The sequence below is a fragment of the Saimiri boliviensis genome, chromosome 17, assembly GCF_048565385.1.
Source record: "Saimiri boliviensis isolate mSaiBol1 chromosome 17, mSaiBol1.pri, whole genome shotgun sequence".
Taxonomy (NCBI): Eukaryota; Metazoa; Chordata; class Mammalia; order Primates; family Cebidae; genus Saimiri; species Saimiri boliviensis.
The window spans coordinates 28309646-28823023 of record NC_133465.1 but is presented as its reverse complement, the minus strand read 5'-3'; the positions used below and the strand labels follow the sequence as shown (position 1 = coordinate 28823023).

General features: G+C 39.1%; 6 protein-coding genes, 1 non-coding gene and 2 pseudogenes across 26 annotated transcripts; 4 read left to right on the top strand and 5 right to left on the bottom strand.

Annotated features, from left to right (window-relative positions):
* The first annotated feature begins 12124 nt into the window (after positions 1-12124).
* Positions 12125-12198, top strand: LOC120366927 (small nucleolar RNA U3; annotated as a pseudogene).
* Positions 12199-24720: 12522 nt separating this feature from the next.
* On the bottom strand, positions 24721-24821 carry LOC120366932 (small nucleolar RNA U3; annotated as a pseudogene).
* A 3732-nt stretch (positions 24822-28553) lies between these two features.
* Positions 28554-100614, top strand: CPD (carboxypeptidase D). 2 transcript variants are annotated; one of them, XM_039476223.2, is made up of 21 exons: positions 28554-29357; positions 34505-34752; positions 56397-56539; positions 57216-57385; positions 58208-58557; positions 59037-59228; positions 62326-62493; positions 67079-67188; positions 74708-74810; positions 75433-75575; positions 76925-77094; positions 78810-79133; positions 81989-82184; positions 84171-84306; positions 87856-87987; positions 88797-88889; positions 88999-89063; positions 93187-93318; positions 93903-94088; positions 94721-94820; positions 96526-100614. In XM_039476223.2, exons 1-21 carry the CDS (start codon positions 28615-28617, stop codon positions 96750-96752), a joined length of 4131 nt encoding a protein of 1376 aa, XP_039332157.1. In that variant the 5' UTR covers positions 28554-28614; the 3' UTR covers positions 96753-100614. The 2 variants fall into 2 exon arrangements, with proteins under 2 accessions (XP_039332157.1, XP_039332156.1); XM_039476222.2 differs by having other exon boundaries at positions 88794-88889.
* An 8985-nt stretch (positions 100615-109599) lies between these two features.
* GOSR1 (golgi SNAP receptor complex member 1) lies at positions 109600-148216 on the top strand. 6 transcript variants are annotated; one of them, XM_010342098.3, is made up of 9 exons: positions 109600-109684; positions 112788-112902; positions 116109-116196; positions 116543-116650; positions 120190-120281; positions 122494-122568; positions 132386-132415; positions 136080-136162; positions 140457-144734. In XM_010342098.3, the coding sequence occupies exons 1-9, from the start codon at positions 109654-109656 to the stop codon at positions 140579-140581; spliced, it is 747 nt and encodes a 248-aa protein (XP_010340400.1). In that variant the 5' UTR covers positions 109600-109653; the 3' UTR covers positions 140582-144734. The 6 variants fall into 6 exon arrangements, with proteins under 6 accessions (XP_010340400.1, XP_003931513.1, XP_074244517.1 ...); XM_003931464.3 differs by having other exon boundaries at positions 112788-112908; XM_074388416.1 differs by having other exon boundaries at positions 112788-112908; positions 140446-140560.
* A 58060-nt stretch (positions 148217-206276) lies between these two features.
* On the top strand, positions 206277-511269 carry NF1 (neurofibromin 1). Of its 8 annotated transcripts, none has more exons than XM_074388405.1 (60): positions 206277-206726; positions 291487-291630; positions 294519-294602; positions 299103-299293; positions 306440-306546; positions 311746-311813; positions 312038-312113; positions 312828-312985; positions 325156-325329; positions 325762-325884; positions 326142-326216; positions 328092-328121; positions 331145-331276; positions 332045-332089; positions 342098-342232; positions 346640-346753; positions 350882-350961; positions 352476-352599; positions 354121-354273; positions 355730-355979; positions 356517-356590; positions 356832-356915; positions 358649-359089; positions 359452-359591; positions 359895-360017; positions 360481-360564; positions 361713-361829; positions 362330-362511; positions 362631-362842; positions 364896-365057; positions 365201-365304; positions 378915-379050; positions 382865-382927; positions 388668-388826; positions 389352-389449; positions 390676-390822; positions 392016-392162; positions 395916-396026; positions 459078-459510; positions 461009-461349; positions 464288-464490; positions 468444-468637; positions 469891-470031; positions 470178-470457; positions 470889-471103; positions 471959-472020; positions 472165-472279; positions 472858-472959; positions 475671-475811; positions 478803-478929; positions 480680-480811; positions 481740-481875; positions 483504-483661; positions 487988-488110; positions 488484-488614; positions 488789-488889; positions 490730-490872; positions 491237-491283; positions 492794-493010; positions 507585-511269. In XM_074388405.1, exons 1-60 carry the CDS (start codon positions 206667-206669, stop codon positions 507725-507727), a joined length of 8592 nt encoding a protein of 2863 aa, XP_074244506.1. In that variant the 5' UTR covers positions 206277-206666; the 3' UTR covers positions 507728-511269. The 8 variants fall into 8 exon arrangements, with proteins under 8 accessions (XP_074244506.1, XP_074244505.1, XP_074244507.1 ...); XM_074388404.1 differs by having other exon boundaries at positions 354118-354273; XM_074388408.1 differs by lacking the exon at positions 206277-206726 and adding an exon at positions 267804-267985 and having other exon boundaries at positions 354118-354273.
* LOC120366958 (U6 spliceosomal RNA) lies at positions 229890-229996 on the bottom strand. The gene has a single exon (XR_005581469.1). It is a non-coding gene; the product is annotated as a U6 spliceosomal RNA (small nuclear RNA).
* OMG (oligodendrocyte myelin glycoprotein) lies at positions 424220-426925 on the bottom strand. Its single transcript, XM_003931466.3, has 2 exons — positions 426736-426925; positions 424220-425913 (listed from the first exon to the last, which is right to left on the bottom strand). Exon 2 carries the CDS (start codon positions 425905-425907, stop codon positions 424585-424587), a length of 1323 nt encoding a protein of 440 aa, XP_003931515.1. The 5' UTR covers positions 425908-425913; positions 426736-426925; the 3' UTR covers positions 424220-424584.
* EVI2B (ecotropic viral integration site 2B) lies at positions 435166-445602 on the bottom strand. 5 transcript variants are annotated; one of them, XM_074388413.1, is made up of 3 exons: positions 445468-445602; positions 439147-439217; positions 435166-436636 (listed from the first exon to the last, which is right to left on the bottom strand). In XM_074388413.1, the coding sequence occupies exon 3, from the start codon at positions 436613-436615 to the stop codon at positions 435260-435262; it is 1356 nt and encodes a 451-aa protein (XP_074244514.1). In that variant the 5' UTR covers positions 436616-436636; positions 439147-439217; positions 445468-445602; the 3' UTR covers positions 435166-435259. The 5 variants fall into 5 exon arrangements, with proteins under 5 accessions (XP_074244514.1, XP_074244511.1, XP_074244513.1 ...); XM_074388410.1 differs by lacking the exon at positions 439147-439217 and adding an exon at positions 438147-438262; XM_074388412.1 differs by lacking the exon at positions 439147-439217 and adding an exon at positions 438147-438244.
* EVI2A (ecotropic viral integration site 2A) lies at positions 449908-454121 on the bottom strand. 3 transcript variants are annotated; one of them, XM_010342099.2, is made up of 3 exons: positions 453941-454121; positions 453418-453487; positions 449908-451253 (listed from the first exon to the last, which is right to left on the bottom strand). In XM_010342099.2, the coding sequence occupies exon 3, from the start codon at positions 451242-451244 to the stop codon at positions 450546-450548; it is 699 nt and encodes a 232-aa protein (XP_010340401.1). In that variant the 5' UTR covers positions 451245-451253; positions 453418-453487; positions 453941-454121; the 3' UTR covers positions 449908-450545. The 3 variants fall into 3 exon arrangements, with proteins under 3 accessions (XP_010340401.1, XP_003931516.1, XP_074244515.1); XM_003931467.3 differs by lacking the exon at positions 453418-453487; XM_074388414.1 differs by lacking the exons at positions 453418-453487; positions 453941-454121 and adding an exon at positions 452811-453395 and having other exon boundaries at positions 449908-451248.
* Positions 511270-513378: the final 2109 nt, after the last annotated feature.

Here is a 513378-nt window from a genome sequence, read left to right as displayed (position 1 = left end):
ACTTGATAGCTTGAAATCAGCCACAGTGGGAGTATTTACACCATCGAAATTGGCAATTGCTAAAAATCAGGGCTCTCCTCACTACTGGTTGTTAGCCCTTTACCAGCACAACACTGCCTGAACCTCACCCCCCGCCTCCCCCCCCACACAGCACAGAACCTGAAAGCACTCCTCCTGCATATTTATGTGTGTGCATAAACAAAAAAAGAATCACATATGTACACTTTCCCTTTATAGCCAGCTTGGATCTCAGCAGAACTTCCTGCTCTGTCATGCTGACAGCTTCAGTGTTTTCCTGCTATTTACATCCTGATCTCAGACAGTGATCTCTCTCTTTTTTTTGAATTCATAATTGTTCTTTCCCTTATATCATGAGAACATCAGTGTTTCAGAAATTAAGTACCTAATTGTGAAACCGTTTGAGGCAATAATAGACTCAGGCCAACAGATTGCCTATATATCCCCAAGTGAGCAGAAAAGACAATAATATAAAAATTACACAGTCTCATCCAAATGGAAACCGTGTTAAGATGCGGTCAGTGTTCTCTCAAGAAGCTCAAAGGCTTCCCTGAGTTGTCACCACCCTACGCCTGTTCCTCTGCATATGGAGAAACTTGAGATGAGCATCTTTGTATCAGATGGACAGAAACAGATTCAAAAAAGTCACATGACTTGCTGAGACCAGACCCAACAATAGATGTCAGTTCTCAGCCTGAAATCCTCGAGCTGCAAAATATGACATAAGAAACATCAGGGAGGGACTGACGTTTGGGTGCCTACTTCAGACTTCAGTCTTTTTTTTTTTTTTTTTTTTTAGATGGGGTCTCACTCTGTCACCTAGGCTGGAGTGCAATGGCACGATCTCGGCTCACCGCAATCTCCACCTCCAGGTTCAAGCAATTCTGATACCTCAGCCTCCTGAGTAGCTGGGGTTACAGGTGCATACCACCACACCCTGCCAATTTTTTTTTTTTTTAGACAGATTCTTGCTCTGTCACCAGGCTGGAGTGCGGTGGTGCAATCTTGGCTCACTGCAACCTGCATCTCCTGGTTTTAAGCAATTCTCTTGCCTCAGCCTCCCCGACTACAGGCGTGCACCACCACACCCAGCTTATTTTTGTATTTTTAGTAGAGATGGGGTTTCACCAAGTTGGCCAGGCTGGTCTCAAACTCCGGACCTCAAGTGATCCTCCTTCCTCGGCCTCCCAAAGTGATAGGATTACAGGTGTGGGCCACTGTGCCCAGCCTATAAATGGTCTTTGAGGGAGACATTATTATCCCCAATTTCCAGATGAAATAACTAAGGCCCAGGGAAGTTCCATAATCTATTTAAGGATATTCAGCTAGTAGGTAGTAGAACATCTTGTTAATAATTTAAATCAAATTTTAAAAAATCAAATAGCATCTCAAGGCTTGTTGGGAAAAACAACCCTTTGTCCTGTTTCTGTCTCCCCCTTTCTTCCCGGAAGTTTGCTCTCCAAAGCAATTATTGTAAGACTTTTAACTAGTTCTCCTGTTAGTCACCTTAACAGTGTTATCTTTCACCAATCAGCTTATTACTAGAATAAGGAGTGCAGCAACTTTGTTTTGTTTATTTTATGGCTATATCCTCAATGCCTAGAACAGTGTTTGGCACATCATAAATATTTGTTTTTGTTTTTGTTTTTGAGACAGGGTTTCACCATGCTGGCCAGGATGGTCTCGATCTCTTGACCTTGTGATCTGCCCACCTCTGCCTACCAAAGTGCTGGGATTACAGGCGTGAGCCACTGCGCCCAGCCCCATAAATATTTGTTTTTACGGAAAACCCATCATTTCTTTTTCTCTTTCTTTCTTTCTTTCTTTTTTTTTTTTTTTTTTTTTTTTTTTTTGAGACAGAGTCTTGCTCTGTTACCCAGCCTGGAGTATAGTGGTGCAATTTTGGCTTACTGCAACGTCCACCTTCTGGGTTAAGCGATTCTTATGCCTCAGCCTCCCAAGTAGCTTTTTGTATTTTTAGTAGAGATGTGGTTTTGCCGTGTTGGCCATGTTGGCCAGGCTGGCGTCAAACTCCTGGCTCCAAGTGATCTGCTCACCTCAGCCTCCCAAAGTGCTGGGTGGGGCTGGCTCACACATTATAGGTGTGAGTCACCGTGTCTGGCCTGTATACCATCTCTTCTTGATTTATTAATTGACCTCCTGCTATGAAAGACGAGGATTTAGTACTCTAACATTTTCCTTTTACTTCCCCAACTGCTTTCCATTAAGGTTTTATCAGTATTTTAAATTCCTCAGCTACACCTTTGTAACTGTAAGTAATGCACGTACACCTTTATTTTCTGTTCCACAACTACAGATAATATCTTTGGACTTCAGTGTGGGAGTCTTGACTTCATTGCAGGGCTGTCTAACACAAGAGTCCATGCCCTTCCACTCCGTACTGAGCCTCCCACACTGACCATTTCTGGGCCAGTGAGTGTCCTTTTGCCTAATTTTAGGAAATATGGATTTTGAACTAGAAGCATTCTTGGGCCTGCATCTCCTAAAGGAGATTAGACTGAGGTTAGTGGGGTGAGTCCTAGCTAGTGTGTCAAATGAAAGTTAAAGTCAATTCAGAAGCATTTGAAAAAATGTCCACAGTCCAGATTTTTTGCTGCCAATTTCTTGTTCTCTAAGGTGAATTCCTGCCCTTTCCACAAGGCAGGGAATGTATTTTATAATAGGAGTACTTTGGGTCTAAGAAATTGGTGGATACTCTCGGTTCTCCACTGCTATAATTGGCTCAAAATACCTTAGAAATGCCCCTGTGGGTACCCTGAGGCAAGCGATTTTCTTGGCATGCTATGAAAAGGAGAGTGGGAGCTGAACACAGCCCTGGCATAAGCCTGGGTATGGGTTTCACTAGATAAAGTCACTGACACCGCAGAGCAGAGGCAGTGAAAGGAAACAGTCACAGTCTTTGTTTTCCCAGGGCCTCTGGCTGGCATTGCACACACAACGCAAACACTGTCCACGTTGGTGCTTTACACAGATTTTTTTTAAGGCTAGTCAAGTGAATCAATGGGGAGTAGAGAAGGAACAAAGAAATCTGTAACTGGTCGTGATCGATTTGTTGTAAACACTGCTGCACTTGCACCAGCCTATATAGATTTTTTTTTTTTGTTTGCGTCCATTTCCTGCCTACTTTCAGAATTCATGTGTCTTTTATCTGCACTTCCTTATCCCTGGCCACTCCTACTCCTTGTTTTTAAAGTTACCTGTGAGACAGGGGCTTGATGTACAGGTCTTGTACCTGTCAGACCTGTGGACTTAGGCAGCACCCAGGACAGATGACAGAACTTAGATCCAGGCCCCACAGGCTCTTGCTCATCCTGTTATCTGAAGAGGAACCAGAGGACCAGCCCCTGCCCCACTCCAGGGCCATCCCTGTGGTTCAGTGGGAGCATACAGCTGTCTACAAATTGCAACATTCTCTGGACACAGTCCGTCAGCACATCCTGGTTCTTACCCATTAATAGTGGAAACCTGGCAATGTTTGCCATAACTTTTTTCCTACACTTAGAGACAGTATGCCTCTACTAGAAGCATCATCTAGGAGGAAGAAGTGGGGCAGCTCAGGCCACAACCAGACTAGATACTTGAACAAAGCCACATCATTAGTTAGCATTACATTCAGTTAGGCATAACAGAAAAATGGAGAAATGGCTTAAAGAAAAATGAAAATATATTTTCTCTCTTATGCTTAAGAAGTCCAGAGATAACCCAGGACTGGTACGGCAGCATTTGTCCCTACCATGGAAGGAAGAACGCGCTGTCCCTGCCAGCTGAAGGAGGCCGGGGGGAACCCACCAGCTCTGTTGTAGATGTGTACCTGAGGACACCAGACTTTTAACTCACAATCCAGCTTACTTAGGCTTTGTGCCTATCTCTCTTATTTATTTATTTATTTTTTGAGACAGAGTCTCGCTTGGTCGCCCAGGCTGGAGTGCAGTGGCGTGATCTCGGCTCAATGCAACCTCTGCCTCATGGGTTCAAGCCAGTTTTCTGCCTCAGCCTCCCAAGTAGCTGAGACTACAGGTGCATACCACCAGGTTCGGCTAATTTTTGTTTATTTGTTTTTTAGTATCGATGGGCTTTCACCATATTAGCAAGGCTGGTCTAGAACTCCTGATCTCATGATTTGCCCACCTCAGCCTCCTACAGTGCTGGGATTACAGGCATGAGCCACTGAGCTCAGCCTATTTTTTAAAAAAAAAATTTTTAGTTTTTAGAGACAGGGTCTCACTCTGTCACCCAGGATGGAGTGCAGTGTGTGATCATAGCTAACTGCAGCCTTCAATTCCTGAGCTTAAGTGATCCTCCTGCCTCAGACTCTCAAAGTGCTGGGATTACAGGCATGAGCCACCATGCCCAGTCCTTGTACTCATCACTTTACACCTAACATGGCTGGTCAAGTTCTGCCTACCAGAACTTGATTACCAACTTAACACTGAGGATGCAGGCCATGCCAGATGGAGGGGCCTTTGAGAGCTTCAGTGACTAAGAGCTGTTAAATCATGTGGCACCTGGTTCACAGAAGTATATGGATACTATGTGAGGCAGGCTCTGAGAGAGCCCCAATGACCCTCACTGCCTGATATTCATGCCCTAGAGGTAAACTCCTCCCCTTATGTGCTGGCTGGACCTAGTGACCCATTTCTGACAAATAGAATGGGGCAGAAGTGATGGGCTATCAGTTCTGAGATTAGGTTACAAAAAGACCATGGTTTCTCTTGCTCTCTGGCTCTCTTGCTCTGGGAGAAGTCAACTGCCATGCTGTGAGGCCCACTTGGCAAGGAACTGACTTCTCCAGATAACAGTGAGGAACGACAGCAGATGAGCAGATGGGAAATGAGTGAGCTGGGAAATGAATCCTCCTCCCATCAAGACTTGAAGTGATGCAGCTTCAGCTGATGCCCTGATCACAACCTCATGAGAGACCCTGAGCCAGAGTCACCCAGCTAATAACCTGTACCCAGATTCCAAACCCACAAAAACCATGAGATGATAAATGTTTGCTTTAAGCTGCTAAGTTTTGGGATAATCTGTTATGCAGCAAAACATAACTAATACAGGTCTGTATCTTCTTAGAAAATTCTGCTGGTTTATTCTCATTCTCAACTTTTAAAATTTATTGCTCGATCAGTCCTGAAGTAATAGGTTTGGGTCATGCAGGAATGTGAATACAGAGCTGAGATAACTCACTTGAAAATAGAGAAACATTGTAAAGGCCAGGCATGGTGGCTCACACATGTAATCCCAGCACTTTGAGAGGCCGAGGTGGGTGGATCACGAGGTCACGAGTTCAAGACCAGCCTGGCCAAGATGGTGAAACCCCATCTCTACTAAAAATACAAAACTTAGCCAGGTGAGGTGGTAGGCACCTGTAATCCCAGCTACTTGGGAGGCTGAGGCAGGAGAACCTCTTGAACCGAGAGTCGGAGATAGCAGTAAGCTGAGATCGTGCCACTGCACTCCAGCCTGGGGACAGAGTGAGATTTTATCTCAAAAAAGAAAATAGAGAAACAACTTTACAAACATTATGAGTGTCAACAAAGAAATACCACAAATCGCTTCCTTTATGGAAAAATCTGTGAGAGTGTCCTGATAACATGACTCCAAGGTGAAAAGCAAAGTTTTGCACCCACTCCTGTTTCCTCTCACAACATGCTGAAAAGTCATTTAGTGGTTGTGTACTGATCAGATTTGCAAACTTCAACCCTGGTTCAAGGTCAGGGCGCTTGTTGTCTGCTAATTGCTCTCAGTGAGTGAAGCAGTGTGTGATTAGCATTCAGGGGAAAACTTTTATTCTGAACTAGGAATGTTAGGGTTACCAACACCCTTCTTTACTAAACATATGCCCAGGGTTCCATCAGTACTGACTCCAACATACATTTTACTCACACAGTAATTGTTATAGATGAAAAATCTCTTCTCTCATAACATGAATCTATAATGATAAATAGAATGAAGTGTTATTGCGTACTTTCTCTCATATATGTGACGCACGTGTGCCAAAGGCTGATTTATGCTTAGCACATCAGCTGTTTCCTTCCTATGTGAAGGGAAATATCTATGAGGATGAACACACGATAGTAATTGCTTGTGATATTATGAACTATACGGTCGTCCCCTTTCCTGGCATACATCTCCCACAATCCTTGACTCTCCAAAGTGATGTTTCTTCTTGTATGTTAATGCGACAACCTGTGGCTGGCAGCCCCTTGGTAGTTTCAGATTTGGGGCTGATCACCAGAAAGACCAAGGCAGGATTAGAGGTTTGGGACTTTTCAGTCCCACCTCGAAACCCGCAGGGAGGAGATGGGGTTGAAAGTTAAGTTGATTACCAATGGCCAATGATCTAATCAAGCCTACCTAAGGAAGCTTCTATAAAAATCCCAAAGGACAGGGTTTGGAGGGCTTCTGGATAGCCAAACACATGCAGGTTCCTAGAGGATGGTGCCCAGAAAGCGCATGGAAGCTTTGTACCCACTCCCCCAAACATTCCCTATGCATCTCTTCATCTGGTGTTCATTTGTACCTTTGGTGATATCCTTTATATAAACCAGTAAACTCGAGTGTTTCCCTGAATTCTGTGAACCACTCTAACACATTATTCTAACCCCAGGAGAAGACTGTGGAAATCCTGATTTATAAGCAGTTTGTCAGAAGCACAGATAAAACAATGTGGGGCTTGCAGTTGGCATCTGAAATGGACGGCTGAGCCCTCAATCTATGGGATCTGATGCTATCTCTCCAGGTTTTCATTGAATTAGAGGACACCCAGCAGGTGTCTGCTGCAGAATTGATTGCCTGCTAATTAGCAGGGAAACCCTTCCCATATTTGGTCACAGAAGTCTTCTGTGTTAACTACTGAGTAAGAGTACGGTGAAACGGAGTTTGGTTTTATCCTGTATGTTCTCAGACTCTTTCACATTGTAGGTTGTTGAATTTTTGCAACAGCCTAGACTGTCACCAGCTAAAGGACTTCTGTTTGCTTTCTCTTCAAGCATAAAACGTGTCATTAGCTCTGTAAATAGATTCATACTTTTTTAGCATTAAAGTGATTGACAGCCTTGTTTTGCTAAAGAAATATAGATATCAATGATGTGGCTATAATTTTGGTCTTGTCTTTGCCTTCAGATAGAAAATTTTCAATTTGAAAAATATTGTTTTGTTCTTATTCTAGGGAAAAAAAAACACTGTTTTTCAGAGAGGTCCCTGTGTTTTGTTTGAAAATGACACTAAAAAAGCATGGGTGGCTTATGAACAAGTTCATAATAAACAGTACACTGAGCAGCCAAGAGTGGTGGCTCGCACCTGTAATCCCAGCACTTTTGGAGGCCTGGAGTTCGAGACCAGCCTGCCTAACATGGTGAAACCCCACCTCTATTACAAAAAAAATTAGCCATGTGTGATCCCAGCACACACCTGTGATCCCAGCCACTCAGGAGGCTGAGAAAGGAGAATCATTTCCACCTGAGAGGTGAGGTTGCAGTGAGCTGAAGTCGTGCCACTCCACCTCAGCCTAGGTGATAGAGTGAATGAGACTCCATCTCAAACAAACAAACAATATACTGAGGAGAAGAGATGAATACATTGCCCAGTGTATCAGTCAGGGTTCCAGAGAAACAGGACCAATAGGATCTCTCTCTCTCTCTCTCTCTCTCTCAATCTCTCTCTCTCTCTCTCTGTCTGTCTCTATACCTGTGAATTAAGAGACTTACAGGAATTGGTTCACATGATGAGGGAGGCCAAAAAGTTCCATGATCTCTCATTTGGAGATCCAAGTCGGAGAACCAAGAAAGCTGGTAGTGTAATTCAGCCAGAATCCGAAGTCCTAAAAACCAGGGAGTTGATGGTGTAAGTCCTGGTCCAAGTCCAAAGATCTGAGAACCGGGAGTGCTGGTGTCCAAGAAGAGGTGAGATGTATGTCCCATCTCAAACAGAGAATTTGTCCTCCCTCCACCTTCTTTGTTCTATTCCGACTCTCCCTAGGTTAGATGATACCCACTGAATGGGTGAGGACAGATCTTTACTCGGTCTACTGATTCAAATGCTAATCTCTTTCAGAAACACCTCACGGACACACCCAGAAATCCTGTTTTACCAGCTATCTGGGCATCTGTTAGCCCAGTCAAGTTGACATGTAAAATTAACCGTCAGTAAAATTCAATTCTTGGACACTCATCATCCCTTTTGCTACTATACTGTTATTTTTGGACTACTTATGTAAAATAACCGTATTTTCAGAGGCTTATCCTAACACATACGGGGTCACACTATATTTTAACTAGAGTCCTGTTCACTATTTGCCTTTTTTTTTTTTTTTTTTTTTTGAGACACACTCATTCTGTAGCCCAGGCTGGAGTGCAATGGCACGATCTTGGCTCACTGCAACCTCCACCTTCCAGGTTCAAGCGATTCTCATGGCTCAGCTCCTGAGTTGCTGGGATTATAGCACCATCACACCTGGCTAATTTATGTATTTTTAGTAGAGGTAGAGTTTCACCATGTTGGCGAGGCTGATCTTGAACTTCTGGCCTCAAGCGATCTGGCCACTTAGGCCTCCCAAAGTGCTGAGATTGTAGGTGTGAGCCACTGTGCCTGGCCAACTTTTGCCTTTTTGAGACAGAGTCTCACTCCATTGCCCAGACTAGAGTGCAGTGGCTTGATCATAGCTCAGTGCAGCCTGGAACTCTTGGGCTCAAGGGATTCTCCTGCCTCAGCCTCCTGAGGAGGTAGAACAACAGGCATGCACCACCATGTCCAGCTATTTTTTTTTTTTTAAGAGATGGAGTCTTGCTGTGTTGCCCAAGCTAGTCTCAGACTCCTGGCTTCAAGGGATCCTCCGGCCTTGGCCTCCCAAAGTTTGGGATTACAGGTGTTAGCTACTGCACCTGGCCACTATTTTACTTGATAATGCTATTATCATTTGTGGTATTTATATTTCTATGCTCATGATTTAAAAAAAAAAAAACTTTAACAGATTTAACATAAAATTTACCCTTTTAGAGAGTACAATCCTGTGGTTTCTAGTATATTCACAGAACCGTGCAGACATCCTGACTAGTGTTAGAACATTTTCATCCCCAAGGAAAGAAACTCCACATCCCTAAGCACTCTCTCCCTATTCCCCAGTATGCCTTACAGTCCCTGGCAATTACTAATCTACTTTCTGTTTCTATGGATTTGCTTATTCTGAACATTTTGTTTAAATGTAATCACACAATATGTGGTCTTTTCTATCTGACCTCTTTAACTTCGCATGGTGATTTCAAAATTCATCCATACTGCAGTATGTTTCTTCCTCCCTTTTCATGGCCTAATATTGTTCCGTGCATAGATATAACACAGTTTTGTTAATTTGTTCATCATGAATATTTGTCTTGCTTCCAGTTTTGGTCATTTTGAGTAATGCTGCTATGAACATTCCTGTACAAGTTTTTTTGTGGACATGTGTTTTCATTTCTCTGGGGTATATGTCTATGAGTGCAATTGCTGGGTCATATAGTAACTCTATTTAACCTTTTGAAGAACGCCTAACTTGTTTTCCATAGTGACTGCACCATTAACAATTCCATCAGCAACGTGCAAGGGTTACAGTTTTTTCTGCATTTTCATCAACACTTGTTATTGTCTTTTTTCTATTTTAGCCATCCTTGTAAATGTAGTCTCATTGAGAGATTGTTTTGTTTTTGGTACAGTTTTACTGAGATATAATTTACCTGCATACTGAGATATAATTCACCCATTTAAAGTATACAATGCAATGGTTTTTAGTGCAACATCACCACAATCAATTTTAGAACATGTTCATCATCCACAAGAGAACTCTCATACCCTTTAGCAATCTCGTTGGGGTTTTCATTTGCATTTTCCTAATATGTCATAACATTGAATATCTTTTCATGTGCTTATTGGCCATTTGTATGTCTTCTTTGGGAAAACGTCCATTCAAATCTTTTGTCCATTTTTAGTTTAGTTTTTTTTTTTTTATTGTTGAGTTGTAAGACTCTTTATGTATTTTAAATACAAATCCCTTATCAGATATATGACTTGCAAATGTTTTCCCTCATTTTATGGGGGGTCTTTTCTTTTCACTTTCTTGATAATGTCCTTTGAAACAGGTCTTGCTCTATCACCCAGGCTGGAGTGTAGTGGTGTGATTACGACTCACTGCAGCCTTGACCTCCTGGATTCAAATGACCCTCCCACCTCTAATAGCACCACCCACCCCCCAATCCCTGCAGCTGAGATCACAGACATGTGCCACCATGACCAACTAATTTTTATTTTTTTTTTGGTTGAGATGGGGGTCCCCCATTCAGTGGTCTTGGCACCATTGCTGAAAACCAATTCACAAAAAAATAGTAGGGTTTATTTCTGAATGCTCAATTCCATTTCATTGATCTACATGTCTATTTTTATGCTGTTAGCACACTCTCTTGATTACTGTAACTTTATATTAGGTTTTGAAATCAGGAAACATGAATCCTCCAACTTTGTTCTTCTTTTTCAAGATTGTTTTTGGCTTTTCTGAGTCTCTTGCATTTCCATATGAGTATTAAGATTAGCATATCAATTTCCGCAAAAAAGATGCTGGTTTTTGTTTTGTTTTGTTTTGTTTTTGAGATGGAGTCTTGCTCTGTGGTGAGATCAGCCTAGGCAACATGTCAAGATCCCATCTCTAAAAAAAATACAAAAATTACCTGAATGTGGTGGCACATGCCTGTAGTTCCAGCTACACAGGAGGCTAAGGTCTGAATTATGCTTGGTGTGGAAAGGTGCTACAGTCACCAGCCTCTACAGAATTTCCATTAGTTTGTCCAAAGCCACTGATATGGTTTTGCTGTGCCCCCACCCAAATCTCAACTTGAATTGTATCTCCCAAAATTCCCGTTTGTTGTGGGAGGGACCCAGAGGGAGGTAACTGAATCATTGGGGCCAGTCTTTCCCATGCTATTCTCATGATAGTGAATAAGTCTCACAGATCTGATGGGTTTATCAGGGCTTCCACTTCTGCATCCTCCTCATTTTCTCTTGCCGCCACCATGTAAGAAGTACCTTTCAACTCCCACCGTAATTCTAAGGCTTCTCCAGCTATGTGGAACTGTAAGTCCAATTAAACCTCTTTTTCTTCCCAGTCTTGGGCATGTCTTTACCAGCAACTTGAAAAACAAATTAATACTGCCACCCCAAATAAATACACAGTTTAAGGAAAAGCAATGTGTGTTAACTCTTAAACACAGCTTCAACACAAGACCTCCTTCCAACTACACTGCTGCATACTTGAACTGCCCTAGGCTTATTCCAAAGGTGGGCTCTTCATGATGGATCTCTATACCTTCTCATCACTGAGAAGATCAACAGGTAAGAAAGACAAGTGTGAAAGTATATCTGCACTCTTATTCCTCCAACTCCAAATTGAGAGTAAGTGACACAAAGAATCAGGAATTGGTTGTGGTGCCTGGTGGTGGCAGTGGTGACAGAAACATTGTTTCTGAGGGCAGCTTGAGTTTCTGCAATGGGGCAGTATTCAGTGATGTGGGGCCCCCATTCCAAGCTGTGGCATTTAGTGGTGCATCAATAATGGTCTTCCTGGATGAGTTTATAAGGACTAGTAGCTCAAAAGCAGCTCATTAAAATATTAATGTAACCCATAGTTAATATAATACTTAATGGCAAAAGATTGAAATCTCCCTTAAAATCAGGAACAAGCCAAGAATGTTCACTTTCTATTCAACATTGTGCTGAGTATTCCAGGCAGGTCAACTAGATAAGAAAAAAAGAAATGAAGTTATCCAAATAGGAAAGAAAGAAATAGGACTATCTCTTTTGCAGATGCCATGATTTACTCCTATATATAGAAAATCTTAAGGAATCCATTATAAACCTATTAGAACTAATAAACAAGTTCAGCAAGGTTGCCAGATACAAAAGCAACATGCAAAAATGTATTGTATTTGTATACACTCGCAAAGAACAATCCAAAAATGAAATTAAGAAAACAACTTCATTTATAATGGCTTCAAAAAGAATAAAATACTTAGGAATCAATTTAACCAAAGAAGTGCAAGATTTGTACACTTAAAACTACAAAACAAAGACTGTACTTTCAGGGATCATTTCTATAGTTTGCTACTAGAGAAGTTTCTCTGAATGTGTAGAGCACTGACGGATTAAAGACTTAAACATAAGACCTAACACCATAAAAACCCTAGAAGAAAACCTATGCAAAACCATTCAGGACATAGGCATAGGCAAAGGCTTCATGACTAAAACACCAAAAGCATTGGCAACAAAAGCCAAAATAGACAAATGGGACCTAATTAAACTCCAGAGCTTCTGTACAGCAAAAGAAACAATCATTAGAGTGAACTGGCAACCAAGAGAATGGGAAAAATTTTTTTGCAATCTACCCATTAGACAAAGGGCTAAGAACTAAAACAGATTTACAAGAAAAACAAACAAACCCATTCGAAAGTGGGCAAAGGACATGAACAGATATTTTTCAAAAGAAGACATATATGAAGCCAACAAACATATGAAAAAATGCTCATCATCACTGGTCATTAGAGAAATGCAAATCAAAACCACATTGAGTTACTATATCACGCCTGTTAGAATGGTGATCATTAAAAAATCTGGAGACAACAGATGCTGGAAAGGATGTGGAGAAATAGGAACCCTTTTACACTGTTGGTGGGGGTGTAAATTAGTTCAACCATTGTGGAAGACAGTGTGGCGATTCCTCAAGGACCTAGAAATAGAAATTCCATTTGACCCAGCAATCCCATTACTGGGTATATATCCAAAGGATTAGAAATCGTTCTGTTATAAAGACACATGCACGTGTATGTTCATTGCGGCACTGTTTACAATAGCAAAGACCTGGAACCAACCCAAATGCCCATCGATCATAGACTGGATAAGGAAAATGTGTCACATATACACCATGGAATGCTATGCAGCTATAAAAAATTATGAGTTCATGTCCTTTGTAGGGACATGGATGAATCTGGAAACCATCATTCTCAGCAAACTGACACCAGATCAGAATCAAACACCACATGTCCTCACTCATAGTCGAACACATGGACACAGGGAGGGGAGCATCACACACTGGGGTCTGTTGTGGGGGAATAGGGGAAGGACAGTGGGGTTAGGGAGGTTGGGGAGGGATAACATGGGGAGAAATCCCAGATATAGGTAGCGGGGGAATGGAGGCAGGAAACCACATTGCCATGTATGTACCTATGCAACAATCCTGCATGTTCTGCACATGTACCATAGAAAAGGAAAAAAAAACTGTAAAACACCAGTGAAAGAAATTAAAGAAAACCTAGACATCCTATGTTCATGGATCAGAAGATTTGATATTGTAAGATGGCAATGCTTCAAACTGATCTATATATTTTATGCAATTCCTATCAAAATACTAGCATTGGCCAAGCATGGTGGCTCATGTCTGCAATCCCAGCACTTTGGAAGGCTGAGGTAGGCAGAAAACGAGGTCAAGAGATTGAGACCATCCTGGCCAACATGGTGAAACCCTGTCTCTACTAAAAATACAAAAATTAGCTGGGCGTGGTGGCATGAACCTGTAGTCCCAGCTACTCAGGAGGCTGAGAGAAGAGAATTGCTTGACCCTGGGAGATGGAGGTTGCAGTGAGCCAAGATCATACCACTGCACTCCAGCCTGGACAACAGAGCAAGACGTCATCTCAAAAAAATTTAAAAAAGGAAAATGAAAAAGAAAAAGCTTCCTGATGATAAAGTCTAGCTAATTAAGACATTTCCAGGCTGGGCACAGTGGCTCACGCCCAAAATCCTAGCACTTTGGGAGGCTGAGGTGGGCAGATCACCTGAGGTCAAGAGTTTGTGACCAGCCTGGCCAACGTAGGTGAAACCTCATCTCTACTAAAAATTACAAAATTTAGCCAAGTGCAGTGGCACGTGCCTGTAATCCCAGCTACTCAGAAGGCTGAGGCAGGAGAATCGCTTGAGCCCAGGAGGTAGAGACTGCAGTGAGCTGAGATCGCTCCACTGCACTACAGCCTGGGCAACAAAAAAAAGACATTTCCGAATGAAAAAAAAGAAAATGAGAACTATTTAATAAGGCTAAATCATGAAGTCTGAATCTACGTAAATCTAGAAATAAGGCAAAACCAGAAGCAGAGCCGCCAAGCAAAGTGAGGTGGACATCCAGGTGGTCACGTGACCCAGTACAGGTGTCAGAGCCTAAGAGGGCATCATCCACTCAGGGTGTGGCCCAGCAAGGGGTGTCAGAGTCTAAGCAGGGTACCTATGTTGGAGGGCTGCTTGAGTGCAAGGAGTGGGAGCCCGTGTAGGGTGAGACAGGTGTCCACGTAAGGTAGTACTGGTGGCTCAGTGCAGACAGTCAGGGCCTGAGCCACATGAGGAAGGTATCCATGCATGATGTGACCTGGTGATGGTATCAGAGCTCAAGCAAGACGAGAGGGGCATCCACATGGGAGCATAGGCTGGCACAGGGTAAAACTGTGAGCAGCATGTAGACGGACTACCCATGCAGTACAAAGGTTTTTTATACTTATTTGCTTTTTTTTCTGATAGTGATTTTTTTTTAATGTGGTTTTTTTCTGAATATGATTTTTTTAAAAATATGCCCTAACATAGATTTCCTCACTGATATTACCTGTGGGGAAATGACATAGAAAATATATTTAAAGTATTATTTGATGTGCATGTCTACAGATACTAGAAGTATCACATTAATCACATGACATTGATTCCTTTCAACAATCTTGCTTCGCTAATGCATAAATAATTTTGGACGGATCATTAAGAAACTTTCTAATCCTGATTTATTAAAGTATTTTAATGATAACTTAAAGAACGAGAAGTGTGAGGCTAGGTGTGGTGATTCACGCCTGTAATCCCAGCACTTTGAGAGGTGAAGGTAAGAGGATCACTTGAGCCAAGGGGTTTGAGGCTGCAGTGAGCTATAATCACAGCACTACACTCCAGCCTGGATGACAGGACAATACCTTGTCTCTCTTGTCTCTCTCTCAATTAAAAAAAAAGAAAACAAAGAAAAAGAAAATGGATAGACTGCATGTAAACCCTGAAAACGCCTAGATCACCTCAGTTTGCAACACCCGTTCAACTCTTTCCTCACCACTGCTAAGAAGGCACATGAAGCTTAGTCACCATGCAGACTCTGAAAACTTTCTAGAACTTCATGCAAAGGTTAAGCCTTGGAACCAACTCTGAATTTCCTTGTGGTTTCACACTTGTCACATTTTCTTCTCACCTTGCCACCACCCACACAGACTCAGCCTCCTGTATGCATCGCGCTTGGGTTTCTTCACTTCCTGGCTCCTGAGAAGCCGCAATTGCAAGAGCTATTGCTGGTGAAGCTGGTGACCCATTAAAAGCACACATATAGGAACATAGGTGTAGGGAGCCACAAGTGCACTCTCTGAATGTGTCAGGGTGAGAACATTATGTTCCTCGGCTCTCAATCATCCTCTGGTGAAGAGGCCTCTCTGGTCTTCAGTCTTCCAACAACTGTCTATAGAATATTTTTGCATGCTATTCATCTGTGCCTGAATGCAAGCATGCTTTCAGGACAGAAGAAATGTCAAATAGGTCAGAATAATGTTTCGATGGGCTCAGGGTTTTTATCCTAGGTCATCCTATCAACCTACTTTGTACTATCTACTGGTAGTGGTTCCAAATTCTGGTCTCCAAACTGATGATAAGAAAAGAATTTTTTTTATTATTTTTAATCTGTCATGACATTTAAAAAATAAGAATAGTGTGGGAGAACAGATCTAAATTTCATTTGGTAAAAAAAGAAATCTTTTGGCCGGGTGCGGTGGCTCAAGCCTGTAATCCCAGCACTTTGGGAGGCCGAGGCGGGTGGATCACGAGGTCGAGAGATCGAGACCATCCTGGTCAACATGGTGAAACCCCGTCTCTACTAAAAAAAAAAAAATACAAAAAATTAGCTGGGCATGGTGGTGCGTGCCTGTAATCCCAGCTACTCAGGAGGCTGGGGCAGGAGAATTGCTTGAACCCAGGAGGCGGAGGTTGCGGTGAGCCGAGATCGCGCCATTGCACTCCAGCCTGGGTAACAAGAGCGAAACTCCGTCTCAAAAAAAAAAAAAAAAAAAAGAAATCTTTTTTTGGGGGAGGAGGACAGGGTCTCACTCTGTTGCCCAGACAGGAGTGCAGTGGCACAGTCATGGCTCACTGCACCCCCTACTTCCTGGGCTCAGGTGATCCTTCCACCTCAACCTGCCAGGAGGCTGGGACTGAAGTCATAGGCCACCATGCCAATGGGTTTTTGCCATGTTGCCCAGGCTGGTCTCGAGCTCCTGGGTTCAAGCTATGTGCCTGCTTCCCTTGACCTTCTAAAGCATTGCGATTACAGGTGTGAGCCACCATGCCCAGCTTTACCCTGAGACTATGTCCTTATATTATTAGTTTAAAAAATATCTCTTCTTTATCCTGAGACTATGTCCTTATATTATTAGTTTCAAAAGTATTTCCCCTTTTGGGGTCAGGTGCAGTGGCTTACACCTATAATTCTAGCACTTTGGGAGGCTGAGGCAGGCAGATCACTTGAGTCAGGTGTTCGAGACCAGCCTGGCTGACATGGTGAAACCCCATCTCTACTGAAAATACAAAAATTAGCTGGGCATGGTGGCATACACTACCCAGGAGGCTGAGGCACCAGAACTGCTTGAGCCTGGGGTGCGGAGGTTGCAGTGAGCCAAGACTGCACCACTGCACTCCAGCCTGGGCGACAGGCTGGGATTACAGGTGCCACTGCGCCCAGCTGTCCTTGCCTTTTCAAAAGTAGAGTAAACATTTATAGCTGGGTCATCCCTGAAGGCATCAGCAAAGCAGGAACACCAGGGTGAGAGTGAGAGTGAAACACTCATCTTTAATTATGAAATCTGAATTTTGTAATTCCCAAATCTAGAAAGAAGCTATTTTAATGTTAGCATACATGCAAGGTTTATGTCATTTTGAAAAATCAGATTTAATTTTGAGTTTTCTTTTGGGACAAGGAGACCCTCACCTTTTTAGTACTTAAGACCTCTAAGTCTCTCTCTTTTTTTTTTTTTTTTTTTTTTTTTTTTTTTTACAGAGTCTTGCTCCGTCACCCAGGCTGGAGTACAGTGGTGAGATTTTGGCTCATTGCACCTCTGCCTCCCAGGCTTAAGTGATTGTCCTGCCTCAGCGTCCTAAGTAGCTGGGATTACAAGTGCCTGCCACCATGCCTGACCAAGTTTTGTATTTTTAGTAGAGACGGAGTTTCTCCATGTTGGCTAGGCTGATCTTGCACTCTTGGCCTCAAGTGACCTGCCTGCCTCAGTCTCCCAAAGTGCTGGGATTACAGGCATGAGCCACAGTGCCCGGCAAGGCTCTTCTTAATTTGGCCTTAATTGTGTTTTCTTCACTTCTGTGTGCCAGCAGCCCTGTGCAGGCATAAAGACCATGCTTAATCAAGGTCTGCAGAATGAACCAGTAAATGGACAGAAGACCTTGCAGAGCAGAACCAAGTGCTGGTTGGGGACACAGACAGGGAATGGGGAGCAAGGTGTGTTGGAAAGCACCATTAGAGAACTTGCCTGGATCACCTGCTTCAGATTTGCTGTAATTTCTGCGAGTTCTGTCTTATCTTTGGTTACATCAGTTCATCCTCTTTTATGTGGCTTCATTGTTCTTTCCTTTTCTTGAGTGTTTCCCTTAAGCTAGTAATTTTTTCTTATGAAGGCCCTTTTGCAGACCCACTCTTCTGTCTGTGTCCCTCGCACTTAGGGTTTCCTAGGGAGCTTTGGCTCTTCTTTTTTTGAGATGGAGTTTTGCTCTTTTGCCCAGGCTGGAGACTCCATCTCAAAACAAAAAAACAAAACAATAAAAGCAAAAGGGCAGCCAGAGCTAAGAACCATTAGCATCATGCAGTAGCGATCTCAGCTCACTGCAACCTCTGCCTTCCGATTTCAAGTGATTCTCCTGCCTCAGCCTCGCAAGTAGCTGGGATTACAGAAACGCGCCACCACACCAAGCTGATTTTTGTATTTATTTATTTAGTAGAGACAGGGTTTCACAGTGTTGACCAGAATGGTCATGAGCTCCTGACCTTGTGATCCACCCGCCTTGGCCTCCGAAAGTGCTGGGATTATAGGCGTGAGCCACCGTACCTGGCCCCCGGAGCTTTGGCTCTTATGTGGGCTTGCAGTATTTGGTAGCTGCTTTCTCCATCACTATTATTTTCCTTGTACAACTTTTTCACCCAGACCTGTAACAGAGAGATGGTTGCAGATTATTCCCGTGAATAGCATCCATCTCGTCACCTTCCGGAGCTTCAGCTTGTACTCCTAAGATGGAATCCAGCTGACTGGTTGTAAATGTGCTTTGTTTATGCAAGTTCAGTCTCAGCAAGTGTTTTCATCAAAATTAGAGGCTGAAATTGCTGGCTGCCAGGACATTCTTGGTAACTGAACATTTTTCTGGTTAGGGATGGGAGTCATGCCCTAAGTCCTTTATGCAAGAGTGCACCACCCCAGTATCGTGCTGTTTTTACTGGAGTATGTCTTCAGATCTGGCACACCATAATACATCTGGGCAAGAGAGTATTTGGTCCTATTCAAATCTGTTGCTGGGATCTAGGGCCAGCCTTTGTCTAACCTGTAAAATATGTATAAGGTAGAACCCTGGTGAAACTAAGTTATATTGCCTTGTCTCAGCCCAGATTCACATCCAAAAGAAATCAAAGTCCAACTCCTACAAAAGCCTTGAAAAGTAAAGTAGGTCAATCTTCACCATTCATTATTCACCTGAAGTGATCTTGAGGGCATCTAGGAGAAAGTTGCTAGCTCATTATAGACTATGTCATCACTCTACTAAGGTTGCATGCTTCTCAAGATCTGCTTCCACCCTCATATAAACTCATTATTACCCTCTTTCATTTCAGGGGATGCTAAATTTTTTTTTAATTGAGGTGAAATTCACATAACATAAAATTAATCATTTTAAAGGGCACAATTGGCCAGGCACAGTGGCTCATGCCTATATAATCCCAGCACTTTGGGAGGCTGAGGTGGGCAGATCTCTTGAGCCCAGAAGTTCAAGAACAGCCATGGGCAACACAGAGAAAACCCATCTCTACAAAAAATATAAAAATTAGCCAAGCATGGTGGTATATGCCTGTAGTCCCAGCTATTTGGAAGGCTGAAGTGGGAGGACTGCTTGAGTCGGGGAGGTCAAGGATGCAGTGACAGTTAGTACATGCACAAGGTTGTAAAACTATTGGCCCTATCTACTTCCCTAATATTGTCATTACCCAAAAGGAAACCCTGTACCCATTAAGCAGCCATTCCCCCATTTCCTCCTGCACCAGTATATTTTATGTTATTACATATATTAAAAAACAAAAACAAAAACAAAAAACAGAGACCGTCTCAGTATGTTGCCTGGGCCGGTCTGGAGCTCCTGAGCTCAAACAATCCTTTCACCTCAGCCTTCCAAAGTGCTGGTATCACAGGCGTGGGCCACCTCCCTTGGCCCTCTTCCAGTATATTTTAAAGGCCCCCTGAGCTGCTCAAAAGAGTAGCCAGGGCCAGGTGCAACAGCTCATGCCTGTAATCACAGCACTTTGGGAGGCCGAGGTGGGCAGATCACCTAAGGTCAGGGGTTCAAGACTAGCCTGGCCAACATGGTGAAACCCTATCTCTACTAAAAATACAAAAATTAGCTGCGTGTGTGGGTACACTCCTGTAGTCCCAGCTACTTGGGAGGCTGAGGCAGGAGAATCGCTTGAATCTGGGAGGCGGAGGTTTCAGTGAGCTGAGATCGCGCCATTGCACTCTAGCCTGCATGATGGAGCAAGACTCCATCTCAAAACAAAAAACGAAACAAGAAAAACAAAAGGGTAGCAAGGGCTGAGAACCATTAGCATCATGTAATCTCATTTCCCCTGTGCCTCTCCTGGCTTAGAATGTCACTGTTTATCCAGGTGACCAGGCAGCTGAATCAAAGATTCTCTTTAGAAATGTGGGGGCAAGTTCTGTTTTTTTTTTTGTTTTTTTGTTTTTTTGTTTTTTTTTGCCCCAGTCACACAGGTACCTTTGGCTTTGGCAACCCGATTCCTCCTCTTTCAGTATTTTTCTCTCTCATCTGCATTTCTCATGGGCCTTTGCTCTCCAAGAAGCCTGTTAAAGAAATCCTCTCTAAGGTAAGCATTCCCACTTTTTCGACCCATTACTTAAGGATCAGCTGATCTCAAGATTCCTTGATGTTTGCCTTTTAATTGAGGGAAAAGCCTTTCAGATTCAGAGAACCCCTCTCTAATGGTGCACTTAGACACTAAACAGATGGGGAGAGGAAGGAAATGTTTTAGGAATGAAGGAAACTTTTCCAGTTGCTCATCACCTAAGAATGAGACAAATACAGAATAAAGGATGGGGTTTGAAGTTGGAAAATAGTGTGGTCCTGGGCACCAGTAATGTTATGTCTCAGAGCCTGTATTCTTACTTATAAAATTACAATAATACTGACCTGAAAGGGTTGTATTTCCATAAGTTGCAGCCATAGAAACTGAGTGTGGTTGAATTTATTAAAAGGCTATTTATTGGTTCACAGAATTGCTAGGAGAGTTGGGAAATCAGGGGTTTTAAACAGATAGGAAGAATGCCACAAAGCAAGCAGCAGAACCTCAGAGACCGCCCTGCTCTCACCAAGTACAGCTGCTGCAGCTTGTCCTGCCAACACCACTGGCACTGGGGGTTGGGTGTTCTGCTTGCTCTGTTGTCCCAGAAGCTCTATATTGCTGCCATCTCCCCCACGACAGCTAGAAAGAATTATCCACAGCCTCTGCTTCTTTGTGTCACTAGCTCCCAATTCAAAGCCTGCCACAGATTTGTCTGCTTGGTTAAAACTAGACTACTTGTCTCATGTCCTATGAGAGCAAGTACCCGGCATTTTCAGCCTGCAGAGTAGAAGAAGGCCCTGCCTTCAACCACGACTCCTAAGCTGGAGGATTCCCCAAATGAAGGGAGGGAGTTCAGACACTGGACATCCAAAAATAAGGACAAATTTTCCTTTTCCAATCGAGATTAGTGAGGCAAACTGTATGAAAAGCATAAACTCTAAAGTACCATGTTGGCATTGGTTATCAACACTTCGTTCACACTGTCACGTATCGCACTGCACTTCCTCTCTTTCCTCCCTCTCTTCTTCCTTCTGTCTCATACGCAGTTACGTGCCCCGCAGCCCAGGACAGGGCATGCTCATAAATGCTGAGTGAATACAATATTCTGCTGCCTTTGCTTGTTTGATGAAGCAGGTTGGTGTTTATCGGTTTGTCCCCCTTGCCGAAGGCCCTGATTTCCATGCGGGGACCCATGTAGTTCATGGGAATCAGATTCCATTCCCAGTACCATCAATAGGGTTCATATCCTAAACTAAGTTGATCAGCATATTCCATCTCCCTGGCCATAGCAACTGGTTCAGGAGAAGGCAGGTGACCTACACAGTTCCAATCTGAGTTACGCTTGGCAATTTTGCGAGGACAAGAGCTTCCTCTCTCTTCTTGTTGAGCTATAAATGAGAACGCATGTAGCACTGAGAGCTTCTGGCAGCCCTCTTGGAATCACCAGGGGAGTCAGACTTAGAATAAAGTGAACATTGTAGAAGGCAGGGCCACGGGACAAAAAGAAACCAGGTGTTTTGTGCCCGTTTACCCACAGGATAAAGCTATGCCCAAATCCAGACTTCTCCTTTGGACTTCTCAGTTGTTTGAGTCAATAAATTCCATTTATTATTTAAGCTAGAATGAGTCAGGTTTTCTGATTCATACAACAGAAAGTATCTGATACCTGCTTTGCTCCTTCCCTGCCTCATGATAATAGAATTACTGTTTATTCAGTGCTGGCCACAGTGAGTCTTTTGGAAATACAGATCAAAATTACTATCGTGCTCTGATAATTGAGTATAATCTATGCCTAGAAACAGGCTTAACTAAAATTTAAGATAGAATAGGCCTACCTAACCTCAGCCAAATTTTAAAGGAAATTTCAGTAAACATCTTTTATTATTCTTTGGCTTAGAAAGATGAAGACAACAAGAAAGTAAGAGAAAACTCTGTTAAACAAACAAAATTAAACAAAACCAAAAACTCTACACCAGGCCAAGCACAGTGGCACATGCCTGTAATCCCATTACTTTGGGAGGCTGAGACAGGATTATGTGAGCCCTGGAGTTTGAGACCAGTTTGGGCAACAAAGTGAGACTCCATCTCTACAAAAGATAAAAATAAATCGCCAGGCATGGTGATGCATGCCTGTGGTCCCATCTACAAGAAAGGCAGAGGCAGGAGGATTGCTTGAGCTCAGGAGGTCGAAGTTACATTGAGTTGTGTTCATGCCACTGTACTCCAGCCTGGGTGATAAGAGTGAGACTCTAGTAAAAATAAATACATAAATAAAAAATTCTCGGCTGGGTGCAGTGGCTCACATCTGTAATCCCAGCACTTTGGGAGGCCAAGGTGGGCAGATCACAAGGTCAGGAGATTGAGACCATCCTGGCTAACATGGTGAAACCCCATCCCTACTGAAAATACCAAAAATTAGCCAGGCGTGGTGGTACATGCCTGTAGTCCCAGCTACTCGGGAGGCTGAGGCAGGAGAATCGCTTGAACCCGGGAGGCAGAGGTTGCAGTGACCTGATATAGCACCACTGTACTCCAGCCTGGGGGACAGAGCGAGACATTGTCTCAAAAAAAAGAAAAAAAATTCTCCCTCACCCTAAATAACAGCCCTCAACATTTAAACCAAAACAAACAACAAAAGATAATGCAAGGAAAGCAAAATGCATTCTATCTATCCCCATAGAGGGAAATACTATAGAGTGACATCCTCCCTGGCTGTCTTAAGGCAGGTTCCTAAAAGCATAGCCTGAGACAAGGATGCTTACATAAGTGATTTATTGAAGGAGTGCCCTTGGGAGAAACCTGTAAGTAAGGGAAGCAGATCAGAAGATGCTAAGCGAGAATGAAAAAAGAACTCTTACCTCAGCCTGATTCTGCAGAAAGCTCTATCTGGAGCATACATTGCTCCAAAGTTTATCTCATACAGAGGCAAGGGGGCCTATATAGGAGTAGGATGACCCTGGAAAGAGGTGGGTTGCAGGTAGTGTGTGTAACTTCTTAGGCATTTCTGGACAAAGTAGCTCCTGCCAGCCAAGGGAACTCTTCCCAAGAAGATGCAGATGTAAGTTAAGCATCAGCTAGGAGATGGTGCACAAGCCTAGAGAGAATCCAGGCAGAAAACCAACAGCACTTGTAAGAACTGATGTGGCCAAAGATTCTCTTGAAAATTCCCTTAATTTGCCCATTTTCAGACTTTATTTAAAAAATTCCCGCTCAGAAAATAATTCTTTTATTCTTATTATTTTGCTGCTTGTAACACATTAGCAAATTTATTACAATTCTAATTGGATGCCATTTCATGTTTCCATCATTTTTGCCTTCCATGGACAGCTTCTTACCAGTTTCTCTAATTCTCCTTTAAGTCTCTGGCTGGGTGGTGGCTCTGGCAGGCAGATCACCCAAGGCCAGGAGTTCAAGATCAGCCCAGCCAGCATGGCAAAACCAGGTCTCTACCAAAAAAATACAAAAATTAGCTGGGTGTGGTGGCATGTGCTTGTATTCCCAGCTACTTGGGAAGCTAAGGTTGGAGAATTGCTTGAACCTGGGAGGCAGAGGTTGCAGTGAGCCGGGATCACACCACTGTACTCCAGCCTGGGTGACAGAGCAAGACTCTGTCTCAAAAAAAAAAAAAGTTAGTGTGTCTCCATGGCCCTAATTGAAGAAACTAATTCTTCAATTTCTTCCTCTGCAGGTACTAACCATATTACTGGTCACCAGCATATTGCATTTTTTGTTAATGGTCAGTAAACTTTTAAAATTACACATTCTTTCTGCAGTTTTTAACCAACATGTACATCTTTGTTTTTTTTGTTTTTTTTTTGAGACGGAGTTTTGCTCTTGTCGCCCAGGCTGGAATGAAATGGCGTGATCTGGACTTGCTGCAACCTCTGCCTCCTGAGTTCAAGTGATTCTCCTGCCTCAGTCTCCCAAGTAGCTGGGATTACAGGTGCCTGCCACCACACTGGCTAATTTTTTTTGTATTTTTAGTAGAGATGGGGTTTCACCATGTTGGCCAGGCTGGTGTTGAATACCTGACCTCAGGTGATCCACCTGCCTTGGCCTCCCAAAGTGCTGGATTTACAGGCATGAGCCACAGTGCCTGGCCCTACATCTGTTTTAAGTTTGGCGGCTACTTTCATTCTCTCACCTTTTCTTATTGTTAGTTAGATGTGCACACAATGTACATATAATCAGAGTGAGTTAAGTGCACTGAATCCCAGCATGTGGTGGCAGGAACTTCAGACAGGTTTTGCATCTTTTCCCCAAGGAAAAGGTGTGGCCTTACAAGTGGAAGGAACTTGGAAAAGGCCTGAAGGTAAAAGGTCTCCCTGTTCACAGAAGCAGAGTGGCAATGATGTGATTTAAAAAAAAAATTTTTTTTGATACATGATCATTGTACATATTTATGGGATACATGCATATAATATATGATCAAACCAGGGCATTCCAGATAGCCATCACCTCAAACGTTTAGCTAGAAAAGATTTGAAATGTCCAGCACCAAGAAATGACAAATAGTTGACCTGGATTTTTTAAAACAGGGCAGAAGTTTTTAGTAACGAACTATAGAAATGATCCCTGAAAGTATAGTCTTAGGGCAGAAGTTTTTAGATGACCAGCCTGATTCAAGAACCATTTTCTTTACAAGATTCACAGGTAATTAAAACACAGCATAGATTAGGAACTTGTAAATATCTCGTTGTCCAGCACAAACTCCTGCAGATTTACAAATTCAATTTGACAAATGTTTGTGGAGCACCCAATCTGGTGAACGGCCTGTTGTGCCAGGAGGATTAGAAGATGAATGAAGGAGGTCTCTACCCTCCTAGAGGACCGAATCTAGGAAGGGATGCAGAACACAGACACAACAAAGGACTGGATGTGTCTGTGGAACAAGAGCTACGTAACAGGCACTATACTAAAACCTTTACATTGGCTGACTCATTTTGTCTTCACAACAGTCCTATGAGGCAGGTGCTATTATCATTCCCATTTCAAAGATAAAGAGAGGAGTCATGAGGTCACGGCTGGCAAGCCACAGATCCAAGACTCAAACCTGGGGAGTGTGACTTCAGAGTGTGTGTGCTTAACTTCTGTAATAAAACTGTTTCTATGCCGGGCACGGTGGCTCAAGCCTGTAATCCCAGCACTTTGGGAGGCCGAGGCGGGCGGATCACAAGGTCAAGAGATCGAGACCATCCTGGTCAACATGGTGAAACCCCGTCTCTACTAAAAATACAAAACATTAGCTGGGCATGGTGGTGCGTGCCTGTAATCCCAGCTACTCAGGAGGCTGAGGCAGGAGAATTGCCTGAACCCAGGAGGCGGAGGTTGCGGTGAGCCGAGATCGCGCCGTTGCACTCCAGCCTGGGTAACTAGAGTGAAACTCCGTCTCAGAAAAAAGAAAAAAAAACAAAAAAAAACAAAAAAAAAACAACTGTTTCTATGTAGTGAGCTTAAAAAATAAAAAACAAAAACCTGCTTTTGGAACACACACATAAAAGCCATTATAATGAAGAGTCACCTCCCTCAGTGGCTCAAGTCTGTAATCGCAGCAAAAAAGGAAAGGAACGAGCCGGGCGCGGTGGCTCAAGCCTGTAATCCCAGCACTTTGGGAGGCTGAGGCGGGTGGATCACGAGGTCGAGAGATCGAGACCATCCTGGTCAACATGGTGAAACCCCGTCTCCACTAAAAATACAAAAAATTAGCTGGGCATGGTGGCACGTGCCTGTAATCCCAGCTACTCAGGAGGCTGAGGCAGGAGAATTGCCTGAACCCAGGAGGCGGAGGTTGCGGTGAGCCGAGATCGCGCCATTGCACTCCAGCCTGGGTAACAAGAGTGAAACTCCATCTCAAAAAAAAAAAAAAAAAAAAGGAAAGGAACGCCTGTCACAAGGTTAAAGACTTCTCAGACACAATTGGAGGTATTCAGCTGCAGGTAAACACAAAGCCTGCCTTCCGCCCTCTTTTGCCCTTCTGGTGAGCAGTGACTGAGGTCTAGAGCTTTGGGTTTCACTTCTAACCACAGGCAACAGTGTACCTGCTAAGGAAGGAGGCTGCAGACCTGAAAGAGGCCTCAAAGGCACCATGGAAGGCCTGAGGATTTCTGGGAGGGCACTGGCTCAAGTTACAGTTCCATATTATTTCACTTCCCTCATGCTTGTTTATTACATTTCAGCCCGCCTCACTAGAGGAGGCTGCAGGAGCAAAGGGGCTGGAAGAGGTTTCAAAGGAGAGTGAACCTGGTAGAAAAGGAAATATTTGATTAGAGGTTAACCTGTCCTCTGGGGCTTCTTTGACTTGGATTACTGGAAAAGTGCGGAGTGTAATAGTTGAGCCCTCCCGGGAGGCGGGAGGTGTCTCTGTACAGAGTTGTGGCTTTGTTTCTGATGAGTTGCAGCTGCTGCGCATAATGCAGACTAGATCAAACGGGGCATGGAGGAGAGAAGCCCTTCAAGGGACCAGAGTGATGGCACTTGCTCCCATGGCAGAATACTAAATTCAACATTTTCACCAAAACCTGTGCTTTCTCCTGGCCTGTACCTCAGTGAATATCTGCAAGTTGCTTAGGCTGTAATTGAAATCAGCCTACAATCCTCTCTCTCTCCAGATCCTGTTCACTTTCCTTGCCAAAGATTCTTTCAGATCCATTTCCTTCTTTCCACCTCCACTGGCACTGCCCTCATTCAGAGTCTCATCCTGTCTTTCTGGATTGCAGCTTCCTTCCAGGTCTCTCAGCCTCAAGTCTTAGGCCTCCCATTCAATTTCCCGTGTTACTGTCAGAGGGATTTTTCTAAAGTAGCTGAAAACCCATCTGTGGTTCTCCATGGCCTTCCAGATCAAATGTAGCTCCCTGGAGCCTGGCCTGTGAGGTTCTTCTGTCACTTCCGCACCTGTGAGCCCCTTCGCACCAGTAATCCTGACCCTGCATGTAATTCGCAGAACATAAGGCATTTGCTCTCAAACCCTGCAGACTTCTTTGTTTGCTTCCTCTCCTGCCTGGGATCCTTCCCTTCCTCCATGGTTTCTCTCCTCCTTTCCTCCTCCTCAAGTTCGGAGATTTCCCTTACCTGCACCCCTCTGTTGTGGCATTCATCACAAACTGCACTGAATCTCTTGACTGGGCAGAAGAATGAACTGTTTCCCAGCATCTAGCTTTTACATAAAAGTTGCTCAATAAATACTTGATGAATGAATGAACTCTGTTGGTCAAATTAGGGTTCAGTCCTAGTTCAGGGAAGGGCCCCTGAAACAGCTGGCTCCCAAAGAAGGAAATCCCACAGTTACTCCGATTATGTTGTTAGATGGGTAGAATTTCACACCCGATAAAGGGATAAAGTTCTGTGTTTCTTCAAGCTAGAGAAACTAAAGCCTACCAAGGCTGATTTAAAAGACTTCTTCTGTAGACTTGATGAAACGTTCTAATTGCCATCTTCGGCTGAACACTGAGGAGTTCAGGAATACCAAGCAAGTGTTTCCAGAAATGTCAAACCTGCTGTTTTAAAATATGTCATTCCAAGGCCATAGTTAAATAGACAACTTGCTCGGAGAGGTGTGAGAAGTGGGCCGGTGAGCTGTGAAATTAAATCTGCCTAATGAAGGCCGAGGCCGGCACACACACGGACCTATCTGCAGTAAAACAACGCGGGGTGACGCCTAAGAAACAGACCACATTAACACAAAGGGAGCCTACTGCGCAGCACATTTCCGCTAGACATAAAAGAGACACCTTCTTTCCAAGCAGCAACTCTAAAAAGGAACGCGCCGCCCGGCGAGGTGCGAGTCTTCCTCCCCGCGAGGCGTCCCGTGCAAGCGCGCGGACGGCGGGGCGGATGCGGAGAGAAGGCGCCCAGGAGACTGGGCTAAGGCTTTCACTGTCCGAACGTAGATTCTTTCGAACCTATGGATTTTTTTGAGCTCTTTGATTCTTTCGAACCTTTTGATTCTTTCCATTCTCGGTTCTAAGCGTTAAAGCGCAGCTGAGAAAGGCAGCAACAAAGGTGGGAAGGGAACTAGCAGGAGTTCGGAGGGAAAAATGGGTGATAATTTAGGGGAGAAGCCATAAAGAAGAGACTGAGCGAGAAGAGAAGCGGAGCACACGCAGAAGAGGAAACAAGGAGGCGGAGAAGAGAAGAAAAAGCTTGGCGAAGGAAGACGCTGACCAAACTCGCCCGGGACGGGAGGACGGCAGGCCGGCCCAGAGGGAATCGGCGGCTTTAAGGGAAGCCCCGCCCCCTGGTGGTGACACTCCAGCAGACCCGTCTGCGATTGGCTGCGGCCGGAGGGCGGGATAGGGTTGCTAGGCGCGGAGGGGATCCGGCGGGCCCCGGCCGCCCGGAGCGCGGAGCCGTGGGAGCGGAGCCGGGGTTAGCGGAGCTGCTGGAAGATGGCGAGCGGCCGGGACGCGCGGCCGCCCTTGCGCCTGGGGCGGCTCCCGTTGCTCCTGTGCCTGCTGCTGCTGAAGAACTCGGCGCGGGCGGCTCACATCAAGAAGGCGGAGGCGACGACAACGACGAACGCGGGCGCCGAGGCGGCCGAGGGCCAGTTCGACCGCTACTACCACGAAGAGGAGTTGGGCTCGGCGCTGAGGGAGGCGGCGGCCGCGGGCCCTCCCGGCCTGGCCCGCCTCTTCAGCATCGGCCGCTCGGTGGAGGGCCGGCCGCTGTGGGTGCTGCGCCTCACGGCCGGCCTGGGGTCGCTAATCCCTGAGGGCGACGCGGGGCCCGAGGCTGCCGGGCCCGACGCTGCGGGGCCGCTGGTGCCCGGCCGGCCGCAGGTGAAGCTGGTGGGCAACATGCACGGCGACGAGACCGTGTCGCGCCAGGTGCTGATCTACCTGGCCCGCGAGCTGGCGGCCGGCTACCGCCGCGGGGACCCACGCCTGGTCCGCCTGCTCAACACCACCGACGTGTACCTGCTGCCCAGCCTCAACCCGGATGGCTTCGAGCGCGCCCGCGAGGGCGACTGTGGCCTCGACGACGGCGGCCCGCCGGGGGCCAGCGGCCGCGACAACAGCCGGGGCCGCGACCTCAACCGCAGCTTTCCCGACCAGTTCAGCACCGGCGAGCCCCCCGCCCTGGACGAGGTGCCCGAGGTGCGCGCCCTGATCGAGTGGATCCGCAGGAACAAGTGAGTGCTGCCCGCCCCTCTCCCCGTCCGTGGGAGCGCCCGAGGGCCGGGGCTGGCGCCGGCACCCAGTAGGCGCCCAAACAATGCTGGCAGAAGGGGTGGCGGTGGCGAAGGTGAAGGGAGACACCCTGTAACGGGGACACAGCCAAGGCCGCCTAGCCTCCCGTCCCGCTCATCGTCAAAGAATTGCCTCCTAGAGGCTATTTGTTCAAGGGATGCTGGAGGGGACACTTCTTTCTGACATTATGGTCCCTATTCTTATAGCGCCATAGGACAGGAGCGAGAAGAGATCTTAAGGATAACCTAGGTCAGCTCACGGATTTTATAGATAAGCTGTCAATGCTGTTATCTCCTATTAAAAATGCCTAATGTTGTAGGCACTGTGCTAAGTCTTTCTGTGACTGCAGTATCTTGGCCACAACCTGATGTCATAGACACCCTCAGTTTTGCATATCGGGAAATTAAGGGTCAGGTTGGTTAACTGATTGACATAGGAGTGTGGCTGGGACTTAGAATCAGGCAATCTGATTCCCGGTAGTCCTCTTAGCCACGGAGGGAGACTGGAGCCCAAAAATGGCAGATGGTATTCCAGGATCTTCCTCTTGCCTGTTTGACAGAAACTGGTTTTTCTCCAATTTTTACCTCTGACTCAGCTTAAGGAGATATGGACTTAGCTGGAGAACTTGCACAGATCTGTGAGCCGCTTCATTTTAGATTCTGAAGGGTTTCCGATGCCATTTGTGCACCTTATTAGCCTGGGCAGAATGGCTAATTGTCACGCTTTTGATACACACTTTGTCACTAAGCATTGCGTGAGATTTGAAATCTTAAAAAGTAGAAGATGAGGACCTCAAGAAATTCGTGTAAGAGAATGTTGTAAATATTTCTATGTTTGTGTACCCAGTTAAACTTTACAGGAATTGTTCCCACTTGCAAGATGTGTGTGGGCTGCAGTAACATGGACCAGAATCTCTGTGGAAGAGGTAGAGCTTGAGCTGTCTCCAGAGATGGGTGGGATTTTCAGCAAAAAGGAGAGGAATAAAAGGGGAGGGAAGTCACTTCAGAAGGCATAGTGTCTGAAGTGAGCAGGCATTGCTTCCCCTTTTCAGGCATCGGCTTTGCCACTATTTCCTCATTTTTGTGTCTTCATAAGGCTTTTGAAGCAATAGCTAATCATTCCATCTTGATTAAAAGAAGATTTCTGAGGGACAGTTAAGATAAAGAAGTTTCTCTGCAGGACTTGGAATCATTTCTTCTACAAGATTTCAGTCATATATAGAAGATCTAGAAAATTCGTGGGTGTTAGGACAGTTCTTGAGTCTTTTCACCTTCTTTTACTTTACTCCTCTTGATAAAGTCCATTTGATAGACTTTCTGGAAGGATTTTGTTTTTTCTTTTAGATACAGTCATGTCATGACCTCTGAACATCTGCATAAGAAATAAGACTTTGACACACTTATTGACAGAAGCTGTGATGGCCAGGGCTTTTTGAGATGATGTATCAAATGCACTGTTTGCATTGCTTTAAATGTTTAAAATGCTCTGTCCTTGCACCTTCAAAATGCTTTGATCCTTTCAGGGATATAAATTATGTGCCTGGATTTTTCTTTTCAGTGTTAGTTCTGCTGTTACCAAATATGAAAATAAGCTTTCTCTTGGTGTAAGTCACCTTGAGGCTATACAGTCATTTTGGTCTGTGGCTGTGGACTACCCTAGTCATGGCTGTTCTTCAAACATGTAACTCTAATTAATAAAAAGGGAAAGTAGGTGACTATATATGGTGAAGAGTATATCTATTCTAACTCGGTCTTCAAGAATTCACTCAAAATGCATATTCTTTGCTGTTAACCAATAGCACTGACGTGAATAAAATTAAAAACATAAGCACACACAATTGGATATTGATGCCTAAATATAGCATCAGCTTTATGGATAGGATGTTTTTAAACAAACATTAGTCTTATGGGAAAACTACCTTTTTCGGTGTATTTTGTGAGACAAACCATTTGAGTAATTTCTTGATATCCTCTTATTCACCCAGCTATGTTCGAATTAGATTTTTGGTGTTATTTGAATATGTAAAATTTTAAGGCTTTATTTCCTGCTGCTTAGGAAAATTAAGTTTATTTTCCTTGTTTCACTTTATACTTCATCCAATGGATGTTGAGACAAATAAGAAAATATCAAAAAAATTAACTCCGTCATTCAAATAAAGATTTTGTAGTTGACCCCTATATTTTTGGCACACTATACTTCTTTAACTGAATATACCTGCTTAGATTTTCATAGGAGATTAGCATATAAATGATGTTTGGATGTGAGAAGCATTATCATAGTGTTGGGAGTACCTGCAGATTTTTTTTCAGGGGGCTTAAGTATACATATCTGAATCTTTGAATCTTTGAAATTTAATTTGTCAAATATCAAGTTCTCTTAATTTTTTTAAAGTTATCTATCTACAGGATTATCTGGATAGCGTAATAGAGTCAATTTAGAGATCAACTGTTTAACATTTATAAACTCGTTTGTAATATCTATGATATATTACCAGCTACTTTAAATCTTATATAAGGAATGATATATAATACTGAAGTCAAGTATGAGAAACAGTTGAGCAAATTGATTTGAATAGACACCATAAAATACCTTCAAATAAGATTGGAGTTGATTTGCAAAGTTGATTTGACAAAGACTTAAAGCACAATCTTACAGCCATTGTAGTAGGTGTTACTCTCTCTTGAAATCTTCATTGTAAGAATGACATTGGTACTTTCAAAACTGTGTAATTAGAATAAGGAAAATTTAAGTGAATTTTGTTACTCATGTAGATTACAAATATTTCATTGTTCAAAAGTATTTGGTTAGGCCATTTTGACAATATTTCTGAGAAGTGTTGCAAGAAATGTTGAACAAAATGAAAAACAGCATTTTGTAGAGAATCTTAGATTTTCAAGTTTTAATTAAAATATGTAATTAAAGTAGCATGCTTCGCTTATTTAGAATATTCAGTTATCCATTTTATTTTACTAGAATATGAATGCCCAGAGAGCATTTGTTTGTTTGTTTTGTTCACAGATGTTTCTATCCCTGGTACCTAGAACGTCATGTAGCGCATAGTTGATACTCAAGAAATATTTGTTGCCAAATGGATTACCTGAGCTGCCCCAGCCTTCTTATAACTTTCCCAAAGTCAGTGGGGGAAGAAATACTTAAATTATGTTAGAATTACAAACCAGAAAGTAAATTGTTAACACCTTAGCTATAGGGGAGAGGTGGGTAGGGTGGGTTAGAAAGTTAGAATATTTACTTAGTTCTTGTTTCTGTATCATTCTATTACCCAAGGACTGGCAGTGGAAGTGGGAAGTAGAATGACAGTTTGTAAGGCAGTGATTCCCTAAACAGGATGCTAGGTATCTCCAAAGAAATGAACATTTGTTGAACAGGGGTATAAAGCATGCCAGATTATGTTTCATGTGTGTTATCTTAATTAATTTTTCATAACAACCCTGGGAAACAGGTAGCATTAATCTCCATTTTACAAATGAGAGGAAAACAGAGGTTCAGTGAATTTAGAGGCAGTAATTTCTCCTGATTATATTAATGGCGAGCAACAGATCTGGGAGACGGAATGTTCTTACCCATATTTGTCTGTCTCCAAAGCCTGTGCCATTGCCACTACATCAAATGGCATTCTTCTCTGGTGTCTGGAAGGGTGCTAATTATATTAGTTTTTAGCTAGTTTCTTTTCATAGTCTATGCTGGTGTTTAAACACTGTCCTTACTGGCCAAGATCTACCTTCTGATGAACAGATTTTGTGTTACATGTAATTTTCATTATTTGATCTTCTCTGGAGTAGTACTACTGATCATGCTTAAAATAATCTTTAAAATTAGACATGATAGGTTTACTTTTCTTTCAAACATATAGAGAAATGTTATATATCATCAACCCCCTTTGGAATTTGTGTAGGTCAGTTAATTTCAACAACAGAAAGGCAGAAGCAAGAAAATCCAATTTAGAATGGAAAGAGAAAAGTATTTCATCTCTATGGATAGTAATGGTTTAAGCTGTTATATAAGGGAAAGATGCTTAAATAGGACTTAAGCATTTTTTTTGCCTTCAGCTTTTGCCATAAAAGGAATTCTTCAGTATTTCTAGATAGATAAATTTGACCAAATTGCAAATTGGTTCACTTAAAAGTAGAAGCATTGAAAAAAAATGTTTCTTTTATAGGAGAAGCCTTGTCTCCATGTTAATTTATTTTTTAATGGCCCAATCGGAAACACTGGGCCTTGAAAGAGAGCTGTTTCTACAGTTATGCAATGGAGGGCTAGTCTTTGATATGGTATATTGTTTTTCTCTGTAAGCAGCTCACTGTATCAGGTTGTTTACTTTGTTTATTTTTTCCTGAATCTCCTCAACTGTGGCTTCTCTCTTGAAAATGTGAATTTAGCATATTGCGAAACTGGAGTGAAAAACAAAATATCCTTTTTAAAATTAGACTCCCTGTCTTAAAAATTCTCTTTGGACAATACATGTAAAAAATATAAAAGTTATTAACCTAACATATATACAATGGATATTTATATATACCAGCCATGTTTTCTATGAAATTTACATATTATGAAATACAAGTTGTAGGCTGAACTATGTGAAATTGTCATTTTTCAGGTCAAAAAATGGGTGAGGGCCAGGCACAGTGGCTCATGCCTGTAATCCCAGCACTTTGGGAGGTCTGGAAACATGGTGAGACCCCATCACTACCAAAAAAATGGGGAATATTGGCACGCTCAGAGCTCATGTAGTTCAACCTAATACATGAATTTGGAATTCCCTAAATAAGACATTTCCTGAAATATTAATTTATACTCTTGTTATTCAGCTATTTTTTCAATGAGGGAAAACTCTTTAAAGTTACTTTGGGTTAACCTGAATCGTTAAAGCTGTTTGAAATCTTAAAATTGGTAATACTTTCTTTCCACTTTCTTTTGTTGTTGTTGTTAGTCTCCTTTTAACAGATAACAGCTGATAGAGTTGTCTTCTAGGTCAAGAGAGTTATAGGAGTTTATTTCTAAAAGATTTTGTGTAATGCATGGTGTTTTGTGTCCTTTTTTAGTGATATGTGATTTGGTTGTATTTTCAAAGGTTTGTACTTTCTGGAAATCTGCATGGTGGCTCAGTGGTAGCAAGCTATCCTTTTGATGATTCTCCAGAACATAAGGCCACTGGATTCTATAGCAAAACCTCAGATGATGAAGTCTTTAAATACTTGGCAAAAGCTTATGCTTCAAACCACCCCGTAATGAAAACTGGTGAGCCTCATTGTCCAGGAGATGAAGACGAGAGTTTCAAAGATGGAATCACAAACGGTGCACATTGGTATGATGTGGAAGGTATGCAAAGCATTGAATTTGCTACATTTTCCCCCTTGTTCGTTTAGTTTTCTTATGTGTTTTCTGAGCAGAAAAAAAGAAACTTTGTAGAAATCTAATTTTTAAAAAATATTATTTCTTTTTACTTTGAAAATTTCAAACTTACAGCAAAATTGAAGGACTGCATGAACATCTATCTGTCCTTCCTTTAAATTCACCACTGTTTATCTTACCGCAGATACCTTGCCTCTCCTTCTTTCACTTTTTTTCTCTCTCTACATGCACGTGCATGCAGACACACACATACGCGCAATCTTTTGCCAAACCATCCAAAAGTAGGTTTCAGATTTTACAACACTTTACCTATAAGTTCCTTAACATGTATTTCCCAAGTACAGGGACATTTTCCTGTTCAACTATACTATTACCATAACTGAGAAATCAACAATAATTCGGTACTGTCATACCACATGCTGTCCATAACTCAGTTTCCCCCATTATGTCCATAGTATCCTCGGTAGCCCCTTTTTCTCCAGATCTTGGATCTAATCAAGGTTCAAGCATTGCATTTGGCTCTTGTAAAGAGACCATGCTAATAGTACTATGGAAAATCCCATAATCTAGATTGTCACTTTCTTTTTTTTTTTTTTTTTAATTTTTTTTTTTTTTTTTTTGTCACTTTCTTCATGATAAGATTAAATCAGATTTCCCAGCAAGGCTATTATATAGATCATGTTGCACGTAATATCAGGAGACACATAATGTCCAGCTGCAAGTGGCCAAGTTGGATAGCTTGGTTAATATGATGACCACCGCCAACCAGGTCTCTCCATTTAAATTTTTTAAATTTTTTTTTTTTTTTAAGAGAAAGGATCTCACCCTTTTACCCAGGCAGCAGTGCAGTGGTACAATCATAGCTCACTGTAATCTCAAACTCCTAGGCTCAAGTGATAACTCCTGCCTTAACCTCCTGAGTAGCTAGATCCTCCTGAGGTGCGTGCCACCATGCTAGCTAATTTTTAAATTTTTTTCTAGAGATGGGGTTTTGCTGTGTTGCTGAGGCTGATCTCAACCTTTTGACCTCAAGTGATTTCCTGCCTCAGCCTCCCAAAGTGCTGGGATTATAGGCATGAGCCACTTCATCCAGCCCAGATCTCTCCATTTTACATAAAGGCACATTTTTCTTTTGTATTTTAATCTGTGACGTGATCATGGAATGCTGTTTTTGTTTTTTATTGTGGTAAAACATATATATATGTATGTGTGTGTGTGTGTGTGTGTGTGTATATACGTATATATATATATATATATATATATATATATAAAACATAGATTTGCCAGTTTAACTGTTTAAATATTTTTAAGTTTAGAGCTCTCTGGCACTAATTTTTACAATGTTGTGCAACTATCACCACTATTTCTAAAACTTGTTCATCATCCCAAACAGAAACTCTATAAGCATTAGGTAATAATTCCCACTCCCTTCTCTATCCCTTACCCCCAGCCATTGATAACCTCTAATCTATTTTCTCTCTGTAAATTTGCCCATTTTAGATATTTTATATAACTGGAGTCATGCAATATTCTTCCTTTTGCATCTGGCTTATTTTTCTTAATGTTCTTAAGGGTGATTCATTTTGTAGCAGGTATCAGAACTTCATTCCTCTTTATGGCTGAATAATATTCCTTGAATGTCTATGTTAATAATACATTTTGTTTATCCATCTATTGACGATCACTGGGTTGTTTCCACCTCAGCTACTGGGAATAATGCTATAATGAACGTTGGCGTTTAAGTTATCTGTATGACTCCTTAATTTCAATTCTTCTGGATATATAACCAAGAGTAGAATAGCTGGGTCAAATGATAATTCTATGTTTAGCTTTGATAGACTATTTTCCAGCATGGATATACCATTTACATTCCCATCAGCAATATGTAAGTATTCCAATTTCTGATGAAATGTTATTTTTTAAAGAATTTTTTTTTGAGATGGAGTTTCTCTCTTGTTGTCCAGGCTGGAGTACAGTGGCACGATCTCGGCTCACTGTTACCTCTGCCTCCTGGGTTCAAACAATTCTCCTGCCTCAGCCTCCCGAGTAGCTGGGATTACAGGTGCCTGCTACCACACCCAGCTAATTTTTTTGTATTTTTAGTAGAGATGGGTTTCATCATATTGGCCAGGCTAGTCTCAAACTCCTGACCTCAGGTGATCCACCCACCTCAGCCTCTCAGAGTGCTGGAATTACAAGTGTGAGCCACTGTACCTGGCAAAAATTGTTAATGCAAGCTTGAATTGTTTACCTTTTCTCTTTAAATATTATGAAAACAGCTATTACTCTTTTGAAACTTTAGGTATACTTTGAATAATAATGTTTTTGTTTTTATGCACAGATGTAGATGTGGAGGGAACTTAGAAGGAACAAGTCAACCAACGTAAATGTCATTAGTGTAAATTTTTTGTTTTCTCAGAGTTTGTCCATGGTGAAATGCCTTAGGTCTTCCTTACCTTTTTATTGGCAGTCTCATTATAAAGTGCCCTATGACATGTCTCTTAATGTGTATTTAAACCTTTGAATTACTCTTTTACTTTTTATATCAAGCCGTGTTTACCCAAAATGGTTCACTAAGTTTGAGAACCTAATACTTTTGTTATGGTATCTTTGGGGTGTTGTTTTTCTGGCTGGAAACCTCTGTGTCTGGTGGCGCCTTTGCCCAAGTTCTTGTCCTGCATCCAGGAAGAATGAGGTATGTAGACAAGTGGAGGGTAAACAAGACAACGAGGAGCTTTGTTGAGTGTTAGAACAGCTCAGAGGAGACCCTCAGTGGGTATCTCCCTCTCTATAGGCAGCTTGCCCCATCAAGTGCTCAGCTCTCAGCACAAAGGATGCCCTGGAATGGGTGGCTCCTCTCTACAGTTAGGTCATCCTGATGAGTGTTCAGCTTTTAGCAGAGAAGGTAGCTCCTCCTCTCTGCAGCTGGATGTCCTATCGTCTCTCCATCCTCTGCCTTGCTCTGGCTGAGCCCAGGGCTTTTATGGACCCCAGAGGGGAAGAAGTGTATGCCAGTTGGTTCATGGGTGGCCACATGCAGCCTAGAAAAAGGTACCAGAAATCCCCATTCCAGTCTGTGGGACTTGCAGCCTAGACTTCAGCCTTTATGCCCTCTCTGGCCTGAAGGTGGGGCCTTGCCAGGGACCTGCTCCCTTTTACCCAGAAGACGGTCTGCCTCTTCTGTCTTTCATGGTGCCCAGGCTACTTGTGCCAAATAGGCCATTGCTGAGTTGCCCTCAGTCCCTAACCTTGGTTACATCCCCCATGCTTGTCAGTGCCCAGTTTGCCCAAGCATGTGCTTCCCCAACCTGCTTTGACAGTGTGCTGGGTCAGCTCCAACCCCACTCTGAGACAGTAACAGAGGCAGGAATGGGGAAAGGCCAGGCAGCAGGAGCAGGCACCTCCAAGCTTGCAAGGGTAAGGGAGACCTGGAAGGTTGGGGGGTGCAGCTGCTGCCTTCTCCCGGCTCCTGCCAATTCTGTGAGCATACACCCCCAGCCGCATCCCCTGGCAGCCTGGGGTGGGCGCTCCTGATCCTCGCTGTGCCTGGGCCAGTATCTGGGGCAGGGCTGACATTGCCCCAAGCTCCTCCATTGCCCTGGGGCAAAGGGGTGGCCTGGAGCGGATTGCAGGCCCCGGGCCTGGCCATCAGAAGTGTCAGGCTGGGAGGTCACCCCATACAGGGTGGACACCGGGGACATGGCCCCAAGTGGCCCACGCAGAGCCTCTGCTCAAGGCCCAGGAACCCAGCACCCTCCTTGGGGTGGGCGCAGTGGCTGCGCTGCTGGCCAGGTCCCCAAAGCTGGAGCTGCTGCTGTCTCCCATCCCGCCCCTGAAGCACGGTCCCAGCTCCACATAGGGTCCCTGCCTGCCTGACTACATTACTCCCCTGCTGTGCTGCTCAGGGCCTGACCCCATTGCAGCAGCCTCCAGGGCAGCAGGCTGTGAGGGGTGATAGCAGAAGGGGGTGGCTGTCCACCTCCTTCCTGTGCCCTCCGGCCTGCTGCTTCTATCACTTTCTAGAGTTTTCTGATCCTCCTATAGTTTCTACCAGTGTTTCTTGTGTATAAGAAGCATTCAAAAAGAGGTTTGACATACTATTTAGAAGTCAAACCTTCTCCCTGTAACAATTAGAGGTGATTTGAAAATCATTTAAAACAATTTTATAGATAAGGGGCTTACTTTAATGTGTATTTTTTACATTATTTAGTATATTTAATAAAACCTAACTTTGTGAACTGGTGGTTTTATAATCTAGTCAAGTTGCTTCATTAATTTGAGATGATGTTACTTAAAATAATGGGTAAATAATTAAATTTGCCTTTTTGGAAAAAGTTGTAAAAGGTTAGAAAGTAATTTCTATTTCACAATTAATTGATGAAAGTAAATCTATCTCATACTACCTAAAAAATAAATATTCCGCCTCTACCAAAAGTAGGTATACTTTGGTATTAATGCCATAGATTATTTGGTAAGCTGATTATCATTAGATTTTCTTGATTATTCAAACATCTGAAGAAGCTAAATTATGCTACTATTATTTTTTTTATGAGCATCAACTTTTGTTTTAGCTGAATGGTCAGATATGTCCTATATTATTTATACAATAAATAGCTTATTTCTCTTCCTACCTCAGCAAATATTGAGCAGTTTCCCCTTCAAGAGAAGCTGTGATGGTTTTAGTTTCAACAGGGTGAATTCATTGTTTAATGAGTAAGATGTTGTGAAACCTTGTGACTTGGCATGTATTCAAAAAACCCGGATGTCCTGGAGTTGTTTTTTTTTTTTTGTTTGTTTGAGACATAGTCTTGCTCTGTTGCCCAGGCTGGAGTACAGTGGTGTGGTCTCAGTTCACTGCAACCTCCACCTCCTGAGTTCAAATGATTCTCATGCCTCAGCTTCCAAGTAGCTGGGATTGCAGCCACCGCACTGGCTGATTTTTTGTGTTTTTAGTAGAGACAGTGTTTTGCCATGGTGGCCAGACTGGTCTTGAATTCCTGGCCTCAAGTGATCCGTCTGCCTCAGCTTCCCAAAGTGCTGGGATTATAGGCATGAGCCACCTGCCCAGCTGAGTAATTTCACTGATGCTGTATGTGATATATTTAGGAATTCTAGCTTAAAGAAGCATAGACCTTTAGAGCTGAAAGTGAATGTATTGACTTAGTCCAACCCTTTTGTTTTAGAGAAAATCAAGGCCTGAGAGAGGAACTAACTTGTGCAGTATGATTTATTCATATGCAAATATTTACTGAGTTCCTGCCATGCCACATACACTGTATTAGGTAATGGGTATACAGTGAGAGCAAAACAGAAACAACTCCTGCTCTGAAGAATCAGACAGTATATTAGTAGTGTGCAATGTGGGGTGATTTGGCCACTAGTCCCTTTGCCTTCATCGCCAGGGCTGACCCAGCATATCTAGCTATGTGAGTAAGCCTTGCTTCTCTCAACATGTCTCTCAAACCTCCAAGATCCATTTAGGAAATGGCTATCCTAATAAGGCTGATGAATAGTCACATCCACTTCTAAAGCCTTGTTATTGTGAGTCCTGCTCTGGACTTGTTCATGGAGCAGGATGCTTTTTTTTTTTTTTTGAGATGGAGTTTCGCTCTTGTTGCCCAGGCTGGGGTGCAATGGCGCGATCTCAGCTCACTGCAACCTCCACCTCCTGGGTTCAAGTGATTCTAGTGCCTCAGCTTGCCAAGTAGCTGGAATTATAGGCATCCTCCACCATGCCCAGCTATTTTTGTATTTTTAGTAGAGACAGGGTTTTACCATGTTGGTCAGGCTGGTCTTGAACTCCTGACCTCAGGTGATCCACCTGCCTCAGCCTCCCAAAGTGCTGGGATTACAGGCATGAGCCACCTCACCCGGCTGCCCTTTTTATTTATTTATTTATTTATTTTTTAATCACAGTGTGCTGATTTGTATGTCATTTGCCTACCATTCTTTCTTCACAGTTTTGAAGACATTGTAAAAATCATATGATGTTTTAGTATGTTTATTCCAAAGCAGATTTAATAAAAACTGAACTGTAGTTTTAGGTAAACTTAAGCCATGTTGTGTGCCTGTATCCCAGATACTTGGGAGGCCAAGGAAGGAGGATCTTGAGTTCAAACCCAGCCTGGGCAAAATAATGAGACCCTGTCTCCAAGAAAACAAACAAAAAAGAATTGCCTTCTTTCAACATATACAATTTAAGGAAGGGCAGGCAATTTATAATTGAAATTATTTGATCAAAGATCATGGTTTTTTTGTAACTTTTACAAGTTTTCTTGGGCAGAACATTGTTATATTTCATTTTCTTGCAGATAGAAGAACAGTGGAGGGCAGTGCAGTAGAAGGCAGTGCAGTGTAGTGGCAGAAAGAGAGCTCTGGAATCCCATTGCCTTAGGTTGGAATCACAACGTAATCTGTGTGTGTGTGTGTGTGTGTGTGTGTGTGTGTGTGTGTGTGTGTTATGGGTGAAAGAGAGAGAAATAATCTGGGACAAGTTAATGAATTTCTCTAAACCTCAATTCTCACATATATAAAATTAAGATAAATACTATCCACTCAGAAGATTAGGAGCCTCAAGTGAGAATGTGTATAAAGCACCTTAGCCTAGCATTTGGTGCCATGACTGCTTACCTCTACTAGAGTTTAAACCTCTTGAAGGTAGGGACTTTGTTTTATTCCATTTTCTATTTCTAACACACAGTCTATGCCTGGTATATAAAAGATAAACAATAGTCTTTTTTGAATAAATGAAGTTTTGCCATCCAAAATTTAAATACATAGTGATTTAAAATCTTAGCTCTCTAGGTAACCTTATAAAAATTTCTAAAAATACTCATCCTAGTTTTGTTCCTACTCTGAGAAACTAAGCTTGTCTTACTGGTAGATTCTAGATCAGTATTATTTGAACCTTTTTTCTTACTTATAACCTATAATATAAAATACCTTTTAGTTGTTTATGTACATTTCATATATATATATGTGTGTACGTAAAAAATTCATGAAACAATACTTTTACTATACAGTAAAAGTATTACTGTGTTTAGGAATACTTATTATTCTGGTATTATTTCTTTTAGTTTGTTCTATATCATTCTTTTAAAAGTATGTCTGAACCCACTAATATATCTCACAACCCACTAATAGATGATGACCTGCAGTTTGTAAAAACATTATTATTGGTCACCCTGTGGTAGAATTCATTTATTTTCAAATTCTAAGTAGTTACAAAACACCTTACAAGTTGTGATAACTTATTATTTGGATTTTTCTTCCTGAATTGCTTTTTTTGTTTTTTTTGTTTTTTTTTTTTTTTTGAGACAGAGTCTTGTTCTGTCACCAGGCACCAGGCTGGAGTGCAGTGGCACGATCTCAGCTCACTGCAACCTCCGCCTCCTGGGTTCAAGCAATTCTCCAGCCTCAGCCTCCCAAGTAGCTGGGACTACAGGTGCACGCCAGCATGCCCAGCTAATTTTTGTGTTTTAGTAGAGACAGGGTTTCACCATGTGGGCCAGGATGGTCTCGATCTCTTGACCTCTTGATCCACCCACCTCAGCCTCCCAAAGTGCTGGGATTACAGGCGTGAGCCACCTTGCCCAGCTTCCTCCTGACTTGTTTATATGTTTCAGTTATTTCCAATGAGGACTGAGCCACAAATATTTATGTCAGATATTCTACTTTTAGATTGCCTTCGCTGAAATACAAATGAGTGTTGAGTTAGGAAATCGATCAGAAATATAGTTGTCAGGCCTGTGTATTGCTCATGTGAGTCTATTGAGTCTGTGATTAGTTAGGACAGCTGCCATAAAGCTTTATATTTGTCTTCTTAAGCCACTATAAACTTGAGGCTGAGCCCTTTCAAACTAGTAATTATGATTGTTTTCTTCTCTGGAAGAAGAAACTGTTCTGTGGATTTATCAAACTTTCTTCCCTCTCCTTTTATACAATGGACACGGTTATGAAATGTGGCCAGAAAGCATGTAATGTAATCAATTCAGTTTTTTTCTGTGAATATCACCTCCTTTTATCATGCAGACAACTATTCTTTCCCCAAAGTAGAGATCAGACTGAGCAGTAGCAATGTGTTTTAAATATTGAAGTATGTTTGGCTGGAGGTAGATTGCTGATGGAAAAGGAAGAGCATGAGGAAAATAATTACCCACGTGTTTTCAACAACACTGTTGAAAGGTTAGATTTGGTCCAGACATGGACCAGGAAGCTTATTTTCAAGGACTGTCTTCTGTGTCATTAAATAGGGTATCATGAATTAACCCATTTAACACCAGAAAATTGTAATCTAAAACAAAAAAAGAACCAAATGAACAGTGTAGAACTGTAAAAATACAATATCTAATATTAAGAAATAGACAAATCCATACATATAGTAGGAAGTTTAAAATAGGCCTCTTTCAGTAATTGTTAATAAAGACAAAAATGTGAATAAGAATACAGTGATTTAAATAATATAAATAAATCAATCTGACCTAATGAACAATGTACAGAATACTGTCCTTATATCTAATTTTCCTGCAGAGTCTGTTTACTAATTTGAGGTGTAGATGACTAAGAAACCAGCTGTCACACTTAGTGAAGATGCATCTATCTGGTTCTATTAGTGCTGTGCTACTTTGTTTTTAAGATTATATATTAAAAATCAAAGAACTAACATACACAGCTTAAAATAGGCCCAGGAGCAGTAGAGCACACCTGTAATTCCAACACTTAGGAAGGCTGAAGTAGGAGGATCGCTTGAGGCCAGCCTGGGCAATGTGGCAAGACCTCATCTCTTAAAAAAAATACAAAAATTAGCGGGGTATGGTGGAACATGCCTGTAGTCCCAGCTACTTGGGAGGCTGAGGCAGGTGGATAGTTTGAACCCAGGAATGTGAGGCTGCAGTAAGCTGTGATTATGCCACTGCACTCCAGCTTTTTTCTTTTTGACAGGGTGAGACCTCATGTCTGGAAAAAAAAAAAACAAAGCTTATAACAAAGGTTCATAGATCAAGTCTAATACTTCTTAGCATGGCAACAAAGATCCCACAGTCTGACGCAAGTCTGTAATTTTAGCCTTAGCTCCTACCTCTCCTCTGCCACCGGATTACTTGTCCTTCCCAAATGTGAACCTGCTTCACATGTTAGGTTATTCTCTGCCTGAAATGATTTTCACCAGTTTAGCTGTAATCTCTTCTGAAACCTCTCCTGTAATAACTCACTATCCTACCTTCGAGAACTTATTGTTTATACAGTATCATCAGTATAATACTTACCCACTTACGTTGTTAATAGTTTTTTGTGTGTATTTCCTCTTAGTGTGTGAATTCTTTGATGATAAGGACAGTGCAGTGCTATTCATTTTGGAGTTATCTTTGTGCAAAATGTATTGGCAGGAAAGAGTCCTAGAGGAGGGAAAACTAGAGGGGTTTTTACAGTCATCTTTAATGAGGTCTCTTTGGAGATAAGGGCTTTACCTAGAGGGCATGTAGGGGAATGAAAAGGGAATATGTAAAATATATAAGAAAGTATGCAAGAAGAATTGCAGAATTGATCATTTAAAAAGTAGAACAGAATGTCAAGGAGAGGATGTTAAAGATATGTCTTTAAGGATTTTGAATCTGGATAAGAAAAAATGGGAGTGGAAAAAACTAATTGGATGGTGGGATTGAGAGAGAGAGAAAGGAAAGAGAGAGAGACTGTGTGTGTGTGTGTGTGTCTTCAGGTGAAAGAGTAGTGAAAACTGGAAATATTAATAGTACTTGATTTACCAGTCACAAGTACCCAATGGGAAGTTAGGAAATAGGTTCTAGAGCTTGGGAGAGAGGTCAAGAAGAGAAAGAGATTTAGGAGTTCTGAGACATTTGGAAAGCATATGGCAGTGTACATGATTTTTAAAATTGAATTGATAGTGTTTCCTGGCATAATTGCGTGGAGCTAGAAGTTCAACCAGAACATATATATAAATGAACAGATGGGTGGTTTTTTTAACCTCCAAACTATATACAGTTTGTACTGGGATGTTTTCCTTAAGGAATGCCAACAATTAAGATATTAATTCTCAGCTTGATCATATTTTAAAGGTACAGTTGATAATCAAATGTGCATTAGTGAAGTGTTTTTGGTCTTATATGATCTTGCATATTAAAGAGCTGGTTGATGCTTTTTCTTCCCTTTATTTTCTCTTTTAAAATCTGAGTGCTACCAAATTTAAAAGGAAAGCAAAAAGGTAAAATAATACTTGAAACAATATTTGCTTGGAGTCAGAGTTGGCTTTAGTAAATTGAAACATAACCTAATATAAAGGCTGACTCGGAGCAGTGCAGTTGTGTACTTTGTAACGTGTTAATAGGCCTACATGAATGTTGAGAACCTACCACTGCTTTAGGATTTGGCCCCCCAGTCTTTAGATCTAATGTGTATAAATTGGATGTACTTTTTTCTTTTCCTTTTATCTTGTTTAACTCAGGTGGTGGAGAATGGGAGAGTACAATTTTTTTAAAAAAAGTTAAAAAAAAAATACTGTTCAAAGAGCTGTGTGGGAGACAGTGTTAACCAAGTTTGACAAAAATAAAAACAGATTCAGGACTGTGTAATTTAGTTTAGTTCTGTAGAATCATATCATTAGCAAATATATATTCAGTGGGAGTGGTGAAGGAAATAGATTTTCAAAAGATAAGTTGCTCAGAATACAAAGACCACGTTCAGTTACTAAGAACTTGATCAACATGAACTTGAATTTTAAAATTAGGAATTTGGGTAATTTTTTTAAGGGCAACCTCTGATTGTCCCATTCACTTGGCCCAGATTTTCCACCTAAAATTTTTTATGAACATTATGCTTATTAGTTTTTAAAAATGTCTCAGAGAGTACAAAGTTATCATTTGATAACTCACTTATTGTCTGTAAAAAATTGTGTAGAATATTCAAAGTTGTGAGAGAATTTCTCACTGTCCTTTGAAGTAGTTTTAATAAAGTAATATCATTAAGCTCCAAATTGAAATACAGGGTAGAAGTTGTCTATTTTCCAAGACTTTAAAATGCTTTTCCTATTTAAAAAAACACATTATAGTTTTCCTGTAAAAGATTAATAGGGTTCTTGTGTAGTGCAGCTTGGTACTTTATAGTTGGCCTGCAGAGGCAAGGGAAAAAACAAAGCAAAAAAACCTGCTGTGTTTAAGTCTTAACACTGAAGCATTGACTGTGTTTTTTTCTTTTGGCTTTCTGTTTGAGACAGAAAGAAGAATCTTTAGTATCTTTGAAAGAAGGATTGAATTTATTAGTCTCCCCTCCCCTTTAACACTAGATCTTTCTATAGTGAAAACAGTGGTAAGAGACTTGTTTCCTAATAAAGATAGATTATCTTAAAACATATGAAGATTAGTTGCATGACAAATCGATTCAAAGAGTTTAATGGAAATGAGTAGATCACTTGATCAGAAGATTTAGCTACCCATAACAGTTAGCATTGGTATTGATGAGAATTTGCAGTAGTACTAGACAGATTCCTAGCGGTTACACTTGGAGTCTTGTTCTTTGATGCTGGTAAATGAATGATAGGTTTCTTTTTTCCTTTCCTTTCCTTTCTTCTTCTTCTTCTTTTTTTTTTTTTTTTTTTTTTTTTTTTGAGACAGAGTTTTGTTGTGTTGCCCAGGATGGTCTCAAACTCCTGGGCTCAAGTGATCCACCGGCCTCAGCCTCCTGAGTGCCTGGGACTACAGGCATGCGCCACAAGGTCTGGCTAATTTTTATTTGTATTTTTTGGCAGAGACAGGGTTTCACTATGTTGGCCAGGTTGGTCTCGAACTCCTGACCTCAAGTGATCCGCTCACTTCGGCCTCCCAAAGTGCTGGGATTATAGGCATGGGCCACTGTGCCCAGCCGGGAATCATAGATTTCATTGTACATTGTATTCAGTTTTTTCAGAACATAGAAAAGTGCATTAAAAGGTAGGTTTATAAGCAAATTGTATACCTTTTGGCTTGTCAATTCTCCCCTTTGAGTGGAAGAAAAACTCCTAAGTCAGTGATTTTCAAGCTGAGGCACATTTCGGGAGAGTAGGGATCCTGGGAGGCAGAGATTGCAGTGAGCCACAGTCGGTCCGGCCTGGGCAACAGAGCCAGAACTTGCCTCAAAATAATAATAATAATAATAACATAAGCCACGACTGCACCACTGCACTCCAGCCTGGGCAACAGAGCCAGACCCTGTCTCAAAATAAGAACAAGAATAATAAAGAAGAAGGAGCAGCTACAGCAATAAAATAAAAAGTCTTGGAAGTGGCCATAGGAAAATAATGTGTGTATAAAGGGGAAGAAAAATTCAAATGATGAATTTCTCAGCAAAAGCCATTAGAGGCAGAAGGTAATGACACAAAGTTATTAAAGCACTCTGAAAAACAAACAGCTAAAAAACAAACAGCAAAAACAACAAACTACCAACCCACAACCCAGAGTTTTATATCCAATAAAAATGTCCTTCAAGAATGATGGCAAAATACACATTCTCAGAGATGGAAAACTAAGAGAATCCGTTATAAGCATACTTGCTTTAAAATAAATACTAAAGAAAGTTCTTCAGGCAGAAGAGAAATAATACCACAGAGAGAATTAGAACTTCAGGAATGAAGGAAAAGCAACATAAATGGTAAATATAATTAGCTATTTTTCTCCCCTTAAGTCCCTTAGAATGTGTATGACAGTTGAAAGTAAAAACTGTAACATTGTTTAGTGGGGCTTTCAATACAGCATGCGTACAGTAAGTCAAGTACAACATAAAAGGGTAGGATAAAGGGTATGGTATGTAGGTTTGTACATTCCTCTTGGAAGTAAAATATTAGGAAGAACTGTGAAAAGTTAAGTATGTAAATTGCATTTACTAGAGCAACTAACCAGTACAGTTAAAAACACAATTCCATAGAAGGCAGGAAAAGGGAAGCAGTGGGATTACGAGAGGGGCAAACAGAAAAATAATTAGAAAGTAGACCTAAATCCTAATATATCAATAATTATATTCAGTGTAAATGGTGCAAACACACCAACTAAGACAGGAATTGTAAACTGGAATTAAAAACAAGACCCAACTCTATGTCATCTGTGCAACTACAAGTAACTCTATTTAGTTAATTTTTATTTATTTATTTTTTTGAGATGGAGTCTTACTCTGTCACTCAGTTTTTGAAGTGCAGTGGTGCGATCTCGGCTCACTGTAACCTCTGCTTCCGGGTTTCTTAAGTGTTCTCCTGCCTCAGTGTCCCAAGTAGCTAGGACTGTAGGTGCCCACCACCACACCCAGCTAATTTTTGTATTTTTAGTAGAGACAGGGTTTCACCGTATTGGCCAGGCTGGTCTTGAACTCCTGACCTCAAATGATCCACCTGCGTTGGCCTCCCAAAGTGTTGGAATTACAGGCGTGAGCCACCGCACCAGGCCAGAAACTCACTTTAAATATAATGATATAGTAAGTTAAAAGAATGGAAAAAAAGTACACCATACACACACACAAACCAAAAGAACAATGGAGTGGCTATGTGACTATCAGGTAAAACAGACATCAGAGCAAGAAAAAATGCCAGCGATAAAGAGCAAGAAAAAATGCCAGAGATAAAGAAGAACATTACATAATGATAAAAGGGTAGACTCTCCAAGATGACATAATTCTAGATAATTAAGATAACTATTAAATTTTACATATGCAAAAAACTTAGATTAGTTTACATTTACATGGCCCTGAAATTGTTATTTTTATGTGTTCTCTGTTTTGTTTCCTCACCAGGACTCTAAACTCTTGATGGAAGTACATCTCTTGTTTATAATTCCCAATCTTAGTATAATGCCTTACACACATTGACCATTGCATTATGACCAATGTAGCGGTAAAAATTGGAACAGATTTTTTATAAATATTATGTACAATTAATAGCATGTGTGTGTTTACGTGTATATGTACAAGTGAAAGTTACCACAGATGATTTTAGGTCAGCAATGACTAAAGCTGACTAATATCACCTAATGACTAAATATGGCTTGGTAGGGATAGGAAAATCAGCATCTTACCTATTTCCTGCCAGACCCAAGGGAGTAAGAGGAAGCTAAAAGATTGCCTTATCCTAGGAGACAAGGTTAAGACCAAGTTACTAGGCTTATGGTGATCATAAACCTGCATATATTCTGAGAAGACAAAGTCTATTTGACATCCCCACGTGGATATTCGATGGGCATTTCAAACTTAATGCATTAAAAACAAACATCTTAATTTCTCACTGCTCCAACCTCCTTTCATTCAACATATATTTATTGAAGAGATACTATGTGCCAGCTACTGTTATAGTGCTTGGAATGTCCATCAATGGGAATAACAAAGATCTCTGCCCTTGTGTTATAATCTGGCAGGGAGAAACAGGCAGTAGACAATAAACATAACAGGTAAATTGTTAAGTGTTGTAGAAAAAAGAACAAGGTAGAAAAAGCACCAGTGCCAGTACCAGTACCAATAACACTGCCAGTGCCAGCACCAGTGATGGCTTCAGTGCTGGTACCAGCCTGCAGCCACTGTCATATTTGGGCTCTTCGCTGGCCTTGGTGGAGCTGGTGCCAGCACCAGCGGCAACTCTGGTTCCTGTGGTTTCTCCTACAAGTGAGATTTCAGATATTGTTAATCCTGCCAGTCTTTCTCTTCAAGCCAGGGTGCATCCTCAGAATCCTACTCAACACAGCACTCTAGGCAGCCACTATCAATCAATTGAAGTTGACAGTCTGCATTCAATCTATTTGCCATTTCAAAAAAAAAAAAGAAAGAAAAAGGGTAAGAGTAACTGGGAGTGCTGGTAGATGGGCTTGGGGATAGTGATGGAGGAATGTAAGTAGCAACTTAAAATGGGAAGGTCAGGATGACCTGATGTCAGAATGACCTGACTTCATTGTCATATTGAAATTAGAGCAAAGAGCCAGAGTTGAGGAAGTTAGTCAAGTAGTCCTTACTACTATCTAGGGGAAGAGCATTCCAGGCAAACGGAACAAGTAGAGCAAAGTCAGGAGGTACTTAGAGTATCCAGTGAACAGCAAGGAGGCCATGTGTCTGGTGCAGAGCCAGTGATGGGGAGAGTATAAAAGAAGGTTTAGGAAGGAAGGCTGGGTGATGTGGTCAAATCCTATAGGGCCTGGGGCCACTGAAAAGACTTTGAATTTTAGTCTGAGTGAAATACAGGGAGTCACTGACTGTTTTGAACAGAGAAATAGACATCTGACTTGCATTTTAACAGAATTACTCTGGCATCTCTGTTGAGCAAAAAATATAGAAGGGCAGGGGCAGAAACGGGAACCTGTTAAGGGTGATTGCAGAAATACATGCAGAGAAATGACAGTGGCTTGTACAAGGCCACAGCAATGGAGATGAGGAGAAATCTTTGGATTCTGAATATATTTTGAAATTAGAGTTGGCATGGTTTTCTGGCATTTTGGATGTAAAATGTGAATCCAAGGCTTTTTGCCTGTGCAACTATTTAATAGAAGGGTGGAAGTGGCATTAACTTCAGTGGGAAAAACTGTGGGTGCAGCAGGTTTGGAGAAGATGAGTAGTTGAGTTTTGGATATGTTAAGTCTGTGGTAACCAAGTAAAGATTTTGAATAGGCAGTTGGATGTACAAGTTTGGAGTCTGGGAAGAAGTCCAGGTTAGAGGTAGAAATTTGAGATCATGTTTAAAACCATGGGTCTGTATGAGTTTCATTATACCAAGGAAATAAGTAGTAAGAGGAGAGGACCAAGGGGAGAGCCTTAGGGATGCCACATCTGTTGCCTTTGTTCTCTTTCATCTTTTCAGTAAGTGGCACCACTAACTCCCTGATTTCTCAAGCCTAAATCTAGAAGTCATCCTTGATTTCTTCCTTCTACGACCAGATCTGTCCTCTTTGTCTCCACTACTACCAACCTAGTCCAAGCCACCATTATCTTCTAATTCATTTCCATGCTTCCCCTTTTGCCCACCTCCAGTCATTTTGCATCCAGCATTCAGAGTGATCTTGACAGAAGGAAGGTAATTCCAACTATATCACACCTCTGTGCAAAGCCTGCCAGTGTTCTGCACAGCAAATGTTGTGAATGAATATTCTGACTCACAAATCAGTGTGAAGTATTGTCAAACATGAAACAAGAGTGAAAAGGCAGCCTACAGAATGGAAAAATATTTTTGCCCTAATAAAATATTAACCCCCTAAAAAGGGTTAATATCTAGAATATACAAAGAACTCCTACAACTCAACAACAAAAAACAAATAATCTAATTTAAAAATGGGCAAAGGACTGAAATGGACATTTCTCTAGAGAAGAATGGCCAACAAACATTGAAAAGATGCTCAACATCACAAATTATCACATACCCATGTTCATTGCAGCATTATCCACAATTACCAAGGCTGGAAGCAGCTAAATGTCAATTGACAATTGAATGGATAAAGAAAAGTTTATATATACACAAAATGGAATCTTATTCAGCCTTAAAAAAGAAGAAAATCCTGTCATATGCTAAAACATAGAGGAACCTTAAGGATATTACACTAGGTGAAATAAGCCACAAGGAAAAAATACTGCATAATTCCACTTATATGTGGTATCTGAAGTAGTCAAACTCTTGGAAACAAAGTAGAAAGGTGATTGCCAGGAGCTGGGAAGAGAGGGAAGAGGGAAGTTGTTTAATGGGTATGGAGCTTCATTTTTGCAAGATGAAAATGTTCTAGAGCTCTATTGCACAACAATGTGAATGTAGTTAACACAATTGTACTGTACATGCAAAAATGGTTACTATGGTGAATTTTGCATTGTGTTCTTTAGTGCCATAAAACAAAAACAAAATACCTCCAGTGGTTCCTACCACACTTGGAGTAAAATCCCAAACTCCTTACCCTAGCTGCTAAAGCCCTTTATGATCTTGTTTTTCCAGAATTTGTCAAACTCGTCTTGTGCCATTCTTCCCTCGTCTGTTATTGTCCAGCCACAGCAGCTTTCTTTCTATTCCTTACACTCACCAAACTTTTTCCTCTGCCCTTGGAATGTTCTTCCCGCTGACTTTTAGCAGACTGGCTGCGTCTTGTTTTTCAGATCTTGACTTAACATACCTCCTCACAAAGCCTTTTTTTTTTGAGATGGAGTTTTGCTCTTGTTGCCCAGGCTGGAGTGCAATGGTGTGATCTTGGCTTACTGCAGCCTCCACCTCCTGGATTCAAACCATTCTCCTGCCTCAGCCTCCCAAGTAGCTGGGATTACAGGTGTGGTGTCTGGCTAATTTTTGTATTTTTAGCAGAGACAGGGTTCCAGGGTTTCACCATGTTGGTCAGGCTGGTCTTGAATTCCTGACCTCGTGATCTGCCCGTCTCAGCTTCCCAAAGTGCTGGGATTACAGGTATGAGCCACCATGCCTGGCCCTCACAAAGACTTTTTATGACTACCTGGCTGCCACCAGTCACTAGCTGTATCACATCACTCTACTTAAATTTTCTGCCTAGCATTTCCTACTGTCTGATATTTTTCTTATTTATCTTTATTTACTGTCTGCCTCCCCTATAGAAGAATTTTGTAAGTTTTTAAAAATTCTCATAAAAGAATGTTATAAGAAAGCAGGGACCTTGTCTGTTTTGTTCATCACCGTATCTCCAAGCACCTAGAATAGTGCCTGGCATATCGCTCAGTAAATATTTGCTGAATGAAAACTGAAATTCCTAGTTTTAAATGATTATGTCTTGAAAAGGACTGCTCTTTTCCCCAAGCTCCAGACCTGTCTTTTTGGATTCCTTCTTGGGTATTTCTATCTAAATATTCTGCAGATACCTCAAATTCCACATGCCCCTCTCCACTCACTTACTCTTCCAGATCTTATTTTTTCTCTGTTAATGGCATCATTATTAGCCCAATTGATAAGGGCCAGAGGTCTTCTTTGATTCCTTTCTTTCTCTCAGGATCTGTCAGATCCTGTCAGTATCCTATCTCACATCTTTCCCTTCTCTTCCACACAGTTGCCACCACATCATTTTAGGCCTAATTACTTTTTACCTGGATCATTGTAAGAAACCATCTAGCTGGGCTTTTTGCTTCTAATCCCCCATGCCTTTCCAGACTGTACTATCTATCTTCTATTCATATCGCTACTTTTCTGTTCAAAACTAACAAATAAAATGCTATTTTTTTAATGCCTTGGAAAGCCAAGGAAACCTTTATCCTCAGCCTCCTTTAGACCCCACTTAACTTTCCAGCCTCACCCTTCATGACACCCCTGCAGCTCTGTGTTACTGCTCTAATACTGTGGCCTTATCGGTCTCACAGCTGGTGGTCAGCATACACCAGCAGCCTCCACCTTTACAAAGCCATTTCCCCTGACTGCAGTGCTCCTGGACCCCCACATCCCTTTACATCTGACTCGTAGTTTTAAGATCTAACTAAAAAACTGCCTCCCCCAAGAAGCCTTCATGGATCTTCCCTCAACTCCAAAATTGAAATTAGTGGCATAGACCCATAATATTTCTATTATTGATAATTTTTCTTTTTTTTTCCAAGACAGGATCTTACTTTGTTACCCAGGCTGGAATGCAGTGGTGCAATCTTGGCTCACTGCACCCTTGACCTCCTGGGCTCAAGCGATCCTCCCACTTCAGCCTCCTGAGAAACTATAACTACAGGCGTGTGCCATCACGCCTGGCTAATTTTTTGTGTGTTTTTTGTAGAGACGGTTTTACCGCATTGTCTAGGCTGGTCTCGAACACCTGAGCTCAAGCAATCCGCCCACCTCAGCCTCTCAAAGTGCTAGGATTACAGGCACGAGCCACCTCACCCAGCCTATTATTTTTTAAATTGTGGTAAAGTATATATAATATAAAATTTACCATTGTAACTGTTATGAACTGTACAATTCCCTGGCATTAAGTACATTTACATTGTTGTACAACATTCACCACTGTCCTCTACTACGATATTTAATTATTTATGGATGTAGTTGTTCCCTCCTCTGATTGGAAACAAACGCTTGGCATTATTTATAAGTGCTCGAATTAACGTGGATGAACGAGAATATAATCAGATCATCTCCTTTACGTATCCTGAGATTAGACGGCACATCACCAGCATCCTTGTAATCCTGCTTGATTAACTTTAGGATTGTGTTCCGTTTTCTTCTTTGTACTTCTTATTCAAAATGGCATTGGTTAGAGTTCACAGAGTACTGGATTTTTAAAGGTTCTTTGCCCAATTTCTTCTTTACTCGTTTTTGATGCTTTACACTTAACCTAGCTTTTTTTGTCTTACTGATATCTGTTCTATAAATATGCCAGTGAAATGGAGCATATTGTATTAGGTAAGGTGTGCTTATTTCAAGAACTACAGGTGTTTCAAAGCACATAATGAAACTTCAGCAAAAATGAGGTTAAGAGTTTAGTCTCCAGTAATATTGCTGCAGTTTTATATCTGTCAGGTTTTGTTATTTTTGCTATATTGTTTGTTTTTCTTCAATGTTTATTTTTTATTTATTTTTTGTTATTATTATACTTTAAGTTCTGGGGTACATGTGCGGATCTTGCAGGATTGTTACATAGGTATACACATGCCATGGTGGTTTGCTGCCTCCATTCCCCCACCAACTACATTAGGTATTTCTCCTAATGTTCTCCCTCCCCAATCTCCCCACCTCCTGCTATCCCTCCCCTAGCCCCCTTCTTCAATGTTTTATAAGCCCCTGTTCTTTGATGAACTCCTAATATGCTGTGCTTTAAACTATGTCATTGACCTTTCTCCACAAACAGGTTTCAGAATTGTCTTTTTCATGTTCTCTCCCTGCCTTTTCTCTTATAATCAAATCAGCATGTTTTTGTTTTTGTTTTTGTTTTTGTTTTGGAGACAGTCTCAATCTATTGCCCAGGCTGGAGTGCAGTGGCACTATCTATGTTCATTGCAACCTCTGCTTCCCAGGTTCAAGCGATTCTCCTGCCTCAGTCTCCCGAGTAGCTGGGACTACAGGCACGTGCCACCACACCCAGCTAATTATTTGTATTTTTAGTAGAGACAGGGTTTCACCATGTTGCCCAGGCTAGTCTCGAACTCCTGAGGTCAGGTAATCTGCCTGCCTTCGCCTCACAAAGTGCTGGGATTACAGGCATGAGCCATTGCACCCCACCCAAATTAGTATGTATTTTTAAACATCATAGAAAGCGAGAGTTGGAAGGTTCTTTTGTGATCATCCAACATTCACTTTGCATATAAATAAATAAATACCCATGTTAATACCAAGGGGTTCTCATCCAGTAAGTGGCAGGAGAATCTATGATGCAGGGATATCTGTTGGTGCTGTCAGTGAAAGGGAAGTTATTCTCCCTCCTGATCTGAAGGATCCTGTGTCACATCATCTGAAATGCACTGGGGGTTGAGGAAAGATGACCCTCAAAATCCACATTTGTACTTTCCAAGAGCAAGACAAGATCATAGAAAAGTTACACCCCCTCCTGTCTCCACTTTTTAGTCTTTATCCACTAAAAACAAGATAAGAGAAAATCAAGTGACAAGAATGATAGGGTAATAGGTTTTCAACAAAATTAGTGTGTGGGCTTATATAGGTATAAAAATGGTGAAGGTGATAGACCATGGATGCTTATTCCCTTTTAAGTTCCATCTTTAATTTACACATTTTGAAAGAATTTTTTGTGTCTTATTTTCCCCTGATTTGTGTAGCTGTGCCACCCTAAATACAGACTTTCTTTTTGCTCTTGCCACCTTCTTGATAAGGGGAAGTACAGTTAGAATTGTAGATACTTAGTAATGCTTCGACATGAATATCCTTCACAACTTTGACATTTGTACCCTTTATTATCATTCTGTTAGAAATCTTAACTTCTTTGTGCTGCACTTTTCATGTCTGTAAAATGGATGAAATAGTAATACCTGCCTCATATAATTGCCATAAAGATTAAATGCTAATACACATAAAGCTCTTAGAACAGGTCTGGTATATAGTAAACACTCAAAGGTAGAACTATTATCATTATTGTTACTGGTATTAACTGATATAGTCATGCTTTTCATAACTGTTCATCCTATCAATTCAATGTATTTTTTCACTATATATATATATATATATATATATATATATATGTATATATTTTTTTTTTTTTTTTTTTGAGACAGAGTTCCGCTCTTGTTACCCAGGCTGGAGTGCAATGGCGCGATCTCGGCTCACCACAACCTCCGCCTCCTGGGTTCAGGCAATTCTCCTGCCTCAGCCTCCTGAGTAGCTGGGATTACAGGCACGCGCCACCATGCCCAGCTAATTTTTTAGATTTTTAGTAGAGACGGGGTTTCACCGTGTTGACCAGGATGGTCTCGATCTCTCGACCTCGTGATCCACCCGCCTCGGCCTCCCAAAGTGCTGGGATTACAGGTTTGAGCCACCGCGCCCGGCTATTCTTTTTCAATGTATATTTCTTTTAACCTTCCTTGTTAGCCTCCATTATAATTCAAATGCTTTCTCCAATTTTAAACAATTTAATGAAAATAAAATTTATACATGCAGAGATGGCTGATTTAATTTCTTCAATCTTTTGGAGGGTAGAATTCTTTTCCTTCTGAGAGTAAACTTATTTTTTTCCATGTTATAGGTGGTATGCAAGATTACAATTATGTATGGGCCAACTGTTTTGAGATCACATTAGAACTGTCTTGTTGCAAGTACCCACCTGCTTCACAGCTTCGACAGGAATGGGAGAACAATCGTGAGTCTTTGATCACATTGATTGAAAAGGTAAAAGTAGATGACTGGAAGTTTGGGGTATAGAAGCAGGATTAAATAAGGGAGAAATTTGAATGCATGTGAATGACGATCTATACAGTATTAGATGTCCTTTATCTGTTTTTATTATTTAAGATTATAAATTATCTTTAAAGAGTATTAGATCATAATCTGTTAAAACATGTTCTAGCTCTGTTTCCCCTGCCCCTTACCCCTAGCTCTCTGCTCCACAGGGCTTCCTTTGCTTGTCTTGGGACATTTACACAAACTGGAATAATTAGCCAAATTTGTGTTCTTAAGTTCTTACAATGTCATGTGATCATATTTGCTAGTGAGCCTTTACTACTATATGAACCATAGACATCAGTTTAATTTAAACATCACACAGACTAATAGAGCAATTGGATACACCAGCAATTATACCTTGTTGAGAAAATTAGAAGTCTGGCTTTGAGGAGAGGGAATTTCAAAAGCACCTTACTAGTGTAGAGTTCAGACACATATGACTTAAGTTTAAGGATTTAATACTTCTATCTGTATTTTATTTAAACTCAAGGAATTGAAAATGTTTTGGGGAGAGAGAAGAGTAACCTTATTTTTTAGAAATTCTAGTCTCAGTTCAGAGAGAGGTTATGCCCTCTTGGCTTCCAAATTCATGGTCTCTGAGCTTGGATTCTTGTCTTCTTAGGTTCACATTGGAGTTAAAGGATTTGTTAAAGATTCAGTAACAGGATCTGGTTTGGAGAATGCAACCATCTCAGTGGCTGGTATTAATCATAATATCACAACAGGCAGATTTGGTGATTTCCACCGATTACTTATTCCTGGAACTTACAACCTTACAGTAGTTTTAACTGGGTAAGAATTTAAACTATGTAGATTCTTAGTTAAAATGTCAAGTCTCTGTTTTATATGTAAGACAGAAATATAGTCTAGTATATGTTATTTATTTTTTGTGGCTTTTATTTTTCTTTATTTTCTGATTTTTCTCCCTTTATAATAAGAAAATACTGTTGTGGAGTTTTTTGTCACATAGTCTAAAATAGTACAATGGGATGTGAAACATAGATGTTGCATTAGAGGAAGGACAATTTTTAAAATTTGAAAAGATATTCAGCTATGTAAAGTATTACCTTAAAGCTAACTGAATACCAGAGTAGAAGAAACCCAGGGCTCTGTGAAAGACATTTTGAAGAACTGTCTTATCAGCTTTCTAATATATTAAATGAGTGGTTTCCCACCTCTCCTGGAAAGCTTTCTAGAAGCTCACTTTGATAAGGATTTAATTGATAACCTTTAATCTTGAACTTTCCTACTTGAAAAAGAAGTTGGAATGTCAATTTGATAAGACACTGCAAATAATTGTATGATTTATCACTTCTTTGAGTACTGTAGCATTGGGGTAATAATCTTTCAACATGCTCTTTCCTTTGAACGTAATTTTTTTTTTTATACATTCTAGTGTGTGGTATTTGAGAAGATTTGGTAAGAGAAATAGTTCTTCAGTCTGGGGTTCTTTGTGAGATAATGTCTTAAAACTCTTAAATTGGCACATCTCTAGTTTGAACTTTGATAGATCACTAAGTGTAAGAGGGTGAAAAGGCTTCTGTGCTTTTATAATGTTAAAGCATTGTATGTCTTAACTATAAACTACTTACTTTTTCAAATTTTTTTTTTCAGGTATATGCCATTGACTGTTACTAATATAGTGGTGAAAGAAGGACCAGCCACAGAGGTGAATTTTTCCCTTAAGCCATCTGTAACTTCGGTAATCCCTGACACGACTGAGGCTGTAGCAACTGCTAGCACAGTTGCTATACCTAATATTCCTTCTGGAACATCATCCTCCTACCAGCCAATTCAGCCAAAGGACTTTCACCACCACCATTTCCCTGATATGGAAATCTTCTTGAGAAGGTTTGCCAATGAATATCCTAACATTACTCGGCTTTATTCATTGGGAAAATCAGTAGAGTCAAGAGAACTTTATGTGATGGAGATATCTGATAATCCAGGTGTCCATGAACCAGGTAATTGGTATGGTCTTACACATAATTTCAGTAGTGCCTCTCAAAGCCGTGTTTAATATTGCCATGTTTCATCCAGAAAAGTCACCTATAGTATGTATAACCGATATTAAGAAAACCTAACTAAAATTAGAAGAAAGAAAAAAAGAAAATGTAACCAATCTTTTCCCAGAAAAGAAGGAAATCCTTTTGCTAACCCATATTAGGCATGATATTTAATACATGCATAGATTAGATTTAATCTGCTAATAGTTTTATTTATTTATATTATATGGCATATATATGCTTTGAGCCTGCTCAGACGTATGTATTAGTAAGGAAGCTGCTTTATAAGATGTTTCTGAAGGTTTTTTCTACCTCCTTTGCCAAAAATATGTGTTTAAAAAAATTTTTAGTCCAGGATTTATATATGTTGGGGAAAAAAAAAAAAGAGTCCATGATGATTAAAAAGAAAAAAAGTCTTCCATGTAATTTGTTTTCAGGTGAACCAGAATTTAAGTACATTGGAAATATGCATGGAAATGAAGTGGTTGGAAGAGAACTGCTGTTGAACCTCATCGAATACCTTTGTAAGAACTTTGGAACAGACCCTGAAGTCACAGATTTGGTTCGTAGCACTAGAATTCACCTTATGCCATCCATGAATCCTGATGGGTATGAAAAGTCCCAGGAAGGTAAAGAATAGCTATTAATGCTTAATCTTTTGATCACTATATAGCATGATTATTTTGATGTAGAAGAGAATTTGAACTGGTTCTTTTGGAATTTCTTCCTGTTTTTTTTTCCTTATAATTAATGATTGATTTTAGCTCTTATATTCTTATGAGAAGATCTGGTCCACTCAACAATTATGTGATCACATTTATACTTTTAATGGAGTTTTCCACTTGGTAATGGCTCTTATTTACTAGAAATAGAGTATAAGATTTTTATAAATTGTTTCATTTTAGCAATAGTTCTGTCAACAAAGAGTCAAACTCTGTAAAATGTTTGGAGAGATTTATTCTAAGCCATATATGAGTGACCATGGCCCATGACATAAGCCCTCAGACCTTCAGGACATCTGCCCAGGATGGCTGGGATGCAGCTCGGTTTTATGCGTTTTAGGGAGGCATCAGATACATTTAAGATATACATTGTTTTGGTCCAAAAAGGGCTAAGGTTGAAAGAGTTATTATCAATTGAAAGGAATGTCTGGGTTAGGATAACAGGTTTTAGTTACCAAAGTTTTATCATGCAGATGAAGCCACCAGGTAGCAGGCTTCAGAGAGAATAGATTGTAAATGTTTCTTATCAGACTTAAGGCCTGTGTTGGTATTTAATGCTGATTGGTTTTTCCTGATTTCCAGAAGGGAGGAGGTGTAATAAGACATGTCTGACCCCTACTTCCTGTCATGGCCTGAACCAGTCTTTCAGGTTAACTTTGGAGTTCCCTGGTCAAGAGGAGGGAATCTATTCAGATGGTTGGGCAGGGCTTTAGAATTTTGTTTTAGGTTTACAGTTCTTATTAAATCATTATTTTGGGAATCTTATTTCATAAGTGAAAAATCAAACCAGATCTCTCTCAAAGCCAGTGACTCTGTTTTAACTCTCAGTTCTACTCTCTGTGCATATTCCAGACCTGCTAATTTATTGACTTCCCATTTCTTTGCCTTCTCTGGGAAGCCCATCTTTCCTGGGTGTTATAGTATGCTCTGAGACAGTAGACCAATACATGCCAACTTATGCACAACACTAGGGGAGTGAGAATTCATCTTTTCCCAGTCTGTGATTTTTTTTCTAGGCAATGATATCCATCAGTAGAATAGGCACCACAGTATGATATGGAGCCTCATGACTTATTGCTAGCACTGCCCTGACCATTGGGAGGATCATTAGTACCCAGAAGTGCTCTTGAACAATAGACACAAGATCTTCCATATATATATATATATATTTTTTTTTTCAGGTTTTTGCCCCTAATGTCCTTATTCTTTATCAGTGTCACAAATCCCTCCTACACACTCCCCAGACATTTCTGAAAGGTAGAACTAATTATGCTAGTGAGTCCTCCAGTTTTCTTCAGTCTCTTGCAATTTTTCTCATAATGACGTAAGGCCCCCACTCCCTAGTAAAATGGAATATGCACAGTTAAGCTTAAATTGAACTTTTTCCTCCATCAAGTGAAACTTGCAACTCTGTTCTTGGCTAACTTTACCTTTTTGTGATCACTTTAATGTGAGCATATCACAATTTTCTTCTTTTCATTTGGTGTATTTCTTAGAATGTCTTAGTGAGCTTTATACAAGTACAGAGAGAAGTGTAGGGTTCCTGGCCAGGTGCAGTGGCTCATGCCTGTAATCCCAGCATTTTGGTGGGCCAAGGTGGGTAGATCATTTGAGGTCAGGAGTTTAAGACCAGCCTGGCCAACATGGTGAAACCCTGTTTCTACTAAAAGTACAAAAAATTTGCTGGATATGGTAGCACACACCTGTAATTCTGGCTACTCAGGAGGCTGAGGCACAAGAATTGCTTGAACCTGGGAGGTGGAGGTTGCAGTGAGCCAAGATCATGCCATTGCACTCTAACCTGGGCAACACTCTAACCTGAGACTTCATCTCAAAAAAAAAAAAATTGTAATGCCTTACAGATTCTTCCTGCCTGTTGCACAGGCAAAACAGTTCACTGAGACCATGGTATCACAGTAAAGAGACAGTTTAATTAACACAAGGCCAACCACACAGAACTGGAGTTGTCACTCAAGTCAGTCTCCCCAAAGGCTCAGAGGTTACGGTTTTTCCAAGGCAGTTTGATGGGCAAGGGGCTAGAGAATGGGATGATTGGTTGGGGATAAAATCATAGGGATGTGGAAAACAGTCCTCATGTGCTGAGTCACCATCTGGTTAGGAGCCACAGGACCAGCTGAGTCACAAGTCGCTGGTCTGGGTGGTATCAGCTGGTTGTCAGAAATGCAAAAGTCTGAAAAACATCTCAAAAGGCCAATCTTAGGTTCTGCCATAGGGATGTTATCTACAGGAGCAATTGGGAGAGTTACAAATCTTTCAACTTCCGAAATGATGGCTGGTTATACTTTAATTACACATACATGTTAGCCAGTTTTGGTCCTCTTATAGTCCCAACCGTGTGGCCTTTCATTATTTTTACAAAGGTAGTTTCATTTTGGGAAAGGCTATTATCATTCTTGCTTTAAGATTAAACTGTAAGCTAAATTCCTCCCAAAGTTAGCTTGGCCTATGCCCAGGAATGACCAAGGACAGCTTGGAGGTTGGAAGCAAGGTGAAGTCCAGGCAGGGTGGCTCAATCCTATAATCCTAGCACTTTGGGAGGCCAAGGTGGGCGGATCACCGATGTCAGTTCAGGACCAGCCTGGCCAACATGGTGAAACACTATCTCTACTAAAAAATACAAAAATTAGCTGGGCATGATGGCGGGTGCCTGTAATCCCAGCTACTTGGGAGGCTGAGACGGGAGAATCACTTGAACCTGGGAGACAGTGGTTGCAGTGAGCTGAGATTATGTCACTTCACTCCAGCCTGGGTGGCTGAGTGAGACCCTGTTTCAAAAAAAAAAGAATCAAGGTAGGGTAAACTATGTCAGATTTCTCTTACTGTAATAATTTTGCAAAGACAGTTTCATAATCATAGGTGATCGATAATAGTGAAGCCTGATATGTTCACATTTGCCTTGAGTTAAAATATCTGAAGTAGTACATATTGGAATAAAATATAAGCGAACATGGCTTAAATTTGAATCCTTTATCATATCATACAGGAGATTCAATAAGTGTAATTGGCAGAAACAACAGCAACAACTTTGACCTGAACCGAAATTTCCCAGACCAATTTGTTCAAATCACAGATCCTACCCAACCAGAAACTATTGCTGTAATGAGCTGGATGAAGTCCTATCCATTTGTACTTTCAGCAAACCTGCATGGAGGTATGGCAACTTTATATTCTACTAATTAGTTCTTGTTGAGAGCATTTGGAAATCCTCGTGGAATTTTATCAGTTTGTAGTGTTATGCTTTCTTAAAATGAGTATCCTGTTACTGCTTTTATGGCAGACAACAATAAAAGTGTTTTCTCATTACTTTTTCAGCCAGTGTCCTGGTTGTTTCTTTCCTCCTTGTTTCTCCTTTTTTTTTTCCTCCTCTTATCTTCTCCTTCTACCTCCATGTCTTCTCTCCACCCCTTTCTCCTCTCTTTTCTCACATACTACTTCTCTCTCTCCCTCCTATCTCCTCTCCTCTTTCTTCTCTGTCTTTTCTTTTTTCTCCTCTCCTCTCCCTCTTCCCTGTCTCTCCCCTTACTCTGCTTCTTCCTTCTCCTCTCCTCTTTTTCTCGTAGTTCTTCAGGTATTTTGTATTTATCCCTCACACTGGGAACTTGGTAACATGCTCTCATGTCATTCATAAAAGTTGATCCGAATTTTTAGTTCTGTTTTCTCCCTGAAGGTTCATAAATGCTTTTATGTAAATTTAAATTTTGATATGCTCTTACTGATATGTCTACTGATATCAAAATTTAGATTTTGATACTCTCTTTTGCTTGGCATATGCTTCGCTGCAGCAGAATGACCACATTCTCATGTAGTACCTGAGCTTATATACCTCCAAATAATTTAGCAGGGATGGATTGGTTGAATAGGATGAGAGGTCAAGATTAAAAATCATCACAACGTCCAGTTAAGATTGTGAATAAGAGTGAAGGTATCAGTACCCAAGAGAACCAAAATGTGTCCACACATAAACTCACTTGAACAAAATGTTCATTCATTTAATGTACAATGCTAATGTATATGAATGTTCAATGTACACGAATGTTCATTCAGGATTACTCACAATAATGAAAAAGCAGAAACAACCCAAACAACCATCATCTGATAAATGGATAAATAAAATGTGATCTACCCTTACAATGAATATTATTTGGCACGAAAAGGAATCAAGTGCTGATACGTGCTACGACATAGATTCTTGAAACCTTATGCTAAGTGACAACAGCCAGTCAAAACCACATATTGTATGATTATTATTTTTTTCTTTATCAAGTTAATAATTATATTTTTATGAAATGTTCAGAATAGGCATAACCATAGAGACAGAAAGTAGATTAGTGATTGGATTGGGCTGGAGTGAATAGTGGTAAGAGGTGATGAGGGAGTGATGGGTTTTAGGGTTTCTTTTTGGAGTTATGAAAATGTTCTATAACTAGATAGTGGTAGTGTTTGTACACCCCTGTGAATATAAACAACTTTAAATGGATGAATTGTATGCTATTTGAATTATATCAGTAAAACTACTAAAAAAAAAATGACAAATATTAGCACCAGGGACAGTGGGGAAGAAATTTAGTGTCAACATTTATTGGAACATCCAGAAGTATCATAGTTGAGACTTCATGGCATTAGAGTAGCCTGCCATTTTAGAATGATAATACATACTGATGGATATTTAGATTTAGGAAGTTAATTGAGATTCTCCAAAAAATGCTTTGAAAGATTGCCAATAGTAGAAAAAAGTACTTCTACAGGTGGTAATCATATATTGTTCTCAAAGAGCCAAATAAGAATTATGAAGTTATACCCTGGTTGGCAAAATAAATTTTTTGCTTTCTTTTTTTATATTTTATGTGTTTAATGCTATGTTTGGTAGAAGACGCTTTTTATTTAGAGCTTTAATATTCTCAGAATAAATCACACATCATGTTGGCTAAATCTGAAAAGTTAATAATAGTTACATTCCTTTGAAAATAAGTCACAGATGTACAGATGTGGTATCAAGACCTTGGCATGCTGAGAGGTGGGAATCTTCAGTCATGCAAACATCTTTGTTTCCATGACATATTTTGTTTTCTCATCTTAAAATCTTTATTTAAATGGAGTTTAAAATCTTGGCAAAGCAATTTAAAGGAGAATTTCTTTCGTGTTGTACAGGAGTAAAAAACCTCATAGATTCTGCAACTAGAGCTTGAGAATTAAGCTAACAAAAGGCAGATTAAAAGGAGAAAGCATACAAATTTTATTTGATATTAATATTTGTATGTGGCACAGGCAACAGGCAGTGGGGGAGTTCATAGGAAAGACATGAAACTCTCAAAAAGGCAGTAAGTGTTGAGGACTTAGTGCTCTTATAACAAAGGGTGATACCTTGTGGAAAAGTAACTACACAAAGGAAGGGGTTTAAACTTTTAGAGGTGGTAAATTGTGGGAAATTGACTAGGAAATATGTGGGGGAAACGACTGAAAGGTGAGGGCTGTTTTACTATTGTTTGTTTGTATCAGCTCATCTTGGCATTGACTATGCCATCTCTGATGGTACCAAGAAGGTAACTTTCTCACAGGAAATTTATGCCCTAATTTTAGGCAGAAATGGGGAGGGTAGATAGCCTTTCCTGCATGTGCTGCTTCTCAGTTGCCATCAGCTCTAAATAATTAATATGCTAAAGAGTCATATTCTAGGGCAGCATATTCTGATTCCCTTCACTGCCAACTTTATAATTTAGAAGGATCTTAAAAGATTTTAGGGGAAAACAATGTTCTTTTTCATAAATTTTCAAAAATTTTGATACTAATTTTTTTATTGAGGTGAAGTTTATATAATTCCAGTGGCATTTAGTGCATTCAGTGTTTTGCAACTGCCCCCTCTATCTTGTTCCAAAACATTTTTATCTCCCTAAAGGATACCCTACACCCATTTAACAGTGACTCCCCATCTCCTTCCCTCAACTCCTGGTAACCACCCATCTTTGTTCTGTCTTTAGGGATTTACCTGTCCTGGATATTTCGTAGATATGGAATCATATAACATGTGACCTTTCATGTCTGGCTTCTTTCATTTAGCATAGTGTTTTCTAGGTTCATTCATGTTGTAGCATATCTCAGTACTTGATTACTTTTTTTTTTTTTTTTTTTTGAGACAGAGTCTCACTCTGTCACCCAGGCTGGAGTGCAATGGCACAATATCGGCTCACTGCAACCTCCACCTCCCAGGTTCAAGTGATTCTCCTGCCTCAGCCTCCTGAGTAGCTGGGATTACAGGCGCGTGCCACTGCGCCCAGCTAATTTTTGTATTTTTAGTAGAGACGGGGTTTCAACATTTTGGCCAGGCTGATCTCGAACTCCTGACCTTGTGATCCACCCGTCTCGGCCTCCCAAAGTGCTGGGATTACAGGCGTGAGCCACCGCGCCCGGCCATACTTCATTACTTTCTATGGCTGAATAATAGTATATTGTATATACATGTGCATATATCAGTATCACATTTTCTTTATCCATTTACTTACTAATATACATTTGGGTTGTTTCTACTTTTTGACTACAATGAAAAATGCTTCTGTGTCCATTGGCATTCAAATATCTATTTGAATCTCTGTTTTCCTTTCCCCCATTCCCCCAGTCCTTGTTTTGAAACCTAGTCTTACTCTGTCACCCAGGCTGGAGTGTAAGTGGTGTGATCATGGCTCACTGCAGCCTCAAACTCCTGAGCTCAGGCAGTCCTCCCACGTCAGCCTCCCAAGTAGCTGGAACTGCAGGCATACACCATCACACCTGGCTTATTTTTAATTTTTTATAGAGACAGGGTCTCCCAGTGTTGCCAAGGCTGATCTTGAACTCCTGGGCTCAAGCAATCCACCCACCTTGGCCTCCCACAAAGTGCTGAGATTATAGGCATAAGCCACCGTACCCAGCCCCTGTATTCAGTTCTTTTGTTTATACACCTAGAAGTGGAATTGTCATATGATAATTCCATGTTAAGCTTTTTGAGGAATTGCCAAACTGTTTTCCACAGCAGCTGGATCATTTTACATTCCTGCCAGCAATGTTTGAGATTCCAGTTTCTTCATATACTCGCCAACAGTTAATATTTTCTATTTTTATTATTATAGCCATCCTAGTGGTTGAGAAGTGGTACCTCATTTTGGTTTTGGTGTGTATGTCCCTGATAACTAATGATGCTGAGCATCTTTTCATGAGCTTCTTGGCCATTTATATATCTTTGGAGGAATACCTGTTCAAGTCCTTTGCCCAATTTTTAATTAGGTTTTTGTCTCTGTTATTTAAGAGTTTTAAAATATATTCTAGATACTGGACCCTTATCAGATAACTGGCTTGCAAAATATTTTCCCCTATTCTGTAGGTTATCTTTTCTCTTTCTTAATTATGTCCTACATGCATAGAAGTTTTTGACTTTGATGCAGTCCAATTTATCTGTTTTCTTCTTTTGTTGCTAGTTCTTTTTATATTGATGCTAATTATTTTTTTGAGGTAGACTGTTTGATAGAAGTACTATAAATCTTTTATGCCTTTTTTGGCTTTAGAAAATTAGCCATTTGAAAGATTTTCTCTATTCACTTTTATTTTCTATTGGAGAAATTAGTATATTTTTCATTTCTATTGAGAAAATTCTGCTCGGCAAATTTTATTGTTTTCCCTTCTCTGGCAGTATTCTGAAAAGCTTACTTTATGTTAATGATGCATCTTGAAACAGACAACTTGATGCATTTTCTTCTTTTCCCTTATAGGTTCTTTGGTGGTTAACTACCCTTTTGATGATGATGAACAAGGAGTTGCCACATATAGTAAATCACCAGATGATGCTGTGTTTCAACAAATAGCACTTTCTTATTCCAAGGTAGGCTTGTGTTTGAATATAAGATGCCATAAAATTAATTCTTTCATCAAAAAATATGCTTTAAAGTTCTGCAACACTCAGGTCAAGTGCTTCCTTAGTTAAGAAAGCATGACTTTTTCAGCTGTTTCTGAAAAACAGCTTTTTCTCCTGTTTCCTACCTCAGTTTTGAATATACTACACACCTTTCTCCATTGGCCTTTTACGTATGGTTTTAGCACAGTACCTGAAACATAGCATGTCAGTTTATTTCATTTGACAAATAAGTTATGAGCCGAGTAAAGTAGACCAAGACAGGGGCTTAATGAATTATAGCTCTGGAGTCTTGTCCACCACCTGTTTTTGTAAATAAAATTCTCTTGACACACAGCTACAGCTATATTTTTACATATTGTGTATGTCTGCTTTCTCCTTCAACATTTGAAAGTCAGTATAATTTACTATATTAACAAACTAAAGAAGAAAAATCCTGTAATCATCTTAATAGATGCAAAGGGCAGAGTTGAGTAGTTGCAACAAAGACTTTTGGATCTAAAAAGTCTAAAATATTTGCTGTCTGGTTCTTTACAGGAAAAAAATGCCAGACTTTAGTCTAAGATCCTATAGTGACACATAACAAGGAAAAGCAGGGAGAAAATTTCTGTATTTTCCAAACTTCCTAGAATGGATTACCCTTACAATCAGGAATGTTAAAATGTGTGTGTGTGAAAATTTAATTTAAAAATCGTTCTTAGGGCTGGGCATGGTGGCTCATGCCTGGAATCCCAGCACTTTGATAGGGCAAGGCAGGAGGATTGCTTGAGCCCAGGAGTTTGAGACCAGCTTGGGCAACATAGCAAGAGCTTGCCTCTACTAAAAGTAAAAAAAATTAGCCAGTCATGGTGACATACATTTGTTATCCCAGCTGCTTAGGAGGCTGAGGTGGGAGGATCGCTTGATCCCAGGAGATTGAGGTTGAAGTGAGCTTGATCACAACACTGTTCTTTAGCCTGGGTGACAAAGCTGAGACCCTGTCTCAAAAAAATAAAAATCGTTCTTAGAAAACATGTTAAATGTTGAGGTGTGTAACCTAGGCTTGTTAGTTTCAGTTTTTGGTGTTACAACTGAATTAGTATTATTATTGGTTATATTGGTACTATTATTGGTTATAGTTAATGAGTATTATTACTGTAACTCTGTGCTCTCTAGTCGCAGCCCTAAATCATTCTACTTTTCCCACTCCCTCATTCTCTACAAATGAATCTTGTGAGATTGTTCAGTTTCTGCTAGAGGAGTACAGCTGTTCATTTCACTTTAAAGAGTTATTACCTTGGACTGTTTGGATATAAGTATTTTTTTGAAGTACATATGTGGAGTAATAAGAGGAGAATGGATAGTGTCCCAACCATCAAAATAAAAATTAAATGGTCAGATTTTGTATATATTCCCATCACATTCTATGCTCATTCTCATGATTTCTGCTTTTTGCCTTCATTATGGCTTCCAGTTCCTTATCTTCTCTTTGTTTTCTTAGACCATTAACCCTTTTGATTTGATTTACCTTTCTATGTAGCCTAGACCATGGACATACATTTTCAGTGATTCTCCTAAGGATCTTATATACCCTTTTGACCTATCTGCTTTGCCCTCCAATCCTGAGTAATTACCATTGTCTCTTTTCTCCATTCCAATATTGCAAGTACAGCCCAGAGTAGTCACACAGTCATGGCAATTTGCTATAGTCCATATGTATGCTCTCCAACTTCAGCTGAACCCTCACTCCTACATGACAGTATTTCCTGTTTAGCTACTTGACTCCCTGGCTCATTTCCCACTGTGGTGATTCAGAGCCTTTGTCCTCTATCTGAGCCTCCTATTCCAGCTCTATCCCTCTTATTCATAGTAGATCACTTTGCATTGAACTAAAGTAGAACTTTGAGTAATCTGATGTGAGTTCACTAAGATTCTGTCTTCTCAATTGTTATTCATCTGTGTCTTAACAATATTCTCCATCTCTTGATCCCACTGCCTTCTGCCTCCTGGATTATTGTGTCTTCATATCTTATTTTGTAAATGGAAAGGTGATCATTAAACTCCTCAGTCTTCACGCACAGCCTCCTTTTTCTTGGTCAGTAAGTAGCTCCTCTAAAAATAATGTCTTCTGCTATCTTTAATAAGCCCCCATGAAACTACCATTCCAAGTTTCTTTATATTTACTCTTCAAAACTTCTGAAAAGTAAATAGTCTTGGGAGACTTCTGAGCAGCCAAAGACAATGATGGCTATGTGATAACCAACCTCCCAGAATTTTTCTTTAAACAATATAAAACAACTGTATAACTACCAAATTTTACACAAAACCACACTGTTGGCATCACAGAAGATCCTGAAACTGCAAAACAACTGTAAATTTAAAAAAAAAAATCAGGAAATTTCAGGATGCTCTATCATGCACCTACCCTACCTTCACCCCACCACAAGGCTTCATGGTGAAGTAAAACAGACCGAGAAAACTTACAAAGAAGACAGAAGTGGGTACCAGTGAAGGGCAGCTGTGAAGGTGATATGGAATGACCACCATACATAACATATGCACTAAATTCGAAAATACTAAAGGAGTAACTGGACAGATGAGAGCTCTGGAATACAGGGAAGAGATTTCAAAATGCACACAACTTAAAGGATCCGGTGAGATTTAATGGGATAAGCACAATTTAAAAGGAGAGGATGGTTACAGGGAGATCTTCCAAACTCATAACTTCTGGAGGAAAAAAAAGGCAAAAAAAGAAATGAAGACATGCTCCTTGCTAACTAGATGGTGAATGAGAAAAAGAAAAAGTGGAGGAAAATGTAAGGTTTTTACAAGACAGAAAATAACTTTAAAATCAGAAGACTCCCAGCTCCACCCTTAGCACCAAGACAAATAAATAAAACAACCACACTGAGGTACCTGGATTTTGCTAGACTGACAGAAAAGCGTACCATTAAGCTAGGAATAATATTAAATGCCCAATATCATAAAAATGAACAAGAGGAAAATAAAGTCCATGGAAAACTATTGCAGAAAATTAGGAAATGAAATTTCAATACAGAAACTAAGAAAACCCTACCATTAGCAAAAAATAAGAAGCAGAAGAAAACTGTTCAGTTGGCCCTCTAAACAGATTAAGTATACCCAAGCATACATTGAGAATATGAGAAACTACCTCATCTCAGATAGTCAAAAAATAAAAACAGAAGCCAGGAAATGAAAACCAGGGAGAAATAAAGTTTATAGGACTCAGGAAAAAAAAATGGAAGAAAAAGACAAAATTATCTCTGAAATGAAGAATAAATGACAAAAGTTAGGGAACTCATACATCCAATTCCAAACTTACTATAAAGCTACAGTAATTAAGACAGTGTGGTACTGGCATAAGGACAGACACATAGATGAATGAAACAGAACTGAGAGCCCAGAAATAGATTCTTAGTTGATGGTCAGTTGATTTTTTTTTTTTTTAGACAAGGATGCCAAGGCAATTCAATAGGCAAAGATTCGATTTTTAAAATAAATGGTGCTGTGACAATTGGATATTTATATGCAAAAGAATAAACTAGATACTTTCCTCATACCACACCCCAAAATTAGCTCAAAATAGGTCATAAACCTAAATAGAAAAACTAAAACTATAAAACTCAAAAAAAAAAGTGACCTTGGTTCTCCTCTAAATATGACATCAAAAGCATAAGTGACAAAAAAAGATTGTTATATTTGATATCATCAAGATTAAAAACTTATTTACTGCAAAGGAAACTATTCATTTTTTAGTTCTGCTGTAACAAAATTCCACAGACTGAGTGGTCTAAGACAACAGAAATTTATTGTCTCACAGTTCTGGAGGCCAGAAGTCCAAAATCATGGTGTTGCCAGGGCCATGCTCCCTCTGAAACTGTGGAAGAATCCTTCCTTGTTTCTCCCTAGTTTCTGGTGCTTTGCTGGCACCTCTTGGTTTCCTTCCTTTCTAGCTGCATCACTCCAACCCTTCATCATCACATGGCATTCTCCTTTTGTCTTTGTATCCCAGTTTCCCCTTTGTATAAGGACACCGTCATATTGGAATAGGGCTTGTGCTAATCACCTCATTTTAACTTGATTACCTCTTTAAGGAACTTATTTTCAAATAAGATCACATTCTGAGGTACTGAGGGTTAGGACTTCAGTATATTTTTGGAGGACGCAACTCAATCCATAACAGATAACATTAAGGAAGTAAAAAGACAACTCACAGAAGCTGGGTGTGGTGGTACCTACCTATAGTCCCAGCTACTTGGGAGGCTGAGGCTGAAGAATTGCTTAAGCCCGGGAGGTAGAGGCTAACATGAACTATGATCATGCCACTGCACTCCAGCTTGGGCAATAGAAAGAGACCTCAGCCCCCAAAAAAATAAATAAATAAAAACATGACCCACAGAATAAGAGAAATTTTTGTAAATCATATATCTGATAAACATCTTAGATCTAGAATATATAAATAAATCTCACAGCTAAATAGTAAAAGACAAACATCCAAGTGAAAAATGGGCAAAGGATCTGACATTTCTCTAAAAAAGATGAAATAGTCAACAAGCACATGAAAAGATGCTCAATATTAGCAGCAGAGAAATGCAAATCAATACCACAGTAAGATACCTCTTCTTACCCAATAGGATGGCTGTAATTTAAAAAATGGAAAATATGCATAGGCAAAGATGTGGAGAAGTTGGAACCTTTGTACGTACATTGCTGGTGGGATGTAAAATGGTATAACTGCCTTGGAAAACAGTCCTCAAAACATTAAATATAGAATTATAGTATGAACCAGCATTCCACTGCTAGGTGTATACCGTAGTACAAGAGAAATGGAAACCTGTTCACAAAAAAACTTGTACATGAATATTTGTGATAGCATTATTCACAAATGGAAACAACCCAAATGTCTATCAACTGATGAATGGGTAAACAATCTGATAAGTAGACATAAAAAATCATAGAGTGGAATATTATTCAGCCATAAAAAGTAACAAAGTACTGATACATTGTACAACTTGAATGAACCTTGAAAACATGCTAAGTGAAATAAGTCACAAGAGACTACATATTGTATGATTCCATTTATATGTAATGTTCAGAATAGGCGAACCCATAGAGACACAGAGAAAGTAGATTGGTGATTGCCTAGGGTTTGCAGTGGGGGTGGGGAGTGGAGATTGGGGATAAATGCAGAATGCCAATAGGTGTAGAGTTTCTCTTTGGGGTGATGAAATGTCCTAAAATTTATTGTGGTGGGTGGTTATACAACTCTGTGAATACTAAAAACCATTGATTTGTACACTTTAAGTGGAATTTGAGTGTCATCCTAGTCAGTTGTGTGGAATGTAAATTATATCTCAATAAAGTGGATTTTGAAAACCTAAAGAAGACTGAGGGGTGGAGCATCTGTTCTCTATTCACATATAAGTTAAAAAAAAGTCAGTATATAAAAGTTATGTGGCCAGGCATGGTGGCTCACACCTGTAATCCCAGCACTTTGGGAGGCTGAGGCGGGTGGATCACTTGAGGTCAGGAGTTCGAAACCAGCCTGTCCAACATGGCGAAACCCCATCTCTACTAAAAATACAAAATTAGCTGAGCATGGTGGTGCATACCTGTAATCCCAGCTACTCGGGAGGCTAAGGCAGGAGAATCGCTTGAACCTGGGAGGCAGAGGTTGTAGTGAGCCAAGATCGTGCCACTGCACTCCAGCCTGGGCAATGAGAGCAAAACTCCATCTCAAAAAAAAAAAAAAAAAAAAAAAGTTATATAACTAGACCCAGTGTGATGGCTCACACCTGTAATCCCAACACTTTGGGAGGCTGAGGTGGGCAGATTGCTTGAGCCACAGAGGTTCAAGACCAGCCTGGACAACATGGTGAACCCCATCTCTACAAAAAATACAAAAATTAGCCAGGTGTGGAGGTGCATGCCTGTAGTCCCAGCTACTCAGGAGGCTGAGGTGGAAGGATCATCTGAGCATGGGGAGATTCAGGCTGCAATGAGCTGTGCTTCTACCACTGCACTCTTGGCTGGTTGACAAAATAAGACTCAGATTCAAAACCAAAACAAAACAAAAGCAAAAGAGCATGCATATAATTATTACCATAATCTAAAATTATAGTTTTTTATTTGATAAGAGTGATGGGATGATAAGCCTATAATTGGCATATTAAGTTTCTAAAGGGGGATTGTTTATTTAATTTTATTTTTATTAAGGCAGAGTCTTGCTTTGTCACCCAGGCTGCAGTTCAGTGGTGCAGTCATGGCTTACTGCAGCCTTGACCTCCTTGACAGGGTCAAGCTATTTTCCCATCTCAGCCTTCCCAGGAGCTGGGACTACAGGCATGTGCCACCATGCTTGACTTTTTTTTTTTTTTTTTGTAGAGACAAGGTCTCATTGTGTTGTCCAGACTGGTCTTGAACTTCTGAGCTCAAGCAGTTCTCCCACCTTGGCCTCCCAAAGTGTTGGAATTATAGGCATGAGCTTATCTGTCCTTGTTCGTGTATTTTAACGTTAAATGGTTAATTCTTTGTGGTAGAAAAATGGGAAATTATTATTTTTCTCTTCATACTTTCAGTACTTTTTTTCTGTTTCAAAAAGAGATAAATGAAGTTTTGACCATCTTTCAAAGCTCAGTTTCTTCTAGGAAACTCCCGCTGCTACTCTAATCAGATGTAATCTTTGTTTCCTCTTTCAATGGCATTTATTTGTGCCTCCATAGCAGTTTTCTTGCCCTTCCTTGAGTGATCAGTCACTTCCTTGAGTGACCTGTATGCTAGATGCTGAGGACACAGAGACAAAAAACTGTTTCAAGGAATAATGTATTGTCTTTAGGGAAGAAAAAGATGTAACTAGTTGTAATAGGATAAGATAATTGTACAGAGGGCAGTCAGCCCAGAAGAGCCATCTTATTCCCACTAGAAGTCAGGAAAAGCTGCTTACTCTCATTGTATGTGTACTATCTTCTTTGGACTTTAAGCTCCTTGAAAATGTGAAACAAAAGTATGAATATGAGCAGAAGCTTTTTTTTAGAGAGGGGTTTGGCTGGGTTTCATATTAATTGTAATTGCAAGCAATAAATGAAGTCGTCAATATTTTCTTTCTTTTTTTTTTTTTTTAAGACGGGGTCTCACTATGTTGGTCAGGCTGGTCTTGAACTCCGGACCTCAGCTGATCCGCCCGCCTCGGCCTCCAAAGTGCTTAGATTACAGGCATGAGCCACCACGCCTGGACAAAGTTGTCAATATTTTCTTACAGAGCACATTTAAGTTAGATTTTTAAAAACAGATAAGTTCACATAGTGAAAAATCAAAATGGCATAAAAAGCTATACACTGAAAAGTCTCACTGCTCATATCCCCACCTCACTCCCACCTCCACCCCTCACACACCCTGTTGGAAGCCACTTTTATTATTTTCCTGTATCTTCCCAGAATTTTTTGATGGAGATGCAAACAAATATAAGTAAAGATTCTTTTTGTTTTTCCAGGAAAATTCCCAGATGTTTCAAGGTAGACCTTGCAAGAATATGTACCCTAATGAATATTTTCCTCATGGAATAACAAATGGAGCTAATTGGTATAATGTCCCAGGTGAGGATTCTTTTGTATCAAGGCCTTAGAAACTTGGTGACCTTTCTGCTTTCCTAGATGGTGCGGCTTGGTACTGATCTTTTAATTTTGAGAAATAATCATCATTTTAAAAACATTGTTTATATAGTTTAAAATATTTAAGTAATCTTTTCAACTACTTTTATGTTTGATGTACATTGAGGTTTGAGTAAGAATAATGCGCTAAATCTTATTAAAGTTACGTTTTGCTTTTGGCTATTACTGTGCTAATAGGAAGAGTATAAGCTGTATTTGAACAATTAAGCATGAAGGTATAGCTATTTGTAATAGCTAGAAGTAAAATGTAACACTTTAATCACTAAAACTTCATTAAGGTGTTACGTTTTACTTCTGGCTATTACAAAGAATCTTACATGTGCTAATAGGTAGATTATAAGCTATATTTGAACAATTAAACATGAAAGTATAGGTGTTTTTCTTGTATCACAACCATCAAAGTGCCCTCACATGAACGCATTACTGTTTTTCAGTCAATGCTAATAGGAGATTAATTTGGCTTTTTACTAGGAATATTGCTTACCTTTTGGAATGTGAGCTGTTTAGAACTTCTTCAGAGTGATTAATTTTAATTTTTATCCCTTAGGAGGTATGCAGGACTGGAACTATTTACAAACAAATTGCTTTGAAGTGACTATTGAACTAGGTTGTGTGAAATACCCATTTGAGAAAGAGCTGCCAAATTTTTGGGAACAGAATCGAAGATCTCTAATCCAGTTTATGAAACAGGTGACTATTCAGGAGTGAAGTATGAAATTTCTCCTTAGGGTGAAAAGATTTTTGTGTGTACACATACATGGTTTTTGTGCAGTGATTTTTAGAATATACTCTTTACAATTTCAGTTTGTTTTCGTATATTTAACCAATTTGTATATTCCAAGGGATTTAGTATATTTATCTAGAAAACTCATGGATGGAAATGAGTATATTTGTATGCATGAGGAAAAGTTGAAGAAAATGATTAAACAAGGTAGTGATGTTTCGCTCTTAGAGGTTAGTGGTCACTTTTTACTCTGTGTTTATAAAAGACCAACATAAATTGGATACACACCTAATAATTTACCAGGTGATAGAACGATAGGCTGTGGAGTAAGTGCTTTTATTCTTTTTCTTATTGCCAGTGATTTACCGTGAAATGATTAATTTCCTTTTGTTTGGATATGTATGGTGGCTAATAGGGAAAGAGTACAAGAAATGTGCTTATGTTAAATAGGATAATCAGACTAATAGTTTGTGCCAGTACATTTCTGCTTTTTTCTTTTTCCTGTGTGGTGTGACATAAAGGCTGTGAGTTTGTTTACTATATTTATAGACATTTTATTCTGAAAAAATTTAAATACAAAAAAGTTATGACTAGCCAATAATTATTCCTATATTTAGATTTATTATTTTTAACATTTTGTTGTATTTGCTTTATTTTAATGTAAATTTTATTTATATACACACATATTTTTGACTGAACTATTTTAATATAAATTGCAAGTATGGTATTTTACCCCTCAATATTTCAGCATCTATCTCCTAAAAATAAGGATATTCTCCTACATGCTGTCTCTAAATGCTACTATCCTACCCAAGAAAATTAACAGTAATTCTCTAATATTACCTAATGCTTAGTTTATATTTAAATTTCCATACTTGTCCCCCAAATGCAATTTTTTTCTATATAGCTATATTTTATGACCTGGATCTAGTCATGTTTTATGCATTGCATTTCATTATTATATCTCTTTACTATTCTTTGATCTAGAAGAGTCCTTCCATTTAAAAAAAATTGCCATTTCCTTTTGAAGAGGCTAGGCCTGTTTTCTTGTAGAATGTCATATTCTGAAAAATCAGAACATGCTAACCTTTAAAAAGTATTACTTATATTCTTCATGATAAAGAGAAACAAAGCCTATGAAAAATTAGCCTTCAGAAATACATCAATGAATATTTACATTTAGCTTTACTCTGAACTCCTAAATTCCTGTTTGTTCCATTTATTTGTGTTAACAATCTGTTATTTTGAATATGACCTCACAAGATAATTAGATGATGTTTACTATTGAAATATGGTGTCCTTGTACTTAATCCAGGTTCATCAGGGTGTCAAAGGATTTGTTCTAGATGCCACAGATGGCAGGGGTATATTAAATGCCACCATTAGTGTTGCTGAAATTAATCACCCAGTGACTACTTACAAAACTGGAGATTACTGGCGTCTCTTGGTTCCAGGAACGTATAAAATCACAGCATCTGCTCGAGGGTAAGTGACTGAATGCTTTGAAATTGAGTGCTTGGGGGACAGACAAACATGGCTCCACTCCAATCTAGAAGATTATTACCAGAATGTCCTAGAGAGCCTGTTAAGCAACTTTGAATGTATTTCTGGTAAGTTTAGGGCTTGTTACATCTTTGACTCTCCTTTAGTGACAGATAGAGTACATGAAAAAAAATAAAAAGATTCCTGGGAGAAATATTCTAGTTATTGCTTATTTACTCATTGCGACATGCTTCCAACCTGGACATTAAACAGGACACTTTAGAGTACACATCAAATGCTGGTCCTTGTGGCCTTAGGTTTTTTTTTTATTTAAAAGGAGAGTTAGGCCAAAGTAATTCTATAAAGTCAGTTCCAATTTGTAGTAGAATTTCTTGGAAATGTTTTCAAGATAGTTTTTCCTTTAAAAGAGTAACAAAAATATTAGTTGATGAAGCACAAAGAACATAGAAAATGCATAGAAAGAACGTTTCTCATTCCTTTTATTTGCTAAATAAAGGCAAGCCCAAAGCAATACAATCTATTTGACATACTAGAAACCTTGTTGTTGTTGTTGAAGCAGAGCCTCTCCCTGTTGCCCAGGTTGGAGTGCAGTAACACTCTCAGCTCACTGTAACCTCCACCTCCTGGGTTCAAGGAATGCTTGCATCTCAGCCTCCCAAGTAGTTGAGATTGCAGGCATGTGCCACCATGCCTGGCTAATTTTTGTGTTTTTAGTAGATACAAGGTTTCTCTTGTAGTTTTCTTTATCTTTTGATAAGTATAGATGTTACCACAGGATATTTTCCCTTCTTCCTACTAGCTAACTTATTTTTGAAGAGTTAGTTTGAATACGCATTGAAATAAGGGTAAATACATGAACACATTTAGTTGTTGCCTTTGTTTTTTAATGGTTTCCATATATCTAGTGGTCCATAAATGGATGGGTTAAAACCTCACACTAATGAGTAATGAGGTATTTTCTGTGACTCTTCCATTTTGAAAGAGTATTAACTAAAGCAGCAGGGGATCTGAGAAACAGGGTGAGAAGGATGTGTTTGGCAGAGAATGTCCTAACTTAGCACCTCTCCAACTTTTCCACCCATGTACCCAGATAGAGGACAAGTGAATTCAAGTTTCAAGAGACATGGGAGTATCCACTACAAATATTAACTTTCTTTTGAAGTCATATATTTAATCTTAAAAACCCAGGCTGGGCACGGTGGCTCATGCCTGTAATCCCGGCACTTTGGGAGGTGGAGGTGGGCGCATCACTTGAGGTCAGAAGTTTGAGACCAGCCTGGCCAACATGGTAAAACCCCGTCTCTACTAAAAATACAAAAATTAGCCAGGTGTGGTGGTGGGCACCTGTAATCCCAGCTACTCAAGAGGCTGAGGCAAGAGAATCACTTGAACCCAGGAGGCAGAGGTTTCAGTGAACTGAGATGGTGCCACTGCACTCCAGCCTGGGTGACAGAGCGAGACTCTGTCTTAAAATATATATATATGAAAAAAATCCATTTACATGTTGTAGTATACCCATGTCTGTTCTTTATTAATGTATTAAAAATAATAAATTACTCAGCGTTAAAGTTTTGTCTCTTTAGGAAGATGCATCACATTTATCTCAAGGATTCACACGTTCTTTGCACACCTGTTTTCCCAGGGTTTGGGTACTCTAGCTGCAGGAGTGTGGTTCTGATCTGTCTCCTTTATCATAGGTATAATCCAGTTACCAAGAATGTGACTGTCAAGAGTGAAGGTGCTATTCAGGTCAACTTCACACTTGTTCGATCCTCAACAGATTCAAACAATGAATCAAAGAAGGGAAAGGGGGCTAGCACCAGCACCGATGATGCCAGCGATCCAACTACTAAAGAGTTTGAAACTTTAATTAAAGACCTTTCAGCTGAAAATGGTTTGGAAAGCCTCATGTTACGCTCTTCCTCAAATCTGGCTCTTTATCGGTACCATTCCTACAAAGATTTATCAGAGTTTCTGAGAGGACTTGTAATGAACTATCCACATATTACAAATCTTACCAAGTAAGTGTCACTTTCTACTGTCTTTTTTCTTTTAGAGAGAGTAAAATCAGCATTAGCCATGTTGAATAATTGTCGTAATTTATGTAGGAATATTTGGGAACTGAATGGATAGAGAGTTGGAGTTTACTTATTTTGCAACAGGTGTTTGCTTAGAGATCTTTTTAATCGTGAACCTTGGAAACTTTCAGGAGTATTACTTGTTAGATTAGAAGTCGATACCTATGCCTCCAGGAAATGTAAAATTACCCTTCCTAATAATTATTTTGACTGATTGCAAAACCTTTTTCACCACTTAGCTACAGAGATATTAAAATGTTCTGACTGAATATTATTTAGTTTATTTTGCTTGGGAGAAGGGAGGAATTTAGAACTATAAGCTCACCTGTTAGAAATTATGTGTAACTTTTTTTTTTTAATTAGAAAGTGAAACCTAGTTGCTGTCCTAATTCTAGTCTCTATTCACAGTCTCTTACTTGAAGTTTTAGGAACATGTATGATCAAGGGTCGCAGGGAAAATATGTAGTCCTGGCATATGTAAAACTGATAGCTGAAATAGCCTTTACCTTCACTTTCTGACGGTTGTTCTGCCTTACTTGCACTGTTTCATTTTAGATCTTGTTACAGTTACTCCAAAATTATTGCTATGATGTGTTGATTCCTATGGTTTGCCTATTGTAGGTAAAGTCTTTACATTTTGCCTTGAGCTTATAGTTTTCTGCTGCAAACCTCATGAATATTATTTTTACTTTGTCTTTCTTCAGTGGTCCTTTTAATGTCATCAGAAAACTCAGTTTCTCAAATTCTGATTTATAATGTTCATAGCTACTTACTTTCTTTGGCAATACCAGTTACCTTTTTCCTTAACTGATTCTTGAATATTTTTGGCTATTCAGCTTTTAATATCATACAGTCTTAGTTCGGTAGAGTTCATATACTTTTTTATTTTCAAATAAAACGAGGCTGGACACAGTGGCCCACACCTGTAATTCCAGTACTTTCGGAGGCCCAGGTGGGAGGATCGCTTGAGGCCAGGAGTTCCAGTTTACAGTGAGCTGTGATCACGCCATTGTACTCCAGCCTAGGTGACAGAGTAAAATCCTGTCTCTAAAACAAACAAAAATTGGACATTATTTTGCTGTTTACTTAGTTGGTTTAATTTTTTTAACCTTCAAATTTAAGACACACTTTTTAGTTAAATATTTTCTCAATATGCTACGCACGCCAGTGGTGGGGCATAAGAGTTTTAGGTGGTACACCAACAGGTACTAAGTACCATTTAATAGCATCATGAGAAAGCAATAACTTTTCTATTAATTTGTCTCAATTTAATATGATCATATTCTTTCTGTCCAGTTATTGTAAATCTCCCTTTATGCTAAAGAAAGCAGACCTTAAGCTTAAAACTCTTGGGTAAGCAGAGTATTTGACCATTGTTTAATTTTCATTGAATCATTATTTTTTTCCCCACTCGTAAATTATTTTTACTGTAAAACTGGTGTTGCATTTACAGTAAAGTACAAAGTGACTTATTTACATAAATTAATTTAGATTTAAAAAGGGAGGGCGAGGGTAGTGTCTCATGCCTATAATCCCCGCACTTTGGGAGGCTGAGGTGGGAGGATCACTTGAGGGCAGAAGCACTTGAAGCCAGCCTCAGCAATATAGCAAGACCCTGTCTCTACAAAATTTTTTTAAAAAATTAGCCAGGCAGCTAAGCACGGTGGCTCACCTCTGTAATCCCAGCGCTTTGGGAGGCCGAGGCAGGTGGATCACGAGGTCAAGAGATCAAGACCATTCTGGCCAACACAGTGAAACCTCATCTCTACTAAAATTACAAAAAAATTAGCCAGGTGTGGTGGCATGCACCTGTGGTCCCAGCTACTCGGAAGGCTGAGGCAGAAGAATTGCTTGAACCCAGGAGGTGGAGGTTGCATGCAGTGAGCCGAGATTGTGTCACTGCACTGCAGCCTGGTGACAGGGCAAGACTCCGTCTCAAAAAAAAAAAACTAGCCAGGCATGGTAGTGCAAACTTGTAGTGCCACCTGCTTGGGAGACTCAGCCTTGGAATTTGAGGCTGCAGTGAGCTATGAGCAAGCCATTGCATTCCAGCTTGGGTGACATAGTGAGACCCTGTCTCTTAAAAATATAATAATAATATAAATAAATAAGGGAGGTTCTCTATGTTCATACATAATTAAATATTTCTGTAATAAAAATTTAATTTGTGAGTTGGTACAAAAGATATATATTAACTAAATAGTAGTATAGGCTATAGAAGATAAGGCAAATATAGGCCAGACTCGGTGGCTCAAGCCTGTAATCCCAGCACTTTGGGAGGCCGAGGCGGGTGGATCATGAGGTCGAGAGATCGAGACCATCTTGGTCAACATAGTGAAACCCTGTCTCTACTAAAAATACAAAAAACTAGCTGGGCGTGGTGGCGCGTGCCTGTAATCCCAGCTACTTAGGAGTCTGAGGCAGGAGAATTGCCTGAGCCCAGGAGGCAGAGGTTGCGGTGAGCCGAGATCGCGCCATTGCACTCCAGCCTGGGTAACGAGAGCGAAACTCCGTCTCAAAAAAAAAAAAAGAAGATAAGGCAAATATTATGGTGATTGTGTGAGAACGACTGCATTTGGGAGGATGCTAAACTAAATTATCTTTTCTAAATCTGATAATATCTTCTATTTGACGTTCTTTGGTCAAGGGAAACTAATTTTCTTAAGGTTTTCTGATACAGTGATTCACTCTTTAAAAACTTCTTGTGTTTTATTTTCGTTTCTATTTTTAAAGTCCGTAAGTCAACATTAACATAGTACTTGATTACTTGCTGATTTTTTGTTTCTTGTTTTTGAAAGTTTGGGACAGAGCGCTGAATATCGTCACATTTGGTCTCTTGAAATCTCCAATAAGCCAAATGTATCTGAGCCTGAAGAACCAAAGATTCGTTTTGTTGCTGGTATCCATGGAAATGCTCCAGTTGGAACTGAACTGCTTTTGGCTCTGGCAGAATTTCTCTGCCTGAACTACAAAAAGAACCCAGCTGTTACCCAAGTAAGAGAATAGACAGGGTTGACACGCTTTAAAAGGAAAAAAACTCAACATTAGTATTAGGCCACCATTTTTAAAGTTTTTAATTTCTTGCTAGATTTTGTCAAGTTACTTGTAGTATGTTATGAACTTTACTCTTCAAAAAGGAACCATCTTTGTAGTGTATACTCTTTGTTAATAGTGTCTTTCTATTATATTTCCTTGTATATCTTAAGAGGCACACAGGAAAGAATACTAAAAATTTACATTCAATTTCCTACTCCTTCATTTAATAGCCATGCTACCCTTCCAGTCTTTATTCACCATTCTTTACTTTTTGTTTTGTTTTGTTTTAGAGACGGAGTCTTGCTCTGTCATCCAGACTTGAGTGCAGTGGCACGATCACTGCAACCTCTGCCTCCTGGGATCAGCTCACTGCAGCCTCCGCCTCCTGGATTCAAGTGGTTCTCCCACCTCAGCCTCCTGAATAGCTGGGACTACAAGTGCCCACCACCACAGCCAGCTAATTTTTTAATATTTTTAGTAGAGACGGGGTTTTGCCATGTTGGCCATGCTGGTCTCAAACTCCTGACCTGTTGTAATCCACCTGCTTTGGCCTCTGAAAGTGCTGGGATTACATGTATGGGCCATGGTGCCCGGCCAGTTCTTGGGCCATGGTACCAGGCTAGTCCTTTACATTCTAACTTGAGGGACTTCCATTCTAAGTTACTTATAATTAGGACACTATATTGAAAAATCTAGTGAAAGACTAGTTTTTCAATATAGTTTTCCTTTTCATGAAATACATAAAAAATTATTGGACGTCTTGGTTGCTAAGAGATTTTAGAAAAAACAATATGGTATTGTCTACTTTAGCCATCCGTAACTACAGAAAGAACTTTGACTAGGGTGTGATGGCTCATGCTTGTAATCACAGCAATTCATGGGACTGAAGAGGTGTTTGAGACCAGCCTGAGCAACAGAGTGATATCCTGTCTCTACAAAAATTTTAAAAATTAGCTGGGCATTGTGGTGCAGACCTGTAATCCTAGCTACTTGGGAGGCTAAAGTGGAAGGATCACTTGAACCTAGTAGGTCAAGGCTGCAGTGAGCTGTGATTGCACCACCGCATTCCGGGCTGGGTAACAGACCTTATCTCAAAAACAAAACAAAACTTTGACCCAGACGCTTGGTCATGTATGATTAAGCAATGTAGGTTGCCTCAGAGAAGGGAAGGAAAGAGTGCAGCCTTCTAAAACACTCACTAATTGGCTCTGTCCATAGTGGACTTAGGAAAGAGAAAAAGAACTGGTATTTATTGAACACATACTATGTGCCAGTAGTATACCACGTACTTTATATACCTCATTATATCCTCCACCCTGTGATACTGATTATCTCCACTTTATAAATGTAGAAACTGAGGCAGTCACACAGCTAGAAACTGGTAAAACTAGAATTTAAACCCAGTTGTGTCTACTCCGAAGCCCAGAGCAGCTCTGCCTTGCCAAAACAATTTTGGAAAGAATTGATGTCATGATTCAGATCAGAAGGGACCTGTGTAATTAGGTGACATGAACTTAAATCACACTGATCAAAAATTATTTTTATCACCTTCCTTTGTGGGACAGATACTCTGTGTTGGAAACTTAGTCAACTCTGTCATTAGAGCACAAAAGCAATCATATATGAATGAATAGGCATGCTTATGTGTCAATAAAACTTTATATGTAATAGCAGGCAGCAACTGGATTTGGCCTGCAGTTAGTGGTTTCTGATCCATTTTCTAAGTCACTGGGAGGTCTCTGGGAGCATTAGCTGTACAGTAGTTTTTTGCTTATTTTTAATTTGAAGCAAAAGGAAATTTTATTTTTAATTCATTTATTTTCATTCTTCCTTTTAAATTAACTGTGTGTAGAATAAACAGTAGACTTTCCATTTGCAGCATGGGAGGGTACCTGTTGATTCTACATACAGCTAGTAACTCATTAATTTCTGGTTCTGCTTTAGTTGGTTGAAAGGACTAGGATTGTGATTGTCCCTTCACTAAATCCAGATGGGCGAGAGAGAGCACAAGAAAAAGACTGTACTTCAAAAATAGGACAAACAAATGCTCGTGGCAAAGATTTGGATACAGACTTCACAAGTAAGACTAATTTTTAGGCCATTAAAGTACTTTGGAGATAATTTTCTGTTTTCTAGAAGATTGGTTGATCCTATTTTGTCAGTGAGCAATGGAGTAATTGGTTGATCCTATGTCAGTGAGTAATGGAGTGCTTTCTTGTCTGGGTTGTGAATGTAAGGTATAAATGAATACAGACATGCAGAAAGCTTTTTAAATTTTTCTCCTTTATTATTTGCAAATATAATTAAAGTTTTTCATAGAAATTCAATCAGTAATATTGGGATGTTTCTTCATTAGTTGTGAAGAGATGTGTATTCTCTCTCCTCTCCCATTTATGTGTATACACACACACACATATTGATTTAGAGGGCCCTGTTTCTTATTTACTTAAATGAGATCACCAACTGTGTGGATTATTCTGTAACCTTTTTCATTGAATATGTATCATTAACACCTTTCAATTTCAGTACTTATAGATCTCTAACCTAACACTCCTTTTTTTTTTTTTTTTTTTTTTTTTTTTGAGACAGAGTCTTACTCTGTTGCCCAGGCTGGAGTGCAGTGGCACAATCTTGGCTCACCTCCACCTCTTGGGTTCAAGCAATTCTCCTGCCTCAGCCTCCTGAGTTGCTGGGATTACAGGCACCCACCACCATGCCTGGCTAATTTTTGTGTTTTTAATAGAGATGGAATTTCACCATGTTGGCCATCTCAGCTGATCCACCCACCTCAGCCTCCCAAAGTGCTGGGATTACAGGCATGAGCCACTGTGCCAGGCCCAACATTCTTTTTTAATGGCATCTATTAAAAAAGATAATGCCATTAATCTCTGACAGTACTCTAATTTATTCATCCATTTTCTACTGATAGATATTTACTTTATTTCTGATTTTTTGTTTTTGTAAACAATGCTGCAGAGAATACCCTGCTTTCTGAAACTATCATTTTCTTCCAATGATAGTGTATTTGTCTGTTTCCACACTGCTGATAAAGACATACCTGAGACTGGGAAGAAAACAAGTTTTAATTTGACTTACAGCTCTACATGGCTGGGGAGGTTTCACAATCATGGCAGAAGGCAAAAGGCATTTCTTACATCGCAGCAGCAAGGGAGAATGAGAAGGAAGTAAAAGCAGAAACCCCTGATAAACCAATCAGATCTCATAAGACTTATTCACTATCACGAGAGTAATATGGGAAAGACTGGCCCTCATGATTCAATTACCTCCTACTGGGTCCCTCCCACAAGTAGAAATTCTGGGAGATAAGTTTCAAGTTTAGATTTGGGTGGGGACACAGCCAAACCATATCATTCTGCCACTGGCCCCTCCCAAATCTCATGTCTTCACATTTCAAAACCAATTATGCCTTCCTAACAGTCCCCTAAAGTCTTGATTCATTTCAGCATTAACTCAAAAGTCCACAGTCCAGCATCTCATCTAATACAAGTCCCTTCTGTCTATGAGCCTGTAAAATCAAAAGCAAGTTAGTTACTTCCTAGGTAAAATGGAGGTACAGGCATTGGGTAAATACAGCCATTCCAAATGGGAGAAATTGGCCAAAACAAAGGGGCTACAGGCCCCATGCAAGTTTGAAATCCAGCAGGGTTGTCAAATCTTAAAGTTTCAAAATTTCTTCCTTTGACTCCGTGTCTTACATCTGGGTCATGCTGATACAAGAAGTAGGTTTCCATGGTCTTGGGCAGCTCTGCCCTGTGGCTTTACAGGGCACAGGCTTTCTCCCAGCTGCTTTCATGGGCTGGCGTTGAGTGTCTGTGGCTTTTCCAGGGGCACGGTGCAAGCTGTCGGTGGATCTACCACTCTGGGGTCTGGAGGACAGTGGCCCTCTTCTCACAGCTCCACTAGGTGATACCCCAGTAGGGACTCTGTTTGGGGGCTCTGATCCCACATTTCCCTTCGGTACTACCCTAGCAGAGGTTCTCTATGAGGGTCCCAGCCCTGCAGCAAACTTTTGCCTGGGGGTGTCCAGGCATTTCAGTACATCTTCTGAAATCTAGGTGGAGGTTCCCCAGTGTCAATTCTTGACTTCTGTGCACCCACAGTCTCAACACCACATGGAAGCTGCCAGGTCTTGGGGGTTCCACCTGCTGAAGCAACAGCCCCAAGCTGTACCTTGGCCCCCTTTTAGTCCCAGCTGGAGTGGCTGGGATGCAGGGCATCAAGTCCCTAGACTGCCCACAGCACAGGGACTCTGGGCTCGACTCATGAAACCACTTTTTCCTCCTGGGCCTCCACACCTTTGATAGTAGGGGCTGCCCAAAAGGTCTCTGACATAGCCTGGAAACCTTTTCCCCATGGTCTTGGAGATTACGTTAGCCTCCTTGCTACTGAGGCAAATTTCTGCAGCTGGCTTGAGTATCTCCCCAGAAAATGGATTTTTGTTTTCTATTGCATAGTCAGGCTGCAGATTTTCCAAACTTTTATGCTCTGCTTCCCTTGTAAAACTGAATGCCTTTAACAGCAACCAAGTCACATCTTGAATGCTTTGCTGCTTAGAAATTTCTTCCACCAAGTACCCTCATCATCTCTCTCAAGTTCAAAGTTCCAAGAATCTCTAGGGCAGAGGCAAAACTTCCAGTTTCTTTGCAAAAACATAACAAGAGTCCCCTTGGCTCCAGTTCCCAACAAGTTCATTGTCTCCATCTGAAACCACCTCAGTCTGGACCTTACTGGTCATATCACTATCAGCATTTTTGTCAAAGCCATTCAACAAGTCGCTAGGAATTTCCAAACTTTCCAACATTTTCCTGCCTTCTTCTGATTCTAACAAACTGTTCCAGCCTCTGCCTGTTGCCCAACTCCAAAGTTGCTTCTGCATTTTTGGGTATCTTTTCAGCAATGCCGCACTCTATTGGTACCAAATTACAGTATTAGTCTGTTTTTACACTGCTGATAAAGACATATCTAAGACTGGGAAGAAAGGAGGTTTAATTGGACTTAAAGTTCCACATAGCTGGGGAGGTTTCACAATCATAGCGGAGGATGAAAGGCACTTCTTACATGGCAGTGGCAAGAGAGAATGAGAAGGAAGCAAAAGTGGAAACCCCTCATAAACCCATCAGGTCTTGTGAGACTTACTATCACAAGAATAGCATGGAAAAGACTCGTCCCCATGATTCTTTTACCCCCTACTGGGTCCATCTCACAACACCTGGGAATTCTGGGAGATACAACTCAAGTTGAGATTGAATTGTTGATACAATTCAAGTTGAGATTCATATATAAATAACCTATCAGGTAGGTTATTTATATATTCCCTAAATTATTTTGTAAAGTAGGATATGTGCATCCTTTTTGGTTTTTCCAATAAGATTTTTCTTTAAGTTGCTTAGCGTCATTGGTATATACGCATCCAGAAGTATATAATAAAACTCAGACTAACCTACCTTCTGTAATGTATCTTTCTTGCTCAAGATAGTAGATTATGGAAAAATATTTATCTATACATTTTTAAAGTTACCATTTTGATTGTAATCAAGTAGAGAATACTTTCTTACTCATATTAAGATTTAAAATTTGATATTTTATATTTGACTTTTCTATTTTTCAGATAATGCCTCCCAACCTGAGACTAAAGCCATCATTGAAAATTTGATTCAAAAACAGGACTTTAGTCTTTCTGTTGCCTTAGACGGTGGCTCTGTGCTGGTCACATACCCTTATGACAAGCCAGTACAGACAGGTATGTAGAAGGTCATGTCGTATATATACTATTTAAGCTTAGGTAGCAAATTAGAATTAAGTAATGTCCCTTCACGTTTTTGTAAATGGTGAGCATTTGAGCACACTCTGTGAGCAAATTACCAACCAAAGAAGATGGTACATACATTAGCAATTCAGTTACTTGGAGAAGAGAGCTCAGATCTAATGGCAGCCCAGCTTTATTGAGTCTAACCATCTTGTTCCATCTATTCCATTTAGTCCACAAGCATGGAGACCCTGGGCTCAATAATTATTGAGCAATTAGTATGTCTGTAAATACTGAGAATATAAAAATGAGAATGACATGGTTTCTGCCTCATGAAACTCCTATGTAACCAAATACTAACAGTACAGATTTGGCTTCCACTGCTTTACACTTTGACTAAGTGGTTGCACCTTATGGTGAGTTAAACAGTTGCCTGTTTAATCTCTGTGGAGTCACAGTATAGTTTGGTTGGTTTTCAGTGCACCTTACAAAAAATATTGTTATTAGGCTACGGTGTCCCAAAATACAATAAGACATACCAAAACAAGTTAGTATTTCAGCGTGATAGTCTGTTATGTAAACTCACCATTAGTACCTTTTAAAGTAAGGAGGATATGTGTCTTCTTAGTGTGATAATCTTGGGCTAAACAAAACCCTTTAGGGTTAATTATAATAACAGTATATTTAAGTGTAATGCAAAATTTATTAGGATTAAAAGATGACTTGTATCCATGAAGATTAACTTGGGGCAAAAAATTGTTTGGATTTCTCCATTGACTTCTAAATTTTTCTTCCTGTAGTAGAAAATAAAGAGACTCTGAAGCATTTGGCATCTCTTTATGCAAATAATCATCCATCCATGCACATGGGTCAACCCAGTTGCCCAAATAAATCAGGTAGGTGTTTTCCATACTTTTTCTTATTGCTGTTGTTATTGTTGCTTTTGTGGGGAAGAGAGTTCACCTCATGGTCTTCTTGATTCCACATCTCTCAATGCTTTTATAGATGAGAATATTCCAGGAGGAGTAATGCGTGGAGCAGAATGGCATAGTCACCTGGGCAGCATGAAGGTATGCTTTCTAGAACATGTTGGGCGTGATGTCTTGTGGCTATAAGCCCAGCGCTTTGGGAAGCCAAGGGAGGCAGATTATCTGAAGTTGGGAGTTCGAGACCAGCCTGGCCAGCATGGTGAAACCTCGTTTCTACTAAAAAATACAAAAATTAGCTGGGCATGGTGGCAGACACCTGTAATCTCAGCTACTTGGGAAGCTGAGGCAGGAGAATTGCTTGAACCCAGGAGTCGGAGGTTGCAGTGAGCCAAGCCAAGGTCACACTACTGCACTCCTGCCTGGGCAACAGAGTGATACTCCGTCTCAAAAAAAAAAAAAAAAAAAAAAAAAAATGGAGTTTATGAATACCAGCCATTGAGTGCAAGAATAGATGACTTTTCTGATATTGTCAAGTGAATGGCATCTGCCTCGTGGCTTTCTTGACATGTTTAGCCCTTACCTGACAGTACTTTTTTTGGTCATGTTAACCATTGTTAATTGTACAGTTTAGTGACATTAATTAAATGTTGTACCCCCAAAACCATATCTATTTCCTAAACTTTATTTGCCCCAGACAGAAACTCTATACCCACTAAGAGTAACTCCCTATTCCCTTCTTCCATGGCTCCTGGAACCTCTGTCTACTTTCTGTCTCTATGAATTTGTCTATTGTAGATGTTTCACATAAGTAGAATCATGTAATATTTATCCTTTCACTTAGCATAATGTTTTTAGGATTCATCCATTTTAGAGCATGTATCATTACTTCATTCCTTTTTATGGCTGAATAATACCCTATATTTTACCACATGTTGTTAATTCATGTGTTGGTGGACACTTGGATTTCTACCTTTGGGCTATTGCAAATGATGCTGCCATGAACATTAATATTGCAAGTATCATTGATGTTACAAGTATTTATTACTTCTTTGGGGTGGATACCTAGGCCTGGTTATATTGTAATTCTTCTTCACTTTTTGAGAAACTACCAAACTGTTTTTCACAGCAGCTGCATCACTTTATATTCCTTTCCAGCAATGTTTGAGGGTTCTAATTTTTCCATATCCTCTCCTCACCAACGCTTATTTTCTGTTGGTTTTTTTTTTTTTAAACAGTCTCAATTTTTCGCTCAGGCTGGCATGCGATGGCTATGGCTCCTTTACAGTTTATTGCAGCCTCAACTTCCGAGGCCCAAGCAATCCCCTCACCTCAGCCTCCTGAGTAGCCCAAGACCGCCGGCACGTACTACCATGCTGGACTAATTATGTTTAAGTCTTTGTAGAGACTGAGTCTCCCTCTGTTGCCTAGGCTGAAGTTCTTTACATATTAATATAAAAGACCGGGCGTGGTGGCTCACACCTGTAATTTCAGCCCTTTGGGAGGCCGAGGTGGGCGGATCACCTGAGGCCAGGAGTTAGAGATCAGCCTGGCCAACATGGTGAAGCCCCATCTCTACTAAAAATACAAAAAAATTAGTTGGGTGTGGTAGCGGGCACTTGTAATCCCAGTTACTTGGGAGGCTGAGGCAGGAGACTCACTTGAACCTGGGAGGCAGAGGTGTCAGTGAGCTGAGATCACACCATTGCACTCCAGCCTGGGCAACAAGAGCAAAATTCTGTCTCCAAAGAAAAACAAAAAACAATTCTGGATATGAATTTCTTATCAGATACATGATTTGCAAGCATTTTCTCCTAGTTTGTAGGTTACTTTTTAAATTTCTTGATTGTGTCCTTTGATATCCAATGTTTTTAATTTTGATGAAATCCAATGTATCTGTTTTTGTTGTTGTTGCTTTTGCAGTTGTTACCCTATCTAAGGATCTGTTGCCAAATCCAAGGTCCTGAAGATTTTTCCTGAGGTTTTCTTTTTTTTTGAGGGCAGATAGGGAGTGAGTGGGAGGGGCAGGGTGTGTGGCCCCACCGTCTCCCCTTCCCTGCTCCCTGCTGCCTATCTCTGTGTTTTCTTTGAAGAGTTTTATAGGTTGGGTGCAGTTGCTCAGGCCTGTAATCCCAGCACTTTGGGAGGCCCATGTGGGTGGATCATTTGAGATCAGGAGTTGAAGACCAGCCTGGCCAACATGGTGAAACCCTGTCTCTACTAAAAAAACAATGTTAACCAGGCTGTAGTGGTGTGTACCTGTAATCCCAGCTACTCTGGAGGCTGAGACAGGAGAATCGCTTGAGCCTGGGAAGGGGAGGTTGTGTTGAGCCAAGATCTCGCCACTGCATTCCATTCTGGGTGACAGAGTGAGACCTGTCTAAAAAAAAAAAGAGTTTAATGGATCTAGCTGTCATATTTCAGTCATTGATACAGTTTATTTTGGTGTGGTATAAAGTAGGAGTTCAACTTCATTTGTTTGTGTGTAGAAATTCAGTTGTCCCAGCACTATTGTTGACAGACTATTCTTTCCCCATTGAATGGTTTTGGTACCCTTGTCAAAAATGAGTTTACCTTAGATGTGTGGATTTATTTCTGGACTCTCAATTCTATCCATTTGTCTATATGTTTGCCTTTATGCCAGTATCACTGTTTTGATTAATGTAGTTTGGTTGTAGTAAGTTGTAAAATTGAAACATGTGAATCCTCCAGCTTTATTGTTTTTAAAGATGGTTTTGGCTATTCAGGGCCCTTTGTCATTCCGTTTGCATTTGAGCACTGGCTTTTCTTTTTCTGAGAAAAGTCATGTTGGAATTTTGTTAGGGATTGTGTTGAAACTAGGTCACTTAGCATAGTATTGACATCTCTACAATATTGTCCTCCTTTCCATTTATTTAGGTCTTCTTTAATTTCTGACAGCATTGTCCATCCACTTCAAATGAGGTAGGAGTTGTTAGCAGATGGGTGGTTGGCTGATCATTTTACTCACATGTGCAACTAGAAAATTGACTTCATTCCCATTTCTGCCTGTTTTCCCTCCTTTATTTGCTAAGAACTTACTACTGGGAGGCACTTTGCTGTATTAGTGATAAATAAAATATATTGTCTGGCCTATTGTATGAATTAACTGTGTTACATGATTTGATCTAGAAGAGAGCAACTCTCAACAAGCCATGAGAAATTAAAGACACAAAACATTATATCTAGTCAGAGACACAGCCTTTTCTCTGTAGAGGAGATAGCATTTAGGGTGCAGAGATGCTGACGCAGAACATTCCAGAAAGAAGCAGCAGTACCTAGCTACAGTCTAATTTAGTTAGAATATGGGGTGTAATGCAGAGCTGCAGGTTAAGAATGGAAAGAGTGCTTGTTGTTTTGAATGTTTTGTTTTAAAAATGGGAAGCTATGAAGTTTTGAGCAGGAATAACAATATTGGCATGATCTGAGCTATGCTATGGGAAAACTAATCTCTAAATAATTAGTTAAGATAGTTTGGAGGAAGGAGAGACTGGTACAGGGAGACTGGTTTGGAATTGTCTAGACAAAAAGTAATGAGGGCCTAGATTATGCTAGTGGCAAGGAGAGTAGAGTCAAAGATGACATTTTAGAGGTTCTATAGAGGTAGAATTAACAAGAGTCAGCAAATTATGGATGATAGTGAGATCGAGAAGTCAAAGATAAGAGGTTTCATGGCTACGTGAGTAAATGAGTTAACACCATTAACGGAGGAAAAAGAAGAGATTTGGGGAAAAGGTAGTAAGTTGGGTTTTTAAACCTGTCTGCACAGGCAGTTCCTGTGCCTTGAAAAATACTGTATTTGCAGGGAGTGGATATTGTTACCAGCAGGGGTCCAGGTTGAGGGTATCAGAAGGCTAATGATCATTCTCTCCAGAGTTCCAAGAACAACTGTGACATTTCTGGGTTTAAAGAGAAGCTGACCCTCTTATGCATGTACTCATTCATTCATTTCTTCAGCAAACCTGAATAAACCCCATCTACCTGGCACTACCAGGCACTGTGGGAAGCACTGAAGATAGGAAAGTGAATTCAACATAGCCCCTGTCCTCAAGGGTGCTCATAGAGTTTGTGACTGATTATAATACAGAGAGGTTTATTTATATTTGTCATAAAATGCTTTACAGATTCTTTGTTTACATCACCTAGGTTTTCTTTTTATTTCATTTATTCTATTTGTTGTATTACAGAGCCTCATTCTTTCCTTTACTTATTAATTTTCCCACATTTGATTTTGAACTTTTTATTCTAGGATTATAGCGTCACTTATGGCCATTGTCCAGAAATCACAGTATACACAAGCTGCTGCTACTTTCCTAGTGCTGCACAACTTCCTTCCTTGTGGGCAGACAATAAGAGATCTCTTCTTAGTATGTTAGTGGAGGTGAGTCTTTTCCTTTTAACTAGGGGCAAACTCCCAGGAATATGTTCAGTGAAAACCTTTATCAAACCATTGTCTTTTACCAAAAATTTATATTATTTATTTTAAATTTATATAGAAAGAAGAGTTTTGATCATTTTATGTTTCCTAAATAGATGCTATTTATTCACATATCTGGAATCTGCTATAATTTAGGTAATTTGACCTTGCAAGATGCTGCAGGTTCTTTAATTTGAATATTAGAGAGTTACTGGAGTCAGTATACCATGGTGGGAAGGAAATCATTCAAGGCATTAGAAGATTGAGTTCTAATGCTTTAGGCTGTGACATGTCAGAGTTCTTTTTTATATCCAGCTCTGTGACCCTGGACATTGAATCAATGGCAAACAAGGTCAGAGTCCATGGGAAGGGAAGAGAATAAGCAGGCCATACAGAGTTTTGTGTTTGTTTGTGTGTGGTTTTTGTTTGATTTTGTTTGTTTGATTGGTTGGTTGGTTGCTTGGTTGATTTGGTCATGCCTCGGGCTATGCCTTTAGAATATCTGGCATTATAACAATGTAGATTTATATTTTAAACATTTTTTTCAGGTTCACAAGGGAGTTCATGGATTTGTTAAAGATAAGACTGGAAAGCCAATCTCTAAAGCAGTCATTGTACTTAATGAAGGAATAAAGGTACACACAAAAGAAGGAGGTTATTTCCATGTACTCTTAGCGCCAGGTGTCCATAACATCAATGCCATCGCCGATGGGTACCAGCAACAACATTCACAGGTAAGAAACTCAAATTGAGTACCATCATGTAAATTTGTTATTCTTAATAATACTTCTATTTTATTTTGAAACTCTTGTTAGAAATCTTGAGGGGAGCCGGGTGCAGTGGCTCACGCCTGTAATCCCAGCACTTTGGGAGGCCGAGGTGGGTGGATCACGAGGTCAAGAGATCGAGGCCATCCTGGTCAACATGGTGAAACCCCGTCTCTACTAAAAAAAATACAAAAAATTAGCTGGGCATGGTGGCACGTGCCTGTAATCCCAGCTGCTCAGGAGGCTGAGGCAGAATTGCCTGAACCCAGGAGGCAGAGGTTGCGGTGAGCCAAGATCACGCCATTGCACTCCAGCCTGGGTAACAAGAGCGAAACTCCGTCTAAAAAAAAAAAAAAAAAGAAAAAAGAAAGAAATCTTGAGGGGAATAAAAAAATTAACAGTATGACTGCTTATTGATTATTATATCTTGTTATCCTTATACCCCTTGTCAACAAAAAGGGAAAATTTTCTAGCATTTTGTATACTTCAGATGGCAATGCATCATCTCCTTAGTTTGCTATATGGGCCCTAAGAATGTAGCAGGGATACAGTACACCTTAAGCAGATTTTGTCATGATTCTTACACTTTCCCCTTCTAGGTCTTTGTGCATCATGATGCAGCTAGTTCTGTGGTGATAGTCTTTGACACAGATAACCGGATATTTGGTTTGCCAAGGGAGCTTGTGGTAACTGTATCAGGTAAAGACATCTTGATTTTTAGTAGTAAAAGTTAAAAACAATCTTGACATTTCAATCCGAGAGTGGATCACTTCCATAATCCTGAAACTAATCACTTGTCTTCTAATATCTTCTTATCTAAATGTGATTTTCCTGGACCTCTGTTCTCCCACATGTTTTCATGGCTTGCCCCTCTCTTTCTTCAGGTCTATACTCAAATGTCACCTCCACAGAGAGGCCTTGCCTAATCACCCTGGCTACCCCTGTCACTCTCTCTACCCTGTTTTTTTCCATTATAGCACTTGTCACTAGCTAACATTATATCATATATTTGTTTATTTATTTGTCTAAATTCAATCTCTCCCACTAAAACATAAGTTCTGAGAGAGTAAGAAATCTGCCTGCATCCTCAGAGCCCAGAACGATGGTTAGCACACAGTGGAACTTAACGAAGAGTTGTTGAATGAATGGATGATTTGCTTTATATTAAAGTCATAAGTTCCTAGGACTTTGACTTATATTAGTTCTGATTTTTCAAGATCAGAAAAGAGGAAAGAGGAAATGTTTGTTTTCACTGGAGCTCATTCATGTCATTGCTTGGATTACTGAAAGGTTAGCTAGAAAAAATATGGGGTAAAATGAATACTCTGCCATACTGTATCTATTTGATACAAAGAGCCTTAGTTTATTTCTTTTTTTTTTAATGAATGAGAGGTTCTTAATTTTGCCCAGGTTGGCCTTGAATGCATAGCCTCTCCTCCTCAAACGGCAGGATAACTGGCCAGAGCCACCGCGGCTCCCGCCTTAGTTTATTTCTAAGTGCAACTTGGGTGAGGCAGAAGTTTTATTATAGGGTGCCTGTGAGAGAGCCCCTTAGTAGAGAGAAAGTAGTGTATTGGAAGCATGGCCCAGTCATAGATCCCGTGTGATGTGTTTAAAGAGTTCTTAGCTTGTCTCAGATAAATGTGTGAATAACTTACTGGTTAAAAACACAGGAGCTAGAATTCAGCCATGGTTTAAATCTGGCTCTGCCACCCATTAGCTATTGTGAACTTAATTTTTATTATTTTATTATTTTTAGTTTCTAACACTTTTATTTTGGTAATCTTATATACAAATTTAAAATAAATGAGGAGATTTGGATGAAATGAAAATTTACTTGGAAATTATAATAGAAGTCATAAAAACCAGGTTGCAGAACAGTAGACACAGTATAATTTACATGTACATGCATAAAGAAAGATCTGGGGCCAGGCATGATGGCTCCTGCTTGTAATCCCAGCACTTTGGGAGGCTGAGGTAGGCGGATCACTTGAGGTCAAGAGTTCTAGACTAGCCTGGGCAACATGATGAAACCCCATCTCTACGAAAAATAGAAAAAATTAGTCAGGTGTGGTGGTGTGCACCTGTGGTACTACTCAGGAGGCTAAGGTGGGAGGATCACACACACACAAAACATCTGGTAATTAAAAATGATCTCTGGGTAATGGAAATGTAAAGATAGGAGGTTTTTTGGTTTTGGCTTTTGTTCGTTTTGCTTATCTGCATTTTAAAATTTTGTATATTGTACATGTACTACTTCTATAATAATAAAAGGTTGTTCTTAAGTGCATGAAATAGAAATAAAATAAATGAGGGGTATATTGTTAAAAGTTCCATTGTAAGCAGCTGCTTGTTTGTATCCTTATAGTATAATATCACCCACATGATGGTTTTTGTTTGTCAGGTGCTACTATGTCGGCATTGATCCTAACAGCTTGCATTATTTGGTGCATCTGCTCAATCAAGTCTAATAGACACAAGGATGGCTTTCATCGGCTCAGGCAGCATCATGATGAGTATGAAGATGAAATTCGTATGATGTCAACTGGCTCCAAGAAGTCCCTCCTAAGCCATGAGTTCCAGGATGAAACAGACACTGAAGAGGAAACGTTATATTCTAGCAAACACTGAAAAACACATTTTGCATATTTCCTAGCATAAGTACCAAGGAAAATTAGAGTTCCTCTTGGGCGAACACTCCATTAAGAAGAGAGACTCTCTTGCTTCTTCAAAGAGCTTTGGGAAGTTAAATTGCTAAATTTGTATTCTCTGCGAATTTCACTGGCAGTTTTGAACTTCCCTTCCTTAAAGTACTCTTAACCTTAAAAAACAAAATCTGATTTCTATTTATGCAGCAGAGATGGAACAGCCACTTTGTTTTTCTTTTTAATTTAAGATGTAATAATGGCATAAAGCCAACTAAGGGATGTTGTATTTTGCACATCAGGTGTTAACTAGTGGCTTTAGTATTTTTCTTTGTTTTAAATGCCCAAAAGAATCCAGAAACTTTAAGGCAAGGACAGCAGTCAGAATCGACATAAAGCTTTAAAAACTCAAGGTTTTTTCAACCTACTGAGGAGTACTTTTCTCTAGTTGTTAAATAGCTGGAGTTTCTCTTATTCAGGTTTAATGGAGGTTGAATTGATTTTTAAACACATATAACAGTAGGAAATGAATAAATGGGCTTCTCCATTTAGCTTTCTACCTGTTCCAAGGCTAGATCGGAACTGCTAGACTATGCTGTAAGCAGGATTTCACTACCTCTCTTTTAAGGTTTAGCAAACTTCTGGATAGCCCATTTTAAGGGAGAGCTTACTGACTTTGTTGTGAAAAATCTAAAAGTCCACTTCAGTGAAGCTGAGAGATAGATCTAGCAAAAGCTAAAATTCATGTTGCCTATCTTTTAACTTGGTAAAAACCCACAGGTGCTGCTGCTTTTTATCTGTGAAGCACTAGCTTATTCTAGGAATGCCTGATTCTTTAATATTGCCTAAATTGGAACCTTTTTCTAGGTTGCACACATGGTTTTAAGATGACCCAGCCATCTACAAGATCTGAATTCTACTAAAAATATCTAGAAATGTAGAAGAGACCTACTTGCACATTCTTAACCTGTATTTGAACACAAAATATCTATACTTCATGCTCCAGCCCAAGCCTATACCCTGCAATAGCATACTATTATTGAAATCGCTTGGCCGGTCTTGTTCACATAGGCCTCTGGGAGTAATTTGGTTCTTTGTCCTATTGTTTCATTTGACAGTCTCTTTTTGATCAACCAATATTGCTAAAAGTTCAGTCAAAAGCTTTTAAGCATAGCTCCCTCCATTGAAAAAAAATGTAAACTATGACTGCTGAGTGATAAAACACTGTGGTGTGAAAGTGTCATCTTCACTGCCAATCAGGCAAAGACCTGAAAGATTTGCATTCTATTATGTCTGTCTTACCATGCAATGGAAATGATGCTTTTTGTAAGTATGCATCTTACCAATGATCTAACGGTTTAATACCTTTGAATGTTTTAATGACCAAGTTGCTGCTGAACTTATACTAAATCAGGGGATCAAAAAACTTGCTCTCATCTTCTCAAATTGTATTCTATATCCATTAATGTATCAGTTATCCCAAAGCCTTCATGTGGAGTGGTTTACTACCTACCTAGGTCATTCAATCAGGTTTTGTGAGGAATGCATTCAAAGTGGCTTTATAAAAAAAGATACTGTTTAGCAAGAATAATGAGGTCATGATATTTGTTAATAAGTATCTGTGATAAATCAGTGGTTCAAGGTTAAGCCATTCTGGTATTAGCAGCTGTCAATTCTGCCACCTCATACATGGAACAGAGCTTATGGGATGCTAATAGTTAATGAATATACATGATTAATTTCTTCTAATAATCTCTATGTTTTCTTTAAGGATGGTGGTATATTGCTCTTTTTCAGCTTTATTTTTTAAAGTACAGTCAGGAAACCAACAAGGGGCCTAAAAGTGGCTGGCCCTGCTTGGGACATTACAGCAAATGAAGCAAAGTTAATGTGACAGGCTTTGCTTTGTTATCATTGGTCTTCACTAGAGGATACCTTTTACATTTACTTCTTTCTTGGATCAAATATGTCTTTAACTGTACATCTCAGTGGCTCGAGGCCATGCCTTTTAAGCATGTGTAAAATTTTTAAAGAAATGAACATACGAATAGTTATTTTAGTAAAATTTCCTGAAAGAAAAACCAAATTCTGTGATAAATCTTGATCTTCAGTGAACTTTTAAATAACGCAGTTAGCTGGAAAACAAGACTTTCCCAGCTTGTGTTACCTAGAAGCGTGAATGTATAGGATCCCTGACTACTAAGACTATATTCTCAGCCCTGCCCTGTCTTTTATTTGTGGATCTAATCTAATATTAGAACATATTAACTGCTTACGGCATTCACTGAAGCCATATGGGACGGGGAATGCATTTCTTCAGTGTTTCTCTGAGAGACTTCTCATTTACTTGGAGTTATGGAGGCAAGTAAGTATCATAGTATTAAGAACTTTGCGCAAATCTAAGTTGTGCCTTTCTTTACTCACAAGGCATGGGTTTTGTCCTGGTGATCAGTTTGTAAGCCTTCTTCCTTCCCTGCTCCTTAATAAAAGCAAAGTGATTTGAGTAGGTAATGTTCAAAGTGTCTACCTGTGTACATGTACTTGTATTGATTATGTAGTTCAGTAAGATGTGCCCAAGGCATTTCAGAAAGAAAAACCCTTTGGTTCTGATGCATTTTGCTGAACATTTGGGTAGTGAGTGGGACCCTATACAGTTGAGGAATGCTTGCAATGCTCATTGAAGGGATTTGCTATGGGACTTTGTCATCTTCCATAAAGGAAACATATTGTATATTTGGCCCAGTGTGATTGATTGCTTAATCTTTGGTAACTTTTACTTGAATGGGATTTGCTGAATTAATGACTATTGAATTTAAAATTAATTATGAGTTGACAAATAAATAAAAGGTAGTGTTTATGTCTGAGCTTATTGTGTTTCTGAGCTAACACCAGGTTACTCAGTAACCATGACCTGCTCCTCCATTTCCATTTATTCTCAACATTAAAAATAGTTTTATCTTGTTGTTGCCAGAAATGCACTTGTGCCGGGCTTTGTCCCTGCTTTACAAAAAGCTTCTTGTAGTGAATGCTGTAATGGTGCCCTACGTTATGGTTTTCTTGTGGAATTGTTTTAACAGTGATAATCCAGCATTTCCCCTATATTTTTGCTTTATTGTTATTGCTAAAAATTCCACTATAATTGATGTTCAGTGATTTTCCATAGCAACTTTTTAAATAACTCTTTAGGTTTCTGATTTGTTTTAACTAAAACTTTGGAGTGATGATTGGAGTCTTTGGTTAATGTCAACTGAACTTGGATTTCTAGTTCATGAAGAAATCTCTCCCAATACCCATTTATCCTATTTTTAGCAATAATTCATTAATTATACCACTTGATTATCAGAATATTGTCCTGATTGATTTTGATTTGAGAGAACACATTATGAAATTTGAAAGTAGGTTACCATTTTGAGGCAGTTGGATATAAATTATGTAAATATATGTATGGTTATGATTTTTATAAATGGCATAACATGAGTGTACTACCTTCCTTCTATGCGGCTATGCTACAGATTTTCTGGAGGTATGACGTAATGGTATTTTTTTATGCTCAGATTAAATATCAGCTTTCGCCTCTCCAATTTTTCTAGTGATACTCCCAGTTCTAGAGCAATCTACAGCTGTTTATATGAAGTGCCCAACACCCATTCATCTCAAGTGCTTCAGTCTTTGGTTTATGTCATGCACTGTGCCTTCAAAATGAAATTTTTAAAAGGGACTTTAAATGAAGTTGCATAGTAGTTTTTAAAAGTCAAATGTGTAATTTATGTGAAATCTAACTGTAATGAGGTCCTGTTTTTTATATGTAAACAGATCTACTAATCCTGTATAAAAGTTATTTTATGATGTTTGTCTTTCTTTGTGTTTTGTCTCATAATCTTTTTTTCAGATGCAATAAGCCAGAAAAAGTTATAGGTCGAGTTTGAAAGTTGTTTAGTTTTTCTACCTACACTAGGGGAAAATAGAAAAAAATAGTTTCCTACCTATACTAGGGGAAAAATGTGTACCAGAATACCGGGTATCACCTATGGAATATTTCTGTATTTATGAACTGACTCAAAACAAGCCTTCGTCGGCCGGGCGCGGTGGCTCAAGCCTGTAATCCCAGCACTTTGGGAGGCCGAGGCGGGTGGATCACGAGGTCGAGAGATCGAGACCATCCCGGTCAACATAGTGAAACCCCGTCTCTACTAAAAATACAAAAAATTAGCTGGGCATGGTGGCACATGCCTGTAATCCCAGCTACTCGGGAGGCTGAGGCAGGAGAATTGCCTGAACCCAGGAGGCGGAGGTTGCGGTGAGCGGAGATCGCGCCATTGCACTCCAGCCTGGGTAACAAGAGCGAAACTCTGTCTCAAAAAAAAAAAAAAAAAAAAAAAACAAGCCTTCATTTCTGAAATCACATTATATAGTAGCCACAGTTTTCTGTTTGTAGCTTAGCTAGATTGTTATATATGTTCAATCATTTCACAATAACAACACAAAACTGGTCATTGAAAGATTTTATGTACCAATTTTAAACTTGTTCATTAAAAATTTGGTCCTTTTTCCAGGTGAGGCCCAGTTAGAATAATGTGTCCTGGCACTTTTAGGCACAGTGAAGATGAATTCAGTATCCCATTTTCATTCAGCAACAATGTGTTACTGCTACCCTAATAGGAACTGGGAAAGCAAAGTTATATAAAAAACAGACTCTGCTGACAAAGAACTCATAATCCAAACCAGAGAAACAGAAATGGAAATAAGTTATACTTCAATAGTGATTGGTTCATCTAAAAGTCTCTGCTGTAAAGGAAATAAAGCATAGAGGTTTGAGCATAGACTTTGGAGTTGGACCAATCTGTGATTGATTCTTGGCTTTGCTACTTGCTTCCGATGTAACCTTGTACAAGTTTTTTGACATTCTCTGAGCCTCAGTTTCCCTACTTAAAGAATAATCCTTCATAGGATTGCAGTGGAAAGTTAAAATAATGTTATCAAAGGGCCCAACATAATATCTGGCTTGGAATTGAATGCCCATGATAACCAGCATCATTTTCCTTCGTATGCTGTCTTCTTACTCCTTTGAAAGAAAGTTACTTTATCAAATGTATAACCAAAGGTCTGTTTATAGATGATCTTTTTAATTTAGAAGAAATTCTGAGACACAAATTCAAAAAAAAAAAAAATTTGTTAAGTGGTTCAATCGATTGTCTAAAGCATGACAGTAAAGTTTTATGCCAAAATGCTTCATATTTGTTTTTAAATGAAATTAAGTTGTATTTATGCTTTGTTAGTGAAAACAGCCTTACTTAACTGCTACAGGAAGTGTGAATAGTGATAACAGTTCTTTTTCTCTCAATGTTTGAAATATTTTCCTGAATTTTCTTAGTTTTCTTATACCTGAATCAATAACTCTTTTGGTTTGTTTCATAAACAGTAATCTAGTTATTATGTTCAGTTTTTCAGATTTCTAATAGCTGATTGTTCTCAACAAAGTAAACACAACTGTCAATGCTAATAGTACTCAATTATGAATAAGTGCCATTGTGTCAGTCTTCATGTCTTACTCTCACTTAGAATGCCAACTGATTCTATGCTATTTATTGCAGACCTCAGATAAATACACCATTAATTATTACCCACAACTTAAAAGTAATAAAATCAGTAGATAAAGCCCAATTTCAACTTTATTTATAAATTTATTTTATTTATTTATTTATTTATTTATTTATTTATTTTTTTGAGACGGAGTTTCGCTCTTGTTACCCAGGCTGGAGTGCAATGGCGCGATCTCGGCTCACCGCAACCTCCACCTCCTGGGTTCAGGCAATTCTCCTGTCTCAGCCTCCTGAGTAGCTGGGATTACAGGCACGCGCCACCATGCCCAGCTAATTTTTTTGTATTTTTAGTAGAGACGGAGTTTCACCATGTTGACCGGGATGGTCTCGATCTCTTGACCTCGTGATCCACCCGCCTCGGCCTCCCAAAGTGCTGGGATTACAGGCTTGAGCCACCGCGCCCGGCCTATTTTATTTATTTATTTTTGAGACAGAGTCTCACTCTGTCTCCCAGGCTGGAAGTACAATGGTGTGATCTCAATTCACCACAACCTCTATCTCCCAGGTTCAAGCGATTCTCCTGTCTTAGCCTCCCAAGTAGCTGGGATTACAAGTGCTCGCCATCACACCTGGCTAATTTTTGTATTTTTAGTAGAGACAGTGTTTTGCCATGTTGGCCAGGCTGGTCTGGAACTTCTGACCTCAAGTGATCCTTCCACCTTGGCCTCTCAAATTGCTGGGAGCACAGGCGTGAGCCACGACACCCGGCCCCTAATTTTAACTTTAATATCACAATTTTCACCTACATTAGTAGAATATTAAAAGCAAACATGCTATTTCTTTGGCCTTTTGGTTGAGGTCAAATAATCTCCTAATTACTGTGTGTAAACAAATGTAGACAAGGTGAGCAAGAATGAGACAGTTTGGCCTATATGGGGTAGTAAGGTGTTGAAGTTTAGAGGACAACCTGGAAGACTGAAGAAAAAAAGGATGAGAATTACTTGATAAGATTGAAGGTATGGTAATTGGAAGTGGAAGTACATTGAGATGAATATCTCAAATTCTGCAAAGATGATTTATTGATTCAATTAGAAGCAATATGAAGAGGCAGTGATAAAACGGTAGGTGGAAAATCAGCAAGTGGAGAAACAAGATGGAACATGGAGGAAATAGAGTACAGATTAAATAGAAATTGCTATGATAACATGGATTATATTCTGTGGTTGCCATTGAGATTGAGCCCAAGTGAGGGAGTAATAGGGAAAGTCTGGATTGCTAATTTCAAATATTTGAGGTTATTCTAGTATTTATGATTATTTATTATGTACATATGGTTCCTAGCAGTTTTTCAAGACTTAAACAGGCTTTTTGATCTAGCGTCAAAAGCACTGATCCTAAAGAGAGGGAATAGAAGAGAAAGAGACTGGGAAAGCTATAGTAATGACTAAAATGCAGGACTGCTAGATTTTTTAAAATAATAATTTTAGATTTATGGAAAAGTTGCAAAGATAATACAGAGTTGACTCTTGGGTTTTGATTTGGAAGATGTGAGTTTTGGGAGGGCAAAAGAGGAAGGATTATACAGTTTTCTATTTAGCAGAATGTGAATGGAACACACTGGAAAGAGGGCCTGGGCACAGGAAATAGGATGTCTAGAACCTAGGCAGCTATGCATACAGCTTGGGTGGTCCAGGTGTCAAGCTATGTGGCACTGCTTCGAGGTGACCAAGTTCAACTGGAATCTCTAGTGGAAGGTGGTCCCTCCTAGAGGTGGAAAAGACCTCGCAATTTTTCACAAGTGAAAAAAAGCACAGAAAAAGTTTTACATAGGTTTCAGATGTTTATATTATTAAACACTAGAAAATATAATTATTGTTTTCAAATAAAAGATACATCTGAGACTATCACAAGGATCTTTAAAATAATAGCAGAACTTCTGGAAATGAAAGTACAGAAATTAAAATGGATAGTTGGAATGGCAGATTGTGCACAGAGAAGTAATTAACTAGCTGATGGATCTGTAGAAATTCTTAAGCAGCACAGAGACAAAAAGGTAGAAATAGAAAGGAGAGTGTTAAAATGTGGATTTAACAAATGATTAATACTATGTGTTTGATAACCACAGTTTTAAAGGAGAGAAAAAGAATGGAGCATAGGAAACTAAGAGACGATGACAGAATTTTCCCCAAACTGATAAAAAAAAAAAAAAAAGCAACCCATAGATTAAAGAAAGTCAATCCAAACAAGAAAAAGTAACATCCACACTTAGATCAGTGAAACTGCAGATCAACAAAGACAAAGAGAAAAGAGATTAGCAATTAGACTCACTCTCAGCAATGGAAACCAAAGTACATTGAAATCATACTTTTAAAATGCTGGGGGAAACATTAAATAACTTCCAACATAGAATTCTATATTGAACATACCTTTCAAGAATGAAAGCAAATTTCCAAGTTGTTGAAAACATTAGTGGTAGCCTAGCTACCTGTCTCCTGATATTTCATTGCAAAATAATGCAACCACAAGCAGGAAAAACCATAGAGAAACCACTCTCTCAGCATAATTTGAAAGCAGAGGATTTTGAAACTTCAAACTGAGTAAGATGAGGAAAACCAGCAAATCTCAACATGGATTCTCACAGGCCCACCCCAGCAGCATCCCACAGGCTCTGTGGAGATAAACTGCAGGGAAGACAGGAGAGAGACGCCAGAAAAAGGAAGTAATGTTCTAATATTGGTCTAAAACTATTGCCAGAAAGACTAGGTCCACCTAACTCTCAATCTAAAAAACATGTCAAAGCAGATCTGAGCACAAGCCAGAGGAAAGGGGCTTCAGAGTGAGCACAATCTAAAGGGAGCAGGTGTGACTTAAATGAGGCAGTCTTTGAAACACATAGTTTCAAAAGAAAAGAGCTTCTAGTGAAGGGAAAAAATAAAAAATGGGGAAGAACCCTTTGACAATCAGGTGACGAAAATAAAAGAAGCAAAAGACAATTAGGTGATAAAAAGGAGGAAAATTTAGAGTCCTGCTAGTCAAATGAGAACTGCAAAATCAGAGCACTTACAACTCCTCCCTGAACATGCCAACAAAAATACCTTCTAAAGTATTTAATACCTGAGCTTTGCTCTAATATCAGAATAGATCTCAGCCATGAAACATGAAAATATAAATAGCATATATGAATGAATATTGATAAGAAATGCATTTGTCATTATTAGCAGATGATGTGATCATATAGGTGGAAAATACAAAATAATCTACAGATAAATTAGAAATCATAAAATTTAGTTCCACTTCCAGCTATGGATGGATTGGCTTGAAACGGAAAGACCTTCTCATCAAGAGCAATCAGAAAAGCTGCATTTTATTTAAAAAAAAAAAAACTGAAGGATTGGATGAACTACTAGGGGAAGAAGGACTTATAGGATCAAGATCCTGGAACAAAAAGAGCTGAGAGGTGAGCATGATGGTTAAAACTTTCACCTCCAGGCATTTGTCAATTTGTAGGTGACAGAAGAGAGGCCAGGAAAGAGGGAGAGAACCCAAGCAGAAGTTTCAGACAATATCACTGGGTGGGAGAAAAATATGAGGTTAGCACTTGTCAAGGAAGGGGCACTAGTAAACAGGCTTTCAGTTAGAAAACTTGAATGCCCACATGTTAGAATTAAGGGCTAACCAGAAATAGACCAATTTTAATAAACACAGAATCCCTCCTGGTATTAGTTCCTCCCCATACTGGATTAAGCTGATCTGCCCCTACCTGAACTGCCTGCAGGAGGACACAGTAAATTCTTTTTTTTTTTTTTTTTTTTTTTTTTTTGAGACGGAGTTTCGCTCTTGTTACCCAGGCTGGAGTGCAATGGCGCGATCTCGGCTCACCGCAACCTCCGCCTCCTGGGTTCAGGCAATTCTCCTGCCTCAGCCTCCTGAGTAGCTGGGATTACAGGCACGTGCCACCAGAGACAGCAAATTCTTTCTGGAGAAAGACATCATCATCCAGATCCTCAAATGATTAACATAAAGTTTTAACTATAATAATCAGCATCCAATCAAAAGTTCTTACTGTCAAAAGACAAGATTAAATTGTGAAAGGTCAAGAAAAATAGAAACAATCCTATGGGAAGTACGGATTTCTCAGTTACCAGAAATTTTAAAAGAATGACAGGCCGGGTGTGGTGGTTCATGCCTGTAATCCCAGCACTTTGGGAGGAGGCTGAGGCAGGCAGATCATCTGAAGTCAGGAGTTCGAGACCAGCCTGACCAACATGGAGAAACCCCGTCTCTTCTGAAAATACAAAATGCCTGTCATTCTAGCTACTCGGGAGGCTGAGGCAGGAGAACTGCTTGAACCCAGGAGGTGGAGACTGTGGTGAGCCAAGATTGCACCATTGCACTCCAGCCTGGGCAACAAGAACAAAACTCCATCTCAAAAAAAAAAAAAAATGATGATAAATAAATTCAAGAAAGTAAAAGAAGAGACAAATAATTTTAGCTGATTTTTTTCTTTTCTTTTTTTTTTCAGACAGAGTCTTACTTTGTCACCCGGGCTGGAATGCAGTGCTATGGTCATGGTTTGTTGCAGCCTTGACCTCCGGGGCTCAAATAATCCTCTCACTTCATCCTCCTGAGTAGCTGGGACTGCAGGGCACACCACCATGCCTGGCTAATGTTTTATTTTTTTGTAGAGATGAGGTCCTACTATGTTGCCCAGGCTGGCCTCGAACTCCTGGACTCAAGCAATCCTATCACCTCAGCCTCCCAAAGTGCCTCTAACGAGGCATGAACCACCACATCCAGCCCGATAATTAAAAACATTAAAAAAATTAAACAGACAATTTCACTTCTGGGCAATATGGATTAGCCGTATTTCTTTCTATTCTTCCCACTAAGAACAGCAAAAAAAAAAAAAAAAAAAATCATACATTATATATATATATTTAAAAGACTCAAAAAGGTGGAAAGAAGAAGGCAGACCAGCTAGGGACCTCAGGATGCAAAGAACATGAAGGCGAGTTCGCTGGGTTTCCCTTTTGTTTCCTATGTCCTATAATGGGTGCTGGAGAGGCTGGCAACCCAGAAATGCCAAAGGGTACAGACAAGAAAAGCCCAAAGGAAAATGGAGAGCCTTCTCTCTCTAGATGAGGGACCAGGAAACAGGTGTCCTAACAAGACAGAATACTTTTAGATAATAATTTCACCACTCCAGGCAAATGCCACAGAAAAAACTGAGGCCTATCTTCACCCCTCCTTGCCAGCAAAGGCTGAGCGAGGAGGCTAGGCTTCCACACTCACCGGCTGTAATGAAGCACCCCCCACTCCTCCACTTGGACTTCTTGTCCATTGCACAGCAGTAATGAGGCTGCCTGCCGTGGTGGCAGTGGGGACCACATGGGGAGCAGCAACAAGGCACCTCCTGCCTGAGGAATCAGTGAAGGCCAACGGAGGAGCTGAACTTCCATCTGGAAGTAGCAAGCATTCCCGTATGTCCCCCACCAGCCTAGTAGCAGAGGAAGTCTGTTTAAACAGAAGACTTATATGAGATCCAGAATCTCATAACGAATACCTAAAACATCAGGATACAATTTTTAAAAATCATCACTCCAATAAGCCCAGAAAATTTCGACTTGCGTGAAAAAAAGACCACAGACCCCAACATCAAGATGACACAGATGTTGGAATTATTCGACAAGGACTTTAAGGCAGCTATAATAAAAAGACTTCAGTGAGCAATCACAAACAAACTTAGAACAAATGATGAAAAGAGTCTCAGCAAAGAAACAGAAGATATAATTGACATGAACTCAACAAATGGGCTCAACGGCAGAACGGAGGGAACAGAGGAAAGACATACTTTCCTGTCAGCAAATACAGAATAGCATGTATTACCAAATCTGAAGGATGGAAAATAGACTGAAAACAAATTACCATAGCCTCAGAGCTATGTGGGACATTAACACGAGATCTAACATTCACATCATCAGACTCCCAGAACAAGAAGAGAAACAGTGTGAGATAGAAAAAGTATTGAAAGAAACAATGGCTGAGAATCCCCCAAATTTGGCACAAGACATAAATCTAGGAATCAAGAAGCTGAGGATATCCCAAACAGGATAAATCCAACGAAATCTATGCCAAGGCGTTTCTTTCCTTCTTTCTGAAAGGAAAGAAACGTTCTTGAAAGCAGCGAGAGAGAAAAGATACTTTAGCTACCGTGGAAAAACAATTCAAATGGTAGCCAATTTCTTACCTGAAACTATTGAGGCCAGAATTGGCACATTTTTCAAGTGTTGTCAACTCCAGATTCGATAGCTGGCAACAATATCCTATCCCCCAAGAATGAAGGGAAATCAAAACATTCATAGATGAAGAAAAAAACTAATGGAATTTGTCACCGGCTGACCAAGTCTTTAAAAAAAAAAAAAAAAAAACGGCGGAGGGAAATTCTTGAAACAGCAAGGAAACGATAAAAAACGAAAAAGGAATCTTGGGACACTAGGAAGGGACGAGTAAAATATGCATAAATCAACCAAGCTTTCCTCTTCCCTTGAATTCTCTAACTTATGCCTTACAGTTGAAGCAAATATTACAACATTGACTTGATGTGGTTCTCTCAACGAATACACAGGAAATACTCAAAAACAACTATATTATAAATGAGTAGGAAAAAGGACTTTACAGGAATTAGGGTTTCTACACTTCACTAGAAAAGGAAAAATGTCAGTACCAATAGACTGCGATAATTTCTGTATCTATAAAGTACGGGTTTGGACAGCCCTCAACCTCCGCTCAGGCGGAGAGCATGTGGAAGCAGTTAGCTCACTCTCTCTAGATGTGGTGGCTGGCAAGGAAAAAGGGCTGGAACCAGAACTGCTGCAGACACAAGCAAAGCCCAGGCGAGAAGAGTGCATATGCCGGAGAGCCTGGATGATGGAGCACAGGTGGGGAGGCAGGAAGAAGAAAATGGCTCTGTCAAGAGAGTCTCTGCCTCTGAGAAAGGAAGAAACTGCCTGAGGACACACATTAGAGATGTGAGGGAAACAGAAAGTTGCCTGAGGATGATTCTCCTCCCAGTCAAGTAGACACCTGCTGAGAGAAAGGATAAGCCGCGAACTGGGGCGCAGAAAGTGGAAATGAAAGACATTCAGGGAGCGTCAGGAGCCCAAGCTGAAGTTTTTGCTCTCTGGCTACTTAAAAGCTGTAAGATAACGAATTGGTCAGCAGGTGGCAGTGTCCGCGGAGGCTCGCATCCCATCGGCCCTGGCGCTCGGGGCGGAAACAGGCGCGGTAGTGACTTTCTGGCCTGCGGCGCCTCTGCTCCCCTATCCCGGCTGACGTTGGACAACAAAGATGGCGGCAGGAACCAGCAATTACTGGGAAGGTGAGGGCGAGAAAGCCTCCGGGCGCGTCCCACGAGGGTGAGAGGGGCTGAGTGAGGACGGATCTTGGGAAAAGCAGCAGAGGAAAGAACCAGACCCCAGGAGTGGCCGAGCTGAGCAGCCGGGCTTGCCTAAATGGGAGCCCCGGGGCCTGGGGACTGAGGAGCCTGAACGTTCTGGGGCAGGAGGGCTGGCCTGGCCGGGCCGTGTGAGCGGGACGTGGGGCAGGGGTTGCGCAGAGTGGACAGGGCGGGGATGTGGAGGAAGAGGGACCTGAATCAGCTGGTAGAACTGTACTGAGGGAGGAATGGAACTCTGTCGAAGGCGCTTGGGGTACGAACTCTGAGAGGAAGCGAATGTTGAGGGAGAAGATCCAGAGCCCGGGAGACTGGAGGAGTCGGCGCCTTGGAGTTGAGGTCACTATTGGAAAACTGAGTGGGAAAAGAGAAAGGAGGAACTTGCATTCCGGTCCGTCGGCGGAAGTATGAACAGAATGTCTCTTGTTGGGTCCCTATGACAACTACAGGCTTGGGGGCTTCCAGGATTGGGTGTTTGAAGGGAGAGAAAATAACTTATTCTTCTCCTCTGGAGCCTAGAATCGGTTTTATTGAAAAAGTTGAGAGAGCTTGTGTGGATTGCAGTTACATTTGCTATACTTCTCCCACCAAGAAAGCCTTGTGATTTGACAGATGCATTCATTTAATTCCTGAAAATATAGTCCGATACAGTGAGCTTACATAAAACTCATTCCTGGACCATGATGATCAACGAGAACAGAGGAAGCTCACCTTTTTCTCTCAATGATCTCTTTGCTTTACTGCAGCATAGAAACGACTTTCCAAATTCCTTTGCCCTGTTCCTGTTGGTATCCAGGGAAGCCTCTAGAAATCACAATATTGTCAGTCACTGTCAGCCACTTGGTCTAAGAAACTTCATTCTAAATTTATCCAGATTGGCCTGTCATACTTTAAATATACTTTTACTTATGTTTTTTACTAGAGAAGACAATTATTCCAATCACAGAAAAGTGTGCTTATAGTTTAAAACATGTATTTCATTGCCCATTTGAAATGTGTGTACTAGCTAGAAAACTTTTTTTTTTTTGAGACAGAGTCTGGCTCTGTTGCCCCAGGCTGCAGTGTAGTGGCATGATCCTGGCTCACTGCAGCCTCCGCCTCCTGGGTTCAAGTGATTCTCCTGCCTCAGCCTCCTGAGTAGCTGGGACTACAGGGATGCGCCACCACCCCTGGCTAATTTTTGTATTTTTAGTAGAGATGGGGTTTCACCATATTGGCCAGTATGTTCCGGATCTCCTGACCTCGTCATCTACCTCCCTCGGACTCCCGAAGTGTTGGGATTACAGGCATAAGCCACCGGGCCCGACCGCTAGAAAACATTTAAAAGTTATATAGAAGTGGCTACTGATACCTTTATTATTAGTCATTTGACTGTGGTTTTTTTGAAGCACCATGCTATAATGTTACAGCTGCTCATTACTGACAACCTATTCTGTGCCAGCTGCTTTAAGCATACGATTACTAATATTGAATACCGAAGGTAGGGGTTTAAAAAACAAGAAGCTGAAGTTCATAGGTTAAGTAGATTTGTCAACAAATCTTAGAGTCAGTAGGTGACTGTGCTGAGATTCAAACTGGCATTTGGTCTCTGGGCAAATATGCTCCACTATATTAATTGTACTTTTTATTTCTGGTTGAAAAGCATATTGAAATAATGTTTTGTATTCTTTATCCCTGAAAGATTCTTATACCATTACCTCTGGTACTTCTGCCCTTTTATTTTAACCTTCACTTCGCCATGAATGAGAACACTTATATCTGTGTAGATGTCCAGACTGTGGCTTCTCTCACACAACCCCTTAAATGCCAGACTGCTAAACCAATTTTTCTGCTTGCTTCCTTGTTTGTTTCTGCTATAAAAACTTGTCTTATTTCTGTCATACTAATACTAGACCTTGTTAGTAGCACATTGTTTATTGTTACTTTTAGCCCTCCAAATTACTTGCAGTAAGTTTTTTAAAGGCGGTTTTTGGCCAGGCACGTGGCTCATGCCTGTAATCACTTTGGGAGGCCCAGATGGGAGGATCCCTCAAGGTTGGGAGTTTGAGACCAGTCTGGGCAACATTGTGAGACCTCTTTTCTAATAACAAAGAAAGAAAAAGACAATTGTTGTGTCACTTTTTTTTTATGTTCAATTGAGAAGTCATTTTGGGCCAGACATGGTGGCTTATACCTGTAATCCCAGCACTTTGGGAGGTCAAGGTGGGCAGATCAATTGAGGTCAGGAGATTGATACCATCCTGGCCAACATGATAAAACCCCGTCTCTACTAAAAATACAAAAATTAGCCAGGTGTTATGGTGTCTGCCTGTAGTCCCAGCAACTTGGGAGGCTGAGGCAGGAGAATTGCTTGAACCCGGGAGGTGGAGTCTGCTGTGAGCCAAGATCATGCCTCTTCACTCCAGCCTGGGTGACAAAAGGAGACTCCATCTCAAAAAAAAAAAAAAAGTTAAGTCATTTTGCTATTATGAAAAGAAGTTAATAAGTCTAATAAAGCTTTGAAACATAAAAAGCAAAATCCCTTTCAAAAGAATAATGCTTTTTTCTTGTAATATTAATTGGTAAGTTGATACACTGGTCAGAAACCATATTTTTAGTTCCTTTGGGATTTGTATTCTCTTCTTGTTTTCTCTGAATTATGGAATTTTAGTTACTGCTATACAGTAAGTTTTTGGAATTATGGAATAAATTATAGAGTTTTAGTTATTGCTATACAATAAGTTATTGCTATACAAGTCGTTTCAGGAAGGGTAGAACATTTGTTTTTTAGCCGTTTTTGGAATAAAGCTGCAAAGCTGCATCTCCCATTGCTCCTTCCCTTCTTGCCCCCTCTGAAGTTTATAAGTGACTAATTTGCTTTGCTGGGCAAGTCATTGGTTTCCTTCTTTTAACATTTTTCTTTATGGGGGTAACGAGATCAGTATATGATCATTTTCATAGTTTGTTTTCTTCAAAATAGTCTTGTGATCTTTGTGTCTGTTGATGGACTTTTTGTGTCTAATTATTTTCTGTTACAATTTTGTTAAAGATCTCAGGAAACAGGCTCGACAGCTGGAAAATGAACTTGACCTGAAACTGGTTTCCTTCAGCAAACTATGTACAAGTTACAGTCATAGCAGTGGCCGAGATGGAAGACGCGACAGGTATAGGTACTACCAGATTCTGTCTCTTATACCTTAGCTATGTTTTTAAAGCAATAAAAAATAAACTAAAATATATGACTTCTGTAAGTTGGTCTGTTGGTGAATTTTTGGTGTTTTGTCATTGATTGTTTTATTTTTTAGTGACTTATTAAAATTCTTCTGAATTCTTGAGACTAGCATTTATTTGAAATCCTTAGACAAAGATTGTTACAGTGTCAGGAGAATCCTGCTGGAACTTAAGAATAAGTTTATATCAAAAATATGAGTGTTCGGCCAGTGTAGGAAAAGGTGGCTGATTTGTACGTGTGATATGTATTTCTTGTGTTTTCCAATTGCTAAATGAACCTGCAGATCTACCCAGGTGCCAAGTATACATATTACTATTCTGGTGTTTATTCTGTTAGAATGTGTCTAATGCAGTGTGTATCCTTGCTGTTAATTATCAAAACTATTTTTAATTTTGGTACTTTTTTGAGAAACTGGTATATTACTATATTGAATGTATGGAAAATACATTCTTATCTTTGAAGCTTATGCTCACTTTAAGTCATCCACTTGTTTCAAAAAAATATTAGGAGTGGCCAGGCACAGTGGATCACACCTGTAATCCCAGCACTTTGGGAGGCTGAAGAAAGGTAAATCAGTTGAGCCCAGGAGTTCAAGACTAGCCTGGGCGATATGATGAAACCCTGTCTCTAAAAAAAATAGAAATAACAAAAAATGCCGGGCGTGGTAGCTCACACCTGTAATCCCACCACTTTTGGGATGCTGAGGCGGGCAGATCACCTGAGGCTGGGAGTTTGAGACTGGCCTAGTGAAACTAAAAATACAAAAAATTAACTGGACATGGCGGTGCGTGCCCTGTAATCCCAGCCACTTAGGAGGCTGAGGCAGGAGAATCACTTGAACCTGGGAGGCAGAGGTTGCGGTGAGCCAAGATTGTGCCATTGCACTCCAGCCTGGGCAACAAGAGCAAAACTCCATTAAAAAATAATAATAACAAATTTAAAAAAAAATTAGGAGATATTTAAGACAGTTACAAATCTCCCATTTTAAAAAAATGATGATTATTGCTCATTCCATTGAAGTACCTTATGGCACTCCACTTTCTCCCACACCATAATCAACATATATTCTTACTGCATGTTTGTATTTCTGAGCGATTCGTAGTATCCTATTATGTTATGTAGTACGTGTATATAGTATATTTATTTTGCAATGGGTTTTTTTCTTTAACATTTTGAGATTCAGCTATGGATTCATTTAATTCTGGTATATTCATTTGTAATTCATATGTAGTATTGTATGACTGTATCACACTTTAACCATTTGGTGATGGACATTGTTTCTAATTTTTGCTAATTAATAATAATTTTGATAGCTGACATAGAGTGTTCATTATATGTTAGGTAAGAGCTTTCTATAGATGCTGCTGGGAACATTTTTACACAGCATGTTTCTATATACCTAGTAGTGAAATTGCTGGTATCAGAATTGTTGTTAATCCACACTGACTTTACATACTTTTTCGAAGTTTCAAAGTGAGCGGGATATTTGTCAGCTAATAAAAACAACAAAATCTGAGCTTGAATTTGAATCCAGGTCTATCTCCAGAGCCCACACTCTAAACCCTACTATATTGTGTACATTCGCACAAAAAGTGAGTTCAACACTATAGCCAAAGTACTGTTTCTTTTTCATAAGGGCTCATTGGTTGTGAAGGCAGCAGGGCCAACATTGACTCCAGGATCTAAAAATAAATTACTAACACATCAAATAGATTGCATTGCTCTGGGCTTGGCTTTATTTAGCAAGTCAAGAGAATGAAGAATGTTCTTTCTATGCATTTTCTATGTTATGTGTGCTTCCTGAACGAATACTTTTTTTTTGTTACTCCTCTAAAGGAAAAACTATCTTGAAAACATTTCCTAAGAAATTTTGCTACAAACTGTAACTGGCTTTGTAAAATTACTTCAGTCTAACTCCCCTTTTATTAAAAAACCTAAGGCCATAAGGGTGAAGATTTGATATGTAAAGTTTCTTGTTTGATGCCCAGGTTGGAAATGTGTCACAATGAGTCAACTAAGCAATAACTAGAATACTATTTTATTACAGGAATCTTTTTTTTTTTTAACTTTCTGTATTTTCAGAACTTCAAGGTCTATGAATCATTACCCACCTATAAGATGAATTCAATTTAACTGAATCCTACCTAGTATTGTGAAGAATTAGTTTTTTACTCTTCTACTTATACCCTTTACTCTTATACTGTCCTGATGAATATATGAATATAATGAGTATGGAATAACCAGTAGTAGGGATTGCTCTCACATTCATTCATTCAACAAACATTTAATGAGCACCTACTATGTGCCAGGCTCTTTACTAGGTGCTAGGCATATATCTATGAATAAGACAGAGACAATTTTTTTCCTCCCTTTATGAAGCTTTAATTCTGTTGGTCTATTTTCTTTCTCATGTATCTGGTAAAGGAAGATTTATACTAGTAGTCTATAGAAATTTATTTAATCTTTTTCATTTGCCACACCCAGGCATCTGCACAGGGCAGGACAAAGTCTTTGGTAAGATTGGAGAGCATAGTCAATTGCCTGGGCATTTATCTGTCTCCAGTATAACTTAGGTCTATATTGAGCTGCTCTTCATATGCTAATATATACCCAATCTGATGAAGGTTAGTGGTGTTTTGGAAAAGGCAAAAGAAACACTGAGAACAGGTGGGTTTAGAATTTGAATCTGTCAAACATAAGTTTCACTTGTAAAAAGATCGATTTTTGACTATTCAGATTTGAAAAGACAATTTAATACAATTTTACAAAACAAAAAGATGATTGCATATTATAAGTGGAAATGTGGAAGATTAGTACCAAAGCATGCAGGACATGGCTGTATATATTGGATTTAAAGCCAGTTTCTGAGTATTCAATAGCTTGTTATCTAATCTGTGGAACATTTAAATCTCGATTTTACTTCCTCTTGGTAACAGTAAAGGAAAGAAGAGAGAACTTAATGTTAAGGTTGAAGGAACTATAATTCCTTTGGGGTAAAAATGTAAGAGATTGTTTCTCACAGACCCTGTAACATAATGCGTGATTCCCTTTATGGCTCCTATTAACTACCTTATTTTAAGTATGTTTTAAAGGACTGTATTTGAGTAATGGATCCTCTTTAACTGAACTTCTTTTTAGTTCTGATACAACACCCCTTTTAAATGGATCAAGCCAAGACAGAATGTTTGAGACAATGGCAATTGAGATTGAACAACTTTTGGCAAGGGTAAGTGCTTTCTGTTAAATGGCTATTTTGCAAATAAGCATGTACTTATTAGATAGGATACTAGATTATATTGAGACAGACATGTTTATTGAAATTATCCATTCCATTCAAGATGTGTGCCTTCCCAGGCAAATTTTGATGACAGCCATTCTCAGGTCATATGGTGTTATTTTGGTCTTAATGGAAAGACCATGTGGGGGAAATGCTGAATTGTTACTTGCTATATTGTTTTTTGTTTTATTTTGTTTTGCCATCAGCCGAAAGGGCATATAGGCAAATAATTGGCTTGTAGCTGTTTATAGTGCTTTGTAAATATTTTGGTTGTTTTTTTCTCCTTTCTTTCTAGCTTACAGGGGTAAATGATAAAATGGCAGAATATACCAACAGTGCTGGTGTCCCCTCCTTGAATGCAGCCCTGATGCATACATTACAGCGACATAGAGACATACTGCAGGTAATATATTGGGCTCAGGACTTTTCTGTTATCACAGAGTTTGGTGTTTTGTGTTGTGTTTTGTTTTGTTTTGTTTTAATCCCTGCATAAGATACATCCTTGGTGGCTCACGCCTGTAATCCCAGCACTTTGGGAGGCTGAGGTGGGTGGATCACGAGGTCAGGAGATAAGTCCACATGGCTTTAAAAGGACGAAGAGAAAAATCTGAGAAAATAAATGCCATGCTATGGGGACTTGTTTTACTTTTTAAAAATTTTTTGGTCAGTATTAGAAAATTTGGAAAATATTTAATAGTTCTTGGTTTTTCCTGGTGAAGTTGAGTAATATTCATCACTGGGTACATATACTTCCACTCTGGGAGACCTAGCTGTCTAGCTGTAACAGTGAAATGGCCAATGGTCATGTATAGACAATAACTTAGTAGGTTAGAGTATACTTTCATCTGACTTTGAAGATAATATGGAGGGGGAATGATTTACTATATTTAGTATATTGTTTGAGAAAACATTAAATGTGTATGTACCAAAAAAATGAAATAAACTCTTCAAGATTGAAATGGAGTACAAACAGGAGGGCAAGTTTTTTGTTTGTTTGTTTGTTTTCAGATAGGGTCTTACTCTGTCACTCAGGCTGGAGCACAGTAGTGCAATCACAGCTCACTGCAGCCTCAACCTCCCAAGCTCAAGCAATCTTCCTACCTCAGCCTCCTGAACAGCTGGGACCACAAGCACATGCCACCATGCCTGGCTAATTTTTTAAAAGTTTTTTGCAGAGATAGGGCCTTGCCATGTTGCCCAGGCTGGTCGGTAACTCCTGTGTTCACGAGGTTTTGCTGTGTTGCCCAGGCTGTTCTCTAACTCCTGTGTATGGACGATCCACCTACCTCGGCCTTCCAAAGTGCTAGAATTGCAAGCATGAGCCACTGTGCCCAGCCGCAAATATTTTTAATATTGAGAAAGTTCAGCAACTATTTCTAATTTTAAAAATTCTTTTTAAAAGTAAGAATAGATGGCCGGGCACGGTGACTCACACCTGTAATCCCATCACTTTGGAAGGCCGAGGCAGGTGGGTCACCTGTGGTCAGGAGTTTTAGACTAGCTGGCCAACATGGCGAAACCCCGTCTCTACTAAAAGTACAAAAATTAGCTGGGCGTGGAAGTATGCGCCTGTAATCCCAGCTACTCAAGAGGCAGGGAACCCCGGGAGGTGGAGGTTTCAGTGAGCCAAGATTGTGCCACTGCACTGCAGCCTGGGCAACAAGAGAGAGACTCCATCTCAAAAAAAAAAAAAGTAGGAATGGAAAGATACTTTATCTAATACATACAAAAATGTGTATATTAGATTAAAAGCTAGCATTGTGTTTAAAGGTAAAGCAGTAAAAACATTCCCATTGAAGAAAAAATCTAGACAGGGATACCCATGATCACTGCAAATGTGTAACGTTGTTTTTTAAGTTCTTGATAGTACGATTAAACAGTAGAAAGAAGTGAGATGTAGGTAGGGTATGGTGGCTCCTGCTTATAATCCCAGCACTTTGGGAGTCTGAGGTGAGCAGACCATTTGAGGTCAGGAGTTTGAAACCAGCCTGGCCAACATGGTGAAACCCTGTCTCTACTAAAAATACAAAAATTAGCCAAGTGTGGTGGTAGGTGCCTATTATCCCAGCTACTTGGGAGTCTGAGGCAGGAGAATCACTTGAACCCAGGAGGTGGAGGTTGCAATGAGCTGAGATTGTGCCTCTGCACTCCAGCCTAGGTGACAGAGTGAGACTCTGTCTCAAAAAAAGGGGGGGAAAAAAGATGTAAGTATTGGAAAGGAAGGGGCAAAATTTCTATGAGGTAGCAGGATAAAATTATAAGTCTAGTACACCCAAGAAAATTAACTGATAAAAAGTTAGAAACAATTAAGTTCAGTAAGATGGTAGATTACAAAATGAATACATAAAAGCAGATCGTTTTCCAACATGCAAATGATAACCTGTTAGAAAATATAATGGAAGAAACTATAAAGTATGTCTAAATTAAATAAGAAATATATAGGATTTGTATGTGCAAAATTCTACTGAGGGACATAGAGAATAAGATTTAAGTAAAGGAAAGAATCACTCCATTTTCAGATGGGAAGACTTTTCTCTAAATTGAATGACATCACAAAGGAAATAGCAGGGTTATATTGTTGTTTGTTAATTAAATATAGAAAATGACAGAATGACACTGAAGTTCATTTGGAATCATAGACATACAAGAACAATCAAGAAAAAACAACCTGAAAATGAAGATAAGCGGTAGAGGGTTCCTAGTTCTACCAGATCTTAAAACCTGTTAAAAAACTGGAATAGTTAAGCCAATTTTATTCTAGAGAAAATAAAAATAAAAATGATTAAACCAGAGTAGAGGTCATATGTAGACCCAATTACTTATGGAAATTTTTAGCTTCTGATAAAGACGTTGTTTAAAATCAGTGAGACAAAGAGAAATTATAAAATAAATGTAACTATAACCATTGGCTAATTATTGAAGGACTGAAAAAAAAATTCTGTCTCAATCCTCATATCCATAATAAATTCCAAATTGATCCAAGAAGTAAGCAGAAAAAGAAATCATAAAGCATGGGTGAAACTTAAAAATTTTTGAGTGCAAAGGACTTTATAAATAAGACTTGATACTGGAAACCATAACAAATGACTAATTTGTTTACTACACAGAGAAATAATAGAAAGCAGAAAAAAAAAAATAGGAAAATGGACAAAGGATGTAAACTTGCTTACACAAAAAAAATGAGTGACCAAAATTATAAAAACATTTTCAGTAATATTTCCAAATAAAAATACAGAACTCTGAAAGAGGCGATTTTTCACCTTTTAGATTAGCAAGTGTTAAAACATTTATAACCCATTATGAGCAAGAGAAAAATAAAAAAAGGGCACTCATATATTGCTTGTGGGAACATAGATGGATATAGTGTTTCTAGAAGACAGTTTAGCAATACCCATATTTAAATGTAAGATTCTTTGATCCAGTTATTCTGTTCCTAAGCATTTACTCCTTTTTTTTTTTTTTTTAAGCTCTGTTGAACTTGATAGACATTTACTCTTTTATCCTTGTTTTTTTGAGGCAGGAGTCTCGCTCTGTTGCCCAGGCTGTAGTACAGTGGTGTAAACTCACTGCAACCTCTGCCGCCTGGGTTCAAGCGATTCTCCTGCCTCAGCCTCCTGAATGAGGTGGCTGGGACTACAGGTGGGTGCCACCACCCCGGCTAATTTTTGTAATTTCAGTAGAGACGGGGTTTTGCCATGTTGGTTATGCTGGTCTCGAACTCCTGATCTCTAGTGATCCGCCCACCTCAGCCTCCCAGAGTACTGGGAGTACTCTTCAGGAAAGTAATTATAAAGTTATTTTTACTTTTGGCTAGTTTGATTTCTTAAATAGCAGTTTTCTGGACAGAAATTTACAGTGTGATGACAGTACATAACTGTTTAAGTGAGATGAAAATCCATAATTAGCTTTTGTTGAGACTGGATGTTGATTTATTTATTATAGGATTATACACATGAATTCCATAAAACCAAAGCAAACTTTATGGCAATACGGGAAAGGGAGAATCTCATGGGATCGGTACGGAAAGATATTGAGTAAGTTGCCTTTTATATTATTTGGTAGAATATTTATTCAGATTTGACTTTGGGATATGTTCATGGTTAATTGCAAATTGAGTGGCAGAACCACGCTTGAGATTTCAGGGTTTCCGGTTCCTATTTCGCTGTCTTTTGAAGACTGCTGCTGCAATGTCATCCTAATCTACTTTTCCGTGTTTATCTCATGCTTTCCCTTATTTTATCATCGGCTCCTGCCAGCCTTGACTTTCCTGTCTTAATTCAAAGTCCTGCTTAGGTGATGTCTTCATGGTTCTCTGATCTCTTACCACCCACCCTAAGAATTATAGCATTACTTTTAGGATCCTCTGCAGATGACTCAAAGAAAATAAAATTTTTAATAATTAACATTATCAGTAACTGAAGCTCTTCATGTTTCTCTTCCTGATTATCACCTACTCCTGTACCCTGTCCCAACAGTTATATATTACAAACAGTAATATATACAAACTCATAGCCTTATGTTAAATTATTTAAGGACTCCTAACCTTCTTATACTGATCTCAATCTATAATTTTAAATATTTTTTTTCTTCTGTCCCTTCACATCTCCTTTAATGATCTGTTCTAGTGTTTCATATACATTTTTTAAAATTTTGTCAGAACTGAACACTATTGACAAAGTTAAGTCCCAGGGCATCTCATTGAAGCTGAAGACTTTCCAATTTGGAGCATCTAATGATACCTGCCATCATTTCACTTGTGATAAATTATGTGATAAGTTTTATAAACTATGATATACATTTATTGTAAACTGTAGATTATGTGTACTCTCAGAAGCACTTTCCTAGAGATTTATTTTGTTGTAACAGTAACAGAGTTACAAGATTTTTATTCCTTCAGGACATGTACGTCTTTTGTTCAATTTCCGTACAGTCCATTTATATATACATTTTGTGGGATACATTGAGAACCTGTGTACGGGGTGGCCTTTAATGTGTAGATGTTGAGCACCCCCCACACACAATGTGTGGGGATCACTAGAATGCAACCCATTGTAATAACTTGGTTTTTGAAAAATGGCCGTAAAAGATATATTCCAGCTATTCATTAAACTGTCTCCTGAGTACCAACTCTGAGTTAATCACAGTAGAAGGTAGAAGTGAAAAGAGTGGCCAGTGCCTGTAATCCCAGCACTTTGGGAGGCTGAGGCAGGTGGATCACCTGAGTCCAGGAGTTTGAGACCAGCCTGGCCAACATGGTGAAACCCCATCTCTACTAAAAATACAAAAATTTTAGCTTGGTATAGTGTCAGGCACCTGTAATCCCAGCTACTTGGGAGGCTGAAGCATGAGTATCACTTGAACCCGAGAGGCAGAGGCTGCAGTGAGCCGAGATGGCACCACTGCATTCCAGCCTGGGTGACAGAGTGAAAATTTGTCTCAAAAATAAATAAATGCAAAAATTAGCCCGGCATGTTGTCATGCTCCTGTAATCCCAGCTACTTGGAGGGCTGAGGCAGGAGGATCGCTTGAACCTGAGAGGTTGAGTAGGCAGCAGTGAGCCGAGAGTGTGCCACTGCACTCCAGTCTAGGTAACAAAATGAGACTCTAATGTCTCAAAAAAAAAAGCTGATTTTTCCTGATACTTTATTAGTGGAAAACAGAAAAATTAAATTTTTGATGGTAGTAATAAGAATAGGGTTTTTTTTGTTGTTTTTTTTTTTGTTTTTTTTTTTAATCAACTTCAATACACTAAGGACCAAAACAGTTACCCTTAAGTGTGCTAAAATGAGAAAATGTTTCGCTTGATTTCAGTGTTCCTTAGGTGTTGGTGGATTGCATATATTATTGTGAAGGAAAACATTTCATTTCAACAGCTTTCCCACCCTATGTGCTATGTACTAAATCAGTCCTAAGTTCTACTTCCACTTGGAGAAAAATGAAGATATCAGAGATAGCAAGTAAAGGAAAAGTAAGATTTTTTGGTTGGTTGTTTCAGAATGTTGGTTATTTTGGTGAAAAACAGTCAACTGTTAGGCCTAAATTAGAGAGGCAGAGGCATTAATATTTATCTAGTTATAATAAATAACATTATTCAGAGGGAAATGAAAAGGATTATGTACTTTGATTGTTCGTTCAAAACTTGAGGGAGGCTCAGTTTTTCTACTTGAAAGATCACTAGGGTCAGTCACTTAATCTGATTTTGCATTCTCTGCCAAAAACGTTTTTAAATTTCCTCTTTTGTCCTAGGTCATACAAAAGTGGATCTGGAGTAAACAACAGAAGAACTGAGCTATTTTTGAAAGAACATGACCACCTTCGAAAGTAGGTATTGTTGAATATATGTGCACTATGTGGTTTCCTATGTTTATTAATTCATTTACTTATGTAACAAACATTTTATGATGTTTATTATGGTAAGTGCTTTACCCATGGTAATTTATTTTATTCTCCTAATGGCTTTTCAATAGAAAGGAATTTCAACTGTTCTGACCATAATCAGAGAAGATCCTGTGCTGTTGAGTATTTCATATCACTTGTTACCTTAATGTTTTTTATTGCCTTAATGTATTCTTTTCCTCAGCAAGTCTTGCTCTAAAGCTTTTGAATGTTCATAAAGAGAACTTTGTGTGGTCGTATGTTCCCATTCCTCTTGAGTAAATACTAGGAGTTGTATTGTTGAGTTGTATGGTAAGTTTATGTTCCAGTTTATGAGAAAGTGTCAAGATTCTCCTAAGTGGTTGTACCATTTTTACATTCCTGTCAGTCGTGTGTGACAGTTCAGATTGCTTTAAGTCCTTGCCAACATGCCCTTCTATTGTAGCCATTTTAGTAGAAATGTAGTGGTTTTTCATTGTGGTTTTGATTCGCATTTCTCTAGGGACTGATGATGTTTAGCATTCCTTCAACTGCTTGTTAGCAATTCCTGTATTTTTTTAATTATTCACAACTCACAGATTGTTGTGATATTTGTATATCTTCTTCAGTAAGGGGTGTTTGTTCAAGTCTTTTGCCTTTTTTTGTGGGTCTCTCTTTTTCTGTTGCATTGTAAGGCTTCTTTCTGTACTCTGGACGTAATTGCTTTGTCAGATAAAGGTTTTGCAAGTATTTTCTTTGAGCCTGTGACTTCCTTCTCATTTTCATCTGGCGACTTTCAAAAGAGCAGAGGTTTTTAATTTTGATGAAGTCTAGTTGATCAGTTTTTGCTTTCTGATTCATGTATTTTTGGCCTATTTAAGAAATCTTGGACCGGAGGCGGGTGGATCACAAGGTCAAGAGATCGAGACCATCCTGGTCAACATGGTGAAACCCCGTCTCTACTAAAAATACAAAAATTAGCTGGGCATGGTGGCGCGTGCCTGTAATTGCAGCTACTCAGGAGGCTGAGGCAGGAGAATTGCCTGAACCCAGGAGGCAGAGGTTGCGGTGAGCCAAGATTGCACCATTGCACTCCAGCCTGGGTAACAAGAGCGAAACTCCGTCTCAAAAAAAAAAAAAAGAGATCTTGGCTATCCTAGGGTTACAAATTTTTGTCTTTTGTTTTTCTCTTAGGAGTTTTAGTTTCAGCTTTTTTGTTTGTCTGTTTTTACACCTACAGCCAATGTCATATGATTTTAGCTTTAACGTTAGGTTTATAATCCACTTTGACTTCACATTTGTGTGGGGTGTAAGATAAGGGTTGGAGTTTATTTATGAATATCTGATTGTTTCAGTACCATTTGTTGAAAAGACTCCTTTCCTCTGTTGCATCTGTTTAAAGATGTTAACATCTTTGTAGAGAATTAATTGGACGCTTGTTTATTTCTGAACTTTTTGTCCCATTGACCTATAGGCCCATCCTTATGCCAGTTGCACCCTGTTTTGATTACTGTAGCTTTATAATAAATTTTGAAACTAGGTAGTGTGTAAGTCTTCCAACTTTATTCTGTATCTTCAAAGTTATTTTGACTCCTCTGGGTCCTTTGCATTTCCATATAAATGTTAATATCAGATTGTTTAAAAGCTTGCTGAAATTTTAAATAAGATTATGTTGAATCTAGAGATCCATTTGGGGAGAATTGCCATCTTAACAACCGTAAATCTTTCAATCCAGGAACAAGGTCTTGTATGAAAATATACAAAGAACTCTTAAAATTCAACAATTTAAAGTGGACAAAAGATCTGAACAGACATCTTAAAGAAGATATACAGATAGTAAATTAAGCATGTGAAAAGATACTTAACATCATTAAGTATCATTGGGGTACTGCAAATTAAAACAACAGTTAAGACACCACTGCACAACTATTAGAATAGCTAAAATCTAAAACATTGACAACATTAAAAGGAACACTGAAGGAAATGGAATAACAGGAACTCTCACTCATTGCTGTTGGGAATGCAAAATGGTACAGCCACATTGGAAGACAGTTTGGCAGTTTTCTTAAAAAGCTAAATATGGTCTTACCATACATTGTAGCAGTCATGCTCCTAATGATTTACCTAAATGAGTTGAAAATTTACATCTACACAAAAAGCTCTACATGAATGTTTTATAGCAGCTTTATTCATAATTGTCAAAAGTTGGAAGCAATCAAGATGTCTTCAAATAAGTGAATGGATAAACAAATGATGGTACATCCATGCAGTGGACTATTATTCAGGGATACAAAGAAATGAGCTGTCAAACCTGGAAAAGACATGGGGGAGCTTTAAATGCATAAAAGAAACCAGTCTCTGAAGGCTACATACTGTGTAATTTTAACTATATGACATTCTGGGCCGGGTGCGGTGGCTCAAGCCTGTAATCCCAGCACTTTGGGAGGCCGAGGTGGGTGGATCACGAGGTCAAGAGATCGAGACCATCCTGGTAACATGGTGAAACCCCGTCTCTACTAAAAATACAAAACATTAGCTGGGCATGGTGGTGTGTGCCCGTAATCCCAGCTACTCAGGAGGCTGAGGCAGGAGAATTGCCTGAACCCAGGAGGTGGAGGTTGCGATAAGCCGAGATCGCACCATTGCACTCCAGCCTGGGCAACAAGAGCGAAACTCCGTCTCAAAAAAAAAAAAAAAAAAAAAAAAAACTATATGACATTCTGGACGAAGGCAAAACTACAGAGACAATAAAAAGATAAGCAATTTTCAGGGGTTCAGGATGCAAAGGGAGGAAAAATGACTAGATGAAGCAAAGGCTACTTAGGGCAGTAAAACTATTCTGTATGATAAGGATGGATCCATGACAAAAGCCCCACAACTGTGCAGTGCAAAGAGTCAACTCTAAAGCATGGCATTTAGTTAGTAATGTATCAGTATTGGGTCATCAGTTGTAACACATGTGCCACACTAAGGCAGAGGTAATCACAGGTGGTGGAGAACGAGTATATAATCTGTACTTTCTACTGAATGTTTCCATATGTCGAAAATTTCTCTAAAATAGTTGAATTCATTTTTTAAAAAGGAAAAAGTGATTTTCCAGGATCTCACTGCTAATGGCTTAGCTTTTATTTTTTTATTTTCTCCTTGAACTGAGGAGGATCTGAGTCTGTCAAGCGCTTCACTTTCTGTCTCCTGGTAACTTGCTGTGATTTCAAAACTGTTTGTGTTAAACAACTCATGAAAAAAGCAAAGATATTCCTTCATCTACCCATACTGGAAGGAAATATGCCACCATATCAATGTTAATGGAAGCAAGGTTACAGCTGGTTTCTACCTTCATCTTTGTTTTCTTGTATTTTCCAAATGTTCTCTGTAAAATAAAAAGCTCTTAGCACTAAAACAGTATATATGTATTCTACTCCAGCTTAATTATATTCACTTAACATAATTGAAGAGATTAAGAAATGTAGCAATAAGACACAGACATTAAGGATCTCTCTGGTTAACTGTAAGTGAAAGACTGCATCACCACAATGCTTGATGTAAACGTGAAAACCTCATCAATTATTGTGGCTTACAAAGGGATCGATTTTTAAATTTTTACTTATCATTCATTATTTATTATGTACCTGCTAACTTGTTTTCTCTTTTAGTTGCTTATTTGCTTATTAGTTACTTTCCTACCATTTTAAAAGAGGAAGATATTATCTAAGTGATTTTGCCAAGTTCTTACATTGTGTTAGTTTAAATTGTTTTAAGATATATGCTTGAAATCACATGTTTGCTCTTGAAATGTGTGCCACTGCAGTGTGCACTCTGGGGAAATTAATTAGTTTTTTAAAAAGAGAATTATTTAGATATGGCTTTAGTATCTAAAGGACGGTAACTGGTCATGAAATGTAGCTCATTGTTTTCAGCTAGTTTAAATTGGTTTTGAGACAAACAGAAATGTGTTTCTTAATTACAGGCTCTAGATGACTTTATAGAACACCTCTGGGCTGTTATCAAGTACTTGCCAAAGAAGGATTATTCTACTTGATTATATATTTTAGACCCTAAAGGAAAATATGTTTAAATTTAATTTTAACCAGATGAGGCCATCTTTATGGACAAACTCTGTTGTGTCTACACTGTCCAGGATGCGTTTTAATGAATGGTGTTTGTTTGCTTTATCTGGTCTTAGCCAAATGAGTAAGGACCTGGAGACTGGGCAATCCTGAGAAGACGTTTAGGAATCACTGGCTTTTCTCTGTTGATGCCACTATGGAAACTAAGGATGACAGTGGGTAGGGAATGTGTGTGGAATTCCTGTGTGACTCACTGTAACTGTGGTGTGCTGAATGCGTGGTTAAGCTAGTGTCAGCATTGTCTTCCTGTAAGTTACAGATCCCTTCTGTGAGGAAGACTCCTGCGGACTCATGTATATTTTGAAATAAGCTTTAGAGGATATTTTAAAACTTGATTAAAAAAAAAGATAACTAATGCGTAAGGGGACTTAAAGGGAAGAAAAACCCCTTCCTCTACAGGGTAGAGTATTTGGGATTATAATTTTCAGTTTTTTTAGGTTGTTTCTTTCTTTTTTTTTTTTTGAGACAGAGTCTTGCCCTGTCGCCCAGGCTGGGATGCAGTGGTGTGATCCAGGCTCACTGCAACCTCTGCCTTCCGGGCTGAAAGATTCTCCTGCCTCAGCCTCCCGAGTAGCTGGGATTACAGGCGCTTACCACCATGCCAAACTAATTTTTGTATTTTTAGTAGAGACAACGTTTCACCATGTTGGCCAGGCTGGTCTCAAACTTCTGACCTCAGGTGATCCACCCACCTTAGCCTCCCAAAGTGCCGGGATTATAGGTGCGACCCTTCGCACCTGGCCAGTTGGTTTCATTTTCAAGTGAATCCAGCAAACGTTGTTTTCTTTGACTTGCAGTTCCAGTATTGCTATAAAATTACTGTAATTTGAGGATAGTTGTAAGTCTCCAACATATAAAGTGACCAATTTCAGTGACCATTTATCCTTATAAGAAAACCTATGAAAATCCAGTTTTGTGCAGAAAGTGGGAAATAAATGGGGGCACGTTTGCTTTACAAGACCTTTATTTGATTCATGTAAATAGGAAATGGTTTATTACATGTAAAATCTGATTTAAGTTGCTCAAAATGTCATTTTCAGAAAGCATACCTAAAATGTATGTACTCATTACATAATGACTACTAAAAGTGAGTACTCATTACATAGAACAAGGATTCTATCTGTGTGCCACAAACAACTTCAAAGAATTTTATTTATATGTAATGACACAGAAAGTTGTTCCTCATCATCCATTTCAACTCCAGTTCCTCAGGAACACTGAGTACAAATCATAATGAGTTTATTTTCTAACTATGGTAGTTAGGCTAGTTTATTCACTAGTTTAGTTCTGACCTGTTGAGAACAGATCAAGAGAAATGCTATTATATCATCAGATTTTATAGAAAGCAGATAATGGAAATGATGAAGTGTACCTGGCTGACTCTGAAGATTTATGTGAAATGCTTGGCTTTGTAATTATACGTTTCTTTCTAGGCTGATGCATTGAGTTTATTTAGTTAGAAATGTATTTCTATAGACCGGTTATCTGTTTTTCTAAATGCTGCTTCACAGTTGTGTACTACTTAAGGTATGTAGCTTTATAGTCAGTCTAGATTGGAATTGGGTTTTTGTTATTGTCATTTGGTATGCTGATCACTTTATAAATGTTTAACTTGTTTTAATTATAGGTTTGCATGCAGTTGTAAGAAATAGAGAGAGGTCGGGTGTGGTGGCTCATGCTTGTGATTCCAGTTACTTGGGGGGCTGAGGCCGGAGGATCCCTGGAAGCCCAGGAGTTCAAAGATGCAGTGAGCTGTGATGGTGCCACTGCCCACCAGCCTGGGTGACAGTGAAACATCATCTCTACAAAGAAAAAAGAAATAATACAGAGAAATCTCACATACTGGCCTATGAAGTTGTATTGTGTTTTGCTTTATTGCACATTGCAGATATTATTGCTTGTTGCAGATATTATTGCTTACAAACTGAAGGTTTATGGGAACCCTGCGTCAAACAAGTCTTGCGGTGCCATTTTTCTAACATCATATGCTGACTTTGTGTCTCTGTGTTACATTTTGGTAACAGTGTTTTAGATGTTTTCATTATTATATTTGTTATGGTGATCAGTGATATTTGATGTTACTATTGTAATTGTTTACAGCCTCACTGATGTAAGAGGGTGAACTTAATAAATGTTGTGTATGTGTAGGGATTTTTTTCTTTTGTTTTGAGACAGGGTCTTTCTCTATTGCCCCCAGGCTGGAGTGCAGTGGCATGATCTCAGCTCACTGCAACCTCCACCTTCTGGGCTCAAGCGATTCTCTCACCTCAGCCTCCCAAAGTGATGGGATTACAGACATGAGCCACTGCGCCCTGCCAGTTGTGTGTGTTCTGACTGTGCCATTCACCATCCATTCCCACCTCACTCCTTCACAGGCCTCTCTATTACCTGACACACAACAGTATTGAAGTTAGGCTAATTAATAAGCTTTCAGTGGCCTATAAGTGTTCAAGTGAAAGAAAGAGTTACACAACTCTCGCTTTAAATCAAAAGACAGAAATGACTACCTTTACCGAAAGTCGACCTAAGCTGAAAGCTAGGTCTCTTGTGCCAGTTAGCCAAGTTGTGAAAACAAAGGAAAAGTTCTTGAAGGAAATTAAAAGTGCTACTCCAGTGAATACACAAATGATAAGAAAGCAAAACAGCCTATTGCTGATACGGAGAAAGTTTTAATAGTCTGGTTAGAAGATCAAATCACCCACAACATTCCCTTAAAGCAAAACCTAATCAAGAGCAAGGCCCTAGCTCACTTCAGTTTTATGAAGGCTGAGAGAGATGACGAAGCTGCTGAAGAAAAGTTTGAAGCTAACAAGTTGGTTGATGGAGTTTAAGGAAGAAGTCATCTCCATAATATAAAAGGGCAAGGCTGAAGCAGCAAGTGCTAATTTAGAAGCTGCAGCAAGTTATCCAGAAGATCAAACTAAGATCGTTGATGAAGCTGGCTCCACCAAGCAACAGATGTTAAATGTAGAAGAAACAGTTTTTTGGTGGAAGAAGATGTGATTTAGGACTTTCCTCCTAGAGATGAGAAGTTACTGCCTGGCTTCAAAGCTTCAAAGGACAGCGGATTCACTTCTTAGGGGTAGTAGAACTGGTGACTTTAAATTGAAGCCATTATTTATTTACCCTTCCAGAAATGCTAGAGCCCTTAATAATGATGCTCAGTCTACTCTGCCTGTGCTCTGTACGTCGAACAACAAAGCCTGGAAGACAGCACATCTGTTTGCAGCATGGTTTACTGAATAGTTTAAGCCGATTTTAAGTGGAGATCTGCTCAGAAAAAAAAGAATTATTTCAAAATATTACTACTCTGTGACAGTTCACCTGTGGTGGAGATGTACAAGGAAAGGAATGTTGTTTTCACGCCCGCTGACACAGCAGTCATTCTGAAGCCTGTGGTTCAAGGAGTCATTTTTGACTTTCAAGTCTTGTTATTTAAGAAATACATTTTGTAACACGAAAGTTGCCATAGATAGTGATTCTTCTGATGGATCCGTGCAAAGCAAATTGAAAACGATGTGGAAAGGAGTCACCATTCTAGATGCCATTAAGAACATTCATGAGGAGGTCAGAATATGAACATTAACAGGAATTTGGAAGAAACTGATTTCAACCGTCTTGGATGACTTTGAGGGGTTCAGGCCTTCAGTGGAGAAAGTAACTGCAGATGTGGCAGAACTAGCAAGAGAACTAGAATTAGAAGTGGAGCCTGAGCTGCACGCAGTGGCTCATGTGTGTAATCCCTGTAATCCCAGTGCTTAGGAAGTCTAAGGGGAGTGGATCACCTGAAGTCAGGAGTTCAAGACCAGCCTGGCCAACACAGTGAAACTTCATCTCTACTAAAAATAAAAAAAATTAGATGGATGTGGTGGTGTGTACCTGTAATCCCCGCTACTTGGGAAGTTAAGGCAGGAAAATCACTTGAACCCAGGAGGAAAAGGCGCAGTGAGCCGAGATTACTCCATTTCACTCCAGCCAGGGCAACAGAGCAAGGCTCTGTCTTAAAAAGAAAAGAAAAGAGTTAGAAAACAGAGCCTGAAAGATGTGACTGGATTGCAGTCTTATCTCGTGACTGAATTAACAATAGTTATCACATGATAAAAGGTGAACAGGAGAGGAGTTGATTTTAATAGATAGCAAAGAAAGTGGTTTCTTTAGATGGATTCTGCTGGCGAAGACTGTGTAAACATTGTTGAAATGACAAAGGATTCAGAACAGTGTATAAACTTAGTTGATAAACCAGCAAAGGGGTTTGAGATGGTTGACTCCTCCAATTTTGAAAGAATTTGCTGGGGGCAAAATGCTACCAAACGACATCATTTGCTACAGAGAAATCTGCTCTCCAGGCCCAAGGTTTTTCTAAATGAAGAGAATTATAGAATCAATCTCATAGAATTTTATTCTTTTTTTTTTGAGACAGAATTTCGCTCTTGTTACCCAGGCTGGAGTGCAATGGCGCGATCTCAGCTCACCGCAACCTCCGCCTCCTGGGTTCAAGCAATTCTCCTGCCTCAGCCTCCTGAGTAGCTGGGACTACAAGGACGCGCCACCATGCCCAGCTAATTTTTGTATTTTTAGTAGAGACGGGGTTTTACCATGTTGACCAGGATGGTCTCGATCTCTTGACCTTGTGATCTACCCGCCTCAGCCTCCCAAAGTGCTGGGATTACAGGCATGAGCCACCGCACCTGGCATAGAATTTTATTCTTAACAAAATTAGCAAATTAATAGATTGCTCTTTTGCACTTAATTTAATAGTGTATTTCATTTATTTTATCTTCATTAAGGCTTTTGGCACAAAACTAGTTTGTTCCAACTTTAATTATCAGGTATCTCCGTGGAAAAAATAGATTTAAGCTAACAAAAGTAAGGTAGAAATTATTTGTTTGGGGTTTTGCTCTATGGCCCGGGCTAGAGTGCAGTGGCACAATGACCTTGACTCACTGCAACCCCCCCAGGTTCAAACAATTCCCGTGTCTCAGCCTACCGAGTAGCTGGGACTACAGGCACATATTAACATACCCAGCTAATTTTTGTATTTTTGGTAGAGGCGGGGTTTTGCCATGTTGGGCATGCTGGTCTAGAACTCCTGGCCTCTGTTGGCCTCCCAAAGTGCTGGGATTACCAGCGTGAGATACCATGCCTGGTTATAAGATGGAAATTATATATATATTGCATATGAATGAATTAAATTTATTTCAAAGTCCAGACCCGCCGTGGTAGCTCACATCTGTAATCTCAGCACTTTGAGAGGCCAAGGTGAGTGGATCACCTGAGGTCAGGAGTTTGAGACTAGGCTGGCCAACATTGTGAAACCCCATCTCTACTAAAAATATAAAAATTAGCCAGGCATAGTGTTGGGTACCTGTTATCCCAGCTATTTGGAAGGCTAAGGCAGGAAAATTGCTTGAACCCAGGAAGCGGAGGTTGCAATGAGCTGAGATTGCACCACTGCACTCCGGCCTGGGTCACAGAGTGAGACTCTGTCCAAAAATAAAAATAAAATTTTAGAGTCCAGAATTTTCTCCATATGCTTTCAAAAAGCTAGAGATTCTGTATACATAAATGGCTAAAAATTATAGATGTAGAAAAATTAAATACAGGTTTTAAATGTGCATTTAGTAAATCTGGAATTTAAATTTTCTTTTTCTTTGCAGCTCAGATCGTCTGATAGAAGAGACAATAAGGTAGGAATAAGATTTTGTTTCGCTTTGTTGGTTTTTGTTTGTTTGTTTTCATGTAAATTTAATGAAGTGTTACAGCTCTTTTAGAATTAAAGAAAAATCATTTTAATGAACAGATCAGGTTTAACCCTATATAACTGAGTTAAGGTTTGCTTATCCTCATTAAAGATAAAGTTTTTACTGTGTCCTTCCCTTATAAGAGATATTTGATACCCAAATTATATTTCTATAGTTACTTTAATTAAGATGTTTTACTTAGGTTAATTTTTCCAATTAATTTTTACTTAATATTTTCATCCTCAGTCTTTTTAGTCTCACTTTTTAAGGGAAAATTATTTTAAGCGTAATTTGATAAATAATTTTATGTCATTCATATAGACTTTCTGTTACAGCCCTGCAGAATATCTACTGCAGTAATAGTTCATAGTATCTGTAATCACACTGAACTAGTTTCTTACTTAAGTTAAGGGATATTTATTTGTTGTTTTGAACTGCTTAGCTTTCAAGGTTTGATGAATTTTAAAATATCTATATTATGATAGTAAAAAAGCAAATTACCTAAGTATAGTCTCTGTACTCTAGAATTCACCAATGTATAAAGCATTGTTTTTCAGGAAAGGTAAATCAAAGTACATGACAATAACAAACATTTGTATTCGTTTTTTTTGTTTTTTTTGTAGAGGGGACGGAGTCTCACTCTTGTTGCCCAGGCTGGAATGCGGTTGCACGATCTTGGCTCACTGCAACCTCCACCTCCTGGGTTCAAGCGATTCACCTGCTTCAGCCTCCTGAGTAGCTGGGATTACAGGCGCGTGCTACCACGCCTGGCTAATTTTTTGTATTTTTAGTAGTGATGGGGTTTCACCACGTTGGCCAGGCTGGTCTTGAACTCCTGACCTCAGGTGATCCACCCACCTTGGCCTCCCAAAGTGCTGGGATTACAGGTGTGAGCCACCTCGCCCAGCCACATTTTTATTCTTATCATGGACGTTGGTCCTCTGCTAAAAGTACTTTGCATGCATTATTTTATTTAATTTTCTCAATAACCTATTAGATGGACACGAATCATTCAGAACTATCTCCAAAACAAAAAAGAAATTAAGTAATTGGCCCATGGTCACATGAGTAGTAAATAGCATTAAGGATTCAGATCCTCCAGTCTGAGTCTAACTCTGAAAACAGAGCTCCATCTAAACCACTGCTATATTTACCACATTGTAGAAAGAATACAAAATTTCAAGTCTGACTTGGTTTGGAACCTGGCTGTGCTATTTATTAGATCTCTGTTCTTTAGATAATTTACTTTAACTTCTTGGAGTCTTCATTTTCTTATCTGTTTAAAACATAGTATTGATGATAATATCTACCTGTAAGACTGCTAAAGATAATGTGAGGAAAATGCCTGGTCTAATACTAGGTAATCTGTAATGTAGCCATATTATTAATACCAATCCTTTTTTAACTTTTTATTTTGATATCATTTGAGGTTTCAGAAAAATTTCAGTAGTGAAAAGAAGTCCTATATACCCTTTACCACCCTTTATCCAGCTTCTATAAAGTGTGACATAGGTTGATGCCTCTTTACTCCTAAATATTTCAGTGTTCATTTCCTAAATATCTGTTTATTTTGTATGGCTTCATGGAGTCTTTATTCAATGAATTGGAATTTTTTCCATCATTAATAATCTTAATACATTATAGTCTTTTATAACAATAAGCCATTATTGTGTCTTGAATTTTTGTTTAAATTGTATGTGCCGAATCTTCCATCTGAAGAAAGTTTGCACAGAATTGCCTGAGGTTGACTGAAGTATCTTTCTTGTGACTTTTTCCTTTTCATCAGCACATGAGATCTGATGACATTTTGCCAGGAATTCTTTACTTAAAGTTTCCTAATAATCCTTTTTCTTTTTTTCTTTATTTTCCTTTTTTTCTGCCTGGTTTTCTAGGGCCAGGCTGCCTTAATTAAGCTTTCACTTCAGAACTGGCCAGTTAAGGGCTGGTAATATGAGCATAAAAACTTGGGGTACCTCATAGGATAGGAACAATCGAGAACCATTGAATTATTACTGTTACTTTGCTAGTTAAAAAACATGTTATTAGAAGATCTTTCATTTCAGTATTTTCCCTTGTTTCAAAATATGATAGGTATTACAAGAAAAGTTTCACTGAGTATAAAGCTAGGTATGATTTCTTATGAAGAATATAAAATTTGTGTCAAATAATATTTCAGAATTGCTCAACAGCATTTCATTTCCTGTTCCTCTTTATAATGTCAATATGCAAAGCACTCCTGTGTGTTACATATCAAAGTGGATACTGACCGTGCCCTCTAGGACTCTAATGTCCAGAAAGATAAGACTACGGGAAATGAGTAAGCCTAGAAGCGATAGCAAAAAGATATGAACTTAGAGCCAGACTTGGTGGCTCACACCTATAACTCCAGCACTATGGGAGGTGGAGGCAGGAGGATAGCTTGAGCCCAGGAGTTTGAGACCAGCCTGGGCAACATAGGGAGACCCCATCTCTACAGATAATTTAAAAATTAAAAAAAAAAAAAAAAATTAGCCAGGCATGATGGCACATCCCTATAGTCCCAGCTACTCAGGAGGCTGAGGTGGGAGGATTGCTTAAGCCCAGGAGGTCAAGGCTGCAGTAGCCATGATCACACCACTGCTCTCCAGCCTTGGCAACAGAGTGGAACCCTATCTCAAAAAAAAAAAGGATATTAACTCAGAGGTCTTTTAAATGGGACATCAAGGTAGTCACATGGAAGACATTGTAGCCTACAAAAAGTGACTTTTTCGCCTCTCCCTTAGTCTTTACTCTCTCTTTTTTTCATTTTCTTTGAGACAGGGTCTCACCCTGTTATTCAGGCTAGAGTGCAGTGGTGTGATCACAGCTCTCTGTAGCCTCCCCCTTCTGGGCTCAATTGATCCTCTTACCTCAACCTCCTGAGTAGCTGGGATCACAGGCACACACCACTATCTAATTTTTGTATTTTGGTAGAGATGGGATTTCACCACGTCGCCCAGGATGGTCTCAAACTTTTGGGCTCTAGTGATCCTCTCACCTTGGCCTCCCAAAGTGCTGGGATTACAGACGTGAGCCACCACACCCAGCCCTCTTAGCCATGTTTAATGACCTTTGTCAGCCATCATGGAAATCTAGCATAATGTTGCATAATGTTTGTTCTCAAGTACAATTTTGGAACATAATCTTTTCATAAATTAAGGGGTGGTCGTATATGCATATTTTATGACATTTTACATTTCTTTCCTATTTTTATAATTATAATTCCCTTTCAACAGTTTTTCTCGATTAAGGATATTTTAGTAGCTAGCCTCTTTTTAAACTATTTTAAGAAGTTTTTGTAATATGTGATGTTTCTGTTTATACCTTATTTTTGTTTGTTATTTTGAAGCAAACATAGGAAGTGGCTTACTGCCTTGTATAAAAAGATATCAGAGAACAGTGCAGTCATTTGGAAAAAGCACAGTGGGAAAATAGTGGCTTGGGAAGTGATTTTTTTTTCCCCCTTATTTTCTGGCACAGTGCTTTCTAAGATGATATTGCTCACTACAGTTTTCTTTGACTGTTAAGGGGACGATGGATCTGGGCAGGCTCGTCCTAAATGCTGATTTGTCATCTCTTTTTCCCCTTGAAGCATTGCTATGGCAACAAAAGAAAATATGACTTCACAGAGAGGAATGTTAAAGTCAATTCACAGCAAAATGAACACTTTGGCCAGTATCCTTTTTGAACGTTTGCTGTCTGTTATGAGGGTAGAGGGGAGAATTGTCTGTGTGTGCTTTTATAGGGGGCAGGTTGCCAACATCAGTAGCAGTAGAGGCCATCAGTAGTTGCATAATATGAATATATTGTGCATTCCTGCTTTGTGAAAGTTTATGCTATTTAGTACCGTTCCTAAAGACACACCTCAAAAGTTTCATAGTACTAGATTTAGGAAAAAAAATTATAAATGTGAATTTAAAAATTATTCATCAAATTCTTTTATATTTTAGAAAGCTTTTAAATTCATGTTAAAACTCCGTAGTATACATTATTCTTACCTAAACCTGATAAATCGTATGCCTTTTCTTTTTTATGTTTCCCATTTAGAGAGTAAGTCAGTAGCAGGTGTTCGGAAGGGGAAGGAAGGAGAAGCCATCCGTGCGGATGACCTCTAGCTGCTGATAGAGTTTGTGACTCTATGCACAGGTTGAATTCTGGGATACATTCTCCACTTTGTTGTAACCTCTACTTTAAAACGTTTCAATTTTCTGATTTAAATTAGGATTATTAATACTTCCTAGAAACTCACTAGGGAACCAGAAAAGCCTGGCACTCTGAGTCATTTGATTCACTGAACCTCTGAAAAGACAAGCCTTCTAGGCAAAAAAGCTTTCCTCCCCAGCTGCCAAATAGGGAGGGACTTAGAATTTTCAAAATTGAGTATCTTGTCATCCTAGATAAGTTAAGGTCACTTTTAGTTTGATGTGTCTTTGCCTGAGGAAAAGACTATCCTGATGTGTGCTGTTATTCTCCAGGCTGTTGTGAATTCTGTTCTTGCCTTGTCACCCTGAGTATAAAACTGCACGTCCAAAATCACATGTTATATAGGGCTATAAAATAACAGAGTGCTGTTATATACATTATCTCATTTTACTAAATTATCAACTCAATTGCCAGCCAGAACAAAAGCTAGTTAGCGAATACAAGAGTTTATATTTAGTGAAACTTTTGAAACTTTAAAATAGAAGAGGGAGTCAAATAATGGGTGATGTGAAACACTGAAGCCTTTTTCAGTTGTTCATTAGAACTTACCACCACTCTTCTTCGTGACCTCTTCTCTACTACTCTGTACACTTCTCTAAGTTCTCTCTGTCTCTCTCTCTCTTTTTTTTTTTTTTGCATGTATACTTTTTTTGTTTTGTTTTGTTTTTTGAGACCGAGTATCACTCTATCACCCAGGCTGGAGTGCAGTGGTGCAATCTCAGCTCACTACAACCTCTGTCTTCTGGGTTCAAGCAATTCTTCTGCCTCAGCCTCCCCAGTAGCTGGGACTATTTGTCAGGCTGGTCTCGAACTCCTGACTTTGTGTTCTGCCCACCTCGGCCACCCAAAGTGCTGAGATTACGGGCGTGCACCACTGTGCCCCAGCCGCTCTCTTTTTTTTTTTTTTAAGACAGTCTCACCCTGTTACCCACCCAGGCTGGAGTACAATGGCACAATCTCAGCTCACTGCAACCTCCAAACTCCGGGGTTCATGCAATCCTCCCGCCTCAGCCTTCCGAGTAGCTGGGACTACAGACATGTGCCACCACGCCTGGCTAATTTTTGTATATTTTGTAGAGACAGGGTTTCACCATGTTGACCAGGCAGGTCTTGAACTCCAAATCTCAAGCAATCCTTCAGCCTTGGCCTCCCAAAGTACTAGGATTACAGGTGTGAGCCACCCTGCCCAGCCCAACCCTAAATTCTCTTAAGGCGAAGCAGTATACTGCAACCTAGCAAAGTGCCTCATACAAATTAGTCACTCAAGAAATTTACAATTATTCCAAAAGAATGTGTGTTCAAATAAAAAAAGAGCCGGGTGCGGTGGCTCAAGCCTGTAATCCCAGCACTTTGGGAGACTGAGGCAGGTGGATCATGAGGTCAAGAGATCGAGACCATCCTGGTCAACATGGTGAAACCCTCTGTCTACTAAAAATACAAAAAATTAGCTGGGCATGGTGGCACGTGCCTATAATCCCAGCCACTCAGGAGGCTGAGGCAGGAGAATTGCCTGAACCCAGGAGGCGGATGTTGCGGTGAGCTGAGGTTGCGCCATTGCACTCCAGCCTGGGTAACAAGAGTGAAACTCCGTCTCAAAAAAAAAAAAAAAAAAGAAAAGAAAATCAAACAAAATGGGTGTGGGTTAGTCAGGGCCCCAAAGAGAATTAGTCACAGTAACCTAAGACTGACTTAAGGGAGGAAAGGAAGGACTCAATTTGTTTATGTAACTGTAGAATTCAGGGGTGGAATTTGGCTTAAGGCATGGCTGGATTCAGAAGCTGAGATTTTATCCGCAAGAATCTCCCTTTCCTCTCTCCGTTCCCTTTCTTTCCCGGTCACTTATCTCAGCTTTCCTCTGTTAGCCTCTTTCTCCAGGCAGCCCTTCTCCGAGGGTGATGAAGATGGCTGTAATAGGGGCTAAAGAATTCCCTCGGAGAAAGGGTGTCTTCTAACAGTTGTCACAACTGTTCCCAAGAGAGCTGTGGTTGCCCAGCATGAGTCACTACCCATTCCTGACTCAGTCAGTGGCCAAGGGGAGAGAATATTTTTACTGGCAAATCCTGGGTTTGTATGTATGGCCGAGGAAGAGGTCAGCCCTGCCCTGTTTCATGGACTGAACTCAATTATTATAGACTGAGAAAGAGGGTTTCCTGATGCCAAATAATTGCATTTCAGTGGATTTGTTATCCTTTTATCAAGCAAGAAAATATTAAGCATTTTCTCTATATGAGATTTTACTTTGTAGAAGTTTTTTTTTTTTTTTTTTTTTTGAGACGGAGTTTCGCTCTTGTTACCCAGGCTGGAGTGCAATGGCGCGATCTCGGCTCACCGCAACCTCCGCCTCCTGGGTTCAGGCAATTCTCCTGCCTCAGCCTCCTGAGTAGCTCGGATTACAGGCATGTGCCACCATGCCCAGCTACTTTTTTTTGTATTTTTAGTAGAGACGGGGTTTCACCATATTGACCAGGACGGTCTTGATCTCTTGACCTGGTGATCCACCCGCCTCGGCCTCCCAAAGTGCTGGGATTACAGGCTTGAGCCACCGCGCCCGGCAGTAGAAGTTTTTTACCATTACTTCAGTACATGCTTCCTGTTCTACATTTTAAAAACTGTTTCTGCAAATTGTACTTTTTTTTTTTTATTGAGAAATTTAAAAACACACTAATGGCTACATATATAAAGCTCCATTCTAGACATAAAGGGAAATTCAGAATTAGAAGAACACACGGTTCTACTTACACACTGTGTAGAATATACAAGTATACAAATCTGTCTAGGCTCTGGTGAGAGTATTCACTACAGGAAAATGCAGGGTGGACCCACAAGGAGCAGGGGTGGTTCCAGCTCTCCGGAACCCCCAGGTGGTTTTTGTGGTTGTTTTTCCTGAACTTGCTATAATGCTTCTGTTAACAAAGAGGATGTTCCTGCAGGTATATTGTCAGAAACCATTGCCAGAAACACGAAACCACACAGGCACTTTGGTCTATAGCATAAAACAAGTAAGACGTAAAGATATCTGGAAATGCTAGGTAAAATACAGACGTGACTACTATAAAACCCCAAAAATCAAAAATTTTAAAATATTTTTATGTCCCCAAATAGGACAGCTAAAGCAGTTTAGTTCACTTTCCTCCTGTGTATCCTGCCTTCTGCTGCAAAGTAACTTTCAAAATTTTAATAATTCACCAGTGCCCAATTATACAGACCCTAGAGTTGGTTCCCATGAATTGCCTGACTCCAAGGCAGGAAAGGATCAGGTATTTTTTCGAGCTCTCAGGCAGAACTCTGCAGTCTCTTGAGAGAAGAGGAAAAGAGAGAGAGAGAAAGAGAAGGAAAATAAGGAAAGGGAGGGAAACGGGTGGCGATGGTGATGGTAGCTGGCTGTGCCTGTGCCTCTCTGCCAGAGTTCATTCCTGGCCATGCGGGCTCCGACCCTGGCCTGAAGCCTGGCAGTAAGCCCTCAGTGCATGGGAGCAGTCGTCATCATTTTCTTTTCCCTCTCCCTTTCTGTTCTTTCTTTTCATTATTCTTATTTGTGTTACACACAAGACTGGGAGATTGGTATTTGTTAGGAGCCTCGAGCCACAGGGCAGTCCTGGTTTGTGCAAGTGCATCTGCTAAAGACTCCCCTGGTGTGAGTTTCTTCCCCCCTGTCTTCCTATCACTCACCGTTTCTGAACACCACTAATCTCTATTTTTGTGATTCCTGCGACTTTTCACCAGAGAGGCTTCTTCCAAATATGACCTTAATAAAGATTTCCCAAAGATCGTTTTCCTGCTGTGAACAACCTGATCCAGAGGATCAACCTGAGGAAGCGGCGGGACTCTCTCATCCTGGGGGGTGTTATTGGGGTCTGTACCATCCTGTTGCTCCTGTATGCGTTCCACTGATGGGACATCTGTAGGGACTCTGACCACCACCACTTTCACGCCCTGGTCTGGAATAAGGAAACTTCAGAGCGAGAAGTTGACTGTCTTGATAATTAGCCTGACCGACAGGATGAATGCGAGACTGACAGTGCTGAACTCTGTGACATGGTCAGGTTGAGCTGAAGCCACGGTTTTTCTGTGCTGTCTTTTCTAACGTATTTTTCTGTTTTTAATTAAAAAAACAAAAAGGTTTTCAGTTGCTTTTGTCTCCCCAGGAGGCAAGTAAACCAATCAAAAACAGAGTTTTCTTTGTTTCCTTGATAGTGTTGAAACCTGATGACAAGCCAGGTCTCACAGCTGGGCTCTTCAGAAAACCAGGTTTTCTACATCCAAAGACTGTTTTTCTTTTACCCACCAGATTGGATTGTGAATAAAAATAATTCTTGTCCTCTTATTTTACACTCATGATGAGAAATCACAAGTTCTTTCTTGATAATCTGTGCTATAGATTTCTACTCTGTCTCCTGAACTCTGTTGATATTTGAGGAAAATTCTGTTTTTCATAGATTGTTTGAGATGCTGGTGGACCAACTTCAGCATGTTTGAGGTTGTCTGAAATGGAGAACACTATAAAACTGTCTCTTTTTTTCTTTTAAATTACGAGTACAGTGGGGTTAACTGTATTGCTGGAAAAACATCAAGAATGACAGTCTTTTATTTAAGGCACCAGTCACTGTTTCCTTTTTTTTTTTTTTTTTTTTTTAACACTTTTCCTTTGGATTGATGTTTTCCACTGAAAGAAGGCGAAATCTCAGTTCCACTGTGATAGAAGAAAACAATCACCAGGGTCTGTCATTGTCCCCACTGTTCTCATCAGACCAGGATTGACACTGGGAACTGAGGAAAGGGACTGCTCCATTTCTAATGTGATCTGTTCAAAGCCACATAGAAAAAGGTGTTGAGGGCTCACTGTTCAGAGAATTCCATTTGTAAATGCTCCGCAATGTATGGGCAAAAGTTTAAGGACTACTGCGTGATGTACCAGGAATTCTGTGTTCTGTGAAAATCTGTTCATTCCAAATCTGTTTACCATTTCCAAACATCCAGAGAATGGTTTCACTGTTCAGGGTGCATGTGGCAGAATCTGCCTCTCTCTGCACCTGTCTTCTGTTACCATCGTGGACAGTGACAGATTTTAAACCAGCCACCAGAATTCTTTTGAGTTAACCATTTCTTAGTTTCTATAAATTCATGACTTGTCTTACTGAACCTGGTTTGTAGATTTCCAACATCTGCACTGCTGCTTTTCACCATTGGAATTCACTGTGGTATTTATAGTATTGGCTTCAGTCCGAGCCACAGGGAATAAAAGGATAGCAGCATATAGTTCTCAGCTGCATCATGGTGTATAGATGCTGTTATTCAGGTGAACTTGCTAATGGTGGGCTAACACCTGGTTTGGTACAGAGACTGAGAGGTTTTTCATTCTGGTGTCAAAGTTTTGTTACATTATGGGTGTGAAGGGCATTTGATATATTTTTCTTAACTATGGGGTTTATTTTTCTAAATATGGGTTGATTGTTCATTGATTCAGGGTACCCTTAAAAGAAAGTCACGTTTTCCCATTGTGAACCTTAAAGGATCAGGGAGGAAAGTTTATTGATTAAATTCTCTGTTGGGAGAACAAAAGCTTTTCTCCCCTGACACTTTATTATCTTTGATTTTTCAAAGGGCCTTGATTGGTGGTTGTGTCTCGGTTAGAATTTATGGGACTTTGCTTGCTATGTAGTTGGCATTTATAAAATCTGAAGTATCATAAATAAAGTTATTTATTTAATTATACTACCAGTCCTTTTTACTGGTCTGATTCTTTGGTGCATTCACTAAAGCCGATTGTGTGAGAATAAACCAGGACGCAAGCTAGTCTAGCTCACTGCAGCCAAGCCAACATACCATGTTGATGGCTGATGGGCCTTTCCATTAGGGTTTTGCTTATGTGAAGTAGTGGAATTATGTTGGTTATTTTCTTTATGAAAATAAAGAAACCAGTTCTTCCAAGGAAGTTAGAAGGCTTGTTGTAGATGTTGGCGTCAGATAGGTCTGACTAACCTGCCCGTGCTGCAGCCCGTAGTGAGGTGACCCAGGGCCACATGGAGACAGCTAGGCCAGTGCTTTTTCCACTTAGGATTCCTTTGCAGAAAGAAACCTCCAGCAAGGGAGTAGAGGTGTGTGCTCACAGGAAGGGGCTCCGTGTGGATCCCATGTAGGGATTTGAGCTCTTTAGCTCCATGTCATTTAACTTTTTTGTTTAACCACCTTGGCTCTCTCCTTTTTTGCTGTCCTCCTTGTGGACCAGTTGACAGATTTGGAGACTAACAGTTAGTTACTTGTTAATGCTAGTCATAGCCAGGAGGTCAGAAGGAATTTCTGCCTCTGGCTCCAAATGTTGCCTCTTAGGGGAAGTTATGCCCCCTCAACTATTACCTGATTACAAATCTTTCCTTTTTGGTTCTTTTAAGTAACAACTCAAAACTTTTCATTTCACTGAAAAAATATGAAAAACCATAACAATAGGGCTGGTGCAGTGGCTCATACCTATAATCTCAACACTTTGGGAGGCCAAGACTGGCAGATCGTTTGAGGCCAGGAGTTTGAGACCAGCCTGGGCAATGTAGCAAGACTCTGTCTCTACAAAAAAAATAAAAAGATTAGCCTGGTGTGGTGGTGAGTGCCTGTGGTCCTAGCTCACAGCTACTGAGGCTGAGGCTGGAGGATCGCCTGAGCCCAGGAGTTCAAGCCTGTGGTGAGCCGTGATCATGCCATTGCACTGCAGCCTGGGTGACAGAGTGAGACCCCATTTCAAAAAAAAAAAAAAAAACATGGCAACAAAAAGGGCAGGAAATTCCAGAAGATGTATTTCTGATGTTTTGTTTTACTGTGTACTGATGACTTTAGTAAAAATGTTTAATAAATTCATTATTCAAATTCAAACTTAGATCCAAGTGCTTTAGCATCTCTGTTCTGGCAATCTCTACATTCTTATCAATTCCTATTAATGATGCTGGGGGACTCCCTGTAACCTGCACTGCTCACCTTTTCTTTCTCTTGTGTTAGAAAGGGGTTTTCCTTCTCCATGATTCTCCTGCCTTTTTCCATACTGCCTGGTACTCAGATCAGGAATGGAAGAAAACACCTGAGAATGGAGACAGGTGATGAGAGGAGATGCCATGAGGGCAGTCCTTACACCTGGAGCCAAATAATACTTACTTGAGCTCTTTCATCCTGGATGTGAATACATCTGAATAGAAAGATACTTACTGAGCCTTTTGATGCAGTGGCTCTTGAGTTCTATGGAATTCAGGCACCGTGGGTTTGCATTCCACTATTAATTTTCTGTTTCACTGTAAATGATCTCAACCTGATGGAAATGACTCTAAAAGAATTGGACTAGCCTTTTGGTTTCTAATACCTCATGTTTGATTGTTTGTCAGATATGATTTTTGGAAATGAATTGAGTTTTCTAACTTGCAAGATTAAGTTGTTGGGGATAACTGGCCGTGTCTAGTGTTACCCTGGCAAATGTAACTAAAGAACAAATGGATTCTGCTCAGAGAGTTACAATCGTCATGTTCCACTCTCCTGTTAGGTTAAGGGTTATTTTTGGTCTCCAAAAAGATGCAGAACTTTCCATTATGGTCTTAATAAACTAATCTTGTTTATTCCTTTATAAATTTACATACTCTTTAAGTTTTGTGGGCAAAAAGAAAATGAGGGAGGAACAAGTGAATTTGGAGGAGTTTAGTGGGTAAGAAGCTTAAAGCTGAGCCATGTAGTCCTAAAGGATCTTTCTCATTTTCTCTGTACCTAAGAGCTCACTTCAGGATCAAAGTATTTGCATCCATTCCCACCCTGTTAGCTCTTAAGGGAGGAGGGAAATCAATTCCATTCAGACTTTCCTATGATAGAAGATGTTTCCTTGTGAAAAAATGCCAATACAGATTTTTAAAACCTATAATTTTCCAAATGCACTTTGTAAGTTTTTGCTTTTAAAATAGCTTCTTGGAACCAATTTTATTGTATTTGTACTTAATTTTTGTTCTCATCTAAATGTGCATTTTCTGACTGTATAGAAGAAGCTTTGGTATGTAATTTAATAATAAATTAGAAATCGAAATGGTTGCATCTGTGGTTGTTCATGTTGAAACAGTAACCATCAAAGTAGATTGGGGATAGAGATTATGGTATCTTTGGTGTTGATAAGCGTTTCTCATGATGCTCTGAAACCCAGGATGAAATAATATAGGTGCTGAAAAGCTGTCACATGTCATTCAGAAACCATCATATGAACAGTTCACTAGTATTTTGGCCCTAGAAGTGAAGTGGAATCTCTTATTAACATGAAACTTCAGGAGGCATGATGGGAATCTAAAATTGTAGAATTGGCTGGGTGCTGTGGCTTACAACTGTAATCCCAGCAGTTCGAGAGGCCAGGGCAGGAGAATTGCTTGAGACGAGGAGTTCGAGACCAGCCTGGGTAACATAGCAAAGATCTTGTCTGTATAAAAACTAAAAATAAAATTAGCCACTAATGATGATGTTCACCTATACTGCCAGCTACTTGGGAGGCTGAGGTGGGAGGATCACGAGCCCAGGAGGTCAATGCTGGAGTGAACAATGATTGTGCCACTGTATTCCAACCTGGGTGACAGAGACCCTGACTCAAAAATAAATTAATTTTTGAAAAATAGTGTACTCCTGGGCTTTAGTACATTGCTTGTGCAACCAGCACCACTGTCTAATTTTAGAGCATTGCAGTTAATCCAGCCAATGGTCAGTTCCTCCTCTATAAAATGGTGATAAGGATGGCTGCCATAATTATGCCCTGATTGTATTGTCAGGGTTTTGTGAGGAAATGCTCGTAAGTGTCTCAGCAAAGTCGGGGTGCAGGGCTGACCTGATATAAGAGATATCCTTGGGTTTGTCCTAATAGCCAGAAACCGGGCCTCTTTAGCCTCTTTCATTCCCTCTTGCTGATATGAGAGAGGAGAGAACATTCAAGAGGTGATCACAGACATCCTTAACTTGGTAAAGGCAGCTAAGCAGGGAAGTGTTAGCTATGTTCTGTGTAGACAGACAGGTGGAACCCAGCAATCAGTTTAATCAGCCTCTAAGCGGTTCTGACACACACCGGAGGTGGAGAACCACTCCTCTGTAGTGTCACATGCTACAAATACCCACGTTCTCCTTAGTCATTCCACTGTAGACCGATAGCTTTCATTTGACAGTAAGTCCCGATACCTGGTACTACAGGTCCTGCAGGTTTGTTCTGTTTTCCTCGAGGTTGTTTCGGTTATTCTCGGTCCTTTGCATTTTTATATAAATTACAGAATCACTTTGTCAGCTGCCAAGAAAAACTTGGCTGGATTTTGATTGGTATTATACTAAATACCTACCCCCTGCCCTTCTCCCTCGTCCCGACAATTATATATTACAAACAATAATAGATACAAACTCATAGCCTTATGTTAAATTATTGAGGAACTCCCAACATTCTTACACTGATCTCAATCTAGAATTTGACATTTTTTTAAGGTGAGGTCATTTCACCTCTCCTTTAATGATCTGTTCCAGTATTTCATATACATTTTTGGAAATTGTTTCACAACTGAACACTACTGACAAAGTTAAGTCCCAGGGCATCTCATTGAAGCTGAAGACTTTCCAATTTGGAACATCTAATGATACCTGCCATCATCTCACTTGTGATAGATTACGTGATAAGTTTCATAAACTATGGTATACATTGATCATAGACTATAGATTATGTGTACTCTCAGAAACACTTTCCTAAAGACCCTTTATTTTGTTCTAACAGTTTCAACAGTAAGATAGTTGTAAGATTTTTATTCCCTTCAGGACATGTATGTCTTTTGTTCAGTTTCCGTACAGTCCATTTATATATACATTTTGAGGAATGCATTAAGAGCCTGTGTAGGGGGTGGCCTTTAATGTGTAGACGTTAAGCACCCCCCACACACAATGTGTGGGGATCACTGGAATGCAACCCATTGTAATAATGTGCTTTTTGGAAAATGGCCGTAAAAGATATGTTCTTCCATTCCTTAAACTAGTACCAACTCTGAGTCACAGTAGAAGGTAGCAATGAAAAGACCAGCATACCCCTGTAGGAGTTTATAGTCCGGGTGCTAGAGGAACATAAGGCAGATACTCAAGTTAGTGAAATCCAAGGCAGAATATGAATAGTGAGATGAGGTATAGTAATAGTAGCTAACATTATGTGTGTGTTCATGTATATCTATATATTCATTATATATCACATACTCATATGTATATTCACTGTATATACATATATAGTAATCATATCTAATGTGTCTGTGCATGTGTATATATTCGTATATATCAATATATGACTATATATTATATATTCATAATAACACCTAACGTGTGTGTGCATATATATACATGCCTATCTATAGCCTCACTGGTGTTTTGACCTGTGCTTTGCACGGGAGCACTGTGTCTCAGCCAGTATTTCCATTTTAACAGCATGACTCTCTTTTGTCTTACTGTAGTATGTGTACAGTTCACTTGAATTTTTAAAAGTTTGGGGCTGGGCACAGTGGCTCACACCTGTACTCTTAGCATTTTGGGAAGCCGAGGTGAGTAGATCACTTGATGTCAGGAGTTCAAGACCAGCCTTGGGGACCTGGCAAAACCCCATCTCTACCAAAAATATAAAAATTAGCCGGGCATGATGGCATGCTCCTGTAGTCCCAGCTACTTACGGGGCTGAGGTAGGAGGATCACTTGAACCTGGGAGGTTGAGGAGGCTGCAGTGAGCTGACTGTGCTGCTGCACTCCAGCCTAGGTGACAAAGTGAGACCCTGTCTCCAAAAAAGAATTTTTTTGTTCACTTGATTTCAGTGTTTCTGAGGCTTCATTTGGTGGACTACATGTACTACTGTGAAGGAAAACATTCCATTTCATCAGCTTTCCCATTCCATGTGCTAGATACTAAATCAGACCTATGTTTTACTTCCACTTGGAGGAAAAGAAGATATCAGAGATAACAGATAAGAGAAAAGTAAGATTTTTTTGTTTGACATGTTGAGTTATTTTGGTGAAAAACGTAGTAAACTGTTAGGCCCAGAATAGAGAGGCATTAATATTTATCGGTTTGTAATAGATATCATTTTCTAGGGTGAAAGGAAAAGGATTATGTGGTTTTACTGTTCCTTCAGGACTGTGAAGAGACTCAACTTATCTACTTTCAAGATTACTAGGGTCAGTCAGTTAACTAATTTTGCATTTTCTGCCAAAAATGTTTTTAAATTTTCTCTTTTGTCCCAGGGCATATAAGAGTGGGTCTGGAGTAAACAACAGAAGAACTGAGCTATTTTTAAAAGAACATGACCACCTTCGAAAGTATTATCCAATGTATATGCGCTATATGGTTTCCAATGTTTATTAATTCATTTACTCATGTAACAAATATTTTATGATGATTATTATAGTGAGTACTTTATCCATGGTAATTCATTTTGTTCTCCTAATGACTCTTTTCAATAGAAAAGGAATTGCAACTGTTTTGACCATAATTAGGAGAGATCCTATGCTGTTGAGTATTTTACATCACTTAATCGTTACCTTAATTTTTTTTTTTTTTTTTTTTTTTTTTTTTTGAGGCAGATTCTCGCTCTGTCACCCAGGCTAGAGTGCAGTGGCATGATCTGGGCACACTACAACCTCCACCTTCTGGGTTCAAGCTATTCTTCTGCCTCAGCCTCCCAAGTAGCTGGGACTACGGGTGGCCACCACCACACCCAGCTAATTTTTGTATTTTTAGTAGAGACGGGGTTTCACCATGTTGACCAAGCTGGTCTGGAACTCCTGAACATGTGATCCACCCACCTCAGCCTCCCAGAGTGCTGGGATTACAGGCATGAGCCACCACATCCGGCCCCTTAATATGTTTTTTATTGCCTTAATGTGTTCTTTTCCTCAGCAAGCTTTGCTCTAAAGCTTTTGTCCAATACTATAGGTTATTAGTGAAAATAATAATGCTGATAATGACCTATGTTTGAATGGCCTGTTACCATTTATATGGGAAGAAGCCTTATAAAGACACATTAGGCCATATACCAAAATTTTTGCAAGTTTTTATTTTTCAAGATTTCAGAAGAAAATAAATACCTGGATGAACTATATGTATATTTTAAAACAAGCTACCTTAGTCTGCTTCATTATTTTTCTATTTTTCTCTGAAATGTACAGGTTTCTTTGCTGTTGGCTTTGTATTTTGTTGTAGAATTTGGGATCAGAAAATTACTTATCTCTGTGGACTTAGCCTATAAGCACTTGAGCAGCTTGTATCATGATAGTTAAGTGTTAGGAATCATGTTGATATTTGCTACTGAATGTCATAAATTAGTCATGTCTTATGAGATTAACATACAGTTCAATTTATTTTTCTTCAAAGGTCACCACTTTAAATATAAGCTGTTGAAATCAAAACACAGAAAGATCCAGACCTTTTTAGAAGCCTGGGTGCTCCCAGTGGTGGAACTAGTTTTCTGAATCTGTTGGATGCTATTGATAGACACAAGGGGGCAGTCTCTTCTAGAGCATGTTTAGTTTTCGGTATTTATAGCTTTGGTAGTTCTTTTTGTGTTGGATAAAGACCACCATAAAAAAAAAATGCATCCCAAATTATATTAATCTATTCTTGGGGAACAGAGTAATTTAGGGGATAGCATATTCTTACAGCACAAAATTCAGATTAAGCCCAGGAGTTTGAGACCAGCCTGGGCAACATGGCAAAACCATGTCTCTACTAAAAACACAAAAATTAGCCAGTCTTATAATCCAGTCTCGAAATTAATTAATTAAAAAAATAACGGCCGGGTGCAGTGGCTCACACTTGTAATCCTAGCACTTTGGGAGGCTGAGGTGGGCGGATCACCTGTGGTCAGGAGTTCAAGACCAGCCTGGCCATCACAGTGAAACCCCATCTTAAAAAAAAATAAAATAAAATTATTATTATTTTTTTTTTTTTTGAGACGGAGTTTCGCTCTTGTTACCCAGGCTGGAGTGCAATGGCATGATCTTGGCTCACTGCAACCTCCGCCTCCTGGGTTCAGGCAATTCTCCTGCCTCAGCCTCCTGAGTAGCTGGGATTACAGGCACACGCCACCATTCCCAGCTAATGTTTTGTATTTTTAGTAGAGACGGGGTTTCACCATTTTGACCAGGACGGTCTCGATCTCTTGACCTCTTGATCCACCCGCGTCGGCCTCCCAAAGTGCTGGGATTACAGGCTTGAGCCACCGTGCCTGGCAAAAATAAAATTTTTTTAAAGAGACACTATAAACGCTTTTAAACATCCCCACTCCAGTATTTTGTTGTTGTTGTTGTTGTTGTCTGCTTTTTGTGGTTTTGCTGTGCCTTCTCCATGAGAAAAGGGGCTCTTAAAACTTGGCAGCTTGGCCTGGTGCAATGGCACATGCCTGTAATCCCAGCACTTTGGGAGGTCGAGGGGGTGGATCATGAGGTCAGGAGATCAAGACCATCCTGGCCAACATGATGAAACCCCATCTCTAAGAAAATACAAAAAATTAGCCAGGCATGGTGGCGCATGCCTGTAGTCCCAGCTACTTGGGAGGCTGAGGCAGGGGAACCGCTTGAACCTGGGAGGCAGAAGTTGTGATGAGCCGAGATCATACTGCTGCACTCCAGCCTGGATGACAGAGCAAGATACTGTCTCAAAAAAAAAAAAACTTGCCAGCTAAATTGTGTGTCTCGTGTGTGTGTGTGTGTGTGTGTGTATGTGTGTGTGTGAGAGAGAGAGAGAGAGAGAGAGAGAGAGAGAGACTATAGCGGAATAGTGCCTGGTTCTAGTCTCTCTCTGAGGTTCCTGGAGATGTCCTGGTTTCATCACCTTCCCCGGTGTCTTCCCAGTAACGTTCCCTTTCTCCTAAAGCCACTTCCGGCTGGGTTTTTATTTTTTGCATTTGAAGTGTCCTGGCAAACAGAACTGCTGCTTCATGTTTTCGTCCAGTCAAACTGAAGGGACCGTTGGCTGATACAGAGCAAGGAGATAAACAAAGGAGGAATCACTCTAGATCGAAAAAGATTTTCGCAGAGAAGGAAACTACACAGAGGCAGAAATGCCAAAAACTAATTTAGTGAAGACACACAAGAAATTCACCTAGAATGCAGGGAAGAAATATGAAAAGTACAAAACCAAGAGTGATGCGGAAGACTTACTCACGAGATCCAGAGACCACAGACCAACAATCCTTTATGCAAAACCCTTGGAGTCCGATGTGTTTCAAAATTCAGCACTGGAGGATTTTAGAAAGATAGTGTGGGGCATGCGCTGATGTTATATACACCTCCCAGTGATGTCTAGGTCAGTACCCTGTAATCAAAACCATCAACACTTTTGTAGGAAAACACAGAGGGAAATAAAGATGACAAATAGTCTCATGTCATGTCAGGTCAAGGTTTACTACCAAATAAACATTGCTGACTCGTGAGAACATTTTGGGTTTTCAGACTTTAGGATTTTGGAGTTGTGGCTAAAGGGACCTGTAATAGAAATCTCAGAAGGAAGACACAGAGCTGATAAAATAGGAATAATAGCCTGTGGCAGAAGGATTGCTTGAGAATCGGAGTTCAAGATCAGCCTGGGCTGCATAGGGAGACCTTATCTCTACAAAAAAAAATTTTTTTAATAGCTGGGGGTGGTAGCAGATGCCTGTAGTCCCAGTTAATTGGGAGGCTGAGACAGGAGGATCCCTTGAGCCCATGAATTTGAGGCTGCAGTGAGCTATGATCATGCTACTGCACTCCAGCCTGGGCATCAGAGCAAAACTGTGTCTCTCTAAAATAAATTAAGGCATTCATTAATTAAAGTAAATTAAAATTTAAAAGCTACAATTAAAGAGTGAAGCCAGGGAAAGCATTCAAGTGAAAATAGTAAACTTTGAAGCTCAAAAGATCACAGAATGTTGGACTGAATTAATTTAAATAAGGTCTAACTGCAGTCTGGTCACACTTTAAATTTGAAAAATAAGAAAAAACATACAGATATGGAGAATTCTAATAAGCAATTTACTGCATCGATTTGAAGTCTCCATACCAAGCTTTGTACCCCAAACGCAGTAAATATCATTCTCTTAAAACATACGTATTTATAGAAACTGATTATATACTAGGCCACAAGGAAGATTTCAATTAATTCTGAAAAATAACTTGACCGAGGCACCCACCTGGGAGGTAAAGGAGGTGGGATCCTAATCCAGGCCTCTACCTCTTTGCTTTTCCCAATAATCCAATATTCTCCAAGGACAAGTGAGTTGTAATTCACTTCCAAGTACTGACCACGGAGACAAGTATTATTTGTCTATGTGAGGATCAATTTGGTGATGAAGACCCACTGGTCAAATGCCTAGAACAATGTAAATATTCAATAAATGTTAGCTGAATGAATGAATGAGCAAATCAACATGTGAAACAAAAAAGACTCACCATGGAATTTTGTATTAGATATAGGATATGTTCAAAAACACCACTTTTTTCTTTATATATGTGTGTCTGTGTGTCTGTGTGTGTGTGTGTATATATATAAATATAAATATATATATAAATATATATATATAAATATATATATATATATATATATTTTTTTTTTTAAAGACGAGGTTTCACTATGTTGGTCAGGCTGGTCTTGAACTCCCAACCTCAGGTGATCTGCCCGCCTTGGCCTCCAAAGTGCTTGGGTTACAGGCGTGAGCCACTATGCCCGGCCAACACCACTTTTTTCTAGAATGTGCCCAAGACCAGGTTGGAGAAGGCCGCCTTGTCTTTATAAAGTAAGTGATGTGGCCAAGCGGCCATTAGATACCATTAGAGGAAGCATTACAACAAGGATGTCCACGTGACCAAATAGCAGTAAAACTTCCCTGGGGTGGTAGGGATCAAGGGGAGATGGGGCCTAGCAAACCTTAATGTTCTTCACTTATTTTCCCTCAAAACTTTTAAGCTTCCCCCATGGTGACCAGCCCCAGAGTAATGCACATTTAATTCAGCGTCTAATGCAGGGAAATCAATAGCATTGCACCACAGACAGTTTATTACACATAATCTGAAGTTTAACACATAAATAAATAAGCAATATACACAAACCGTAGCACTTAAGAGTTCAATTTAGGGGCTTATTTTCTCCCACAAATCAAAATACTTACATTGTCTTGAAATATTTCACTTTATAAAATAAAGGTTTTTTGTTGTTGTTGTTTTGTTTTTTTAATCCAGGATGGAATTGCTTGAAACTTTTTTTTTTCTTCAACTTTTATTTTAAATTCAGAGGTACAGGATGTGCAGGTTTGTTACATAGGTAAATGTGTGCCATGGAAACTTTTCATTTCATGTGTGTGTGTGTGTCTGTGTGTGTGTGTGTGTGTGTGTGTGTGTGTGTGTGTGTTTTCGGGAGTTTTTTGTTGTTGTTTTTGAGACAGTGTCTCGCTCTATTACCCAGGCTGGAGTACAGTGACATGATCTCAGCTCACTGCGACTTCTCCCTCCCGAGTTCAAGCAATTCTCTTGCCTCGGCCTCCCGAATAGCTGGGACTGCAGGTGCACACCGCCACGCCCAGCTGATTTTTTTTTTTTTTTTTTTTTTTTTTTTGAGACGGAGTTTCACTCTAGCTAGTTACCCAGGCTGGAGTGCAATGGCGCGATCTCGGCTCACCACAACCTCCGCCTCCTGGGTTCAGGCAATTCTCCTGCCTCAGCCTCCCGAGTAGCTGGGACTACAGGCACGCACCACCATGCCCAGCTAATTTTTTTGTATTTTTAGTAGAGACGGGGTTTCACCATGTTAACCAGGATGGTCTCGATCTCTTGACCTTGTGATCCACCCGCCTCGGCCTCCCAAAGTGCTGGGATTACAGGCGTGAGCCACCACGCCTGGCTGGTTTTTTGTATTTAGTAGATACGGGTTTCACCACGTTGCCCAGGCTGGTCCCAAACTCCTGAGCTCAGGCAGTCTGCCCACCTCGGCCTTCCAAAGTGCTGGGATTACAGGTATGAGCCACTGCACCAGGCCACTTTTCTTTAAAAATAATAATTATGATGTCTTTTATTTTAATAATACTTTATAGTTCACAAGTTGTTTTCAGATATCTTACCCTGTTTTGATCTTCCTCCTCAAATGTTTGTGAATTAGATAGGACAAGTAGACCCATTTAGCAGATAAGGAAACTGAGCAATGAGAAGAGCCCAGCGATGAGAAGAAGAAAGAGGAGCGCCTAACACCCGCCCGGTCTAGGGTGTTATTAGTCCCAAAAGGGACTTCTTTTTTTTTTTTTTTTTTTTTTTTTTTTTTTTTTTTTGAGACAGTGTTTCTCTCTTGTTTCCTAAGCTGGAGTGCAATGGCGCGATCTTTGCCCACTGCAATCTCCACTTCCCAAGTTCAAGCCATTCTCCTGCCTCAGCCTCCCAAGTAGCTGGAATTACAGACATTTGCCACCATGCCTGGCTAATTTTTTATTTTTAGTAGTGATGGGGTTTCTCAATATTGGTCAGGCTGGTCTCGAACTCCCAACCTCAGGTGATCTGCCCACCTCAGTCTTCCAAAGTGCTGGGATTACAGGCGTGAGCCACCATGCCTGGCCAAAGGGACTTCATTCTTTCCTTCTATCTGGAGCTGGTGGGGTGGGGAGATGGAAGCAGGAAGAACCCGAATTGTGTCTACCACCGGAATTCAGACATGTCTCAGCTTGGCAAGGCAGGCTCACCAGAAAGCTTTATGTTTTCTGCTAGTTTGTTTTGTAGGTTTTTGGAGATCTCTCAGGTGAAGAAGGTTGAATTCATCATACCTCTCAATTCATATACATTATCATCATCACCAAGGAACTACTCTTGTTTTATTCAATTATGCACTTTCCTTTTTTACACCATCTGCAGTTTTATTTTGTTTGTTTGTTTGTTTGTGGTTTTTTGAGACAAGGTCTCACTGCGTTGCCCAGGCTGGAATGCAGTGGTGCAATCATAGCTCACTGTAGCCTCAACCTCCTGGATTCAATCGATCTGCCTGCCTCAGCCTCCTGAGTAGCTGGGACTACAGGTGCCTGACACCAGGCCCAGCTAATTTTTTTTGTATTTTTTATGGAGATGAGGTTTCACCGTGTTGCCCAGGCTAGCCTCGAATTCCTGGGCTCGAGCAATCTGAGCCCAGGAATTCCATCTAGGCCTCCCAAAGTGTTGGGATTACAGGGATGAGCCACAGTGGCTGGCCCATACTCTGTTTATATAAAGTTCAAAACAGGAAAAGCTATTCTCCAGTTACCAGGGTTGGGGATGGCGGAGGTGTTCCTGAGGTGCAGATAATACTTTAGTGTTTTTGTTTGTTTGTATCTGGGTCATATTTATATAGAGTTATTCATTTTGGAAAAATCTATTGTGCTACGTACTTATGATTGGTGTCGCTCTCAATATGTATATAATTCCTTTAAAATTTTACTTGAAAAAGTCCTGTTGGAGTTTTATGGACTTCCATAAATTTGTCAATGAATTTCGGAGATAATTGATATATTAGAATTATTAAGGTCATCTTATCCTTGAACACGTTGCTAAATTCTTTTCCTTTGAGACAGAGTCTTGCTCTGTCTCCCAGGCTGGAGTGCAGTGGCGTGATCTCAGCTCACTGCATCCTCTGCCTCCCAAGTTCAAGTGATTCTCCTACCTCAGCCTCCCAAGTAGCTGGGATTACAGGCACCCACCACCATGCCTGGCTAATTTTTGTAGTTTTAGTAGAGATGGGGTTTCACCATATTGGCCAGGCTGGTCTCAAACTCCTGACCTGAGGTGATCCGCCCTCCGCGGCCTCCCAAAGTGCTGGGATTACAGACATGAGCCACGACATCCAGCCGCTAAAACTTTGAGATATTTGTCGTGAAGGATATTGGTCTGTAGCTTTTTGGTTTAGGGTTGTTTCTTTTCTTTTTTCTTGCAAAGTCTTTTTCTGGATTTAGTATCAGTGTAATATTGGGCTCATTCTATGAGGTCAATTTTCTGAAAAAGTTTGCACAGAATTGGCATTATTTATTCCTTAAATGTGAAAGTGTTTATGTAGAATTGGGATTATTTATTCCTTAAATGTGATGGAATTCACCAGAGAAGCTACCTGGGCCTGAAATTTTCTCTGGAAGGATTTTTAACTTCAGATTATATTTCTCTAATAGATATAGGGCTATTCAGGTTATCTATTTCTTCTTGAATGAGTTTTGGTAGTTTCTGTTCTTTCAAGAACTTTGCCCATTTTATCTAAGTTGTCACATACATTGTCCTAAGGCCAGGCATGGTGGCTCACACCTGTAATCCCAGCAAGGTGGGAGGCCATCTGAGGTTTGGAGTTCAAGACCAGCTTGAGCAACATTGCGAGACCCAGTCTCTTCAACTTTTTTTTTTTTTTTTTTTTTTTGAGACGGAGTTTCGCTCTTGTTACCCAGGCTTGAGTGCAATGGCGCAATCTCGGCTCACTGCAACCTCCGCCTCCTGGATTCAGGCAATTCTCCTGCCTCAGCCTCCTGAGTAGCTGGGACTACAGGCACGCGCCACCATGTGCAGCTAATTTTTTGTGTTTTTAGTAGAGACGGGGTTTCACCATGTTGACCAGGATGGTCTCGATCTCTTGACCTCATGATCCACCCACCTCGGCCTCCCAAAGTGCTGGGATTACAGGCTTGAGCCACCGTGCCCGGCCAACATATTTTTTTTTTAATTAACTGGATATGGTAGTACATACCTGTAGTCGCAGCTACTGAGGGGTCAGAGGTGGGAGGATTGCTTGGGAGAATTGTCTAGGAATTTGAGGCTGCATTGAACTATGGATCGTGCCACTGCAGTTAGCCTGGGTGACAGAGTGAGATCCTATCTTTAAAATATGTATATATATATATATATATAATCCCCTAATATCTGAGAGTCTGTGGGGATGTTGGCTGTCTCATCCCTGATATCGCTGATATGTATCCATCCTTTCTTTCCTAATTAGTGTGGCTAGAGGTTTTTAATCTTTTTGATCTTTTCAAAGAAAGAGCTTTTTCAAAGAGAAAAGCTTTTTTTCTATTGTTTTTCTGTTTTCCAGTGTATTGATTTCCACTCTAATCTTTGTTATCTCCTTTCTTCAGATTACTTTGGATTTAATTTGCTCTTCTTTTTTCAGAATCTTAAGTTGGAGACATTGACATGAGAAAAATAGATCAATTGACTCGAACAGAGTCCAGAAATAGACCTGCACATATATGGACAACTGGCTTTTTATTAAAGTGCAAAGACAACTCAGTAGACAAAGGGCAGTCTTTTAAATAAATGGTACTAGAATAATTGGACATTCACATGCAAAAAAATACGGATTTTAATTCCTATCTCATAACATATTTGAAAATTAACTCAAATATATCATAGACCCAAAGGTAAAACCTGAAACACTAAAATTTCTAGAAGAGCATTGCATTAGGCAATGATTTCATAGCTACACCAAAAGCATAATCCATAAAAGAAGAAATTGATAAACTGGACTTCAACAAAATTAAGAATCTCTGCTCTTTGAAAGATCTTGCGAAGAGAATAAAAAGGCCAGAGACTGGAGTAAATATTTGAAAATCATATATTTAATAATGGACTTGTATCCAGAATATACCCAGAGCTCTTAAAACTCAGTAGTAAGAACTCAGTTCTTTTAAATGGGCAAAATATTTGAACAGATATTTTTTACCAAAGAAGACATGTAGATGGCAAATAAATACAGTCATGTGTCACTTAGCAACAGAGATACGTTCTGAGGAATGTGTTGTTAGGTGATTCTATCATTGCCCAAACATCATAGAGTGTACTATACAAACCTAAATGGTATAACCTACTGTATACCTAGGCTACATTGGATAGCCAACTGGATAGGCTACAAACTTGTACAGGATGTTACTGTCTTGAATACTGTAGGCAATTGTAACACAACGGGAACTATTTGTGTTTCTAAACATAGAAGTGGTTAGGTAAAAATATGGTATACAAGATAGAAAACGGTACACTTGAATAGGGCATTTACCACCAATGGAGGTTGCAGGACAGAAAGTTGCTCTGAGTGAGTGAGTGAGTGAGTGGCGAGTCGCCAGGAAGGCGCAGGACATTACTGTAACCACTGTGGACTTCATAAACACTGTACATTTAGGCTACACTAAGTTGATTTATTTTATTTTATTTATTTATTTATTTTGATAAGGAGTCTCACTCTGTCCCTCAGGCTGGAGTGCGGTGGCGCGATCTCTTGGCTATCTGCAACCTCTGCCTCCTGGCTGCAAACGATTCTTCCTGTCTCAGCCTCCCGAATAGCTGGGATTACAGATGCCCACCACAACATCTGGCTGATTTTTATAATTTTAGTAGAAATGGGGTTTCACCATATTAGCCAGGCTGGTCTTGAACTCCTGACCTCAGGTGATCCGCCCACCTCGGCCTCCCAAAGTGCTGGGATTACAGGCATGAGCCACTGCTCCCAGCCTATTTTTATTTATTTTTTATTTTTTATTTTTTTGAGACGGAGTTTCGCTCTTGTTGCCCAGTCTGGAGTGCAATGGCGCCATCTCGGCTCACCGCAACCTCTGCCTCCTGGGTTTAGGCAATTCTCCTGCCTCAGCCTCCTGAGTAGCTGGGATTATAGGCACATGCTACCATGCCTAGCTAATTTTTTGTATTTTTAGTAGAGATGGGGTTTCACCATGTTGACCAGGTTGGTCTTGATCTCTTGACCTCGTGATCCACCCGCCTCAGCCTCCCAAAGTGCTGGGATTACAGGCTTGAGCCACCGTGCCTGGCCTCCCAGCCTATTTTTAAAATATTTTTCTTTCTTTAATAACAAATTAATCTTAGCTTGCTGTAACTTTTTAACTTTATAAATTTTTTACTATTTTTACATTTTTGACTTTTTTGGAATAACATTTAGTGGAAGACACACATTGTATAGCTGCACAAAATTATTTTCTTTCTTCACATTATTATTCTATAAGCATTTTTCTATTTAAAAGTTTTTTGGTTTTTTTTTTTAACTTTTTAAACTTTTTTGCCCAAAACTAAGACACAAGCACACACATTATAGTCTGGGCCTACAAATGGCCAGGATCATCAATATCACTAATATCACTGTCTTCCACCTCCACATCTTGTCCCATTGGAAGGTCTTCAGTGGAAAATAGTATGCATGGAGCTGTCCTTTCCTGTGATAACAATGTCTTCTTCTGGAATACCCCTGAAGACCCAGCCATTCCACTCCTAAATATTTGTCCAAGAGAAATGAAAGTGTAAGATCATATAAAGACTTGAATGTGAATATTCATGGTGGCTTTATTTGTATTAGTTCAAAACTGGATACAGCCCAAATGTGCATCAATAGGTGAATGAATAAATAAATCATGGTATATTCATGGAATAACACTACTCGGCAATAAAAAGGTATAAATTATTGATACGCGCAACCCCAGGGATGAGTCTCAAAATAATTATGCTGAGTTAAAGAAGCCAGACGATAAAATTGCTGGATAATTCTATTTGTATAAAATTCTAGAAATGGAAGTTAATCTATAGTGACACAAAAAGGTTAGTGGCTGCTTGGAGACGGGGACAAGGGTTCAGGGAGAGGTGAGAGGGAAGGGTTACAAAAGGACATAAGAAAACTTTTGGGAATGATGGATATGTGTTCAGTAGTTTTAGGAGTAATGATTGCACAGGTATATACATATGTCAAAACTTAAATTGTTCATTTTAAAATGTACTATCAATTGTAGGTCAGTTACACTTCAATAAAACTGTATAAAGATGGCATGTCACCAAGTGCAGTGGCTCACACCTTTAATTCCAGCACTTTGGAAGGCCAAGGTGGGCAGACCGCTCGAGCCCAGGAGTTCAAGACCAGCCTACCTAGACAATGTGGCAAAATCCCATCACTGCCAAAAATACAAAAAAATTAACTGGGTTTGGTCGTGTGCACCTATGGTCCCAGCTACTCGGGAGGCTGAGGTGCGAGGATCTCTTGATCTGGAGAGGCAGAGGTTGCAGTGAGCAGAGATCGAGCCACTTACACTCCTGCTTGGGGTGATGGAGTGAGATCCTGTCTCAAAAAAAAAAAAAAAAGGCCAGGCACAGTGGCTCATGTCTGTTATCCCAGAACTTTGGGAGGCCAATGCAGGCAGATCACAAGGGAGGCCACGGTGGGTGGACTGCTTGAGCTTAGGAGTTCGAGATCAGCCTGGGCAACTTAGTGAGTCCCCCACCCCATCTCTACAAAAACTACAAAAATTAGCTGCGTGTTGTGGCACACACCTGTAATCCCAGCTACTTGGGGAGCCGAGGTGGGAGGACTGCTTAAGCGCAGGAGGCAGAAGTTGCTGTGAGCTGAAATCACTCCACCACATTCCAGCCTGGGCAACAGAGCAAGACGTTGTCTCGAAAAAAAAACACAAGCATTCCTCCCACCTCAGCCTCCTGAGTAGCTGGAACTACAGGTGCTTACCACTACACCCAGCTAATTTTTGTATTTTTAGTAGATATGGGATTCTGATACATTGCCCAAGCTGGCCTCAAACTTGTAAGCTCAAGTGATCCGCCCACCTCGGCCTCCCAAAGTGTTGGGATTACGGGCGTGAGCCATGGCACCCGGCCAACTCTGGTTTTTTATGTCTGCTATTTGTGTCATCTAGTTTGGGTTATGGTTTATCATCCTCTTTTTCTGTTTTTTGTCATCACATCTTCAGATAGCAATTAATGTGAGTAATTTATTTCAATGTGTTTACTTCAAAACATTCTCTGGCTTAATTTTTCTCCTTGTTGGAGAACCTCCAACAGTGTATCCAAAGCAAGTCTCTGTGTGACAAATCTGAGCATCTCTGGAGTACCGAACTACCTTTAATTCACTCCATCATTTAAAAGATAGCTTAGCTGTATGTAAAATTCTAGAGTCAAAATTCCTTTCTGCACTCTGAAAACATCCCCTACTGTCTCTTGTATCCTGTGGAAGATTCTAACAACAGCCTATTTCTTGCCCAACTAAAGATTAGCTGCTTATCTTTCTAGAGAACTCCATGAAGACAAAATCTTTGCTGTGTTCAGGACTTCATTGCTAAGGCCTAGATCAGTGCCTGGCCCAGTCTCTCGATCAGCATTTCCTGAGGTGAGTGGATGCTATACCACTCCGCTACCAGGATTAGTGTTATTGGCAGTGGTGTGCTTACACTGATGAAGCTTATGATGACCATCTGAGAACATGATCCCATGATCAACTGCACATTACACTCAAGAAGGACAGGATGATAACCAAGAATTACTTGAAAGGAATTCTCTTCCCATCCCTCCCTTTTCTGCAGGGACTTTCCACTTATTATCTGTATGCATTAAGAAAGGTGCCTTGGCCAGGAGCAGTGGCTCACGCCTGTAATCCCAGCACTTTGGGAGGCAAAGGCAGGTGGACCACCTGAGGTCAGGGGTTCAAGACTAGCCTGATCAACATGGAGAAACCCCGTCTCTATTAAAAATACAAAAAAATTGGCCAGGCATGGTGGCACATGACTGTAATCCCAGCTACTCAGGAGGCTGAGACAGGAGACTCGCTTGAACGCAGGGCATGAGGGGCAGAGGTTGCAGTGAGCCGAGATTGTACCATTGCACTCCAGCCTGGGCAACAAGAGCGAAACTCCATTTCAAAAAAAGAAAAAAGAAAGATGTCTTGGCAGGGCACAGTGACTCACGCCTGAAATGCTAGTGCTTTCGGAGGCCAAGGTGAGAGGATCCCTTGAAGCCAGGAGTTCAAAACCAGCCTGGGCAACATGGCACGATCCATCTCTACCAAAAAAAAAAAAAAGGTGTGTCTTTAGCTGGGGGTGGTGGCATGTGCCTGTAGTCCCAGCTCCCTGGGAGGGTGAGGTGGAAGGATCCCTTGAACCCAGGAGTCTGAGGCTGCAGTTAGCTGTGATTGCACCACTGTACACCAGCCTGGGCATCCGAGTGAGACTCTGTCGAAAAAAGAAAAGGAGAGAGAGAGAAAGAAATAGAGAAAGGAAAGAAGGAAGGAAGGAGACAGGTGTCTCTGGACAGTGAGTAGGAGCTAGGGGTATAGATGAAGAGAGTGAGAAATTAGGCTAGCAATTGTCAGAGAATCTGAGAGAAGACTTCTGTAAAAACTCTCTTGTTAATTATTTTCATGCACGAAATTCTACGCCAGCAGTAGGTCATGAGTGTGTCCTTGTAGCTGGAATACACCTTCTCAGCATGCTCAACATCCGCTTACCTTTCAAGATGCAGCTCAGACGTCATCCCCATAAATCCTAAGATAACAATTAAGAATCCATCTACACATTATATTCAACTCCCTACCTGCTAGAGAAATAAAAATATCTTCCATTTTATCCAGAGGATACCATGCAATGTTTGGAAGGGATCTCAGGGAGGGTGCAGCCGGACCCCCAGTCAGTGCTGGCCGTTTTTCTACAGCAGTGGTTCTCAATCCTGACTGCCTAGTAGAATCAAGTCCCAGATCAATTATTAACTAACATCACCCTAATTCTTTTGCAACTAAAGAACCCTGGAGTTCAGCTTCAGGACGTAATTTATAAAAGCTTCCCAGCTGATGTCTCTCTGCAGCCAGGATTGAGAATCACTGCTCCAGCATCCCTGACAAGTGAATACGCAAGAGGCAGCCGAGTGGATATTGTACAGCAGAAGGCGTAATGACGTCAGGTCATTAGGTTCAAGCCAAAGCTCAGAGACTCTCCAGTTGTGTGACTGTGGACAAGTTCACTCACATCTCTGAGATTTGGTCTCCTAATCTAGAAAACGGGGATAATGGAAACACCAGCCTCCTGAGGTGGCTATGAAGATGACACGCGAGAACCGTGTTGTGCTTGCAGCAGGACGTCTGGTCCACGGTCGAGACTCAACGTGGTAGCCAGTCTCCAGGGTGACCCCAGTGATTCCCGCCACCTGCTAGTCATGCCTCTGCGTGGTCTCTTCCCACTGTGACTGTTGTGGAAGTGACAGTGTGACTTCCGAGGCTAGGTCACAGAAGACGTTGCTGCCCCCAGTTTGTTGTCCTTCTCGGACCACTCACTCTGAGAGAAGCCAGCCGTCATGTTGTGAGGTCATTCAAATGCTCCGTGGAGAGGATCTCGGGGAAGCAATGGAGGCTCCTGCCGACAGCCATGTGATTGAGCCTTTTTTTCTTTTTAATTTTTATTTTATGTATTTTTTTGAACCACATACTCTTGAACCTTCTTTTTTTTTTTTTTTTTTTTTTGGAGGCAAGGGCTCACTCTGTCACCCAGGCTGGCATGCAGTGGCACAGTCATGGCTCACATGGCTCACTGCAGCCTCCATCTCCCAGGCTCAAGTGATCCTCCCACCTCAGCCTCCTGAGTACCTGGGACTACAGGATGTGCCACCACACCCAGCTGATTTTTGTATTTTTTGTAGAGACAGGATTGCCTTATGTTGTCCAGGCTGGTCTCAAACTTCTGGGCTCAAGTGAACCTCCCACCTCAGTATCTCCAATTGCCAGGATTACAGACATGAGCCACCACGCCCAGACAATTGAGCCATCTTGCAGCCAGTCCTCCAGTCCCAATCACCCCTCAGCCTACCCCACTACAGACCGAGTATCTTGATTACAACCTCGTGGCAGATCCTAAGCCAGAAGCGCTCTTCTAAGCTGCTCCTGAATTCCTGACCCATATCCAGTGTGTGAGGTCACTAACACCTATTGATGCTTCGGGCCTCCACATTTTGGAGCAATTTATGCAGCAATAGGTGACTAAAACACAAATACAGCTGTTGTCATTATTATTATAAAGTGCTTCCTGATTTTGAGCTGAAATCCACTTTCTTGTAATTGCCACCCTCTCTTCCAGTTCCATCTTTTTGAGCCACCTAGAAAAAAATAGTCTCTTTTCACCATGGTCAAAATGTTTGGTGCCAGTTTTCATGCCAACAATTGAATTCATCAGACATTTGCTGAAGAGCAATCACCGTGCCAGGCGGCGGGCACACAAAGGTGAGTAGGATGAGGTCACTTTCTAGCCACACGCTCAAAACATTCTTCCACGTGAGGATGCTGTAACGAAGGGACCTGGCTCCCAGTGTGAGAGAAGGAGGTCCAAACGCAGGTGTGGCTGGTTCTGCTTACACAGGTGAGATAAGGCTTCTCAGAAGAGGGCAGGCGCCAGGGCCCAAGGGATGCATAGGAGGTCGCCAGGACGACAAGAGGGGAAGGACTAACACGCAGAAGCAGCAGGCAGAAGACCACCCCACACCCAGCCCTTCCTTCCGCAGAGCACACGTCTCCTCTCCTCCTGTCCAACTTTTGAGTCCTCTCCCGCCCCTCCCAATCTTGGTAATCCCACTCAGAACACACCCTTTCCTGTCACATGGTGGCATCGAAAGGGAGCCAACCCTCCTCCAGGGTGGTCCGGCCAGTGTGGAGTGGAGTTGGCCATCATCTTTCTTTTTCTGGAAGCTCCGCTTGGTCCAGGCTCGTCTGAGCTTTTTTGGCCTCCACCTCCTTCATCTGACTCACGCTGGGCCTGCAGGCGTCTGGACTGCAAAGTCATTTTTCACACGTGCTCCTGGGAAACCACATCTCTCTGTACTTTGTACTTCTGCTGTTGTTTTGTTTTTACAATTTTTCATGAGTGTTTTGAAGTTCGATAATTTGATCTATGCAAACTGCTCATCACAGCTCCTGGCTGGCAGGGGCCATGTGGAAGCAAGTTGAGCCACAAAGAAACCACTTTTGAACACACCCTGGAAACAGAAACCATCTGTCATTCTAAGACCATTGTGGTTAGGAGTGATTCAGACTCATTGCAGCCCCTTCCAGCCTTCAAAGATCTCACCGGGTTAAGAGCCTGTCTTGGATTTGAAGACGCCTTCTATGAAGGAAAGGCTTTGGCAGGGGGTGAGCAGGGTGGGCTGTGATACTTTGTAGGAGCTGAGCACGGGCGGAAGGAAATTGGAAAGGGATGTTTGTCTGGCTCCCCACGGCTCCCACCTTCCCTGGTCAGGGAGAATCAGGCCACTGTCTAGGTGAAACCCTTGGCTTGTTTACCTTCTCAGACCCAGCTTAATACAAGGTTTCACTCAGTTTTCTTTCTACCCAAAAAATGACCACAGGAAAGAATGACTTGTCTTTGCCAAATGTCCAGTCCATACTCTGTTTCCATTTCTCTGCCTCTTTCTCCCATTACTGGCTTCTAACAGAAAATACGAAGAGCAAGCCTCCCACTGGTCCCATCAAAGACAGCATGTAGACATTCACTCATGCATTCATGTCACTAGCATTTATCGGGTCCCCGCTATGTTCCCGGCATTGTTATTGGTACCGGTGACCCTAGTATAAAGGACACAATTCCTGCTGTCAAAAGGTCACAGTTCTGGAAGGAACCCGGCCGTACTGGAGGCAGTGTGAGGGGGGATGGGAGCACATAGAAGAGGCATTTGACCCAGCTTTGGGAGGAACTGGAAAAGGCTTTAAAATAGAGTAAAAGCCATAAAGAATAATTGTTATTGCAGCTTTCATTAAGCATCTTCTATGTGCCAAGCACCATGCGAAAATCTCCCTATATATAGTTTTATTTTAATCCTCACGACTCTAAGAGGTCAAACTGTAATTATTCCAACTCTACAAATGAGGAAAGTGAGATTTGGCAAGGTCAACTTGGTGGGGCATGGCCGCTCACACCTATAATCCCAGGAATTGGGAAGCCTCGGCAGGAGGACCACTCGAGTTTAGGAGTTTGAGACCAGCATGGGCAACACAGTGAGTCCCCTGTTCCTACAAAAAAAAAAACCCGGATATGGTAGGATGCACTTGTGGTCCCAGCTACTTGGGAGGTTGAGTGGGAGGATGGCTTGAGCCCAGGAAGTTGAGGCTGCCATAAGCTGTGATCATTTATTTATTTATTTGAGACAAATAAATAACTGATCTGGGTGACAGAGCGAGACCGTGTCTCAAATAAATAAATAAATAGGCTGAGCGTGGTGGCTGAGGCCTGCAATCCCAGCACTCTGGGAGGCTGAGGTAGGTGGATTGCTTGAGGTTGGAGTTCCAGGCCAGCCTGACCAATGTGGTGAAACCCCGTCTCTACTAAAAATAGAAAAATTAGCCAGGCATGGTGGCGGGTGCCTGTAGTCCCAGTCACTCAGGAGGCTGAAGCAGAAGAGTCCCTTGAACCCAGGGGGCAGAGGTTCCAGTGAGCTTAGATCGTGTCACTGCACTCCAGCCTGGGTGACAAGGTGAGATTCTGGCTCAAAATAACAAAATCACAATAAATAATAAGTAAAGTCAACTTGCTCACGTCTTGACAAAGACTGAATAGCAGAAGTGAGATCTCGACTCGGCGTTTCCTGACTGTGGAGCGCATTCTCTCACCCAAGGCTGCCGTTCACAGTTGGCAGGTTGTACATTGCACAGCTCCAGTGACGGCCCTGTACTCAATGAGGCTTTACGGATGGGAAGGGTATCCAGGCAGAAGGGGCCTACTTTACAGAAATATGAAAAACAACCTATACTCAGGGAACTGGCCCCATACAGCCACGTCAGAGGCTAAAGAACCCCTTGAAGCTAGGCAGCTCCTCTGCACCTCCATGATTGCCTACCGAACTGGCTGATAGTGTCTTGGGAGAACTCCTGGGGCTTTGCGTTTGTTTTGCTTTTGAGACAGAGTCTTGCTCTGTCACCAGGCTACAGGGCAACCTTGACCTCCCAGGTTCAAGCCATTCTGCCACCTCAGCCTGGCTGAGTAACTGGGACGACAGGCATGTACCACCACACTCAGCTAATGTTTAAATTTTTTGTAGGAATGGTGGTCTCCCTATGTTGCCCAGGCTGGCTTCTAACTCCTGGCTTTAAGGGACCCTCCTGCCTTTGCCTCCCAAAGTGCTGGGATTACAGGCATCAGCCACCATGCCAGGCCAGGCTTTGCATTTGGTGTGAGACACAATCCTGCCTCTGACAGAGCTATGGAGCTCTCGGCAGGATGTGGATATTTCCCTTCTGAACTGTTGACCGTGCAAACATTCAGGCCCATAGGATGCAGGACCCAAATATCCAAACTGCTCAGTGTCCTATGAATGGCCCATCAGCTTCTCATGCATAGGCACCAGACAAGCTGACAAACGAGTCAGTTCAATATCTAAGCCACCCCAACTTCTTTGTAGAAGTAGTTTCAGTAGCAAAGAATGGTCCAAGAAAAATGAGCACACCCAGGGTGAATGTCTACAACACTCCAGGCACTCAGCAAATGTGATCTCTTCCATTCTCACAGCTTCACGAGACATCATCACCTTTCATTTTCCTGATGAGGAAACTGAGGTGCAGAGATGCCAGGTAACTTACCTAGGCTACGTGAGTAATAAGCAGCCACAAATCTCACTGGAATTTTTCTGGTGCCATAGCCTCTATCCCTATATCCTAATGTCAGCTCTCAAAAGGTATCCCGGCCTGGCAAGGTGGCTCATGCTTGTAATCCCAGCACTTTGGGAGGCTGAAGTGGGTGGATCACAAGGTCAGGAGATTGAGACCATCCTGGCAAATATGGTGAAACCCCATCTCTACTACAAATACAAAAATTAGCTGGGTCTGGTGGTGCACACCTGTAGTCCCAGCTACTCGGGAGGCTGAGGCAAGAGACTTGCTTGAACTCGGTAGGCAGAAGTTGCAGTGAGCCGAGTTTGCACCACTGCACTCCAGCCTGGGTGACAGAGTGAGATGCTGTCTCAAAAAAAAAAAAAAAAAAAAAAAAAAGGTACCCGGAAAAGGGCAGGAAACAGCGACTATGGTTCCCAAAGTGCCTGAGAGCATGTATGTGGCAGAGTCTCTCCCTGTTTTTAATTTTATGTATTTTTCTAGAACCTATGTCATCAGTCTCAGAGCTCAGAAACCCCTCTTCAGAGGCAGAAGCTGTTTCTAGACCTGATTCCACCAGAGCCTCTTCTCTCTGTGCAATAGTTTGGTGCTGACAGAGTAGAATAAATTATTAAATGCTTTTCCAGAATTGATTTCACTCCAAGGCCCTTTGTGTTAAAATAATGTCCTATATCAAATGGGGTTCTTGGTTGTGCCTGACTCTGACTAACTCACTCGAGGTAGAGAATGGAACTTATTGGAAAGATACAGGGCCAGTGAAAGAGTCCTTTTAAAAAATGCTGTAATAGGGTCGGGCGCGGTGGCTCAAGCCTGTAATCCCAGCACTTTGGGAGGCCGAGGCAGGCAGATCACAAGGTCAAGAGATCGAGACCATCCTGGTCAACATGGTGAAACCCCGTCTCTACTAAAAGTGCAAAAAATTAGCTGGGCATGGTGGCATGTGCCTGTAATCCCAGCTACTCAGGAGGCTGAGACAGGAGAATTGCCTGAACCCAGGAGGCGGAGGTTGCGGTGAGCCGAGATCGCGCCATTGCACTCCAGCCTGGGGCGAAACTCCGTCTCAAAAAAAAAAAAAAAAAAAGGTGCTGTAATAAGGATGAGAAGCAGGGCAGCTCTGGGGAAGGAAGCCACAGGAGTTAAAGACTGGGTCTCCGGGACATCGTTATCAGGGTGTATCAGCTCTGACTCTTTTCTGCCCTTATTCACACGCCCAACTTGAGTTACCCGTCCACACCATGGCACAGAGAAAACAAGGCATCATGCCTGACAATTTCCTCAGAGCTTTGGCCAAAGAGTAAGGGGCAGTCTCTAAAGCAAAATCGAGGTGACACTACATGAGAAAGGGAAGTCGATCTGGCACTCGGACGGCATTTGCTTTTGCTTGACCAGGTTCTACTGAGGTGGGTAACACCAGCTGGGCATGTAAGCAGGAGCTGATATACCCTGAGAGCAGTCTTTCTCCAGGAATATTCAACTACATTATTTCTTTTCTGCTATTTTCTTTTCTTTTTGGTGAAGTCTTGCTTTGTCACCCAGGCTGGAGGGCAGTGGTGCGATCTCTGCTCACTGCAACCTCTGTCTCCCAGGTTCAAGTAATTCTCCTGCCTCAGCCTCTCAAGTAGCTGGAATTATAGGCTTGTGCCACCACACCCACCTAATCTTTGTATTTTTAGTAGAGACGGGATTTCACCATGTTGACCAGGCTGGTTTCAAACTCCTGGCTTCAAGTGATCCGCCCACCTTGGCCTCCCAAAGTGCTGGAATCACAGACATGAGCCACCAAGCCAGGCCCAGACTAAATTATTTCAATTTAATGTACTAGAAGTTTGAAAATTAATACTTAAGAAAAAATTTGCCGGGCGCGGTGGCTCAAGCCTGTAATCCCAGCACTTTGGGAGGCCAAGGCGGGTGGATCACGAAGTCGAGAGATCGAGACCATCCTGGTCAACATGGTGAAACCCCGTCTCTACTAAAAATACAAAAAGTTAGCTGGGCATGGTGGTGCGTGCCTGTAATCCCAGCTACTCAAGAGGCTGAGACAGGAGAATTGCCTGAACCCAGGAGGCGGAGGTTGTGGTGAGCCGAGATCGTGCCATTGCACTCCAGCCTGGGTAACAAGAGCAAAACTCCGTCTCAAAAAAAAAAAAGAAAGAAAAAATTTGTATAATGGTACAGAGTTTCATCTTGGAATGATAAAAACGTTCTGGAGATGATGGTGGGGGTGGGTGTACAACAATGTGAGTGTACTTAACGCCCCTGAACCGTACAGTTAAAAATGGTTAATATGCTAAATTTTATGTCATGTATATTTTACCACAATTTGAAAAATCACATCAACCTTAAGAAAGAGAGAAAGTTACAAAATGATGTGTGGCATCCTGAAACAGAATAGAATCTGTAGTTTAGTTAATATTATTGTACCAATGCTAATTTCTTAATTTTGATAAATGTGTCATAGCTATAAAAGATTTTTAATGTTAGGGCAAACTGGCTTCAAAGTATATGGGCGCTGGGCATGGTGTCTCACACCTGCAATCCCAGTACTTTGGGAGGCTGAGGCAGGCAGATCATTTGAGGTCAGGAGTTTGAGACCAGCCTGGTCAACATGGTGAAACCCCATTTCTACTAAAAATAGAAAAATTAGCTGGGTATGGTGCTGTACGCTTGTAATCCCAGCTACTTGGAGGCTGAGGCAGGAGGATTGATTGAACCAAGGAGGCAGAGGTTGCAGTGAGCCAAGATTGTGCCACTGGACTCCAGCCTGGGCAACACGGCAAGACTCTGTCTCAGATTTAAAAAAAAAAAAAAATGGCCGGGCACAGTGGCTCAAGCCTGTAATCCCGGCACTTTGAGAGGCCAAGGTGGGCAAATTGATTGAGGTCAGAAGTTCAAGACCAGCCTGGCCATCGTGGTAAAACCCCATCTCTACTAAAATACAAAAATTAGCTGGGTGTGGTGATGCACGCCTATAATCCCAGCTACTCAGGAGGCTGAAGCAGGAGAATCACTTGAACCTGGGAGGCAGAATTTGCAGTGAGCAGAGATCACATCATTGCACTTCAGCCTGGGTGACAGAGTGAGACGCCGCCTCAAAAAAAAAAAAAATGAGTATATAGGGCTGAGTGTGACAGCTCACGCCTGTAATCCGAGCATATTGGGAGGCCAAGACAGGAGGATCGCTTGAGGCCAGGAGTTTGAGAGCAGCCAGGGCAACATAGTGAGAGCTCGTCTCTACAAAAAAGTTTAAAAATTGGCTGGCACGTGGTGTATGCCTATAGTCCCAGCTACTCTGGAAGCATGGCTTGAGCCCAGGAGTTCAAGGTTGCAATGAGCCATCATCGGGCCATCGCACTCCAGCTTCACAACTGAGTGAGTATATGGGATTCTTTACTATCATTGCAATTTTTCTGTAAATCTAAAATTATTTCAAAATAAAAAGTTTATTTTAATATGGAAACTACATTATAACCATTTTAGTAAATAACTTTTATAAATAACATTCAATTCATGAGGGTTTTCAACATGTGAACTAATTTTGTGCAAGACATCCACATTGTTCCATAAAATGAATCAGAAATGTTCTTACCTAGTAGAAATTCCACAGTGTGATGATGTTCTCGTCTGAGTCTTCAGTTCCCTCTGCCTTGATAGTGCAGTCAGTAGAATGTTCCTTCTCAGAACCCAATCCACATATTGACGCAGAACTGACAGAATTAAAACTCTACAAATCCGGGACAACCACACCACGTACCTCTCCAGGTGACACAAAACAAGGTACACTATGTCACCTCTAAGGTCATCATCCCCAAAATGTTCTGCTTGAATCTTGTTAAGACTTTAGGTTCCATTTTTGGGGAACACAGATCGTGAACAAGTTCTGTGACACCTTGAGGAGAGAAGTCTGCAAGCCCAGAGCCCGGGGCAGACCAGAAGACAACTGGCGTGGTTTCTGGAAATGAGTCTAAGTTGTATTCTTTGGAGAAGTTTGGCCGTGAAGGGAGCAGAAAAATGAGGAAGTAGGAGCTAAGAGGAGCCTGTTCCTAATTTCCAGTCTTTCCTCAACTGGGGATCAATAAGATCCTGAGCCATGCGAGGACGAGGGAAATGTCCCTGTCTTCTTTCCCTGTTCTTGTTCTGTGTCATGTGTTGCTTCTTCTGTATATTATGTGGTCATGTTCAATATGAGAGTATTCCTTCTTCTATCAGAGGTTCTAATTGAATCTGCAGAGCATCTTCTCTCGCTGGCTGTGTGCTCCATAAATACTAAAAGAATCTACAAAGTCAAAGTTGTGAATGAAGTGGAGATTAACAGAGCATTAAGAGACAGGCTGGGCCAGGCATGGTGGCTCACCCCTGTAATCCTAGCACTTTGAGATGCCAAGGTGGGTGGATCACAAGGTCAAGAGATCCAGACCATCCTGGCCAACATGGTGAAACCCCGTCGCTACTAAAATAATAAAAAATAAAAAATAAAAAAATTAGCCAAACGTGGCGGTGTGTGCCTGTAGTCCCAGCTACTTGGGAGGCTGAGGCAGGGGAATTGCTTGAACCCAGGCGGTGGAGGTTGCAGTGAGCTGAGATCGCACCACTGTGCTATAGCTGGGTGACAGAGCAAGATTCTGTTTCAAAAAAAAAAAAAAAAAAAAAAAAAGAGGCTGGCACTATTAAGGTGCGGTGAGAGAGTCACTTGTTTTAAGTGGAAAATTTAAAGTCCAAAAGCTCATCGATCAAAAGCAATAAGATCTTAATGTAATGTTTTTTAAAAATCAAAATTAATGTAAAAACCCTTGTGAACAAAATATCAGAAGTTTAGGCCGGGCGCGGTGGCTCAAGCCTGTAATCCCAGCACTTTGGGAGGCTGAGGCTGGCGGATCACGAGGTCAGGAGGCCGAGGCGGGCGGATCACGAGGTCAAGAGATCGAGACCATCCTGGCCAACATGGTGAAACCCCATCTCTACTAAAAATACAAAAATTAGCTGGGCGTGGTGGTGCGCACCTGTAGTCCCAGCTACTTGGGAGGCTGAGGCGGAAGAATTGCTTGAACCCAGGAGGCGGAGGTTGCGGTGAGCCGAGATCGCGCCATTGCACTCCAACTGGCGCCTGGCGAAAGAGTGAGCCTGTCTAAAAAAAAAAAAAATATATATATATATATATATCAGAAGTTTAAATAAAGAGCCTACATTTGTACATCTCTGCTTCACTCATCTCATGCTAATCCCAGCCCAGTAAAACCTGTTCTACAAAAGCAGGCTGGGGGCCCAAGGGGTATAGGTAGCTATTTGAGTTTTTGAAATATTGCATTACAATATTATTCCTCTTGATTACTGAGTTTCCTGGGGTCCTTTTAACCATCTCGTCCTAGCCCTGACCTTGCTTAAGTTCTATGTGTGACTCAAAGAAACAATATCCATAAAAGACATTTTGGGGATAAAAGGAAGAAATGGTATAAGATAATATTGGGGAATACCGTTACTGCTTAGGTGATAATGACACTGATTGTGTAGAAGATGTCCTTACTTTTTTGGAGATGACTTCAGCAAAACTTATATATTATATGTAAATGAAACAAATCGGCTGGGTGTGGTGGCTGTTGTCTGTAATCCCAGCATTTTGGGAGGCTAAGATAGGTGGATCACTTGAGGCCAGGAGTTCAAGACCAGCCTGGCCAACATGGAGAAACTGTCTCTACTAAAAAAGGAAAAAAACAAAAACAAAAACAAAAAACTAGCCCAGCATGATGGTGCACACCTGTAATCCAGCTCCTTGAGAGGCTTGAGACATGAGAATTACTTGAACCCAGAGGCAGAGGTTGCGGTGAGCCAAGATTGTGCCACTGCAGTTCATCCTGGGTGACACAGTGAGACTCTGTCTCAAGAAGAAACGAATAGGTAAAATTTTAAAAATAATTGAATTTTGTTCCTGTATATAAAGTTGTTCACTGCACTATTCTAAGTTTCCAGGTGTTTAACATTTTTATGATTAAACATTTTAGAAACACTTATATAAGCCAAACTTTTATAACAATGTAATACTTTACAACAAAATTACATTGTTACATTTTATAACAATGTAATACTTTATAACAAAAGTAGCAAACTTTTATAACAATGTAATTACAACTAGATGGTCTGTAAATACAAACCATCTAGAAGAGGCTAATTTGTTACTACATAGCTGGATGGTGAGGATGGCGGTAACTCACTTGCCCTAAAACGAACACTAATCTGATCCTACTCCTTCCAATGCCTGCCAGCTTCAGATGTAGTCTATCTTTGCTCCAGGCTCACCAGGAGCTGGGGGTAAGGGCGCAATCAAGTTTCAATTTAGCTATTCAGAATCCAAATTAATGAATATCATATCAGTCACTTCTGCTTTCTCTGTCGTTTTCCTGGTATTTCCCCAGAGGTGTCCAATGTAAAACAGGCCAGCCTCACATCAGACCTAGAGAAAAGGAAAATGCAATTGTTATTACACAGAACAGAGACTATCACACATGGGCCTCAGGTGACACAGTAGCACCACCTGAGTACCTGCTGCAGTTCCTGGGGCCTCATCTCAGACCTACTGAATCTGAAACTCTGGGGGTTCAGCCCAGCAATCTGTGTTTTAACAAGCCCTCTGGGCGATTCTAATGCACACTGAAGTCTGAAAACCACAGATACAAAGAGACACACAAGTGCTATGAATAGACTTATTTAATTTTGTCCTTCCACTCTATCAGTACCCAGCCTGTGTTTCATTATACCTGCAGTGGATGAGCTAAAAAGAGTTCTACAATGACATTCTGGTGCGGTAATTCTGAGCGAGGGGTTCCATTAGCGCGTGCTCAAGAACCAGCAGGAAGGCATTTCAGAAAAGTGCCAGTGTCACTTTAAGGAGCCACTCTGAGGGGAGATGAAGCCAAGGACCATGGGCTGTTGCCAAATGTGTGGTGTCTTCTGACCTTGTGTGTCTTTTTGACTTTGGTCATGTTGTGCAGAGAGCCGTGGAGACCTGCGCAGTCTAGGTGTCAAGTTTTTGTGAGGCCTCAAACTATACAAAATATAAAAGATACATAAAATATTTTGAGGCCTCATAAAAATTTGAAAATGCCTGTAAGACACCTCCACTACAGGTCTCCATAGCTCTCTGAAACTATTTTATATTGCTTTAATTTATAAAAGCTTCCCAACTGATGTTTATTTGCAGCCTGGATTGAAAATCACTGCTCTAGTGTCCCTGATGTGAATATCTTTGATAAAAGTGCAAAGGAATCTTTGTTTCTTGGCTCCCCACCCCCCGCAGATCACAGCAGCCTCCATCTGGAGTCAAAATATGGAGCTGTGCTGCTCCCAGCCACAGCTGACCCAGCTGCACTCACAACACCCATTTGGCCTTCGTAAGATTTAGGTGGAAGATGAGGCAGGTGAGCAGCAGGAAGGCCAGGTGTGCTGAAATTCCACGGAGGCAGAAAGTGTCCATGCGGCACTATTTGAAGACAGTTTAACTAACAGCAATCAAAAAGCTATTCTTCTCCACTGGACCGGGACCCCCCTCAGGTGGAGATTGTTCTCCCCAGCTGGAAGCCTGGGGTTTTTGCGAGTGGGCCGCTTTGATCAGGTGCAGGAGGCTGCAGGCTCCTCAGAGGATGCATCTCCAAGGTAGGCCAGAAAATGCCACCTTCTAAGATGAAAATGAAAATGAATCATGTGCATAAACTATGCTAAATGATGACTTGTAATCGTGCTTCTGGGGTTTCCCTAGTATCAGCCAGGGGACTAGAATGTGACATGAATTGCCATTCAGGGATTGTCATAGTCCTGAGTTAATGCACCCCTGTTGTGGTGGACATTTGTCAATGTTTGTGGCAGCCTAGCCTCCATGCCCTCCTTCTATTTGGGGGAACTTCCCACTGTGTGAGTCACCGCAAGCTTCGCCTCCCTCTAGGGAAGTAGGAAGGTCTAGAGAATAATCTCTTCCCCAACATACTTTTAGTTAGCACAGAAGCAAATGATGGGCTGGCCAATCAGATACTCTCACCCTAGACTTTACATTGTGAACAAATGTGTGGTATGAGGCAAAGATGAATGGAAAGTTAGAATCCATGTGCACTGGCCAGGTGTGGTGGCTCATGCCTGTAATCCCAGCATTTTGAGAGGCTAAGGTGGGTGGATCACCTGAGGTCAGGAGTTCGAGAGCAGCCTGGCCAACATGGCGAAAACCCCATCTCTACTAAAAATACAAGAATTAGCCAGGCATGGTGCTGTGAGCCTATAATCCCAGCTACCCAGGAGGCTCAGGCAGGAGAATTACTTGAACTGGAGGCAGAGGCTGCAGTGAACTGAGATTGTGCCATTGCACTCCAGCCTGTGTGACAGAGCAAGACTCCATCTCAAAAAAAAAAAAAAAAAATCCATGTGCGTTTAAAGAATCTGGCCAAAGCATCCTGGTAGGATTGTTCCTGTTCAAAGATGATTGTGTTGTATTCTGCTCCTTGGGCCCCATCTCTACTGGTTTTTTTTTTGTTGTTGTTGTTGTTGTTGTTTTGGTTTTTGCCCATATAGTTACTTCTGTGTGTGTGTGTGTGTGTGCACGCACATGTGCGTGATGGCAAATTTTAAATATATAATACATTTTTATCAATCATAGTCCCCATACTGTATACCCTATCCCTATCTTCATTCTTCACCTTCTTAAAATCTGCTTCTTACATATTTTGAGGCCTCATGAAAACTTGAAACTATTTAATTCAAAGTGACCTTGTAGTCTCTTTTCCGTTGACAATAATCAGAGTGGTTTTCTGCTGCTTGCAACCAGTAATGGACTATGTAGACATGTTTGGAAGGCATGGTATAATGCTGATTTTCAGGTGCTGTAGGGATACCAAGATGCATACAGTCTGGAATCCACTACACACAGCACCTGAGAATACAGACTCTGTGGTGAGACAGGCTTGAGTTCAAATCTTGACTCTGCCACTTACTAGCTGGGTGACCTTTCACCTGTTCCTTTATCATCGCTGGGTTTCGTTTCCTCATCTGTAAAATGGGGTTACTAAATTTTAAAATTAGCAGACCAGGAAAGGGTAGGGAATTATTTACCAGGGGCTGAATTTGTGTGTGTAGAGGAAAATAAAGGAATCATAAAAGTACGATTTCTTCCCTTTCTCCTTCAGCCTGAACACATTTCACATCTTGTAAACTTGATGGAAATTTCCTTTTCAATATCTGGCATTAGAGAGAGAAAATTAGGGAAAGAGAAGACAAGGAATGAAAAATTGGAGGGAAAGAGAGGAAACTCTTGAATAAAAGCAAGTTGCTTAGACCATGAGAGAGGAGAAGCTATCATCAAAAGCCAAACTCCAGACTTATGTTAAGGTGTTAGAAAGTGTTACTGGAAGGTTGGAGAGCCCAAAGAAGTACCAGAAAGATTCCAAAACCAAGCTTCAAAGAAGGGAGAAGTAGCCTGGTGGTTTGAGGTGGGTTCTGAGTGTGACATGCCTCTGGATAGGGCTTGGAGATTTGGAGTGGCGAGAGTGAACAGTGAATAACAAAAAGTAGGTAGGGCTTAGTGAGGGCTCCCACTCATGCGATTGGCCCTGTGAATTTCATCTGCTTTCAATCGTCACAACATTTCCATGGAACATGCACCCCTGTTGGTCCCATCTGCCAAAAATCACACTGTCAGTAAGTGGCCACGCTGGGATTTGAACAGTCCTTCTGGGCCCAGAGTCCAAGCTAGAGTTAAATGTGCCTGAGCTGTATAATGACTTAATTAAATGTTGGTGTTTATACAGTAGAAATACTCATAGTACAATCAGTGCATTAAGTTTCTTCACAGCCTGGACATTAAATACTTTCTCCTTTACCTTTGCTCTGGGCTCCCACTTGGAGAGAGAACCTTTGCATTCTTAAGGACAATCTGCTTGTTTCCACTTGGACAGCTTGGCAAGAAAGAGTGCTAACTCCTAGAAAGCTTCTAATTACTGCCAAGGTGAGCCAAGTGAAAAGTTGGTTCCATTTTCTGCAGAGTGACAGTTCATTTAATTTCAGCAATAAACTGGCTTCTAGGAGAAAGGACTGTTTAAAGGTCTGTGTAAATTAGATGGCGATTATGAAATTCATGATATGACTAATCCAGTTGCTGAACCTATGATTATCTGGCACCATCCAAGAATCTACAGTGTAACAGGCTCTATGCCTCCATTAAAGAGAAGTCAGTTTAATTCTGTGCTGCACTCCAGATTACTTCTCTCCTTTCCCAGATCTCCTCTATCAAAGAGAGTAGACATTTATAAAATGGTTTCTGAATTAAATTCAGTGTCCTGAAAGCCAAAGCCATATGAGCTATTTTTTTCATGGATGACTCAGAGCTTGGGAATTCCAGTGTATTGCTTTATATAATTTGAAGTACCATAAAGACCTTTGACCTAGACTTCCTTTGGTGATATGTGTATCTTTTCCTGTAATTAGAGTCTATGATTAGACTACAGGCCATCACAAGCCTTTAGCTTTCCAAAGCACTCTTTATTTTTGGACCTTTCTAATTTGTTTTCTCGGGAATATTATATCTTGCAAGTATTAACCAAAATCCATTTGTAACAAGCACCTACACACATCCCAGTTTCAAAAATCGGGAAGCAAAAAATTTGGCCCAAACTCTGCGGTCACTGACAGGGTTTTGAAGAGTCTAACAATCACTGAACACTTGCAGCTTCCCAGCGCCTTTCAGAGACAAAGGCCCGTGGTTCCTGTACACATTTTGCGTCTTGTGGCCCAGCTTTCCTGGCCAAAGCTGAGCGGACCAGGGATTAGTGACTGATTCAAAAGCTGCCATCTGTAGGTTAGACAGCAGCCAATGAGATGTCCTCATGCAAGAGACTGGCAGGAAAAGGGCGCCCTCTACAGGACGGGCTCTCGCTGACCCAGTCTGACTGCTACGGATACTAGAATCATCAGTCAGACAGAAGAGAAGTCAAGACAGTCACAATAAAGAGAGAAGCCTAGAGTCTGCGGCAAAAGGCACTTTCTGCTGAGAGGACAGTAAATAACCAGGTATTTGCCTTGTATCTCAAATGCCTGTTGGTTTTCTTGATTTCCTACTGTTTTCTCTGTGTAACCTTCTAGTAAGTCCTCATTGACTGAGGAAGCTAGAACTCGCTTTCCTGACACCTGCTGAGAGTCCCCAGAACCTGTGAATATCAGCTTATGTGACAAAAGGGACTTTGAAGATGTGATTTAAATTAAGGATCTTGAGGCCGGGCACGGTGGCTCACGCCTATAATCCCAGCACTTTGGGAGGCCGACGTGGGTGGATCACGAGGTCAAGAGATTGAGACCATCCTGGTCAACATGGTGAAACCCCGTCTCCACTAAAAATACAAAAATTAGCTGGGCATGGTGGTGCGGCCTGTAGTCCCAGCTACTCAGGAGGCTGAGGCAGGAGAACTGCTTGAACCCAGGAGGCAGAGATTATGGTGGGCCGAGATCGCGCCACTGCACTCCAGCCTGGGTAACAAGAGTGAAACTCCGTCTCAATAAACAAACAAACAAACAAATAAATGATCTTGAGAGACAATCCTGAATTATCCAGTTGGGCCCAATGTAATCACAAGGGTCCTTATAAGAGGGGGCAGGAGGGTCAGAGTGAGTAGTAGGAGATGTGGCCACGGAAACAGGAGGTTGGAGTGATGTGAGGCAGGGGCTGTGAGGCAGGGACTGCAGGCAGCCTGCAAAGCCAGAAAAGGCAAGAAAATGTATTATCTTCTGAAGCTTCCAGAATGAGCCATTTCTGCAAACACTTGGCTAAATCTCAGTGAAACTGATGTTGGACTTCTGGCCTCTGGAACTATAAGATAATACATTTGTGTTGTTTTAAGCCACTAAATTTGTGGCATTTTCTTACAGTAGCCATAGGAAACTAATATACCAACTGACAGACTTAAGTCGGAGGTCCAGCATCTTCTGTGTTCTTTTATTGAGGAAGACACACAATAAGTACCGTAAGTACTTGGACATTCTGCCTATTAGCATTGTGAGAAGTTCTCTGATCTACTTTGAGTGGGTTATTACATTTTGCCAGAAAGATATATGGGAGAAAATGGGAAACTAGGCATGGAATAAAAATGACAAGAGAGTTGCCAATGGGGCCACAGGCACTCAAAAAACACCATAAGAGCAGTCTGTGGTTGGCTGTGGTAGCTCACACCTGTAATCCCAGCACTTTGAGAGGCCAGTGGATTGCTTGAAGCCAGGAGTTCAAGACCAGCCTGGGCAACATGATGAAACCCTGTCTCTACTAAAAATACAAAACATTAATCGAGTGTGGTGGTACATACCTGTTGTTCCAACTACTTAGGAGGTTAAGGGGGGTGGATGATAATATTAGGAGAAATACCTAATGTAGGTGATGGTGGGGATGGATGCAGTAAACCACCTCCCCGCTTGAACCCGGGAGGTAGAGGTTACAGTGAGCTGAGATTGCACCATTGCACTCCAACCTGGGAGATAGAGCGAGACCCTGTCTCGAAAAAAAAGCAGTCTTTGTAAATAGAAAGAATTTGATGCTATATTTTTAAACCTACTAATGATAATGAAAACAGATAAGAAACTGGTAAAACTGAAGCCACACTTCACCCAGGGCTGTACCCATCACACAGTCATTTTTCATTAATTCAGAATCTGTCTGGAGAGATATCTCAGTGCTCTTGTTAATTACTTCTTTCAAGGCATTCTCCTCATTGTAAGTGAGCACACCCCTGGGTACCATCCTATAAGTAAGTACGTTAATGACTATATGCAACATCCTGAGCCAAGTACTTATACACGTAAACTGGCTTTCTGGCACACCTTTCAACTCTCCCATGATAACTTCTAGAGAACACTGTGCCAGGTAGGCATGCCTGTCACCCTCAATAAGGACCTAAGTAAGGATTCTTTTCTGTAAGGATTCTAGTTCAATCAGCTCATTCCACTAGTGCCTCAGAAAAGGCTTTCTGCCGCCAAAGAAAAGTAAGCTTTTTTTTTTTTTTTTTTTAATGGTTTCCACTCACGTGGTATATTTTAGGATAAATGCATTTTGAAGGCAAGGGCAAGGTTTTTGTACATACTTTTATTTATCCCTTAGTAAGCTGAATATGACTAGTAAAGAAATGTTTATGCTATAGTAATAAGGATTATTCTGATAATTACTGTATTGATTGTTTTGATAATTACTGTGTTCTTAGTTGCAGACCACAGAATTCACTCTAGCTAGTTTCAATGGAAAGGGACTACAGTGGGGTATTAGGTAGCTTATGGGATTTCCAGCAGTGTCAGAGAAACAGGCTAGGATACCACACAGCCAGAAACAATCCCAGCAGGAATGCCCAGCCATGAACAGGACTGTTCTCACAGAAGCCCCACTGCTGCTGCTCACCAGTCAGTACCTGTGATGCCAGCGGCCGGACGCTGGAGCTTCTCTCAGAGCTCTTTCACAGCCATGTCTGTGAAAAGACGGACCCACCTACATGTGCCGCCACTTCACTTAAATGACTGTCATCTTCCTGGAGCACATAGGCATCTGCTGGGCAGAACTGGGTCACAGGCAGAACCCTAGCTACAAAAGGGTCCAGGCACTGCAGGTTTTTTGGTTAAAGCATACCCAAAGGATTATAAATTATTCTATTATAAAGACACATGCACACATATATTCATTGAGGCACTATTTACAATAGCAAAGACTTGGAACCAATCCAAATGCCCATCAATGATAGACTGGATAAAGAAAATGTGGCACATATACACCATGGAATACTATGTAGCCATAAAAAAAGGATGAGTTCATGTCTTTTGCAGGGACATGGATGAATCTCGAAACCATCATTCTCAGCAAACTGACACAAGAATAGAAAACCAAACACTGCCATGTTCTCACTCATAATGGGTGTTGAACAATGAGAACACATGGACACAGGGAGGGGAATATCGCACACTGGGGCCTGTTGGGGAGTGGGAGAACTATGGGAGGGTTAGCAGCGGGTGGAAGTATTGGGGAGGGATAATATTAGGAGAAATACCTAATGTAGGTGATGGTGGGGATGGATGCAGTAAACCACCATGGCGTGTATCCCTGTGTAACAGTCCTGCAAGATCTGCACGTGCACTCCAGAACTTAAAGTATCATTTTTTTTTTTGATGGAAAAAAAAAGCAGATGTTGTGTGGACCCATCCGTGGAATCTGCCACAATGACCATATGGATTTCAGGCAATTTGTGGGTCAAAATGATGGTAATTATGAGAGTTATATGAGAATAATAGCTCGCAATTTCCAGTGCTTTCTAGTGCTTAATATCTTCTAAGCATGATCTCATCTAATCCTCAAAGCAGCTCTATGAGGTAGGTACTATTCCTATCTTTGGACTGTCAGTGAAGACATCAAAGGACCAAAGAGGTTAATTCACTCACCCGACATCTCATGGTAGAAAAGCCAGGATTCAAACTCCAATCTGTCTGAATGAAAGCCTGCGCTTTCAGCTAGTATACTGCTAATGCTCTACTAATTATTATTTTTAGTTCATTTGCGAGGGGCAGCTTGACTAGCGAATCTGGGTTTCCCATTTCTGGAAGACTTTGTATCCACACTGGGACTCTGATATTTGTGTAACTGGAAACGGAAATGAGATCTTCTGAATGTGGACTGCAAAGGAGAGGGGACGTCTGACCAGTCCTGGGTTATATTACCTTTGTGTCAAAGCTAAGGTGACAAGCCAAGCATAGGATATGCCCCAAGTCCACTGAAAAATTTTGTCTTTGAAGAGAACAGGAAAAGTATCTCTATTATCTGGTACAGTCTATATGGGTTGTTTTATCTGAAAGGTGAAGGAGGAATGCGGAGGCGGGGGGAAGTAACCTTAACTCTAGACAAAACTTAAATGATTTTCTTCTCTTTCTTCATTTCTAAAGCTACAGCCAGTCAGACAAGCCGGGGCGTGTAGTGTTGCACCAGGATCCTGCTGCATTATCAGCCTCCAGGCTGTGAAGCAAGTGCAATTAACATTCCGAGGTGTGAGTCACTTCCCCACCATTTGAGCCCTGCAGCATCTTATTGTGATTGCAAAGGTTGGACTAACTCTGGCTTTCTCAATGAGATGTGTACACATTAAACACATACAGACAGTTCTTAAAAAGTTATAAATTCAAACGTTCCGTAGTATGTGGAACCCAGTAAATTATAGAATGGGAGACACTTTCAAAGGAGCACCTGATTCAGTGTCCTCTCACCTCTCCTAATTAAAAAAAAAAGAAAAGAAAAAAAGAAAAAGAAACATAAAAACAACAGCAGTGTAGTGATGTTTTAATTTTATTCTAAACTTGTGTCATCCTGTTGAATTGAGGCCCAGCAAACCCGTGGACCTTCTGGTATTTGGTATAAACAGAGCACCTAACCTGGACTGCCTTCCATAGAGCTAAGACATTTTCTGTTTTGCATGTAGATCAGTATGCTCCAAAATGCAATGTGGAAATCGCTGGGGGTACATAAATAAGCTTTAAAAGGTATTTGAACATATATATAATTTTTTTTTTTTTTTTGAGTCAGGGTCTTGCTATATTGCCCGGGTTGGAGTTCAGCGGTGGGATCACAACTTACTTCAGCCTTGAACTCCTGGGCTCAAGCAATTCTGCCTCAGCTACCTGAGTAGTTTGGACTACAGGTGAATGCCCCCATGTCCAGCTAATTTTTTTTAATGTTCTGTAGAGATGGGGTCTCGACTTGTTGTAAAGTATCCAACTCCTGAGCTCAAGTGATCCTCATGCCTCAGCTTCCCACAGTGCTGGGATTACAGGCATGAGTCATACACCTGGCCACGAACACATATTTTTAAATGTGTATTAAGAAAGACGTATAATAGCAGAGCACGGTGGCTCATGCCTGTAATCCCAGCACTTTGGGAGGCCGAGACGGGTGGATCACGAGGTCAAGAGATCAAGACCATCCTGGTCAACATGGTGAAACCCCATCTCTACTAAAAATACAAAAATTAGCTGGGCATGGTGGCGCGTGCCTGTAATCCCAGCTACTCAGGAGGCTGAGGCAGGAGAATTGCCTGAACCCAGGAGGCGGAGGTTGCAGTGAGCTGAGATCATGCCATTGCACTCCAGCCTGGGTAACAAGAGTGAAACTCTGTCTCAAAAAAAAAAAGAAAGAAAGAAAGACATATAATAGGTCAAACATGAGATTTGTGGATGTTATTGCTCACGCAAGCATAAGATTTTTAAAAAGAAAGGGAAATCACTGCAAGGAATCAGATTAAGCAAGTAATTAAATAAATAACATGGTGCTCTAGCAAAACCGAAAACGGTGCAGGTGGTCCTGGAGTGATGAAAGTGAGCGGAGCCTCGAAGAGGAACCCGGAGTGCCTGGGTTCAAGGGCCTGCTCTGCCACTGATGGGCTGGACAGAGCTTACAAGTCATGTCCCCCTGATGAACTTCAGACTCTAAAGAAGAGGCTGTACTGGGGGAATGCTGAACTTGGGGCGTGTTCTTACTTGTTCCAGGAGACTAGGGCTTCCCACGGTGTCCCAGGCACCAGGCAGGAAGAAAGGGGAAGCTTCTTTCTGCTCCCAACAGCTTCAGCTAGAGGCAGCTGTCACTGGCTTTACAAATGTAGCATCTCACAGAAGTTGGTTTGAAAATAAGGCTTCATTGATTAAAAAGTCTGAAAATGTTCTTCTCAGCCCTCAAATAGAATATTTATATACTAGGCTTTTATAAACCATAACTAAGCAAAAAGCTAATGACATCAAAATAAGTTCAGCTGGGGTGAGGCTTGTTTCAGGAAGTCTGTCCAAGAGGAAAGTATGGCCAAATAATAACAGATAATGTGTTTGATCATAGTCTAGGCTATCCCAGGCACTGAGCTATATATATATTAATGAATCTGTGTGTGTGTGTGTGTGTGTGTGTGTGTGTGTGTGTGTGACAGTATCTTGCTCTCCTGCCCAGCCTGGAGTGCAATGGTGTAATCTCTGCCCACTGCAACCTCCGCCTCCCAGGTTCAAGTGATTCTCCTGCCCCAGCCTCCCAAGTAGCTGGGACTATAGGTGTGTGCCACCACACCTAGTGCATTTTTAGTAGAGACAGGGTTTCACCATGTTGGCCAGGAAGGTTTTGATCTCCTGACCTCATGATCCACCCGCCTCAGGCTCCCAAAGTGCTGGGATTACAGGCATGAGCCAGTGCACTCAGACTTATTAATGAATCTTGAAAAAACAAAACCAAAAAGCAAAATAAAACTACCACTAGGAGGTATGTTTTATAAATAACTCCACTTTACAGATGAGAATACTGAGGCTTAGTCAGAGAAGTGAAGTGGCTTGGCTTAGCTCATGCACTTTGTACATGGCCAGGGTATTTTTTTTGTTGTTTTTCTTTGAGACAGAGTCTCGCTCCATTGCCAGGCGCCAGGCTGGAGTGCAGTGGCAGGATCGCGGCTCACTGCAACCTCCGCCTCTCAGGTTCAAGCAGTTCTCCTGCCTCAGCCTCCCGGAGTAGCTGGGACTACAGGTGCACGCCACCACGCCCAACTAATTTTTCTATTTTTAGTAGAGATGGGGTTCCACCACATTGAAGGCCAGGGTATTAATACAAGCAGTCTGACTCCAAACCCTTGACTGTATCACTGTGTTGCCTTGCCAGAGGGCAGAGAGAAGTGCCTGGTACCTGAAAATTGGCAATCTCCAGCAATACAAATAAATACCTAAACACCCCATTTCTTTCAATGGTACGTATAGCTACTTTGCGCATTTCAGGCTATCCAGCGTCCATGACCCAATTTTCAAAGACTTTCCGTTCAGAAAGTTGTTCGGCAGTGGTGGGCCAAGCATGCTTCTTTGGCCAAGCCAGGGATGATCTCTGTCTTATGGTGAAGTCTTTGCTGTGAAGGTTCGTCTGGGTGGGGACTCACAGGCTTCTTGCAATGGAATTTCTCATACTCTAAACCAATTCTGAGTTCTCAGGCCACATCCCCGAGTCATATTCGTTTTTCTCCCGGACCACAGGGCTGGGTCTACCTACTTTCTTTCTTTTTTTTTTTTTTTTTTTTTTTTTTTTTTGAGACTGAGTCTCACTCTGTCACCTAGGCTGGAGTGCAGTGGTACAATCTCTGCTCACTGCAACCTCTGTCTCCCAGATTCAAATGATTCTCTTGCCTCAGCCTCTGGAGTAGCTGGGACAACAGGCATGAGCCACCATGCCTGGCTGATTTTTGTACTTTTTTTTTTTTTTTTGAGACGGAGTTTCGCTCTTGTTACCCAGGCTGGAGTGCAATGGCGCGATCTCGGCTCACCGCAACCTCCGCCTCCTGGGCTCAGGCAATTCTCCTGCCTCAGCCTCCTAAGTAGCTGGGATTACAGGCACGCGCCACCACACCCAGCTAGTTTTTTTGTATTTTTAGTAGAGACGGGGTTTCACCATGTTGACCAGGATGGTCTCTATCTCTCGACCTTGTGATCCACCCGCCTCAGCCTCCCAAAGTGCTGGGATTACAGGCTTGAGCCACCGCGCCCGGCCTGATTTTTGTACTTTTAATAGAGACAAAGTTTCACCATGTTGGCCAGGCTGGCCTCAAATCCCTGACCTCAAGTGATCCGCCTGCCTCAGCCTCCCAAAGTGCTGGAATTACAGGTGTGAGCCACCGCGTCTGCCTGGGTCTACCTACTTTCTGATCCACAGTTACATCTGCTATCACTTAGTTTCCTTTCTCCCAGACCTGTGAATGACTAGAACATAATCTCTTCTCTCCCTCCACCCTACCTCCATTTTTTTTTTTTAATTGGGCAGCCCTCAGAATCACAGCAGAATCAGGGAGAGTCCCCCTCCAGATCATTTCATGATTTCGGTCATTTCTCTCCACCTTCGAGTGTGCGTTTGTTTACTATGGCCTGCACCTGTGACTCTTCTTAGGGGAACTTGCCCTGGGCTGCTGGAGCTGCTTTTCCCTCAAGGACAGAGTTCTGGAAGTGCCCGGTAGTAGTGTTCATGCTCCTGCCATGGCCCTTAGTGGATGACCAAGGGTGAGACCCTCTCTTGCCTTAGGCTGAGACAGACTCAGGTGTGACTTACATCCCAGAGTCTCCCCCACCCCCGCGTGCATTGGATACAAGAGACCAGAAATCTCCACAAGATCAGTCCAAGATGCAGTCCACTCTGGCATTCAAGGCAGGAGATGTCCTCAGATGTCTTAGGTGCTGACTTCCAGCACCTGCAGCTGCTGTGTGCGCTGGAGGTCAGAGGTAGATGCGGAGGAAAGACCCTGGGTTCCCGCAGGATCCTGCTGAATCACAGACTGGCTGGGCTCCTTCCCTCGCCTGCCTCCCCCCACACCTTCACTGATTTCTCCTGGGAGCCCTTTCTTAATTTATTACTTACATACAAGTCCTCATCTCAGGGTTTTGTTCTGGGAAACCCAACCTAGAAAAAGACTTAAAAGAAAAGAAAAAAAGAATTACAACTTAAAACTTAAAATAGTTACCACTAGTTTCAATGTCATATAATAGAGCCAGGCCTGTTCCTTCTCAGCCTCTTGAAGAACTTAATGCTCAATTTAACATTGTATTTACATTTTCATTCAGCTTTTTATGACTCAATCACACCCAATCTTTTGTTGCTTTCTCCTTCCTTTGAAAGGTTTCTGAGTTTCTTCTTCTTTCTGGACATTAACTGGTAAGGACCACCCGAAACACAGTTTAAGGAGTTGTGTTGCCTCCAAGCTCCGCATCCCCTTTCAGGAAGCAGCATCTGGTTGTGTTTGTCCTTCTAACACACAGATGCACCCACAAATCCAAACTTGTGCACACACCCATGCACACAAATCGTGTTCACACATGCACGCATGAACAGAAACATGCACTCACACTCACGTGCACACACAAATCAAGAACATGCACACATGCACACACATATGCACACCATAGTTAGGATTCAGACACCCGGCCACCTGCCTGCCTAAACCGTTTGCTGTGGAATTTCCTGATGCTTCTTTTTTTTTTTTTTTTGAGACAGAGTGTCGCTCTTGTTGCCCAGGCTGGAGTGCAATGGCACAATCTCGGCTCACTGCAACCTCCGCCTCCTGGGTTCAAGCAATTCTCCTGCCTCAGCCTCCTGAGTAGCTGGGATTACAGGCACGCGCCACCACACCCAGCTAATTTTTTGTATTTTTAGTAGAGACGGGGTTTCACCACGTTGACCAGGATGGTCTCGATCTCTCGACCTCGTGATCCACCCGCCTCGGCCTCCCAAAGTGCTGGGATTACAGGCTTGAGCCACCGCGCCCGGCCTCCTGATGCTTCTTTTTACTTGTGTGGTTTCCTGAAAGAGTATGAAGGACTCTGTTGGCTGTCAACAGAGTGTCAAGTGTGGGATTGAACCAAATGACATACTTTGGAATATAATGAGAAAAATAGAAGGTGCTGAGAGAAAAAGAAGGCAAGTTGTTAAATTTCTGTAGGCAGCTTCTAAGCACACATCTTTAAAGTTTTTCTAAAGTCTAAGGCGGCACATAAAATTACCTTTGATTAAATGTTTATTATAGCTTCCTTATTAACGTTAGATCAGATTTATAATATGGTAGATTCTGAATAGAGCTATGTTTATACTATGTTGTATATACACTTTTTTTTTTTTTTTTTGAGACACAGTCTCATTCTGTTACCCAGGCTGGAGTGCAGGGCGTGATCTCGGCTCACTGTAACCTCTACCTCCTGTGTTCAAATGATTCTCTTACCTCAGCCTCCCAAGTAGCTGGGACTGCAGGCATGTGCCACCACACCTGGCTAATTTTTGTATTTTTAGTAGAGATGGGGGTTTCGGGGCCGGGCGCGGTGGCTCAAGCCTGTAATCCCAGCACTTTGGGAGGCCGAGGTGGGTGGATCACGAGGTCGAGAGATCGAGACCATCCTGGTCAACAAGGTGAAACCCCGTCTCTACTAAAAATACAAAAAATTAGCTGGGCATGGTGGCGTGTGCCTGTAATCCCAGCTACTCAGGAGGCTGAGGCAGGAGAATTGCCTGAACCCAGGAAGCGGAGGTTGCGGTGAGCTGAGATTGCGCCATTGCACTCCAGCCTGGGTAACAAGAGCGAAACTCCGTCTCCAAAAAAAAAAAAAAAAAAGAGAGATTCGCCTGCCTCAGCCTCCCAAAGTGCTGGGATTACAGGAGTGAGCCACCATGCCTGGCCTGCACTATAGTTTTCTAAAAGGAAGACGGAGTCATACTTGCCAAACTTTTTGGACTACAGCACCCTTTCTGAGGAGCATCTGTGAAACGAGAGTCCAGTGGACAATACTCTCAGCAGTGCTGACCCACTTTACCCTTGGGTCTGCACACTTGCAGTGATCTGGTTTAGCTTTTTGTAACATGAACACTAGCATTTTCCACAGATGTGACCTCCCACTGTCAAGATGATTTAAAACATTTGTGTGTGTGTGTGTGTGTGTGTGTGTGTGTGTGTAGAAACCACAAGAATCCTTGCCAGATAATTGAAGCATCAAAGAGATAAATTTCCATATGATGTTATAGAAAGAAAAGGATCTTCTTGGGAGGTGCTGCTTTTCCCCTAGCCCATGAGGACCAATATATATTAATGAAGATCCTTCTCATCTCTGAGCCACGGTGCTAAGCACCCTGCGCAAACGATCTGATTTACTTCTTACAGCACTGCCACGTGGTAGATAGCATTCCTCTCACTTTGCAATGAAAAGGCCTGAAGGTTAGAGAGGTTAAATAACCCACTTGAGGTGCCCAATGCCATCTGGTAGGTCTGGATTCAAATCCAAACCTGTAACACCAAAGCCTATGGCCTTAAACAATGAAAGGTGAAAAAGCAAGGAATGAGAGGGAAACGTGTCCATGTGGACATCTGGACATCCCCTTTCCCTTGTGTGGGTCTAGCTGCCTGGACTTAAAGGCAGGCCACAGCCCACATATCCCAAGGTATGGGGCCCAAAGTGACCATGTTAATTTGTCAGGCCTTAGGACAGGTCACTCAATGACAACAGCTGATATTTATGGAGTGTTTCCCCGGTGCCAAGCACTGGCAGGATCTTCACATGTAGTCCACTTGATAGGAGAAGAGTCTGGTTGCCTCTTCATAGGCCTCACTGGGAAGTGGGAGGGAGAGCGGGTCTCCTTCCCCTTCGCCACAGCACCCCAGGTTGTACACATGGAACAACTCACTTTACCAGGCACGTTGGAACCATTGGAAAGGGAACCGAAATTCAGCAGAGGAAAGGTGAAAGTTCTTGATGAATCTGATTCTCCCCGAGTTGCAAGGGAAAGTAGCACAAGATTAGGATGTCAGTGGGTTAGGGTGGATGATTTTCCTAAGGTCTGGCCCTGAATGTCCCACTTTCTCAAGCATCTTCTACTATTAAGACTTTTGGGAAAACCTCTTTGAGTCACTGGAAACCACTGGGAAGGCTCTGTTCCATCCCCCTCCTCTCTCCAGACATTTCCTCATTCAAATGGGCAGTTCAGCAGGACTATCAGCTCTGCTAGGACAAGCAAGTCCTGAAGACCCATCAGAGGTAGCGGGAGCTGGGAAGAGGCTCAGACTTACCAGGGTCTGTGGCTGATGGGTATGGGTCATCCAGGGCAGATTATCTTTGTGCTATTCTCTTCAGCAAACATGGCTGTGGCAGTAGCTTTTGAACCTGTTAGATTTAACAAGTAGTGGTTAATTAAGAAGTTTTTCTTCAATAACAAGGTGCTTCCCCTTTCCCTTGAAGGACCTAAACCCCATTAAAACCCACAGGAGGGTTTAGTCGGTTTCTCATTTTGCTTATCAGAGCAATGGAGGAGGCGTGTGGCTCATGTCTGTAATCTCAGCATTTTGGGAGGCTGAGGTGGGAGGCTCATTGAGCCCAGGAGTTTGAGACCAGCCTGGGCAGGGCAACACAAAAAAATTTAAACCTTAGTTAGGTGTGGTGGTGTGCAACTGTAGTCCTAGTTGTTTGGGAGGCTGAGGTGGAAGGATCATTTAAGCCTGGGAGATTGAGGCTACAATGGGCAGTGATCATGCCACTGCACCCTAGCCTGGATGACAGAGTGAGACTCTATCTAAAAACAAAGAAAAAGAATAATGCAGAAGTTGCTTAAAACAAACAAACAAAAAAGCTTTATTCAGATATAATTCAAGTATGGTGCAATCCACCCACTTAAAGCACACAATTTGACGTTTTTTACTACAGTATATTCACAGTTGCACGCCATCACCACAGTCAATTTTAGAATACTTTGATCACCCTAAAATTAAGTCTCATATCCATTAGCAGTCTAGGCAACCACTAATCAACTTTATGCCTCTATAGATGTGCCCTTTATGAACAATTTGTATAAACTGAATTATACAATACTGTATGTGCTATTCTGTGACTTGCCTCCTTCACTTAGGGTAATGCTTTCAAGGTTCGTCCCTGGTGTAGCGTGTATCAGTACCTTATTCTTTTGTATGGATAAGTAATATTTCATTGTATGAATATGCCACTTTTTGTTTATCCATTTATCAGTTTATAGATCTTTGGGTTGGTTTGACTTTTTAGCCATCATAAATAATGCTGCTGTGAACATTTGTGTACAAGTCTGTGTGTGCACATATGTTTTTTCATTTCCCTTGGGTATATACGTAGGAGTAGACTTGCTTGATCAGAGCTCTGTTAAACCTTTAGAGGAACTATCAAAATGTTTTCCAAAATAGCTGCACTATGTTACATTCCCACCAGTGGCATATCAGGGTTTCAGTTTCTCCACATTCTTGCTACAACATTATTATCTATCTTTTTTTATTACAGTCACCCTAATAGGCATGAAGTGGTACCTCACTGTGGTTTTGATTTGCGTTTCCTGATGGCTCATAATGTTAAGCATCTTTTCTTGTGCTTATTGGTCATTTTTGCATCTTCTTTGGAGAAATGTGCATTTACATCCTTTTCCTGTTTTTATTTTATTTATTTATTTTTATTTAAGAGGGAGTCTTGCTCAGTTGCCCATGCAAGAGTGCAGTGGTACCATCTCAGCTCACTGCAACCTCCACATCCTGGGTTCAGGCAATTCTCCTGCCTCAGCCTCTCTAGTAGCTGGGATTGCAGGCAGATGCCACCATGTCCGGCTAATTTTTGTATTTTTAGTAGAGACGGGGTTTCACCATGTTGGCTAGGCTGGTCTTGAACTCCTGACCTCAGATGATCTGCCTGCCTCACCTTCCCAAAATGCTGGGATTACAGGCATGAGCCACCTTGCCCAGCCATGTTTTTCCTTTTTTGAGATGGAATTTCTCTGTCACCCAGGCTGGAATGCAGTGATGTGGTCTTGGCTCACTGCAACCTCTGCCTCCCGGGTTTCAAGCAATTCTCCTGATCAACCTCCCAAATAACTGGGCCCACAGACACGTGCCACCACGCCCAGCTAATTTTTGTATTTTTCGTTTAGAAAGGGTTCTGCCATATTGGCCAGGCTGATCTCAAACTCCTGACCTCAGGTGACCTGCCTGCCTCTACCTCCCAAAGTGCTGGGATTACAGGCGTGAGCCACCACACTGGGCCCGTTTGCCTGTTTTTAAATTGGGTTATTTGTTGTTATTGTTGTTTCTGAGTTGTAATAGTTCTTTATATAGTCTAAATACAAGTCCCTTATTAGATATATGATTTGCAAATATTTTATCCCATTCTTTGAGTTGTCTTTTCACTTTCTTTATGGTATTCTTTGAAGCACAAAGTTTAAAAAAATTGAAGTTCAATTTATCTTTGTTTTCCCTTAATTGCTTTGCTTTAATATCATGTCTAAGAAACCATTGCCTAATACAAATGTTTACTTCTTTGTTTTATTTGCTCAGTTCTAGAATTTTAGCTCTTATATTTATGTCTTTGATCCCTTTTGAGTTTTGTTTTTTGTTTTTTGTTTTGAGATGGAGTTTTGCTCTTGTTGCCCAAGCCGGAGTGCAATGAACAATCAATGAAAGATCATGCAATGGCATGATCTCAGCTTACCACAACCTCCGCCTCCCAGGTTCAAGTGAGTCTCCTGCCTCAGCCTTCCTAAGTAGCTGGGATTACAGGTATGAGCCACCATGCCCAGCTAATTTTGTATTTTTAGTAGAGATGGGATTTCTCCATGTTGGTCAGGCTGGTCTCAAACTCCTGACCTCAGGTGATCCACCCACCTCAGCCTCCCAGAGTGCTGGGATTACAGGCAAGAGCCACTGAGCCTGACCTTAAGTTAATTTTTGTATATGGTGTGAGATAGGGGTCAAACTTTATTAGTTTGTGTGTGGTTATCCAGTTGTTCCAGCGGCATTTGTTGGAAGGACTATTCTTTCCCTGTTGAATTGTCTTGGCATCCTTGTTGGCAATCAATTGACAAGTAAGTGTGAAGGTTTCTTTATGAACTCTTGATTTTATTCTTTTTTTTTTTTTTTTTTGGAGATGGAGTCTCACGTCACCCAGGCTGGAGTGCAGTGTGCAGTGGCGTGCTCTCAGCTCATAGTAACTTCCACCTCCCAGGTTTAAGCAAATTTCCTTCCTCAGCCTCCTGAGTAGCTGGGATTACAGGTGCCCACCACCACACCCAGGCTAATATTTTGTATTTTCACTTCAGATGGAGTTTCACTATATTGGCTAGGCTAGTCTCCAACTCCTTGCCTCAAGTGATCTACCTGCCTCAGCCTCCCAAAGTGCTGGGATTACAGGCGTGAGCCACCATGCCTAGCCTATTCTATTGTTTTATATGCTGTCCTTATGCCAGTACCAGAAATTACGTTTTAATCAGGGCTACTTTCCTCCTTGCCCCAGGAGGAGCTCCTGGTTGGCAGTTCCCTTGTTCACAATTTAGTCTTGGAAGGAGGATAAGGTCAGAGAGAAAGGAGGGGAGGTAGCCAATTATTTATGTCTATATTTTCTAGAGCTGTTCTCAATTCTCCAAGAGTGGGACTGTATACCATGGAGGTATTGTTAGTGACACCCTCACTCATTTATTCATTTTCAGTGCATGGTGATACGCTGCAGCTTGTCCCTGCCTAATTAAGTGGTTCTATAGATTATACTACCTGGATTCCAATGAACGAAATTTGCTGACCTTTTATGTGAAGGCCAGAGGCTGTCGGTAGTACTCTAAATATCAAAACATGCCTGTGTGTGTGTGCATACACATACAAAGTGACCTTTAAAATAAAGGTGTTATTTAACAATGATTGACAGAATGACAAACTCCTTTACTAAAGAAACATATTAAGGAGGAGAGGGCATTTGGAAAACAGGTCTTTAAAAACATTTCAGAGTTATGTGGTTTGGTTGTAAATACAAGTATGTATTTATAAAAACTCATAGCTGCATACTTTTAAAACTTGGAAATCAGGCCGGGCGCGGTGGCTCAAGCCTGTAATCCCAGCACTTTGGGTGGCTGAGGCGGGTGGATCACGAGGTCAAGAGACCCAGACCATTCTGGTCAACATGGTGAAACCCCGTCTCTACTAAAAATACAAAAAATTAGCTGGGCATGGTGGCGCGTACCTATAATCCGAGCTACTCAGGAGGCTGAGGCAGGAGAATTGCCTGAACCCAGGAGGCGGAGGTTGCGGTGAGCCGAGATCGCGCCATTGCACTCCAGCCTGGGTAACAAGAGTGAAACTCCATCTCAAAAAAAAAAAAAAAAAAAAAAAACTTGGAAATCAAAATTTCTAACCCACTTAGGGTTAAAAGGAAATGTTTCAGTGGATTTTGTACCCATTTGTTAGTTTAGAAAAACAACTGGTTCACATCAGGGAAAATGGAAAGATGCTAACAGCATTACAAGAACAGCAGCTCCCGTACATAATTAGTGAACAGGGTGGAAAATTAGTATCATAGGCTGGGCAAAGTGGCTTACACCAGTAACTCCTGCACTTTGGGAGGCCAAGGTGGGTGGATCACCTGAGGTCAGGAGTTCAAAACCAGCCAACATGATGAAACCTCGTCTCTACTAAAAATACAAAAAATTAGTCGGGCGTGGTGGCTGTAATCCTAGCTACTCGGGAGGCTGAGGCAGAATTGCTTGAACCTTGGGGGCAGAGGTTGCGGTGAGCCAAGATCGCGCCACTGCACTCCAGCCTGGGCAACAAGAGCGAAACTCTGTCTCAAAAAAGCAAAACAAACAAACAACAACAACAAAAAAAAAAGAGAAAGAAAATATTACATAGTAAGCAGAACCACCTGAATGACAGCTTCATCCATTTGTGTGTATGTACCTCTTTTAGAGCAAATGTGTAAGTTACAATATCCTTTTAAAAAGGAACAAAATAGGCTGGGCACAGTGGCTCACACTTGTAATCACAGCACTTTAGGAGGCCAAGGCAGGTGGATCACAAGGTCAGGAGATCGAGACCATCCTGGCTAATATAGTGAAACCCTGTCTCTACTAAAAATACAAAAAATTAGCCGAGCATAGTGGCATGCACCTGCAGTTCCAGCTACTTGGGAGGCTGAGGCAGGAAAATCGCTTGAACCCAGGAGGTACCAGGAGGAACCAAAATGGCACCACTGCACTCCAGCCTGGGCAACAGAGTGAAACTTCATCTCAAAAAACAAACAAAACAAACAAACAAACAAACAAAAACCCCAACAACAACAAAACAAAAAACCGAACTTTAGAAGCAGAACTTTGAAAAGATCAATAAATCAAAATGCTGAAAAATAAGGGCCAGGTGCAGTGGCTCATGCTGTAATCCCAGCAGTTTGGGAGGATGAGTCGGGCAGATCACTTGAAGTCAGGAGTTTTAGACCGGCCTAGCCAACATAGTGAAACCCTGTCTCTACTAAAAATACAAAAATTTAGCCTGGCATGGTGGTGGGTGCCTGTAATCCCAGCTACTCAGGAGCCCAAGGCAGGAGAATCACTTGCACCTGGAAGGCAGAGGTTGCAATGAGCCAAGATCACACCACTGAACTTCAGCCTGGGCAAGAGAGCGAGACTTCTTCTCAAAAGAAAAAAACAAAATTAGCTGGGTGTGGTGGTGGGATTATATGCCTGTAATTCCACATACTCAGGAGGCTGAGGCACAAGAGTTGCTTGAACCCAGGAGGCGGAGGTTGCAGTGATCTGAGATTGTGCCACTGCACTCCAGCTTGTGTGACAGCAAGATTCTGTCTCAAAACAACAACAACAAAAAGATGCTGAGAAATGTAAAACAAGTCCAATCACAATGCTCTTAGTATTATATAAACAATATTAATATTCTGCGTTTTATAATATATTAAATACCATTAATCATGTTGCAAATATTACTAATGCTGGAAATTTCAGTGAGAACAAAAAGTAATATATTAAGCAGAATAAAATTAAAAATAGTTAAAAATATATAGAATCTGGCCGGGCACGGTGGCTCAAGCCTGTAATCCCAGCACTTTGGGAGCCCGAGGCGGGTGGATCACAAGGTCGAGAGATCGAGACCAACCTGGTCAACATGGTGAAACCCCGTCTCTACTAAAAATACAAAAAAAAATTAGCTGGGCATGGTGGCGCGTGCCTATAATCCCAGCTACTCAGGAGGCTGAGGCAGGAGAATTGCCTGAACCCAGGAGGCGGAGGTTGTGGTGAGCCGAGATCGCGCCATTGCACTCCAGCCTGGGTAACGAGCGAAACTCCGTCTCAAATATATATATATATATATATATATATATATATATATATATTTATATATTTATATATTTATATATATAATCTATAAGTCTATACTAGGTGGGCATAGGTGCTTACATTTTTTTATTGATACAAATATGCCTTCGAAAAAAATTTTTTTAGGCTGGGTGCGGTGGCTCATGCCTGTAATCCCAGCACTTTGGGAGGTCAAGGCAGGTGGATCACCTGGGGTTGGGGGCTCAAGACCAGCCTGACCAACATGGAGAAACCCCGTCTCTACTAAAAACACAAAATTAGCTGATTGTGGTGGCACACACCTGTAATTCCAGCTACTTGGGAGGCTGAGGCAGGAGAATCACTTGAACCTGGGAGGCGGAGGTTGCAGTGAACTGAGATCACGCCATTGCACTCTAGCCTAGGCAACAAGAGCAAAACTCTATCTCAAACAAAAAAAAAATTTTTTTTTTAATTTTGAAAAAAGAATATGCCTTCAAAAAAGTTTGGAGACTACTGGTTTAACTATTACATTGTAATACAGAACAACAGTGTGAACTGCCAGTAGGGAACTACAGTGCATAGCATTTCTCAGACTCTGGCCATGAGTCATCTGGAGGCATGAAGGTTCCAAGAAACCCTCTTTGGACCATGCTGTATAGTGGATAAGAGCATGAACCTGAGGTCAGACCAAGCTGACTTCAGCTAACTACCAGACTCATCTTACACTAGTTAGGCAACCTGAGCATTTTACCAAATCTTTTTGAACTTCTTTTCTTATCTGTAAAATGGGGCTCTACCTCATATGGTTGTATGAACTTTATAAACAATATTTTATATAAGTGCATAGTATAGTGCCTGATGTCTTGGAAGTACCCCTTAAAAGGAAATTTCTATTATTATATTGTCTCTGATACTTATTTAGAGACCTGACTTATCTTTCACAACTACACTTCTTCAGGGCAGAAATGGAATCTTCTCTTATGAGAAGATTGTTCTCCCATGGAACAACTAGCTGCGATAGGTATGCAAAAATGAAGAAATGAATGATATTAATAAAAGCAGAGTTCTCTGAAAGATTGAGAGACTAACTGTATCCCCGAAGACTGAAGAGAAAATGTTTTCTTTTTTTCTTTTTCTTTTTTTTTTTTTTTTTTTTTTTTTTTTTTGAGATGGAGTCTTGCTCTGTCGCCCAGGCTGGAGTACAGTGGTGTGATCTCTGCTCACTGCAACCTCCACCTCCCAGGTTCAAGCAATTCTCCTGCCTCAGCCTCCCAAGTTAGCTGGGGTTAGAGGCACGTGCCACCACGCCCAGCTAACTTTTTTGTATTTTTAGTAGAGACGGGCTTTCACCATGTTGGTCAGCCTGGTCTTGAACTCTTGATCTCAGGCAATCCACCCACCTCAGCCCCCTAAACCGCTGGGATTACAGATGTGAGCCACCACATCAGGCTGAGAAAATGTTTCATTCTCAGCTGTTTACAACCTACCTTTTTAATGGCTAGACCAGAACATTGACATAGGATGAATCCTCATAGTAATTTTCCTCACTGAGGCAGTTGATAACAATTAGTCTATAACTAATTGTTTCCAGCTGCTCCCCTTTGATTAATCAATCAAAACAAATATATAATGGTTCTCCTGTGGTTTGATACTGCTAGGAGCCTAGCATGCCTAAGATGAAGACAAGATGACTGCATGTGTTTAAAAGTCAGGGGAATAGGCTGGGCATGGTCCCAGCAACTTGGGAGCTGAAAGGGGAGAATCAATTGAGCTCGAAAGGTCAAGGCTGCAATGAGCTATGATCTTGCCACTGCACTCCAGCCTAGACAACAGAGCAAGACCCTGTCTCTAAAAAATATATAAAAGTGTCCAAATGCCTGTTATATACTAGGAACTTTCTTAGATCATACATAGTATGGCAGGAATTCTAAACAAAAATACCAAAGAAGGCTGTGTGCTGTGGCTCACGGCTATAATGCCAGCACTTTGGGAGGCTGAGACAGGTGGATCACCTGAGGTCAGGAATTCTAGATCATCTGGCCAGTAAGGTGAAACCCTGTCTCTGCTAAAAATACAAAAATTAGCCAGGCATGGTGGTGGGTGCCTGTAATCTCAGCTACTCGGGAGGCTGAGGCAGGGGAACTGCTTGAACCTAGAAGGTGGAGGTTGCGGTGAGGCGAGGTCATGCCACTGCACTCCAGCCTGGGCAACAGAGCAAGACTCTGTCACACACACACAAAAAAAGTCAGGGGAATAAGGACTGGCGTGGCCAAAGCAAGTTCAGCATGGGAGGATTAGGTGGGCTTTAAAGGAGAGACAGTGACTCATGCCTGTAATCCCACTTGAGGCCAGGAGTTTGAGACCAGCCTGCCCAACATGATGAAACTGCATCTCTACTAAAAATACACAAATTAGTTGGGCATGGTGGTACATGCCTGCAATCCCAGTTACTCAGCTACTCGGGAAGCCGAGGCAGGAAAATCACTTGAACACAGGAGGCAGAGGCTGCAGTGAGCCGAGATTGTGCCATTCTACTCCAGCCTGAGCAACAGAGCAAGACTCTGCCTCAGAAAAAAACAAAGAAACAAAAAACAAAAAACAGGAGAGACAAAGAAGAGTTATTTCAGACCCAAGTAAAAAGAGCAAAGGCAAGACAGTGTCCATTTTTGGCTCTCATTTGTCTTTGTGCCCTTCCTCTGCAATGTTCCTCTTACAAAGTTTTGTTGTAATACTACTAATGGTACTACTAACACTTGTGATAATTACATAAGTAGTTACTTAATAAATAATCCAAATAAGTCCTAGGCATCACTTGGCCCAGCTTTGGAGTAGTACAACATTCAGAGGAAGAACCTAGCAACCAGAAATGAAGCTACTTCCTATGTATATTGTTCTAATTACGACCCACAGTAACACTTCTGAAAGTCACCTTTCTCTGTCACCAGGCTGGAGTGCAGTGGTGCAATCTTGACTTACTGCAACCCCCACCTCCCATCCCAGGTTCAAATGATTCTCCTGCCTCAGCCTCCTGAGTAGCTGGAACTACCGGCATGTGCCACCACGCCCAGCTAATTTTTGTATCTTCAGTAGAGATGGTGGGGGGGGGCGGGTTTCACCATGTTGGCCAGTATGGTCTCGATCTCTTGACCTTGTGATTCGTCTGCCTCAGACTTCCAAAGTGCTGGGATTACAGGCGTGAGCCACCGCACCTGGCCAGAGCCTCTTTCTTTATATTTCTCGGTACCCGAGGGGGTCAGTTAGGGTTGCATTCAGCTTCATGGAACTGAAACCTGGAAGCACATGCCTCACAAAACAGAAGTTTTATTTTTTCTATAACCAGAACTCTGGAGGCAGGCAGTTCAGGGCAGGTACAGCTGCTTGAAGAAGCATCAGGGACCCAAGCTTCCTTTAGCTTCCATCTTTTGCAAAATGCCTGCTTCACCTCCAGGCTTTGATCTATGTTCTCAGCAAGAAGAAGAAAGAAGAGCAAATGACGAAAGATCTGTGCTATTGCTGGAAGGTTCAGCATTTGGTGGCATCAGCAGCTGGATCATCCTTGTTGAGTGGGAGCCCTGCTATTCTGTGGGATGCCAGTTTTTAAAAATTTTGACTGCTGGCTGGGTGAGAGGGGGTGCAGCTTCAGAAGCTTCCCCAGGTATGGCTTTGGCCTTCCCCACTATGACAACTCTTGCTCCACAGGCCAAGGAACTAATATAGAGGTTCTGCCAACCACCAAGTATGTCCATGTGATTAGCTCCCCATTCAGCAGCTGCTTAAAGCTCCCCCAACTTTTTTTTGAGACAGAGTCTCAGTCTGTCATCAGGCTGGAGTGCGTTGGTGCGATCTTGACTCACTGCAATCTCCGCCTCCCAGGTTCAAGCGATTCTCCTGCCTCAGCCTCCCAAGTGGCTGGGACTACAGGTGCGCACCACCATGCCCAGCTAATTTTTGTATCTTTAGTAGAGATGGGGTTTCAACCACATTGGCCAGGATGGTCTTGATCTCTTGACCTTGTGATCTGCCCACCTCAGCCTTCCAAAGTGCAGTCCTCTCCCATTCAGAGAGGACAAGGACTCATCACTATATACCCTCGCTGGAAATCTAGTCTTCCCCAGTCATTAGATTCTGGAAATTGGCTCAGTTTGAAAAACAGGGCAAGGGATTGTGACTATTGGGGTAGCTCCTCTCAGCCACCTCCTTATCCATCCCTGTTTTAAAAACTACACATTGAAGCACACAGTATCCTACTAACTACCTCCATAGCTCCCTGGGCGTCAGGCCCCCTCGGATGCCATTCTGTCTTGCCACTTCTAACAATGCTACTTAATCTTCTGCTGGTTAAGCACTGCCATCTGGTCTCTAGCAGGTCCACTGCTATCAGGGACCCTAGCTCCTGAAACATCTTCCATATCAGCCCCGGTCCACAGAGAAGAGCGACTACTGGACTTCTCAGTGATGCTTGGGACCCTCTCAACAGCACATTCCTTATTGCTTGTGATAAACAGGAGAACACAGTTGACAGGATAGGTGGAAAATCATTCCCACTTCTGGGCCATTTGCTCTCTTCTTCCATTGTTTGCCAGGACAGCTTGGACCTGTTTTGCTTAGTGTGGACCACTGGTTTCTCCAAGCTTTCTAGAGCCATCCTAGCAACCTGTTAGCTTTATCTCCTGGAGTAATTACATCTCCAGGATGTAATTACTGTGGTACAGGAATGTGCTTATATCAATACACTCTGCTTTATCTAGCATTATTTTCTCCTCCCTCTAATTTGGCATGCTGGGAACCCCTTCACTGTTTCTCCCACCTTCTGCAGGTATATATATGTTGGGTAGGTTGTTCAGCTCCTTCAGGATATAGTACCTCTCTTCCCTTAGCAGGTCTAGCATTTTCTTAACGGGGTTATGTGTGACTTGACCTTATTATCGGTTTGTTAGGCGGAAAAGTGCAGGTAGATCCTGAGGAGAGTGTGTGTTGCTTTGTAAGGTAGATACTGCTTCTTGATCTTCAAGCAAGGGGGCTGGGGTGTTAGTTTCTTGCTAGGAGGCGTGGGACACTCCTACAAACCCAGAGCACTCACGGTGATGTGAGGTTTTAAGGTTCTCAAGTGTGTTGACCCAAATGCTCCATCTAAAGTGTCAGGGTCCCACTTCTCAACTATGCCCTTGACTTTGGCATAGCAGACTCACTAGGGCTGAAAACCTTTTTGGAGTTCTGCTGCTCTTACTCCATTAAACCCTGAACTTGTTCTTCAGCATTTTCTGCCTTGTGCTGCTCCTACTTTCTTTATATGCTGCAAGGGAGGCACTCTGGCTTTCTTCCTTAGCCTTTAATTGGTGATTAATCATCCTCAACCGTTCATTGTCTTGCTCCAAAGCACAGGTGTACTCCATCAGTAGTCATCCAATTTCATTTTCTGCCTTGGCCTCCCAAAGTGCTGGGATTACAGGCTCTTAAACTACTATTTGCCCCATATTGTTAAAACGCCTGATAGATTGCACCTATGAATGCATGCTTCCACTGAGGTTACATGCCATCCATTCTAGCTCTCCACCATTGCTGAAGTTTTAACGTTGTACTGCTACAGCCTGCCAGGGCCTATCAGGGCTTCACCTGAGGACCTCACTGCTAACTGGCCAGGGGGATGATTCAGCTCCACTAGATCAGACCACATTTATGGGACATTTTTGTCTGTTTTGATACAGGGTCTTGCTCTGTTACCCAGCCTGGAGTGCAGTGGTGCAAACATGGCTCACTGCAGCCTCTACCTCCTGGGATCAAGGGATCCTCCTCCAGCCTTAGCCTCCTGAGTAGCTGAGACCACAGCTGCTCACCACCATGTCCTGCTATTTTTTTTGTAAAGATGTGGTTTTACCATGTTGGCCAGGCTGGTCTCCTCCCTCTAATTCGGCATGCTGGGGACCCCTGGGCTCAAGAGATCCACCTGCCTCAGCCTCCCAAAGTGCTGGGATTACAGGCCTGAGCCAACGCATTCGGCCATACTCATGGGACTTAATTGCCCTTGGGATCAACATCGTGCAGGAAAGGAACAGGATTAGGCCGTGTGCAGTGGCTCACACCTGTAATCCCAGCACTTTGGGCGGCTGAGGCAGGCGGATCACAAGGTCAGGAGTTTGAGACCAGCCTGGCCAACATGGTGAAAACTGTCTCTACCAAAAATACAAAAATTAGCTGGTCATGGTGGTGCGCACCTGTATTCCCAGCTACCTGGGAGGCTAAGGTAGGATAATCACTTGAACCCAGGAGGTGGAGGTTGCAGTGAGCCAAGATCGTGCCACTGCACTCCAGCTTGGGTGACAGAGTGAGACGTCATCTCAAAAAACAAAACAAAACAAACAAACAAAAAAAGAAACAAAAAACCAAGAAAGAAAGGAGCAGGATTGAGCAAGAAGAGAAGTTGAACTGAAGGTAGCCACAGCAAAAGCCTCAGCTTCCGGATCCACAGGGAGCTCTAGAGCCTGGAGAGCCCTTCAGAGCAGCCCCAGCCTGAGCCCTGCATCTGCCAGTCAGTCAAACGGACCAGGGGAGAGGCAGTTCTCTTCAGCTGAGGGCAACTCCTGGAAAGGGATTTAGCTGATAGCTGTTGGCGAGTAACATGCCCAGCAGCTGAGGAAATGAGCACCTTATTCCTGAAGAGTGGTGTGCTCTTTGGTATGCTGGGGTGGCTGGTTGTGCCAGTGGAGATGGGGGTGGTGGGTAGAATAAAGGGAATGCTACTGTAAAAACAATTTTTTTTTTTTTGAGACAAGGTCTAACTCTGATGCCCAGGCTGGAGTGCTGGAATGCAATGGCACTATCACTGCTCACAGTAACCTTGACCTCCCAGGCTCAAATGATCCTCCTACCTCAGCCTCCTAAGTAACTGGAACCACAGGCACATGCCACCATGATCAGCTAATTAAAAAAAAAAAAAAAGTCTGTAGAGATGAGGTTTTGCCATGTTTCTCAGGCTGGTCTCAAACTCCTGGGCTCAAGTGGTCCATCTGCCTTGGCCTCCCAAAGTGCTGGGATTACAAGCATGAGCCACCACTCCTGGTTTGGAACAAACTCTTGAAGAAAAAATTGGCAGAGCTTGCGACTGACCAGAAAACAGAGGCTGAATGAGAGAGATGCATTTAAAACAATACCAAATGCTGAGCGTTCCCTGAATACTGTTAAACAGTGCAGAATGGGGGAACTTAGGATACAAATTGAATTCTGTTCTACTCTTAAGCTCAGGCTCTTTCACTGGACTAGAGCTGGTCGAACTAGTGTTCCATGGGCTAAATTCAGACAGCAGACATATTTTGTTTGGCTGCACAGCATTTAAAAATGTGAATTGGCTGCCACTATGTAAAAATTGGAAGAGTTTATACATAAGTTCAGATCTCTAGCTTCTCTTGAGTAACTAGAAGATCTAGCAACACTGGGTCAACATTCCTGGATGGCAGTAACTGGAGTTGAGTGACAGATACTCTTTTAAATGGGGAGAGTGAGTATCTCTTCTCTGGATAAATGGAGGTGGGTATATGCTCCTTAGTTCATGACAGTCTCTATGTATTGCCTTCTTTGGGAATTTTTTTTTTGTTTTTTTTTGAGATGGAGTCTCACTCTGCCACTCAGGCTGGAATGCACTGGCACAATATCGGCTTACTGCAACCTCCACCTCCCGAGTTCAAGCAATTCTCCTGTCTCAGCCACCTGAGCAAGTAGTTGGGATTATAGGTGTGCACCACCATGCCCGGCTATTGTGTATTTTTTTTTTTTTTTTTTTAAGTAGAGGTGGAGTTTCACCATGTTGGCCAGGCTGGTCTCAAATTCCTGACTTCAGGTTATCTACCTGCTTTGGCCTCTCAAAGTGCTGGGATTACAAGTGTGAGCCACAGCACACGGCCTTCTTTGGTATTTTTGTTTAGAATTCCTGCCATACTATGTATGATCTAACAAAGTACCTAGTATATAACAGGCATTTGGACACTTTTATTTGTATTTATTTTTTAGAGACAGGGTCTTGCTCTGTTGTCTAGGCTGGAGTAGAGTGGTGAGATCACAGCTTATTGTAGCCCTGACCTTTTGAGTTCAAGTGGTCCTCCCACCTCAGCCTCCCAAGTTGCTGGGACCACAGGCACACATCACTATGCCTAGGTAATTGAAAAAAATTTTTTGATGGAGGCTGGGGTCTCACTATGTTACCCAGGCTGGTCTTGAACTTCTGAACTCAAGCAATCCTCCCACCTTAGCCTCTAAAAGTCCTGGGATTATAAGCATGAGCCACCACGACCATAAGTGTCCCATTGGGACACTTAATACTGGTTCAGTAGAATTGAATGAATTTAATTGGAGAGGAAGTTGGGGTGAAGCCTAGGCCTCTGACTATAATGAGAAGCTTGGCACTTAGGGGAGGCAACAGAACAGGGAATACAAATTGGGATGAATTAATGACATGCTGGCAGGAGCTTGAGTAAAGGAAGAGCAGAGGGCCAGGGCCTGAAGTTTGGGTGTCTTACCACACAGAGCTAGAGAAGAGTAGGCAATTGTGGAAGAAACTAGAGAAGGAGAGGAAAGAAAGGCACAGAGGAACTTCAGCAGCAGAATGCCAGGGAAGACAGGGAACTGAGGGTTTTGGTCAGTTGCGTCCAAGAGTAGGGAAGAAGATCAGGGAGAGAGGCAAAACCCCATGGCAACAAGGAAGTAGTTAGGGACTTTCAGAGGAGGGATGACAAAAGGAGAGGAAGGTTGTGGGTCTGGAAGTTTAGCAGCGCAGTGGAGGCACTGGAATACTATCTGAGGGTATGAGTGAGTGCTTTTTCAGGGGTCCTACTTGGGAGAAGCATAGATAAGACATTCATTTAATATTTGTCCATTTCTTTCCAGCATTGTCATCATTCTGACATCATCTAAAAGAAATTAGTGTCTGCGTTGCATTCTTAAAGAAGGGACCAAAGACGTCCAAATTCTGTCTTTTTGTTCTAGGAGAATAAAATGTTAATATGTATTTTGGACAACCACCAACCTAGAGATTGGAAACTTTTCTCAAGGATATATCTCTCTGTACGTGGCTACTGGCTTTGTGGATTTTCTGTAGTAAAATTAAAATTCTAGTTTTGCTATCCCTTATCACTCAGTGTCTTTCTGTGTGGCCTAACTGGCTGATTGGCGTGTGGTTGAAATGTGTAAATTCATCTTAACATTAGCCTAAGGGCCTGTGTGATGTGGTAGCTCACCCCCATCATCCCAGCACTTTGGGAGCCTGAGGCAGGGGGATCAATTGAGGCCAGGAGTTTCAGACCAGCCTGGGCAACATAGCAAGACTCTGTCTCTCCAAAACAAACAAACAAACAAACAAACAAACAAAAAGAAAGAAAGAAAGAAAGAAAAAATTAGCCAAGTGGGGTGGCACTCATCTGTAGTCCCAGCTATTCAGGAGTTTCAAGCTGGGGGATCACTTCAGCCCAGGAGTCTAAGGCTGGAGTGAGGCTATGACTGAGCCACTGCACTCCAGCTTGGGCGACAGAGTGAGACCCTGTCTCTGAAAAACAAAAACATTCTCCTATGTAAAATGCATCGAGGAAGACAAATTTTAAAATTACTCATTTCAAAGTCCAATGCCAGATATAGATATATTATCCATTGCTTTGGATGTAATCGTCTTCCTGGAAAACTGGCACAACCAATTCCACATGAAATCAACTCTGGTACTGGGGGTATAGGGAACGATTTTGTTTCAGGAGACACATAGTCTGCCTCTACTGTCCTTGGAGTTTTACTTCCTTACTCTGCCACCTGTCAACTCTGTGACCTTGGGCAAATCAAGGAACCTCTTGTGACTTATTCGTCAGTTAAATGAGGATAATTATATGTATTGAAAAGGTTTGTTGAAAGGTTTAAATATGACGATGAATATATTGAATTAATAATGTATGCGAGGCCCTAAAGGTGTTTTGAGGGTGGTGAAACTTCATTCTATTATCAACTGTGCGAAAGTTATATTAACTTGGGTGGCTATGAGTTTAGCAGAGTGAGGATGGGCTTAAATCCCAATGCTAGACCCAACGGCTAGACCTCGATTGCCACTGGGTTTAGCATTGGGATTTAAGCGACCTCTAAAAAAGAAAAATCACGGAGTCTCTCTTTGGCCTTCCTTTTTTGTTTCTCAGCAGTCTACAAAACTACGAAGAACCCGAAAATCAAAAGTCGTGTGCTTTGTTTTTTTCTGAGAGCTTAAGGCAGAGAGAGGCTAAGAGCACAGCTTCCCTGGGAGATTAGCGACTGAGGTCCAGGGGCCGGGAGAAAGGCTAGCCCCAGGGCGCCCTAACTTCCAACTCCAGGAGCAATCCAAAGCCGGAGGCCGGCGGGGGAGGGGGCAGCCTTAGGTGGAGGCGGGGATGGGAGCAGATGCTCCGGGTCAGCTGTGGCTCTCGCCAGCTGAGCCCAGGGCCAGTTTAGGTGAGCCCCGCGGCAGTGAGGGACGCTAGCCCGTCGGCCCAGAAGAGTTAGGTGACGTCACCTCCAGGAGGACTCGCTTTTTCATTAATGAAACCAGCCGGCGCGGGCGCATGCGCGGCAGCCTCCTTTCCCTCTGGCTTCCCCCTCCCCTTTCCCAGCCGCGCTCTCAATCTCTAGCTTGCTCGCGCTCCCTCTCCCCGGGCCGTGGAAACGATCCCACTTCCGGTGGGGTGTCATGGCGGCGTCTCGGACTGTGATGGCTGTGGGGAGACGGCGCTAGTGGGGAGAGCGACCAAGAGGCCCCCTCCCCTCCCCGGGTCCCCTTCCCCACCCCCCTCCCCCCAGCCTCCTTGCCAACGCCCCCTTTCCCTCTCCCCCTCCCGCTCGGCGCTGACCCCCCCATCCCCACCCCCGTGGGAACGTTGGGAGCCTGCACTCCCCAGACCCTCTCCTCGCCTCTTCCCTCACCTCAGCCCCCGCTCCCCGCCCTCTTCCCGGCCCTGGGCGCCGGCCCACCCTTCCCTCCGCCGCCCCCCGGCCGCGGGGAGGACATGGCCGCACACAGGCCGGTGGAATGGGTCCAGGCCGTGGTCAGCCGCTTCGACGAGCAGGTAACGGGCCCGTGGCGGGCGGGAGGTGGGAGCGGAGTGGGGGTGGGGACAGAGTGGGTGAGGGGAGGTAGGAGCGGCCGCCTCCCCCGCGGCTGCCTCAGGCTCTGGAGGAAAGGAAGGGAAGGGGGGATAAGTGGGGGTGGCCAAGGCGGGAGGTGCGGGGTAGGAGGGGACGGCTGGAAGCTTGGGCTCCCTTTCCCTCTTAAGTCGGGGGGTGGGGCCTTGTCCCTGACCAGCCTCGGACCCTCCATCCCGTTTATCCCAGCCCTTCCGCTTGGGAATAGGGATGAGTGACCTGGGGGCGCCTTCAGGGGCGCGCCAACGGGATTTAATAATCACCCCCTTAGTTTTGTTTTGAACAGAGGTGGGTAACGTTTAGGGGTTCTCTCTTCCTCTTCCCTCCGTGATCCTCCTTACTGGGGACGAGCGAACCCTAAGGCCTGTCTTGTGTACCCCCAATAGGAGAACGATAACATTCCGCCCCTCCCCCAGTTTCTTCAGCTTCCTCTCCTGGAGGGGGAAGAGCAGAAAGCAAGGAAGACACAGGTTTTCTTACTTTCCGCTCCTCGTCTCATCCTGCCCTGAGAGCTTCAAGTGCACACTCACTGCACATCTTTGTGATGCCCCACAACGTCGTCCCCCCGTATCCTGATGACACAGACTGTCATTTTTTTAAATTGCCATTTGCAGGGGAAAACGTGGTTCTGAAATATCTTCCTCTTCCTTGATAATTGCAGCCTCTTCTCCCCCCTTTTTTTTTCCTTGCCAGCGGTCTGAGGAGGTGATGTATTCTCCAGTGAGAATGTTGGGGAGTAAGGGGAGAAGAGGGAAGGGAAAGTGAGAAAAACTGCCTGTGAGCCACTGACAACAGGAGCAAAGACAGCTGGGATGTGGTCCTGGAGCTGATCGTTCAGCTAGTGTTTATTGTTGTTTTTGACTCTCTCCTCCCGGTTGACAAGAGAAGTTTCATTGAGAATATTTGGGATTAAAAAAAAAGTTTTGTAGCTTGAGGAGGTGACTTTTTGTCGCCAGGGTTTCACACGATAAATGCTGGGGCTGAATGCACACGTAGCCTTTTGTCAGTGGAAGTTAGTTTAACTTTGCGTTGCTTTAGGTAGTTGGGGAAGGTTTAAGGGTACTTTTTGCAGCTGTGGTTGCGATGGGCTTCCTGTGATGAGGGAATTGTTTAAGATTGAGTCAATCAATTTTGTTTACTGGATATAATGGTAAAACTGACTGTGGGAGCTGAAGGGGTGGGGGAAGAGCTCCTCTCTTATTTGATCCATAAATATTTCTTTACCGGACTCAAAAGTGTTTTAGACCTACCTGAAAAATATCTAGAAGCAGGCAGAGGAAGTTGAGAAGAAGCTATGTAGATAAAATAGAATTATGAGGCTGTCAGAGACTTGAAGGAATTATTTCACCCATTTTTCTGCTTCCAGACCCAAAGGCATACTATAAACCAGGCTATGATACTAATCCATCAGAAGTTTAATGTTACTGTATAGAAAAGATTGCATTATTGATAGAGCATTAGATTTAAAACTTGATAGAAAAGACTAATTTTAATAAAGGATTTAAATGGCACATGGAAGAAACTCAAAGCTGAACCTTGTGGACAGCGGAATCTGGATGTAGGAATTTGAAGGATTCATGCCGCCATTCTCAATTTTTAAACGTTAAAAAAATTTATTTTCAGTTTTTTCTTAATTTTATTTTTTCACTTCTTACCTGTTCATCTCTAGGCTTATTTACGATGGTGGAAAAGGTATTTAAAAGAGGAATGATTTTGATTATATGCCCAGTAATGCAAGAAACTGTTTCTCCTCCTGTCCCTAGTGTTAAAAGACCTTAAGGCTTCGTAGTTAGTTATGCATATTGTGGAATCAAACTCACCACCATCTGTTAAAAATTAAGGACGTAAGTTTTTAAAACAGCATTTTTCTTCACTCCTTATGTTGTAATTAAGAGAAAGATATAGGCCAGGGGCGGTGGCTCACGCCTGTAATCCCAGCACTTTAGGAGGCCTATGCAGGTGGATTGCCTGAGGTCAGGAGTTCGAGACCAGTCTGGCCAACATGATGAAACTTTGTCTCAACTAAAAATGCAACAAAATTAGCCGGGGGCGAGGTGGTGCATGCCGGTAATCCCAGCTACTTAGGAGGCTGAGGTAGGGGAATTGCTTGAACCAGGGAGGTGGAGGTTGCAGTGAATTGAGATTCTGCCACTCCACTCCAGCCTGGGTGACAGAGGGAGACTCTGAAAAAAAGAAAAAGATACATAGGAGAGGTTCTTTTTTTTTTTTTTTTTTTGGAGACAAGGTCTTGCTCTATGGCCCAGACTGGAGTGCAGTAGCTGGATCTCAGCCTCCCTCATTCAAGTGATTCTCCTGTTTCAGTCTCCCAAGTAGCTGGGATTACAGTCGTGCACCACCTCTCCCGGCTGATTTTTGCATTTCTAGTAGAGATGGAGTTTCACCGTGTTGGCCAGGCTGGTCTCAAACTCCTGACCTCAGGTGATGCACCTGCGTTGGCCTACTACAAAGTGCTGGGATTACAGGTGTGAGCCACTGCTTACATTTCTATTGAGGGGAGAAATAGCACTGCATATACTGTGAGATACTTGTATAAGAATCTTAATAGTTTCAACTATTTATAAAACTTTTAAATTTTGGATTATATTATCTGTACTTTGCTTTACTGGGCCCAGGGGGAGTTAAGCTTTTCCTTTTTATTACAGCTAAGTGGTCCATCATGCATGTTGGACCACTTCAGCCCCCAGGGAGCATGTGCATGTCTAAAGAGGGCAACTCTTGTTTATGATGTTTTGGTTGGATTTCTAATATTTGGTGTGATGAAAGCAGAAACGCATTTCTAGCCACTGCTGGTTACAGACGTACTGCACTCTGATGGGTATTGCTTAGCAACTTAGTGCAGTAGACCCACTTAAAAGAAATGGATGTGTTCCATATTGACATTTTGAGCTCACATTCTTGTGGGTAATACAAAATTGCTTAACCTGCTAATATTGCAGCTAAATCTAGTATTTATGGCCCAAGTTAAATGAGTATTGCCAATTTTAGAAGTAATCACCTCCTTGATTAGGGAACTGACAGTTGCAAAGGTGGATAGCCAGAAAGCTTACATCTTAGGTCTCTTCTTAACCTGCCTCTGTGGTGCCAAATAGTAAGTTTCTAATTGAAATGGACACATTGCAGGCGTGTAGCTTCTTATTATTTTGAGACACGCTTCTTATTATTTTGAGACAGAGTTTTCGCTCTTGTCACCCGGACTGGGTGCAATGGTGAGATCTCAGCTCACTGCAACCTTTGCTTCCCAGGTTCAAGTGATTCTCTTGCCTCAGCCTCCCAAGTAGCTGGGATTACAGGTGCCTGCCACCCTGCCCAGCTAATTTTTGTATTTTTAGTAGAAACAGGGTTTCTCCACGTTGGCCAGGCTGGTCTCGAATTCCTGACCTTAGGTGATCTACCAGACTCAGCCTCTCAAAGTGCTGGGATTACAGGTGTGAGCCACTGTGGCTGGCCAGGTGCGTAGCTTTAAATTGTGGCTGATTAACCTGGTTTCTAAACAAATTAGAACCTTCTGTGTATCTCACCTAGTTCTGTATGCCTCACTGGTCCCTGCAGAGCTTTATTTCTGAAAGGAAATATGGGAAAACTATGGATATTTGAACTTAAAAAAAAAAAAAAAAGAAGTCCATCCCAAAATGATTTGTTGTAAATATGTTCATTTAAAGCAATTATATTTTTCATGTCTGATCAAGCAAAAGCAGTATATAAAAGCAAAAAAAAAGTTACCCCTACTCAAAGAACATGTTATAAACTGATTTTAAAGGTAATAATAGCATAATTGTTGTTCTCATATATTGAGTGTTAATCTGAATGTTCTTTGAATATGCAGTGAGAGATTCACAGTATACAATGATTGGCAAGTGTCTGAACGAACCACATGTTAATTAGGCAAATAGATTTGCAAAACTTTGGACCTTTTTGGATTTAAAAAATATGATGGTTTACACCTGTAAACCCAGCACTTTGGAAGGCCGATGTGGGCAGATCAGGAGGTCAGGAGATTGAGATCGTCCTGGCCAACATGGTGCAATCTCATCTCTACTAAATATACAAAAATTAGCTGTGTATGGTCGGGTGCACCTGTAGTCTCAGCTACTTGGGAGGCTGAGGTAGGAGAATCGCTTGAACCTGGAAGGTGAAGGTTGCAGTGAGCTGAAATGGCGACACTGCACTGCAGCCTGGGGACAGAGTGAGACACTGTGTCAAAGAAAAAAATATATTCTAGCCTCATTCTTAAAGCCTGGTCTATAATTTTTATAAGGCCTTAAAATAGTTGAAAATGAGTACTCTTTTATGGTGAAGAATGCTTTATGGTGACTGAGAAATAATGCTTATTCTTCCAATTTTAGTATTGTGCTGCTGAAGCAAGCACGATAATGCTTATTTTTTACTTTGGAATTTTTTTTTTTTTTTTTTTTTTGAGACGGAGTCTCGAGCTGTTGTGCAGGCTATAGTGTAGTAATGAGATCTCGGTCACTGCAATCACTGCCTTCTGGGTTCAAGCAATTCTCCTGCCTCAGCCTCCTGAGTAGCTGGGACTACAGGCATGCACCGCCACACCCAGCTAATTTTTTTTGTAGTTTTGGTAGAGATGGGGTTTCACCACCAAGTTTGGCCTGGATGGTCTTAATCTCCTGACCTCGTAATCCTTTCGCCTTGGCCTCCCGAAGTGCTGGGATTACAGGCATGAGCCACCGTGCCTGGCCAAAAATCATCTTTTTTTTTTTTGAGGAGGAGTTTCGCTCTTGTTACCCAGGCTGGAGTGCAATGGCACGATCTCGGCTCACCGCAACCTCCGCCTCCTGGGTTCAGGCAATTCTCCTGCCTCAGCCTCCTGAGTAGCTGGGATTACAGGCACACACCACCATGCCCAGCTAATTTTTTGTATTTTTAGTAGAGACGGGGTTTCACCATGTTGACCAGGATGGTCTCGATCTCTTGACCTTGTGATCCACCCACCTCGGCCTCCCAAAGTGCTGGGATTACAGGCTTGAGCCACTGCGCCCGGCCCAAAAATCATCTTTTAAAAAAATTTCTTCCAGCTGTTCCTCAGTTTTGAGTACCCCTTATACTTTATGCCTTATCTGGGAACTAATTTAGTCTTTATGTGAGCTTCTTTCTTTTAACTTTTCAGACTAAGATTTCCTTTCTCTTGGAAATCAGACATTTACTTGGTCCTGCAGCTGTCTCTGTGGACCAATCCTTTTCTTTTTGTTGCCAGATACTCGATACCTCTACTGTTTACCCATTTCCTTTATAATTTTGAAAAGTAGCTCCTGCTTCTGCTTTCCTTCTTGATTACTATTTTCCTGAAAGTGATTCCTTCTGGCAAAACATAGTGGTCTTTGCTCAATTGTAACGCCACTGTGATGTTCCATTACTCTCCCCCCACAAACCAATCTCTTCCAGTTCCCAAGGCACAGTACTTTTCCACTGAATTGGAGTTCCCTAGTGGGGGGTCTTAGTTTGGTTCTCTTATTCACTGCCTTTGTCCCTATCCTAGCCATTAGCTTTCCTATGGATCCTAGATTTCCTCATTTGTTGAAAAAGAAATGGCTAGAAAATCTTTTAGATTATTTCAAGTTTAAATATTTGATGATACTAATATTTTAACAGCATGTCTCTCTGACACAACACTATTGGGAGTTGACCCCACTTAATTTACCAGACTATTTCCCATTATGCCTCTGCATGCACCTATGTTCCAGGCAGGTCACCTCAGTCTCTTCTGTATATATCATACCTATTCCCACTTCTTATCTTTGTTTCTACCAGTCCCTGTCTGAATGCTTTAATTCCTCCTTTGTGCTTTTCTAATTCCTGTCCATCCTTCAATGTTCAGCTCAAACTTCATTTTTTTTTTTTTTTATAAGGTTGTTTCAGACTAAACTCTGCTATCTTCTTGGTGTATTTGTCACCTGGGGTTTTACAGAACTGCACAGCAAGGTTTCTTCCTTTAGGAGGGTTGATTGAACACAACTTGGGTTTGTTTTTTTTTCCTTGTCTTTTTATCAAATGGAGTGTATACTTTCTGAAAAGCAAAGAACTTCATTAGAATTCTCTTCTAGTCACCTCAGTACCCAGCACAGTCTTAAGCACACAGAACATTGATGGAATGTTTTTCATATGATTCCTAGTTGAAGGGTAGACTGGCTAAATAAGAAAGTACTATTGGCTTTGTTTTACTGAATTTTAGTTCTGTGTTTGTAATAGTCTAGGTTTGATAAGTGATATTTTAACTAGTAATGTGTAAAAAAAAATAGCTTAAAGAAGGAATTTATACATATTTATATTACCTCCCATAGAGCAAGCATGTTTTTTGAGTCGGGTCAGATCTGATCAACTACTTTTGTAATCTTGGATTTGTCACTTACTGTTAGGACATTTTGCAATGATCTGATAGGATATGAATGTGAAACACTTTGAAAAGTCTAATATTTTTCTAATGCAAGATTTATATGTTTTCTTTATAGCTTATTACTTTTTTTTTTTTTTTTTTTTTTTTTTGACAGGGTCTTACTCTGTCGCCCAGGCAGTGCAGCTTATTACTGACTGTTGTGTTTTCACCAAATAAGAGAGTAGGCTGGGTGCGGTAGCTTAAGCTTACAATCCCTGCACTTTGGGAGGCCCAGGTGGGAGGATTGCTTGAGGCCTTGAGTTCAAGACCAGCCTGGGCACCGTAGTGACATGCTGTCTCTAAAAGTATTCACTGGGTGTAGTGGCATGTGCCTGTAGTCTCAGCTACTCAGAAGGCTGAGCCAGGAAGATCACTTGAACCCAGGAGTTCAAGGATACAGTGAGCCAAGATTGTACCACTGTACTCCAGCTTGGGTGACATGGTGAGACCCTGTCTTGCAAAAAAAAAAAAAAAAAAAAAAATGCCGGGGGCAGTGTGACTAGTCTCTGGATATTCCTTTGTATATACCTTGGCCGATATATACCTTTAGTATCGATTGACAAGTTCTCTTTCTTCTTCTTCTTCTTTTTTGTTTGTTTGTTTGTTTGAGATGCAGTCTCACTATATTGCCCAGGTTGGAGTACAGTGGCACAATCTCAGCTCACTGCAAACTCCACCTTATGGGTTCAAGTAATTCTTGTGCCTTAGCCTCCTGAGTAGCTGGCATTATAGGTGTGCACAACCATACCTGGCTGATTTTTGTATTTTTAGTAGAGACAAGGTCTCACCATGTTGGCTGGTCTTAAACTCTTGGCTTTAGGCAATCCACCTGCCTCAGCCTCCTAAAGTGCTGGGATTATAGGCATAAACTATGGTGCTGGGCTAATATTGTTACATTGTATTTTAAATGTTTCTGTTTTTTGCCCTACTCTTTTTATTTGACTTTTTAACCATTAAGAAATTAGATTCTTTTCTTAAATCTGCCTATTTATTTATTTATTTATTTTGTTTTGAGACAGGGTCTTGCTTTGTTGTCCAGGCTGGAGTGTAGTGGCACAATCTTGGCTCACTGCAACCTCCACCTACCAGGTTCAAGCGATTTTCCTGCCTCAAGTCTCCCAAGTAGCTGGGATAACAGGTGTGTGCCACCACCACGGTTAATTTTTTTGTATTTTTAGTGGAGGCAGGGTTTCACCATGTTTTGGCCAGGCTGGTCTTGAACTCCTGACCTGAGGTGATCTGCTCGTTTTGGCCTCCCAAAGTGCTGGGATTACAGGCGTGAGCCACTCCATCTCTAGTAAAAACACAAAAATACTTTACACCACAAAGTATTTTTGTGTTTTTTTTTTTTTTTTTTTTTTTTTTGAGACAGAGTTTTGCCCTTGTTACCCAGGCTGGAGTGCAATGGCGCGATCTCGGCTCACCACAACCTCCGCCTCCTGGGTTCAGGCAATTCTCCTGCCTCAGCCTCCTGAGTAGCTGGGATTACAGGCACGCGCCACCACGCCCAGCTAATTTTTTTGTATTTTTAGTAGAGACGGGGTTTCACCTTGTTGACCAGGATGGTCTCGATCTCTCAACCTCGTGATCCACCCGCCTCAGCCTCCCAAAGTGCTGGGATTACAGGCTTGAGCCACTGTGCCCGGCTATATTTTTGTGTTTTTACTAGAGACGGGGTTTTGCCTTGTTGGTCAGGCTAGTCTCAAACACCTGCCTCTGCCTTGCAAAGTGCTGGGATTACAGGTGTGAGCCACCCTGCCCGGCCTTAAAAGTACTTTAAAAAATTGTTTTGACTGGGTGCAGTGACTGATGCCTATATTTCAAGCTTTTTGAGAAGCTGAGGTAGGAGGATCACTTGAGCCTCAGAGTTTGAGAGCAGCCTGGGCAACAGAGTGAGACCCCATCTATACAAAAAGTTAAAAAAAAAAAAAAAATCAGCCAGTGTGCATTGGTTAAAAGTAAAGTAACGAAAAAAACAAATAGAAATTAGCCAGGTGTGGTAGTATATGCCTGTAGTTCTAGCTACTTGGGAGGCTGAGGCAGGATTGCTTTTGAGCCCAGGAAATTAAGGTTGCAGTGAGCCGTGCTCGCGCCACTGCACTCTGGCCTGGGTGAGGCCCTGTTTTAAAAAAATTTTTTTAACATGGAAAAAGTATTTTTGTTTTTGGTTTTTTATTTGAGTACAGGCCACTCCACCCAACCAAAAATTTTGTCCTTAAACGAAATTTTAAGTCATACAATACAGTAGTAAGGAAACCTTATTTTTGTATCTTTGTTCTTTAAATTACTCAGACTGTTATACGGCATTTCTGTTGTAGCCTTTAAATTTGTTGTTCTGGGGTTCTATGCAGACTCTGTATTGTTGCATTCTAACAACATATTTTTAAGGATAAGCAGTGTATTAATTAAAAAATGTGTTTTCCACATGTGTTCCCTAGGTCTCTGTCTATTTTGGAGGTGTGTGTGTATGTAAGTCAAGAGACAGGAGGTATAGGAAGGCTCTAAAGAAACTTTAAGGAGGAGAACGTTCTATGGAAGTTGAAGGGGAAATTTGTGGTCAGTTTAAACTGTTCAAAGGCTTGGGATCAATATTGAAGCAGAGTATGGGCATCTTAAGCTGTTTGTCTGCAAAGGATTGACTTGTGTTTATAAAAGCATTGGCTTGTTTCATCTGACATTTTTAAGAATACCCCATTTTCTTGGGTGTGGGAAGGGAAAGATGAGACCGTTTGTTTTGATCTTGAAGAATAGAAAAGTGGTTTTATATCGTAGTGACTGTGAATTAAGTTTAAGGTTTCATCAACTTGTAAATTTCTGTGTCATACTACATGGTAGAACCTTCAGTAAACAGAGAACTCTCAGGTGTTCAGTGCTATATGATATGAATTATAACTGATATTTATAGTACCCTCACTAAAGTCTCCTAAAGACTATCCATTTGACTACTTCAGCTATTACATACCTGTGATATGTAGTTATCTTCTCCACATATAACTGCTTTTTAAAAATTGTTTATTCATTTATTTTAGAAAGGTCTCTTTTTGTTGCCCAGGCTAGAGTGCAGTGGTGTGATCATAGCTCACCATAGCCTTGAACTACTGAGCTCAAGTGATCTCTCACCTCCCGAATATCTAGGACTATGGGCATGCGACACCATACTTGGCTATTATTTTAAAATTTTTTGGTTGAGATGGTGTCTTGTTATGTTGCCTAGGCTGTCTCAAACTCTTGGCCTCAAGCAGTCTTCTCCCCTTGGCTTCCCAAAGCACTGGAATTACAGGCATGAACTACTGTGCTAGGTCCTGAGTGGCTTTTGAGCCATTGATTATATCGTCAAAAAAAGCTTCTGTTAAGGCAAAGCCCCAAGCTAATGTGGAGTTCATCCTACTAAAATGAAGAATTGGCATTACTTTCTAAAATTTTACATACTCCTACCATAAATGGTACTAATTACTTTGCAGTAGCAGTTACTTGAGGTGCAAACTTCCAGATTGCATATTTTCTTTAAACCATAGTCTGGCACTCTTGGTTTGGCTTAGGGTTGCCACTGCAGTCCGCAAGCTGTTGCCTGCCCTTATTCATATTTTATAGCTTTGAATGTCTTATTCCATTGAATTTCAGATAACTTAACTTTTTCTGATGAAATCCTTTCCTGCTTCACCTCACTCCCGCCAGTACTCACACCTCACTCCCCACCCCAACTGGCGGATTGGTATATCTACCACAAGAACCATGAAGTTAATTTTGTAAATAGCAGGACTTCTAGAAACTTTTAAGGATTTTATTTAACTTATTTTTAATCAAAATATTATACTCAGATATTGATCTTTTGGGAATTTATGACTCTTAACGATCTCAAGTGGTGGCTCTTTTTTGTTGACACAGTTCTCATAGTAATTTGGGCATGAGAAAACAACTTTACCACTTCAGACTTGTGAGGACAGCCTACTATGTAGTAAAAGAAAAATGTCTTGACTGCAACTTGCTGTGTGGTCTTGGACAAGTCGCTTAATCTCTCTGAACATCAGTTTTCTATGTTTTCATATGTGAAATGGGCATGATACTTAGCCTGTTCACATCATGGGCTTGTTTAATGACTTAGGTATGAAGCTTACATGAAAGGAAGCTGTAAGTAGTCATAAAAATGTATTAGTATCTGTGCAGTATTAAGTTTTCTTTTCTTTTTTTTTTTTTTTTGAGACGGAGTTTCGCTCTTGTTACCCAGGCTGGAGTGCAATGGCGCGATCTCGGCTCACCGCAACCTCCGCCTCCTGGGTTCAGGCAATTCTCCTGCCTCAGCCTCTGGAGTAGCTGGGATTACAGGCACGTGCCACCATGCCCAGCTAATTTTTTGTATTTTTAGTAGAGACGGGGTTTCACCATGTTGACCAGGTTGGTCTCGATCTCTTGACCTCGTGATCCACCCGCCTCGGCCTCCCAAAGTGCTGGGATTACAGGCTTGAGCCACCGCGCCCGGCCAGTATTAAGTTTTCTATCCATTTTTTATAATTTGGTGATTATTATTTCTACTCTACATCAGAAAAAAGTTAGGCAAAACAATATGTTCACAATCATATGATATATAATTGAGTTAAACTAGAGTATGGATGTCTTAATCCTTAGATCACTAACTTTTTAGTAGTTTTAACAAGTCTAAATTTTATGGATAGGACAAATATACATAGTAAGGAATGTATGATTGCCTCTTCACTCAAAGATGATACGTTTTACCTTTTATGTTCATGTTAGAGTAGCTGAGTCTTTTAAAATTGGTTATATGTTAGAAATAGACATAAGTTCTAAACATTATATCCTTGATTTCATTATGTGTTATTCTCCTGGTCACTTTATCAGAGCTTCTCCAGCTGTTAGAAGTTGTAACATTGTTTCCCTTTTATTTAGGTATATAATATTATACTCTATAATAATTCTTAGGTGAGAGAATAGAATTTGTGAGAATAGCAAATTTTTGTAAAATTGGTTTTTATATTCTAAGAACATTTTACTTAGAGTTTGATTATATTTGGGGGCAACCTTTTAAACTTTGGTAGTATTTGAATGAAGATTCCTGAATGTGTGTGTGTGTGTTTTTTAATTGTTACATCTACTTTTTCAGTTTTTCTTTTTCACCATAACAGCTCTCAAATCCTTATTCTTGTCTTTTGGAGTATTTTTTTCTGCTCTCCTGTCTTTATCAATCCCTTCTATTTCTGTCCCACCTTGGGTCTGGGAAAATGTGCCTTGATATGCTCCATGGGAGTCTTCTTCCTTTTGGGTAATTGAATGAGGAGGAAGAAAAGGAAACATTTGTATTCCTGTTATGTTTCAGTTTTTGGCCTCTGTTAAGTGAATCTGCAGTAAGGAATGAGAGTGATAGTAGGTTTTGTTTTGGTCAAATATTGGCAGCAAAGATCAACAAAGACCTGAAGTTGTTTCTCTCATGACCCAAACTGACTTTGTGGCTCAGAATTCAGAAAATTAAAACATTTCCATATAAGGTCAAATTTTGTAATTCTTAAAATGGATTTTTTTTTTCTTTTTTATTGAGACAGCCCTTTGGCTGAAAAAATAATTGCAGTCATTGATTGACTAGTCACAGATTGTAAGGAATCCGAGATTAAGTCCTACTTGTACAGTATCCCTGACAGTTGATTGTCTAATCTCTGTGTGGACATTAAAAATAAAAAAAGTAGTAATTAATATCCTAGTGGTATGGGAAATACAGCAAAATCACAACAAGTAAATATCGTTACTAATAAATAGCACGGCTCAGAACCACTGTTAAGGTTTTGGTGCATGTTATTAAACGTGCTGATTTTGAAATCAGACTGCTTGGATTTGACTCTTTGCCTTCCGCCACTGCTTTAAGCTCATGGACAAGTTACTTCTTCAAACCTCACTTTATTCACTTGTAAAATAGAGTTAATAGCACCTATTTCACAGAGGTGGATGTGAGATTTGATAAGGAAATATATGTAAAGCATGTAACAGTTTCTGGCACATAGGAGCTCAATAAATGTCAGTATTGTTTGTTGTTGGAATTGAATGACTTACATTGTTTTATAATCTGTTCTTTTAATATAAACACTTTTCATATGGTGACATTTTCTTTTATATTGCTTTAAATTTTAAGGGATTGCATATAATGTTTTTTCTTTTTATTTTTTTCCTCAAGTGATCTGACCACCTTGGCCTCCCAAAAGTGCTGTGATTATAGGTGTGAGTCACCACATCTGGCCTTTTTTTTTTTTTTTGAGACAGGGTCTTGCTTTGTCACCTAGGCTGGAGTGCAGTGCTATGAACACGGCTCACTTCAGCCTCGACCTCCTGGGCTCAAGTGATCCTTCCACCTCAGCCTCTGGAGTAGCTAGGACTACAAGTGTGTACCACAACACCCAGCTAGTTTTTGTACTTTTTTGGTAGAGACAGGGTTTTACCATGTTGCCTGGCTGGTCTTGAACTCCTGGGCTCAAATGATCTGCTCACCTTGGCTTCCCAAAGTGCTGGGATTCCAGACATGAGCCACCTCACCCAGCTGAGAACTTGTTACTTTACCTTTAACCCTGTTTAGGTGAGAGGAAACTGTAAGGTGCTCCATGAGAGCAGTCTGCTTGATGGGTCTTTGGGTTTTAGAGTTTTCAAGGATGGTTAAATGGTTGTGCCACACAAAATTTAACCAGTTCCATTAAAAGACGTCAGGGCAGATCCTTCTTTTTTTTTCTTGTGCTGTTCTAAATACTATGATAGGCAGTCTTATTTTGCCCTGTGGGTGACCAGGTATACTATAACTCAAGGTAACTCATTCCATTTGTAGACTTGTAATTGTTATAAGCTCATCCATTAAATTGAGTCTCATCCATCTCATCTGATCAGCCAACATTTAAGTGCCTTCTATTTGTGATAGATGCTGGAACATTGTGGTAAATGCTAGTGAAATAATAATAAGATGTGGCTCTTGGTTTCCAGAGATCCTAAAGCCTAGTATGGGAGAAATAAAGTAAAATCATAGTGAATCTTATGATAGAGGCATAGAGTACAATGGGAATATGTAAGAGGAGCATTTGATTGAGACTGGGCAGTTTGAGAGCTTGTTAGAGAAAGTGATACCTGAATTGAGTTGTGAATCTCAGAGGTTCTTCTGTGCCATACTAAGATGTTCACATTCTTTTGTGAAGGCTTTGGGCATTCATTGAATGGCTTATCCTTTAGTGAGAGAAGTTGACAAGTATAAACAAGGGAAATGATGGAATAAAGAACCATAGAACATTGAAGAATACAGGGATCCAAATTAAGGTGAAATTAGAGACTGAAGTGGTAGAGAAGGAAGGAATGAGTTTGATTCATAATAGCTTTGGGGGAAATGAGAGAGTGGTCTAAAAACACTTAACGATATTGGACAGTATTAAGAACTCAGCTGAATTTGCAGACCGTTTCTTTGTTAAAGTCATAGTCATTGGAATTGAGGAGATTAAGGAAAACTGAGGACCAGAGGTTGGATAAGTGACATCGAAGTCACCTAGATTAGGGTTGTCATATTTGGCAAGCAGAAATATAGGATGCTCCATTAAATTTGAATTTCAGATAAACAATGAATAAGTATTTCCCAAATATGGCATGGGGCATGCTTAAAAAAAATTATTCATGTTCATCTGAATTTCAAATTTAACTGGAAGTCTTGTATTTTATCAGGCAACACTAACCTGGGTGCTATCTAGATGGTGGTGTATGTGAGGTAGAGGAGAAACTGAGCCAAGAACCAATTTCTTTTGATGAAGGGAAAATAGCTAGAAAATTGGTAGGTAACTATTTGGTAGGTTTGGTAGTGAGTAGTATATGAGTCATAAGCCTTAAAGAAGAATGGGTTTTTATAAAAGTAGAAAAGTTTGGAATTTGGAGTCTTTTATCCATTGTTTCTAATTCCACCCTCTATAACTTGATAGAATAAATTTGTCCCTTTACTCTTCAACAAATTTGAGTTGGGCATGGTGGCTCACACCTGTAGTCCCAGTGCTTTGTGAGTCAAGGTGGGATGATCACTGGAGGCCAGGAGTTTGAGACTGGGCTGGGCAATATATTGAGATCCTCTCTCTACAAAAAAAAAAAAAAAAATTTTTTTGAGATGGAGTTTCACTTTCTTTGCCCAGGCTGGAGTGCAATGGTGTGATCTCAGCTCACCACAGCCTCTGTCTTCTGGGTTCAAGGGATTCTCCTGTCTCAGCCTCCCGAGTAGCTGGGATTACAGGCATGTGCCACCACGACTGTCTAATTTTGTATTTTATTTTAGTAGAGACGGTTTCTCCATGTTGGTCAGGCTGATCTTGAACTCCTGACCTCAGGTGATCCGCCTGCCTCAGCCTCCCGGAGTGCTGGGGTTATAGGTGTGAGCCATGACACCTGGCTGAAAAAGTTTTTTAAAAATTAGCTGGGCCTTGTGGCACACGCCTGTTGTGTCAACCACTTGGTAGGAGTTCCAGGCTGTAGTGAGCCATGATCATGCCACTTCAGCCTGGGTGACAGAATGAAACTTTCTGAATTTTTTTTTTTTTTTTTTTGAGACAAGGTCTTGCTTTCACCCAGGGTGGAGTTCAGTAGCACAAATACGGCTCCCTGTGGCTTCGACCTCCCCAGCTCAAGCCACCCTCCCACCTCAACCTCTTAGGTAGCCGGGACCACAGATGCATTGCCACCATGCCTGGCTAGTTTTTAAATTTTTTGTAGAGACGAGGTTTCACCATCTTGCTCAGGCTGGTCTCAAATTCCTGGACTCAAGCGAGCCTCCCACCTGGACCCCCACAAAGTGCTGGGATTACAGGCCCCTGCCCAACCAAGACTCTGTCTCTAAAAACTAAATAAATAAAATAAAGACATCTTAAGTACACCCTAGATTCCTACTCCCACCAAAAATAATCTCATTAATTCTTCAGCCATCTCTCAAAGGACCTGTTTTGAAGACACTGCACTATCCTGTTTTCCTTTTGGTGCAGTGTGGTTAATACTCAGACATACCATTTTTCATCTTTCCTCTCAATGTTCTATGAGAGTACTTTATATGAAACTTAAATGGCTTTAAAAATGCTGAGCTTGCTGGACATGGTAGTTTACACCTGTATTCCCAGCACTTTTGAGATGTGGAGGAGGGAGTATTGCATGAGATCAGCCTCATAGTTAGACCTTGTATTTACAAAAAAAAATCAAAAAGAAGCTGGGCATGGTGGTGCATGCCTATAGTCCCAGGTACTTGGGAGGCTGAGGTGGGAGGATGGCTTGAGCCCAGGAGTCTGAGCCAGCAGTGAGCGGCGTTTGTGCCACTGCCCTCCAGCATGGGTGACAGAGTGAGACTCTGTTTCAAAAAAACTGAGTTTCAGGTACACTATATTTTTGGTATGCATTTGATTACTAATGCAGTACATCTATCAAAAATGTTAATTTGTATGTTTTAAAGTTCTATTATAAAAAGTTTCAGACATAAAAGTAGAAAGATGATTTTATTTCTTATTTTTTTTGAGACAGTGTCTCACTCTGTTACCCAGGTGGGAGTGCAGTGGCATGATCTCAGCTCACTGCAACCTCTGCTTTCCAGACTCAAGCGATCCTCCTGTCTCAGCCTCCCGAGTAGCTGGGACCACAGGTACACACCACCACTCCTGGCTTTTGTATTTTTTGTAGAGACAAGGTTTCATGTTGTGCAGGCTGATCTCGAACTCCTGAACTCAAGTGCTCCACCCACCTCAGCTTCCCAAAATGCTGGGATTACAGGTGTGAGCCACTGCACATGGCCTGGAAAGATGATTATAAATTAATCGTTTTGTATCCATTACTCAGTTTCTCCCCAGTCTTATTTCATCCATATTCCTACCCATTTCCTGCTCACCACCTCTTCATTATTTTAAAGGAATCCTTTATATCATTTCATTGTGACTTATTCCTGTGCTGACTTTAAGAGCTGTGTAATATAAAAACAATTAGGAATCAGAGGACTTGGCTTTAAGTCTTAACTTTCTACTGGAGTGAGTTAACAGCGGGGCAAGCTAAGCTGTGTTAGGCCTAAATTCCTAATATGTTGAAGTGAGTAACAGGTGGTGGAGGGGACATAATGTTGCCTGCCCCTTTTCACAGGGCTCCATGAGCATCAAAGATAGGAGGTGAGGTAATACGAATCAAAGTATTCTGTCAACTCTAAACTCGAAAGCAAAAGTGCTTTACAAAGGTAAGATTTTATTGTTAGTAAATGCTGCTTACCTGTATAAGTGCTGACAACTTGTGTACAATCAGTCTTAGAATTAAATGAATGTTGATATTAATTTAAGCCCATAGTATGAAAATCACCCTTTCACCTTTACCCACTCTTGCATTTTGACAATTGCAGCAACATTTTCTCATTCCCAGTCCGGCTCCTGTCTACTTTTCTTGACTTCTGCAAGTTCACTGACACCATTTCTCTTATAATATTTCTAGATTTTCATCTGTACCTTGGATTAATTCATGTAGACTTAAGTTGAGGTAAAGCAGGAAGGTGGGCTCTTCATGCTTTATGTATCTAAGAGTTCTGACGACTCTCAACGATGCTCTTTTTCAAATTTGAAGATCATTTTCTGTTTTTTTTTTTTTTTTTTTTTTTGAGACAGTCTCTGTCATTCAGGCTGGAGTGCAGTGATATGATCTTGGCTCACTGCAACTTCTGCCTCCTGAATTCAAGTGATTCTCGTGCCTCAGCCTTCTGAGTAGCTGGGATTATAGGCGCTTGCCACCACGCCAAGCTAACTTTGGTATTTTTAATAGAAATGGGGTTTTACAGTGTTGTCCAGGCTGGTCTCGAACTCCTAACCTCGGGTGATCCTCCTGTCTCATGCCTTCCAATGGCATGGGATTACAGGCATGAGTCACCATGCCTGGCCTCATTTTATTTTCATCTAGAACAATTAGAAATAAAAATTGAGTTGAATAGTTCTGCATTTAGTGACCTATTGGTACTGTATTGTAGACTCTGGTGATTCTTGTTCTTCTTTCCTCATCTTTTTGATCCTAATCTGTTTTTAAAAGCCTTTACATATTTTTATCTTTAAAGTATCTAGATATTCTGAAAGTTTGTTTTAACTCTTTCATCCATTGTGTGTAGTGTGTATTTTTTCCTTAATGCCCTTATAAATACTGAGCTGTAGGGGAGGGGAGAGGAGGAGCAACTGGTGCAGGCACACATTTCTTTAGGAAAGTCCACTTTGCCAGGACACTTAAGACTTATTAAAAGTATGGATTTCCTGGCTCTACTAAGTGTCTTATGATTTCTAGAGGTCCCAGGTCATTTTAATATAAAGCTGAGTTTGTAAACCACTGCTGTATAATATACAGGGAGAATTTAATTTCTGGGTGGTATTTAATAGGTCACAGTACAGTCATATATATAACTGCAACAAGTTAAAAAGAAAGACCACAAGTGGACGAACTTTAAAAATCATTATTTAGGCCAGGCCTGGTGGCTCATGCCTGTAATCCCAGTACTTTGGGAGACCGAGGTGGGTGGATTACAAAGTCAGGAGATGGAGACCATCCTGACCAACATGGTGAAACCCTGCCTGTACTTTAAAAAAAAAAAAAAAAAAAAAAAAGCTAGGCGTGGTGCACTACTATAGTCACAGCTACTCAGGAGGCTGAGGCAGGAGAATTGCTTGAACCCAGGAGGCATAGATTGCAATGAGCCGAGATCACGCCACTGTAATACAGCCTGAGTGACAGTGCAAGACTCTGTCTCAAAAAAAAACAAAAAACCATTATTTAAAAAAAATATTGGAGAACTATGGAAGTAATGAGGACTAGATGAATTAGAATTCCAGAGATAGAAGAGACCTTTCCCTTATAGGTGAGCAGAGGATTGCTGACATTTGCTGATTCTGGACATACACTGAAGGAAAAAGAAACCAGAGAGGAAGTGCATTTTACTAAAACTACAACATGGGCCCAGTTCAATTCCTGATTGGATTGAGGTGACCAGCCTCTCTCATCCCTTTTGCCTAATAGAGGAAATAGACAGCTCTTACTGGGAGGATATGTTCTGGGGTACCTATAGTTCTTTCATTTGTAATAGTAGCATGCTATTAACAATTTCTAGAGATGTGAAAGGGTGGAAAAATTCAAGAAAAAAAACTGTAGAAGACTTAGAAAATTAAAGTTATCAGTCAAGGACTTTAAAATAACTATAGTATACTTAAAAAAATAAAGGAAACTATGAACAAAATGGATGAAAATTTTCATAGAGAATTGGAATCCATAGAAGGAAACCAAATGGACATTCTAGGAATCAAAAACCCAACATTGGTTGCTTAAGGTTTTTATTTGTAGTTTAATTAGAAACTTTGTTGCAGGACTCTAGGACCTCACTCCACCTCTTTCCCTATTCTTTATTATTCTTTAGAAAGAAAGAAAAAAAAAACAGGTAAATCGAATATATACTATTTAAGTTCCACAAGAGAAGAGTCTCTGTCTGTTTTGTTTGTTGCTCTACTCCCAGGGCTTAGTTAAGTGCATGCCACGTTAAAAAACAAAACAAGACAGAGCAAAATCTTGCCTTTTACACAGCAAAAGGCAAGACTAGAGAACTTGTGGACAGATCAATATAAAATATCTAGATAAAAGCAGAGGAATGAATAAGACTAGAAAGAGTACAACAGAGCCTAAGACACATGTGGGACACCTGTAAAATGTCTAATGTGTAATTGGAGACCCAAAAGTAGAGAGATTAGCATGGAAGCAAATACTTGAAGAGGTAATGGTAAAATATTTTCCCAAACTGATGAAATGTATCAGCCTATAAATTCAAATATCAGCTAGTGCTCGACTTACGACCACGATTGGTTCTGACAGACGGTCGTAACATGATTTGATCTTAAGTTGAGTTTGCTGTACCGAGTCTTGGATAACAGTTGAAATGGTGCACGTGGAGATGGTAGTGCTGCCGGAAGCTGGTCCTCACTGTCGTATGCCCAGCTGGGCAACATTTGTGCTGCCAGACACGGAGCAGTCGTGGCTAGCGATTGTGGTCGTAAAGTCGAATGGTCGTAAGTTGCATAGGTCGTAAGTAGATCAATACGTGTAGTTTAGCAAACCCCAGGCAGGATGAACACAAAACTATACTTATCATATCTTAATGGAACTGTTGAAAACTAGAAACAGAGAAACTCTTAAAAGCAGCCAGAAAAGGGGGAAAAAAGGCACTGTGTTCAAAGGAACAATATAACTGATGGCTGACTTTTTAACACACCTGTGAAAACTAGGAAATAAAAGACACTTTTTTAAGTGTTGGCAAAAAAACCTGCCAAGCTAGAAGTTTACTTCCAGCAGATATATCCTTCAGACAAGAAGGTGAAATAAATACATTTTTAGACAATCAATAGCTGACAATTTATGACCAGCAGACCTGCACTGTAAGATTACTGAAGAAAGTTTTTTAGGCAGAAGGCAAATATCTCAAGTGGAAGTACAAAACTGGGAAATAATGAAGAGTACATACCCGGGTAAGTGTATGAGTAAACAGACAAGACCTATTGCCTCTTGTTTTTGTTGCTGTTTTTAGGAACTTTATTGCTTTTTGCTATTCTAGAATAATAGAATTTCTACAATTGTTAAGCCAAGTCTGACCAGCAGACTCTGTCTGAGCAATGAATGACAGAAGTACATAGACACAGATGTTTTGCCTGTGCAGGTGTGGCTAGGGGACTGCATGGCTCACAGATCCTAAAGAGGGAGTCCAGCTGTGAAGCCCATTATGCTGGAGATGCTCCACATTTATTTAATACAGATTAAATGACAAAGGTCTCGAGTAAACACTATTAGTGGGTGATTAACATTGCCTACCCCCGAGTAAAGAGCAGTTCTGCTCATGGATGATCAAAGGTTGGTTTTAGGACAACATGAGTAAACAAGCTATTTAGATAAACTGCCTTGCATACCTTTGTACCGACTCCTTGCCTAATTTTCTCTGGGTAAGGACAGCCACCTTTGGCTGGTTCTTTCCAAAAGTTTTGCAAAACTTCTCAGCCTTCCAAGATGATTTGCATCTTTCTTATAATTTTTCCTGTCACCCTGAGCGATCTCCTGTGTCTCCCCTTTTTCTGTTTTTTGCATCAGGTTTTTTTGTTTGTAGAGTACAGATGTGTGCTGCAATGGGTTTGTTAGGTGCAGCAGTTAAGTCATATTCTGGCTTTGCATCCTAGAATTAGTAAATAACATAAGACAAACAAGAATATAATCACTATCATTATTTTCCAGTCAAGCAGTGACCCCCAGGAATGGGGGTCAATCCAGGAGAGATGTTTTCACATATCCTTCCATATGACTGTTTGTTGGGTGTGTAGATATATGGCATTTAGGGATTCCAGAATTTTAGTTTTTTTTTTTTTTTTTTTTTTTTGAGATGGAGTTTCGCTCTTGTTACTCAGGCTGGAGTGCAATGGCGCGATCTCGGCTCACCGCAACCTCCGCCTCCTGGGTTCAGGCAATTCTCCTGCCTCAGCCTCCTGAGTAGCTGGGATTACAGGCACACGCCACCACGCCCAGCTAGTTTTTTGTATTTTTAGTAGAGACGGGGTTTCACCATGTTGACCAGGACGGTCTCAATCTCTTGACCTCGTGATCCACCCGCCTTGGCCTCCCAAAGTGCTGGGATTACAGGCTTGAACCACCGCGCCCGGCCAGAATTTTAGTTTTAAGTTGCTTTATGCCTGCCATTAAATTATCATGTAAGTTTCCCCAGAAGTGTTGTTTCACTTCATCCCAACTATGTATTGATTGATTCCAAGGTACAGAGGTGACACATGTGCTTATGTTCCCAGTCACAGTTTAATTGCTGATGGAATGCCAGTGCATCTTGCTGCCACTAACCTACATATTCCAAGGCCGCCTTGAGGGCTTGCAAGGGTGCAAGAATTTTTTGATCTATGCCCTGCTGTAAGAGCAGTTCATTAGACACGTTTCTGGCCAAGTTATCTACAAAAGTAGCTGTTTGCACTGATTCAGTAGTAGATGCTACAGCCACACTAGCAGTTGCTAGGATGACTATGGCTGAGACTATAAAGGCTATAAGTATGTTAATCTTTTGTGTTTGACTTGGGACAGGGCACATTCTAAGGTGGCAAGAACAGAGGAACCTTACCAGTTGCATGTCAAATTGAGTAGTAGGAAAGCTTCAGATTGTCTTTTTAAAACCATGATGCTAGTAATAGTTAAATCAGCTATATTATAATTAGCAATGCATGAGGTAAACCAAGCCTGTCCCTACACTTGGGTCACAAATGTGGAGTATTGGGGTGTAATAGAAATATTGGTTCCTGTAAGGAAAACATATGGATAGGTAGTGCAAATTAGGCAGTGATCTGTGTGATTATGAATAAAATCATAGTGTAATTGTTACTGGAATTAAGTTATGTCCCATGCCAGGTGTTAAGAGAGGTGCTAAGATGTCCCGGGTGCCATAATTTGTCTTGGTGTGGCATGGACTTGACTTGGGGTCAATACCCCTTCCCCACTGGCCCAAATCATAGGGGAATGGGATATGACTATGAAACTATTATTGATGCCATGATTGATGCAGACATCATTACAATTGCCCTGAAAATGACTGTGGGGGCTCCAGTCTAAGATGTTATAATTGTCTAACTGGAGGCTACAGGCTTGTCCCCTGTGACAGGCTTCCCAGCCAAGGTGGAATCCATTACTTTCCCAGCTTGGTTCTTTAGCACAGGGAGGAATGTTGGGGAAAGTAGCATTGGTTACGTAGCCCGGTTTGAGGCTATCAGCAAGCAAGAATAATAAGGCATTTCCTTTGCCATGGTGTAGCCACACTTGTGTTTGGGCAGGTACACAGTAAGGGTTAGAACTTTTTATAACTTACACACAGTGGAAGGATAGTGGAGTGATATGAAGTGTTATCTGGCACCTTAGTCCAATGTATGCCATTAATGAGGGACCCCACTGGGGGTATGTAAATTCCGCCCAGCCAAGCAGTCACGTTGTTAAAGGCTAGGAAGGGAGTGTCTGCCTAAGTAACAGGTGGAAAAAAGGCAGATTTAGAAGATGGGCTTAACAGAGTGTAGCAGGTACAGGTAACAGAGACTAACAAAGTTAAAAATCATCTGGAGTGAATGGTGTTTATGTTTGGAGCAAGATTTGTTCAGCCTCCTGAGTTGTTTTCTTCAGCATTCCCTAGGTAATGTCTGGGGCTTGTGTCGTTGGAGGAAGCTGCATCATCTAGGGCTGTGGGTCCTGCAGGGTCATTTTCTTCATCTCTGGTACCAGGTTGGATGCTAGCCATGCCATGATACGGTTTGATGCATTGTGCTGGAATCCAAAGAGGACCTGACGGGGTGTAAACACAAGCATATCCTCTTCCCTGTGTTAGCAAATCATTTGGACCACATCATACATTACTATTTACATCCTTCCATAAAACTGTGGGTTTTATGTCTAGAGAGCTTTTAGCAAAGTGCTTTTCTATAGCTTATTGAACCTTGTCATCTAAATTTTAAAAAATTAAGGGTAAATAAGTCTTGTGCTAGTAGTGTTGCAGGGTCCTTACTCATACTCCTCCTCTTTGTTTTCTGAGCCTATTTTTTTCAAGTAATAAACATATTTAACTAGTGTAAAATGTGATCTGCTTTCCAACCAGTGAAAGAAAAACTTCAAAAAAAAAAATATGGAACGTTTCACGAATTTACGTGTCATCCTTGTGCAGGGGCCATGCTAATCTTTTCTGTATCGTTCCAGTTTTAGTAAATGTGCTGCTGAAGTGAGCACTTCTGAGCCTATTTTTAAGGGTGGAGTGGGCACGTTCTGCTGTGGCCTGTCCTTGGGGGTTATACGGAATGTCTGTGGAATGTTGGATATTTCATGTGTGGCAAAATTGTTGAAATTGTGAGCTGGCATAAGCTGGACCATTATCAGTGTTAATTTTTGTGGGCCATCCTATAAATGCAAAAAGTTAAAAGAAGATGTTTAATGACATATGTAGTGGACTCTTCAGGCAGTGCATGTGAGCTAATTAGATGAGAATTGATATCGACAGATACATGTACATATCTTAGTTTTCCAAATTCAGGGACGTCTGTAACATCTGTTTACCATAAATGATTAGGTTCTAGTCCTTAGGGTTAACACTGGTAGGAGCAGGGGATGTACCTGTGAGCTGACAGTCTGGGCATTGCAGGATAATTTGTTTAGCTAGTCTTTGGGTAAGTTGAAATTGTTTAAGATTCTCCAATTTTGGTGGAAAAATTGATGTGATTGGGCGATTCGGTCAAGCAGTGATGTCATAACTTGTAGGTCTGCTTAATCATTGCCATAAGCCAGTATGTCACAGTGTGCTGTGGGCTCAAATAACTGTGATTAAAAATAGGGTTTGTACGTTGATCCAGCAATTGCTGAAGTCGAGCAAAAAGGGCACACAGGGTGGGCTCGAGAGTAGACTTGATGAGGGGCTGTCTCAAGGTTCTACAATAAATAGAGTGAGCAGAGTCACTAACAATATTGATGGGCTGAGCAGAAAATGTCTCCAGGGCCAATATTAGGGCTCTAACCTCAGCTCTCTGAGTGCTAGTAAATCTAGATCAAGTGAGGGAATTACGCAGTTTCACCAGACAGCAGCTTTTCCATTCTAACCAGAGTCATCAGTAAACAGCATTAAAGTGTTAGGTATGGAGGAGTGAACTACTTTTGTAGGTATAATTGCAGGAGTATGAGATAAAAACTGAAGCAGTTTGTCAGCAGAAAGGGTATGTTCAAATTGGCCTGCATAATCAGAGAGTGCAATCTGAAGATCTAGAGATGGGGGCAATACTGCTTTGAATTGCATTTTACTCAAAGGAATTCTTATGACATCAGGGTCATAACCTAGCAACTGATGGCATCGTCTATGGCCTGTATAGATGACTTTATTAACTAGCCTGGTATAGGAAGATAGTGTTTTAGTCCTGGTATGTGTGCAAAAAACCCATTCTAGGAAGTGCAGTCCTGGGGCCATTTGTTTTATTAATCTTGTTGGGGAATTAAGTTAGTGGGAAAAATAAACAGTTGAACTGAATATCCTGGATCTATGTGATCTAGTTGCCTCTGAGAAATAGTTTGTTCTAGTTCTTCAATTTCCCTTTTTGCTGCAGGGGTTAACTACTTGGGAGAATCCAGGGCAGCACTGCCTTTTAAGATAGAAAAGAGATTTTGCAGCCGGGCGTGGTGGCTCAAGCCTGTAATCCCAGCACTTTGGGAGGCCGAGGCGGGTGGATCACGAGGTCAAGAGATCGAGACCATCCTGGTCAACATGGTGAAACCCCGTCTCTACTAGGAATACAAAAAAGTAGCTGGGCATGGTGGTGCGTGCCTGTGGTCCCAGCTACTCAGGAGGCTGAGGCAGGAGAATTGCCTGAACCCAGGAGGCGGAGGTTGTGGTGAGCCGAGATCGCGCCATTGCACTCCAGCCTGGGCAACAAAAGCGAAACTCCGTCTCAAAAAAAAAAAAAAAAGAAAAGAAAAGAGATTTTGCAACTTATCAGTAGATATGCCCAACATGGGGCGAAGCCACTTAATATTGCCCAGTAATTTTTGATAATCATTTAAGGTATGTAAGTTGCTAGTATTTAATTTGGCCTTTTGAGGTCTTACTGATCGGGAAGTTAGTATGTATCCAAGATATTTCCAAGAAGAGGACATTTGTACTTTTTCAGATGCTATGATTAAACCTCTTAACTGTGTATTCCTTATGACAAAGGCAATATAAACTTAAAAGTATGGGCTCCACTTGAGCTTCCAGTAATATATCATCCATAAAATGAATAATCTTTCAATTAGGAAATTGTTTTCTAGTTTTCTACTGGGGAGCAAAGCCTGATTTACATGATACTGACACATGGTAGGACTGTTCAGCATTCCTTGTGGAAGCACTTTCCAATGAAATCAGCAAACTGGCTTTTCATTATTGGTAGCTGGTATTGTAAATGCAAATTTTCTCTGTCCTGTTCTGCAAAGGGAATAGTATAAAAGCAGTCTTTTAAGTCAATAACGATTATAGGCCAATCTTGAGGGATTGCTGCAGGGGAGGGAGCCTCTGCTGAAGAGGCCCCATAGGCTGCAAATTAGCATTAATAGCTCATAAGTCATGCAAAAGTCTCCATTTGCCAGACTTTTTGGGAATGATGAAAATGGACGAATTCCAAAGGCTATTTGATGGTTCTATACGGCCAGCTTTTAATTGCTTCTCAACTAATTCATGGGCCTGCTGCAGTTTCTCTCCCTTTAAAGGTCACTGTTCTACCCAAATAGGATCTTGAGAGAGCCATGTCAGGGGTAGGGGAGGAATAACAGTGGCCATTATTAGAAAAGGGTTTGCTGTTCACATAATTCATCTAATTCTGCCCTCCAGAGGTGGTATTGACTGGTGTCTAAAGTTGTTTTAGCTAGTACTGACCAGTCCCATGGGCTCATATGGAAGTTGTCTGCTATGCCCTCAATTAATCCTTTCGTAAATGGGCTAGTGGCTCCATTTTCTCTAATGCTTTTTCTTATCTTTTTATAAGCATAAACCTGATTGCCTTGTTGATTTTGCATCACTGGGCAGGTCAAGTGCTCCCCTTCTAATACCACTTGCCTAAGACTGGGCCCTATAGCTGTAGCGTATCCCTTGTCTTTTTTCCAATTTATTGAAAGACGGGACTCGGAGAATTTCTGTCTCCTCTGTGGCAGTTTTACTCAGTAACAGTGGGGCTGAGGGGAATGGAGAAGGCGGTAAGGTAGGTGATGTTTCCTTCTCCCTTCCCTTTTTAGGGTCTTCTGTGTATAGCAGGGCCAGAGCAGCCCTAACTAAGGCCCATAACATTACAGTTGTTACTGGGACCCTTTGCCCTTGTATATGATGCTGTTTAAGATTTCTCCCTACTTGTTCACAGAGCTCTGAGTCTAGCATGCCTTCTCTTGGAGGCATGAACCATGGATTATGGGAAACAACAGTTTGCATTAGGCGCCTTAATAGAGCCTGCAAAACCAAGACTCCACTAGCTTTAATACTTGTGTTTCAATACTTGTATATACTGTTGCTGTTGAGCTGGTAGCTGTTGTCCCATGATGAAACCCTAGTCTGGACAATTCCCCTGAAGAAATCTCGAGTGGGCACCAATGACTTACTGACTGTATAGTCAGTCTCTTCACCTTCGTTTTCAAGGGCCCCATTGCTATTGGTGATATGTTGCAGCATTCCTCATGCAGGGGCACCAGCTGCCAAGTCTAACTGACTAGTGACAGAACTATGCAGACACAAATGTTTTGCCTGTGTGAGCACAGCCAGGGGACTGCACAGCTCACAGATCCCAAAGAGGGAGTCCAGCTGTGAAGCCCCAATATGCTGGAGGTGCTCTGCATTTATTTAGTACAGATTAAATGACAAAGGTCTTGAGTAAACACCATTAGTGGGTAATTAACATTTCTGTGTGTTTCCCCACCCCCCACCCCCAACACAGTAGAGAGCAGTTCTGCTCTTGGATGATCAAAGTTTCCTCTTAGGACAACATGAGTAAACAAGCCATTTAGATAAAACTCCCTTACATTCCTTTGTATCTACTCCTACCCTAATTGCCTCCAGGTAAGGACAGCCACCTTTGGCTCCTTCTTTCCCGAAGCTTTACAAAACCTCTTGGCCTTCCAAGAAGGTTTGTATCTTTTTAATAATTTTTCCCACCACCATGAGTGATCTACACTTTTAGGTTAAGGTAAAATTGCCATCCAGTCATTAAACTGCACATATTTAAAATGTTTAATTTGATGAGTTTTGATATACACATAAATCATTGATGCTAAAAACGACAATCAAGATGATGAGTATACATTACCAGCAAAAGTTTTCTCCAGTTTCCTTGTAATCCATTCCTACCTTCATCCCATCCCTAGGGATCCCTTGAGCTGTTTTTGTCTTAGTGGATATATTGTAAGTTATTTATTCATTTGCTTGTTGATGGATAACTGAAGACAACGCAAATTTTCACCATTATGAATAAAGTTGTTTTGAAGATTCATATACATGACTTTCATTTCTCTTTAGTAAATACAAAGGACTAGAAATGGGTGTATCATATAGTGGGTGTATATAATAATGTTATATTATGGGATATTATATCTTGTAATTTTTTAAGAGGCTGCCAAGCTGTTCTTAAAGTGATTGTACCATCTTAGAGCAGTATATGGGAGTTCCAGTTGTTCCACATCTTTGCCAGCACTTATTTAGCATTTTCTTTTAAATTATGGACATTCTAGTAGGTATGAAGTGATATCTTATTGTGGTTTTGATTTGCCTTTCCCAAATAACTAATGATACGGAACATCTTTTTATGTGCTTATTTACCATCTGAGTATTTTCTTTGGTGAGCTGTTAATCTCTCTTGCCCGTTTCTAAAAAAATCTGGTTTTATTAGACTTTTGAGAATTCATGATATATGCTGAATACAAGTTATTTATCAGATAAATGATTTGCAGATCTTTTCTCCTACTTTTGCTTGTTTTTTGTTCTCCAGTTCTTTCAAAGCAGATATTCTTAATTTTCATGAAGTCCAGTTTATCTTTTTATTTTATTTTATTTTTATTTTTTTTATTTTTTATTTTTTATTTTTTTTTTAGAAAGAAAAAAAGAATAAAAAGAATAAAGAAGAGGAAGAAAGAGAAAGAGGAAGAGGGAGAGAGAATGGGGGTATTGCTTTATTGCCCGGGCTAGAATGCAGTCTAACTATGGGTATGCCTATAATTGTCCTTAATAATGGAGACATAAAAGAAAATGAGGGAAGAGAATAACAAACAAGGAGCCAACCAACATTTCGTTTAAACTTCTAAGTTGATATGATGTGGTACTGATAAGAGTGTATATTTTGTATATTTAAAGTGGAGAGTTCTATAAATGTTAATTACGTTTACTTGTTCCAGATCTGAGTTCAAGTCCTGGATATCGTTGTTAATTTTCTGTCTCATTGATCTGTCTAATATTAATGTTGAAGTCTCCGACTATTATTGTGTGGGAGTCTAAGTCTCTTTATTAGTCTTATATGTCTGGGTATTCCTGTATTGGGTGCATACATATTTAGGATCTTTAGCTCTTCTTGTTGTTGCATTGATCCTTTTATCATTATATGATGTCCTTTGCTTCTTTTGATCTTTGTTGCTTTAACAACTATTTTATCAGAGGCAAAAATTGTAACTTCTGCTTTTTATTTATTTATTTTAGCTCTCTGTTTGGTTGGTAAATCTTTCTCCATCCGTTGTTTTGAGTCTTTGTGTATCCTTGAATGTGAGATGGGTCTGGATGCAGCATACTGATGGGTTTTAGTTTTTTATCTAAATTGTCTGTCTGTCTTTGGATTGGGGGATTTAGTCAATTTAAATTTAGAATTAACAATGATATATGTGAGTTTAATATTGCCATTTAATATTAGCTGGCTATTTTGTCCATTAGTTGATGTAAATTCTTCATTATATTGATGCTCTTTTTGGTATTTTTTAGAAAGGCTGATACTGTTTATTCCTTTCTATGTGTAGTGGTTCTTTCAGAAGCTCTTGTAAAGCAGGCCTGGTGGTGATGAAATCTCTGAGTGCTTGCTTGTTCACAAAAAACTTTACTTTTCCTTCACTTATGAAGCTTAGCTTGGCTGGATGTGAAATTCTGGGTTGAAAGTTCTTTTCTTTAAGGATGTTGAATATTGGTCCCCACTCTCTTCTGACTTGTAGGGTTTCTGCTGAGAGATCTGCTGCAAGTCTGATAGGCTTCCCTTTGTGGGTAACCTGACCTTTCTCTTTGGCTGCCCTTAATATTTTCTCCTTCATTTCAACCCGGGTAAATCTGATGATTATGTGCCTTGGAGTTGCTCTTCTTGAGGAATATCTTTGTGGTGTTCTCTGTACCTGGAGTTGAATATTATCTTGCCTTACTAGGTTGGGAAAATTTTCCTGAATAATATCCTGAAGCGTATTTTCCAGCTTGGATTCATTCTCTTCATCACATTCAGGTACACCTATCAAGCGTAGATTAGGTCTTTTCACATAGTCCCGTATTTCTTGGAGACTTTGCTTGTTCCTTTTTATCCTTTTTTCTCTAATCTTGTCTTCTTGTTTTATTTCATTGAGTTGGTCTTCGACCTCTGATATCCTTTCTTCTGCTTGATCAATTCGGCTGTTAAAACTTGTGCATACTTCACATAGTTCTTGTATTGTGTTTTTCAACTCCATCAATTCACTTACATTCCTCTCTAAATTGTGTATTCTTGTTAACATTTCGTCAAACCTTTTTTCAAAGTTCTTAGTTTCTTTGGATTGGGTTAGAATAAGTTCTTTTAATTCACAGAAGTTTCTTATTATCCACATTTTGAAGCCTGCTTCTGTAATTGGAACACACTCGTTCTCCATCAAGCCTTGTTTCGTTGCTGATGAGGAACTGGGATCCCCTGCTGAGGAAGAGGCGCTCTGATCTTGGGTATTCTCAGCCTTTTTTGGCTGTTTTCTTCCCTTCGTTGTAGATCCATCCATGTGGTCTTTATAATTACCGTCTTTGTAATTGGGTTTCTGAGTGGACATCCAACTTATTGATTCTCAGCACCGAAATCTGAGCAACCCACTGCGCCGACTAAATCAGCGGCGTTAAGATTGATGGTGCTTTTTTGACTCTGCACCAAGAACCAACGTTCCCAGGTGCCGGCAAAACCGCCTCACCGGTCACAAGAGTCGCGCTGGCGACCCGTGGGGCTCCTCCGCTGGGAATCTCCTGGTGCGTGCGCAACAAGAATTCATGTGAAGGTGTGGCGTCCTCTCCTTCTTTGCGCTTTCACTGGGAGCTACAATCCTGAGCTGCTAGTGATCAGCCATCTTGGATCTCTCTCTCCCAGTTTATCAATTAAAAAGTAGATCATGTTATTGGTATATCTAAGATACCTTTGTCTAATATAAGGTCACAAATTTTTCTCCTGTGTTTCCTATAGAAATTTTATTTAGGATTTACACTAAGGTTTGCGGCTTATCTTTAGTTAATTTTTGTTCTTGTGCTGTAATTAATTAGGAGACAACTTCCATACATAAGATAGGATCATTTAAGGATTGAGACCTGAACAATAAAAACTGGCTTATTTATACAAACATAACTTAATCCTAACCCTTTTTAAGCTTCTTATTGTGCTCTTTTACTTGATGGGACTTGGTCTGGCAGCATCCTTGGTGTTAAGAGGTTCTATTTTGAGAAAAAAATTTTTTTTCCTTTGTGATTGTGCCTGTTGTTATGCCAATACCACCCTATATAATAAAATATAAAGTCAGGTAGTATAAGTCCTCCAGCTTTCTTTCTTAGAATTGTTTTTGACTAATCTAGATATTCTGTATATCCTTGTATGGTTTAGGATTGATGTGTCAATTTCTATTAAAAAGTCTGTTTTGGCCGGGTGTGGTGGCTCACGCCTGTAATCCAAGCACTTTGGAGGCCAAGGTGGGCAGATCACCTGAGGTTGGGAGTTAAAAGTCTGTTTTGATAGGGATTGTGCGATTGTGCTGAGTCCATAGATCAATTTTGGGAAGATTGCCATTTTAACAGGTATTGTTTTTTAGTTTCAATTTTTGATTTTTGCTAATATATAGAAATATATGGATGTTTATTGATCTTGTTTGTTTTTATTTAGGATATATATATATATATATATATATATATATTTTTTTTTTTTTGAGATGCAGTCTTGCTCTGTTGTGTTGCCAGGCTGGAGTTCAGTGGCATGATCTCAGCTCACTGCAACCTGTACCTCCCAGGTTCAAGCAGTTCTCATGTCTCAGCCTCCTGAGTAGCTGGGCTTACAGGCATGCACCACAATGCTGGGCTAATTTTTTTTTATTTTTAGTAGAGACAGGGATTCACCATATTGGCCAGGCTGGTCTCACAACTCCTTACCATAGGTGATCCTCCTGCCTTGGCCTTCCAACGTGATTGACCACTCAGCCTTTATACAAATATTTTATCTAATTTACAAGAGAAAACCTCTAAGCTCTTGCCTAAAAAGATGAAAATGTTCTTTGTAAAAATGAGAATACTGGCTGGATGCGGTAGCTCACGCCTGTAATCTAGCACTTTGGGAGGCTCAGGTGGGCAGATCATGAGGTCAGGAGTTCGAGAACAACCTGACCAACATGGTGACACCCCATCTCTACTAAAAGTACAGAAATTAGCTGGGCGTGGTGGCGTGTGCCTTTAATCTCAGATACTTGGGAGGCTGAGGCAGGAGAATCCCTTGAACCCAGGAGGTGGAGGTTGTGGTTGGCCAAAATCATGCTACTGCACTGCAGCCTGGGCAATGAGCGAGACTCTATCTTAAAAGAAAAAAAAAATGAGAGTGTCCTTACTCTCTTCCCAGAATGAGGAGCAAAGTCTCATTATTATTGTATCAATTTCTGGGTGACATTTATACTATCCATTTCTTGGTTGTGTTAATTATGCCTCTAATTAATAGTCCCTTCTGAATATCCTGTTACATAGGGATTAAATTATAAAGTTAAGCTTTAATAAAATTTGTATAACATAGAGAAGAAAAGAGAAGGAATTGATTCATAAACTCACCTGACTCCCTGTAATAAGTAAGGAAGAAAATATAGTTGCTGTAGACCTTGCTTCTGTAACTGGTGGAGAGATTGTAGTTCATATTTATAACTACTACTGCTGTACGTTCCATGTTTCCTTTGTTCTCATTCAGGACCTCAGCTGGTGGGGTAACCCAAATCTTCATTAATGAGGAATATGGCTTTGGGAGGCCAAGGTGGGCAGATCACGATGTCGGGAGATTGAGGCCATCCTGGCTAACATGGTAAAACCCTGTCTCTACTAAAAATACAAAAAATTAGTGGGGCATGGTGGCACGTGCCTCTAGTCCCAGCTACTTGGGAGACTGAGGCCGGAGAAATGCTTGAATCCAGAAGGTGGAGGTTGTAGTGAGCCGAGGTTGTGCCACTGCACTCCAGCCTGGGCAACAGATCAAGACTTTGTCTTTTATTTAAAAAAAAAAAAACAAAAAAAAACACAACAGAATATGGGCCGGACATAGTGGCTCATGCCTATAATCCCAACACTGTGGAGGCTGAAGTGGGTGGGTCACGAGGTCAGGAGCTCAAGACTAGCCTTGCCAACATAGTGAAACCCGATCTCTGTAAAATTACAAATATTAGCTAGGTGTGGTGGTGGGTGCCTGTAATCCCAGCTACTTGGGAAGCTGAGGCACAAGAATCACTTGACCCTGGGAGGTGGAGGTTGCACTGAGTGGGATCACACCACTGTACTCCAGCCTCAGCGACAGAGTGAGACTCCAGCTCAAAAAAATAAAAAAATAAAAAAAGAATACAAATCCTCAGTGGTCCTGCGTCATGTGTTTGCATGCCTGTGGCTGTAGTTTTCCATTAACTTTTGCTCTTATATATGTAGGCTTAGAAAAATATTTCAGGGAATCCTCGAGGTTCCAGACATAGTCCTCTTTGACCCTGTTATGTAACAACAGTCTACTATCTCCTTAGTAATAGGGCTGAATTACCTGAATTACATCAGCTAATAGAATAACCTCCTCCTTTGACTGTTGATATAGTGTGGTGGTTCTTAACTTAGGACAATTTTGCCCCCCAGATCTGGAGACATTTTTAATTCTTACAACTTTGGCGGGGTAGGGGAATGCTACTGGCATCTAGTGGGTTAGAGTTCAGGATTGCTGCAAAGCATCTTGAAATGCTCAGGACAGTCCCCCAAGTAGAGACTGATCCAGTCCAAACTGTCAGTAGTGCCAAGATTGAGAAATTCTGATTTAGTGGTATGGAGGGCAGTGGTTATGAGGTAGTTGTTACTTCTAATTCAGTGGAACCTGGTGGAATCATTCCTTCTGGGAACCAGGGCCTCCAAACCAGCAGATAAAAAAGTCATAGGTACTTGAAGCCAAACTTCTGCTAATGGAGTTTTTAGGAATACTAGAGGAACTGCTACTTCTACTTCTACCCCTTGATTCTGAGGCCTATGTATTCTAGCTATGGGGAAAACAACATTTTATATTTCTCATTGATTCAAAGCAGTTAGTGCATGTTTTAAGACAGAACCCTCATTCTTGAGGATTTGATCTCCCAGCTAGCACTGTTTAACTGAGTGAATCTTCAGCAGGCCATTGTGTTAGATCAGCTGCTTCTAGGTGATGGAGTATGTGGTAAGACCAGTGATTTCCACGTTTTATAACCCATTCCTGCAGTTCTTTTTCTGTGAAATGAGTTCCTTGAACAGTATACCTTGATAATGAACAAGGGGTTGCCCATGACCTTGATGGTGATGCTGGCAGAAGCACTGCAGGCAGGGAAGGCACATTCATATCCAGAATATGTTGGTTCCAGTGAGGACAAATTCCTATCCCCTCCATGTATATAGAGTTTTTGTTTTGTTTTCTTTTTTTAAGGTATGCTGCTATCTACTATCATTAATACTTAGTGAACATTTTATTTTCACATTAAAAAAGATCAAAATAGGTAATAATTATCTGACCAAGAAATGTTTTAAGTAAATTGTAGACTTTTGACAGTTATATCATCTATTTAAAAACCTTGGAGTAATTGTAAAGTAGTGAATTTTGAATTGTAGACTTTACTCATGCAGATACTTAACTAATTTTGTTGAAATCTACCAGATAGAAACCCATTGTTACGGGTTACATGATTGAAAACTTAGGCTATCATTTGTTTCAAGATACATTGACTTGGTATACTTTTAACGCTTCTCATAGTTTACCAAATTTAGGTAAAACTAATTTCATTGAAAGTTTTAGGGAAAATACCTAAGTATTAATGGAGATAGGATGAATTAAATTACTTACCCTTTAAAAAATTGCCAGGGATGAATAGGATGAATTAAATTACTTACCCTTTAAAAAATTTTTATGTGTGGAGTGGTGTATATGTTTCAGAGGAATAATATAAATGTTCAGATAAAAGCATACCTAATCTAACTAGGACCTATCTAACCTGCCTGCTTAAAGATGGAGGAAGTCTTGAGAAACTTGAAATTGAAGAACTTAAAATTGTAAGTCTTCCCTTTCAGGGCCCTATCAAAATATCATGACCTCAGGACTCATTACTTAATATAGTTAGAAAATTTTATTTTTAGAACTCCAAATTCATTTTATTATTATTTTTTGAGATGGAGTCTTACGCCCAGACTGGAGTGCAGTGGTGCTGTTTTGGCTCACTATAACCGCCACTTCAGGATTCAAGCAGTTCTCTTGCCTCAGCCTTCCAAGTAGCTGGGACTACAGGCGTACCACCACGCCTGGCAATTTTTTTGTATTTTTAGTAGAGACAGGGTTTCACAATGTTGGCCAGGCAGATCTTGAACTCCTGACCTTAGGTGATCATCAGCCTTGGCCTCCCAAAGTGCTGGGATTGTAGGTATGAGCTACCATGCCTGGCCTCCAAAACCATTTTTATCATTATATTCTCTATTAAGTATATGTTTGATTAAGATAAGCATTTTTCCTTTTTTTCACTGTTACAGTCTTTGTATTTAGAATAGTAATTTGCACATAGAAGGGACTCAATAAATATTTGTTGAATAAATGAATATATGAAATAAAATCTTCCATGCTCTTGCAGAGAAGTATTTGTTATATGGCTGGTCTTATCATATGGCTGAATGTCCCTTGTTTACCATTCTTATTCCATTCTAACCAAATCATGATATGTATTTTTAGGTATTCTTTGGCATTTCTTTTTGAATTCATGGAAAAATGCTAAAATATAGTTTAAACCTCAATGTTTGTGAATTAGGGGTTAGGTGCAACCTGACTTAAGTGATAAGGGTTGAATTATAGAGAAATTGAATTACACTTTCAAATATGGTATGCATATGAAACTAATACATGTTTGCTTTTTTTTAAACTAGGTTAAATGAGGTAAATGCACTCTTTTCAGTGTTTTATTAAATTCTGCTTTATGTTGTGTTATAAGCATAAAGGTTTCTGAAAGAATTTTGGGGCCTAGAAATTGTGAGAATTGTTACTTTAACTTTTGATTTGAAACAATCACAAATTACACCGCATTCTTAACAATGTCATAGGATCTTTATGGATCTCAACTGCAGTCCAGATGCTGAATTTTTTTGGGGGGGAAGAATTTACTTTGACTTTTTCATTCTACAAAAATTATTCTGGGTCTGAAGGATACAAATGTTTTAATGGTGTCCCATTAATATCCCCAGGCCTAGCACAGTTCTTGCTTGGTCATAATAGGCAATTAACTGTTGAATGAATGAAAGAATTTTTACTTTATTCTATGGGTTACAGGGAGCCATTGAAGGGTTTTAAGCAAGTGAGTGGGATGCTCACATGTTTTAAAGAGTAATTCCTGGTAGTGATATAGAGAATGGATTTGAGGGGACAGTAAAAGCAAGAAGAATAATTAAGAAATTGTTTTAATAGGGATGATGCCCTAAACCAGGGTACTGATGGTAGGAAATCATTGGTGACCTGGACTTGAGATCTGTTTAGGAGGTGAAATTGGAAGGCTTCAGATGAACAATAGGGATAAGGAGGAAAGGAAGAGATTGAAGTAAGAGTTAAGGAGAGGGAGGAGTTTTGAATTGTTTTAAATAAAGGGAAAAATTGTTTTCAGTTATTCATAAAAGACTTAAAAATGGGCTTTCAACCCAAAAGTTGTTTTGAAGTTATTTCCTGCTTTATCTTTGGAGACGCTTCCTCCCACCCCTACATCAAAGCAAATCCCCCAACTGCTTTAGAGGCAGTCTTGCATTGAAATAGATATCACATTGTTTTATTTTGCTTGAATGGATATTATTTGTGTAAACATCTAATTACATCTGCTTTGTCTTCCCTTAATTGTTGTCTACTTAAGGGCCAAAAGAGCATTTCTGCTTTTATAATTTCATTTGCATATTGGTTTCCAGATTAATTGAAGATTAATTATATAAAGTATGTGGTTTGTAGTATCAATTGAAGGTGAGTTTTTTGTTTTCCTGGTTGAATATAATGGAATCATTTTGGTATGGAGAAGAAATGGTTAAAAATAGACTAGTGGGTCTGGGTGCAGTGGCTCCTGCCTGTAATTCCAGCACTTTGGGAGGCTGAGGTGGGCGAATTATGAGGTCAGGAGATCAAGACCATCCTGGCCAACATTGTGAAACACCTTCTCTACTAAAAATACAAGAAAAATTAGTTGGGCATGGTGGCATACACTTGAAGTACCAGCTACTTGGTAGGCTGAGGCAGAATTGCTTGAACTCAGGAGGCGGAGATCGAAGCGAGCCAAGATTGTACCACTGCACTACAGCCTGGGCAACAGTGTGAGACTCTGTTTCAAAAAAAAAGAAAAGAAAATTAGGCTAGTGGGTCATCTCAATGTGAAGTCAAGAGGACTTCCAGGCTTAAGCCTGGTAGCTAAATTTCTATTGGCTCTGTTCTGTTCATGATGAGTGCAAATTTATTTTGATCTTCATCTTTCTTTTTTTCTTAATGAATAAACTCTCCTTCATTTAGTCTGATAAGTAACCTGCTATTAGTACATGACTAAATAGCTCAAGCTTCTGGTTTGAATTAAGTTATAAACCTAACACAGTGGCCGGTGCTTGAACATTATAAATGCCATGTCAAAACTAGCACATAGAATCTTTGCCAATCAAAAACTGTTTTCTCAATCCCATGTAGGAGATAAAGCCTACATGGGAATCTTCACTGACTGTGCTGACTTCTATAATTTTTAGTTAATTACATGTATAGCTTGTGAATTGTGGTAGGATATTTTGTTAATATGTTCTTAAAAATTCAAATCCCAACCGGGCGCGGTGGCTAAAGCCTGTAATCCCAGCACTTTGGGAGGCCGAGGCGGGTGGATCACGAGGTCAAGAGATCGAGACCATTCTGGTCAACATGGTGAAACCCCGTCTCTACTAAAAATACAAAAAATTAGCTGGGCATGGTGGCGCATGCCTGTAATCCCAGCTACACAGGAGACTGAGGCAGGAGAATTGCCTGAACCCAGGAGGCGGAGGTTGCAGTGAGCCGAGATGGCGCCATTGCACTCCAGACTGGGTAACAAGAGCGAAACTCTGTCTCAAAAAAAAAAAAAATTCAAATCCCAGCCCAGCGTGGTGGCTCATGCCTCTAATCCCAGCACTTTGGGAGGCCAAGGTGGGTGGATCATGAGATCAGGAGATTGAGACCATCTTCGCCAACATTATGAAACCCCATCTCTACTAAAAATACAAAAATTAGCTGGGTGTGGCGGCGCATGCCTAGCAGTCCCAGGTACTCAGGAGGCTGAGGCAGGAGAATCTCTTGAACCTGGGAGCAGAGGTTGTAGTGAGCCGAGATTGCACCACTACATTCCAGCCTGGGCAGCAGAGTATGACTCCATCTTACAAAAAAAAAAAAAAAAACCTCAGATCCCAGGGGTAAACATCAAATATTTAATTGTGTCTATTTGACTTTATGGGAGAGTTAACAATCACGTATGTCTGTGTGTGTGTGTGTGTGTGTGTGTATGTGAGAGAGAGAGATTGTTATATGTGTGTGTGTGTGTGTGTGTATATGGTTAAATTTGTATAATTGTTATATGTGTGTATATATATATATATATATGTATGTTTAAATTTGTATGATCTTCATTCTCAGTCTTTCAGAATCCTTATCTTTCATTTTTAACATCAGCTGCATTATTTCTTCATATAACTAGGAAAAGGGATTCAAAAATTTGGTTGATGGCTTTTTATTCTGTAGAGACAGTGTCTCTCTGTTACTCAGGCTAGGCTCAAACTCGTGGTCTCAAGTGATCCTTCCACCTAGGCCTTCCTAGTGTTGGGATTACAGGCATGAGCCACCTCATTGACCAGATGGCATTTTAAAGAATAGTATTAGGAAAATAATAAATTTTTGCAAGTAAAGAGAGTTGAAATGTTAGCTAAAATGAGGACCTAGAGGCAGCTTGTTTTGGTAAATGTCTTAGTCAGTTTAGGCTGCTGTAGCAAAATACCATATACTTGGTAGCTTATAAGCAATAGAAACTTAGTTCTCATAATTCTGAAGGCTGGGAAATCCAAGAATAAAATTCCGTTAAGCAAGGTTGAATGTAGCGGCTTGGAAGATAGTGGCAAGTAGCTTCCTATTCCATTGTTCACTACATTTGTTCTAGACAATATTTTTTCTCTTTTCTATTATTTTTCTCTCTTTGTGTGTTTATGTGTTAGGGAGAGATGGAGAGAGAATATTTTTATATTTTTCTTTTGGGGGAATATTTTTGTTTTTTAATTATAAATACTTCTAATTTGCAAGTGATCGCAGATAAAGTTGAAGCTCTCTTTAAATCCCTCTCTGATCCTGTTCTCTCCTCTGTTAACTACTGTTCTGAAGTTGATTTGAACTCTGTCCATTTTTATCCTTTTATTACATATGCTTGTGTTCATAAAACAATAATTATAGTTAACATTTTACATAAAAAATATACTTGAAAATATTCTGCAATTTGCTTTTTTAAAATTTTATTTTTTATTTTTATTTTTGTAGAGCCAGGGCCTTGCCTTGTTACATAGGCTGGTCTCAGAATCCTGGCCTCAAGTAATCTTCCTACCATGGCCTCCCGGAGTGCTGGGATTACAGGTGTGAGCTACCACTCCTGGCTTTGCAGCTTGCTTTTTAAACCTGTTCTAAGACTTGATCCCTATTTATACATGTGTATTGAGTTAATTCGTTTTAACTGCACATATAATATTCTATTATCGGTATGTCCGTTTATCCATTTCTGGCATAGAAGAACACTTAATTTGTTTTCAGGGTTTATTGTTTTGCTTGTGTTTTTGTTTTATAATGCTTCAGGAAGCATGCATTTGTATTCCTGAGTTTTTTATTTGACTTAAAACGTATTGTGAAACTTTTAAGAATATATGAATCATGTTTGTACAGTTTATACTTAAAAAAAAAAAACATACTGTGAACTCTTAAACCACAGAGGAAGAAATAGAACACTCCCAATGCTGTGGAAACACCTCTATGTCCCAAATCACACTTCTTTTCTTACTGTTCCGCCTACCACTATCTTGAATTGTATTTAAAAATTTCCTTGCTTTTGTTTATGTGTCAATTAACAAGATATTGCTTTGTTTACTTATTTTGATCTTCATGTAATGAAATAATAATGTAAATATCTGATTTCTTTTGTAAGCATCATTTTTATTTTGAGTGTCATCTATGGCATTGTATGCTGTTCATTCAATTTTACTGCTATATAGTATTTCATTATTTGTATATATCACTATCTGGGCTATTGATGCACATTTGGATTGTTTTTAGTTTTTTTGCTATTACTAACAATGCTGTTTATGAACTTTCTTATTCATGTCTTTCATGCACATGCAGGTATTTAGAGTATATATCTGGGAGCAGAATTTTTCATTTTATGGGCTATGGGCTTGTTTAGCTTTACTAAGTAATGTCAAATTATTTTTAATTTTTAAAAACTTTTAATTAATTTTTTTTTTTTGAGATGGAGTTTTGTTCTTGTCCCCCAGGTTGGAGTGCAGTGGCACTATCTGGGCTCACTGCCACCTTTGCCTTCTGGGTTCAAGCAATTCTCCTGCCTCAGCCTCCTGAGAGGATTACAGGCATGCTCACCATGCCCAGCTAATTTTTACACAGCAGGGATTACAGGCATGCTCACCATGCCCAGCAAATTTTTGTATTTTTAGTAGATGGGGTTTCACCATCTTGGCCAGGCTGGTCTTGAACTGCTGACCTCAAGTAATCTGCCCACCTTGGCCTCCTCAAGTTCTAGGATTACAGGTGTGAGCCACTGCACCTGCCCACCAAATTATTTTTTAAAGTGATTAAATCAGTTGACACTCCCAGCAGCAATGTATAAGTATTCCTGTTGCTCTGTGTTCTTGCCAATGCCTGGAATTTTCTGTTTAAAAATTTTTATGGGGCCGGGCGTGGTGGCTCACACCTGTTTGAGACTAACCTGGCCACTGTGGTGAAACACGGTCTCTACTAAAAAATACAAAAAAATTAGTTGGATGTGGTGGCATGCACCTGTAGTTCTAGCTACTCGGGAGGCTGAGGCAGGAGAGTTGCTTGAACCTGGGAGGTGGAGGTTGCTTTGAGCTGACATTGCACAACTGCACTTCAGCCTGGGCAACAAGAGCGAGACTCCCATCTCAAAAAAAAAAAAAAAAAAAAAAATGTATTTGGTGGGTAAGAAATATTGTTTCATTGTAATTTGAATCTGTATTTCCTTGACTACCAATGAGGTTTAGTTTCTTTTAAGATATTCATAGACCATTTGTGTTTCTTATTCTGTAAAATGTATTTGTGTTTCTTATTCTGTGAATTGTCTATATTTACTTTTTGCCCATTTTTCTTTTTGGATTGTTTAATTTTCCTGATTGAGTCATAGCAATTTTTATGTGGTTTTAGATTTAATTCTCTTTTTTGTTGAGATAGGGTCTGGCTCTGTCACCTAGGCTAGAGTGCAGTGGTGTGATCTTGGCTCACTGCAACCTTGGCTGGACTCAAGCTGTCCTCCCACCTCAGCCTCCTGATTAGCTGGGTCTGCAGGTATGCACTGTGCTTGGCTAATTTTTGTAATTTTTGTGGAGATGGGGTTTTGCCATGTTCCCCAGGTTGGTCTTGAATTCGTGAGCTCAAGTGATCCAGGCACCTCTTCCTCCCAAGGTGTTAGGATTATAAGTTTGAGTCACAGTGCCTGGCCTAGATCTAATTCTTTTTTTTTCTTTTTTTTTGAGGCAGAGTTTCACTCGTTACCCAGGCTGGAGTGCAATGGCGCGATCTTGGCTCACCACAACCTCCGCCTCCTGGGTTCAGGCAATTCTCCTCCCTCAACCTCCTGAGTAGCTCGGATTACAGGCATGCACCACCATGCCCAGCTAAATTTTTGTATTTTTAGTAGAAAGGGGGTTTCACCATGTTGACCGGGATGGTCTCGATCTCTTGACCTCGTGATCCACTCCCCTCGGCCTCCCAAAGTGCTGGGATTACAGGCTTGAGCCACCGCGCCTGGCCTAGGTCTAATTCTTGATATTTATATGTGTTGCAAATATCTCTTCCAATGTATGATTGGATTAAAAAACCTTTATCTTTTAATGATTGAAGTTCTTGATTTTACTGCAGCTGAATTTATGAGTCTTTTGTGATTTGTATTTTAAAATTTTCTGTGTCATATCTTAATTATGATTAAGATAGTCTCTATTTTCTAAAAGTTGTTTGCTTTTTACTCTTACATTTAAGTCACTAATCCACATGGAAAGACTTTTGTGTTAGGATCCACTTTTTTTTTCCCCCATATGATAACAGATAACTGATTGTTCCAGCCTATTTGAGTAGTCCATTTTTGAGTCTCCTGTGATCTCAGTGGTTGCTTGGGTGAATATTAAGTATCCATATATGCACAGACTAAGTTTCTGGGCTCTCAATTCTGCTGTCTCCTCTGGTGCCAGTAATCCACTTGATTATTTGTCCTGATTATGATCGTCGTATAAGAATTCTTAGTATAAAGTATTTCAAGTACCCTGACCTTTTTTTTTTTTTTTTTTTTTTTCAGGAAAACTCATAATCATGGCTTTCTATATTGGTTTTAGAGTCAGTTCATTGATTTCCACAATAAATGATACTAGGATTTTGAGTGGTATTGCATTGAGTCTTTGGATGAAGTTGGGAAGAATCGATTGACATTGTTAGGATATTGAGGCTTCCTATTTAAGAACATAATAGGCTTTGTATTTATTTTATGTTTTAAAAAATCATTCCAGTTAAGTTTTATTATTTTCTCCTTATATAAAGAACTTGTAAATCAAATGTCAGCGTTTTTTCTAGAATATTTTTATTATTTATACATGATATTTTTTAAAAACTGTATTTTCTGATTATATATAGAAATGAAACTAACTTATATTTTGGTTCTGAACTTTTTTTTTAAGAGAAGGGGTTTTGTTGTGTTGCCCAGGCAAACTCCTGGCCTCAAGTGATTCTCTGGTCTCTGCCTCTTAAAGTGCTAGGATTACAGGTGTAAGCCGCCACATCTGGGCTAGTTTTTGTGCTTTTATTGACTTACATCTAGAGTCTTTGGGGTTATCTATGTAGACAGTGGATAATCTACAAATAGTTGTAGCTTTATCTTTAATCTTTTTTTTTTCCTCTTTGCATCTGTTGAGGGTTTTTAATGTTGAATAAGGGAGAAGGCATTGGGAGGTTATGTCTTGTTTTTTATATTTGGTACATTGATCTCTTCTGTACCTTGCACTTCTTTTTTGTTTGTTTATTTGTTTGTTTGTTTTTGTTTTTGGAATGCAGTAGCACAATCACAGCTCACTGCAGTCTCGATCTCCTAGGCTCAAGCCATCATCCCACCTCAGTATCCCGAGTAGCTGGGACTACAGGTGTGTGCCACCATGCCTGGCTAATTTTTGTATTTTTATTATTATTATTATTATTATTATTATTTAGAGATAGGGTTTCATTCTCTTGCCCAGGCTGGTCTCGAATTTCTGAGCTCAAGTAATCCACCTTCCTTAACCTCCCGAAGTGTTAGGAATATAGGCATGAGCCCCTGCACTCAGCCCCAGGGTTATTGTTTCTTTATTCAGCTTGTCATTCAGTGCCTTTTAACTGGGACATTTAGCTCGTTTACATTCAAGGTTAGTATTGCTATGTGTGGATCTGATTCTGTCATTGTGTTAGCTGGTTATTATGCTGACTAGTTTGTGTGGTTGCTTTGTAGTGTCACTGGTCTGTGTACTTAAGCGTGAATTTTTTTTTTTTAGTGACTGTTAATGATCTTTCCTTTTTGTATTTAGGAAATATGGTGCTGCTTTCAGGAGCTCTTGTAAGACAGGTCTGGTAGTAACAAATTCCCTCAGCATTTGCTTATCTGAAAAGGATCTTATTTATCCTTTGCTTATGAAGCTTAGTTTGGCCACATATGAAATTCTGGGTTGGAATTTCTTCTCTTTAATAATGTTGAATATAGGTCCCCAATCTCTTATGGCTTGTATAGTTTCTGCTGAGAGGTCTACTGTTAGTCTGATGGGCTTCCCTTTGTAGATGACATGTCCTTTCTCTCTAGCCACCTTTAACATTTTTTTTCTTTCATTTTGACCTTGAAGAATCTGATGATTATGTTTCTTGGAGATGATATTCTTGTGGAGTATTTTGTGGGGATTCTCTTTATTTTCTGAATTGGAATGTTGACTTCTCTAGCTAGGTTGGGGAAGTTCTCATGAATGATATCCTGAAATATGTTTTCCAAGTTGCTGCCTTTCTCCCCCTAGTTTTCAGGGATACCAGTGAGTAGTAGATTTGGTCTCTTTATAATCCCATCTTTCTTGGGATTTTGTTTGTTCTTTTTCATTCTTTTGTCTTTATTCTTATCTGTCTTCTTTCAGAAAGGCAGTCTTTAAGCTCTGAGATTCTTTTCTAAGTTTGGTCTGTTCTGCTGTTAACACTTAGGATTGCATTATGAAATTGTTATGGAGTGGGATGGGCATGGTGGCTCCCGCCTGTAATACCAGCACTTTGGGAGGCCGAGGTGGGCGGATCACAAGGTCAGGAGTTCAAGACTAGCCTGGCCAATATGGTGAAACCCTGTCTCTAATAAAAATACAAAAATTAGCCGGCGTCGTGGCATGTGCCTGTAGTCTGAGCTACTTGGGAGGCTGAGGCAGGAGAATTGCTTGAACCCAGGAGGCAGTGGTTGCAGTGAGCTGGCATTGCACAGTTGTGCTCCAGCCTGGGTAACAGAGGGAGACGCTTTCTCAAAAAAAAAAAAAAAAAAGAAAAAAAAGAAATAGAGTGTTTTTCAGCTCTATCAGGTCATTTATATTCTTTTCTGTACTGGCTATTTTGTCTGTCAGATCTGTAGATAGGGTTTCAACATTCTCCTGAATCTCAATGATTTTCATTCCTATCCATATTTTGAATTTCATGTCTGTCATTTTAACTATATCATTCCGGTTAAGAATCCTTGCTGGAGAACTAGTGCAGTCGTTTGTTTTAGAGGAAAGAAGATGCTCTGGCTTTTTGAGTCATCAGAGTTCTTTTGCTGGTGCTTTGTCATCTTTGTGGGCTGATGTTCCTTCAGTTTTTGAAGTTACTATTTTGTTTTCTTTTTCTTTTATCCTATTTGATGACCTTGGATGTTTGTGGTACAAGATAGCTTCAGTCAACTGACTTCATTACTGGAAAGGCCAGGGCTCAACTGAGGACTCTGGAAGTATGTACGTCTGGTATTGGTGCAATTGGTATTGGCCACCAGCTTTGCTGTTTGGTTCTACAAGGTTAGGGACTTGCTGCACTGGAGGGGCCAAAGTGCTCCTGGACCTTTGGTCACAATACACCATGGGTTGTGCAAGCCAAAGTGTAGGGGGGTGGCAGTAGAATCCATTCTTGTTCGTATGTGCCAGCAGCAGCTGTAGCAAGGGGGGTGCTAATGGGTGCTAGAGTACTGGCCTCCATGAGGGCATTGGCAGCAGCAGTGGCAGTAAGGCTGGGGTAGGGGGCTGCGGGTACACATGTGCACTGGTGGTGGTGGTAGCATAGGAGTAGGGTGCTGGTGGGTATAGGACTGGGCATGCCCTCTGTGCATGTTCATGCTGGTGGCAATGGCCGCTAAGGGGTGGTGGTGGGTCCTCTGTTTTCTCTGCCTAGTTTCATGTTGGTGCAGGGGCTGGGTGTTGGTGGGGATGGTACTGGTGGGCTCTGTACCTGCCAGTGCTCTCTTGACAATGGCGGTGAGGGGATAGGCAGGGTGTACTTAGGCTGGCAGCGGCACCCATGGGAGGGTGCCTGTGCACATGTGTGCTGACGGGGAAGGGAAAACAAGGTCCACCTGTGTATACGTGTGGGCAAAGCATTTGTGGGGTGGCTGTGGGCAAGTGCCTGCAGGTAAAGCAGAGTGGGGCAGCCTTCAGAGGGAGGAGGGTATTGGCAGGCTGGTGCTTTTCCACAGGAATCACTCTGGTGGAGCACTCTGCCTGTCAGCACCTCACCAATGCAGGAGCTGGTATATGGCCCCCCGGAGGTACCTGGGGGCAGCACTGCAAGCATCCAGGCCAGGCTGGGGCCCTATGAGAGACCAGTAGACTGAGGGGTGCTCATTTTGCACTGCCCCCATCTTATGGGCAAGACTGCCTTGCACAGTTCAGGTCTGAGAGTTCCTCTGTGGGTAAAGTCTCTTATGGGATGGAGCAAGTCGAGCCTTGTGGTATGGGCATCCCTGGCCCTGTTCCATTACAGATACTCCAGCAGCAAACCCTCTGAGCTCTGCCCTGGCTGGAGTTCTGCCCCTATCACTTCTCTCAGCAGCTTTCCCTGCCAACTCAAATGTCTTTGGTGGTTGAGAGGTCTCTTTGTGGTGGAGGAGTCTCCTCCTTCAGGGATCCCAGACTCCCATGGTAAGAGTGAGCTGCTCCTTCTCTGTTAACTCAACTGCCTCTTCAGGAGTCACTGGGGTCCAGGAAAAAGTCCTGGTACACAGTAGCCCTGTGCAGGGTTCATCACTTCTTCCCTCTTCAGTCCAGCATCTGTGTCTTCCCTCCGTCAGCACTCAGTGCCTTCCCTCTGAAGATCTGCTAGGAGTGTGCCAGTCGTTCTGGTTCTTTCAGAGATGTTCCTACAGGCTGCAGTTAGTTGGCCATTCTTGGAGCCCCCTGCCTTGGCTTTTCATGATTTCTAATAATTACGTTGATGTTACATTCTGTGGGCTGTTCTTATTGAAATGTATAGTTTTAACAAATCGATTGTTGGAGTAAACTTAGTGATATTTTGTTTAGGATGTTTACATATATGTTTGAGTAAGATTGGTTTGTAATTTTCTTATATAGCCATTGTCTGAATTTCATATCAGGGTGGTTCTAGCCTTATAAAATCAATTGAGGAGTTTATATAATCTGTTTAATCTCTGTGGGAACTAAAGTTGTATCTTTATTTTTCACTTCTAATGTTTATTTTTTCTATTTTTTTTTCCAATTGTGTATTTCATTTTATTTTTATATTTTTGAGACAGGGTCTTACTCTGTCATCCAGGCTGGAGTGCAGTGGCATGATCACTGTTTACTGCAGCCTTAACCTCTTGGGCTCAAGCAATCCTCCCACCTTAGCCTTTCAAGTAGCTGGGACTCCAGGCATGTGCCACCACCACTAGCTAATTTTTAATTTTTTTCAAGTGATTTTCCTGCCTCAGCCACCCAAGTAGCTGGGATTACAAGTTCTTGCCACCATGCCCGGCTAATTTTTGTATTTTTAGTAGAGATGGGATTTCACCATGTTGGTCAGGCTGGTCTCAAACTCCTGATCTCAGGTGATCCACCTGCCTTGGCCTCCTAAAGTGCTGGGATTACAGGCATGAGCCACTGTGCCTGGCCTTAATCTTATTTTTATGTGTGATAAAATGTACATAACGTAAAATTTACAGTCTTAACTGTTTCTAAGTGTAAGTTCAATAGTGTTAAGTACATTCACATTGTTGTGTAACCAATCTGCAGAACTCCCTTCATCTTAGAAAACTGAAACCCTTTTATCTCAGAATTTCATTCCTTTTAAAGGCTGAATAATATTCTATTATTTGTATAAACCACATTTTCTTTATCCATTCATTTATTAATAGACCTTTGGGTTACTTCTACCTTTTCATTATTGTAAATATGGGCATGCAGATATCACTTCAAGACCCTGCTTTCAGTTCTTTTGCACATGTATCTAGAAGTAGGAAATGCTGAATCATACAGTAATTCTATTTGTAATATGTTGAGGAACTGTTTTCCATTGTAGATCCACTATTTTACTTTCCCATCAATACAGTAGTGCACAAAGCTTCCAGTTTCTCCTTATTCTCATTCACATTTGTTATTTGATGTCCTTTCTTTCTTTCCTTCTTCCTTTCTTTCCTTTCTTTTTTGAGATGGAGTTTTGCTCTTGTTACCCAGGCTGGAGTGCAATGGCGCGGCCTCGGCTCACTGCAACCTCTGCCTCCTGGTTTCAGGCAGTTCTCCTGCCTCAGCCTCCTGAGTAGCTGGGATTACAGGCATGCGCCACCATGCCCAGCTAATTTTTTGTATTTTTAGTAGAGACAGGGTTTCACCATGTTGACCAGGGTGGTCTCACTCTTTTGACCTCATGATCCACCAGCCTCAGCCTCCCAAAGTGCTGGGATTACAGGTGTGAGCCACTGAGCCTGACCTAGTTATTTATTTATTTATTTTTTTGAGACAGAGTCTTGTTCTGTTGCCCAAACTGGAATGCAGTGGTGTGATCTGGGCTCACTGCAACCTCTGCCTCCCAGGTTCAAGCAACTCTGTTGTGTTGGCCTTTTGAGAGGCTGGGACTACTGGCACCCACCACCACACCTGGCTAATTTTTGTGTTTAGTAGAGATGGTGTTCTGCCATGTTGGCCAGACTGGTCTTGAACTTCTGACCTTAAGTGATCTGCCTGCCTCAGCTTCCCAAAATGTTGGGATTACAGGCGTGAGCTACCACATCTAACCTTATTTCATGTCTTTTTTGATAGTAGCCATCCTAATGAGTGTTAGGTGGTTTTATGACTTCTTTAAAAAAAAAAAAGGGTCTTGCTGTGTCACCCAGGCTGGAGTACAGTATCATGAACATAGCTCACTGCAGCTTCAAACTCTTGGACTCAAGCAGTCTTCCTGCCTTAGCCTCCCCAACGTGCTGGGATTATAAATGGAAGCCACTGTACCTACCCCATTTTCTGGCTTTTAAAGTTAAATTTAAAGCTCATCAATTTTGAATATTTCATTTGATTGTAAATACTAAAAGTTATATATTTATTAAATGCTGCTCTAATTGTATCCTACAGGTTTCAATAATGGGCTTTTTATTATTTTTCAGTTCTGTAATTATTTACATAAAATGTTTTCAATTATGTATGCTTCCTCCTTTGACCTTGATTGTTTCATATGAATATGAAACATACTATGACTTACACATTACCAGTAATTTCAAATTTGAAATTAGCTTTATGAAGTTGAGCATATGTACTATTTATTGTTAGTCTATAAATTATTCCAAAATGTAGCAGTTTTGTACAACAAACATTTATTATCACATAAAGTTTCTGTGCATCTGAAATCCATTAGTGGCTTAACTGAGTTTTTCTGGCTCAGAGTCTTTCATGAAGTTGCAATGACAGTCTTGGTTGGGTCTGTAGTAATCTGAAGGCTTGACTGGGGCTAGAGCATTTGCTTCCATGTGAATTCACTTACACAACTTTTGGCAGAAGGCCTCAGTTCTTTGCTGGCTATTTGTAGGAGGTCTCAGTTCCTTTCTGCTTGTGCTTCTCCATAGGGCTGCTTATAATGTGGCAGCTGATGTCTCCCAGAGTGAGTGATCTGTGAGAATCAAAAGCCACATTGTTTCCTGATCTTTAGAAGTTACATACCTTCCCATTTGCCATATAATATTGGTCATGCAGAACAACCCTGACACCAAATGAGAGAGGATGAAGCAAGGGTGTGGATATCAGAATGTAGGAATAATTGCAGACCATCTTGGGGTCTGGCTACCATAAGCATACAGTCCATTTTTATAAAGGTTTCATTTATTCTTGATGTATAGTCCCTAATTCTTGAATGTGATTTTTATATAGGAGTTTGGTGTAGTTTATTAAGCAGTTAAACTCTTCTACCTTCTGATTCTTTTCTGTCTGCTAGATCTTACTACTGAGAGAGGTAAGTTAGGAAATCTTTCACTGAATTAGTATGTTTATACTTTGTTTTTTTTTTGCAGATGTGTCAGTTTCGTGTGTGTGTGTGTGTGTTAGGTGCATAGAAGTTTACAATGTCTTACAGTGGATATGAGTCCTGTATCATCATGTAATATCCCTCTTAATCTCTAGTGCTTTTTGTCTTAGTCCACTCCAGTTTTCTCGTTTCTGCTTGCCTGATAGACCTTTTTCCATGTCTTAACTATCAATACTTCTGTGCCTGTATGTTTTATGTTTGTCTCTTATAAACAGTACATGTGAAACCAGTTTGATGTTTTTTTCTTCTAACTAGAGAGTTTAGTTCATTTACATTAATTTTGATTACTGATATATTTGGATTGATTTCTGCTGTTTTCTTTTTAAAATTTAATCTAATTATTATTATTTTCTTGAAACAGGGTCTTTCTCTGTTGCCCAAACCTGAGTGCAGTGGTGTGATCATGGCTCACTGCAGCCTCTGTCTCTGGGCTCAAGTGATACTCCCAGCTCAGCCTCCTAAGCAGCTGGGACTACAGGCATGTGCCATCTTGTCCAGATAATTTAAAAAACATTTTCTTTTTTTTGTAGGGGCGGGGTCTTGCTGTGTTGCCCAGTGGCTAGTCTTGAACTCCTGAGCTCAAGCGATCTGCCTGCCGCAGCATCCCAAAATGTTGTGATTACAGGTGTGAACCGCTACACTCACCTCTGCCATTTTCTTATGTGCCTTTTATTCAGCTGTTTCATTTTTTCCCCTGTGAGTCTCAGAATTTACTTCTGGGTTCATTTTTCTTCTGCTTGAAGCATATTCTTTAGAATTTCTTTTGATGAGGGTCTATTGCAGTAATTGCTCTTACTTTCCTTTCTTTGAAAATACGGTAGTTTTCCCTTCCCCCCACTTATCAGCAGTTTTGCTTTCCATGGTTTGTTGCCCACAGACAGCTTCAGTCTGAAAATGTTAAATGGAAGATTCCAGAAATAAACAATTCATAAGTTTATAATTGCGTGCTGTTTTGAGTAATGTGATGAAATCTCACACAGTCCTGCTTCATCTTACTTGGGATGCGAATGATCCCTTTGTCTAGCATATCCATGCTATATATGGTACCTGCCTTTTTTTTAGTCACTTAGTAGCCATCTCATTTATCAGATTGACTGCCATGATATTGCAGTGCTTGTGTTCAGGTAACCCTTATTTTGCTTGGTAATGGCTCCAGGGAGCAAGTGTAGTGACGCTGGCTTATTGTTATAATTGTTCTTTTTAAAAATTAGTTATTGTTGATCTCTTACTGTGCCTTATAAATGAAACTTTTTCATAGGCATGTATGTGTAGGAAAAAACGTAGTATGTATAGGTTTTGGTATTGTCCTTGGATTCAGACATCCACTGGGGATCTTGGAACTTGTGCCCCATGGATAAGGGAAGACTTCTGTATCCTTATTTCCCCCTTATTCTTGAAAATTTTGCTGGATATACAGAATTCTGGACAGTTACGTTTCCCTCAGTATGTTAAAGATATGGTTTCACTATCTTTCTGCTATCATAGCTGTTGAGAATTCAGTTGACATTACAATTATCTTTATTTTGTAGGTGATATTTTCTCTCTGGTTGTTTTCTTAGGTTTCCTCTTCTTTGTTCTGTAGTTTCACCAAAATACTTGTAGGTATATGGATCTCTGTTTATTCTGCTTTGTGTTTTTGGACTTCTTGGGACTGACAATTGTTGTTAACAGTTCTAAAAATATAGTCATTACCTTTTCAAATATTGTCTCTTTTGTGTATTTCTATTTGTCTCTTTCTGGGACTACAATTAGATGTATGTAATATTGTTTGAGGCTGAGTCAAGTAGTGTGCTGTGATTAAGTTTACTTTCTTGTACTGTTTTTTGTGTCTCCTGAATTTAATAAGTCTTATTTTTTTCATTTGCTTCAGTTTGTATGTACCTATTGTTACTCTTTACGTCGTTAACATGTTTTCAGTACAGTTTTTCACACAGGGTCAAACCTGTTAATCTGTCCAGTGCGATCGTTTTCTTTGAGGATTTCCTCCCATTCTCCTTTTAACAATTGGCTGCTTGCTGTGCCATGTGTGCAGCTGTCATCCTGGGTTCTCCCTTCAGCATCATTTTGGAAATTTCCATTGCTTGTCTCCTGTGTTGATTTCCTTGTTTTGTGGATCCCATTCATTTACAGCACACCTTTCACTAGCTTGCTGGGAAAAAAAAGTACAAAGGAGATAAATTTTGAGACCTTGAATGTTTGAGAATGTATTTATTCTACGTTTTTTTTTTTGGAAAAAAAAATTATTTGATAATTACGGTATTAAGTTCTAGTATGAAAATATTTTTTTCTCAGAATTTGGAAAGGATTTCTCGATTGCCTTTTAGTTATAACTGAGATAGCTAACTCCAGTGCCATTCTCAATTCTGTTACATTGTCAGCAATCTGTTTATTTTTTCTTTTCTACAATCCTTGGGATTTTTTTCCTTTTTCCTTGCTATTCTGCAGTTCAATAATAACATACTGGAATACCAAATGGGTCTGATTTAGTTTAGAGACTCTTCAAGTCTGGAAAACTTCTTGTATTATTCTTTGGTAATGTGTTCCTATCTTATTATTTTTTCTTTCCTTTTTTTTTTTACATGCTAGAATTGATCACTCGTAATTTTTTGCATTTTTTTCTTTCATAGTCTTTTTTCTTCTTTTTTCTAGAAAACATCTTGACTTTATCTCCCAGCTCTTTAATGTTTTCTTTTATATGTCTGTGCACAGTTAACATAGCAGGCTTTAAGACTATTATCTTTAGAAAGGTGTGCTCCACGTTGCTTGAACCCGGGAGGCGGAGGTTGCAGTGAGCCCAGCTCACACCACTGCACTCCAGCCTGGCGACAGAGCAAGACTCTGTCTCAAAAAAAAAAAAAAAAAAAAAAAGAAAGGTGTGTTCCAAAGCTTGGTGGTGGCTGATATCTGGGAGCTTGGACTTTGAAAGGGTTCCTACCATTCCCCGGTAAGAATGGCTGATTGTACTTAAAACTGTATATATAATGTGATTTATGCTGAATGACCGTTTTTCTTCTGGGTGCCTGGAATTTTGGTAGGCAGAGGATGCCTGTGATGAAAATCCTGAGCACTAAGTATATAATGAACTTACCTTGCAGGCAATATTTCTCATGTATTGTGACAATTCATTTTTAGAAGCATTTAGCATGTTCGGTGTGGTCCCACTGGGAGATGACTCTTGGAAGCTTGCACTTGGTTTCTTCTGGACCTTCTCCCATTTTCAGCTTTTCATTTTGCTGATTTTGCTTAGTATTATTTTGCTGTGATAAATCATAGCTAGGAAAATGACTGTATGCTGAGTCCTGAGTCCTTCTAGAGAACATGGAACCTGTGGATAATCTTGGGGATTCCCAACATACTGTCCTGTTATATTTAACATTCTGAATGGTCTCGTTTGTTCTTATGCTTTCTTAATTTTAATTTATTTAATTTGTTTATTTTAAGATGGAATCTCACTCTGTCACCCAAGCTGGAGTGCAGTGGTGCCATTTCAGCTCTCTGCAACCTCCGCCTCCCAGGTTCAAGCTATTCTCCTGCCTCACCTTCCTGAGTAGCTGGGATTACAGGTGGCCGCCACCATGCCTGGCTAATTTTTGTATTTTTAGTAGAGATGAAGTTTTATTACATTGGCCAGGCTGGTCTCGAATTCCTAACCTCAGGTGATCCACCTGCCTGGGCTTCTTAAAGGGCTGAGATTACAGGTATAAGGCACCGTGCCCGACCTGCTCTCTTTATTTTAAAAATAACATTCTTTAAATTTTAAAATATTTTTTAGATGTTAATAATTTACTGTTTTTTTGAAGTTTTTTTCTCATTCCCCATTGTCTTTTTTTCTCAAAATTGTGTTTACTGCGTTCTTTTTCTTTCATGTTAACAGAGTTTCCTTATACCTGGTGATTCTGAGCTATTTTCACTTTTAAATATCTACTCTTAGTTTTGTTTGTTTGTTTGTTTGTTGAGACAGAGTCTCATTCTGTCACCCAGGGTAGAGATCTCGGCTCACTGCAACCTCCTGGTTCAAGAGATTCTTGTGCCTCAGCCTCCCTAGTAGCTGGGATTATGGGCATGTCCCACCATGCCTGGCTAAATTTTGTATTTTCAGTAGAGATTGAGTTTCATCATGTTGGCCAGGCTGGTCTCAAACTCCTGCGCTCAAGTGATCCGCCTGCCTTGGCCTCTCAAAGTGCTGGGGTTACAGCATGAGTCATTGTGCCTGGCCTACTCTTAGATCTTAAGTGTTTTACACACACACACACACACACACGCGCGTACGTTTAACTGTGATGATGAATGTGTCGATTGTGGTAATTATTTCAGAATGTATACATTAAATCATCATGTACACCTTAAATTATATAATTTTTGTCAATTATACCTCAAACTAGAAAAAAAATGTAAATCTACTAAATGTGAGATAATTGGAAGCTCATGTATGTGGGCTAAGGTAAGTTGGTGGAGAGTTAACTTTATTGTTGGAGGCTTTCTAAATGTAAGTCTTTTCTTTGAATATCCAGTTTGTTCAGGAAGATATTGCATGGTTGGTTGCCTGGGAAGATATATGTCTGATTATCGGACTTGGAAGCAAGTAGAGGCTGCTGGTTTATGGTATAAAGATTTCACTCATTAAGGAAGTAATGAAGCAAGGTAGGATTATTATAGAAATATTATTTTACAGTTCAAGTTTGTGAAACACAGGTGAAGGTAATCATTGATTGGTCTCTTCCTCTGAGATTGCCAAGTTATCAGTAAACTGGTTGGTAGACTGGTGGAGACCACTTGTTCTTGGACAACAGTTAGAAGCATACTGCCCAAGGCAATAAAAAGGTGGTTGTTGAGGGCAGCAAGAGGCGGTGTAACACACCAGTTCATTTTTCTTTCCTTAGCAAGCATTTACTGATTGCTTTTTAAAACTCTTGACCATATGGAATAAAATGGTTGCAAGAAAGGTACCTTCCCTGCTCCCATGGAATTTAGGTTCTAGCACAACTGTGGATATTAAACAACTTATCATCCGTTTCTGTAATTACAGTTGTTGTAAGAACTATGTAGGAGAAGTCAAGGAAGCTTACTACAGCATGTGTGGGAGACCTGCTGTGGGGTTCAGGATGGCCTCTCTGAAAGTATGAATAAGGAAAGTGGTGGGAAAATAAAAGGAGAGTGTCGGAGACTCATTCTGAGAGATTAAACGGGATTATGACAACTGTGGGATTCAGTCAGGTGTATAATGTGTTTAGTGCCTGGTACTTGTGCTCAGTAAGTGCTAATTAGTAATTGTTTCTGGCAATACTGTTATCTTGGATGATCAAATAGAAGATCCCTAGCAAGTAATTTTAAAGACAAAAATTTTGTGTCAACCGTATAATAAAACAATATGTGGAGAAGATTTCACGATTCCAAACAAGGTGCTGAGTTTGTTTCTGTGGGACTGATAGGGCACTGAAATTAGGCCCAGGGAAAGAGTCGCAGGGTGAGACCCGCAAGATGGGGGGCGGGGCGTGTCCCCACCTGAAAGTGCAGCGGGCTGGGAGGGTCAGGCTACTTAACCCCCTTGGTGCTCTCTTTCGGATCCTGTGCTTACCTCATCCTTCCTGCAACCCACACGGTCCATAAGAGCCCAGCCAGATGGTGGGGTGCCGTGGGTAGTTGATGCAAATCTGAGCAGCGGCTACCACTGGGCGTGGCAAGTTGTCTCAGGGACCTGGGTGGGAGTTTGGACTAATGCCAGCAGGGACAGACTGTCCCACAGAGGGAAGCAGAGTAGAAAGCAGGGAAACAGACCATGAGGCCTGGCAGGTCCCACCTCCACAGAACTCAAACTGAAGCCCTCACTAGGGAGTTTGGCAGCAGATACACTAGCTTGACCCCAGCCAGGAAGATCCACCTAGGGAAGGAGAGACCATGCACCAGAGGTACCCAGCTAAGCTACTCCTATCCTCCTGACCCATAGAAACCGTGGGATAATAAATATTTGTTTTAAAATGCTAAGTTTTGAAGTACTGTGTTTTGCAGCAATAGATAACTAATACCCTGTGAGTCTAACTGCTGGAAAGTTAGAAAGCACCAATTACCCAAAAGGAAAGAAAAATAAGACTTTATACCAGCAGATTCCTGCTGGCTACCGAAAGGATAGTATTTAAATTCTAACTAAAAAGCCATCAATAATGTCCCTGAAACAGCACCAATACCAACACTGTAGTAAAAAGAAAAGGAAGATTAGAGAAAAAAGTGAAAAAAAATGAACAAAGCCTTTCCAAGAACTATGGGATTATGTGAAAAAACCTAATCTAATCTCTTGAGGTTGCAGTTAAGCTGTTGGATGGGGCTATATCTGAAAGTTTTACTGGGGCGGGGGATGATGTGCTTCCAAGTTCATTCCCCTGGGTGTTGGGAGGAGGTCTTAGTTTTGTGCCTTGTGGGCATCTTTCTGGTTTATGTTTGTTACCTCGTGTCTAGAGTGGTGTTCTGGGCACTTTCCCCCTAGCGTGATTGTTTTCTTTGTTTTTTCTGTCATTTAGATGAAAACTTACGTGAATTTTAATGTAAACCCCACCCGCATCGTGGTCTCAGGGGCCTTTTAGAAAATGAGTAGAATGTACACAGAGGCAAAAATTTTAGCCTGTGACCTTTTGAAGAATTTTCTGAGTGAAACTAGAAACAAATTAACCATTGTTTAGAGTGCTTTGCTTCATGTTATGCCTTCTTTTGCTAAATCTCTTGTTTGTTGAAATCTTTTATCTTAAGTTGCTGATAGTTTGTTACTAGAGATCATAATTAAAAGGTGATTATATTTCTTCATGCAGTTTTGCTTTACATTTCATCCATTATACCCAAAGACATCTATAATGTAGCATGAAATTTTTAAAAAAGGGTTTTTTTCTTCTCAATTGTGTGAAAGTAGTGTATCTAATTGAAAAGAAGAGAAACTTGTAAACATTTTTAAAAATTTTACTCTTACCTCTCAAATACAGTGACTTCATATTTTTAATTTTGCTCAAGGTTTTTTCCTCCTCATTCTAGGCATAATTATTATATGTGTTCCAATATTACTTTCTTGTGAAAAAATGTAGTTACAAATGTGGTCTAATTTCATTTTGCACTTTAAACACTATTAATGAGATGATCATATTTTTATATATTTACTGATCACTTTGAATTGCCCCTTATTTCTTGAACAGTTTTTCTAATAAATATTCTTATTAAAAGATAAAACAACCTTATCTAGTTATGAAACCTTTTTGGTACCAAATTGTGTGTACATTCTTTTACCCTGTTTGTTTCTTTACTAGCACTGTCTGTTACAGAATTTATACATTTTCTTGAGGGCAAATATTAGTGTTTTTATTATAGGTGCTGTGTGTTTGTCTTGCTTAGGAAAGCCTTTCTCACTTCAGTGTGATGAAATGATTCTTTAGTATTTGTCCTGATAGTTTTATGGCTTTTTTTCTTAATCACACACACACACTCACTCACTCACTCTTTCTCAACACACATATGCAGATTCTCTCTTTCTCTCTCTCTCTCTCTCTCTCTCTCTCTCTCTCTCTCGCTGTCTTTGAGACTGGTCTCATTCTATCACCCAGGCTAGAGTGCTGTGGTGTGATCATGGCTCACTGCAGCCTCGACCTTTCAGGCTCAAGAGATTCTCTCACCTCAGCCTTCCAGGTAGTTGGGACTACAGGTGTATGCCACCACTCCAGCTAATTTAAACTTTTTTTTTTTTTTTTTTTTGTAGAAACAGGATCTCACTTTGTTGCCTTGGCTGATGTCAAACTTCTGGGCTCAAGTGATCCTCTTGCCTCAGACTCCCAAAGTGCTGGTTTTACAGGCATGAGCCATCACATCTGGCAACACCTATATATTTTAAAATATGGTACGAATTAGTCTTCTTTTTGATGTGGCATAATTGTATTGACTAATCCATTTTTTACCATTGATTTGAAATACCACCTTTATTTTAGTAAATTTCTGTGTAAATATGAGTATCTTTTCTGTGACCACAATTAATTTATACTTATACAGCTTTTGTTATGAGAGCTTAACATTATGTTTCAGTACTTGGTCATGTCTCTTGTTCTTGTTTATCAAAAATTTCTTTGGTATTCTCACAAGTTTATTCTTCCATATTAACTTCAGGGTCAACTTACCATTTTAAATAAGCACTCCCCTTCTAAATCTATTATAACATCTCACTACTTTCTCCTCTGTTCTTATTAGCTTAATTTAAGCTACCATCCTCTCTTGACTAGGACTCTTTTCTAACATGCAGGAACAAGAGGGTTCTTTTTAAAACATAATTCAAATCATCTCATTCCTTTGCTTAAATTCCTTCGATGCCTTCTTCTGCTGTCTTTTGGCTGTCTGTTGCTGTATAACCAACTCCAAAGCACTGTAGCCAGAAAAACAACCATTTTATTGTGCTCACAATTTTGGGGGGTCAGGAATTCATGACAGGTTCAGCTGGGCAGCTCTTCTGTTCCATGTGTAGTTGAGGCTGGAGAATCCCTTCCATTATGGCTTCTTCAGTTACGTGTCTGGCACCTCAGTGCTTCTTGGCCTCTGTTTCCACAATGGCATCTCATTCTTCAGAATCTCTGAATGTGGTCTTGGCTTCTCACAGCATGCTGGTCTCAGAGTAATCCCATTTTTCACATGGCAGCTTGCTTCCAGGAAGAGGGCAATAAAAACTGTCAGACCAATTAAGGGCTATGGCCTGGAGCTACACAGTTTGCCTTTAGCCATATTTTATTGGTCACAATAATCATTGGACTTGCTAGATGAAAGGAGATGGAAGAATTAATTTCTCTTCCGAATGGGGGAGTGGCAAAATCTTACTGCAGGAAAGTATGTGGGATGAGAGATATTTGACAGTTGAAAAATATAATCTGTGCCATCATCAAATTCAAAATAAATTCAAAGCTCTTAAAATGGCCTATAAGGCTTTTCATGATCTGACTTCTGCTTCTCAGATCTCTGCCCTCATCCCCTAGATTTTCTTCCTTTGTTTCCTTTGGGTTAACCACATTGGCCTTCTTGCTAGGCTTTGAACATGTGACCCCCAATATCAGATCCATTTTACTTAAAACTACTGCCTTGAATGCTCTTTAGATCTTTGCATGGATGTCTGTCTGTCTGTCTCTCTCTCTCTCTCCCTCTCTCTCTCTCCCCACCTTCCTTTCTTTTCTTTGCTTTCTGTTTTTCTATTTTGAGACAGGTTATATTTGCCCAGGCTGGAGTGCAGTGGCATGATCTCGGCTCACTGCAATGTCTGCTATCCAGGTTCAGGCAGTTCTCCTGCCTCAGCCTCCTGAGTAGCTGGGACTACAGGCATGTACCACCATGACTGGCTAATTTACGTATTTTTTGGTTTACCGAGGTTTTACCACGTTGGCCATGCTGGTCTTAAACTCCTGATGTCAAGTGATCCGCCCTCCTTGGCCTCCCAGAGAGCTGGGATTAGAGTTGTGAACCATAGCCAGTCTTCTATTCTTTTACTTCATTTAGGTCTCTGCTCAAATGTCACATCTTCAGAGAGCTTCCCCTGACCACCTTATCTGATAAATTCTTGGTTACTGAGAACTCCTTAATCTTGATTTACTTTTCTTTTTCATAGAATTTGGTGCTGTTTGTAGTAGTCTGTGGGGCCTGAGTACCACTATTTTTTCTTCCCTGCCTGGCTTCTGAGCAAGTTGAGAAATAAGGGTAAAGGGAGGCCAAAATATATTAAATTCCCCTGACTAAAGGGAGATGAAGCAAAGGGAATAAAGGAAGTATCAAGAAGATTTTCAGATGTTGGACATGGGAAACTGGGTAGATTGTGGTACTATTTACTAAGATAAGAAACATGGTAGGAAGATTGGATTAAGCTTTGGAAATGTTGAGTTTGAAGTGCCTACAAGTTATCCACATAGAGAAACCAAATGGATGTTTGGATAACACATCTGAAGCTCAGGAGAGAAGTTTACATTACAGATGCAGGTTTGGTAGTCGTTTTAGTTTTCTATTGCTTTGTAACAAACCACCACAAACAGTAGCCTAAAACACACAAAATTACTATCTTACAGTTTCTGTCAATTAGGAGTCAGGGCATTGCTTAGCTGGGTTCTCTGCTCAGGTTCTCATCAGGCTGAAATCAAGTTTTTGGTTTTGGGGTCTCAATCTTATCTGATGATTGGGGTTCTCTTCCAGGCTCACTGGTTGTTAGCAGAAGCTTCAGGACTCTGGGGAGACATGATTTTTCAGAGTACCAACCCAGGTGTTGCCATTCCATGTGTCAGAGTCTTTTTCTTTCCCAGCCAGGACTCTGATCTGGGCATAGCAGACCTGCTGCCTCTGGGAGTTCAGTCTTTGAAGCCCAACACATATAGACATATTAGATATCTAATCTGTCTGTTCATCTAATCTATATATATCTTGAGATATATATGTATAAATGAATGAGTGATAATTAAGTGATGGTTCTCTGGTCCATAGGTTTCTCTGCCTTCCTGCTGCAGGAGAGGAGAGTCTTTTTGTGTTTTTAGGAGGTTCTCTAGCTTTCAAACTTAGTTTTCAGTTGGAAGTTAATCAGCTTTTTGTTGTTGTTGTTACATTTTTTCCCAGAGCTCAGAGTTTAGCAATCAATACTCTTTTTCTTTTTTTTTTGAGACCGAGTCTCACTCTATCACCTAGGCTGGAGTGCAGGGGCATGATCTTGGCCCACTGCAACCTCCTCCTCCCAGGTTCAAGTGATTCTTGTGCCTCAGCCTCCTGAGTAGCTTGGATTATAGGCACGCACCTCACCTGGCTAATTTTTTTTTTTATATATAGTTTTAGTAGAGATGGTGTTTTGCCATGTTGTCCAGGCTGGTCTTGAACTCCTGGCCTCAGGTGATCAGTCTGCCTCAGCCTCCCAAAGTGCTGATAATACAGGCGTGAGCCACTGCGCCCGGCCTATATTCTTGATTCATTGTTTTGTAGTTACTACTACTTCTTCATTGCCAACTGTAAAATCCTAGTACCTGCTGCTGCCCTGGAAGCCTAGTGCAGGATGTTTATTAAGGTGTTTTTTTTTTTTTTTTTTTTTTTTTTTTTTTTTTTTTTTTTTGAAATCAACACCTAGGAGTGAGGATCACTGGACAAATGCAGTGCAGGCCCAGCCCCAGCTTTGGCCAACCCCCATGGGGAGCCTGGAGTGAGAATGGGAGCCTGGGGCAAGAATGGCTCTTCTGAGTTGCCCAGAATTGCAGCTGAAGTGTCCAGGCCTTTATATTGCTGTATCAGTTAGTCATTGGATGTGGGTTACCTTGGAAAGGGTATGACCTTGAACAGGGTTGTTCCCTGTAGGTGAGACAATCCCTGAAGGGGCTGACTGACAGCACTCCCAGCATTTAAGGCAATTCTTATTTTGAAGGAGGAGCTGGGTAGCACCTCAGTATCTACAGCGATTTCTCTGTATCCACCAAATGGCCAATTTGTTTTTGTTTTTTATTATCATTATGCATTCATGGATTAAAGCATATATTTGGCAAACTTTCTGTTAAATTATGTGTATAGAAAAGTGCACAAGTTGTAAATACACAGCTCAGTAAATGTTTACAAAGTAAACACACCAGTGTAACCAGTATCCAGATCAAGAAATAAAACAATACTGTGACTCTAGAAGTTCTCCTTGTGTTTCCTTTCAGTGACTGTCTTCGAAGGTTCTATGCTGACTTCTAAAATCATGGGATGAATTTAGCATGGTTTTGAAATTTATGTAACATCATATAGTATATCTTATTCTGACTTCTGTAAGTATCATATTTGTGAAATTAAGCTCACAGTTGTAAGTTATTCCTTGCTGTATATTTTTTCATGGTATGACTATAAATGAATGAGCGATAATTAAGTGCTTTGAAAAACCATTTCTGGTGAGGATCCAAGATGGCCGAAAAGGAACAGCTCTGGAGTGCAGTTCCCAACAAGAACAATGCAGAGGGTGAGTGCTCACCGCATTTTCAAACAAGTTTTCACTGCCCACGGACCAGGAGATTCCTGGGTCAAAAAGCACCTCAAGTTTTCAGCATGGCTGGTGCCACGGGTTGACGCACAGAAACTCACACAAATCTGGGTGGCCTTTTCAACTGGTGCCTGGAACACCTGGGAGACAGAGCCACCCATTCAACTGAAAGGGAGTGGGCTGAGACAGGGAGCCAGGCATTCTAGCTCAGTGGGAAGATTGCTTCAAAACAAGCAATCTGAAATGCTCTGGATTGAGAGTTTCGCAGCAAGCGCAGCTGGACCCAGGACAGTCCAGCTCAGTGGGGAGAAGGGCATCTACCACTAACGAGGCAGTCTGCCAATACCGAGGCCTTTGACACAGCAGCTGGGCAGAGCCTGTGGCAGCTCAGCAACACCTCTGCTGGCAGACTGTGACTAGACTACTCCGTGTGGGGCAGGACATCTCTGAAAAAAGGCAGCAGCATGTTAGGAACTTATAAATAAAGCCGATCTTCCTAGGTCAGAGCACCTGGGAAAAGAGGTGGTTATGAGTTCCACTGCAGCAGACTTAAAAGTACCTGCCTAGCAGCTCTGCATAGAACAACAGAGCTCCCAGCACAGCACTTGAGCTCCTATAAGGGACAGATTGTCTCCTCAAGCAGCTCCCTGACCCCTGTATACCCAAAGAGACACCTCATAAAGGAGAGCTCAGGCCGACACCTGCAGGTACCCTCCTGGGACGAAGATTAAAAAGAAGAAACTGGCAGCAACCCTTACTGTTCTGCAGTCCCCGTGGGTGAGCCCCAGGCAAGCAGAGTCTGGAGTGGACCTCCGGCAGTCCTGCAGCAGAGGGGCCTATTAGAAGGAAAACTAAGAAACAGAAAGAAATAGCTTAAGCATCAACAAAAAGGATATCTACTCAGAGATCCCATCCGAAAGTCACTAACTACAAAGACCACAGGTAGATAAAGCCACTAAGTTGGGAAGAAACCAGCGCAAAAAGGATGAAAACACCAAAAACCAGAACACCTCTCCTCCTCCAAGGGATTATAACTCCTCACCAGCTAGGGATCACAGATGGATGGAGAATGAATCTGTTAAACTGACAGAAACAGACTTGAGAAGGTGGGTAGTAACAAACTTCTCAGAGCTATAGGGAACATGTGGATGTTAACCCAATGCAGAAAAACTAAGAACCTAGAAAAAAGGTTAGATGAGATGCTAACTAGAATAAACAGCTTAGAGGAAAATATAAACGACTTGATGGAGCTGCAAAATACAGCACAAGAACTTCGAGAAGCATACACAAGTTTCAGTAGCTGAATTGTCCAAGCAAAAGAAGGGATATCAGAGATTGAAGATCAACTCAATGAAATAAAATGAGAAGGCAAGAGTAGAGGAAAAAAGAGTAAGAAGAAATGAACAAAGCCTCCAAGAAATATGGGATTATGTGAAAAGACCTAATCTGCTTTTGATACATGTAACTGAATGTGACAGAGAATGAATCCAAGCTGGAAAACACTCTTCAGGATATTATCCAGGAGAACTTCCCCAACCTAAAAGGCAGACCACTGTTCAAGTCCAGGAAATACAGAGAACACCACAAAGATATTCCTCAAGAAGAGCAACCCCAAGGCACATAATTGTCAGATTCACTGGGGTTGAAATGAAGGAAAAAATCCTAAGGGCAGCCAGAGAGAAAGAAAATGCGTCAACTAATGGGCAGAACATACAGCTAGCAGCAAAATGGCAGGCTTGTAGTCATATATAAAATTATTAACCTTAAATGTAAATGGGCTAAATGCCCCAATCAAAAGCCACAGACTGGCAAATTGAGTAAAAAGTCAAGACCCATCAGTGTGCTGTATTCAGGAAACCCATCTCACATGCAAGACATCCATAGGCTAAAAATAAAGGGATGGAGGAAGATTTACCAAGCAAATGAAGAGCAAAAAAAAAAGCAGGAGTTGCAATCCTAGTCACTGATAAAATGGACTTTAAACCAGCAAAGATCAAAAGAGACAAAGAAGGGCATTAAATAATGGTAAAAGGATCAGTGCATCAAGAAGAGCTAAGGAACCTAAATATATACGCAGCCAATACAGGAGCAACCAGGTACGTAAAGCAAGTTCTTAATGACCTACAAAGAGACTTAGATTCCCGCTCAATAATAGTAGGAGACTTTAACACTCCACTGTCAATATTAGACAGATCAGCAAGACAGAAAATTAACAAGGATATCCAGGACTTGAACTCAGATCTGGACGAAGTGGACTTAATAGACATCTACAGAAATTTGTACCCCAAATCCACAGAATATACATTCTTCTCAGCACTGCATTGCATCTACTCTAAAATTGACCACATAATTGGAAGTGAATCACTCCTCAGCAAATGCAAAAGAATGGAAGTCATAACAAACAGTCTCTCAGACTACAGGGCAATCAAATTAGAACTCAGAATTAAGAAACTAACTCAGAACCACACAACTTCATGGAAACTGAAAAACCTGCTCCTGAATGTCGACTGGATACACAATGAAATGAAGGCAGAAATAAAGATGTTTTTTGAAACCACTGAGAACAAAGACAAAATGTACCAGAATCTCTGGGACACATTTAAAGCAGTGTCTAGAGGGAAATTTATAGCAATAAATGCCCATCAGAGAAGCGAGGAAAGATGTAAAATCGACGCCCTATAGTCAAAATTGAAAAAGGTAGAGGAGCAAGATTAAAAAAACCCTCAAAGCTAGCAGAAGACAGGTAACCAAGATCAGAGCAGACCTGAAGGAGATACAGACACAAAAAACCCTTTAAAAAAATCAGTAAATTCAGGAGCTGATTTTTTGAAAAGATCAGCAAAACAGACTGCTAGCCAGATTAATAAAAAAAAAGGGAGAAGAATCAAATAGATACAAGACAAAATGAAAAAGGGGATATCACCACCGATTCCACAATAATACAGACTACCATAAGAGATTAGTACAAACAACTCTATGCACATAAACCAGTAAATCTGGAAGAAATGGATAAATTCCTGGACACTTAAACCCTCCCAAGACTAAGCCAAGAAGAGGTTGAAATGCTGAATAGACCAATAACAAGGGCTGAAGTTGAGGCAGCAATTAATAGCCTACTGACCAAAAAAAGTCCAGGTCCAGACGGGTTCACAGCTGAATTCTACCAGACATACAAAGGAGCTGGTACGATTCCTGTTGAAACTGTTCGAAACAATACAAAAAGAAGGAATCCTCCCTAACTCTTTCTGTGAGACCAACATCATCCTGATACCAAAACCCAGCAGAGACTCAACAAGAAAAGAAAACTTCAGGCCAATATCCATGATGAACATAGATGAAAAAATCTTGAATAAAATACTGGTGAACTCATTGTAGCAGCACATCAAAAACCGTATCCATCACAATCAAGTAGGCTTCATCCTGGGAATGCAAGGCTGGTTCAACATACGCAAGTCTATAAATGTATTCCACCATACAAACAGAATGAAAGACAAAAACCACATGATTGTCTCAATAGATGCAGAGAAGGCCTTCAACAAAATTCAACAGCTCTTAATGCTAAAAACTCAATAAATTAGATATTGCAGGAACATATCTCAAAACAATAAAAGCTATTTACGACAAACCTACAACCAGTATCATACTGAATGGGCAAAAACTGGAAGCATTCCCATTGAAATCGGGCAGTAGACAAAGATGCCCTCTCTCATCACTCCTATTCGATGTAATATTGGAAGTTCTAGCCAGAGCAATTAGGCAAGAAAAAAACAAAAATAAAAATAAAAAAGTATTAAATTAGGGAAGGAGGAAGTCAAAATGTCTCTGTTTGCAGATGACATGATTGTATATTTAGAAGACCCTATCATCTCAGCCCAAAATCTCCTTAAACTGATAAGCAACTTCAGCAGAGTCTCAGGATACAAAATCTATGTGCAGAAATCACAAGCATTTCCATACACCAATAACAGACTAACAGAGAGCCAAATCATGAGCAAACTCCCATTCATAATTGCTACAAAGAGAATAAAATACCTAGGAATACAACTAACAAAGGATGTAAAGGACCTCTTCAAGGAGAACTACAAACCACCGCTCAAGGAAATAAGAGAGGACACAAACAGATGGAGAAACATTCCATGCTCATGGTTAGGAAGAATCAGTATCGTGAAAATGGCCATACTGCCCAAAGTAATTTATAGATTCAACGTTATCCCCATCAAGCTACCAATGAACCTTCTTCAAAGAGCGGGAAAAAAACACCTTAAACTTCATATGGAACCAAAAGAGAGCCGTCATAGCCAAGACAATTCTAAGCAAAAAGAACAAAGCCAGAGGCATGACACTACCTGACTTCAAAGTATACTACAAGGCTACAGTAATCAAAACAGCACGGTACTGGTACCAAAACAGAGAGACCAATGGAACAGAATGGAGGCCCTGTAGGCAATGCCGCAATGGGGAAAGGATTCCCTGTTTAATAAATGGTGTTGGGAAAACTGGCTAGCCATATGCAGGAAACAGAAACTGGACCCCTTCCTGACACCTTACACTAAAAGTAACTCCAGACAGATTAAAGACTTAAGCATAAGACCTAACACCATAAAAACCCTAGAAAAAAACCTAGGTAAAACCATTCAGGACATAGGCATAGGCAAGGACTTCATGACTAAAACACCAAAAGCATTGGCAACAAAAGCCAAAATAGACAAATGGGACATAAACTCCAGAGCTTTGGTACAGCAAAAGAAACAATCATTAGAGTGAACCAACAACCAACATAATGGGAAAAAAGTTTTGCAATCTACCCATCTGACAAAGGACTAATATCCAGAATCTGCAAAGAACTAAAACATTTACAAGAAAAAGCAAATCCATCGAAAAGTGGGCAAAGGATATGAACAGACACTTTTCAAAAGAAGACATATATAAGGCCAATAAACATATGAAAAAATGCTCATCATCACTGATTAGAGAAATGCAAATCAAAATCACATTGAGATACCACCTCATGCCACTTAGGATGCCTATCATTAAAAAATCTGGAGTCAACAGATGCTAGAGAGGATGTGGAGAAACAGGAACACTTTTACACTGTTGGTGGGAGTGTAAACTAGTTCAACCATTGTGGAAGACAATGCGGTGCTTCCCCAAGGACCTAGGAATAGAAATGCCATTTGATCCAGCAGTCCCATTCCTGGGTATATACCCAAAGGATTATAAATCATTCTATTATAAAGATACATGCACATGTATGTTCATAGTGGCTCTGTTTACGATAGCAAAGACCTGGAACCAACCCAAATGCCCATTGACGATAGACTGGACAAGGAAAATGTGGCACATACACACCATAAACTACTATGCAGCCATAAAAAAATGAGTTTGTGTCCTTTGTAGGGACATGGATGAACGTGGAAACCATCATTCTCAGCAAACTGACACAAGAACAGAAAATCAAACACCGCATGTTTTCACTCATAGTCGAGTGTTGAGCAATGAGAACACAGAGACACAGGAAGGGAAGCATCACACACTGGGGTCTGTTGGGGAAGCCAAGGGAGGGACAATTGGGGGGGTGGGGAGGTTAGGGAGGGATAACATGGGGAGAAATGCCAGATGTAGGTGACAGGAGGGATGGAGGCAGCAAACCACATTGCCATGTGTGTACTTATGCAACGATCCTGCATGATCTGCACATGTACCCCAGAGCCTAAAGTACAATTTAAAAAAAAGAAACAGGACAAACAAAAAAAACCAATTCTGTTATTGACATTTGGATTGTTCCAGTTGTTGGAAGTTATAAAACATGCTGCTATAAAACATTATTGTACATATCTTTTGGTGAATATATATACATTTCTATTGGGTATATATGTAGTGAAATTGCTGAGTATGTGTGTGTTCAGTTTTAACAGATAGTGCCAGTTTCCAAGGTAAGTACTGAGTTACACTTTTCCTAGTAGCTTACAAGGATTCCAGTTGCTGTAATTTGATCCTGTTTGTAGAAGACATAGCCTTCCAGGGCTTATCACTGAGAACTATATTTGCTAAGTTCTCCACTAGCAGGTTCTGAACTCTTTTGTCTTCTTGAACCTGAAGGTTTTCAAATTCTGCTTTTCAGAAGTTTTTGGTTTTGCTTTTTTACCCTTTCCACTCACTGAGGCATTTGAGATTCCCTAGGTCTTCAGTTTTGCCAATCTAGCCTGCAGTGAACACCAGAATCTCTGATGGTTTCTTCTTCCAGTAGAGGTACATTGCCTGGGAAAAGAAAGCTTTATTTTTTAATCTCTTTTTCTGACCGGAATCTGCAAATGCCCCAGGGGAAAAGCAGCTGCAGAAGATCCCCTTACCTCACTATAGCTCACTCTTTTTTGGGTATTAGACTTACCAATCCTTACTGTTTTAGTAGCTCTGTGAATCCTTAAAACAGATGATTTTTATATTTCATCTTTTGTTAGAAATTAAGTTTATGATGGGAGCTATTGTTTTGCTGTAAATTATTCTGTCCTATGTGGAAACAGCAGTAGGGATTTAAGTATATTTAATACATTTAAATAAATTGCCATCCTTAACAATGTTCAAATTGTTACACTTTTGGCCAGTGGGGGCCTTTTGAAAATTCATTTCTAACTATTTTTGACTTGACCCTTATTAGTCAGTGTTGCTATCTGATATGACAAGATGTTCCAGGGTCATTATGTTTTTTTTTTTTTTTTTTTTAAATCTCCATACATTGATGCAGCCGTTTCCTAAATGTGTCCTGATTCCTTTTACTGAGAATTGGTAAGTCAAGATTACATTTGGGTGAGGATTACTAGGGGATTGGTCATTAGTCATTACTGTTGTATTGGTCATTGTTTCTAGGCAGTTTCAGTGGACAGAAGTAGAAATAAATTTTTTAATAAAAAATAAAATATCTTGACTTAATATAGATACTTGTATTTCAAATTCAAGGCTACGGGTTCTTTGCCATTACTTTTATCTCCCATGCTGAAAGTCTTGGCTTTTTAGAGCCACTAGGAGTGATAGAATTAAAATACCACAGAATTATTTGTTTCCTTGATTCTGCAATACATAACAGGATCAAGATTTATCTTTTTGTCACTAGAGTATATTAGGAGTATACAGTCAATATAATTCGAAATCACATAGATTAGTTCCTCTCTTTATGATTATACCATTAAAGAATTAGATACAGATTTGAGTTCATTTATTTTTGATTTCTAGACTTCTTCAAATTTTAATTTCATGTTTATGTAGGTTACGTAGTTCTAAAATGAAATCTGCAGAAACAAGGAATATGGATTCTATCCTTGTCACTTCTGCTTATATTTTTTCATTTCCTAAAGGTAACCACTAATTTTTTTTAGCATTTCATTCTCCTGTTTTGTTTCCTTTTTTTTTTTTTTTTTTTTTGAGACGGAGTTTTGCTCTTGTTACCCAGGCTGGAGTGCAATGGCGCGATCTCACTGCAACCTCTGCCTCCTGGGTTCAGGCAATTCTCCTGCCTCAGCCTCCTGAGTAGCTGGGATTACAGGCACGCGCCACCACTCCCAGCTAATTTTTTGTATTTTTTTTTAGTAGAGACGGGGTTTCACCATGTTGACCAGGATGGTCTTGATCTCTTGACGTCATGATCCATCCGCCTCGGCCTCCCAAAGTGCTGGGATTACAGGCTTAAGCCACCTTGCCCAGCCTTCTTAATGTGAGAAACATATATTTCTATCTTTTCCCTCTTCTTATATGAATGGAGCATACTGTGTATATTTTCTCCATCTCATTTTTTTGTTTTTTTTGACTTAAAATATATCCTGGAGATTATTCCATTGTTTAATGAATTTGGATTCATTTATTTGTTTGATGTTACATTTAATTTTATACATGTCTTATATTTAAGTTTCATTGTGTTGTCCATGTTATTTGCTCACACACACTTGTTTTTCTTTGAGGCAGAGTCTTCCTCTGTTGCCCAGGCTAGAGGGCAGTGGAGCTTAGCTCACTGCAACTTCTGCCTCCTGGGTTGAAGCCACTCTCATTCCTTGGCCTCCCAAGTAGCTGGGATATAGGAATGTGCAACCATACACAGCTAATTATTTGTATTTTAGTAGAGACAGAGTTCCACCATGTTGGCCAAGCTGGTCTCGATTGCTTGTCTTGGCCTTCCAAAGTGCTGGGATTACAGGTGTGAACCATTGCACCCAGCCTCAGCATGTATTTTTGTATTTAGAACGATTTATCAGTTAGGATTCGCACCAGCATTCAGACTGTTTAACGATAAGGAATTTATTGTAGAAATTAGATTGTATATAATTTTGAGGGGACTTAAGTGAGGTGAGTTTTCAGGAAAGGGGAATTGAAGGATCAGAGGAGTCCACTAACCAGATCGTCTAAATCAATGACCATGGGTAGACAAGTTGGAGCTGTTTGGGAAATCTGAGAAGCGAAGTATATCCAGCCATGAAGAGATTATGGAGGAAGAACTTGAGGAGGACACTGTGAGAAGCTCTTGCCATGTAAGCTTTGTCTTACAATGCTCTGTAGGTTTGTACCGAAGCATCTGGTGGTGGATTTGGGCTACTGTTGGTCAGCAAAGTGACCACTGTCCCAAAGAAAGAGCTGGACATAGAGTGAAAGAGAGAGTAAAAGCTGGAACTTTCTGGGTACTTCTGTATATGTCTGTCATTGTATCTTTTCTGTGAAAACCTTCAGAATAATAGCTGCTGCTTCACTTCCACATTTCAAAAAATTTTATATAGGTTGAGTATCCCTAATCTGAAATGACTTGGGACTAGGAGTGTTTTGGATTTCAGATATTTTTGGGTTCTGGAATATTTGCATTTTACTTACCATTATCATCCCTGATATGAAATTTTGAAATGCTCCAATGAGCATTTCCTTTGAGAGTCATGTTGTTGATCAACAAGTTTGGATTGTGGAATGTTGTGGATTTCAGATTTTTGGATGAGGGATATACAGCCTATACAAATTACCCTTTAGACCAACTCTAACCCAGAGCCGCACAGTGAATGGGATTCTGGGAAAGTAGTTCCCAGCTTAACAGTTAACACCACACACACCACTAATACAATTTGTGTTTTGTTCTGTTGGTTACCATTATATTAATACCTTTATATGGTATTCTAATTTCCTTCTCTTTTGGGGTGGAAGAATATTAACAAGTTGGTTTTTTTACTCTGAGCAGTATTGAAATGAGCTAGTAACCTCCTCTCCTCATCTCCTGTTTCCCTAGTGTTTTACTCTCAGTTAATAACAAGACATTCAGGAAACATATTATTCTACTATTTATATGCTCTCACCACCCTCTTCTCAATTTTGATAATTGTATCTATATTATCAAGTATATAAAGCAGTCACATAATATACTTTCTCCCTTATTACCACCATTCTCAGTTCTTTTAAAAAATAGTGATGCTCCATCCACGTAATGACATTTTGGTTAATGATAGACTGCATATGTAAATGGGAGTTCTGTAATACAATATCCTTACCTTTTCTATGTTTAGATACACAAAAACTGTGTTAAAGTTGCCAAGAGTATTCAGTACAGTAACATGCTGTACAGGTTTGTACCCTTTATACCCTATAGACTAGGGGTATGGCAGGCTATACTATCTAGGTTTTTATAAGTACACTCTGTGATATTCACATGACAGGGAAATCATGTAAGGACACATTTCTGAGAGCATACCCTGTCATTGAGTGACACATGACTATATTTAATGATTCCTGTTAACGTGGATGTCTCTCCAGTTATTTTGGTCATCTGAAGCATACTCTCTAGTATATCCTCCAGGAAATGGTAGAGAACAAAATTTCCTGGGTTCTTGCAATTTAGAACAGTTTGTCATTGCTATAAAATTGTCTGTCAGTATCTGTGGGACATTGGTTCCAGGACCTCCCATGGACAGTGAAATCTGCAGATGCTCAAGTCCCTGATATGAAATGATATGGTATTTGCATATAGTCTATGCATATCCTCCTGTACACCTTAAATCACCCCTTGATTACTTATAATAATACAATGTAAATACTATGTAAATAGTTGTTGTACACTATTATTTAAGGACAAGTCTGTATATGTTCAGTACAGACACATTAAAAAAAATTTTTTTTTGATTTGCAGTTTGTTGAATGCATAAATGCAGAGCCCATGGATACAGAGGACTGACTGTATTTGAATTCAGTTTGGCTAGATATGAAATCCTTGCTTTATGTTTTCTTTAAATATCTTAAATTTATGTTACTTCATTGTTTTCTGACATAAAATTTTGTCAAAGTCTGGTGAAAGTCTAATTTTTGTTTTTTTGTGTAAGTAATTTCCTCTTTCTGCCTGTAAGTTCAAAGAATTTTTTTTCTTGTGTGGGTAACACCCCGCCATGAGCACCGAGGAAGGAGGACTGTGCAGACCCCAGGCACAGTTAGTGCCTGAAGCATAATTCACTGATTATTATCTAGCTTATATATATATGTAATCATACCTAGTCCCATATAATCTTTCTGTATAATTATATAGGTATTGTAGTCTGAGCTTTGCTGACAAATTTAGTGCTGATTTATAGAATCCTTCTATATAACCATTTAGTAGTTTGTAGTAGGAGGAATGCCTAGAGCGGTCACAGAACAGAAGTAGTACATGGGAAAACAGCCAGACCAGGACAAGAACCAAAGTCTCAGGTGTTGGTTCTGCCTGAAAGGGCATACGCTATATGGCAGGCTTGGAGGAAGAGCCTCTCCTGAAAAAGAAGTTGTAGTACCTTGCATCCAGTTCCTGTGGAAAGTAGGCCTCAGGCCTGAAATGCTGGAAATAACTGAGGGAGAAGAACCCCTCTGGTGTGACCAGTCACTGCGGTTGTGCACCTTGTCAGTCTTTTCTCACTTCTGTGCTAGCTCGAATCACCCTCCCATAAATATCGTAAGAGAAGAGCACAAGTCTGTCAGCTCCTACTGCATTGGCTTACAGTATCTTTCTATTAGAAATCCTTTGAAGTCTCCAAACCCCAGATAAGAATCTTTGCACACGACACCTGTTGCACACAGCCCACCTTCTTGCCTTGATGACGTAATGGAGGTGTACCCCTTTTCTGTACACTACACTCTACTGGGCACATCACAGCCCCCTACTGTGCACACCCTACCTGTTTGCCCAGGTGACATAAAGGGGTGGCTCCCTTGCTTGTTACTGGTGATTATGTATGCCCTATTACTAAGCCTGTAGATGATCACCTCGATTATGACCTTTCCCCCTGCCTGTACCTAATAAATACAGATGCTTCTGCGCGTTCGGGCCTCTCCTGTCTCTGCTCATAGATGACATGGTGCTCCAAGTCCAGATGCTCTTCACCAGTTCTTCAGTCTCCTATCTCTTTACTTCTGGAATCCTGCACCTCAGCACAGCATAAGGGACACCCCATAACCCTGTGGGACCCAACAACCCTACATCTTGTTCAGAGAAGTTCAAAATACCTTCAGGTGTTGGTCATTCTGGGTCACTTTTTTCAAGTGTGTGGTATGCACATTAAAGATACAGTTTCAGCGAAGAGATCCAAGATGGCCATTTAGGAACAGCTCAGGAGTGCAGCTCCCAGTGAAAGTGCAGAGGGTGAGTGGACAGTGCATTTCCAGACAGATTTTTATTGCCCACAGACCAGGAGATTCTCAGGCAGAGGAGCCCCATGGGTCACCAGCGCAGGTGTTTTGGCTGGCATGACTGTTTTGGTCGGTGTGGCTGTTTTGGCTGGTGCAGCTGCTTTGCCGGTGCCCCGGCACGGCAGTTCTCCGTACAAAATACGCTGGTCTGGGTGCCATTTTAGCTGACAACTGGAGCCCCGGGAAGGCACAGTCGCCCATTCATCTGGATAAAAAGGGGACTGAAACAGGGAGCCAGGCCAGAAGATTCCTGGGCAAAGAAAAGCCCATGAATGTTCAGCGCCACTGTTTTAGTCAGCGCAGTGAGTCGCCACACGGGAAGTCACACAGATCCCAGTGCCTCTTCAGCAGGCGACTGGAACACCTGGGAGAGAGACTACCGTTCGACTAAAAAAAAAAAAAAAAAAAAAAATGGCGCAGAGGCAGGGAGCCAGGTGATCAGGCTCGGCTGGTCCCACCCCCACAAAAAAGAAAAAACAAAACAAAAAACAGCAATTGGAAACACTCTGGGTAGAGAGTTTCACAGCAAGCACAGCTGAACCTGGGATGGTCCAGCTCTGTGGGAGAGGGGCGTCCACCATTATCAAGGCACTCCACCACTACGGAGGTAGTCCGCCATTGCTGAGGCAGCCTGTGGTTGCCAATTCAAGTTGCCATTACAGAGAGAGTCCACCATTACAGAGGTGAGCCACCATTGCCGAGGCAGTTCTAACTACACCAATATAAACAGAACTGCAGGCAAGTTGACACGGCAGCTGGGCGGAGCCAACAGCAGCTCAGCAAAGCTTCTCACAGGCAAACAGCGACTAGGCTTCCTCCTTGCTGGGCAGGGCAGCCCTGAAAAAAAGCAGCACAATGGAAACTCATAAAGCCCTGATTCCCTGGGACAGAGCACCTGGGGGGAAAAAAGGTGTATATGGGTTCTGCTGCAGGAGACCTAAATGTACCTGCCCAGCAGCTCTGAATGAACAACAGAGCTCACAGCTCAGCACTGGAGCTCCTGCAAAGGACAGACTGTCTCCTCAAGCGGCTCCCTGACCCCCGTATATCCAAAGAGTCACCTTACAAAGGAGAGATCAGACTTACATTTGGCAAGTATCCTTCTGGGACAAAGATAGCAGAAGAAACTGGTAGCAACCCTTACTGTTCTGCAGCTGCTGCAGGTGATCCTCAGGCAAGCAGGGACTGGAGTGGACCTCAGCAGTTCTACAGCAGAGGGACCAGACTGTTAGAAGAAAAACTAAGAAACAGAAATAACTTCATTGTCAACAAACTGGGTATCCACTCAGAGACCCAATCTGAAAGTCAGCAACTGCAAAGACAACAGGTGAATAAATCCACAAAGATGGGAAGAAACCAGTGCAAAAAGAATGAAAACACCAAAAACCAGAACACCTCTCCTCCTACAAGGGATCACAACTCCTCACCAGCAAGGAAACAAGGCTGGATGGAGAATGAGTGTGATGAAATGACAGAATCAGGCTTCAGAAGGTGGGTAGTAAGAAACTTCTGTGAGCTAAAAGAACATGTTCTAACCCAATACAAAGAAACTGAAAACCTTGAAAAAAGATTTGATGAAATGCTAACAAGAGTGGACAACTTAGAGAGGAATATAAGTGAATTGATGGAGCTGAAAAGCACAACACGAGAACTTCGCAAAGCATGCACAAGTTTCAACAGCCAAATTAACCAAGCAGAACAAAGGATATCAGAGATCAAAGATCAACTCAATGAAATAAAACGAGAAGGCAAGATTAGAGAAAAAATAGTAAAAAGGAATGAACAAAGTCTTCAGGAAATGTGGGACTATGTGAAAAGATGTAATCTACGTTTGATAGGCGTACCTGAATGTGACGAAGAGAATGAATCCAAGCTGGAAAATACTGTTCAGGATATTATCCAGGAAAACTTCCCCAACCTAGCAAGGCAGGCCAATATTCAATTGCAGGAAATACAGAGAACACCACAAAGATATTCCTCAAGAAGAGCAACCCCAAGGCACATAATCATCCAATTCATCAGGGTTGAAATGAAGGAGAAAATACTAAGGGCAGCCAGAGAGAAAGGTTGGGTTACCCACAAAGGGAAGCCCATCAGACTCACAGCAGATCTCTCAGCAGAAACCCTACAAGCCAGAAGAGAGTGGGGGCCAATATTCAACATCCTTAAAGAAAAGAACTTTCAACCCAGAATTTCTTATCCAGCCAAACTAAGCTTCATAAGTGAAGGAAAAGTAAAATCCTTTGCAAACAAGCAAGTACTCAGAGATTTCATCACCACGAGGCCTGCTTTACAAGAGCTCCTGAAAGAGGCTCTACACATAGAAAGGAACAACCAGTACCAGCCACTCCAAAAACACACCAAATGGTAAAGAGCATCAACACAATGAAGAATCTGTGTCAACTAACGGGCAAAACATACAGCTAGTATCAAAATGGCAGTATCAAATTCACACATAACAATATTAATCCTAAATGTAAATGGACTAAATGCTGGCAATCAAAAGACACAGACTGTCAAACTGGATAAAAAGGCAAAACCCATCAGTGTGCTGTATCCAGGAAACCCATCTCACATGCAGGGATACACAAAGGCTCAAAATAAAGGGATGGAGGAAGATTTACCAAGCAAATGGAAAGCAAAAACAAAAAACAAACAAACAAAAAAAAAAAACAGGAGTTGCAATTCTTGTCTCTGATGGAATAGACATTAAAGCAACAAAGATCAAAAGAGACAAAGAAGGACATTACATAATGGTAAAAGGATCAATGCAACATGAAGAGCTAATGATCCTAAATATATACGCACCCAATACAGGAGCACCCAGATACATAAGGCAAGTTCTTAATAACTTACAAAGAGACTTAGACTCCCACACAATAATAGTGGGAGACTTTAACACCCCATTGTCAATATTAGACAAATTAACCAGATAGAAAATTAATAAGGATATCCAGGACTTGAACTCACACCTGGACCAAGCAAACCCAATAGACATTTTCAGAACTCTCCACCCAAAATCCACACAGAATATACATTCTTCTCAGCACCACATCACACCTACTCTTAAATTGACCACATAATTGGAAGCAGATCACTGCTCAGCAAATGCAAAAGAATGGAAGTCATAACAGTCTCTCAGACCACAGTTCAATCAAGTTAGAACTCAGAATTTAGAAACTCACTCAGAACTGCACAGCTTCATGGAAACTGAACAACTTGCTCTTGAATGTTAACTGGATAAACAATGAAATGAAGGCAGAAATAAAGATGTTCTTAGAAACCAATGAGAAGAAAGACACAACATACCAGAATCTCTGGGACATATTTAAAGCAGTCTCTAGAGGAAAATATATAGCAATAAGTGCCCACATGAGAAGAAAGAAGAGATCTAGAATTGACACTCTGTCGTCAAAATTCAAAGAGCTAGAGGAGCAAGATCAAAAAAACTCAAAACCTAGCAGAAGACAAGAAATAACTAAGAGCAGAACTGAAGGAGATAGAAACACAAAAAACCTTTCAAAAAAATCAATAAAACCAGGAGTTGGTTTTTCGAAAAGATCATCAAAATAGACCACTAGCCAGATTAATAAAAAAGAAAAGAGAGAATAAATTGATGCAATAAAAAACAATAAAGGGGGTATCACCACAGATTCCACAGAAATTCAAACCATCATCAGAGATTATTACGAATAACTCTATGCACATAAACTAATAAACCTGGAAGAAATGGGTAAATTCCTGGAAACTTGCCTCCTCCTGAGCCTAAACCAGGTAGAAGTCGAAACCCTGAATAGACCAATAACAAGGTCTGAAGTTGAGGCAGCAATTAAGAGCCTACCACCAAGAAAAAGCCCAAGTCCAGACAGGTTCACAGCCGAATTCTACCAGACATACAAAAAGGAGCTGGTACCATACCTTCTGAAACTATTCCAGATAATCCAAAAAGAGAGAACTCTTCCCAAATCATTTTGTGAGACCAACATCATCCTGATACCAAAACCTGGCAGAGACTCAACAAGAAAAGAAAACTTCAGGCCAATATCCGTGATGAACATAGATGCAAAAATCTTGAATAAAATACTGGCAAGCCGATTGCAACAGCACATCAAAAAGCTTATCCACCATGATTAAGTAGGATTCATCCTGGGGATGCAAGACTGGTTCAACATACTCAAGTCTATAAACGTAATTCACCACATAAACAGAACCAAAGACAAAAACCACCTGATTATCTCAATTGATGCAGAGAAGGTCTTTGACAAAATTCAATAGCCCTTTATGCTGAAAACCCTCAATAAACTAGGTACTGATGGAACATATCTCAAAATAATAAAAGCTATTTATCAGACCAACAGCCAATATCATACTGAATGGGCAAAACCTGGAAACATTCCCTTTGAAATCTGGCACTAGACAAGGATGCTCTCTCTCACCACTCCTATTCAATATAGTACTGAAAGTTCTAGCCAGAGCAATAAGGCAAGAAAAAGAAATAAAGGGTATTCAAATAGGAAAGGAGGAAGTCAAATTGTCTCTATTTGCAGACGACATGATTGTATATCTAGAAGACCCCATCCTCTCAGCCACAAATCTCCTGAAACTGATAAGCAACTTCAGCAAAGTTTCAGGATACAAAATCAATGTGCAAAAATCACAAGCATTTTTATACACCAATAACAGACTTAAAGAGAGCCAAATCAAGAACGAACTGCCATTCACAATTGCTACAAAGAGAATAAAATACCTAGGAATACAACTAACAAGGAATGTAAAAGACCTCTTCAAGGAGAACTACAAACCACTGCTCAAGGAAATAAGAGAGGACACAAACAGATGGAGAAGCATTCTATGTTCATGATTAGGAAGAATCAATATCGTGAAAATGGCCATACTGCTCAAAGTGATTTATGGATTCAACACTATCCACATCAAGCTATCAATGACCTTCTTCACAGAACTACAAAAAAAAACCTTAAACTTCATATGGAACCAAAAGAGAGCCCGTGTAGTCAAGTGAATTCTAAGCAAAAGGAACAAAGCGGGAGGCATCACACTACCAGACTTCAAACTATACTACAAGGCTACAGTAATCAAAACAGCATGGTACTGGTACCAAAACAGAGATACAGACCAATGGAACAGAACAGAGGCCTTGGAGGCAACACAACATGTCTACAACCATCTGATCTTTGAGAAACCCAACAAAAACAAGCAATGGAGAAAGGATTCCTTGTTTAATAAATGGTGTTGGGAAAACTGGCTAGCAACGTGCAGAAAGCAGAAACTGGACCCTTTCCTGATACCTTACACTAAAATTAACTCCAGATGGATTAAAGACTTAAACGTAAGACCTTATACCATAAAAACCCTAGAAGAAAATCTAGGCAAAACCATTCAGGACATAGGCATAGGCAAGGATTTCATGACCAAAGCACCAAAAGCATTGGCAAAAAAAGCCAAAATAGACAAATGGGACGTAATTAAACTCCACAGCTTCTGCAGGGCAAAAGAAACAGTCATTAAAGTGAACTGGCAACCAACAGAATGGGAAAAAATTTTTGCAGTTTACCTATCTGACAAAGGACTGATATCCAGAATTTACAAAGAACTAAAACAGAGATATAAGAAAAAAACAAGCCCATTCAAAAGTGGGCAAAGGATATGAACAGACACTTTACAAAAGAAGACATATGAGGCCAACAACATAGGAAAAAATGCTCATCATCACTGATCATTAGAGAAATGCAAATTAAAACTACATTGAGATACCATCTCACGCCAGTTTGAATGGTGATCATTAAAAAATCTGGAGACAGCAGATGTTGGAGAGGATGTGGAGAAGTAGGAACAGTTTTACACTGCTGGTCAGAGTGTAAATTAGTTCAACTATTGTGGAAGACAGTGTGGCGATTCCTCAAGGACCTAGAAATAGAAATTCCATTTGACCCAGCAATCCCATTACTGGGTATATATCCAGAGGATTATAAATCATTCTATAAGGACACATGCACACGAATGTTCATTGCAGCACCATTTACAATAGCAAAGTCCTGGAACCAACCGAAATGCCCATCGATGATAGACTGGACAGGGAAAATGTGGCACATATCCACCATGGACTGTTATGCAGCCATCAAAAATGATGAGTTCGTGTCCTTTGTAGGGACATGGATGAACCTGGAAACCATCAGTCTGAGCAAACTGACACAAGAGCAGAAAATCAAACACTGCATGTTCTCACTCATAGGTGGGTGTTGAACAATGAAATCACGTGGACACAGGGAGGGGAGCACTACACATTGGGGTCTGTTTCGGGAAAGTAGGGGAGGGACAGCGGGGAGTGGGGAGGTGGGGAGAGATAGCCTGGGGAGAAATGCCAGTTATAGGTGAAGGGGAGGAAGGCAGCAAATCACACTGCCACATGTGTACCTGTGCAACAATCTTGCATGTTCTTCACATGTACCCCAAAACCTAAAATGCAATAAAAAAAATAAAAATTAAAAAAAGATACAGTTTCAATTTTTTTTAATTTCAAAAATAATTTCAGTAAAGTTTTCTTGAATTGTAGTTTCTAATATCCGTTTTATTCTATTGGTTTGGTTTCTTTCTTTGGGGACTCCTGCTGTATGTATGTTGGATCTTCTTTTCCTATCTTTTTTTGGTCACTTTACTACAAATTCTTATTATCTCATTTGTAATTTCTTTTTATATTACAACTTTCTTCCTCATTCCTTTTTTTTTTTTTTTAAACATTCTTTTACTGTTAAAGCATTATCTTCTGTGTTAACTCAGGCTTGTGTATCTTCTGGTTAGTCTTCATTTCTGGAATGATTTTTCTTTTTTCTAATTCTTTCATGAAAGAGTTCTATTAACTTATTTCTATCTGTAATTCTTGTGTTATTCCACATCTTTTGTCATTTTCTTAATTTCTCTTGGCTCATTTTGAAATAATAGTTTACAGTTTTCATCTGTTGGTGGATATGCCTTTTTGATACTTTCATTTTCTGTTGTTTAGACCCTTATTCTTATGTTTTTCTGTTTTTTATTTCTTTTTCTTATAATAACTTTACATATGATTTGACCATAGTGCTTTTCTGTCCACTCATTTTTATGTGAAATTAATTTTTCTGAATTGGTAGAAGGGATTTGTAGGCCAGGATAGCTCTGTAGCTTTATGGCTCTAGAGATAATTATTTTTTTATTTTCATGAAATTTTTTTAAAAAAATGGTCTTATTCTTTCAGAGCTCTCTTGTTCTTCTTTTTCTTTTTCATGTTTGTTTGGACCTTTTTTCTTTTCTCTCTTTACCCCTATTTTCAATTTGAAGTTTATTCTGAGCAGTTTCTTCTCAGCGTGGGCTATCTTGAAAGGAATTGTGCTGTCTAGTCGGATCTGATAATTACATGTGTGGCTACTTCAAGCTAAATTTGAACTTTAATAATAAATTTAAATAAACTTCAAACTTTTGATTTCTCATCTATACCAGCTATGTTATAAGTGCTTAATAGCTACATGTGATGACTAGTGGGTATTGTATTGAGTATTGCCAATATGGAGCAATATCATTACCACAGCAAATTGTATTAGACAGTGATGGTTTTGAGTATACGCCATTCTTTTCAGACCTTGATAGGCCTTTGTCACTCATCTGCAAATGGCAATTAGCATAACTACCCTCTGTTTTGGCTAATATTCGTAACTTGGGCTGCTGTGCTTTTCATTAAGGATTCAGTACATTGAGGATCCTTGTCAGATCCACTAGACATTCTGCCTCCCCCTGCTTTTTCTTGCATAAATGCATATACCACACCAGTATTTTTGTTTTTTGTTTTCCAAAGACACGCTCTCACTCTGTTACCCAAACTGGAGTGCAGTGGCTGGATCACTGCAACTTTCTAGGCTCAAGCAATCCACCTGCTCAGCCTCTTAAGTAGCTGGATTACAGGCATATGCTGCCAGGCCGAGCTTTTTTTTTTTTCTTTTTTCTTTTTTTTAAAAAAGTAAAAATGAAGTCTCACTCTGTTGTCCAGGCTGGTCTTCAACTCATGGGCTCATGCATTCCTTCTGCCTCAGTCTTCCAAAGTGCTGGGATTACAGGCATGTGCCATTGCACCTGTCCCCAACCAGTTTTGTAACTGTAACTGTAAATGGTTTGTTTTTATTTCTTCACTTCTCTGGGTTTGAGAATGAGGAGCTTCGTCCCTTCATTTTTATGTTGATGTTTATCTGTTCATCAGTTTCTGTTTATTATTATTTTTATTGTACTTTAGGTTCTGGGGTACATGTGCAGATCATGCAGAATCGTTGCATAAGTACACACATGGCAATGTGGTTTGCTCCCTCCATCACCCCGTCACCTACATCTGGCATTTCTTCCCATGTTATTCCTCCCTAACCTCCCCAGCCTCCACTGTTACTTTCTTGGCTCCCCTAACAGACCCCAGTGTGTGGTGCTTCCCTTCCTGTGTCCCTGTGTTCTCATTGTTCAACACTCGACTATGAGTGAAAACATGCGGTGTTTGATTTTCTGTTCTTGTGTCAGTTTGCTGAGAATGATGGTTTCCACGTTCATCCATGTCCCTACAAAGGACACAAACTCATTTTTTATGGCTGCATAGTAGTTTATGGTGTATATGTGCCACATTTTCCTTGTCCAGTCTATCGTCAACGGGCATTTGGGTTGGTTCCAGGTCTTTGCTATTGTAAACAGTGCCACTATGAACATACATGTGCATGTATCTTTATAATAGAATGATTTATAATCCTTTGGGTATATACCCAGGAATGGGACTGCTGGATCAAATGGCATTTCTATTCCTAGGTCCTTGGGGAAGCACCGCACTGTCTTCCACAATGGTTGAACTAGTTTACACTCCCACCAACAGTGTAAAAGTGTTCCTGTTTCTCCACATCCTCTCTAGCATCTGTTGACTCCAGATTTTTTAATGATAGGCATCCTAAGTGGCATGAGGTGGTATCTCAATGTGATTTTGATTTGCATTTCTCTAATCAGTGATGATGAGCATTTTTTCATATGTTTATTGGCCTTATATATGTCTTCTTTTGAAAAGTGTCTGTTCATATCCTTTGCCCACTTTTCGATGGATTTGCTTTTTCTTGTAAATGTTTTAGTTCTTTGCAGATTCTGGATATTAGTCCTTTGTCAGATGGGTAGATTGCAAAACTTTTTTCCCATTATGTTGGTTGTTGGTTCACTCTAATGATTGTTTCTTTTGCTGTACCAAAGCTCTGGAGTTTATGTCCCATTTGTCTATTTTGGCTTTTGTTGCCAATGCTTTTGGTGTTTTAGTCATGAAGTCCTTGCCTATGCCTATGTCCTGAATGGTTTTACCTAGGTTTTTTTCTAGGGTTTTTATGGTGTTAGGTCTTATGCTTAAGTCTTTAATCTGTCTGGAGTTACTTTTAGTGTAAGGTGTCAGGAAGGGGTCCAGTTTCTGTTTCCTGCATATGGCTAGCCAGTTTTCCCAACACCATTTATTAAACAGGGAATCCTTTCCCCATTGCGGCATTGCCTACAGGGCCTCCATTCTGTTCCATTGGTCTCTCTGTTTTGGTACCAGTACCGTGCTGTTTTGATTACTGTAGCCTTGTAGTATACTTTGAAGTCAGGTAGTGTCATGCCTCTGGCTTTGTTCTTTTTGCTTAGAATTGTCTTGGCTATGACGGCTCTCTTTTGGTTCCATATGAAGTTTAAGGTGTTTTTTTCCCGCTCTTTGAAGAAGGTTCATTGGTAGCTTGATGGGGATAACGTTGAATCTATAAATTACTTTGGGCAGTATGGCCATTTTCACGATACTGATTCTTCCTAACCATGAGCATGGAATGTTTCTCCATCTGTTTGTGTCCTCTCTTATTTCCTTGAGCGGTGGTTTGTAGTTCTCCTTGAAGAGGTCCTTTACATCCTTTGTTAGTTGTATTCCTAGGTATTTTATTCTCTTTGTAGCAATTATGAATGGGAGTTTGCTCATGATTTGGCTCTCTGTTAGTCTGTTATTGGTGTATGGAAATGCTTGTGATTTCTGCACATAGATTTTGTATCCTGAGACTCTGCTGAAGTTGCTTATCAGTTTAAGGAGATTTTGGGCTGAGATGATAGGGTCTTCTAAATATACAATCATGTCATCTGCAAACAGAGACATTTTGACTTCCTCCTTTCCTAATTGAATACCCTTTATTATTATTTTTTCTTGCCTAATTGCTCTGGCTAGAACTTCCAATACTATTTTGAATAGGAGTGATGAGAGAGGGCATCTTTGTCTACTGCCAGATTTAAAGGGAATGCTTCCAGTTTTTGCCCATTCAGTATGATACTGGTTGTAGGTTTGTCGTAAATAGCTTTTATTGTTTTGAGATATGTTCTTTTGATACCTAATTTATTGAGACAGTTTGTGGTTTTACTAGAGAAATTTTAGTTTCTCTGATTTTTTTTTTTCTTTTGAGATGCAATGTTGTTCTGTTGCCAGGGCTGTAGTGCAGTGGTGCTATCTTGGCTCAGTGCAACACCACCTCCTAGGGTCAAGGCATTCTTGTGCTGCAGCCTCCCTCGTATCTGGGATGACAGGCATGTGCCACCACACCTGGCTAATTTTTGTATTTTTAGAGACAGGGTTTCACCATGTTGGCCAGACTTGAGGTCTCAAACTGTTCGAATGATCCACCCAGCTTGGCCTCCTAAAGTGCTGTAATGGGAATGTGAGCCACTGCAGCCATTTCTCTGATTTTTATGGGATACTTAGGGAGATTCGCAGCTGCATTTTAGCCCCTTCTGTCTTCTAAAATTCTCATTTTTGGCCCTTCGGGTTTTGTTTTGTTTCATAATCTTTATAATTAACATTATTGAGTTTTGTAGTTTCTGTTGTCCCCTACTTTATACTCTAAAAATGGCCCCTCATTTTGCTTAGTATTTCTTTACTATCAAATTAATCGTCTATTGTTAACTGACTTAGCAAACTTGGGCATGCCACTTGTTCTCTTTCCACCTTTAGTTATACCGTGTTAAGAATCAGAAAGTTGTATTCGGGTTTGTTTTTTTCACACAGGAACCTTGCTAGGTTTCTCTGTTAGCATTTAGCAGGGTTTAATATTAACAATAAGTATGTGCATCATGATTGAAATACAGAATGCTGCGTTTGAACAGAGTAGAGATGAACTTCTAGACAGTGGAACGTAACTCATTCACAGAGAAATGCAAATGTGATCTTCTCAAAGAGTATTTTTTCTCATGGGATTTTTCTATTTGTGTCCTGTTAGCCCTTCAGTTGTGTAGCTGAGGGTGCTTATCTTACTGTGTCGGTCTTACTAATTTTTTTCCAGGTTTTATAGTTCGTTCTTGTGTCTGAACAATCAGCAGTTGTTTGCCGTTATTCACTAGAGGTCTAGGGCATAGATTTTCTTGGTCTGTTTTTCTTTTAATGTTTGAGTTCAGTATATAAGGGAAACGGTTATATGCATTTTATTGCAGACATTCTCTGAAACAATTTTTAGCCACAAGGAAATAGCTCTATTTCTGTGAGTCATCATTTCTTCTTATATAGTGCTTGGTAAAGAATTTAATTTTGTAGATAGACATTTATGACATCCAGAAAGAAAGCTGCAAAAATGGAAGTTTCCAAAGAATTTAAGATTTGCTGTAATAAATGGTACCATATATTGAAAATCAGAGTTTGAGATGCAAATGTAGGTATCTGTGGTTGATACAATTTTCCTAAAACATCATGATTTTCATTGGGAAGTAAGTTATTTATAGTCATTTTCAGGGATAAGCTCTTTACGTGTTTTTTCTTTTTTCAGCTTCCAATAAAAACAGGACAACAGAACACACATACCAAAGTCAGTACTGAGCACAACAAGGAATGTCTAATCAATATTTCCAAATACAAGTTTTCTTTGGTTATAAGCGGCCTCACTAATATCTTAAAGAATGTTAACAATATGGTGAGTATTTGGGTTACTGTGTTTTGGGGAATTTGCTTTCTTTAGTTTTTGATTTAAAAGTTTAGAATAGCATATTTTGAAGTATGGAATGTTATTTTCTGTGGACTTTGGATTTAACCAATCATCTTATTTTATTCATGAGCACAGGTAACTTTTTTTATTTTGATTTTTTCAGAATTTTTATCAGCTGGGTTTTAGATTCAATAAGCACAAGTAACCATGACTTTCATTTGATTTTTTGTTATTTCCCTTAGAAACATCTCTTATTTGTGACCCTATCTCCTTTTCCAGTATTTTTATTGAATTAGGATTTCACACAGCTTTTGTGTCATACACGAATTGACCACGGTAATCTATTATACATATTTTTCTTTAGCATCTTATTTGAATTTATATGATTGCCCCAGTCTTAAGTAGATGATAAATAAAATATGATCTCATAGTCCTAAAGTGTGGATTGATTTTTTTATGAATATATTAATGTTTTTTTCTCCTTCTGTAACCTGTGACATTCTGTAGTAAAGAGCCTGTTGTTGAAACAGTTTTTATCAAATACGAATTTCATCAAATAATTTCACATTAAAAGCTCATAATTTCTTTCTTCTTTCCATTTTCTAAAACGTATTGATATTTCCTAGACTTTAGAGTACTCCAACTGTTCTCCCTCTGTACCTTTGTACATATAACATCTTTCGTTTCTCTCAAGCTATCCCTTCCTCTCTGTCAGTTCCTATTTAACATCTTCATTCTGAGCTATTCCAAACTAACATACTCAGTTCATGGCAACTGATCTGGATTTTTCTTGGTTAACTCTGAACTCTCTGCTGGTCTTAACATGCATGCATGCATTTCATTCATTCATTTATTTCTTGAATTCATATATTTATGAATGAATGAATGAATGATTGACAGGGTCTCATTCTGTCGCCCAGGCTGGAATGCAGTGGCGCAATCTCAGTTCACTGCAACTTCCACCTCCCAAATTCAAGTGATTCTTTTGCCTCAGGCTTCGGGAGTTCAAGTGATTCTCCTACCTCAGACTCCCCAGTAGTTGGGATTACAGGTGTGTGCAACCTTGCCTGGCGAACTTTTTGTATTTTTAGTAGAGATGAGGTTTCACCATGTTAGCTAGGCTGCTCTTGAACTTCTGACCTCAGGTGATCTGCCCACCTCAGCCTCCCAGAGTGCTGGGATTACAGGTGTCAGCCACCCCACCCAGCGTACACTTATAATTCAAATCTGTATTTGTTTGTATTGAGTTGTCAAGTAGCTTCTGCTTGTAGATTGTGAAGATCATTTCCCCTCCCTTTTTTTTTTTGAGATGGTCCTTAGGTTTATTAGATAATGTTCTAGTATGACATTGAAAAGATACAAAGTTACCTTTTTGCCTTATTCCCATATTTTAGATACTTTTTCTCTTGTTCTGTTTTCACATATAATTGTACATGTTTATGGGTACATATTAATGTTTCAATACATATAATACATAGTGATCCCACTAGGGTAATTAGCATATCCATCATCTCATCATTTATAATTTCTTTGTGTTGGGAATATTCAGTATTCTCCTGTTACTTGAAACTATATCGTGTTAACTATAGTCATTCTACAGTAGTACAAAACCCTAAAACTTATTCTTCCTATCAAGCTGTATTTCTGTGTCCTTTAACAAATCTCTCTCCACCCCCATTTCCCCTATCCTACCCATCCTCTAGTGTCCTCTCTTCAACTTTTTACTCTTTTTGGCTTCCACATATGAGTGACAACATGTGGTGAATAACTCTTTGTTCACATCATCCTTGGTATGTTTCCTTTTAAAATAGTTGCTTAGACAGTACCCTAAACTGACAAAACTAATAAACTGGAGGTGTAGAAAATCATTTATCTTCTTTAAGGAAAAAATTTATGTTTTACCCTCAAAAGCAGGACCTTTTATAAATATGTAAAGAGATTTGTGTAGCTCCTCAGTGCAGTGTGTGGGCACATTTTAGGATTTTGCACATATGAATATGTGGCTGTGTTCCCAGTTAGATTGAAATATTTTAATGTTTGGGACCCTCTTTTCAAAACAAAACAGTACTGTTATATTGGCTTTCATTGAGTGCTAACTAAATAAATTTTCAAAACCACAGTCTCTTATTAATACATATGTAGTATCAATTTTGAGGATAGTGAGTACTTAAAATTCACTGTGGTGCTATAGCATTTTGTTGGTATAAGAATTAAGACTTTGAGGGCCCAGCGCGGTGGCTCACGCTGTAATCCTAGCACTTTGGGAGGCCGAGGCGGGCAGATCATGAGGTCAAGAGATAGAGACCACCCTGACCAACATGGTGAAACCCTGTCTGTACTAAAAAATACAAAAAAATTAGCCAGGCATGGCGGTGCTGCCTGTAGTCCCAGCTACTCAGGAGGCTGAGGCAAGAGAATTGCTTGAAACCGGAAAACAGAAGTTGCAGTGAGCCAGGGTGACACCATTGCACTCAGCCTGGTAGTAGAGCGAGACTCTGTTTCAAAAAAATAAAAAAGAGTTAAGACTTTCATTATTTTGTGGCATAAAAGGATAGTTAAATGCCCAATTCAGGATTCTGGTACAGATCTATATGTGTGTCTAAATCGTACATATTTTAAAAGCATGAACCAAAACAACATCTTTTACTGTTACAAGGTTAATGACAGACTGTAATAAATGCCATTTCTGTTTGCCCGAGAATTTAATTTTTATGAGGATTAGGATAAAATCAGAAATAATAGATTTAAGTATAGTATAATCTGGGAGATAAAACAGAAGAATATTGTTGATCTTTAGTCTTTCAGTTTTCAGATGTGTGTTGATTGGTAGCAGAGAGTGAAACTAACTTTTACGTTCTGAATGTCTTTTCTGTTAGAGAATATTTGGAGAAGCTGCTGAAAAAAATTTATATCTCTCTCAGTTGATTATATTGGATACACTGGAAAAATGTCTTGCTGGGGTAAGTAAATGAATTCTCAAGTAGGCAGGCTTTGTGAATTCAATCTTGAGAATGATCTTATGTACCAAAGTACAGATGTGCATCAAGAGGATAGTCATATGGACTGTCTAAGACATACAAATTTGAGTTTTGTTTCATACAGCTGACCTGGTGATAATTTTTCATCAGAAAATTATTCTCTCATCTTTTGTAAATTAAATAGATAATAATTTTACTTATAAAATGTTTCAGCCACATATCTGTCTCTCAGGTTTTTAAGAAAATGTTTTATGAAGAGATCACTATTTGATTTAACTGGTCTCTCAGAGAGGTGTGAGAGAATGTGATTCAGAAGACCAAGAATAATCTTGTATTCTCTCCTATATAAATATGATTTTAATATTCTACTTTTCAAATTTATATAAATGAGAACTTAAAAATTAAGTCTATTGGGGATAGATATTACCTTGAGAACACTTGTTTTATGTAGACACAAACATATGTGATAGGTATGTGGAGGAGGAGAGTACCAAACAATTGTTTCTCAGGTTTCTTAATCTCGGTGTATTTCAACCATGACTTAATTTAAACTTTTTCAAGAATATTTCTATTGTATAAAGCAAAGTATTTCTTTTTTTTTAATTTATTGCATTTTAGGTTTTGGGGTACATTTAAAGAACATGCAAGATAGTTGCCTAGGTACACACATGGCAGTGTGATTTGCTGCCTTCCTCCCCTTCACCTATATCTGGCATTTCTCCCCATGCTATCTCTCCCCAACCCCACACTGTCCCTCCCCTGTCCCCCCAACAGATCCCAGTGTGTAGTGCTCCCCTCCCTGTGTCCATGTGTTCTCATTGTTCAACACCCACCTATGAGTGAGAACATGCGGTTTGATTTTCTGCTCTGTGTCAGTTTGCTGAGAATGATGGTTTCCAGGTTCATCATGTCCCTACAAAGGACACGAACTCGTCGTTTTTGATGGCTGCATAATATTCCATGGTGTATATGTGCCACATTTTCCCTGTCCAGTCTATCATCGATGGGTATTTGGATTGTTTCCAGGTCTTTAAAGCAAAGTATCTCTATACGTCAGTAGCCTTAATTCTTCCTAGAACATGGCATAAAAGTTTATATAACTATATAAATTAAATATCTCCATTTTAATGATCTGCATAGTCTGTATGTATTGTAATCAACCCATTTCTTATGCTCTGTCTTCCTTTGGCTCAGAATTCAGAATTTTGCTTTTATTCAGAATTGCTTTCCTTCTTTACATATGTTGCAGTTCACGATAGTAAAGCTAGTTGGAAGAGACCTTAATATGTGGTGACTGATAGTCTGGTTGAGAATGTTTGTGGAAGCACTGGGATAGGGAATTGAAAAAAAATATATATATATATGGACCCAACTGTGTATCCCTAGGGAGGGCTGTAAGCCCAAAAAATCTAAGCGTCACATATATATATTTTTTCTTTTGAGACAGAGTCTCACTCTGTGGTTCAAGCTGAAGTGCAGAGGTGCCATCTTGGCTCAGTGCAACCTCTACCTCCTTGATTCAAACTACTGTCATGCCTCAGCCTCCCAAGTAGCTAGGATTACAGGCTTGCGCCAGCATGCCCAGCGAATTTTTTTGTATTTTCAGTAGTCATGGGGTTTCACTATGTTGGCCACGCTAGTTTTGAAGTCCTCCCAAAATGTTGGGATTACAGATGTGAACCATTACAGATGCTTAGACCGTGCCTGGCCTAAGCATAGTATTTTAAATTCGCTTATTGGCCCTTGACCATATTCCAGAATTGTAGAGACAGTGTTTATAAGTTTTCTACTTAAAATTGAAGGTGAGGTAGTTGTTTTAGCATGATATTTTCTATTAACTTGTGATATGCTATTGTTTATGTGTAAAATGGAGCAAAAGAGCAAAATAGCTGTTACATAGGATGATGGAATTGGGAAGGTGGGCAAATTTTAAACTCTTGAATCAGTCTTTTCCGGTGGTCTTATTACTTTGACTCAAAATTACCAGTAAATCAGCCACACCCATGATTAAATGGTGGGGCATAGGGTAGTTTATTGCCTCGTTCAGTTTTACAGCTTTTCTCTATTAACATTTGCAATTGTGAGGTAATGATAAATGTATTTGGAGAATGATTAGTGGTATTATTGGCTTCTGTTAGTTTTAATACTCTTTGAGGATAGCCTAATTGAAATGCTAATAAGTGAGCCTGGTATACCTTATTTAATGCATTAAATGTATATTACCTTGCCCTGCTCTATTACTGAAAAATATGTATGCTTTTTCACTAAATTTACTGTTTAAAAAATAATTGCTATTTATATTATTGAACAATGGTGTTTTCTTCATTTCCTTCAATGATTTTATAGATGTTTCTTGATTCTTAGTTTTAAATCAGAGTAAATTGAGGCAGTTTAAGAATAACCGAGTCCACAAGTACATGTTTGTCATATACATAATTGGAACAGTTAAAGAAAACTCTTATCAATATCTTATGAGTGAAATTTTGTAGAATTTGAGGAATCTTAAGCATTTTTGTTACTGTGAATATGACTATTATTTAAAAGATTTAATACTTTTCTGATTTTTATTTGTTAGAGTTTCAATATCTGTATCATCTCATTAGCCTATAAACAAGATAGGCATTGTAATGTGAAATTTACAGGTTTTAGTCAAATATTTTTATGTACTGTCCCTGTGTTTCAGTGTATTTGCATCTGAAAGTGCTTGGATTGCAGTTACAGAATTGAGCGTAGCACACAATTATACAAATTTTTGCTGTTTGCCATCTTGCTCAGTGTTATTAAACTTCTTATTCACATAGATCATTAGGTGAAATAGTAATGTGGAACAGCATACCTGCAGGATGGCTTATCTATTGATTGTTAATTGTATATTTTTACAAAGTAGAGATTTCGATGTTAATACCAAAGTTAATCAAACTTAGTGTCATTAATGGGACCACCTGGTGTTATATGCTCATGGTGTGATGCAATATAAACTGTATTGAATCCCCTAAACTGTTTAACTTGAATCTAATCAGGACATTAGATTTAAATTTTAGCTTACAGCAAATATATAGGCTGGGTGCCGTGACTCACGCCTGGAATCTCATCACTTTGGGAGGCTGAGGCAGGTGGATCACTTGAGGTCAGGAGTCCAGGACCAGCCTGGCCAACATGGCGAAACTCCATCTCTGCTAAAAATACAAAAATTAGCCAGGTGTGGTGGCATGTGCCTGTAGTGTCAGCTACTCGGGAGGCTGAGGCAGGAGAATCGCTTGGAACCGGGAGGCAGACGTTGCAGTGAGCCAAGGTCACACCACTGCACTCCAGCCTGGACCATAGAGCAAGACTCCATCTCAAAAAAAAAAAATAAGAAGAAAATATACAATACAGTAACTAGAAGAGCAAATCAACTTACGTCACTGGAAAATTAAATCAGGGATATGGAACATTCTGTAAGGAAGCTGGTTCACTTAAAGTCATGGCAAATAAGTGGTGAATATGGGCTGGGTGTGGTGGCTGATGTCTGTAATCCCAGCACTTTGAGAGGCCGAGGAGGGTGAATCACTTGAGGTCAGGAGTTCGAGACCAACCTGGCCAACATGGCAAAACCCTGTCTCTAGTAAAAGTACAAAAATTAGCTGGACATTGTGGCGGGTACCTGTAATCCCAGCTTCTTGGGTGGCTGAGGCAGGAAGATCACTTGAACCTGGGAAATGGAGGTTGCAGTGAGCTGAGATCACACCATTGCACAGAATAAAGAAATTAAGGAAACATAATCATGTTGCAATTAGTGAACTTTTTTGGATCCTCTTGAATAAAAAAGGCTATGTAAGACTTTTTGAGGGCAGTGGTAAAATTTGAATTCAGACTTGGTATTAGATGATACAAGGTAATTGTTTATTTTTGCTTGGTGTGTTAATTATACCAAAGTTACGTTAGAGAAAATTCTTATTTTTAAGAGATGCCGAGGCATATGGATTGAAGTATTAAGATATTTATAACTTTGAAAAGATTCAACCAAAATAAAATTACTTAGAATAAGTAGTGTCTGTTTTGGTCAGTCTGCACAAAAGCAAGTGTGATGGCTCACCCGGGAATTTACTTAAATATTAAGACAGATGGCACAGTGTACTCATCAATCTACATGATTGTTGATTCTGTATTTGTAGAACTTACAGCAAACTGGGGATTCCTAGGGAAGGGCTCATCTGATGAACAAGAGAGCAAGTAGGATTGGGAGGACTAATAAGGATGGCAGGGGGATTTAACTTTAATTGTGATTATGGGATTAGAGATGGAACCATCCTCTTTATTAGACTCTCTATAGACAGATGTAGCAAATATGATGAAATGTTAAAAGTTGTTAAATCTAGCTTGTGTGTATATAGGTGGTCATTATTTTATTTTCATTCTTCTGTGTGTTTGAAAATTTTTGTAATAGAAAATGTTTACAGGTAAAATTAAGCATTTAGAATAATGTTATTATTTCTGTTTTAGCAACCAAAGGACACAATGAGATTAGATGAAACGATGCTGGTCAAACAGTTGCTGCCAGAAATCTGCCATTTTCTTCACACCTGTCGTGAAGGAAACCAGCATGCAGCTGAACTTCGGAATTCTGCCTCTGGAGTTTTATTTTCTCTCAGCTGCAACAACTTCAATGCAGTCTTTAGTCGCATTTCTACCAGGTTAGTGTGTAAATCTACACGGTATTACTGAAGTAATATGGATTTTAGAAGTCTTGTTTTTTGTCTACATAAAAATAAAAAGTTAACAGAAATGAGTTTTTTTTGTTTGTTTGCATTTTTTTTATTTTCGAGACAAGTTCTGTTGCCCAGGCTGGAGCACAGTGGTACGATCACAGCTGACAGCAGCTTCAACCTCCCAGGCTTAGGTAATCCTTCTACCTCAACCTCTGGAGAAATGAATTTGTCTGGGCTTTTGTAGAAATTTTATGCATTAAAATATTTGACAGTTTAATTGTGTTATGTGATGTTGATGTGTGCAATGAAATAAAAATCTCTCATGAGCAGGCTTTAAAAAACAATACTAGTTATGAACTTTGGTTTGGCTTTTTAAATGTATTATCCCTTTAAATGAAACTACCCAATCAGATGGAATAATTGATGAGAATAGTCAGAATTCAAATGCTCTCACAACTCTACCCTTTATTACAAGATTTTAGGTGACACACACAAAAAAACCCCACCAAAATCCAATAAAACCTAAGTGATATGGAAGCACAGGGAAGTGAATAATTGCAAAGTAGAATTCTCCAGAAAGTGGACTGTGTTTTAAGTGTATGTAAAATACCGCCATTTATTGAGTATTTGCAGCATTTCCTGTGCTGTCTTATCCTCACAGTAACCCTGGTGATACTCCCCTGACACCCCCATTTTACAGGAGAGCAAACTAATACCCAAAAATGTTAAGGTGATGTGCCAAATAATGGAGGACCCAAAATTTCTAGGTCAGTCTGGCTTCAGAATTTGTTAGTTTCCTTATACCAGATTGCTTCCCTGTCTATTTTAGCCACATTTTGATGAAATTCTTTTTGTTTTTAAAGATGTATCATAAATAAAAGCTTTTATTGATTATTCAAAATCATCATGAGCATTAGTTGTGATATGCTACATACAAGTGAAGAAATTAGTATAGGTAGTGCCCTGTGGCATAGAAGTATAAGTGACAGTAGGGAGTAACTCTGCAAATCGTTTTCATGCAAATGATTTGCCTTTCTCAGGCAAGTAAAGTCAAATGGGTTATTAAGTTAATTAGAAACTATAGCACAAATTATCTAGTGATTTAGTGAATTGAAGACTAATATCAAGAGCAAAACAATCCTCTTTGTTGGTGTCCGCATCTTTGGCTCATCAGTGTGATAGAAGCAGTGGACTTTCATTAGTCAGATTCGCTCATTCCTTTGTTGTTTTCCAGCAGGTGTAAATGACAACATACATCACAATTTGAGAATTTGTGTTACCTTTTTTGGGGAATTGACTAACTTTGAAGGCCTGCAATCTTTTTAATCAACAATGACATTTCTATGATTAAGATACTAGGCAGCAATATTTTTCAACCTCAAGACAATTCTTGATCCAAAGAAAATTAAAGTTTTACTTAATGGTATATTATTGATAATCTTGGGTAATGTTTATATGATAGAACAGTGTTTTCATGAAATCTTTTGAATAATAACATTTTACATTCTGAGTAATAATGCACTGGTTGAGTCAGCAAGGTAACAAATACCTAGAGAATAGGAGGGTAGAAAATTGTATTTAATAAAAAATACAAACCCTTTTCATTTAGGTGATGGATAGGCCAGCCTTACTATTTGAAACACCTGTTATATTGAAGGTAGCGAGTGATACCAAAAAAACCAAATGCCTTTTACTCTATAAATGCATGAATTGCTTAATAGAACACAACAACAAATGTGCCACCTTGGAAAACTCTAGATAATTTCTAGTCGCCAAAGGTTTTACTTTATGGGATTTTACAGCATTAGCACATGTAAAAACAGGCAACTTTTGTTTATTTTCTGAATCTAGTTCACTGTTGCCAGAATAGAAGCTAAGTGTCTAAACTTTTACTAGCTTTCAGAGGACAGACTGCTTAGAAATGGCATCTATGAAATTACATTGTTTCAGACAACTGCATTTGCAGTGTCATTTAACTTGTGTCGGAAATAGGAGCTGATCGTGTTGGAGCACCACTCATCTAAAAGATCATTATGATAGTTTAATTTAGGTGGGAACATCTTATGACATTGCTGTCATAGTATTAGGTGACTTAAAATATGCAAGTGGCTTGAGTGGCAGTTCTTTCTAAAAATTGATTTTATATTTTATGTTTAATAGATGAATCAGTATCATGAAGATATTTCATGTTCGTCCATTCTCCCCATCAGTGTTTCTCCATTAAGATTAAGATTTGGTTTTTATATGTCTGACTTTTACTTTTCTTTAGGGGAAGATAGACTATAGATTTATTATTATTATTTTTTTTTGAGACACCGTATTCTCTGTGTCACCCAGGCTGGAGTGCAGTGGTGCAAACATGGCTCACTGCAACCTTAACCTCCTGGGCTCAAGTGATCCTCCCACCCTAGCCTCCTGAGTAGCCAGGACTACAGGAATGTGCCACCATTCCCGGCTAATTTAATTTTTTTTTTTTTTTGTAGAGACAGAGTCTTGCAATGTTGCCCATGGTGGTCTTGAATCCTGGACTCAAGGGGTCCTTCTGCCTTCATCTCTCAAAGTGTTGGGATTACAATGTTGACCTCTCAAAGTGTTGGGGTATGAGCCACCATACCTGGCTGGCTATAAATCTTAAGATAGCTTTATTTTTATACCATTTTCTGTGGCTCATAATAGGATTAGCTGATTTATCCACAGAATTACTCCACAACTGCACTTGATCTAGTTGTTTTGTAGTGAGAAGGTGCTTCAGAATATCTAATTTGATATACCATCAGAAGCAGAAAACTCAGTGACTTTAAAAGTCACTTGGTTCTTTACAATTTACTATTTTGTTCTGCACAAATCTGTTTGTTATGGTTTGTTTCTTTTTTTAAAATAGTTTTCAGGTTTTTTTGTACGTCTCTGATCATTTAAAACATATTTTACATTCTCTTTAATATTGTTTAATATTGATTTGTTTGTGCCAACTCTCACTCATAGTGAATTTTTGCATCTCAGTTTTGGAATCCTTGATTGCAAAGTTATCGTTAGTGTGACCTGTATTTTCTTTTAGAATCTCTTGTAGCCTTGGGTTGTAGGAATGTTCTAGTGATGGTTTTGCATTTGCATTTGTCGGGTGTCCAGTTCTGGACCTATTTTTTTCTTAATTTCTGAGTCCCAGTCTGTATTGGTAGAATAAATTTGGACCCTAAACTCTTCCAAGGTAAACAGCTCTAGATGACTTTTTTCACTTTATCCAAAGCTTAGGCAGAGCAAGTAAGCTTCTTTGTACTGGTAGATTTTTTTCTTTTTCTTTTTTTGGGGGGTGGGGCAGGGGGAATGCATTGTTCTTTCTAGTTCGTTTCATGCAGGGCCCCAGTTAGAATCCTGCATTATTAGGGTATAAGGCTTTATATCCAGTCTCCATGTGAATGTTAAGCCCCAAGCTCCCAGGTTAAGGAGATCAAAAACCTCACTCATCTTTCCTTTGTTGCAAGGCCAGATCATATACTCATGCACTTAACTCTCTAGTTTTTGGTTTCTTCTTTTCTGGGCCTATACATTTAAAATATCTTTCAGTATGCCTAGTCTTTCTTTTTTGTTTATTTATTTATTTTTTTGATACAGTCTTGCTCTGTCACCAGGAGGCAGGCTGGAGTGCAGTGGCGTGATCTCTGCTCACTGCAACCTCCACCTCCCGGGTTCAAGCAGTTCTCCTGCCTCAGCCTCCCAGGTAGCTGGGACTACAGGTGCCCACCATCACGCCCAGCTAATTTTTGTATTTTAGTAGAGACGAGGTTTCACTATGTTGGCCAGGATGGTCTCGATCTCTTGACCTCGTGATCCACCCGCTTTGGCCTCCCAAAGTGCTGGGGTTACAGGCATGAACCACCGCGGCTGGCTCATGCATGCCTCGTCTTTCTAGATGTTTTAATGATGGGCTTTCTGCTTTTCGTTTATTTTGCTCAGACTACCCTTTATTTGATTCCTCTGCTTTGGAAATGATGTTTAACCGTCGCAAAATACCTGCTCTCTAAAATAAAGGTAACAGACTATAAAAGAGACAGAATTTTTCTTCCATTTTTCACAACCAACCACAAGAGTCAATTTTTTGGAAGTTGGTGTAGCTGATCTATGACACTGTGTTTTCTAAGGAGCCATACTCCATATTTTGCTCTTTGCAGCAGCTGTTGAATTTTTAGCTTTGAGGACCACCTCATTCCCAGCTTGAACTGCTGAGCTTTTCTTACCCTGATGATAGGAAGAGTGTTCGTGTAAGTGTTCAGAATAGTTTTACTGTTAGCTGTAGGCTAATTAAAGCTAAAGTGAGTGAAAGGAGAATTAGAGAAGGAAGAATAGGATTGATTACCTTCTTATCAACTGAAGGTTTGGTGTGATGATTAATACCTCAGTTGCAAATTGCACTAAATGATTGAAATTCAAGTTAATACTTATAAATTATAAGACCATATAATATTTGTGCCTTTTTCCTGTATCTCTGTTGCTACATTTATAAAAAGTTAGTGATTTAATTGTGCTGCTTATATTTTTGGTGTCTATTAATATGAATAATGAGTATGCCTTATCAGGTGACATAATTTAATAGGATAGCAGTACCAACTTTTGGAAATCTGACTGCTGTGGTTTTTAGTGTAAAATGGAAGGAAAGTTTAATTCCTTTTGTTAACATTAGGCTAAGTGAAATTTTGTTATCAGTTTAAAAATATCTACATTTTTGCTAAGTGTTTTCTCTACATTTTGATAACTTCATATTCAACATAAGAGAAGTTTGGGTTTAAACAGATATTCCTGTCCATATAAGCTTACATTCTGTGAAGGAGGGACATTAATCAAGTAATCATGTAAACACGTGTACAAACTGTGAAAAGTGCAATGAAAAAAGGCTTACTTGGCTTCGAATACAAAGTAAATGTACCCTGTGAATATAAAGTTTCATTAATATTTTGGAAATCAGGCCAGGCGCGGTGGCTCAAGCCTGTAATCCCAGCACTTTGGGAGGCCGAGGTGGGTGGATCACGAGGTCGAGAGATCGAGACCATCCTGGTCAACATGGTGAAACCCCGTCTCTACTAAAAATACAAAAAAAATTAGCTGGGCATGGTGGCACGTGCCTGTAATCCCAGCTACTCGGGAGGCTGAGGCAGGAGAATTGCCTGAGCCAAGGAGGCGGAGGTTGCAGTGAGCCGAGATCGCGCCATTGCACTCCAGCCTGGGTAACAAGAGCGAAACTCCGTCTCAAAAAAAAAAAAAAAAAAAAAAATTTTGGAAATCTAAGTGATATAAGTAGAAGTTAGTAAAATTAAGCTTACTTACAATTTTACTTTTGATTAACAGTATAATTTTATATATAATTTGAAACACGAATTTTTAAAACTGTTCATTGTGGAAAAATTAAAAAATGCACATAGCAGAGAGAATAGTACTTCGAATCCCCATGCATCTCTTACTCTGCTTTAACTGTTTCCGATATGCTGTGATTTCTCTTCCTCTCTTTTCAGTAATTTAAAGCAAACCCCAGATGTCATTTCACCTCTGTGTATTTCAGTATGTATCTCTAATAAATAGATTTTTAAACATTTAACTATAATATTGTCATACCTATCAAAAAATCATAATTTTTAATATCTATTGCCAAATTTGTGTTTAATTTTTTTTTGTTTTATTTTCTCAGAAATGGCTTTTTTGTTTGTTTTGTTCAAATTAGAATACAAACAGGATGCATACTTTGGAATTGGTTGATATTTCTCCTGAGTGTCTGTTAATCTGTATCATTTCTTCATTTCTCTACCTTGTTCTCCATTTTTTCCCTTGCTGTTTATTTGTTGGACTGTATTATTTGCCTTATGAAACTTTCTACGTTCTGTATTTGGGTTTCACTCGATTCAGGTTCATTTGGCTGGGGGGACGAGAATACTCTACTGATGATGCTGTGTGGTTCTGAATGCATCACATCAGGACACATGTCCTATTCCTGACTTTTAATGTTACGATCAGTGGTTCAATTTCGATGTCATCAGCATTATGCATTAATTATAGTTCCCTATAAATTTTACCTAATGTTTTTAGTAACCACCAATGATCAGTGCCTGGAATCTACTTCATTAGGGGCTGCAAAATGAAAAGTTTTCCATTCTGTCGTTCATTCTTCTTTTTAATTGTGATTGCTATGAAAGATTTTTGCTTCATTGTGTGTTTGATCATCTTGCAATACAGTCCACGTAGGGAATGCAGGATAGAGACTTGACTTTCATTTTTCATTATCCGAATGAGTTGGTACCCTAACAGTGCAGAAGATTACCCATTAAGTTTTTTCTTTCAGTGTTACTACAGACTCATGTATTTTAATTTATTGTACGTGTTCAATTATAGATATAATTCTTTTGGTCTTTAGATTATCCCATTTTTGACAGTTGGGAGGCCTAAAGTGCATAGTTATATGATATTTGACATGACTCCGATAGTTGTTTGATAGTTTCCTTGTTTTCAAGCCCAAGGTGTCCTGCCCTCACCTTGTATATCTCTTGCCCCCATCCTGGAATTAACTAATTTTCCCAAAGAACCCTGGCCAAAAGTTGGAAATATTAATTAGACACCTCAATTTTAAGGGTAAGGATACTAAGTTTACTGGATTATCATGGTTTCTTTTATCATATCCCTTAAGCTAGTTACGTTTCTTTAGGTTTTTATAAGAAATATTTATTGCCTTGTTTTTAATATGTGTCTTTACTCTTATGAACTCATCTTTGGGGGAATAATCTGTTGAATTCAGAATTTAGAGAGACTCTAAGACTTTTTTTTTTTTAAGAGACAGGGTTTCACTCTGCCTCAGGCTGGAGTGCAGTGGTGTGATCACAGCTCATTGCAGCTTGAAACTTCTAGGCTCAAGAGATCCTCCTCCCTTAGCCTCCTGAGTAGCTGGGCCTGTAGTTGTGTGCCACCATGCCCAGCTAACTTGTATTTTTTTGTAGAGATGACGTCTTTCTATGTTGCCCAGGCTCATCTTGAACTCCTAGCCTCAAGTGATCCTATTGCCTTGGCCTCCCAAAATGCTGGGATTACAGGTGTGAGCTACCACACGTGGCCCCTAATACTTAATTTGATAAGTTATTTTTGGTTTTTACTTTTTAGGTTACAGGAATTAACTGTTTGTTCAGAAGACAATGTTGATGTCCATGATATAGAATTGTTACAGTATATCAATGTGGATTGTGCAAAGTTAAAACGACTCCTGAAGGGTAAGTTTAAATGTATAATACATCTGAAAAAAATCACTAGGTCAAAAACCAGTATCATGAATGTACTAATTATATTAATTGTGCTGAACTAGACCATTAAACTGGATTTTATAATGACATGTCCTTGTGAAATAGCCAGTAATACATATAGTTAACTAATTTTTGAATCTTTGAAATATAGTAGAGAAAATGAGCATTTTAAATCTTGGCAATGGAAAGTTTCACTTAACTACAATTTTTGTTTTCAGTAAAGAGAATGCAAGGGTGCTGTTTCATTTTTCTGGAATTTCTCTCAAGGGTGGCTATAGATTATAGAAGCTATCTGTTTAGCTATTATAGTGCTTTAAAAGCTCATCTGTAGTAGGATATCAGTTTCATTGCAGAATGGAACAAGGAGATTGTGATATTATGGTGAGAGGATTAATTGAGCCAGGGATTTCATTTCTGACATTGCTGTTTTCAACTCTCTGACTGACTTTACAGCATTACAAAGTCCCTTGACCTTTCATTGCCTAGTTTTGTCTCCTTGTAGAACGTGTCAGTAGTAGTACTTGGGGATATTATAACAGCTAATATGTGACTTTAAAGCTTTGGAAAGTACTTTACATGATTATGTGGATTGAAATAAACTATCAGAAGGAATTGTGAGATATTCTGTGGTAAGCAATAATGTGTTAATGTCAATCAAACATCAATGAGTATTCATAACTTGAGTAGGAATACCTAAATTTCATTTTACAAAAAATGTTTTTTAGTTTTTGGCATTATTAGCCCTGGATAATTTAGATATGAAGGCTTATAGTATACATAGTGTACAGTTTACATATATTTTTATTTGTGTCTTAAGGAATTTATTTGTAACTTAAGGAATTTTTATTTGTAACTTAAGGAATTGTCAAAGATATTTGTAATATCTGATGTAGAAAAGATTGAATTATATTGACTTCAAAAATGTCAGTTTTGCAATGTAATTTTCAAAATACCTGGTTTTGTTTTCTTAATATTTGCTTTAAACTCAGTAACTATCTCACCAGAGTTGTAAAAAACTGATACCTAAATAGAGGAGTAATATAGAGCTGTGTTCCATTCATATTACCCTTATTCATAATTTCTGATTTTAGGTCATTACCACTGCGAAACCAAGCAACAGTTAAATCAGTATTCAGTAACTTTAATAAAGGAAAAAAAAAGGGATGATTTTAGCTGTTATGCCAAGATAGGAACATGCAGACAACAATTATTTTAGATTAGAATAAACCACCATTCAATTCATAGTTGAGATTTAATATCTATCATTAAGTGTTGAGCAGTTGAGGAACTGAATGGTAAAATTTGGAGATCTCTATGAATTAAAGTTAAGAAGTATTAGTGAGATTTTATGATTTTTCATAACTATTTAGTGATGTTTTAGAAATAAGTTCAGGTTGCCTGTGAATAGTTGTTTAAAACAACAGTTTTCTTAGAAATGTTCAATCCATAATAATTAATTGAAATAGTTCTTCTGCTCAAATAAGATAAACTAATCGAATGTGTGGATAAATGACTTTCTTTTTTACTGAATTAACTTTTTCCCATTGAATGCTGCAGCTTCTTCATGAATATAAATTTAGAGTATATGCTGATAAATATATAAAGTATAAAACCAATATTAAATAGACCAGCAAAAGATGGCTCTTGGTGACGGTGGTAAAAGGAATGGAAACTTTCGATAATAAGTAAAGGTAGTAATGTGTTTTAAACTCAATTCAACAAATGTTTGTTGAGAAACTATGTATAAGAAGCCATGCTAAATGCTGGGATTACACAAATCAATAAAATAGTCTGTCCCTAAGGAGCTCATATGATGGTTTATGAGACAAATAGTATCATTATCAAATTATTTGTGAAAAAAACTATGATAAACTCAAACAGGGTGAGTGTAAAGTGAGAGGGGAAGTATGTATTTGAGGGGATGGTAGATGAGCAAGATGTGAAGGTACAAGAATAGGTCAGATTGTTTTAGTAAAAATATGGGCAGGTGTGATGGCTCACACATGTAATCCCAACACTTGGGAAAGCCGAGTCAGGAAGATTGCTTGAGCCCAGGTATTTGAGGCCAGCCTGGGCAACATAGACCCCCATCTCTACAAAAATAAAAAATAAAAATATTACCCAGGTGTGGTGTCACATACCTGTAATCCCAGCTACTTGGGAAGCTGAGGTGGGAGGATCACTTCAGCTCAGGGAGGAGGTTGAGGCTGTAGTAAGCCATGATCTTGCCACTGCATTCCAGCCTGGGTAAGAGAGCGAGATGCTGTGTTTCTCTCTCCCCCTTGATAGAGCTACTTGTATATAGATATGTCTATCTATATGTATATATCAGATATATCTAATATATATATCTCTCCAGATAGATAGGTATATTGATCTGTATGTATATATCAGATACATCTATCTATCTATATCCAGATATGTAGATATATCATATACAGATAGATATATCGAGAGAGAGAAATATCTGTTACATTTTCAGTCTGTGCTGGCCCTTGCACTGTGCAGTTTGCGTGCCTTTTCTCATCCATCCTTACAGTAACACTGTGAAGCAGCACTAGTATTAATATTATCATCTCCTGTGGATGAGAAAACTGAGGCTTAAGTACATTTCCAAAGTCACAGAGCTAGTAATTGTTGGGTAAAGACTGAGTTCACATCTGCTAATCTCTAGAACCAAAATAGTTGACTGCTGCACTGATGTGCTTATGCATTATGAAGCTTTATTTTAGTGGCCATGGGAAGTGATAGGCTTTAAGGTGGGAAATACCTTAATGAGTATTTTATTTTAAACATAACACTTCGCTTGAAATTTGCAGGATGGCTGGGTAGAGGGTTACCTGAACTTCTTGGACTTGGTTATGCAGTAATGTAAGTGAGAAATCATGAGAATTGTGAAGATCCAAATGGAGTAGGGTAGGGTGGGGATAGAGACCAGTAGAATACATAGTATTTGGTAGTCAATTTAGATATATGAGGTTAGAGAGATACCACCAAATATTCCAGGATAAGCTAGTTAGAGCAGAAAAGGGAAGGAAAGGTTGATGGCATAAGAGAGGGTTTGACCAGGAAAATGGTAAATTCAGTTTTAGATCTACTGAGTTTGAGATATTGGTAGGATGTCCAACAAGAAACTTGTAGAACTGAAAGATACTTACTTTGGTATTCAGAATAGATTACAGTATATAACACATTTAAGATGTCATAAAGGTGAAGTTGATGAATGTAGGATAGCAAAAAGACTAAATAGCATTGTGAAGTGTAATGTCATTATTTTAGAAATCAATGGAGTGTGAGAGCAAAGAAAATTCAAAGGGGCATTTTGAAAAACTAATTTGGGGAGTAAGTTACTTATTTGCAAGTCCAGGAAAAGGAGTTGTTTCTATCTTAGACAATTACATAGATGTAATAAAAAACCTTTATCCCTTCCTTAAAAGTCAACAGGAGAAATTTGTTGCCAAGGGACTGTTGCCAGTAAAATAGTTTATAGACAGGTCATCTTTTCCATACATAAATCTTCTTCTAGATGTAGACAATAAACATATAGAAGAAATTAAAATACTCAATACATTTATATGGAGAAATGTTTACTGTTAGTTGCATTAAATGAATTCTACTGTTTTGAACAATCCAATTAACAAAATAAAATGAACATGCTTTTATGATGACAAAGATATGATGAAGGCACTTTTGTATGCTGCTTGGTGATAGCAGCATTTGGCCTGACCCTTCTGAAAAGCAACTTGGTAGTCTTTATTAAGGACCTTAAAAATATTCATCTCTTTGACTGGACACTTCTAGAGATTCCTCACCTTAAATAAACAATGTTGTGGAAAAAGATTTTGATATAAAAGCATTCATTAATGTTCTTTATAACAGTGAAATATTGGAAATAACTTCAATGATAAAACTGGAAAACATTCAGATAACCAGTGACTTAATACAGTGACTTAAATATTCTGAGGGACCTCAGAGCATACTGAGAAGACCATGGCTTTAAAGCCCAATTCAATCATTTATTAGATCTGTAACTTTAGACACACAGTTTGCTCATCTCTAATATTCTGAAAACATTAAGATTCCAAAAGAATTAAGTATATCATACTAAAAATACATGGTATGTTGTAATTGTTTATGTAATAGTTACTGTTACATATAGAGCCATCAAAAATAGACTGGGCACAATGGCTCACGCCTGTAATCCCAGTACTTTGGGAGGCTGGGGTGGGTGGATCACAAGGTCAGGGGTTAGAGACTAGCCTGACCAATATGGTGAAACCCCGTCTCTGCGAAAAATACAAAAATTAGCCAGGTGTGGTAGTGTGCACCTGTAATCCCAGCTACTGAAGAAGCTGAGGCAGAGGAATTGCTTGAACCTGAGAGGTGGAGGTTGCAGTGAGCTGAGATCATGTCATTGTACTCTGGGCAACAGAGCAAGACTCTGTATCAAAAAAAAAAAAAAAAAAAAAAAAAGTATGAAGAATTTTTAGTGATTTAGAAAAAGTTGATACTATGTAAAGTAAAAAGAACAGGTTTGGTATAGCCTATATGATCTCAGTTATGTTAAATATATTTGTCTTCATGCATAGGAAAAGTGATGGAAGGAAAACCACACCAGATGTTAACTGTGATTGTCCCTGAATGATAGAATCATTGATGGTTTTTAAAATTTCCCTTAAACACTTGTGCTTTTTTTTTTCCTTTTGAGACAGAGTCTTGCTCTGTCACCCAAGCTGGCGTGCAGTGACATAATCACTGCAGCCTTGAAATCCTGGACTCAGGCTATCTTCCCACCCCTGCCTTGCAAAGTGCTGAGATTATAGGTGTGAGCCACTAGGCCTGGCCCTGTGTGTGTGTTATACTTTTTTTTTTTTTTTTTGAAAAAGCAAGTTGTCATTAAAAACAAAACACAAAGGAAAAAGCTCACAGTCATTAACATTCAAAGCATATTTGCTGTTTATGGAATTTTTCTTTCCTAGCAGACATAACTATCAAGTTTTAGGTTTAGGTATCTTTTCCTTTGTTTTATGTGTCTTTACCTTTCATTGCTTACAGATAATATTGGAGCAAAAGTAATATGTAAGCAGAAAGTTATTTTGCTCTGAGTAGTATTTGTGTTAACTTATTCTAATTTTTAAAAATTGTGTTTTTTTTTGTTGTTTGTTTCAGAAACAGCATTTAAATTTAAAGCCCTAAAGAAGGTTGCACAGTTAGCAGTTATAAATAGCCTGGAAAAGGTAAGTTACAACCTCTCTGGTATTAAAATTTTGCTTTTGGTGATAAAATTTGCTGTGTTCGCATTCTGAATCAAAAAGTCATGACTTGAGTTATAGTAGTATCAGGTTAATTTTTAGGAAGAATACATTGTAATATTACTATGAAGGAAGTTAGAAGCTTGTGACATTTATTGTATTACAAAAGATCACTGCTTTCATATAAACATATGTTTCATTATTTATAGGCATTTTGGAACTGGGTAGAAAATTATCCAGATGAATTTACAAAACTGTACCAGATTCCACAGACTGATATGGCTGGTAAGGATAAGATTGATTTTTCGTTGTTGTTGTTGGTCTTTTCGATGCCTACTTGTGACATAAAAACCTATCATTTTCCAAGTTATTTTTGTTACAAAGGTGGTTTTACATCTTGTCACCTGGCATCAAATAGAAAATACTGTTTTTCTCTTACATTTCCAAATTACACCCAACCCATTTCCTTTCCTTGGAGCAAATAGATGAAGAAGTTTGAAATGAAGGTCAGATCTTTAGAGTTGTGATGGGAGAGGATATTTGACTCTTTCTTGTAGAGAAGCACATGCTCTGAGGCTTTCTTTTGTATTTAGGGAGATGTGTATAAAGTAGTAATACTGTATTCTTACTTATAATATAAGAATTCTTAGGGACACAACTGCAAAGCAGAGAATACAGACTCCTGGAGAACTTTGGTAATTCTCTTCGGGAAGCTGTTCAGTCTTTGTTGCTTCCCTGCACAGTGAGACTGGATTACATGAGCATCCATTCTGAAATGTGGGCTTTTCCAGGATAGATCAAGATAGCTCTTCTAACACATAGACAGTGTAACATTGGTTGCCTACTTATCAGAATGCCTTTGTGAGGTTGCTTAAATGAAGTTCCATGTTTATCTTTAAAAAATCTTGCCTGTGGGTTTTTAGATAATGTCAGCTTTTAGTTTAATGCTGGGGATTTTGTTCTTATCTGATAATGTCATTTAATATATTTTTCATGTAGAATGTGCAGAAAAGCTATTTGACTTGGTGGATGGCTTTGCTGAAAGCACCAAACGCAAAGCAGCAGTTTGGCCACTACAAATCATTCTCCTTATCTTGTGTCCAGAAATAATCCAGGATATATCCAAGGATGTGGTTGATGAAAACAATATGAATAAGGTAAGAAGAGCAAAATTATTTCCATTATATCTAGATGGGAAGCAGTTTATTTTACTTAAGATGTGTATTACTAAACTATTTTAGGGGACCATTTAAATTATCATTTTAGGTCTCTTTGTTTGATAAACTTAGAAGAGACATACTCATACATACTTTTATTTGGCAGAGGGATAAATAGTATCGCTCAATGATCAAAGATTTAAAATAATCCCTTTGTTTCATTCTTTTGTCTGAAAAAACTAAATGATAACTCTGTTACCATTAAATGTAGTTTCTCTAATATTTACTGCAAGGATTGCCCCGCTTCACTTTATCACTTTTATAAAGTGTGATTTGCATGTACTTAGGTATGTGTCCACATGTTGCTACTGAAAATTTAACTTATTTATTTAGAGATGGAGTCTCCCTCTTATTGCCCAGGCTGGAGTGCAGTTGCACATCTTGGCTCACTGCAACCTCCACCTCCTGGGTAGCTGGGATTACAGGTGCCCGCCACCATGCCCAGCTAATTTTTTGTGTTTTTAATAGAGATGGGGTTTCACTATGTTAGTCAGGCTGGTCTCGACCTCCTGACCTCAGGCAATCCACCCGCCTCGGCCTCCCAAAGTGCTGGGATTATAAGCGTGAGCCACCACGCCTGTCAGAAATGATCATTTTAGGTATTTTAGAACAGTTTTCACAGAATTTTGCCAGGAAGGTAAGGCTTTTGCATATTCCATCTATAGTGAAATTGGCACCATGACAACTGGTAATTCTAGGAGGCTCTTACAGTTTTTTAAAAATAATCACCTAAGGGATTGAAACAACAACAAAAAAGAACCATGTATTAATCTTATGGTTTTAGTGAAATTTCAGTATGCAGTTTATTTTGCAAATAAGTTTTTTTTCATTTTTGGCTGCTTTCGGAGAAATACTTTTAGCTGACTAAACATGGGATGGGTTCCTGCATGGTTTGCCCGTGGTTGAAGATGTTCAGAATCAGCGCAATGATTTATTATTTTGTAGAAGTATTGGATAAGGAATTTATACATTAAAGGGTAAATAAATGAACCAGGTAATCCTTAAAAGAGTCTGTGATTGTATGTTACTCCACTTAGGTGTATATCCCAACTTTTCCATTAAAAGGACAACATTTTTCATGTTAGATTGTTTTGGAGCCCTTCAAAATAGGTGTGATGGTAAATACTGGCAACTGCCTCAGGGGAGGCCATCACTGTTACCTCAGGCAGCGCAATCAACTTGATTGTATTGAAGGATACAAAGTATTGATCCTGGGTGTGTCTGTGAGGGTGTTGCCAAAGGAGATTAACATTTGAGTCTGTGGGCTTGGAAAGGCAGACCCACCCTTAATCTGGGTGGACACCATCTAATCAGCTGCCAGTATATAAGCAGGCAGAAAAATGTGAAAAGATAGTCTTGCCTAGCTTCCCAGCCACATCTTCCTCCTGTGCTGGATGCTTCTTGCCCTCAAACATCAGACTCCAAGTTCTTCAGTTTTGGAATTCAGACTGACCCTCCTTGCTCCTCAGCCTGCAGATGGCCTATTGTGGGACCTTGTGATGGTGTGAGTCAATACTTAATAAACTCCCTTTTATAATATCTATTCTATTAGTTCCGTCCTTCTAGAGAACCTTAATACAGATTTTGGTATAAGGAGTGGTTCCAGAGGAAAAGAATATTAAGGATGGAGTTCTTTAGTTGGTTTGGGGCTTTCTGGAGTTGGCTGCTTAATATGGTTAGACCCCAGAATGCTAAGGTCTCTACTTCTAATACTGTGGAGAACACTTATAGTCAGCATGAACTGTTTAGAGAGTTAAGCAAAATAAATGCATTTGACACTCCTGATTCACCACTCCTGAGAGGCAAGGAGTTTAGTGCTTCTATACATAATGCCTTTGACTATATGTGGAGAACCAAGGAACATGATGAAGCTGGTTGGTTGCTCCTAAATTCAGTGGACAAAGAGATGAAAGAAAATGATGAATTCAGGGATTCTATGTCCTGGCTTCAGAAGCAGATACTGAGCCTCAAATCTGCTAAGATTGCCCTGAGTGAGAGTCTTATCTCTTGTAGCGAAATAACTGAAATTGTGGAAAAACAGATACCAGCTCTTATCATGCAAGTGGCAGACCTGCAACAAAAAGTACATGCACAGCCTCGTCAGGTGTCTACTGTTACAGTGAGAGCATTGAGTGGAAAAGAAGGGTACCCTGCAACTTAGAATAGGGACATGTGGGAGGATCCTGATGAAGCTGGGGACACTGAGCTTGTAAACGCTGATGAAACTTTTTTGCCAGAAGAAGCAGCTTCCCCATCCCCAATAGTGGCAACATCCTCTCCTGGAGCCATGTTGCCATCAGCCTTTTCACCTTTGTCTGAGGAGCAGTGATGGCCTCCCCTGAGGCAGTTTTGAGGCAAAATAATGTTGATTTTCCTCAGGAGCCACCCCCAAGCTCCCTGTTTACTTCTAGACCTGTAGCTAAAGTCCTGGCAGGCCCCTAGAGGTGAGGTTGAGAGTGTAACCCATGAAGAGGTGCACTACACATGAAAAGAACTGCTTGAGTTTTCTAATTTATATAAACAGAAATCTGGAGAACAGGCATGGGAATGGATATTAAAGGTGTGGGATAATTGTGGAAGGAACAGAGTTGGATTGGGCTGAATTTATTGATTTGGGCCCACTGACTAGGGACTCTGCATATAATGTTGCAGCTTGGGGAGTTAAAAAATGTTCTAATACAGGCGTCCCCAAACTTTTTACACAGGGGGCCAGTTCACTGTCCCTCAGACCGTTGGAGGGCCGCTACATACTGTGCTCCTCTCACTGACCACCAATGAAAGAGGTGCGGCGGGGGGCCGGATAAATGGCCTCGGGCTGCATGCGGCCCGCGGGCTGTAGTTTGGGGACACCTGTTCTAGTAGTTTATTTGCTTGGTTAGCTGAAATATGGATTCAAAGATGACCCACTGTGAGCAAGGTGGAAATGCCTGATCTCACTTGGTTTAATGCAGAGGAAGGGATCCAAAGGCTTAGAGAGATTGGGATGGTGGAGTAGATTAGTCATTTTAGACCTCCTCCCAGCTGGGAGGGTCCAGAGGATATATCCATGACCAATGCCTTGTGAAATAGATTTGTGAGGGCAGCATCTGCATCTCTGAAGAGCTCTGTGATTGTTCTTCTCTGCATGTCAGATCTAATTGGGTACCGCAGTCACTCAACTACAAAATTTAAATACAGTGGAAATAATTGGATCCCGAGGTGGCAGGAGCCAAGTGGTAACATTTGACCATCAAAGGCAAGGTGGATGTAGCTACCATAATGGATAGCGCAGGCAAAGTGGCAATCAGAATAGTCTTACTCGTGTAGTGCTCTGGCACTGGCTAATTAATTATGGTATTCCTAAAGATGAAATTGATAGAAAGCCTAGTGCATTCCTAGTTAATTTATACAAGCAGAAAACTTCTAGGTCAAATGGACAGAAGACCAAATTGAATTATAAAAACAGAGAATCATGACCCCTCAATCAATTTTCAGACTTGAGCCAGCTTACAGACCCAGGACCCCTTGAATGAAGTGGGGGTTGGGTCCCTTTGAGGAAATACCCCACTACATTACTGACAGTTTATGCAGTGAATCTTTTTCCCATCCTTTCCCAATGAGACTTCCAGCCTTTTACCAGGGTAACTGTGCACTGGGGAAAGGAAAATGATCAGACCTATCAGGGACTACTGGACACTGGCTCTGAGCTGACAGTGATTTCAGGGGACCCAAAATATCATTGTGGTTTTCCAGTTAAAGTAAAGGCTTATGGAGGTCAGGTAATTAATGGGGTTTTAGATCAGGTCTGACTTAACAGTGGGTTCATGGGGTCCCTGGACTCATTCTGTGGTCATTTTCCCAGCGTCAGAATGCATAACTAGTGTAGACATACTTAGCAGCTGGCAGAACCCCCACATTGGCTCCCTGACTGGTAGGGTGAGGCCTCTGCAACATGGACTTCCACTCACTGAGTCTTACTTGGCGATGACCACTGCTGAGTGCCCAATTTGCCAGCAGCAGAGACCAACACTGAGCCCTCAGTGTGGCACCATTCCTCGGGATGATCAGCCAGCTACCTTGTGGCAGGTTGATTATGTTGGAGGGCAGAGGTTTGTACTCAGTGGAATAGAAACTTACTCCAGATATAGGTTTGCCTATCCTGCATGCAATGCTTCTGCCAAGGTTACCATCCGTGTGCTCACAGAATGCCTTAGCCACCATCATGGTGTAACACACAGCATTACCTCTGACCAACGCACTCACTTTACAGCTAAAGAAATGCAGCAGTGGGCTCATGCTTATGTAATTCACTGGTCTTACCTTGTTCCCCATCATCCTGAAGCAGCTGGATTCATAGAACAGTGTAATAGCCTTTTGAAGTCACAGTTACAACGCCAACTAGGTGACCATACTTTGCAGGACTGGGGCAAAGTTTCCAGAAGGCTATGTATGCTCTGAATCAGCATCCAATATATGGTGCTATTTCTCCCATAGCCAGGATTCACTGTCCAGTAATCACCCCTAGTGATGCACTAGAAATTTTTGCTTCCCATTTCCATGACATTACCTTCTGCACCAGGAGACACAGTAATGATTCCATTCAACTGGAAGTTAAAATTGCCACTTGGACACACTTTGGGCTCCTCCTACCTTTAAGTCAACAGACCAAGAAGGGAGTTACAGTGTTGCCTAGGATGATTTACCCAGACCAACAAGATGAAATCAGTCTCTACTGCTCCACAATGGAGGTAAAGAAGAGTATGAATGGAATATAGGAGATCCTTAGGGTGTCTCTTAGTATTACCACACCCTGTGATTAAGGTAAATGAGAAACTGCAACAGCCCAATCCAGACAGGACTACAAATGACCCAGACCCTTCAGGAATGAAAGTTTGGGTCACTGTACCAGGAAAAAAAAAACAAAACCACCTACTGAGGTGCTTGCTGAAGGTAAAGGGAATACAAAATGGGTAGTAGAAGAAGGTAGTCATCTACACCAGCTAGGACCACATGACCAGCTGTAGAAATGAGGATTGTCATTGTCATGAGTGTTTCCTCTTCCTTTTGTTAAAAACATGTTTGTGCATGTATACACCTGTACTAAGAAAATATCCTCATTTTATTTCCTTTTTCTTTTATCGTATGACATAAGATTTATTGACTTCATGTTAGCATTAAGTATTGTTAACTTTTAGTGTTTGGGTTGGGGATTGGTGCGTTTTCAGTTGTATGAAGGATAGTTGTATTATGTTAGGCATAATTATGACCTTATTATCTTTATTTGAAGATTATGTATGATCTCAGGAGATGTGTATGTGTTCAGGTTGACAAGGGGTGGACTTGTGATGGTTAATACTGAGTGTCAACTTCATTGGATTGAAAAATACAAAGTACTGATCCTGGGTGTGTTTGTGAGGGTGTTGCCAAAGGAGATTAACATTTGAGTCAGTGGGCTGGGAAAGGCAGACCTATCCTTAATCTGGTTAGGCACAACCTAATCAGCTGCCATTGCAGCTAGAATATAAGCAGGCAGAAAAATGTGAAAAGAGAGAGACTGGCCTAGCCTTCCAGCCTACATCATCTTCCTGTGCCGGATGCTTCCTGCCCTCCAGCATCAGACTCCCAAGTTCTTCAGTTTTGGAACTTGGACTGGCTCTCCTTGCCCCTCAGCCTGCAGATGGCCTATTGTGGGACCTTGTGATTGTATGAGTTAATATTTAATAAACTCCCCTTTTTATATATATTCCATTAGTTCTGTCCCTCTAGAGAACCATGACTAATACAGTAGGGTTTTTTTTGTTTGTTTGTTTCTGTTTATTGGAAGAATATAGATAAAAAGCTATAAATTCAAAAGTACTCTTTGAGTGAATTTACATTTTTGTAATCACAACTGCAACTTTCCAAGTGTTTATTGGTTATTTGTATATTTTCAGGGAATTGCTAATTTTTCCATTAAATTATTTGTCTTTTATTGATTCGTAAGGGTATATGTGTACATTTTTACTTGGTTTTATTTTTAAACTTTGAGTTCTTTTTGCTATGTAGATGTTTAAAATTTGCATGTAGTCAACTCAGCGTTCTTTTCTGTTTCTAGCTTTTTTGGTCAGACCTATCTTCCCACAAGATATTCACTTTATTGAGATATAATTCACATATCATAAAATTTACTTTTTAAAGTGTAAAATTCACCTTTTTAAATAAGTGTGAAATCCAGCGAGTTTAGTACATTAACAAAATTGTGCAATCATCACCACTCTTTCTGTGCAGAACATTTTCATCTTCCCAAAAAGAAAGCCGTTAGTAGTCACTCCCCGTTCCTCTCTCCTTGCAGCCCTTGGCAACCACTAAACTAGTTTTTTGTCTCTATGGATTTACTTATTCTAGACTAGACATTTCATATAAATGGAATCATTCAGCATGTCACCTTTTTGTCTGGCATATACCAAGATTTTGAAAGTATGCTTTTTAATTTTTCTCTTATATTTTCTAGATTTAAAAGTTTAGATTTTTAAAATCTTTCTGGCTTAAAAAATATATATTTACAAAAAAATTAGTTGGACATGGTGGCAGGTACCTGTAATCCCAGCTAGTCGGGAGGCTGATGCAGGGAGAATTGATTGAACCTGGGCGGTAGAGGTTAGAGTGAGCCAAGATCGCACCACTGCATTCTAGCCTGGACGATAGAGCGACTCTTGTCTCAAAAAAAAAAAAAAAAAAAAAAAAAAAAATTTTTTTTAATGTATTCTCACCCTTTTCTACTCACATTCCCTCTGAGCTAATTAGTGTTATTGGCTCAAGTGTATCCTTCCACTCACATCTACTTACCCATACAAACATTCAAATGCAAAATACGCATGCATACGTAGGGTAGTCGTGGTTATATTTTAAAATGAAATTTTTATGCACATTACTGTGCATCTTGCTTTGTTTATCTAAGAAAATATTTTAGCTCTTTGTCAAAACAGTTGATAGAGATCTAACACATTCCTTTCAATATTAGGTAACATTCTGTATACTAATGAGCCTCATTTACTCAACTATTTCACTGTGAATGGGTGGATATTCAGATGTTTTCAGTTTTTTGACATTATAGCTAAGGCTTAAGTAAATAGTTTGTTCATATATTCTTGTTAACTGATGCTCTTAATTCTATAGACAAAAATCCCAAACCTAGGGTTTCTGTGTCAAGAACATTTGGATTTAAAATTTGTAGTAGTAGCCGGGTGCAGTGGCTCATGCCTGTAAACTTTGGGAGGCCAAGGCGGGTGGATCACAAGGTTAAGAGATCAAGACCATCCCGCCAACATGGTGAAACCCCATCTCAGTGAAAAAGTAAAAAAATTAGCTGGGCGTGGTGGCGCACTCCCAGCTACTCGGGAGGCTAAGGCAGGAGAATTGCTGAGCCTGGGAGGCTGAGGCAGGAGAACTGCTGAACCTGGGAGGCAGAGGTTGCAGTGAGCCAAGATTGTGCCACTGCACTCCAGCCTGGCACCTGGCGACAGAGAGAGACTCTGTCTCAAAAAAAAAAAAAAAAAAAAAAAAATTATAGTAGTTATTACTAGATTTACGCTCCCCAACAGTTGTAGCAGGTCACAGTTTCATTCCCACTGAATTAGACTGCCTATTTTCCTGCATTAAAAAAAATCAGGATTAGCTGTTTTCTTTAAAAATTTTGCCTCACTAATAAGGTAAGATAGTATCTCATCTCAAGTATTCTTAACCTTCTCCTTCAGAGGTAAACTGTGTGACATGATGATATGTTAATAACCTTGATTGTGGTACTCATTTTAGAATGTATGTTTATCAGAACATCATGTTGTACACCTTAAATACATACAATTTTTATTTTTCAATTATACCTCAATAAAGCTGAAGAAAAGGTCATTCAGAAAGGAAGCAAACAATAGATACTAGCATTAAAATTGCATTATAAATTTTCAATCATAGACTGATAACATAAGATTAGGAACAAGAAAATGTATGTATAGATTTTAACATTTATATGTCAATATTAATACGTAGATACAAATGTTGAAGGCAAGTTACAATCTTTAAGAAAATGAAAATTAGGTTATGTACCTATAATATTAAAATAAAAATTGCACAAAGTTATATACCTTCACTCAGGGATATATACTCGAGTATACATATTATTTGCCCAGGCTGGAGTGCAGTGGCACGATCTCAGCTCACTGCAACCTCAGCCTCCTGTGTTTAAGCAATTCTCTGTCCCAGCTTCCCAAGTAGTTAGGTTTACAGGTGTGTGTCACCACACTTGGCTAGTTTTTAAGTTTTTAGTAGGGACAGGGTTTCACCATCATGGACAGGATGCTCTTGAACTTTTGACCTCATGATTCATTCACCTCGGCCTCCCAAAGTGCTGGGATTACAGGCGTGAGCCACTGTGCCCAGCCAAACTTTTTGTATATTAAGAACAGTAATCCTACATTTTTAGTCTGTAAATATTTTTCTAGTCACCTGTTTCTTTTGACTATAGTATCTTTTTTTAAAAAGACATATTTGAAATGTACAAAGAATGTAACAGTTTCCCATAATTCTGTTAACATTTTGCTACATTGATCATCTTTTAAGAAATTTATATATATGTCAATGAAAAGACTATAAAATATTTTAACAGATTTATTCTGAACCAGATATGAGTGCTCATAGCCTGTGACACAGCCCTCAGGAAGTCCTGAGAACATGTGCCCAAAGTGGTTGGGGGACAGCTTGGTTTTATATATTTTAGGAAGGCATGAAACATCAATCAAACACATTTAAGAAATACAGTGGTTTGGTTTAGAAGGACGAGACAACTCAAACTGGGTGCTTCCAGGCTATAGGTAAATTTAAACATTTTCTGGTTGACCTAAAAAGGTGCCTGGCTCTTAGTTGATTATCTCCTGGATCTGGAAAGGAAGGAAGGAAAACAAAGGGAAAAGGGATTCTCTGTAGAATGTGGATTTTTCCCACAAGAGACTTTGCAGCGTAATTTCAAGGTATGGCAAGGAAATATATTTTGGAACTAAATATTTTTTCCTTTTCTCGTAATATTATACCAGAGTCAGAGTGAAAAGTAAGTCACGATATATAGGGTCAAAAAAAACCCATCTGATGAGAATTTACAGATTGTAGGGCATGACTCCTCAGATTCCTTAGGCAGGAATTTGGGCAAGATAAAAAAATCAGAGCTTAGTCCTTATACGGCTTTTAAAACTTGTGAACAAGGAATACTTGCATAAATTCTCACTTAATTGTTGGCATACAGTCTTAGGTAGTATTGTCTCATAATCCTTTTTTATTTTTGTAAAATCAGTAGTATCACCTCTTTCTTCTTTTCCTTTCATTTCCTTTCTTTTGCTTCTTTCCTTTTTCCTTTTCTCTTTTTCCTGTTCCTGATCTTAGAGGAAAAACTTTCAGTCTTTCACTGTTGTGTATGTCATTAGCTATTGGTTTTTAATATATGGCTTTTATGATGTTGAGGAAATTTCCTTCTACCTCTAGCTTGAGTGTTTTTTATCATGAAAGGTGTTGAACTTTGTCAAGTGGTTTTTCTCCATGGATTCAGATGATCATGTGGAGTTCCTTCTCTATGTTATTAATGTGGTATATTACATTGATTTTTTGTTGTTATTGTTAAACCATCTTGTGCTTCTGGAGTAAGTTTCACATGGTGTATTATCCTTTTAATATCCGGCTGATTTTGTTGAGTTTTTCAGCAATATTCCCAAGGTATATTGGTCTCTGGTTTTCTTGTAGTATCTTTGGTGTTGGTATCAGGGTAATGTTGGACTCATATAACTAATGGAGAAGGATTCCCTTCTCTTTAATTTTTTGGAAGTGTTTGAGAAGGATTCTTCTTTAAATGTTGGGTAGAATCAACCAGTGAAAGCTATCTGGTCCTGGCCTTTTCTTCAGGAGCTTTTTGATTACTGATTTGATCTCCTTACTAGTTATAGTTCTATTTAGATTTTCTATTTCCTCATGAGTCAATCAATGTTTGTAGAGCATGTGTTTGTAGGAATTTGTACATTTTGTCCAGGTTATCCAAATTGTTGGCATACAGTCTTACATAGTATTGTCTCATAATCCTTTTTTATTTTTGTAAAATCAGTAGTATCACCTCTTTCTTCTTTTCCTTTCCTTTCATTTCCTTTCTTTTGCTTCTTTCCTTTTTCCTTTTCTCTCTTTCCTTCCTCTTCCCCTTTCTTTTCTTTTCTTTTTTTTGAAATGGAGTCTTGCTCTTTCGCCCAGGCTGGAGTGCAGTGACATGATCTTGACTCACTGCACCTCCACCTCCTGAGTAGCTGGGACCACAGGCATGCTCCACCATGCCTATGCAATTTTTGTCTTCTTAGTAGAGACGAGCATTTCACCATGTTGGCTAAGTTAGTCTTGAACTCCTAACCTCAGTGATTCACCTGCCCCAGCTTCCAAAGTGCTGGGATTACAGGCGTGAGCCACACGACTGGCAATGTCACCACTTTACTATCTGATTTTAGTAATTTGGTGTTTTCTCTGTGTCTCTCTCTCTCTTTTTTTTTTTTTTTTTTTTTTTTTTTTGGTTAATTGTTCTACCTAGAGTTTTGTTGATTTTGTCAACTTTTTCAGAGAATCAGCTTCTGGTTTTGTGATTTTTCTCTATTGTTTTTCTGTTCTCTGTCTTCACTCTAATCTTTATTATTTTCTCCTTCTACTAGCTTTGGTGTAGTTTACTCTTTTTCTAGATCATTGAGGTGTGCGGTTAGGTCACTGAGTTGAGAACTTTCTTATTTTTTTTTTGGAGATGGGAGTTTCACTCTTGTTACCCAGGCTGGAGTGCAATGGCGCGATCTTGGCTCACCGCAGCGTGAGAACTTTCTTATTTTTTAATGTGTTTACAGCTATACATTTTTCTTTTAGCCCTGTATTCACTGTATTCTATAAGTTTTAGTATTTTTTGTTTTCATTTTCATTTGTCTTAAGATGGTTTCTAATTTGTAACTCTTTTTCTTTGATCTATTGGTTAAGATTCACAAATTTTCGCATATTTGTGAATTTAAAAAAAAATTTTGTTTATTTTCTTTGCTGAACTGCAAGAAATTTTTAGTTTTTCATCTGCTGGTTTTTCCATCATGATCAGAAAACATACTTTGATTTCAGTTTCTTTAAATGTATTAAAACTTATTTTGTAGCCTAACATATGGCCTGTTTTGGAGAATGTTCTATGTTCACTTGAGAAGAATATATTATGCTGGTATTAGGTGAATTTAGTTTTTGACATGTTACATTTGAGCATACATGTAGGTGGAGATGTGAGATATTCACTTAGGAGAAAAGCCAAAGGAAGAAATTTGTTAATGAACTGTAAAGAGGAGTTGACATCACAATAGTAGGTAATTTTTTTTTGAGAAACAAATTTAGAGCAAGAGAACAGCCTTGAATATATTCTTATTTAAAAGGCTGAAGGTTGAATATAGCCTGTAATGTTAGAAAAGGATGGAATACTTTATCATAGACCATAGCCAGGATAGTATAATATTTAGACTTTAAATATCAAAAGGAAGAGATGATCAGCTGAATTCAAAGTTGAAGGCTAGGCATGGTGGCTCATGCCTGTCATCCCAACACTTTGGGAGGCTGAGGCGGAAGATCACTTGAGCCCAGGGGTTTAAGACCAGCCTGGCCAACATGGCGAAAACCCATCTGTACTAAAAATAGAAAAATTAGTCAGGCATGGTGATGAGCACCTGTAATCCCAGCTACTTGGGAGGCTGAGGCAGGAGGATTGACCCCAGGAGGCAGAGGTTGCAATGAGCCAAGATCATGCCTCTGCACTCCAGCCTGGGCAACAGAGGAAGACTTCATCTCAAAAAGAAAAAAACAGTTCAGAAAACAGCTCCCTTGTTTGGCAAGGACTTTTTTTATATTCCTTTAATAATTCAATAAAGAAAGTAGAAAAAAGATGTGGTGTTTTTATTTGAGAAACATTTAAATGATGACCACTACTTAAATTATGGAATTGAAGACCACGAATATAAATTATGCATTCTTTATAGTATGAGTTTTAGAGGCTGTTAATTTGCTATCATATTAGGTAAATCTGGAATAGAAGAAACTTCATATATTAACACTATATTTGAATTCTGTAGAAGTTGTTTCTGGACAGTCTACGAAAAGCTCTTGCTGGCCATGGAGGAAGTAGGCAGCTGACAGAAAGTGCTGCAATTGCCTGTGTCAAACTGTGTAAAGCAAGTACTTACATCAATTGGGAAGATAACTCTGTCATTTTCCTACTAGTTCAGTCCATGGTGGTTGATCTTAAGGTAACATGCTTATTCATTCTCTACTACAAACTTTAAGAAAATTAAATGAATTTTCTAGCATAAGTATTATGTCAAAGATATGCTAACATTAAAGTTCTGATTCTTCTTGGATAAGTTCATAGGACTTACTTTTGTTGTTAATGTGTTCATCAGCCTAAATGGACTGCAAATATGAAGAAAACACCATTTTCTCAAATAAGCATAAATATATGGACTTGGGTTTAAAATAATGTGGCTTTAGGGCCTGAAAGGAACCTATATATAAGAATTGTATTAGACTGAGGAACCACAGTATTGATGCTTTGTGCTTTTTCTGGCAACTGAATTTTAGTGCCATCTGTGTGGATAATGTATCGATGTTATTACATATTAGTAAAAGAAATACTACATGAGTATCTAAAGGCTTTTTTTTTCTGTTGGGGTTTTTTATAGAACCTGCTTTTTAATCCAAGTAAGCCATTCTCAAGAGGCAGTCAGCCTGCAGATGTGGATCTAATGATTGACTGCCTTGTTTCTTGCTTTCGTATAAGCCCTCACAACAACCAACACTTTAAGGTGAGAGCATTGGTTTTTATTTAACTAGCTTTACTGATGCTATTATCTTTTATAAATGAAAAGTCTAGAGAGATAAATAGGTTCACCTTTATGAGTATTTCTCACTATTATGGATTAATGTTCGTTTCAAGACCTTGAAAACTTAGTGTTTTTTAAAAACTTTCTACTTCCTGTTTTTTTGTCTTCATTTGTATTACTGAATATTTTTCTCATAGAAATACTCTGCTTGTTTTCTCTCTCTCTCTCTTTTTCTATAGATCTGCCTGGCTCAGAATTCACCTTCTACATTTCACTATGTGCTGGTAAATTCACTACATCGAATCATCACCAATGTAAGTCCAAAAGGTATTGCTCAATTACTAAAAAAAATTTTTTCTTTCTTTTCTTTGCTTATTTCTTTTTAAGAAATGCACTCCTGGTTTTCAAAAAAGGTTCTGAATTTAGATGTATGGAGTAGGAAAGTTGTTCCACGGTGATTATATTTGATAATTGACAAATATTTGTGTTTTTCATATTAAGTCTTGGCCGAAGGGACCATATTAAGGAAGATGGAGTTAATAAGATGCTTTGGAAAGATCAAATCTAAAACATTTTATTCAGATCAGAAGCCCTTGAGAAAAATGCCACTGAAAATATAATTTAAAATTTTAATCCTAAAGCTTTTCAGACATAATATTTGAATACTCTTAGCCCTTTCACAGCATTCAGTACATTGACTTGCCACCTTACCATTTAAGTTAAAGGTAATAGTATTTGTGTTGTAGTCCATTATAGCACATTGACAAAATGTTGGGGCTGTATTTGATAGTACTTTAAAATCTTTTGATCTTTAATTCATTCAGAGTGTACAATTTCATTTTTCTTAAAATAAAATATTTATATACTTTAAAAGAGGTATCTACAAGATATAAAAGCATAACAGACAAAATAAGTGAAATCATTAAAAGGTACTTGAGATACCTTCAGTTCTGATGTAGAGATATTAAATAGACAGCAAAACTTTATCAAATTTGGACTGTGAATTTTTTTTTTTTTTTTTTAAGACAGAATCTTGCTCTGTTGCCCAGGCTGGAGTGCAGTGGTGTGATCTCGACTCATTGCAACTTTCACCTCCTAGGTTCAAGCGATTCTTTTGCCTCCCGAGTAGCTGGGATTACAGGCTTATGCCACCACGTCTGGCTAATTTTTGTGTTTTTAGTAGAAACAGGGTTTTACCACGTTGGCCAGGCTGGTCTTGAACTCCTGATCTCAAATGATCTGCCCCCGCTCCCCTCAGCTGTGGATTTTTAAAATTCTGTTCTTGTAATCATGAACAACCCTATTTTGAAAGTTCTCAGGTGTTATTTTCCATTGTTCCATTTTTATCAAATGATAGATATTCACACTTATGTCTAAATTGGTCAACATTTTTTTCCTTAAAAGGGGCTTTAATCATTGATAACGTGGTATATTTATCCTGTTTATAATCAAATTCCATTTTAAGACTGTGCTTCTGGTGAGTTGAAAATAACCCCTCACCCTCATTTGCCCTTCTTGTTGTGTTTATTTAAAATAAATGTTGCATTCCTGCAGGGGAAAATTAACTATTGATAAAGCTTTTTGGTGACATGTTTAATTTTTCTCAGCAGGTGTTTAGTGAGCATTTTGGGAGGACAGTCCTTTGTTGTGCAGGATGCCTTGGGCATTGCAGGACCTTTAACATCTCATTAAGTGCCAGTTGTGCTGCATTTCCCCCATCCCTAGTCATTATGAATGACTAAACATGCCTAAGGGAACAATACCTCCTCCCTTAGTTGAGTATCACTGAGTTAAATTGCAGGTAGAAGTAACATTGAATATGCTTTGTTCCAAAAGGGAAAGTTTAATAAAGATTGTAAATAACGTATGTTTGTATTAAAAACTTTAAGAAAAAATTACTGTACTTTTGTCAGCATAATGAGCCAGGGCATTGTACCTTCAAGGTTTACTTTCGAGACCATTTAAAAAAAAAAAAAGATGATTTTCCCTTTCGAGTTTATGTGTAATTCAGAAATAAGACATTGGTTTTTTCCCCCTGTGGCTTATAGCACTTAAAGTATTCAAAGAGTGGATAGCTTTACATAAATGCTAAAAAATTGTATATAATAAACCCAAACATATACTTTTTTGATACTTTGTGGCTAGTTACTTTAATTTTGAAATATTTTTGTCTACAATTGACTATATAGAGCACTTTCAAGCATGGACTTGGCACTGCTGTAAGTGGCTGAGCTGCTCCTTTCTGGGTTCCAAGCATGCCTGGAGTGGTGCTTCATGCATGCCTCAGTGTACCTGGTGAAAATGGCTGTGCATCCTCTTCTATTCTAATGAGCGCTGCATGTGTGGAGGGTGGAGTGTGTCTGTATCAGAGGTCAAGTCATATGAAAATCTGTTTTTATAAAGAAGAACATGACATTGACTAATTTTTAAATATTAATGATTTTAAATATTAATATTAACTTTTCAATGAAATAACTTGAAAAGGAATGTAAATATTAGTTAAAAGTATCTTTTTAAATTATGCCTTGGGTAGTGATACTTTATTATTATAGATCGTGTGGTAAATTGTTTCATGTTAGGATATTTTCCCTATTGTTTGAGGCTAATTGCTGTTGAATCTCAAGTACTTTTTGATTGAAAAGGACTATTTATAAAGTGAAAATGCAAATTTATGAGATTGACTATTTTAGGGTTTCATTGAAGACATATATTATGGAAATATTTTATGTCATGAAAAATCACATGAAATTGTTCTTAGGTATTTGGACTTACAAGTTCTCTTCTCCCATGGTTCTTTAGCCAGTCCACACATTTTTAAAGTATCACATTCTCAAATAAAAGTTTTGCTGATGTGTTTTGAGGGTTTATGTAAAAGTAGTAAGGTGTTTGGAGTTTTACTTTTGTGAAACATACTCATACTCAGTTCATAAGTACTGAATTTAGATCTAAAATATTCTAGTATTTCTTCTTAGAAAAGCTTAAAATATATCCACTATTTGAATCTTACTATAATGCAAGTTTCTAGCAGTTGCTAAAATAGTCGTTGTACTGTCATCTTTATTATATACCATAAGAGATGAATTATAGTTGTAAGATTTATGTTATAGCCTTCCTTTAGGTTAAATTAGATATGTAATTGGAAAATTTAATAAGTAATATACAAACATATGAACCAGTTATCTTAGCCATCACTGGTACATGCTATAGCTAGTATGGTACTTTATTTCTGTTTTTTCCTTATGGAAATTTATTGTAGTTTGAATAAATAGTTCACATACTAAAAATGAGGTGATCTGTTTCTCCTGAGGGATTGTAGTTGAAAGGAATTATTTCTAAGGCATTTGAAAATTATTTAAATCTCTCAAGTTGCCACATAATTTGCTCATATTATGTAACTGTTGCCATTTGGCTATAAAGTTGGTATTTTCAAGGAAGAAAAGAGTAAGTCTGACTGGTTTTCAAGGAGGACACATTTAGTAACTGCTCAAAATACTAAATTCTTTTGCCAACCACATGATGTTTAGTTTTTTATGCTTATTTTATTTTGAAAATGTATCTTTTATTTTAAAATGAATATATTATGAAAAATGAAAACTATGAAAATTACTAAATCTTAAGCCTAAAGTTATTTTATATGGTACACCTGATACCACAGTACAGTTTCAAAAGCTATAAAAAAATGACAGTAATTTGAATAGGATGTTATATGGGATACCTATCTTAGTTTATCAGGTTTCTAACAAGATCTTATGAGATGTATTGGGTGAGGAAGACCCTTCACTCAGTGTACTTTGTCATTATTCAGCTTTTTGTTACTTTAGGCTGATTAACACAAGCTGTATAACTTAGTTAAGTATAAGGAAATCAAGTTGCATTGGTTGCTTTGGGCAAGTCAGATGGTCAAAATTGCTGAGAGTTGGAGGAATCCGTTATACTGTCAGACTCATAATTGATCATTTGTAGGAACTAGATTATATAAAGTAGGAGTTGAGGGAAAAGTATAAACAACCATACTGTCCCAGAAAAACATTTCTTCCCTCCGAGCTTGGGGCTCCTTCCTGAATGGAACTCCAGTTCAGTATTCAAAATGTGTAGCATAAGTTGGTTTTATATTTTACTATCCAGTGAAAAGGATTTGTAATCCACAGTTTAGGTTAAGGTAATATACCTTGATGCTACTCAAAATATTCTGAGATTTTCAAGTGAAGAAATTAAAATGTTGAGACTTAGCTTAGTTTTGAATAAGAAAAAAAATCTGGGAATGAGATGTGAGGTTATTAAATCTCTCTTATCTGCAATTTGAATGTATTACTCTTCCAGATATTTCTTATAAACATCTGGAGTATTATAAATTAGAAGCCTATATTTTAGGTCATTTCATGCATATTCTTCATAAGTAGTGAAAATTCATCTAGTCATTTTTGTATTAAATGATTGACTTTATAGAATAGTGATTTTCATAATTGCCATTTTTTAATAATATATCAGGTCATTCATTTTAAAGTTAAAAGATACACTGTCAAATAAACTAGGCACTAAAAACTAGACATCAAAGCTAAACAGGTTAAATTGAAATAGAAAATACATAAAGTAATTAAAAAATATATTTTGCTAGGATCAGTTTGTCTTTGTTTATGGTGATTGTTAGTCTCCCGTGTATCATGTCATCATTGCTTATCAATTTAAGGTTATAGGTTTACTTGATAATAGCTTTATTTCATTTACTAATTTCATGTTGTAATTATCATTGTTGTCTGTAAACATATAAGTAATGGTTTTCCACTTATCTTTTCAATACTGTGTTGAACCACTAATCACTTTTAAAGCTTTGATAATACCATTCTTACCTGGGAAAACATATGACATGTATGCATGTGTTTCAGAAACTGTAAAAGATTAAGTTTAAAAAAACAAAAGAAAAATATTGGCTACACATTAGCTCTCTGAAGACTGTTTTTCAAATTCACTGGCTTATCATTGAGAAAAGATAGTCTCATATGCACATGCTCATGAAGTGGGCAATTTGTCTCATGGTCATTATTATGTTTTATAATATAATATGTATGATTTAGTGTTTGAATTAAAGACATTGTTTGAAGATTTTGGAAATCATGGTGTGTGTTTGCATGGTCTTAGAAAGTTCCCGACAAAAGGACAAAACTTAAAACTACAGTGATAACCAGAACATACAACTCATGTAATTTTGTACTTTTTCTTTCTTATGGTCTTTGTTTTTCTGTAGTCAGCATTGGATTGGTGGCCTAAGATTGATGCTGTGTATTGCCACTCAGTTGAACTTCGAAATATGTTTGGTGAAACACTTCATAAAGCAGTGCAAGGTTGCGGAGCACACCCAGCAATACGAATGGCACCGGTAAGATAAATCACGAATTTTGAATCTCACCTCCTTTCTATTGCATTTTTAGTGTCTTTATCCCATTCTTGCTGCTTTGATTAGTTTAGAAAATTGAATGGGTCCTTCATTTCCTATAAATGTTGTGGTATGTTGTGTATAGCAATATTGTTGAATACTAGTTAATAATGTTTGTTTTCTACTGTTTCCATGAGTTGAACTTACTTTTCTTAAATTTTCTTACAAAACACTGAAAGTCTTAATGACTACCCACTTTTTTTGTCTTTTTAAAGTCTTGTTTCTCGTTAACTTTTGAATGAAAAAATTTTGATTAGCTTCTCACCTTTTGGGGATGAGTAAGGGAAGCTGACTCCTGGGTTAGAGTGAATGTTCCTGCTAATACACATTTTAGCTCATTGGATCCTATTACACTTAGGAAATGAATAAAATTTGGAGCTTTCATATTTAAAATAAAAATATTTTATATTTCAGTAAACATGCTTTGATCCTTTAAAAATGATAGGCACTTTGATATTGACATTTTACTATAAACCAAATAAAAAAGACTTAAAATTGGGTATTCCCACAGATTATTGCTCTTAATGTGAAATATAAAAACTCTTATGGAATCAATTTAAAAAGATAATTATAAAAGATTATGGAAGTCATTCTTGATGTTTATGTATAGCAAGAGTATTATATATGGCAACTCTTGACATTGATTGGTGGTGCTTTGTCTTCTGCTTCTTATTTTCTATTCTTATTGGCTGCTGTCGCTCACATGATCAGATGCCAACCAGTCACTGTTTTGCATGGCAGTGGGCTTCTGTGGCTGTAAGTATCACCCATTGTAACTACCTCAGAAAAGTCCTTGGTTTCTTTGACTTTTCTGTGTATAGTTACTATTATAGTCACATCTTGTCATTTCAAATGAAACTGTAGCATGTCTTCACCTGTTGGTTTTATCTAGTAAATTAGTCATTTCACTTCAGGAGATAATTTAAACAGCTTCCTCCCTGGCATGCTTCTCTTTTTCCAAGTCCCCTTAGTCAAGGAAATATTTTGTTTTTATGCAGTTGTGGTTCACTCTTATCCAGTTGTCAGTAATTATTTCTGAGGATTGTTTATCTTAAATGTTCAAATGGAGAAGTTTTTTATGCCATATATTTTGGGATTATTGAGCCTAAAAAATACAGACAAAAGATCATGGCAATGATGTTTTCTTAAGTAAACTTTAAAATGCAAGGTTACCTTTTAGTTGACTTTTTGTAATGCCAAGTACTTAATTTTTTTTTTTTAAGTTTAAAAAATTTTCAGTACAGGTATAATTGGAGGTAAGCATAGATAATAGCTACTTAAATGTTACTTAACAAGACATTTTAAAAAATCTTTAAAAACTACTTGAAATAAGTTGTTTAAAAGTTATTTATTGACCTGTTTATTCTAGAGATCTTCTGGGAAATTAGAAGTTTATTTGACTTTTTAAGTTTACTATCTTCACTGGTAGAAAATGAAAGGCCTCCAAAAATAGGGCTTGGTGGGAGGTTAATATTTACTTCCTATTTAACGTCAATATCTACTTCACCAGCTGCCCATAATTTTCTGTGCATGAGGACTAAAAGAAAATGAAATGAAATGATTCTTTTGAACAAAGATAAAATTTGATTGGTAATCTGAATACATTCTTTACACTTACAAGTTATTTTACTTCTTAGCCCTAGTTACAGGCTGATTCTTAGAACTACATATTATTTTACTGATCATTTTTTTTTTGAGACGGAGTTTCGCTATTGTTACCCAGGCTGGAGTGCAATGGCGCGATCTCCGCTCACCACAACCTCCGCCTCCTGGGTTCAGGCAATTCTCCTGCCTCAACCTCCTGAGTAGCTGGGATTACAGGCACGCACCACCATGCCCAGCTAATTTTTGTATTTTTAGTAGAGACGGGGTTTCACCATGTTGACCAGGTTGGTCTCGATCTCTTGACCTGGTGATCCACCCACCTCGGCCTCCCAAAGTGCTGGGATTACAGGCTTGAGCCGCCACGCCCGGCACTGATCATTATTTAAAAAACCATAACTAGAGAGCATTTCCTCTTTTGGCCCAAGGGACCCTATAGTAATAATTTAGTTTTTATTTATAATTATTTTCTGAAAATATCAATATGCATTTAATTTTCAAAATCATTAAGTTGTTTATGTTTTTGAAATTTTATTTGTATGTATATTTGTACATAATGACTAAAAGACAGCTTCTGGGCTGATACTTCCATGAGATACAATAAATAGCAAATTTAATATGAATCAATTTTGTAGAATAAGAAAATTTTAGATTTTGGATGGCTGTTACGGTAAATTTCATCCCTCATAAACTTAGTTAACAGACAACCAGTATGGAAGTATTGACCTTCTTCTGTTTGCCAGGCAAAAATGCTAATGCCAGAGAAGCATGATGAACTAAACAAATACAACAATTTCTCTCACAGAGATTCTAAGCAAACGGCTTGTAGCTTTTGCTTGAAAATGCCTAATGAAGAACTCAAACTGGGCATGGTGGCTAACGCCTATAATCCCAACAATTTGGGTGGCATTTATTTCCAAGGTGTTTGAAAATTATTTAAATCTCTTGAGAAATTGCCATGTAATTTGTTCATTTTATGTAACTGTTGCCATTTGGCTATAAACTTGACATTTTCAAGGAAAAAAAAGTAAGTCTACTTTAATTGACTGGTTTTCAGGAAAGACATTTATTAACTGTGGAAGGACACGTTTAGATCACCTGAGGTCAGGAGTTCGAGACCAGCCTGGCCAAAATGGCAAAACCCCATCTCTACTAAAAATACAAAAATCAGCCAGGCATGGTGATGTGTGCCTGTAATCCCAGCTACTTGGGAAGCTGAGGCAGGAGAACCACTTGAACCCTGAGCCGAGATTGCACCATTGTTCCATTCTGGGCAACAAGCGAGAGTCTGTCTCAAAAAAAGAAAAGAAAAGAAAAGAAAGAACTCACTACATGGGGCATGGAATCTGGCAACACAAGCAAATATCTAATAAATGATTTACAGATAATACCTAACACCAGTGTTTCTCACTGTTCGCATTATTAACATTTTGGACTGGATAACTTTGTCATCGGGGGCTGTACTGTGCATTCTGGAGTATTTAGTAACATCTCTGGCCTCTACCCACTAGATGCCAATATTCCCCTTACTCCCTAACCCCTTCGAGTTATGAAAACCAAACATGCCTCTGAATATTTCCAGATGTCCCCTGGGGGACAAAAATCACCCCCCAGTTGAGAACCACTGTATTACAGCATATGTTCAGTGGGTTGTGCCTCATTTTTATTGCCTCAAATGATTTGGGACTCTGATAAACCTGAGCCATTAGCTTGCTTCAGAAGTAGCAATCAAGGAGTTCAATTTGCAAAACAGTGGAAGTAAAATAATATCTGCTTCAAGGCTTTACAAACACTTTGTATTTTGGAGAGACAAGTTACTTGTTGGAAGGAGCTATTTGAAAATTTTCTCGAGAGAGAGATCCAAGATGGCTGATCACTAGCAGCTCGGGATTGTAGCTCCCAGTGAAAGCGCAAAGAAGGAGAGGACGCCACACCTTCACATGAATTCTTGTTGCGCACGCACCAGGAGATTCCCAGCGGAGGAGCCCCACGGGTCGCCAGCGCGACTCTTGTGACCGGCGAGGCAGTTTTGCCGGCGCCTCGGAGCGTTGGTTCTTGGTGCAGAGTCAGAAAAGCACCATCAATCTTAACGCCGCTGATTTAGTCGGCACAGTGGGTTGCTCAGATTTCGGTGCTGAGAATCAATAAGTTGGACGTCCACTCAGAAACCCAATTACAAAGACGGTAATTATAAAGACCACATGGATAAATCTACAACGAAGGGAAGAAAACAGCCAAAAAAGGCTGAGAATACCCAAGATCAGAACGCCTCTCCCTCAGCAGGGGATCCCAGTTCCTCATCAGCAACGAAACAAGGCTTGATGGAGAACGAGTGTGTTCCAATTACAGAAGCAGGCTTCAAAATGTGGATAATAAGAAACTTCTGTGAATTAAAAGAACTTGTTCTAACACAATCCAGAGAAACTAAGAACTTTGAAAAAATGTTTGACGAAATGTTAACAAGAATACACAATTTAGAGAGGAATATAAGTGAATTGATGGAGTTGAAAAACACAATACGAGAACTACGTGAAGTATGCACAAGTTTTAACAGCCGAATTGATCAAGCAGAAGAAAGGATATCAGAGGTCGAAGACCAACTCGATGAAATAAAACAAGAAGACAAGATTAGAGAAAAAAGAATAAAAAGGAACGAGCAAAGTCTCCAAGAAATACGGGACTATGTGAAAAGACCTAATCTACGCTTGATAGGTGTACCTGAATGTGACGAAGAGAATGAATCCAAGCTGGAAAATACGCTTCAGGATATTATTCAGGAAAATTTTCCCAACCTAGTAAGGCAAGATAATATTCAACTCCAGGTAATACAGAGAACACCACAAAGATATTCCTCAAGAAGAGCAACTCCAAGGCACATAATCGTCAGATTTACCCGGGTTCAAATGAAGGAGAAAATACTAAGGGCAGCCAAAGAGAAAGGTCAGGTTACCCACAAAGGGAAGCCTATCAGACTTGCAGCAGATCTCTCAGCAGAAACCCTACAAGCCAGAAGAGAGTGGGGACCAATATTCAACATCCTTAAAGAAAAGAACTTTCAACCCAGAATTTCACATCCAGCCAAGCTAAGCTTCATAAGTGAAGGAAAAGTAAAGTTTTTTGTGAACAAGCAAGCACTCAGAGATTTCATCACCACCAGGCCTGCTTTACAAGAGCTTCTGAAAGAACCACTACACATAGAAAGGAATAAACAGTATCAGCCTTTCTAAAAAATACCAAAAAGAGCATCAATATAATGAAGAATTTACATCAACTAATGGACAAAATAGCCAGCTAATATTAAATGGCAGTATTAAACTCACATATATCATTGTTAATTCTAAATTTAAATTGACTAAATCCCCCAATCCAAAGACAGACAGACAATTTAGATAAAAAACTAAAACCCATCAGTATGCTGCATCCAGACCCATCTCACATTCAAGGATACACAAAGACTCAAAACAACGGATGGAGAAAGATTTACCAACCAAACAGAGAGCTAAAATAAATAAATAAAAAGCAGAAGTTACAATTTTTGCCTCTGATAAAATAGTTGTTAAAGCAACAAAGATCAAAAGAAGCAAAGAAGGACATCATATAATGATAAAAGAATCCATGCAACAACAAGAAGAGCTAAAGATCCTAAATATGTACGCACCCAATACAGGAATACCCAGACATATAAGACTAATAAAGAGACTTAGACTCCCACACAATAATAGTCGGAGACTTCAACATTAATATTAGACAGATCAATGAGACAGAAAATTAACAACGATATCCAGGACTTGAACTCAGATCTGGAACAAGTAAACGTAATTAACATTTATAGAACTCTCCACTTTAAATATACAAAATATACACTCTTATCAGTACCACATCATATCAACTTAGAAGTTTAAATGAAATGTTGGTTGGCTCCTTGTTTGTTATTCTCTTCCCTCATTTTCTTTTATGTCTCCATTATTAAGGACAATTATAGGCATACCCATATTTAGACTGCATTCTAGCCCGGGCAATAAAGCAATACCCCCATTCTCTCTCCCTCTTCCTCTTTCTCTCTCTTCCTCTTTTTTTTTTTTTTTTTTTTTTTAAAGAAAAGACTATCCTGACCAACATGGTGAAATCCCATAAAAAAAAAAAAAAAAGAAAGAAAATTTTCTCTTCAGCCAAGGTAGAATCATGTCTCTGTCACTTCCAGCCATCATTGATTTTCTTTTGGAGTTCTATAGAATACTTCTGATTCTCCCACAAGGCAGCCCTGCAGATATTTCATTAAGAATCCTTAATCTACTCTGTACTCCTAGAATTCTTTTTATTTTTCTATAGTTTTGGCATTGGAAGAGATTTTATTCTTTTGTCTCCTTTTTTACCCCCTTGAGACAGAGTCCTACTCTGTTACCCAGGCTGGAGTGCAGTGATGCGATTTCGGCTCACTCCAACCTCCACCTCCTAGGATCAAGTGATTCTCCCGCCTTAGCCTCCCGAGCAGCGGGGATTACAGGTGCCTGCAATCATGCCCAGCTAATTTTGCATTTTTAGTAGAGGCAGTGTTTCACCATTGTAGGCAGACTGCTCTTGAACTCTGACCTCAAGTGATTCACCTGCCTTGATCTCCCAAAGTGCTGGGGTTATAGGTATTAGCCACCACACCCAGCCTCTTTTAGTTCTCTTTAACAGTGTATGTGTTTGTTGGGTCTGTTTTTATAGCTAAGGAAACTGAAGCTTAAATAAAGTTATATTAATAACAGATAGTTACATGGTTAATGAATAGTCAGCCAGAGTTAGTTCTGAGCTTTCTTGACATTCAGTTCAGCGTCTTGTCAGGTTCTTTAGTTGTCCTTCACTAGCAAGTTAGCTTGATGAAAGCAGGAACTTTGGCTTATTCAATACTGAATCCCTAGCGTTTGAACAATGCCTGGTACATACTGGGCATTTAGTACATATTTGCAGAATGAATGAAGGAATGAATTTCTCACTTGATCTGGTTTCAAAACCCTCTTCCAGGCCAGGCACAATGGCTCACGCCTACAATACCAGCACTTTGGGAGGCCGGGGCGGGCAGATCACTTGAAACTAGGAGTTTGAGACCTCCCTGGCCAACATGGTGAAACCCCTTCTCTACTAAAAATACAAAAAAATTAGCCAGGCATGGTGGCAGGTGCCTGTAGTTCTAGCTACTCAGGAGGCTGAGGCAGGATCCCTTGAACACGGGAGGTGGAGGTTGCAGTGAGCCAAGATCATGTCACTGTACTCCAGCCTGGGCAACAGAGCAAGACTCTGTCTCAAAAAAACAAAAACAAAAAACCAAAAACCCTCCTTGATCTGATTTGCTTCCCTCCTTGATCTGATTTGCTTCTCTTCTGGAAAGGCCAACCTAACAAAAAATTTTAAAAATAAAATGCCATGTTAAGATCTGATGTTAGTATTAAACCATTGTGTTTGTATACCCTGTTTCTATTAATGTAATCTAACATAGTATTATTTTATATTGACTTTTTAGTTATTTAAACTCTTTGGCTATTTTTATATGAATGCCGAGCCATAGCTTCTCCTCCACTGTACTTTTGTAGTGTTTTTAAAATATTTGAAATGTTTGTCTTAGCACTAATTTTACTATTTGACAACTAACATCTCCTGCTTTCGTAAATTTCAAAACTGCCAATAACAGATACATATTATTTCTCAACATTTTTTATCTTAAATGGCATGTTGGCTCAGCAGATCTTTCTTACATGCCTGTAATTCAGTCACATGGTCTAAATTAACAAATGGTTTGGGCCTTTAATAGATACCTGAAGACTCTGGTTCATGAATTTTTTCCCAGACATGACTGCCTTTCATCTTTGGCCAGATCACATGTACCTGCTTGTATTCCTACTATACCTGCAATATTGAAGATCAACTAATGAATGAATGATTTTTTTCTTACATTTCTAATTAAGAAATTTGTTTACATTTCTTCTTTAGCATGTTGTTCCTGACTGTATGTAACCCACTAAAATTAAAAGGTATTTGAGATGAATTAAATTTATTGGAATTTCTGAAGTCATCCATTTCATATTAGACTGCATGTTGGAACAGAATTTACATGCTGATACCTGGGATTAAGAGGTGACATAATTAATATAGTCATACATCACTTAATGACAGGGACATGAAATGAGTGCATCCTTAGTGATTCAGTCATTGTGCAAACATCATAGAGTCTACTTACATGAACCCAAGTGGTTATATAGGCTTCAGCATGCCTAGAATATTTGGTATAGCCTATTGCTTCCCAGCTACAAATATGTATAGCATGTTACTGTACTGAATACTGTGGGCAGTTGTAGCACAATGGTAAGTATTTGTTTATTCAAACAGAAAAGTTGCAGTAACAATAGAGCATACAAGAAAAAAAATGTATAGGGCAATTAAAGTGAATGGAGTTAGCAGGACTGGGAGTTGCTCTAGGTGAGTCATTGAGTGAGCGTTGAGGGAATGTAAGGCCTGGGACATTACTGTACATTACTGTAGACTTAAAAATTTTTTTATTTCATTTACTTTTAATACTTCTTTGCTTTTTTCTTATACTCAGGATCTGTACTATAGACTTCATAATCACTGTACACTTAAGCTACACCAAATTTATAAAAATTATTTGTTTCTTTGATAGCTAACTTTGTTATAGCTTTTAAAATTTGTGAACTTTTAAATTTTTTAACTTTTTGACCCTTGTAATAACACTTAAAACACATTGTACAGCTAGCTGTATAAAAATACTTTTCTTTATATCCTGTAAGTTTTTTTCTATTTGAAAAATGTTCTATTTTAATTTTAATTTTGAAAATCTTGTTAAGAACTGAGATACAAACATACACATTAGCCTAGGCCTACATGGGGTCACGATCATCAGTGTTACTGTCTTCCACCTCCACATCTGGTCCCATTGGAAGGTTTTTAGAGGAAATAACGTGTGGAGCTGTCATCTCTTGTGGTAACAGTGCCTTCTTCTGGAATACCTTCTGAAGGACCTTCTGAGGCTGTTTCATATCTATCTTTTTATCTTTAAGAAGGAGTATACTCTAAAATAACAATAAAAAGTATACGATAGTAGGCAGCCTGGTGGATCACACCTGTAATCCCGGCCCTCTAGGAGGCCAAGGAGAATGGATCACCTGAGGTCAGGAGTTCAAGACCAGCCTGGCTAACATGGCGAAACCCCTTCTAAAAATACAAAACAGTTAGTTGGTCATAGTGGTGCGCACTTGTAATCGCAGCTACTCAGGAGGCTGAGGCAGAAGAATTGCTTGGACCCAGGAGGCAGAGGTTGTGGTAAGCTGAGATCACGCCACTGCACTCCAGCCTGGGCAGCAAAGTGAGACTCCATCTCAAAAAAAAAAGTATACTATAGTAAATGCATATACATCAGTAACATTTATTTTCATTATCAAGTATTATATACTGTACATAAAATGTATGTGCTATACTTTTTTTATATCACTAGAAGTGAAGGTTTGTTTACACCACCATCACTACGAGCAAAAAGTAATGCATTGTACTTGGACATCATGATGACTGTCACTAAGTGATAGGAATTTTTTTTTTTTTTGTAACTGGTATCAAAGTGATAGGAATTTTTCAGCTCTGATCTCTGATAGACAATGATATTGTCTATCATTGACTGAAATGTTATTTGTGCCATATGACTCTATTTACTTTTTTTTGGAAATGATTCTTAAATAAGGAAGAATTCTTGTATCTGCTCATTGTTCTCTCATCTTGTGTTCCTATACAATGCCTACATCAGGGAAGAGCTGTTTGATAGTTACACTTAAGTAAATAAATTTGTTTAATCAAAGTTTTAGCTTGATCTAAGGTGAAACACCTCAACTTAAAGGAAAAAATACAGTTTAAAGAGAGCAAACAGTAAAACCAGAATTTATTAAATCATTTAGTTAAACATTTGCCTTGGGGTTGGAGGGCAGTTATAAAAGCAAACTATTTGTAAGTTTTGCTGTTTCTCTTCTGTAGTGACATTCTTGAGTATAAATGTGTAGATTAAATCTCTGTCCTTCCCCTTTGAGGACTAAAGCCCTTCAGTGTTCTTGGGTATAATAACAAATGCATTTCTCTCACTTAAACATTGAGGATACTTCATTTGTATTGTAGATGTGCATGTCTGGTTTTTAACTTAGAAAGACTGCCTGTTTACTTGGGCATTTGTATTATGGGTCCACAATGGGTATACAGTCTACTATTTCTATATTATATATATGTTTACATAAAGGCATTCATGTCAAAATCAGATAGTGTTGTGTTGTTTTAAAGGAAAAAAAGGAAGGAAATGTTTTATAATAATAAGTGATACTAGATCCAGAATATAATTGTTGGATTTTTGGTTGAAAAACGTCTATACTTATTTTAGTTCATCATATATCTCTGTAATTGAAACATATTTGTCATAAGTTTACCTTTCTCAGAGTTGTTTCTGTTTTATGAACGTTCTTCAGGCAAAATGCATGCATTCTGTAACTTGAAAGAGATGGAATGCCATAGAAGGAAAAAGCAAATTTTATAATTAAACTAGTTAATACAGAGATTGCCTGTATAACATATTTCATTGCTTCTAAGAAGCACTTATTTTTATTCTTCTCTGAAATTTGGAGTGTATCTTATGTTAAATGGTGTCTTACAATTGACAGCGGTTTTTCATTCCTTTTGGGACATCAAAGGATGCATCTTACAATTGATAATGTTATAGAGTCTGTGAAATGTGTATGTGTGGGGAATAAGTGTTTGTTAAATGAATTACCCAGTGTGTATATTTGTGAGAACTATAGGCCAAATATTTTTTCCCTTGTGTTTTTACATTTTGGAAAATAGTTTTTTTGCATAGGAGATTTTGTGCAACCTGATATTAAGCTTTTAGTATTGCAATAGATTTTCATTGTTTTATTAGATTGATTAAAAAATAATATGATGTAAAACAGTTTTCAGTTTTTTTAAGCTTAATCATATTGACCTTATGCTTACTATTATTTCTACTTATACCACACATTTGGCAGTATAAAAAATACCTTTTTTGAAAGTTTTGAAATAATACATTTTTTTTTAAAAGGTTGGATGGCTATTGTCCTGAATTTTATGTCTGATACCGTGTTTTTGTTTCGTTTTTAGAGTCTTACATTTAAAGAAAAAGTAACAAGCCTTAAATTTAAAGAAAAACCTACAGACTTGGAGACAAGAAGCTATAAGTATCTTCTCTTGTCCATGGTGAAACTAATTCATGCAGATCCAAAGCTCTTGCTTTGCGTAAGTATTTTCTTATGAAGTGTCTCAAAATTATCACACTAACTTAATTTGGTTTAAGTGAAATGCCAAGACCTTGAGGATAAATTTTAGCTCAAGACTACTTACTGATCTTTTCTTATCATACCTGAAAACCTTACATCTCTAAGAAACTAATGTATAATGAATACTAACATCATTATATCAGATTCTTAATTGTCCTTATGTTTTCTTAACATTTCTCTTTTTTCTATCATTAAACTAACGTACTTTGGTGAGATCTCTGTTCTCATCCTGTTGCTAGGTTATGTATTATTCAGGTATAATCCTGGTATGGGGGATAGAAGCAACTATCAGTTACAGTGCTGCCTGTATCTACACCATTGGTTTAAAAAATCTCCAGTTAAAAAAAAAAAAAAAAAAAAAAAAAAAAAAAAAAAAAAATCTCCAGTTGCTGTTGCCAATTTAGCTCTTCTTTCCCCCTTTTCTTACTGTTACCAGCTTTCTGTTATCATTGGCTCTCCCTACAAATACTGTATTGGAAATAGAATGAGGTGAAGATGGGTATGGTTAGTACTCAAATTATTATTATTTTGAGACAGAGTCTCACTCTGCTTCCCAGGCTGCAGTGCAGTGGTGCAGTGGTGCAGTGGTGCAGTGGTGGCTCATTGCAACCTCAAACTCCTGGCCTCAAGTGATCCTCCAGCTTCAGCTTCCCCAAGTGCTGGGATTACAGGCATGAGCCATTGTACTTGGCTAGTACTCAGTTATTGTCATAACTACTCTTACTGTCTCAGATAGTATTAGATTCTTGAGAACATCACTCTGCTATACAAAGTAATTAGAAACAGTGCACATAATAAAGATGAGTCATAGTGAAGTGATTAACAGCATGGATGCTGGAGACAGGACTACTTAATGTGATTTGGGTGACTAACCTTTCTATGCCTTAGCTTTCTCATCTGAAGTATTGGGATAATAATCTGTCTCAGAGAGATTGTAAAGAAGATTGAAATAGTACATGCAGTGCTTTTAGGAACAATGCTTGGTGCATAATAAGGACTAAATAAATGTTAGCTATTACTGCTATTAATAAGATACAATTTAACATTAATATTATTAATGCCCCAAATGTAATAGTTCTATATTGTGACTTTCATAGGATGACATGTTTAACCTTTGTTGACTTTCATCAGTCCTTGGAGAGCAACATCAAACAAGGTTTCTTATTGCTTTGTTCAGTAACAGGCTTTTAAAAAAGTATTAAAGTGCTTTCAATTTTGATGGCATATTTTTCAAATTACTGTAATATAGGGAATTTATAACTACATGCCTATAGTTCCAAGAGTTCTGTGAAACCTCTTGAATTTTTAAAAATCTGTTTTTATGAGTAATTTTCCTTGGAGAATGAAGAGAAGAAAGAGGGAAAAAACATTCTCAAAGGATCAGTCACCCCTAAAGAAGGCCTGTGATACTTTGAACCCTGAAAAACCCATTCAAATTTGAGAGTCTAGTTAGAATAAACGGACCTTTGGCATGAAAAAATTTCATAAAATCTGTCAGTGAAACTTGATAAAAATAATGAAATTCCCTTTCTCCTCATTCCTTTGTTATGTATCACAAGCTATTCGTGGCATTATTTCATCATGAAGGTCACATAATATTAGCAGCACTCTGTTTACATGGCCATAATTCACATTCAAAGAAGGCACCAAACTCACCAATGCCTTTTCTACTAAATGTTGTTTGAAGAAAAATTTAAGCAAAACTTGCTGTTTTCCAAGCATCATTTAAAATGGAAATTGTTTGCCTTGCTGCCATCTAGTGGTTAATAAGTTTTCTCAAAGTAACCATAAGTACATTAAAATAGATGATTCATTGTAAATATTTGACCATTTTGTCCTTTACATAAAAATTCTGAATCTTAGTAATTTTGGAAGAATGTAGGAATAATTGTTAAATGGTCTCATTTGTGATACTTTTAAAAGTAGTAGTATTTTGTCTTCCATCTCAATTTCTCAAGCCTCCTAATTACTCAGCTTGCATTGTTTCTTAGATCCTCCTGATCATTTCTCCACACCGAAGTTATGGCAATCTCTTTAAGAAACAAATCTTATTATGCCCTTGCTCAGCTTGAAACCTTTCAGTTGAAATTGTTCTTGCTTATAAGGACCAAACTCCAAATAGATCTACCAGGTCATATACAATCTTTCTCCCACCTACCGTTTCTTCCACATGCAGCATTACATTTTTTGTCCTCTCTATTCATGATAGTCTTCCTTTCAAACTTGCCAACCACATGACTTCATTCCTCCCTTGCACTTGCTTTTCCCTCTGCCTGGAATCTGCTTACTCTTCACATAGTGATTCCTACTAATTCTAAGCTGTTTTCACCGCACTAAGGGAGCTTCCCTGACTAGGATACTTTTCCATGTTATAGACTGTTACAGCAGCCTGTACCTTTATAGCTTTTAGGTGATTTTCATTTTTATACTTGTTGGTCTGATTATTTTATTGATAATATCTTCCCCCATGAGACTTTATGCTCCTGGAGGATGGGAAACACATCTTTTCTTTTTCATTGTTGTGTATTTGGTATTCAATACAAATTATTGGGTTATGAATGAATTTATGTAAATGTTAGAAAATAGGCTGTTTTGAATTACAGATATTGGAGTGTGGGCTTACCTTAGTCATGATAATGGGGAAGAATCTATAGTTAGCAAAATAAAATAAGGGACACAAGTTGCATTGGCCTCATGTATTCTTTTGTTTTTGCATTTTTGAGACACAGTCTTACTGTTTTGCCCAGGCTGGAGTGGTGTAATCTCGGCTCACTGCAACCTCTACCTCCTGGGTTCAAGTGATTGTTCTGCCTCAACCTTCCAAGTAGCTGAGATTACAGGCACCCCCTACCACAACTGGCTAATTTTTGTACTTTTAGTAGAGATGGGATTTCTCCATGTTGGCCAGGCTGGTCTCAAACTCCTGACCTCAAGCAGTCTGCCCGCCTTGGCTTCCCAAAGTGCTGGAATTACAGGCGTGAGCCACTGTGCCTGGCTGAACCATATATTCTTGAAGTGCAAATATATGCTTCCAAGTTAAGAGAAACATTTTAGTCTTTTTAAGTAGGTAGGCATTTGGCCAGGTCCGGTGACTCACGCCTGTAATCTGAACACTTTGGAAGCCAAGGTGGGCGGATCACCTGAGGTCAGGAGCTAGAGACCAGCCTGGCCAAATGGTGAAACCCTGTCTCTACTAATAATGCAAAAATTAGCTGGGCATGGTGGCGCATGCCTGTAATCCCAGCTGTTCGGGAGGCTGAGGCAGGAGAATTGCTTCAACTCAGGAGGCAGAGGTTGCAGTGAGCCGAGATTACGCCATTGCAGTCCAGCGTGGGTGTCAAGAGTGTAACTTCGTCTCAAAAAAAAAAAAAAAAAAAAGGTAGGCATATATGATGTTAATTTTCTTTGCTTAGTATACTACATTTTTCCGCAGTGAAAAGTATGGGTATCTGATGATGTGAATTCTAGCCTTTGATTTGTCATCAGCTTTGTGGATTTGGGCAGGACCTTTGTATGGGACAAGCGGGCTATACAGGATAATCATGAGGTCCTTATACAACATGTATGTCCTTTGCCTTTGATCACAATCATGTGTAAGCTCAAAACCAGTAAATTCCAAACCAGAGATAACGTTCTTTAGCCAGTTTACAATTGTTGGGGGGAAAAAATTACTATTCGTATTATTGATGTAATTTTTAGTGGGAATTAATGGTTTTCTTTCATTAGGATTTTCCCTGGACATCATTCACATTAATGACATGGATTAAAAGAATCCCTAATAAAAGAAGTTTTGATTTAACAAAACTTTTATTACTTTATTGAGATAAAAATACCATACCCACATAACATAAAATTCACCATTTTAAAGTTTACGATTCAGTTGTTTTCAGTATGTTTACAAGGTTCTGCAACCATTACCACTGTTTCATTCTAGAACTTTTTTTACCTTTTTTTTTTTAAAGATAGAGTCTTGCCATCCCCTAGGCTGGAGTGCAGTGGCACAATCTCGGCTCACTGCAACTTCCACTTCCCAGGTTCAAGTGATTCTTCTGCCTCAGCCTCCCAAATACTGGGACTGCAGGCGCACGCCACCATGCCCAGCTAGTTTTTATATTTTTGGTGAAGATATGGTTTCACCATATTAGTCAGACTGTTCTCAAACTCCTGAACTCAGGTGAACCAGTCATGGCCTCCCAAAGTGCTGGGCTTACAGGTGTGAACCAGCACGCCTGGCCTAGTTCTGGAACATTGTTATCACCCCTTAAAGAAGCCTAGTACCCTTTAGCAGTTGCCGTCTATTTCTCCCTCTAATCTCTCTCGATTTATTTATTTATTTTTTAATGGAAGTTTCCTTTTTTCCTTGCAGAATCCAAGAAAACAGGGACCTGAAACCCAAGGCAGTACAGCGGAATTAATTACAGGGCTTGTCCAACTAGTCCCTCAGTCGCACATGCCAGAGATCGCTCAGGAAGCAATGGAGGTAAGGGGAAAATGATTTCCAGGTTCCTGAAGGAAAGGTTGTAACTGTACATTCATGATGTTTGCTTGGTGTGTAGTTTCTATGAGTAATAGGTAGATGTCATTTCTGGAAATGGTATGTTTATGTCTATACATTATTTTATAAAATTCCATGGAGAAAGAAGGGGCTTACTTGCTTTACATCACATAGCAACAACATTGTACAAATTCTTATGCTTAATAAAATAGTTCAAGATTTTCTCATTGCAGTTGACTTTAAAATTTTTAAAAGTATTTTATTAAATATTAAAAATACTGATTTTTAAATTGAGATGTAGTTTACATAGCCTCAAGTTGACCATTTTAAGTGGTTCTTAGTGTATTCACACAGTTGTGCAACTATCACTACTCACTAATTCCATAACATTTTTATCACCCTAGAAAGAAACTTCACTCCCCATTCCCTCATCCTTACCAACTACTAATCTATTGTCTGTTTCTGTGTATTCTCTTGTTTTAGACATTTCATGTAACTAGAATCATAGAATATGTGCCTTTTATGTCTGGCTACCTTGACTTAACATAGTGTTTTCAAGGTTCATTCATGTTGTGGTATGAATCAGTATTTCTTTCCTTTTTATTGCCAAATATTTCATTTTATGGATCTCAGTTTTTTTAATTTAGTTATCAGTTGGTGGACGTTTGGGATTATTTCCACTTTTTGGCTATTATGAATAATGCTGCTATAAATATTTGTGTAAAAATCTATATGGACATATCTCTTAAGTATATAGGAGTGGAAGTGCTAAGTCGTATGGTAACTGTAGAACGTTTGAGGAACTGTCAAACTCTTTTCCAAAGCAGCTGTTTCATTTTATATTCCCAATAATAATATATGAAGGTTTAGTATTTCTGCATTCTTGCTAACACTTGTTATAATGTGTCTTTTTTATTATAGCCATCCTAATGCACATACTGTAAAAATGTTTAACATACTAAAGTAAAAACATTTATAAAAAATGCTGGCCGGGCGCAGTGGCTCAAGCCTGTAATCCCAGCACTTTGGGAGGCCGAGGTGGGTGGATCACGAGGTCAAGAGATTGAGACCATCCTGGTCAACATGGTGAAACCCCCTCTCTACTAAAAATACAAAAAATTTGAGCCGGGCGCGGTGGCTCAAGCCTGTAATCCCAGCACTTTGGGAGGCCGAGGCGGGTGGATCACGAGGTCGAGAGATCGAGACCATCCTGGTCAACATGGTGAAACCCCGTCTCTACTAATAGTGCAAAAAATTAGCTGGGCATGGTGGCACGTGCCTGTAATCCCAGCTACTCATGAGGCTGAGGCAGGAGAATTGCCTGAGCCCAGGAGGCGGAGGTTACGGTGAGCCAAGATCGCGCCATTGCACTCCAGCCTGGGTAACAAGGGCGAAACTCCGTCTCAAAAAAAAAAAAAAATTCGCTGGGCATGGTGGCGCGTGCCTGTAATCCCAACTACTCAGGAGGCTGAGGCAGGAGAATTGCCTGAACCTGGGAGGTGGAGGTTGCAGTGAGCCGAGATCGCGCCATTGCACTCCAACCTGGGTAACGAGCAAAACTCCGTCTCAAAAAAAAAAAAAAAGCTTTAGCATTTATTATGTAATCATTGCTTTCATTTTTGTACATTGCTATTGGTCCCGTATGTTGACACATTTTTTGCAGTCTTTTTGGAAGGCTATCTAGCAGGAGCTATACAAACATTTTCTTTTTTGTGTGAAAATAATTCAATTTCTATGACTTAAAAATCTTATGAATATAACTCAAGGAAAAAATTGCACACATAGGTACTTATTGTACTTAATTATAATAGGAGAATATTAAGAGAACTTTACTAGGAGGAGAATGGGTTAATATTCAGTAATGGGAATGGTATTTTAACTTCATGAGCTGTTAAACATTCATTAAAACCTACATAGATCATACAGCAACATGGAAAAATATGAAATGTCAAGTGAGTATACTGTGTTTATGGCTTTGTTAAAACATGGAAAATGCAAAAAAAAAAAGAGAGAAGGGAACATGAAAATCAAAGCAGAGAATAGACTAACATGTTTTCTTTCAGTATATATTTGTAAAGTTTTTTTTTTTTTTTTTTTTTTTTTGGAGACGGAGTTTTGCTCTTGTTACCCAGGCTGGAGTGCAATGGCACGATCTCGGCTCACCGCAACCTCTGCCTCCTGGGTTCAGGAAATTCTCCTGCCTCAGCCTCCTGAGTAGCTGGGACTACAGGCACGCGCCACCATGCCCAGCTAATTTTTTGTATTTTTAGTAGAGACGGGGTTTCACCACGTTGACCAGGATGGTCTCGATCTCTCGACCTCGTGATCCACCCGCCTCGGCCTCCCAAAGTGCTGGGATTACAGGCTTGAGCCACCGTGCCCGGCCTATATTTGTAAAGTTTTATCAAACAAAAATATAGAGAATTTGTCACTTGAAAAAACTAGTGCCAGTAAATTGTACCAAGTTTCTGCACAATAGCAGCAAAACTGAATTTTAATTTGTGTTGTTTTTCCTCGATATGAGAGCTATAAATTATATAGCTTTTTAAGAGTCTCACAATTAATTGCAATTTTCATTAAATATCTCAAAGTAATTACAATAAAAATGTTTGCAATAAGATAATATGAGTCTGGCTTTTATATGTTGATACCTTGACCAAGGACTGAAAGAAATGTACAGAGCTTAACAATGTTCACTGGGTTGGGGGTGTTGGGTTGGTGGGAGTAATGTTTGTTGGGATTGTAGAATTGGAGTTACGATAGGATCAGTTTGAAGAAAGAGTCTACATTTTATTCTTTATATCTTTGATGGTTTTAATTTATGTAATAGTCTAATTTATGCAATAATCTATTGTAATATGTAACATATGTTATATATTTTAAGTGAATTATTTAATATATAATATATGTTACATATTACAATATGTATTAAATAATTCACTTATATAACCATATAAAGGTCAGACTCAGTATCTTATTTCAAACATTTTTATTGTAATTACTTTGAGATATTTAATGAAAATTGCAATTAATTGTGAGAATCTTAAAACGCATATAATCTACAGCTCTCATATCAAGGAAAAACAACACAAATTAAAATTCAGTTTTGCTGCTATTGTACAGAAACTTGGTACAATTTACTGGCACTAGTTTTTTCAAGTGACAAATTCTCTATATTTTTGTTTGATAAAACTTTACAAATATATATTTGAAAGAAAACATGTTAGTCTATTCTCTGCTTTGATTTTCATGTTCCCTTCTCTCTCTCTTTTTTTTTTTTTTTTGCATTTTCCATGTTTTAACAAAGCCATAAACACAGTATACTCACTTGACATTTCATATTTTTCCATGTTGCTGTGTGATCTGTATAGGTTTTAATGAATTTTTAACAGCTCAAAGTTAAAATACCATTCTCATTACTGAATATTAACCCATTCTCCTCCTAGTAAAGTTCTCCTAATTTTCTCCTATAATAATTAAGAGCAACAAGTACCTCTGTGTGCAGCTTTTTCCTTTTGAGTTACATTCATAAAATTTTTAAAGTCATAGAAATTGACTAAATTTCTCTGAGCCAAATCCCAATTTTAACTTCTGTGGTCAATTGAAATACTTTAGAATGGATAATCTGCTATGAAATACAAAATCCATTTTGCTTTCTCTCTCTTGATTTTGAAAAATTGCTTTTTTCTGTTACAAGAGAATTTGGGGCAAATGAGACAGTTTTGCTTATCTTTTCTTGTGTGTATTAATTTTAACAGGTCCTTCTAGGGGATCAACTTTTTGTTTGAGTTCTTTAATATCTATTGAAATTATTTTGTTTGTTTCTTAAAGCACTTTTTATAGTTATATATTGTGAATTCATCATTTAGCTTTGTATGTACATGCCAATTAGAGTAAGAATGATGGGAATAAAATTATTTCATTCTGTCTGTATTATTCCTTAGAGGTTTGTGTTTGCCAGAGTTAATCTATTTCACCTTTTACTGTATGTCAAAACTATAAATGAAATAGCTCAATCTCTTAGCATTTGTAAAATAAGTATTCCAGTGTTATGTTTACCAAAAATGTTTCAATGAGTCTTCTCTTTGTCTTTCTTTTTTTAAAAAAATGCAGGCTCTCCTTGTTCTTCATCAGTTAGATAGCATTGACTTGTGGAATCCTGATGCTCCTGTAGAAACATTTTGGGAGATTAGGTATTTGTACTTTTATTTTTTAAATTCAACTTTAAAATTTTATTTCGTATTTCTATCTTGAATTATGAACTCTATAGTGCTTAGTACATTGTAAAACTTCTACTTCCATAGGTTTTATGATTTTGTATTTTATTTGACTTCAAATTATTACAATTTCTTATTTTAACTGTAATAAAAATATCACAGCAATTTAGAAAATAAATTTTAAGAATATTGCTAAATTTTGTCACCCAACCATAAGTACTATTGTTTGGTATATTACCTTTTTGAGATTTCAATGTGGTTACTACTGTGTTTTTAATAGATTTTCACAGTTACAAGCCTAGAATGATAAAATTTTGTAAAATATTGTTTTTCAGTTTTTTAAACTGTGACTTTTCATAAACTTTCTGTAATACCAATGCTTTCGATGAAGGAATTTATAATGGACACCTGGTTAGAAGACAAAAATATATACAGAATTTTGTGGTCTACTTCCTAGATTATATAAATCATTACATTTTAATGAGCATGAAGTCCCCACCTTGAGGAAAATGTAAATGTGTAAACCTCAAGTTTGCCATTATCTTATAGGAGTGGGTGTCCTAAGTTACTTGGCAGCTCAATTAAATCTTACTCTAGAACAGTTCTCTACAATAGTAATATAATGAGAAATCCCATATGTTATTGAAAATTTTCTAGTTACTACATTACAAAGTAAACAGAAGCAGGTAAAATAATTTTAACAATGTTTTATTTCACCCACTATATGTTATTTATAACAATGTCAACATGTAATCAATATAAAAGTTATTAATGACATAGTCTCTCTCTTTTTTTTAATTAAGTCTTCAAACTTTGGTGTGTCTTTTATACTTTCAGCACATCTCAATTTGAGCAAGCCACACATAAAGTGCTCAATAGCCATGTGTGACTGGCTAGTGGCTACCATGTTACAGTGCAGCTCTAGAGTAGGGATCAGGAAACTTTTCTCTAAAAGGCCAGATAGTAAATATTTTGGGCTTTGTGGGTCATACGGTCATAACTATTCGGTTCCACCTTTGGAGCATGAAAGTGGCCACAGACAATATGTGCACGAATGGGTGTAGTTGTGTTTGACTAAAACTTTATATTTACAATAGCAAGTGGTAGTCTGGATTTGGCCTGTGGATGGCAGCTTGCAGCCCCCGCGCTATGGAGCACCGTGTTTGGAGGCAGACTCTGTGGTGCATGTACTTTATTTTTTCTTCTTATGTCTGCTGCAAGGATGAGATACACGGATAGGAACACTGGGAGTTTAATGAAACATAGGGGGCTTATAAATAAATACTTGCTTTTTTTCTATAACCTATAAACTTATTTCCTTTGATTATAGTGCTATTGACACTTTGATAACCATTTCTCTAAAACCCTGCAAGGGAAGCTATGCTTCTCTAAACTTGTATTCATTATGAGAGAATGCCATTTTTATGTCTGGTTATATCTGTATTAGGTTATTGATGATGCTAGTAACAATGAACTTTATGTTATTGCAGCTCACAAATGCTTTTCTACATCTGCAAGAAATTAACTAGTCATCAAATGCTTAGTAGCACAGAAATTCTCAAGTGGTTGCGGGAAATTTTGATCTGCAGGAATAAATTTCTTCTTAAAAATAAGGTAAGCAAAATGACATCTTTAAAAAATGGAGGAATATTTGTAATGGGAATGTGAATGGGGAGAGATTAAGAAAGTGTTTTATAGCCAAATTAGGTTCTGTTTCAGCTCCTCCTTCTCCCCAAGGTTCTCAAAAGGAAATATATATGCAGAGGACAATGGCTGGCAAATCTGCATTTAAAAAATTGTTCTGAGGCTTTGGCCTTAAAACCACACTGTTGATGAATTCTAGTCCTAGTTGAGTTAAATAGGTCTCTGTGGGGCAGGCCTAGGAAAAATGGGGGCTGCTGTAACCAAAGGAGCTTAAGGAGCATATTCTGTCTTTATTCTCAAGTTCATACATAAGACATAACTCATGTAAAATTTATTTTAACATATAGCTTCTATAATTAATTTAAGAAATCTGTTATGGCATCGATTTAGGAGTTCATGATTTAATGAGTTTTTGTCCAGTTCTAGAATCATAGCTCTGAGAAATGGTAGACCTAGATCTCATGGCTAGACTGGTTCAGAGAATTATATGTCAAGAAGCAAAAGGGAAAAAGTTGAGGGGCCTCAAACTAGGTTTATTTCTATTCCTCCAATAAGGGTTTCACCTCTTGAAAATATCAGGAGACTTCTTCATTGGGGTAGAGTGAAATTTTTGATTCTAAACTGTTGAAACATGGTGAGGTTGTGGAGGATAAGGAAGAGGCAGCATATAGTTTCTATAATCAAATCAATTTAGGAATTCTATTATGATGTAGTTTTAGGAGTACTTGATTGAATGAGTTTTTATCTGGTACTAGAATCATACCTGTGAAAAACCTTAAATGTATGAAATGCATATGCTTCTCAGTATTATACAGCTTTTTATTAATAAATTGTCTCTGTTTAGAAATAAACTAATGGTGAAGTGGGTTTATTCACATTTGGCTCATTTGATGTGTTAATGTAGTGGAATCTGATGTTATTCCAAAGAAACGAAAAGAGATTAGACTTCAGACTTTCATGCGTTTGACTATGGTATAATCTCCAGAATATAAGTATGAGGAATCCGGTAATGAATTCCTAGTGTCCTGGTGAGCACAGTCACTCTTGTGACATACTTGGTGTATATGCCAGGGCTAATTACTGGTCCAGAGAACTTAATCTGAAGAGTCAATTTCTAGTTATCCCAACATGGAACAGGATAAAATCTTATGTAAAAAAATCTTTGTCATTGAGATAGAATTATAGTTTTCATACAGTAGATTTATTTCATTGATGTTTTACTTGTGTTTATGTTAGACTTAATTTATATTTGTAGAATCTACTGTTTCAGATGATTTAGAGAATGGGAAACTGAAAGGAATTTTAAAGACATTTAAGTAAACATTATTTGTCCTAATGGGTTTTTAGTGACTCTCCTTGAAGGTGGGGCATAGAGATTGAGAGGAGGGGTTTTCTAGGAGAGTCTCAAACAGGAAGACAACTGAAATATGTGTTTATTACTCTTGGTGGTCAGTGCTTCCATAAAGCTTATTTATTTCTTTTTTCTAGCAGGCAGATAGAAGTTCCTGTCACTTTCTGCTTTTTTATGGCGTAGGATGTGATATCCCTTCTAGTGGAAATACCAGTCAAATGTCCATGGATCATGAAGAGTTACTCCGTACTCCTGGAGTCTCTCTCCGGAAGGGAAAAGGGAACTCCTCTCTGGTCAGCTTCTTTTGTAATTTTCCTGTATCGTTATGTGTGCTCTATTTGTTTTCTGAATGAACTTTGATAAATGTCATCTAGGTAACATAGTGTAATACTGAAAAACTGCATAGACTTTAGTTCTATCACTGCTCTTTGTGGAACTTTGGACAAGTCCTTAACGTCCTTGTTCATCAGTTCTTCAACTTTAGAATGGGGACAATAATAATTCCTGCCCCAGAGTTGTTGTGAGGGTTAAATAAAAGGATGTGTAAATAGCACTTGACACTTACAAGCTATTTCTGATCAATGTAATTATTATAAACCTCCCCCCCCCCATAAAAAAGAAGCCATTCATACCACAGAAGTATAGAAGTTGTACCAGCTAACAAAGGTACAGATTTACAGGGATAAAAACGAAGTATTTTGCTTCATGTTAAAGATAAGTGTTTCTGTGATTTGTGTTCGTGTGTGTAATTTTTTTAAATACAAATCATATTTCAAGTAAAAATGTCAAATCACTACAGAAGAGTTTATTTTCCAAACCAAAACATTTTTCATCGATAATTTTTTTTTTTTTTGAGATGGAGTTTCGTTCTTGTTACCCAGGCTGGAGTGCAATGGCACGATCTCGGCTCACCGCAACCTCCGCCTCCTGGGTTCAGGCAATTCTCCTGCCTCAGCCTCCTGAGTAGCTGGGAGTACAGGCACACGCCACCACGCCCAGCTAATTTTTTGTATTTTTAGTAGAGACGGGGTTTCACCATGTTGACCAGGATGGTCTCTATCTCTTGACCTCGTGATCCACCCGCCTCGGCCTCCCAAAGTGCTGGGATTACAGGCTTGAGCCACCGCGCCCAGCCATAATTTTTAATATAATTTTCTGTTAAGGGGAAAAAAACATATACGCAGTATGGTATTTACTGTTGTTGTAGAATTTGCATTTATTTTGTCAATTATTTTCTCCATTTCATGTTTGGGGAATAGTAATTCAGAATCAGGTATATCTTCTACAGCAATATTTACTTCTTGTTTATGCTCTTGTTTCAGTGAGTACTGCAGTGTAATTATTTTATTACTTCCGTATAGCAAATAGAATTTCCTGTTACTTCCTTTTTTTCTGTCATTTCTAATTCACTGGGAAGTACATTATATCATTACTGCAGTAGTTTTATGTTACGGTGTTTTACCAGTCCATGTTAGAATCAGTTTACATTTCTGGAATCTGGAATAGGATAATACCTATTTGATTTGACTTACAGAGAGTAGCATTATGTTGGTCCAGATAATCTCATTTCTCATGTGGCCAAGATGTTTTGGGGTTTAAAAAATTTCTGTAATGATTAAAGGAAAAAGCTCTTATGAGTTACTGTATGCTGAGATATTTATACACACACATGCAGTTTATTGCATTGTTGGGTTTTATACATAAAATTACCCAAGTTACAAATATACTTCTTCCACCTTTGACTCTCAGGATAGTGCAGCAGGATGCAGTGGAACCCCACCAATTTGCCGACAAGCCCAGACCAAACTAGAAGTGGCCTTGTACATGTTTCTGTGGAACCCTGACACTGAAGCTGTTCTGGTTGCCATGTCTTGTTTTCGCCATCTCTGCGAGGAAGCAGATATCCGGTGTGGCGTGGATGAAGTGTCAGTGCATAACCTCTTGCCCAACTATAACACATTCATGGAGTTTGCCTCTGTCAGCAATATGATGTCAACAGGTAAATGTGAATAGTGGTTTTTTTTACTTAGTCTGCCTCAAAGCCCCTGGTATCTGATTGTGAGAATATATTTAAAGATACTGCTTTGTAACTTTCAGGGGAAATTCAAGTAGCTTACTTGAAATCCTTTTCTGAACAAAGTAAGATGAAAATAAATAGCATTTGAAATAAATTGTTAGTCTCTCACTGAATTTTTAATATGCTGTACATTTTAAAAATAACTGGCAGTATATGTTACCATCAATTGTGATTATATAATTTACTCTGCCTACATTGTAGATGGTGAAGTTTTACACACGTTGGCATATGTTTTGAGTAAATTATAGGTGGGAACAGCTATTTTATGCCATTCCAAGATAAAAGTCCAAGATAAGTACCTTTCCTGTTCGGTTAGTAAAGGGAAGTTTTTGGCTTTATCATTTGAAACATTGTTCTTCTGCTCCTCTTACTCTGCCTTTTGAGTGGGGCTTATCAGGTTCTTCATTGGCAGGCAGGGCTCTAAGTGCAGTAACTCGATTTGCTCTTGTATTTGCTTAGGAAGAGCAGCACTTCAGAAAAGAGTGATGGCACTACTGAGGCGCATTGAGCATCCCACTGCAGGAAACACTGAGGTAGGCCCTTCACAACAGAAACACCCCTCCCAGGCCCCCCGCCCACCCCGTCAATTATGGAAGCCTCTTGTTACATATGTGTGATCAGGAATAGCTTTTGAAGTGAATCCAAGATACGTGCATATTACAAGTATAATATCTGAGTACTTAATATACATCAAGTTTGAAACTTGGCTGTTGCTGATTGGTGTTTAATTTTAGACTTAAAGTTGCTTTCAAGTGATATTTGCCTTCATTTTAGGCTTGGGAAGATACACATGCAAAATGGGAACAAGCAACAAAACTAATACTTAACTATCCAAAAGCCAAAATGGAAGATGGCCAGGTAAGTGTGTAAAGTTGACTGCTGTCCGTTACCTGAACTGCTAAATATATATGTACTTCACTTTGGTAATCTTATATGTGTCTCTCAGTGTAGTAAGCATATAGTTGTCTGAAGACTGATACTTAGTTGTGGTTCATCTAGACCTGTACTTTGTAACACGGTAGCCACTAGCTACATGTGACTATTTAACTTAAATTTTAACATAATTAAAATTCAGTTTCTCAATCATATACTAGCCACATTCCAAGTACTCATATGACACTTACTCTATTGGACAGCAGAGAGAGAAAATGTTTCCATCATCACAGAAATACTGGGCAGCACTGCCAGAGACTATTTGTTGCAGAGACCATTTCTTTACCCTTTATTGCTCTTTTTCCCTTCATCAGGGTGTTTCACAAAATTTTCAGGAAAGGAGCAACAGAGGTAGAGAAAAATTAACATAGAAACTATTCATTTTGCTATTTTGTTAGGTGTTCTAATTAAGGAATGTCTTGGGCAGAACATTGAACCCATAGATTAAATGAAATTTTAAAATGTGGACGGTTCATTCAGCTATTACTATTGACTGTATTATCTATTACTTTGGAAATTAACGATCAGTTGGTGTTTGTGTGTATTTGATTTGTAATATTCGTATTGCTCTCATTTTTAGGCAATTTATAAAAACTGATTATTCCTCCATTTTTTTTTCTGTCATGCTTAATTACAATAAGAAAAGAGTTATATTTTTATAAAGCAATATTGTGTACCTAATACCTTTATTTGGAAGGGACATGTAGCTTTAGAATGAAAGCTTTTGGCGGGATAACTGTTTAATATATAATTACATACCATGTAATTCACGCGTTTAAAGTTTCCAATTCAGTGACTGTTTTTTGTATATTCATAGTTGTGCAACTATCACCACAATCAGTTTTAAAACAATTTCATTAATTGAGAAAAAAACCCTGTACCCTTTAGCTGTCTCTGCCTCTAGCCCCCTCCCTCACTTTCTTGCCTCTCTCCCCTCCACTTCTCCAGCCCTAGGCAGCCACAAATCTACTTTCTGTCTCTGTAGATTTGCCTATTCTGGATATTTTCTATAAGTGGAATTGTAGAATATACGGGCTTTTGTGGTTAGCTTCTTTCACTTAGCGTAATGTTTCCAAGATTCATCCATGTGAAATCAAAGCTTTTTTTTTTTTTTTTTTTTTTTTTTTGAGATTGAGTTTTGCTCTGTAGCCCAGGCTAGAGTGCAATGGCACAATCTTGGCTCACTGCAGCCTCCACCTTCCTGGTCCCAGTTCAAGCAATTCTCCTACCTCAGCCTCCCAAGTAGCTGGGAATACAGGTGTGAGCCACCATGCCCAGCTAATTTTTGTATTTTTTAGTAGAGACAGGGTTTCACCATGTTGGTCAATCTGGTCTTAAACTCCTGACCTCGTGATCTGCCCGCCTCAGCCTCCCAAAGTGCTAGGATTACAGATGTGAACCACTGCACCCAGCCGAAATCAAAGCTTTTTAAAACAAATTTGATACTCGGGTGATTATATTAGTGTAGCTATGACAAAAATAAATCAGTGGCTCTTTAAAAATTTATATGGTAATTTGGGGGTTTGATTTTAATTTTTTTTTTTTTTTTTACACTTTTTGTACTTTTGTCATGGAAGAAGTGTTGGATAAAGAGTAATTTGTCAAGTCTCAACTAATTCAGGTTTAATTCAAGCTTTGCAAAAAAATTTTGTGTTTAGGCTGCTGAAAGCCTTCACAAGACCATTGTTAAGAGGCGAATGTCCCATGTGAGTGGAGGAGGATCCATAGATTTGTCTGACACAGACTCCCTACAGGAATGGATCAACATGACTGGCTTCCTTTGTGCCCTTGGGGGAGTGTGCCTCCAGCAGAGAAGCAATTCTGGCCTTGCAACCTATAGCCCACCCATGGGCCCAGTCAGTGAACGTAAGGGTTCCATGATTTCAGTGATGTCCTCAGAGGGAAACACAGATACACCTGTCAGCAAATTTATGGATCGGCTGTTGTCCTTGATGGTGTGTAACCATGAGAAAGTGGGACTTCAGATACGGACCAATGTTAAGGATCTGGTGGGTCTAGAATTGAGTCCTGCTCTTTATCCAATGCTATTTAACAAATTGAAGAATACCATCAGCAAGTTTTTTGACTCCCAAGGACAGGTAAAGTGTTCTCTTCTTTATGTTTCACCTTTCCCTATGGATAGATTGACTTGTTTGAAATAATGAAGCCTTTTTCTTTCAGATTATTTAAATTAGGTACTCATAGTTTTTAAAAATTGCCAAAAAATTGCTGAAAGAAGAGTCATCTCAATGTAGGGGCCAGCTTGCTTCTTAGGAACTCTGGTGTGTAAGGGTGCCTGAGGGTATAAATGCCTTGTATATGCATATGGGTGTCAGCGTTTATCTGTATGCTTGTTTTGTTGTGTGCCTGTTTGTGTTTAGGTCAGTCAGTTTCATCTCTCTAGGGGGTATGTCTTTTGTGCATTGATGGCAAATCATTAATGTATTTGTTCTTTCTATAGGTTTTATTGACTGATACCAATACTCAATTTGTAGAGCAAACCATAGCTATAATGAAGAACTTGCTAGATAATCATACTGAAGGCAGCTCTGAACATCTAGGGCAAGCTAGCATTGAAACAATGATGTTAAATCTGGTCAGGTAAGCGTTCTGCTGAAATGTAGCAGAAACATATTTTAAGAGATAAGAAAAACCTCTTACACATTGATATTGGTAGTAATTGATAAACTAATTTGCCATTCTTTACTGCACATAAACTAGGGTGTGATAATAAGGTAACCAGAAGTTGTGTATGTTCATAAATATCTTAACAGAGATATTTATGAGATAAATGAATATCTTATTGTTTTCAAACTTTAATTCATTTTACTTGACAAAGTATTTCGAATGCCTTCTCTTTTGCATATATCTGATCATTTTTTTATTGCTTCTATGTCTGTATAGATATGTTCGTGTGCTTGGGAATATGGTCCATGCAATTCAAATAAAAACGAAACTGTGTCAGTTAGTTGAAGTAATGATGGCAAGGAGAGATGACCTCTCATTTTGCCAAGAGATGAAATTTAGGTGAGTTATCAAAAGAGCAATGTAGGGTCTTGTAAATCTTAAGTGAAGTACAGACAAAAAGTATCTGGTTATTGGTGGAAAGGAAGACAAAAAAAGAGCAATTTACATGTTTGTTTTTCTCTATGTCTCTCCTCAAATTACCCTAAGCTTTGTGCCTGTGGCAGTGCTCCCTTTTTCTAAAACTGTGCTCCACTTGAGCTAAGATTTGATTCTGTTTCCCATCTGATACCATAACTAAGGGCCATTATGGAGGCTAAATATCCACATTGCTTGTTCCCTTTTGATTTGTGTGTCTGTGATAGCAATATCTCTTTTATAAAGTCATCATGTCACCTGGGTTATCTGGCAAATTATTTACACTATCAGAAATCTTACATGACTAAAGGTGTGTTTGTTTGTGTGTGTGGGGGGAGGGGGCTTCAAAAAATTGTTTGCTGTTTCTCTTTTTTCCAACATTCTATAGGAATAAGATGGTAGAATACCTGACAGATTGGGTTATGGGAACATCAAACCAAGCAGCAGATGATGATGTAAAATGTCTTACAAGGTAAATAAGAGAATGACCTATTAGTGGGTTTTACTCTGAGAATTATCACTACTTCGTTACAGCTTTATACTTGTATTTTATGCATATTTAAATTTTTTAGATGTGAAACTTTGTGTTTGAAATATATGAAGACACTAATTTTTATTACTACTTTTTTTTGACTGAGACTTTCACTAAAAATAAATGTGAGAGAACAATATGTTTGGGAAGTTAGTGTTGTCAATTTATGAAGAATAGTCTACAGTTATTGGGAAGTAAGATACATAAAGCCTCAGACTGAATTTATGTTATGATTAGATAGATAAAGATAAAGGTATTATTTGAGGAACTCATTGTGATGAATCTTGCGAAGAAATAATTGATTTTCTGATTCAAGCACTAGAGACAGAAAAAAAGGAAGTAATTAAGTCTGCTTTAATGATAAATACTTACTGACACATATCGGAAAGTGATAAAACACTGTGGACTGTATAATAAGCATTCACATATGTTTCTTTGACCAAGCCTAGCTTTATAATACAGTCATCTCTCAATATCTGTCAGGGATTAGGTCCAGGAACCACCCCCCAAATCCCTGCCCACACCTCACTCCCATGAGCATTAAAATCCACAGATGCTCAAGTCCTGATATAAAATGTCATAGTATTTGCATATAAACTATGCACATCCTCCCATATACTTTAAATTATCTTTAGATTACTTATAATACCTAATACAGTATAAATGTTTTATAATGTACCATATTGCTTGGGGAATAATGACAAAGAAAAAAATCTGTATATGTTGAGTACCTATGTGTAGATGAAACCCTACTTCCCCTCCCCCCCAAATATTTTCAGTCTGTGGTTTATTGAATCCATGGATATAGAACTCACTGATACAGAGAGTCAATTGTATATACTTCTGACTTAAGGTAGTCATTTTTGCCAAGATTACTATGTAGAAAGTTAGTATTGCCTTCTCCCCATTTGAGATATTTTTGTATTTTGGGGTCTGCATATTAGCTCAAATTATTTGGGTCGTGCTAATAATTTGTTTAGTGAAGTAGGTAGTTCCCAAAGGTTTTATCTGTTAATAGGAGGTTTATTTGAGGGTAAGTGAAAGAACCTGAAAGATTTCTGATCTCTAATTTTTTTTTTTTTTTTCAGAGATTTGGACCAGGCAAGCATGGAAGCAGTAGTTTCACTTCTAGCTGGTCTCCCACTACAGCCTGAGGAAGGAGATGGTGTGGAATTAATGGAAGCCAAATCACAGTTATTTCTTAAGTAAATTTCAGTCACCAAAAACCACAAAGCAAAAAGCAAATAAATCCCCTTCACACACACAAAAACAAAGAATATTCCTCACGACGCAAGTAGGATAGGAAAATAACTGTGTTTTTTTATTTTTAAAGAAAATATGATCAGTAAAATTTTGCTTATAATAAAACCCAGATTGCTTCATTAAGTTATTTACAAAAGTGACATTGTCTAAGCTGTCTGGACCACAAATTTTATATACTAACCATCAAAAGTGACACATTTACCAGGAAACATTGCATCTATTTGATGCTTATGTTATGAAAGGTATACTAGGCTATATCAGGTAAAATCATGTCCAACACAGCACACTTCATAATAAGCCTGGCTGATTATCCCGAGAGAGGAGAGAAGCACTTAACCGACGACCAGTCACACCATGCACATGTGATTGTTTTGGAATGTCTGGTTAGCTTTCTAGTTGATACAGACTTCGCTATGTAAAGGTCATTCTTTTTATTTCTCAGATACTTCACATTATTTATGAACCTTTTGAATGACTGCAGTGAAGTTGAAGATGAAAATGCACAAACAGGTGGCAGGAAACGTGGCATGTCTCGGAGGCTGGCATCACTGAGGCACTGTACAGTCCTTGCAATGTCAAATTTACTCAATGCCAATGTAGACAGTGGTCTCATGCACTCCATAGGTGAGAGCAAATGAAAATTTCATATAGAAATATAAAACCTAGAAAACTGACATGTAAGATAAGCAAAAAATTACTCCAGCAAGGCCATGTTAGTAAATTTGCATGTTTGTCCACACCAGGTTTAGGTTACCACAAGGATCTCCAGACAAGAGCTACATTTATGGAAGTTCTGACAAAAATCCTTCAACAAGGCACAGAATTTGACACACTTGCAGAAACAGTATTGGCTGATCGGTTTGAGAGATTGGTGGAACTGGTCACAATGATGGGTGATCAAGGAGAGCTCCCTATAGCTATGGCTCTGGCCAATGTGGTTCCTTGTTCTCAGTGGGTAAGTGCATAGAGAAGTGGGGAAGAAAAATGCCTAGTACATAGCACATTCTTCAGGATATATTTGTTCAATAAATGTTGAATGAATTGATAAAATTTTAGAGCCAGAAGAAGTCTTAGATGTTTAGTTAGGTGACTTTTCAGCTTTAGGGAAGTTGTTGGCACTCCTAGACCTGACTAGTGAGTCTATATCATTTTATCCCACTGAAAATTCTGTTTAAACACTGATTAAGAATCACTGATCTACTCTGTTGTCTTCATATATTTAAAATAAGGTGGTTAGGTTAAACCTAATTTCAGTTGTTGCAATGCTGGAATTGGAATCCATGATTTGTGCCTGTTTACTACCTCCGGTTTGCTGTTCTTTTTCTCATAATGTGTTATACAGCTTTTTAAAAATGTAAACACTGTATTTTCATTTGATATTATGATATTGTTTGTTTTAAACCCCAAAGACATCATACAGCTATTAGGTCTCTTAATGAAAAATTTTCCTAAAATCACATTATTCTTAATACATGCTAAAACATTGAGAAAGGTTGTTCCTTTCCAGCAAAGGATATATTCTTCCAGCAAAGGATGTTTGCTTTTTAGTGTATGAAAAATCATTTCAGTTATAGTAAATTATAACTAATAAGGTAATCTGTCATTGTAGATTTGTTTCTGCTTAAAGCTGTAGGATCATATTTGTTGTATCTGGACTTAAAATTCAAACTCCTTATTCTGTCCTACAAGGCTCTACCTGATGTGGGTCCTGACACATCTCTAACGTCATCTTAGGCCATTTTCCTTCTTGTTCACCAAAGCCACACCAGCTACTGTTACGTCCCTCCTTTGTGTTAGACTTTTTTCTGCCTTAGAGCACCCTTGCTGCTGTTACCACCTGAAATGTGTTTCCTCTGGTATTTTATTTTGGTGAGAACACTTAGTATGAGATCTGTAGGTACAGTGCTGCACCACACATCTCTAGAACTTACTTTGTATAACTGAAATGTTATATTCATTGATTAGCAACAGCTCCAAATTATTGAAATCTTCTTGAAGACTAAAACTAGTTCACAAATGTTCAAATGTTTTGAAAATGGAAATTCTGAATTTTCTTATTACCACCTGCCTAAAATTAGCACTCAAAATACTCAGTAATTTTCTTAATAATTGTTAATTTCAAGTAGCTTTAATTCATTGAGTTTTATATTAAATGACTTTAAGAAGGAATTTTCTATTAGGCCAGATCTCATCTATCACATTATTGTAATCCGGGGATTAGGCAAGAATTAGAGAGCTATGGACCATGATCCTGACCTTTGTTGTTAACTGCTTGAGGATCGAGGCATCTTTTTATGGCTACCCTCATTCTCTATAAATTTCTTCTTATGTGAATAAACAGTGATTTACTGTTAGATCATTTTTCTTGAGTGTACCCAAAACTACTTTAATACAGGAAGTTATAAAAGATGTCATTTAGGTAATAGGAATTTCAGCCCTCATCCCTATCCCCCTAGCTTTATATGTAAAACTGGCTGATCTCTGGGTTCTGAATGCCTAATTCCTTTTCTTCCAGATTTCTCAAAAATTCTATAGTCTTTCTAATTTTGTCATGTCTCTGCCTAGTCTGTGCTCAGTATTCAGAGTTTCCCTGACTATATGAAAAGAGAGTAGAACTCTTCTGATCCTCAGTCTTATTTCTGATCTGTGTAAATGCTTGTACAAATCAAACTAAACTCTTTTCTGTCATCTTCTATTTCTGCTGTCTTTCATTTTGTGACATAATTTGAGTTGAATCCTGGAGATTTTGTCTGCTGTTAAGCCTAGGCCTCTCTTAATAGCTTTCACCAGTTGATCCTTAGAATTAACAGCTGTTGTAGACATTGTGTATAGTCATCTATCATAAACAATGTACACAGATAAATCTCAGGAGAAATATTAATGTCACCATTTGCCTTAATTTAGCAAGGGGTTGTCAACTTTGGGTTACATTTTTGCTACTCTTCAGCTTTCTTCCTGAAAACAAAAATGGGATTATTTGCACTAACCTGATTGTGTTTTGCTCTCAGGATGAACTAGCTCGAGTTCTGGTTACTCTGTTTGATTCTCGGCATTTACTCTACCAACTGCTCTGGAACATGTTTTCTAAAGAAGTAGAATTGGCAGACTCCATGCAGACTCTCTTCCGAGGCAATAGCTTGGCCAGTAAAATAATGACGTTCTGTTTCAAGGTTTGTATCATTCATTTTGTGTGTGTGTGTGTGTATGTGTGCTAAGGTATGTCAAGTAATGTACAGATTGTGCAGAGCTGACTGTCTTCTTTTAAGATAAAATATATGTAGCAGATGTAACTCCTACTCATGTATTTCTCTAGGTATATGGTGCTACCTATCTACAAAAACTCCTGGATCCTTTATTACGAATTGTGATCACATCCTCTGATTGGCAACATGTTAGCTTTGAAGTGGATCCTACCAGGTTTGTCATCTTTTCACCTAAAACTGCTTTTTTTTTTTTTTAACTAGCACTGCACGAAGCAAGGCCCTCGTAATTTCTCCCTTTGATCCTTAAAATTAGTTTTAATTATAAAAGTTACATGCATATACACTTTTCTTTCATGATACATGTACATTTTTTTTAGTTATCCTTTTTTTTGCCTTAGATCCAGGGGCAGACTGGAGAAAAGTGTCTTTGACTTCCACCTCCAGAGACTGTTACTAGTTAAGTCTGTTCCTCTGTCCTTTTTCCATGCATTTACATATTCATATACAGTCACTGACATGTGTATTCTAACTCACTTCTTCTTTTAGGAGGTATGACTTAGGAGAAAGGAAAGAGGCTGATAGGTAATGCTGGGTGCAGTTTTTCATTTTTTAAAAAAATTTAAGACAGTGTTTCACTCTACTGTCCAGGCTGAAGTGCAGTGGTGTGGTCTTGGCTCACTGCAACCTCCATCTCCTGGATTCATGTGATTCTCCTGCCTCAGCCTCCTGAGTAGCTGGGATTAAAGGTGTGCACCACCATGCCCAGCTATTTTTTTTTTCTTTTTTTGTATTTTTAGTGTGGCATTTCACCATATTGACCATGCTAGTCTTGAACTCCTGACCTCAGGTGATCCGCCCGCCTTGGCCTCCGAAAGTGCTGGGATTACAGGTGTGAGCCACCACATCCAGCCCAGAGTGCAGTTTAAACTACCATTTCTATGAAGCTTTCTCTGCCTGTTACCAGATACTACCCATACATACACTACCCACAAACAAAAGAATATGCTTTGTTCTGTTCTGCACACTACCATTGTAACAATTGAGAAATTTATTTTATGAGTTTAGCTCCCCTCTAGACTGTTGGCTCTTAAACATTTTTACATCTTTATATCCTTCCATGAGTATTTAGCATGGTATCTGCCTTAGAGTGAACGTTTTATAAATATTTGTTAAATGAATGAATTTTAACTGATTATTTTGCATTTGCTTTTTCTAAGCCACATGCTAAGATGTTCTTGTCTTTCAGTTAGGACTTTATTTTTTACTTTTAAGTTCAGAGCTTCTTGATGGTTGTTCTTCCTAAATAATTATTATTTGGCAACTGTATGTTAGTTGATATTTATGGCTCTACATTTGCTGAAGTATCAACTGTAATATCTATTCAGAACTCCAGCACTAAGCCAATTTTTGTTAAAATAGTTAAAAACTTAAGAGCAGTATTTTACATTTTTATTTATTATTATTTATTTTATTTTATTTTTTTAGCCCCCACCCCTGCTCTACTATTATTTTTTTTGAGATGGGGTCTCACTCTGTCACCCAGGCTGGAGTATGGTGGCACCATCTCGGCTCACTGCAACTTTCCTGCCCAAGACTCAAGTGATTCCCCCATCTCAGCCTCCCAAGTAGCTGGGATTACAGGCTTGCACCACCACACAGGGCTAATTTTTGTATTTTTGTAAAGATGAGGTTTTGCTATGTTGCCCAGGTTGGTCTCAAACTCCTGGACCCAAGAGATCCACCCACTGTGGCCTCCCAAAGAGCTGGGATTACAGATGTAAGCCACTGTGCCTGGCCAAAGCAATATTTTTTAAAGCCTCGTATTTTCTTACCATTAAGCACTTTCAGTTTTTTTTCTTGACAACTTCTCATGTCTCCTTTTTCTTTTTTTTTACAATTATCAAGTATATATAATACATTGTTACTGATTATTATGTTAATTTTGTGCCCTACAACTTTATTGAATCTTATTAAGCAATTTTACCTTCTAAAGATTAAAGAATTACTTAGTGAGAAAGTGACTAACTGCCTCAAATCTACTATACAAAGTGCTGTGGTCCAGATAAGAGAACTAGATGGCAAACAATACTCAGGTTGCTTAAAATCAGACTGAGGCCAGTCTGACATGTAAAGAGCTTGGAAGTCAACACTCCCATGTTCATAACATTAAAAAAAAGCTGAAAAACTGAAAATCAGTAGCTCTTAGATCCATCAGAGAATTTAGGTCCAGTCTGAAAACTGAACAGACAGGTAAATACAGAGAATCACGGCTTAACAGGAGAAGAAGCTTCTGGAGCCGGTAACTGGTAGGAAAGCTTAGATCTTAATTGATGAATTGCTGAAGGCTGAGCATTTAACACTCCTGGGGGCCTGGTCTTACAAGAACTCCTGCACTTTTGTGAGTTTTACCTCCAGAAGCCTCACCAGGCTCTCATGGTGAAGATAGAAGAAAAATCCTTATGCTTTGCAGGAAAGGGGAAAAGTATCCATTTAAAAATATGCCCAGGAGCCGGGCGCAGTGGCTCAAGCCTGTAATCCCAGCACTTTGGGAGGCCGAGGCGGGTGGATCATGAGGTCAAGAGATCAAGACCATCCTGGTCAACATGGTGAAACCCTGTCTCTACTAAAAATGCAAAAAAAAAATTAGCTGGGCATGGTGGCATGTGCCTGTAATCCCAGCTACTCAGGAGGCTGAGGCAGGAGAATTGCCTGAACCCAGGAGGCGGAGGTTGCGGTGAGCCGAGATCGCGTCATTGCACTCCAGCCTGGGTAACAAGAGCGAAACTCTGTCTTTAAAAAAAAAAAAAATATGCCCACAGTGTTCTGTTATCCCTAACAAAGGTCTGCCCTCAGGAGAAATTACTTTACCAGAGCTTTATTTGATTTAGAATTCTGTTAGCCGGCCGGGCGCGGTGGCTCATGCCTGTAATCCCAGGACTTTGGGAGGCCGAGGTGGGTGGATCACAAGGTCAAGAGATCGAGACCATCCTGGTCAACATGGTGAAACCTCGTCTCTGCTAAAAATGCAAAACATTAGCTGGGCATGGTGGCGTGTGCCTGTAACCCCAGCTACTCAGGAGGCTGAGGCAGGAGAATTGCCTGAACCCGGGAGGCGGAGGTTGCAGTGAGCCGAGATCGCGCCATTGCACTCCAGCCTGGGTAACAAGAGTGAAACTCCGTCTCAAAAAAAAAAAAAAAAAAAAAAAAAAGAATTTTCTTAGCTATCTCCAGCCCCCTCTAGCATTTATGTAAGAAGAGGAGAAAAAAGGCTAAGAAACTCTTTGCAGGTCACATTTAAAGGAATTTGGCCCAATAAAACAATGGAGATATAATCAAATTATAGAGTACTTCCCTTTCCCAATATCCTATTAATGGGGAAACCCAGAGACAATAAAACAGGTAAAAATAAGGGCACTGGAGGAAATGGACAGCTACAGCTACAGCAGACATTAAACATAACCCAACTTCTAGGCATTAACAGAATGCCTCACGCTATAGGTCTGTTTACCTCAGCTCCTGTTACCTAATACATCTTGTCTGGCTTTCAACAAAAAAATTACAATGCATGCTAACCAAGACGAAAAATCAGTCTGAGAAGACAAAGCAAGCCTCAGACTCAGATGTGGCAAGATGTATTGGAATTTTGGAATTGTCAAACTGGGGATTTAAAGTAACTGACTAATATGCTAAGGGGTTTAATGGAAAATGGACAGTGTGTAAGAACAGATGGGTAATGTAAGCAGAGACATGGAAACAAAGAAAGAATCAAAAGAGAATGCTAGAGGAAAAAGCTGTAACAGGGAGAATTCCTTTGATGGGCTTATCAGCAGTGTGCGCACTACTGAGGAAAGAATCAGTGAATTTGAAGTTAAATCAAGAGAAACTTTCAAACTGAAATGCTAAGACAAACAAAAGCTAAATGAAAATGAAAATACACCTTGTCAAAATTTGTGGGCTGTAATAAAAACAGTTGCTTGAGGGAAACTTACAGTGTTAAATGTATATGTTAGAAAAGAAAATCTAAAATGAATTATCTGAGTTCTCACCTTAGAAAACTTCAGAAAGAAGAACAATACCTAAAGCAAGAAGGGGGAAAAATCAGAAATCAATGAAATTAAAAATAGGAAAACAATAGAAAAAAAAGTAATGAAACCCCAAACTGGACCTTTTTATTTTTTAATTTTTATATTTTGTGAGCACATAGTATGCATATTTATGGGGTACATGAAATATTTTGATACATACAGTGTATAACAGTCACTTCAGGGTAAATGGGGTGTCTGTTACCTCAAGCATTTATCCTTTCTTTTTTTTTTTTTTTTGAGACGAAGTTTCGCTCTTGTAACCTAGGCTGGAGTGCAGTGGCGCTATCTCGGCTCACTGTAATCTCCACCTTCCAAGTTCAAGCAATTCACCTGCCTCAGCCTCCTGAGAAGCTGGGATTACAGGTGCCCGCCACCGCACCCAGCTAATTTTTGTATTTTTAGTGGAGATGGGGCTTTACCATGTTGGCCAGGCTGGTCTCAAACTCCTGACCTCAGGTGATCTGCCCGTCTCGGTTTTCCCAAAGTGCTGGGATTACAGGTGTGAGCCATCATGCCCAGCTTTCTTTATGTTATGAACAATCCAATTATACCCTTTTAGTGATTTTTAAATATACAGTAAATTCTTGATGACTGCAGTCACCTTGTGCTATCAAATAACCAGATCTTATTCATACACTTGTACATATTAACTATCTCCACTTTTCCCTTTCCCATTCCCCACTACACTTCCCAGCCTCTGGGTAACTATCATTTTACTCTCTATCTTCATGAGTTCAATAGTTTTCATTGTTTTAGCCTCCACAGTAAGTGAGAATATACGAAGTTGTATTTCTTTGCCTGGCTTTTCACTTAACATCATAACCTCCAGTTCCATCTATGTTGTTGCAAATGACAGGATCTCATGATTTTCTGTCTGAATAGTACTCCATTGTGCATATGTCCCACATTTTCTTTATTCGTTTGTTGATGAACACTGAGTTCCTTCCAAATTTTGGCTATTGTGAATAGTGCTGCAACAAACATGGGAGTGCAGATATCTCTTCAATATACTGATTTCCTTTCTTTTCAATATATACCTAGCAGTGAGATTTCTGGATCATATGGTAGTTTTATTTTTAGTTTTTGAGGAACCTCCAAATGGTCCTCCATAGTATTATACTAATTTACATTCATGCCAACTGTGTTTGAGGGTTCCCTTTTCTCACTTTTCTCCTTGTTGCCATTTGTTATTGCCTGTCTTTTGGATAAAAGCCATTTTAACTAGGGTGACGTGATGTCTCATTGTAGTTTTGCTATGCATTCCTCTGATGATCAGTGATGTTGAGCACCTTTTCATGTCCCTGTTTGCCATTTGTGTCTTTTTTTTTCCCAGATGCAATCTTGCTCTGTCCCCAGGCTGGAGTGCAATAGTGCAATCTTGGCTCACTGCAATCTCCGCCTCCTGGGTTCAAGTGATTCTCCTGCCTCAGCCTTCTGAGTAGCTGGGATTACAGGTGCCTGCCACCATGCCTGGCTAATTTTGTATTTTTAGTAGTGATGGGGTTTCACCATGTTGGTCGGGCTGGTCTCAAACTCCTCATCTCAAGCAATCCACCCATCTTGGTCTCCCAGAGTGCTGGGATTACAGGTGTGAGCCACCATACCCAGCCATGGAATATCTTTTTTCATCCCTTTATTTTCAGTCTGTGTTTATCCTTCTAGGTGAAGTCTATTTCTTGTAGGCAACAGATTGTTGAGTCTTGAGTTTTTGTTTGTTTGTTTAAATCCATTCAGCCACTCTTATGTCTTTTAATTGGAGAATTTAGTACATTTACATTCAGTGTTACTGTTGAAAAGGACTTACTCCTATTTTGTTATTTGTTTTCTGGTTGTTTTGTGGTCTTCTCTTCCTCTTTTTCTTTCTTCTGTCTTCTCTTTAGTAAAAGTGATTTTCACAGGTGGTATGTTTTCATTTCTTCCTTTTTATTTTTTGTGCATCTGTTGTATGTTTTTGATTTGAGGTTACCATAAGGCTTGCCAATATTTTATGAGCCATTATTTTAGGCTGATGACAAGTTAGCAGTGATTGCATAAAGCAGCAAACAAGCAAAAAGAAAACTAAAAAAAACTCTACACTTTAACTTAATCCCCCTACTTTTTGTTGTTTCTATATATACCTTATTATACTATCTGTGTCTTCAAAAGCTGTAGTTATTATTTTTAAAAGGTTCATTTTTTAGTCTTCTCAAGATAGTAGTTTATATCACAATTACAGTGTCATAATATTCTGTGTATTTACTATTACCAGTGAGTTTTGTATCTTCAAATGATTTCTTACTGCTTGTCAATGTCCTTTTCCTTTTGATTGAAGAACTCCCTGTGGCATTTCTTCTAGGACAGGTGTGGCATTGATAAAATCCCTCAGCTTTTGTTTAGGAAAGTCTTTATTTCTCATTCATATTTGAAGGATATTTTCACTGGATATACTGTTTTAGGGTAGAAATTTTTTCCTTTAGCACTTGAAATATATCATGCCACTCTCTCCTGGCCTGTAAGGTTTTCACTGAGAAATCTGGTGCCAGATGTATTAGAGCTCCATTGTATGCTATTTGTTTTTCTTTTGTTGCTTTTCAGATCCTTTCTTTATCCTTGACCTTTGGGAGTTTGATTATTAAATACCTTGAGTTAGTCTTCTTGGTTTAAATCTGTTTGGTGCTCTATAACCTTCTTGAATCTGAATATTGATATATATCTTTCTCTAGATTTCAGAAGTTCTGTTATTATCTCTTTGAATAAACTTTCTACTGCTCTCTCTACCTCTTCTTTAAGGCCAGTAATTCTTAGATTTGCTCTTTTGAGGCTGTTTACAAGATCTTGTAAGCATTCTTCATTCTTTTTTATTCTTTTTTTCTTTTGTCTCCTCTAACTGTATGTTTTCAAATAGGCTGTCTTCAAGCTCTCTAATTCTTCTGCTTGATCAATTTTGCTTTTAAGAGACTCTGATTGTTCTTCAGTATGTCGGTTGCATTTTTCGTCTCCAGATTTTCTGTCTTGTTCTTTGTAATTGTTTCAGTCTCTTTGTTAAGTTTATCCGGTAGGATTTTGAATTTTTTCCTTCATATTATCATGGATTTCCTTGAGCTTCCTCAAAACAGCTATTTTGAATTCTTGGTCTGAGAGGTCATATATCTCTGTCCCTTCAGGATTGATCCCTGGTGCCTTATTTAATTCATTTGGTGGGTCACGTTTTTCTGGATGGTCTTGATGCTTATGGATGTTCATTGGTGTCTTGGCATTGAAGAATTAGGTATTTTTGTAGTCTTTGTAGTCTGGGCTTGTTTATACCCACCCTTCTGGGGAAGGCTTTCCAAGTATTTGAAGGCTCTTGGGTGTTGTTACCTAAGTCTTTGATCACTGCAGCTGTATCTGCTTTAGGGAACACTCTAAGCCCAATAACGCTGTGACTCTTCCGAAGTCCGATAATGCCGTTGCTATTGTAGACTCATAGAGGTACCACCTTGGTGGTCTTCGGTAAGATCCTGGAGAATTCCCTGGGTTATCAGACAGAGACTCTTGTTCTCTTCCCTTACTTTTCCTCTAAACAGAGTCAGTCTCTCAGTCTCTCTGTCTCTCTGTGCCCGGAGCTGGGGGAGAGGCAACACAAGCAGCCCTGTAGCCCCCACCACTGGGACTACAGCGGATTTTGCCCAAGGCCTGCAGTACTGCTGCCTGACTACTACCTATGTTCACTCAAGGCCCAAGGGCTCTACAATCAGCAGGACTCAAACCCAGCCAGGCTTATGTCCTTCCCTTCAGGCAGTGAGTTCTCCATGGGTCCAGAGATGCCACTCAGGAGCCAGTGTCCAGAGTTAGGAACATTAGAGATCTACTTGGAGCTCTGTTCCACTGTGGCTAAGTGCTAAGCTAGCACCGAAGCTGTAAAACGAAGTCCTTCCCACTCTTCTCTCTTCTTTTTTCAAGCAGAGGAATCTTTTCCCATGGCCACCACCACCCTAGGCCCATGGTGAGTGCTGCCTGGCTACCACTGATGTGCACTCAACGCCCAAAGCCTCTTCAGTCAGCCAAGACTGAATGCTGGTGAATGCTGCCAGTTTAAGTCTCTCCCTTAAGGCCATTGGGCTCCCCTCTAACCCAGGGCAAGTCCAGGAAAGTTGTGGAGGAGCCAAGGCCTGGAATCTGGGACCCCAGGAGCCCACTTGGTTTTTTACCCCACTGCATCAAGCTGGTACCCACAGTGCAACCCAGAGTCCCCTTTATTCTTCTCTCTTCTTTCCTCAAGCAGAAGGGGTCTCTCCCCATAGCTACCACAGTTGGTAATGTGCTGGGTCACACCTGAAGCCAGCGTGTCTCCGAGACTCATCCAAGGCCCACAGCAAGTACTACCCAGCTGTCCCTACTGCTTATTCAGGGGCCAAGGCTCTTTATTCAGTAGGTGTGATGAGCTCTGCCAGGACTGGGTCTGTCCTTTCAAGGCAGCAGATTCCCTTCTGGCTGAGGATTTATTTAGGAATGTCGTCCGAGAGCTAGGGCCTGGAATGGGGGCCTCAGGGGTCTGCCTGGTGCCTTTTCCTACTGTGGCTGAGCTGGTAGTTGCAAGACAAGGTCTTCTTTACTCTCTCCACTCCTGTATTTGAACAGAGTCTCTCCTGGAGCTGTGAGCTGAGCTACCTGGGTTTGGGAGAGGGGTGATGTAAGCATTCCCTTGTCCGCCCTGGCTATCTCACTAGGTGGTGTGTACCCCAAGTGCACTGGCTCTGAATCCAGCACAGCACCAGGACTTACCCAGAAACTGTAGTCTTTATGGGCCCACACTGCCTTTCAAGTTCCTTTAGGACCTCAGGGCACTTTAGCTGTTGGTGGTAGGCCTTGCTGGAACTCAGGTTTCAACAGCTAGGGTGGATGATTTACATCTGGTTTGGTCTGTTCTAAGTTCATCCATGAGTACCAGCCGAGTACGGCCCCATGTTGCTTTCTGCTATGACAGAGCAGCATTGAGTTCCAATGCAAAGTCCCATCATCACTGCACTCTCCGTCCCCCAAATGCAGATTATCTTTGCGTACCATATGGCCACTGCAGGGGGATGAGGGAAGAGTGGTATAGGTCATTCAAAACAGTTTTTCCTACCTGCTTCAATGCCTCTTTCCTTAATATGATGTTAAGACCAGGTATTATGATTACTCACCTGATTTTTAGTTCTTATGCATATGCTTTTTTGTGTGGATGATTGTTCAAGTTGGTGTTCCTATAGGGGAGATGATCCCCGGAGGCTTCCATTTAGCCATCTTGCTCCACCTCTAATTCAAAAGCTGGGTCTTTGAAAATCAAGCTGAGGGAAAAGTTTTATACACAGGAACACCTGAACAGTTGAACACAAATGTTCACTGTAGTTCAGAATTAGTAGAATATTCAACAGGTTACCATTGGCATGTGGGAAGCAAGAGACCACTGTGGCTAAAATGTATTGTTTTAGAGGGAAACCTGAAATGGACTGCAGTGTTCCTGCTATGCTGACTCAAAAAAAAAAAAGAAAGAAAGAAAAATTCCCACAAAGTAGACAGTCAGGGTTTCCAGCAGTCTCTTTGAGCCTTGTTAAAGAAATTGTTAATCTTCTCATTCATACCCACAAATTCCTAGGCCTCCATGTCTAAGATTTGAATTACTATTCTAACTTCTTAACTGTTCTCCATGCATGTAATCCCCATATTTAGATAGTTTCTTCTATTAGCCACATATCGCAAGTTCACTTTCCTCCTCTGGCTTCCTAACAACCATCAACTATGATGAATTTATCATTGTCTATCTCTGCTTTGCTATTTTGTCTTTTTTTTTTTTTAAATTGTACTTTAGGTTCTGGGGTACATGTACAGATCATGCAGGATTGTTGCATATGTATATACATGGCAAGGTGATTTGCTGCCTCCATCCCCCCCATCACCTATATCTGGCATTTCTCCCCATATTATCCCTCCCCAACCTCCCCACTCCCCTGCTGTCCTGCTATTTTGTCTTTCATATCTGTAAAGGAATAAACAGACTTTTTAACTCTCTACTTCCACTTAACACAGTCTCCATATGTGAGGGTTGTTTCCTCACACACCAAGTAATTCTCCAGTGGATACCAACCAGGTATCCACTGTGGTTCAGTTCAACCATGTCACTGTCTACCTGGAGATAACATCAGATTTTCCACAGGATAAGGGCTGAGTAAGATTGCCACAACTTCACATGCCAGTTGCAAGTTCCAGGTTGTTACCTATGCTTCTCACCACCTCACCTTGAGTTAGAATAATTTGCTAGAATGGTTCACAGAACTCAGAGGGATGCTTTACTTCTGTTGCCTATTTCCTGTAAAGGATATCACAAAGGATACAGATGAACAGCCAGATGGAAAAGATGTACATAGCGCAAGGCATGTGGGAAGGGGCTCGGAGCTTCCATGCTGTCTCCAGGTGCACCACCTTCCAGGCACCTCACTGTGTTCGATAACCTGGAACTCTTAAAATTCTGTCCTTTGGGTTTTTATGGTGGCCTCATTACATAGCAATGATTGATTAGATCATGGGTCATTGGTGATAAGCTTAACCTTCAGCCTCTTTCCTCTCTCTGGAGATTGGGAGTGGGGCTGAAAGTCTCAACCCTCTAATCGTGTAACTTGGTCTTTCTGGTGACTAGCCCCATCTTGAAGCTCTGTAGGGCCTCCCAGCCACCAGTCATCTCATTATCATATGAAAGACACTCATAACTTCCAGAGATTCCAAGGATTTTAAGAGCATGTGCTAGGAACCAGGAGCAGAAACCAAATATATATTTTATGACAATATCCTTGAATTATCGTTTTCAGTACCTAGTGTGGAATACCTGGTATAGATGTCTTTCCCCTTTTTGAAAAGGTCAAAAGACAATTATTGTTGAATCCTCAGAACCTGACACTAAGATAGCAAATAGTAGATGTGCAATAAAAGTTTAGCGGATTGAATTGAGTACCTGCCCTACCTACTTTCTCTTTCTGAAATATCCTTACTTCTTTTGTCTATGCAAATTCTGTGCCTCCTTTAGAACTCACCTGTTCAATGAAATATCTCCTGCCTTGTAGTCCCTACTGATTTATGAACTTACTGTATTCATATGCTGTGCCACACAGTAAACTTGAAGAAATTTAAAGAAATGATATGTGTCCAGAGCATTTCTGTAATATGTTGATTAATGCAGAAACAAAATTACTAGCTAAGCTATTAAAAACAAATATTTACTCAGTACTTTTTGTGGTAAGGCACGGTGCCAGTCTTCAGGGGTTAAAGGTAAATACTTTCTTCAGGAGGTGACAGTTCAGTAAGAGGGATAAAACACATAACAGGTAAGTGGTAAGTTTCATAAGGGATGTCTTTTGAGAGTTCAGATTAGGCTAGTTGGAGAGTAAAGGTTGGAGGATTTGATTGCTACTGGCCAAAATTTAAACTCCTTAAAGTAGGCATTATTATGCCTGTCTTATTAATGAGAAAAAATGACACCCAGAGAATTAAGGGATTGTGACCAAGCTCATAAGGATCCGTAACTGATAGAGCTGAAATTTAAACCAGTAAGTGTGCCTGCGGAATCTCTTCCTTTAATTGCAACACCAGAGCTTAGAGGTGGTACTGATAAGGGTTAGCACCACTGATTGGATATAGGAAATAATGAAGTAGAGCAGGAAAAAATGACATCAGAGATTGTCTGAATGATATGATAAAGTAAGTGATAGTGCTGTTGATAACATGGAGCACAAGGTAAGACATAAGAGTACAAGGAAAAGTCAGTTAATTTGGGGCATACTAATTTTTAGATACCAGTGAGGAGGGGACATCTAGCAGTTAGAAACGTCAGGCTGGATGTGAAACAAACCTGAATAGCCAGAAAGTATATAAACATATGTCTAACTTTAGTAGGAATTGTGGAAATAAAGTTAAAAACATGAGTTACCTCATGTTTTTCCCACCTACTAGATTGGAGGGGAATAAGAATTCTTATACAGTACTAGTTTTAGAGCTATTTGGCAATATCTAGTAAAGTTAAATTTGCATATACTCAATAACTCAGAAATTTTATTTTTAGGTAGCTGCCTTAGACAAACTTTTTGTTTGTTTATTTATTTGTTTTTGAGATGGAGTCTTGCTCTGTTGCCCAGACTGGAGTGCACGTGGCATGTTCTCAGCTTACTACAACCTCCACCTCCTGGGTTCAAGCAATTCTCCTGCCTCAACCTCCTGAGTAGTTGGGACCACAGGCATGTACCAGCACGCCTGGCTAATTTTTGTATTTTTAATAGAGATGGGTTTCACCATGTTGATCAGGCTGATCTTGGAACTCTTGACCTCGTGATCCACCTGCCTCAGCCTCCCAAAGTGCTGGGATTACAGGTGTGAACCAACACTCCTGGCTTAGACAAACTCTTAACGTATGTGCAGGAATGTTCATTGCAATGGTGTATATAAAGGTGAAAAAATTTTTAATGTTCCTTAATTAGAGAATAGATAAGTCATAGTATACAATAGACTATTATGCAGTAAACTATGTCTTCCTGTATCAACATAGATAAATACAAAAAAGCAGAGTGAAAGATGAAAGTTGCATTTTGTTACTATTGATGAGAAAATTAAAAACCTACATCATTCAGCCAGGCGCCAGTGGCTTATGCCTGTAATCCCAGCACTTTGGGAGGCCAAGGTGGGTGGATCACTTGAAGTCAGTAGTTCAAGACCAGCCTGACCAACATGGTGAAACTCCGTTTCTACTAACAATACAAAATTTAGCTGGGCATGATGGCGGACATCTGTAATCCCAGCTACTCAGGAAGCTGGGGCAGGAGAATCTCTTGAACCTGGGAGGCGGAGGTTGCAGTGAGCTGAAACTGTGCCACTGCACTCTCCTGGGCAACAGGGTGAGACTCTTATCTCAAAAAAAAAAACCAAAAAAAACAAAAACAAAAAAAAAACAACCTACATTATTCATATGTGTGTGTTAATTTTTTCATATGGGCATATACACATATAGAGGATTGTGAATTGGAAGAATAAATGCTATTCTTGTATCTGTCCCCTTTCTCCCTTTTTTATTTTTATTTTTTTTGGCTTGGGTATTTTAAAGCATATCTCAGATCATATTTCTAACAGATAAACACATACGAAGCCTGAGTATTTCCACACAAATTAAAATTAATAATCCTGAATAATAGATCTAAGACTAGTATTCTGTTAAATTTTTTTCAGTTACCTCAAAGTTGTCTTTTTTTTTCCCTTGAGGTGCAGTCTTGCTCTGTCATCCAGGCTAGAGTACAGCAGTGCGATCTTGTCACGCTGCAGCCTCCGCCTCCCGGCTTCAAGCAATTCTCCTGCCTCAGCCTCCGGAGTAGCTGGGATTATAGGCACCCGACTGATTTTTGTATTTTTAGTAGAGATGCAGTTTCACCATGTTGGCCAGGCTGGTCTTGAACTCCTGACCTAAAATGATGTGCCAGCCTTGGCCACCAAAGTGATGGAATTGCCGGTGTGAGCCACAGCACCCTGTCAAAGTTGTCTCTTTTATAGTTGGTTGTTTAAAGATTACAGCTAAGTCCCCACATTGCATTTGGCTTAATGTCTGTAAAAGAGTCTCTTTCTAAAGCTTATAATTCTCAGGTAAAAAAAAAAAAAAAAAAAAAGTCTTTTTTTAAGGAGTGATTTTTGTTATTTGTTTTAAACAAAAGTGTTATGATTTTATCTTTCTTTCTTTTCTTTCTTTCTTTTTTTTTTTTTTTTTTTGTAGGTTAGAACCATCGGAGAGCCTTGAGGAAAACCAGCGGAACCTCCTTCAGATGACTGAAAAGTTCTTCCATGCCATCATCAGTTCCTCCTCAGAATTCCCCCCTCAACTTCGAAGTGTGTGCCACTGTTTATACCAGGTATGCTTACAGTTAGAGATTACCATTATTAACCTAAAGTTAAATTATGAAGAATGCTGATTGTGTGTCATTAGCTATTATACTGAATCAGTTTGTATGAATAATACATTGAGAATTGTTACTGGAATTGTCTTTGAAAAAAAACTTAAATATTACTTAGACAACAGTTTCAAGTAAGAGAATACTTTAAAATACTAAATTTTCCTTGCATTGAGAGTAAGTTTAAAATGGAATATGATGGATGTGGCTGAAATGAACATATTATGGATTTTGTTGTTGTTATCTATTACCTAAATTACTCTCAGGGTGTTTCACAGTTGAGGCGGGTATACTTCTTGCCTTTTGCATTCTGAATTGCTTGATCATCTGTAATTTTGGTTTCTTCATTTATGTATGACAATTACGTCAGGTTTTCCCAGGATAGACTGGTTGTTCTGTTTATTTTATGTAGCATATTTCTTAAAAGAGATATTGCATCATCATTCAGACCAAATTATTAGACTTTCTAATACTAGCACTGAAGTAATGCTTCTGAATTCAGAAGATATTCATAGTCATGCCCTTCTTTTTGAGGAATTAGGTCTACATTCTTTTACGCCTTTTGTGTTTTTGAATTGCACATTGCAGTTTTAGGAATAATTTATTCCAAGGGAGGTCCTGCAAATGCACGTTAGGCTTTTGGAAACTATGATTCTGGAAGAAACATTAGTGGGTCTGGAATTTGGGGTAGGGGTGGGTGTAAGGGAAATACACAGTTACCAAAACCCATGTCTTTGTGTCTCTCTCTTTGCAGAGTCATCGCAGCCATTTGTTTTTTTAACACACAGCTTCAGTTGCTTAGAGACGTTAACAGCATCCGTGAAATCATTTTAAAAGCTGTTTGAGGCTGCGCTATGTGAATTTTTTTCCCCATTGCTATTTTTAAAGATGTATCTGTTCTATCTATAAAAAAGCTTTTCATGGTATGCATAGATGATGAAACAAACTTAACATTGTCTCTTAATTTATCTTGACTTTTCTGTCTTTTCAAAAAGGCTCAAGAAAACTTAGGAAAATCCTATATAATTTTTTCAACTAGCTAAATCTGAGTCTAAAAGGTGATTTAGTTATAATATGAAAGTTAATACAGTGAATATCTTAAGTTTGGGCTCTATTCAGGTTTCTCTTTAAAGTTTTATTTAGTAATTGTTTTATTAATGAAACTAAGCAGGCAGAGAAATAGAATCTATTAAAAATAGTTTGGGTCAGCTTCTTGGTTGGCCTAGTAATAACTGGTTTCAGAGAGCAAATGGGTTTCTAAAATGACAGTGGCTTTAACTTTAGCTAGTTAAAAGTGAATGACTATATGAATACATGGTCTCGAAGATTTTAGTAGAATTTCTTCATGTGGTTGCCATCCTAAAAGAAAAATCTTTTTGTATTATCAGCAAACTTAGAGACCAATTTGAGACCATGATTCTGACAATGTAAAAAGGAACAAGTCTTAGCACTTAGTTAGTACTTAGGAAATATTTAATGAAGAAATAAATTTTCTCATCCCTCCCACCTAAGTAAACAAGATTCTTGCCAACTTTCATAGTTAGGAAAGGAGAAAAATAGTGAAAATAGAAAATAGATTTTTAAACACTGTATGTCGTGATTATTAAACACTACATGTTATGCTTTTTAGGGCACTTCACAATAAAATATTCTGTATTATCTTCACAACAAACTTGGATTATGTTAAAATTTCACATAAAATTATCTTTAAAAACATGAATTAAGTGTGGCATCAGTGCCTTGTTTTAAGTAGTGGATAAACTTAGCATCATTGAAGAGTAGAGACAGCATGCTGTGCTGTTATTAAATAAGGATTTGTTTTTTAATTAGTAACCGGTAACAGAGAATTTTACATTTACTGATTAGAAAGATAGGAAAAAAGCTTTGCTCTCAAGATAGTATTTTACTTAGTCTCCTTCCCAAACCTAGTTTTTTTCCTTTTGGTTTGCTTTTTTGTTTTTATTCATCTTCCCTCTTGGCTTTTTTTTTTTTTTTTTTGCCCTTTTGCCTTTGAGGGTAACAGAAGAGTACCTTTGTACTTTCAGTGTTCTGCTTGGAGGGATAGTAGTCCTGTGGCTCCTGCTTTGGGACCTACTGGGGAAATTTTGAAAGCGAAGTGAGTATATTGCTAGCTAATAAACTTCCCTGGGCTTTAGCTCCTTTTTTGAGTTTGTATTTTGGCCTTTAAGCCTTTTCAGATTATGCTTTAACCAGCTCTCTTACTTTATATACCTTCCTTCCTTAGTTGACTGGATTAAGGTTATATAGGAATAGCCAACTGTGAACATGTGTCAGATTTATAATTAAGTCATTTTCTCATGTGTTGTTTTCACTTCTCCTGATGGTTTTAGGATAAAATTATTCCCAGAGTGGATACTCTTAGCTTATGGTGAGAGAATTCTAAGAACTAATTTACGATTCTAAATAAATCTCATCTTTTTTCAGTAAATCTGCTTCTCTAAACTGAAGTAGTTTACACAAATTTTTAAGGCTATAAATGATAGTTATGTACCATGTTTACTAATGCATTTGTATATAGTCTGAAGTTTGAAACAAAGCTCTGTAAGCTAAGGGACTGTGTCTTCCTGTTTTACTGCTGTTTCCCAATACCTAAAATAGTATCTGACATGTAGGTGCCCAATAACTGCTTGGATGAATGAATAGGTGGATGGATGGATAGATGGATGAATGGATGGGTGGATGAATGGATGTCTAACGAACGAACTTTAAGCCCACGTTATGGGTTATGGTGTTGGATGCCCAGAATTCCTAGAATAAGATACCATCTATTTGTGGATTAAATACTTCTAAATTGGTTTTTAAAATATTTTAAAAATAATTATTCTGCCTAGGCTAGCCCAATCAAGAGTCTTTTAATTTTGAAACAACTCTTTGGTCTAGAAAAAGCTCTGAGAGATTAAACCAATATGTTTCTGGAGTTTTGGGGTTTTTTAGGTGGCTTTTTTTTTTTTTTTGAGACATTTTGATAAATGGTTACCTGTAGTATGTGAAAGTTTTAAGCAGGCCTGCAGTTTTGTTCTGTAATTTTCTCTGCAGTTTTTTCACTTTAATAATATTAATGCTTTTTACTAGTTGAACTGATAACCTTCTTCTCCCAAATGTTGCAGAACTTTTAACCTCCTTTGATTAGAACCATTTCAGGAAGTAGCCTGCCAACATTGAAAAATATGTGAAATGTTAAGAATAATCTTTTTTAGGGAGAGATCGATCTTTAATTCAGAATTTCTAAAGTAAAGTTTTATATTTATCCAAATAATTTTTATTTCTTTATTCAGTAGGATCCTAATTAAATGCCAGGTATCAGAAAAAGAACTGAAAGTCAATTGAAGGATACACAGAGAAGAATTTTACATATGAAGAAAAAAAATTATGTAGACACAAATGTTTTTAGTGTGTGATCTACTTGTAATGAATATTTTATATTAAATTCTCAAAAGCTAGGCATTAACTAAAATGTAAATATTTAGTATCCTCAAATTCACTTGGGGAGAGTTTTTCTGTGATTCATAGCCAGAAATAGTAGACATGATTGGATCTCAACATTTCTTGCTGTTTGAGTGCTTGGCTTAAAAATGTAATGAAAATTAAAACCCAGATTTAAAATTCATTCCTCAAAATTCAGTTGATTTCTAATTTTTTGTTGATTCCATTTGTGTTACATTTTATCGTGTAATTTTATGTACAAGCCAACGTTGTTTTTGTTGCTGTATGTAGTCGGTGCTGTGACTTGTTTGTGCTCATCTCTGTTCTGTAGGCAACTTGCCACTCCCTACTGAATAAAGCTACAGTAAAAGAAAAAAAGGAAAACAAAAAATCAGTAAGTTTGGAGAACTTTTTATTAGCTGTTTCTTTCAAAGCAAAACAAAAATCTTTTGCTGTTTGTTAAGAACATCTTCACTTCAGCCTATTTGACCTTCACTGTAAAATCATTCTACTAATTCTGGCACAAAATAGCTTTCATTTCAATTAACCCTGGAATTAAGTTACATTGAAACATTCTCTGTGTTCCTTTGGTTTGATTTATCCCAAAGGCAATTTGTGGACATTTGTTGCATTGGATATCTTTGGTCTAATTTTATTGTTACTTTTTAAATTATAAATGAATACAAAGAAACTTAATTTCAAGGCCTTAGGAAATGCTGACTCTCTTCATTCTTGCTTCTTGTTTGCAGGTAATGTGAGTGGTTTCTTTTCCCAGAGATGACAGTGTTTCTTAATTGTTAGAAGTATATGGTGGGAAAGTGTCACTTTCTAAACCTTACCTGAAAGTTGCTAAATTTTATTTTTTTACTCTTCAAATTTTTTATCTAGGCAGTTTCAGGCATACTTTAGATATTTGTGCATAGATAATAGAAATTTTAATGGTAAAACTATTTTTATCTCAGAAAAAAATATGAGTAAATGATAAGATAGTACTTTTGAGATAAAACAGTTCAAATTTGTAGAAAAACACATCATTCTGCAAACATAAGGTGAATATACTATCAGCTTCTATGTACTTACCCTAATTTATTTAAAAGGAAGAAATTTATGAGATTCATAATTATTTTCTTATAGTTAATGGAATTTGTCCAAAATATAACATGCATTCATTTTATATTTATTGTTATCTGTCAGTGTGACTTATCAGGCTGAGCCCTATCTTTGTTCATACAATCCAAATGATTGTAGAGTAAGATGTAAAGAAAACTTTTAGGAGTGAGGTAGGTAGTTTTCTTAAAAAGTTATAATTCAGAATACAATTTTATCCCTTTCATCTGGTTTTATCCTTTATTCCTTATCTGAACTTTGCATATAATAAAGCTTTATGGCTGGGCACAGTGGCTTATACCTGTAATCCCAGCACTCTGGGAGGCCAAGGTGGGAGGATCTCTTGAGACCAGGAGTTCAAGACCAGGTTGGGCAACATAGTGAGTCATCTCTCCAAAAATTTTTTTTTAATTAGCCAGGCGTGGTGGTATACTCCTATAGTCCCAATTACTTGGGAGGCTGAGGCAGGAGGATTGCTTGAGCCCAAGCATTTGAGGCTGCAGTGAGCCGTGATTGTGCCACTGTACTCCAACTTGAGTGACAGAGTAAGGCCCTGTGTCCTCCCCAAAAAAACCCAGAAAAATAAAAAAGAAAAGCTTTACATATAAGTTTCTAAGCTTTACATGTAAATTGTCTAAGTTTTAAATAGAAATTTTAAAAAATTTAAATCAAAATTTAAATTTATAGACATATAGTTTTGTTGTATCCATTGAAGCTTTTATTTTGAGTATATTAAGTAAATTTGACTACCTATGATCTCATCGATTGGATTATAAAGACATTTCTTTCTAACGCTTCAGCCTTCTAATTCTCAGCATATGTGAGTTTAACAGTGTACACCATCATTGTTGAAATTAATTTGCTTTTTCTAACACTCTTGTTCAGTGTTATACTAATGCCATTTTGTAGTGTATCACATAATTAAAATTCAGGCTTTCTGTGTTTCTCTAGAGCATGTTTTCTAGCCTTCCTAATGTTGCTTTATTTATTAAGATTTTGTCTAAAATTGTTTCTTGAAATTTTTTTTCTACTAGAGTTACTTTCAAAAATTTTTTTTCTGTAATTTCTGGGTAACACTAAGTTTTGGAATGTATTTCTCAGCACAGGTAATATGAGCTCCTCATGGAAACAAGGGGAATCTAATTGGTAATTTGAGATATTTCAGAGAACATTCCAAAGTATGAGGACAGTATACTCATAAATTTAAAATGTTGTTTTATGGAGTTGTGTGCTTTAACAAAATGTAATGATCCTTCCTTTAAGAGCAAGCTGACTTTCTTTTCGGGTATATGTATCATGGATTGGAATATGTAAAATATAGAGAGAAGATCTGGCTTCTAGTATACAGTTCTGTCAGTATTACAGATAACTGTTTGTTATTCTCAAACATACAGTATATAATGAGGTTTACTTTGGAAGTTAACTGTCTGCCTAACTCAGGAAGAATGCAGTAACTAATTATGTATGGGCAGTAATGCTCTTGTTGAAGTGCAGTTTATGACTGCATGCGTTTGCATTATGTAGTTCAGCTTTTACCAACGGAAGAAAGGGGACATTTGGCTGATAACTGGTCTCAACACACAAACTGGCCCAACTTTGACCTTTTGTGCAGAATTTCTTTTGGATCCAAATTAGATTTTTATGAATTAAAAAACCGCTAGAGAATGTATGTATTATGAGGTAAAATTACATTGATGTCAATTAGTGGTGAATGAAAAAAGCAGTCCTTTTTATAAGCTGACTTATAAAACTTGTTGTATAGCATTTTTATTGATGTTGGTTTTTTAATCAGTCTTTAGTTCTAAAATTACATTGATTCTGCCATCAGTGAGATATATGTATATGATACATGAAACAGTATGTGTTCTTGAGGTGTGGCTATTTTGGGTTTTGATGTGAATTATTTTTAAAGATATGGAAGATGGTAAAAGTGTGATTTTTTGGGGGTAAATTTTACAATATTCTTTTGGGAAATCACTCAGCTTTTCATTAAAGTCTGATGCTGAATACCATTAAGTATAAATCAAGTGTAAATATAAGTCACACTTTAAAACTCCTTTGTCCTGGGGAAAACCAGTAAATATAGCTACTTTCAAAAAAGTCTTTTGTCAAGTTGATGATTACCATTACAAGTTCCTTGTTCCTTCTCCACTCCCAGTGCTTCATTTTACTAGCTAATATATATATATATATATATATATATATATATATATATATATATATATAGAAAGCTCTCCATGTGTTTCACTGCAGGTTAGCATTTTATAAACTAACTGGTTCTTTAAAATTAAACTATGGCTTTTAGCTTTTTAAAAACCATTTTAGGATTTTAATAGGTTAAATTGATTAGATGCTAATTCTTCTAAAACAATCTATTTTAAAATAATTATAAAGCAATTTTTAATCCTCTTCTCTCCTGCTAACTCACTCCTTAAAGGCTTTAAAATGTTATAGGTTTGTTTTGTCTGCCTTTTTTTCTTTCTTTCTTTTTTTATTGGAGATAGTCTCTCTCTCTATCAGGCTGGAGAGCAGTGGCAAGACGGCTCACTGCAACCTCCAGATCCGAGTTTCAAGCGATTCTCCTGCCTCAGCTTCCCAAGTAGCTGGGATTACAGGTGTGTGCCATCACACCTGGCTAATTTTTGTATCTTTAGTAGAGATGGGGTTTCACCATATTGGCCAGGCTGGTCTCAAAATCCTAGCCTCAAGTAATCCACCTGCCTTGGCCTTCCAGAGTGCTGGAGTTACAGTCATGAACCACCATGCCCAGCCAGAGAATTGTCTGTTTTAAGAGTAAAATTTGGGAGTTTTAAAAGAACCACTCAGTAGCAATGATGGTCTATGAATATTCTAAAATTATGTGAATAAGTTTGTCTGTGTGAATGCATGCATTCATTTTTGTAACCTTGATCAGATTTCAAAGAGATTCCTTGTCCCCAGAAGGTTGAACTGTACTGGAATAGTCAAAGCCCTCGAATTTTTTCTTAACTCTGTACCTTTAGTTTTAGCTAAAACGTCTATATCTAATTCTAAATTTATATATTTCAGCTAGTATTTAGGTTTTAAAGTAATTTTAATAAAGCAGCTATATTTAGCCACATTTACCAGTTTCCCCTTATTTAAGTGTTAAGGTTGTTCATGAAGTAAGCACTGTAACAAAGAAAGCTTTCTGCACTACATGTAGTGTTCCTGAAGGTGGGACTATATTAGTTACAACTCACCTCTTTTATCACCTCTTTCAAGTATTTTATTCTCTAAAATCTAATTTTTACCCACTTCCTATTGATTATAGAAAGCGATTTTGAGATTATAAGCAGATAAGAACGAATTTAAAATGTGGACTGCATGAAGCACTACATTAAACAGGTTGAAGTGAAATAATCCCTATTCTTTCAAGAGTTAATCTGGAGTCAGCCATGTGAATTTATGACAGGAATATTAATTTATTGAGGCATTGTGAAAAAAAATAGTTACGTGATGTTCCGCATGTAAATCTGCCCCCCCTCAAACCAATATCCTTTGAAATGAAGGTTTATCCTTGGAATCACAGAATATTGAGTGGAATGCTACAGCTTTGTAATCAGTGCTACTTTATTTTTATTTATTTATTTTTTTGCTGAATCCTAACCACTAGACCACCAGGGATCGTCACTGCTACTTTAAATAGCAGTTAGCCACACTAAGCAAGAATAGCTGTAGAGATTAAAATGAGAGATTAAAATGTTACATTAAATGTTCTTTAAAAATAAATATATATAGCATATATAAAAAATGTAAATTGCAAGCCGGGCGTGGTGGCTCAAGCCTGTAATCCCAGCACTTTGGGAGGCTGAGGCAGGTGGATCACGAGGTCAAAAAATCGAGACCATCCTGGTCAACATGGTGAAACCCCGTCTCTACTAAAAAATACAAAAAATTAGCTGGGCATGGTGGCGTGTGCCTGTAATCCCAGCTACTCAGGAGGCTGAGGCAGGAGAATCGCCTGAACCCAGGAGGCAGAGGTTGCGGTGAGCCGAGATCACGCCATTGCACTCCAGCCTGGGTAACAAGAGTGAAACTCCGTCTCAAAAAAAAAAAAAAAAAAGTAAATTGCAAAATGATATAATTTTCATATATAACATGATTTAAAGCAGGGGATGCTGGGAAGGTATGGGAGCTAAACCAATTTTATAGCACTTTTCCCAATCTAAGGTACCTGTTACTTTATCTTAATATAGAATGTTTTATAGAGGGAAAATAAGTCCACTTTAAATATCGGGTTCACATTGCTTTTCAGGCTGGACAACCATTTCTTGAATTCTTAAATGTCTTTTTTATTTGACAGAATTATAAATGGAGGCAGACATAGGGGTTCTCTCTTCTGGTGAGATCCTTTTTTCTTTTAAGTCCCCAAGAATTCCCATCCCTCCATGGTTTAAATAATAGGTAGGTCCTTATATTATAAAGGAAGTTGTGAAGAAAAGGAACTGGCAATAACATTGCTTGTAAGTAAGTTCCTCCCGCCTCAGGAATCTAAGATTTTGTTTTGTATATGGCAAGCATTTTTTCTTGAATTCAGTTGTAACTGGTACACAACAAAATGTAAATATGTACTATTAGGTATAGGATGTTTTGGGGGTGTGCTGTTGAAAATTTGGTTTCACCTTATAAAGTTGACCACACGATGTCTGTTAATCTTAATAAATTATGATCATCTTTGTGTAAAAATTTGGTCTGCTTTCATTACTTAGCAAACTTGCATTATAAGTGATGATACAATGAAGATCTTTTTTCAGGTTTCTTCTACCCATCTCATCCATGAGGTTTTTCTTTCCTCTGTGATACCTGAATTGTACTTTAATATGATACAAGACTAAAGAGGAAACTTTATTTTCTCATTTTTGGGAGAAGAAAAAAATAGAAACGTGTCATTCATGAGGACTGATTGATTCAGAGTTTTTGTGCAAAGTTTGACCTTTGAGCTCTTTGTTCCCATGTCCTTATTTTAATTCAAACCTTATACTCAATTCTCAACTCCTTGTTTTTAGGTGGTTAGCCAACGTTTCCCTCAGAACAGCATTGGTGCAGTAGGAAGTGCCATGTTCCTCAGATTTATCAATCCTGCCATTGTCTCACCGTATGAAGCAGGGATTTTAGATAAAAAGCCACCACCTAGAATCGAAAGGGGCTTGAAGTTAATGTCAAAGGTGAATTATTTTGATAATCTAGCTATCTTAAACTCCCCTTCCAACTGAATTTTCAGCTTTCCTTATAGTACTTCTTCTTACATTTATATTTTAAATTCCCTATGGTTTTCAGTTATGTGTTTTTGTTTTATTTTGTTTAAATTACTAAGGAATTCATTAGTTAGGTACGTGATGGACCTTATTTTCATCAGAAAACATTTTATTACAGTAAATGTCTTGTGCTATGAAGATCATAATTTGTGTAATCATTCTAGACATTCTGAAATATACTAGAAAGTAGGCTATAGGATATTTTATTTTAAAAGACATTAAACATTTTAACACGTATTTTTAAATGTAAATATAGTAATTATATTTTGGAAGAATAGAAACACTACCTAAAATTTATAGAATGAGGAGTGATTGATTTTAACTACTAGCAGAAATTTTATCAATGAGAAAATTCATATTTTTAAAGAATATATTAATGTATAGACTTCATACAATAAATAATCTGATTATTTATAACTCTGTTTTATTGTGTAGATACTTCAGAGTATAGCCAATCATGTTCTCTTCACCAAAGAAGAGCACATGCGGCCTTTCAATGATTTTGTGAAAAGCAACTTTGATGCAGCACGAAGGTAAGCTACCTGCCACGTATTCATTTTCTCTGTTTGAATCAAATATTTTCAGTTTCATTTAAGTCCATGTATTTGTTTTACATGAAGTTTCTGTGTAGGTTTTTTTCTCTTCCTGCTCTAGTTCAAGACATAACTTGTCTTATTTTACTGTAAAAGTTATGAAATAAATTAACATTTTTTATAATTTGGTAGTGATTTTCATATTTGAAAACCAAGAGCGATTTTTGACTTGTCTAGTTAAATAAAGGATTTGAGGATGTTACAATAAGGAGAAAGGAAGAAGTAGGATTCCTTTTATTTAAAACTAAAACCAAACTGGTATCGATAATACATAACAATGTATATAGTAAGGATATATTTTTAATGTTAGAATGTTTGTGATACTTACATTTGGAAGTATATCTAAACTAAAATGTTATTTAAACCAAGTAATGCAGACACATAAGATTTTCTTCATGAGTAACTGAGTGTTATGATTTTAGAAATCATAACTTTTCTGCTATATTTCCATAACTATTTTACTTTATTTCTCTGAGTTATTGATTTATCTGTAAAGTAGTGATAAACTCTGTTTGCCTGAGTTGTTTTTAGAGGAAAAAAAATGAGATAATTAATAAGAAAGTGCTTTGTAAATTTATGTCTGGAATTCTGCTTTTCATGCAGTGTGAATCTAATTGATCCTCATCATCTAAACTAGACTTGTACAACTCTTTCTTCCAACTTATCATCATTGTAGTTGTTACTGACTTTTTCGTGTTAGGGAAATCGGAGTTTAAAAGGTATATTGCTGAAGTACAAGCCATATTGGAAAGAGAGTAAATACCAGCACAAGATTCATATTCTGGCAGACTGAATACCGATAGAAAGTTAAAAGGATCAAAGTTTTAATCCTGGCTCTGACCTAACAGGCTATATATTTTTGGGGAGGTCTTTTGTCTGGACCTTCATTTCCTTGTCTGTAGCCTCTTTCCAAAGTTTTATCCATCTCAGTTTTGTTGTTCTCTAACTTCAAAGCCCACTCTGAAGCTGGTGCCAGGGATCAGAAATGGAAAGCCATTTTCTCCTTGTCCGTCTTGCCTTGTCTAATGACAAGTCACATTGTGTGAACAAGCCCTCCATATTTGTAATCTCAGTTATTTCACAAAGTTACATCATATTTATTTAATTCAAACATAAGTCTGTGTGTATCTGGTGTTGGAAATTCTAATGATTTTGCGTTTTTGAAGGTTTTTCCTTGATATAGCATCTGATTGTCCTACAAGTGATGCAGTAAATCATAGTCTTTCCTTCATCAGTGATGGCAATGTGCTTGCTTTACATCGTCTACTCTGGAACAATCAGGAGAAAATTGGCCAGTATCTTTCCAGCAACAGGTAAGATTTCGCAGTCATGGGGATAGTGAATACTCTCCATTTAAATTTAGATTAATAAAATTACTGGTCATGAAGAGTCCTTTTTACTTTGCATCTTCTTGGACTAAGAATTATGGTTTAGAAAGAGAAAGACTCTTTTTTTTAAAAAAAAAATACAAAGAAAAGGTTAAGTCACATTAAGTCAACAAAACTACTTAGATTCCAGTGATGATAATGATGATGATTTTTTTTTTTTCGTCAAGTTAAAAAATCACAAATTAGCTCTTTGGGTTTTTATGGCTTGCAAATTGTCATAGACCCAAAGAAGTTTAAATTAGTGTTGGCATTTGAATCTGAAGGACAGCTAATTCTTAGGAGTTTAGTAATTAAAATATTGTCAGTGTTTTAATTCTATGATGAACTCATTTGCGATTAAGTATATGCAAATAAAGCTTTATATAGAAAATACTGGCCTGGAACTGTGGCTCACACCTGTAATCTCAGCACTTTGGGAGGCTGAGTCGGGCAGATCACCTCAGGTCAAGAGTTCGAGATCAGCCTGGCCAACATGGTGAAACCCCGTCTCTACTAAAAGTATAAAAATTAGCTGGGTGTGGTGCCTATAATCTCAGCTACTTGAGAGGCTGAGGCAGGAGAATCTCTTGAACCTGGGAGGTGGAAGTTGCAGTGAATTGAGATCATGCCATTGAGCTCCAGCCTGGGCCACAAGAGTGAAACTCCGTCTCAGAGAAAAAAAAAAAAAATTAAAAATTGAAATTAATTTGGGCATTGTTTCATTAGCTCTTATTAGTCTCTTTTGGAACATAAATTACTTGCTGTCCCATCTAGTTATATACATTTGTAAAGAGACCAAATTCCTGTGTATGAGGCATTCCTTACAAAGGAAAAATGAGTCCAGATTATTTTTAAATGCCAATAAAAATTGTTAATACTTCCATGGGAAAAGTAGCAGACTATGGAGCTAAGGCTAAGCAATTGGGAGATGGGAGTTTAAACAACAGGGCATTTTAACCTTTTATGAATTATTAGTAGATTGAAGTAGACATGGGCCTGAGGTCTTTTTGTTGCTGTTTACAAATCAACAGAGACCACCAGCTGACAGTAAAAGGAAAAGCAACCAGTGACAAGTTAAAGAAATATATACTGCTAAATGTGAACTGCTACTTTTTTTCTAAGTAGTTTGCTATATCTAGGGATCATAAAGCTGTTGGAAGACGACCTTTTGATAAGATGGCAACACTTCTTGCATACCTGGGTCCTCCGGAGCACAAACCTGTGGCAGATACACACTGGTCCAGCCTTAACCTTACCAGTTCAAAGTTTGAGGAATTTATGACTAGGTAAAGTACAACTTGAAATGTTGATTGCTTTCTTTTTGGTTGAGAAGCAGAGTTTACCACCAGGCCACTTGTTGGATATGATAGAAGACTATGAGGAAAGATGTGTCTAATAATCGCATTGCCATGTTTGAGGATCCAACTTTTCTCCTATGCTATATATTACTTATATATATATAGGATATGTTTTATATGTTGTTATAAAAATAGTAACAAATCATATTTTATCATCTTGCTTTCATATGTTTTCACATTTAATACTTACCAGGGAGTGAAGACAACATTATTTTCAAATTACAGTTAAGGAAAAAGCAGCTTAATGTGAATAATTGGCTTGCTTAAGATTCCATGTCTGGTTCATAGGTCTTTTGGTTTTAAGTGTAGGACTTTTCTACTACACTATAGCATTTTTCAGAACCTCATAAAGGTTAATGGTTTTAACTTCTTTTAGATTAAGGTTCAGAAAATATAGTGTACCTCAGTATTGCTATAAAATTTCAGTGGACATTTGTTTTGAATCCCATTCAGTGGAATTTAGTTAGTGAACAAAAAGATCCTCATTGTTAGACACTTACTCTATGATGATACAGTGAGAATAGCCTGCTGAATCAAAAAGTACCTTTCACAGTACTTTTTGCTTAGTAAGTGCGCCATAGTGTCTGTGAGTTGAGTGTTAATGTTCCTAGTATGTGCCAAAACAGAAAGAACTAAACAGAATCTGATGATGAGAAGTTAAAGATTTGTATATAATATGCCTTGAATTATAATTGCCTGTTGTATTACATATAGGTCATAGTTTTGTACATATAACTCCAAATCATTGATACTGTTAAAAGAATATATGAATATATGAAAGAGTGTATAAACAGAATGTATGGCTTTATAATGTCTTTTCCAAATTAATGTTTATTTTTAACTCTATTAAATTTTTCTCATTGTAACAAATGTTTATTACTATGTAATTAAGGGCATATTTTCCATACAGAATATTCACATTGCCTAACTGAAAATTATGTAATACAAAAATATAAAACTATTTTTAGGCCAGGCGTGGTGGCTAATACCTGTAATCTCAACATTTTGAGAGGCCAGGGTGGGAGAATCACTTTAGGCCAGGAGTTCAAGACTAGCCTGGGCCACATTGTGAGACCTTGTCTTTATTAAATAAGTAAGTAAGTAAATAAGTAAGTAAGTTGGGCACAGTGACTAATGCTTGTAATCCCAGCATTTTGGGAAGAGGATTGCTTGAGCCCCGCCTGGGCAACATAGCATGAGTCTGTCTCTACAAATAATAAAATATTAACCAGGTGTGGTGGTGCATACCTGTAGTCCCAGCTACCTGGGAGGCTGAGGTAGAAGGATTGCTTGAGTCTGGGTGGTTGAGATTGCAGTGAACTGTGATTGTACCACTGCATTCCAGCCTAGCTGACAGAATGAGACCTTCTCTATAAATAAATAACTAAAAATATAAATTAAGTAAAAAGAAATATAAGTAAATAGAAATATAAATAAAGATATATAAATATAAAAACGAATAAATGAAAACTAACAGTTTTCAAATTTAACATCACTGATGGCATCGTAGCCATTTTTCTATTTTTCTAGGAAAAGAAAAAAAATTTTTTTAAGAGACAAGATTTCACCATATTGGCCAGGATGATCTTAATCTCCTGACCTCATGATCCACCCGCCTTGACCTCCCAAAGTGCTGAGATTACAAGCGTGAGCCACCACACCTGGCCTGGAAAATATTTTTATTACTCCTTTTTTTCTAAGATCCTATCTTCCCTTACAAAGCAGTCTTTTGTGCTTTTGAAGAATAAGTTATCTAATATATATGTAATATACTTAGGACAGTATCTGGTACTTGTAAAGTGTTTAATAAATGTTAGATTTTATTTTTGTTTTAAACTCCCACTGATGCTCTTGGAGACCCATTTTCTTTTTTTAAAAAAATGAAGGTAGCTAGGCCGGGCGCGGTGGCTCAAGCCTGTAATCCCAGCACTTTGGGAGTCCGAGGCGGGTGGATCATGAGGTCGAGAGATCGAGACCATCCTGGTCAACATGGTGAAACCCCATCTCTACTAAAAATACAAAAAATTAGCTGGGCATGGTGGCGCGTGCCTGTAATCCCAGCTACTCAGGAGGCTGAGGCAGGAGAATTGCCTGAACCCAGGAGGCGGAGGCTGCGGTGAGCCGAGATCGCGCCATTGCACTCCAGCTTGGGTAACAAGAGCGAAACTCTATCTCAAAAAAAAAAAGAAGGTAGCTTTATAATCTTAGTTCTTAAAAAAACAATTAAATTACTCTGTATACAAACCTAAAGAAGAAAGTAACAAAATTAAAAATAGTTTATCCTCTCTTTTAGAAATAATTAACATTTGTTGAATAGCCTCCCAGTCATTTATCTATGCACATGTATATTTGTTTCTCCTATCAAATGATATCTAGATTGTTCCATTAATATTTTTTAAATGCTGACCTGGGACCAGCAGCATGATGGGCTGAGCTAATACAGTCTCCTTCCCAAGACACAAGACTCATAGAAATACTAGGTGTAAAAGAAAATATGTATACTTAAAAAAATTTAGGCCAGGCATTGTGGCTTACACCTGTAGTCCCGGCAGTTTGGGAGGCTGAGGCAGGTGGGTCACCTGAGGTCAGGAGTTGGGAGACAAGCCTGACCAACATGGTGAAACCCTGTCTCTACTAAAAACAAACAAACAAAAATAGCTGGATGTGCTGGTGGGAGCCTGTAATCCCAGCTACTCTGGAGACTGAAGCGGGAGATTTGCTTGGACCTGGGAGGCAGAGGTTTCAATGAGCTGAGATTGTGCCACTGCATTCCAGCCTGGGCAACAATGGCAAAACTCTGTCTCAAAAAAAAAGGAAAAAAATTTTTTTTTAAAAAATGTATAACTGGAAGATAGTTTCCAGGCAGATTACCTAGTGTAAAGTCAGTACAGAGTACAGATGGATAAAGAAATCGAAAATATGAAAAAGATTAACAGATGCAGAAGATAGAATGCGAAGGTCCAACATATATCTAGTAGGTGTTTCCTAGAAATTGAGCTCAGTGAGAACAGAAAGAAGTAATGTTTGAAAAGATAATGGAAGAACGTTTTCTACAGTTGATGAATGACATGAATCTTGAGGTTAAAGAATCACACTAAGTCTTGAGCAGACTATATAAAAGTTAAACCAGGCTTTTTCAGAAATATATTTTAATACATATGGGAACATCATATATGATAAAAATGATATTCAAAATCATGAAGATTAGGATGGACTTTCAATAAATGGTGTTGATACAACTCAGTAATTATCTGGAAAAATATTTTCATACCATTTATGGGGATAAACTCCCATAAATCAAAGAAAAAAAAACATGGGCAAAACAAGACCTTTTTCATTCATTCAAAATCCATAAACTAGAAAGGAAAAGATTGGTAAAATGAATTCATTACAAAATCATAAGCTTCTGTTTGGGGCAAAAATGTCATGAGTAAAAACAATCCTATGGTTAATATTCTTGTCCAATAGTTCTCTGAGAATAGTCCTAAAAGTGCTTTTGTGGTTCAAAGAGTAGTATCTTGAAATTTTTCGTGCATGTTGCCAAATTACCCTTTAGTATATCTGTTGCTTTTAAAACATTTTTTCATTTTAGTATTTTATCGTTTATCCAATTATAGACTTTTTTTACATACTCAGTAGGCAATATAAAGCCTCAGAGTTACTCTGTTCTTTTTCTTTTAGGCATCAGGTACATGAAAAAGAAGAGTTCAAGGCTTTGAAAACGTTAAGTATTTTCTACCAAGCTGGAACTTCCAAAGCTGGGAATCCTATTTTTTATTACGTTGCACGGAGGTAAGAAATACTATGTTTTGGTGTCTCTAAACAGAGTATTTTAAATGATAGCAGATACAGAAAGATGGCAAGTTCGGTTTTTCCCATTCGACTTAACAGGAATTGAAGACAAGTTTACCTGGGAGCACATAGCAGGGTAAATAGTCTGCCTTTCCTAAAATGGTGTTCAGTATCTAGTAACTGCTTTTCAGACTACGCATTTCATATTGGTTTCTCTGTCCTACATCATTTTTTAAAATACTGCCTACAAAGGTTTAATTACCAAAAGTTAAAAACCCACAAAGAATCTTTTATTTTCAAGTATATTCTGATTAAATAGTACTCACAACATGATAACCGGGAACTTTTTTTCCAAGAAGAAATTAAACTCTAAGAGCCTATTTCTGAGAACTTTTAATAATATGCTCTGTAAGACAGCATCAGGGTGATTTAGAAAGTAATTCAAGGGAGTGGTGGGAAGTCTCTGTGAAGATGGTGCAAGGGGTGGCCTGGAAAATGGTGCTTGTTCATGCTGCCCTCAGTCAAGGCTGGTTCCTGAAAGCCTTCCTGGAAATGTTGTGAGCTCCTCCTTAATAATAGTTATGATGCTTGCATTGCTTTTCCTACCATTGTTTTTGCTTTTTGTTTTGCCTCATTTTACCTTCCTTTTGAAAACTCATCTGTGACATTATTTGGTCAGTTTTACTTTCCATTTACCATGACACACATTCATGGTAATTGAGCCTTAGAGACACCATGATACATAGAGAGACCACTGACTTTGGAATGTCAAGGACCATGTTTAGACTTAGTTCTGCTGCTCATTAGCTATAGACCTAATCTTTCCCAGTTTCCTGAATTTAACAGTATTTAACATCCATGACCGTTAAGTTAGTAGACTTACATTGTTAGTCAACCTGCTGGCCACATGAGGTTGAGAAATATGGATGGTGAAAGAATATCAGTGGAAGATGGGAAACTTGTCTAATTGGGTCATTCAGATAGCCTTAAGACCAAGAAGTCCAAAGGACTGGGGTATTAGGAAATCAAGAAAGTAAGAAAATTGCATTGAATCTTCCCTCACCCCCTACCCTTTAACAACTATAACTAACCCCTTCTCACCTTCTCAAGAAAGGCCTCTCTCCAGCTCTTATTTCAGTTGCCATTTCTAAATTGCCTAAGATCATTTTAATTGTCTTTTGCACTTGAAATGAACCATATTTGTATTCTGACCCCATCCTTTAATACAACCAGAGTATTTTTACTTTCCCTATTTTTTCTAAGTAAGCAAACATTGGTGAGGGAGGTAGAAGACATGTGTCCCTCTCCTCTTTAAAATCTTATTAGTTTACAAATAGCAAAGATTTCTGGAAAACAAAGCTGGGTTTTTTTGTTTTTGTTTTTGTTTTTTCAGGATCAGAAACTATTATGTTTGTATTCCTTCTTTGTAGTGATCTAGAAGAAGCTAAAGGAAAGCACATTGGGCCTGTTGCAGATCCCTCAGTGAGATTTAGTCAGTGGGGTTTCCTTGAAACCTGTTGAGTCTTATGGCTTGAGAATGCTAAGGATTCTCAGCTCTGCTGCTTATTAGCTGCATAATCTTTTTTTTTTTTTGAGTTGGCGTTTCATTCTCGTTGCCCAGGCTGGAGTGCAATGGTGTGATCTCTGCTCACTACAGCCTCTACCTCCTGGGTTCAGGTGATCCTCTTGCCTCAGCCTCCTGAGTAGCTGGGATTACTGCACCACCATGTACCACCTTGCCTAGCTAATTTTGTATTTTTAGTAAAGATGGGGTTTCACTATGTTGGCCAGGCTGGTCCCAAACTCCTGACTTCCGGTGATCTGCCTGCCTCAGCCTCCCAAACTGCTGAGGTTACATGCGTGAACCACTGTGCCTGGACTTAGCTACATAATCTTAGATAAGTTTATTTTTCCAAATCTGTTGCTTCATATGTTAAAGCTGGGGTGTGTGCTTATAACAACTGTCTGAGTTTTCTATTAAGTGTTTTGTGATCTATAATGTTGTGTAAGGAGTAAATTTGGGATTTTTTTTCTTTCTTTCTTTTTTGGGGGCATATGGCCCTGTCAGTTTCAGATTTTTAGTTCTTTTAGTTTCTTACTTAGACCTACTGGAGCTCCTCCTGGCCTTCATTTTCACTTGGCATGAGGCCTAGCTCCAGAACAGATAAGTACACAGTACATCAGAGCAGAACATCCATTTACTCCATTATGAAGGTCTTGTCTGTCTGTATGCCATCAGCTTTGTCAAGGAGCACTTGGGTTTGACTTCTCTTTTGTTATTCCTGTGTTTCTGTGGCTTAGACTACTATGTATTAAGTAATGCTTTTTGAATTGTGGGTTTTCAGATCTCCTTATATAGTCCGCAGATGTGTCCAAAACTTAATTCAATATATCTTCAACCTCCTCTTCGCACCGTGTTTCTCTTTTTCAGTAGCATCATCATCCCTTCTAGTTCCCCATCTAGAAACCCTAATCATTTAAAAATTCTTTCCTCCTACTTCTTTTATCTTCCTCTTTGTTAGTCACCAAATCTTGATTTTACCTGTGAGATCCTGGACAGTCAATTAAGTTGTTTTAGTTAGGCTTTTATTGCAAAGCAGTCATTTGTATTTTCTCAAGGATAGTTCTTAGGAAAAGCATGAATTAGATCACAGCCTGCTGAGATACAGAGAGAACTACATAGCTGTGGGTTCTGGAACTGGCCACACTCTTTGACTGTCTCTTGGTTTTGTACTTAACTCTACCTCATGATTTTCATCTTTCTGTATCCTTCCAGCTTTTGCCCCAGATAGTTACCCCTTTATTATCTCAGTACTGCACATCTAAAATTCCAGAAAGAAAATATGATTCAGCTAAAAAGTATCTTTGTCCTACATCGTTTTTTAAAATCATAACTACAAAGGATTAGCAGAACCTTTAATGTTAGATGTTGGCCAGCCAGTTGATTTCTGGCTGCCCCTAAATCCAATATGTGCTCCTGTCCCAGCAGTCGTGTGATTCAAATGTGACCACTCCGTGCTGTTTCTTCATTAGGGGGTTTTTCTTAGGTACGTGTTTTAATTTTTTTTTTTTTTTTAAAAACAAAAAACAAAAAACAAAAAAAACCAGGGTGTACTCTGTTGCCTACGCTGGAGTGCAGTGGCACTACCGTGACTCACTGCAGCCTCTAGCTTCCAGGCTTAAACAATCCTCCTACCTTATACCCCCAAGTAGCTGGGACTACAGGTGTGCACCACCACACCCGGCTAATTTATTTTTTATTTTTATTTTGTAGAGATGAGGTCTTGCTATGTTGCCCAGGCTGGGCTTGAACTCTTGGGCTCAATCAGTCCTCCTGCCTTGGCCTCCTATATTGATGGGATTACAGGTGTGAGCCACCATGCCTGGCCTAATTTTTTTTTTTTTTTCGGTTGGTCCTTAATGGTCTAATACTACCATTAGGTACCTTGGCAATGTCTTTTGGAAACCATTTCCCCTCAAGGCATTGCTGGAACTCTCATTGTCTCTTACCTATACTAATGTAGCATTATTATCCTCTTCCTTCATCCCCAGATGACTACTTCCAGGTCACCTTAACATTTCTTCTGGAGCCAGTTTTCAGTACAAAGCTTGTCTTTCTCATTGACTCCCTATATAAAGTCCAAGTTCTGTAGCCAGACAGGCAAGGTAATTTTGGCCTAATTTACTTTTCTGATCTTTTCCTGCTAACCCATCCCATATACTTATGCTCTTTCTGATCTTTTTCTGCTAACCCATCCCATATACTTATGCTCTTGCCTGTAGTAAAGTAGCATAATACAAGGACATTGTTGCAACATTGTTTATATAGTGCCAACAAAAAGGAAAACAGTAGAACTGTGTTTTAAAAGGGGAATTGTTGAATAAATGATGATACATTATGTTAGGAAATAATGCAATGTGTTAATTTTGCTTGTTGCAAGTGACAGAAATGCAATTCAAATTTATGTGTGCCAAAAAGGAATTTACTGACTCATGTACCTAAGAAAATCAAGAGATGTACTAGTTTCTTGAATGACTAGATGCAGAGCTTTGAACAATATCATCTGGAGAACATCTGTCTTCTCTGGCTCTTGACTCTACTTTCCTTGTGTTGGTTTTATTCCCAAGCAGCTCCTCCCAAGCTGTGGCCAGCAGTGATTCTCCCACCTTAATAATCTCAGTGGAAAAACACCCTTCCCCAGTTTTGTGGTTTCAGCAAAAGTGGTTGGTCTTATTGGCCTGGCGTGAGTCATGTGCCAATTCCTAAGGCAGTCACTATGGCAAGGGGGAGTGGTATTTCTTTGTTACCTAGGCCTGGATCATGTGCCCCTTCCTGGAACGCAGTGGTAAAGCCAGCCCTGTCCAAATTGCATGAACTAAAAGATGGGCATGGGGGCAGGGTTTTCACAAAGGAAAATTGAATTGCTGTTACCAGAATGAGGAAAAATGAATACTGGGCAGGCAGAAGTAGCAGAAGTCATCTACGTGAAGCTTTAAAACATCCGAGAAGGATGACTCTGACACTTACCTTACAAGGTACATGACAGTGTGTGTGCACCTGCACATGTGTATGTGTAGACTGAGAAATGTATGAAACTGTACACCTTAACCATTCACATTGCTTACCTCAGAAGTATGATTGGAGGAGATAGAAGACCAGTTTAATATTTCTGCTTATATCTCTATATTGTTTGGCTTGCCAGGAGCATATATTATTTTTGTAAAAATAATTAAAAATAATAAAACCCCAAAGAGGCTGGGCGTGGTGGCTCATACTTGTAATCTCGGCACTTTGGGAGGGTGAGGCAAAGAAATCACTTGAGCTCAGGAGTTCGAGATCAGCCTGGGCAACATGGTGAAACCCTGTCACTACAGAAAAATACAAAAATCCACCAAACATGGTGGCATACACCTGTAGCCCCGGCTACTCAGGAGGCTGAAGGGGGCGGATCACTTCAGCCTGGGAGGTCAAAGCTGCAGTGAGCCAAGATCGCACTACTGTACTCCATCCTGGGCAACAGAGTGAGGCCCTGTCGCAAAGAATAAATTCAAAAACAAACAAAAAAACTCTCAAGTTACAATGAAGAGTTTTCCTCTTAGGAATATTGTAATACTGGCAATTGCTTTTTGGGTGTTAGGAAATGTTAGCTATTATCATTATTTACTCCTAAGTACTTTCTCTGCATCAGGAAACTGCATACTACATACTTTCTCATTTAATCCACATAATAACCTTCTGAGATATCATTATTAACAGTTAATTGATGTGCATATAAACTGAAACGCAAACCTGAAACCCAAACCTAGCTATCAGAATGATCCGGACCATTAAAACAAACATATCTCCAGCCCCCACACTGAAATTCCATATTAAAATCTCAGGGGCAGGGCCCTATTTATATATTTAACAAGAACTCCAAATGATTCATTTATTACTAAAGTTTGTTTGGGAATCTCACTGGGTCATGCATTTAATCCATGGTAGCACAACTAGTAAGATCAGAATTGGGTTTCAATCCTAAGCCAAAACTCTTAGCAAAAGCACTATTAATCACATTATTACTACTATTATAATTTTATGCTTGGGGTAAATCAGCCTTTGTAGATGAGCATGAAAATCTAACCAAAAGTTAGGACATGTATTACTTTGGGGAAAATAAGTTATGAATTCCAGGCACCTGATTTACAAATTATTTTTTGAAACATAAGACAAGGGTTTACTTAATATAAAATAATCTTGTCATTGGTGCAACAGCATTATATATTACAAAGGTTAGTAGAATTGTCATCTTTTCTTAGTGAAATGACATATTACTATTACACATTCATGAAATATGTTAATACAGATGAGTGTGTTATTTTGTAGAGTACTGTAGTTTATCAGAATAGCATTTTTTGTCTTTTTAATAAAAAATAGAATATAGACTGGGTGCAGTGGCTCATCCAGTGGCTCATACCTGTAATCCCAGCACTTTGGGAAGCCGAAGCAGGTGTGCATCACCTGAGGTCAGGAGTTTGAGACCAGCCTGGCCAACATGGTGAAACCCCTCTACTAAATATACAACAAATTAGCTGTGAATGGCGGTGCCCGTCTGTAACCCCAGTTAATCTGGAGACTGAGGCAGGAGAGTTGCTTGAACCTGGGAAATGAAGGTTGCAGTGAACTTAAGTCATGCCATTGCACTCCAGCCTGGGCAACCGGAGTGAATCTCTATCTCAAAAAGCAACTTCCCCCACACCACTCCTTATCCCACACTCCCATCGCCTATCGTTCATCTGTCTCTCTCTCTCTCTTCCTCACTCTTTCACTCTCATGCGTGTGCTCTCTCTCTCTCTCACACACACACACACACACACACACACACCCTACCTATATAATTTCTTCTCTTACACCTTTAATATAAATATCTGAGTTTCAGTTCAGTTTTGCAAACATTTAAAAGCCACACATGGTATTTTGCTTGTTTCAGCATTTAATAAGGTAATACCTACCTTTTTCATATGGAAGGAAACCATCGTATTAAGGTATAATTTAAACTTAGACAATTATAATTCACAAACAACCAAATCAAACTAGGATAATGATAATTTCTTAAGTAGTAAGTTGAAGTAAGTGATAATTTCCTAATGTGCTTGTCATTCAGCAGGTAATAAGAAACTGAGATAAGAATGCAGGCAGTTGAAGTTCACTTCAGCAAGTGTACACAAAACAGCAAAAATGTTACATAGAAAATAAAATGAGTGTTGTTCATTGGATTGAGTATGGTGCTGCCATTTCTCACAGTGTTCATATTCTTACTTGTGGCTATCTTTGGAGTCACCGCTGTATTTAGACTTGTCTTAGAATTTTGAGTTGTCTTGGGATTCGATGTCATTTTGAGATTTGGGCTTGTCCCGGGATTGGGGTTCATTCTGGGAGTGGTGCTGGTCCTCGGATTAGGTCTGGTGCCGGGATTCAGACTTGGCCCAGGAGTGGATACTGCCACAGAGTTTGAGGTTGTTGATGTTGAAGTTGTTCCCAGAATGTTATTAACAAACAGGATCAGGCCAACCAGTGATAGCTTGAACATGATCCTCCTCTGTTTCAAAATAATTATTTAATTTTAATTGAACACTTAGATCACAAATAGGCAAGCATATATCCTTCATTGTGTTTATCAGTACATTCGTGTTAGGTAAATGTTTGCTTTTTCACTATTAGTGAACAAATAAAAAGCTTTCCTTTCTTTGTCGTCAACATCTGCTGACAGAAGACCTATTTTCTATCAAGGGCTGCCAACTGAAGGCAAAAACAAGCCAAAGACTAAAAAAGAGCTTAATGGGCATTTTCTATTTAAAAAAGAAAAAAAGTAAAACATTAGACTTTCAGTACAATACATATGGGGGCTTGAGAGCAGTACGGAGTTAGGGTAGTTGGCAAAGGCTGAGAGGCAATTTGGGACAGGAGAGCAACAAAAGAAATAATGAAATAAATACTGGCATTTTCTTGATTTCTCATGACCTTTATTCCAACAATTTAAGGTTTTAGTTTAGGTCACAAATTAGGATATTACTTTTAAGTATTTACTCCAAAGACTAAAATGATTAAACCAAAGGATTTCCCTGGTTCTGGGATCAGGGTTTCTTCATTGAAAAAAAAAAAAAAAAAAAAAACTAGTTACAAAAGTTCATAGTTTTAAGATTTAGAAATGAACAAAACCAACCCCTTCATTTTGCAAATAGGCTCAGACAAGGGGTGAGGGTGCATTTTGCCTGAGGGTGCATATCTAAAAATGACCTAAGCTAGAACTGAAGTCTATGACTTAAAGCCCAAACTTTAACTGTAGAACTCTAACATATATGTTGAAAGTTACATTTGACTCTAATATGTAATTGGGAACGTTTCAAATTAAAGTTACCTTTTGATATTTTTCTTTGAAGAATAAGAATTCAGTCCTTCTCCAGTGTCTGTGAGGAATCTGATTTCTCACTCACTGCATGCTATTTAAATATAATTATTGGGGAAGTCACATGCTCTAAACCTGACCTGCCATTTGCTGTTTGGAAGTATCCAACTGAGTGTTTCCAAAGCACTAAGTATAAACAGATGGACTTTGGCAGAGATTAAATAATTCAAATAAAGTTTCTAAAATCTGCTTGAAGAATCCAGTGAATAGCATTTGTTATTCCTCTTATCCATGTATAAATTGTATAACATTAATAAATTGCTTCACTGCATTGACTCTAACTCGATGAATATACTATTTTGCCTGCTGTGATTATTATGATTTAAAACCAAGTAAGTATATTAAAGATGTCTGTTTTTCCTTAGAACATCTGTTTGTATGTTTATAGGGTAGTTTCTACCCTTGGTTATTTTGAAGTTTAAAAAATAATTCAGTAATATATCATTTCAGTCATTTAATTTTTGGTGAAATAAAGTAACCTTAGAAAAGAAGTTAAACTTCATTAATATGAAACTTAAGGATTACGTATGAAAGTGATACTTTTCTGTACTGAGTTTACAAACTTGTGTGTGTGTGGTTTTTTTTTAAAATGTATTAAACCACTCACTTTGAAGTACATAAAGTAAATTTTTTAAAGGAATTTTGTCTTTTGGTCAGCCATTTTCCATGCTAATTAGCATATAAGGAAGTTGGGTTGTATTGTGCTAATGTTTTCATCACATTGGTCAGCACACTTTAAAAATTGCAGGGCTGTGAACAATGGTGTTGACACACAAGGAAATTGCTGCATAAATGGCAGACGTACAAGTCAGTACATGTTCCTCACTTGTTGTACTACGCTATGAAGATTGCTTTCCCCCTGAATGAATAAACCATGAATAGGACTATGCTTGCTAAATCTTAGTTATATGGTACATATAACCTCACTTAACTGGAGGTTAGTGTGGTCAGATCTAAGAAGTAAACAAACAAAAAAAGCTTCTTGGCAACCCGAACGCATATTATAAATCAGAGTACTACAGTAATTTACAGGATTTTGGCATTGTTTTCCCTCTTCTCACTTGCTCATTCTGTGGATTTCTTTGGAGGGTATATAGTTGATAATAGTAATAGAAATGTTTTGAACTTGAGCAAACCGTCACTTACTCTGTTTTTCTAATCCTGACCTTTTGAGTACTATACTTACACAACTCTTTATTGACGCTTCAAACACTTTAGTCTCAACTTGTTTAAAATTCAAAAGTTAGCATTTTCTCCTTCCTATTTTTGTATCTAGATACATCCTTCTCAGAATCTCTTGGTTAATTGTATCATCACGTAGCCAAATATTTCTCCAAACTTGGATTTCTCATTATCTTCTCTTTCTTATTGCTCTTAAGTGCCCCAGGCCTCTTGATGATTATTAAGTAAAATTTAATTCTATTCAGCACTCAAATGCTTCCAAACAAACAGAAATCATTTGCCATTGTTCAGGTCTTCAAATACCCCCCAACTTTGTATCTTTTTTTTTTTTTTTTAAAAAGATGGGGTTTCACCATGTTTGTCATGCTGGTCTTGAACTCCTGACCTCAGGTGGTCTGCCTGCCTTGGCCTCCAAAGTGCTTGGATTACAGGCGTGAGCCATCACGCCCGGCCCCAACTTTGTATCTTTGTACAGCCTCCCCCAGTTCCCCAAAGTATAATAATAGCCCCCTCTTATCCTAAGTTTCACGTTACAGTTTCAGTTACCCATGGTCCACCATGATCTGAAAATACTGAATGGAAAATTACATCATAAGTTGGATGTGTCATGAAAAGGTTAATAGTAGCCCAGCACTATGTCACAGTGCTGCATCAGTCACTTCACTTAGTCTTACCACGTAGGCATTGTGTCATATCACATCATCACAAGAAGGGCTAGTATAGTATATACACTAAGATACTTTGAGAAAGATACCAGGTGCACATAGCTTTTATTATAGTATATTGCTATGAATTCTGTTTTATTATTGTTTTTAATCTCTTACTGGCCTAATTTATAATTGAACTTTATCACAGGTATACGTGTATAGAAAAAAACCGTAGCATATATTGGGTTCAATACTATTGCATGGTTTCAGGTGTCCCTGAGGGATCTTGAAACATATCCCCCACAATTAAGGGGTACTACTTTACTTTCCTTCCTCATTCAAAATTATGCTGTTTCTTTAAGGTCCGTTCATGTTAGTACCTTTTATGGGATCCTTCCCTAATTCTTCACATCAGAATCAGTCATTTTAATACTTATCAGAGTCTCTTTTTCACTGAAGAAACTAAATCTTCCACCGTATTTTGGCTTTTTTGTGGTAAGATACCACCTTGTATTCTTTCTATTCCCTCTACCTTCTAATATAGTAAGTGCTTATTAAAAAAAAAAAAAAAAAAAAAAAGGCACAGGGCCCGGCATGGTGGCTCATGTCTGTAATTGCAGCACTTTGGGAGGCTGAGGGGGGCAGATCACGAGTTTAGGAGAGCAAGACCATCCTGGCAACATGGTGAAACCCCATCTCTACTAAAAAATCGAAAAATTAGCCAAGCATGGTGGCATGTGCCTGTAGTCCCAGCTACTCAGGAGGCTAGGACAGGAGAATCACTTGAACCTGGGAGGTGGAGGTTGCAATGAGGGGTGATCACTCCACTGCACTCCATCCTAGGCCACAGAGCGAGACTCCGTCTCAAAAAAAAAAAAAGGACACAGTAAGTATTGGAACTCATTGAAATACCTCCTATTTCTCCATGTCTGAGGGCTGGTATCATTAATGATGTCATTAATGATATTTGGTCATTTGCAGTTTTCCCTTTACGTTAGCATAAATTTGTAAGGCACAGGCCTGAGTTTAAGTCTCATATCTACTTTTCTGGCTACTGTTTTGAGAGAATTCTTCATTTGTACAATGTGGATGATAATGCGCATTCATAATCCCTTCTCTATAATCTGAAATCCCAAATCCTCCAAAAACCTTAAGTTTTATTAAAAAAAAAATTTGACACCAAAATTTATTTGGTTCTGATACCTCACCTGTATTGGTATGAGGTTTTTGGCTGTCTTTATTTGTTCCATTTAGTGTGGGTATTAATGTTTCACTGCAGAAATATTGATGAAATTGATTTTGGGGTGCTATTGCGGTTTTTACTGGAGTGTTACATAATGCATGATAAAACTAATTTTTTTTTTTTGCTGCATATGATTTTCAGACTTTTTACAACAAACTATGCCTTGAGTAAAATGAAACAAGATGAGAAACTTATGATCAAGAAAATTTGCTTAATCAATAAAATAATGAATAAGTGAATCAATATACTGTTACAGTTGAGCCACAGGTTCGCCCTGAGCTCCTTGGTGAACAAAGCAAAAAGGGAAAGATTAGTTGCATTCTTTTTTTTTTTTTTTGAGATGGAGTCTTGCTCTGTCGCCCAGGCTGGAGTGCAGTGGCATGATCTCAGCTCACTTCAGCCTCCGCCTCCTGGGTTCAAGAGCTTTTCATGCCTCAGCCTCCCAAGTAGCTGGGATTACAGGCGCTCACTACCACCCCCGACTAATTTTTGTATTTTTAGTAAAGATGGAGTTTCGTTGTGTTGGTCGAGATGGTCTCGAACTCCTGATCCCAAGTGATCCACCAGCCTTGGCCTCCCAAAGTGCTGGGATTACAGGCATGAGACTTACACACCTTGTAATGAGATTACACACCTTGCCCACCAGAATTCACATTTTTTATAAAGATAAAACAGTTCAGAGAAGCCCCTATACCAGGAAATTTATGTGCTGCTTCTTAATATTCACAATATATTTCTGGGGAATGGGCTTATTTATAGGTAAACATTTATAGATATGTAAGGGAGGCTCAGTGACATAAGCAAAGCTACCTGCTGGAAGGTCAGGCATGGAGGGAAGGGGGAGGGTTAACCTTGCCCAGTCCCTGCCCTGGACCAGAACCAAAGGGTGAGCAGGTGGAGAAGGGCCTATGAAGTGTAGGGTCTTAGGGATGCCCAGTCACAGGGGAACTCTTGGCCTGTTTGGTGATACTGCCCACCTGTTGTACTAGTGAGAGGGAGGCACCTTGCATGTCCTCATCCTGCACACATCTGTGGCTGTGATTAACTTGGAGTAGCCAAGAACTAGCCCAGCCCCCACATCTGGTGTTGCTGGTGATGCTCCCGAGTCGCTCCTTAGCGTATTCATGTTTCTCTTCTTCCTTCTGAGCACAGCACCATACTACTCTTAGCATTCTTTTCTTTTCTTTTTTGAGATAGATCTTGTCCTGTCGCCAGTTGGAATGCATTGGGGTTATCTCGGCTCACTGCAACCTCCACCTCCCTGATTCAAGCAATTCTCCTGCCTCAGTCTCCTGAGTAGCTGAAATTACAAGCACACGCCATCATGCCCAGCTAATTTTTTTGTGTTTTCAGTAGAGACAGGCCTTCACCATGTTGGCCAGGCTGGTCTTGAACGTCTGACCTCGTGATCTGCCCACCTTGGCTTCCCAAAGTGCTGGGATTCAGATGTGAGGCACTGCACCCAGCCTACTCTTAGCATTCTTATAGTTAGGTGGTACCGTTTGACTGAGTTCTGGGCAGTGAAATTTCAGTTCCGATGATGTACGATTGACCTTTGAGCAACACTGGGGTTAGGGGAACTGAATTTCCACACAATTGAAAATCTACATATGACTCCCTAAAAACTTAACTACTAATAGACTGTTGATCGGAAGGCTTTTGATAACATAAACAGGTTAATATGTTTTGTAAGTTACATATATACTGTTATTATTATGAGTAAAATAAGCTCTAGAAAAGAAAATGTTACTCAGAAAATCATGAGGAAGAGAAGATATATTTACTGTTCTCTGAGTGGAAGTGGATTGTCATGAAGGTCTTCATCCTCATTATCTTCATGTTGGTGGAGGAGAAGGAAGAGGGATTGGTCTTACTGTCCCAGCACTGGCAGAAGTAGAAGTAAACCTCTATGTAAGTGGATCTGCGTGGTTCAAACCCATGTTGTTTAAGGGTCAACTGAGGGCTGGTTATCATTTTTCAGTCTTGTATTCCTGCTTTCTTTTCTCAATGCCTGCTAGAAATAGATGATTCAGTGGAGGGGGTATCCAAGACCCTAGAAGATGGTAAAATTATTAAAAGACATGATCTAAGAGAAATAAACTATTGTTGTCTTAGCCAGTGATAGTTTGGGATTATTTGTGACAGAAGTTAGTTTTTGCTGACTAACATAACTATGTGCTGGACATCTTGCCTTTGCCTCTTCAAATCCACTCTGTTCTTTATCCTGCTCTGTACCCTGAGAGGCTGACCTGTGTAGAAGGTATCATTGGGCTCCTCTACTCTCTGGCTTTCAGCTGGCCCATAGGGAATACAAGCAGAAGATTGGAGGGAAGAGTGAAAGTAAGGTTGGGATGTGTATGTTTTTTGGCTCCCTTCCTGCAGGGTCTCTGTGGGCTGGCGGTATCCCTCCATGCAGTATGGTTTTTGTTGGGTGACCCTCTCCACACAGCCTACTCTGTGTCTGCTTTCTGATAACTGCTTCCTCCGCTCACTACTTCAGGTATAGTGTCACACTGTCTCTTAGAGCTTCGTTAAAACCTGCCTTCTTTATACATAATCTCCAGTATCCCAGTTTGAATGTGCCACCTGTTTCCTGCCACCTTAATTGCTACAAACAGTGTATACACTGTATCATCTTCCTAAAATCAACCACGCATGGTGGGATATGAGCTGTAGTCCTAGCAACTCAGGAGACTGAGGTAGGAAGATTGCTTGAGCCCAGGAATTTGAGGCTACAGTGAATTATGGATACTCTAACCTGGGCAACAGAGTAAGACCTTGTTTCTAAAAAACAAAAACAAAAATTAAATTAAAAACAGTGTCTTTCTTTATATATGTATGTTACTTTCAATTGAAATACTGTTTTTGAGATGTTCAGAACTATTCGCCCTCATATATCGATTCTTCCAAATTTTTTTCTTAAGAAAATGGAAAAAAGTAATCTAATTTCTGAAAATCATGAGAATGATCATAAATTTCACATATTACTTTCCTGAGAATTTCAAGTTGGAGTTTTAATATTTTACTTTAGAAACAGGATGAGTTTTCCATTCTGTAACTTTTCTTTTTGATTTTTGGATTTTTTTTTCTCATGAAAAGATGTAGATCTTTTCTTGAGTGGCGTTTGCAGACTTTGCCTTGGCAATGAAAGCATGTTTTATTTTTTTAGAAAATCCTATTAAGTTTTATGCCATGTCTGTGCTCATTGCAGCTGTGCCTCATGTCTCATTTATTTATTTTACTTTTATTTTTTGAGACAGAGTTTTGATCTTGCCACCCAGGCTGGAGTGCAATGGTGTGATCTCGGCTCACTGCAACCTCCGCCTGGCAGGTTCAAGCAATTTTCCTGACTTAACCACCTGTAGCTGGGATTACAGTGTCTGCCACTAGGCCTGGCTAATTTTTTATTTATTTATTTATTTATTTATTTATTTATTTGAGCCAGAGTCTCACTCTGTCACCAGGCTGGAGTGCAATGGCATTATCTTGGCTCACTGCAACCTCTACCTCATTGGTTCAAGCGATTCTCCTGCCTCATCCTCCCGAGTAGCTGGGGTTACAGGCACACGCCACCATGCCCAGCTAATTTTTGTATTCTTAGTAGTGGTTGGGTTTCACCATGTTGGCCAGGCTGGTCTTGAACTCCTGACCTCAGTTGATCTGCCCACCTTGGCCTCCCAAAGTGCTGGGATTACAGGCATGAGCCACCATGTCCAGCCTTCATGCCTCTTTTAAATAGGACTTTTAAAATTTTGAAATGAAGCCAGCTTCAGTGGCTTATACCTATAATCCCAGTGCTTTGGGAGGCCAAGGCAAGTGGATCACATGAAGTCTGGGCAACATCATGAGACCCTATCTCTACAAAATATATATTTTTAAAAATTAGCCAGGTATGGTGGCACACATACCTGTGTAGTCTTAGCCACTTGGGGAACTGAGGCAGGAAGATCACCTGAGCCCAGGACTTGAAGGTTTCAGTGAGCTGTGATCCCACCACTACACTTCAGCCGGTGAGGGAGACAAAGCGAAACGCTGTCTCAAAAAAGTTTTGTTTTGAAATGAATTTATGTATGTTTATTTCTGAAAGCAGTTAAGCCCCTTGGCCATACCACCCTGAATGTACCTGATCTCGTCTGAAAGCAATTCAGGTTTTTAGGATTAAAATTTGTATGCTACTAGGTTTTTAATCTGTACTTTAAAGTAGAACATTTAAAGCATTTTAGTAGTGTATAGCACTGAAAAGTGGCTTTTTAGTGTAGACAGTTGCTTTTAAATAAACTATTTTGTAATCATAGCAACTTTGGAGCCTGAGGTGGGAGGATTGGTTGAGTCCAGGAGTCTGAATCCAGTCTGGGCAATAAAGGAGAATACCAGTTTCATTAAAAAAAAAAAAAAAGAGAGAGAGAGGAAGAAACTATTTGGAAGTTTTGTGAGCAGTGGATATGCAAAATGGCCATTGTTACGTTAGGCCTAATTGTGAGTACCTTCTAAAATTGTATATAACCATGATTCTCTTCAGTAGTAAAATGTCAGCCTCTTCATTTTAGGAATCGAATATAGGAAAAAGAACACATTTCTCCTTAGTTGCAAAACAGGTTCTGAGGGTGAATCCTTGAGCAAGTTTGTCTTCCTAATGGTGTAATATTGTGAGTCAATTTTCTAATTTTGGCCTGTTGTCTCTTATTTTTCATAATCAAAGAAAAATGATTTAATTTTTAAAAGATACTCTCTTTCTTTCTGTTTTCTTCTCTTGGATAATAGTATCCCTATCTGTCTGAGTTTATAGAATCTTAATTTTTACCTGCTCTGACCACATATATCTGATTAGTCATTAAGTCTTGTTAATTCTGCTTCAGAAATTTTGTTTTATGCTTCACTCTCATACTACCAACTCATTTGGTAGCTTCAGTAGTTTTCTAAGCTGGGGTTGGCAAACTTTTTCTGTAAAGGACCAGATAGTAAACATTTCAGGCTTTATAGCCCATATAAAGTTAAAAAAATTTTTTTTAAAATAATGCTTTAAGTGTAAGAACAATGCATAGCCTGGAAGCCATACAAAAATAGGCCACAAGCAGCCTGTGAGCAGGATATTGCAAGTGGGCCATACTTGGCCAACCTCTGGCCTAGGCTATTACAACAGTTTCCTAATTGGAGTATTCATCACCTGTATTTTACCCTGTTGCCTGCATCTTACACATCACTGCCAGAATCATCTCTCTGAAATGTGACCTGTCACTTGCAGGTAAATCTTTATGTGCTCCTGTTAGCTAAGTTTTCATGCTGAAGGCATTCATATACCACTTTGGGGATTTTTTTTTTGTTTCTTCATAACCATCTATATTATTTATTCAATATTTTTATAGACTTTTTTCCTTAAAGGAAAATTTATACTGTGAATGGAAAATCAATATTGATTGCCATAACGAGAAAACCAACAAAAGATAACAGTAAAAGGAAATATAAAACTATGAAATGCCTGTTTCATAGAGCACCCAACATATATGTACTACATTTAAAAAAGCCATTGGCTTATAAAAATATTTTCTTAGCATCTCATACAAGTCTCTTCATAATCTGTTATACTGCTTGCCTTACTTGCACAATTGCTGAGCTGAAGCAGATCGGAAGTAATTTTATAAGAGGCTAGATGCGGACCTTGTATTCTGAAAATCTGATGATTCTACTGTCGTTGATGTGATTCCAAGTAAGCCTGTGTGAGCTTCTGGACTATTCTCAAGGAAGTGTTTATGATGCATTGTTGAGGGTATCATCAGGGCAGTTGATCCAAGAAGTTGATCTAGGAGCTGGCAAAGCCACAAAGTTTGCCCCAAAAGATCAGAATTACAAATGAATGTTTTGTACGTTATCTCCAATCTAATGGTAGAAAAAAAATCTTAAAAACATTTGTCTCTATTGGTCATTTATATGGAATAATAGCAGCTGTTTAGTCTGTAGAAGGATGCTTTAAACTCTATGTGCTTCAGCTATGCTGACCATCTCACCATTGCCCCTCTGCCATGCCCTGACATCCTCACATGTCTCTCTGCTTTTGCATACCTTTTCCATCTGGCTTGACTGCCCTTCCTTTATCATGGGACATAATCTTTCAGTTTAATACCCATCTTGATAACCTGACTCTGACGCCTCAAGTTCAAAAGTTCAAAAAAAGCAAGTTAAAAAAAAAAAAAAAAAGCTTCATTGAAATGAAACTATAAAGAATACAATTGGCTGCATACAGTGGTTCACACCTGTAATCCCAGCACTTTGAAAGGCTGAGGTGGGGGAGTCACTTGAGCCCATGTGTTTGATACTAGCCTGGTAAACATAGTGACACCCTACCTCTACAAAAAAATACCAAAATTAGCTGGATGTGGTAGTTCACGCTTGTAGTCCCAGCTACTCAGGAGGCTGAGGTAGAAGAATCACTTGAGCCCAGGAGGTTGAGCCTGCAGCGAGCTGAGATCAAGCCACTGTACTGCAGTGCAGTGGACAATGGAGAGAGACTCTGTCTCAAAAAAAAAAAAAAAAAGTGTGTAATTTTGCATATTTAGAGTTGTGTACTCATTACCACTAATTTTAAACATTTTCATCACCCCAAAAAGAAACCCCATAGCCATCAACAGTCCCTGTCCCCTTTCTTCCTGTCCCACCTCAGTCCCTGGCAACCACTAATCTACTTTCTGTCTCTGTGGATTTACACATTTTAGATGTTTCATGCAAGTGGAATCATACAATATGTACTCTTGTGACTGCCTTCTTTTACTGTATGTAATGTTTTTAAGATTCGTTCATGTTGTAGCATGTATCAGAACTTTATCCATTTTATAGCTAAATAATATTCTATTGTGTTCCTATAATATATAAGTTTTCCTGTACATATGCATTCAGTTTTTTTAGATACATATCTAGTGGTGGAATTGAGTCTTATGGTACCTCAGTGTTTAACTTTTGAGGAACTGCCAAATGATTTTCCAAAGTAGCTGCATTATTTTACATTGCCACCAGTAGTGAATGAGAGTTCTAATTACTCTACATCTTCACCCAACACTTGGTATTGTCTGTCTTTCTAGACAAATTTTGATAAATTCCTCCTTTTCTAAATCTTAGTCAATTCTGTTACTGTTTAACAATGACCATGTTGAAGTATAAATTTTCTGTTTGCACTTTGAACTTTAACTTCTAGGTCTTAGATGTCTTTATCTGGATATACAGAGAATCTAGGTTTTGTATGTAATCATTCAATGATAGTATTAAAACTAATTACCTGTTTTTTATTTTTTGGGGACAGGATCTCACCACTATTTTGGGAGGTCAAGGCAGGCAGATTGCTTGAGCCCAGGAGCTCAAGACAAACCTAGGCAACATGATGAAACCCTATCTCTACAAAAAATTAGTAGAGTGGTGACGTGAGCCTGTAGTTTCAGCAGCTTGTGAGGCTGAGATGGGAGAATCACTTTAGGAGGTCAAGGCTGCACTCCAGCCTGGGTGACATTAAGACCCTGTCTTAAAAAACAAACAGTTTTTCTTATGTAACTTATAAACTAGCTTTTAGTAGTATTTGAAAGGAACAGCCCCAGAGCTGTTTTCAGTAATGATGGTATCACTGGAATAAAAAAGTATAGTTACCCAATGTGTCTACTTTGAAGAAATATTCAAAAAATGAGGTGTATTATGTGTGACATTTATGTTTAAATTTAAAATCAGTTTATAGTCGGCCGGGCGCGGTGGCTCAGGCCTGTAATCCCAGCACTTTGGGAGGCCGAGGCGGGTGGATCATGAGGTCGAGAGATCGAGACCAACCTGGTCAACATGGTGAAACCCCGTCTCTACTAAAAATACAAAAAATTAGCTGGGCATGGTGGTGTGTGCCTATAATCCCAGCTACTGAGGAGGCTGAGGCAGGAGAATTGCCTGAACCCAGGAGGCGGAGGTTGCGGTGAGCCGAGATCGCGCCATTGCACTCCAGCCTGGGTAACAAGAGCAAAACTCCGTCTCAAAAAAAAAAAAAAAAAAAAAAAAATTATAGTCAACTCAATTTATGAATATTTTTACGAGTTTCAAGTGATTCCTTGATCCTTTAAATGATTTTAATTTTTTTTTTTTTTTGAGGCGGAGTTTCACTCTTGTTGCCCAGTCAGGAGTGCAATGGTGCAATCTTGGCTCGCTGAAACCTCTGCCTCCCGGGTTCAAGTGATTCTCCTGCCTCAGCCTCCCGAGTAGCTAGGATTTCAGGCATGCACCACCATATCCGGCTAATTTTGTATTTTTAGTAGAGATGGGGTTTCTCCATGTTGGTCAGGCTAGTGTCGAACTCCTGACCGCAGGCGATCCGCCCACCTTGGCCTCCCAAAGTGCTGGAATTACAGGCATGAGCCACTGTGCCCAGCCATTTTTTTTTGAGACAGTCTTGCTCTGCTGCCCAGGCGGGAATACAGTGGAATGATCTCAGCTCACTACAGCCTCCATCTCCTGGGTTCAGACGATTCTCCTGCCTCAGCCTCCCAAGTAGCTGGGATTATAGGTGTATACACCACGCCCAGCTAATTTTTGTATTTTAAGTAGAGACATGGATTTGTTGGCCAGGCTGGTCTTGAACTCTTGACCTCAGGTGATCTGCTTGTCTCCGCCTCCCAAAGTGCTGGTATTACAGGGATGAGCCACCATACCTGGCCTATTTTAATATGTTTTAAAGAGACTTTTAGTTTTTACAAGGTGTCTCTAAGCTCATATTTAATGATGTGCAGCTTTTTTGTAGAATTTAAAGTCAGGGCAAGAGACTCATAATACTTCATCTAAGTATATTTTGTTAAAGCAAAAAAAAATGTCAGGTGATCTTATAGAAAAGCTATACCATTAGGACATTTTAGACCCTATAAATAGGTGAAACAATTGTTTGCTTTCTTAGATTATTTGTCATTGGTATGAGGAAATACAGCTGAGTATTTAATGTCTAAATAATAGAACTGATAAATGGATGTGGCTGTGTGCCAGTTGCTCTTATACTACATAATATCTCAGATGTGATAGTGGTCGCTGAGGCTTTGGATGGCAAATTAGGGCTTTCCCAGTGGTTATTGTGGTGTATGGCATCCTTGTCTTCCCTTACTTATGTTTTGCTTTTCTTCTTTCTGAATGAAAAGCCATTAAATCTTAGTTTATTTTCTGTTGAGGCAAGCATTTGACAGGGAATTCATTCGAACTCCGTCAGCCTTCCAGAAGCGTTCAGTGTATTTCATCTGTGACTGTGGACAACAGAATAACACAAAGTGAAAAACTGCATTTCCTGGTATGAGTATTTCATTAGATTTATTGATCCTTAGGCTTATGGTATTCATGCGAAATATGCAGACATCTAATTTTTTTACTGCTAAATAATTTTTACCAGGGGATAAATAGCAAACCTTGTAAACTAATTATTTGAAGCATAACTGAAGAGGGCAGATATATGGGAAATTACTATTACAGTTTCAGTCATTTTCACTTCTAATCTTATTAATTGCCTGAGAATCTCATATACAGAGGATAATCATTAAAATGGTTGTATAGCACCCACAAAGTGCTTTAATATACATGTTCTAATCTATTCCCTAAAACACCTTCTGGAATACATGTTCTTAACTGTATTTTCTATCAGAGTACACATTTAATTACCTGCCCAAGGTAAAAACACACATAGTAGGTGATAAACTTTATGTCATGCTTTTGCTGTTAAACCACCATGTGGTTTAAATATGCTTAGAATTATTTTAATCAGACAAGAACGAAGCAGTTTTGCTGTTTTTAGTGAGTGTGTATGTATCTTTAATTTCTGTGCTTTGATGCTCTGTCACCCAGGCTAGGGTACAGTGGCATGATCTCAGCTCAGTGTAACCTCCATCTCCTGGGCTCAAGCCATCCTCCCACCTCAGCCTCCTAAGTAGCTGGGACTACAGGCACACACCACCACACTTGGCTAATTTTTACATTTTTTGGTAGAGACAGGGTTTTGCCAGGCTGGTCTCAACTCCTGAGTTCAAGCAATCTGCCCGCCTCAGCCTCCCCAAGTGCTGGGATTACAGGCATGAGCCACTGCTCCTGGGCTCATCAGTAACTTTCAAGAAATTCAGATTCAGAATCTCAGGCCAGGTTTTCTAGATTAGGATAAATGGGTGTATTGAGCATGTGTCTCACCTGGCTCTTAAATATGTTTAACAAACTTGGGGCTGTTGAACCAAAATGGCATTTCTTAAAAGTTGAGCTTCTTAAAGACCTCACTTTGCACCACAGTTTTAGAAGTGTGAAACTTACCAATCTGCTTAATATGTTAACACCTGAAGGTGACACTTGTTTCCGCTTCTCTGCTAACTTCCCTTGAGAAATTTTCTCTACTGAATTGTTGACAGGTACCAGAATTAACGTTTCTCTAGAATTGTTCCAAAGATAACTCCACATTGCCCAGAACTAGTTTTTTGTTTGTTTTTGTTTTTGTTTTTTGCAAGCGGAGGGTGGGGGCAGGTCTTGCACTTGTCACCCAGGCTGGAGTTCAGCACACTGTAACCTCTGCCTCCTGGGTTCAAGCGATTCTCCTGCCTCAGTCTCCCAAGTAGCTAGGATTACAAGTGCCTGCCACTACACACAGCTAATTTTTGTATTTTTTGTAGTGATGGGGTTTCACCATGTTGGTTAGGCTAGTCTCGACGAACTTCTGACCTCAAGTGATCCACCCACCTTGGCCTTCCAAATTACTGGGGTTACAGGCATACGCCATGGTGCCTGGCCCAGAACTAGCTTCTTATATGACAAGTAGTAGCCTAGCCAAATCCTACCTCATTTTTACCTTTTCTTTGTTCTCTCTTTTCTCAGGACTTTGAGCTATAGCTTTGAAATAAATGAAAGAAACTTAGACTCGAGAATCAGATTAACAGGTTTGACTTGGTTTGTCCTAAGTAGATCACTGTAGACCACTACTCACATCTTTGATCTATGTTCATTTATTCTTTTATTTGTAAATTGAGATAAAGGTGGTCAAAAAACCAAAGTTCTAGGGGCAAGCGAATGTCTAAGCTGAAATCAAAAGAATGAGTAGGGTTTGAGAGGCAAGAGGGAGAGAGAACATGCAGCATCTCTGAAAGCCTGGTGGCATGAAGCATGGTGATTGAGGGACAGAAGATAGTTTGTTTGAACTATAAAATGTTAGAGAGCTGGAAAACTTTAAGATGATATTCTAAAGGGAAGCAAGGGCCTGATCATGCAGTAAACCATATTAAGAGTTTAGGGCCCAGCGTGGTAGCTCACACCTATAATCTCAGTGCTTTGGGAGGCCGTGGCAGGCAGATCACCGGTTAAGGAGATTGAGATCATCCTGGCCAACATGGTGAAACCCCATCTCTACTAAAAATACAAAAATTAGCTGGGCATGTGACATGTGCCTGTTATCCCAGCTACTCAGGAGGCTGAGGCAAGAGAATCTCTTGAACCAAGGAATCAGAGGTTGCAGTGAGCCAAGATTGCGCCACGGCACTCCAGCCTGGTGACAGAGTGGGACTCCGCTCAAGAAACAAAAAAGCGTTTAGATTTTATTCTGAGATATGAGAAATTATTGAAGGGGAAGGGTTGGTACACAATTCATCTTGTGTCTTATTTCTCTTGTTTTCTTACTCAGTCTAGATGCCATAGACATTTCAGTAGTTCTTTTCTTAGAACTCTTGCATTTTTTAAGGACAAGGCAGATAATAAAATATGCTTGGTCTACAGTGTTAGCATTTTGGCATGTTTCTTTTTATTACTTTTTAATACATAGTTCTATGTATGTTTATATCCTATTATTTTTCTTGTTTTTCTAATATTTGCATTTTCCACATTTCACACTTTAAAAAACTCTTCATAAATATTTTTATCAGCCACATATTCTGGTCAGTGGGTTGTCATTAATTTCTTAATGGTGGATACTCATCATTGTTTCAGTTTTTCTTGTTAGAAATAATGCTGTGATTTACCTATAGGCAAAAGTTTAAATACCTTAACTATAGACAAAAGTTAAAATATCTTACGTGTTTTAAAATTTCATCACCAAATTGCTGTCCAAAAGAGTTGTGCCAATATGTGAATGTGGCCAGTTCATTATACCTTCCTCATCATTGGTTTGTATTACTTTTTAAAAAAAATTGCTTGCTATTTTAATAGTGAGAAATGATAACACATTTTTATTGCATTTCTTGTGGTTGACCATATTTTCATGTATTAATCACAGTGTTGTCTATCTTGTAAACATTCTTTTTATGTCCCTTGCCCATTTATTCATTGCAAATTTTAAGATTTTTTTCTCATCAATTTTATGAACTCCTAATTAACAACCTCCTTTACAGCATTTTACTTGAATATTTTTATCAGGCTGGTTGCTTCAACATAATGGGGATTTTTGTATAGACAAATCTATTGATGATTTCTTTTTTTTTTTTTTTGAGACGGAGTTTCACTCTTGTTACCCAGGCTGGAGTGCAATGGCGCTATCTCGGCTCACCACAACCTCCGCCTCCTGGGTTCAGGCAATTCTCCTGCCTCAGCCTCCTGAGTAGCTGGGATTACAGGCACGTGCCACCATGCCCAGCTGATTTTTTGTATTTTTAGTAGAGACGGGGTTTCACCATGTTGACCAGGATGGTCTCGATCTCTCAACCTCGTGATCCACCGGCCTCGGCCTCCCAAAGTGCTGGGATTACAGGCTTGAGCCACCGCGCCCAGCCTTGATGATTTCTTTGTGATTGTTTTTTTCCTAATTAAAACAAATAGCCTTCCATCAGAAGACTTCTAAATATTTTTAAATTCTGCTGTTGGTTTTATGACTTCCTCATTAATGTTTTCTTTCACTTTCTTGGTGTATCACCTGAAGTGAGTGTTAAACTGAACTTTTTTCCAGTGTCCTCATCATCATCTATTGAGTCTTTCCCTTCCCCTTTGGTTTCTGGTTTTTCTTTATAAAGCTAACAGTGTTTGAGAACTTACTATGTGCTAGGTGCTGCTCTAAACACTTTATATTATCTCATTTTCTTCTTACAACAGCCCTGTAAGGAAATAGAGGCAGAGACCTAATTTGCTGAGGTTACACAGTTAGTGAGCTGTGTGCCTTGTGCTCTAATTGTGCTATTGTTTCTATATTGTGGTTATCTTTCTTATTTTCATCCTGCTGTCATTCTGTCCTAATTACGACAGATACATGTTTCTCTCTCAAGAAAGGCTAATATCGGCCAGGTGCTATGGCTCACGCCTCTAATCCCAGCACTTTGGGAGGCCAAGGCAGGCAGATCACTTGAGGTCAGGAGTTCGAGACCAGCTTGGCCAACATGGTGAAACCCCATCTCTACTAAAAATACAAAAATTAGCCGGGCATGGTGGTATACACCTGTAGTCCCAGCTACTCAGGAGGCTGAGGCAGAAGAATTGCTTGAACCTGGGAAGTGGAGGATGCAGTGAGCCAAGATTGCACCACTGCACTCCAGCCTGGATGACAAGAGAAAGACTCTATCTAAAAAAAAGAGAAAAAAATTTTTTAAAAAGGCTTTTATAACTGTGCTGTTTATTTCTTTTTCTATTCTTGCTTATTCTTTCTATTCCTATGTTTCTGAGTGAACTTAAGGTTCCAAAAAGTTTCTCATTGGAATATTTTTCAGAATTGGCTCAATCTATAAAATATACTGGAAATAATTACAACTTTACAGTATCCCATCAAAGTCCTCTGTACCTTAGTGTTCGGTGTGTTCCAGGTGCTAAGTATTTGTTGAGTCAAAGAATGAATGAATGGAGAGACCTGAGTTTGTCATCTGCATCAAGTCTTAGTTTATACTTCTCATTAATGTTTTTCAGATTTTCCTCATTTGATTCTGCATATTTCATGTGAATGTTATTTCTTGACATTGTATATTTTTTCCATAATTTTCTAATTATCTGTTGCCAATATCTGTTATTTCTGGGTTTTGTTTGTTTGTTTGTTTGTTTTGGAATTTCCCAAATGGTGTTTAAAAGATTGACAATAGTGGGCAGCCTTGTTTTGATTGTGATTTTAATAGAAATATTAAGTTACTTTTCACCAGCATGATGTTGGGTGGTAGTGTGTAATACATCCTTTTAGTTAGTTCTTAAAATATATTTTGGCCGGGCACGGTGGCTCAAGCCTGTAATCCCAGCACTTTGGGAGGCAGAGGAGGGTGGATCACGAGGTCAAGAGATCGAGACCATCCTGGTCAACATGGTGAAACCCCGTCTCTACTAAAAATACAAAAAATTAGCTGGGCATGGTGGTGTGTGCCTGTAATCCCAGCTACTCAGGAGGCTGAGGCAGGAGAATTGCCTGAACCCAGGAGGCGGAGGTTGCGGTGAGCCGAGATCGCACCATTGCACTCCAGCCTGGGTAACAAGAGCGAAACTCCGTCTCAAAATATATATATATATATGTATATATATTTTATAAGGACTAATTTTATAAAAGATTTTAGGTTAACTCTTGTCTGACATTTTTGGTGTTGAAGGAATTTGCTGTTGTTTTATAGCATCATTATGGAAGATACTGAATAGCACATATTTGCGATCTTTTAAGTTAGTCATAGAAGCCTTTTTCTCATTCTGTTGTGATAAGTGAATGTCTTTCTGACTTACTTCTGGGTCCATGTTTCACTGCTAACTAAACCTGGTTTCTAGCACGGAGGAGACTAAAGCAAGCACATCCTTGCATTCCCTTGCTCTCAGTGTGTAGAGCTGAAATGTTGCCATATATGGGAGGTTCTCACAGCATTGGGTTTGGACATAAAGATGTGATAATAATCCTCACGACAACAACATTATTGTATCTAAGAATGTGAGTGGGCCAAGACACTGTGAAGAGTTTATGTGAATTATGCCATTTAATCTCCAGGGGAAAAAAAAAAAAAAAAAAACACTGTAAGTTCTGCCAGACCATTTTATTGATGAGGAAACTGTAACTTAGAGCACAGTAGACCACAATAACTTGTCTATGGTCATACACCTGAGAAGTGGCAGAGGCAAGTTGCCTGTAAAGTAGAGCCAAGCCTTAGGGATGGATGGGTGGAGATAAATGTAGATACATGTGTATATAGGGGTGTGTGTATCTGTACACATATGCATACATATTTGATGAGCTTGAGAGATAGATGCTGAGGACTAATGCATTTTGAAGTTTTTCTGGAGCCAGTAATAGAATGCTACTTAATGGCAGATAATGAGCCTTTTTCCATTAATAATGAGAATACAATTTTTTTTGGAAGGAAATGCTAATTATAGTTGTCCCGGGGATTGGTTACTAGGCCTCTATGTATACCCATATCTGCACATATTCAAATCCCAAAATTGGCCCTGTGAAACCTGCTTCCATATGGAACCTATTTATACAGTATGCAGGTTTCACATCCCACAAATACGGTATTTTCAATCTGTGTTTGCTTGAAAAAAAAATGTGTAAGTGTGCCTGTGCCATTCAAACCCATGTTGTTCAAGGGTCAGCTGTCCTTTAAGGCTAGATAATACTTCTGTCTAAAGACTTAAGTCTGAGTAGTTGCCATATATCGTACTTGTAAATTTACCAAGTTTGACTCTGCAATAATTTTGCAGACATTTCTGTAGGATTGACATAATCCACAGACATGATAAGAATGCTCCCAATGCAGTAGGAGCATTCTTATCACTTTTCCCCCTAGGAATTCTAAGACAGCATTGAATTTCTGGTACCCTCAGAGGAAAAGACAATTAACTCTAAGAAACCTACTCTCTGTGGAAGTACATGTTTTTTAAAATAAGATGCACGTATGTGGTAAAGTAGGCATTATCTAAGCAATTAGTCCCTATCATGGATGGTGAAGGTGCTAATCAGTGTTTAGGAGGAGGTAGAGATAGCTTGCCCATACAGAGAAGTAATGCATTTTAAAATCATTTAGGGGACTTTTCCAAATAATCCTGTTTTTTCCTGGTGAGATTCCCTGGCACAGTGAGCCAATCAGATTTGCTAGGGCAGAAAAATGTTCAAGAGCCACTGTGCTAGACAGCATAGAAGAGGACTGTTTTGTTGAAGCTTAATGGTAATTTTTCCATAATCCTGGTCCTTAATAATTAAAGAACACGTTTGAATGTTGTTACTTTTCTCTGTCTCAGGAGAAATGTTCCTAAACCAGAAAAGAAGGCTATCTGAATTTTAAAACAATTTTTAGGAAGGAGCACAAAAATTCCTTTCTGTATTTTTTCCCACCTCTAGAAATTCTTGAAATGAGATTCTGCCATATGTCTCACAAATTAAATACCACATTTGTATCTCACCCATCTTAGTTATGCTATCTCGCATTTTAATCTATCCTGTTTCGGGACTTCTTTTGCGGCCTTGTGGATGTTTCTTATGTTTGTCACTAATTCATAAGGTGGCTTTTTTTATATTTGTAGAACATTTCTCAGTGACTTTCTTCTAGTTGGAGTTCCAGGGTAGTTTGATTTGGAGTGTAAAGATCTGTCCCATGCCTAGCCTTAGTCCTCAGTCTGTTTTGTTGGGTTCACCACCTGGTTGTAGCACCAAATGCCCTTTCACCTTTCCCTCTCTCCTTTCTCCCTTCCTTCCTTAGTACTGCCCAAGTTTGTCAGACTCAATGATTTTATTCTTAAGCTAATCTTATTTTTAATTAAGGTAAGTCACATTCTGATTTCTGATTTGCAAAAGAAAAATTTCCTTCTCCTTCATGTAGTAGGATTTTGATTTTGTAAATATTTAAATTTTCCATTAATGGTGTGTTGAATCTGCACTAAAACTGCTTCTTTACACATTTTAAAATTTTTTCATTATGTTTTTAACATTTTTCTTACCTCCAAAAACAAAACCATTAAACTTTTCTTATTAAAATGCAAAGCCTGGTGTCTTCTAGCTTTTTGAAGAGCTTTTGTCCATTATATAATCTGTAAAGTAGCCAAGAGTTCCTCAGAAGCAGGACATCATTTAGATTTAAAACAATTATTGCTTGTCTGTAAAATAATGTTGTAGCATAACTATTCACGGGGTGGCAGCTGTGGTTTTACTTCAATGACAAAATTCTTGCATACTACCACCATTTTATTTACCTTAAAGATTTTACCAAGGTACCCTAGAACAAAAATGATGAGGTCATTTTGATTCTGCTAAAGTTGGTATGACTAGAAAACCAAATGACACAGTTACGAGCATAGACCTTTTATTTTTTTCCCAGATGTTTGACAGTGTAAACATACATAAAATACATATTAAAGTTTAGATGCTTTATATTTTGTGCAGTAAATTGAAGCCTTAAAAAGAAAACTTTTTTTTAAAAAAGAAACTCATTAGTTTACTTAATTAAGACAGTAAAATAACAGCAAGTACCAAGACATTGTGCATTTCTTTTATTTAAGACAAGTTACTTCAGTTACATCACAGTCAGAAATGTTAAGACTGGCTTTCTTGAATACTTAATATAGCTTGAATCACTGGTTAGATATGGACATATTTTCCCAACTGTACATCAGGGAGGAGTGCTTTCAGTAGGTTCAGAAAATGCAGACCCTCAGACAGCCAGCATGACCACAACATTGAGCATTAAGAGAAATGAAGCATTTACTTTCCAAGCATTTGCCACAGAAGGTAATCGAGTCTTTACATTTGTGGTTGTCTCTTCCCTCCGTAAGTTAAGGGTTGTGCTTTGTTGAGGCATTTCAGAGAAATTATTTGGCATGCCACTAGTGATACTTAGGGTCATGGGTGTTGGGGATGATTTTGTTGAGCTAGTGAGGCTTGTGTTTGTAACCATTCCATCTTGGAGATGAATAGTTAGAGTTGCAGCTGCTGCTTCATGTGAATTTATAGTCTCTGTGGATGCATCTTCTGGATAGGGCACAAAAGCCTTATCAGTGCTAGTAAAGGTGGTATCTTTGCTTAGAGTGGCACCAAACGTTGTTTCCTTTGTTCGATATTGTTTGGGTATTTTGGTCACTTTGGGTTGAGTTACCACACTCAGAGAGTTAATGGTGTCCACTGTCTGCATCCCACTTACAGTGAATAAACTCGAGGTAAATCCAGAAGGTGTAGGATATATGTTATGTTCCTTTAAAGATGATATTTGGGTAGAACATGGAGTCCCTATCACATGGACTTTTGTTTCCTTCATCCACTTCAGTAAGTAAGTGATGTTTTGTTTGTGGTCACATGACCACCTGTTATTGTAAAGGGTTATCTCTTGCAACTGAAAGAGTTGATCGAAAGATTGGTCTGGAATGAATGTGAACTTATTGTTGTGCAGGTAAAGATGTGTGAGATTTGTAAGGTTTATTAATGTACCTGGAAGGATTTGTGTCAAAGAATTATTAGACAGGTCCACGATATGTAATTTGGAGGGCATGTTGGTTGGAACTGTCCAAAGTTTGTTACTACTGAGGTTGAGAACCTCGAGACTTCTTAGTGTATTTTTAATGAGGACAACCTTTTCCAGCATATTCTTAGAAACATCCAGATATTTAAGATTCCACTGATAGGCAGTATCAGATTTGTCAAGAAGTTTAATGTTGTTGTTAGCAGCAGACATGTTCCAGAGAGACCGAGGTAACTGAGCAGGCAGGCTTTCAAGCCTGTTGTTTGAAATGTCCAGGGTCCTCAGATTGGTATACTGGGTTAACTGGTTATGCAGATCAGTAAAGTGGTTATAAGACAGGTTTAAATGTATAATATTCTCTTGCAGTCCAGATGGTAATGCAGTCAAGTTTCTGCCTGAACAGTCCACATGCCTGTGCCTCTCTGTACATATACATTGGAGAGGACAAATGCATAAAATACCAGGTGTGAGAAACAGAAGGATGAACAGGCAGAGAGACATTTTCAATATCTGATATTCCATCAAAGCCTAGAAACAAACAGATACATCCTTCTTTTAATATGCAAATACAGTTTAGGCATCTGCATGGGTCAGTTAGCATTAGGCAAAATTTTCAATAAACCTCGTTGTTGTTGAGTCCTTTTATAATTGTTCCAGTGATTAAACTAACAAAGCTCCCCTTCATTTATAGTCCAAATGCTTAATCCTTCAATTGGTCTATGTGGTAGAGAGAGACTCTCTCCCTACTCTCTCCTGCATTTTCTCCTTTATTTTCTCTCCTCCTTCCCCCTTTTTAAACTATGTTCTTTCTTACTTATCTTTCTAGAGACTTAATATGATAAAAAAAATAGCATTCTTTGCAAATAAAGAGTTGCAGTCTTAAGCTATTACTATTTTTGATAATATGCTTTCTTAACTCAGATGAGAAAAAATGGCTGTCGTGTCTCTCTTTTTTTAAATCTCTGCAGTAATGTAATTCAATGTGTGTGTATAGGGTGAGATTTTATTTAGATATTAAAGCAGTTCTTTGAAATTTTATCTTTGTTTTTAGGATAAATATGTCTTTGTAAAAGGCACTTAAAATATAGACCTACACAGTACCTATAAACCTTACATTTTATAAAGTGATTTTTTTCTGTATATTTCAGTGCCCATTTTAAAGGAAAACAAATGTATATTTACGAATATAATAAAAATATCCCTTAACTGACACTGCAGCAAATTTCTGGTGCATGCACTTGCTGTTGAATACATATTAAATCCTAACGTTGACTTTTTCTTAAAAAAAAAGAAAAGAAAAAGGAAAAATATTCCAAAGTCAGTCTTTTACTGATTTAAATAACAGCTTACCGTAGTGTCGTCTTCAATATCAGCATCTCATTTTCTCCGGGAAACTTAAAGCTTAAAGGTCGTCTTGTTCTGGAGAGTCGGAAATGTTTCTGGCTGTGGGCTGTGCTTGCCTGCTCAGCTGCATTGTGTTGCTGTGAGCTGAAGCTCTGCAACCACCTGATCAGTACCACATAGGAGGACTGCAGAGCTGTCGTTGGTGCTGACTCAAATTTATGGCAAGAGGTGCACACGCAACAAAATGGACAATTTTTTTTTAATTTATGGCATTAAGCATACCTGTACATCTGATTTGTTATAGGATGGGATACATTATGCACATTAGAGTTGGCCTTTACTCGTTTCTATGTATTTGCCTGAGATTGGGTTCCATATTTTAACGTTTGCCTCATTAAGAATCTGTGATTATTTTAAATACCTCTACTCTTTATTCTTTTTACGTGTCAAAAATTAATCTGACCTTCCTCATGGATGGTTTTCTGTTATATTAGTCCCACTATTTTTAACTTCTGCCTTTTTATATTCCTTTCTAAAATGGTATAATTCCCATGTCACTTTTTTAATACTATAAAAATCTGTTTTATGATTTTTGTGTCCTCTCCCAACATGGTGATTATTATGTTTATTCAGCTTTTCAAATTTATCAACCACTTAAATGTTCCATCTTCCCTTTTAGGATGTAGAGAAGTACTGAAATATGATTATTTTCTCTCTATCTTTCTGATACAAAGGATCTTTTGACCAAGGCTATACACAAGCCAGGATATATTTGAAAATTAGCATCTTATACTTTAAATTATCAGTTCCTATGGTAAAATAAACATTTTATTTTATATATTTGGGGTTAAAGTTTTTTTCCTTATGAAACTTTGGGTGGTAAGTGGATATGAATATTGTTTTTTCCAAAGACATTTTTGGTACTGTATGAATGACCATTTACTTGATTTTCTTTTTTAAGAATAGCAATATCAATTTCAGATGATTTCAGAGTGTTTCACATTTCATCTTTCTGGGAAAGTAGTTTATAGTTTTAAAATTACATGAAATAATGTAAAAGGAGAAATTTTCATCATGAGTTATATAAAATGAGATCAGATTTATGATAAATTGTGCTCCACTCATTAGTGGACTGCTTGTGTAAACCTGTTAAAAACATAAATCTGATTTCCAGAAAGGCTGGTTTACCTTAAAAAGCAAGTAAAGTTCTGGTTTTCTCTCTCTCTCTCTCTCTTTTTCTTTTGAGACAGCATTTCACCCTTGTTGCCCAGGCTGGAGTCACTGCAACCTCTACCTCCTGGGTTCAAGTGATTTTCCTGCTTCAGCCTCCTGAGTAGCTGGAATTACAGGTGCCCACCACCATGCCCAGATAGTTTTTTGTATTTTTAGTAGAGATGGGATTTCATCATGTTGGCCAGGCTGGTCTTGAACTCTTGATTTCAGGTGATCCACTTGCTTTGGCCTCCCAAAGTGCTGGGATTACAGGTGTGAGCCACTGCGCCTGGCCAGTTATGGTATTTTTATTACCAAATTGGCACCATTTAAAAACCATTAATATTTAACACATTATATATAAGGAAAATCCCTTTATGCCTTGTTACTAAATCTTGTTTTTCTCTAAATTATATTTACTATTATTTAGCTTATACCACAAATAGAATTTGTTATAGTAAAATTTGAATTTTATTTTCTTAGAAGAGAAACTATAGGAACCACCTTTTGTATAAAACTAATATTCCTTGAAAAGTATCTACATTATAAAAGTTTGCAACATTAAAAATTTATAGTTGATTAGGTGCTTTATTGCTACTTTACTTTGAGGGTTCAGTTGGACTCTTAATGAGATTCTTTCTGTGGATTTAGGAAACCAGCCATCAATCATAGTGCTTAAAAGTAATGTGTAAGAAATGCTACATTCAGCAATATTGTGAAAATAGGGAATCCATTGACATTGAGAGTTGTATTTTAGCTCATATGTACACTTGCACTTCAAAAGACGTGACTGAGGGTCAACTTACCACTTAAATCTCTTTTTTTAATTTTAGGAAATCTCAGTAAATCAGTGTGGAAGTACAGTTACTCATTTTCGTTAAACTTAACAATACTTTCGTTTGAAAGAAAGGACATGTTACTTCATTGACGGATTCAAATGAATTTGGGTTTAGGCTGTATCAAGTTTAGTTTCTGTTGCATATAATTGAAAATTCCGATACAATAGTAGTGGTAGTGTTTCTTATTTCAAGTTTGGGACATACCAAACTGCCTCATATTGTTCAAAGATTAGTGTAAAATTCTCAAAAAAAAAAAAAAAAGAGCATTTCAATATATTTGAATTGTAATAATCTCTTAAAATAATACTATATTACTTTTACTTCAAAAAAGAATGTTTTTTAGAGGCGTATTTGTTACAACTTATTTTAAATATTATTCAGTCTCATTACATTTTATATTAGTTGGTCTAGGTCAGTAATGATAGCTATTTAGGCAACTTTTACATTCTATATTAAGCAGCAAATTAATTTACATACTCTTTTGTGCCCTAGGATATATTACTCCAACATTGTGAAAGGTGTAACAAAGCATCTACTGGGGAATAGCTATCCCATGTTAATCAGTAGTTTCAGTTTTCCATTATTGTAGACAACATTTGCTATGGTTGAGAGTCAGACATTGTTTATTTTGGGTAATATGGTTGGCTATTTAGACCGATTTTCCTGCTGAATACAACTGAGAGTACTCAATAAAATATTTTAAAAGCATGAAAAACATAACAACGTAGAAATTACCAAGTCAAAATCCAAGTAAATCAGTCTCTTTCCCACCTCCCCACTCCTTTTTTTCTCTATGCCACCGACTTGTTGCCAAAACTCAATTATTTCCTAAAATGTCTCTCATCTTGGATTTTTCTTTTTGCCTCCTTGGGAAGATTTAATTTGTTTTTCTATCCCTCATATTTTCTATAAATGATTCATAGTATCATTGATATAATTGCTTATTTGCATTATCTCAACAATAATTTCAAAATTATACCAGTATTGATTGCTACAGTAAGGTTATAGACTAATGCCTAAAGTTTAAGATTTCTTCGTAGCTGTTGTTTTATTTCACTAAGAGTGTATAGTAAATTCTGTGTTCTAATGCAGTGTGAAATAATTCTTTTCTGTATATTTTTATATCACCAACTTGATACAAAGTTTGTTTCAGTTTTCAATTTTTCAGGGTCACAAGTCAAAATTATATTACAAGGTGTATTCAGAGAAATCTTGATTCTCTGTCTACGCCATCCTGTTTCATTTCTTCTCCCATTAATGACTGTTTTTTTTAGCTTTTCATTGCATTATTAACATTTCTTTTCGAAAACATAAAAATACCTATTTAAGTGTATGTATGGTCTGTTCTTATCCCCTCTTCTGTATAAAAGGTGACATATATACTGCTATGCATCTTGTTCTTTTTTCTTAATGTATCTTGAGTATCACTCCATATCAGTATATAGATATCTGTCTAATTCACTTTTTGATCCATAGTACTCCATTTGGGAATGTACCATGGCCTTTTCAGCCAGTCCCCTATTTGTGGACATCTGGGGTTTGTTGTTTTTTTTTTCCAGACTTTTGCTATTACAAATAATGCCCTTGTGCCTAAATAATTTCATATGTGCCAGTAAATCTTTGAAAGTGATTCCTAGAAGTAGGATTGCTGGGTATAAGGATAAATGCATTTGGAATTTTTCCAGACATTACTAAATTCCTCTCCATTGATTATACCATTTTGCAATCCCACCAATGGTATATCAGAGTGTCTAGTTCTATATAGCCTCACCGTATACTTTGTTGTTGAACTTCGGGATTTATTGTCCATCTATCTGATAGGCAAATATCTCAGTGTTATTTTAAATACATCGCTCTAAAAATTATGAGGGGTAGTGTATATCTTTACATACATATTTAAAGTCCATTTAAGTGTTTTCTCTTGTAACTCTTTTTTTATGTTTTATACTATTAAAAAAGTTGTGTTTTGGATCTTCCCCTTCTTGCTCCATATTTAGGAGCTTACTCTGTCACCCAGGCTGGAGTACAGTGGCGCCATCTCAGCTCACTGCAACCTCTGCCTCCCAGGTTCACGTGATTCTCCTGCCTCAGCCTCCTGAGTAGCTGGGATTACAGGCGCCTGCCACCACACCAGGCTAATTTTCTGTATTTTTAGTAGAGACGGGGTTCCACTATGTTAGCCAGACTGGTCTCAAACTCCTGACCTTGTGATCCACCAGCCTTGACTTCCCAAAGTGCTGGGCTTACAGGTGTGAGCGACTGTACCTGGCCATATTTAGGAGCTTTTTAAATTTTAGAGGTGTTAGCACTTTTGTCTTGATTTAAGCTTTAATTTTTTTTCCAGTTTGCCATTTGTCTTTTGGATTTATTATGATGAGGGGTGTGTGTGTGACATTTAAAAATTTCATGTACATTGATTTCCCCTTTTTATTGTCTCTGGATTTTGAGTCTCAGCTAGGAAGGTTTTTTCCTATTTCCAGATTAAAAAAGAATTCACTCATATTTTCTTCTACTACTTATTCAATTTCATGGTTTATATTTAGAACTCTGCTCCTTGGTTTTATTCTAATATAGTGTGAAATATGGATCCAATTTTATCTTTTTCCAGACATCTCTTCAGTTGTTCCAATGCTTGTTCTCACTGATTTGATATTTATTTCTGGACTTTCTCTTCTGTTTCATTAATCTGTTTAGTCATATACCGGTACCACAATGTATATGACTATGTATAGGTGCCCAAAGGTGCTACTTTATTTTTTGATCAGAATTAAGTAAGAACAACAGTTAAAGATCACCCTCATCTAATTCACTGTGTAAAGATCACCGTCATCTAATTAATTGTGTCCCTCACCACTCACACCAAATAGAAGACTTGTGTGATATATGTTTGTTTCAATGCATGATGTAGGTGCTGTTTGGTCCTATATTCGTTAAAAAAGTGTTGAACCAGTAGTCAGGTGGCAAACTCAGCTTTTAGTACCAGTTCTAAGCAAGTGACTTGCTTTCTCTGGTCCTGTTTTCTTAGCAGTTAACAAACAAAAGGAGTTGAACCAAATGGTCTTCAGGGTTGTGTCTGACTGGTTAATGCTGTTCTGGTTAAGAGCACCACTAGTATATGGTGTGGAGTTTAATCTACCTTTTATTCTCCTGTGCCTTGTTCTTTTGCAGTATTCATGAAATAAACTTTCTCTTTTGGATCCTAGTTCTTTAATCTTTTTCTCTAAAATACATACTTTGTTCCAGCATTTTCTTTTGTCCTGTATTTATTAACATATGTCTTTTCCTGTTGATTAAGCAATGATTGCCACTGTTTGGCTGCTTAGCTTCCACTGACCTCAATGGGGAAAATTACATGCAGTTAAATGTGACTTCTTCCCCCAGTAAAGAATTTCTTATTTAAAAAAAAAAAAAAAAAAGGAAAAAAGACAACATAAAAACCTAGCTGCTGCCAGTAGTCCGTCCTGTTTTACAAAGAACAGAAAGAGAAAACTGCCTTTAAAGTACTTAAAGATATCACACAAGACTATGGTCAGCTAATCAGCTCCCATTTTATCTAAAAAAATTGGTATTTCCATATTTTTCCCTATATTTCTTTGAGGAAAGAAGGTGGTAAAAAGGGACAAAAATGTGGAAAGAGCCCATTAGGTAACTCATAAATGTAAAATGAGAAGAGTTATGATTTAAGGTATATCAGAGACTTGGCCAAGTATCAAAACATTGTATCTTATTTACCATAACAAAAATTCTTAAAATTCAAAAGAATGATAGGAAATTCTCAACTCCAGAATGCCGCTGGGGAAATTAGCTTTAAAAGTACTAAGTCTAGGCCAGGTGCGGTGGCTCAAACCTGTAATCCCAGCACTTTGGGAGCCCAAGGCAGGCAGATTGTGAGGTCAGGAGTTCCAGACCAGACTGGGCAATATGGTGAAACCTGTCTCTACTAAAAAAATACAAAAAGTAGCTGGGCATTTTGGCACACACCTGTAGTCCCAGCTACTCAGGAGGCTGAGGAATGAGAATTTCCTAAATCTGAGAGGCGGAGGTTGCAGTGAGCTGAGATTGCACCACTGCACTCCAGCCTAGGCGACAGACTGAGACTCCATCTCAAAAAATAAAGTACTAAGTTTGAAGAATACATGAAAGAAACTTTTTAATGTGGAAGACAGAAGATGTAATACTACAATAAGTGTCATGCTTATTCAGGAAAAGTTAGAAGCTCAAGGAAGTGTTTCTACAGATTAAAAAAATATTAAAGATCAGTAGAGATGGCTTGAAGGATTATAGGAAAAACATCGTATATAAAATTCCTGTGTCCAAAACCCTACTGGTTCTTATTAAATATGGAGCTTTCTTAATGTCACGAATACCAGTGCTATGAATAAATGCTATGTTCTCTTCTGAAAATCCCAGAACTATAAGTGATTCCCCAAAACTGGGCTACCAATGAGACTACCACTTCCCCCCCAACCCCCGCCCTGCCAAGATAGAGTCTTGCTTTCTCACCCAGGCTGGAGTGCAGTGGCCCCATCTCGGCTCACTGCAACCTCTGCCTCCCAGGTTCAAGCAGTTCTCCTGCCTCGGCCTCTCAAGTAGCTGGAATTACAGGCACCTGCCACCACACCAGGCTAATTTTTGTGTTTTTAGTAGAGATGGAGTTTCACCATGTTGGCCAAGCTGGTCTCGAACTCCTGACCTTGTGATCTGCCCGCCTCAGCCTCCCAAAATGCTGGAATTACAGGGATGAGCCACCGTGCCTGGCCATCACATTTTATTCTAAGTGCTTGTTTCTCCTGGAATTAGATGGGACTATTGAGGAAGAGTATGTGCTTGTTGGGCAAAGGAGCATTTCTGTAGACACAGGTTGGCATTGCCAAAAGCACAGGCTGATGACTACTTTGACTTTGACAAAGATTGGGCCCATTCCTACTCTAATAACTCAGACATGTCAGATAACGGATAAAGAAATTCTGCATAAGAAAGGTGATTTAAGAGTTTAAATGGATAGCGTCAGAAAGTGAAGCTTGGTAAAAAGTTGAGAATCATCTGTGTTTTTATAGTCTTTTTTCCTAAAAAAACAAAGAACAAAAAACCCTAGTCACCCATATTTAGAAGAAAGCTATAGTCTTCTATTTCTTTCTTTTTTCTTTATAAAACTTGATTTTGGGTGCTTATAAAGAAACTTTTTAAAGATGCTAGTTTTAAAATTGTCCTCCCTCAGCATGATAGGAAAATATTTACATTTTATGATACATCCTCCTATTTTTTTCAGGGTATATGTCCCTAACCCAAACCCTTAATTTGATGTTTTAGCATGTTTGTTTTACTGTTTCCATTGAAACCAAGAAAATTTCTCTATTCTCAATCATGCATTTTAATCTCTCATTCCCACAAACTTGGAATATTTATTTAATACTTGAGGTATTAATTTAAAACTTTGAGTGTGTACTTAGTCTCTTATTCCTCTCCACCCCAGTCTTTGAAATGGAAACATAAAAGTTTATTTATTCACAATAAGTTTATACACAGCTTTTCAGGAATAAAAAACTGTACTGGGTAATAGTAAGTATACGTAGATTGTTTCAGAGTGACTAAAAAATTATTGAAACACAGACCACTTACATGTGTAAAATGTAGTATACTTTAAAGGTAAGTACTATAATTAGTAAATAGATTACTGTTAAATAACTTTTTTTTTTTAAGTTTCAGCTGGGCATGATGGCTCATGCCTGTAATCCCAGCATTTTGGGAAGGACGAGGCAGGTGGATCATGAGGTCAGGAGTTGAAGACCAGCCTGGCCAAGATGGTGAAACTCCATCCCTACTAAAAATACAATAAATAATCCAGGCGTGGTGGCTCACGCCTGTAATCCCAGCACTTTGGGAGGCTGAGGTGGGTGGATCACAAGGGCAAGAGATCGAGACCATCCTGGCCAACATGGTGAAACCCCATCTCTACTAAAAATACAAAAATTAGCTTAATGTGGTGGTGTGTGCCTGTAGTCCCAGCTACTGAGGAAGCTGAGTCAGGAGAATTGCCTGAATCCGGGAGGTGGAGGTTGCAGTGAGCTGAGATTGTGCCTCTGCACTCCAGCTTGGCGCCTGGCGACAGAATGAGACTGTCTCAAAAAAACAAAACAAAACGAAACAAAACAAAAAAAATAGCCAGGTGTGGTGGTGGCTGCAACCTCAGCTACTCGGGAAGCTGAGGCAGAGAATTGCTTGAACTTGGGAGGTGGAGGCTGCAGTGAGCTGAGATCACACAACTGCACCCCAGCCTGGGCAACAGAATAAGACTCCTTAAAAAAAAAAAAAAAAAAAAAAATTATCTATGCACATGGGCTCTGAGCAGATTTCAGATAGTTCCTGAATAAAAATCAAAATCAACTACCAGTTGCCATTTTATATATTTTAACATATAAAGAAAATCAAAAGAGAGTCATTTAAGGATAGAAGATCAGCTAAAAAGCAAGTTGTCATATTTATAACAATTCTGCAGGTGGAGGTGGCAGGGATTCATTAAGATCTTGATCAGAGTTGGGAGGAATAGAGAACTCCTGACACTGGATCTCAAGGTTGGAATCTTCTTGGTTTTTCATAAAATCTACTGGTGGCAGGGGCAAGTTAAGTGAGTCAGTGGGGGATGGAAATGATTGTATTGTTTCAGATTTATGATCTCCACAGTCTTGATTGAGACAATCCAGAGATGGAAGAAGACTAGGAGAATCATTTGGAAGAGGAGATACAATTATCATTGCGGGTTTGACAGACTGGCTACCTTCCTGTCCTTCCAAATCCAGAAGGGGAGGTGGTGGAGGCAGATCTGCATCATCATCTGAAGAAACAGCAGTTCCAATTGTTGATCCGTCAGCACTGTCTTCTGATGTACCATTCACTTGATCTTTTATTTTCTCTGTTTTGGGGTTGTTGGAGTCTTCAATGTTTTCACTTGATTCAAACAACTTAATTTCTAAATCATCTGCTAAAAGTGTGCTTTTGCTTGGTTTCCAGGGTGTAAGTGAAATGATTGAGGTATGTTTCGTGGGTATTTCATCTTCTCTAATGTTATCCATACAAATGTCAGGAGTTTCTCCATCAGCAAATGGAGATCTACCTGCCCAATTTTGATCATTTAAAACTGGCTTCCTTAAGCGTTTCCAAAGTACAACAATGATTATAACTACCAACATAGAAATCAGAAGTACACCAACTAGTATGGCAGCTGTTGAATTACTATTGTTTTTTTGTGGGGTTCGTTTGTTACTGGTAGAATCTAAGATAAATCCTGGTGTATGCCTAGGTGAATTTTTGACAGTTGATGTTGGTTGTGTGGATGAATCATGAACAGTTGGTGGTACTCGTTTTCTAGAAGGGATCTGGACAGATGATGATTGTTGAGTGAAAGTATAGACAAATGGCGTTGGTGGTTGTGTGGTAGAAATATGGGTAGATGGTGGTAGTTGCCTGGCAGAGGTGAACACAGGTTGCTGGGAGGAGTTGCTGGCTGTTGGTATTGGTTGTTTGGTGTTATAGGCAAGTGGTTGTCCAATGGAAGTATGTGCTGCTGATTTTTCAGAAGTATAGACAGCTGGTGTTGGTTGTCCAGCAGTGGCTTTGGCAGATGATATTGATTGTCCAGAAGATGTGGCATTGAATTGTGTTGATTGACCCAAAGGATTCTTTGTTGTGTTTTGAGAATTAGCTAAGATATATGACGTTGATGATGTGAATGAGGTAGGCTGTGGCTGCTTCTCTGTTGTAATTGTCTCTGTCTTTGAAAAAAATGTATTGTTCAGGTGTCCACAAAACAACATTAAGATGAAATATTTGGGATCCATTTCAGAATGTTTTCTCCTTACCTATAGTGGGTTTATAATGAAAGAAAGAGAAAGACAGTTAGATGTCATTGGTGTCTTTTGACTTTTCATTATAATGCCTGGCATAAAGTAGGTAGACATTATTCCTAATTAGTAGTAGTTGATTAATGGTTATTATTCCTAATTTAGACTTGACACACTGTAGGCTGGTGTAAAAAATCTTGGATATACACTAACCCATCATACAGCATTTGGCCCTCATAAGCTGTGATCTCTCTTAATTCTTTTATCAATACAAGATCTGTACTTGGCCCTGCTGCCCCTCTAGCTTCGTTATATTTCAGTCCTTCACCTCAGTCATACTTCTCAAAACGCATAGGCTCTGTATGCTGGATCCATGTGTTCTCTACCTTTCTCCACCTTTGCTACTAGGAATATAATGATTCTCCTGCCTTGAAGAACACCAGTGACCATCTATTACTTAATCCAATTGTTTTTTATTTCTTCTCTCCCCTCCCCTCCTTGACCACATTAGACACTATATTCCTTCACTAATATTCAAGTAGCTCTTTGTAATCAGTCTTCCTTTCATGTTACTCTCACTAGCTCTTTTTCTCCTGCCTCTTAAGTATGGATAATGGATATTCAGTCCTCAAACTTACCTAGTTTTCTTTGTTCCTAATGCTATAAGATTTTAGTTCTCAGCTTTATGCCACAATTCCCAACCTCACCTCCAGCCTAAATCTTCTTTGTTCTAATTCTATTCTATATATATGACTTCTTGGTGGATGTTTCCATGTATATATTCCACTATTGGCAAATTCAACATATATAAAATGGAATTTGTGTATACCCTTACAACTGACTCTTCACCCACCTTCCCTGTGTTTGTTAATGGTACTACCAAATTTCTTAGGCACAGAATGTATTAGTAAGCTTTGCAGCATCCTCAGTGTCTCTGTAGCATGGTAGCCTTATGTTAAGATTGCATATTTTTAAAGGATTAAATTCAACCGAGAGTCCTAGTCTTAAAATCCTAGAGTGATCTCCAAATCTGATGGAGTCAATCCAATCCAGTTGGTAAAGTAGTCCTGCTTCTGCTTTCATTCATTTATTGGTAAATAACACATTTGTGTGGAGCCCTCTTCTAGGTTTAGGAGATTGAAAAAAAAAAAAGAAAAAAGAAAAAAAATAGTCAGTGCCTTCAAGTGTTTCAGATTCTAGTGGTAGAAGCAAACAATAATGGCCAGGTGTGCTGGCTCATGCCTCTAATTCCAGCACTTTGGGAAGCCAAGGTGGGAGGATTGCTTAAGGCTGGGAGTTCAAGACTAGTCTGGACAACATAGTGACACCCCATCTCTAAATAAAAAGAAAAAAAGTAAAAAATAATGACAATAGGCCAGTCACAGTGGCTCACGCCTGTAATCCCAGCACTTTGGGAGGCCGAGGCAGGCAGATCATTAGGTTGACAGTTCGAGACCAGCCTGACCAACACGGTAAAACACCATCTCTACTAAAAATACAAAAAGTAGCAGGGCATGGTGGCACACACCTGTAGTTCCAGCTGCTAGGGAGGCTGAGGCCGAAGAATCATTTGAACCCAGGAGGTGGAGGTTTCGGTGAGCCAAGATCATACCACTGCACTTCAGCCTGGACGACAGAGCAAGACTTCTCAAAAATAAAAATTAAAAAATAATTACAATTTTTTTTTTTTTTTTTTTTTTGAGACAGAGTCTCACTGTGTCACCCAGGCTGGAGTGTACTGGCGCAGTCTGGGCTCACTGAAACCTCCACCTCCTGGATTCAAGTGATTCTTCTGCCTCAGCCTCAAAGTAGCACAGGCACGCATCATCACACCTGGCTAATTTTTGTATTTTTAGCAGAGATGGGATTTCGCCATGTTGGCCAGGCTGGTAGAGAACTGACCTCAGGTGATCCGCCCTCCTTGGCCTCCCAAAGTGCTGGGATTAAAGGTGTGAGCCACCACGCCTGGCCCAATTACAGTCATTTGTTAAGCTTTCTCATAAAGGTATGCAGGAGATGTACAGAGAAGTTAACCTAGCCTAGGAAGGCTTCAGAGAAGCAAAACTTGAACTGAATTTTGAAAGGTCTATAAGAACTAATTAAACAGATTTCCAGCCAGGGAGAGCAACAATGTATGTGCAAGAAAATAAGGCACTTGTGTAAGTTTGGCAGGTAGGGCTTTTTCTGGGATGTGGTAGATGCTAAAACTTGGAGAGTTAAGTTCCAGTTCTACTTCTCCCATCTAACTATCTAACCATGAGAACTAGTTGCTTAACCTTTCCTGTTCTCAATTGCCTTTTCTCTAAGGTGAGGAGTTCTACTGAGACCATTTTCAACAAGTTTAATATACTTGTTTTGCACATCATCAAAGACAATGGCAACGACTTGGTTATTTCTTAACGTTAGGGAAAAGAAAATCTTAGGGTGTTAGATACTGGTATACATGATTGGAAACTGACTGACTCATAAACCTATATTTAGAGATTTGATGTTCTGTTGGAAGGTGCAATAAAAGTTTTGCAAATTACCTTTCAGCATATCTAAGTAGTTTTCATTGCTTACTTCTCTACCACTGGGTTCGCAGTGATGATAAATGATCCTGTTTTACAGAAGAAAATATATGCGATTTTTTTATACGAATACTCCAAACCTAAATTTTAAACAGTTCTCCTTTGAACTCTCCTGCACACTGCTGATGAGTTAAGCTTAAAAGCATGCATGATCAGGTTACTACTCCCTTGCTTGAGGGTTTTCTATTTCTGTTAAGATAAAACTTCCTTTTTTTTCTCGTTTCGAGAGAGAGTCTCACTCTGTCACCCAGGCTGGAGTGCAGTGGCATGATCTTGGCTCACTGCAGTCTCTACCTTCTGGGTTCAAGTGATTCTTGTGCCTCAGCCTCCCAAGTAGCTGGGACTGCAGTAGGCATGCACCACCACATCTCACTAATTTTTGTATTTTTAGTAGAGATGGGATTTCACCATGTTGTCCAGACTGGTCTTAAACTCCTGACCTCAAATGATCCATCTGCCTCAGCCTCCCGAAGTGCTGGGATTACAGGCGTGAGCCACTGTACCTGGCCTGTTAAGATAAAACTTCTAAATTGAGTCTTTTTTCCTTTTGGCTTGAGTTAACCAGGCCAGAGTCACATGTCATGACTAAAACTTCTTATCCAGCCAAATGCATCCCTTCCCCACCTTACAGACTTCTGAACACATGCTTTTTACCCCCTAAACAGACACTTTTATGCTATTTTTTACTCTCCTCAAGGTTGTTTTTTTTCTTCTTCCAAACCTAGCCTCTTCCTCTTTCTGGCTGCCTATCTGAATCTGTCCTCATCTTTCAGAACTCAATTTAAATTCCCCTTCTTAATCTAGTTCTCTGTGACTGAGTACAACCCTAAGAGATCAGTCATTTGCTGAATCCCCCTAGCTCTTATTTATTGTTTTTATGGTTCCTTACATAATTCATGTATGTACCTCACTCACGCATCTATTCTCTTAAGTAATTGTGTTTATTTTTTATTACTTTTCACATTTCTTATACCTACTTCCTTGAACAAGATTATAAAGAACCTTGAAGAAGGCAAAAAGAAAAGAAAGAAAAATACTTATCTAGAGCATACTGTGTGTTGTACTATCCCAGTATTGCATACTTTATTTCATTGAACCTTTAAATGACTTTATGAAGAAGGTAAAGAGGCCCTTTCTTTACAGATAAAGAGACAACATCAAATGAGTTAAGCAGTTTGCCTGATGTTAATACCACTCCAAGTGACAGATTGGGAGTTTATACCCAGGGCCATCTGATTCCAAAGCATACATTCCGATACCCTGTATTGCTTCATGTTTTCTATTTTGATTTCTCTGCAGTATAATGCCTTACATATTAGGAGCACAGTAAATATTTAACCTGTATTGGGTTTCTTAATTCCTTTCCATTTTACTCTTTATTAGTACTTCTACCAGAATATAAGCAGAGATATTGAAATCTGTGTTAATAAATTTTGCTTTTTATCCATTTTGCAAAAGATTTGATATCTATCTTTTGGCATAGATATAGGTATTTGAATCATGTTTAGATGATCATCATCCATGCAGTTCCTACCCATTATTCTTACAGATTACCGACAGAAAAAAAAAAGGCAGAGGGCTTCATTAGAAATGTTATTCTTCAGAGTTTCATTTTTAAAATGTGTTTTAATGCTAATGAAATCATCAGAAAATATAGGCCATGAATTCTTTAGCCAAAAATGTTTCCTGTTTTGTGACTTTGCTTAAAATAAGGAAACCATACGGTTCCTCTTTATAGTTAGCTGAAAAAGGCATTAGAGAAGGAAAGAGCCTAAACAGGAACACAATTATAAACCCAGGTTAGTTTGTAAGATGGATTTTGATAGATTCGTATCCTCTAATGTCAGTAGGAATGTGGTGGAACTTTCCTTGTATGAGATTTTTACTTGTCACTTAACAGTTATGGCATTATTAAAACAAAATTCCATTTTTTTACCTATCTTTTCTCCCACTCTTCAGTTAGCTTTTTATCCTCCTAGGATCTGCTACATCAGAATAATAGAAACTATGTTAGAATTCTGTGATGACAATTCAGCACAGTTCAGAGAAGGAGAAGAAAGATTTAAAAGAAGAATAAATAGGGACTATACTAGTTAAAAAAAAAAAATGAAAGAAAGAAAGAAAAAACTGGCTTTCTTCCCAGAGGTAGTGAGGCCAGTGTTATTACTAGTGTGGAAGGTTATTTAGCATACACATTAAAAAATATGTAAGTGATGTGTACCTGAACTACCAACATTTTTTCTGTAGGGAAAGAACAACATTGGACAGGGGAATAAAAAGGAGAAGGAAATTTAGAATAAGATAAAAGGCAATGCACAGAAACACAAAATAACACAAAAGAGAAAAAACCAGAACTATAGGAAGCTGCAAAGAGAAAAGAGGAAGGTCAGTTGACTAGAGAAGGTATAGAAAAGAAGAAAAGTTAATAAACAGCTGAAAAAAAGTGGTAGTTACATAATTAGCAAGAAGGCAGGGTGGAAGATTGAAGTAGGGGAAATGAACAAGTTGAGGTAGATGAAAGAAGCAACCACAAAATGCTGCTCTCTCATGGCCGAACTGTGTGTGTTAGTGCAGGGAGACAGTAAAGAGGAGCTTGCTTTCTGAGATGGAGGACCAGAATGAACCATCCTTTCAGATTCATTCACCTTTCATTTCAGGCTCTCATGTCATGAGTATCCTTACCATCTTCTCCCTCTCTTTTTTTTAACCCAACACTATTCAGAAGCATACCTAGCAGTTACTTCGGGGAGCCCGTGTACCTGTGTATGTTTTGTATAGAGTTTTTCTGGAAATCCCTTAGTTTGCTGCTCAAATACCAAATTTGTCCACCCTCATATCCAGTATTTTATTCATTATTATGGGCTGGCTCTTTGAGGTTTAAATCTGTGATTTTGGTTCTTTTTCTTTGCTGAATATTTAGAATATTTTAAAAAGAAGAAAAACAAACTATTTTAACTAAACATTTAAAGACAGTTATAGTGAAGCAGGAGTCCCCATGTATGACACATATTCTATTTTTTTTCTTCTTCTTTTGGAGACAGGGTCTCACTCTGTCACCCAGGCTGCAGTGCAGTGGTGTAGTCTCAGCTCACTGCGTCTGTCTTGTGGGCTCAAACGAGCCTCCCATCCCAGCCTGCCTAGAGTAGCTAAAACTGCAGGTGTGCACCACAACGCCCAGCTAATTTTTGTAGATATGGGGTTTCATCATGTTACCCAGGCTGGTCTTAAACTCCTGGACTCAAGTGATCTGCCTGCCTTGGCCTCCCAAGCTGCTGGGATTATAGACATGAGCCACTGAGGCAGGCCATAGACATGTTCTAATAAATATAATGCATAAGTACATAAAGGGTCCAGCATTTAAAATTGATGCTGTTAAGTTGGATATGATAGGAAGTATGCCATTGTCTTCTAAAGAGAATCAAGATTTGAAGAGCATATCCTAGACAAAAGACAAGTATAAATAGCGTTATCAATTACTTTCATATAATAAAAGTTGTGGTGCAGATATAACAGGTTAAAATTTAGCACTAGTATTATCTCTAGTGAAGTTTTGAAACCATAAAAGAAAAAAACAGCCATTCTGCATCTTGAGGAAGAGTAGAAAGGGAAGTTGACCTTAAACTACAATAGGAAGTATTTGATGACCGTCATGTATCAATGAGACGACCATTTACTGAGCACCCAACAAAGGCTAATAAGCAGTATCCTATTTTAATGACAAGGTGGTGGTTTTTTTATCCTACGGATAAGCAAACTGAGACACACAGATGTTGGGTAACTTGCCAGTATCACAGCTCTAAATAGTGGCACTAATACAAAAATCATTCTAATCTTGTGCCAGAGCCCTTTCTGTCACATGTCACTATATGTGCCATACTGCCTTTCATAGAAAAGTTATGAAATAGAAATGCTTTATGAAGGAAGGAGATGTGAGTTGGCAGGAATAATATGTAAATAACACTTGTAGATAGTCTTAGAGACAGGGTAGGAAAGAAATACCAGAAAACTCATTTTAGTCCTGATTCTACTAAAACAATTAAAAGAATTTTGAATGGTTTCTGTAAACTATCATAATAGTAGTTTACTGAAAAATTTTTGGTGTTTTTTTTTTTTAAAGCTTAGACAATTGAAACCATCAGACTTAGGTTTCTCAATTCAAAGTTATTCAGAATTAAAGTTTCCTTCTAAGTGGAATTATGAAGGTATTAACTGGAAAACAGGCACTACTAGTAAACTTTACATATGGGTCTCACCTTTTAAAAACATGTATGGGGCTGGGGACAGTGCCTCCTGCCTGTAATCCCAGCACTTTGGGAGGCCTAGGCAAGCCAAGCACTTGATGTCAGAAGTTCAAGACCAGTCTGACCAACATGGTGAAACCCCATTTCTACTAAAAATACAAAAAAATTAGCCAGACATGGTGGGTGCCTGTAAACCCAGCTACTTGGGAGGCTGAGGCAGGGAGAATCACTTGAGCCCAGGAGGCAGAAGTTGCAGTGAGCCAAGATCGTGCCACTGCACTCTAGCCTAGGCAACAAGTGAGACTCTGTCTAAAAAAAAAAAAGTAGGCCGGGCGCGGTGGCTCAAACCTGTAATCCCAGCACTTTGGGAGACCGAGGAGGGTGGATCACGAGGTCGAGAGATCGAGACCATCCTGGTCAACATGGTGAAACCCCGTCTCTACTAAAAATACAAAAAATTAGCTGGGCATGGTGGCACGTGCCTGTAATCCCAGCTACTCAGGAGGCTGAGGCAGGAGAATTGCCTGAACCCAGGAGGCGGAGGTTGCGGTGAGCCGAGATCGCGCCATTGCACTCCAGCCTGGGTAACAAGAGCGAAACTCCGTCTCAAAGAAAAAAAAAAAAAGAAAAAAAAAGTATGGGATTCTATGATGACAAAGATATACCATTGTCAAAGATTCATGGGAAAATTTTTATTTTATGAAATATGAGAGTGAAAAATTAATATTATTGACTTAATATGCATAATGACATAAACTAAATATTAGAAGCAGAAAAATATGTAGACAAGCTTTATCTGAAAAAGAGATATCTTTATTTTTTGACTTCCACAATAATTACTGAAAAGAAATCCTTCTAAGAGGAAGTCATAAGTATTTATTAAGTGTTTAAATAGGATGTCACCTCCTATGAATGTATTATTCCCTGAAATTACAAGTCTGTGTAAAATACTCTTTGCCCAGTTTACCCACATAGTAAACATCTTTTATGCATATTAAGAATTGTCTATTGTTTATTCTGTGGGTTTCTTCTATCATATACTATTTTCTAAAGGCTCATAATATGTGACATAAACACATAGATGATGTTAATATATGTGTGCATGTTTGATTATGGACTAACACTTCTGACTTAGTAAGCTTTTAAAATGAGCCGTAATGTTTTCATGTCATTATTAAATATAAAAATCTATGTGTAAAAAATTAAGCACATATAGTAATAAATAATAAAATACCACATCTGATTTCTTTTTCTTTCTTTCTAAATTAAGTGAAGGTGACCATTCTTACTATGCAAACTAAAGGGGATACAAAAATGTTAATTAATGGATTATATTATGTACAGGAACATTTTATAAAAAGTAAATTAGAACTTTCAACAATTAATATTTTGGAGGTTATAAATTCAGTCATAGCCGATGGAATCTAGTTCTGTTTCTAACCCTTACCTTTATCTGTCATGGCTATAGTTTCTTTTTAATTATAAAACTAAGATGAACAAATATGACTGTGGCTGGGTACCGTGGCTCATGCCTGTAATCCCAGCACTTTGGGAGGCTGAGGTGGGAGGATCACCTGAGGTCAGGAGTAGGACACCAGTCTGGCCAACATGGTGAAACCTCATCTCTACTAAAAGTACAAAAAAAATTATCCAGGTGTGGTGTGGGCACTTGTAATCTCAGCTACTCAAGAGGCTGAAGCAGGAAACTTGCTTGAGCCTCGGAAGCAGAGGTTGTAGTGAGCCAAGATGGTGCCATCGGACTCCAGCCTGGGCGACAGAGCAAGACTCCGTCTCAAAAAACCAAACAAAAATACTCAAATATGATTAAATAAACTTAAAAGATCTTATACAAACCTAGGTGGAAATCTTTTTCTAAGGCAAGCTCAACACTGAGTCTTTTTTAAATTCTATACAACAAAGCCATGAAAACCTGTTACATACATCTTTAGACTGTCAGAGTTTAAGTTTAAAACACTAATGACAGTTTTTAAATAAATTCTATATAAAGCAAGATCAAATTGTGTGAAAATTTTCTTACCTCAGCTGTTAACTTCTTTTGCAGAATGCTAAATTCTTGTTCTAACTGGACATTTTGGTGATTTGGCCAAGAAAGCAAAATAAGTGGTTCAGTTCAGATTTAAAATGTTCCTCTAGCAAACCGAAATAGTTTCTATAGAAAAAGAGGAAGTTTATCAATAGCTGGTTCCGGAAGTGCAATAAACCACAAAGTGACTAAGAAATACATTACTTTAACAGAACTTATTTTGAAATATATTTTGGAGCCCTATGATTTGAGTGCTTTTAATTAATTTATGTAAATAAGTTTTTAAGACACTCTAGTAATATGATCATGTAATTTAAATATTTAGGATGGAGTCCCGAAGACAAAATTACATGTTCTAAGAAGAAAAGCTGCCAGTTGGGGTATCACTTATAGTGAGATTTCTTCTCATAAGAAGTGAGTGATGTGTTCTGTTTACTTGTATGACCTTAGGCAATTTTCTGCACTTCTCGGTCACCATTTCCTCCTCTGAAGGAATATTTTATTGGGTCACTGTGAGGATTAAATAAGATAGCATAATATAACATGTATAAATGCTTCACACCCTTGGTTACTGTAGGTAAGCAATAAATATAATGTTATTTCCTCATAATATAAAAAGCCCAGGGTAAAAGTATAATTAAATTATTTTGCAAATGACAGGATCTCATTCTTTTTATGGCTGAATAATACTCCATTGTGTATATGTACCATATTTTCTTTATCCATTCATCTGTTTATGGACACTTAGGTTGCTTCCAGATCTTGGCTGTTGTGAATAGTGTTACAACAAACGTGGGAGTACAGATGTCTCTTTGTACTGTTTTTCTTTTGCGTATATACCCAGCAGTGGGATTGCTGGATCATATGGTAGCTCTATTTTTAGTTTTTTGAGGAACCACCAAACTGTTCTCCATAGTGGTACTAATTTACATTCCCATCAACAGTATATGAGAGTTCCCTTTTCTCCACCTCTTTGCCAGTGTTTCTTATTGCCTGTCTTTTGGGTATAAGCCATTTTAACTGGGGTGAGATGATGTCTCATTGTAGTTTTGATTTGCAGTTTTCTCATCAGTGTGTTGAGTACCTTTTCGTATGCCTGTTTGCCATCTGTATGTCTGTAATTAAACTATTTTGACCGTATACTTTAATGATTTTCGAGTTCAAGTTCACAACTATTTATTTGGTTACCCACAAAGTAGTTACTTCTCAGTGGAAAATCAAATAAATTGGGGATCATTTTTTAAGAAGTTAGCTGAAGTTAACTTGTTAACTTTTTACTAAAGGGTAGGTGAGGGGTTCGGGAGACGGTGGTACCAATTAAGGAGTACAAAAAACAATAGAAAGAATGAATAAGACCTACTATTTGATAGCACGACAGGGTGACTATCGTTAATAATAATGTAATTATACATTTTAAAATAACTAAAAATGTAATTGGATCCTTTGTAACACAAAGGATAAGTGCTTGAGGGGATGGATACCCCATTCTCCACGATGTGATTATTTCACGTAACATGACTGTATCAAAACATCTCATTACCCTTTAAATATATATACCTATTGTGTACCCACAAAAATTTAAAATAAAAAAAATTCAGTTAACTAAACAAAGTGTATTGAAAAGAGTAAGTCCATCTGAAAAAAAATTTCTTTAGGTGAGTCACTTTTCCGCTCCTGAAAAATGGAGATCATACTTCCTAATTTATAAGCTTATTGTGGAACTAAATAAATATAAAGTATCTTGCATGGTGCATATTTTGACAGATATGGAATGTGTTAACCCATGTCCTGCTTTTTCCTGGTCACTGCAGAAAACATAGGTTATTATGACGTGGTTCTTAACTTGCAAGATACTTATAACTTAGCATAAAAAGAATAGCTTTCTTTTTAAGAGCTCCTACTGTAAAGCATAATATAATCAAATGCTATAAAGCTTTTGATTGACTGGGTTTTAGAGGTGGTGGTGGTGGTGCTGTTTTTAGAGACAGGGTATTGCTATGTTGCCCAGGCTGATCTCACACTCGTAACCTCAGGCAATCCTGCTACCTCAGCGCCTCTAGTAGCTGGGACTGCAGGCACATGCCACCTAACTGGCTGGCTTGCTGATTGATTGATTGTAAAGTTGAGGATCTTACTTTGTTGTGCAGGCTGGTCTGGAATTCCTGGCCTCAAGCTCCTGACCTCAGGTGATCCTCCCACCTTGACCTCCAAAATGTTAGGATTATAGGCGTAAGCCACTGTGCCTGACCTGATTCACTATTTTTAAATCCCTGAATTAAGCTGGTGAACTGTAATACCCAGGGGTAGGAAATATGTTTTTGTTTAACACTAAATGACTTCTAAATTTTGAACCCAAAAGATATCTTATCTACCATCTTTAAATACCTGTCATTTGGAAAGGAACCACTTCTGTTTGTTCAGTAACTGTCATTAGATAGTATCATTCTGAGAGTATATGTTTAGTAGCCAAGATAGCGAATGGTAAATTTTAAATATTCTTTTAAATATTACTGTGGGAAGCTCTCTGTTTGGTGAGAAAATGTTTGCCAGTATGTTGAATATGAAAGTCATTTTCTAGTTAATTTCCTCCTTTTACAAAGATACCAACTTTTTGTCATTTTCTCTAACAAGTATTTATTTACGACACTTGATCCAAGGAATGCTTTGTGTTATTACTGGATGTCCTGGTGCACAATCTCAAATTTTTAATTTTTGCACAGAATGAGAAGTCTTCCCAGCTTCATTTCTAATCTGGGCCATTTTTCCCCTCAAAAGATAACATGATTTCAGTCACCGTGACTGGCATGAATAGTCTCATGCTTTCCTTTTTACTTTGTTGTCACTTAATTTATCTGGGATAATATTGTTACGATTTTTTGTTTAGGGAATAGATTTGTTTTTTATAAATTGCTAATAAATTAATAATAAAAATGATGCTTTTTTCCCCCTCTCATTTTCATATGTAACCTAGATGTTTGAAGCCATGAAACTTGTAAAAAGTGAATTTGATAACCAAGAGCAGTTATAACCTAGAGAGTTATGTAAAAATTACCAATGCCTAGAGCTCACCCCATTCCAGTTGCATCAGAAGGAAGACATAGGAATTAGGCATTGGTGTTTTTTAAAAACTCTTCAGGTGATTCTGATATGCAGCCAGGGTAAGAATCACTAGCTTAGAAGGAAGAGTAAGACTGTACTCATATTTGGGAAAAAATATATTTAAAAAATTTTCTTAAATGACTAGTATATTGCCCAAATTAAATGCTCAGTAAGGGATGAGATTTTTGAAATGTGGCCTGTGTTAATTTCAGTAGATATTTGGAAAGTCTTTCAAACCAATTTTTGTAATATATTTAATTGAAGATGGGGGTCTCGACTTAAATGTAAGTCATTATTTTACTTGAAGCCAATTTCTTTTTTTTTTGAGACAGAGTTTCGCTCTTGTTACCCAGGCTGGAGTGCAATGGCGCGATCTCGGCTCACCGCAACCTCCGCCTCCTGGGCTCAGGCAATTCTCCTGCCTCAGCCTCCTGAGTAGCTGGGATTACAGGCACGTGCCACCATGCCCAGCTAATTTTTTTGTATTTTTAGTAGAGACGGGGTTTCACCATGTTGACCAGGATGGTCTCGATCTCTCGACCTTGTGATCCACCCTCCTCGGCCTCCCAAAGTGCTGGGATTAGAGGCTTGAGCCACCGCGCCCGGCCGAAGCCAATTTCTTTTTTTCTTTTTTCTTTTTTTTTTTTTTTTTTTTTTGAGACGGAGTTTTGCCCTTGTTACCCAGGCTGGAGTGCAATGGCGCGATCTCGGCTCACCGCAACCTCCGCCTCCTGGGCTCAGGCAATTCTCCTGCCTCAGCCTCCTGAGTAGCTGGGATTACAGGCACGTGCCACCATGCCCAGTTAATTTTTTGCACTTTTAGTAGAGACGGGGTTTCACCATGTTGACCAGGATGGTCTCGATCTCTCGACCTCGTGATCCACCCGCCTCGGCCTCCCAAAGTGCTGGGATTACAGGCTTGAGCCACCGCGCCCGGCCGAAGCCAATTTCTTTAAAGGTTAAATAATTACCTGAAGTATCCAGTTTTCCAAATTTGAACAAACACACAGACACTTACACACACACACACACACACACACACCCCACTACCTGTTTCCTTTGGTCATGTAACACTGGATAGTAAAAGTTAAAATCAATCACTAGGCTACTTGGCATCCTTGAAGTCCAAAAATTAATCAGCCTTTGGGTACTTGTTAATGTTCCAGTGAGTAGTGTTTATAGGAAAGATGAATATTATTAAACAGTAAAATATGCTTTGCATTTACACTTAGCCTATTGATGTGGCTCTAAATCTTATTTCTTTATTTCTTTTAGTTTTGCCCTATTATTGATCTTTACAATGTGTTCTTTAAAGTAATAAAGTGAATGCAAATATACATAGTCACAGGTTTATTCTAATGAGTTTTAATTTATTATACAAAATTAAAGGTTTAATTTAATATTAATAGTAGAAAAACACTTTCTTATGTGTGCCATAGAGAAAGATAAAAAGCATCTAGGCTAAATTAAGCTGTGTTGATTGATAAGCTGGTATGGATTCTGCCACATCCAGCAAAGAAGGTACCATTAAATTATACAGTTTAGTGCTATGCATTAGGAATTTGACTTCCATTTGATGTTAAAGCATGTACTTGGCTTTAAGGACACACTAAAACTCTTCAAAGTTTAATTACATTCAGACAAAGATCATCTTACCATGATCGCTGTATAGGGAATATTTATTTAATTATCCCTTGCTCTCAGTTTTCTCAATTTATCCTTAAAACTTTCCTTAAATGCTTAGTTATTTTATTATTTGCTTTTTAAAAATATTCAGTGTCAAAACAAAAGGTTTAAGTAATTAAGAGCAGGCATTCTTCTCTCTCTCTCACCTGCTTGATTCTAAATCGAAAGGTCTACCATGTCAAATTTTAGATCATCAGAACAACACTTTGGCATTAAATACCAACTAACTACATTTTTATTCCATAATCCTGCTCATTGCCACTTTGCAGTTTTCTTCAGTAACTCATCTATTTGCCAGTAAGTTTTTCAGTTCCTTCATCTTTTCTTTCCCTTGTATCTGTAAGCACTCCAGAAGATTGCATCACTAGGTTGGATCCTGTGAGCTGTTTTGCTCTTTTCCAAGTGTCTGATTCAGCAGGCCATAGACCGCTTGCCAGAAAATCGCCATTGCTTCTAGGCTGACGCTTGCCTACTTGTTTTGATCGTCTGAGAGATGAGACTTTGTTTGCCAGAACCACAGTTGATAGAAATAGAAGGGTACAGATAAGAAAAAGCACTGCAATTATAATGAAGCAAATTAGCATAGCCATGTTGTTCTTGTTTTCCACACAGACATCCTTTTTGAAAATTTCACCATGACTTTTGCTTGTGTTTTCAATGCTCTGTACTGTTGAAGGACTGTTGCTGACAACAGAAGGTATATAAAGCTCCTGTTCAGATTTAGAAGTAAAAGATACAATATGAGATGTTTCAGGCATGTTTGTAGAATTACCTTTATAATCTACGTCAGGAGTTACAGGGTTTGTGTTAATGTTTTCATTTTGGTTTCTGCCTGTCTTGTTTTGAATAACGGAATCCCAGGAAGTAGTATTGTTAGCCCACAGATGGGTATAGTTTGCTTTTGTTCCAGGAGACAAAGAAAAAACTGTTGTCATCAGAAAGGCAAGATGTAGGTAATGTCCTGTGTGTTCCATGTCCATGGGCATACTGGTGATCTGTTGAGATAGCAATACAATTTGTTAGTTTGTGAAAGAATAATGATCCTAGTTTTGGTAATTGTAGTTTAAAGGTAGTTGAGATGTTACAAGTAAACTACAAGCTCATGCCTAATATTCGCTACCCTGAATTCCTTCTCAACTGAATTTCTTTCCTATTCAGCTACATATGGAGAAGCATTTTAATTTCTATTACACTTTTAGACACTAGAAGTTAGCATTACAAATAAATATTAATCATTTTAAATGGGATATCATGGCTTTATATAGTTTTCTCCCTTTGAAGCAGGCCAGACTTCTGCTTTGAGTCAGTTAGTTCTCCTTTTACTTTCCTTATTCCTTCTTAAAAAAAAAAAAAAAAAAAAAAAAAAATTAGAGTATTCTTGCTGAAACTACCTACCCTCTAACCCAGGTGTCCCCAAACTACGGCCCACGGGCCGCATGTGGCCCCCTGAGGCCATTTATCCACCCCTCCCCCCCCCCGCCACACTTCAGGAAGTGGCATCTCTTTCATTGGCGGTCAGTGAGAGGAGCACAGTATGTGATGGCCCTCCAACGGTCTGAGGGACAGTGAACTGGCCCCCTGTGTAAAAAGTTTGGGGACGCCTGCTCTAACCTGTCACCAGTTTTTACAGAAGAAATGTGGCCTTGAGCTTCTTGTTTCATGTATGAAAACAAATGCAAATTTTTTGGTGGCAAGAGGGGAAGTTTGGTCGCAACAAAAGAAAATGAACTTCAAATAGGAATTCGAGGTGTTCTTTTTTCTTCTTGGGTGTTTATCCTGAAGCTTAGAATAAAGCTAGTAGTTAGACATTCATTAAGTATATCTGTAAAAGCAGTTTTACTGGGGTGGTTGTCTCTTTTCATTTCTATTTCCCCAGACTGACTGTGTCTGAAGGCAAAGGCATACCAGTTTTCTCAACCTAAAAATCTGGAAAAAAAAATCAGCAGGTTTCTTCTGAGTAATCTTAAAAGTTAACAAAAGTTACTGGATTTTTTTAAAGCATCACTTATACCTAGCATTTTTTTCTGATTTTGACATAATTCTAAAAAAAAGAAAATGTGTAATAAAATAGAAATAAGAGCATCAAGATCTTGATGATTTGGAATGAAGTGGCAGATTGTAAGCATCTCAACATATAATTGAAAAAGTTGAATTTCCACTTTGGCTCTCAGCTTGCTGGAAGCCAGTTCAAAAAGGGGACAAGTTATATTCTAATTTTTTACCTATTATCTAATTATCTACCATATGATTAAAGATTTAAATAGAAATGACGTATTTTAGAATTTAACAGTTCCATGTACTGCTAACCCAGCAGGAAAGATTTATAATTATTATTGAGGTATCTTATAATAATATGCCAGTTTGTTTCGAGCTTCTTTTAAAGGAGTATTTTATTGTTAGCATTTATTTGAATGAACTAAAAGCAAAACTGGATTGTTCCTCTGATATTTACTAAATGAAATTGCCTGGTTAAGAACCTTATGTATATTATAGAAATTCTTCTCAAATGTACATAAGAGTCCTTTTTTAAAATGAGAAAAAAAAAAGCAGATTCTGACTTAGCTAGTATAGGTAGGGCCTGAAATTCCTTGTTTCCAAACCCACTCCTAAGCAACATGGATGCCACTGCTAGTCAGGCTTTTGAACATCAAGGTTTTATAAGAAATGGTTGTTGTATGTCGTTGGCCAACATTTGTATACTGTTAAAATATAGAAATTAAAAATAAGAAATGTGATGTGTTGAGTTATACAAACAAAAGTAGCATGTAGTAAATAATGCTAACTGCAAACTAACCTCTGAAGTAGTAGTTCATATTAATAGTAGGGAGGAAAAACTCTCTATTAAATATTCTAAGGTTCAGATTACTTTTTAGATTATGACCTGTGGTAGATAGTTAAAGACACAGGCCACTGGCTTTTGTATAATAGTGTTCAGCTTTAATTTTTAAGTTTAGTGACCTAAGTCTTTGGATATTTCATGATTCTTTCACAAAAACAAATACTGGAAATTGTGTTAGCAAGTAATTTTCATCTTTTTATACTTGACTGGACTTCTGTATTAGATGATAGAATGATTTAAAGTGGATTATTCTTGTCACATTAGTTCATTAACAATGTAGTATACATCATAGTATTGGTACACATTTTAACAGTGCTTACCACAGGACAGATAATAGGCCTGCTGTTGATTGTCTTCAGCCAGATGTACTGCAATGCCCAAATAAACAATCTGTATGACAGAATGAGACTTTCTCTTACCCTTACAAATGCCTGAGAATTGAGGACTATTTTTACACCAATTTATGCCATGGAGGTCAGGTTGTATTATCAAAAGTTTTCTTATCTCTGGTCATTTTCAATAGAATTTATAATGTCGAAGCATTAGTAATGAGAAATTTATTTTTTAACTTTTGAAAAATAACAAAACATTTCCAGTTTACTTGTGGAATTGAAACTTAGATCCTTCCTAATCCTAATTTAAAACTCCATGGCATTGATAAATATTTTCATTTCTAACATAAAATTTATGTAATAGCACGGAAAAAAAACAGTATACATTTTCAGTCACGATTGTAGTTTGTTAGTGAGAGTCTTACACACTTTGATAGCATTTCCTCGAACACTAATCTGTCAAATGTTAGAAGTGAAAAGGCATAAGAAAAGCCATATATATATGACCTACCTTACAAAATGCTTGGTCAAAATCTGATTATAACGTGATTTTGATAAACCACTTCTTTTCTTGTCTTCTTATTTAAAGCAGAACAGACTTGTAGAAATGAACCTTAAAGTAAATCTGCAGTTAAAAAGGATATGTGCAGCTAGTTTTCCACTTATAAAACCAAACCACAGATGACACATTTCCTTTCCACTGCATTTAAAGCACATGTCATGGGGGTGGGGGGGGGAACCGAAAAAACTCCAACTTGTCTAGTTGGCCACTGGCATGACAGGAGGCTTTGTAGAACAAATCCCCGCCTCCAGAGCAGGGAGGGTTTTCCACTTAATGCCTTTTGACAGTATGCTCATTCTATAGGCCTGCTACCTTCTTTTGAATAATATATTAGTATCATTTAAAGGAGGTTTTAAAATGGTATTTTCTCTGCAGTATGTAAATTCTTCCCTAAAAGTTATATTTGAAATCTACAGACTGATTTGAAAATGTGAGTTTGGAGTCCATGGGATATTGGTTAGATAATAGAAACTGTGATATATATTATAATCTTAGAATTGTGGAACTGCAACGATTATTTGAGAAAATAGTAAACTTAGATTATATGAGACAGAAAATGCTTTTGTGTGGTGTAGTGTGTATTCTCTCTCTCTCTCTCTCTTCCTCTCTCCACCTCCACCCCCTCTGCCGCCCCCCCACCCCTCGTCAAACATCCTGTCATCACCGCAAATTTAACATGCTGAAACCCTTTGAGAACTAGGTGTGTGCTAGATGCAGTGGCTCATACCTGTAATCCCAGCACTTTGGGAGGGTGAGGCAGGTGGATCACTTGAGGCCAAAAGTTCAAGACCAGCCTGGCCAATATGGTAAAAACCTGTCTCTACTAAAAATAGAAAAATTAGCTGACAGGATGGTGTGCACCTATAGTCCCAGCTACTTAGGAGGCTGAGGCAGGAGAATTGCTTGAACCTGGGAGGTGAAGGCTACATTGAGCCAAGATCATGCCACTGCCCTCCAGCATTGGGGACAGCAAGATTCTGTCTCAAAAAAAAAAAAAAAAGAAAGAAAGAACTGGGTATGGCAGCACACATCTGTAATCCCAGCTACTAGGGAGACTGAGGTAGGAGGATCACTTGAGCCCAGGAGTGCAAATCCAGCCTGGGTAACATAGTGAGACTCCATCTCTTAAAATTAATTAAATTAATAAAATAAGAAGAACTTTATTTTTTCTTTGAAAGAAGCTATCTGCCTGTAATCCCAGCACTTTGGGAGGCTGAGGCGGGTGGATCACAAGGTCAAGAGATTGAGACCATCCTGGTCAACATGGTGAAACTCCGTCTCTACTAAAAATACAAAAAATTAGCTGGGCATGGCGGCGCGTGCCTGTAATCCCAGCTACTCAGGAGGCTGAGGCAGGAGAATTGCCTGAACCCAGGAGGCGGAGGTTGCGGTGAGCCAAGATCGCACCATTGCACTCCAGCCTGGGTAACAAGCGAAACTCCGTCTCAAAAAAAAAAAAAAAAAGAAGCATCAGCTATCTGTCACAGTCTTCTTGTTTCTGTTTATGATAACAACATTCTTTGTAATCTCAGAGGCTTAGTATAAAACACATCATTTTAAGTCCTCTTAGTCCTGATCAGACTTTATTCATGACTAATTTATCAGACTAATTCATGTTGGTCCTTCCTTCATATTCTTGGGTCAGTTTCTTTTTCCCTGTTTTTCCTGTCAGCAGTAGTATTTCAGATCCTTATCAGGTCATACCTAGACTACCTAGACTCTACAATTTTAGTGGCCCCAATTCCTTCATTTATCTTGTGTATACCACTTTCTTTGGTCAGATCACCCCTTTCCTGGGAAAAAAAAAAATTGAAAAATTCCCTAATACAGCAGTGACTCAGAAATGTTTGTGTACATAAACATCAGATGAGAAGATGGTTTAAAAACAATGAAAACAAGACATGGTGGCTCACCCCTGCCCTGTAATCTCAGCACTTTGGGAGGCAGAGATGGGAGGACTGCTTGAGCCAGAGGAGTTCAAGACCAGCCTGGGCAGCATGGCAAAATCCTGTCTCTACAAAAAAATACAAAAAAGAAAAAAAAAAAAAAAAACCTAGCCAGGCATGATGGCACTTGTCTATAGTCCCAGGTGGGAGAATCACCTGAGCCTGGGGAGGTCAAGGCTACATTGAGCCATGACCACGCCACTGTAATCCAGCCTGAGTTAAGGGGAAAAACAAAAAGACAAACAAAAACACAATAAAAATTTCTAAGCCCCACTGCATAGATTCATTTAGTAGGTCCAGGCTGGGTCCAGGAAACTGCATTTTTCTTTCTTTCTTTCTTTTTTTTTTTTTTTTTTTTTTTTTTTGAGATGGAGTTTCGCTCTTGTTACCCAGGCTGGAGTGCAATGGCGCGATCTCGGCTCACCGCAAACTCCACCTCCTGGGTTCAGGCAATTCTCCTGCCTCAGCCTCCTGAGTAGCTGGGATTATAGGCACGCGCCACCATGCCCAGCTAATTTTTTGTATTTTTAGTAGAGACGGGGTTTCACCATGTTGACAGGGATGGTCTCGATCTCTTGACCTCGTGATCCACCCGCCTTGGCCTCCCAAAGTGCTGGGATTACACGCTTGAGCCACCGCACCCGGCCCTGCATTTTTATCAAGCACCAGAATTGATTCTGATGCCAGTAGTCCACAGAACATACGCTGAGAAATGGTGAGTCCCTAGGAGAAAACCTAAGCCCTTTGGTTGAGCAGTTATGGTCCCTTCACAATTTGGCTAGTCTGTATTTTCCTAGCTTTATCTCTCAAAACTTCCCTACCTGAATCCACCATTCTGGCTAGACTAGCTGTCTCCTCAACACATCTAGTTAACATATTTCTTTTCCTTTTTGCCTTTCTCTGTAAGGCCTGCCCAGTCCTCTTGCCGAGTTCTGCATTCCTCCTTACCCACTTCAGCCACGGTATCTTCTATGTAGCTTTCACTGACTGCCCAGTTTGTGTTGATCTCTCTCTTTTGACTTAATAACAGTATTTTCTCTGCAGTTCTTTTGATAAGTGATTACATACTACCTCATATCTTTTATCTTGAAATATTTGTCTTGTTTTAAAATGATTTAATTTGTCATATGTTTATCTTACTTTCTCCCAATAAGATTAAAAACTCTGAGGTGAAGTTTTTATTGAAACATGATAATTTGTATATTTTAATGGGGCCTGTATAATCGATTTTTTTTTTTTTGAGTTGGAATCTTGCTCTGTTGCCCAGGCTAGAGTGCAGTGGTGCAATCTCAGCTCACGGCAATCTCAGCTCACTGCAACCTCCGCCTCCTGGGTTCAAGTGATTCTCCTGCCTCAGCCTCCTGACTGACTGGGCCTACAGGTGCATGCCACTACACCAGCTAATTTTTGTATTTTTAGTAGAGATGGGGTTTCACCATCTTGGCCAGGCTGATCTGAAGCTCCTGACTTCAGGTGATCAGCCCACCTCGGCCTCCCAAAGTGCTGGGATTATAGGCGTAAGCCACCATGCCCCACCTGAATGTATATTTTGATACATGTATATATGTGTAATTATTAAATCAGGGTGATTAGGATATCCATTGCCTCAAAGAAAAGAAATTGTTCCGTCTAGCTGTTTTGAAGTATATGATAAGTTATTAATTAGTCACCTTACTATGAATACTAGAACTTGTTCCTTCTAATTATAATAATACATATGTATGTATTATTTGATGCATTGTATGCATGTATCAAAATATCACACATTCAGGTGGGGCATGGTGGCTCACGTCCGTAATCCCAGCACTTCGAGAGACTGAGGTAGACTGATCACCTGAGATCAGGAGTTCAAGACCAGCATGGCCAACATGGTGAAACCCCATCTCTACTACATGTATATATATTTTTTTGAGATAGTCTCACTGTTGCCCAGGCTGAAGTGCAGAGGTACAATCTCAGCTCACTGCAGCCTCTGCCTCCCAGGTCCAAGTGATTCTCATGCCTCAGCCTCCCAAGTAGCTGGAATTACAGACGTGCACCACAACACCTGGCTAATTTTTGTATTTTTAGTAGAGACAGCATTTTCCCATGTTGGCATGGCTGGTCTCAAACTCCTGGCCTCATGTGATATGCCTGCCTCATTCTTCCAAATGCTGGGATTACAGGCGTGAGTCACTGTGCCTGGCCCTTAATATATTTTTATATCCATTAACCAACCTCTGAGGTGAAGATATATTTTTTTAACTTACTTAGTAGTAGTATCACCAGAGTCATGACATATGGAAAACTTTGGGCCTAAGTTGATGTAGATTGTTTTGAAGCTTCGGTACCATTACTTGAGGGCTTTTTCATGGTCTTCACTGTGGCTGCTCATGTTTATTAGCATTCGTTTGGTTTTAAGCAACATATAACCTATGTGGCTTAATAAAAAAAGGTATTTATTAGTTTATTTAACTGAATAGTCCTGGGGTAAATTTGACCCCAGGAGAGGCTTTAGGGCACAAATGATATGGCCAGGGCTCCAGTTTGTCTCTTCATTTCTCAACTCCTTCTCTTCAGTTTTACGGGAGGCTCTTCTTTTATATCCCAAGATATGAGCAAGCAACTCCTAGGGCTATGTATTCCTTTGTTTATAAACACCAGGAAAGAAATATCTCAAATTCCAACAATTTAAGCTAAAGTACCTGAACTGGGCCCCTTTGACCCTGGTTGTCCTGATTTAAATCATGTGTTCATTGCTGAATCAGTCTCCAATCAAGGTGGGATAAATGGATTGGCTAAAACCATCTCACTCCAGAGCTCCATATGGGTCATACCCACCAAACTGTTCACCTTAGGAGTTTGGTGGACCTGCAGGCAACCAACTAATGCTCAGTGTTTTCTTCATTTCTTGACTCATGGGCAAATTTTTTTATTATTGTTGTTGCTCAAAATTTTTGAATTGGAAATTTGTCTCTTCTCTTAGCCTTATTTCTCAGTGTCCAAAAAACAACTGATTTAAAAAAACAAATCCAGTTTTGAATAGTTGCTTTATATTACTCTCTCTAGAAAATGAATTGTAAAATAAATAAAATAGTAGCATCTGTATGTTTATTCTAGACACTGTTAATAATCTTTGTCTTTCTTATCATTTTCCTTAGGTTCAAAACTGGTCAAATCAATGGTGATTTGCTGATATACCACGTCTTACTGACTTTAAAGCCATATTATGCAAAGCCATATGAAATTGTAGTAGACCTTACCCATACCGGGCCTAGCAATCGCTTTAAAACAGACTTTCTTTCTAAGTGGTTTGTTGTTTTTCCTGGCTTTGCTTACGACAATGTCTCTGCAGTCTATGTCTATAACTGTAACTCCTGGGTCAGGGAGTACACCAAGTATCATGAGCGGCTGCTGACTGGCCTTAAAGGTAGCAAAAGACTTGTTTTTATAGACTGTCCTGGGAAACTGGCTGAGCACATAGAGCATGAACAACAGAAACTACCTGCTGCCACCTTGGCTTTAGAAGAGGACCTGAAGGTATTCCACAATGCTCTCAAGCTAGCTCACAAAGACACCAAAGTTTCTATTAAAGTAAGTTTCAGTCTGTGTTTCATAAATGATTCATTGCTTTTCCTGGCTAGCTAGATTATATTCTGGCTTCCGTAGGTTTCCCATCTCCATCGTAGTGTATGAAATGTCCTATAAGACTGGCACAGTGGCTCACGCCTGTAATCCCAGCACTCTGGGATGTTGAGGTAGGTGGATCGCCTGAGGTCAGGAGTTTAAGACCAGCCTGACCAATGTGATGAAACCCTCTCTCTACTAAAAATACAAAAATTAGCCAGGCATGATGATGGGCACCTATAATCCCTGCTACTCAGGAGGCTGAGGCAAGAGAATTCCTTGAACCCGGGAGGCGGAGGTTGCAGTGAGCTGAGATCTTGCCACTGTACTCCAGCCTGGGCAACAGAGGGAGACTCTGTCTCAAAAAAAAACCAAAAATAATTATGTAAGTCTAGATGTAGAAAGACCAACATTTGTGTCATCATGGAGGTTCTGTGGAGGATATGAGAAGTATATATTTTATTCTAGGTTAGGCTGGAAGTAGAATAGGGCAGTTTGTTATGTCATTCAAATTACAGGAATGTGTAGAGAGTAGAAATTACCTAATGAGAGTTGTTTTGATCATTATATGCTTTTTGCAGAGTGAGGAACATGAACCCAGGATAAAATCAGTATCTTTCTGTCCGGGCACAGTGGCTCATACCTATAATCCCAGTGCTTTGGGAGACCGAGGCGGGCGCATCACAAGGTCAAGAGATCAAGACCATCCATGGTCTTGACCATGGCCAACATAGTGAAACCCCATCTCTACTCAAAACACAAAAATTAGCTGGGCGCAGTGGTGTGCGCCTGTCGTCCCAGCTACTCAGGAGGCTGAGGCAGAAGAATCGCTTGAACCCGGGAGGCAAAGGTTGCAGTGAACAGAGATCTTGCCACTGCAGTCCAGCCTGGCAACATAACAAGACTGTCTCAACAACAACAACAACAACAAAAATCAGTATTTTTCTATAAGATTTTTTTTTTTTTTGAGGTGGAGTCTCACTCTGTTCCCTAGGCTGGAGTGCAGTGGCATGATCCATGCCTCCTGGATTCAAGCGATTATTCTGCCTTAGCCTCTCAAGTAGCTAGTATCACAAGCACATACCACCATGCCTAGCTAATTTTTGTATTTTTAGTAGAGACAGAGTTTCACCATGTTGGCCCAGCTGGTCATGGACTCCTGACCTCAAGTGATGTGCCTGCCTCAGCCTCCCAAAGTGTTGGGATTATAGGCATGAGCCATCATGCCTGGCCTTCTGTAATATTCCTGACCTTTTTAAAAAGCAAACTTAAAAATTTTTTTAATGTTTTTTGTTTCTGAGAACGTTTATCATAAGAATTACTAAACCATTTGAATATGATGGTGGGAACTCTTCCTTAAATGGGATAGTGTTTTGTTTGGTTGGTTGGTTATTGGAGCTTTTTAGAATTTTATGTAAAGGAATTTAATTCTTCTCCACTTCACCCCCTCACCATCACTTTCCAGGTTGGTTCTACTGCTGTCCAAGTAACCTCAGCAGAGCGAACAAAAGTCCTAGGACAATCAGTCTTTCTAAATGATATCTATTATGCTTCGGAAATTGAAGAAATCTGCCTAGTAGATGAGAACCAGTTCACCTTAACCATTGCAAACCAGGGCACACCGCTCACCTTCATGCACCAGGAGTGTGAAGCCATTGTCCAGTCTATCATTCATATCCGTACCCGATGGGAACTGTCACAGCCCGACTCTATCCCCCAGCACACCAAGATTCGGCCAAAAGATGTCCCTGGGACACTGCTCAATATTGCATTACTTAATTTAGGCAGTTCTGACCCAAGTTTACGGTAGGTTTTTTAAAAAATTCACTTCAGTTTTAATTGGGGTTTATTGCTTTTAAAATGAGACCATTTAATAAATTTTAAAGCAGCCTCTACCTTAATATTATAGATCGGAAGGTATGCAGTGTGGGTTAACCACTGTGACCTCATCAAGTTGTGGGAGTATTCACATGAACTGTGGAATTCCAAACAGGGTGATTCACACTAAACCAATGTATGTTCTTTCTCCAGGAAAATTTCATGTAAAACGAAACAAAATAGCAGATTTTTTTTCCAAAGTAAAATACCCTAAATTGAGTTTTTTTCTCCTTTGAGTCCTCTAATTGTTTCCATTTTCAGAAGTATATCATTCTTTAGTTTAAAAGTCAAGTCAGATTATCACTGATTGACAAAAAAAAGGCCTAATGTTCAATAACTTGGTAACAGTATTGCATGCTTTCCACCTATGTCATCTTAACAAAATTCTGAAAAGAAATCTGAAGACAAATACATCATCTGAGCAGAGTATAATTGGTTCCATTTAGGCTTAGTAATTTGAATGTGCACGTGAAAAGCGTGGCTGTGGAGTCAGTAGATTTGGTTTGAACAGATCTGCCACTTGCTTGCTGTGTACTTTGAGCAAGATACTAAAGTTCTCAGAGATCTAGTTTCCTCATTTAAAAAAAAATAAATAAAGATAACTGCCTTCCTCATATACCTACAAAAGCTTAATAAATAGTATGTGTGGTAGTATAGTATAGCAACCTAGCAAATAGTTTATGCATAGTAAACAGTGTTTGATTCTCTTTTCCTCCTGCCAGCGTCTCTTTGTACCCTTTTTCCGTTTTCTCCCGTCTCCTTACCAAGTTAGGATAATTCTTTGTCTCAAATACCTTGAGACTTTCAAGATTTTTACAGATGCAAATTCTTAGCTTCTGAAAATTTTCCCTGAGGATAACATAGCCCATGTTTTGTAGTGGGCCTTTTAGGATTCCAGATTCTCTTTTACTTAAAAGGAAAAAGAAAAAAAATCAAGATTTATTTACTTGGATGGGCTTTAGAAATTGTACATAAGGCCAGGCGTGGTAGCTTATGCCTGTAATCCCAGCACTTTGGGAGGCTGAGGTGGACGGATCATGAGGTCAGGAAATCGAGACCAGCCTGGCTAACATGGTGAACCCTGTCTCTACTAAAAATACAAAAATTAGCTGGATATGGTGATGTGTGCCTGCCGTCCCAGCTACTCAGGAGGCTGAGGTAGGAGAATCGCTTGAACCTAGGAGGCAGAGGTTGCAATGACCTAAGATCATGCCACTGCACTATAGCCTGGCAACAGAGCAAGACTCTGTCTGAAAACAAAAAAGAAAAGAAAAGGAAAGAAAGCATATGTAAGATTTTGTGTATGCTTTGCTTCCTTATCTCATAGGTGTCTGTGACACCTATCCTAGGTGAGGAAGTCTAGTTCTTTATAACTGTTGAAATACACAGAATAAAAGTTAATGTCAAAATTGTATAATTTAGAATTCCTGGGAATTAATAAAAGATACAAGCTGAGCACAGTGGCACATACCTGTAGTTCTAGCTACTCAGGAGGCCCAGGCAGGAGGACATCTTGAGCTCAGGAGTTCGAGGCTGCAGTGTGTTATAATCATGCCTGTGAATACCCAATGCACAGCAGCCTGGGGAACATAGTGAGACTCTGACTAAAAATTTAAAAAAAAGAAAAAAGATACATAAACTTAGAAACAATAGCACTAATATTCACATTTTAGGAAAAAAGAGCTATAAGGCTGCCTTTAATTTCTAATTCAAAGATATTCATAGAAAAATACAACCTTTTAACAGTTATTAGCCTGGGTAAACCTGTATTCTTCTCTAGTGACCTAAACCAACATGACAGCTTGTGCTTTTTGCTGAAGCATGTCATCCCAGAGAAGAAGCCTTTAGGCAGACTTAAATTCCAGTGGCTTTTTCCCTATATGGTGATTGCATAAATATATTAGTATGATAAACATTTGGAGGTAAGGAAAACTTGAAATTTACTGAACAAACTATTTCCTTTACTGGACAGGGGAGAAAACTGAAAATTTTAAATTGAGTCTAGTATTTTAGGCTATCTCCTAAATTGCTTAGCTATATTTTCAGACATTTGTAAGTGATGTTGGTCTCAGTGAAACCTGGATATTACATGTTTTTTCAGTTTTGGTGGTTGTGTATGATGTAATGAGGTCATAGAGGGAAAATTGGGAGGACTTAATTTTAAGTTAATTTTGTTTTTAACCTCCAGTTTGTAGGGGAATTTGTAGGACACCCAGAAAGAAGATGAGCAGATCTTGGTTAAAGATTTTCACATTCTCAGGAGGCTGAGGCAGGAGAATTGCTTGAACCCAGGAGGCGGAGGTTGTGGTGAGCCGAGATCGCGCCATTGCACTCCAGCCTGGGTAACAAGAGCGAAATTCCGTCTCAAAAAAAAAAAAAGATTTTCACATTCTAATTTGATGAAGGGAAAGACCATCTGATTTCTCTCCTTATGATCCCCATTATAACTGGATCTAGTGGGAGAGGGAACCAGAATTTGAGTTTTGGCTTTACTAAAAATGTGTGGTGTGCCTTATTCTGACTTAATTTATCTTGATCCACCTTAGAACCATTAAGTCCTCTCATATTTTATGTCCCAGTGAGATTTCTTTTAAGAAAGCCTACACACACACCCCGCCCCCGTCATAGAAGCCTCACAGTGCTCTTATGGTTATATCAAGAGTCTCCCTTTTTATAAAATCCCTAAATGATCAAGAGGTATTTTGGTTTTATCGTGGAATTATAACATCTTATTTCTAATTGATCATAAAATTTAAAAATAGTTTATCATACTTTGTAATAGAATCACAATTGTATGTAATGAAAAAGTTTTGGAACTGTAATGAAAAATACATTTTAAAACAACTTCGTTTGTGTTTTCTCCTAGGTCAGCTGCCTATAATCTTCTGTGTGCCTTAACTTGTACCTTCAATTTAAAAATTGAGGGCCAGTTACTAGAGACATCAGGTTTATGTATCCCTGCCAACAACACCCTCTTTATTGTCTCTATTAGTAAGACACTGGCAGCCAATGAGCCACACCTCACGTTAGAGTTTTTGGAAGAGTGTATTTCTGGATTTAGCAAATCTAGTAAGTAATGATAATTTTCTTTAATACTAACGATTACTCTAAGAAAATTCAAATAAAACCTTTCATTTCAGAGTTTGCCAGTGAAGCCTTTCACTTATATTTTTACTTTTTCTCCTCTTCTGATTTTACATCTGTGCTACCCTGTAACTGAAGGAACTCTGAAGGAACTTTTTGATAGGCCACATTGAGAAATCCACCAAAATTCTGACAATAAAAGCAAGCTGGCAAGGGTTTGGTACCTTACACACCTCTGGACCACTTACAAAGTATTTTCTTCACTGTTACATTTTCATTAGCTTCAGTGTTTCTCTTCTTAGCAGAAAAGTCCACATAAGTATCCATGTTGCCTCCTTCATTTTAAGGAACTAGTCATTTTCTTTTTTCTTCAGGTTGACTTTGAATGATGATTTTATTGTACATGTACAGTTTATGAAGAGCACAGTGGCACATAATACAGGGTCCAGGGTCAGCCCTGACTTAGTCAGTTTTAACTAAGTCTCATAAATTTAACACCCACTCTTTATATTTGTCCATCTTTAGAACCTATAGTAGTATAAATGTTGATCTCCCACCATACTTCCTGACCTTTTCTTTCCTTTCCCTGTAATACATAAAACCTTTTTTTCTGTGTTCAAACACATTTCTTGATTTTTCTGTATTAGATAATTAAAAGCTTCAGCAATTCACTAAGATTATTTTCAAGTAAGAGATATAGGAATATAACTCTAACAAAAAAAAAATGTATAGGACTGACAAAACAAGAAAAGTATAAACTTGATAAATGTTAATATAAGTAAAGATTTGAGTGAATGTAAAGGCATATTGTGTTCCTGCATAAACAGTTCTTCCCAGATTATTACAAATTTAATGTAATTTCATCAAAATAACCATGGGATTTGAGGATTGAGAATTGAGCTAGAAGTTAAATGATTCTAAATTCTACATAAAAGTGCAATAATAGCTAAGAAAATATTGAAAGAGACTTGAGACTTGACAGTACAGATGTCTGAATACTTTATAGCAGTATAATAATTAAAACATATGTGTACAAATCAGCCATCAGATCAGTTTAAGAGAAACAGATTTTTTTTTTTTTTTTTTTTTTTGAGACAGAGTTTTGCTCTTGTTACCCAGGCTGGAGTGCAATGGCGCGATCTCGGCTCACCACAACCTCCGCCTCCTGGGCTCAGGCAATTCTCCTGCTTCAGCCTCCTGAGTAGCTGGGATTACAGGCACGTGCCACCATGCCCAGCTAATTTTTTGTATTTTTAGTAGAGACGGGGTTTCACCATGTTGACCAGGATGGTCTCGATCTCTCGACCTCGTGATCCACCCGCCTCAGCCTCCCAAAGTGCTGGGATTACAGGCTTGAGCCACCGCGCCCGGCTTAAGAGAAACAGATTGATAAAGAAACACCATACACTGATTGGGGAGAGATTAAATCATTTAAGAAATGAAGCTGGGAAATGACTTAAATTAGGTCTTCATCATGAAGACCTAATTCACCATACACCACAAGATACCAAGTATGTTCTACCTATATTTAAAAGTTGAATAAGGGTGTGTGTGGCAGCTCCCACTCGTAATCCCAGCACTTTGGGAAGTTGAGGTAAGAGGATTGTGGCCAGAGGATTGCTTGAGCCTCTAGGTCATGGCTACAGTGAGCTATGATTGTACCACTGCACTCCAGCCTAAGTGATAGAGTAAGACTCTGTCTCTAAATATATATATCTTGTATATAAAAGCTTGGAATCATTTTAAAAAGAGGAACAAGTGAATATTTAATTGCTTTCTAGGTAAGAGCATATGAAGTAAAAAAAGTGATAGAGTGAAACAAAGAAAATAACGAACAGATTTGACTACATAAAACTTCCAGACATCTACTCAAAAATAAACAACAGTGAAGATAATTAAAAACTAGGAAATATACTTGGAGCAAATATGAGAAAAGATTAATATCCTTAGTCATGAAGGGTGCTTACAGATTAATAAAAAATGAGTTAACAGTAACATAAAGATCATGTTTTAAAAAAATATTTAGGCCTGGCCCCATGGTCCATACCTGTAATCCCAGCACTTTGGGAGGTCAAGGTGGGCAGATCACAGGGTCAGGAGTTCAAGACCAGCCTGACCAAGATGGAGGTACCCCATCTCTACTAAAAATACAAAAATTAATTGGGCATGGTGGTGGGCACCTGTAATCCCAGCTACTCAGGAGACCGAGGCAGGAGAATAGCTTGAACTTGGGACCACGCCATTGCACTCCAGCCTGGTGACAGAGTGAGACTCCATCTCAAAAAAAAAAATAATAATAATAATAATACAAAAAAAGAAAAAAACCATACACTGCGACACATGCCTATAATCCCAGCTACTGAGGCGGATCACTTAAGCCCAGGAGTTTGAGACCAGCCTGAATAGCAGAGAGAGGCCCCTATCTCAAAACAAATAAACAAACAAAAAAAAGATTATTTATATTTTAAGAAGTTCCTTAATATAAGAAAAGCAAATTGAAAGAATAGTGAGATAATATATTCAGCTATCAGCTTGGCAAAATTTTTTTTTTAAAGACCTATTCCTGGTGGTCTGTGGAATTGTGAGCAGGAGCAATTTTTCTAGAAAGGCATTTGGAAGTGGTTAACAAGACCTTAAGACTATTGATACCTTTTGGCCTCATAATTCTGCTTTTTAGCATTTATCCTAAATAATTAATGTTAAGATGTTTATTATAGCATTATTTTTATGTGGATTTTTAAATTGAGGTATATCTTGTTATCAGTAAAGTGCCAAGATCTTAAGTGAACAGATTGATGAACTTTTATATGTGAATACATCATGAAAGTATCTTCCAGATCAAGACAGAGCACTTCCAGCATCCAGAAGGATCTTCTCAGTACCTTCCCTTCACTAAGAGTAAACACTATTATGATCTCTATTGCATAGATTTATTTTGCCTACTTTAGAACTTCATATGACATTATTTGTAAAAAAAAAAAAAAAAAAAAAAAAAAAGAGAACAGGCCAAAAGTCAAAGAAAAAGGAACTGATTAAATTATTGGTTCTCCATCTGATGGAATAATATGAAGCCATTAAAAAATGGCTTTGTTACAGGGTTTCAGTTTGGAAGATGGAAAGGTTCTGGAGATGGATGGCAGTGATGGCTGCACAATGATTTGAATGTACTCAGTGCCGCTGAGCTGCCCTTAAAAATGGTTAATGCCACGGAATGTACATTTAAAAATAGTTAAAATGGTAAATTGTATGTTGTATATATTTTCCACAATTTTAAAAATTCTTTTAGACTTTAGGTGAAGTGTATAGATAAATTTTTGTACAATTTTTGTCTTATAAATCTGAAGCTTTTTCAAATAAGTTAAAACAAGTTTATGGAGAATTTATAATGTTGAATAAATAATCTCAGTATGACATTCACTGAAAAGAGTATTCAGAGCATACTGCATGTATAGCATAATCCCAGTTTTTGTGGGGGAGTGGGAGTGGGTTATATGTGTGTACACACACATAAATGTTCATTATCTCTACATAAATTTGAAAGCCTGAGGAGAGATGAGATGATACGCCAGTATGTAATACAGTTTTCATTTTTGTGGTGATGCTTTCCTTTTACCAAACTTTCTATGATGACCACCTTTTCCTTTTATAATGAGAATAAAACTTAAATTTTTTAACAAGAAGAGAAATGACTAAAATGAAGGAAAATAAGGCAAAACTTTTCAAAAATTGGCTTACTGGCTTTTAAAATTACTTTCTTCAAGGCCTGTTCCTTCTTCACCTCTATAAAAATATATTTGCCAAGTCTCTTTTCTCCAGGCCCGATTCTAGGTAATAGTCTTTACCGTTTCCCTTTTTTCCCCTGAATTCTTTATATTAAACAATTGTTGATGTGATTTTCATTGACCATCACATGCTAATAGTGTATTTTTTTTTTCCAGGTATTGAATTGAAACACCTTTGTCTGGAATACATGACTCCATGGCTGTCAAATCTAGTTCGTTTTTGCAAACATAATGATGATGCCAAACGACAAAGAGTTACTGCTATTCTTGACAAGCTGATAACAATGACCATAAATGAAAAACAGATGTACCCATCTATTCAAGCAAAAATATGGGGAAGCCTCGGGCAGGTATTGAGTTTGCTCAGATATTTATCTAGTATCTGTTTTGTGCAGGTAATTATCTGGTGCCCACATTGGGCAAAGCACTGCCCTAGACACTAGGGATAGAGTTGTAAAAAACACAATTTTCTCCTTCAGAAAGCATGTAGACACTCACCCAGCTCTTCATCTGGTTCAAAATTGTAAATGTCTAGAGTGTATCTCAGGGCCAGAGAAAAGCTAGTTTTTTGCACAGTCTCCTTCATGGCATAATTTTATAGAATTATATATATTACATAGAACTGTAGAAATATTATGACATTTCTAGTAAATACTGTTTTATTCTAGTTCTCTATGTGCTAAGGTGTTAGTAGATGTTTCTTTTTATTGATGCTATTGGGACACCTGCTTTCATTTACAGTTCTACATAAGAATGCCAATTTAAAAATAGGATATAATGCAAATTTTATTTTTATCTGACAAGAATTATGCATATCATTTCTTCAACATAATCACTTAAGGAAATAATGCCCTCACTCAAAAAATGCTGCAACTCCTCCAAATAATTTGAAATAGCCTTGGAACCAGTGTTACAGCCCTAGGGAACATCTTGGTACTTCATGTCATTTCCTATATTTTACTTATTTGTTTTTTGAGACTGGGTCTCTCTCTGTCACCCAGCCTGGAGTACAGTGTGCAGTCTCGGCTCATTGCAATCTCTGCCTCCCAGGCTCAAGTGATCCTTCCACCTCAGCCTCCCAAGCAGCTGGGCCTACAGGTTGACACCAACATACCTGGCTAATTTTTGTATTTTTTCTTTTTTGTAGAGATGGGGTTTTGCCACATTGCCCAGGCCGGTCTTGAACTCCTGGCCTCAAACAATCCACTCGCATTGGCGTCCCCAAATGCTGGGTTTACAGACGTGAGCCACCACACCCAGCTCTGTGTTTTCAAATCACTATTTTATATTGCTAATACATTAGTGTCTTAGAAAAACACAGAGATACTTTGCAAGTGAATGAAGATAGTATTGATAGAGATTTTAAATTTTTGAATACCAATTTCTTAATCTCTGAAGAAATCAAATGAATATACTCATCCTTTCCTGGGTATTTTATGATAAATTGTACTTACTGACAGGTCTGTAAATAAAATCTAGTATTTCTGAGGCCTTGGGTAAAATAGAATTTTCATATTGATTGGGCTGTTCCAACGAGTATTTTTTAATTAAAAATAAAATTGGTAGAGTAATTAAAAACATGTTATTTTCCTTATTCAACTAGATTACAGATCTGCTTGATGTTGTACTAGACAGTTTCATCAAAACCAGTGCAACAGGTGGCTTGGGATCAATTAAAGCTGAGGTGATGGCAGATACTGCTGTAGCTTTGGCTTCCGGAAATGTGAAATTGGTTTCAAGCAAGGTAATCACTTTACTTTTGCCTTCTGTACTGTAGCGTATCTGTTTTTATCAAGAGGTTTTTGTTTTATAATTGCTTTTAAATTAAGCTGAACTTTGTAATAAAACTTTTAGTCTCATGTTTTTTTTAAAAAAAATTCTTCTTTACAGGTTATTGGAAGGATGTGCAAAATAATTGACAAGACATGCTTATCTCCAACTCCTACTTTAGAACAACATCTCATGTGGGATGATATTGCTATTTTAGCACGCTACATGCTGATGCTGTCCTTCAACAATTCCCTTGATGTGGCAGCTCATCTTCCCTACCTCTTCCACGTTGTTACTTTCTTAGTAGCCACGGGTCCACTCTCCCTTAGAGCTTCCACACATGGACTGGTCATTAATATCATTCACTCTCTGTGTACTTGTTCACAGCTTCATTTTAGTGGTAAGTTCTAGGAAAGAAATTTGTGTTTACCAGTTCCTTTCTCCATTTTGCTTCACCTGATGAATATAGATTATCTTATTATTTATGTTGATGCCTTAACACCAAATTGCTTATTTAAACCATTACTTCCATTTCATATCAAGCTTTAGTAAAGATTTTCTGTGCATACTTGTCATGTAGACCCTTGTAGTTATCACATAAACGAAATACTCAGTGCCAGTTGACTATTTCCATTACCAGCACTGATTTGTAGATAAATGGAGCTAGAACAAGGAGCTTTAATACAATGTATTTAGAGGTTTGATTTAGGGAGCATGATTATGTAATTGTTATATGATACTCAAATTTTCTAAATTTGAAATGAAACATGGAACTTTAGAAATCAAAAAGTAATATTTTCTGTCTTTACTTGTTCCTTTATTCTCTTACAGAAGAGACCAAGCAAGTTTTGAGACTCAGTCTGACAGAGTTCTCATTACCCAAGTTTTACTTGCTGTTTGGCATTAGCAAAGTCAAATCAGCTGCTGTCATTGCCTTCCGTTCCAGTTACCGGGACAGGTCATTTTCTCCTGGCTCCTATGAGAGGGAGACTTTTGCCTTGACATCCTTGGAAACAGTCACAGAAGCTTTGTTGGAGATCATGGAGGTATATAAGGCAAAATGATAAGAAACTAAGTTAAAATCTTTTTTAAAAAATATATTAATACTAGCTGGGCGCGGTGGCCCGTGCCTGTAATCCCAACACTTTGGGAGGCCGAGGCGGGCTGATCACGAGGTCAAGAGATCGAGGCCATCCTAGTCAACATGGTGAAACCCCGTCTCTACTGAAAATACAAAAAATTAGCCGGGCGTGGTAGTGCGTGCCTGTAGTCCCAGCTGCTCCAGGGGCTGAGGCAGGAGAATTGGTTGATACTGGAAAACGGAAGCTGCAGTGAGTGGGGTTTGTGCCACTGCACTCCAGCCTGGCGATAGAGCGAGACTCAGTCTCAAAAAAAAAAAAAAAAAAAATTAATGCTATATAGAAGAAATACTGGTTTATTGTGCTATTTTGTATTTAATGCTTAAATAAAAACACTTGTGGCCAGGTGCTGTGGCTCAAGCCTGTAATCCCAGCACTTTGGGAGGCCAAGGTGGGTGGATCACGAGGTCAAGAGATCGAGACCATCCTGGTCAACGTGGTGAAACCCCGTCTCTACTAAAAATACAAAAAATTAGCTGGGCATGGTGGCACGTGCCTGTAATCCCAGCTACTCAGGAGGCTGAGGTAGGAGAATTGCGTGAACCCAGGAGGCGGAAGTTGCGGTGAGCCAAGATGGCACCATTGCACTCCAGCCTGGGTGACAAGAGCGAAACTCCGTCTCATAAAACAACAACAACAACAACAAAACACTTGCATGGAATGTGTTATTGGTAACAGGTCACTTAATGACATTACAATAAACATTTAAACAGTTCTAAAAACTCTTATGTACATATATATTCAGAGTATCCCCTTTTTTAGGCATGCATGAGAGATATTCCAACATGCAAGTGGCTGGACCAGTGGACAGAACTAGCTCAAAGGTATGTCCCAAATTAAATATAAGTTGTAAAAATGTATGTTTTGTTGAAAATAAAGCTATTACTGTATGATCAGTATTATAATTTATTATTTAGTATGTATAAACACAAAGGTTTTTATAAGTTCTGTGGATCTTTTAATTGCAGATTTGCATTCCAGTATAATCCATCCCTGCAACCAAGAGCTCTTGTTGTCTTTGGCTGTATTAGCAAACGAGTGTCTCATGGGCAGATAAAACAGATTATCCGTATTCTTAGCAAGGTACTTGTTTTGCCCTCACTTCTCCTGAATATTTATGGTTCCCAAGTTGTAAAGCATGTCTTTCATTTTTCTAAAAGACATTTAAATTTGAGTTCAATAAAATATTATGTTATTTATTAAGCCTTTAAAATGTATTTTATTTTCTTTATTGTAATTCTTTGAAGAAATCTTCTCTAAAGAAGATGTCTTTATTTGTAAACTCTGATTACTTCAATATGCCTCTTTTGCTAAACAGGTACACTTAATATTTTACCAGTTTTCAAAGCATTTAATTATATGGTAAGACTATAGTCTTGTATAAAATTATGTAATTTGTAATTACTATAATAATGTCATTTGGATCACCCCATAGACAGAAAAAGAAAATAAAGAAAAAATAATGTCAGACTCTTATGTAGAAATATCAAAAATAAGAAAATAAATGTACATTAAGCTAGCTACCAAGATCATCATAGCATTAGAAATCATTCTAGCATTTATTAAATAAGTAAATGTTCCTGAATTATTCTGAGATTGAGTTTAGGAGTTAATGTTTTATTTCGATGAAAGTAAAATTAAAAATTCTGTTTTCCTAAAAGGCACTTGAAAGTTGCTTAAAAGGACCTGATACTTACAACAGTCAAGTTCTGATAGAAGCTACAGTAATAGCACTAACCAAATTACAGCCACTTCTTAATAAGGTAATTACGGTATAGAAAATGAGTGTATTCATTTTGGATATCAGTGTTGAATGTTGTTTTCTTTCAAAGAGTTCAGAAAATAAGGTGAATTGAGAATAAGCTATAAATAAAATGCTATAAAGTAGAACCTCTTAAAGTTTAGTTGTTTGAAGTAGTTATATTAGAAGAAGAGTAGGTGTGAATAGTATGTTCTCAAGTGCTTGAAAGTTTTTTGTCTCAGTGCTAAAGGAGAGATAGGTATATATTCTTACTTCTTTTATAAGTATTAATTATCTGCTATTGCCAACTACTGTACTAGGTGCTAGAGATAGAGGACTAACAAAGCCCATAAAACTCACTGCCTTCATGGAGCTTACTTTCTGGGGTGGGTGTGGAGGTTGGTGAGTGGACAGATAATAATGTAAACAAAATACATAGTATGTTAGTGATTATTACTGTGGAGAAATTAAGGCTGAGAGAAGTATACCTGATCATCAGAAGAGTTTGGGTGCTCAATGAAGATGATACTTAAAAGGAGTAAAATGATGTGGCCACTGTTTTAGGATGATCTGAGCTTATTCCAACTTTGTGCCCTGATTTAACGTATCTAGACATCATGTTTTCATATTAATAAAATGAGTAATCTTAGATTAGATAATGGCATGGTATTGCCCTCCAATTCTAAAGTGGTTTAATTCTGTGATTTGAGTACAAAGATATGCCAGACTTGGGAGAAATAACAGATAAATACCTGTTATATTCCTGGTTTGTCTACAAACATCCTAATTTTATATTAAACAAAATGGTTCTCTTGTCCCCATCTTATAAGTGAAAATGAGCTCAAAGGGGCTAAATAACTTGCCCAAGGTCACATACCTAATAAAAGAACCATGATTCTAATCTGATACTATCTGATTCTAAAGTCTATGTATTTTTCCTAATATCACAGTGCTAAATAAGGATTACCAATAATAAATGCTTCTAATTCAGAGTAGCAAGAGATTACCATACTGGTTAAGAGTGACAAGAAGTTGAAAAGATAGAGTTTAAACTCAAGTTAAAGGGAAACATAGGAGTTAATGTAGGTAGAGAGAAAGGGAGTAAGCAGAAAGCCTTGAGCAGCAAGGATAGCAATAGGACTGTACAAGAAGGCTGGCACAATGGAGGGAAGGTGGGTAGAACATTACAGCTGTAATGGAGAAACTTTTCAAAAGAGTAGAGAGAGGGGAAATTGTGAGGGCTGGACAGACCTCATTTCACATTCAGCATTGTTCAGAAAAGAGTTTGGAAATGTACGGTTTTTAAGCAGACAAGTTATATAACGAAAGCAGGACTTAGGTCCTGGTGGTAGTGTGCCCAGTGGATTGGAGTAGGGAGAAAGTGAGGTAAAAAGAATCCACCTGGCCAGGCGCGGTGGCTCAAGCCTGTAATCCCAGCACTTTGGGAGGCCGAGGCGGGTGGATCACAAGGTCGAGAGATCGAGACCATCCTGGTCAACATGGTGAAACCCCGTCTCTACTAAAAGTGCAAAAAATTAGCTGGGCATGGTGACACGTGCCTGTAATCCCAGCTACTCAGGAGGCTGAGGCAGGAGAATTGCCTGAGCCCAGGAGGCAGAGGTTGCGGTGAGCCGAGATCGCGCCATTGCACTCCAGCCTGGGTAACAAGGGCGAAACTCCGTCTCAAAAAAAAAAAAAAAAAAGAGTGACAAGAAGTTGAAAAGATAGAGTTTAAACTCAGGTTAAAGGGAAACATAGGAGTTAATGTAGGTAGAGAAAAAGGGAGTAAGCAGAAAGCCTTGAGCAGCAAGGATAGCAATAGGACTGTACAAGAAGGCTGGCACAATGGAGGGAAGGTGGGTAGAACATTACAGCTGTAATGGAGAAACTTTTCAAAAGAGTAGAGAGAGGGGAAATTGTGAGGGCTGGATAGACCTCATTTCACATTCAGCATTGTTCAGAAAAGAGTTTGGAAATGTACGGTTTTTAAGCAGACAAGTTATATAACGAAAGCAGGACTTAGGTCCTGGTGGTAGTGTGCCCAGTGGATTGGAGTAGGGAGAAACTGAGGTAAAAAGAATCCACCTGGCCGGGCGCGGTGGCTCAAGCCTGTAATCCCAGCACTTTGGGAGGCCGAGGCGGGTGGATCACAAGGTCGAGAGATCGAGACCAACCTGGTCAACATGGTGAAACCCCGTCTCTACTAAAAATACAAAAAATTAGCTGGGCATGGTGGCACGTGCCTATAATCCCAGCTACTCAGGAGGCTGAGGCAGGAGAATTGCCTGAACCCAGGAGGCGGAGGTTGCGGTGAGCCGAGATCGCGCCATTGCACTCCAGCCTGGGTAACAAGAGCGAAACTCCGTCTCAAAAAAAAAAAAAAAAAAAAAAAAAAAAGAATCCACCTTTATAATAAATAAGGTTGGCATGGGTTAATATCATTAACAATAAGAAAGAAATGACAGATACAAAAGAGACCACTCTGGAAGAATCAACAAACCTGGGTAACTGGATTTAAAGTACAGGGAGAATGCTAAGTAAGGTTCTCAGTCTAGCTAACAGTATCTTACATATGGAAAAGATGAAAAGCTTACCCATATCTTTATATTCCCCAAAAGAGAAAACATGGGTAATTTAGGAAGATAAACTGCTTCATTTTTAACTGAAGTGTGTTTTTGAAAGAGACTACTTCATGATTCATATTACTAGCCTCAAACATGTCTCCTTTGCCAGGACTCCCCTCTGCACAAAGCCCTTTTTTGGGTAGCTGTGGCTGTACTGCAGCTTGATGAGGTCAACTTGTATTCAGCAGGCACTGCACTTCTTGAACAAAACCTGCATACTTTAGATAGTCTCCGGATATTCAATGACAAGGTAAGCAAGCTTTGCCTTGGGGTTCCTAGATTACTCAAATTTACTACTCTTCCCTCTTTTTTTGTTGCTATTCTTTTAAAATCACAAGACGCTCATAACTTAAATGTCAGTTTCTATAATGTAACTTATCCTAAGTATATTTCCTTACCAGCTCATAAAGAACTATGTAAACTTGAATACATATTTTCTATATAAAAATAGTTTAAGAAAAAAAAAAAAGCTGGCCAGGCACAGTGGCTAATGCCCTTAATCCCAGCACTTTGGGAGGCTGAGGCAGGCAGATCGCAAGGTCAAGAGATCAAGACCATCCTAAGATGGTGAAACCCCATCTCTACTAAAAATACAAAAATTAGATGAGCGTGGTGGTGTGTGCCTGTAGTCCCAGCTGCTTGAGAGGCTGAGATAGGAGAATCACATGAACCTGGGAGGCGGAGATTGCAGTGAGCCGAGATTGCGCCACTGCACTCCAGCGTGGTGACAGACCAAGACTCCATCTCAAAAAAAAAAAAACACATATAGTAAAAAAACAAAAGCAGTACTGGCCTAATACTAGTAGAATTGCAGAATAAGGATAAATAATACATGATTATCTTTATCCTTACAGAATAAAGATAAATAATACATAATAGTAATAATAGTAACTATCATGCCAGGCTATATGCTAAGCACTATACATTCATTATTTTTAATTTTCCTAACCCTAAGGTAAAGGTTAGCATTCTCTGCCTTCCATTTCACAAGTAAAGAAATAATCTAAAGGTAAACTTATTTTTATTTAATAATGCCACTTAATGAAAAATAGGTATAATTCATAGCAGATAAGGAAGTTGGAGAGTCTAAAGGAAACTTTTGGGTACTTAATTTTACTAGTTTTTTCTTTTGTCTAATCTCACTTTAAAATAATACCATTAGTGGCCGGGAGTGATGGCTCATGTCTGTAATCCCAGCACTTTGGGAGGCCAAGACAGGTGGATCACTCGAGCTCAGGAGTTAGAGACCACCCTGGGCAACATGGCAAAACCCTGTCTTTACAAAAAATGCGAAACTTAGTTGGGCATGGTGGATGTACCTGCAATCCCAGCTACTCGGGAGGTAAGGTAGGAGGATTGCTTGAGCCTGGGAGGCAGAGGTTGCAGTGAGCTGAGATCATGCTACCGCACTCCAGCCTGGGCAACAGAGCGAACCCCTGTCTCCAAAAAAAAAAAAGTGTATACATACATACACACATGTAAAATATATATATATATATGTATATATAAAGTGTTTGTATATATATATATATTATATAAAATCCAACTCCAGTTAAGATTAATAAATGTTAGGAGGGTTGCTAATTGTGTGTGTGTGTGTGTGTGTGTGTGTGTGTGTGTGTGAACATGGGCAAGTTATTTCTTAGTTACTTTCTAATTTGTAAAATGGAAATCTGATTGAGGTTGGATTTTAGTTCATGGAGAATAGAGGAGAGAATAAAATAGTATGAAATTATGTTTCTTTTGTCTTTGGATAAAAATGGGAAGAGTCTAGGAGAAAAGAGGGGGATGTTTTTGAAAGAATTTACGTAAATAATGAGATTTGCCTGACATGAAGTTAACTGAGCCATGGGTAGAAAGAACAGGATTGGGCCGGGCGCGGTGGCTCAAGCCTGTAATCCCAGCACTTTGGGAGGGCGAGGCGGGTGGATCACGAGGTCAAGAGATCGAGACCATCCTGGTCAACATGGTGAAACCCCGTCTCTACTAAAAATACTAAAAATTAGCTGGGCATGGTGGCACGTGCCTGTAATCCCAGCTACTCAGGAGGCTGAGGCAGGAGAATTGCCTGAACCCAGGAGGCAGAGGTTGCGGTGAGCCGAGATCGCGCCATTGCACTCCCGCCTGGGTAACAAGAGCGAAACTCCGTCTCAAAAAAATAAATAAATAAATAAAATAAATAAGAAAAGAAGAAAGAACAGGATTATGGTTTTAAGTGTGAAGATACTTGGTATAAACATTATTAGTTCAGTCTACCAGTCTACCAGATGTAGTGTGAACCCAGAACAGCTAGAGGTCTGAGAAATAAGGAAACAAAATTTTAGAGGTAGGAGGTATTAAGAGGTTTATTAATCAGACCTCCATTTTGCAAATTAGAAAGGAACTAAGAAGTTAAGTAAGTTGCCCATGCTTGTACATCTGTTTTGGGACTAGACTCTCTCTTTCCTAATTTTCATTGCTCTTTTTCTAGAACTGTTTTGGGACAATTGTGGTCAGTGATATCTAGCTATTGTCTATTTATTAATGTTAAGAATATTTGGAAATTGGCTGGGTGCAGTTGTTTACACCTGTAATTCCAGCACTCTAGGAAGCTGAGTTGGGAGGATCACTTGAGGTCAGGAGACCAGTCTGGCCAACATGGTGAAACTGTCTCTACTAAAAATACAAAAATTAGCTGGGGTGGTGCAAGCTTGTAATTCCAGTGACTTGGGAGGCTGAGGTGGGAGGATCACTTGAACCTGGGAGGTGGAGGTTGCAGTGAGCCAACGTGGTACCACTGCATTCCAGCCTGGGCGACAAAGTGAGACTTCATCTCAAAAAAAAGAATATTTGCAAATGGAGCATTGCAAATGGGGCATCTGCCTCAGCATTTTCATCTTCAGAACAGCCCAGTAGCAGGAGCTCATTTTTATTCTGGTGCCCTTAGGATGCTAGGCATCAGAGTTATAATCTTGTTAAAAGTCACCAGGATGTAATTTGAGAGTCCTTTATTTGGTATTGTAAATAAAAGTGATTTCATCTTCCACCATCTTCTCAATTATGTGCTTAACTATCTTGCACCAGTTAATTCATAGTAGCTAAAATGTTCTGTGGTTTTCTGCAGTCAACTGAAAATAATTTCTCTCACCTTGAAAGGATTACTTATATTATCATACTGTTGAACACAGAAACCAATTAAGTGAGCCTTTAAAGAAAGCTCCTGTGTGAACCTCATCAACCATCTCATGATTATCTTTAATAGAGTCCAGAGGAAGTGTTTATGGCAATCCGGAATCCTCTGGAGTGGCACTGCAAGCAAATGGATCATTTTGTTGGACTCAATTTCAACTCTAACTTTAACTTTGCACTGGTTGGACACCTTTTAAAAGGTAAAAGCCTATGTTAGAATATTTTTATGAAATAGTATTAAAAAAACAGAAGTAATTTCAATAATTGATTACTTGAAATAAATTGAAGTAACTTAGCCTGTATGTCTTTCTTGAAATGCAAACTAGGCCAGGTGTGGTGGCGCATGCCTGTAATACCAACACTTTGGGAGGCCAAGGCAGGAGGATCACTTGAGGCTAGGAGTTTGAGGCCAGCCTGGGCAACAGTGAGACGTAATCGCTACAGAAAATTTAAAAATTAGCCAGGCGTGGTGGCACATGCTTATAGTTCCAGCCACTTAGACTTGCTGTCGATCAATACTATTATTTTATACCATTGTACCTCACCTTTCTGGTACCCTACCCTTACTCGCTTCTACATTGCTTAAAGCCAGTGATCTCCAGCTATTCTTCAGAGCCAGTTTATTCACTTCCTAACCTGGTTTTACTCCCAATTGCTAACTTCACAGCTTGTTAACTTTGGTTCATTAACATAGAGCAGTCCTGGCCAGAGACTGCGGTTAATAGGAACAGCATATAGTGGTGGGTCTGGAAAGGAAGGGTAAATTGAGACCTGGGATAAGGAGCTGGCATGAACCCCAGTGGACTCAGCACTGGATGTGGCCACAATAGAGGCTACAGCTTGAGTCAACAGTATTGTTTCAATTTAAATCTTAGGCTTGAGTGATAATGGAGATTCACCCAGTTTTTGCCTGATATATATATACACGCATACACCCACTTCTGTGAATATATGCATTTGATTTCGCTTTCTTATGAAATTTCTACAAAAAATATTGACAGTGTTAATCTCTAAGGCCAGTAGGGATTTCTCAAAAGATATTACAATTACAAAATGATACCAAGGTGAGGAATTGCAACTGGGCTAATAAAGTGCTTACTTATTTTTTATATCCAGAATACCAGGCTGGGTGTGGTGGCTCACGCCTGTACTCCCAATACTTTGGGAGGCCGAGGCAGGCGGATTGCCTGAGGCCAAGAGTTCAAGACTAGCCTGGCCAAACATGGCGAAACCCTGTCTCTACTAAAAATACAAAAATTAACCAGGCGAGGTGATGCACGTCTGTCGTTCCAGATACTGAGGAAACTGAGGCGCAAGAATTGCTTGAACCTGGGAGGCAGAGGTTGCAGTGAGCCAAGATCCTACCATTGCACTCCAGCCTGGGTCACAGACTGAGACTCTGTCTTAAAACAAGAAAAGAATATCAGATACTTTCCGTGTTCAAATCACCTATTTTTAAATGGGGTAGCATTAATGATTAAAAGTTGGCCAAAGATCAAATTTATCCTCTAATCAACCCTATTTATTGGACTCTTAGAGCATATACTTGCTATGTCATTAGGTTTTCTTTTAATTAAAGATATTTTTGTAAAAGAACTCTTTCTTTTCAAAAGAAATCTTAAGGGTCATTCTAATACATAGATTTTCTTTTTTAATCCCTGTGCTGCTTTAGGGAATAGAAGATCTGAAAGACAATCATGTTTTTAGTTTTCCTCTTCCTGGAGTACTATAGTGTTCTAGGGAATATTCTGTTCTACACATTTTTGGTGCTTAATCTTATATGTAATTAATTATTCACATTCACATATGTATGTTTTACCTTCCCAAATAGCATTCTTGGAAGGCAGGAGTTATACTTCCTTGCCTTGCAGAATCACTAGTCAGAGAATAAGAACTCAGCAGATACTTGTTCAAAAAATTAATTAACTTCATATATTTTTTTTTTTGTAGGGTACAGACATCCTTCACCTGCCATTGTGGCAAGAACAGTCAGAATTTTACATACACTACTAACTCTGGTTAACAAACACAGAAATTGTGACAAATTTGAAGTGAATACACAGAGTGTGGCCTACTTAGCAGGTAAAAACACAAAATAAACAAAATTAATCTTGCAAAATCTATATCGAAGGATCACCCAAAAAATACAAATACCTATGAGTCCTTTAGCTGGTTGCTTGGCAGAGTAAAAAGGTCACGATCTGGTCCTTTAGTGTTGGTTACAATTTTGAGAGTTTTGCCAAAACATTTTTCTATATGAAAGAATTTAATTTCCATTAAAATCTGAAATGTGTTCCCTTGGTCATCTTTGGTTCAGGACATTACAGTGGCTCTCTGTTATCTGTCATAAAATTGGAATGCTTCAGTCTAGCATCCTGGGCCCTTAAATAGCCTTCTCAGTTCTGTCATCTTTCTCTAAATTTCATGAGCCTCATTTTTTATTACCACTCCAAATGGATAGGCTATTTTAAGTTAATCTACTTGCCATCTCCCACAAGTGACTGCCTCTTCAATATTCATTCCTTATGCCATTTTATCTGGAATGTTTGCCCTGTCCCCACCATTCCATTAAAGCTTCCTATTTGCTCTTATCTTTTGTTTCTCTACTCAGCAACACTTAGCACTTATGTACAATACATCTTGAACGTAGTTTTTTGATGGAAAGTGCTGATTCTCAGTTTCACAAACTTCTATATGTGTCACCTTTTTTGTTTGAACCATATGACCTTGAGCAAAATCATTTAACATCTCAATATTTTTCCTCATTGAACTTAATACCTGCCCTGCCTACTTTGTGTTTGTTAAAATCAAATGTACATTAAAGCACTTGGAAAATAAAAGGTGCTTATTAAATAAATCTCTTTGTATATTTCATACTTATGTAGTCTTCCAAAATATGTGCACATTTAACAGGTATTATTCTCTTTAGAAGACTGTAAGAAGTTCATCTTGTTTTAAGTCACACGTGTGATTTGTTAAATTTTTTAATCTGCTGCCTTTTTCCTTTTAGCTTTGCTCACAGTGTCTGAAGAAGTTCGAAGTCGCTGCAGCCTAAAACATAGAAAGTCACTTCTTCTTACTGATATTTCAATGGAAAATGTTCCTATGGATACATATCCCATTCATCATGGTGACCCTGCCTATAGGTAAGTGGATTTACTCTCCTATAATTACATAATCATAATCAAGTTTCAATTTTCCAACTAATGGAGGCAAGCATCGGAGTAATCTAGAAGGTAATATGGGGGAAATCTAGAGATGATCTAGCAACAGTGTGTAAATTAAAACTCATTTTATAAATATGTAGTATTTTATGTCAGTTAGTAGGAAAGTTATTCTTCCAATCTAATTGTGCTAATGTTAACATTAGTTTGCCTCTGAAGCACAAACCAATTGAACAACAAAAGAGATGCTCTTGAAAATATTAGGTTGTGGGGGAAGGGCCTGGGGAAAAAAACTAATGCAAAATATAAACAACACATTACATGCTTGGATAGAGGATGAATCTATACAGATTTGTAAAAATATGCACATGCTAACACATTTGTTTTATTTACTCAAATCACACTAAACTTATTTAGAAGTTTTCTAAAATGTAGATTTCAATGGTAAAATAAATTATATCTGCTATACATGGTTTTGGGTGGTATATTTTTCAGTATAATTTGAAGAAATTTCATGAAAATGACACTGGGAGATTTTTCTATATTTTCAATTAAATAAAAATATCTTTAAGGTTTAGGGACAGTGTTGAACATAGAAAAGTTATTTTCTGTTTGTAAAACTTACATCATTCCATTTATCAACATGCTGCTTTTTGATAAAAAGACTTCAACAATTTCCTTAAGATTTTAACAATGTATGCAAAAATGTTTCAACATACTTGGTATTCAGTAGTCTTATTTTTGTCTGCCCCATTATTATATTACTTTGAGATAATGCCCTTTTTGTTATGGAAAAGGTAAAATAGTTTGCCTGTGTTCCCCTATCAAAGTATAATTTAATGTCTGATTTTCTTGATTTTTAAACAGTTGCCTATTTAGACTTGATTTTTTCTGATTAAAAAAAAAAATCAGTGCAGTAAGTTCAAGGTCTTTTATACAACATGATAGCTATAGTTAATAACAATGTATTGTACACTTGAAAATTGCTGTGGAAGATTTTAAGTATTCTCACCACAAAAAATAAACATATGAGGCAACATATATGTTAATTAGCTCCAAATTATACTGATTTAGCCATCCTACAATGTAAACATTTTAAAACATCATGTTGTACACCAAGCTTGTCCAACCCGTGGCCCACAGGCTGCACACAGCCCAGGACAGCTGTGAATGCAGCCCAACGCAAATTTATAAACTTTCTTAAAACATTATGAGATTTTTTTGGTGATTTTTTTTAAGTTCATCAACTACAGTTAGTGTTAGTGTACTTTATTATGTGGCACAATATATTCTTCTTTCAATATCGCCCAGGGAAGCTAAAAGACTGGACACTTATATACCTTTTTATTTGTCAGCTTTTAAAAATTGCAGTACAGTTCTTTTTGTTCAGCATTTGGTGAGTACCTACTGTGTATAAGATACTATGGGAAGAAAGTTGATAATTCCTGGGGATACATCAAGAGTTTGTACCCTAAAGCCCTTTAAAGTGCAGTTTTAAAATTAATTATTTACTGTCATTAGGAAATAGGGCAGCCACTTGGAAGGAGCAAACAATAGTTGTTATTTGTCACCATGTTAATTAATTTTTCTCTATTGTTTTAATCTCTCAGGACACTGAAGGAGAATCAGCCGTGGTCCTCTCCCAAAGGTTCTGAAGGGTATCTTGCAGCCACCTATCCAACTGTTGGCCAGACCAGTCCCCGAGCCAGGAAATCCATGAGCTTGGACATGGGTCAGCCTTCTCAGGCCAACACTAAGAAGTTGCTTGGTTAGTTTATCTAAATTATCTAGATTTTATTATTATAATTTTTTTAAATAGACATCTTCACTCTTGAAAAATTATTTGAAATTTCAAGATTATCAAAAATTTCTGTCTCAATGTCGAAAAGTTTTTGATGCCATTTAAAAGAGTTGGATAGATCAGTTAAGCATTGTAAGTTGAGATACAGAAATGAGAATGGGACCTTGAAACAGTTTTTTCTGAATCTTAGAATCTAAGTATTGTGACTCTCCTTATTTTGTTTTGCCTTGGCTGGCCAGCAGGGAATGGGACCATGAGACATAGTAGATAAATATCTGTAAGAATGGAAGAGTCTTGCTGCACTCAGGGCCTTTAATGATACCCTGTAATACTTCCCAAAATTGTCATCTGAGAGAATACATGAATATCGTATGAAGGTATAATAGTACTGTTTGCCACACTCTCTTTGAAGAGATGGAAAGATATATGTTTTTCAATAACTGAAGGAAAATAGGATTCTTTTTTTTTTTTTTTTTTTTTTTTTTTGAGACAGTGTCTTGTTCTGTCATCCAGGCTGGAGTGCAGTGGTGCAATCCGGCTCACTGCAGACTATGCCTCCCAGATTCAAGCAGTTCTCCTGCCTCCCTAATAGCTGGGATTACAAGTGCATGCCACGACGCCCAGCTAATTTTTGTATTTTTAATAGACAAGGGGTTTCCCTGTGTTAGCCAGGCTGGTCTCAAACTCCTGACCTCAGATGATCTGCCCTCCTAGGCCTCCCAAAGTGCTGAGATTACAGGCATGAGCCACCATGCCCGCCCGGAGAATAGAATTCTTGAAATTAAGATTGCTTAGTTACATCAACATATATAGAATTATTGTTTCTGAGAGGTACACCTAAAATGCTATGAGACTCTTTTCCATTTTAGTAACTGAAAGTAAATGAATGAAAAACCCACTAGGTGAGGTGCAGTGGCTCACACCTATAATCCAAGCACTTGGGGGACTCAGGTGGGAAGACTGCTTGAGTCCCGGAGTTTAAGATCAGCCTGGGCAACATGGCAAAATCCATCTCTACAAAAAATACAAAACTTAGCTGGGCATAGTGGCGAGCACCTGTAGTCCCAGCTACTCAGGAGAATCACTGAGCCCAGGAGGTGTGGGTAGCAGTGAGCCAGGATTGCACCACTGCACTCCAGCCTGGGTGACAGAGTGAGACCCTGTCTCAAAACAAACGCTGCATAGCTGCTTAGAGGAAGTGCAGTGATGTTCTTGTATCCCATTGGGTAAAATTATAATTGTTATCAGAATACAATGGGATCTGTATTTCAGTGGCCAACACTGTGAGTGGTTCAACAGATTTCAGTTATCCATGCAAATGTATTTAAGTATCTTTATGTATTGGAAAAATGTTTGTGTTCATGAGGAAATTAGTGAACAAACAAACTGTAACAGAAATAACCTGCCAGTAAACCAGGAAAGAAATAGAAACCATGATGAATATCAATAACGGTTACTAGCCACATAGGTGTGTTACTGTTGTTTGAGTTCCCTTCTATTATTGCCTCACCGTAGGTAATCTTTTAGGAGTTTCCTGGTTACTTTGTGTTTTGTAATTCTGGATTTTCATGCCAATGCTGTTGTTAATGAAAAACTAACCTCAGAAACATGGGGAAAAATATAGTATTGAATTCATTGAACCCATGTACTAAGTGAAAAAGATGTGGTAACTGCCCTGGAAGAGTTTGTAATTTGTGTCCAAGACTTATAATCAGCCAATCACAAAAGCAACTTCAGGTGCCATTAAAACAATATGTCTTGATGGAGGAAACTGGAGATCTGGGGAAATTAGAAGGAAAAAAAAACTGCAGAGAGGAGATAACATTTGAGCTGTGTCCTATAGATTTAATGTATGCTTGCAAAATAGACAACAGGATAAGGAAGGGTGTATGTTTACGAGCAGCAGAGAATAGCAAGAATAAAGAAAAGTCAAAGAAAAGGCTGGAAAGCAACTGACAATACATCATAGCATCATGGGGAATGGGGTAGGAAATGAGATGAGAAGGATTAGAACTCAATTGCAAATGACTGTGTGCCGTGGTAAGAGCTTTAGCCTTATGCATTCAGCTGAGATATTTAAATAGGGGAAGAACATGACCAAATTTTAATTTTTGCCAAGTTTTTCTAGCAGCAATGTGGAGAGATGGGAAGAGATTTTTAGCAAGGGAACCATTTAATAAAGTTGATATAGTGGTCCAAGCCAAAAAAAAAAAAAAAGGTATGGGCCCTGTACTAAGGCAGAAGCAATAGGAGAATGAAGAAGACCCAGCAGATTTGGAGCTGGGCATACCTGTAGTCCCAGGAACTCAGGAGGCCAAGGCGGGAGGATAGCTTGAGGCCAATCTGGGCAGCACAGTCAGACCATGTCTCAAAAAAACAAAAATCAGCCGGGCGCGGTGGCTCAAGCTTGTAATCCCAGCACTTTGGGAGGCCGAGGCGGGTAGATCACGAGGTCGAGAGATCGAGACCATCCTGGTCAACATGGTGAAACCCCGTCTCTACTAAAAATACTAAAAATTAGCTGGGTATGGTGGCGTGTGCCTGTAATCCCAGCTACTCAGGAGGCTGAGGCAGGAGAATTGCCTGAACCCAGGAGGCGGAGGTTGCGGTGAGCCGAGATCGCGCCATTGCACTCCAGCCTGGGTAACAAGAGCGAAACTCCGTCTCAGAAAAAAAAAAAAAAAAAAAAAATCAGGTTTGGAATAGGTTTCTGAAGTAGAATGGACATGACTTAGTGACCAATTGTTGCAGGTGGGAAAGGGGAGAAAATTGTGAAGGATGTCAGAAGTTTCTAGTTTTAAAAACTGGCTGAATCACTCATAGAAATCAGGACTAATATGCTTACAGTACATGATAATTTAGGTTAGTTGATTATATTTGAAATATTTTCAAGACATCTGGGAGTGTATATCTAAGAGATAAACCACAAGATGTACCTGGAATTCGGGAAGAAAGAAGTAAACAAGTAAACATTTAGAATTTACTAACTCACAGATAGTTGAAGCTATTTAAGCAAAGTGAGATCTTCCAGGAATAATGCAGAGAATAAAATAAAAAGGAAGAGTGAGAAAGAAAGGAAAACTAAATGTAGAAAGTAGTGTCCCAGTCTCATGTAGTATGGAAAGCACTGACTGGTTTTAGAAAACCTGTTTTCCATCTGGTCATTGTCTGGATCCCTAGCCATGCTACCTCAGACTAATTACTTAACTGCTTATGGCTTCATCAGTGTACATGTGTGTGAAACAAAGAAGCTGGACTAGATCCCTTTGGGCTATTAAATTATTTGGCCTTGGTATTTATGACTATGATGAATAGTTATTCATATTAATTCTTGAAATAATAGAACTTTGTATTTCTCAAGTGTTCAGTTGTCAGATTTTATTATATTGGCTTTAATTTTTGGCTTTTAAAAAATACTGTTGGCCAGGCATGGTGGTTCATGCCTGTAATCCCAGCAGTTTGGGGAGACCACGGTGGGTGGATCACTTGAGCCTAAGAGTTTGAGACCAGCCTAGGCAACATGGAGAAACCCTGTCTCTACTAAAAATAGAAAAATTAGCTGGATATGGTAGTGTGCACCTATAGTCCCAGCTACTGGGGAGGTTGAGGTGGGAGGATCACCTGAGCCCGAGATACAGAGGTTGCAGTGAGCTGAGATCACACCACTGCACTCCAGCCTGGGCCACAGAGTGAGACCCTGTCCAAAAAAAAAAAAAAAATGGTCAAGTGTTAATACATGATTACATAATTAGAGAAACTCAAAGCCAAGTGGGATGTTATGCTACTTGCTATTTTTGCAGCATCTCCCAGTGTTGCTGGTTTTTAGTATTTTCAGGTATGCGTATCGTTTTTTCAAAGCTTAAAAAATTAAAATCAAACTCTGCTTTTTTCCTAAGCTTGGAGATTCCTCATGTATCAATGAGTAGTTCTTGGCACCAGCAGCATTTCTTAAGCTGAAAAGACTGGTCAGACATAGTTGACCTTTGCTGCTGAATAATGCCTACCCTTGTATTTATTACCAGTTATCATATTTGTTCATTTATCTCCAGTGTACAGAATATAATCTCAGATTTGTACCAGTAAGGTGCATCCTGTCCTGAAACAGAAAGCTTCGGGAACCAAACCCTTTGAGAGGATGTAGAGTAAAGGAAAGAAACTCTGCTCCAGGGATGTATTAGAGCTTTCTTTGAGTCATAAGTGAAAGCTTCATATCCAAATATTGTTTTTAGTATATTTCAATTTATAGACACTGTGGTTAATGAACTTCCCATGTTCTGTAACTTTTGTTTATAGGAACAAGGAAGAGTTTTGATCACTTGATATCAGACACAAAGGCTCCTAAAAGGCAAGAAATGGAATCGGGGATCACAACACCCCCCAAAATGAGGAGGGTAGCAGAAACCGATTATGAAATGGGTAAGAAACAAAGTATTGATCTGGGTCATTGAAAATAAGGTGGGAGAGTCCATTAAAGTCATCTTTATTTTTCAGCCATTTCTTAGGCTCTTTAGGATGAAATATGGAAATGTTTGTCATCTCTCAAAAGATAAACTGTTCTTAAAATGACAGTTATCTTGAAGCTTGTGTAAAACTTATCAGATATATTATATACAGCATTGTAAATAGATAGCCAAAACTTTTGTATAAGTGAATAGTAATTCTGTATGATGTTTACGTTAAGTGTCTGCTAAGGAAAGCTGTTGAATTTTAGAAGTAACATTGAAATTGGTGAAGTGATTATTCAGGTGTTTATTACAGCTGATCATGTTAATTCCCTATCTTACTGCAGAAACTCAGAGGATTTCCTCATCACAACAGCACCCACATTTACGTAAGGTTTCAGTGTCTGAATCAAATGTTCTCTTGGATGAAGAAGTACTTACTGATCCGAAGATCCAAGCGCTACTTCTTACTGTTCTAGTAAGGATTTCCTCTTTCTGGGTCTCCTACCCTCAAATTTTTATTCCAGTCTACTTTTAGGAGGCCCTTAAATATTAAAAACATGAAGAGGATACAATCTTCTGCTTCTCACGAAAACAGATAACAATTCAGCCACAAAGTAAAAATGTTGTTTACTTTTTTGCATCTTGGCAGGCTACACTGGTAAAATATACCACAGATGAGTTTGATCAACGAATTCTTTATGAATACTTAGCAGAAGCCAGTGTTGTGTTTCCCAAAGTCTTTCCTGTTGTGTAAGTATCTCATTTTGGTTTTTAATTAACTTTCGTGCCTGTCTTTAAGTCAAATGCTTTATAAAGGCTTAGGAAAAATATTACCTGGTAATGTGTACTGGTTGCAAAGAGGGCAAAATGAGATACTGTGATAATTATTTTAGGTTTTGAGAGACATTAGGTTTAATGAAGGCTAAGATTAGTTTTGACCTATTAGATCTATTAGAAAGTTTATAAGGGGCCGGGCGCGGTGGCTCAAGCCTGTAATCCCAGCACTTTGGGAGGCCGAGGCGGGTGGATCACGAGGTTAAGAGATCGAGACCATCCTGGTCAACATGGTGAAACCCCATCTCTACTAAAAATACAAAAATTAGCTGGGCATGGTGGCGCGTGCCTGTAATCCCAGCTACTCAGGAGGCTGAGGCAGGAGAATTGCCTGAACCCAGGAGGCGGAGGTTGCGGTGAGCCGAGATCGCGCCATTGCACTCCAGTCTGGGCAACAAGAGCGAAACTCCGTCTCAAAAAAAAAAAAAAAGAAAAAAGAAAGTTTATAAGGAAAGACTTTTTTTAAAAAATCAGATTAAGTGGTTTATTTTGATGATCATTGCTCATTTTCCTCACTTAGAAGCAAACCATTAGACTGGTATATCTAAATCAGCATACCTATTTTGGTTTGCTTTCTAGTAGAGCTTTTGTGTTTATCCACAGCTGAGTGAAAACAAAATCAACCTTCTATTTATGAGATACATTTTTATTATCTCTTAAGGATTAAAAAATATTAACCTCAAAGTGTTCAAATTGAAATAGCTCAGAGAAATTCTAGTCCTGATCTAGACCTTCTATATCGTGTCATTATTTTCTTTCTTTCTTTCTTTCTTTCTTTCTTTCTTTCTTTCTTTCTTTCTTTTTTTTAAATCTCATGTTAGGGCCGGGCGCGGTGGCTCAAGCCTGTAATCCCAGCACTTTGGGAGGCCGAGGCGGGTGGATCACGAGGTCAAGAGATCGAGACCATCCTGGTCAACATGGTGAAACCCTGTCTCTACTAAAAATACAAAAAATTAGCTGGGCATGGTGGCGCATGCCTGTAATCCCAGCTACTCAGGAGGCTGAGGCAGGAGAATTGCCTGAGCCCGGGAGGCGGAAGTTGCGGTGAGCCGAGATCGCGCCATTGCACTCCAGCCTGGGCAACAAGAGCGAAACTCCGTCTCAAAAAAAAAAAAAAAAAAAAAAAAAAGGAAAAAAAGAAAAAAATCTCATGTTAGAATTTTAGAGAGTTAGGACGCAGTTATTTTTATTAACAGAGTATAGCCAGGTTAGAAATATTTTTTTTCCTAAGTTTCAATCGGATCATGTATTTCACTCCCTTTAAACTAATTTTGCTTTCTCTATTTGATTTGACTCAGCATTTTAAAAGAACTGATTAACATTAAATTTAATTTTTTTCTTTTTCTTTTGCACAGATCCTAAATATAGCTTTAAATTCTAAGTGTGTGTCAGCATACAACAGATGGAAATAGTACTAAATGCTAAGTAGCAGACAGATCCAACCTTGTTCTAGGCAAACATTTACCGTATATGGTTACCCATGGTTATGTGACACTACCAGTTGTTTGTTTTCACCGTTTTTTCCCTGGTGACTAAAACAAAAGACAGACAAAAAGACACACACACACACACACACACACACACACACGTTCATTGTAGAAAATTTGGAAAGTGTAGAAATACCTCAGAAAGTAAAAAGTGCTCATCTCCCTTCAATTTTGGCACATTATTCTGGGGAATGTATATTATGTTTTCCGCTGCATATTTTCATTTAATTTTCCTCCAAAACTTTCTTCTGTTGATTTTTTTTTTTTAGGCATAATTTGTTGGACTCTAAGATCAACACCTTGTTATCATTGTGCCAAGATCCAAATTTGTTAAATCCGATCCATGGAATTGTGCAGAGTGTGGTATACCATGAAGAATCCCCACCACAATACCAAACATCTTACCTGCAAAGTAAATAAATGTATCTGGAGAAGGATGGTTGATGAACTTGCTAACATGCACACGGTTGTAGAATGCACTGGCTACAGAATTCTTTATAAGGGATAGACTTGTTCATACTTTTATTTCCATATTCCATTTTTCGACTCTCTCAGTTGTATGTTCAATGTAACTGGTTGACAACCTTTTAAATTAAAATGTGGTTTTATACTGAATATATTTTAAGTAGATTTTAGTCTCTTTGACACTCCTTCTAAAAACATGTTTTCAATGTGTTCATAGGGTTTATATATCATCAGCTATACAACTTATTTAACTTCTGTTACAATTAAAAGATATCTTGCTTGTTATAAGAGTAACATTTGATTTGTTGCAGGTTTTGGTTTTAATGGCTTGTGGCGGTTTGCAGGACCCTTTTCAAAGGTAAGAAAATATATTTTTCTCTAACTTCTGGTAAAATGAAGATTTCTGTTCAAATTAGTATGCCTGCTTTAAGAACACACAATATGCTGAAAACCAGAATAACAACTCATGATAAACACATATGTTACTTTTTGAAACTTATGAAAAGTTTCAAATGTGAACTTTTGAAACTTTCTTGTCACAAGGTTTTGTTCCAGGAGGCAGCATGGTGTGTGTGTGTGTATTAACTTTTACAAACAAACTCAGCTTATGCTCTACTTTTCAGAAAAGTATAATAAACCTCTGTGATACATTTCTGCCTCAGTCCCTGTGTATTTGATAATCTTAATATACACAATTAAACATTTTTATGACTAGCAAGGAGCATTACCATGGTTAAAATCTATTTCATGAAAGCATTTTTATTTCCAACCTATTAGATTAGATTCATTCCTCTCTGGATTTGTCCTCATTTTGCTCCTATTCAGTTGCTGGGGGGTTTTTTGGGAAGACAGAGTCTCACTGTGTCGCCAGGCTGAAGTACAGTGATGCAATCTTGGTTCATTGCAACCTCCACCTCCCGGGTTCAAGCAGTTCTCCTGCCTCAGCCTTCCAGGTAGCTAGGACTACAGACGTGCACTCCCATGCCCAGTTAATTTTTGTATTTTTAGTAGTGACAGGATTTCTTCACATGTTAGCCAGGTTGGTCTTGATCTCTTGACCTCGTGATCTGCCCACCTCGGCCTCCCAAAGTGCTAGGATTACAGGTGAGAGCCACCACACCTGGCCTTAATTTGTTTTTTGATTGGCATTAGTTGATGTAGTGCTGCATAATATGTGTTTAATCATTTTCTCTGTATGTAGTCTCTCTCCAATTATCAAAGTTCCTTGAAGGTAGGATTTCTGTTTCTTCCTTGAACAGTTCTTAGTGTAGTGTTTTAGATACAGGGTGTGCTAAATCAATATGAATTATATAAACCTTGTTCCCGTTTTTAAGAATTGAGTATTTCATTTATTTCCTTTTACTGTTACTGAATATCTATTGACATGCAAAGGTTGTCACTTAAAAAGTGGGCCTTAAGTTATAGAAATAAGTATATTATTATACAGCAGTTTTTGGATTTAGATTGCCAGTAACTCTCTGAGCCCTTTACCAGCGTCTAATGAGTAGAATCTAAATGGCAGCTGGAATGATTATACTCTGCTCATTTTCTCTGTTTTGGAAAATTGGCTAGACATCATTCCTGATGATCATATTGTCTCAGTATTAAATTCAGTCTGTCTTGTGCACGGCTTTCAGAAAATGCGAATTCATCTTGAAGCTTTCAGTGTAAGCTGAATAGAACTCCCTGTTGTAAGCCCTATGGTAGTCTATAAATATTACTCCACTCCCCTTTTTTGATGATAAGTAATACAAAGGAAGGAAAATAGTAAATTAAGTCTAAACAAAATTAATATATTTTGGCTTCAGATAGGAATTTACTTAAAAACAAAAAAAGGAGTTAAAATAATTTCCTATTTTCCATTACAGCAAACACAAATTCCAGACTATGCTGAGCTTATTGTTAAGTTTCTTGATGCCTTGATTGACACGTACCTGCCTGGAATTGATGAAGAAACCAGTGAGGAATCCCTCCTGACACCCACATCTCCTTACCCTCCTGCATTGCAGAGCCAGCTTAGTATCACTGCCAACCTTAACCTCTCTAATTCCATGACCTCACTTGCAACTTCCCAGCATTCCCCAGGTCAGTAAATGTGATCTTTATGTGACCTTGAACAATAATATAAGATACCAACATTAGGAATTCCCTTCTGATCAGTTTATAGCAGATTTTGCTCCTTTTTCTTATGAGATTCACCTTTCATTTCTTCTTTACCTTGTAGCTGACTTGACTTTTGTTGCTCTGTTAAGCTTTCTGCTTTCAAACAAGTTGTACATAAGACAGTAAAATGGTAAAATGTCCACATGATATTCCAAGGTTGACAAGTTTTTAGAGTTTGGGCAAGAAGAGCAACTTAAACCACAAAATTCTGTAAGTGAACAGAACTGTAATTCCTTTACTAGATATACTAACATTGCCCTAAAGGCCTCTTTCCTCTTGTCTCTGATATAGCATACTGTATCAAAAACATAAAAAAAAAGAAACACAAAATCTAATCTACCTCACTTTCCTGCCACCAGCAATAACTCAACCATCCATAAACCATCCTAAAAATCTGAAAATAAATAATCAGACAAAAAAGTCATCTCAAGAAATAACATCTTAAAGCCCATACATATATTCATTACTGTAGAGTCACTGTTAGGTTCAAATGGGAAAAGTATACCAATTCATAATGCAACTTAGATTTGAATACACTGAGAAATACTAATAGCTAATAGCTCAGGTGGGACTGAGATAAACAAGATGGCAGAAATGGCAAACCTACAGAACTCTGGATTCACTGAGTGTCAGAGTGAATGGTTTCATACAACTCTGTTTGACCCAGGAGGCGCTATTCATTACAGAACTTACACTGTTGTGTATGTTACGATGACAGTGAGTAATGAAGGAAAGCTTTTGTTAGGGTTGTGTTTTCTGTTTAGAAAGATACTCTTCTAAAATGGTCAAAAGAAACTTTAATTATTTAAAGTTTCATTATCTGAAAAGTTCACTTACGAAACACATTATTCTATAAGGAAAAATTACTATATATAGTTCTTTTAAGTGTCAGCATAGATTTTTAAAAAATCAAATGACATAACTATTCTGTGATATTCAGGATCAGTAAATAGAATTCCCAGTTTATGATCCCAGTTCTACATGAACATTTCAATTTGTGTAGTTTTGAAGGTTCTGAAGAATTTGAATTATTATATAATTATATTATACTATTAAATTTTGGTTAACAACAAAGCTTCGGTCAGCAGAGGAAACAAATTTTATTTCAACATTAACGCTTCATTCGTGAAGTGTTCCATATTTAAAAAAAAAAAAAAAAAAACATTTGTCGGGCCGAGGCAGGTGGATTGCTTGAGAAAAAAATGTAATCCTTTTTTCCCCCAAAAAATAAGTAATATAAAGTAATCCTTTTTCCCCCCAGAAATAAAAGACATCTGTCTTTTTTCCCCTCATATAACAATGTTTGTTTGCCCTCTGTCACTAACACTCTAGTACAGTGTTTCTCCAAGTGTGATCCCAGACCCCATTTCGGAGCTTGTTGGAAATGCAGATGCTGGGGTTTCACCTCAGATCTGCACTAAAAAACTCCAAGGGGAGACCAGCCAGCAGTCAGTATGTTAATAAACACCCCAGGCGATTCTTGTGCACACTGGAATTAGAGAAGCACCGCCCTAGGGGCTGCCTCTGGTCTTGCCCATTATCAGCATTTCAGCTGTGAAGGCCAGTGCAATACTTAAAATTTCCTTTTTTGCAAATAATGCAACCACTGAATTCTTTCCTTCCTGCTTCCCTGCTGATAAACTCTGTAGCATTTTGGAGCTAGGGAACCATACAGGTAATTTAGTTTTAGGCTCACAATGTTGTGTACATTGGGGAGACTGAGTTTTACTAGGTTAACTGCTTTATACAGTTTTTATCTAGAACCAAGGCCAGGTTCTCTGTATCACATTCATTGCCTCGCATGTCTGTTGGCTGTCTCATTATCTATGTACTTTGCTGTCCTCTTCTCTATTTTCTTTTGTTTGTTTGTTTATTGCTAACTCATTACTTCTGTCTGCCTTGCCTTAAACCCACCAGTTCTTTTTTTCCATGTGACTATTTTCTAGGTTATCTGTTGAACAAAAGTTGAAAAGTCTACAAAATTAGAAAATTCATGAACTCTGTTTATATTGGTCCTCCAGTTTTTAAAGTCTGCTTTTGCCTTTTGGCCTACTAAAGTGTTGTTAAACATGTCAAAAATGACTAATCGTTTTATTGACTTTTTTAACCCAGTCTAATTGATAGGGAGATTACTGCCTATCTTTGCCCATTAATGGAGACAATAAAATAATCTGGTTGAGAATAAGGAACCATTACAGGTTTCTCTGCTAGTTGATTATTTGCTTGTGTCCAGTGTTGATTGGATATTTGCCAAATCATTTGCTTTGATATAACAGTCTTACTTTACAACCTCTTACTTAGAATTGTTTATTAAAATCAGAATAGGTTTTATGGCTTTGGTTCCAGTTTCATATTAATGGTGTTATATCCAGTAGTTCTCCAAAGATGGTGCCTGAATAAATAGACTGTTACACCTTGGGAACCTCTGACTATTCACAGAAGAGATGAGGTGGTTTAAAAGTAGTAGAATTAAATGGTATCATGGTGTTCAACTCTTCCTATCACTCAGTTGTATGTCATTGGTTTGCCAGATCATTTTACTACATGTTTTCAGAGAAAGGGTTTATCTTTTCAAAAGTAACCTTACTCTCCCACAAAACCCATTTATATATCTAAATTGTGGTTTCATGTTCAGAAAAGGAACCCAATTTATATACCCAATCACTGTGTTTTTGTCATTTGCTCTTACAGAATAACTCTTAATGGTAAGAGTTGATCTTTTGTTTATAATTAGATGTATTGCTTCATATCTTCAGCTCATGTAATCTTATATCCTTATCTCATTTTTTTTTTTCTGGAGACAGTCTTGCTCTGTTGCCCAAGCTGGAGTGCAGTGGCGCAATCTCAGCTCACTGCAACCTCCATCTCCTCAGTTCAAGCGATTCTCCTCCCTCAGCCACCTGAGTAGCTGGGATTACAGTTGCATGCCACCACATCCGGCTAATTTTTGTATTTTTAGTAGAGACAGGGTTTCCCCATGTTGACCAGGCTTGTCTTAAATGACCTCAGGTGATCCACCCACCTCTGCCTCCCAAAGTACTGGGATTACAGTCATGAGCCATGGTACTCAGCCTCTTCATTTCTTTATGGCGCTGAGTTTGTTTATATCAAAAAACAAACAAACAAACAAAAGAAAGTTGTCCAGATTCCTAACTCGGTCTGGTGTTTCAACTTTGCTGTTCAGCTGTATAGAAACCAAAGCATTTCCTTACCTCCATTCCCAGCAGCCAAGTCTCAAACAGTACTATTTAAAGAAGTTCTTTGGGCCAGGTACGCTGGCTCACACCTGTAATCCCAACTACTCAGGAGGCTGAGGCAGGGAAGGGAATTGCTTGAACCCGGGAGCCAGAGGTTGCAGTGAGCCAAGATTGTACCCGTGCACTCCAGCCTGGGCAACAGAGCAAGATTTCACCCTCCACCCCCGCCCCCTCCCCCCACCAAAAAAAAAAAAGAAATTCTTTGTCACTCCCTGATATAGAGCATAAATTTGATTTACCATCAAATTACCCAACATCTACTTGCACCCATTCTCCTGAGATTTAAGCAGATGAAGGTTCCATTGCCCTATTTCAAAAAGCGAATGTTGCCGGGCGCGGTGGCTCAAGCCTGTAATCCCAGCACTTTGGGAGGCCGAGGCGGGTGGATCACGAGGTCAATAGATCGAGACCATCCTGGTCAACATGGTGAAACCCCGTCTCTACTAAAAATACAAAAAATTAGTGGGACATGGTGGCGCATGCCTGTAATCCCAGCTACTCAGGAGGCTGAGGCAGGAGAATTGCCTGAACCCAGGAGGCGGAGGTTGCGGTGAGCCGAGATCGTGCCATTGCACTCCAGCCTGGGTAACAAGAGCGAAACTCCGTCTCAAAAAAAAAAAAAAAAAAAAAAAAAAAAAAAAAAAAAAAATCAAAAAGCGAATGTTACTGATTTGCACACATTGAATCCTTTGCCGCAAGTGTTTCATGTCAATGCGAAACTCTTCATTCTAGATCTTTGGTGTTTAGCAGGATCAGCTACTAAGCTGTATTTTCTTTTGTTCAGCATTCTCTGCTAGCAAACCAACAAAATAAGAGATTCATGAACCTCATCCTTCTCCCACTCCTGCCCCAGCATTAGGCCTTACTTAAATAAAAATTTTTGGTGGTATTTCATTAGTTATCAGCTTTGAGAAGAAGTGGCAGTCACTTACTTAAAGCAGTTGTCTCTGAAAATGCATTCTTGCCAAATTAGCTTAGCCTAATTGTCTATCCTAAGGAGGATTGTTTTACAAGTTCACATATAAAAGTACCTAAATGATTGTCTCCCGAATCCCTCCCTAATAGAAATTGAATTTGGCATAATTTGGCATCAGCGGAGCCAATGACTGTACCTGGGATTCAGTGCATATAGAATTACATTAACTGTGACCCTTTAGCCAAGTGAACATAAGACTTTGGCTCTTAGGATTTTTCCAAATGTTAATAAGAACATCCCAAAGAGAATCCATTTACCTTATGAAATATAAGAATATTTCAGGTGTGATATTTTGATCTTACTAGGTCCAGTCTAGCTGAGCTGGACATGAATTGAAGAACCAGGATTAGAACTACAAAATGAAACCCAGGCCGGGGGCGGTGGCTCACGTCTTTAATCCCAGCATTTTGGAAGGCCAAGGCAGGTGTATTGCTTGAGACCAGCCTGGGCAACATGACGAAACCCCATCTCTACAAAAGATACAAAAATTAGCCACGTGTGGTGGCGTGCCCTTGTAGTCCCAGCTACTTGGGGGGCTGAGGTGGGAGAATCACATGTGCCCAAGAGGTCAAGGTTGTGGTGAGCTATGATCATTCCACTGAACTCCAGCCTGGGTAACAGATTGAAACACAGTCTCAAAAAAAAAAAAAAAAAAAGGAAAAAAAGAAAGAAAATTAATTAAATAGGATCCATTTCCAAAGTATTAAAATTTAATTTATACTTTGTCAGGCTCTCCTGATATTCTTCGCATGGTAATTTAATTCAATAAATATTTGAATACCTATTTTCTAGGTGTTTGGTAGGTGTATATTAGAATCCTTGGTCACCAGAGACTTGACACTTTTTGCCTATGGATCTAGTAGTAGGTTTTAAGCTAATAAAACCTTTATTTCCTTCCCATCCATGTTGTTTAACAAATTCTAAGTGTATACCTTTTTTTAAAAAAATACAACATTAATAATATAGTGCTCTGGAGAAAATAACCAAAATTCCAGCTATTTATCCTACATATATGTGTTGTTTACTATATGCAAGGGGCTCTTAGACCCAGGGGAGCAGAGGGCCTACCAGGGCATGATACCTGCCTTCCGTAGCTTTCAGATCAGAACGGACGGTAGAATGTACATAGATAACTATTTTGACCTCTGTTGTGATATCTGTCATGTTGTACCTTGTACTATATAGTATTCTGATAGTTCAAAGGGACATTTGTGTGGAAGGATCACGTAATAATTATAGCAAAAGTTTTATAACACATTTTTTACCTCAATTTTTTTTTAAACAAAACCAACTTGTGATCTACTTAAACATTTTTTTTTACTAGCAAAAAGGCTTTAACTTTTTAAACAAAACAAACTTGCGATCTACAAACCTTTTTTTTTTTTACTAGCAAAAAGGCTTTAACTTTTTTGTTTGTTTGTTTAATCAGCTCATTTTACTGTCAGTACTGGAGCATGAATTTTTTTAGAACAAAGACATACTTAGTTCATCTCTTTTTTTTGGAGAAGGAGGCTCACTCTGTCTCCAGGCTGGAGTGCCATGGCACAGTCTCAGCTCATTGCAACTCCCACCTCCCAAGTTCAAGCAGTTCTCCTGCCTCAGCCTAGCTGGGATTACAGGCACACACCACCACGCCCTGCTAATTTTTCGTAGAGACTGGGTTTCACCGTGTTGGCTAGGATGGTCTTGATCTCTTGACCCCATGATCCACCCGCCTTAGCCTCCCAAAGTGCTGGGATTACAGGCATGAGCCACTGCACCTGGCCAGTTAATCTTTTAGATTTCTTTCTTCCACTTTTATTTTTGGGCTTCGTCCAAGCCTACCAGTCATTCTCTCACTTTGCTTCTGTAATGTAGGCCTTCTCCCTGAGAAGCTGGCTAGATCAGGTAGTGATCATAACATTCCTAAACCAGTAGTGCTGATGGCTCTGTGTATGGAGGGATATTTCATCAAAACCATTTCTCTAAACTTAGACTTAGTCCTAAGTCAGTAATACTTCTGTTTGCTACATTTGAAATAGTTCCCTCTTACCTGGGCATAGTGGCAGATGCTTGTGGTCCCAGCTACTAGGGAGGCTGAGGTGGGAGGATTGCTTGAGCCCAAGAGTTCAAGTCCAGCCTGGGCAACATCATGAAACCCCTGTCTTTTCAAAAGATAGAAAAGAAATATCTTCCTCTTAGAAGAAACCTATTTTGAAGCCACTTAAGATCTCCGAAATGATTTTAATGTTTTAGAGAATTGTTTATGGTATTACCTGACCTTTTTTTTCTTGATTTGTTTTCTTTTTCTTTGTTATTATCCTGTGTTTAAGGGAGAAAAATAATTTTAAATTGAGCGATTTCTTGGTATAATTGTTGCTAATTTTTAAATCTAATTTTTAGCTTAATTCTTAATTTAAACTAAAATTCTTAATTTTAATCTAGGTGGTAAAAATTATATCTACAAAATTGTAAGTTCTATCATTTATTTACCAATTACAATATTTAGGAAATTAATGGTCAGAGTTCAATAATTAAAACCAGATTCCTTCTGAAAACCAAGGAACATTATAATTATCTAGTATCTAATTGTATTTCACCCTTTTTTCAATCTTATGGACATCACTCACTTGTTTTTTTCTTCCATTCTTTGTAAAGCTTCTCTGCCTTGCTCTAAATCAGCAGTTTTCATGCAGCTGTTCCCTCATCAAGGTACTCTTTACTTTCATCATCTTTGCACGAAATACTGCTTACCCCACACTCATCCTGGGCACATAGCATGAGACTTTACTCACCAGTCCCTGTAAGCTCAGTCTGGCTTAGGCACTTGAGGAACTTGTAAAGCCACCACTTTATAAGGTCTTGGTACTTACTGGCATTGCAGGGGCAGTGTGTGGCCTCTCTCAGTTAAGAAGCTGCTGATACTGACCCTGAACAATGAAGATGTGATCCCAGACCTGGACTAACAAAGGCAGGTTAATAAGAAACTCAAGAGAGAGTTAATAGAGAAAAAGCAGAATATGTGGCTTGGTGAAGTTTTTTTTTTTTAGCTTAGAAAATAACTTATTTTCCCCAAATAGAAAGCCAACCCCAGTGTTTCCTTAGAAATTAAAGCTGGCTGTCTACTCAACCACCTGAGATTAAAAAAAGGAATATGGCCGGGTGCGATGGCTCACACCTGTAATCCTAGCACTTTGGGAGGCTGAGGTAGGCAGATCACTTGAGTCTAGGAGTTCAAGACCACCCTGGATAACGTGGAGAAACCCTCTCTCTACAAAAAATACAAAAAACTCTTCACAGGGCTGAGGTGGGAGGTGGAGACTGTGGTAAGCCGAGAGATTGCACTACCGCACCCCAGCCTGAGTGACAGAGCAAGACTGTCTCAAAAAAAAAAGGAATATGATCATTAGCTGTAAAGACTAAGAAGAAAAATTGGACATATTTATGTCCAATTTATAAAAGATGCCTTTTCTGTTATTGACCTGTAATTATTATACAAAAATGTTGCACCTCAACAGAAAAAGAAGTGCAGTGGTGTGATCTCAGCTCACCGCAGCCTCCACCTCCCAGGTTCAAGCGATTCTCTTGCCTCACCCTCTTGAGTAGCTGGAATTACAGGTGTGCTCTGCCAAGCCTGGATAATTTTTTTTGTATTTTCAGTAGAGACGGGGTTTTACCATGTTGGCCAGGCTGGTCTCAAACTCCTGACCTCAAGTGATCTGCCTGCCTTGGCCTCTCAAAGTGCTGGGATTACAGGCATTAGCCACTGTACCCAGCCAAAAGTTCTTACAGTTAGAAATACACAAAATTCTAAGTATATATTTAATATGCCTTCATGAATGTATTTACTGTAGCTTAAAAACAAGCTGTAGCTGTCTTTTCTTCTAAGAAGATTTATTCTATTTTGTGCTTGTTTATATTAGCTTCACTAATTTTACATATTCTAGCATAAAATTAAAGTCCTAGTATTTGTTCTCAAACTCCTTTCAGTGTATCATCTGGTCTTTTACTTCAGATATTAGGAGCATCTTAATTTGTGGAGTAATTATTTTATCTGTGTGCAAAAATTCTTCACATAGATTATTTTATCTAACAACCCTTTGAAATAGACAAGCCTGCTGTTATCCTGAATTGCCAGATTAAAAATTAGAACTAAAGAGTACTGAGCCAGACAATCCTCAAATCTGGGTCTTCTGACATGTTTGACTTCTCCTGTGTGTAATAATAGTTTTCTAATAAGTTTGCCATATGGCGTATGAAATAAACTAAATGCAGAGTCAGGTAACCTACTAGTCCTCCTGCACAGGTGGCGGGAGATTTGGGTTATTAGTCTGTCATTTTTTTAGTATAACTTCTCACAAATTACCTAACACATTTTTCCTTAGCTTTTCAAGAGTTAAAAGTGATTCAGTTCTTTTGTTATTTCATGATACTATTGTAACTGATTATTTCAGTTTGGGAAACCAAAAGTGTTTTTAAAAAATCGGTGACTAAAAAATTGTCAGGCTGCAGCTACATCACTAGTTGTAAAAATACACAAACCCTGGGCCCGGTGCAGTGGCTCATGCCTGTAATCCCAGCACTTTTTGGGAGGCTGAGGCAGGAGGATCCCCTGAGGTCAGGGGTTTGAGACCAGCCTGACCAACATGGAGAAACCCTGTTTCTACTAAAAATACAAAATTAGCCAGGTGTGTTGGCACACACCTGTAATCCCAGCCACTTGGGAGGCTGAGGTGAGAGAACTGCTTGAACCTGGGAGGCAGAGGCTGCAGTGAGCCAAGATCATGCCATTGCACTCTAGCCTGGGCAACCAGAGTGAAGCTCCATCTCAAAAAAACAAACAAACAAACAAACAAACAAACAAACAAAAAATAACACAAACCCTGATACCTGCCTTCAAGGCACTCGTGTTTTAACAGGGGAAATAGACACATAACTTCAATAACAATAATGTAACCTAATCATTTTCTCTAACTACTCAAATTCACTAAATTTTGGCCAGTAACACCTTCTATTTTGGATTTTGTCTTTATCAGGAACCACCACAATTTATTGACGCATAATACTACTGATATACTGCTGTAGAGAATGTCCAGCTGTTTCCACTATACATGTTTGTAACTTGCTGCATGTCAGCGTATCTGTGGGGTCATTTAAGCTAGCTACTCAGGACCACAGAAGTTTTAGCTGTATTTCCTTTGGGTGGTAGCCTCTGGGTTTCTGTCAGTCACTTTGTAGTTTTCTCTTTTTGTGTCCACCAAAGGCCAGAAGAGGGAACCAATGCTTCAGGGGCAAAAGAGAGACCAGAATGCAAAACTTTAAAGGGGCTGTAATGAAAAGAAGTGCAGCCCCAAGGCCTTCTCCCTAACTTAAAATATGGCATGTACCATATTTTATGCAGGATGTGTTCTGTCTGCAGTGGAGCAATCTGTCGGATAATCTGAGAGTTTTTCCTATGGGACATTGAAGCAAAATCCTTCACCAGCTCATAAAGAGATTTCTAGATTTAATTCTAGATCATAAAAAGAAAGAATGCTACCAAAATTCTTAGAAGTGATAATTACACTTAGAAACTTAAATGCCAGAACTAAATACTATGATCATTCTATTTCATACTACCTTGGCTTTTTTTTTATTTTTTATTTTTATTTTTTTTGAGACGGAGTTTTGCTCTTGTTACCCAGGCTGGAGTGCAATGGCGCGATCTCGGCTCACCGCAACCTCCGCCTCCTGGGTTCAGGCAATTCTCCTGCCTCAGCCTCCTGAGTAGCTGGGATTACAGGCACACACCACCATGCCCAGCTAATTTTTTGTATTTTTAGTAGAGACGGGGTTTCACCATGTTGACCAGGATGGTCTCAATCTCTTGACCTCGTGATCCACCCGCCTCGGCCTCCCAAAGTGCTGAGATTACAGGCTTGAGCCACCGCGCCCGGCCTACCTTGGCTTTTTCAAGATACATTTTTTCAACATATATTTTGGTGTAAATATAATGCATTTTAATTTTTTTTTTACTTTGCAAGATTTTTGTTAGTTTCTCCTTTTATCCTTACAATTCTTTTTTTTTTTTTTTTTTTTTTTTTTGAGACGGAGTTTCGCTCTTGTTACCCAGGCTGGAGGGCAATGGCGCGATCTCGGCTCACCGCAACCTCCACCTCCTGGGTTCAGGCAATTCTTCTGCCTCAGCCTCCTGAGTAGCTGGGATTATAGGCACGCACCACCATGCCCAGCTAATTTTTTGTATTTTTATTAGAGACGGGGTTTCACCATGTTGACCATGGTTGGTCTCGATCTCTCGACCTCGTGATCCACCCGCCTCGGCCTCCCAAAGTGCTGGGATTACAGGCTTGAGCCACCGCGCCCGGCCTCCTTTTATCCTTACAGACATCTTTGCTGTGAAGTTGAACTTAGGAATCACAGTCACACCACATTTACCTATGTGTGATTTATACAATTGGGTCACTAGGTAGGAAGAAAACACACATTCTAAAAACAAGAATTGAGATGAAAAATGAATTTGAGAATAGAAGTAGAATATCAACATTTGATATAGTGTTGAAGCTTTTGGTTTTAAGTGACAGACAGGGCTGACAAGTCACTGTACTTTTATATTTTTAATTAATGTGCTCATTAGGAAAAAACTGGAAAATTCCAAAAAAAGGAAAAAATTACCCACAATCCTGTCATTCTAAGGTAGATAACCACTGTTTATTAACATTTTGGTGCATTTCTTTCCAGTTTCTTTCCATACTTGAGGTCATAGTATGTGAACAGCTTTATAGCTTGTTTTTTACTCTCAACATTTAACAGGAGATTAGGCCTTTAAAACTGAGGTTTGAGGGTTACTTGCTTCACAAAACAGAAAGTGGAATGTTCTTAGCACTTCTTTAAGATGCTTCACCCTAGTGGCTTCATCTACATTGCTACAATTTATGTAATTTAAATTCTCAAGAAGCAGGCCCTTGTACCCAAACAGAAGCATTGCCACCCACGTAATGACTGTTGTCCCCTCAGAGTAGGCCATGGTCTAGTAAGACACACAAGAACAAGCCCCAGGGTAGCAGATTGCTGACAGAGAGCCACAGGCCTTCCTAGTGGTCATCCATGCTTCATGGCCCTCCTGCATGCGGCCCAGCTCCAAATTGTTTCAAACCTTTGTCTTTTTAAGGTCCTAGTTTTGCCTGAATCTTATTTCCTATTAAAGAAACAACACAGAATTACTGGACTTGAAACTTGTAGGCAGATTTTAGGAAATGGAAGGTCAAATATGCTGACAAATTCATAATTTTAAATGGAGGATGCCAGAGGAGAAAAACAAAAAGTTCTGTCTTTTCGACTAAAAATATTATACCACTCCCTAGAGATCAGGGATTGCACGCTTTGGGGCTCTGAATTATAGGGATCCAGCTATCAAATTTTAAAATTGAAGCATTCAGTTCAGTATTAATTGAAAGTAATTTTTCTTTTTTTTAATAACCTGGGAACTTTCATTTAATAATTTTTTAATTCATTGAAAAAAATAACTAGATTTTATAGAAAAACAAAAATGAATAATAATGATCTTTACCTTTCTAGGTAGTAGGATGTACTTAGTAACTTAGTAGAGGAAATGAGATGGATGTACAAGTTGTGCAATTACAGGCAAGTTAATTTAAAAGCAAGGAGGAGAAAGTAGTTCTGGCAAGAGAATAATGTATCATGAAGGAAAAGAAGATGAGAAAAAAATATGGGTTGAATTTTATCTTGTAGAGATAGGCAAGACAATTAAAAGAGCCTTCACAGATATACGTCCCAAAGAAGTTCAAGGCACATTCCAGAAATTATGAGCAGCTTTCTTTCAATTTTGTTATTTCTTTCGTAAATAGCTCTAGAGAGGATGCAGATAAATACACAGAAGAGAATTTAAATTTACCAGAATTTTGTTACCCAGAGAAAAGTTCTGTGAATGTTGCTAGTCATCTTTCTATGCATATGGTTAGATTAGAACATGACTAGCCTTAAAAATTTTAATCAATAGAAGGTTTTTTTTAAAGATTTGAATAGAACAGATTTTCAGTGGTGGTTCAGCTATGCTTGCCTTCTGAAGAAATGTCGATAATGTTTTTCATTGCACTCATATGCCTGACACAGTGCACATGTTCATAAACAATCACTGACAAATGCCTGTATTCCTTTGACAGCATTTCAGATTTTTAAGACAGCAAATCTCTGTTGAGCCTGTGTAAACCAGGCCATGTGCTCACAGATGCCTGATACTCTTGAGTTGAATTCAGTGCTGAATCCAAATGAAGGATGAGTAGCTCCTAGAGGGGGGTCATCCCAAGTTCATTTCCTGTTCATGAGCCAACAGAGATAACTCACTGGGTGGATCTGTGTACATTTTCTGTAACATAATGAATAAGTCTTGTCTTGAAATACTACTTTTTGTCCAAAGATGGACATTTTTCAGTTCTAAAATTTAAAATTTCAATATATAAATAAGAATAAAGTCCAAATTACCTGAAATCTTACCATACAGACATAAAGTATATATATATTTTTAGTCCTTTGGCTTCTGACAGAGATAAAATGTTTTGGCAAGTGTTTACCCAGCCCTACCCGCTGACCCCCAGTGTGTGGGTGTTTTTTTCCTACTCCAAAAATTGTGGTCATCTTTCTATATCAGTAAATATCAATCAGTAATGTACATTTTGATGCAAACTACTAAAACTCTCTGCAGCTGTTTGCTCTCCCACCAAAAGTTATGCCAGAAGTAGGTTTAATCAGTCTAATGTTGGAAGTAAACTGTATTGATGTGTAACAGAAAAGGACACAAATTGTAAGTTTACAGCTTAATGAACTTTTAAGAAGTAAACACACTTGAAAATCCATTATCTACATCAAGAAGCAGAACATTACCAGCACCCCCAAGAAGCCATCCTCATGTCCCCTTAAGTCACTACTTCTGCAAGGGTAACCACCATCTTTTTACCCAATTTGTAATCTTCCCTAATGTGATAGGCTAAAAAAAAAATCTTATTTTAGTTTCTGGTTAATTTTCTGAAGTTACTGCTTAGATTATTTATAAAATTCACTGGGGTGGGGTGCAGTGGCTCAAGTCTGGGTAACATAGCAAGACCCAATTGCTAGACAAAATTTTAAAATTAGCTGGGCATGGTGGCATGCACCTGTAGTCCTAGCTATTTGGAAGGCTGAGGCAAGAGGATGGCTTGAGCCCAGAAGTTCAAGGTTATAGTGCGCTGTGATCACACCACTGCACTCCAGCCTGGGCGACAGTCTCTAAATTAATTAATTAATTAATAATCATTGTTAGGCCCAGCTTTTGGAGGTTTAATCCCCTCCTCGAGAGAAATAAATAGCATCTGTTGAAGGTTGCAGAATGTGAAATGACTTGCCCTAGTTGAAAAGAAGCAAAGATTCTATAGTATGACCTTTGTGTGATATATTATTTTCTCAGTAAACAGTTTCTTTGGGACAGGCACTGTAATTAAAAAATAAAAAGCATCTGAGTTTTCTTTGAAATGACAAATTTGCTGGAAAGATCAGTACTTTCTGCTGCTGGAGAGTCTATTCTGTTTATAAACATGAATAAGGATATGAATAAGGCTAGAAGCTGACCTCTGCTGGAAGTTTCTGGTATGATTTGGAGGGAGGAACCCTAGTCTTCCCCCGCGGCCGCTAGCCTTTCATTTAGTTCAAGCCTGCCTGCCTCTTGCTTTTTCTTGCAACTTCTCTTTTCATTTTTCTTGTGCTATTTTCTGCTATGACAGCAAATTTTGCCTAACAAAATGTAGTTTTCCATGTGACATTATCTTAATAAACAATCTAGCAATTGACTATTAAAGTGAAATGTGCATAAGCAATTTGCAGGTTGTATCTCATCACAAATATAGTCACATGCCAAACAACGATATTGCAGTCAACAACAGACCACATATACATATAGGCAGTGGTCCTGTAAGATTATAATACTAGATTTTTGCTGTACCTTTTCTATGTTTAGATATACAAATACCATTGTGTTACAACTGCATACAGTACACAGTATGGTAACCTGCTGGACAGGTTTGTAGCCTGGGAGAAATAGGCTATACCATATAGCCTTGGTGTGTAGTAGGCTGTGCCATCCAAGTTCATGTAAGTACACTCCACAGTATTTGCACAGGCAAAATTGCCTAATGCAGTTGTTTCCCAGAACGTATCCCCGTTGTTAAGCGACACATGTCTGTAATAAAATTCAGTCCCAGAAGAAAGAGAAGAAGTAACTTTCCTGTTTTTCTCCAGGAATCGACAAGGAGAACGTTGAACTCTCCCCTACCACTGGCCATTGTAACAGTGGACGAACTCGCCACGGATCCGCAAGCCAAGTGCAGAAGCAAAGAAGCGCTGGCAGTTTCAAACGTAATAGCATTAAGAAGATCGTGTGAAGCTTGCTTGCTTTCTTTTTTTAAATCAACTTAACTTGGGCTCTTCACTAGTGACCCCTTCCCTGTTCTTGCCCCATCCCCCCATGTTGTAATGCTGCACTTCCTGTTTTATAATGAACCCATCCGGTTTGCCATGTTGCCAGATGATCAACTCTTGGAAGCATTGCCTAAATTTAATGCTGCCTTTTCTTTAACTTTTTTTTCTTCTACTTTTGGCGTATATCTGGTATATGTAAGTGTTAGAACAACTGCAAAGAAAGTGGGAGGTCAGTAAACTTTAACTGAGAACATCTCAATTGTAAAAGAGAGGATGAATTCTTGAATACTGCTACTACTGGCCAGCGATGAAAGCCATTTGCACAGAGCTCTGCCTTCTGTGATTTTCCCTTCTTCATCCTACAGAGTAAAGTGTTAGTCCTATTTAATACACTTTTCAAGATAGAAGTTTATGAGAGAAATAATATTATAACCCCAGTATGTTTAATCTTTTAGCTGTGGCCTTTTTTCTAACCTTAAAAAACCGAACCAACCATAGAGGTCAAGCCTCAGTGACTTGATACCATAAAGCCACAGACAAGGTACTTTGGGAGGGGGGAGGGAAATTTCATATTTTATAGTGGATTCTTAAGAAATACTAACACTTGAGTATTAGCAATAATTACAGGAAAATAAGTGTGACCACATATATCTTAACATTACTGAATTAAAACTATGACTTCTAAGTCCTTATCCAAACTCATTCATCCAAACTAGCTTATTTGTTTCTCCAGTTGATTATCTTTTAATTTTTAATTTTGCTAAAGGTGATTTTTTGTGTGTTTTGCTTTTTGTAAACCAAAACTATACTAAGTATAGTAATTATATATACATATATATACATATATATGTTGAGTGTGTGTGTGTGTGTGTGTATATGTGTGTATATTTTTTCCCTCTTCCTCTTCTTTCCTAAATAATTCTGAGCAGGGTAATCAGTGAACAAAGTATTGAAAATTGTTCCCAGAAAGTAATTGTCATAGATGTTTGCATTAGCTCCATAGCAAAATGGAATGGTACGTGACATTTAGGGTAACTGATATTTTTATTTTGTTAAATAATTTCCAAGAATAGAGTATGGTGTATATTATCATAAATTTCTTTGATAAGATGTATTTTGAATGTCTTTTAATTTTCCTCCTCCCCTCCAAAAAATCAGAAACCTCTTAAGAAAACAATGCTAGAATTGCATTTAATCACTGTGAAAAGACTGGTCAGCCTGCATTAGTATGACAATGGGGGGCCATTAGAGTTGCTGCTATACTGGTGGTATGGATTATCATGGCATTGGAATTTTCATAGTAATGCAGATCCAATTTCTTTGTGGTACCTGCAGTGTACAAAATAATTTGACTTCAGTGAGCATATTGGTATCTGGATGTTCCAGTATAGAACTAAACCATATTTATTACAAAAAGACATTAATCCCTCTACTCCCAGGTTCCCTTTATATCTTAAGATATAATGGCTTTGGGAGGGGAAAAAAGAAACCTAGGGGAGAGGGGAGTTTCCTGTAGTGCTCTTCATTAGAGAATTTCAGTAAATTAAATTCCACAGCTAATTCAATAAATAATGGTACATTTAAGTGTTCTGATTTTAATAATATAACACATTTCACATTTATCCACACAGTAACAATGTAATATGTTAATGTAAATAAAATTGTTTTTGATACTCAGAAATAACAAGAATTTAATTTTTTTAATTTGTTTACAGTCCTGGGAAAAGTAAGAATTATTTGCCAAAATAAAAGGAAAGAAAACCTTAGTATTATTAGTGACTTTAACACAGAATTGTTGGAAATACTGAAGACAGGTGCAATTTACTAAACTTTTGTTTTTAACTATTGTAGAGGCTGCATTAGAAGAAAATATTTATAATAACAGAGCAACTAAGACTATAAAGAAGCTAAAATTAGAACTGAGTTTAGAAATAGATCAGTAACCCAGTGCCAAGGATGCCAAGCTGCCACTGTGGTCTTGGCTCTCCCACAACCCAGTGTTTCTGGGGTAAGTTTCAAGTTTCTAGGCCGTGGAGTAGCAGACAATGTAAGCCTTTAATAACTTTAGTTCAGTGTTTTTCTTCTTCTTTTTTTTTTTTTCCTGTTGGTTTGGTGCATATGATGGTGGGTGTTAATGCTATTTCGCTCTTCCCATCAAAATAGACTTCCAGAGGTTTACTGTTAAAAAATATTGATCTTTGCATAAACAAGTTTACCAAGGTATAGTATTTCATTCCTCCTGAAATGATCACCGTTGCACAAATCAAAATTGAGCCGCCTTTGAAGTGCAAAAATACTTTTGACTAGTACATCCTAGGGATTTGAAAACTTACTAAGGTTTAAAATTTACCTTGTTTAAAGACTTTTGAGGAAAATCTAGCTTTCCAAGTAACTAAAATGTACATGAGATAAACCTCTCACCACTATGTGTTCCCTGAGAAATGCAGCACTTTTTTAGTCTTCATACTTTGTAATCTATAAATGAAATTCTGAAGTTTAGAGCAAGCTACCCATTTTTGTGTAATTGACATAAGTTCTATTGAGAATATTATAAGTAATTCATCTTCAGTTTGTGGTCGTTTCCCCTGACTTTTTAAAGAGGAAAACAGGAACTCGCTCACGTTTTTGTCCTGCATAATCTACCTGTTATGCCAGTACTCCCGTCTGAGGGGCGCACCCTTAGTTGCCGAGATGGAGATGCAGTTCACTAGCTTTGGGGCAAAGTGGCTAGAGCTCCATCTTCCATTCACTCAACACCTGTCCATGACTGAGCCGGGTGCCCAGGACACATCCCAAACAGTCAGTTTCTGTCCTGTGTCCTAGTTGGAGAGACAGAGTGTCAGCCAGCAACACTCCCAAGTTTGTAGGTTTTAGGAGTTTTCAGTTTGTTTGGGCTTTTTGTTTTTTGATTTTGTTTCTACATCCTCCCCGACTCCCAGGCATAATGAGGCATGTCTTACTCAATGTTATGCAATGGATTTAGACAAAAATTCATTCTTAGTGTCAGCCACACAATTTTTTTTAATGCAGTATATTCACCTGTAAATAGTTTGTGTAAAATTTGACAGAAAAGTATATTTACTACACTGTAAATACATGTGATGATATATTGTATTATTTTGCTTTTTTGTAAAGCAGTTAGTTGCTGCACATGGATAACAACAAAAATTTGATTATTCTCGTGTTAGTATTGTTAACTTCTTCTTGCGACTGCGTTACATCATTTAAAGAAAATGCTGTGTATTGTAAACTTACATTGTATATGATATCTTACTCTCCTTTCCATCGGGCCTAAACTTTGACAGTTCCTTTGTCTCCAACCTTGTTAATACTGTAAGCAGTTGTACGCCAGCAGGAAAAATGCTGCCCAGCAGACAGAATCGATCATTGTAGGAGAAAATCATAGAAATCCATTTCAGATCTTTATTGTTCCTCACCCCATTTTCCTCCTTGTGTATGTACTCCCCACCCCCCTTTTTTTAAGTAAAATGTAAATTCAATCTGCTCTAAGATATGAGGAGTTATTTAATTTCTTCACATGTATCCACCTCTGTTTTCTCACTTCCCCCCAGTCTTCTCAGTTCTTTTGAAACATTAAGGCCATTTTCTTTAGGGATGTTTTTGGCTCTCCGACTCCCCATGGGAAAGATCTTTCCATTTCCAGAACTTCTCCACACTAAAAGTGAAATACTTTGGTGAAATGCTTTTTTAGGGCCTGCCAACCTCGGGTGAGTCTATTCTCTGGGATAAGCTGGCTTCTGTTAAAATGAAGCCAGTCAGAAATGTCAGGGCATCCCAAGATGGACCAGTCAGAGGGTAGTTTTCTCCAACTTTTCCCCTTTCCTACTATTGAATCTTCTGTGACACTACACGTGTACACAATGTAAACCACCTGCCCCGTGTTACTATTTAACTTAATTGATTATGTGGGGTACCTCCCCTGATCAATGGAGAAAGAACCCAGCCCAGACCCAGTGGGCAGGACAGAGCTATCAGAAGCGTAATAGTGTCTGACATTGAACAAAGGACTAAAAAAGACTATGTGACAGATATCTGCAGGTCTGAGGCAAGTACTGGTCTATTTATGGGCAGACTTGGAAAGTAGGGGTACCTCACCTGGGTCCCCATCCCAATCCCCTAAGGTAAAGGCAAACTCTCAGGCATGGGCTATGGGGAGAAAGAGTGTGTGTTTAAGCTTCTTTTTTTTTTGAGACAGAGATTCACTCTTGTTGCCTAGGCTGGAGTGCAATGACGTGATCTTGGCTTACCGCAACCTCCACTTTCCCGGTTCAAGCGATTCTCCTGCCTCAGCCTCCAAAGTAGCTGAGATTACAGGATCTCACAATGATGACTGGCTAATTTTATATTTTTATTAGAAATGAGGTTTCCTCCATGTTGGTCAGGCTAGTCTCAAACTCCCAACCTCAGGTGATCCGCCCGCCTCGGCCTGCCAAAGTGCTGGGATTACAGGCATGAGCCGCCACACCCAGTGTTTAAACTTCTTAAGCGATTTTGCTGAGCACCAGTGGTTTAAAGACCACTGGAGTAGAGAACTGAAAACTCAAATACTGCAAATAGCTGCCTTTTCCCTGTGGCCTAAACCATCTTATAAGGTCCAAACTAGGGGGATGTTTTTAGGGTAGTCACCCTCTAGATTAGAGCTCTCCATTCCTGGACAATGAGCTCCCTAAGGACAAGGGCCACTTAGTACAGCTTGTATGGGCCTCTCTGCCTGTTGTTTGCTTTGCTTTCTGGGACACCCTTAGGCTTGTCTAGCCATTCCCAACTGCCTGGCTTGAAGAGTTGATTCCCAGGGGGTGCTGAGGAGGGTCTAGAGGTGCTGGAAGAATAATAAAAATTCTACAACCAAGTGGGAGCATCTCAGTGTTCCTCTTCCAGAAGGTAGCCCATCCCTACCACCACCAAGGTAAGCCCCTAGTCGTGGCAGGCATCTTGGGAATTTACCTTCATTGCCAATTCTCCCTTGGTTTCTACCAGTAACACTTCCTAACCTGCTCACTGCACATCAGCACAGCCTCCGACACAGCCACATCTGAACTCTGAAGTGCAGCTAATTCCGCCAAGTAATCTGCCAGACCTATCTTCATTAGAAAGTCAGTCTTCATGATGAGACTTGATTATGAGAGAACAAAAAAAAAATTGAAAAGAAAATCAGTCTTCATACTGAGGTGAGTTCCACTTAACACCCTTTTAGCTGCTAGTTTAAAAGAAGCCCTTCTGTAATGTCGATTATGTTTCTATCAATATTAGAACCGGCCAGGTGAAGTGGCCCACACCTGTAATCCTAGCACTTTGGGAAGCCAAGGTGGGCACTTGAGGTCGGGAGTTTGAGACCAGCCTGGCCAACATGGTAAAACCCGGTCTCTACTAAAAATCCAAAAAATGGCTGGGCGTGGTGGCTCACACCTATAGTCCCAGCTACCAGGAGGCTGAGGAGAGAATTGCTTGAACCCAGGAGGCAGAGGTTGCAGTGAGCTAAGATCGCACCCCTGTACTCTAGCCTGGGAGACAGAGCCAGACATGGTCTCCAAAAAAAAAAAAAAAAAAAAAATTGAACTATACTACAGCAACATACATAGTCACTGTCAGTTTG

Excerpts from the sequence above, each read along its gene's own strand:
- CPD (XM_039476222.2), top strand. The coding sequence starts at position 28,615 with ATGGCGAGCGGCCGGGACGCGCGGCCGCCCTTGCGCCTGGGGCGGCTC. Across the intron at positions 58,558-59,036 it reads TCCAGGTGTCCATGAACCAG|GTGAACCAGAATTTAAGTAC; the intron begins GTAATTGGTATG and ends ATTTGTTTTCAG. Across the intron at positions 93,319-93,902 it reads TTCTTAGTATGTTAGTGGAG|GTTCACAAGGGAGTTCATGG; the intron begins GTGAGTCTTTTC and ends CATTTTTTTCAG.
- EVI2B (XM_074388411.1), bottom strand. The coding sequence starts at position 436,615 with ATGGATCCCAAATATTTCATCTTAATGTTGTTTTGTGGACACCTGAAC.
- OMG (XM_003931466.3), bottom strand. The coding sequence starts at position 425,907 with ATGGAATATCAGATATTGAAAATGTCTCTCTGCCTGTTCATCCTTCTG.
- EVI2A (XM_074388414.1), bottom strand. The coding sequence starts at position 452,875 with ATGTTGCTTAGGAGTGGGTTTGGAAACAAGGAATTTCAGGCCCTACCT. Across the intron at positions 451,249-452,810 it reads CCTATACTAGCTAAGTCAGA|CAGTATGCCCATGGACATGG; the intron begins ATCTGCTTTTTT and ends TCAACAGATCAC.
- NF1 (XM_074388404.1), top strand. The coding sequence starts at position 206,667 with ATGGCCGCACACAGGCCGGTGGAATGGGTCCAGGCCGTGGTCAGCCGC. Across the intron at positions 294,603-299,102 it reads TGGAAAAATGTCTTGCTGGG|CAACCAAAGGACACAATGAG; the intron begins GTAAGTAAATGA and ends TTTCTGTTTTAG. Across the intron at positions 475,812-478,802 it reads TCCGGATATTCAATGACAAG|AGTCCAGAGGAAGTGTTTAT; the intron begins GTAAGCAAGCTT and ends TATCTTTAATAG.
- GOSR1 (XM_003931464.3), top strand. The coding sequence starts at position 109,654 with ATGGCGGCAGGAACCAGCAATTACTGGGAAG. Across the intron at positions 112,909-116,108 it reads GGAAGACGCGACAGGTATAG|TTCTGATACAACACCCCTTT; the intron begins GTACTACCAGAT and ends ACTTCTTTTTAG. Across the intron at positions 122,569-132,385 it reads GAACATGACCACCTTCGAAA|CTCAGATCGTCTGATAGAAG; the intron begins GTAGGTATTGTT and ends TTTTCTTTGCAG.